The sequence below is a fragment of the Larus michahellis genome, chromosome 1 (genome assembly GCF_964199755.1).
Source record: "Larus michahellis chromosome 1, bLarMic1.1, whole genome shotgun sequence".
NCBI lineage: Eukaryota > Metazoa > Chordata > Aves > Charadriiformes > Laridae > Larus > Larus michahellis.
The window spans coordinates 10662389-11239104 of NC_133896.1; the positions used below are offsets into that span (position 1 = coordinate 10662389).

General features: G+C 38.0%; 1 protein-coding gene across 11 annotated transcripts; it reads left to right on the forward strand.

Moving 5' to 3' along the window:
* Positions 1–79974: 79974 nt before the first annotated feature.
* On the forward strand, positions 79975–447028 carry PCLO (piccolo presynaptic cytomatrix protein). 11 transcript variants are annotated; one of them, XM_074573366.1, is made up of 26 exons: positions 79975–80469; positions 86629–87883; positions 99673–101064; positions 243717–244922; positions 251992–257065; positions 257437–259451; positions 292037–294245; positions 299506–299654; positions 307379–307460; positions 321988–322113; positions 358409–358517; positions 359120–359187; positions 362178–362389; positions 367447–367497; positions 368415–368545; positions 370149–370175; positions 373822–373915; positions 379785–379856; positions 382967–383147; positions 384354–384548; positions 385743–385925; positions 397500–397641; positions 401005–401072; positions 440186–440320; positions 440942–441087; positions 444643–447028. In XM_074573366.1, the coding sequence occupies exons 1-26, from the start codon at positions 80228–80230 to the stop codon at positions 444781–444783; spliced, it is 15705 nt and encodes a 5234-aa protein (XP_074429467.1). In that variant the 5' UTR covers positions 79975–80227; the 3' UTR covers positions 444784–447028. The 11 variants fall into 11 exon arrangements, with proteins under 11 accessions (XP_074429467.1, XP_074429468.1, XP_074429472.1 ...); XM_074573367.1 differs by having other exon boundaries at positions 385746–385925; XM_074573371.1 differs by having other exon boundaries at positions 385851–385925.
* Positions 447029–576716: the final 129688 nt, after the last annotated feature.

Here is a 576716-nt window from a genome sequence, read left to right on the forward strand (position 1 = left end):
TTTGTAAATTATCTACCTTTCTTCTGACAGTAGGAGGTCAATCCCAAATTTCTAACGGTTAAATAATTCATATTAATTTCACTGTCTGCTTATCTAGAATTTGTAGCAGAGCCTCCTTTTTAATCCTTCAGGTACTGTGATTGCACAAAACTATTCAGTATTACTTGATTAGGTAAAATGTAAAAAAAGCAATACCAGCCACACAAGTCATAAAATGAATCACAGAGAAAACATTATGAGCTACTGCCCATTTGAAAAAGCTGTGTTTCCAGGTTCTCCCATTAATTACCAATTAACTTTTATTTCTTTACACTAGAGCTAGAGATGATGTTTTCTTTTCCTTTAATGGCTTTTTTGGCCTGCATTTTGTATATTTACATATGAAAGTCACTCAAGAAGAAACATGTTTTTATGTCCCCAATATATATAAATATTTTTTTAGTAAAAAGGAACAAATTCTTCTTGTACAACTTAACGTCCAGAAACAGTTCAAAGACTTTAAAACAAAGGCAGATATTTTTTTGTCAAATACAGTAAAGGTACAATTTTCACTTGATGTATTTCAACTGCTGCCTATTCTGCCAACAACTTTCTTCATCAAGTTAGGCCAAGTTTTATAGTAAAATCTAATAAACTTCTCCTGATCTTCTAACTTTATCACACTCATTTGACAGCTCAGTTTGACAAAGGTGAAGACCCTCAGTTTTCCTGCAAAACTGTGTATTCCTGGCAAACCTAGGAGTTACACTGTTCCTTTCACAAGAAAACAAATTATCTAAGTGGCCTGTACTTCTGCAGAACAAGAAGGACTAATAACCAATAACTGGGGCAGAGTAAGATGGTCCTCTCTGCTTAATAATAGGCTGAAATGGCTTTAATTGGGCCAAAATGCCCGCCAATTTGGCAGAAAGCAGACTTACGTTCAGAGCACAGAACAAGTTATATACTAGCTTTAATTGATAACTCTCCTCTCCTCTCCTCTCCTCTCCTCTCCTCTCCTCTCCTCTCCTCTCCTCTCCTCTCCTCTCCTCTCCTCTCCTCTCCTCTCCTCTCCTCTCCTCTCCTCTCCTCTCCTCTCCTCTCCTCTCCTCTCCTCTCCTCTCCTCTCCTCTCCTCTCCTCTCTCCTCTCTCTTAACACCTACTTTCGATATGTTAAACCATGTGAAAAGGGGAGAACGGCACACAGCGTGGTAAAGACCAGGGCATGTGCCTTCCAAGGGGCTCAGCGGCCCAAAGGATCTCAAAAAGCCACACTCCTGCTTCATAGTTGCTGCCTGTGAAGTAGCAGCAGTGGATGCCAAACTAAGGTTGGATCCTGCAGCTGGACAAAGCTTTGGCTATCTCAGCTTCAAAAGTAAATGTTAAGTTTGCAGTGTGTACATGTAGGCTCGGGACACTCATAATCACTTCTGATTGGAACTGCTCTAACGTTAATTTATAACACTCTGCGGTGCACCTGTTATGTATCGTCCTGTTGTCAGTCCCTGTCTGGCGATACCGGCAGCCTGGTAGGAGGCTGAGCTCTGCAACATCTGCTGTCTGAAAAGAGAATGAGCTTAGACCTCCTGAGCAGAGGAAGGCTCTGAAGCATCATCGTACCCAGGGTTGTGCAAAACTTGCATTTGTACATGGTGCTCTTTTACTGCCTTATAAATTCAAGGTATTTGAGAGTGGTAGTGTTAAAATATTTCTTTAAAAAAAATAAAATTTGTTTTGGATAAGTTGAACGTGTGGGAGCTGTGCTGCATAGAGATGCAGAAACAGGAATACTTCTAAGATGTGAATCTAGGATTACTGGGGGTGGGGGAGAGGAATGTTTTTTTATTATTTAAATGGAGCAAGGCACTGTCCTCAGATACTAGTAAACTGTTGATATGGCAGTGCCAATACGAGAAAATATATGGGACATGAATGTTGGTTAAGCGAAGAGGTATATTGTAAAGCAAAATTGTTTAAGTTCCCTTGTCTCGTTACTACTAATTCTAGGCAAGCTCTATAAATACAGGTTAACTCTCTTAAAAGGTTAACTCCCCGTTACATACCATCTGACTGCTGTTTCTTTCCTATCTAGTCTTCCTTCTCGCTGCTACAGCATCCAGCTGACAGCCTTGTTTGCTGTTTCATTTTGTTAAAAAAAGCTGCACTGCAAACAATCAAATCCATGAAGTTTACGTTCAGCAGTAAAAATGTCCTCGTTGTGAGTGTCATTCTACTAATCCAAGACTGTCTGAGGAAAATATATGAGCTATTTTAGCATTTTCAGACTTTATACCTGTAATAATAAACAGTTTGCTTCACAAAAAAAATGATACATTAACATTTGCCCACATTTCATTTACTGCCTCTAAGCATTTCCCAATCTACAAGTTAACGCAGCTTAGCCAATAAAGTTTACAAGACCACCTGGGAAAAATTCCACTAGATAGGTGGTCACTGCAGTGTTGTAAAGCCACAGTTCAGCTGGGTATTTTTCACATTCCTGTTTTCAATAACTGTAAAATGACTGTGTTAATGTCAAATGCAGGTCAGACTTGTGAGTTCAGTCCAGAATCCTTAGTGAGCTCCCAGCAGAGTGTAGTCATGCTGCCACTTTTTTTTCTTTTAATCCAAATAAATACTGCAAATTGGCCCTGTTTGAGCACTGGACTATTGACATACCCAGTTACCTGAAAACAATGACATTAGGAGATTTTAATATGAGACCTCACTTTGAGATTTTCAAGTTACTCTAACTTATCAGTTGAAGTTTTCTTCCAATAATCTTTTTTATTTTTTTAAAGCTACTTTTTCTGCTTATAATCTGACTCTGGATGTTTGAAATTAAAGTACCAAATATTATTTTGTGGGAAACTTGTGAAACTGTCGGGGTGATTTTGAAAACACACTGTTGTTCTCAGTAAGAGTAGCAAAAACAGAACGTATGGATACTTTTCCCATTAATATCTTCTTTGATCTTTTCTTCTGCATTTCAAAGCTCTGATATAGCTCAGAAATTGCAGAGAAAACTGTCTCTTTCTGCAGGACAAACCAAAGAAATCATAGTGCATGATGGGGACAGGCCCTTCTTGCCCAAGAAGACAATGCAAACCCTCTAACGCAGGCCTGATACCAACTGAAAACAGGATTAATGCTGTTTTTTCCTATGATTTACAGTATGCTGAGCAAGGGTGAGCATCTGTTTAAGACCTTTTGAAAAACTATAGGTCAACAATATTGTAAAAGTATGCAATGGGAATACTAGATACTATCAAAACTGCCGCCCTGGTTTTCTTCATATAGCCAGGAAAATAGAAACAGACAGTTCACTGCAATATGCTCCGTATATTTGGATGGCAAGCCAGTCATCCAAGTACATCCTTTTCCTGTTCCTTCCCATAAGTCTATGTAATATATTTTTAGCAGAAATTAGAGACTGAAAAGAATAGTCAGTTCACTGAGTCTGTTTCACGAACACGGCACTCTCTCCTGGGGAATATTCTCTAATTCAGCAGGATGGCTTTGATGTGCTGCCTTCTTTTCCCTCTCACTCCTTCGCTTTTCCATGCTGGAAAAGACAGGTGTAACCTGTGGTTTGGATCGTAATTATTTATCCCTAATTTGTGTCTGCATTTCTGCCCAAAGCTGTCCTCACATGAATAGACGGATGACTTCTCTTTGGTCTGACAATCTATCCTTTCCTTCGTGTGTCAGCGTTGAAATCTTTGCTTCGAGAATGCTCCCAGGAGCATTATTTCCACACATCCCCCTCCAGTTATCCCCAGCACGTTCTGCGCCCCCGCTAGCACTGCCACAGTATTGTGATTCATTAAATATGTAGGCAAGTGTTACACTGACAGTGACTCAGCAGCAACAGGGAGATTATTCACTTTTTTGCATGTCTACAAGACAGGTGTCTGCGGGGTAAAAGCAGAGAGAAAGACGCGTTATTTGTGTCACTAGGACGATGGGAGCTTGAACTCCAATGTATAGTAAAGTGTTTGTGTACAGATTTGCACCCACTTTTTCTGCTTTAATGTGACAAAGCAGCTGTACGTTGAGGCTGCTACAGCATGTGTGCGTGTGAGTGTATGTCTGTGTGGGGTGTAAATGCTTCTCCCGGACAACAGGGTTACTTGAAGGGGTGTCCATTTCCATCATAGAAAGAACAGACACTACCAGTGCCAAAGTCAGGCCATTGAAGTCACCTTTACGGCCATATAATCTTCCGTCCATGAGACTAGAAAAAGTCTGTCAGGGACAGTGAGAAAAATGGGCTTCTGATCTGTTAGCATACTACCAATTTTCCATGTGGCTTTGGGCATCTCTCGCTATCTCCTTTCATAACCTGTTTTGTCAGCTCTCGGGGAAGCACTTTCCCTTTATACTTGTTTATACAGTGGATCGTCTAATTGGGGCACTGCCCTCGGTTTCAGCTTTTAAGCTCAGCCGTGGAACAAAGACCTGTAATAAATGTATTTACTGGACTCTCCATTAAGATGCCTTTTGTGAAATCCATTTCATGGAATTGTTTCACAATTAATTCACAATAAAAACCCAGGGCTTTTAGAGAAGGAAACAAGCTGACATACAAATGTGTTCATCTGCATTTATTTTAAAAATAAAGGCACTTTGACTGCCTTCACACATTTTCCTACACTGTTCTCACTAATTAATGCTTTCAGTACAGATAACAGCTACAATTAAAAGTTGTTTTAGTACCTGAAATCAAAACACCAATCTAGGATTGAAACGAGACCTCCTAAAAAAAATGTGAAAAAACAGACTCAGCTGTAAAATTATCTTATTTGACTGGCTTTGTGGGGGAGCGAAAAGCAGGGGTTTTGTTTCTTTTCTTGAAGTGGCAAAAAAAATAAAATTAAACTAGAGTAAGAATCAGATTCTAATGTTAGCTGCAGTGAAGGCACTGGTACATAATTCATCACTCCACTAATGCATTCTGACAGATGATTATGTCACAGGTATGGCAGGATGTGTCAAACACTTTGATTTAGAGTCTTCTCTAATAGACTCTGTTTTCAAAGAAGTGCATGAGGGTTTTGCTTCCTCCCCGATAACCGTTATTAAATCCACATTGAGAAATCTGACTTAAATTATACTTAAAGTTCCTGATACAAGAAAGCAATCTGATTTAGAAAAAGCGTGTAAGTTCACATTTGTACCTTCCGGAAGGCAGTGGAATTTGGGATGACAAAGTGTCACCGCCTCCCCAGTAGTGACTCAAAGTACCTTTAGTGGGGACTTCTGTGTCAGGTGATGGCCTGGGACAAATGAAAAGTTGTCTGGCAAACTTGCCATGTGACATGGAAAAGATGTAACAAGAAGGCAAAAGCAATTAAATATTAAGGTCCATTAGTCTCCATCTTCTAATCAACACAGTTGTCTCTGTACTTGAACAATTTCCTAAATACGCAATGTTAGTTTGACTTCGTGATCTCTTCCCTAAGATTAACATCTACTTCAGAGTGCATTTTAAAAAAACTTTTTATCATTCTGACTTTTCTGATGTTTTTGAAATGTAATTGGGCATACAGTAATAGTAAAAATTAACAATAGGTATGGGAAAGGTGATGTAGGTCTCTCAAGGAACTCATGATGGCAGCTATTCTTTATGTTTTGGATTGTTTGAGAGGCTGCAGTGTCAGCAGTGATAGAAACTGGTTCACGTTGGTCCTCTAGCAATGTTCTAAATGATTGACTCCACCCAAGGAATATCAGTGAGGTGAAGATCAAGCAAATCCTATACACCCGATATAAATTAACTGAGTTCTTTGAACAAAAAGATACATTCAAGAAAATTTAGCAAACCTGCTCCATAACATTCTTGCTGAGAAATGCTAGTCTGGATCTTTCTATTTATATATTGTAGTTTACCACTTCATATTCTCATATTGGAAGTTTAGTTATGTAACAGTTTTTGGTAGAAGCAATAAAATTCCCTGTGAGTAAGTTTTGCTAACTGAGAAAACATTTGGATTGACAATGAATGTGATTTACATTCACTGTGTCTTCTGAATTGCAGTATTCAATCTAACTCTGAAGGATTTTCATTGCTTTCAAGACATTTATGACTTGAGCTGAGCATGCAACTCTTCTACTCCCTGCAGATCCAACACCTTGACCAAGAATCAAGCTGTAGGAGCTGAAGTTGTCTAAATAAACAAGTAAGAAGTCATTCAATGTTTTCTGATACTTCCTTTTTCGTAGTTAATCCACATTAGGAAAATTGGAAAAAACAAAATAGACTTTGCAAAGTGTGCCCATCAGCAGTTTATCTATTGTTGCTAAATTTTTAATGATTAGGTTAGTTACAAAAATGTTGTCAATGGGAAGGCTTTCATTCCCCCCTTGACTGGCAGCTAAACTAGACAGCTTATTTCCCTCAGCTCCAGAGTAGTCAATGGTGAAGTCTTTTTTCTCCAGAGGTTACATAGAGGATGTAAGATGACAAAGCTTCCAATTTAAACCCCAAAGTTGCTTCTTAGCTAAAAGGGTGAGAATAGCTTCCTATCTCTCCCCTGATGAAGAAAATATTCATAAACACTACATGTTTGCTTCAAGTATGGAATAATTTAAGACTGCTTTTAAAGCACACTGGTTTTAAGCCTGGGGTAGGAACAAGTCTACTTGAAAGTTTATGACTTACTGTATGAGGGGGTGTAAGGCAGCATGATTTAATGATCTTCTCTAATCTTGAAAGCTGGCTGTCTGAAAGGTGTTTTGAGGAAGGAGAAGCTATTCCTTGCGTTTTGATTGGATTTCCGGACCTGAGTACAATTTGCCTTCTTTAAGGATTCTGAAAACATTCTTACTTTTATTTATAGGATATATATCTCCTCGTGCTCTATTCAGGAGCTTTAGACATGCTGGCCAAAATTTTCAGAATGACTTGGTTTTGATCTTTTCGGTCTTCAAAATTCACTTTGCATCTATCTTTAAGATCTCCCAGATTTTCTGTTTCCTGTTTTCACTTTTCATTGACAAGCATCTGGAGGTTTTTGCAAGCCAAGTTCACATTCTGTATGCTATAAAACTAGAAGCTGAGATTCTCCATCTTGCTCTAGTTTCTAATTCCCACTCCAGCTTTCCTCTTTTCACATTTTGTAACCAATTACAATAATCATAATTACCATAGCCTATCTTGCATAACATCAATTTACATTTTGTGTAAGAGCGACCATACAAAAGATGTAAATGTCCTGAAAGCAGATCAAAGCTCATTCTTCCATTGCAGAATGTTTAAAATTAATCAGGAAAAATGACTTACAAATTATACTGTGAGGCTGAATCAAACTCAGAAAAGAAAGAAATTTTGGGTTGAAGCTGGCCATCTGTTCTTAAATCATTGGAAAACAAAATGCCAGGTGACTTAAGGACAGCATTTTCCGCCTGAATTAACTTCCTTGGGCTCTTGCAGCTTTAAGACTGTATGCTAAGGTATCCAGACTTCTTGAGTACATTTTGTAGCACTTCTCTCACATTATTTTTTTTTTATTTTCCCAAAATAGTGAATATGCTTGTTGGTACTCACTCATCGAAAGTGAGTTATAGCCCCAGAGATATTCCATTTGAAGAACACAGATTGACAACCAAACACAGGTATGATTTAATGATTTTCTTTGGGTTCTTTGTAGTTATGAACTACACTTTGGGGGAAGTGGTATTTGATGATGATGGAGAATTGCTGCAACCAGTTGGGCTTTCTTAATTTCAGTGAATGCAGTTAGAAGATGATGGATATGAAAGGGCAAAATTTATTGCACTAAGCTTAAAGAAATTTAAAGAAAAGTAGTGGTAAGAATTAAGAGATATAAATTGTGTACAGTGTAAAATACAGTTTATATATTTAGTGTGTACAGGTAAAATATAGTTTATATTAATTTCAACTCCTGCACAATTGTTTAAAGCTGGATGTCAGTATCTAAGGAACTGTTTCCTATCCTGAAACATATAAGGAGACTTTGGTCAGGTGCACTGTGGCTAGCTTATGAATACTGACGCAAAAGTCTACTATGGACCTGAGTGCACACACATCTGAATTTTGTCTCTTAGTTTCTGTTATATAAAAACATGTTCCCTTGCACTCAGACTTGTTATATTCAATACTTCAATGGTTATCTAGTAAAAATTTGAGAGTAAGTTTTTAATGGATTTTTCCTAACAGTGACTGTTCTGGTATCCTTTTTCGTCTGGTGACCACAAGTAGGCATCCAGGGAAGACTGGAAGGAAGGAAGCATATGCGATTTCCTCCCCTTAACGGTCTTGGAAGCCATCTTTTCAGTGGTTCCCAGTAACAGGACAAGGCGTAACAGGCACAAGCTGGAACATAGGAAGTTCCCATCAAATATGAGAAAAAACTTCTTTACGATGAGGGTGACAGAGCACTGGAACACGCTGCCCAGGGAGGTTGTGGAGTCTCCTTCTCTGGAGACTTTCAAGACCCTCCTGGATGCAGTCCTGAGTAATGTGTTCTAGGCAATCCTGCTTTAGCAGGGGAGTTGGACTACATGATCTCTAGAGGTTCCTTCCAACTCTGAAAAATTCCGTGATTCTGTGATTCCGTGATCTGTTTTCAGCTGTTAGACTGCCCAAGACGTGTGGCTTCTCTGTATTTTGTAATCCTTAGTGGATGAGCTTATCCAGTCTCAACTTGAATCCATGTGCACTTTTAACATTCACAACCACCTTTGGTAATGAGTTCTACAAATACACTATCTGTTTTGTTAAAAATCACCTCTTTTTGTTTATTGTAAGCCTGTCTTCCATGTCGTGATTTAACCCCAGCCAGCAACTAAGCACCACACAGCTGCTCACTTACTCCCCCCCAAGCAGGATGGGGGAAAAGAATCAGAATGGTAAAAGTGAGAAAACTCATGGGTTGAGGTAAAAGAAGTTTAATAATTGAAAAATAACAACAACAACAATAATATAAGAAAAATTTTAATGAAAAGGAAAATAACAAAGAGAGAGGAATAAAACCCAAGACAAGTAATGCAAGTGAAAACAATTGCTCACCACCCACTGACCGATGCCCAGCCAGTTCCTAAGCAGTGTCCCCTCCCCCCGCCTCAGCCTCCCACCTAGTTATATTGCTGAGCATGAGATTTTATATATTGCATACCGTCACATGGTATGGAATATCCCTTCGATCAGTAGGGGTCAGCTGTCCCGGCTGTGTCCCCTCCCATGTCATTGTGCACTCCCAGCCTTCTCGTTGGTGGGGTGGCGTGAGGAGCAGAAAAGGCCTTGACTCTGTGTAAGCTCTGCTCAACAGTAACTAAAACATCCATGTATTATCAACACTGTGTTCAGCAAAAATCCAAAACATAGACCCATACTAGCTACTATGAAGAAAATTAACTCTATCCCAGCCAAAACCAGCACATGTGATTAACTTCAAATTATGGTCTTTGTTTTTCATTCTGGAAGACACAGCAAAATCCTACCTATCTTTACCATGCCAGTCATAACTCTATGGTTGTCTGTCATACGCCCCTCATTCATAGTTTTTCCAGGGTCAAGAATCCTAGCATGATTAGCCACTCCTATCTGGAATCCATTGTGTATTTCAGATAGATGTTAAAGATTTATATCTGTTGGCCAGGAAAAATAACAGAGAGCAATAAATAAAAAAATACAAAGATAACAGTAAAATAAATTACTGGTTTTAATTTCCTGCTGTTTAAGACTTAGTTTCTGCATTGCCTTTCACTGTTTTCATCCATACATTAAAGAATACACTTCAGTGCTCCCTACAAGTTCACTTGGATTGGTAAGAAACACTGAAGTTTTCAGTCTTACCTGCTTTGACATATTTCCTAATCCTGGAGTAGCTTGAGGTTGCCAGGGACCTCTTGAGATCATCTCATCCAACTGCCCTGCACAGAGAAGGTTCAGCTAGAGCAGGATCCTCAGAGCTGTGTCCAGTTGGGGAATGTTCCCTCAGTCTCCAAGGATGAAGACTCAATAACCTCTGTAGGCACACAGGTAGTGTAATATATAAACCAGAACTGTAAAACTGACTGTCAGTATAGCAGAGAACACTAAAAATCCAATCCACACTTTTCAATAGAGTCCTTTTGCAGTTTTTTAATACCTTTATCTGCCATTTTTTAGCTTAATTGCTGCATGCTACTCTTTTCCAAAGCTTTTGACTAACCCTGTTACAATTTCATATTTTCCTTGCCATCTTATAAATGTGCTCATAGAAAATTAGATCACTTCACACTGTTACACATTTGAAGTCCAATTTCAAAAACTTATCTTTGAAGCTCTCTTCAAATTTTGTGGTGGAGGTTAAGACTAACACATTTGGTTTGAATTTCTTCAAGGCATTTTCTTTTTGAGTCTCTTGATTCTCTTTAAAATAAAAACAGTTTGAGTTCGTGCTGAACTAAGTCCAAGCTGTGACTATTTATTAGAGTACTCTTAATGAATAAGCTATTGAGTTACCTTTTCTTGCCAGATAATTGCCTCGTTAATTTTATTAGATACTGAGGGACTTGAGCATGAACACAACAAAAAAGAGCTTACTAATGCATTCCTAGAAATGGAGAGGCAAAGTACAACAACTAGTGCAAATAATCTTTCGATGCCACTTTTAAATGATTCCCTCAAATTAATTCTCCCACTCACTGTATTTACATTCTGGTTTTGTTAGCAGGTAAGTTTGTATAATTATCCTACCTTTACTGTGTGTTAGTGGATGTGCAAAAAGTGCGCTCTATATCTGCAAATAGTCACACTCCATTTGGCAGCTAAATGGGCAAAAGAAAGATGTGCTTTGCGGTCTGTGTCCAATTGACACGGCTTGAAAATTGAAACATATTATTTATGAGCAGCTACTCGTAACAATTCCACTTACAGTATGAGAATTATTGCCATGGTCTGGCCGGAGTCCTGCAAATGCTAATTCAGATGCATATGGACAGATTAGTTGTTTTGAGTTCATTTGAGCAGCTTACTGATGTATGGGAAGGAAGCTGTTCAGAGATCTGCAGCCTTGGAATACGTTTACGTGAGCTGCAAACATCAGTGACCAAAAGCTGCCCCTGTGAAGCTCTGCTAAGGGAGCTGACCTCAGCTGTGAAGCTTTGCCAGGGAGACCCCAACAGATGTTTCTAACAGTTGGGAGTTTTACGGTCTTCATTCTTCTCTGACCCTATCTCCCCTACGACCTGCGAGGAAAATACCGGTATGGACATCATAAAGAAGGATTATTAACTCAAAAGCAAGAGTCAAGGCCCTCCCAGAATGCCGCCTCCCAGAGCCTGGGCTTGGGGGCTGGGGGCCAGCTCACAGCCTCTACTGTTTGGCCCCACCTGAACACCAGCTCCCGCAGTGCCATAGCCGTGCAAGTGCCAAGCCCTGCGTCTCCTGGGTCTGGACCCTGACTCCCAGCCACTGGCTGATGTCCCAGCCTGTCCCCATCCCCACGGAGGTGCTTGAGGCTGGGGTTACCCCCTGGCCTGCCCTGGCCTGGCTGGGGGGGATGGGCAAGGTCTGCCAGACCCTGCTCTGCCACCCCAGGAGCCCCTGAAACCCCCAGCCCAGGGAGTTGCAGCCTCTCCCAACGCCCAGTCAGATTCATTGGAAATCTTGGCTTTGCCTTTAAAGCATTGAGAGTTGTGATCTTAATACTCAAAAGGAATGAAAATGCACTTTTTTAATTCAAAAAGGTAAGAGAGAGCTCACTGAAAAGTACAAATGTTGACTTTTTAATAACTGTCACTATAGATACGGCGGAAGTAGAAATTTGTAGAAATAACATACACACAGTTCATTTGTTTCCAGTTTTGATATCTTGTCCATTATTCAGGATGAATATACTGATTGGGAAATTGATGTATATGAACATATCCATCTCTCTGCCCAATGAATAGGATCTAATGCAGGCCCTGTCTGTGCCAACTTACTATATCAGCCGAGTCAGCTGCAGAAAAACTTGAGCTATCCTTAGGTTCTCATATACGGTAGGGGAATTCAGTATAGTCCTAAGGTGAATGTAACTTACATTCTTGTTCTCTTACAAGCAAGTATATCCGCTTCTTGCTCTTGATTACAAACTCCTCACAAGGACTAGATCTTAAAACCTGAAAAGTATTTTCAGCTTGCAGACAGCAATTATGTGTGTTTCCTTCGTCTTTACTTTCGCTTTTCAGTCTTGCATATTCTTCACTGACACCCAACATCCACACTCACTTTTTTTTGCACGTCCAGTTTATTACTCACAGTGTCCTCCAGCTATGGGCTGGAGATAAGAGTGGATCAGCCTCTCATGGATGTGCCTGCTGAGGAAGAGGGACTATTTTTCTCAACCTGGAGACTGCATACCATGTGAAACTCCTAATCAGATGTTTTATCTTCATGAGAAAATAAAATACTGATCATTAAAATTGTCTGAAGTGTGTGTATACAAACCAGTAAACAAGAATGCTGCGTAGCCCAGGAAACACGATTTTTGCCATAACCAGTAAGAGGCTTGGACTGACCTGACATTGTAGGGTGTCAGAACATGTCTGGGTTTATCTTGGCATGGTTTCAGCTGATTTTAACATTCAGCTGCTGGCAAAGTGACTATGAGCTGAAGCTTTGTGAAAACCAAGAATGGTAAAGGTGCGGGGGAGGCACTGCCTTGAAAGAGACAGCCCTTGGTTTCAGCTGAGGCAGGGGGAGGCAACTTTCAGATTTCAGCAGGGAACAAGTGATAAGGAGAAAACTACAATAAGAAAACATGTAAATATAACTCCAATTGGACCCCAAGAGAGAAGAGGAAGAAACTCCCACCCACTGTGAACAAAAGGAGGGGAGGTTCAGACTTGACATTAGGTAGCATTTCTTTACCAAGAGGATAGTCAAACGCTGGAACAGAGAGGTGGACAATGCCCCAAGACTGTCAATGTTCAAGAAGCAATTGGACAATGCCCTTAATAATATGCTTTAACTATTCGTCAGCCCTGAAGGGGTCAGGCAGTGGGACTAGATGATTGTTGTAGGTCCCTTCTTTTCTATTCTATTCTATTCTATTCTATTCTATTCTATTCTATTCTATTCTATTCTATTCTATTCTATTCTATTCTATTCTATTCTATTCTATTCTATTCTATTCTATTCTATTCTATTCTATTCTATTCCATTCCATTCCATTCCATTCCATTCCATTCCAAAGACTTCAACTCATCATAAATGACAGAGTGACAACTCATCATAACCACCACCCCAACTCCTGCTTGAAGAAGACTGCAACTGTCAACTTAGGACGAGAAGAACATTGGAAGGATGATCATACGGCAGAGGAAAGGGAGGACTATAGGAAGAGATGTTCCGTGTAATGACTTTAATAGTACCATTTATATGCATTGCTGTTTCAATTAGATAACTTGGACAAGTAGACTGTTAAAACATTCATTCAGATCAAATGCTTTACTTCTATATATGCAGTGTATGTCTCTTGCCAGTAACAATATTTTATATAACATAAACTCTGTCTTGAAATCCAGCCTCAGAACCAAGCTGAGATATGGCTGTAGAACATAGCTGTATTTGTTTATATGATGTTGAATTTCAGCTCTCATAAATATATTTTTAAATGGTGATGCTCATAACTAACATATTTCTGCTATGTTGGCCTATTACTCAGTCAGTTTTCTTGTCCCTAACATACGTAGAGAACACCCACATCTACATTTAAAATACACTTGATAAATACAATATCATGAGGAATGAGGAAGTGATTCGGTAGCACTTGGCCTTTTACTCATACTCAGGATGGGAAATAGGGTGGGATGACTGAGTGGGTTAGACCATTTATCCATCTGTCTTTATTTTGCAGGACTTCTGTTGTAATACAGCAGTTATATTTCTCTGCCATATTTACTCTAGCTAGATGTTCTCTTGTCCTTTTATAAGTCTGACTCTTGGAAGCCCTAGGCATTCATTTTACTCTTCAAGACAAAGGTCTGTTTTCAGAATTCATTATTGTCATCAAGACAATCATACAACTATTTAGATGATATGATTGAGACCAGGGAGGTTTAACATCTCACAAGATCAGTCAGACAGATGTCATGCCAGATATAAATATGGATCTTGAAAGGACTTAATACGCTAAACTCTCCAGCCTCCCCAGAGAGAATTTTTCAATATTTACTAGTTAAATCCTGTGAATTTAACCTACTTTTCACTACTAAATTTATAAAGATATCCACAGTTTTTCTTCTGTGTGTGGTTAAAAGTTGTGTCTTTTTGGTAGGCCTGAGCAGCTTGACACTTGTTTCATCTTGTTCAAGATCTTTAAACTGGAGGCTTATCTGTCTGCTAAGCGGATCAATATGCTAGATGTCCTCACGGTTCACTTAATATGCTGATTGTATTCATTTCTGCACAAAACAACTTCTATTCAAATGGTGATCGTAAGTATAATGTTTGTTACTCATCTCTTAATTGAAAAGCTGCAGAGTTAAAGGGAAAAAGACAGGTTCATATCTTCGGGAAAGCGTTCTGTTCTAAGGAAGAGTTTTCAACTTGTGTGGTGAGGTTGGATTTGTGTACCAAAAATATAATACCTCTTAGTTTAGAGAAAAACACATCTGCTTTTCCATGCAGTGTCTCCATGCTGGTCATGAGCAGGGAACTGAGAAAGTCCTGGTCTCTTCTCCAAGGGTCAATTAAAATATATACACAAAGAGTTATTGAAAAAAATTGTTCTTGAGTGCTTAAAATCCTAGTAGATTAATTATGTTATCTTCTAGGGTTTATGCTTTAAATCCCTTAATCTTTAAACAAAAACTCCTCCTCCATTTTTTGAAAAGTGGTGATGTTGGCTCCTGGGAGTCAGAGAGTAGCTGTAGCCGTGATTCTGATCTAACACAGGAATTGCCCTGTAATCCTCAGTTAGTAGCCACACCACCACAGAGGGACTCAGTCTTAGCTCCGCCCTTCACAGATTTTCCTATTAACTTATTTTAGGCTTCATGTTAGTTACTAAGGAAATCATAGTGAATTCCATTTTGTGGTACTTAATTCCCTCCAGGCACTGATTAAGGAACATTAGGTATGTAACTCAGAGCTATAAATCAAAATTAACTTGAAAGTTTAGTTGTAGTTTTGTTCAATGCCACTTGAAATTGGCTATCTTGTTGGCAAAATTTCGTGGAGGTCATGAATTCTCATAAGTTCTACTTTTGTGAAGGAATGCTGGAAGCTGTAAGAAATAAGCACACTCTTAGAAATGTAGGATGCCGCATTTTTTCAAATTCCTTTATCTCTAGGAGAGGAAAACAGGTTCTTTTGAACTAAAACTATATTTAAAAGAAATCAAACAAAAAAACCCAAACCACCAACCATCATGTAGAAACTCAAATTCTCAGCTAGTTCTACAGACTTTACTCAAGGCTAGTTGCCGAAACTCTGGTGTTCACCAAGTAGACTGTTTTCAATCCTTTGAATGTCTTATGTGGGGTGCTTAATGTGGGGTCTGCTATTCTGGTTAAAAAACCCTTAAGAGTCAACAAACTGAAGAAAATAGAAAAGCACTGGCAGAAAACTTGTAAGTTATGATTCAGCACCTAAATCTGTTACAATTCCAGATAGCCTCAAGGGTCTTCGCAGGTAATTGGTTCTTCACTGGAAGAAACATTCCTGTTAGGCAGAGCTGAATTATTTTAATACCCAATTTACTCCACTTTTTTTTTTGTGAAGAAAACTGCATGAGAGATGGGTCTGGCAGCAGGCATTAAGATTTTCCTTCAGGGGAAACACAGACATTCACAAGGGAAAACTGGCAGAATGGTGCCTGCATGAAAGAGAAAGTTAAAATTCTACATGTCACTTCGATAAAACTATGTCTGGTAGCTTTTAAATTAAACCCTGGCTTCCCTGAAGTCCACTCCATACTTCAGTTGATTTCCCTGGGGACAAGTTTTCTATTTAATTTTTCTTCACCTAAATTTATGTAGTCAGACTATGTTAAGCAACTAATGAATAGGACATCCACAAATATGAGTGACTGGAGAATTTATTTGAAAGAGAGATAGCTCTTGAAATTAGCCTTATTTTCTCTTAGCAAACAGTAAAAACTTCATTAATATAGTATCATTTATATTCATTTACCCCAAAACCATCAAATTTTACCTATAGGTTATTACTCCTATTACTGAATACTGCTTTAAACATTTGCAAACCTGAATTTGCACCTTGAATGTTTTTTATTTTATTACACCACTGTTTCCCTGAATGAAAGCACTGAAGACAGATTGGTAGTGTAAGCATTGTACACCAACCCAGCTAGGACAACTAATTGTTTCAGCCTGAAATTAATGTCACCACAAAACGAGTTTATTTTTCTTAACTAAATGAATCACTGTTACATTCTGAAAATGTCTGTTCAATAGCCATTCTTATGAATCAATATTGCTCATAAGAATGAATGTGAAAAGAGAGCAAAATCAGTTTTGAATGTACCAAAAATGTAAAATCATATGAAATGCAAATGCCAACAGAAGGGTGCAGTGATTTCTTCAGTCACTGACAAGGACTGGAAAGGCAAACTCATTGAGGAAGATTATTCAGGATCCATGTTCTGTGGCTTTGATAGCTCTAGGTCTCCTGCTTTCATAAGCACCAATTTGACTATGCTCCAATATCTACAAAGTACCTCATAAAGACGCACTCCAGACACCTTATTTCTTGAAAACACAAATGTGAAATCTGACATGAGCCTTTTAAATATTGTTTTACGAACCATTTCTGGTTTGTTGCTAGGCTATTTTCCTTTTCAAGCTGCTTTTTAAAGTATACATGGTGGTACAAGGTTAGGACTTGAGATTAGAAGCAGCCTCTGTAGTGCTTTTCTAAACAGTTCCTCTGTCAAGAAAGTGTCAATTGTTCTAAAATACAAATATGTGAACAATATGAAGATTGTTAGCTCTTTCTTGTTTTAGAAGCACAGTATAAATTCAAGCATCTTTTTTTCTTTTCCTCTAAGCTGAAAATACATAGAAATTCTGCTCAAATACCTGACATGTCCTAACATAAAACACCCAAAAGGACTTTGGGGGGGGTGGTTATCTAGAGATCCTGTTCTAAGGGGCACTGTAAAGAACTTGTGAACAGGATTTATTGCATTTATGTGAATGTGTGCAGAAATAGAAATTGGATGGCTTTGCTCATTTTTACGTTTTTCATTTCATTCACAAAGAAGATGGATTATTCATGCAAAACTACAGATGCACCTAAGGTCTCCACACTTCCCACTGAATGTATAATTTTTTAAAGAGGACAGGAGGAAATGGAAGACAGAAAGAGATGGAAATAATCTTTCTCTGATTATCCTCCATTTAACATATCTAATGAAAAAAGTATTGCATCTACCTACTGAATTTTACCTTTCTTCTTCTTGACTCAGATTTTTATTAGAAGATTGTCAGAAGCCCAGAGTGAAGAGTTGAAAGATCTGAAAGTTGTTTTCTGCTCTGAAGTTGAATAATAATGAAGATTTTCTTGAAGTCAGTTTGTATCCCAGTTAAATGTGGCTCATACACACCTAGCTTCATTAAATGCTGTAGACTGAAGTACATTGTAATTGTATTGATAATTATTACTGTAATAATACAGTATTTTCTGATTCTGCTCCTTGCAACAGCTTTCTAAAAAGTAAAATTATTGATGATTCCCAGGGAAATGCTAGTTACTGAAAGTATGTAAGTACTAACAAAAATACTAATTTTCATCTTGTTTGTAAAGAAGAATATACATTAATTCCCAAGTAGTAAAAAAAAAAAAAGGTTATAATAATAATACACTAAATACTATTTAGTCTAGTCATCAATCTAATTAACCAATAATATTAATAAAAGGAGAATGACTCACTTTAGCTTATGAGAGTTAAGCCATAATTTTTAACATTTAAGGAATACCTTGATAGCCACGCTGCTGTCATAACACACACACCTGCCCTGCTGCTTGTCCCAGATAAGGCATATGTTTGAAAGAAGATCTGCATCCTCAGAAGTCACCTGGAACAGGTCTTCCTCCTGCCCCTAAATTCAGGCCTCAGGGACTCTGCACAACTCCCCGAATGTTTCTGTGTGTTGAAGATTACCAAATACTATTTTTAGTGCTCTCATTGTACTGTCTTCATCTGGAAAGAGATGACAGCTCAGAGAGGCCAGCTGAGGATCACTAGATGGTGCTAGGCACAGGCCAGTAACGGCAGCCAGACATCAGCAAGACACCTCTCCCGTTGCAGGACCATGCAGAAAAAACTTTTCAGTATCGCAGCAGCTGGCATTAAAATGGTGGTCAAAAGAGCTTTGGAAAAATGACTCATATGAATCTGGAAAAGGAGCAGTGGTGTGCCTTTTTCAGATCATCCCAGTCATTTAGAAGATTTGCATCTGTTAAGAAATAGCTTGTTGCAGTTGCATCAGTATTCCCCTCTCTGTATTACATTAATGCTGTCTTTTGCTGTTCTGAACCATTTTTCTTCACTTCTCCATTAATTACTTCATTATTTTTTATTCCCAGTTCTTCTTCGAGTGACAAATCTATCATCTGGTCAACATGTTGTCTTCCTCAGGTTTGGTTTCTGTGTGTAGTTTTCGTCCTGACAGCTTTCCTTGGGGGCCACGTCTCCGGTTTTTCACTTCCACCCCACCAAGGTCTGCAACCGAGCCACCTGCAAAACTGATTTGTGGCTGAACTCCAGAGAGCATTACGCCCCGGGCCAGGGAGGGTGAGGTGTTTCACACCAGGGTCATCACCGTTGTCTATCAGAGGGTCCGTGCCTTGGGTGGGCCATCCATGGTCCCTCAGAGTTGTCTCTGCCCCAGTGGCTGCTTCTTCTCTGACTGCCCCTGGACTCCTCTCTGCAGCTCCACCACCCCTACCTTGCAGCTTCTGGCCAGTGCAACCAGCAGCATCAGTGCCCCATCCTGCAGGCCTCCTGCAGTCTCCATGCCTCATCCCCCCAAATGGCTTTTTTAGACTAAAGTTTTAGACATAGACACACATAAGTTTGAACAGCGTGATATGTTGGGTCTCTCACTAGAGGAAAGACATTGATGTGCTGGAGCATGTTCAGAGAAGGGCAATGAAGCTGGTGAGGGGTCGAGAGCACAAGCCTTATGAGGAGCAGCTGAGGGAACTAGGATCATTTAGTTGAGAAGACTTAAAAAAAAAAAAAACACAAAAAAAAACATAACACAAAAAACCACATGACAACATGGGATAAATATCCTGGAAAAAAAGGTTACTTCTTCTAGGATCCATAATTACAAGTGATATACGGGTTAACTAGAGTTGCTGTTGAATGTATGTACAGTAAGGCAAAAAAATCCTTCTGGAAACATGAAAAACCTAATGGGAAACAGATATTTTACTGTTTTATTAGTTGATATAATTGATATGTTAAAATAGAGGTATGTATAATTCAAGTGAACACTGAGGCATGCATCACATAGAATTCAGTTCCCTTCCACACATGTTCAGTAGTAGGAATAAAGTACTTGGTTATCTCTGTAGAGTTGTGACAATCATCTCCTTCACATGGAATGAGATCTACATGATTAAACTGTCATGCTTAGAAAGGGATATTGGCATTATGAGCATCTCAGAGGTAAAGGACGGCTCAAACCTGCTGTCAGTCAAGGAACACTTTCTAAGGTTGGATCGACATCTATTATATGTAAGAACAACCATGTCCTGATGCTGCTAATCACATGAAGATCAGACTATGCTACAGATTTCAAAGTGAACTCTGAGGGGAACCTTCTCTGCAAGGCACCTAGCAATGATTGGCTATAAACAGCAGTAAGTAATAAGGAACACAGATTAATAAAAAACATGGATGAGAAAAATGGGGGAACATGTCTGTCTTCTAGTTGTTTTTAATGGACTGAAAAACATGGTCTCATTTGAGGTTTCATAGCTGGTATTTCTGAGAAAAAAAAATATTATTTTAGCCACAATTGGAACAAAATGACAGGTAAGAAAGATGAGTCGGTTCACACTTTGGCTGAGAAAGCCAGAGAGGAATATTGTTGCTGTTTAAGCTACCTACTGGGAGGTCACCAGGTAAGATTCCTTACAATGGGACAGGGTCTAATTTTGGAGCAGGTTTCCTAGTGAGTTTATGGGATCTCCACCATTGGTGATATTCAGAAGTTAGCAAGGTTTATGTCCCTGAGAGGCCTGCTTTAATGTAGAATTTAGCTTTGCTTTGAAGGGGTTGAACTAGATTATCTCCAAAGTCAGCTCTATGATTATTTGTTGTTGTTTTTTTAAGTAAAGAGGCTGCCTCTATACTATCCTATTGTATCTGTTCAGGCTCTGAAGAGGGATACCTTAAAGCCCCAGATTAATTGACCATCCATTCTGTGAATAATCCCATAATCCCATACACAGAGAACCATGTGGTTCCTGCAGCAGTCACCCATGATGAATGTTGATCCAGAGGGTGTGAGGCTGGAATTCAGCACTACAGCAGCAGCAGCCATAGTCCTTTTTATAGGAGTATTTGTTGTTGCTCATTTACAGATTGTAAAATGAGATGTTGCTTCGCCTCAACATGTAGGTGGTCCCAGGGCTGTAGGTCATTTTGTTCCCTCTGTAGAGTGTCTTGTTTTTCCTAGTACTTGTACTTTCAACATACTTTTTAAAAATAAATCTGTAAAACCACGAAAGAGTAGAGGCAGGGCAGTTTCTGAGGGCTGGTGTGGTGGATCAGGTGGCTTGTGTAGAGTAGATGGTTTGAATGTGAGGTGGATGCTAGGAAGCTCCTATTAAAAAAACACCTATCTCTGACTTGGTAAGCCCTTAGATGGCTACTATAAGCTGTTGTATCTTTGCCACCCAAGATATGGCACAGATATGCCTCCCCCAATCTATTTTAAAAAATCTGTATTTTTGTTTCACTTTCTCCTATGTTTGAATCAATAAAAATAGAATGTAAAGCCCCATTAATGAACAGGGCCCTGATCTACATGGTACTTTCCTTTAGTGGCAGACTTACAAGGCCTCAGGAGATATTATCCAGATGCACAACTTCCTTTAACTGATGATAAAATCTTTGATGTCACTTATTACTTGGAACTAATCCTGAGATCATAAGTATGTGTTAAACTATGCAAGGTGCGTTCTACCCCAGGCAGCTGAAACAAAAAAATAAAAATGTCACCATACTGCTAGGCTTTTTTTTAGATCTTGTATCCAAGTCTTGCTTCTAGCTTGCATATTTATTCCTTAGTAGTTGCACTAGTATAATGTGCAAGTCTCTCAGCAGAGAGCAAGAGTTACTTCATGCCAAAGGGATTTTAAAGCTACAAAATGTATGTTCCCATAATCTCTCTGTCTGCCATTTCCCCTACGTTATGAAAACATACCATGGGAAAATAAAAATTAAAATCAAACAACAAAACACAGGTAATGCAGTTCATTCTTTATCCATTCGAAGCAGGGGAGATTTAGGCAGATAGAATATGTGCAGTACATAAGAAAATGCAGCATGTGAGTAATCTCCCCAATTTCAGCTCTTTAGTCTTAACTTCTTGACAAATCTCAGAGAAAAAAAAAGAAAAAAGAAAAAAGAAAAAAGAAAAAAGAAAAAAGAAAAAAGAAAAAAGAAAAAAGAAAAAAGAAAAAAGAAAAAAGAAAAAAGAAAAAAGAAAAAAAGTCTTGGCACAAAAAGGAACATCTACTTTTTAGAAATTTTTTTTACTCAGCTAAGTGAACATGACTGTCATGGAAAATGCACCATTCTTAGGGCTAGTAAAGTCTCTGTGCCTTTCAGCATTAAACAAATTGTCTTTGGGTAAAATTACTTTGAGAAAGGATTAGTACAAGAAATTGTACTAAGTTTGTGCTCAGAAATTTACAGTAGACCTCCTAGCATCAGACTGAGATCTGGCTAGTGATATGGTTTCTGTAAGGTATGAGATAAACAAATCATATCAGAAATTCTATAATAATGGGATTGTAAAACCTGAGATACAGATTGAAATGAAAGGCTGCTAATGCTGTAGGGCAAAGATATTACTGACTGTAATTTCTCTCATTTCTTCCTAAATAGTCATTAACCATCCTGAGGTAGCATTGGTTTAGATCTCATTCTGCTAAAATATGAAGATACCTTATGAGATCTGTGTGTCAGAAATAGTCAGAAATTGTCTTTTATCAGGTTTTCCCAATGATTTCATTTGAATTTAAATAAAATATGTCTATATTCGGACTTAGGTATAAATAAATCCCTACATTGATTAAAATCCTTGAATTGGAGAAAGGAAAATTTTGGTATGTGACACTGTTGCTGGTATTTGTTAATGAAATTAAATGCTTAGCAGTATGGATTAGGATACTGGTTTAGATCGATTTTTGTTTTTCAAAAAAAATTATTAGTTACATGAAGTGGATAATGTGACCATATTATTGATTAACATGCTACTTTGTATGGTGCATTTGACTTGCCTATCAATGGCGCCACTTTGGATTTCTAGCTGCTGCATGGCCATGCCATGCTGGTGTTTTGGCTACTGATATAACAGCAATGCAACTTCTTGCATTGCTTGAAAAAAAGAAGCAACAAGTCTGATATCAAAATGAGGTTTTAGCTTCTAGCTTATGGCAGAAGAGTATAGATTATTGGTTAACACAATCTAGAAAGGGAGATCTTTACATGTCACCGTTTAAAAAGAGTAAATTTGGATTATGTATGTGAAATTCTTATGAAGTTACCCCAATTTAGTAGTTGTAGGTTTCAGTGTGGAGAAGGCTTTGAATCAAAATCAAAGCAGCTGAATCTACATAAGATCTGTATTTTAAATAAGAGAGGGGAAAAAAAAAATTGAAAGAATGCTCCCAAGCAAGTGCAGTAAATAGCTACACCCAGAGAGGGTTTATCAAAGGAGGAATGCTCAATCACAAAGTTCTGTCACCACTGTAGGGATAAAGTAAAACTTGTTAAAAAACCTGTTAATTTTGACTTTTCAGTGGGAAGTGGAAAAAAAATATCTAGATACTGTCATGGATGGAAATATTTGGTATGGTTATGATTTAGCAGTGATTCAAAATTTATTAATGGTTTGAGGTAGATCAAGAGATTGAATTTTAGCAGCACTTCATCATTAACTGATATAAAGATTTACAAAGTGATTTAACAAAATAATTGAACGAGAACTTAATTACAGATTAAAAAATGACAAGATTCACACTAACAGACAATAAGATATCCCAAATCAATACATATGCATTTGAGCACAAACATACAAATGCACACTACTCGAGGGGTGACACACACACATGCACACACACACACACACAGACATACACTCAGGTCTCTCACTGCTGGTATCAAAGATCCCTTAGTAGCAGGTGACTGTAACAAGCCAACAGGTACCCCTTTTGACTCCTGACATGTGCACAGACAAATGGAAGAACACCTACATCCATAAAGCCAATGTGTATATCAGAAACATATAGGTGGAGATATGAATGAAAGAGAGGCTAGCCTACAGTAAAAAATTTCCCTTTTCCTGAATTTAGAGTAAATAGTCAAAATGCATCGGCATTCCTCAACAGGCAGTGATTGAGAGTTGAGAGGGGTTGACCCACCTTTGCCTTCTAATCCTTGAGGTGTCAGTCTGTGCGGCGTCCCGAGTCAGGGGAGGTACTGGACACAGCTTGCTGTGATCCAAAAGAGCTCAAAAGGTCTTGCTACTATCGCTACTTAGAGGATCCGAGATAATTGACTTTCATTGGGTATTTTTCAACTCTGTCCCAGCTCAGGCAATGGAATACTCCGGTACTTTCCACCAGTTACACAAGCCCAGAACTTGCTAGATCTTGGAATCCTGGCTTCCCCGCCTCTAAGGCCACCATCCACATATTGTCAGGAGTGATACATTACAGTTATTATTTTCAAACAGTAGAGTCATGGGAACCAGGCATGCTAAGGGGTTGCCATAGTGTTCTGGTCGGCTGCTCTCCACCTTTTATTTCTTTCATGTTGGACCATTATGTTACATTCTGGTCCATTGTATTATTACGTGGCCCAGGTGGGGAGGAAATCATGCCAAGTACCAAATGGCCTGAAGGAGGAGGGGGGTGTTTCACCACCACAAGTACATGAATATAAAGAGAATGAGAACTGCAACTTTTATATAGGAAGAAAGGGAAAGAGAAAATAAAATATTTGTGTCAGCTTTCCCCAAAATTAGTTAATTTAATGTTCAAAGACACATGTGACAGGATAGGAGGAATAACAGTACAGTGTCAGGACTTAGTATGTTGATGGTAATTCTGAGGTAGATGAAGAACTCAGACAAAAATCAGAGAGGTAATCAGAGAGCTAAGAAGCTGACAAATGACATTACAGAACAAGTTAAGCAACTTTGTGACATCATTTGAGTGAATTCTAGCCAGTTAAATATTTCTAAAAATAATGATCTTTGGAATTTAAGGCCTGAATATTTGGCCACTACAGCATGCAAAAGGCAGATTTAAGGAATGAAAAATTAAGGATATGGATATACTCCAGAAATTGAGTAAAAAGCATTCCAAGATGGTTTAGACTAACTTGTTACTGGGCTGGAGGTACTCAAAATGCACCTTAACAAAGCCCTCAGCATCCTCTGACTTTGAAGTTATCTGTGCTTTGATTTGGAACTGGTACAGATGACCTCCAAAGGTCCATTCCAACTTAAATTATTCTGTAATTCTGTGATCTTTCTTTAATAAGGTAATTACTTTCTATACTTATTAAATGTGATAGATTTAATTTCCCTGGGAATATCAGACTAGATGGGAGTGACATCAAAAGTTCTTTCAATGTCATATTTGAACTATGATTTGGGGACAGTTTATACATGTGAAATTCCAGGGCACAGTGGAAAAGAAGTGTTTGTAGATCTTTCTTAGGCTAGTAGTAATGAGTGGTCCCGCAACAATTATGTGGATGGTTTATGGAATGTTATTTCAATCCAAAATTCTTAGAGGGTGTTATCTTTGCATTATCAACACTTTTTTTACTCTCTAGGAAAGATATAACATGCATCAAGATCTCTCTCAGTCTCTGGCTTGATCTTTGCTTTGGACATCTTGGAGGCATCCCATGTGTTTTAATCTTTCCCTCGAATTGTTTTGCCCATTGTGCTGTCAGATCTATTGGCTCCTTCTCTACCTGTATTATTTCAGGTTTTAATGATGATGCAGATTCCAGATTTTGGTGTTTGTTTGTTTCTTTCCTGGTTAGTGTATAAAGCTAGAGCATCCTTATGTTTCATCTATATGGATGTCCTGGTTTGATATTATCTCCACAGGGGCAGGAATAAATTTACAAGCAGCCTTTTTAGCCACTGATATCTTATATGTTTGATCACTGCAAATGGTTTAGCTCTGGTGAATCCTTGTCATAGTACACTTGATTAGATGTTTTTATGTTTTTCTAATATGATTTTCCAACAAGCCACTTTTACCATTTACTTCTATGTAATCAGGTAACCTGCTCCTAAGATTTTAATCAAGCAATATTTCAGCAATTTCTATGCCAGTTTTCAGAGTGCTGATCTGTAACATAGTAGTGCCAAGAAGAGATCTGACTCCAGCTTTTTTGAAATGTCCTTTCAATGCTTTTAACAGCATTTCACACAAAACCATTAAGAAGTGAATACCAGAAACCAAAAGCAACATGCTTACAATCATACTCTCTTGAAAAGGATTTAAACTCATAATAGTCAATCTGTAAATCATACCACTGCTGCAGTGGGTGTCACATCTCAGAACTGTAGGTGCATACTGGGGTTACACATTTAGCAATTAGATTCTTTAATGATGTTATTTATGGAGAGCATTATGATGGGGTTGAAAAAATAAATTCATTTCTCTCTATTATTTCCAGTAATATTTCCAAACGTATGTCAAAAGAAGAATGGTGATCTTCTTCACCAAAAGAAGAAAAGATTCTTCCTTTTTTACAGGACATACTTGCTGCAAGAAACACAGACAACAGTTTTATGTCACCTGGCTACTTCTGAGCTAGTTGCCTAGATGCCCTTTAGAATTGGTTAAGAAAAACAAATGTCTAGGGCATGATTCATCTAACCTATTTTAGATGGCTACTTCAGGAGATAAGATGAATCATGTTCTAGAGAATATTTATGCTCTCCACTGACTGTAAAGAGAGTTTAAACAGCTAACTCATAGGGAATTGCTTAGGCTGTGGGTTGCTGAATTTGGTCTGATGAATCCTGGCCTTAGTTCCCTGATTTTAGACCTAAAATAACAGTTCTATTTTAAAAAAAAAATATTTCATGTCATTGATTTTATTTCATTTTATTTTATTTTATTTTATTTTATTTTATTTTATTTTATTTTATTTTATTTTATTTTATTTTATTTTATTTTATTTTATTTTATTTTATTTTATTTTATTTTATTTTATTTCATTTCATTTTATTTCATTTTATTTTATTTTATTTTATTTAATTTTATTTTATTTTATTTTATTTTTTATTTATGCCAAGTGATTATTTCAAAATAGTTTTATTCTTACAGCCAACTCACATTTACTCAGAATCCCAATGACCTGCCTAGAAGACGTAACATAAGGTATCATTGTCAAAGTGTTGTGTTGCTTAGCAAAATCAAATATGTCATTGTAGGCTGAAGTCACAATGTTCTAGCACCCATTCTAGATGCACATTTTTCTATGTTTGTTGTTTTGTTTTGTTTTGTTTTTTTATGTGACTTTAAAGGAGAGTTTAGAGTTGACTCAGCGTTGGTGAATTTTCAGTATAACAGCTATGCTGACTGTGTAAATTTCAGTATGGTTCTTACTATTGTATGCACTTGAAGTACTATCTAGGTAAAATCAACAGCAGGGGACTTTTGGAGACAGTCTGTAACACTGAATTTCATATTAAATATTTTATAATAAATGCTTGTTTTAGCTTTATCTTTTAAAAATATTTTATTATTGAGCTCTCTTTGAAAGAAAAATATACAAACAAATGTTATTCCAACATTGTAAATTGTAACTCAAATTGTATTATTTAACTTCTGCCTTCAACATAACCCTGAGTATTCTCTTTCCTCTCCAAAATGACTCTTTTCTGGGAAAGAAGACATTCTCATAAGAACATTTTTATTCCTGATTATTACTGCAAGGCATTTTTATGTGCATGTAAAGTCTTATACAAGCAATCCAGGACCCAAGGTCTATGAAAGATAGTGATTATAGTTAATAAATCTCTGGAGTTTTCTTTCAGGTCTTATAAAAATTGTTTTCCAGTCCAAATGAAGCACTAAAAGACTAATGAAGAATGTTTTATCCATTTCAAAATGCAGCTATGTGGGGAGAACAAAAATTGCCTGGTGATGATAGTGCAACTCTCTATATACCAATTTGTAGCTAAGCGTTATTTTGAGTTGGGAGGAATAGTTTGGAACTACAGGAGTTTATTCTCTGAGGCTGTCCTACTTAGTCATCTTCTGCTTGATTCACTAAAAAATGCCAGTCATAGTACCATAAAACCAAACCAAAATTAAGACCCCTTTCTGTGAAGAAATAGGTAAAAATATTTATTAATTTCACAGAAGCCTTCATTTAGCCACCAGAGTGAGGCATTTCAGATTCAGCTCAGGTTGATAGTGGCTTGAATTGGCAGCTTAACATAAAGGTCATAGCTAATTCCTAAGCCAGCTGAGAATTTCTGTCTTTCATTTAAATATCATTTAATCATTTACCTTTTAAATATCAGAACAATTAAACAGTTCAAGATCGCTATCATAGGTTATCGTTATCTTTAGGTAAAAATGTTTGTCCTCTAAAACATTTGTTGCACATTAAGTAGATGCTGCTGAGTTCAATTTAGAAATCAAGAAGTTTTGTTTGTTTGTGCAACACTGAAAAACACACTAGATGACCATACTGACCTTTCCCATTTTTTTAATATATTTATCTGCTTCCAATTAATAGAATAATATATTAATAGTATGACAAAATAAGTCTGCATGCAACATCATTGATCATGTGTTAAAAAAAAAAAAGAGGAAGAAATTATTTAAGGCAATAAAGACCGTGAATAATCAAAAAAGATCTTCACCTTTTGTCTTGTCCTGTATCTGGTTAAAGAAGAAGATGTTCCCATCCACCATAACCCAATTTTCATAAGAAGAAGATCATGAAAGTTTAAGTTTACTATAATTTTATTTATCAAAGCAAAGGAAGGAAATTAGTATTGAAAGTGTTTTTTAAATTATTTTTTTTTAAAAATTCTTCTAAGGTACTCATGTTACTTTATGTAGAAGTTATTGTTAGGAGTTGCTAACAGAAAAATTTAGTACTAAGAAGGAACTGGCTGATGGTAAGATTTTAAATCTGAAAAATATGAAATTTGAAATGTCTCTTTGCATGATCCCTAATGCAGTTCTATTAGCTCCTTCTTCCCAACTTTATCAAGCTTTATAAAACAGACCTTTTATTTACATACCTTGTAGGAAGAAGTCAGGAAGATCTGACTGTCATACACTTCAGAAAAATCTGCTAGGAACCACAGATTATCAAATCATCTATGCTGAAAACCCATCTTAAAACTTCTGCCTTCAATGAACTGTACGGAAAACTGCCATCTTTTAGTTGTTAAGCTTCTGACATCCAATCGGCTTTACAGATAATCCTGCCCAAATCATAGATAAACTTAATGTTTGCTCCTCTTTCCTTCAGCCTTCCAGAAGTATTACAGTTAATATCCTCAGAGTAGAGGCTATCATTTTACTATGTTTGAGACAGGCACAATATAATGGGAACCTAGTTTAAGGGTCAGACTTGCAAAGTTAGAGACATAAAAATCATAGAATCATAGAATGGTTACAGTTGGAAGGAAACATAAAGGTAATCTAGTTCCAAGCCCAATGCCATGGGCAGGGATATCTTCCACTAGATTAGGTTGCTCAAAGCCCCATCCAACCTGGCCTTGAACACCTCCAGGGATGGGGCATCCACATCTTCCCTGGGCAACCTGTTCCAGTGTCTCACCACCCTCACAGTAAATAATTTCTTCCTAATATCTAATTTAAAACCACCATCTTTCAGTTAAACCGTTACACCTCATCCTATCACTGCACTCCCTGATAATGAGTCCCTCCCCATCTCTCCTGTAGCCCCTTTAGGCACTGGAAGGGGTTGTAAGGTTTCCCCGGGGCCTTCTCTTCTCCAGGCTGAACAACCCCAACTCTCTCAGCCTGTCCTCATAGGAGAGGTGCTCCAGCCCTCTGAGCATCTTCATGGCCCTCCTCTGGACTCAATCCAAAAAATGCTGACAGGTGCCTTCTGTAAGTGAGAATTCAGATTTGGGGTCTATTGTAGTTACACACTTCTGGAAATCCCCTCTGTCATTAAAATGTCTTTGGGCCATTAATGTTCTTAGAATAAAAATATTAAAGAAAACAGTAAAAGAACACCTAGCATTTCCTTCTACTTATAAAGTTATATATTTTTTCTTTTAAACTGCTTTTTATGGATAACAATAAAAGAACACCTAGCATTTCCTTCTACTTATAAACTTATATATTTTTTCCTTTTAAACTGCTTTTTATGAATTTAGGTGTTGATGGGATTAATACTTAAACCGTGGGTGCCTCAAACTTATTTGTAAGCACGTTTCAAATTTAACAGGCTGAATTTTTTTATTTATAAGGCTGAACATTTATTCAATGCAAATGTTTGACAAACATTTGAGCAAAATTGGGACATATGTAATTTGCAGTGGAATATACAGGATAGCCTGGGCCCGTGTACAATGCTGTATCTCTTAGATTTACCTGTTTGTTTTGAGGTAAACCTAGGCTTTCTCACACAGTGCTTCTGTGAACTATGTGGCTTCACTCTCAAAGGAGAAGAAAGTAAAGCCTGAAATTCTACCGGAGCCAGAGCTACAGAAACTGTGGTGCTGGTGTAGGAAAATAATAAGAAACGGATTTCTCTGGCTACAGGCAAAGGTAGTAATGACACTAAGTTTGGTATTAGACTTAGCACTCTGTTGTATTTTTCTAGAAATAGATAAGACATTGTGGGGAAAAGGATATACTGAATAAAAACTGTGTGTTGTTTTGATTCTAACACAGACATGGTGGTTTGGTTTTGTCGTTAGTGGGAATTATAGTGTTTTCCTGTTTAGGGGCCTGTTTTCCACAGTACTATAACAAACATAGGCATTTGGGCTCTGCGTTATTGTTTGTTGCAAACCTCCAGTGTTATGAGAGATCTGGCAGCAAACGAGAGCAGCGTAAATTAATATGAGGTGTATTCTCTACTTCTTTTCAGCCAGCATTCTGAACCTTAGGCAGACAGATGGCTGAGGATTTCTCTGAAAGATTAAGTGCTTCAATATGAACATTTCTCAGGCTGTAATTTAACATGCTACTTAAAGCTTAATTTTTTTCTTTTTCTTTTTTTTTTGTGTAAGTATTAAAGCATAAAGGAACAAAAGCGAATATGTACTGTTTTATTAAGATATAACATTAATATTTATATCACATACTATAACTGTGACATTAAGTTTACTTAGTTATTATACAAGCCATTCTTTATACTTCCTCTTAGTATACTTATTTTTTTTCATCCATAAAAAGGAATAACTGAATATTCTGATTCCTTAATTTTTAATGCAACTAAATGTGTTTATATGGGCTATAAAAACCTCAGGGTTAGCAGTAGGCTTTTCATAGATTATGTTCTCTGTGGCTACTTGCCAGTTGATCAAAGTTGCCAATTCCAGCAATAATGAAAGCTCTTAAGAACAATGATCCTGTATTTTTCTCAGTATGACTATAGATACAGCAGTTGCCAGAACTTGCATATTCTCTCCTGCAGCATTAACATAGCGCAGTATTTCCTCCTAAAACACGAAGGGAAGAGGGAGAGACTGGAGGCTATTTTTTTTTTCTGTGCAAAAGGAACACACAGAGTTGCATATTCCCATTCCTTTTGTAGAGGGTAGATTTGATGAATGACGTGCTATTTTTCATTGATACTGTAAAAGCGTCTCCTAAAATCAACTTGCTCATCCTTCTTTAATTACTTGAGTCTGCTTAATCTAAAAAGTAATTGGCTTGCTATGTTGATTTTTTTAGCATAATTCAGTATTTAAGTGACTAAAATATGTATGATTCAACACCTTTGAAGTTGTTCCTGAGGTGGGATGTCCCGTAAGAACTCGGAGTCACAGAACTGGCCTGTAGCTCACTCAGTAATGCTAGTGCCAAGTTTACCTGGCATATTGTGTCATCTTTTGTTTTTCTTTCATTAAAATACTTATCCTTTTCTGAGGAATTTACTGGTAACCACAACCATTTACTTAGGATTTTCCTGAGAGACTGGACTTAGCACACAAATACTCATGAGCTAACGTTTCCCACCTAGTGCTTTCAATTCCAACATTAAAATTCCAGTGACATTAATTTTTCTTTCATTTTTAAGCAGAGCATGTTTCTTCCACATTGGTATATAAAAGCAGCATACAAAATACTTTTGTATTTCTACAGTAAAAGATTTGATATATGACTTTTTTTGTTCAACAGATTCACATTCTGAGCAGTGCTCATTCCCTTGGAGCAAGAGACAAAAATACTCTGTAGAAAAGAGAGGAGAAGTCACTGCCACCTCACTGCTTTTTCTCTTCTAGAGATGTGCTCTGGTGACAAAAGGAGAGAAATAAATATATGAAAGTGTAGCCTTTTAAATTTTAGAATCTGTATTCGATTTGGTGAAACCTTGTTTCAGTAATACCTTCATTTAACAGAATAACGCACGTGCCTAGTAATGGGCAGTTTTCTTGTTGGGTCAGTTTGGCTCCTGGTCTATTGACTGTTTCTTTCAACCATTTCAAAACCTCATACCTGAGAAAGTTTTTTTCAATGTTAATATTTTAACATTCCTTTGAATATTTTTGTATTTCTTTATACAGCATGTATAAAGAGATAGTTTTAATGAAATGTATGAAGTTTGACAATTAAGACCTACCCACAACAGATGGAAAGGACATTATTCCTTTATTCTTTACAACCCTTCTATATAAGTGAAATTTATTCTGTTCCTCTTCAGTCTCTCTCTTTTTCCAAGATTTACTCCCATTGTCTAACACATCATTTTTTGATTTCTGATTGTTTGTTGCTCTTCTCTGAACTCTACTGAGCAGAAGGTACAATAGCCACTTGGAAAATGTCCTGTTCAAGGAGGAGCGGGTAAGTTACAAAGTGGAAGGAATACTCTAAAGGTTGATTCTCCTGATTTATGTGGTAGTATAATGTTTGACTTAAAAAGACTGAGTTGTTGACATGTGCAACCTGTGATCCATTATAACCTCAAATCTTAGTCTGCTGCCTACCTGGTCATTCTTCACTCTGTGTTTAATTAACTGAATGTGCCTGTTAAAATAAATTAAACTGCATTTTTTTTTACATACAGATTTCCAGACTTCCATAGATATCAAGCCATTTCTCCAACTTTTCAATGTAATAAAGTTAGTCTTCAATATTGTCCTCTGGTATATTCATAGTCTCCTCCAGATTAACGTTGTTGAAACTATAATAACAAAATAATAAAAGCCAACAAGATTTTTCCGTTATCCCAAGATGGGTCCCTATGTAGTATAACTTGATATGTTTTTCATTATTTGCCTATGAATTACAGATAACTCTTCTGCAGGCATGGCTATCTATCTAGTTTTGCATCCAACCTGTAGCATTTTTATTCCTGTTATTTGCCTTCCTAGTTTACGAGCTTTAATGAACTCAAGATAGACCACCTACTGCTTCTCCCCATCTGCAAGCCCTGCTACTGTTCTAGAAGACAATTACATTGGTCTGATACATGACAGGTTCTACATGTTATTCCTATTTAATTATTTCCAAGCTAATTCAAATACTTTGATTATCACTCCAGTGTTTTTCCGATTGTCAGAAAAGATTCAACACCTACAATCATCAGAAAGTAGGTAATAACTGGTGTGAATATTTATGGGTGGTCTCCTGGTTTTACTTTTTTATGATTTTTTTCTTCTTTCTACCTAATTTTCACTTTTAATAAGTACATACTCTCCTTCATATGTACAGATAATAGTAGTTTGCTTGTTTTGGAGGAGGGGTGAGTGATCTTGTGAGAGTGGGGGGAATTGTAGGCAAAATGTTGCTTTGTCAGTAATTCTTATGATCGTGTCTTCCTGAATACTCATGTTACTTGTAGCTTGTGAAAATTCAACTGAAAACTTAGCTTCCTTCTTAAATTAGGGTAGCTTTTTGTAATGATGAGATTGGTCTCCTTGTGCTTTAGATATGCTAAGCATGAACAACGCCTTCAACTTTGCCTCTAAGCCATTATTGTAAAAACAGTGCAGTTTGGAAACTAACAATTTGGTGAGAATGTCTTACTATAGTAATTCCTTCAGGCATCTGTTGTCTGCCTCAACTTCATCCTTTTTGAAAAATGATGTATCATCACCTTGGCAAAGATATCAGATGCTGTGTTCCCAAAAATGAATGTGGCATTTGCATTCATTTTGCCTGTTGCTCATAGGTTGCTTTTTTTAATTTTTTTTTTTTATTTACTTCTGATAGCTCCTTTCCCCCTTCCTCATCATAGGCAGTAATGAATGTATTCCTATCCTCTTTTCCACAACGAAAGAAGTGTGTGTCAACATTATCAGTGCATAAATGGTTCAAAGGTGCTTAAATTCATGCCAGATGCTTCAGTGACTCATTACCAAATGGTGAAACGTCTGAGAGCTTAACAAGATATTCATTTTTCCTGCTGGAAATGTCTTTTCACAAAGGCCTTTTTCTGTTAAGAACCATCATTGATCACAGTTCCTCAGTATGCAGAATCAACAATAGCTGAGCAGGCAGCTTACAAATCAAAGCAATTTGCTTCTACTATCTGCATCAAAACAGTGATTTTATAACAGTTGATTACTTAGGGAAATTTAAATAAGATGCCTTTAAGAAAAACTTTCATAAGAAAATAGTATTAATATGTTGTTTGTTGGGGATTTTTTCAGCTGTAAAGACGAGTGTTGGTTGGGACTATGAAAAATCTGTGGCATTTTTGTTTCCTATAGCTTGATCAAAACCAAAATTTGTTGTCATTTGTCAAGAGTAATGGGTGTGAAAGTTGTAAAATAACAAATAGGCCAAAAGACATTTAGGCATCATTTAGTCTGATCTGTTTTGGTTTTGATGTTTAGTCAAGGCCCCAGCCTGATACCTGCTGCCTCTTTGGACTCCTTTTTAACCTCCTTCCCACAAGACTGTGACTTATTTCAATAACATTAATTCAGCAAATATAGAAGAAATATGTAATTGAAAATTAATGACCATTCATTTCCCAGCCTCACTTGCTCTACCCTCTGATATATGAAACATAGTCATATTCTAAATGGAGTCATTTCCTGAGGTGTAACACTGAATATCACATTGAAAATTATTTCCATTATCCAATATACTGATTGTTTAAACTTTCTTAATGTCCCTTAGGATACTTGGGTAGTTGAGGCTGAACGCTGACTTCTTGAACACTGGTGTTGATCTGTACTCTGTTTTTATTTTGATGCATTTTCATTTTTTGTTTAAATGTGCAACTGACCAGTGAAGCAAAAACTGTAACTAGTTGAGAACTTAGAGATTTTCTTTTTAATAGTTGTTGAAATCAAAAGCCAGAATGACACTGACATTTTCTCTTTAGCGTGTAGATATCTACCAAAGTTACTATGCATCTTACATTAAACAAGAGCACCCAGCTTTTATAATTATTTTAAATTATAAAAAATAATTATTTCATAATTATTTGAAATATTTTCATCTCCCAAGCTAAAAGAAGAAAGTGAAGCGGGTGGACTACTGTTTCTAAGCAGTATCACCTAGCTGTCAGTCATTATCATAATGCTGCATTGTTTAGAATACAAATGCTATGAGGAACTGCATAAAAAAAAAATCCATTTATTGATTTTTTTTCTTTTTAAATTTAATGAAAATGTAATCCTCTGAATTAACAGCTTAATCTAAAAGTCATTAAAATAGATAAAAACATATCCATTCATTTAACAAGTCTTTAAAGCAGGCACTAAAGTAGCTTTTAATGCTTCTCTCTCTAGCTTGATGAATATTATCTTTGTTATACAGGTGATGCTGTGATGTCATGGAAAGCTTAGGTGTTGATTCCAAGGCCACAAAATGAGGCAGTTGCAAAACCAAAACTGGAAAAATATAGGTTGTCTGTCTGTACTTTGGATTCAAGAAATACTGTTTTTTGTCTAAATAAATGAATTGTTAGGACTAATTTTAAAAAAAAAGGTAATATATTTTAAAATAACTCTTGATCTTGGTATCATCAAAAAAACTCCATTTAAACACAATTTTTATGTAGAAATAAGAACCTACATGGTTCAAGAAAGACTTTAGTCAAAGATTGTTACATCATGTTACAAAACACAGTGAACAAGAAGTCTGTGTAGGAAACATTAGTATATCAATAAAAAATAATATGGTACGTGGTCACCCTAAAAAAAAAATCAGTTTTTCTCAGTTTTCCTACTGAGTTCTCCCTGAAGTGTCAATGGAATAAATAGGAACATTTTCAATGGTATTTTGACTGGATTGCTTAGGCTGATCTTTAGATCAGGGAGGCATGCAAATTAAACAGTACCTACAGAAAAATAAGAATCTAAAGTTAACCATATAAAGTGTTTTGAGAACATAGAACAAAGGCAATATGCAAATTAAGCACCAAAATGGAGTTACAAAAAAGAATTGTGCAAAACTGAGGAAACACGACACAGGAAAGAAGATGAGAAATCCTGTACCAGTGATTTTATTTACCGAGGGATCTTGTTTTAGTGACCAGTTACAATGGGCCTAGGTGGAATTTACATATAGACTTACACAGGAATGAAATTGCCAAATTCTTTTTATGCTTCTAAAAATGTTCCATATATGCCCAGGTAAGTTAACAGATTGCTGATGGGCAATAGAATTTCAATCTTCCATCACGCTCATAACCCAAAAACATTACAGTATTACTATTATTACAATGCTATTGAATCTTAGACAAGATGATACTGGAATTTTGGAAGAAAAAAAAATCTTCTCCATATGCTGAAGAACAGCTACCAATATGGGGCCTTCATTGATTTTAATGTGGATATGAACACTTCTGAGGCACTACCATAAAGAGAGGGAGGATGACCCCTTGCTCAGGAGGTTGGAGGAGGATGAGATTGAGAACAGCCCTGAAGAGAAGGACTTGGGGGTACTGGTGGATGAAAAGCTGAACAAGAGCTGGCGATGTGTGCTCGCAGTCCAGAAAGCCAACCATATCCTGGGCTGCATCAAAAGAAGCGTGGCCAGCAGACGGAGGGAGGTGATTCTGCCCCTCTACTCCGCTCTGGTGAGACCCCACCTGGAGTACTGCGTCCAGCTCTGGAGCCCTCAGCACAAGAAAGACATGGACCTGTTGGAGTGAGTCGAGAGGAGGCCCACAAAAATTATCAGAGATCTGGAACACCTCTCTTATGAGTACAGGCTGAGAGAGTTGGGATTATTCAGCCTGTAGAAGAGAAAGCTCTGGGAAGAACTTACTGCAGCCTTTCAGTACTTAAAGTGGGCCTACACAAAAGATGGGGACAAACTTTTAGCAGAGCTTGTTGTGATAGGACAAGGGGTAATAGTTTTAAACTAAAAGCAGGTAGATTTAGGCTAGATAATGGAAGAAATTTTTTTTCTGATGAAGGGTGGTGAATCACTGGAACATGTTGCCCAGAGATGTGGTAGATGCCCCATCCCTGGAAACATTCAAGGTCAGGTTGGATGGGGTTCTGAGCAATCTCATCTAGTTGAAGATGTCCCTGCTCACATCAGGGGAGGTTGGACTAGATGGCCTTTAAAGGTCCCTTCCAACCCAAACCATTCTATTATTCTATTCTATGATTCTAAGGCTACTCCTGGCAATGATATTGTATGTCTGTAAATATATTGGTTTTAAAAGACCAAAATACCACCTTTTTAATTTTGTACTCCACCTAAGTTCCCAAGGAAGTACATTTGACTTTTCTTTGGCAACAAATGCACTCTGTACAGCTGAGCTTTCAAAAGCAGGTTCAGAAGGTTCCAAGGATTTCAGACAGAAGCATAAATCAATATGTTTAGTATAATTTAACTAAACTACTGCCACCAATTTATGTTCAAAGTCCCTTTGTCAGTGCCTTGACAAGAAACAGGGAAGCAAGCTCATTGCCAAAGAATTGTCTGAACTAGAATGAGATGGCAAAAAATTCTCCATTCAGTTTCTTCATGTCCTTCACCATCTCCATATAGTACAATGTATTCAAATTAGAACAATATAAAAAAGTTATTATTGGTTTAAATGGTACAGAAACTAATACTTTCACAATTGCTTTATATTATACTTCAAGTCTAAATATTAGGTTAGATTTTGAAGGCTTTCTGTCCTAAGGCAAAACTCCTTCAAAGTTCAGAGGACTTTGCAGAGCAGCAAACCAGTGATTAAAATCTTAAGTCTGGTCCCAAAGTTGAAAAGGAGTTCTAAAATGTACCTAAGATTAAATACTGTTTTATTTTTTCTGCTACTAAGTGTTTACCTTTTCAGTTTGAGTCACAGAAAGAACGGATCCCAGGTCCAATGAGAACAAAAAGACTTGTTTTTTTAAATAGTATTGTTTGGAACAGAGGCAAAGGAATTGGTGTTGTTGTGATTTTATTTCTTTAACACTTGCCCTAGGTCAGCATTTGCAAGTAAACTGAATGTGTCTGTATTATCACATTATCATGTATTTGTGTTGTGATCACTCCAAAAGCCTGAAACCTTACTTTGTGCTCTCTGACAGACCAACAGTACCAAACTCAGTTTCTAATGGATTCATGGGCCAAAGTACATGTTTTAGCAGTCTATATTTAGCTCAGTGCAGAACAGGTGTCCTTGTTATAGAAGGGAGAAAGACCTTTTTTTTTTTTTTAAATCGCTCAATAAAAAATTATAATTATCACATTGATAATATCCTGATAAGTTCCTTATTATCATAGAGCACCCGTTTGGGAAATCAGGGGGGGCTGGGTTTTTTTGGTTGGTTGGTTGGTTGGTTGGGTTTTTTTATGTGTGGGAACATTTCTGTGGTTTTGTTTTAAATTTTATTATTATTTTTATTATTTTGGACTTTTTTTTTTTTCCTCAGGATCTCTTCTATTTCTACCCTTTCTACTTATCCTTCTCTGTATTTTTTTAAACTTTATTTCCATTCTCCATCATCACTTATTTTTATTGCCACAGTCAGCCCCAAGGTAGCTTACACTTTTGCACTAGAATTACTAACAGCTAATGCTGCTTGAAAATCGATGGAATACACCTGTGCAGGCTAAGACAGCTTTTAATTTGTTCTCCTGTATCTTAAATCTGGAAGTAGGTGTTTTGTTTAACATTGCTCAATAAAGTACTGTACAAATGCATAGGCACAATGAACAGACGTTCTCAAAGCTTAGACTGTGGTACTGGAGCTTACCTTGTTAGAGTCACTTATTGCAGCAGTTTGCAAGGCCTGCTTTGTAGGGCTAAGAAATAGGTTGCAGGATGACTCGGGAAAAGACTGGCCCACAGCATTGTTTCTTCAGCTTCATTGCTACATAAATGGCAAAATAAGGAAAGAGTTGTTACAACGATTGGCTACTTTTTCCTCTTATTTTCTATTTAAGCAGCTAGCCCAGAACACTGTCTGACATTGAAAACTGACATTTGATCTTCTGCTGAAGTGAATGCAAGTCACTCACTCTTTGATAAATCCTCAGATAATGAATATAATACAAAGTTTTCATATCGGCTTTGCAGGGATGTTCCTGGGCAACTAAAGGTCCTGATCATTTTTGGCATGCTGCATATTTCTCTTAGCTCTGTTCTTCTTTCTCTCACCTTGCATACAGTTCTTCACTATATATAGTAATTCAGCCATTATGTTTGTTAGAGATACAGGAATTCAGCTTCTATGAATGTCATATTAATCTTGAAGCTGTATTGAAAATGTTCTCAATCACCATCGTTATAATCCTTGCGCACAGTAATCTACTGTGGTGTCTATAGTCAGCAAATCATTTGTAGTGTTTACATGGAAGAAAGCAATCTTACTTGCCTTGCTAGTGCATATGTTGCCCTCTTCAGCAACTTAATTCTGCATGTCATGAGTGAGAGTCCTGTTGTGCAGTGACAACATTACGCTCTGTTAGCTGGGGTATCTGTGAATTAAAATTGTGCTTCAGGTAATATTTTTCCAAGCACCAAGAGAAGTAAAGCACTATGGTTTGACTTAATCAGAGCAATACAAAAGAAAGCAACATAAATCATTTAACACAACAAGTCAGACAGTGCTAGCAAACCAGTATGGTTGTGAAGAGGAGAAGAATTTGCCCCCTTTCTTTTTTCAAAAAAAAACCCAAACAACCCAAAACAACAAACAAACCCACAAAAAACCCTACCTGGTAGTCCGTACACTGTATATACATAGATATTATTTGATTATAATACATTGGCCAGAATGGATAAGGATACGGTAGTTTTCCTAGCTGAAACCTGACATTCCAGACACGTCAAAAACAGTGAACTTCTATGAACTTCAAAGACAGTAAGGCTTGGGCTATATTTTTTCTCATTTTATGTAAGCAAACTCACAGAAGTTGCACTGCTTCATATCTGACTGATGATTTTGATTTACTCTACTGTTAGAGTTGATCATTCAATCTCTGACTGTAACAATCCCTTCAAAACCATGACTGATACCTTTCAAAAGTCTAAGAAACAATTTCATGTTGTTGCCTTTGCACTAAGATATATACGAGATGCACCTTGCTTAGAAATCCCAAAGAAATAACTAAACTGACACTTTTTTGTTGTTGTTGCTTTACATATATAGTCTTCTTCATTTCAGTGTATTAGCAACTGCACAGTGCTAAAACTTCACAAAAAAGTAAACATTTGGTGTTCCAATTGGCATCTATATTATATGATTTTGTGCTTTACAAACCTTGATCACTTGAGATGTGCAATACCTTTAGGTTCCTGTACTAATGTGTTTTGATCATCTTGGAATACCATTCTGCAAATTGTCTGTTGTCTATTGAGAGTCCATAATGGCAGCTATGAGACTTCAGTTTTGCCCCTGTTTCTGCTGGTAAGTTCCTATCAGACTGTGGTCCACAATGGAAATGAGATTTCCAGATAAAGTTACAATGCTATACTGATAGTGTATTTCCAGATATCAGGAATGCCCTGGTTACCCTCTTACAAATTCCTCATCATCTGTTTTTAACACTAAGTTGGACCATGGACTGCGAATTTCCCTCCTCCTACCCCCTTTCTCTTAGCAGCAATTATTACTATATTTCAAAGGATAGTAGTAGTTACAAAAAAAAAAAAAATTCAATAATGATCTGATTTTCAAAGATACTGATTTCATTTAAGTTACCTGTAGCCTATGTAATGTGGCATTTAATGACCACATTTAAAAACAATAATCCTGCTGTAATATTTGACTTTCCAGTATCAGGCAACTGCTCTAGATAATTCTGAGTTATATGATACTGGTTTTATTTTGTAGTGCTTTCATTAAGGCTCACAAGAAACATGCCTGCTCAATACTTTGACAATGGTATTTCGTAATCATGCTTACAAAAGATAAAGCAAGATAGTGCCATTTTAGCCACAAATTTCATTAAGAGTTTTACAGTAGTTCCCATTCTTGTTTATGAACAAACCTGCAGCCCATTAATTTTTTTTAATACTGTTAGAAAGTCTTGGCACACTGTCCTTTAAAAGTAATTCATAGTACCTTGGCATCGGTTTCTTTGTAGTTTACAGAAACTAGAATCCCTTCCAATATGGAAACTGTAATAATTTAGAGACTGTTTCCCCATTTATTTTTCCCAAAAATTTTACAAGAAGATTACAGATGGAAATTATTCCACTATCCATCAGCCTTGAGTTCTGGTAGATGAGCATTTTCATTGACCTCTTTCATAAGATTTTGAAACCTTGGTGTACAGATAAATTGTTCTGTGGCATTACATTAGGCAGCTATGTATGTAACTCTATAAGTAAGTCACAGAATCCCAGAATGGTTGAGGACCTCTGGAGGTCATCAAGTCCAACCCTCCTGCTCAAGCAGGACCACTTGAGAGCCAGTTGCCCCGAACCATATCCAGGTGGCTTTTGAATATCTTCAAGGTGTGAGAATCTAAAACCTCTTTGGGCAACCTGTGCTAGTTCTCAGTCACCCTCACAATAGAAAAGTGTTTCCTGATGTTCAGATGGAAACTCCTGTGTTTCAGTTTGTGCCCATTGTCACATACAGTGTTTGTTCGATATGTTGGTTTTAAAACCCCACAGAATAAGCTTAACTAATAAAAACATTAAAAACATTTGTTGTTGCATACTTTTAACTGAAAGGTGCCAAATAGGATCAAAATACTTGAAGTGAGATTTGTGTAATTTAGGTGTCAAAGCCCAACGCGAAGGTCTCCAAGCTCCTTCCTCAATTGTGACCTTGTCCCAGAGTAGCCCTAGTTCTTACAGAGACCTAACATTTTAATGTTCCCTGGTGCATACTTTTTTTTCTGTAAATATAAAAGGTCCCTCAGTCTTGATAGTGTTGACCAGCTCTATGCATAGCTCATGTCTCAGTCTGATCAGGATCCAGAGCTAGACAAGCAAGCACCTTGATCTGAAATGGCTTGTCAGGGTGCATCTGAATCAGTTTTTGAGAAATTAGGCTCCCTTGGAATTGGAAGATTTGAAAATCTTCTCTGAGGAAAAGAGGATGATGCAAAATATTTTGGTGGCTAGAGAACTTGGTCAGGCAGTAGATGATAGGATTTTGTTCTTAATTATGTTCAGAGTAATACAAATTCACATTTTTTTCAAAGACTCCCTTAACCACAGATGATAATCAACACTGAGGTATGTTCAGTCTACTCCCCTTTTGAAACCAAATCAGTGTTTTGGTGACACTTCAGTATTCATAGAGTTAGAAAATATTATTAAGAAAGAGAACAAATGTATTACTTAGTATTAGCTGGCAGGGAGGACAGCTTGTTCCAGTTTCTGACATAGAAATCACCAAAACAGTGTCAGATGCAGAAATAAGATTCCAAGCACTCTTTCCAATGGAGAGAAAGGAGGAGAAGATTAGCAACAATATTTCTTGGACTTCATGGTGTGTATTCATACACCGTGGTTTCTCTCTTCTCTTTCACGTGGATGCTAACGCTTGCTTGTCATCTCTGGGCTTCAATTTGTGCAAAAGGTGTTACAAAGATTGTAAAGAATGGAGACCAAAGGATATGCTCTTGTTATTTTCAGTGTGGCCAGAATTCCTTTCTGAGTTTGTGAATAAAATTGTAAGTTAAAGTGCTTTTAAATTTGTTTTCCTACTTGTTTTTCTGATGCCCTATGGTAAAAATTGCCAACAGATGTAGTGCAATGGCCAGTGCATTCTGCCCTGCAACCAGTCTAAATAGCCTGGCAAGAGTGAGGGACCCCGGGGAGTAGAATATCATGCATGACAGGTCCAGCAGCTGGTCATAGCTGTATTGGACAGAGTCAGGACTGCTCAGGGATATCTGTCACATGCCATCAGCTTTAACACAGAAAATTATGTGCCTCGGGTATCAAAAGTTTGGGAAACATTGCCTATAGTATCTGGATTAATTTATTAGTTCTACTAACACGGATTAAAAGATATAGCCATGATCCTTTTCTTTGTGCAGTCTCCTTTGTTCTCCTTTAAAAGAAAGTTCAAAGTATTATTTCTGTGTTAAAATCTTGTTTGTATGTCTGGGCATGTAAATCTCTCAGTTCCCATGTAGAAAACCTGGCCTGTTTTTAGAAAGCCTTCCTGACCTCTTCTTGTCCAGAATGGGGAGATTTGGGTCAAAAAATCTTGACATCTGCATTCAGGTTCTAGGCCTTAGGGATCTGAAGACCTTTGAATAATTGACTTCCCACTGTTCATTTCCTCCAGTGGAAAGCTATCAGCAAGAAAGCTTTTCTGATTAAACATGATTTAGGAAAAAAAAAAAATAAAATTGGACTGTACACATGCTGCTGTCAGTAAAAAGTTACCCAGTCAGGCATTTGCCACCCCACAACAAGTTGAATATTCTGTAGTTCCAATATTATCTTGGCTTATTTACAAAATCTAGTTCATTAAGCATTTACCGATATGAAGAGACACATCTTCCTGTGAACATTTACATAATTGCAATGATGCCAAGTTAGCATGGGTTTATGAAGGGCAGGTCCTCCTTGACTAACCTGATCTCCTTCTATGACAAGGTGACCCACTTAGTGGTGACAGAAAGGCTGTGCATGTTGTCTACATAGACTTTAGTAAAGCCTTTGACACCATTTCCCACAGCATCCTCTTGGAGAAACTGGCTGCTCATAGCTTGGACATGCATACACTTCTCTGGGTTAAAAACTGATGGATGTCCAGGCCCAGAGAGTTGTGGTGAATGGAGTTATATCCAGTTGGCAGCCGGTCACAAGTGGTGTTCCCCAGGGCCCAGTACGGGGGCTGGTTCTCTGCAATATCTTGATCAATGATCTGCATGAGGGGACTGAGTGCACCCTCAGTAAGTTTGCAGACAGGACCAAGTTGCGCAGTAGTGTTGATCTGCTTGAGGGTAGGAAGGCTCTACAGAGCAGTCTGGACAAGCTGTATCAATGGGCTGAGGCCAATGGTATGAAGTTCAACAAAGCCAAGTGCCGGGTCCTGCACTTGGGTCATGACAACACTGTGCAGCGCTACAGGCTTGGGGAAGAGTGGCTGGAGAGCTGCCCAGAGGAATAGGACCTGGGGGTGTTGGTCAACAGCTGTCTGAATATGAGCCAGCAGTGTGCCCAGGTGGCCAAGAAGGCCAACAGCATCCTGGCCTGTATCAGAATTAGGATCGTCCCCCTGTACTCAGCACTGGTGAGGCCGCACCTCGAATACTGTGTTCAGCTTTGGGTCCCTCACCCCAAAAGACACTGAGGTGCTGGAGTGTGTCCAGAGAAGGGCAACAAAGCTGGCGAAGGGTTTAGAGCACAAGTCTTCTGGGGAGCCACTGAGGGAACTGGGGTTGTCAGTCTGGAGAAAAAGAGATTGAGGGGAGACCTCATTGCTCTCTACAACTACCTGAAAGGAGGGTGTAGTGATGTGGGGATCAGTCTCTTCTCCCAGGCAACAGGTAATAGAACAAGAGGAAACGGCCTCAAGTTGTTCCAGGGAAGGTTTAGATTGGATATTGGGAAAAATGTCTTCACCAAAAGGGTTGTCAAGCGATAGAACAGGCTGCCTAGGGAAGTGGTTGAGTCACGATCCCTGGAGGTATTTAAAACATGTGTAGACGTGGTGCTTAGGGACACAGTTTAGTGGTGGTTTTGGCAATGTTAGGTTAATGGTTGGACTCGACGGTCTTAAAGGTCTTTTCCAACCTAAAATATTCTATGATTCTACTCTATGATTCTGTAATTGCAGAAAAGCAGGAGTATCTGGTGCAAGTACAAGGCTATTTATTCAATATAAAATTGTTTAAAGCATTTTAAACAAAATATCAAATCGTATCATTCTCAAGAAGTACTAAGTGCGTGAAGGCTGATTAAGTTACAAAGTATGAATGCAAAAACTGCCACTAAAGTACATCAGCATTCTCGAAAGCTGTGATACCTAAATCTAAAACACAGTGAGTTTGCAAAAGAGATCTTAATCTTAATTAGAACTGGTGATAACTTATATAAAATAATATTTGTTTTGCATCTAGTATTTTTTTTTAATTTATTATTTTTCCTAATTCCTGAATCACTTGCCAACTTGCCCATGCAACTAGACTGTTTCCAATAGTTCCAAAGTTGAGTAAACTTTTAAGAACATAGTTTTGCACATTAAGCCATTTAGCTAATATATTAAATATACCATAGCAGACATAATCATTCACCATCATTAAAGCTATTTTTAATGGGAACAGCTATGGCAATTGTCCATAGTTGTGAGGGACAGTGAGATTAAGATTAGCAGCAATACCAGCATTTTTCCTTTGTGATACTACGCTCCTAATGTCTGCTTTGTCACACAGATGGAAATTACTGAAAATAAAATAAAATCTGAAATCAAGACACAACTACTTATGAGCATAGTTGGAAAAAGAGCTGAAGACGGTGTAGCTCATTTGGCTTTTAAGTTATGCAAGTCTCATTTTCTGGGAAGCTCTTATATTCTACTGATGGGCAATTTAGAAAATTCTTAGATCTTTTTTTGTCACTAATTGGGAGTCATTTAATTTATTCAGGCAGATATGAGATGTGAGTGTGGGAATTGCATCCTCTTAAAACAGTCAAGAATGAAGGCAAAAGAGTTGGAGAAAAAAAGACCTAGGTTTCCCCATGCCAGCCTGTGACTTCTTCAGGACTTTGGTGTGTCAATTAATGTCTTTGTTTTAATTTGTTTTAAAACCAGGAATAATTATATTTCTGTAGTCTGGAAGGCTTTAGAGATTCTAAATTTAGAATCTCTTGTAAAGCCTTTGAGAGACTTCATTGGTAGATGTTTTAAATTATCACTACATAGTCACAAATTTGCTCTCATTTTCTTAAAGGTTGATACTTCTTGACAGCATTAACTCAATATTTTCAAGGGACAGATTGCTAATTAATTTTCTAATAATGTGGAAGAACATTAAAATTAATAAGTCCACAGTCCTACTTAGCACAAATTACTTATCTTTGAAGTTTTGCAATACTGTGTATTGATACACTTGTCATATTATAAATATCTAATTTAAAGTTCAAAAAAGATTACGTATGAAGTCACATAAAGCATAATATTGAAAACAGGCAGAGAAAGACCACTTCCACAGTTAATGGAATTACAGAATTATAGGAACCAGGTGACAGATGATACTTTCTCCTCCCCTTCATGTCACCTCTGTATGTTGCTTCCAGAAAAAAAAAAAAAAAAGAAAAAAAAGAAAAAAAAAGTAAAAAAAAAAAGTGCACTAGCTGTAGTCCAGACCTCTCTAGTAAAGACATTTCACCGTTCTGAAAACTTCCTGCAGTTCTGATTGAACTGTTCCTGTCACATCTGGTTTATTTCCATTTTGTTCTTCCTCCTTATTTAGACTCTTCACATCAGCTTTTTTTTTGTAGCCTTTTTATCTTCTAACTGTGTCTCATTTCTTCTGCTTTTTTCAGCTGACTGGTAACCTTTCCTAAATAAAATCCCTCACAGCTATCCAGTAATGGGTAATCCATACCTAAAGGAACTACAGTTGGTTTTTTATGCCATTCTTAACTTTCCACGTCTTCTGACTTTTTTCTCCCCCTGTGTCTTCAAAAGTTAGAATGTGTGTCTAAGTAGTAGTAGGATACTACTGAGGTTTATTTCACTTAAATTTAGCAGATATTTATGTCTGAAGTAGTTCAGAAGACTAGCAAACTCTGTTACCATTAATGTATTTGGTGTGGTGTCTATGGTGAGCTCACCAGAGATTGCAAGTTTGATAAGATATAAGGTAAAGCGACTGCTTCTCAATAATATGCATTTAAAATGTGGCAGCTGCTTTGAAAAAGTTCAGGATTATCAGAAAAATCATTTAATCTGGGAGGATATGCTGAGTAAAGAACAAATTATGTTTGTAAACCAAGGTCTAGGGAAGGAGAATAGAAGCGTCTGTATTTCTGTTGCATGGCAATACTGCTTCCAGTTGAGCATAAAAATGTCGGGGAGAAAGGGAAGATGACTGATTTGGAACAAAGAGAGGCAGCATAGCCTTCTCTTAGGCAGCATCATCAAAGGTGGTGGGAAGGTCCTCTAACCTTGAAACTTGAAGTTTGTTTCTGAAAGGCACTGCCTAGGGGTAGGGTGAACCTAGATAATTATCTTGGCTTCTACAGATGATATTAAACTTCAAGAAATCATAAATGGCATCTAAAACAAGATGTTGGATACTAGGATTAAGCATCAGGATGTATTTTCTTCTTTTATAGTTTTCTTCTGTAACATTCTGCCAAATCTTATAATCAAGAAGTTGACACAACTTTGCTAAAATAAAATGTCTCATTCTCATTTTTAGCTTGAATATTATTTAAAGTGGATTTGGGTAAAGAACACACTTTTATGGTGGTGTTCTCCAGAAGAAGAAAAATCTAAACATCGGTATGTACGCAAATAAATAATTTCAATGCCTAAATTCAAGCAGTTCTTGTTGCTGTGTATATCCCATTCATCTGCAGAAGTCAGACTGGTGCTTGATGTACACAGTGTGTGAAGCCTACTCGTGTATTTATGAGTGATTCTGGCACGGAACAGATAGCAAACGGACAACCTATGACTTGAGGAGAGCACATTTGCTTTTCAGAGTAATAAATTAATGGCTACAATTTCAGTATAGAGCAGCAGTCTCTACAGAGTCTTCCCTAGGGTAGTTGAAAAATACTCATGAGTTTTTAGTAATCTCCTTCACTTATCAAATCCAGACCAATGATCTGCATGTACGATGGTTTCTTTGGGACTTGTGTACACAGGGGTCCTTCTGAACAATCATGTAGCAAAAAAAAAAAATTCAATTACCATTACAATTAGCAAGAAAAGGCCATTTGACTTCCACGGACTAGAATTTTGCTTATTAATATTTTTCATTATTTAAATGTCAGCTGTATTTGCTTCCAAAGAATTACACTCTTCAATATATAAATTATCTCCGTTGCAGTCTTATCTAATTAATAAATTGAAAACCTCACAGTGAAGGAACAGAAAAACTTTCATCTGACAATAAGGCTTTTCTCAGAGAAGAAAAAAATACATATTTGGCTCTAGGCTTGTTGCGTACTGTGTTTTATTTCCAGAAAAGAGTAGGGCATGGTGGAAAAGCAGTTCAGAACCTTTAATGAGCTAGGTTATTCAGGAAAAAAATTGAAAGATAGGATGTCAAGCCCATAGTAAAAAAGCCTGTAGGGTTTTTTTAGCACAAGTTCCTCACATCCTTTTTGAATATTCCAGTTTTCAAGAAGAAGCCTTGCCCTTTTTCTCCCAGTACTACTTGAGGACAATAAAACCTGCATAAAATCTATCTGCCAGATCACCCTTGTAACACCTGGTTTTCCTAAAAACAGTTTCAATTTGTTAAAAAAATTTGTTTTCACATGACTTTAATAACTAAAATATATTCTCTGTAAATTCTTTATGAGATTTCAGTTGAACCTTTAGATACTTATGCACTGTGGTGCACAAAAGATCAAGATTTTTTTTAAGTTAGCATTGTCATGCCCTCTGTTATGATTTTGTCCTGTGTCTCATGCTTTTCAGTGTTTCATTTAAAACTCTATCTCATAGAAGAAATTTGTTGGACCAAATTCTTAACTTGTTCATGGGAACCAAGGTTTTAAATAAAACATTGCATGTATAGAGATTCATAATGCTATCAATTCTCAAGATTTTATCTAGTCCTTTGCCCTTCAGGTTGTGGAGAAAATCCCAAGATCATAATTCTTACATGTTCAAATTAGATGGAAAATAAAAATAATTCAATCTATAAGATGTCTTAAAATTCATGGGGTTTTGTTTTTGGTTTTGTTTTGTTTCTGTTTTTTTGTAACAGATTCATGATTTATTGTGCATGGCTTGTGATTTTTTCAGTGTCTGGCTTTGACAGTACAGTTAAATATAGAATATTCATTCATTTACTTCAGTTTCTAAAATTTATCTATCAAAATCTTTCTGCCAGTACATTCAGGTTCCCATTTAGCTAGCTGACCCCTTTTCAGAAACACAATCAGCCTTTTACTTAGCACACAGCTATAATTTAATTAAATTATTCTAAATATATCTTTTTTTCCAAAAAGTTATGTTTTGTTATAATAATGTTCAATACTCTTTTGTATAAAGGATTTTTTTTCCTGCATTGCTTTCTTCAAGCCTTATGCTCTGCTTAAAATCTGCATTTAACACTTACTAAGACATTTTGTACTTCAGTATCCCCTTATTGCTGAAGCTATCTAAAGATGGAAATATCCAGGGTGTGTTTAAAAGTGAAAAGTATATAGATCTGCCAGGCTGGTGAGCAGCAAGAGGGGCTACTCATGATCACAGCTAAATCTTTGTAGAGAGGAAGATGCGTAGTATTTAATATCATATAGGGAGTAGTACAGCTTAGGTAGACAAGGCAGAATGTGTTGTTGTTTGGGGTTTTTTTAATTCACATGGTGATATCTGATTCAGTAAGCATTCATCTTAATTATAAAGTGCTAAGAATGCCCAAGGAAGGGAGAAAAAATATCTTATTGCTGAATTGAAGTTACAAATTCAGCCTAGCATAGTGGGGAGTAAGATTCATCTACCTTTTCCTCTGCACGTGAAAGGGATTTCTAATCTCTACAATCTTTCTCTGTTTATTAGTATAATATTTGATTTTGGTACTCTGCTCATTTCTAAGCTGGTAATATCCTATTCTTTATCCTATCACTGAAATAGGAGTCTCTCTCTCATTCTGATCAGAGAGACATGCCCATACTTTTACCCTTGATAGATCTCATATAATCTATCCAACACACAACTTGGGCACATGAGTAGAATCAATCATGTAGTTCAACAAGGAGAAGTGCAAAGTCCTGCACCTGGGGAGGAACAATGACCTTAAGCATTAGCATATGCTGGGGGGCTGATCAGCTGGAAAGCAACCCTGCAGAAAATGGACCTGGAGGTCCTGGTGGACATCTAGTTGAACATAAGCCAGCAATGTGCCCTTGCACCAAAGGCTCATGGTATCCTGGCTGCATTAGAAGTGTTGCCAGCAAACCAAGGAAGGTGATCCTACCCCTTTATTCACTGCTAAGGAGGCCACAGCTGGAGTACCTTACACACTTCTGGGTTCGCCAGTACAAGACAGACATGGACATACTGGAAAGAGTCCAACGAAGGGCCACAAAGATGATGAAGTGACTGGAGCATCTGTCCTATGAGGAAAGGCTGAGTGAGCTGGGACTGTTCAGCCTGGAGATGAGAAGGCTCAGGGGGATCTTATCAATGTAGACAAGCACCTGATGGGAGGGTACAAAGAAGATGGAGCCCAGCTCTTTTCACTGGTGCCCAGCTGACAGGACAAGAGGCAATGGGCAAAAACTGAAACACAGGAGTATCCCTCTGAACATCAGGGAACACTTTTTTATTGTGAGGGTGACCAAGCACTGGAACCGGTTGCCTTGGGAGGCTATGGAGTTTCCCATCTTGGAGATATTCAAAAAACTGATGTGGTCCTGGGCAACCAGCTCTAGCTGACTCACTGCGAGCAGATAATGTCAGAGGTCCCTTCCAAACTTACCAGACTGTGATTCTGTGAAGTATTGTTTTCAGCTGGTTTTATTGATACAATATTTCCAAAATTCCATTTTTAATGGAGTCTTGGTTTGGGAATTATATCCCACTGAATTTGAACAAGACTTATAAAAAGCATGATGAAAATCACTCTCCTGTGCCTCAGTGTCTAAACATAAGTAAGACTGAACAAACAGTGACAGGTTTTTACAGTTGATTTTGATTAGACAGTTCCAATTCTATTTGAGTAAACTAAATATGTGGCAGGTTTTTTTTGTCTTGGAAGTGATGGTTTTCCTTAGTACTCATCTGTAGCACCTGCATAACTTCTGAAAACAGATTGCTTATTAGAGGGCTAAGACATATCATCAGAGGTAACTTTTAGTTACTTTATCTTAAAATAAATATCAGTGCCCAGTATCTTTAATGTTCTGTTGATTTATGGTCCTCAGAACAATTTTGCTGTCTTGCCAATAATTCATTTTTAGTATGTGTTTTAGGGGAATGTGTTTTAAAACATAACCTTTTAGATTAAAAGCATCAATTAAATGAGGCAAATGTGCTATAATTACATCAGAGATTCATGGATATGTCTCAAAGAAGATTAACTTAAAAGCTAATTCTGAACACTTAAATGTCAGTTTAATTATTAATGGAAAATGTTACTGTTTGTCACAGATGATGAAATACACCTCCTAGGTTGTAGTTATTCCTGTGAAAATTGGAAGATGCTGTATATCTTGCTATTTGATGTCCTCATGATTATGTATCTGACCGACTCCAATGCGGACTTTCTCTGAAGCTGACTGAACAGTTTTCATACCATTTATTGTCAGGCATGTCTGTTTTGAATGCCATGACATCAACAGTTGTTTCTGTTCAAGCAGAAATCCATGCTATGTATATTTCCATTGCAATGTATCTATCTTTAATTGCTCTGTATCAGTGTCAAAAATATGTGCATGTTTATGTTTCATAAAAATTAGATCCTGGCATCTGAATATGCAAATATTATGTCTGTCTTGAGCTTACATGGGAAGGTTTTGGTAATGGGGGCACTACAGAGGTAGCTTTTGTGATAAGATGCCAGAAGCTTCCCTCATGTCTGACACAGCCAGTTCCAGCTAGCTCCAAGGTGGGCCTGCCGCTGGCCAAGTCCAAGCCAATCAGTGATGGCTGTAGTGTCTCTGTGATAACACATTTAAGAAGGGGGTGGGGGTGGGGGGGGAGGGAGAATTCTTAATGCTTAGATTGTTTTTTCCCCACTAATTCCATTGAAATGTTTTTCCACAAATTCACTGTTCTCTGCCTAGAAAGTTTTCTAATTTCCAGGATAAATTTATTAATGACCAATATATCCATTTGTTCCTGTACCTTGTCACTTTCTGTATGTTTATTTTTCTGATGTAGTTTCAGAGCACAATCATATCCCTTTCTCATCCTTCATTTTACTAGGGTAAAAAAGCCTAGGCTCCTTTAATACCCACTCCAAAAACTGGCTTTGTAGTACTCTTGGTTGAATTTCTTGTCTGTTTTATTTCAAGTTAATTTCTCTTGAACCAGAATGACCATACTTGATATAAACAGTATTGCAGTTGAGAGTAAGACCTTAAGGTCTTTTATAGCGACATTAAAAATTCTCTTTCTTTCCTGAAAATATAAAGCCTGAAACATTTTTAGATTGTCTTCGCTGTTTTTCAGACTTTCTCGCATCGGTGGTTTCTAGTCATCCTGTAACAGATATATTTACTCATGTTCTTTTCCTCTGCTGTTTCAGACTCACCCTCTGGATTGTGGCATCAATTCCTGCTGTTTAGCCTTAAGTTCATAAGCTATTGAATTTCAATTCATTTCTATTATTACCATTCTCAAGGTCATCCAATTTTTCCTACATGGAAGAGACTTTCCAATTCTTTTCTGTACGGATGACGACTCCAATTCATTTTAATCAGAGAATCTCATTCCTCCTCTTTGTGCCAAGGACATCAGAGAGCTTATTAAAAAGATTAACCTCATGACCAGTTCTAGAAAAGATCTACTTGTAAACCCTCAAGAAGCTTGTTCTGCTCTTCCGTGTGCTTTTTCATATTTCTTGCTTTCCAGTTCTCCATGAAACAGAGTATCTCCACCTTATCCAATTTTCCCCACTGTGGTACTATCTCAGATGCTTAACTGATATCCAGATAGGTAAGATGCACCCAAATTTTATGGAAAATGAAAAAGTAGTCTCTTATCAGTGGGAAGTTTTCGTTAACCTAGACTGGTAAATCCATTATTTCTCATTTACTTTTACATAGTATATCATGACAAACCCCATTTTTTCAGTATGAACATTTAAAGGTGCAAAAAGGTACTGGAAGGGTAAACAATTTGATAGATGAAAGGTAAACATGGAGTGTAACCTTGCTTTCTTTCCTCCTGATAGTGAAACTTGTGGGAGAAATGTAAAAGGGAATGCCTGTAGGGTTGTATTTGTGTACTAAGAGGTAGAGACTAATGACTTGCAGGGAAGGTCTCGTGTTGGGAACCTAAAATGAGACAACTAGAATATCTTTCTGTATGCTTTACACCAGTGGTCATGTTCTCTTCTTAATCCTAGCTTTAAAGAAAAGTCTTTGATATGTTCTCCTTTTTTTTGCTACCCTCTAGGGGCTAGCCTGATTAGTGGGCTGAAGTCAGCAGTAGTTAGCATCTGATTTGCTACATCTTAGAAAATGTAATTCCTGCTTACTGACGTATGCAGGTGCCCACATGCTGTAGAAGATAGGGCCCCATGTAACTTATGGGTAAAATGAATACCTACTAATTTCAGTTTAAAAGTAGACAGGTGAACATATCTGGAGGGAAATTTGCTTTGATTCTCTTGTTCAATACACTTTAACTATTCTCTCCTATATGCTTGACTGGAAAAGATAAAGAAAAGAAAAAAAACAAGTAAGGGGTAAAAGCCCAAAACGTTTCTCAAAAAATTAAGTCTTGCAGTGCTTAGGCTTTGGCATTAACTTTAGCTTAGCTCTGGCCATTTATGAGCTTCTGACTGCTTCATACTAGCAGCATTATTAAATCATTACCATTGCAACCTTTTATTCTGTAAAAGCAAAAGCAGTGTTTTCAATCTGAAGACAAGCCATTTCAACCAGAATCACACAATTTGCTATTTTTTATTTCTGTTCTTTGCATACCACATCACTTTCTCTGCACAGAATCTAAAAATAAACTTTGCATCTCTTTCTGAAGACCTGGCCTTTTTTTTTTTCCCCTTGTATTATCTAATATTTCAAATATTTCAATTATCTAGTATTTCAAATCCCGTTTTAATGAACACGTCAAGCATAAGAACAGTATTGAATGTTGTTGAATATGGATTCTTTGTGTGAAAAATAAAAAACATTACAATGGATGTTTTCTGTATACCATCATCATAAAACAATACAATAAAGTTTTAGTGATGCATAAATGTAAATTTGCACGTAAATTAAATCTGTTCAAATTATGCATACCTGAACTGGATTACTGAAATAAAATACAAAGCTTGACAAAATACTGGACAACAATGTAGATGGTAAAACAGAAACAGAAAAAGTATTTGTTAAGGTGGACTTCAACAGAAAAATCCTTTCTTCCGTCTCTGAATGTGCTGTTGGGTTTAATGCCAGGTGTTTCGTGGTACCAGGTGCCTGGGGACACTGCCTGACCTGGTATCAACCAGCAACTGGCTAATCAACAAATGAAAGACCAGCTGAACTCCCTCCTTCATTAAGTAATTCACCAAATAACAAGAACCTTTTTCAGATGAATTTCATCAGCAGAGCACTGATAATTCAGAAAGGAAGGTTCCTGAGGAAATGCATAAATTATAGTATGTATGGCTTCCTGTGCCTCCTCTTATATTTTTTTCCAAGGTCTCCAGCGCACAGCACAATAGATTAACCTATTCCCCTGAGAGTTTTGAGAGAGAAGAGTCTGTTTCTAGGTAAAGCAGGCTAACGTTACATTGTTCTTGTTCCTTGATTACCAGAACTGAATAGAAACAGGTTTAGGGAGAAAGCAACTCCTACATTAGATTTTTTTTAGATGGCATTAATTGTTGTTTGGGCTGTTCGCATGGTGTAAAATTACTTTATCTGCAGTACTAAAACTCTGTTTACACTGAAGCCGACACCTGTATGCTTTTGGAGTTTTCTTTGAACATTAAGTTAAGACATTTGTCTGCCTATGAATAAGCAACAGAAGCATTTAGAAAGTTTTCTCAAGGAACTCAGCATAACTGTCCATTTACTGTATGCAATACCTTTGCTCCGAAAACTTACATAAAGAAATAGTTTCAGTGAAAACTTCTATATGAACTTTCTATCTAAAGCAGCTGTCATGACCTCTGTCTGCAGTTAGCAATTCTGTGCCCTGCTACAGAACACAGCTCAGGGGAAAAAATATGGCAATATTGACGTCCTTAGGGAAAAAGAAGCCCTGGCACAAGGTAAATGTCATTTCAGTAATTTCTCTAGATAATGAAAATTGCACGGGATTATTTTTCCTGCACTGTGAAGGACAAGGTAAATAATTAATTACAGCTGGAAAGTGGCGACTAGAAACTCTTTAAGTAAGAAAAAGGGTCCTGTTCTTTATGAAATTTTCCTTCTGTCTGCATTTTACTCTTGCACCGTTGGATTATAGAAGCTAAATACTTATGACCTCTAAATGGAGTTTGAAATAGACAGCTTAAATCTGATTTTAAAATAGTTTTTTCTCCTCTTGATGCTCCTCACAGAGCACTGTAACAGTGTTCATTTTGTAGTAGATTGATGTTCTTATAAAAACAGGAGTACATTAGATGTTTTTTAGAAAGCTGTGTAACTGTAAGCAATATTTCCAGTAATTACAGTCCAGTTGGATGAAAGGCTGAAAAACATGGCAAAGTGTGTACACAAGGGCGCTTAAACAAGCAAATAAAAAAATCTGAACACAGGGAGCTTTTCAGACCCAATCCAATCTCTGCTCTTTTCTTAAGGGTAGAGCTCTAAGGAAGATTTTTTTCCCCTTCTTTCTCTCTCGCTCTTTTTTTTTTTTTTTTAAGTTTGTCATTATTTAAGTTCTTTCATCACTGCTAAGGAACTGAACATACTGTTCTTGTAGATGACCACACAGCCCTAGAAATAGAATTACTTTTCTTGTCATTTATAACTAAAAGACAATTAACAGCACTGAATTTGGGAACATTCTATCTCCACAGATGAAGAAAGTAATATATTTTCTACAGAACTTGCCAGATACATCTCTGAATCATGCCTAGGAATATTCAGTATATTTTACCCTAGTTTGGGGCAAACAAAACCTTTGATTTCTTGCTTCTGGTGGTACAGTAGAAGTGAGAGAGTCATGCAAGAAACGGAGCTGATCCTGACTGAGATTAATCCATCAAATACTTTTACAGAAGGGGTAAGTGAATTTGACAGCCAGTGGCAAAAGAACTTGCCTAAAATATTAGGAGCAAGTAAATAAACTGCATTTACAGAAAAGTTTTTCCATTTCAGAAAAACTTCAATCAAAGCTATATTACAAAAAATCATAAGTATGCTTTTACTTTTAGGAAGAGAGAAAGGGATATTTTTTAAGAGTTTGTTAACAAAGAGTTAAAATGTTTGGAGAAAAGAAAAGCATTTGTACTAACAGCACAAGCAGTTGTCTTGGTTTGATTCTGTTTATGCCTCTGGAAATGTCTAGCAAGCTTACAGGCAATGGAAAGAAACATGATTTATAATAGATATAAAAAGCAAAGTTCCACCTTCAAGCTTGAGGGGAGGAAATAGGATTGTGGCTGAGCATAAATGTACTTCACAATTCGTGCTTCATTTCTTCTGGTGCAGTCCCATTGGCATCAATGTGTAATCTATGGTGGAAGTTACGTCGTAACTGGTTCCTACAAATTGTGTGATTCCCTTTAGAGCTGAGGCTATAAAGCTGCTGAACAAATCCCTGTGTGTCTCTGATGGAAAAAATAATAATTCCTTCTGTACCAGAATTATCAGATGTTTTATCACTGCATAGATTATAACTCCTTCCATAAACTGAATACATGGGGAAAGTCCACGGACACTGGCCTGTACACCAGGGCTCACAAGTCATGATCGTGTCTGTATGCTGTAACTCTCGATCCAGGACTAAAAAGAATCCGTGGGATCTTGCCACTGATCAATGATTTGCAGTTGTAGACTTCTATCAAATTCAAAAGCCACCTGCTGATGTATCTCTTTTGGGAAGATGTCAATCCAATTAACTGTTAAGAGGTTCAGTGCTTGAGATATGAATGTGTTTAATCAGCCTTATTTTGCTAGTGCACATAGCGTCTGTGTTTTCTATTTTTACAGTTAATTAGGAACCGTTTGGTGATACAGGGTACGTCTGTAAGTGCACCATTCAAATATGCAGCAATGTCAGTTGGCATTTTTCTGATTTTTAAGTTCACGTAATGAGACATCCTATAAGAATAAACTACAGATGGGTGTTTAAAAATAAATATTAATCTTTTTATAATGAAGTATTTACCAAAGTCATGTCTATGGGCTGAATGGGTGCTTGAGATATAGAAATAACAAATTAGGAAAGTATAAACCAAAATGTCTTTTTTTTTTGGCCAACGTTCTTCAAAATTTAGACTAATCACTTTTATACTATGCTTACGTAGATTAGTTATTTCCTACCCTAAAAAAGCAGAAGGAAGAATAAATGAGTATGAGGAGGCAATGGAAAAAAACTTGGATGCACACAAGTTAATGACAAAAAAAGACTGACTTCAATAAGATAATAAATTCATTCACTGTGCTTTCTAGCTTCAATGGATGTTTGTGACTAAGTCTTGCTGAACAAAGAATAAAAATGGAAAATTGGTATTTAGATTAAAAATATATAACACAAAAAATATTAAAGTGGTTGAAGTGTGAAATTTGATTTCACATGTTCTGATCATCAAAATTCTGAAACATTTCAACCATCTTTATCACTTTGTATCTTGGCAAGGAGATACCACACTTTAAATGTTACAGCTACATTCTCAGCTGAGATATCTTTGGAAGAGATTGTCAATGAATATTGATTTTTTTCAAATTTTTTTTTAAAAATCTCATTAGTGGAAAGAAGTATTTTTTTGTTTTTACACATATAACTAAAACAAACAATAGCCTCTGTTACTCAGAGGCCTGCAAACAGTTTTCTGCAGAAGTAATCCAAGTGTTATCAGAGCCAATGCTAAAACATTAAAGCTGATTCTAGAAGGCTGTTTCTGACAAGTGACCCCCTCCTTGTTCTGAAAAAAACACTGAAAAAACACATGTCACAATGAGATCACTCTAGTCCATGCACAGCCTTTCCGTCACCACTAAGTGGATCACCTTGTCATAGAAGGAGATCAGGTCAAGCTTAGTCAAGCAGGACCTGCCTTTCATAAACCCATGCTGACTGGTCCCGATCACCTGGTTGTCCTGTACATGCCATGTCATGACACTCAAGATGATCTGCTCTATAACCTTCCCTGGCACCGAGGTCAGCCTGACAGGCCTGTAGTTCCCCAGATCCTCCTTGAGGCCCTTCTTGTCGATGGGTGTTACATTTGCTAACCTCCAGTCAACTGGGACCTCCCTGGTTAGCCAGGACTGCTGATAAATGATTGAAAGCGGCTTGGTGAGCCAGCTGCCTCAGTACCCTTGGGTGGATCCCATCCAGGAGATGAAAATGAATCCATCTGTATCCAGACAGATTACTTTGCAGTAAGGTTATGACGAACGCTGAAGATAACATGGAATGACATTTGCATACAAAAAACTCATGCTCATATTCCTACTTGTAACAGAAATCTTCTATTCAGATGCCAGGTACTTGAAAGATATTCGTATTTGCTTTCATCATAGTATTATAGCTGAATGCTACTATATGTATAATTATAAAATAAACAGTTTGGTAACCCCCTAATCTCACAGCCACAGACTGCTTACAGTAAGCGGTATGGGATGGCCACCGAGGTTTGGAGTAGAAAAGAATCTCTATGTGTGGACAGGAGCTTTGCTGTGCCAATAGACAACAAGGATAGAATCATAGAATCTTCATGGTTGGAAAGGACCTTTGAGATCATCGAGTCCAACCATACACACACAAAAAAACCAAAACAAACAAACCAAAAAAGCTACAATCTCTGCCACTAGAGCATGCAAGGATAGGAAGCATTTTATTCTGTAATATCTATTGTGCATCCCACAAGTTAATTGTAAGCAGTGCAAAACATCTTTCCATTAGTCCAGTAGGCTAAACTAATTGTGTCAACACAGAAACTTATTTTTAATACAAGTATTTCAGATGTAAGACTTAGCTTGGCTGCTTAGAGTTTGGCTTCCATTGTAAATTTCTAGATAAACATTGTCACATAATGAAGACTGAAACACATCCTTCTGCGCTGTAAAAAGCAGTTAAATTCTTAAGTTTAGAAGTAAGTATGAATGTTAGTGCTCCCATTTATCTGAACAAAACATTCTATAAATAAATTCAAAATAATGCCATTTTTGTTAGGTTACAAGTGGTATACCACACCAAATGTGTGAAAACTGACTGGTTCCATTAAGCTTTTTATCCTGTAACTCGCAAATAGATATCAGTGGAGTATTGTGGTGAGTTGATCTAAGCTGGCTGCCAGACACCCAGCCAGCCCCTCTCTTCCCGTCCGCAACAAGAGAAAATAAAAAATCTTGGATGTCAAGATAAAGACAGAGAGATCAGTTACCAATGACCATCAGTCATAACAGACTCTATTATCTTAATTTACTGGCAATTAAAATCAAGTCGGATGGTGAGAAATGAAGACAAAAATGAAAACACCAACCCCCACCCTTTTTCTCTCAAACTTCATTCCTTCATTCTGACTCTTCTAATTCCCCCCACCCCGAGCGGTGCAGGACGATGGGGAATGGGGGTGTTGTGACCAGTCCATAACAGCTCCTCTCTGACGCTCTTTCGTGCTCACACTTTTCCGCTGCTCCAGCATGGGTCCTGCCCACAGGCTGCTGTCCTTCAGGAAAAACTTGCTCCAGTGTGGGAGCAGATATGACAGCAACAGCTGCAGATCCTGTCAGGATCCTGGTCCAGTATAGGTTCTTCTCATAGGCCACAGTTCCTTCAGGGAATATTCACCTGCTCCAGGGTTGGGTCCTCCATGGGCTGCAGTGTGGATATCTGCTGTGGCTTGGTCCTCTCCATGGGCTGCAGGGAACAGCCACACTGGTGCCTGGACCACCTTCGTCCCTTCCTCCTTCTTGAACCTTGGTGTTCCCTCTTCTCTTTCTCACTTTTTCTGTTCACTCCTCTGTCTATGTGGCGTTTTCTGCCCTTTGTTGAGCACGTTTTCCCTGAGGAACTACCATCATGGCTGAGGGGCTCAGCTGCACCCCTGTGGTGGGTCGGTTGGAACCGGCTGGAACCGGCTGTGTCCAGTACAGGTCAGCCCCGGCCTCCCCTCACAGCGGCCGCCCCACAGGCCCCGCTGCAGGCGCCTGGGCACGGACACCCAATACAAGTAGATATGACTTTAAAAGGAAATTAAGAAATTCCTTTTAAAAAATAAGTTATTTAAGGAAAATAGGGGTCAATACAGTACTGGGGGAGAAGCTGACCTTTTAAAATTGATGGAAAGAGTCTGAAACCTGTACTGGGATAATACAGCTGTGAATGTGATTTACTCAAGTGTCACAATCAACTTGATGGTAAGAGAATTTAGTATTTTCTGTTTAGATTTGTTCTGTGTTATGCTTTAATGGACAGAGGTGTTACCTTTGAAGTTAAATTTCTTGGACACAAATGACACAGAATATATGGAGATTCTGATCCACTCTTCCTAACACAAAATCTTCAGGACTTTGCAGATACTGGATATTTTGTATTTGGAAATTTAAGCTGATTTCTGAATGGCACTTTTCTACCATGCATATACAGTAGAAGCAGAAATTAAATTTTAAAACAAAAACTGTTCTAAGCTGAAGACAGGAACTTATTTTTGCTGTTCTTGATTTCATACTTTGTTTTATTTTATTTTTTTTTCCCCAGTTGTCTTAGTGGTCTGTTACAGCCATTGCAGTGAAGATACAGACCTGAAGAAAATTGCTTTGACTCTGCAAAGTGTGACAGACTCGATAGCTAACCACAACGAATCTGAACGTATCAAGGTGGCAGCCATTTCCCTTGCACTGAACTGTAGTATTGATCCAGACTCCAGTCCAGGAAAATGCATAAAAACACTTCAACAAACTCCAGAGACAGGAAATCAGCAGATCCTGAAAGCCAATTTGAAGTTACTAGTTTCAACATAAACTTAAGAAACTAGCCAGGAGACTGTTGAGGTGAAAACATGTCACCTAAAGTTTCAGCTTTCCAGTCCAAAGTTGACAGCTTCAGTCAATGGAGACAACTAATCGATTGTCTGGCTTGTATAATGATGGACTATCAGAAACTTTCTTCGAACTATTACTCAGCTGCTGAACTGTGGTGAAACATGACATTGCTAATGAATGCAGCGTGAGTGATTTGGAAGAGCTGCTGCTTGCAGACAGCAAGGACGTCTCCCTTGCCAAATGTACATAAATTTTAGCGTGATTTATTTTGCATGTGGCTGTGGAATACATTGAAAGGTCACTATCAGAGTTAACGCAAAACAAAAGTACATATCTTTACATTGTAGTAGTCTAAAATAGGCTTCAACTCTGTGATTACGTGATGAGGAAAAATACTATAACTTTTAATAGGAATTTTCACAATATTTAAATGCTTTTTATATATCAATGGTAATTTACTTGCATATGTGTGTAGTGCGAGTTTTTGTTTTCTATAGGTGTACATATATATGGGTATGTCTGGGTGTAATCTAAAGCAGGGTCGGACTTTAAAGGTATTTCAGCAATAGGATATCTGTCTCTAAATGATTAGGTACTGGTCATGCAGACAGTTTTGTGTCACAGTGGAAACAGAAGCCCCCTCATTTGAATCTCAGCTTCGGGACTGTCATTCCAGCACTATCTGGTTTTCTGTCTATAGGAGATTTTTAAGACCCGTCTAGAATGTGCAACACCTATTATAGATTTGTATGAGGGCAGTTGGTACAAATAAAAAAACAAAAAACTGTCACACTAAATTTCATTCCACTTGAAAAGAGACATAACAAATGCACAGACCAAACTATACAAGCGAAAATACAATGAATAAGACCACCCAAATGTTAAAGTTACAGTAAAGAAAAAAAAAAAGTAATCTGAACTCCTTGTAGGCATTCGCACAATCAGCACAGTAGTCTTAATCTATAATCCTCATGTGATGTAATCTGCTTTGGTCTATCGGAAGCAATTATGCTAGGCCAGCTCATTCCAGCTATGGTTTGGGTTTGTTCTTTTCAATTCTACTAACAGAGAATTGAGGGAGCAAAAATCAAGGTGGGTAAAAAATACTAGGCTGTGAATATTAAACAGCTTTCACCCTTCAATGGATTTAAGAGTTTGCAGAAGTTGGCAAATAATTTGGGGAAGTCATTGTGAAGGAAACAAAACATATTTTGCTAGTTGTAGAGCCATTAAAACTTTTTTATATATATGACACTGATAAAAACAGGCCACACGAATATGTTGCTGACTAAATGAGAAGTCCAGCCTCCCTCTCCAGCTCATTCCCTTACCTTGCTTGAGGAACGGTGGTTGTCAGTTATAAGACAGCATTAGACAACAGCTCAGACAGAAAAGGTAGGTGTGCGCTGGCACCCCTCCAGTGTTGTGTTTGTGTGTGTGAGAGTAGGGCACGTGGCAGAAGGGCTTTGGATCCGGGCCAGCTATGTTCTAAATCTTTTTTGTTCACAAGCTGCCTGTAACTGCATTAAGCAAGCTACTGATAGTTTTCTAAATTAAAAAGGATTGTTTGAAACATTACATAATAAAATAGTCAAGGACACAATCAAAGGTATAACACTGGTATATTCCTGCCCTGAAAATAATGGTTTCCTTTGTAAAATATATCTTGAATAGGCTAAACCTTACATAAGATGGTTACGTTATAAAACAGTATGTGGAATCAAATTACTCTCCCGTTACGTTGGGTTGGAATCACTGATTTTGCAATCTGTGTTCAGTATTAAGAGCTACACAAAACACTCAGTTGCGCCAGAGAGGATATGAAGAGATTAGAGAGACCGATATATCACAGACTAACCTCTTTGCTCTGGACATTCACAGGGACGCAGGCAATTCTCATTCTCCTGCTACCTGGAGCCACTAGATATGAAGACAAAGAAATCAAGATTGCAAATAAAGATGAAGCTTAAGGTAAGCAATTCTTTCATTAGTTATAATTTTTAATGTTGTCCACCTTTTCCATATTGAATTGTGAATGTAAGTACCATTTATAATTTAAAAAAAAAAAAAAAGAAAAGAAAAAGAATCTCAGGAGCTGAACAGTTACTAGTAGCAACTAACTTACCTTTTGTTTTAAATTTCGTTTATGGAATTCCTAAGTGATAGTACATTTGAACCCAACTTAATTTGAATTATGGTAAGGAAGATACCTCTAGCAAAGAGGTAAAAATTAGTGTATTATTATGAATTGCTTATTCCTTGAAAAATATCAAAAGTATGTATGGGTAAATAAAAATCACACGCTAGAAAACAGATAAGCAACACAAATACTTTTTATCTTCATAGAAGCATATAATACATTAAAAAGTATTTTAGTCTTATATAACATAATCTCTCATTATAATTCATTGTTTTATAAAATAGGTTAATAGTAGATAAGAAGTTATAATTAAACACCGCTCCTATGCCTTTTTTTGCTTTTCCCATGGGGCGATATTATCAGCTACACTACTTTCTTAGTATTTTCAAAATGTATACTAAATCTTTAGGGTTGTGCTAAAATTTCTGTTTCTTTTGTGGATTACCTTTTTCTGTTTGTGTTCTCTGACAGTGCGGTCAACAGTTCTGTGAGGGGTTTTAGAGCATCATGAATACCAGCTATACACAAACAGTTAAACCGTAACTTCACACAATGAAGAGAGTGATGTATCTCAGAGGTGTTCATCAACAGCAAAATAATTGTCTTTCACATTTTGACTTGAGAAAGGGGAAAGAGAAAGAGGGAACAATTAACAGGACAAACAAGGATGGGAATAAAAACTGAAGAAAAATAACTACTTCAACCCTACTATTGCAGTCTTAACTCTTGTGTAATATTTTCTGTAAGCATACATAGAAGGGCACTACCCAATTTGTCATATTGCTAAACTCTACTGTTTTGCACTGCTGAAGTTCCATGTACTTAGGAAAAATTATCTTAAAAATACTGGCAAGTAAGGTATTTTGACCTTTTGGGAAGTATTATGGGCCTCATTGCTGAAGATATTTACTAATTCTAGACATTTCAAGTATCTTGAAAACATCTGGTGAAAGAAGTAGTTAATTTGCTATTTATTGTATCAACTAAGTAGTAAATTTTTACCACAAATTCAGTTTTGAGCAAAATTTATTGAAGGTGCCAAGTCTTAGACTACTCATAAATCATTTACAGAAAATTTTCTTAAATGTAAATATAAAATGAGAGTTTTAAAATAGAATTCAATAGAAGCTAAGAGACAAGAGTAGTAGTTTGTAACTAAACTGGCCTTTGAAACTCCTATTTTTATGTTTTATGCAAAATTGTTGTGTTAGGCCTGTAAGGGAAATTTTATGCTCATGCCTACAGTTTTTTGGCCAAGAATAAAAATTTATAATTATTGTTTCTTTGTGTACAAGTCTTTTTTTTGTTTTCCTTCTTTTTTTTCGGCTCAAGCTTCCTATGGTTTTCCTTGGTGCCTATAGGAAATTTGAGAATTAGAATAGATAACTCCTCAGTTGATGTGCTAGGTAGTTCAGGGCAAAAATGCAACAAATAAGACAAGATGGTAGCTTTCTTGTATTTGTGTGATCGCCACGGTAGCAGAGAAAACATTTCTATCGTCAGATGAATAATTCAGCACATCCATAGCTTTTCCAAAAGCAAGTGAGTGAGTCAGGAACTTCTGCCTAGGAGCTAGGGAGGGACTTAGCTGGTAAGGGATTTGAAAAAAAAAAAATGTAGCTAGTCCTTAGGGAACCACTGAGTCAGGATCATGGAAAGCTAAGAAGATACAGAAATAGCTATAAGTTCAAACCTGAGACTACTGGCAGTTGTTAAAACCTTGATTTGTGCTCTGGAGTTGTTTCTGAAAGGATATATGTTAAATAAATATCTGTGCCTGGCAAGATCATGGAGCCGATCCTCCTGGAAACTCTGCTAAGGCACATGGAAAATAAGGAGGTGATTGGTGATAGCCAACATGGCTTCACCAAAGGCAAATCATGCCTGACAAATTTGATGGCCTTCCATGATGTTGCCACAGCACTGGTGAATAAGGGGAGAGCAACCGATGTCATCTACCTGGATTTTTGCAAAGCGTTTGACACTGTCCCACACGACATCCTGGTCTCTAAATTGGAAAAGCATGGATTTGATGGATGAACCACTCGGTGGATAAGGAACTGGCTAGATGGCCGCACTCAAAGGGTTGCAGTCAATGGCTCAATGTCCACATGGAAACCAGTGATGACTGGCATTCCTCAGGGGTCAGTACTGGGACCAGTGCTGTTTAACACCTTTGTTGGTGACATGGACAGTGGGATCAAGTGCACCCTAACCAAGTTTGCCGACGACACCAAGCTGTGTAGAGCGGCTGACACGCTGAAGGGAAGGGATGTCATCCATAGGGACCTTGACAGGCTTGAGAGGTGGGCCCGTGCGATCCTCATGAAGTTCAACCAGTCCAAGTGCAAGGTCCTGCACCTGGGTCATGGCAATCCCAGGCACAAATACAGGCTGGGCGGAGAATGGCTTGAGAGCAGCCCTGAGGAAAAGGACTTGGGGGTGCTGGTGGACAAGAAGCTCAACACGAGCAGGCAATGTGCACTTGCAGCCCAGAAAGCCAACCGCATCCTGGGCTGTATCAAAACAAGCATGGCCAGCAGGTCGAGGGAGGTGATTCTGCCCCTCTACTCTGCTCTGGTGAGACCCCACCTGGAGTACTGCGTCCAGCTTTGGAGTCCTCAACACAAGAAGGACATGACCTGTTGGAATGGGTCCAGTGGAGGGCCACAAAGATGATTCTAAGGGTTGGAGTACCCCTCCCATGAGGACAGGCTGAGAGAGTTGGGCTTGTTCAGCCTGGAGAAGAGAAGGCCCCGAGGAGACCTTATTGCGGCCTTCCAGTACCTAAAGGGGGCCTACAGGAAGGGTGGGGAAGGACTCTTTATCAGGGAGTGTTACGATAGGACACGGGGTAACAGCTCAAACTGAAAGAGGGTAGATTTAGATTGGATATCAGGAAGAAATTCTTTACTGTGAGGGTGGTGAGGCACGGGCACAGGTTGCCCAGAGAAGCTGTGGATGCCCCATCCCTGGAGGTGTTCGAGGCCAGGCTGGATGGGGCTTTGAGCAGCCTGGTCTAGTGGGAAGTGTCCCTGCCCTTGGCAGGGGAGTTGGATCTAGGTGATCTTTAAGGTCCCTTCCAACCTGAACCATTCTGTGATTCTGTGTAAAAGATGTGGAATTTTGGCTATGTTGTAGATTTCCTTAATCTTAATTTATTTTCTGAATTTTTAGGTCTGGGGTGCATAGTTAATAGCAAACATGACTGTATTAGAATTTGTCTATTTAATCTTGGTATTTAAAAGAAACTGGTAGAGAGTTACCACTTTAACCCAGAGAAAAACATTTAAATTTATAGGGCTCTTCTTCCACTATGTTTTCGCAAACTCAGAAGGCATCCTACTGGAAGGCCTAAAAAACATCTAGATCATATTTTACAGAAATTAATCTTAGATCACTTTTCTAGGTCAACAGGAAGAATGTGAAAGAAAGGAGAGAACATCAGTTTATTTAGCATAGACCCTGTGGGTGCATATTTTCTCTTTGCATAAATCTATTATTTTTATGATAAAATGTTTTAGTCTTCTCTACAATCATAGGACTGTCAAAGATGCTGTGGTAATGGGCAAAGTTGAAAACTCAGAAAGGTCATACCCCAGCTCTCCCACCAGAACCTGGGGGAGTGCTCTGCTACACTTTGATTCTCTTCTTTCTTTGGCTTCTGAGTAACGGCTGATTATTTTTACTTGTATTTTTGTAAATGTATTACGAGTGTTAAGGGAATTATAGATAGACAGAATGATGACTTGTAGATACTCCAGGGCAGGGGAGGAGGACGGTTGAGATGAAAGGGGGGAGAGGATCTGTGTGGGAAGGAATATTTGCTTGTTTTAGCTGAAATTGTAGATTCATCTGTGTTCATATCCTCAGAATTTCTTTGTGTGAGTTAGTCCAAAAGACTTTAGAACTGTTAAGAAACTTCACTAAACCTGCTAAAACCCTAAGTATCTCTGTGCTATATGAGTGAGTTCTGTTAAAGTGGAAATTCTGTTTCAGCTGATGAAAGCTGATCTGAGAGGCTAAAATCAATGGATGCAATAGAAAAAATAGTTAAGCCCAAATGGGTGAGGTTTATTTTATACTGAATTTATTTACAGTATTAATTTAGAACTTTTCATGAGTTAGTCATGCTTTTAGCTAGATACTCTTCTTTATGTAAGTCAGGCTGGTAAGAGAAATGAGCTGGATATTTTTATTCATAGCGTATTTGCTGTTGTTCTACAGTTTAATCTCTGAAGTGACTGTATTTTTTTGTTGTTACTGCTTTGAGAAACCCTGCAGATGAATTACATCATAGGCACACTTATGACTTTGGTGCTGTATTATTGTGAAACATCAAGGGGTTTTTTGACAGTATTCCACTGAACTACTGGACCACAGTAGAGTTTCCATCCTTGGATGTATTAAAAAAACCGCTGGACATGGTCCTGGGCAACTGGCTCTAGGTGGCCCTGCTTGAGCAGTGGAGTTGGACAAGATGGTCCACAGGTCCTTCCAACCTCAGACAGTCTGTGGTTCTGTGATTCTGCAAACGTTCCAACAAATCTGTAAAAATATGCTTCTGCCACCTGGCCCATGACTGCCTTGATCATTTTTCAGAAGTAGTATTTGAAACAATTCACATAGTCCTTTCCCTCCGTGCCTCAAGCTGTTACAAAGACTTTTTGTGAAGCTTAGAATGATTTCCTGATCTTAGCTGCAGTTGTTATTTGCACTGGATGTATCAGCCAGGGGCTTGTACTGTAAGTGAAGAGAGCACTTATATGAAAGGCTTACGAACTTCACCTTTCAAGAAGACACTTAAACTGAAATTCAGCTGAAGGAATGGGGACATATAAATTTTAAGCAAGCTGGCTGTCTAACTTCTCATTTAGTTAATGGAAGCTTACACCAAGCTGGTTAACTTCCTGAGGTATACGCTGCTCCCTTGTCATGTGCCCACAGATAGGTATGCAGTGCCATGTAATATGCCTTACGGTAGGACGTGGCAGGGCTGGCAGATATGACTGAGAATTTATAAAAGAGATTTTTCACCTTATAAAAGATCTCCATCTCTCTGCATTGACAGATGAAGTTTAAGTAGCATGTAACATGCTTATAAAACTGAATTCCATCTGTTGTTCACCTGACTCCCTCTTTATGTTTTATGGACTGGCTCTCCACCAACTACAATGGGAGTCTGAACACTTAGCTCACACGTAGAGTTAGTCTGTAGGTACTTAAATGTAGGCATCCTAATTTAGTTAAATCCTACCCTAGAATCCAGTACCTTAGTGGAAAAATGCTGATACGGACTCTGACAATCTGAATGCTTACTTATGGAGAGCAAAAACTGTTAAGAGAAGTAGACTTCAGGACCCAATGGAGTTTTCCTCCCAGTCCACTAGAGCTAAAGCTGCTGTGGCTCCCTGTTTAAGTCCACCCAGTAGCAAGGCCAAGCATGTATCATGAGTACATAAACACACACACTCAATTACTCCCTTAGTACAGACGTGGTCAACAGATGAACACAGAGAGAAAGATAGCACCTTTATATGTGCTGCATACATACAGACAGTCCTCATATCAACATGAAGAAAGGGCTTAATCCTGTTCTTAATTGCCAGATAATGAGGTTTAAATTTTTCTAGCATATCATACAAACACCCTCACAGATATGCTCTCATGAAAGTCTCTCATAGCTGGGTCAGATCTATAGACAGTCCAGTATCCAGCCTTGGGACCTTCTATTTTTCTCAGCAGTGAGCCCATCTTGATGTAAACTATTGTCTTGCACACAAAATAGTGCACTTATCAAGAAAAAGAGTCAAGAATACAGTGTAGTAAAATGACATCTCAGATTGCGGTGATGAGGCACAGGGTTTGGCCAGACAACAGTACTGACTGGCAGCCTGCTTACATGCAACTGGCCACATTTTTACTCCCCCTCCTTTTCATTTTCCTGTTTTGTTTCCCTTCAGTCTTGATCCTTCCCTTTCCCTGCTGTTGATCCTTTCCTTAAACATCCTGTAATGTTTTGCATGTTGCCACAATCCACCTCAAATGTTCCACACTGTTTGTTTTTTCTCATCACACTCATGATAATCTTGTCTTCATTCTTCTAAATTACAAAATTCTGGTTGAACTTCTTCAAGATTATGTTTGAGTGGTTCCTTCAGTTGTCCGTCTACCAGTGACTGAAGAGTTCTGTGCTCCCTTAATATCTTCATTGCCTCCTGATCATTAGAGTTTGTGTATTGGCATGTTCAGTTTATGACTTTTCCTACTTCTTGTCATTGTCTTTTTACTGAATAGTGTTAACCAAAAATCCTTACAAACCAGATATCCTAACATTTCAGGTGTCCTTAAAAAAAAACAAACAAACAACTAGGAATGGAAAAGATCTACTCGAAAACCATTAACTGGTTTTTAAGCTCAGAAGTAGACACTTACCACTACAGTAGAGAATTCACCAAAAAAAAAAAAAACCAACTTAATTACGGAATAAACCAACTACATCTTTCTCTTCATTAGATTCATTTTAATTTGTAATTTGATCAGTTTATGCATTGGGATATGTGATATAGCACAATGTATAACAGAAGAAAGCAAGAGTTTGCATTCCAGAATGAAGGCTCGTGTACACTAACTCACTAGGACTTCGTGAAAATATCTATGAGTTAACAGTTTTGACTAGCTGATGAGCTAAGAATAAATAGCTAGTAACTTCTTTGTGACAGCAGATTTTACAGTTTTCTTATCGAAATGAATACCTATTAGGCAGTGTAGAATTAATCTGTGAATTTGTGAATTGTGAATCACAGAAAATTGTGAGATACTTCTATGAACCTCACCACTAGAGTATTTGAGTTTTTAAAATCTTAAAACCATTAATTACCACGCCTGTTGGAATAAGAAGTGTCACTGTCCTGATATAACAAATAAACAAGCCTCCTATACAAAGGTATGCAGTCATTAACTTCTAGTGGCTACCTACAGGCATTCCCAAGGTATAACAAGCTCTCTTTAACAGCAGAAAGTATTGGTTTCCTAAGCATTGCGTCATCTTCTAGGTTTAGCAACTTGGTGAGGAAAAAGGGACTGCTACACTGCTTGATGATACAAGCCACTGCAACATGCTTAATTATCTAAAGAAAGTAACACTGTAAGAAAAGTACAGTACTGTACTGTAGAAAAGTGTACTGAGTATAGAAAACATGGGTCTGTGGAATATATTGAATTTCATGGTAGTTAATTTATTATAATAAAACTCCCTTTGGCACATAGTCAACAAATCATAAAAATGTTTTCGTTCGTGAAGTTACTAGATACTTATTATGAAAAGTTCTCTTTCTGAAATAGAGATTACACCATGTGCAAATGAATTACTGCACATAGCAGTGATAAGTATTGTAAAACCAATGGTATTTTATATTTTAAAGCGCTGGATACTATGCATTAGCATGATGTCCTGTGTGCTATGATAAATAAGAGAAAGGTATTGTACTCTTTATGCGTTCCCCTGCACACTCATCCACATGGCCACCGATGACACTGCCAAGGAAGACCCTGAGGCTGGCAAGAGTGACTAGAGGGCTCTGGAGGCAAGAGTGAACAGCATGGGAGTGCAGGTTTTATTCTCAATCCTTCTGGTGAAGAGGAAAGTCTTGGGTAGGAGTAGATGCATATTTCATGAGATCACAGGACTGTCTGAGACTTAGTGGGGTCACTCACATGCCTGGTGTGCTGGGATGGATGGGAAGAAAGTCTTTAAGACAGATAGAAATGAAGAAAAAGGGGATTGCTGCCAATGTAAAGGAGCAACTTGAATGTGTGAAGCTCTTCTGTGGTATGGGCAATAGCGTAGTTGAGACCTTGCAGGTCAGGATCAGAGGAGAGGCCAGTAAATGTGACATTGCGGTGGAAGTGTGTTACAGACCCTGCGAATCTGGGTGAGGAAGTGGACAGTCTTCCTTAAACAATTGACCAAAGTCTGTATATTACAGACTCTAGTTCTCGTAGGGGACTTAAATCTCCCTGACACCTGACAAAGGGGATGTACAGCAGGTCACAGGCAATCTCAGAAATTTCTGGAGGATGTCATGTATGGCTTCTTAATACAGATGCTGTCTGGGACAAGCAGAGGTGATGTTCTCCTGGACATAGCTAGTCCTGACCTCATAAGAGTTTGTTGGGGATGTGATAACCAATGAAAGGCTTGTCTGTAGTGGCCATGAAATTGCAGAGCTTAAGATCCTGAGGGGAGTGAGGAAGGCAAGCAACAGAACACAGATCCCGAATTACAAGAAAGTAGACTTCAGCATATTCAGAGAACTGGGAAGTATAATCTGGTGGGAAGCAGTATTGAAGGGCAAAGGAGCTCATGAGAGTTAGCAGATCTTTAAGGACAGTCTCCTCCAAACAAAAGAATGATCCATCTTAGTACTCACAAAAATGAATAGTTATATCAGGAGTCTGTCTTGGTTAAACAAGGACCTGACTGGAGTCCAGTGCAAAGAGAATATTTATATAAATGGAAGTGAGGGAGGGCAATGAAGGAGGAATTTAGAAACATTGCTTGGGTATGTAGGGATGTTGTTAGGTAAGCCAAATAGTGGAAGAGGATGAAGTCATTGATCTTCTGAGTAATCTCAATATATACAGATCCATGGGACTAGAAGTGATGCATCTGTGAGTACTGAGATATTTGGCCAATGTCGTAGTGAGGTTACTCTCAAATGTCCTTGAAAGGTTGTGGAGACAGGGGGAATTCTCTGATGACCAGGGCTAGGAAAATGCCACGACCATCTTCAGAAAGGGCAAAAATTGTAATAGTAAACCAAGGGCAGGTCAGCCTTACCTTAGTTCCTGGAAAAATCATGGAGTGAGTCCTCTTGTAAACCATTTCTGGGCAAATGAAGGAGAAGGTGTTGAATGGAAATAGCCAGTATAGATGTACAACAGGTAAATTATGCTTTGGCCAAGTTGATGGCCTTTTATAATTAAAAAAAAACAAAATCTGTGAATAAGGGGATACCAGTGGTAGGGGTCTTCAATCTTGATTTTGGCCGGACTTTCAACATGGTCTCCCATGAATCCTTATATCAATGTTGGGAATTTACAATTTAGATGGGTGAAACACTAAATTGATGAAAAACTTGGTCACTGGGTTCAAAGGACACTGGGTAATGATTTGTACTCTGGAGGTCAGCTCACATGAAGTTCTTCTGGTGTCTGTCCTGGGACTTACCCTGTTTAATATGTTTACCAGTGATCTGGAGGAGGAGAAGGAATGGACCCTCATCTAATTTGTGTAAGATACCAAACTGGCAGATGAAGTCAATGTGCTCTATCGCAGGGCTGCCATTCAAGGAGACGTAGTCAGCCTGGAGGAATGGACCAACATGAATCTCATGAAACTCAGGAAGGATTGATACAGCCCAATATACTGTTAACCAACTGAAATTAAAAGTCCTGCATTTCAGTTGGTTAACAGTATATTGGGCTGTATCAAAAGGATTGCAGCCAAGAGATTGAGGGAACTGATTATTCCTTTCTATTCAGCATTTGTTATACTGCATCTGGAATGCCGTGGCCAGGCTTGGGTTCCTCAGCATAAGAAAGAGATTGACAAACTGGAACAAGTCCAGTTGAGTGTTGTCCTGTTAGGAGACTGGAGCACCTGACCTATGAGCAGAGACTGAGAGAGATAGGTTTGTTCAGCCTTAGCAGGAGAAGGCCAAGGATAAATCCTATTGCCATCTTCGAGTTCCTAATGGGAGAGGACAGGGAAAATAAAGCCTTACTCATCCCTGAGGTGCACAGTGAAAGGACGAGAGGTAACTGAGGCAAATTGCAACAAAAGAAATTCTGATTAGATATAAGGTTGCCCAGAGAGACTGAACTCTCTATCCTTGGAAATACTCAATTTGACTGAAAAATGGCTCTGAGCAATCTAATTTATGTTGGCCTTGTTTTGAGAGCAGGGTTGGACCAGGTGACCTCCAGAGGTTCCTTCCCACCTATTCTAAGATCAGTTTTGGACTAAAATGAAAATCAAGACATTCAAGGATGTAGCTCTGCTTTTGTGTGTTCCTTTATGAGCTAGGAGCTATTTCTAGTGTCAAGAGTATAAAGCCTTTAAGTACATACCTAAAAAGAAGGGTAAACTTTCTTAGTCCTGAATAGATATACTTTCTGGGATAAAGGCTGTTGTTTTGCATGAAATGAGCAGTATCCAGAACCCATTCTAAGAGGACTTCATAGCTCAAAGATAAAATTTTTCTTTTTTTCTTTTTAATTCTACCACAGAACAACTTCATGCCAGAAAACCTAGTTAATGGGTATTTAACATGGTCTACAACGTGTCACTCAATACATGGAAAACAACAGGCAGTACCCACTGGAACAGTGTGCTCTGCATCCCTGATTATTATTCTAGATGTGAGCTCCAAGAGAGGGACTCAGGTGCTTAACTTTAATCTCTTATCCTTGGAAATGGTGGCCTTGGCCAATATTTAGTTATACATGATACAGTAAGGCAGGTTTCACCCTGAGAATCTTATTTTAAATAAGCTTTCCATACAGAGATCCATGTAAATCAAGTGAACTATTTTTGATAGTCCTAATGAATCTTAACATCCTCTCCCCTCTCCGCACCATGGACTAACTAATATAGAAGGCAAAAAAATAATAATTATAAGATTGTGTTTAAAGTGAAAGCTGGTGCTCTGTGGCATAGGCAGGACCTGAACATACACTCTAAACATGTTCTTCACTAATGAGACTTTCCTCTGGTTAGGCTATGCAGTTTTCATTTTAAGTACCGACTGTGTTTTCAGCATGAAAGAGATAACTGATAGGGGAATTAAAATGTCCAACACTCTTATCTTACCAATAACAATCCTAAGAGACAGATCCCAAGAATCTCACTGTTATGGTTACTGATGCAAACCCAATTGAGTAAACTGAACAGTTACTTTATTCTAATGTGATCTCTCATAATTTGATGCTAGTGATGGTTCAAATCTTTCCTTAAATTCTTCCTAATTGAGTACTTCTGCTCTTGAATTGTAATAATCCCAGCTATGAGTGTTTCACCATACAAGCAAATAAAATTGAGCTCTTTGTGATGATATTTGTACTAATGTTAGTTGTTCTCAACTGCTGCAGGTGGATAAACTCAAATTAGAGGAGAACTACAGGACAAAAGTGCATGTTGCTGCTGTTGCAGGTGGTTTAGGATACAGGCTTTGAGATTAAGGGCTTTTTTTTTGTCCCATTCTTCAGTTTAAGATGCAAATCACTATTTGTGTATTAGAAGCACTGATTGCAAATAAACATAAGATTTTTAACATTGTGACTAATCTATACTGTGGGAGTCCATATTGTGAGCATATCAGTATTGCTGTGCTGTAGGCAGTTGGCAGACCTTCTTGTTTTGTTTAAACAAGCAAATCTGCTTGGAGATTGCTAGGATAACTTAGACAGGTGTCTATGCACTGGCTATCCACTGGGATAAAGTGCATCTACTAATCCTGTTTCGATTGGACTGATGATAATGAGTCTAAAATATCTTCAGTGGCTGTTCAAAAGTAGTTTGTTTAATAATAAATAGGATGCTGTAACATTAATGGTGTTGTGTCAGAGTGCATGGTATCCCAAAAAACCCCAGACATTCAGTAACTCTGGAATACTGCAAATAATTCTGCCAAGGGTATTTTCTCTTACCTGGGGTTTTTTATGCTATATACAGACTTTTTTTTTTTCCCTTAAGTTGATGATTTTTGCAGGATCTTTGGAACAGGGTAACTCGCTATTCCAATGGTTTCTCAGCCTGCATGGACAAAGTGATGGAATAGAAAATTCTGTGTAGAGAGAGAAGAGTGATATGTATTTGAGCAGAACAACAATACACAATGCTTTGCAAGGTACCTTGTTATCATCCCTTAGCTGATAGTTTTGGTGACTAGTAAGTCAGGTGAGACTGGAGATTCATTATGATCTCGAAGAACATTTGCTGTGCAGATATAGAATTCTTGATACAGAATTACTACTTGTAAGAGAAGAAGCCTTACTCTCCTGTGTTCCTGTTTTAGGGCATACAGCCATTTAGTGCAGACTGTGTATGCATTTGTTTCTGCCCCTTAATAGATATTTCACATAACCTGCACCAGTGAGTGCCTAGTACACTATTGCACTAGTGGCACATAGAGGTGCACATACAAACGTGTACTTTAAACCATCATGTGCTTTTGGCTTATGCACTTGTCATATTTGAAATTATTACTTCCTGGGTGTTGCACACCGTTTTTCTAGAAAACAGATTCATACTCTTTTATTTCATCCTTTAAAAACTTAATCATGTTTTTGTATTGGATGAATTCCATTCAGTGGATTGATTCAATGTGATTTTGATGTGTCCCCCCTATTTAACCACTGGTGCAGTGTGCTCACTTGCATTCTGAGATGGTGAATATGAGAGAACAGCAAGCATAGTTGTGCAACTGACTGCACTATAGTATTCCATATTTTCCTTTATTTTTATATATTTAAATATATTTATCAAATGTATTGTGTTAACTGTCTGGAAAGAGCTACCATTAAGAAGCATTGCTCATTGTGTATAGCAGATGGACCGAACTGTGGGATGCCTCGTAGCCATGTCTTTTAAACTCAAAGTACCCTCCACAGTCTCTGTACATTTGAAATGGGGTAGGCACATGTGATAGGACTGTAACATTTAGCTAGGTATTTGTACAAATTAGAGTATGAAATCATTATGTGTAAAGTGTTATAAATATGTTTATGCAAATTCTAGCTCCTCTTTAACTTTACCTTCCTTTGTTGTACTGATCAGTACAGCCTCTGTTAATCGTTAATGATTAACACGCCTTCTTCCTCCTTCACTTTTATCTGGGCATAATGCCAGGCATATTATTAAGATATAAGAGTTTTCCTTCCCCTCCCATCTTGCCAGCTCATGCCAAGGTGTTACTGACCTCTTACTCCTTTCTTCTGATGATCTTAGCATTGCTTCTCCAAATTCTATGCACTAGATGTCTTCTTCTCCCCTTTAAAATGTAAAGAGTACAGCTATACTAAGTAGCCTACTGATGAGAAGATTGGATGTCTTCAGTGTTGTTAATCAGTAAATTAACTTCAAGCACTCATTTTAGTGCTGAAGATACACACTTCACTGAGATTCACTTGCCCCAGGTCAGACTCAGCACTGGCAAAAGACAGACTAGTGTCCTTGTACTGCTTCTGCCTACTCAGCTCTAACTTGGCCTGGCTCCTTTGGAGATCTGATGCATTTAGTTTGTGTACCAAACTGGTCAGGCCCAGATGAAAGTGCGGCGTTGCTGATACAGCGCAGTCCTTACTCTGAAGTTACACCACTTAAAATATACTGTGCCACTGTTTTGCAATGATAATAATACTGTGCATGGGCTTAATGCTGTAAAATATATAAATGTTTGTGGATTGTGCTGATCATTTTGGATTCAGATACAATGAAAATCATACAAAAACTGTAAGTGAGACCACAAAGGGTAGTTGGATTTGCCTCTGTTCATGCTTATTCTTTTTATATTAACTAGTGTCTAAGGGAAGGCAACTTGCTTCTCTATCTCTGCCTCTAAATTTATATGCAGAGTTCTAACTTGCATGCACTGTCTGAGAGGCTGTTTTATCTCCGAAGGGTTTGAATCATATTTTCCAGTGCTAGTGATTAAGAAAATACTTTTTTTTTAATAAAGGTATTTAGCCTGACACCATCAAGCTTTTTCTTGCAAGTTAGACATTACGACTTTTGAGAAAAAGGCTGATTTGTTTGATAACTCTTCTTTCCTTGCTACAACAGAATGTTATGCCTCATTAGTTTCTGAGTTTCATGGGTAACACCAAAATGAGAGAGCTGGTGTCACTCTTGGACAGACAGTGAAGTATACAGGGAGGAAGATGTGGAAATGATGGGATGTAGGGAAAACGGGCCTACAGTGGGACTTCTGGGACAGGTAACTATTGATTTCATGCTGTTTCATGAGAAAAGGTAAATGTCACAGAACTGCGAAAAGAGCCAGTTTCCACAAAAATCCCGAAGATATTTGAAATCATAATAATCTTAAGGTGACATCCTTGGCTCCAGTGAAGCCACTAGCAAACTTCTCACCAAAGGTGATTTCTCATCCTGTGCCTCCATTTGGGTTCAGCTTACTTCCTTAGGCATTTTATGTCTCTTTCCTCCTGTCTTCTATCTCAGGACATGTTAACAGTGAAATAAGAACAGTGTATATAGTTTTGATCAGTAAGCGCTAGCAAAACTGCTATTTCCCCAGGTTGAATTGTTTTATTGAGTGAATTTAATGTGTTTTGATCTCACTTGTTTTGTCTGTCTCTATTTCTGACATATGGCAACTATTTTTAAACATAAGATGACTTCTAGGCCTGAGTAAAAGGTTTTTGTTACTTATTTTGACTTTGAATAAAGAAACATAGGGGGTTTGTTTGTTTAGAAAAAATGCATTTGGGAACTAAATGAACTTCCAGACTACCCAGATAAAAGACAGGAATACCGCCCTCCACAGAATATTGAAGTATATGTGCATATGAATGCTTACATTAGTATGCATCAGAAAAACAAATGCTTTCACTGATTAAATCCCTGTTCCTCCATCTTTGTTGTGCATTTGCCTTCTTCCATGCAGCAGCACTTTGCACATCTGTTCATACCTAAGCACATGGTGTTCACTTGTGCTAAATGAATAAGGATGTGTATTTGCCTCCCTCTAAAACCCTTAACTGAAATTTGTATCTTGACTTCACATGCCAAGTGAATTCACCTTCATTCAGGTGTGACTGTGTTGTGTGTCACCTCTTCCACGGGCCCCACTGATGTCTTTACCTAGAACATCATATGAACAGGCATCCACTCACACACACGTCATGCTACTCCACTTAGAGGATTTTCCCTCTGTGCTTTACTGTGTTCTCTGCTGAGCTGTTCTTTTGATGCATAACTTAAAGTCACTTGAGATAAAAGCAGGAAGCCCCCAACTGCTACTAGTTTCATCACCTATTGTGAAGCAGTACTGGAAAAAATGGTCTCTGATTCTTACAGTACAAGAGTACTATAAATATTTGGATGGCATCCTTATGTAGGTCATTTTGGGGGCCGATCTGCATACAGCTGTGTCTGGAGAAAAATAGTAACAGTGCTAAAGAAGGAGATAAGCAAGAGCACCAAATGCTGTCACTTCTCTGTAGCTAAAACAACTGATATTTGTGAAGGTCTAGCTGTTTAACCAACATGTTGGAATATTCAAAATACAGCCACAATTTAGTAAGATCTCTAGAGAGGACTTGGGAAAAATTTGGCGCCCCATCAATGAGGCAGGAAAACTAGTGGCAAAGGACACAAAAAGGCCAAGACACTTAGTGGCTCTTTGCTATGGCTTTTATGGGTCTTCTAGTGTCCAAGGTCCCTGAACCTAGCAGCAAAGTATGTGGGAGTGAAGCATTATCCATAGTAGAGTAAGAGAGACTCAGGGACCACTTCAACCCGTTGGATATGCAGAAGCTCATGGGACTAGATGGGGTGGATCAAAGGGTGCTGAGGAAGCTGGCTGATGCTATTGCAAAGTCAATCTATCATCTTCAAAGGGTCATTGGGGAAGTTCCCTGATGACCAGAAAAAGGCAAACGCTTCAAGAAAGGGATCCACAAGAGAACTACAAGGCAGTTAGGCTAGTGTGGCTAGTACCCTTCCTGGGAAGGTTAAAGAACAAATCCTCCTAGAAGCCATAACCAAGCAGACCAAGGACAGGAAGGTTAAAGAACAAATCCTCCTAGAAGCCATAACCAAGCAGACCAAGGACAGGAAGGTTATTGGAAACAGACAGCATGTGTTTACCCCAGGCAAATCACACTCCATCAGGCTTTCAGCTCTACCAACTAGAATATCCTTATAGCCAAATTAGTGAGACACGTACGGTGGGTGAAAAATAGACTGAACTGTCAGGCTCAAATGTGTTTTGGTTGGTTGTTTCAAGTCCATCTGGTGGCACGTTACTGGATGTACCTTTCTGACTAATAATATTTAATGTCTTTGATAGCGATGTGGGCAAAGGCATGGAATACACCCTCGGCAAGACTGTGAATGATAGCAGCTCGGAAAATGGTAGATACACTGAAGGGCAGGGCTGCTGCTTGCAAGGCCCCTGACAGACAGGAGGATGGCTGGAATGAGCCTCATGAAGGTGAACAAAGGCAAGTGCAGAGTCCTGGATCTGGGAAGGAATAACCCCATGCACCAGGCCAGGCTGGCCCAAAAGCAGCTTTGTAGAAAAGGTCCTGGTGGATGAAGAGGTGAACACATTTCAGCAGTAATGTTTCAGCAGTATGCCGTTGTGATAAATGCCAATGGCAGACGAGGCTGTACTACTTCAAGCATGGCCAGCAGGTTAAAGAAGGTGATTCTTCTCAGTATATTCAGCAGTTGTGAAACAGCATTAGGAGTACTGTGTCCAGTTTGGGCCTCACCAGTCCTGGAACGACACTGACATACTGGAACCAGTCATCATATGGGTGATCTGAGATGTGGGATATCTCAAATACTGGGATAGGGACCCAGCGAGGTTGTGAAATCTCCATCCAGAGAGACATTCAAAACCCAGCTGTGCCTGGCCCTGAGTAATCTGACCTCGTTGGCCTTTCTCTGGGGGAGGTCGCTTGGATGGATGTCCTGCAGCTGTGTCTTCCAGCCTCCCTTATGTCGCGCTTTGGGCGAGCTAGGCTCCGTCAAGCTATGGCTGCTTGCAAGCGCATCCCTGTTCGCCGAGGGAAGGAGAAGGGGAGGCGGCAACCCCCGGGGGTGGGCACCGGGTGGGCACCGGCTCCGCACCGGCCAAGGACCCGCCGCGGCCGCCCCGCACCCGCTCTCCTCCGATGCACCGGGTGCGCGGTGCGGGCGGCCGCGGGCTGAGGCGGCGGCGGTGAGGGGTGCTGGGGGTGTGTGTGTTCGCGGTGCCTTTAAAGTCCGGGCGCGGGGCGGGGCGCGGGGCGGTGGTGTTTGCGGGGGGAGCCGCCCGGAGCATGCGCTGCGCCGAGCGGCGGGCGGTTGGCGGCGTCGCCGCCGCACTTTCCCGGTAGCCGTGGCGGCAGCAGCTAGCGAGTCCGGCCCTGACACTGCTGCTGCCGCCGCTGCCGTGCGGGGCCGTGGTGGCGGCGGCAGCCACCGCTGAGCCCTGAGCGCCCGCCGCTCCTCCCGCAGGGGAGCGGGGCTGCGCGGCGGCGAGCCGCCCCCCCGCCCGGTCTGTGCCCGAGGGGAGAGGAGGCGAGCGGGGAGCGGCGGCGGCGGCCATGGGCAACGAGGCGAGCCTAGAAGGAGGCGAAGGGCTGGGCGCCTTCCCCGAAGGGGCGGCGGCAGCCGGGGATGGCGGCGGCCCCGCGGCCCCCTTGCAGCGCCTGGTCCCGGCCGGGGTGGAGGCGGACCTGAGCCAGCTGAGCGAGGAGGAGAGGAGGCAAATCGCCGCTGTCATGTCAAGGGCGCAGGGGCTGCCCAGAGGGAACCTCGCCGGCGCGGAGCCGCTTCCCATGCAAAGGCATGCACGGAAAATCTCCCTTCTCCCGCTCCTCCCTTCCCCCCTTCCCCGTCTCCTCGCGGTGGGGCGGGGGGCGAGTGGCAACGCGATCCGGGCCCGCTGCATCGGGAGCAGGCGTTGCATTTTGCTGGCTGAGGGAGGGAAGGGGGCGGCTGCACGAGTGCGGACACCAGGATGGATGGAGCCGACACTCTCCAGCGTTTCCCACTCCGGTGGTTTCTAATAATAACGGCCGTTCTCGGTTCCAGTGGGCTGCGCCCTCGCCCTCTCCCCTTCCCCTCCCTTCGCACGGATCCGGAGCACGGGTAGTTTCTGTGTCTGGGGAGGGGAGAGATTTGCAGACAGCGTTTCGGTTTTCTCTCTCTCTCTGTGTGTGTGTGCTTTACGGTGCTGGAGTGCCCCACAGATAGTAGCCAGGGAAGCTCTCCCCAGGGCTGATGGGCTCTGTAAGCTGTTCTTTCTGGAGCGATTCTTGTTGAATCCTTCAAAGCTTTGGGGCATAATGTATTTGCTAGCTATTACTCTGCCAATTCTTAACCTCTACAACTAGCATTTGGCTTCATTAAGTAGTCATGGATTAAGGAGGTCTGTTTCAGTCTATTCTTTTCCCCCTTATTTTTCTTCTCGATTTTTTTTCCCCTTTTCTTTTTTGTTGAAAGGGAAAAGAGAGGCGAAATAATAGATTAAATTGATTGCCAGGGGATTCAGTATTCTGGATAGTGATGGCTTTTCCTCCTTGTGCATCTGCCAAGGCTAGGGAAATTCCCTTCCCCTTTCCTTCCCTGTCCCTTAGCACATTCACTGCCCGACGTGCAACAAGCCCGTTCACCTCCCGGGCCCGGGGCCCGGTTCCCGCCGCGGGGGCGGTGTCGGCCTCCCCCGCCCGGTGGCCGCCCGGGCCGCTGTCCGCGGTCCTGAACTCGCCGTCTTCCCCGCCCGTCATCCAAGGCCGACCTCTCCAGTGCTCTCCCTCTGCGGGGCTGGGTGTGTTGTTTGTCGTGGAAGGAGGATGCTGAACGGAGCCTCCTCGACTGACTGTTCAACACGGTTCTTGTGTATGGACCTCACCCTAAATAAAGGCATACTGAGTTTATATAATATCAGGTTTATATAAGTGAATCCTAGAAGAAGAGAAGCAAGGAGGGTGGGACCAAATTCATCCGTGGGCAAACTACTGAAGTCATTTGGCTTATACCTGAGATGATGGTCTCCATTTTTTTTTTTTTTTAAACTGGAAATCGAATCTTCCTATTTTATGTCTTGCATGATTATTTAACAGGTATTAATGCTGTATGTAAAATATAAATTTCCATTCAGTTCGGGGCTCTACCCAGCTTCTATAGATGTTAATGGAAAAAAAAAACAACAAAACATATTGCTTAGTTCTGTGAAACTAAGCTCAAAATTCCCTTTTGTATGACAGTCTATGAGCAAAGACACAAAGGCTTTAAAAGTTTATTGTTTCATGCTAATCATCCAGCAAAAAGTAAGATAAATGTTGCTGGAAGATTTTAGAATAGACTAAACTCATTGCAATGTGAATATTTATAATGTTGTGATATATTATTATGTCCATTTATAAATGGCTGCTTTCCTACAAACATATTTATGATATCAGAAACTACTTTGATCTTGTTAGCGTACCTTACTTCCATTCTCCATTTAAAGTAAAGGCACTCTATGTTTGCGAATTACAGCCTTTTAACTTTTAGTTAAAGTTGACATTTTAACATTCAGTGCAATAACCTATCAACTAGCTTCTCCTGTGTGGTTTTAGCAGTTCCCATCATAGCATCTTCGTGCCTGTCGCACTGTAATGAAGTTACGACTTGTCTCTGCTCTTGTTTTGTGACTTTGCTTGCTCCTCTTGCATGCCTCCTTGCTATTGAGATCTATGATGAATGATGGAAATAATTATTAAGAACCTGATCCAAACCCTTAGAGTAAGACTCTTCTAAGGACTAAGGATCAGCCTCTTCCAGACTTCAACTTAAGTAAAGAACCAGCCTGCTGAGACTCAGATTCCTTAGCTTCAACCTTTCCCCCCGAAGTCAGAGTGGCCAAAGAAATCAGATGCGGGAAAAGATGCTTTACAACTGTTGTTCCCAACAGCTTTTTTCCTAGTATGGTTATGCCAGTCCAAACGTTAAGTGACTGAAAGAGTGATCAGAAGAGGAATTCTGGCTTCCAGTTTATATAGCCTTGCATTATGACAGTGTCCCTGTTGCATTGTCTTTTAGTTTTTTTCATGTTGTTAACTGGATTTTTCCTCTGTGATTTCCATTATAACATTAGCTGTTATCTAGCTTTACCTGAGAGACTAATAAGTATTTTCGATTACAAATGCTTTCATTCCCCTCCCAAACTACAAATTCATGATGGATGATATCCAGAAATAACAGGTTTTGCAACTACAGGCTTTTTAATAGTAAGCAATGTATGTACCAGGAAACATAGTTGCACCTTTACCACCATCAAATACATGTTGTAGCTTCTAGAACTTCTATAGGCTTCAAGCTTTTAAGCCTTCGAAAATGCAATATCTAAATAGATATGATTAATATTTATTATGCATTTTAATATAAGCATTTAGATCTAGAGAACCTAAAGTGAACTGCCTAAATCAAATGAACTTTTTTTTTTTCATTGAACTTTTATATCTCTGGGTTCCAGTCAGAGTTTGGGATGCTTAGCACATATGGAAATCATTCTATCCTATTTCAGTTTTCTGTCTTCAGAAAATTCATGGTTAGGAAGTTTAGCTGAAACATACACAGCCAATTTGTAAGCAAGTTCCAGTTCTAGCTTCCTTGAATGACTCTGTAACTGTGTCAGTGTCCACTTGCTGAGGAATTGTTCCACATCATCTGAAAGGATTAGATGACCAAACTGAATATATGCACCATATATGCACCATCTAATGCAGCTGGTTGTTTTTGTGATATTTTTTTGTCGGGGGTTTTTTGGGCGTTGTTTGTGGGTTGTTTCTTTTTTTTTTTTTTTCCCCAGTTCATGAAGTTGTTCACAATAGACATTAGTAGTAAAAAAAAAAAAAATACTGCATTTTGAGCAGAAATGCGAAGAAGTCTTACTGAGTGTCACACTTATAAAGTGTGTTTATCGTGTATTTTTGAGAAAAAATATGTGGTTTTGTTAATGCCATCACTCTATTTACTTAAAAAAAAAAAAAGTTAGCCACCAGGGGTATGTATAAATTTGCACATATCTCGTTTGTAGATAAGAAAATTATCTAACTGTCTTGGAGTTGTGTGATTATTGCACTTCTCTCTCAAATTATTTATACTGATGAATGGGAAAAAGACATGCCTTTTTAAATAGGTTTTTATAGCTATGGTATTTGAGAACTAGACCAGTAGTCTTTTTGTTAAATCTCCTCTTGACTCCAAAGTAAGCTTTGATTTGGCTGTAATATTAATGTAAATGAATAAAGATGAGCTCTGTGAATCAAGGCCAAAGTGAGGAGAAACATAGAAACATAAAGAAGAGAATTAGGTGAGGGAAGACTAAATGATTCTTCTTGTTGAGTCTGGTTTGAAGACTTTAAAACAATGGTGGATTTTTAATGATTCAAAAGGTTTAAAAATAAGAAAATTCTTGTCAAATAAAGAAAAGAATTCTTTGGAGGATTTCTAATTCTCCAGATTAATTAAAATTGTTCAATATCCGTCTGTAGCTGGTTTCAAAATAGTTCTAGAAAAGAAAGCTTCAGTTTCTGGCTACCTATAACTACATGGAGCAAGTCCTGGCTTTTGATAGAAGTAACATTTCTCAAGAAGCTTGTCTTTTCAAGGCTTTTTCTTCCGCTAATTAATCATGCTCTGTCTCCATTGCTTAGAAACATTGTTAATGTATAAAGGCAAGACAAGTCTGGTCTTCAGAATACACCAGCAGCCTTGCAGAATCATCTGGGGTTTTTATTTCCTAGATTCATGGGTTTTAATCTCACTTCAAGTCCTGACATCTGATCAGGTGGAAATTTATGGAGCACATAATTCTGATAAAAATGAAAGCTGGAGGAGAGCTCTGTTCCAATAGAGATCCACAGTTACTTCTTCTTGTTAATGTCCAAGTTCAATTTCTAAAAACAGTTTTAGGGTTTGGGTTTTTTCTTCCGCCTTCACACTGTAAGGTTTGGGCATGGTACCGTGTTTCCCAACCAGAGTTTTAATAGTACCACTGATCCTTTTCTTTTTTTCCGTTGTCACTCTTAGCATTGTTGAATGAAGCCTTCCAACATTTTGAACACTTGCAAACATAAATGCTGGAACTGTACCAGGCTGCCACTGACAGAATAGTTGAAATGATTTCATTTAGTAAGCAGTACCTCTTCAGATAAAACTAGAGTGCTTATCTAAATAGCAAGAAACAGAAGTGCAGGTAAACCTACCTAGTTGCTAAATAGAGTATAAAATTGTTCCTGTAACAAGCAAAAATGCCAAATAATTGAAGGAATTAGATTATCATTGGACTTTTCTGAATTATTCTCTTTATGAATAAAGAGTTAATCAATGTTCACTGACACCAATGGAAACACACCTGCTCACTTCAGTGGGTTCCACATTAGGGTTATAAACTTCCCAGTATTATGACCAATAGTTTTACAAGAATAGGGAAGGGTAAATGGAGTTATGGAAGGCTAGAAATAGTTTGTCCTTAACAAGCATTTAATGTGGAAATTTTTAATTTACAAAAACATCAGATACAAGATTGTGAGAAAATCACATGTTGTGAGAATTATGAGCAAAGAAATGGGTACCGCTTAGCTTTGTCCGTTTACATTTCCATTGCTACGTCTGTAATGAGAACTCTAAATATTTAATCAGAAATAACAGTAAACCCATGGTAACATTAACAGTGTAAAATATATTTTTCAATGTGTCTACTATATATGTTTCTGCATATTTCTGATAAAACTCAAACAGAATTTTGAAGTTATTTATTTATTTTTAGTCAAGGAATGCAGTTAAATGTAATGACTGATTGTTCATTTTACTCATGAATACCCAAGAAGAAATGTCACGTCTGGAAAAAACAAGATCACAGTAACGGAGTAACTGTATTTCTTAAAGCGAAAACTGAAAGTTTTATATTTGCAACACTGTTGTGGCACTGAAGAGAACACCTTATCTTCCAGCAAAAGTACAGTGATAGCACTGAGTAGAATACTATACTACATCCTTTAGCAATAGCATTGAATACAATATTATTTCCTCCAGATGTAGCTGAGTATAGCAAGAAGTAGAATACTATGTTACGCATGAAGACATGATCTTGATTTTCGTTCTTACATTCTTAGTTTTATTTTCTTCTGTACGGAAACACAGCAAAATTCTATTGTTAGAGAAGTGGGAAAAATCCCTGTCTAATGAGAGATTTTCTTTTTATTGCTGGGCAGTGTGAATTGTTGAGATGTTGCTGGGAGGAAGCTCTATAGTAGTTCTATTGAAAAAGGAAAAAAAAAGTAGCTTCAGGACTAATTCTGTGAACTGTCATCTGCTTTATCTGTTTGAAAAGTCTTCTGATTTGTGAGTGAATGGTTGGCAAAGTAAATACTTTAAAGAGAAGCATATACTTCTTAATGTACCTGGATTTTAGAAGTTTAAATCCCTGCTGCATATTGAATTGTAAATATATCCAAATCTTGTACAGGTAGCCAAAGCACAAGTACATAAATATTTTGTATTGTGCAGTGTTTTTCTTGTATGGTTGTGCTTTGATCTGCTAATTTTCTGACACTTCTTTTAGTCTTCTCTGTCTCCCCATGTTTGTATCCAAAGGATAGAGTGGAGAATTAGTCATTTGGATTTAGGTAAAATAGTAAGCTGTAGCTTTGAGTTCTTCAGATTTCTGAGGAGAAAATTATCTGGTTAAACACTGTTGTCTTATTAGTTTGTTTTCTAAATAATAAATCAGTCTGTGACTGAATACTTCTATAGACCTTTATAGTACAATAATTTATATTTAAATATTTTTTTATATGCACCTTACGTTTTAAGCCTTGGTCTTGCAAGCACTTAAGCACCTGAGAAACTTCCCAGTGTTACCAGAGCAGTTACAGGGTCACAGATAGATCTTCTTTTATGTGATTTTTCTAGTAATTTGTATTATTTCAATTTTACTACATTTTTCTGTCTGCAGGCACCCTGAACTTGATACAAGCCGCCATCCCAGGCAACCAGGTAAGCCTCCAGATCCGGGACCACCAAGTTTAAGCAAAAGCAGAACAGTAGATGTGCTGAAGACAGAACAACGGGCACCTGGACGGAGCCCTTCTTCTATTAGTCTAAAGGAATCAAAATCCAGGACTGATTTTAAAGAAGATCAGAAACCAAGTATGATGCCCAGTTTTCTCTCAGACGCCAATCCGTTGAGTGCAGTCACTTCAGTTGTGAACAAATTCAATCCTTTTGATTTGATATCAGATTCAGATGCAGCTCATGAAGAAGCCGGTAGGAAACAAAAAGTTACCCAGAAAGAGCAAGGGAAACCTGAGGAGCAGAGGGGCCCTGCAAAACATCCAGCTCAACAACAGTCTCCAAAGCCAGCTGTTCAACAACAAGGACCTGTAAGATCTACCCCCCAGACGACTGAGTCTTCCAAACCAGTGCCTCAGCAGCAGCAGCCTGGGGAACCAAAGCAAGTTCAGAAACCGGGCCCTGGTCACCCAGCAGACTCTAAGCTAGAACAAGCGAAACAACCACCCCAGCCACGAGGACCACAAAAATCTCAGCCCCAACAGTCAGAACCAACGAAGCCTGTTCAACAACAAACTTCTGCAAAACCTTCATCAGGCCCAACAAAACCATCACCACAGCAAATAGACAATGCTAGAACATCATCCCAAGCACCACCTCCCACAAAACCATCATCACAGCAGCCGGGACCTGTAAAACAACCATCTCAACAGCCGCCACGGCAAGGAGCTCCTGTAAAGCCATCTTCCCAGCAAGCAGGGCCTCCAAAACAGCCTTCTCAGCAACCTGGACCTGAAAAGCCATCTGCGCAGCAAACAGGACCTGCAAAACAACCATCACAGACTGGACCTGGGAAGCCACCTCCACAGCAAACAGGGCTTGTAAAGCAAGTGCCACCACAAGCAGCAGCTACAAAACCATCTTCTCAGACTGCAGGGGCCACAAAGCCCCCAGCACAACAACCAGGACTTACAAAACCACCGGGCCAGCAACCAGGGCCTGAGAAACCCTCGCAGCAAAAGCAAGCCGGTGCAACCCAACCCGCTGAGGCCGCCCCAAAGAAAACCTTCTGTCCTCTTTGCACAACCACCGAACTGCTGCTGCACACTCCAGAAAAGGCCAATTACAACACGTGCACGCAGTGTCATACTGTAGTCTGCAGCCTGTGCGGATTCAATCCTAATCCTCATATAACAGAGGTGAGTAGTTTTTAAACCGGTGTTTGGTACCAGAGCACAAAATTAAGTTTACCTTCATTATGCTGAAACATCAGATGTGTTACAATGTAGCGTCATCATCACTTAAGGTCATAACAAGTTCAGTGACAAAAGTCATGCTTTTTGGGAAAACTGCTTATGAGTAAAAAGGGTGAAACTGGCAAATAAAAGAAGGTAATGGTTCTCTGTTTGTACAGTGTTTAGAAGTGTGTTCTCTTTTCTTCGTATATAAAGAGGAGGAACTCCAATGTGACTTTTTTTGCCATTTTGCTTGGTTTCCAGCACTCGCTGGTTACATTTATAATCTGACCACAATAGTCTAATATGTTTATAAATAAGTAAAATTGGCTGCTAGAAGAACTAAATTGGCAAAAAGAAAAAGATGAAAATGACTCTTCATAGCCTCAGTGTGTGTTTTGGAAAAGGATGTGGGGTGGATTTGCTTTGTAACTGTGTGAGTGTTCATTAGCTGAAAGCCTGAGTCATGAGTTTTGACTTAGTGGTACTCAGGTTATTTCATTCTAGTGGGATGCTAAGGAAGAGATCTCTGTGGGCTGTTTCTAACCTTGATCACCATTCTTGCTATAATTGTATAACATGGAAATGTCATAGGAAGTAATATTAGGGCTTCAAATGAACTTATTTAACCTGATGTTTGAGTTAGTTTGATTTATATGCTTATACATATCCTTGTTCTTTACTTGCTTGGAATAAGGCTTCATATGAATGTCTGATGTCATCTTATTGCTTGAACAGCTTCTCATACATCCTGATATGCTAATCTTAAACTTGCAATGTAGTTTGGGTTTGTTTTCAGTATCAACAGTTTTATCAATTTATAGAAATTCAAGCATAGCAGACCTGGCACCGAAAACTAACTAGTGATAAATAGCCAGAAGGGGTATTTAGAAAGCTTATTTTTGTCTTGTTTTGGTATTCATTCAGCTGATCAGAGATGCTGATAGGAAGAAGTACATCCTGCTACTATATTTTGAATCTGACAAATAACATCCCTAGGATTACAAATGAATCAAGGAATCCCTGAGGCTCAAAGGGTCTTCTGAAAGGTCCAACCCCTTGCTCAAAGAAGGGTCACCTAAAGCAGGCTGCTCATAGCCATTTTTGAATACTTTCAAGGATGGAGACTCCACAGCCTCTCTGGGCAACTTGTTTTCTCAATACCACAAAGACTTAAAAACACTGCTAGCAGTTAGATTTCTTTCCAGTGATACTTTTAGGTAGGTACCTGGTAACAAACAGCAGGCTTTTTGCATCCAGTAAGTGTATTATTTATTGATTTCTTGTTAAAATTGCAAATTCAAACCTGAAAGACTAACCATTGGTAGAAAAATTGAATCGTTTAGGACTGTATTGTCCTGTTTGAGTTTAGGGAAATTCACACTTGAGATAGATGGCATTAGTGCTTGGACTGGAAAAGGTGTGACTTGAACAGCCATGTGCAGAAATTTCAGAATGTCTGCAACTAACCAGGTGCTCAAAGATTATATTATCAGGGCCTATATGAGGAAGGGTCATAAAGCATGTCATTCTGGACAGTTTGGGGTATAAAAAATATAATATTTATGTATAATGGACAAGAAATATGATGCATTGGTGTTAAAATCAGAGGAACTTTTGTAAGAAAACTTTACTTTCAAGTTCTGACAATGTTTTTAGATCAAAATTTCTTACGTTTATTAGTGTGTGCTGAGTTGTTTATTTCTATAGTGTGCTCCTGCAGTCTCTTGGAGTTCCATGTTTGTCTTCATTTAAAAAATTAAGATTTCCCATGGAAATGGTCAACAACTTTGGGATGTTCAAATGAAATGGATTTTGAGAGAGAGAGTTTATGTAAGATCTCAAAGTATTTGTAAATTCCATGAATAACTACTAGTTTTTGAAGTGGGTACTCTGTAAGTGTGAAATTCAGGACTTTAAGACAATAAATACAGCTGCATTTAAGACTAACTGATTGCATACATATGTAAAAGCAGATTTGAATTTCATATTGCATATTGAAATAAACACAGGATATGCATTTTTTTCATGATAAAATCATTTCAGTAAATGAAGGTATTGGACGTCTGATTTATTCAGCTATTAGTTCCAAACTCCCGACTCCCACTCAGACTTTTCTCATTTGCTCAGCTTTGCGCCACCAGCTGTCTTGCTGAACCTTCATTGTGGGTGTCCTGCTCCAATCTGCGGTGAAGTGCCACAAAAATCACATCTGACTTTATTACTGAACAGTTGGAGCGAAGTAATAGAACCTGCCCTGGCACATAAAAAAATTTGACTTATTTCAGCTGCAAAGGTTTCCACTTGATTTATTCTCAAACTTCTAGTTTCCCTTTTCTTTCAATATTTAGATTATTAACAAAAAATTATGATCCCTCCTTTACAGTAGTTTACACATTCCTTCCTATCTAGCATGAAAACCATGGTTTGTGTCTTAGCTATCAGTTTTCTTGATTATGGTGCAAGTTTTTTCTTTTGGCTTCTCTTATTTTAAGTACTCCTAAATTGTTATTGACCAAAAGTCTTTGTCTCTTACCCGTGCACTTACTGACTGTATCTTCACCTCTTATTGTTATACTTTGACTTTTCCTGCTGTTCTTTTTACCAAGTTTGATGATTCTGTAATCCTGTGTTGTGCCTTTCCCATGCCTTTTATAGCCACTGTTTTTATTGCTTATGTTGAAACACATTACTGATTGGAAAGCAATAATTTCAAATTGGATGTGGGGAGAGTGAAAGGCGTTTATTTAGAAAAGAATTTGTATTAATTTTGTCTCTAACATTCTCCCCTGTACAGCTGCTTGAACTATCTTCTTAAGATATTCTTACACATTTCTTACAGGATAGTTCAGTCTTCATAACTGAGTGAATTACTTTAACAATATAGATATTTCTAAATTTCTATATTCTATATATGTAGCTGATTCTGGAAAGAATATAGCAGGCTTTACAAGCTGGCTCAGGAAGTGGAGTGCATGCATTGTAAAACCATTATAAAGAGTGATTTTTTAAAATTTTTATTAATTTTTTTCTTTTAAATCTCTATTTAAAATGGCAGTAGTACATGCACTCTGTCTGTTTTAACTCACTAGAGAGAACTGTGTAACTAAGAGCAGAAAGCGATACCTGTATTGCCACAAGGTCAGACCCCTTGAACTATTTCTCTGAACCATCTGACGTTGTGGTCCCCTTGGGAAAAAGCAGTAGTTGGACTCTTGGTTTTGTACAGAAGTCGAGAGAGAAAACACACCATACATAACGTGTTCGGTAACATATGCCTCTCTCATCTGTCTAGGTATTCACACTCCACTCATCACCATGGCACATGACTGCCTAGCAACAGTTGCATAAAGTAACAGAAAAAATTATATAAACAGGTTTGATGACTGGTACTCTATTCCATTTTCCTTTCACATACATCAGAACCTTGTAGCAGGTGTGTATTTATTTTATTACATGGTGATTTATTTTTCTAATTTAAAAAAAAAATTATTTTGCCAAAACCACTCCCATGAGCCATTAACAACAGAAATGAGTACCTCCCAAAAAAAGATTCATCCCTTTAGATCATGTGAATAGGAGTAGTCTTTCTGAAAATGAGCAAAGATATCTGAGGGGCTATCCATTTTGTTAAACACTTACGTATAGTTTTTGGTAAAGCAAGGCAAAACACATGAGCTACTGTAGTTAAATCCAAATGATCAGTGCATATGCTCCATAGCTGGAGTAAACTCAACCCCGTGAACTAGTTATTGGAAGATGCATGCAACACAGCCTGAAAATGGTTTGAACTGTAAAAATATATCATTACATTCTTTATGATGGACATCTGTAAAGTGGGTGATCAAGTGGAGTGTTAAAGCTGTTAATGTCAGAAACTTGGTTGTATGTGAGCTCTGCTCCACGAGCCTACCCTTGATGAGTATGTGCGCATAAATGAATGCCTGTCTTCTAGGTAGTTTTTAGGAGGGATCATTTTTCATGCATTTTATCTACGTCAGTCCATTTTTCATCCACTGTTTCCGTATGCTTTTGAGAGACCATTTAAAATTAGTCTTGGAGCCAGGTATAATTTTTTATTTAGATACTTGCTGAAAATTGCACATTCAGAGAATGTGAAGATGTGTATATTGATGGTGGATTTGATTGCTTGCCAAAAGCTCTTCTGGATGGAGGCAAAGTGAGTTCTAAAAAATGTTTTGTTGGTTCTGACTGGTTTTGAAACAACATGTCGGTATCAAAATTGACTTAATCCTAATTGAAAAAAGAAGAAAAAAAACCCAAAGAAAAGTCTTCTGAAGTGGAGTGTGTGATTTCAGATCAAGTAGAATATTTTACTGGATCTATGCCTTTATTTTTCAGCTCAGCAGGAAAAATAATTTTTGTAACCCAATCTGAAAATATTTTCTTTTGTTGGTGGAACATTTTTGGGGAAGATGTCTATCTTTTTTTTTTTATTTTATTTTCCTTTTGGTAGAGCTAAAAGGAAAAAAAGTCTCTGTATCAGTTGCTGTAGGTACTAGAGCCTTGAATTTTTGCTCGTTCTGCTTCCATTTTTATGTACACCATAACCTTTGGTGATTTAAGAATGTCATGATTTGGTTCAAATCCTCATAATGATTTTCAGTATTTGTATTTGTTTTTATCTACATCCTGAATCCCCCAGTATCCTAAACATTAGTGCATACTTGGGCATGAAGTATTTTCACTAACTAAAGAGAATTTAAGCAGAAATAATAATAGCAGATAATAATCTGCATAATAATGCAGAAATGCATTTTTTTTTTCAGTTATTATCAGTAGTATTAGCTTGTACAGGGAAAGGAATATGTAATAATTTAAAATACTATTCATATAAGGAAGCTGACTGTAATTCTTTTGGTGAATCCAAATAAGTTTTGTTTATATTTACAGTAAAATTAATAGAAATGACTCTTGAATCTTTTTTGATTACGTGATAGTAAAGGAAGCTATTGATTGAATTGAAATATTCCCTGTGGTGTACAGTCTGGACCCTGCTGTATTGCAGTAGTGCATAAGAACCAGAATGCAACATGGACTGGAAATGACATATAAACAAAAATAAAACTGACGTCACCGTGAATAGTGACATGCCACAAAGTCTAAGCTTTTTAATACCAGGAAAAATAGCTTTGAAACTGTATGCCCTATTTAAACGTAGATTTGTGTGGATTTTCAGGGTGTTATAAGTAATGCAAAACAAAATACAGAGAGAACTAAGGACTTGAATCTGATCAGCAGCTGTTATAGTCTTAAATAGTAAAGAAATGAGTTAAACCCCAATAAAACACTTTTTAAACTTTCTCAAAGTATTACTTTAGATATCAACTCCAAACTGAGCTGAAGTAAAGCTAGAGGTGTTCTATAAAAGAGGATGAAGTTTAGTTTGGGTTCAAACTGATCAGAGCGAAGATTCAAACAAGCCTTGTTTAGTTGTCTTTTTAAAATGATCAAAGTTTGAAGTATTTCTGTGTGAAATATTTGTTTTCGTCCAAAGAGTATTTGGGGTGTTCCAGTGTTACTAACATCACAATTTATATGGCAGTGGAGATTATTCACAATTTTTGTGATGAAATGAAGTTAGTATAGCTCCTTTAGTTCTGCCCCTAGCTAGAACTATTACATAGGCATTTGCAAAAATTGTAGAGATCCTCAAATAGAAGGGTTATGGAAGTATAGAATATTGTTTCTCTCTGTGGAATATTCTTAAACACACTCCCAGACTGTTTCTCTCTGAGGAAGACTATGTGCCTACCTTTCTGCTTTACATTTAGGATTAAATGTATTAATAGGATTGATGCCCTGTGGATTAGGTTTTTTTTTTTCCTTTTTTCTTTCTTGTAAGAAAAGGGGCAAAACATAGAAAGAAGCAAACACCTATGCACAACAAATAGTTTCTCAATATTTTAACTGGGCAATATTCTACAATATGTTGGAGTGTTTACTCATTAGCCCAGAAAACTGTCCTGTCCAGTTTTTAACAGGAGTAAATAATAAATTAATCTGCATAGCTAAAGATGTCAACTGCAGTGAGCCATCTGCGCCAGTATTGCTGTTGCTCAGCAACTGTAATTTACTACTACGTTAGGCCACGTGATGTGGAGATGCTGTTTGCTGGGTAATCACTGGGCAGGAAGCGTGGCCCAGCCCTGCTCCGACCAGACAGCGTAATCCCTTTTCAAATCCCAGCGATACTCACTCCGATGCACTCTGTGCAGCACAGATGAACTTTGTTAACCTTCCCTTTGCTGCTCTCTTGATTTGCAGGTAGATTTTTTTGTTAATCATTCACGTGTTTCTAGTATATTAAACCTAGATATAGTTAATGAATGCAATCAGCATTTGTTGCAGTGCATGGAGCTGTGTTAAAGTCTTTTTCCTTGTCCTGTGCATGAGGCAGCTTAAATATGTTTGCCTATAAATACTAACTTTTAGATATTCTGAAATACTGGTGTTTGAAAAAAAAAAAAAAAGTCAAAAGATTATATGTACGTCATTTTGTTTTATGATTCTAATTAGATAAACTATAAAATAATAGTTCACCAAACACTCATAGTTCATATGCAAGCTATAGGGTTTTGTATTAGTAATTTAAGCAGAGTACTGGAGTACGTTTTAAGATTGTGATAACTACATAGCACAATTCACGCAGTAATGTTTTTCAGTAGTTTTAAGATAGCTAAGTAACATTTTAAAATTGTCTTTTAAAATGGCTATTTAAAAAGTTTTCTCAAACATTGGTTTAGCATCAAGCTACAGTGCTTGCAACCATTGCTGTGGTTTGTGGAATGGATTCCTGGGAAACGTGCTGCTGACTAGAACCTAGCATCATTTTTGTAAGCACCTTAAGCCAGTGTTTCCTGATAAACTCCCTCGTTACCTTCCTTTCAGATATCAGACATAAAGGGAAAATATTTATTTTGTGGTGATAATCTGTTTACTTCAAATGAGGATCAGTTGCATACTGTGTACAATAGTTAAATGTTTGTTTCACTGTAATTAGTTTGAATATCTGAGGTCTTGTTCATGGAAGGATGGTGTAGAGGGAAAACTTTGTTTCTAGTATTTCCCAGGCTTGTTTAGAAGAACTTTTCATTTGTATGTCAACATACTAATTCAGTTTGTTCTATGATAGAAGCTGGGTTTTTTTGTTCATAACAGGATTTTCTGATCTAGTTTCTTGTCTCTTACAGTATTCTACCACTCTGCATGAAGCTGTATAAAATCATGGGCTCAAGTGATTTATTTTTCATGTTTCTCTCATCATCTTGGCAGAAATGTCTCCTAAGAGCCAAATCTGTCTTCCTCACTCCTCTCTCAAATTGTCAGGAACCAAATAAGCTGATGTGTTTTCAGACTAGAAACTGATTTTGTCAATAAAGCTTTGGGGCAGAGCTAAGCAATGTCAGCAAAGGCCATTTACATATCTGTGGCAATGTAAAGGCTCTATAAATCTTTATGCTTCTGTGGCGATGTAAAGGAATGTTAATATTTTATGCATATCTTAAAGTTCCTTTCTATAATATCAAATGACTGGTCTAAATGAGAATGAGACCTATTGCCTTTGAACACGGCTCTGTTCTGCAAGAGGGCTGTTAAAATGGCTTCTGAGAGCTACATTCATATTGCGTGCCAGTAATCTTTATATGAAATATGCTCAATCTGCAAGTCAAAATTTCTTTCTCACAGTACATCTGGAATGTTAGAATCAAGCTGGATTCTCTTCCTCCCTTACATCATCTGCAGGAATAGAAATAGTGCATGCCAGTCGATGCACTCACGCTCTGACAGTTTTCCTATTGCTTTTGATGGGTTTGTGTAGTTAGAACAAATCTGAACGCTTCTGCAGAAAGGGATAGGCTCCAGATTGCCTTCAGTTGTGTTGGCTTTGAGATGAGAACTGAAGTGTAGCTCGTATTTGTTACTGAAGTCAACTGTTAGATTACGAATGCATAAAGAAAGGTGAGCTATGGAACATGGTGCTATAATTTTCTTCAATGTAATTCTCCATGGATGTTGTTACTAAAACACTGCCAATAAACTCATTTGGTGCTCCCAACTAGTAGAGTCTTTATGAAGCTTTTTTTAAGATGCTGTGGTTGATGAATACAAAAAAATATATTTTAATTACTAGTTTGTTGTTATGATGGCATATAATTTCTACATCAGTGAGTCAGAAAGCAAGGGAGCACCTTCTATGTTCAGTAGTTGAAATCTAAAAAACGCTGCATGAAATCTGTTAAATTTACAGTCCTAGTTGTGGCACTTAACAGCATGGGTCTCAGCATGAAGAAAATCACATGGATTTCTTCTAGAAATAAGACCCAGCCCCCACCTTTATCTATCAGTGTAAAAACAGACAGTTTGGGTTCTTCAGCATCAAAGAGAAATCTCCTTTACAAGTAGACAGGCACTGCAAAAGCTCGGGTGTTTCCCTGGAAACTTTTGCCTTTTAATTCTAGATAGAGACGTGAGAAATATGGAGAAAGAAACTAGAAAGTCACAGATCTGCTGTCAGGAGATCTTTAAGGATAGACAAACATTACTATTTTAGGTATCTACAGCAGCAGTAAGATTTACTTCATCTGTAATAACGTGTAAGAGCATCCGTACTTACCAGAAGCCTGCTCCTGTTAAAGTTTATGGAAAATCTCTGTAATTGCAGTAGAATGAATAAGCCAGTTTTTGATACAAAACTGCATCACGTAGAACACTTCATTTTGAACTCCTGCAGTTCCAATCACAGAACTACAGTTTGTTCAGTTTTGTATTTGTTTGAAGATGATGTGTATAAGCTATAATGACTTGAGGGTTTTGGCACTTAATTCCTCCCACTAAAATGCATGGGAGGAATTTTATGTCTAAACCAGAAAGATTTAAAAAAATAATACAGTGAAGTAAAACTTCCTCCATTTTCCATTTTGAAGTTCAGCTGTAGGAGTAGCAAATTAATTTTCAGTTTTAAAGGCTTCAGTTTAATACCGAGAGTGTGCATGTGTGTATATATGGATATAATTTTATTTTTTTAAAACATAAGGGAAAAAAATAACAGTTGAGAGTTAAGGTTTTGTCTTCTGCACACGATTGTGTTGAAAAGTGCAGTATAGAATTAACTTTATCTTGGACTTCAATTAGGTAGTTGAGTGAAACTGGACCACCTGCACGTTGAAGACAAGCCTAAGTACTTATAAATGAAATTGGAATCCGGACGCCTTAACCATAAGAATTATTCAGACTCCTTATTCTGTTGCCCCACCCAACCCTACAGCTATTTCGTTTGGGGGCTTGAAGGTGTCAAAATTAGATTTCCTGGAAGCTGAGTGAGAGCAGGTAGGCACCTGTTACTGCCATGGTTTCATCTGGTGATCTCGCTTTAGAGTACAGCACTTTCATTTGGTGGGGGGCGGGGGGGAAAGCAAGTGCAGGTGTCAAAAAGAACCAGGACCTGCGAATCACCATGAAAAGTGCATTGTCCAAATGTCTGTAAAAGTTCTGTGGTTAGGGGGGGAAAGACATTCCTCACTTAGGCCCGTTAAAAAGCTCCTCCCAGGATCCTGTCTTTCTCCGCTGCAGAGGAGAGCCCACCTCCCTAATATAAGAAATCTTAATTGCTTTGCCAAAGCCAGACAGCTAAGGTGGATATTCATAGTATGTGGCTTAAGTCTGCTCTTTGATTAGACTTAAAACTTCTAGAAAATCCTTAAGAATTCATCCAGAAATGGTATTAATATGTATCTAATTAAATTAGATTACTAAGATCTAAAATCAGATGTCATAATTAAGATGTACTTAGTGCAAGTAATTCTCCCTTGGACAGGGGACTTGTAAGGGAACTGATCACCAATCAAACAATGTGGGAGTTAAGCTAAACATAATCTTTGTTCAGGTCCTCTGTGCAGTTGTGAACTTAATTCCTTTAATAATTCAAAGCAGAGCTTAAACACGTGTTCCAGTTTTGTTTCAGTTGGTTTCACTTTTAACAGTCATTTGCTATCTGGGTTGCAGGTAGATCAGAGAATTGTTTAAATACTCTAAAAAAAATTGCACTCAAAATGGAAGATAAAAGCAGCACTATTATGAATGTTAATTTGATTACTGTGAGCTTACAGGTGGGGCCAAAATTGGGCATCTCTTTGTGAAGCTGTTAGTAATAGCGAGCTCATATTCCAGAGTGTGTCTATACCATGCTTATCAGAATAATTAGAATATCTGTGTTTTAGGGAGCTGTGTCCAACTGCTCTTTGATTTTTCCTGCTGGAAAAATACAAGGCTGGCAAAGCACACCAAAATAATGAATTCATTGCCTCAGTCCATGACATCAGAGTTCTATCCTTCCAGTGATATTATGCAGACAAAATCTTTCTCTGCCTCCAGATTCATCCCATGGTATATGGTAGAGATTCCAGACCTGAGTGAGAAACAGGATCCCGAAATCTTCACCCGTAGGGGAAAAGATCTGAGACCTATATTCTGTGTCCTCCTAATTGCTGTTTCCCTCTGTTGCAGTGGTGCCTGCAAATGCCATAGCTGGTACCCTGCGTTTCACACGCAGACTAAAGAACAGAAGTAGAGCTACTTAAGAATAGAAGATGACCTGCTTAAGTATCTACTTGCACGTGTAGGCACACTGGACTCTGTGCCATATTGAATGGCATTTTTGCTCCCTATAATGTTTCTGCTAGTGATGTAAAATGTGGAAAATAGCACGTGATGCTTCCCGATCACATGTTGCTTTAGCCTATTTGATCCTTCCTCCGGTTGTGAGGCTTTACAAAAGCAAAGGTAGGGATGACCGCTTAGGATTATTGGGTTTTTCTGTCTTATTAGAAAATGCAGTTTCCCTCTCATGTAATACTTCTTGGGAAGGAGAAAAAAATGTTTTGAAGTTGTGAGGTACTAAAATTGATGAGAAACATGGGTAAATACATTATTTGCCTTATTCCTTCTCCTCTGTGTTGAAAAGAGGGATGCCCATTGTATACAACTCTACAGTAAATACCCTGGGAGCTTCTTTTAATGACAAAAGAATTTTGCGAAACCTAATTATGGCTCTTAAAATACCATTAGTGCTTAGGCAAAGATCTTCAGTGATTCCAAATGAAGACTGGCCCACAAAGTAGTGGTAAAGTGTGAGTCCGTGTAATATATAGTGTCCATTAACACACCTTTGTGCCTTATTCATTGGATACATGTATACTGGCAATACATGTGCCCTGTAATTTAAACGATTACCAAAACCATAAGCTGTATGAAGAGCTTGATAGATATATGCTTAAAGGTAATTATGCATTTACTGTGTTTTAATTCTGATTATTGTTTTCTGTCAGCAGATTTGATGTGTCAAACTATTTTAGCAGTATTTGTCTTTTTTTTTCTATTCTGGCACATCATTGCTATAAATGAATCACTGTTGGGTGCCATGAAATTCCAATGCAGTTTTTCATTCTGATGGGTTTTTATCCTCCAGTATTCATCTGTGTGTAAACTGAATGTGAAGTTATTAGGAGCACAGGCTCAGTGATAGCTCGAATGACAGGAATGTGGAGAAGAATGAAAAAATCATTTGGGCGTGTCAACCGCAAAACATTATTAGTGGTAATATTTCTCCCTTTTTACACAGAAGTCTGAAATATTGCAACAAGCCATACACTGGAATAGCCTATTATTATGTTGACTTTATTAACTTGGTCTTATCTTAATTACAATACCTTTAATTATTTTTTTTTCTGCAGATTCAAGAATGGCTCTGTTTAAACTGCCAGATGCAAAGAGCGTTAGGTGGTGACCTAGCACCAGGTACTGGTCCCGGGCCACAGCCACCTCCACCCAAACAGAAGACACCCATTCCACCTTCAACAGCTAAACCATCTCCCCAGCCACAGCCAGTTCAAAAGAAAGATGCTTCTCCAAAGCCTGATCCTTCACAACTAGCAGAATCAAAAAAACCCCTGCCACAGAAAAAGCAACCGTCCTTGCCTGGGTCTCCCCCTGTAAAATCAAAACAAACCCTGGCTGAGCCTACTGAGATCTCCCAGCAAATAGATCCTACTCCAAAGTCTGAGCAGGCCAAGCCGACACAGGCTGAAGATAAGCAAAAACAACCCAGTGTACAGAAGCCTACGACGGATGCTGTGCCTACCTCTGCCACACCAGGGCTGAAACAGGATTCGGCAGGTCCCAGACCTCCACCAACTCAACAGAAAGTGACAGATTCCCCCAAGCCAGAGCTTGCCAAGCCATCACAGGACACACATCCAGCTGGGGATAAACCAGATTCCAAACCCGCACCACAAGTGTCTCGGCAGAAGTCAGATCCCAAGCTTGTGTCTCAGCCTGGGGCTACACCAGATGCTAAAACTCAAAAGCCTGTCGAGCCAACACAAACAAAAGATGATCCTAAGAAGTTACAAACAAAACCAGCCCCAAAGCCTGATACCAAACCAGCTCCCAAGGGTCCACAAGCAGGGGCAGGTCCCAAGCCAGCGCCTCAACCCCAGCCACCTCAGAAAACTCCCGAGCAATCCAGGCGTTTCAGTCTTAATCTGGGAGGCATCACCGATGCCCCTAAGCCTCAGCCTACAACGCCACAAGAAACAGTTACTGGGAAACTCTTTGGATTTGGAGCTTCAATCTTCAGCCAGGCCTCGAATTTAATTTCCACAGCAGGTCAGCCGGGGTCTCAGACGTCAGCCCCACCTCCGCCTGGTCCTGCAGCGAAGCACCCCCAGCCTCCATTGCAGCCTCCGGCCTCTCAGGCAGCCCCCAAAGAGGCTGGTCAGGCTCAGCCTCCTCCAAAAACTGCTCCTGTAAAGAAAGAAGCCAAGCCTTTTGTGACTGAAAAATCGGAGCCATCAAAACCAGATAGTGTTTTAACGACTAAAGGATCTGATTTAGAAAAGAAACCTGGTTTGGCTAAAGATAGCAAGCCTCAGGCTGCTGAAGCTAAGAAACCTGCTGGGCTGCCGGAACCGGAGAAAGCCAGCCAGCCTAAAGTGTCTTGTCCCCTTTGTAAAACTGGACTAAATATTGGTTCTAAGGATCCCCCCAACTTCAATACGTGTACAGAGTGCAAGAAAGTTGTGTGCAATCTCTGTGGATTTAACCCAATGCCGCACATAGCTGAGGTAAGGCAATGGAGTCTGTATTTACCCTGTGTTTTTACCTGCAGGCTCCCTGTGCTGTGGAGACCAATCTGTAGCTGATTTTTTAGTTATTGAATTGTCAAGAAAAATGTGAATGTTTCTTCATCTGAGGGCTTTTAAAATTAAATATCTGAGTTGTATGAAACTTGGTCAGTAGTCAGAAAGTACTTCCAATGAATTTTCTGCAGATTAAGGGAGTCTGGTATGGCTGGTTGCTAGGTTTTTGATAGTTAACAATGGTTATGAACCCTTTTGAAATTGGTGCTACTATGATACAGCAAACTACTGTACTTTCAGTCCATCATGGGATAAAGTTGTCTTTCATATGCTTTGGTATTGTACGTTAACATGTGCTTCTTTAATCAATACCCCTGATTCAGACAATTATTGAATGAAGGAATGTGTTAATGCTTAGTTATTCCCCTTCCCTCCGGTTTGATATATCCCTAAATTTATTCCATTAATCTCTTTCTGGATCTGGAGCTTTTGCACATGCTGATGTACTCATTAGGAAGGCTGAAGTTTGAGTGATACCTGTGTGGTGAAATATGTATTTTTTTGGTGTGAATAATGTAAGGTTCACAGAGTTACTTCATTCATTAAGGAGTGTGAATTTGAAAGTGCCTTTTCCATGACTGCCCAAGACAGATCCACTCGCGCCAACTTACGTTTAAAAAAATTAAGCAACTTGATTTTCAACCATTTCCTCACATTCCATGTTTTTACCCTCCTTCCTTTCTTTCTTGTAATTTTTTGGCAAGGGGGTTGGAAATTTTATACTAGCTTCACAGGAAGGTGGAGGCACACCTCATTTGCTATATCAATTTGGCAAGTTCAACTCAACAGAAGCAGACCACCTAAAAATAATTGTGAGTCATTTAAATGTGTAAGTTGGTCTGTGTAGCACGTGTGGAAAGTGGCTGTCAGGGTTGTGTTTTTGAAATCTAAATGAACAAATTAGAAATGGCTCCCAGGGTTAAAGGTTATCGCATCTCTGCTTTAAAGTGAGAACTAATGTTGGGAGAAATAGCAAGTTGCAGGGAAAATACTGCTTATGTTGTCTTCATGTGTTTTGGTGGGTTTTTTTGTGTATTGTTTTCTGGAATATACTACTATTTGAAAGGCATTTGTCCTACTATCATAAGCACATTTTATCTAACTTACAAATATGTTGTTTACTGTCTTTCTGGTCATTTAGGTCAGAAAGAAAGGTCTGAAAACACAGGAAGATTGATCAATGATTGAAAGTCAGGATTCAACTGACTTTTAATGTTGCTCGTGCACTGAATTCCATCGAACACACACATTCCTTCATCACCATCCAGCAACCTGCCCCATAAACACACACATGCATGTGTGCTTACACACATAGATGCACATACATACATTTATTTAGGTTTTAAATGTGAAAAATCTATATGGCTTTCTCCAGAGGCACTCTAGAATGCATACACAGAATACCATGGAAACCAGCTGGGTCAGTTCTAGTGAAACTATGCTGAAATGTGCAAGTCCTGGTGCATGAACTGACTTCTTCAAAGTTGACTTAGGTGTGATGGTGTGGGACTGCCTTGTGGTGTGTAGATTTATACTCTCTGTAAGCCTTCTGTTTAAGATGAGAAGGCTGGTGTTCTGTTTCTCTTTTCCCCATTGCTGTTATTGCCAGAGGATTATCTCTGTTTCCACTCCTTGGAATATGCAGAGCTCAAAATACTGTTGATTTTCTGTAGTCTGACTTCCTCATGCCTTTCTCTGCCTCTTTTTTTTGGCTTCTTCTTGCATTTTCTTCGTCCTTATACTGCACACTTCCATCTCTGCCCACAGTTTTCCATCTTCTCTTCTTTTTTCCCAATATTTTTTGCTAGAATTTGTCAAACTGCTTTTTCGTGTCAACAGGAGTTAGTTTACTTGGCTGAGGACAGCATGACTTTCCTTTTCATGAAGATGGGAGACAGAAGAGGGAGCTCATCCTCTCCTCTCCCAAATGAGCTGTGTAAATAATGTATTTGACCTCAGATAGGAATTCTGTCCCACTATGCACGGTATATAGTATACACCTGTTGCATGACAGAAAGATGATGACGGGCAAATCGTTTATGGTCATTAGCATACTCTCTTCCTCCACCAGACTTTTCTAACATGTTGAGTACAGTCTTGGGGGCTTTATTTACTTGTCGCTTTATTTTTTAGGGGGTTAGGAAGGAGAAATAGAATTGCTTTTTAAAACTGGTCTTTCTGCTGGTTTTCTGCCTAATTCTTCTATTCCTGTATTCTGCATTCAAAGAAAAAATTACAGTTCCAGAAGGCTATATTCCCTCTTGGCCCCAGAAAGTGTTTTGGATGAAGAAATGTGACATGTATTTTACAGTTTTGCTTCGGGGTGCAGCTATATCACAGTGATTCTAACAGTTGGTTATGTGTTATCTATATATTGTTGCATCAATAATGCCTGAAAACGAGATGAGTTTTATTGACTGAGTGATGGCTGAAACCTTTTTACCAACAAAGCTTTTATTGGGCTACATGGTAAGAATCAGTCCCATGGAGCAGGGAAACCAGTGTTTCACTGACAAATACAGAGGAGCATCTGAACTCCATGGGCACTTCTACCTTAAGATCTTTCATCAGGGAATGTTTTCCAGGCAATGTGCTTCTGTACTGCAGACATAGCTGGGAGTACTTTTAAGGGAAGAAGGTGCTTTCTTACAGTTGCAGTTGTTTGTTCTTGACTGTATGTGACAGAAATAACTTTCAAAAAAGTCTTTAAGCTGCTGCAAACAGACAGTCCTCTAATAACCCCTCTGCTGCAGGAAATAAGAGAACTAGACTTTTACCTAGTCTAAATCAACAATACGCTGCTTACTTCAGTGAAATTATTCTGATTTGTGCAAGCTGAGAACTATGTTAGAATACTTTTTCCTAAAATGGGCTGATTGTTCTTTTTCTCCCTGATCTGTTGATCCAACAGTCAAACAGTTATTTACTTAAATAGTAATTTATCCATGAAGCAAACAGCCACAGATGATTAAATAAATGACACTTGATAGATTTCAAAGACCCACAGGACCACGCACGCCCTAGTGCATTAGCAGACTCCTTATTCTGCCATTTGCTCAATAGGGAGGAGCACTGTTTACCAGCTCTGTAATTAGCTTTCCAGCTCAGGTAGTTGGAAGCAGCTCTATTTTTAGTAACAAAGCACAAGATCGCAACTGCAGAAGCCAGAAATGAAGCGTGTGGCAACGACCATTTTGTGCATTTAAAACTCAGGGAAGCTGTTCAGAATATTGAACAGGAGCAGAGATGGTTGCCTATAGTGTAATTAAGTGTGTTCATGCAGCAGGGTCAGGAATATAAAACCTGTGATGAATTAATGTAGTAATAAAATAAAAAAAAAGAAGATTTAAAAACTAAGCTAAGGAAAACTAAGGCAAATTTGTAGAATCTGTATGGGCAAGAAGAAAGAGTGAAATCTTAATAGAGTCAGATGTTATGAACAGAAGGAGCTCAAAATGTAATGTGTGTGTATATGTGAGTGTGCTAATGGATCTAATCTAATTGAACTTCCAAGGGAACAACAGAAGCACCTTTTAGTCTACTGACAGCTATAAAATTATCCGGAAAGGTACTTGGAAGTAAAAAATGTTCCATGTGTGAAATAAATTACCAGGGCTACAGAATGGAGAGAATTGTTTTGAATGAAGGAGAAGGACAGAGAGGAGTGCGAAGGGCAGAAAAGACATTGTATTTCAGGCTTGCTAAGGACTTCTGGTTCGAAAAAAGATGTAATCAGTTAAATATGTGATCAGAATAGATAATGTAAACAATTGCACATAAAGAGTGATGTTTCTTTGTATGTTTATTATGGAAAATAATGTCTGTATGAAATTATTTGACGTGTGGATGTGAAAGCAGGAATATATAAGCAGGAGTCTATAAACAGTGACCTTGATGGTTCCTGTCCAATCCAGATTCTTAGATCTTTTTTAAATATAGATGTATAACCCACCAAAAGAATTTGTATGATTTTCTGATAACTTATTTTGCCATTGTTACTTATTAGACCAAACTAAATAATTTTTTTTTTCTTCTCCTCACGTACTACGGAGAGAGGGCAAAGCAAGAAGTTAAACTCATTTTCCAAGTAAGCACAGTGCTATCATTAAACTCAATCGTATAAACAGGTTAAAATTGGTACATTGCTTTTCCAGTAAGAACTTCTCAAAGTCATAGTTCCAGCATTTTGGAACTGATATAAGCCTCTTTAGAGATGAAGGGAGCTCTTTTGTCGTGGTGTGTTGCCATATACCTGAATACATCTTACGTTCTTGTACCTCCTCCTAAAATCCTGCGGAAATGGTAGTGGCACGGGTGGGTCCCTGATGTAAATAATTCTGGCAGTTTCCATTTTTCCAGACTTTCACTGATGACTAATTGCAAACAGAGTGAGGCCCTCAGCAGGTGTGACCCATTATTTGGGCTTTAATGGTAGTCTTTAAAAAAATAATTAACACCCTCCTTCCCCCCGCCCCCAACCATATCTTAAGTGAAACAAACCCCATTATTAAATGCCCAAATGTAGTTTGGACTCCTTAAAGCAAGTGTGCAAGGACATTTTACAGTAATGAGCCATCTATGATTCTAATGAAAATACCTGAAATGGTGTACGGCATCATCTGAGATGACACCTATTGCCTCTCTTTGATTTATTAACAACTCTGTACTATCATGTTTTTCCTATTTGAGAAAGCTCAGACCATTCTGCAAGGTGGCAGGTTTAACTCGTATTAAAAATTCCTATCTTCTCTGTTATGTTTGGTGATGAGTTGTTTTGGAAACAGATGGTGTCTGGGTAACACAGTGAAGAAGAATTCACACTTAAGATACAAAGACAAAAACAACCACTCCTTTCAGTTGCATAATTTATCTTCTCTGCCTCTTCCATCTCCCTTTATATTTAAAGCTCCTTTTAAAATTTTGATTGTAAGAAAATGAGTGCTATTATTGGTTAATAACGGTAGCCAAATAATACAGAACATAATAGGCTAACACAATGTATTCACTGAAGTTTATGGAAATTTTATCCATTAAATGATAAGTCTTGATAATTGAGAAAATGTTAAAACTACTACTAATTATTATTTTGAAAGATAAAATCTGGCATTGAAAAACAGAGTGCGTGTTAGATGACAAAAACCCTGGTGTACTTCTTCAGAGTGAAGTTAATTTAACTTCAAATGAGGTATCCTACTTCTCCTGTTTAACTAACTCAATATGCATAATAGAAACAACATTAAAATTGAAGTATTTTTAATAGTGGAACAACGCACCTCATTTTCCCTGTAAAACACGTGTATTGTGCATATACAGAATGGAAGGGATAATATGGATTGACCCTTTGATGGATGATTTAGTCAAAATTGATCGCAGGTAAATATTAAAAAAAAAAATAGTGCCTGAATTCACCTTTGACATAAGACTGAAGAGCTTATGCTTCATCAACAGAGTTACGCTTCTGGTATTCATATTTGCAGAGGTACTCAAATGCTTAAAGACAGAGACTTGAGTTGTCCACCATACTTGTGAGTATGTGTTGGGGGCTTCTGTCCTTCTCTGATGCCTCAGCTAAAGCTGTGCTCCAAAAACCCCTACACTGAGCTGGCGATTCTCCAGAAGCCTGAACTTCTGTCTTTTGCACATGGCTTGAGCCATTCCTTTTGAGCAGTGTCTAGCTTCTGTTTAAATCCCTTTGGAGTCCAGACATTATTTGAAACCCCTTTCGGGATCTGATTTTCTCATATCTTTGAGAACAGTTCACCCAGAGTCAGTACTGTTTGGCATTAAACATATCAGCTATGGCTACTTTATTTAATAATAACAATAATAATAATAATAAAGCCTGCCTCTACCTCTAAAGTGGTAGAATGTGGTGGTGGTTTGGTGAGTTTATTCATTCTCCAGTAATATTATATGCAAAATACAGATCTGCAGACAGACATGTGACTTCATGACTCCCATCCTCAGCTCAGGGCTGTTATTGGGATGCTACAGCCAAGCTTCTTGTCTCCTGATCTCCTCCAAGACCCCACAAATTTGCACTCTTTGCATTGCAACAAAGTGAAGCCAAGAATAAGCCACTGCATGCAGATAAGCTAATTAATAGATGTCCTGTGATGGTTTTGTTTGAATTTGTTGTCACTGTAGAGGGAAATGAAAACATCCTTACTTTCTCACAAGTTTCTCTGAAGAGATGTCTTGCATTTCAGCAGGGCTAATTGGTCCAAAGCAAGTGTTATAGGCTAATGCAGTTTCATTTTTTTGTCAGTCAGGTTTTGGTGGTTACTTCTGAATGTGATGATCTTGGTGCATTATTTGAAGGCAAGGCTTCTTATATCTCCAGGGTTACTAGTCAAGGCATTAGCTACAAGATTGCATTCTTTTTAATTTTTCTTTCCAATAGTTATGACCACAAAATTAGGGATTTATTTATTATTTTTTTTTTATTCCCCTAGAATTAAATTCGAGTGAAAAAGATTGGTATCATTGCTCAAAGTAATAGTGTGACCTTTGGAAGCACTGTTACCATGATTAATTGCCTGCTGTTTGTTTTCTTGATTCAGGCCTCTAAGATTCCAAATTACCTCTCAGAATGAGCTCCACAGATGGATAAAAACCGTTGAAACCATATGCATTTTAGAAATATTAAAAATAATTACTGGCCACTGTCATTTTAAGTGACACATTCTTCCCATTACTCAGGGAGAAGTACTACTATGTAACATACAAAACAGGAATCAGAAAAATGTCCCATCTTGCTCATTTGTTCTCTTTGTTTACACCTTAAGGTTTAATTAATTATTTTTACTGCTGGTGACACATCCTGCAAGCAGTTAAAAATTGCAAAATGCCTTTGATTACACTTGTGCAATCCCATAGTTTGAAATCACCATACAGCAGCGGCAAATAAGTGATTTTTAGACCTGCTTTGTGCAAAACGTTGATCTTTCTTTACTAATGTAATGTCATGGTGTGGCGAACATTAGCCTTTTGGTCAGCAGAAGCGTGACGTGAAATTTTAAACATATGCAGTAATTGGAACTTATTAACTGTTGCAATAACATGAACAGTTTCATTCTGCAAGAAATAAGATCACAAAATGCATGCAAATGTTTAAATTTACAATATACTGTCTTTTCAGAATTGTATTAAATACCCAGCTATCTATCTGTCCTAGTAATGCAACTATTACATTAACAAATATCCAGTGAAAGATATTCTATTTTCAGATATATAAAATTTTAAAAAGTGCTATTACAGCATTTACTCCTAGAAAGAGCACCTGCTCTTCATATTGCTGGAATAGAAAAAAAAAAAAAAGAATTAATTTGAAGCTCCCCCTTTAGTGTATCTACCAGAAGACCAAAACTATGTAAGAGTTCTGATAAAAAGACAAGTGCTTTCTATTTTTATGATCACGGAAGGTTTGACAGTGTCTGCATGTATCATTAGTGTGATCAGATAGTAGGTAATATCTTACTAAGTTACCTCAGCTGGGTACTGAATACCATAGACAGGTACTGAAAAAAAACCTGAGGCACATAACATCCATTAGATTTTGTCTGTTTGCTCAATAAAACCTGGAAGTGGGTCAGAATGTTTTAAGCTCATTGGGTCTTATCTTGAAATTAACTAAATCTCACCCCAATATTTCAAGTCTGTAAATTAATCATTTTTATTTCTCAATAAAACATGAACAAAAATGTATTCTGTAATGGAAAAGAAAAAATAAAAGATCTTGATCTCAATAAAATAAAGTATCTTTAAAATATTGTTATAAAGTTCACCAGAAAATTTTAAACTTAGATGCAATTAATACCAGCTGAGCTTTCAGAAGACTTCTTCCTCATTTAATAATGGGACACCAACCAAATTTCTAATGAAATAACCGAGAAGAAAATCACCTGGCTCAAGGCCAGGTCAGTAATTTTCCTGATTATCTGTTTTAGATTTGTGACTTCAGCTTAACCCTCGCTAATACTGTAGTCTATAAGTTGTCTGATTTCCTAATGGCACAGGGGAAAAAAAAGTAAACCACACATAAGAATCAACATTGAAAGCTCTGTGTTAATCGTTTACCTAAGCATTTTATGTTTCAAGGGTGCAAAAACATCCAGAGATGGAATAAATGTATATAGGTAAAGAAGTCACTGCATATGAATTCCAACTGGATGATGAAAACAGCCAGCTCCACAGGAACTGTGTGTGTAAACATCCCTTTGGATTTCACACCATCAATGGCTATTACCAACATTAATAAAAGCCATCTGGCCTTGCATAGCTTTATGTCTAGAACTCATAGGCGTTTCTGAAATGCATATGGTTCAGTGAACCAGAACGAGAAAAAATGTGGCTTTAGTTTTAATATTATTTATGTATTAAATTGATTTCTCCAGTATTACTAAGACTAAGGATGGAGGCTGAGTGGAGCCTAAGCCATCATATAGTTGTGGACAGGAGATTAGATTCATGGCAGTAAGCTGTTTGAGATGCTGTCTAGCAGCATTTGGAGCAGGAGGTCATGGACTGATGCTGAAGAGGGGGATTAGCTGCCTCTAAACTATTCTGACTGAATTTGTACAAAATGCTGTTGAGTCAGGGAGAAAAAAAAAATATATTTTTTTTTTGCAGTAACTAGAAAAGAAAAAACCTTAACAGCCAGTAGGCTGTATCAGACCAGAACCCTCACTGGGAATGATGAGGTATGTTAGTTTTCCATCTGTGTTTTGGAGGTTAATGAAATTACTCAGACAGTGAGGTAACCTAGGCTTCTAAGGACAAGACTTGAAAGACCATATGGTGGTCTTCTGTTTTTAGTATTTCTAGGTTAGTAATCTTATTTATTTATTTATTTTTTCCTTAGCAAACAGCCTTCACATTGGAAACGGTCCAGCTGTCATGTACAGAGATTAGAAACTGAGCATAAGAAATCTTGCCCTTAAATATACTCTTTTAATGAATGTAGCCACTTTTTTGAGGAGATTTTGTGTCCTAGCAGTTACCTGAATAATTTGGCTAAAACGTGCAGACGTATTTATAATATTTCAAAAATTTTTTTGAAATTTCTGAACATTTTCCTGACCTGTCCAGAAGGAGTATGTTGTTGTGATTTGTTTTTTCTTTTTTTTTTTTTCACCGTGGCATTCACTCATAATTTGCAAATAACAGGAGTGCATTGAAGATAACGACATAACTCTGATCTTCATCAGTAGTTGTCAATACAAATTTCTGAATCTTTTTGAAATGTCACTTTTGTAATTGATCTTAAGTTTGGTATCTTCTATTTTATATAAGAAGAAATCATGAAGATGCATGATTCTTTCTAAATGCTGACAAACTCTTTTGTAACTACTGTATTCAAGATACTACTTACTAACTATCTCTCTGTATGTTTAGAGGATGATGCTAAGTCCTTTACTGTCTGGAAAAGCTGTCAGATACAACTGTTCCTATTCCCCACCCTCTCCACTCCTCCCCCAAACCAACACACCAACCCTTCAATTTCTATTTAAATGCTATTTTCCCAAAGAAAGTCAACTGGTTTTTTTTCACTGAAACATTGAACTCTGACATCCTGCATAAAAAACAACCTGACCGTATACCCAACTTCAGATGCTCTCTTCTCACTTTTGAATTACAGTAGGAAAAAAAGGAATACTTGAAATACTTGATATTTCTTAAATGCTTTTGTATTGAAATATACACTAAATATTTTGGTTGATCAAAGTCTATTTTATACTAAAAATTGGCTAAAGCAGTAAGATTTCAAAATGCTCTACTTTCTGGCTAGTATTCTTTGTCTTGTAATACAGTTGTTTTCCACTTTTCTTTTACAGTCAGAACTGGACATTGGATTAAAGTTCCAGTACTATCTCTAAAAGTATTTGCATTTTTGTAATGTTTAATTTTAATCATATAAAGCCAAGAATTATGATGAAAACAAAGTTTTAGTTTAGCGGTTTTTAGAAAAGAAATTAAATTTTGAATCTACGTAAGGTGGCTCAAGGTTGATGTTACTGTGTGACATTTGTAAGACTGTGAAAGTGTAGGCTTTGTACTCATTACAGAACAAGTAAAACAGAACTACCTCTTTCACAGGCTTCTGTACCTACACCTTTGTGCTGACCTACAATGCGCTTCTGTTTTTGTCCTGAATCATGTCTGAGCCAAGAACACTTGTATTGTGCTGCATAGTGAATTTTTAAAGTTGTGTGCCCAGTATAGCTGGGACTCAATTACGCTATTATCCCGGACCTCTAAAGAGAAGGAGCTCTGCCATTTTTCTTCTATATCACCTGTCAGCAGAAGGATGTCCTGATCAAAACATAATCTCTCATTTGATTTGGCATCCTTTTAAATATTTTATCTGTGCTACTTTTTCTCCAAACCTGTAAGGATTGTGTTAGTGCTATGTCATGCTTCAAATAACAAATCTGGTCAATGCTTTTTCACAAGACATAGTGCACAGTCAAGCTTAGAGGAACTTTTATTGGAATCCATAATGTGTTATAATTAGTTACAGTCATAATTGGAGGCTTCAGTGAAATTCATGCTCTCCCCTCCCCCTCCTTTCTTCTATATGTTATTAGTAACTGGAATCAAGAATGATTCAACTTTAACACATGGTGTTAAAGTGCTTGGTCCACATGTTGGTCTGAGGCATGATGCATTTTTCCCTGGTGATTTCCTTGAGGACATTTGAGTTTGCTCCTGGTTGTCTTTCCAGGATGAAATGCAGATATGTTTGATGTTGTAATTGTCTTTAGTATCTGTATTGGGCAGGATGAAGCTCCCTCCACCTACAATTCACAGAACAGATTGTCTAGACCAACTCCCCGCCCACAGCAGGGTCAATGGGAGCAGGTTTCTCAGGGCCAGTCAGGTTTTAAATGTTTCCAAAGGCTGAGATTCCACAACCTCTTTAGGCAACCTTTGACCACCTTCATTGTTTGGTTTTGGTTGTGTTTGAATTTTTTTTAAAGTATTTTCTTATATTTAAATGGAATGTCTGGTATTTGAATTTATGCCCAATTTAATTTTGGTCCATTCATTGGGTAGCACTGAGAAGACTGTAGCTTCATCTTCTTCTCCCTCTCCCATCAGCTATTTACACACATTGAGAAGACCTCCCTGAGCCTTCTTTTCTCCAGGCTCCTTTTCTCCAGCTCCATCTCTCTCAGCTTCTTGTATGAGTGATGCTCCAGTCCCTTAATCATCTTCGTGGCCCTTTGCTGGACTTGCTCCAGTATTTCCATGTACTGGGGAGCCCAGAAATGGACACAGCGCTCTCCCACAAGTACTGAGTACAGGGGAGTAATTCCCCCTCTCGACCTGGTAACTATGCTCTTAGCTAAGGCAACCCAGGGTGTTGCAATATTCATTCAGGCATGCCTTTTGCCCCATGCCTCCCCTAATTCTCATACTGTACTCAAGGGCACAGAACACACATGCATTGTGTCTTACAGCACCACGCTGGCAGGATGCAGTGAAGCACTCTGCTGTAAACAGAATTATTAACTTGGAAATGTCTTTGAAGGTGATGGTGTCCAGAGGAAACCCTAATCAGTCCACTCCAAGGAGTATTAACTTTAAACTTTCCATTAATCACTGTACATCAGTGGACTTCACACAGACAATGATTGTAGCCAAAGGTATAAAGTGCAGATTTCTGATTACTGTGATATGTCTACAAAATATATGTCCTAGCAGATCTTCTCCATCGCAGATGTGTATTTGTATATGGACTTCTCCAAGTTATATTAACAGGTTTAACGGTAAAAGGTATAGATACTGTTTTGGAGGGAAGGAAGGGTAGAACAGAATCGTAAAATCATAGTATGGCTAGGGTTGGAAGGGATCTTAATCATCTAAAATAATCTAAATTTAAATCCTTCGCCCTATCACTACACTCCATGATAAAGAGTTCCCCCTACCCATCTTACCTGTAGGCCCCCTTTAAGTACTGAAAGGCCTCAATAAAGTCTCCCCAGAGCCTTATCCTTCTACAGGCTGAACAACCCCAACTCTCTCAGCCTGTCCTCATAGGAAAGGTGTTCCACCCCTTTGATAATTTTTGTGGGCCTCCTCTGGACCCGCTCCAACAGGTCCACATCTTTCCTGTGCTGGGGGCTCCGAAGCTGGATGCGGTACTCCAGATAGGGTCTCACCAGAGCAGAGTAGAGGGGCAGAGTCACCTCTGTCAATCTGCTGGCCACGCTTCTTTTGATACAGCCCAGCGTATGCTTGGATTTCTGGGCTGTGAGCGCATGTTGCTGGGTCATGTTGAGCTTGAGAATCCAAGCTAAAATTTCACATGATGTTCCAGGAGTTGAATTTTGAACCTGATTTGTATGTCTGGAATATTTATAATCAAATCAGTTCAGCTAAACCCCACTTTCTACTTTCTCCTCCTCCTCCTAAATCAACCTTCTCTCCATACGTGCTGAAAGAATTGTTTATATTTGAACCTATGCTGTTTTCTTTTATTAACCATGAGGCTCCTTCCTCTTGTCATCTTTTACGTTAAAGATTTTCAGTTTTTTAAGTGTCTCTTTTTGCTCCAAGGCAGTGGGGGAGAAAGAAATGCAGGGTTAATTAGGTAACTTCATTAGTTTGTAACTGATTTTCCAGTTGCAGAACTTGTATTGTCGCGTCTTGAAACAGTATATGCATATTGTAAAACATGAGGCCTTAAAAACACCTTACAATTTACAGACCTTTGGAAGTATGCTGAAATGAAAATTTATTCATTGATGATATATTTTCTGAACCTTCATGTATGTTCTAATAGGATTTAAGAGGAGTTTCATGCTCGTAAATACTGTTTTCTTTGGATGACTTGTCCATGTATAAATAATTATTTTCTACAAGCACATTATTTGTATTTTTTGATCTAAACTTACTATTCAAAAGTAAGTAGTCATTTGCTTTTTCAATCCAGGGATATGGCATCGGAATTGAGGTATCATCTACTAGAGCAGATATTATAAATTCCACTTTTACTGTGTGTTATTCATAACCAATAGCAAATAATTACTGCTCTATTATAATTATAACAGGAATCAGGGTGAAACGTTTGGGTCTTCATCAGCATGCAGGATATAAATTTTAGAGCATGTCTATGAAAATTAACACTAATTTTCTTTCTGAACTCTGAAGCTATGATAATGATTGCAGCACTTGGATGGCTTTTTCCCTCAGTGTGCTTTATTCCAATTGATTAGTTCTGTCCTTATGACTTGGATTAATTCTGTGTGCATTGCAGGGTATTAATATCCCTTTCCATTAGTTTCCTCTTGCTTACATACATCGTATAAAAAGTAGCTTCGTTGTCTGTGAGGAATCATTGAAAAATGCATTGAAAAGCATTTAATTCTTTTCAGTACTAAACTTTGTATGCCTATAATAGAAAATGGGAGAGATCGAGGTGTCCTTGCAATGGCACATCAGTTTCCTCTGCACAGCTTCCTCTCGTCATGTGTTAGAATCTTATTTATGCAACTCCTTGAATAAAAAGGAAAAGGAATGCCGGTAGACTGACACTCTTTTACGAAGGCCATACTTTGAATTTCTAAATACAAAATATGTACTCGCTGATAAAGCAGGGTCAGGTGCTAGTTGTTAGAAACTAGTAATTTCTCTGGTATGCCTTCTAAGTCCTTTCACATTTTTGAACTTACATTTCATGTTCAGTTTCTGTTCAGACAAAAATATTTATTTCTGTTGACAGATCTCATCTGCTGTTTCCTTGGCATCACTTAGTTCTCTGCACTTGACTTCGTCTGTTGCACTGAATCTGTCTGAGTAGAGATACATCTTGAATTTTGTGTTCAAAACACTACTGCTGCTATAGTATCATTCTCTTCTCTCCACCTTTTATTTTCAGCCATTCTAAAGCAGTTATTCTTATTGCCTATTTTCCACTTGATAGTAAAGTTAAACGTGTGAACATCTCATTTTATTTAATTACCAAAAAGTAAGATCCATTTTTTAAAACATTAAGAGAAATGAAACTAGAGAAGTGGAAAGAAGAAGGTGCTGACAGAAAGATGATTATTTGCAAGTTGGTGTAATAAAAAATAATAAGATCAGTTGTTAACGTAAGTATATTTCCTTGCAGTTATATTCTTTTTGTCTCCTGAATGTACCAAACCTAAGGCCAGTGCTTGAGCATGGTAGAATATGGTAGATGGGATTATTTCTGTGAAAGTATTAAAAAGAAGAGCTCTTAAGTTATTTGTGTCATGGTTTAGTTCGGGGCTTCAGTCTCTATGCTATCTGTTCTTAGCATCATAAAAAATAACGGAGGTATACAGAGATCCAAATGCGTAGATTCATACTGTATATCACTTCCTTATGTAACTGCAGATGGTGTGTGGTTTTGCATATTCTCTTTTAAAGGTTGGATTTTATGGTGGTTAGAATTCATTGCAGACTCTTCTATTTGATGGGGTAAATGTAGGGGATGCAGAGGTTCATTGCAAATTATTTATTAAAACATTTATATGTACGTTTTGAAGACTCTAAGTTGTTACCTTACCTTATTGGTAGTTCTTTTTAGTTTTGGTGAAATTGTTTCCTTTTTCAGTCAAAAAGGTGAGGAGTCTGATCTGTTCAATGCTTGGATGCTTAATGTTGAAGACTTGATATCTATATATCTATATAAGCAGAATGAAATCAAATAAGACCTTGCAGTGCATAGAAGGAAAGAATAGAGGAGGTCCATTGATATAAGGTTTTGATTTAGATCCCAAATGAGCACTCTAACATAATTTCAATTGAGGAAAGTGGAAGCAGTGTATGTTTGAATTATGCATGACCTATAAAGATAGAAAAGCATACAGATTGTCAGTCACAGGATTGGATGTCAATAATCAGTCTCAAATTGATCAGTTCAATTATCAGGCTTTTTCCTTGGGTTGCATGGAATTTAAAGGTTACGGAGTTCCTGCAATCAGTTCTTGAGGACAGTCTTTCCTCACCCTATCCAGTTTTTAAAACCCCTCCTTCCCACAAGAAGCTACTAAAAGGGAAATGTCAGTCTGTAAGTGCTATACGGAGGGTGCTCACCAGGAAAACAGTCTTTCCTTAACTTACACAGTGGCCATCAGTCTTCATTACAGGTGGAGCAGTCATGGCTTCAACAGCTTCTAAACTAGGCAGATGTATTTAAGTTATTATGAGACATGTAAGAAAGGAAAGGGAAAGCAGAGAGCAAGTAATTTCTTCAGTTGTTGGCCCATGAGAAGGTGATGCACTTTGCCTATTCAGGAGTCCCACAGCATCTACTCCTCTGACAGGCTACCTGTCAGCACAGTCCCATCAAGTCTGTTGAAGAAACTTGGAAGGTAAGATATGGGAAGGAGTTAGGGAGAATTTTGGTTTGGCAAGACATTTGAGAGTGTAATATGAGTAATATGGTTGATTGTGGAGATTCCTTGTATGACTATAAGTGATAGAACTTCCATAAACGGATTATTAGTAAAAATAAGTAGGATGGTGTTACCTAATTAAGAGTGATAGTGGATTAGATTTCTTCGACCTCAAGTGTCATGTATTTTCTTCACCTAATTCTGATGGATCAGGAATTTCTATTGCTGACTTCTGCTGATCTAAGCCCCTTTTGAAGACATTAAAGCTCTAAACCAGTAAAAAAAGGGTGATTGCAAAACACTATAAGATAAATTCTGTTAGTCAGCTGAACTGTGGCAAAAGAGCAAGACATTTGTAGACATCACTATCAGAAAGAATATATCTTACTTTTGTCATGCAGCTGAAGCACCTCAGGCTCTTAAAAATGTATTCCTCATGTCTATTTGAGGCAGCTGAAGTAAATTTTGAAAGTCTCGGTAATGTCTTTTAGAAGAAGGGAGTCTCAAAATTAATCAAATAGGTAATATAAATGTCATTTTCCTTGATTTACTTCTCAGGAGCTGCTGGAAATGACTGATTTCAGAGAGACTATCATTGGTCAATCAGCATCATGTAGCGACTGTTGAAATGGACAGAAATAAGTTTCTTGTCTTTTGTAGATAGTATTGTCTGACAGGATTTGACTGAAACAAGTCAGCCTTGAGAACTAACAGAAGCCAAACTCAGATACTGATTTAAGTGCTTGCATTCTGTCTCTAGGGATGCACTTTCATAGTGGCATTTAGGATTTCAGAGCTTCATCCTCTAAACTGATTAGGTAAGTGAGAAACTTTGGCTCTTGTTAGTAGTTATTTCCAGATATAGTCAAAGGTACAACAGTAGAACAAAGGTACGACAGTGAATGTTACATTTCCAAATTTGCAACAATTTTCAGGAAATGTTGGAACTAACAGTTCAAGCCTTAGTCTTGCAAGTAATAAACTTTCTTATGAGTAATCTGGTCTACTTCAGCCTTCTACTTTTGGGTAGGTTGCTGCTATGTTTCACTCCTTTGAAGGAGTGACTTACCCTATAAGGAGCTCAGTCCACTTGATTGAGCTATTCAAAAAGAAAGAGAAATCTTACTAGGAATGTAGGTGACACATTTCATTCTTCCCGAGTAAAGACCATTATGATGAATGAAATCTTTTAGGAAGATGACTAATGTGGTACAATCACTTGAAGTGATGCATGCTGGTTTTTCATGGTACTGCTCTGTTTCTATGTGCAATGATTTAGTGCATAAATGGAGAACTTTTGATAATATATAATTTGTTTATGATTAGAAACTTTAGTCACATACCGATAATTGCTAAAGTGAGAAAAGAAAGTATATCATAGGAACTTTTTGATGATTGCTCAATACACTTTGGATCTTGTCTCAAACTTTCCTAAATGTGAGATTAGATTTTTACTTTATTTGGGGGGACAGAGAGTTCTATTTGAAGACATCACAGCATGTTTCTTATAAGCAAATGCATTAAAAATGTTTTTAGTCTATGCATATTTTTGCAAGGAGAAGAAAAAAAAAAGAATTTGGAGGAATGGCATCTTGAAGCAATAGTACTATTAAAGAGCATTCTGAAAGCATAAATTTTGAAGTAGCACTTGACCTATGGCTCTGTGGATTGCTACATCTGAATAGATCAACAAGATGTCCAAGAGTCTGAGTCAGTCCTAATATACATTTATTATTTATGCTTCTGTTTGTATTAGTGGAGATGCTACTGAATCCTTTGCTGTCAGTTGCTGTCAGCAGTCAACATGACTGGGCTCCTCAACAAGGGAGCTGAGGGTGACAGCAAGACAGTGACCTCATTGATGAGGGGTGCAGTCCCACAGTACCTGAACAGGACAGGCAGAGCAGGTTTGGTGACAGTAACAAAGCTCAGCTAACAGTCTGGTTGGTGGTTGCCAAAGAAGCCTGTAGTTATAAGGCAGATTTGAGGTTGAGCCAAGAAGTCAAGTCAGCAATGCAGGATCAACATCAACCAGGTACAACCAAAGCACAGTGTATCTACAGCAGGGCAGGGGCTTCAGTGCAGCATCAAAGCCAATGGGCGGAGGCTACATGCTTAGAAGTCTCATCTGGAACTTCTCACAGCATAGCTCTTTTTGTAGAGCTTAGCTCTTTTTGTAGAAATCTCATCCAGGGCTACACAGCTATGCTGTATCAGAGCAGACCTTTAACCCAAGTACCTAAACCTGTGGGCAGGGGAAGAGAAGGTTTACAAAGATGTTTCAAAACTGGGCAAGGCAAGCGGAGCCTGTTGGTGTAGTCAGGGCTCTGACACTTCCAGCTAGTATCACTGATAGTTGGACACATCAAGATGGGGCAAAAGGGATGGGAGCCTGCTCTTTGATCTGATCTTGTTGTCATGTGACGCTTAATGCATACATAGTAATAGGCTTTGCTAATGGCAGAACTTTAGCTCCTTTATTCGTCTAAGTAAATCCATACCAAAAATAATTCTTACAGGTGGCTGGACTTTTTCTGATGAAATAAAGTGTGTACTTTCAGGGTTCTGACACTTCAAAGAATTTGTTTTTTTTTCTAGAGTGGAAAAAGTTGTGTTTGGAAACTGGTATTTTAAACATAATGTACGGAGCTCATATGACTGTGTGTATTTGATGTGAACAGCTGCAGCTGGTCAAGTTCATGAAGGTTAACTTTACTCAACAGTGAGCTAATCAATATAGTTAATGAAGTGATGTGATACAGCTACATTTGGTTGTATGAATTATTGACTAAACTCCATTGATGGTATTAACTAGATCTCCACTGACTATAATGGGATCTTAGACAACTAGCTCAAATGCAGATGTTTAAATTGCAGACACAGAATGATTGAGGTTAGAAAGGACATCAGTAGGTTATCTAGTCCAACCTCCTGTTCAAAGCAGGGTCAGTGGACCAGGTCAGGTTGCTCAGGACTTTATCCCATCTAGTCCTAAAAGCCTGCAAAAATGGAGACCGCATAATGTGTGTGGGCAACCTGTTCCAATGCTTGAAAGTCCTCATGGTGAAAAAAGTTTTTCCTCATGCTCAGTTTAAATTTATATCTGTGATATCTTGTCCTCCCACTAGGCACCACTCTGAAGTGCCTGGCTGTGTCTTCTTGATGACCTCCTCATACGTACTGTTAGGCTTCTGTTAGGGTTCCCTGAGGTAGTCTTCTCCAGGGTGAATGAGCATCTTTCCCTCATCTTCTTCTCACAAGGAAGTTGCTCTATCCTCTAACCATCTTGGTTACCTTTTTAGAATGATCTGTTTCAGTTGGAAGGGACCTACAACGATTATCTACTCCAACTGCCTGACCAATTCAGGGCTGACCAAGTTAAAGCATGTTATTAAGGGCACTGTCCAAATGTCTCTTAAACACTGACAGGCTTGGGGCATCAATCACCTCTCTAGGAAGCCTGTTTCAGTGTTTGGACACTCTCTCAGTAAAGAAATGATTCCTAATGTCCAGTCTAAAGCTCCCCTGATGCAGCTTTGAACCATTCCCATGTGTTCTGTCACTAGATACCAGGGTCACTCCTCTCTCAGTTTATACTTGTGCCTAGCACCACTCTGTCCTAGGTGCAGAATATGGTATTTGGACTTGTTAAATTTCATCTCATTAATCATAGCCCAATACTCCAACCTGTCTATATCCCTCTGCAAGACCTCTTGTCCATCAAGAGAGTCAACTGCACCTTACAGTTTGGTATCATCAGCAAACCTGCTAATGGTGCACTCAACTCCTGAATCCAGATTGCTAATAAATGTACTGAACAGAACTGGCCCTAGAATTGCACCCTGAGGAACACCGGTGGTGACCGATTGCCAGCCAGATGTAGCCACATTCACTACAATCCTTTGAGCTCTGCCCTTCAGCCAATTCTTCACCCAGCGCACTGTGAACCCGCTTATCCCACAGTTGGACAACTTGTCCAGAAGGATGGTGTAAGCAACACTATCAAAAGTCTTACTAAAATCTAGAAAAAAACTACATACACTGGCTTCTCTTCATCCTCCAGGCAGGTAACCTTATCATAGAAGGATATCAAATTGGTCAGTTGTGAACCCACGTTGACTTTGCTTGATGATTGCATTATTCTTTAAATACCTTTCAATAGTACTCAGTATGATCTTCTCCATAATTTTTCCAGGAACTGATGTTAAACTAATGGGTCTGTAGTTCTCTGGGTCTTCCCGCACACCCTTTTTGTAGATTGGAATAACGTTGGCTGCTTCCAGTTAGCAGGGACCTCCAAAGACTCCTAAGGCCTTTGATAGATGATCGAGTGGGGTCCTGCCATAACATGCACTAGCTCCTTCAATACTCTGGGATGCATCCCATCAGGCCCCATGGACTTGTAAACATTCAGCTGGTCCCTTACAGTTTCAGTGTCCACAAATGGAAAGTCACTGTCCCCACACTTGTGGTCCTCAGACTCAGGGGAGTGGGCAGCCCAAGGTCTATCAATACTATTAAAGACTGAGGTAAAAAATTCAATGAATGCCTTTGCTTTTTCTGCATCCCTGTTAGTCAAATGACTATCTTCAACAAGTATCTGTCCAATGTTTTCTTTAGACCTTCTCTTGCTATTAACATACTTTAAAAAGCCCTTCTGGTTATCTGAAACAGCACTGGCCTGTTTCAACTCTGACTGAGCTTTGGCCTTTTTTGTCTTCTCCTTGCATATACAAACCACAGCTCTGTAATCTTCCTGTGAAGTTTGACCTCGCTTCCAGAGGTCATACAATTTCTTTTTCCTCTTGAGCTCCACAAGGAGTTCACTGTTCAGCCAAGCTGGTCTTCTGCCCCGCTTCCTTGACTTATCACACAGGGGAATTGCTTGCTCCTGTGCTTCTAAAAGGTGGTTTTTAAAGACTGACCAGCACTTGTGGACTCCTAAGCCCTCAAAAGCAGATTCCCAGGGTACTCTGCTAAATAGCTCCCTAAATAGCTTAAAGTTTGGTCTCCTGAACTCCACGGTAGCAACTCTGCTGTCCTTTTTTCTCATTACACTGAAAATTTTAAACTCAATTATTTCATGATCACTGTGGCCGAGACAGCCACCTATCATCGCATCCCCAACGAGTCCTTCTCTATTCACAAATGGCAAGTCTTAGGGAGAGCATCTTTCCTAGTTGGCTTACTGAGTGCCTGTAACAACAAGTTATCTCCTACAAACTTCAAGAATTTCCAAGACCTGCTCATCACAGCAGTATGATATCCCCAGCTGATGCCTGTCTGGGAAGTTGAAATCTCCCTAAGGACAAGGGCTACTGATACTGAAAATTCTCCTGATTGCCTATAAAATAATTCATCAGTGCTTACATTCTTTTACTGAAGTTGCTGCAGTTTGTCACTGTTTTTCTTGTTCTGGGGGCACAGTACTGAATGCAGTGTGCTAGATATAGTCTAATGAGTACTGGGTGAAAGTACTCACTTTGATCTACTGGCTATGGTGCTTTTAAAGCAGCCCAAGATGCTGTAGCCAGGGCATGCTACATCCACCATGTTTAGCAGTGGGCCCATATTTTTCTTGTCCAGACTTTTTCTTGCTTATTTAGTGTAGAAGCTGTTCTTGTTGCCCTTGATGTCCCTTGCCAGTTTCAATCCTAGTTAAACTTTGCTTTTCCTAGACACATGGCTGTGCAGTATTTCTTAATTCCTCCTTTGTAGCCTGTCTAATTAGACTGCTAACTTTTGAGTAGAAGTAGCGTTCAGAGATCCAGGCATCCTGTCCCATGTACGTAGCTGGTTACTCTAATGCCATAGATCATATTGCAAACAGTACATGCAAATTACTATATTTGCAAATATGTAGGAGCATTTTGGAAGAAAGCTAGCAAGTGCAAAGATATATAGAAATATGCACTTTACAGTGCTGTTTGGGTTTTGAAGTAGCATATACTAATGTCAACCTTTTTTGACAGTCTCCTAGTCCAGGCATAGGCTGAGCCTGTTACAGCAGTTTATATTTCTGATAGCCATAAGAAACCATTTCAGTTCCCCAGAGATGAGAAAGCTATTGCCTCTGTGAGTCGAATTTACTTGAATGTTAATGCAGTTGTCCATCTAAACTTTATGATAATGTCTTGTTTTTCTGCACTGAGCTACTTGACACCATTGTATCTGTCACATTTAATAAAAATATATTCCTCTTCAACTTTATTTTATGTAGAAATTGTCAGACTCCGCATATCAACACATCAAATTGTATCATTGGTATGAGATCAGGTTGGTTTACCATAGGAAAGAGTTTGTCCTTCAACAGTGAAAATATAGTTAGTGTGAGTTACTGTGTTTACGATTACTCATAGCAATACTTATTTTTCTATTATAATATCTGATTGAAATTCTGACAGATGTTCTGAGGTTGCCTGAAAGAGACATTACTATACATTACTATTTTAAATAACTTCTTATTTGTATTTGTTCTTTCATTATCTCTAATAGATGATGACATAGCATAGCGAGGAAAAAAGACTAGGTTAAACCAATGTTGAGCAAGAGCCAGTTTTAATGTGGTAAACACAAAATTATCTTGACAAGCCAAAGAAAGACTCTGTAATATTCAACCCCATAGCTCAATTGTAGGGGGAAAAAAAAAAAAAAAAGAATTTTTTTAAAAACCTGAATACCTTGACAGTGGAGATTTAATTGTTGTGTAAGCTGAGAAAGAAAGGTTCTATGTATTATTGGTCTGTAGGTATAGTTTGAATAGATGTTATTTCTATATGTATTGAATACATATATTTATGTTGAGATTTGAATCCTAGATTAGAATCAATCTTGCGGGTTCAATTGTGGATAATAGCCAGAAGCAGTGACGTCCAGTCTTTCAGCAGTAGACTGTGACGGGCCCAGCTCCACCTGGCTGAAGCTATTGACTCAGACTAGGAAGGAAATGTTTGATGAGGCTCAAAAGCTGAGTGCCTTCCCCTGCACCTGGACACTGTGGAGCACCGTAAAGCCACTTTTCTGCTACAGCTCAGCTGTTTTGGGAGAAGGATGGGAGCTAAAGGCATATTTCCCAGTAATCCTGGTCACAGACTTAGAATTGCAAATTCCCTTGACAACTGTTGTCCATCTTTCATTTATAAAAGGTAAGATCACCCTGAATACATATGACTACCAGACACGGAAAAGTTAGCCAGTAGGCATGAGAAGGTAGGCACAAATCTGTGTCCACTCGGACATTTTTCCTGTTTGTCACGTTTATACCAGATGGCAGGTTGGTTCATTGCAGTCCTTCACTATGTGTTGTTGGGATTAATGTTATCAGCTGATTTTTCTTTATTCAAGAGGATGGTTATTAGATGTTTTTATAGTAAAGGTATATATAACATTTCTGTGTGAACCTCTGAGCTGTTATAAACCAGGCAGCAGATTACAGCCCATCACCTGCTCTCATTTAGATCTGTATAATCTGAAGTATCTTTACTGACACAGTAGAATTTCCCTCATGTGCACCAGTATACCCGAGAGTGGAATTCAGCTTTACAGTCATTTCTGAAAGCAAGCCATCTTTTTCATCCAAGGGGCTATCTGCGCCCGTAATAACTCATAACCCTTGCTGTACGTGGACTTGAACTGGATATTCAGAGCTCTTACTCTAAAACTGACCATCCATGGGCAATGTTTTGCATTTCCCTTTCCAGTCATTGACTTGACTGTTTGGTTTGCCAGCTCTGTTTGCTTTCCGTTTTGCTCAGCGCAATCCTAGCCATGGATTTTAAATGCTACTGAAATATAAATGATGACAACAACTTTTAAAATGGGAATTATTAAACTCTGGAAAGTCTCCATCTGCTTGTATGTCAGCATACAGAATGTTTGCCGTCCAATTTGCATTGAGCTCTATAGGGAAAAGACTTTTTCTTGTCTCCATACATCCTGCTCTGACCCAACTATGAATGTAAATCATCAAAAATCATTAGGAATTCTGTCCTTGTGAGATTACTACCTACATTTTGCAGAGCTAAGAGGTCTGTATATTTTCAGAAAGGTTCATTTTAGCATTTCATTATGTGTGTTTATCTAAAATGAATATGCAAATCTGGTTTTGTTTGTTTATTTCTGTTGTAGGAAATTATAATGTTTCTTCATTAGAAAGAGATGTTGTATAATAGACTGCTGGCAAAGGAAAAGTGGGATTTTATGGTTAAAATAAAAAGAGGAGTTTAGATAGTTAATCTTTGACTGTGCTGTAAACACAAATTCTAGCACACACCACGGGATATGAAGTAGTGGGCATATTAATCCTGGATGAACAAGAATGCTGGTATCCTGTAATGCTATGGTGCGGGACTTAAAGGCCAAGAGGTATTTGACAATTTATTCTTTTTTTATGTATAAAACATATGCTTTTGTGACGGTGGTTCAAAAACATAGTGGTATGTTGGAAGGGCACCCAAGGAGCTGTAACCATTACTTTATATGTAAATAAACAGACAACCTCTAGAAAGAGAGAAAAATAGATTTTAAATCTATTTTGATGAGGAAAAAATTAAGATCAGCTTTTGTAAGATTCTTTGAGTACCCAATGAACATATTTTCATAGCATACAGCACTCAGGGGTAAACAATTCTGATTTCAAACTGAAAGTAGCTAATTTTAGACAATCAGAAAAGGTGCAAGACTGAGCACATCTAGTTACTGCAACAAAGTACTGAGAATTGGTGATAATACACCATTTTTCCATTGCATAGCATCAAAAATTCTGATAATTTTCCATTATCAGAAAGGCTATGGAAATCAAGAAAAAAATAGATGCAGTGTGTGTAATAAATAGAGATTGTCTCAGTTTGGGTAAGACTGTACAGTTTGTGTTAAACACTAAACACTAAGACTAATCGAAAAAAGTGATTTCTTCTGCCTGTGAACAGTGTAATTGAAGATGAGCTCTCAGGTAGTTTAAATTTCTTCTGACACATGGCTGAGCAAAGAGCAGAAAAGTGCCTTCACCTGTGGAGCAAAGACTGTTAGATTCATGAGCAAGGCACACTCTCTTTTACTGTTCCAGAGATTCATATGCGACCAAATTTTGATTGATGACACTGTTTTTTTTTTTCCATGAAAAGTAGGCAAAGTCTTCATTTACTTCCATTCTTTTACCATCTAATCATCACACAGTCAAAGAAAAATTTTTCTCATTGAAAATCTATTATGGCTACAATTTAGTCTAGCTTCAAAATGAAACAGTGTTAACTCTGAAAAACAGCACTCAAGGTTTCTGCGGCCAATTGCTGACTGTTTTCAACGTGGTGTGTAGCACTCATCCTGGTACCATATTAACTAACACATCTCAGAAAACAGAACTGATTTTTCTTGAGTCAGCAAATGAAGGATGACTTGGGGAAAAAAACATATCTTAATATTTAGCTCTTCCAGAGGTTGCACTGCCAAAAAGGTCTTTGCCTATTTTTCCACAAAATATGACCAGACCAGGTTGCAGAAGAAGGAATTTTGCAACTCCGGGTGTTAAGATCAAATGAACTGAATGACTTGTGGGGATGGTCTTTAGCCGGATCACTAGATCTGAAGCTGCCTGCCTCTGTTAAAGTTCACATGTAGAGCTAGAGGTAAGCTTTGTGGCTGGCACTACTTCTGTTCTGTTTTTATGGGAATGTGTACACGTTACAAAGGTCTCTTTCTCTAGACTTCTGTCTTCATGGTGTATGTTATGTTTTTCTAATGCGGAGAAGGAAAAGATATCTTTAGGTTTGTTGCTTTCTCTTTTAATTCAGTGAATGTTGAGATTACAGCTGGATGAAGGCATTCCTATGCTAATAGCTGTATTTGTTGCACTTTTATGCATTTAGCAATAGTAAATAATCGCCCCAAGACAACATCTGTTCCCGTTTGTCTAGTTTCATTTATGTTAATGTATAAACTGAGGTTTTGATAATCACTTACCTACTTTAAAACTTATTTCTGTGTGTTATACTATTGGTTTTGGTTGCCAATTTATATATCCAGCTAAGGAGTTTTAACTTATGCATCAGCAACAAAACAAAAGACAGTCTCAGAAGAAACTTGTCTGAATAACTCATCCTCTGCTCCGGCTGTGCTATGTCTGTCACAGCACTATATTCCAGCATGGAATATATTCAGTGCATTATATCTCATTTCTTGTGCCTACTGTTACATACTGTCAGATCTTGGTTTCATGCTAGCATTTTCCCAAGGTTTTTTATGCATGTTTTAATTTGCTACTTCTTTCAGTTATAGTCATTGGCACTTTACAGGAATATTCTTTCATACACACACTTGCTTTCATTTGTGTATGTGAATGGGGCTAAACTAAGTATGTCAAGGACTGGTCAGGTGTAGTATTAGTAGTTTCTTCCCTACTTGCTACTCTGCCAGTGTGTCTTAACTCCAGGAAAGCTGTGTGGGAGTGGATACTTTTTTTCACCCTGCTGTTTCTTTTGTTTTCTGAGGAGGCTCCCAAACTGCATCAACCGCATGTGCCTTTGGTCGTATGCCTGGGCTCTAGGAATGGAGTTTGTATTCAGATTACCAAACAACCTTTACCAAAAAAAATCTTTTCGTTTGTGATATTCCTGAGGTGTGGTAGGATGGGACAATGACAATTTATACCCAGTTTTACCAGTGCAGTTGTAAAAATGGTCTCTTTCATTGCAACTGAATTGTAATGAAACTGCAGTCTTTAAATTCATCCATCTTGTTGGCCAATGTGGCAAGTGTAGTATTCGTCCAAGAAAACCACTATGAAATTATATCCTTGACAGATGCTTCAGAATAGTTACAGTGACTAATCCTCATTTCAGTTTAGCCTTATGCCAATGCAGCTTCATTACTGATTAGATAATTGTGAAAGTGAAGCGAGACTTGTATTTAGAGAGAACTGCACACCTCTAAATACATTTTGTGTGTTTTCCATGCAGATGAAGTTCTGACAAGTGGACTGTTAGTGTAGCTGTCATTGTACACAGGGAAACAGTTTGGTTCACGGGAATTTCACAGATGGCTGAGGGTCCTGTGGTTGTTTGGTTCCCTGCCTTCCCCTCTTTGCTTTAATCATCTGAAACATATTGACCACAATCTTACTTATATTAAATCAAGGATCTAGAAAAACACGAAGATGCCACTTCTCTCAGAAAAGTAACCTTTCCATGAATTATTCAATGTGAGCTTTTATTTTGGGATGTTTAATTTTTGCTTTATTCTCACTTCAAACTTAGCAAGTGCTAATAACACCTTAAAAATAGTTTCCTATACTTTCCCCCAGTTTGTTTAACTCTATTTTTGTCTACTCTCAAACATTTCCACTTCTTTTCACCCTTTCACTGGTCTTATTTTTAAATCTGATAACACCTCAATTCTTTCTCTTCCTGAATTTTTCTGTGCTGTCTGTCTCTGTGAATCAGTACCAAATTGCATTCTTCTGGGTATGTGTAGGGAAGGCTAGTTATTGCTGCTGCTGCCAACCTTTATACAGCATTTTGTACATTATCCTAAAAAAGTCATATGGACTTAAACTTAAATCTTATTTATAGTTATTAATGTGTAGCAGATGGGTAAATTCTCCACCTGTTCTTACTGCTGTATCCAGCTGTTTCAGTGATAATTATAATTTATCAACATGGGAATAGGTCACAGACAGACTTAAAAGTGTTAAACCCATTTTGGTTTGAATTGAGGAAAGAGTAAAGCAAAACAAAGATGCCCTGAAGTTCCACATCAGTGCTTTTCCTCTTGCTTTTTCTCCTATCTCATCATATGCTTTGTGATATTGAAATCTATTCCCAGTGGTTTCTACTGTGACAGCAGGCAGATGAACTAAGCCAGCATCACTGAGAGCTGTCTGTGCACAGTCAGTGCCTCTTCCTTATATTTCACAGTTCCTGTATCACTGTGACTTCTTGCAGCTCAGTAGAAGTGATGATGAGATACCTGGTCCTTCTTCATATCCCAGCTCTATCTATTTCCTCCCCCTACATTTGATCCCAGTCTTGAGGTTTTCTATGATGTTGGGAATGTCAAAGAAGTGGCTCTGGGATGAATTTCCCTTTATATTATCCAAATGTATGGGTCTTATGTGTGGAAATAAAACTTTTTTGAGCCTGCCTAGGCTCTGGGAAAGTGCCCATTCTCCTATCTGTTCCCTTTTGTCTCCAACTCAGAACACAGTAAGTGCTGTCTGTCTTTTCTTACTTGGTACTAACAGCAGTATCTCACCATTGCTAGATTAAATGCATTCTCCTAGAAATCATTCAGGGCAGAAAGACTCAGTATCTGAAGCATTGTGTGTTGCTCCTGCAAAATGCATGAAGATTGTAGGCTTGGACATCTAAAGCTTCAATTTATTTTTTAGCTGGACCTGTAGTTGCTTTTATTCATAAAATGCATCTAGACGTATTTTCCATAGGCTGTTTTCCTGAACTGAGGTTATACATAACCTCTAATAGCATTGTGCGATAAGTAATGCTCACTTTACTACAAGCTTGAAGAATATAGGTGTAAAAGTTCTTTGCATTAATGAATTATAGATAGCAACCTTGTGTGAGTTAGAGGTGCACTTAACACTAATTTTTATATTTATACTTGACAATTCTAGATTTATTTATCTTGATATTTTTCTTATAGGTATGCAGTGTGGTTGTGTTAATTTTATAATGTTTTACATTGTGTTATTTTTGCTTCTTTTCCAACACAACTGATCCACTGGAATTGTGGGGATGGGGAAATTTTTCTTCCTTTTGCACAATACCATGGAAATCTATTTTAATGTTGTGCAACTAGTGATTTTAATTGATTCATGAAAGTATGCACCAAGTGAACTTCAGTATTATTGTACTCCATTTTTGTGTGTTTCTTTAAGGTCAGGTTATAAAGTCTTTCATTAGATTTGTCCTTTCATAGTAGAAAACAATCTGCCTTATTTTCCTTGAGGCAAAGCATTACAGAAGCTCCCTATCTGACGTAGTAATCCCTGATTAAAAAGAGCTATGTATTATAGCAACTGTCCAAAACTCAGGCGTTGTTTGACTCGCACTGAGCCTCCCTTCACTGTGAACACAGTTATGAATTTCTTATGAAGCTGTCAATGGCATTTAAATAACTAATGCCACCTGGGACTGATTTTTGTTCTTGCCATAGAAAAAGATGCATAGATGCAGATTGGCTAATGTGTGTTTATGTATATATATACATAAAGGAGGAGGATGATGTTCTTCCAAAAAAAGTCTTAATTTTTATACATTTATAATAACTCAAAAACCGTGTGGAAGGAACATAAATGTGCTTAGTATTCTGTTGCATGTGGACTACAATGTGCAATGTTTTGATTATAAAATGGGAAGACATTTGAGGCCAAATGGGTAGTAGTATACAAATCTTCCATAAGTAAAATTATATAATCCTATTGTTAGCCTATTTTGATGACAGAGCAAAATGATGTTTTGAACTTCAGTGTGTGTATGTGACTGTCTGTGTGTTTGTGAGAAGCTATCGTCTTTGGTCAGATCCATCGAAGCAGCCTCAGTTCCTAGCAAAAGTAGTGTAGTTGGAAGCATCTCTTGGTCTCATTCTTAACAGCCTGAGGGTAGAGCCTGTTAGTGCTGCTGGCCCTTCAGTATGCTGAGAACCTCCTTCATTTTGTTTAATGTTTCAAGAATTCTTGGATGTAACTAGAGTTTGAGAAACCTGGTGATCCCCTAGAGACATTCATCAGCTGTGTGGTAGGGATGATATGCAGATAATCATACAATATACAACTGGGACTGACAAATTATTTGTGCTTTGCCACTCTCTGTCTTCTTGCCACGTGTGTACACGTGTCTCCCAACTAATTCTCTTACACTGACACAATACTGCAGAACCAGAATGGGCAAGAGTACAGAGTAAAGTGAAAACAGAAATCTTTGGACAGCTGATGGGAATTAGTGGCAGCTTCCCGCAAGTCTGAAGCAGGTCCAGGCTCCTAAAGCAGTACAGATGTTTTGCACCTTGACGGTTTTAGGGCTGGAGGAACTGGGTTCGCATCTAAAGCCTCCCTGTGGCAGCAAAGAAATCTTTCATCAGCTTCAGCCAAAAGTATGCTTCTACAACAGTAGAGTCTGCACGTCTTGTTACTAGCTGTTTTCTCATATGTCTGTTTTTTACTGTAATTGAAATGAAATTGGGATATCAAAAGTTCAGGACTGTTTTAATTGGCAGGAGACAACCGAAGAGTTGACCATTAATTCAAAATTATAATGTTTGTTTGCCTGGGTTGTGTTGGTTTCTGGAGATTGGAGCGTGGGTTTTAGTAGAATTTCCCTCAACTCTCATGCAGTGCTTGGGTTAAAGCCTTGTTAGGATTTGTCATGACAATTTTTAGTCATTAAGCACAGCTTGAGGGGTGCAGGCCTCTGCTTGTGATTGAATAAAGGTCTGAGACTTGTAATAACCTTGGCTGCTTTGGCACAGTTCTTCTTCCTTGAATCACCAAAAGCGAACATGCAAATCTGCAGTTTTATGCTTGGTTTGTCCTTCTACGTGGGGTCTTTCTCCTACCAAGTGCTAAACGTCCTCAGCTTTCACCAGAAGAAGAATGGTGGCCCTTACCAGACATTTTTCAGCGTTATGCTAGTTCATATAGATCAGTTAGTTGAATAAACAAAATAAATGTCAGGAAGAGAGATGGAAACAATCAGTTTGACATAATAATCTGTGTGTGCAGAAGTGGCTGGTTTGGGTTCCTATTTCTCTACTTTGTTTATGCACTTGGTGATGGATCTTGTACTGATTATTCCAGTTTAAGAGCTTTTCCTGTATTGTTCTTTTCTATTTCATTCTCTTTGATTTCATTCAGGGTAGTCTTACTCTGGATGTGGCTTTGGTCTAATGCATGCTTTCTCAGGACAGAAAAAACTGCTGTTCAAACTATGATATATTCTGAAAGTGCAGACTAGGAAGCCCTAGAGAATTATTATTAATGGAGAAGTTATTTTTTTTATTTCTTAACACTGACTTCTTTATAATGTTAACTTGTTTTACTGATGAGCATTCTGGGTTCAATTTAGTTGCCTCAGCCAGATGTCCCTCCCCAACTGTGCGAGACAGTCATGCAGGCTGGCAGATCAGGCAGGTGCTCTCTGAAACAGCAGCTGGAGGCCAGGGAGGATATTGTAGGGCATCTCAAAAACCTCCACAGAGATATCTGTACTGAACCAGGTGAATGAACCGCCTGATGTTGGCTGATCTGTAAGATCTCTAGATGTCCTGTATCAGGTTTTCTCTTTGTTTTCCTCCAATTCTTGCTATATTTTTTTAATAGTCTTTTCTGGTTGGTCGTTTTGGTGCAGGTTGAAAATGTTGGTATTATTATGGCTGAAGAGCACCAAAATTAATCTGGTTAGCTGTATCTTTAACTGGTATCTCACTTAACTTCTTCAAAAGCATTTTCTGTGGTGTATGCATTAACCATGTTTTATTTCCTGTCTGTGTTGGCCAGCACAGTGGTGTTGGCTGCCGCCTTGGAAAGCTGCAGGCTGAGGAGAGCAGCTCCATGGTGAATCAGGCACCCTGGGCTTTGGTCTCTGTAGCTCGCTCAGCATGCGACCAAGTCTTTTCTGATAGACCAGGAGTGTAAAAGAGATTGAGGCACCCTGAGATGGGAGAGCACCAGTGTAAATGCTCATGAGTAGAAGCAGTGAAGTGGGAGGGATTCTGGAATAAGAAGCATCAGAAAGGGAAAGGCCGATATGATTTCTGTGTGTACAGCAGGGATTAAAGGAAAAACCTAACAAACCAAACCCAACCCTGCTCACCTTGGCTACTATCAGATATTTCAGAACAGGGTCTAAGAAATTGTGATGATTGTTGCAGAACTCCCTCTGCACTAGGGACAGATGACTTTTCTTGATTGCACCTGTTAGTGAAGAGCTCGTGGCTGAGCTATCAGAGTTCATATCTTACTGTGCACATTTGTTTTCAAGTGAACAGTAATAAAACATTGATTATGATTTCCATATAAAAATGTTCTTAAAGCTTGGTACTACGTTCTGCTAGTGAATTATCTGGATTATCTTTTTGAAATTTACTGATATGTGTTTGTACCAGGGCTAGGCTTTTTTTCTGAATTTCATGAGCTGGTCGTTTATTTTTGCTTTTTAAAGAAAGTGTAAATTAGAGTGCATAGCATTTTTTTTTTTTGTTTCTCCAGAGTAAGCTGCAGGCAGCAGATTTTACTTCTTTAAGAAAGGGAGGCCAGGGGAAGACAAGAGGAGGGAAGAGTGAGAGCAGACCAGTGCCACATCCCTGGTGAGCTGCCTCCAGTGTTGGAGCAGCAAGAGGAAGGAGGAGGAGGAGATGAGCACCAGCACTAGTCATGACTTTCCTAGTTTATGGCACAAACCCTGCAGGCAGGGAGACCACAGCCACTTTGCTGCTCCTGGCTGCCTGTTGCCAAGGGCAACTGTTTATTTTGCCTGTGGAGCGAGGTCTGTTTCGTTGATCTTTTTGTATCAGTTGTGAATGCAGCATTATTCATCTCCTTTTTAAGCAATCCCAGCCCGTTCAAAGGTTCTGTGTATAGGAATCTTTACAAACACTGAAACATTTTTTTTTTGTGTGTGTGTCACCTGTTTCTGGACTATTTTTGGGTGTTAGTTCCCCAACTAACCCAGAGAGCTGAGGGGAGATTACAGGTGATGGGCTTCCTTGGGTTTAACATGATAAACTGCATTATTTTTGGCTTTATAGTAGCTTTATTACCAACCTTTTGGGTTTGCTCATTTTAGCTACATACTGGTGGCGAGGGATCAATCATTCAGATGTCCTTATTAATTTTGATGTTTATTTCCTGGCTGTTTTTAAATTAATTTGGAACCTGATAATGGTTATTTATTTTACTCTACACTACCTTCAGGGATATTCTGGAACAAATTTAAAAATCTGTGGTTTGGTTATCTTCACTTGCACCTTGCAAACACTGTCCTTTCTCTTTTGACTAGTTGTGGTATTTGGGGTTACAATTTTTGGTGATGACAATGGTGATGACATTTCATTTGACATAAAGAGAAGAGAGGTGTCTTTGCATGGGCTCTGAACTTCGTTTTGCTTTGCATTCTCCATTCATTTTACCTTAAGTCCTTCTGCAATGCCTTGCAGCCTTTCCTAAACATGATTCGGAAGGAAATAAAGTGGTGTTTGATTGTGGTATTTTGCAATCTCAAATCTCATTTGAATACAAATTTTGTATTTGCAAAAGTAAACAAAGCAGTATCAGTGAGCACAAAGTGTGCAGTTTTATATTCCTTACAAGCTACTAGATGTTCCTTTTTTTTACAACTAGGTAATGACATGGTGGATTACCAAAAAAAAAAAAAGCAAAGCTCAGAAAACATTCCTCAGTGGATTATAGTAATCTTTGGGAGTTAAATTTTGGCCTTACATATTACTTAAGTGTAACATTTATGACTTGGCATTTAATAACATGACATAGACACTTATAAACCAGGTGAGATATTAAATGGTCAACCATGGATTGACTGATTATTGAGCAACATTGTCTGCTATTGGCTTTAATGGCAGAGTACAGTGATTTCTACTGCATAGAGATATTTTTATTGGCAAGGGAATAGCCAAGGTGTCATGCGGCTGTGTTTTGCTCTTCTTGATTTCTCTCTATCTGAACCAGACAACTGGAGCTAGAAGCTCTTCTGAGAGATAAATAAGTAAAAAAATAGATGTCACAGTTTTTCATTTGAAGCATTTATCAAATAAATCATTAGTAGAGCTTGCATAATAGTTCAGGAAAGTGAGATGATCTACTTTAAGGTAGAACTGTAGTTGGCAGACTGAAATTTTACATGCTTTGGAATACAACAATTCTCAAGGTACAGAAATAATGAATATTTAATGACGTAAGAGCCCAGTAACATATTATAGTCCAGTTTTATAAAAATATTATTTTCTGTCTAAGCTATTTTATGCCATGCCTTGTTCTTTTACCCATAAACATACTTTTGTCATTTTTCTTTACGCTTAATCTTTTTGCACAGTTTGCTCTGAGAAATAAGATAACATTTGACGGCATTTGTATTTGCTGAGATATTTAGTATAAGATTGGGATTAGGTAATAAGTAGTGTTCCATCAAAGAGAAGTAAAACATCTCAAAATGTTAAAGAGCTGACATTTCTCCATAAACTTGTGACAAATAAGATTGTGGATCTATTACATGTTGTCATCTTTTGGTACTGTTCATCAGACCCAGTATAAATTTCATAATTTATCTAAAGAAATGTATGATACGTCCTACAGAGGATAAAGGGAGCTGTGTCATATATTTTGTAGTTGTTGCAGAGTTGTTTGAGAGGACGCAGTTGTGAGCAATTTCAGCAGTGTTGCTATTGGAGTTAAAATAAGTTGTCATTTCCTACTAAATATCTCTATATTGTTGTACAAGTTAATGGCAAAAAATATACTCACTGTGTTTCTTCCTTAACTGAAATGACAGTAATGGTAGTACAAGTTGGGTTGGGGAAATAGTTATGTGCTTTCTACTCAACTTTCAAACTCTGCCTGATAGGCTAATGATGTAGTTTATAGGTTTCCCCAAAATCATGCATTGTTTGTTGAATAAATTTCCATCAGTAATTGAGAATTCGAAAACAGAATGTTTTAACAAGTGACTTCTGTCATTCAAGAAAAAAGACAGAAACCTACAGAGACAGGGTTTACTACCATGAACCTTGGTGTATGAACGTGGTGGACTGATGTTAGTACACTGATAGCTCAAGCCTCTAACTGGGAGACAGAGACCTTACTAGACAGAGCAAGGTGAAGGGAGATACATCTTTCCTGTAAACCGTACAAACTTTTGCATAAATAAAGCATTCAAGAAGACACAGAACTGAAATCTGGTGTGTTTTATCTGTCTAGAACTAGGGACCTTAGTTCTTTACTAGTTCTCTCTCTGAACGCAATTTCAAAAAGGAAAGATGATGAACTATGGTGTCACTAGTTTAACTAGAATTCACTTGGGCAAGAGTGTGACAATTCATTAAAGGAGCTAGGGAGAGGAAGATCTCTTACTATTTGGTCAGTTTTGCAAATTACCAAACATTTGGTAGAATGCTGTCCCACCACTAAAACATGTGCATCAGGCTATGCTTGTTGTTGAGAATCAATAGTTTTTTGCTATTGCTTTTGATGAATCACAAAAAAACGAAACAAAACAAAACACAAAAAAAACCCCAAGACAAAACAGAACAGGAGATTAAGTGGAAGAGTAAGGTAGAAATTGAGAATGGTACTACAAATGCTTGTTTTCTGTAACTCAAAGAAACACAATTTGGAAACAAAGAAAGTAAAACTGTCTCTAGGTCTGGATATTTCTCTAGGCACTTAACCAGTGCAATGACGATAACAGTTTCAGTCCTGGAAACTAACTGCATGAATGATTTCCCTGGGTATGATAAGAGCTACCTTGATTGCAGAATGACTTTCTAGATTTCACTTGTTAATAGATTGGTTTTAAGGAATCGAGTAGTTTGATAAGTAAATCAGCCTCAATTTGAATGATAAAAAGAAACTTGAAATCACATCAGGCAAATATCAAAAGCCCAGATTGATATCATTAGCATAAAATTGTTATATATAGGTAAAATTCAATGAAATGAATGGCTTGTTTATAAAGACAAGAAGGTCTGGAAAGGGTGGTTGTAGTAGAGATTGCTGCATGTTTTGCTTGTGTCAAGTCAAGAATTAGCATGAACTTCATCATGATGTCAAAGGCTGTTGGAGTTGCTATTATGTAGTCTCTGGGTTTCTCTCTTTCCTTACCAGTCCCAGATCCAGGGATACTGGTTCTGGTTCTACAAAACTGAACGAGGTGTACTCCTTGTTCTGTCTATGAGGACAGTAACTTTGCTGTGGCTGTGAGTTTGGCTCTTTAAGAATGAGTTTCTAGGAAGGGGAAAATATCTAGACAAAACCAGATCAGTATCTTTTCCTGCTATGCAATGTATGAAGTACTAATGAGGTTATTTAATTCTGTATCTGACAATGAGTATGATAACACCAAGAACAGATTAGGACCTTAATCTAAGAGAAGATTCCTCAACAAATTTAAAAAGGAAGATCAAATCAATATCTTCATCACAATTATGTACGAACGCAGTTTAGGGAGAGTGTCACTCCACCCAGAAAGGACTATAGGAATACTTACCAACCAGCAGAAGAACTACATTGCACGGCATCCAGTAGGTATCTTTAGACAGATTTCTGAAAGTATTAGTTAATTTTATTTTTAATGGATGGCAGGCATAGTTACTCATTTTGACCTCTGTATTTCAGAGGCCAATTTGTTTTAAAGGAGAGAAAAAAAAAATCTGAAATGGAAATTTTTGAAGTTAAAATTACTTTAGAAAGAAATACATGTTAACCATAACAATACACAGTAGAATAAATATAGACTAATTGGTAAAACCAATTTTTAGCTTTTATTTATTTAATACTAGTTTTTCTTTAGTATCTAGGTGCTGAGCTGAGGAAGGCAAACCTTTTCCTCTGGCAAAAGAGTTGTTATAATTTCAACCAGTAATCTCTTTTTATATAGAATGTGACAAAATCTAGAAAAAAAAATAACAAGTGAAATTACTTGTAATACTTGTAACAGAATGAGTATGAGTTAGTATTGATACATGATGTAAGTGGCAGCGTACTTCAATAGGTGTTTGTACATATTGAGGAAGATAAGCAATAGGTATGTATATAGGAGCAGAGAAAATAGTAAGATGGAAAAAAGCTATCTATGACATTCTGTGAATTAAGAATAAAATGAATTGCTAAATAATTTTAGTCAAAATATAACTGTCATGTGAAACAAGACAACTAGATTAGAGAAGTTTCATCTTTTGTCACATAATGTAATGAAACTTCAATACAAATCTGATATAAATGGCTGATAAGCAGTTCTTTAGTAAAAATTAGCATATTCGGATCCCTCCTTTAACAGCAAATAAACACAGAAGCAGGCATTCCATAGTAAAACGGTCTTCTTAAAGTTCAGATATAATGATGAAATGTCAGATTGCTTAGTGGTGTAGAATGATTTCAGGTTTTACCATAATCCAGTTACGCAAAAGATTATTGTAAAGAATGCCTGGTGATTGTAACGGGCATTAAAGCACTGAGAGAGCTTTAATGAAGACTTCTCTTAATATGTGTATCAAGATGAGTTCTTCTCCCATCAGAAGTGTTACATCAACACCTTATGGCAGGTCTTCTCCTGTCTTGCTTCAAAGTTTGCCATTGGTGGCTTTGGATTCTCTGAATAGTCTGACCTGTTCTTGGTGGAGGAAGTTTTATAAGTGGCATTGTGGTGAAAAGGCTAACAATTTTTTTTTCCCTCAATTAAATGTTTTCTCCATAACAAACCATTCTTTTTCCTTGTATTTTAAAAGATGCTTTTCACCAGATGCACTTGTCTTGAAAAGAATTTCAATGCAAGTGTAAGCTGTGTATTCCTATATTCATCCTGACTACTGCAATATTGATACACTGATTGGAGTTACGCGTATAAAGAGAAAATAAGTGACTGTTTCATGTCACTTGAGAATTTGGGACATGAAAGTATCTTGAGTAGGTTAAGTTCTCCACTCTCACTCAGGGAATGTTTACATTTTTGGAAGACTATTAACACAGTAAGTTCAGTGTGACTTTGGATGTTCTTTTTTTTAATTCCCCACAGCATTTTTAATAGCTTGTTGTAGCCTTTATAGTAGCACATAAATAGACATAAAATTATAACAGAGACTGTGAGTTTGAAGTTTTTGTTAGCACATTGTTGAAAAAAGGTTTTTTTGGTTGTCAGTATGGTTGATAAAATATCAAGTAAACTGGTAGGTAGTTACATAAAGAGCTGTAAAATCTCTTAGGGTGAATGTAACAGTATATCTAATGTGACATGCAGAAGAAGAAGCTGTGTTTTAAAAAAATGATGCTTCAGAGTTCAATTTAAAGGGTTTTTTCTTCATTTAGATTTATTGTAAGTGAAAGATTATCTCAAGCAGTCACTTTCCTTTCTTTTGATGAATGAGAAGAGGCATTGGATAAAACAAAGCGTTTGATTTAGTGATACTCTTGGCTTTCAAAACTTGGAAGCCATGATTAATTTTTAGGGTAGCTTGTTATTTGAAAAACAGTCTTCTTTCAAAGGAGGATGTTTAGGACTTTATCCCATTCCAGATGAAGGCATAATGTGGAGACCAACAGCATACCATAATATCACAGCTGTCACTGTTAATGGATAGCTATACCCTGCTTGGCTACCCTTTCAGTAAATCCATGCTTGAGTTTAGCTGTTGCACAGTCATGGCAAGATTCTACCTCCTGACTGTCTGTAGCCAGTTGTGCCTATAGAATAGAAACCTGATGTCCGAGCGAATCGGGAGGGTAGCATTTTTCAGTCACTTCACGGCAGCTTAAATTAATTGCAGGGTAGAACCAAAGACATATGTATTACACAAATTATTATTTATGTTTTTTTCATTATTACTTCGTGATGATGTCCAACTATCTAGAGATAAAAGAACTGTCATTGTTCATGAAATTGGCATCCAGTGAACCACTAACGATTGTTTCCCTCCTGCCTCAAAAGTATCTACCAACCTCCTAGACAGGAAATTTATTTCATTTCATGGACTGTGTGGCTGTTGGGAGCTGTTGTTCTCTTGCTCCCCAGGAGCTCCCCTGTTGGAGTGATAGTTTGCATTTTTTGTGCATGAAGAGCTAGTTTACAACTGCAAATGCAGTCTGGATGCTTCATGAAATCAGCTATCAGAAGTTTTGTCACGGATTCTGTGATGAGTTGAATTGTTGCTATTTTCATGTAGCTGCTTTGCCAACTCCAACCAGTTACAGGGAGTTACTCATCCTAATTGTCACATTTGACTTCTGGCCCATAATCAGAAAAGAGCTTGAAATGCAAAACCTGCATGTCAGTTGGAAAAGTGAAGTGAGAAAAGCAAACAACTTCAGGGTGTACCAACGCATTCTGAGGTTTTATGTTAACTTGCACAAGTTGTAGCTCTTTTCCGTTACCTATGGATGCACTGAAGATAAAACCCATTTAGAGTTGCTTAAGCGTAATTACACCCACGTAGAAATCACTTCTGCTTTTGCATTTGTACCACAGTTCCCACTCATTATTGAATGTGCTTAATAATAATTTACCAAGCGTTACAGCAAACAAGAACTCCTGCTGAAGGAGAACAAATGGCTGAGTTAGAAATCAGACTGGCTGTTTTCTTAAACAAATAAACAAAAAGACCACAACGTAATTGACAGAGAAGAGTTTGGATCCCAGCTAAATGACGATCAGCACAAGTGTCTTGCCGAATGAAGAGAAACTTCAGGTAAATGTGTGCTTCGGTGTTTGGTCCCACAGAGTAGGCTATTTTTTTCCGTTGCTTAAAAGCACAGAGGAAGGAAATCAACAACTGTCAGGAAATCATCACCATTTTTTTTGGTTGAGTGTTTTTTCAGTCTTCTCTCTTCCTGGTGTAGTGATCATGCTGGCCTCCCCTTTACAACATATGCTCAGGTTTGGAGAACACCAGAGTCTGGCTTACACCTTTCTCCATCTTGAGGGAGCCTCTCCAGAGGCTACGTGAACAATCCGGTTATTCTGGAGTTCAATGGTTGCTGATTTTTCAGGAATATGAATTTGGATTTGGGCACTGTAATTTGGGGTAGATAGGATTTAAGCACTTAGGTGGACTTCTATATCTACCTCAGATGCCTAGTAAAGACACAGTGTGACTGACGTACTAGTTTTGTGGTTTGAAAATGAGTATTTCTTCCAAGAATATTGCTGCAGGTTTAACAGAGCAAGTGGAAACTATTAGTTCTTTGGATCCCCTAATTATCTGTTGTCAGTGTTGAATTAATTTACAATATATTCTTTTCATTATCATTGTAAGTATTATATAGGTTAGGATGTGTGTGATAGTATCATATGGACAACAACTGATATTAAGGATGAACGGCTTATTCTATGTCAGATATCTATTATCTGTGTTGGTACATGAGTTTACACTTGTAAGTACTTCCCCTGTGTCACTGGTATTACTATGATGCTACAGTCAATGTGAGAGGACAAAGAAGGGTTGTGACACCACTTACTGTACCACACCTTGCCGCAGCAGCATTTAAGGAAAAGAAATATTCTCCATAGTGGAGCTATGGTCTTGGGTAGGTTATTTAAGATTTAAATATGAATTTGGCATGTATAGTAGAAAAATGAGACAAGCCCATGCACCCCTTCTCAGTTGAGCATCCTGTCTGCAAGTGGAGCGATGTTGTGGTTGGACTCAGGTTCCTCTACAATGGGCAAACTCTAGGTGATATCAACACACACAGTCACTCAACTTTGTGGTTGGAGAATTTCTGTAAGTGTGGGTTTGAATCTGCTTGTGCAGAGAACGGAATTGAATCTGGGTCACCTGTATCAACTGTACAAGTGTTTTAACCAGCAAGTTATTACATAAAATTGGACGTTACAGGTTTGGTTTTTTCCCCTCTTATGGTCCTACGTAAGAAAGCCCAAATGCCCCTGCAATTTGCATTGAATTTTCCAAGTGCTGCAAGAGGCATACTGGCTCAGGCTCTTCACAGATTTAGGTGGAGGATTGACTACTGTCTGGTTCCTTATTTGACTTAAATATAAATTAGCTGTGCAGATTTATATGCCAGTGCTGTTACAACCAAGACTCTTGGTGCCTGAGTATTACTCCCTAAAATGGGGGATTATGGCAAATCCTTCAAAAGTAATGTTTGGAACATATATTATAGACTTTGACATATTTAGATAGCTTGATAAAAGGTCAGTGCTTTCCAGGCTAGGACTTCTAAACTGAATTTAAGTTTATAGAACTGTGTTATGATAGCTTGCAGGTAAGTTTTACAGTTATTTTGCTTTTGGGAAAGAAGTTGGGGCATCAGAGATTTAAAATTAGGGTACAAGCTACTATGTAAGCAGCTGTATGTAGAAAAACTGTGTTAAGCTCAATTAGTGCTTTTGACCTTGGTAGTAGTTAAATTTCATCTATATTTAATTGATGATTTTAGATAAAGTATATCAGAGCTAAAGCAGTTTCCTTTCATCAGTGTGAATATCTTAGGTCGTAAGCTGGCATCACTCCACAATTTTCTTGGAGGTGAACCTGTTACGTCAAGTGAGCATCTCTTTTTCCCTTGGTGTTTAAAACCCATGATCATCCACGATGAGGTTTCCCGGCTGCGTTCTCATTCCTCGTCTTCCTGTGCCCAAAATACTTGTGCATTTTAAAAAATACTTCGGAAAGCATTGTAGTGAGGTTCGCTTCTTGTCTGAGGAAAAAATATGAAGCCAAATAAATTAAATGCAATGTCTTAGTACTGCTACTGTGTGTGTATGTGTGCATATGCGTATATACACATGTATGTACATACACATACATGCAATGTATACATTAAATAATATGTAGTACACATAGTATGTATACATTTGTAGCGTGTTTCTTGTACTAGTGAAAAAGTAGTAAAGAATAAATAAACACACAATCTGCATGGAGACAGCAAGCCCATTTTCCAAAATATGGTTTATATTTATCCCTTTGGGAGACTGAAGGAAAAGAAAAGCTCAGATGTTAAATCATAGAAAAGAGCATAATCAGCAACATTCTTAATAAAACTGGTAGGAAGTAATGCTGAAAACAGCTGCTTTATGGTTAATTCTCAGAAACAGAGATTAAAAGGAAAATGTCAAAATCTAGACAATTCTTTGGTTTTGAATTAATATTGAACACTCCTTTGAAACCAGTGTGGCTACTTTTTAAAGTATGTTTTTCTAACTTCCTGGAAAAGTTATATATATGTATAAAAATTCTCATTTCGCTCTACTTCGATGAAAAAGAAGAAACCTACCACCATATAAAAATCACTTTATTACTCTGCTGAATCTTTTTTTTTAAATTCTTTATATTGTGAAAAAAAAAAATATGTAAAGCTATATGTCTGTATTCAATTACATCGTATATATTTAGGTCTACATATGAAAGAGGGAGGATATAGATATAGCCCTAATTTTAGATATTAACTTACTTCCTCTCCAATTATTTTTGCAATAATAATAATAAGTGTGTGAACATAAAAACTTGCAAGTGGTATTAAAATAAACTTGAATATTTGCACTATTGATTGTGTTTAGTCTTTAAAGAAGGTGTTCTAGTGAAAGACACAAGCACATGACATACATTATTTAGTGAACATAAAATACACTATTCAGAAAACCAGCATTTACAACCAAGTTTTAATGAGGTGTTGTTTTTTCTTTTGCAGCAAAACTGATTGCTTACATACTGCTTTGTAGAAATAGCAAAAAAAAAAAAAAAAAAAAATCAGGATTTTTAAAGGTAATGAGAATAGTATGTGTTCTGTTATGTCAAATATATCTGCTTGGTTTTATTATTAGGACTGATTGTATTTTAACAGTCTCAGTGGTGGACTACAGGAGAAGGTGAATATCAAGACTAGGAACAGTCACACGTGACTGTAAATTGAAAGTTATTACCACACCACAGGTGTCAGAGAAATGTTCAAACCAATTACACGTGTTTATATATGCAACGTCCATATGTGTATATGTGCAAATAATGCACATGTTTGTGTGTACTCTATATGTGTACGTTTGCCAAATACTTCAGAAAAAAAAAATCAAATTGGTTATCCCCTATGAGGAAAAATACACACACACAGAGACACAAAATCAGGTTTTGCACGCTCCCATGTAGTCCGAGGGATTTTTATATTTTATTTTTTTTTTTTCCCCATGGTTTTATTTGAATCCTGACCTTGTTCAACATTGTTACAGCTGTAGGAAACAATACTGGCTTTCCTCTGACAGCTACTTAGTGCAGCAGTAAATCAGTCAAAGAATAAAGAGTTTGGAAGGCACCCAGCATCTAGAAGGTCAGACAGTATAACAGGCATTTATGTTTTTAGTATTATTTCTGTCAACAGCAGGTTAGTATACCGGAAATGTCTTCTCCTTATCTACGTCTCAGTCATCAAAGTAATCTGTTTCCTATCCAGTGGAGTTCCTAAAGGAAAGCATCTCATAGCCCTTTCGAATGCCTGCGCTGTGCTTGGATGAGCAGAGACAGCTGGAAGTGATTAGAATAGACTGACATTGTGAAACCACGTGGGAAGGGATTCATCTCGCTAAAGAAGAGGAATCAATGCTCTGTTCTGTAGGGGAAGAGGAGTTTAAGTACAAAAGTGAGCAGATTTTCAAAGGGACACGTGGGAATTGAGCTACACGATTGCACTGATGCCATTTAATATTGCAAATCACGTTCTACCCTCAGTAGATTATATTTAAAAACAGGCTGATAATCACAGATGATAGTTTCATAAGAGCATAGGAGCTGCCAGGCAGGAATGAAGCAGTTGTTCCTTTATCCTAGTCCTCCTTCATTGCTCTCCCAATACACACAGTGATATCAGACAAGAAATAGAACATTAATAAGTGCATAGCTGTAAATGTTCCATTTATAATGTGAAAACAGTGACATTTCCCGGACATGCAAGGTTTGATGATTTCATTTTAAATGTGCACATTATTAGATATAAGTCAAGTAGAAATCTTTCCCTCTTAAAAGGCAAAGAGCCTTTTATAACATAAGCAACATAAGCAATATCCTTTAAAAAAAACCAAACTTGTACCATATCTTCATTTTCTTTCCAGCTGAATGGATGTATTTTATGTTTTGTGCTTGCATTGTGTGATCTTGTTAGTTAATCCTCTCTATGTATTTTCAGTACTAGTATGACACATACAACACACAGGTCTGCTGAGGTACCTCACCTGGTATGTTATTTCTGCTTTTAATCTTAGTGTGATATTGTAACTGTGGGTGGATTCTTGGTGCAACAGCAAATTGCTAGTCTAAGAATTTACTGTTTTACAGACATACAGACCTGCATTATTTGGTAGCCAGGCAGAGCTTTTCTTCTACTGTCATAAACTAGGTGATTTATTTTTTTATTTAAATCCTGAAAAACTAGGTGAGACAACTTAAGTAATTATTGAATTGTGAGAATATTCACACGTGCTTTAATCATCTCCCTAGAGAATTGTGTATTTTTGTATTGATTTGGGCCTTCACGATAATGAAAACTGTGGATTGCATTCAGAGACTTTCCAGTTTGTCACCCATCTGAGGTGAATTTTTCATGTTTTTAAATTAGGTAAATGTTCTGGCAACGATGCCTTCATAGGAGATGGGCAATGTTGTTGGTGCCCTAAAGTGTCGTGCTTGTCTGCCATCTAGAACTGTTGACAAGTTGCCTTTTGAATGTCATTTCTCTGCATGACATTCTGGCAGTCACTTCCACCTGCGGGTGTCCTTCCTTTTGGTTGTTCAGCTCAAGCAAAACCAGTGTTTAGAATTGTGTACAATTGCTATTCTGGAAAGAAACAGACCCTTTCTTGTTTCATAACAGCAGAGAGAAAATGCCGTCCAGAGTAACAGTAGTGAATAACGGCTAATGAAGGATGTTGTAAACTAGATAGATAAAGACAAGAATGTTTGCTTCTCTAGCCACAGGTTCCTTGAATTAAACTTTGGTCTGTTTCTCGTACTCGTACTGTCCTATTAGAACTAAAATATGTGCATTTCAGACCAGAGAAGGAACTGATAGATGTCCCTTTATGCCTACTCAAAAAACTGTACACGGTAATTTTCCAGGTGGTAGCATTACTTCTTACATTTTTAAGTTATTGTTATGAAGCTTGACAATTTATTAAACAGGTTAAAATTAAGTATTGTAAATGAAATAGTAAAAGCCGGAAACATAAGCCTATCATACAAGATGTTAAAAGAAGAACCTTTACCCTTGGGGATAGCAGCCATTCAGTAACTAGCTTCATACCACGTGAAACTCTGGTCTCTTATGGTCTGAAGCTCAGGTTAATCTGTTCTGCCTCTAGCCATGAAAAAGTTAAGCATCTTGCCTAAATTATTTATTAGGGCACTCTGTATGTATTTAATGTTAATTTATACACTCTGGTGTATATAATGGAGGGATGTCGTTTTTGCAGGAAGGCAGTCCATCTGCTTAGAATGTCAGTATTTGTCCATTGGAGGTGAATTTCCCTGTTGACTACAGCAATAACATGATAACTGGTGTGTTATTAAGCAAGAAGTGCTCGCACGTTTAGAGGCAGGAAGGTGTCCTGTGCTCGGAACAGCTGATCCAGCCAAGAATGCAGCAAAAACCAGAGTGGAACCTTTTGATGAGCATCTTGAGCATATTGTCCCTCCGTCACCGAATGATCCTCTTGTAAAAAATACATAAAAAGGAATTAAAAATGAATAGTAACAGAAAAAAACCTGTCAGAATGGTAAAGCACGTGGTATTTCAAATAGTTACCTATTTCTTGATGTCAATAGAGACTTTTTCTGTCATCCGTTCTGAACAGGATGCCAGAAGCTGCCTGGCAGAATAGTGCCTGGTCTTCCCTGAGACAAACTAAAAGACCGTAAGAGTCTAGTAGCAGTCAGCTGGAAAGGTGCAACAACACCCACTTCATTGCTGTTGAGAGCAGCTTATTCCACCAACAGGATACCAGGTGACCTTGCTAGAAATCCCATTCACAAGTTTTTAGGCTTTTTTCTAACTTTTGAGAATCATCTTAAACAAGTATTTTAAATATCTAATTTTATATATACATATACACACCCTTATCTATACATACATACACACACACACATCTATATATAATGGGGGGAAAAGTTAACTGAGTTACAGAAAATAATGGAGGTTTGGACATTTCATGTTTCCAGAGATATTTTTCATTTTTAAACTAGGAAACTTGTTTTCTACCCGTCTGTCATACACGTGCTTACGTGTGTGTGGGTGTGGAAATTCTGTGTAGTAGTTTACATAGCTCTCAAGGCATTAATAATTCATTCCGTGAAGAATTGGATAAGGCAATGTCAGGCTAGTTTGTTTATGGTTTCAGAGTAGGCCATTCTATATAATCGTCCATTCTATATAAAACATTCCTTTTTGGTTTTCAGCCTGCATACAAGGGGATTATATGAGCATAGGGGTGATAGTATTGAGTCAGACCAAGGCACATGGAGCAAAGAGTTCTGTCTCCATCAGTGACACATGCCAAAGGAAGAACAAGAACAGGGAAAACATATTTTAGACTTTCCCCTGATACTCTCCTAGCATCCACTTCTGTAGGCGGAGGTTCTTTATTCATATGTACTTATGCTCTGCCAGCCTCCCTTGTGTCCAGTTTAAAGTTGTCTCTCTCAAACTCCCTTGAGGTTTTTCTGGCCTTTGCGTTTTTGCCTGTTTTCTGCTGATGTCTCCAGTCTTCATGGTGTTTCTTCTCTTTATCTATTCCGTTGATTTTTACCATGTGGCTTCCTTTGCTTTGTGTTTGTTTTCAGTCCCTTCAGGTAAATCTTTCATTTTCTATAGTCAGAGCTTTTTCCTGATGATTTCTTAAAATTTGAAGGAGAACTATCAGCCAGAAATTACTGTTTTGAAATGCTTTTTTTTCCTCTAGAACTGGTCTTGTCAGTAGGATTTTAGTCTATTTTTTAAATAAATTTAAAAAAAGGTGCATTGAAAGAGTATTAAAAGCTGCAAAGTCAAGCGCTTTAAAATTGGATATGCAAGACTTTAGGTGACAAGTGTGACCTTCATTTGCTCCTTCCTTCCTTCCTAAGTATAAGGTGGTTTTAATTACGTAACAACTTTCATGTTTATTTCTTCCCCCACAGGACTAGGTATAATATTTCTTTTTCATTTTGAATATTTGACTCTGTTCGTTATTTACTGTATATTGCAAAAATCAGCAAGTGAATACAAAGTTATTCATTTTTTTCTTGCAGTATGACATAAAGATTAAACCAAAACCGGTGGCTAGGTTAATCAGAGAAACATCAGTTGTGATTGTTCGGTGTATTTACTAGATGAAAGCACTTTAGATCTCCCAAAGTGATAAAGGGATGTAAGTCACATTTGTGCCACGCTCCTACAGCTTTAGATCCTGTCCTTCAGCAGCTTTCCATGGTCTATGAACTGAGATTCCTGAGCAGCTGCTAAGATAACTACCAAATGTTTTATGTGGCAAAATAAACTGGTGTAAGACAGTTGGTCTCTTACGCAGTGCTGTAATTAACTATGCCTATACCTGTGTTGCGCAGCTGAGGCCGTCAACTGAGGAGCTTCTGTCCTTGCCATTAAAACTCTTTTACCCTCTAAAATACAGTGGTTAAATTTACGGGGTGTATGGAGACTAATCCCTCGCTTTGGCCGGGAATGGTTTGAGAGTGGCCCAGGTCAAACCCACTCCAGAAACTGTTCAAGCAGTTTCACAGGGTGGACGAGTGCAGTCCAGGGACTGTGCTCTGGATCAGGTTTAATTTAGGCATTAGTCACCATCCATGGCTGTATCTGTGAAAAGTCCCTTTGTATATCCATTCTGACGTGGCTTTGCATTGGTTATAACCAAGCAACCTGATAGGGGTGACCTATAATCATTACACTGCAGCCTATGAGAGGAAGCCACGTCCCATTTCTAGGATGCATATTCAGTACAAGGATTACGCAGCAGGTATGTTTCTTATAAATATTTCATGGTGAAGGGTGACCTTTATTTGCTTGCCAGGCATTTCATGGCTCTAATACAATAACCTGTGACAGATTGTTTGAACTGAAGAGCCCCGGAGCCCTGCTGTAGGTGAAAAGTGGATGCTCCTTACTTACAGTGAAGCATGTCAAACAAGGGAACAAAGAAAGATCTTTTTAAAAAACAGCAAAGCAAAACAAACAAACAAACAAAACCAGCCTATGAATAACAATAAGCAGCAAATAAGGGAAATACAGAGTTGGGAGCCCATTTTTTTCAGAAACATCTCCATGGACTGTTCGATGGATGAGAAATTGGATGGATGGTTGCATCCAGAGAGTAGTGGTCAATGGCTCAATGTCTGGATAGAGAACAGTGATCAGTGGTGTCACTCAGGAGTCTGTATTGGGAGTGCTATTGTTTAATATCTTTATCAATGACATAGACATTGTGATCAAACGCACCCTCAGCAAGTTTGCAGATGACACCAAGCTGAGTGGTTGACATGCCTGAAGGACAGGATGCCATCCAGAGGGATCTGGACAAGCTTGAGAAGTGGGCCCATGTGAACCTCATGAGGTTCAACAAGGCCAAGTGCAGGGTCCTGCACCTGGGGCAGGGCAATCGCCAGTGTCAGTACAGGCTGGGGGATGAAGGGATTGAGAGAAACCCTGAAGAGAAGGACTTGGGAGTACTGGTGAAGGAAAAGCTAGACATGAGCTGGCAATGTGAACTCGCAGCCCAGAAAGCCAACCATATTCTGGGCTGCATCAAAAGAAGCGTGGCCAGCAGACGGAGGGAGGTGATTCTGCCCCTCTACTCCGCTCTGGTTAGACACTACCTGGAGTACTGCATCCAGCTCTGGAGCCCTCAGCACAAGAAAGACATGGACCTGTTGGAGTGATTCCAGAGGAAGGCCACAAAATTGATCAGAGGGCTGGAGCACCTCTCTTATGAGGACAGGCTGAGAGAGTTGGGGTTGTTCAGCCTGGAGAAAAGAAGGGTCTGGGGAGACCTTATTGCGGCCTTTCAGTACCTAAAGGGGGCTTGTAAGATAGATGGGGACAGACTTTTTAGTAGGGCTTGTTGTAATAGGACAAGAGGTAATGATTTTAAACGAAAAGAGGGTAGATTCAGACTAAATAGAAGGAAGACATTTTTAACGATGAGAGTGGGAAAACACTGGAGCAGATTGACCTGAGAGGTGGTAGATGCCCCATCCCTGCGAACATTCAAGGTCAGGTTGTACAGGACTCTGAGCGACCTGATCTAGTTGAAGATGTCCCTGCTTACTTCAGGGGTGGTTGGAGTAGATGACCTTTAAAGGTCTCCTCCCACTCAAATTTTTCTATGATTCTATAAAGAGGTATCTGCTTTTAGTGTTTCTGAATTCATGCCCATAATGAATGAGTTGAGTCCAGCACCTTCTGATCTGTGCTCCCCATGCTACATTTGGTGTCTTTGGCGATATCACCCCTTCTGATGCTTTCCCGTTGCTTTCTCAAAGGTGTAAACCAGCTGTCTGCTTTCTGACAAATAGTAAATACTCGATACTGACTCAGCTTCACTGATTTATCAAAAGAATATCTTCAGTCTTTCTCTCTGCCCACTTACTGTGCAGTTGTATGCGAGAAGCATTATGGGGAGCTCACAGAGGAAGTCTGTACAGGTCACCTCACAAATGAACACATCCTATTTTGTCAGATGTAATGCTGTAATTAGCTGCTTCTAGACTTTGTGTTCTTTGCACCCTCTGTTTCTTTTTCCTTAACAATTACTCAGTGTTATGAAAACTTTAAAAACAACGTACATGGAGCTGAATAAAAAGGAATTAGAATAGGACAAGATGCATGTGTTTCTGGGAAAGAGGATGAAGCCATTTGAATGTAATTTTATTAGTAGTAAGGCAAAACCATACCTCTGATACCTAACTGAATGCAAGAAGCAATTGGATTCATGGCAGTTAAAGGAATTAAATGCTTTGGTTAACTACCCAGAATGAGTTACAGAATACGGGTATGAGCTGGTGGTTAGATGGGGTGGGAAGGTGTCACTTCTGTCAAGAATAGCTAATGAAGAACATAATGGGTGTTGTACAGGAATGGGGCTAATGAGAAGGATGCATATCACTCCAGATGTTGGACAGACCTACAAAGGGGAGACGTTGTTCTAGTTGGAAGAAAGGGATATGACCTGAGTATTCAATTTAATTTGAGCTCTGCCCATTAAGAGGAATTGGAGGCTCCTAGTTGTCTCATTACAACTTCTGACACTGAAGTTCTGGCACAAATTACAGGTTTTACTATAAATTATGCCTGGTAACTGTGCTCCAGAGGGGCATAACAGCTGTTACTTATAGTATGTTGTTTTTTGGCTACCATGTCAGTACATTCTGAAGTACATCAGCACACTGCCTATTTTTGACTTGGAAGTGGGAGCATAGAAATTCTCAATGTTGTCTTAATTCACTGAAGCACGTTTCTAGGGGATGACTAGGTACTCTGGAGTCAGTTTCTGTGCATCTTGTTATGGTTTCTGTTTGGCACACAAATCTCAGGAATCACATCTGAGAAGCTTAGTATTAAGCTTTTAAGTAGGTTTTCTAGAGTATATGAAAAATTAGTTTCTGTGTATTAGAAGGGAAAGTGTCTGGATTGTGCTGTTCTGTGACACAGCGAAGAGACCTTATACAGTATGGCAAAATGTGGCTTATGTCAAGATACAACATTTAGTGTGTCAGACTGAGAATCTGTGGATGGACACAGATCTCAAGACTATCGAGCAGATTGGCATGCCTTGTGTGGGGAGGGCTGCATATCTCACCTCTCTTCATACTACCATAGGGTGATACAGGTTGGAAGGGATCTTCGCCCAAACACTTAAAAGATCTCCCAGTATCATTCACTTACAGTCAGATGAAGGGGTTAAACTGGAATTTTTATCTGACTCAATGCTTTTCTCATATGTAGAGATGTAAGTAGTTGGTCCTAGATATTGCTAGGCACCTGTTAAAAAGGTACCAGAGATTTACTATTTACCAATCACTTACCAGCAATTACTGCCTGACAGCCTAAACCACTGGAATTTCCATCTGTAGAAGCAGTATATGTCCTAGTCACTAGACCACAAAGGACATAGGTATAGGCATATACAAATGGATAGCAGCTGTGCTGTCTCATTCCAGAGATAAGACATCTCCAGACTTGAAGCCACGTATTCATCTTAAGTGCTGCTCCATGCTTGAGGAAGTTTGACCTATTTCTCTGATGGGACATACTGTGATAATGACATGGCTCTCTAGCATCTAAACTAAAGCCATCTCATGCTCACAGCACAGGCAGTGCAAGCATAAATCTGTTAGACCCTTGTCATGGTATCTAAAATCCTGCTTCATTTATTTAGACCTAATATATATTATTCTTGTTTTGCTGCTGCTTCTGGCAAAGTGATCCTGCTTCCTGAAAGCCTAGAATTAGGTATTTGTAGGATTTCAGGAAAACCTAGCTTGATCTGGTGCCTTCATTGAGCAGCTTTATCTTTTCATCTGGGCTGTTGTGAATCTTACTCTGAAGATCCTGCCGCTGTTTGCATGCAGTCCTGTATGGCAGTAGCCTTGAGTCTGCACCACGAAACTCCATTTTTAAAAAGAGTCTTTCAACAATAACTTCAATTCAGTAAATAGATAAAATACTTTCAGTTTTGAAAACTATCACTTTTCCTCTGGTGATAAATGGTACTGTCACTTGTGCTGTAAGCGGAATAATGATTTCTTTGAAAGTGCAATTAAAGCAGTGCATTCTTCATAATCACAATTTGTTTTATATGATAAACTTGATTCAATGAATAGCTGTCTGACCCACACAGTAACGAACACTTGTTTTTATGGCTTTTTCTCATCAGAGGCAGAAACCACACCTCTTAGAAAGTGCCGTATTCATTTTAATGTGAATGCAGCAGGTTGGAAGGCACCTTAGGAGGTTACGTTGTGCAACCTCCTGCTCAGAGCAGGGTCAGCTCTGAAGTCAGATCAGGTTATTCAGGGCTTTACCCAGAGTCGTCTGGAAAACCTCCAAGGCCCACACAACCTCTGCACCACATCTGTCTGCAGCTGATTGCATCTTCAAAAGAGAAATACCAGAGATTGAAATGTGAATGAAAGTACATTAAAAAAATGGAGAGACTTGATAAAGCGGATGTTGTAAATCAGATTTCTTTTTACACATTTCTTTATGACCACTTAAGTTCTTAACTACTTCAGTGTTTACTTCTTCTCATCCAGTGTTTAGAATACACTAATTGGCATAGCTTATGTTCTAAGGAGGCGTTAGCAAGCATATAAGGTAAAACTGCATTGGGTTAAATTAATGGACTGTTTCCTGCCCTTGAGAAGCTGCAAATCAGTGAACAAAGTTCTATCTTGTGCTTGCCTGATGAGAGAGCGAAGTGGAGCATAACCACCTGCCGATGTTATTTTCTGCAGTTCCGTTAGACTTGGTCTCATCTCAGCTTTTTTCTTCCACCAGCCTTTATCAATGCATTCTTATATAACCTCAGTCTGCTCCAGTATCGTCCAGAAACAATGTGAAAATTGACACTTCCCTTATTCAGAATAAAGACTGAGAGATGCTTGGAAGTCATACCAATAAGCCATGTACACCCTTCAGATGAGCACTTTCCTCTTGAGCTGTGCAATTATCCGTGCATCGATTCCACAGTCTGGCTCTGAGTTTTGGGGAGGTGTTAATGAACTTGAGTCGTAGGAGAGCAATTGTCTGCTCTTCATTGGAAAGGAAATGCAGTCTTTGATCATAATTACAAAATATAAATTGCCCATCCTAAAAGCTAAAATGTCAGAAAGCTAGGTTTAATTTCTTTTGGAGAAACAGATGCTTCTTTGAGACATGATCAAGGACAGAAATCTCTGCAGTTTATTTACTTACCTTAGTACAAAACACTATATTACTGTGTGTGAATTAAAAAGAGAAATCATAATAAAAATGATTCTCAGCTAACACCACAAAACTTTGTAGCTGTCAAGCTATCAAGCAGAGAGCTTGGATTTGCTCAGTCTGGAGAAGAGAAGGCTCAGGGGGGCCTTATCAGTGTGTATAAATACCTGATGGGAGTCCGTAAAGAAGATGGAGTCAGGCTCTTTTGAGTGGTGCCTACTGACAAAACAAGAGGCAATGGGCACAAATTCAAACACATGCAATTCCATCTGAGTGTAAAAAAAAGTGCTTTTTTCCTTTTTCTTTTTTTTTCCTTCTAACTGTGAGGGCAGTCAAACACTGGCACAGGTGGCCCAGAGACGTTGTGGAGTTTCCCTCCTTGGATGCACTCGAAACCCGTCTGGATACAGTCCAGGACAACCTGCTGGCCCTGCTTGACAGAGGGATTGGACTCAAGAGGTCCCTCTCAACCTAAACTTCTGTGATGCTACCACGTAGATCTAACTATCTTTGAAAGTAGACTGATACTTTAAAAAAGCAGCTCCTGTACATGCTTTTGTATATAACGCGTTTGTTACCTTCCGTAAGTCTAGTCACAAAAGCAGAAGAGGGTATTATTCAAGCTTTGTGTAGACAACCTTTTTTCTAAATTGTATCTGACTCTTTCAAGCACTTTATTGAGATGGAATTAAAAATGAGAATTTACATTTTGCAGAATGCAGATTTATCTTTATTTTATTGAAGATTAAACAGTTCAAGAGGAACAAGTACAAATGGCAAATTACAGTACTCTAGGTTGTAGGAATTTTTGATTTGTGAGGGGAGAGGATGTAAGGGTAGATACAGTTAAAAGACCAGAACAAATATTTGTTTTAATTATTTAATTGGCCTAAGTTCTGAAGAAGTAAATACTTCCCTGTGCCATGTCTTTAGCTTCAGATTAGTTTTTTATCAAGCAAAAGTCATTAATATCACAGGCAAGAGCCTTTAGCTAAGACTCCGTTTTAGCACAGTCAGTGCTGAGCATACAAATAAGGTAGAGAAAATACCCTTCGCACCGACTTAAGTATCAAAGCCATTGTGTTCTGCTTATAAGCATGAGTCACCAAATGTACACTTGCATGTAATTTAATGCCACAACAGACCATATAGAAATGGAATTCAGGTTTAGTTTTTCCTCTAAATGTGACCCATGATACATTACTCAATGTAATATTGCTGCTGCTGGATAAGAAGGAAGTTAGGTGACAGGAAAAATAAAAATGCTGAAATAAATAGTCCTTTTTTCACAGTTCAGAGAAGCTGCCAGTTGGTTCCACGAAGATTTGAGCTTATGTATGTGCACAAATGACTTGCATACAGTGTGAAGAATGAATCACTAAAGTTTTTCAGGTGCTACAAAACTTTATAGCAGACTTTTCTTTGAAGCTAAAGGAGAAAAATAATTAAAGGATATGAGAATGCTGAGTTAATGGGAGGTAAAATCACAGATGAAATTCATTTTTTTATGAAGGAAATAACCTCAGTTAGTCAACAATGACATGAGTGTGTGTGGTTGTATATTTCCCCACAAATCCCTTCCCCCAACAAATAGTAAACTTTGACTTACATTTTGTCATCATAGAAAAATATCTTGGAATCCTCACAGAGGGGTCTTTGAAAAAGTAAACTCTGTGTTCAGGAGTCAAAAGGTTAAATAGAATTTTGTAGGAGAGGAGTGAAGAACAAAACAAAAATGCATTATGCTTTTCTGTAATTTCATATTACACCAATATCTTAAATTCTTCTAGAATTATTCCCAATCTCAAAGAAAGGTTATTCTACGCCCTGTAGAGAAATGGCAAAGGGTGACCTGACGACTCAAAAGTGTGGGAATACTTCTGTGCAAGAAAAGATCAAATCCACTAGGATGTTTCGTCTGGAAAAGAGACCATTCATAACTGTTATGACAGTTATGTAAAATCATGAATGATGTGAGAACACTACGCAATGATTTTACTCAGAACCTAGTTATTGTGGAACAGCAAAGTAAATCATTAGACAAGTGTGAAATTGAGAGGGTTCTTTATTTTTTTTCATGGTTTGTCTTACATTTGATAATGAAAGTGTGTAACTCCTTCACAGAAAATGCTTATAAATAAGTTCTAAAAGAAAAAAATTAGACAAATTTGTGGTAAAATAATCCATTCAAACCAAATACATATACACACAGATGCACTCTTTCTGGCTCAGGCAGCCTCTTCAGGTTTCTGAAAATGGCACAGTTTTCTCAGAGAAACATCTTTCTATGGTTATTAGATTTTTCTTTGAAAATTTACCAGTGTACACAGTCAGTGAAAAGATGTAGGGGCAACATAATTTCTGCAGTTATTCCTGTATTTTTGGGTTTTTTGGGGGGGAAAATAGAGATTAGGTTAATATTTACTGAGAAATGCATCAACTGCCAAAGTGTTTTCTAGTCAAATAGTATCAAAAGTGCTGGAATGTGGAATCTGTGTCTGAGGTTGCGTGTATAGTTTCTATATGGGGACAACTTTCTAAATGGGCCCCTGGCAGAATCACCTTTCAGCCTCTGCTGACTCTGCTAACTGGGGACTTAGTTCAGTTGCCCAAAGATGCATGCCCAGCCCCTTGGATATGTCTTGGGCTGCTCAGCTGTTTATGCCAGGCCAGTGTATGTCACAAGATGTAGGAGAAACTCAACTACTTCTTGAGAGCAGGAAGAGTACCCTGGTGTGTCTCAAATGGCACTAGATGCCTGTGGTTAGGCAACTGGCTAGAGTCCTTATTCTCTTTCTGGAAGAGGGGGGATCTTTAAATATGTACCAAAATTTAGGAGTCCTAATATCAAAACTATTCTCACTTTTAAAAATTGGATTTACAGGGCTACAACTTGGAGAGCTGTGCTTTGTTTTATCAGGGTTGTATCCAAGGAGGGTGCATGTTCTTCATTCTTACCATGACTGGTAGGAAGGAATGTGTCTTTCTGCTGCTGGAGATTGTTCTTTTCCCATTAGCTTCAGTGTTTCTGTCTATTTTAAGGGTTTCTTCATAAATGAAGAAAAACTTACATTTGGAAATCCATCTCTGGGAAAAAATACAGAGCATAGTTTATTAAAAATCTTAAATTTTAAGTCATTTTGTTGTGCCACTATATTCTCTTGTTGGTTCTTTTTGTTCCTTGTTATACCTCCTGTCTTTGACAGTCCCCATTCTGAGTAAGTTTTAGTATATGTATTTGTTTTTAAACAGTGTCTAGCACAGTGAGACTGCAGTCCTTATGGATGCCATGGCTGAAAAAACAAGTAATGCTTAAAACGGAAATGACTTGGCCCCCAAAAAATAGTAAATTGCAAAATCTTTACTTATGGATGGTCCCATTGAAATAAATAGTATTACTCATCAGTGTAAACTCAGCAGTTGTAAATACAGAGTTCTGCCTTGTCCAGAGTGAAACAAACCTGGGTGTAATTTCCTGTGAGGACATTTGCACTTATAGAAGCTTTGGATGTAAAAGTTTCGAGTTTGGAGGTGCTTATAATGACAGCCATTTTTTAGAGTAGAGTTCCACAACTGTGTACATTCTCTTTCTGTTTAAGAATCAAACAAAAAAATAAATTCTGAATTATTTTATATATTAAGCAGTTGAATATTTCTTTGACCATTAAATGTTTATTATGTCAATTTAATACCAGTCTTTCAAACAGCTACAGTTACATTAGCATTGCTTTCCAGAAAAGTTGGTTCTCTTGCACTTTGTTCACATATACTGCAGAAATGAAAAATATAAAAATAAAAATATGTAGAAATGAAAAATATTAAATACTATAGCCTGTTCACTTGCTCTCTGTTTAATCAGTTATACCTGTCTGGCGTGAATGCAAAGTAGATGTTGAATTCTACCAAATCAGTGTATTTTCACAAATGTGCTTCCATTTTGTACATGGCATAAAACAGTGAACAGACTGGTCTCCTATTAAATTTTGCTCACTGTTTTTATTTTTTCTAACATCTTTACTTATGAATTCTTGTGTCTACTTTCTGAAAACACTGGTTCCTCCCCAGAATTTCTCATTTTATAGTGCATGTTTTGGTCTTGTGTGGGGCATTCATTTAGCTTTCATCATTCAGAAGCTTTCAGAATATTTACCTGATTAAAGTTTGTAATATATATGATTATAGATATTTGCAAGAGAAGAGATTTAGGGTAGCATTATTTTTAAGGTTGTAATTAATAGGCTAATCTCTCATCCCTGCATCAAGAAAGAGGATTTGCTACAAAAGACTCTGTAAGTCCTGAATATGTTGTAATCCATTGAGCAACTCAAGTGTCTGGACCAATGATAAAGACAGCCTCTAAAAATTGGTATGAGTGGTATTCAATGTGTGGCAACTGAAGTGGTTTTGGTTGGTTGGTTTTGGGGTTTTGTTTTTTTTTTTAAAGAATTTTAAGAAATCTTCTTGTATTACAAAGTAGATGTAACAGTTGTAACTTTCCATAAGGAGACAGTAGGTCTCGCAATCCACAAGCCGCCATAGACCTATCTAAAATACAGAAAGAACAAAATACACTGTCTAGGAGATTTTCATGCTGTGCGTATCTATAAACGAAAAAGACAAAGCTGTTGCTTAAATTTTTTCTGCATATTTCAGTGTGTGGATCTGTGTTAATGTGATGTAAAAACAGATGATGATGGCTCAGCTATTTCTGGGCTTACGCATCAAAATGTTGTGCATCAAAAATGTTTGGTTCAAAAATACACATTCTCGTTAAGACTTTACTGACTTTTTTTAATAAGATGGTTGTCTTCTTCAGCTGTATGGATCCAGAAATGTGTGTATTAGGGCTGTCATAATGAAAAGTTGCCACTTAAAATCATAGGATAATTTGGGTTGAAAGGAACCTCAGAGTTTCGTCTAGTCTCCAACCTCTTGCTTAAAGCAGGGTCAGCTGTGAAATCAGACCAGGCTGCTCAAGGCTTTATCCACTTGTTCTGGAAAACCTCTTAAGCGTGCACAACCTCCCTGGGCAATCTGTGCCACTCCCTGGCAAAATGTTTACCTTTGGCCAGCACTGATTTGCTTGTAGACCCTACTGAAAGGAAGGCAGAAGTTTCCAATCTAAACTTTATCTTAATGAAAGTGTAGATGATGAACCACATGTGATTGCATGAATAGAAATGAGTGGGGCTCTTGGTTCAGAGTAAAAAAAGAAAGTCTATTAGTGACAGAGGTACAATAGAAAAAAAGGTTGGGCTTCCCACGTATACTCTGTAAATTTCAGTGCAAATTTGCAAAATTATTAATAAAATATCCTAACCAAAGCACAAACCCTAGCCTTTTAAAACCCGCTGGTACTAATTGAGGAAGATGTGTTTATGTGTTGGATTATTTTGAAGGTGAGTTAAATGTTTTTATGAAGTTTCACTTAGAAATTTCAGTTGTATTTTTGCCTGTTCATTTAGATGTAATTGCTGACAACTCTAGCTTATTAATTGTTTATATTACTGGTTTGAAAATATTTCCACAATAGCTGTTGCATAGTCTTTCTGTAGTCTTTGCCTGGGATTTTTGTTTTTTTTTGTTTCTTTGTTTGTTTTGCCACAAGCTTCCTTCATAATATTTTTTAATAAAAATATCAAATCCACTGTTCAGAGGTCCTCCAAAAGATTGTCTTTAGAACTAATAGTAGCTTTCTTTAAAAGCTACTAGCTTGTACTTCCCCAAAGTAATTTTTTACTAAAAGATAATAGTCTAAGCAAAATGTTAAACTTCCTTTTACTGCATACCAGTAATTTGATGTGACATTTCTGCATTGTGTTATTATCAAGCTCTGCAAACTTATTAAATCATGTTCCAAGTGATCAATGGATTTATCCTTTGCAAACTAAAGCACTTATCATTCATGGCACTCCTCCTTTGTTCTGGTAGAATGGAGGATGGTTCTAATGCATCTTGTCACGTCCTCATTTTCTTTATTTCTTGGAACATGGCCCTTACTTTTCCACAGGAAATTGGATAAGTGAGCATTAGGTAACAGCCAGATACATGTTTTTTTCCTCAGAAATAAAGATAACCACAGCCATCCCATCAGAGAGTTTCTTCAATATGACTCCTTCATTTTACAAAATTATCTAAAACTGAGTTGTCAGTGGAAGTCCAAAATGACATAAATGCACTTTATGGATTCATCATTGTGGGATGGAGAAAACAATCAGATGTTGGACTTCGTCCACCCTGTAAATAGTTCAAACCAACTGTTTCTGTGTCAATTGTTAACACTTAGAACAAGATTAAAGAGGTTGCTGTTGTACTCTGCATGCTGAAAAACTTTCAAATTTATGTATGGGCATGAATTCATAACAGATGACCATAAGAAGAGGCAAAATTTTGATTCCTAACTGGGATCCATGTATAGCCTTATCCTTTTGGATTTAGGGAAGAAACTTCAGAGAGATTTGATGTAATAGTTGGCCCCAAACAAGCAATCTAACACTCAGGTATTACCTTATGGCAGCTGATGTGTTATAAATTATAGAAATGGTACTCCCCGGTTTTTTAAAAACTAACCATAAAACTGGACTTTCGTTCCTAATTCAGCAGCACGCAATTTCCCTAACAGTAAGGAGATGTCAGCATGTTGTAGGAAAAGAGGAATATCCATGCTGCTGTGAAAGGCAAATAAAATAGTACAGTGAAAAATATATAAAATAACAAACAGGAGAGCTGTGCCTTAATTATGGAATAAAATATTTAATCTCAAAAAAAAAAAATGGTAAAGAAGGATATATATTAGCAAGCGTATAAGTAGGTGGCATACCTTGAGAACCATGAGTTTGTATTATTTTGTTTCAAAGTTTGGTTTTATTATATGTCACAGTGAAAATACAACCAATGTCGATATAAAACACAAATATATTGGAATTTCTGTTTTTCACTTGAAATGACCAGGTATCCTTCAGATCTGAGAGTACACTATATAAAAGGTGAAGCAGAGAAAAAGCTCACAGTTACATTTAAAATAGCTCATAATACTACAAGTTGCTACAAAACTCATTTATAAAAGAAGTACTTTTTTAGCATATTATTCTTCCTGCATTCCTTCCTTTGTTCCTCCATCTCAAGCTTTGTTCTCCTGTCATTAGTGATGAGATGTTTAACCTGAAAGTTATTTAACTTAAAGTTCACTTTTTCTAGATTTTATAAGGCTGTTAGAAAGAACTTAAGCTTTTAAAATAATAATTCCCTCCTGTATGCCATTTTACTAATGAAATCTCTGTGTTCACTGTATTATCATGCTTTGGAGTTGTTATTTCAAAAGAAATAATAGTATTTCAAAAAGTAATATTAACATAGTAACAGAAAATTTGATCCGTTTGCAATTTGGAATTTGCCTTTTTGTTTTGTTTGCATGGCATATTGACTTAGATAAATAATGTCGTACTTCTTTCCTATAAATTAAATTTATTTTCTTTTTGTCATCTAATTATCATGATTTTTCTTAATATTCTTTCAGAATTATACACTGCTGTCAAGCAAATCAGTTGGACCCGTATTTTAGTTGTCAGGGGACAGGAAACCTAAAGTAACAGATACTGTAATGCTGCATAAAAGTCATGAGGCAGGGAGGTAATCATTCCCAAAATGTGTTGCCTGGGCACCAACAGTACTTCATCTTGTGAGACAGAAAAACCCTGGTGGTGAGATTAAGTATCAGGAAGACAGTCTATGGATTCAGTGTAGGTGAAATCAGACATTTTTTAAAGGAGACTGTAATTGGCCAGTAACCCATATGAACTGTCTTTGTGTACAAAACAGATTTATAATGTGGCCAAAATGCTAAGAAAACACATAGATGCATTTATAATTACTTTTTTATTTTTTAGGATAAAAGTATTTGTGTTGTTTGTAATGCTGAAATGGGCTAGCATTTCATTTTGTCATTGTCATCGGTACTGTCTTTCATAAATGTAGATATATTTTTCAAATGAGGTAGAATTCTGGGTAAGCTCAGCTGTGTAGCAACTGTGTCTGCAAAAGACCACCTAACGTTCCCCTTTGCAGTCAGGGGAGAGATGTTCAGCCCTCTCAGTGTGGGGTTTAATGTGCAATCTCTTCCTCAAGTAGACACCTATACTTGGTGAGATGGATAGTGCTTGACATTTTATTGACTGTATTGACTAGGGGCTTGGTTCAGTTGCCTGAACAGTGACATCTAGTACTAGTTGAGATGCCTATGGGCATTTTGCCTAGCTTCTAGGCTGATCCAGAGGCTTGCGGATTGTATCATCTGCCACAATGCAGATGTCTCAGGGAATGTCTGATGGTACTGGTTTAACACTGATGGTCCTCTGCTGATGTCTGTTTTAGGCCACTAAAGGGAGATCTAGGTCTCCATTCACTGTAGCAGAAATCTAAATATCTGACTGAGGTATAGACACCTGCTTTGTATCCATCTGCAGACACTTTTTCTGTCTGGGAGAGACAAGTTAGAGGTAAAGGCCAGGAGATCTCAAGATGACTTAAAGTTCCCATGCTTAAATCATTTTGAGTGGTGAGGAATTGACCAAAGTGTTTATTATAATGTATTTTTTCAGCAAACTGGAAGTTAATAATCTAATGTTTAGAGATTGAAGCTGATTTCAGATGTATTGCAATCGTCGTAGATTCAGTATAAATAATCCATATCCAATCCATAAAAAATCCATGTCTTTAAAAAATGTGTACATAAATGTATACGAGAAATTACATCGTATCACTTATTTCTTCTTCTACGTATGAAATCATTGACATGTTACTTACTTCTAGTGATAGCCAATGTCTATGTTTATTAATAATTTTCTACACCTTGTGATGGTATTACTCAAGTATGCTTCAAAATCTGGATAAAGATATAATTTTGAAAAGCAAAAGGGGCTGCTCCATGGACATGTAAATTTTTAAGTCTAATCTCCTTAATTGTCCATTTAAATGTAAAGCTTTTACTGTTGAAGTTTATCAATATAAATCAAAACAAAAAATGTTGGCTGCAGGTTCCAGCTCCCATGGTTGTATTTCAGGGGAGTGTCAGAGTTCTTTTCCCCACCCTTGCCCTGAAGCCACAGTTTTGGTCAGCAAAAAAACCTTTGATGGGATATTTTACTGGGTCGTTATAAGGAATATTACAGAAATTTGACGAGTAAGATCTTCATTCACGTTTCGAAGATGTTCAACTGTTCATTCGGGGATTCACAATCTGTTCACAAGTCAGTGTCAGTCTTTGTTGCTTATATGTGATTCACAAACATCTGACACCATGTATGCATGTGTGCAATATAGAGTCTCCAGATTTTGACTATTTTATTCAAACACCATAGTGATTTAAATAACAAACCACTCTACAGCAATCATGACATCCTGAAATAACAATTTGTGCTAAATTAAGCAGAGAAAAGTGGCAACAGCTGACAAATGTCTCATTTAGGAAGACTGGAGTTTTGTTGATCTTTCAGTGCTGATTTTCGGTTTGTTAGCCTTTCTTCAAAGTGCAGTTAATAATTTTAAGATATGACTGTAGTCAATTATATTTCTTTCTGTCATGTTTAGTGGAAACATGTCTGTGGGACATTTTTCTGGTAATAACAAGCTAGCTGGCTAGCTAGTTAATTGTTCTAAGAACACTATTTAATTTGATGAGATCCTTGTATATCTAATACAATAGTAACATTTACCTGAGCTCTTCTGCAATTCCTAATGTTAAAATATCGAGGACCTCTGGGGCAAACTGATTTTATAAATTCCATTTAGTATTCAAAAAATGAACAAAATGCTAAACCGGTCATTTAGATTGCAAAGAATTATTTTTTCTGTTCTGCCTATGTTTCCTCAAGCCTGTAATATTTTGAAGGTAACACGACTGATTTTTGTGAAATCAGTGAACCATTTCAACATTATTTTTCTCTTAATAGAACCATTTTTTATGAGACTACATAGTAGTTGTAGATATCTCCAGAGATATGTGTTCCTACCCTTAGAGTATTAGGACAAAATGAAAATTTAGAGAATTCTGTGCATCAAAATGCTGCACAAATTGCTATCTTTAAAAAGAATGCAGATGACAAAGGAATAGCAGCCTAAGAATTTTGTGGTTAATTTTGTATCCAAAAGCAATTCTATTTGCATTACCCAGTACTTACCACATTGTGGAAAGGTCTTTGTAAGACATTTATAACCTACTTAAAGGTATCATTCTTATCTATTCTCTATAAAAGAGAAATCTGGGGATGGATTATCACAAATGTATGCTATAAAAGAGATTTTTTCTACATTCTCTGTCATCAGTGGTCTCAACAGGAGAAAAGAAAGACAATATTGCATTAGATAAATGTTCAAATTTAAAGATTTAAGTCAGAGAGGATTGTTATATAGATACACAACTAACCTCCAACACAGTACAGATGATAAGTTCCTCTAGCAATTTTTTTTTGTCAAGCTCAGAGTACCAAGTAGAGAAATAAATTCTAAGTACAGCTGTAATTAAAACTGTCTGCCCACTTTTCCGCCACATCTGCCCAATTGAAGGAAGAAAGGAAGATCTGATAGAGCTTTGGTTTTTTGTTTCAAAAATACGTGATTTGTTTCCTTGACAGAGACAAAGCTTCCCTGCTGGACTCCCTGCTGTCTTCTCCAAATTTCTGTGCTTTACAAATCGTACGGAGGAGCAACACAGCATAAATGGATCTTGTATCCAGAGCTGGTATACCAGTCTGGAGGCAACTACACTTAATAAATAGAGGTTATCTTTTAAGTAGAAAAGGGAGGAGAAAAGGGAAGGGAAGAAGGTCAAAACGTTTGCTGCTGTAGCTCTGAAAACATGAATTTTGAGTTGCCGGTAAAAGGCCAAAGGCATTGGACTGAGTTGACAGTGCAGGGTGTCAGGATATAGAATATGTGTGGGTTTGTCTTGGCGCGGTTTCAGATTGCTTTAACAATAGCCAAGTGGCCAAGTGACTATCACCTCACCTTTGTGTTAGCAGAAGTTCTGTGGAGACCATGAATGGCAAAGGTCTGTCAAACCTGGGGCAGCCCAGCCTTGCAAAGAACAGCCCTTGATGTCAATTGAGGCTGGGGGAGGCAACGTTCTGACTTCAGCAGGGAACCAGTGAGAAGGAGGCAGAGTGTGATAAAAAAACATAAATATAACTCCAAGTATACCACAGCATAGAAAAAGAAGAAACTCCCACAACTGTGAACATCATACTCCCAGCAAGGATCTCATGTTGCTCACATCTTGTTGTAGTTCCTCCACTTTCTATTTAAGGAAGACTGTAACTGTCAACCTTAGGAACGAGAGGAATATTGGATGAGCAAGCGTATCAAATGAATTTAGTAGATCCTAGAAGTTTTTGGTATAACTATTATTAATGGTTTTTTTTCTATTAATTAGATAATTTGGACTATGTGACTGTTTAAACATTAATTCAACTAATAGTAAATTCTTATCTCTTTATATATAGCATCTTCCCTTTTGTCCATAACAAGATTTTGAATATAATGCTATGTTCCATTTTTATGACTTTCAGCAAAGGGCAGGGGACAGTAATATGGTAAACAGCCACAAGGCAATCATCTGGGAGAAGCTCAATAAATCACTAAGAAAGGCAATCCGAAATGCCTAGAGAAATCGAAGGATTTCCTCCTCTTGTGTGGCTGTGGCTGGTACACTCTGCTGGATTTGGGAGATAGTAGGCTCAGGAGGGTCTAGAATCAGGTTTCTAATCCTTTGCTAAGTGCTTTAATCCCTTTGATGTGCAAAATACCACTATGTCTACCACTGCTTCCTCCTCTGGGAGGTAAATGGTTATCCACCTAATCACTGTGGTGCTCAGGGTGGAACAGAAGCATCTGCTGCCCAAGGACAAGCTCTTCTGAACATTTCCCATGACAGAAGATAACCACAGAGGGAACTTTCAGGCAACCAGTTAAAATATCAAGAAACTCTAAGCACTGGCAGAGACGTACAGGGTTGGAAACACTAGGTGAGATGTGGGTTGAAGTTCTTTCCACCCTGCTCTGTCACTGCCTTTTTAGTGGGATAGTTTGTCCACAGTTAGTGCTGTGGGCTAGGAATTGTGCTGTGGAAGCCAGTGAAACCAGTCCATCTTGTTGTATTGCTGTAGGTTGTGATCATGTAACTTTTCATCTACCCGTACCCTCAAGTCCTTCTCTTCAGGGCTGCTCTCAATCCCTTCATCCCCCAGCCTGTATTGATGCTGGGGTTGCCCTGACCAAGATGCAGGACCCTGCACTTGGCCTTGTTGAAACTAATGAAGTTCACACGGGCCCAGTTCTCGAGCTTGTCCAGGTCCCTCCGGATGGCATCCCATCCCTCAGGCGTGTGAATGTCACCACTCAGCTTGGTGTCATCTGCAAACTTGCTGAGGGTGCACTCAATCCCACTGTCTATGTCATTGATGAAGACAGTAAACAGTACTGGTCCCAGTAAAGACCCCTGATGGACACCACTTGTCACCAGTCTCCATCTGGATATTGAGCCATTGATCACTATACTCTGGATGTGGCCATCCACCCAACTCCTGATCCACCGAACAGTCCAGCCATCAAATGTGTATCCCTCCAATTTAGAGAGGATGTTGTGAGGGACTGTGCGAAAGACCTTATAGAAGTCCAGATAGTATAAGAACTGTTCTGTTGCTTCATAGATGCTGTTGCTCAGCGTTATTTTGCTAGCATCAGAAATGCTGCAAGATAGAAAGTCTGTATGAAGAGCAGAACTATTGATTCGAATGGTCTTTCAAGCTTAAATTTGCAAACTATGAAATGAGTTCACATTCACCAAGAAAAATGAAGGCACAGAGATATAGAAAGATGCTGGTATTGCTGCTGAAGACAATACTTTTTAGGTGTAATTGTTCAGCTTCAGACATCTTTTCTTCCTGCCTGTTACTGAAAGGGAAGCCACTAAGTAAACTGTAGCAAGGCTTCTTAGACTCATTAGATTTCTCTAACATTTCTCAATTCTTTCTGAAGCATTGCTATGTTAAAGATACTGCATTTATTTGTGCATGCAGCTAAACTTTTATTGAGAGGAAATATTAGATGGTCATAGTGTTTACACGAGCTGTCAGTTGTGTATTAGAAAGTTTTATGATGTAGCGTTTACACACTCAGATCCTACTGGCATAGATAGATTTACATGCTGCTGGTCTTTTCCTTCCCTTTTTAAGGCTTACCAAAGGTAGTAACAGGGAGGTTTCAGGGACTGCTATCAGAGACACTCACAGTGCTTTATTCTCTTACTTTTGCCGCATGTCTTGTGTGTGTATGTATGTATGTCTTTCTCTTAAACTTAGTAAGAAAGAAAAAAATAATCTTGCTGAGACTGACATTTTGTCAAAGTTTCCTGATTGAGCCTCGTCCAAGATAAATATGAGAACTGTGATGAAAAAATTATATCATTTTCCAAATATATTTATCTCCAAAGGCAAGGGGTATATTCGGTACTTGTTACCTAGGCTGGCAGTGCAGAGCGTTGATAGGTTCTGTGACCAAAGTGACGTGCCCCGTTTGGACTGCATCCTGGGCATCACGGGATTAAGGGGGTGGTGTTTCAGGTGCGTGCTCTCTCACAGAACCCTGCACCATCACGTGAAATCAAAGCTCTCCTGAGTATTTGAAGGATTGACCTGCAGGATATTAAGACTACTTTAGGCATCTAGCACAGGAAGATACAGAGAATGAAAAGTAAGCTCCTCTGTCACCCTGTAGAGTCACTAATATCTTTCCTTTTACTTCACAAGGAGGTGGGAAGACTAGCTTCCTAGCTGTCAAGATGAGGCTAATAATACGTATCACCTCTGGAAAAAAACGATGATTTGGGGAAAGTGGATAGTCCTTCAGTGTAAGATGAAGAATAACGAGAGCAAGAAGATAAATTGCTTTATGCAAGTCTAGGAGTGCCTCTCAACCCTCCCCAGAGACATTTTTCAAACTCCTTTCCCCACCAGACAACATCACTAAGTAACAGAGTAGCTCCGACCTGTGGGTAAGGTGGATGCCATGGTAACAGCATCAGGTGAGTAAGAGCTTCTGTGTTTTTTAATGAACATTTTACTTGAATCTAGATCACTGACTCTCTATGAGAGGAGTTTAGCTCAGGATTTTCACCTGGGTCCTTCAGAGTTGGAGGTTATATGTATCAGTATATATACCAATACACAATTTGACCAATGATGGCAAAAGTGGTGTAGATCGGTAATTGTCTGACATGCTACCTCTGTCTCTCTATTTTTATTTTCTGTTTACCCCTGTGGTTTAGCCTGGTCAGGAAGCAAGTTTGGTTAGATGATATGAATGACACTGTATCCTGCCCTGACAGGTGCTTTCTAACCCTCCTGCAGATCGTAGTACAGGAGACAAGCACAGTGTAGCATTAACTTTTCTTTGTAATGCATGGAAAAACGTTCTGGCAGACACTGGAGCCTTTCAAGACAGAGCTCCAGGAAGATTTGCGGGCATCGTTCACTGGAGGCAAAAGGCTCTGTGATATTCAGCAGGTTTTTGTTTGGCTCAGGGTGCTCAGGGTGCTGCCTGAGCAGCACGATAAAGTCCTGTGGTACAGAGGATGCGCATATTTGCATGCACATGACCTGCTTTCCTTTGATTTGTCTTTCTCTCCCTCCTGTTTGATTCTGCAAGCGTGAGGAAATTTTTTAGCAAGATGCACAAACATCTGTTTAGCTATGCAGCTTTTTTCCTCTTAGTTAGCATCTCTGAGATTCTGTAATTACACTTCTGGGTAAAATATGCTGTCATGATAACTTATGCCTGGAATGCACTATTTAAAGTGGTGGGCCCCATTCTGCCTGCATTTACACACAGAGTAGAGGTAGTGCCTGGTGGAAGATGGTAAATTAGAGCAAATTCGATCTTCCTCTGAGAGAAACAGTGGAAGTTCATCAACTCAGCATAAAACTGACCAACTTCTGGGAACAATGTAAAAGGAAGATTCCTGCATGTGATACAATATGGAGACTGCAAATTTCCATGCTTTTTCTGGTAGGTTTCCACTTTTAGGGCAACGCGTCTTTTGTTCAGGTTGTGCTACTGACCTTTAAACTGTTATATTAGTAATAGGGAGGAATACAAGATAGGCAGATACTGCAGTGCCGATATGAATTACTCAGCTATAGTACCTTAAGAGTGAGATTGATGGTCCTGTGAGCACTTTAAAGAGCATAATCCAGATTAATCTAGTGAAATATATTCCAGAGAAACAATTGCGGAGAGACAAAACTAAGCCAGTAAAGAATGCCTTATAGTATCTTCATGGCTTTCTTAGTGAAGTTGTCTGGAAAAGATTGTTTGCTATAGTTTCCTAAGATAGGTATATTTTTAGTTTGGGTTTGTTGTTTTTTTTTTTTTTAATTTGTGGAAAATTTTGCAACTTTGCTTCAGACATTTCAGGCAGGATACGTTCCCTCCAGCTCTAACATGAAACACTCCGGCATCCTATTCCCAGGCAGGCAGGCTGTGTGCAGAATCATATTGATTTCCCTGCGAGCTCAGCAAACAGAGATCTCATAGGATATGCCTTTGACTCGTCAGTATGAGCTTCACTAAATAAACTCCAAACTCCATCTGAAACTAGAACCCAGACCTCTCAGCTTTACACAAGTTCACAACAGATTTTGCAGTGTGGTAACATTTTGACTTGAAACAGGATGGTGACCCAGATTACTAAAGTTAGCCTTTAGTTAATTAAGCAATTTTCATGTCTCCCTTTAAAAAAATCATCTGCATTTGGGTTTTGCTGTTAAATCCTCTACAGAAGGTGGTTTCTTACTGCTTTGTGTTTTATAAGAATAGCTGGATATTAACAAGGTTCATAAAATAATGAGATCTTTAGTATATGTTAAACAAATTTTATTGCAGAAACTTTTTGAATTCTTTTCTTTGATCATCAATTTTTAAAAATAAGATTGCTCAAAAGACTTTTTGAATTGCTGCCACTTACAGGTGTGTCCTTCTCTGGAATTGCAGATTAATGTAGATAATCAGCATTTGCCTTGAGTAAAGGACAGCACATTTCTGTATTTGTTACAGTGATTAAATAAAAATCTTTGTTTTCTCATGCTAATTTCAATAATAATTATGATTCTGCTAGTCAGAGATAAGGGAAGAATGGTTACTGAAGTGCTTCACCAGCAGGTGAAATATTTCTTAAGATATGTCCAGCTCAAGTTAATTTATATTTTTGGCATTTTAAAAAAAAAGAAAAAAAAAACCACAAAACTAACTTTCTAATTCTTCAGCATCGATAAAAGAAGGACATATCTCATTGACTTCCCTGTAGTAAATACGTTGTGAGAGTAAAAAACTCGAGAAATTCACCTTTTTTGCTACCCACAGCTAGAGGGAAGTTCAAACCGACCTTTGTTTACTCTGTAAATCTTATTTACTTCTGGCTTCCTCTGTTAGTATCCAAAAAGAAATTCTGGTACAAAAAGGTGTAGGGAATAATGCAATGCACAAAATGAAATGATGCACTTGTACTTTTGCAAATTCTTTGATTTGTTTATAAAACATGAGCTTGAAAACTAATTAAAATCCTGTAGGGACAAGGCATAAAGATGGACAATATATTTTTACAGCTTCTTAATGAAGTATAATGTCTGTATTACCACAAGCTCTCCAGGACTGAGATTTTTCTTATCTTTTTTTTTCTTATCTTTTTGTTGTTGCTTTAGTTTATTTTATGTTTGCTCTGTGTATATTACCCATCCGCATATGTTTCCAGACGGAAGGCCAGATAGAAATGGAGTTTAACCCAGAGAAGGTTCCTTGCAAGTACATGGCAAACCAAATCCTAAAGATTTAGAATGAAGACTAAAGATTGTAGCCGAAAAAAAATAAAATCCAAAACCAATTTAAAAATGGAAGGTGCAAATGCTTTGTTAAATTACATGTACAAACTGATGCTGCTCTTGTTGGCTTGTATATTAACTATATCATTGCAGTTGATACGTGAGAGCATCTCTGGTCCAGGATTTTATTAAAGAGATTTTGTGTGTTTATGTATATGAATATGATATTATAGTCTGCATACACAGTCACAAACACGTGTTGTTTGTGTTTGAATGTCTTAAAAATCTCTCCTTGCTTTGACCTGTAGTAAAAATATTAAATATACTTATTTTACCACTGAATCTCCAACCAAGTCATATTAGTAGCCTCAAGTCTCGTGTTCAGGTAAAGAAGCAGGTGGGAACACTCGTAAGCAGTCTCAGACCAAGGCAGCCCCTCATGGATTCGTTATTGCAGCCTAAGCTGCCTTGTGAAATCAAAATACACAGCTAAAAATCAACATGGAGTTTAAAAGTGGGTGTTACTGTGTACCCTGATATTGCAGATCAGAACTGGAGTCCAGGGTACTGACTGTGATCTTTGCTCATCACCTCTGCCTGAAAATACTACCGGGTAACATCAGTAGTAATTATGTGTTCGTTCTTTGGTCCTGGAGGGTATTGTGGAGACGTCACTAAACTATAGGAGTTTTTAGAGTAACAGCAACAGAAGGGGATTTCAGCCCTTTCAGTTACCAAGGATGATTATCTGTGAACATTTAGTAAAAGATACATTTCCTAACCTACCCGATTTTACTATCTTTGATAAAATTTTATTGTTCAGGTCAGTATTAGCAATAGCTTATTCAAGACTGTGCTAATACCTGTCCTTATCAAGAATAGAAATTTCTCTTCAATATATTAATTGTGGGAAAAAAATCATAATGTCATTTCTGTGACCTTCTAACAATTCTAAATTTTCAGAAATGTAGTTTAAACAGTTTAAACAGGGTTTTAGTTGACATCTTTGTACTTCTGAAATTCACATGGAACATTATTCTGACAATTCTCAAAAGCATTCTTCTTTTGTGATATTATTCAAAATACAGATGCAGATGGGATAGTTTTTTCAGTAATTTTTATTCCTATTTATTTATTGAAAGCTGTGAGCCAAGAAGTATACCATTCTGGGTTTTTTTTTTTAAATATTTTCAACTGATGCTTTACTTAGTTTATAGTTATGTTAACCACAATGAACATTAACTCGTCTTCCCTTACCTCACTGTTGTTGTTAAACAAAACCAAAAAGAATCACACATACACTGCCTTATTTTACTCTTTCATGGGGAAAAAACCCAACAAAATAAAACAAAATGATTCAATTCTGGAGGGACAGATGAATATTGAACTACTCTGCAAATTGCCTCCTTGTGGAATTTCAGAAAAATCCATCTCTACACTATCCATCTTTAGATAATCTCAAATAATTCCTTTTGACCTTCTTTAATCTTCAAATCAAGACGATTCTTAAAACTCCTTTCTGAAAAGCAAAGGCTTTAGTCTAGATGTTGAATTTCCATCTGTTATTTGCAGACTACAATGTAAATATTTAAGTAAAGGCTTTGTCTACTAAATTGTCCTTTTGTTTTGTAGACACTGAAGGTATACCTTGATAAAAAGGCCAAGCTGTAATAAAAATAAGATATTAATATACACAGCTTTGTTTTGTAATGAATGGTAAAGGATGGTACCTCTTGAGTTCAGGCAGATGATCATTTTGTTTTACTTTCCCAATAAAAGTCCCTGGTAGTTGCTAGTAGCTGATCACTGCTTTAGTTAAGGTGAGGAATGAAGAAGGAAACAAAAAAAACGGAAACAACAAAAAAGGAAACTTATACTTTATTACTTTCTTCTAGATTACATGTAGACAGAGACTTTAAGGGTTTTGGCTTTGGAGAGGATAGAACAAAGGTGAAAAATAAATAAGAAAAAGAAGATCTGAGCACCTGAGATTGAAGTACAGTAGTTTAGGCTCCGCCTTGAGCTAGTGCAGGCTTAGGAGGAGCTTTGCTTATTAAAGCAGTTTTCTTAAGTGAGAAAAGTCTAAAGAAAATATTTCATCCACAAATTAATAGATGAACCCCTTAAAAAAAGTGTTATTTATAATAGAAAATGTGAGAGAGAGATACAGTTATGCCAGCAGGAGTTACACTGTAGCAAGTACAATTAGACACAAACAATGAAATGTAAAGGAAAAAGCAGCAGTACAGGTTATTTTCTTGTCCAAAACAATGTACTAGTTCTACTGGTCCTCACTAAGTATCTGTGATAGTTTACCTTAGCCTCACGTTACAAGAATTATTTAATTATGTAGTTTTCCAGTAATATTTACATTAAAGCATTTGCAGGAAGTCTTTGAATATTTATCATCACAATCAAAGTCTAATTGATGTATATATGAAAACCTTGATTGTCTTTAGAGTGAAACTGCAGATATGTTTTCCACAATTATTTTCCCTTACTAGACATATCTGTATAAACTTTGCCATACATATAATAACTTTTATTCTAGCATATAATATATTTAAATATAACAATTATATCCTTGTTATTGGCAATAACTAGATAGCTGAGATTTTATCAGTGTTTTCTTCACGTTTACATGCAAGTCTTGTGGGTTCTCCATTCTCTTTGCATTCATTGTCCCCCAACTCCCAACAAAGTTCTCCATACACAGCATTTTATTTGTGTTTAGACACTATTAAGTTATATCCGTTAAGTGCTGTCCTGTCAGCATGTATCTTGATCAATTGCTTTGTTGTTTTTTTTTTACCTTAATTCCTCTTGCCTAATCAGGGAGCTAAGGTAAATTGAGCCACCTGTTCAGCACCTAGCTGATTCTTCCCCTTAATTATCATGGCTGGTTTGAACAAACAAGCAGAACTAATCTGGCTTTACACAATGTATGTAACTCTCGTTCACCTTCTTAGAATGTCTCTTCTTTTTTTTTCTTTATGTGCTCAGAAAGATGCATTACCAGAGCACTTGCTACTTAGAAACTCTGCCAGTGCTTTGGATTACAGGAAATGTGCCCAAGATCATGAAAAAGTTAATGAAAATTAAATCTCCCAGGAAGCAAAATTCATGGCATTGCCATTCTGCTTTGGGCACTTGGCCATTATGAAAATCTGGTTACAAGAGATACCTACCCATAAAACGTCTGTTTTCCATAAACAACATAAAAGAAATTTGTGTTGGAGGCAAAAATATATGAAAGCAATTTATGAGATTGGATCTTTAAAAAGAGCATGTGATATGAGATAGTCCATGGCAGGAGGAGCCTGGCTTTCAGACATCCACTCTACAGTCAGACTCAGGTATTTTCCACAGAGAACTCTGACTTTAATGAGAAAATGTATGATAGGCCTGTCTGTATGTATAAGATGCAGTCTGTAGAGAGGAGAAGGTATTAGAATTGGCATCTGTACCCAACCAGACGTGTGTTTATGATGTGGCAGAAATAAAAAATTTTACAGCTACTTGATGAATTTCTGATGCTGCTTGCATTTATGTTGATAACTGATTCAAAGGAACAAATATTCAATTTGGGATTTCAAACTGAAACAAAGAAATTAGGGAAGACACAAATGTAAAAGAAGTTCAGATCTGGCCAAACGGAACTATAAACCTGAAAAATAAGCCATGAAGAAAATTGTATTCGAACTGTGGCTATAACCTATGAAAGTGGAGAAAATCATGACCAAGAACTTATGCAGCCCTTCCTGAATAAGGTTCTGCAGCTGAAGGTGGACATGGCCCTCTTTAGCTTTTTCTAGGGTCTAATCTGTGGTACTTGTGAATTCTCAAGCATACAGTTGGTTGTTCAGGGGAGTTAAAATCTTGGCAAACTAGGTTCTTGGAACTTTTCTGTCTGAATGTAATTATTCAAGGATCTCATAAGGGATATCAGTAGAAATTAAACAGCACATTGTTCATAATTGCCTGGGCAAAAGAATGTTAAATACTTAGGAAATACCCTGCAAATCTACACATGCTGCCTCATGGTCCAAGATGCATATCAGATAGAAGCTTTCGTCAGTGAAATTCAACCTTTGTGCACCACAATCAGAAGCGCATTTAATCTCAGCTTCAGTATTTGTTTTGTTCTTGCTCCTTTAACATTCTTTGTCTTTGAAAGCTTTATATATGGTTTTCTAACCTCAGTGTTGTATGTCCTACTTTCACCAGTACGTTATGTGTGAAATGTGACTTCTCGCCCTACCTAGTCACTTTGCAGCTTACCATACACTTTTCCCATTGTCCTTAAATCCTCTTGTCTGAAGATGAAGAAGTATCTTGTCTGAAGATGAAGAAGATGAAGATCACTCAGAGAGGAAGGTCTGGCAAGTGTAAACTGGGGTGGAATGAACTGTAATTAATATCTGCTGGGGACAAATTCATACTATTCCCCTGCATTTGTAACCTTCCAAGATCAAAGCTGAAACACAGCAATAAATGCTCATTAGTCAGGGACCATTATGCAAGATGCAAGTTTTCTGGCACCCCCTTCAAACGGTCTCTTTACCTACATCTGTCTGAGCTTTTCTCCCCCTTTTCCTGGATATCCTTGATTTCTTTCCTTCTCCTTCCATCTTCCATTCATGTTTCTTTCCCCTCCTGAGTTTCCTTCTATTCTTCCTTGATCATTTTATATTTCTAGGTTGAAAGGAACAGGGCCAAGTTACATGTTCCTAGAGGAAAGCTATAGTGGCCAATCTAACATGTAAACTTAGTTTCATATGTAAAATTTAGTGAAGAAATTATACAACCTGGCAAAGCAGAAAAAAAGGCTTTATAAAAAGTGTAATTAAACAAATCGTGGCATTGAGACCTTCACACTTCACCTCATTTTCCCTCTGATTTGATTATTATTCTGTGAGGATATTTTCTGCCGTATTACTTGCTGTTAAGTGTCCCATTTTAGAAATGTCAAAACACTAAGTGATTGCCTTAAGGAAAATATTCTTCTACTCTCTAACTTCCCATTTTATAACATAATAGAAGTAAATTATTGAAAATACATGCAGTTCTTGTTTTTGTCATCTTGAATTTATGTGGTTTGCTGAAAAAAAAAAAAAACCTTTAGCTTTTGAGGGTAAAAATAACATATTAATACACTGCATGTAAACCTCTATAAAGTAAAATTAAAATTACTTTAAAATGGGAAATATTGAATCAGTTTTACAAAACTTGATTGTTTGATTTCTGTGTACTTGGTGCAGTTTAAGCTGTTTCTTTTTGTTATACAATGGTAGTTGACTTGAATTTAAAAAGAATACTGTTTCTAAAGTGAGTAATTGGACACTAAAAAAATCAACCAAATATGCCAAGTAATCATTTTGGCAAGCTATTCCGGACATTTTCTAATGATAACATTACTAAATTAGTGTCTTTTACTAGTGTCTTGACACTCTTTGGTGGAATACTGATGAAACTTACCCAAAAAAGTCCGGTTTTCTCTGCTGTGTTTTGCTGTACCCATAAAGACTTTGGTTCAAGGCATTTCTATCCTTTTGCCTCATGCAAAGTTTGGATTCAAACTAAGATCTCTCATCTTCCAGGAATTTATTTCAAATGACCTTACATAGTGTGAAGTCTGTGTTAGTGTTTTTCTGTCAGAAAAGTTAAGGTGTGTGTTCTGTACCTTACGTTGTGGTGCAGCAGGAGAACATATAGAGGTGTTCAAGACCACAAAGCTTACTGAGACAGTGTTAAAGGATGGTTTAGGTTGGCGATAGCGAGAGACGGTGAAGCCTGATTCAGTTGCCTGTCACTGGGAACGGTACATGCTGTGGTCCGTCCCCTGATGCACACCTGGCTGTTGCACAGCAAAGGACACAGAAAAAGGATACAAATTATTAACCACGGCAGATTAGGGTTTGTGCTCGCTCCTTCTCCCCATATTATTTAACTGGTTGGACAAATCCTCTTTCTCTCCTTTTAGAAGTGTTCTGCTTGTATATAAAGTACTTGAATATTCATTGGAACCGCTAACTCCTGCCTTTGTAGGGTAAAGAGTCATTCTCTAGTCCCATGAATACATAAGTAGAACAACTTCAAACAGGATGAATTAATAAATCAGCGTTTCCTCTGTTAGGGTTGTGCTCGCAATAATGCCACTGCAAATGAAAATATTTCCATTGAATCTATGAGATGTAAAAGAGTGGTAGAGGTACAAGAGGAGGCCCAGGCTCCAGGATCATATGTTCAATCGAATTAGTTGAGCAGATGGTGTTTGGAGAGGCATAGAGAAAACAAAAGGCTCCAGGGAAACGAAATTAAAAACTCTTAAGGCAAGGAAAAAAAAAACGTAAAAAATTGTATGCTAGTTTTGTTTTAAGTGAGGAGAAGGCACAGAGGCTAAAGGTTCAGAAGAACAAAAAAAAGAATGCCAAAAGAATTCCAAAAGAAAGACCAAAAAAGAGCTAAAGAAAGTATCATATATGACCATGATCACAATAAATGAGCAAAGTACAGCGAAAAATATATAATGGGGAATGTAGAAACCACAAAGAAAGACCAGTGGAAGGGCCAATAGTGGGAAGATCAGACAAGTGAAAAAAGAAAGAGAGAAAATATCTAGCTAAAGAGTTTCTTTTTTTTCCCCTCTTTCTGTTCCACGTGCTGAGGCATTCTGCACTTTAATTGTCTTAGGCATAGCAGCTGTAGGCTCCTGGCATTGCACAGCATCAGGCCATCATCACTGGCTGTTTTTATTAGTAAGATATGCACATGTGTATCCACAAAGCAGTTCCTTCAAGGCCGAAATTTTAATTGTTTGGATTTTTTGTTATGATTAAATCAACAAACTGTCACCAAAGTTTTGTAGATACCATATTCCCCCTAGGCAGTCAAGGTGTTAAACCATCCAGAACAACAGCGTGAGAGCCTGAATTGCCATTTTGTGAGACATTTTAGACCAGTGAGTGCTGATGCCTTAGGGGCAGAAAAATTATGGGCATATGCATAAAATCCCAAAGTTGTCAAAGGTAATTTACTGGGCTTCTTGCTTCTCTTATATCAGATGTAGGGATTCATAGGCATTTTGTTGCACATATCATGGCAACTTCCAAAATAAATATTACAATTTCCTTCTTTTCCAAAGAAGAATCAAAGGAAGTCTCAGTACCTCAGTGGATCAGCACTCTACATTCTTAATTGACTGTCTATTGAAGACAGTGAAAATATTTTTGTTAATTTAGAGACGTTTCAAAGCCTACTGTAGTTTGTAGCTCATACTTCATATTGCAGTGTGTTTCTTCTAACCTTGCAAATGAAGATGAGAAATTTGCATAAAAAGAGTTAAGAAAATGAGATGCAGTTTCATGAACACCTGTATACTGTCTTCAGTCAAATAGGTGTATGCCACCAAAGCCAACAGGATTACCCACACAGCTAACATGTACATAGCTGTGCTTTCAGGGATGAAAAAAAGATAGAGAAATATTTTTATTGTCTGCTGCTCAAACAGCATTCAGTTACTCCAGGGGTTCTCTTCTTCTTGGCAATTGTCCTTACTCTTATGTTCTGTTCTACAGATTCCCTATGATGGATCTCTAAAGATGTCTAGCAAGAGGTTACAAAAATACTAATGATGCTTTTCAGCTCATAGTAGATCCCTGTAATAAATATTTGCAGGTGGATGTTGCAGTCATTACTTGTTCAATCTTAATGAAGAGAGTTCAAAATAAACTTCATGACTTGAATCCTACTTTGAAATCACCTCTGTAATTTTTCACAGTAAGTTGGAAAGGTTTATTGTTTTGACTTGAAGGTTGAAAAAAACCCCAATCTATTCCCATTTGGATTGATGGAAATAAAACTAGCATTAAAATAAAATATAGTTCACATCTAACACCTAAGAATGTGTTGCCGTGTAAAGATTGTAAGCCCTACTAGTTTAATTAGCCAGTTTATATCAACAAGGAATCTGTTACTTTTTATTGTGTTGCAGTAAGAGTTTTGTGATTCCAGAATAGATAAGAAAATATTAACTATTTCCTGAGCTTCTCTTCTCTTATTTATATTATTATTTTAGAAGAAAAAAATAAAAATCATAAAACCCGTATGAAATTGTATCGCTGGTATTTCCAAAACAAGGATGCATATTATTTTCATGCATATCTTTCAGTGTCTTTTTTGTTGTTGTTTTTGTTGGTGATTTAGACGTACATATATATATGTTATTCCTGGAACTTTATTTTTATTCTTAGAATATCTTTAATTTCCCAGATCACTGAGTGATCATCTTTTATTCTTTCCTGATGATTCAATGACTCTGACTTCCCAGGCAGTGAGCACTTTCTACTCTAATGTTAGGAGCATTGTACTTTTGAGCCCAAATTTGGCGAATTTATGTACTTTTGTGAACATTTGATAGCACTTCCTCAATAGTCGATTTTTCTGTGTCTTCCTGACCGTTTGAATAGTTCTTTCATCCAGAAGCAAGAAAGATTAAAACAACAGAGAACCTTTTACTATAAATAAACTGTAAAGGGCAAGTGAAGAAACAGAAATCATTTATAACTCATAATGTGTAGAGAAGTAATAAAAAAATGCAAATGGAGCATGATTATTTTTCTTTTAGCAGAAGTTATTGTGTGTTTTCTTTACAACTACATAACAACACAGTATTTGTCGTTGTCATGAAGGGATCCAGCTTGTTCTACCCAATGTTGCCATATGGAAAACATCTTCTACAAAATCAGTGAGGTTGAATTTCACTGGGATGAAGACCATCCATTCTTTTAGTATGAATTGGTATAGGCCCCTAGTTTGCACATCTTTAAAAATCTGATTGCTTTTAATATTGCTAAGCAAAATATGTAAACCGGTGCAATGTTTGACTAAGCAGTGTATTTATTTTTTCAGTCAAAGTCAAAGGTTTCCAAAACTGTATTGGCAAATAGAAAAAACGAAGGAACACAAGCCTTATTTTTTGAATGCATTTAATGTTGTCAGTCCTATGTATTGAAATGTCATTGACTGCACTTAAAGAGTCTATCCATCAAATAAGAATCATAATTTGAAGGCCTCTGTGCTTTCTTCCAGAAGCAAAAACTTTTCTTACCTCTGAAAATGATTTGTATAGGAAGCTAAAGAACAGTTAATAATTATTGATAACAAAAACCCATCCTTTCATTCCTACTCAAAAAAAATACTCCTTGGAATGGCATGAGATTTAAATTTCACAAAATGTTATTAAAGGTTGCTGTAGTCTGTGAAAATTTTGTGCAGACTAGACTTTTATGTCAAAGCGTGTTTCTGTGGGTTTACTAGTATCAGCAAAGATACCAAGGTTAAACTCTTCACCTTCGGTAGCACAAATTATCACTGGCTGTGCTTTTCCTTTCCACTGTGAACTGTCTCATGTTAAATGCTACTGTTTTACAGATGAATTGTTGTAAAATCATTATCAGGTTTGATACATTTAATCTACTTTCATGTGCCAACGTAAATAAGAACTTTTACTAATCTGGCAAATTATTTCATTAAGGAAGTGTAATGTAGTTACAGGATGTTTCTGAGCTTTCTTTTCATAATGTCAAGTCACCGTTCCACAGCATGAGTGCACAATACAGCAGCAGAATTATGGAGGTTAAAATGAAGCTCTGGAGAACCTCTACTCCAGCCCTCTCCTCCACCCCACAATTATATCAGAACTTTGTCCAGTTAACTTCTTAATGTCTCCAACGATGGAGATTCCACAGCTTTTCCAGACAACATCTTCCAGGGTGTGAAAAGGTTTTCCTTATATCAAAAGTCTGCATGTTCAGCCAGTGGCTGTTGTGTCTGAGAACGCCCCAGGGAGGTGTGAAGGGCAGGTTCTGCTGCCAGTAAGCCCGCTGGCGTGCTCTCAGGTGGGAGAGCTGTCATTTCCTCTCATTTCCCAACTAATCTGCAAACAGCTAAAATTTCTTCAGTATCTTTACCAAGTCGTAGAAAATAATGGCTTTATGATTAAAACTTTTGGATTACAGCATTTCAAAACTAAGAGAATTATCCAAATATTTCATCATTTGTACTGCTGTAGTGAATACGGTGCCATTGCATTCTTACAATGTGGAATACAGTCAGACAAAAAGGGCAACTTCCCAGGGGTAAAAGGACAGCAAGCAAAAGCAAAACCTAAGTTCATGTAGTGCTTTGGTTTGATGATGATCGTACTTTTTGTAATGGCTATTATTAAATGTCTTTTGTGACACGCTTTGTGTCACCCCAGAAGCTGGGTATGAGCAAGAGAGATCACATCACTTAATATCAGACACCTCCAGTATCTGTATTGGGGTTAGTCACTTGAGGCTACCTGCGTGCTCAGTGGAACAAAACAGGCCTCTTCAGAAAGGGTGCTGTTTATCTCATCCTGAAGTAGACATCTAAAATCAGTCAAATTAATCGCACCTCTCCAGTGACTACAAGGGGAATCAAACATAGCCAGCTCTGATGCTACCCATTTGGTCAGAAAATATTTGGTTCAAAAAAATTGTTTTTAGTGGATAAGGTCAGTGCCAAACCGAAGTGTTATGTCCTGGAAGACTGAACTATGTTCTTTGCTGCATGGCACTGAATTTGACGTCTGCATTGTCTACTCCCAGTTTATAACAGTGAATTTCAGACACTATAGTGGGATGAGATTTTGGGGATATAGGGAAGTTAATGAAGCCAGAATTTGGTCCATGCTGACATTAGCATATATAGAGCAATGGACAATTCACGACTCAAGTTCTAACATTATTAGTAAATAATTGAAAGTAATCTTAAATAAAAACTCAGTAACAATAAACCAAAATGAAAAATGTAACAAGGGTCAAAATGCGTAATATGACTCACTAGTTTCCTTTTAAATAATCTCCTGAGCTAAAATGTATGATAGTTTAATATTATATTCTACGGTAATATTAATATAAACTTCTCTTGTGAAAAAGGAAAACGCTTTGTCTAGGAATTCACTTGCATGTAAGTGGGATGTCATGGTGCTACTAAAGGCTGAATTTGGAAATTATTTCCTCAGATCAGTGCTAGTAGAAGTCAGACTGTGTTATATTGGAATTTTGCCGATATTTTTAAGAGCCAAAAATTTAGTGCCTGCCTTGTATGCTTTGTTCACAAACCCTGCGATAATTATGCTTGAAGAAACAGTAAAACCACGTGGGGGGAAATACTTGCAAGCGAAAATTCTTGCAGGGACTATGCTTAAAGATACTTTGGTAATCAGTAAAGGACAGAGATGATTGAGAACAACTTTTGCTCATTTTTTTCCTATGAAATAATAGTTTTATATATTTTTTTATATTTATATTTATATACATTTTTTTATATATATATATTTATATACTTTTACTTATATATGTATAAAAGCCTGAGCATGACTTTGCACTAGAGGCATGAATAGCATACTGGAACATATTGTCCACAGCAATTAAAATCTTGTCACTCGTTGCACCACCTTTTCTAGCCAAAATGTATAACTACACTTTTATATGATGTGTGAGGCATACAAGACTGCACTGGACTACAGGGAAGAAGATGAAGAAACAAATAGTTGATGTCATATTGTGTAACATTACAAAAAGCATTCAAATGCTATGAAAATAAAGCGAAATGAATCCTTTTCAGTCTGATTCAGAAATTACTTCCATCATTCTCAAATAGCTACAAGATTTTACAATTACAATCTGCTTTCCTGTGTAAATAAAGAAACTAAAGAATGAAAGACTCACAAACACTGAAAATTTCCTGCTTTTACCTTTATTATAGTTTCCTCTAACTGCAAATGAGTGAATTCTGGTTCACTAAATGCTATTCTTGTCTATCAGTAGGAACCATAACTGCTTATTGCAATGCACATTGTTTCTAAAGATAGAAAACAAGCAATATTCTCCTGTTTGGAACTTTCTGGAATGTAGGTATCTCGATTTCATGCATTGGAAATTTCTTCTGCTTATCTTTTACTAATGGCAGTTTGAAAAATGTGGTAGATACTAAAATAGCTTCTGAGATACATTATAATACAGGGGTTATAATGAAATAAGCAGAAGCCATTATCAGAATGACTAGAGATTTGAATTTCTCGGGCCAGACATCCATTAGTCTATAGGACATTGCTGCTACGAATTTAGCCTTAATTCCTGTCCAGAGGGAGGCTGAAACCAAGAAAGACCCTTTAGAAATGCACACTTCTCAGGCAACTCAAAACCTTTCTGTTCCACAAGGGATATTTACCCTGTTACAATCATTACTCTGTAATTGCTAAACTTCTTTAAAGTGGCTGTAGAGTACTTGCAAGGCGCTTTTTTTTTTTTTTTTGAGCATTACTCTCAATAAATAGAGTTTCCTAGTTTCCTTAGAATGTTCTTGCAGTCATACTGAGTTTGTCACACTGCTAGCGCAGGGAATCACTTAGTAAGTGGCCCTTGCCATTACTATTTCCCAGCCTCCGGGAAAGCCCCAAGCCCTGTGCAGTCAGCGTATGAACTACCGTGACTATCTGAGTGCTGTTGAGGCTTCCTTCTGTGCCTTTAAGAAAAAGACCGTATTTGTTTCTTGTTTCAGTGGCTGCATTCGCCAACAGGAGTCTCAAAATACCTCTCACAGGTTCTGTCTGGTGAGGTCAATCCATAAAAGTAAAAAAAACTAAATGAAGATCAAATGAATATAACACCCCCATTCAAGAACATACAAGTAGCTTCTGACTTCAGCTTACAAATGTTGCCTGATTAATTTTTAAAGGGGTCTTACTTGGGCCTGATGGCTTTTCTAGAACATTAAATATTAAGAGCTTGTGAGTCCCCTTATCCTGGCACCTCTGTGTTCTCATCTTGCTGTGGTTAGTGCCTTCTGAGATCTTCCAAATGAAAGCTGTATGCTGAGCGGGCCTCCATGCCATTTCCTCTGGCATTATGAGGGGGGTGTTGCCATTTTGTCCAATTTGATAACCGTAAGTGCCAGTGTCAACACCAGAGTTTGCTGCAGTTCCCAGCATACACACATACACTAGAGATGTTTATGAAACAGTGGCAGTTCGTGAATGTCTGAGCTATCAGCTGAGATCCTCTTGTTGTCTGTTTTGTCTCCTGTCTCCCTACTTTCTTCACAACATCATGTATTACTCTTACAAAAATGCTGATGAAAAAAGACTGTGTTTTTTCTCATCTATGCTATGTATCTGCTGGCCGCATTTACAAAATTTTTATATCTCCTGGGCATTTTCTTGGCTTGTTTTCATTTTGACAGTGTATGCAACTGTGTGTGTTGTTTTTGCCGTGCTACTGCTTTAAACTCTGTGTGCCTTACTGCCTCGGGTCTCTTTTTTAAAATTTTTTGAGTATTTTGGATACCGTCTCATACAAAATTGTTGTCATTTGTGATAAGCCTCATTCTGTTAGATAATTTGTTTCGACTGGTAAATTTTAGTTTGTTTTATCAAGGCTTGATTCTAACAATTGTAACTATTCTTTCTCTGTTTTCTATTCTTATTGATCCAAATTACAATCTCATTTTTATTAGGAATTTATCCAGCCTTTGCAAAATGCAATATTGCCTTTTTTAGCTCAGGCGAGGTTCCATGTGTGGTATCATATGCCACATTATTCGAAAATTCTCCTTTGGCTTTCTTTTTGTACCTTTTTTTTTTTTTTCCCCTCAGTTTTATAGAATCATAGAGTCGTCTAGGTCGGAAGGGACCTTTAAGATCATAAAGTACAACCATTGAACTAACACTACCAAAACCACCACTAAATCACGTCCCTAAGCACCATATCTACTTGTCTTTTATGTTACACCTCTATTAATTTCATAGTAATTCTTTTCTCCTCTAGTTTTCTGAAAACTCTTGAGCACATCAGGTGCCCCAGAACCAGCAGTTATGGGACATCAGGCTCTCCTGATCGCTCTCGTTTCTGCTGAGGATGACTGCTTCCAGTTAAAGACTCTAGTCTGGGCAAATTTGTGATACTGTTGTCTTCCAAATTCCCCAAGTTTCAGTGCTGGCGGAACTTTTAACAGCAATCCTGACAGTGTTGTTCGACATTTTTCTTGTGAATATGTCTGCTGCGGGGTAGAATCCAGTTGTTTGCTGTTTCTGGTGCTTCCAAGAAATCTGCCTGATGCGGTGGCCTCCCACGTTGTATCTCTACTGAAGCCTGTTTGCTGGCCTTCCATGGCACAGGTTGCATCCCTACAGTTAAACTTGCTTGTCCTCCTGCAAGAGGGAGCCTTATCTAGGGTATGTCTAGCGCTGTCCCTCAAACTGACCAATTTTTGGCAGAGGTAATATCAAATCAGGACACATGCTAACAGGAAAATGGGATGGGTAGTTTATTGACCACTGCTTGACTCTGTTCAGTTACCCTATTTGTTTTACTAGGCTAGAAGTAACGTCAATAATGTGTTGAAATTATATATACAGGAAGTTCAACTGTTAAAAGATTCAGTTCTTCAGGAGAAGTAGTTGATTTGCTCTCAGGAGCTGAAATAACAGTGTCGCCTCACTTTATAGTCCCAAATATCAAGCAGTTAGGTAGGAATTCCCCAGGACAGAGGGAATCCCACATTCAGCTCTCTTTTAAGCCATCTTTGGAGCAAAGGTTTGAGCTTTGATCTCCTATCTCCGAACCCTTAGGCTTGCCGAGTCAGTCTGTCTCTATCTGTAGTCCAATGAATATTTAATTATTGAAAAGTGGAATAGTGGTTGCAGAACACATTATGGTGTATAGTTGCAGTCTTCCACCTGATAAATAATTATTTCAGTGGGTCTAATTTTAACACCTGAATTCTTTGCTAATTTATCTGAAACAATCTAATTCACTGAGTACTAATGGTGTATAGTAATTGAAAGAAGGGAAAGGGTTGTGAACACTGTGTGCTAGGGTAAACTGAAGGTATCTTCCCTTCCAATTTGGCTTGTTTATGAGGAATTCAAAAATAAATGCTTCTGACATGTTTCTCTTTTCTGCATTGCTCTGGAACATCATGTGCCTTTGGCAGTTTGCTGTTCTGGTCTAAGTATTTCCATTGCTTTTGCAGCTTTAATCCTTTAAGAAAATTTAATTTCAGCTGGCTTTTTAGACTGTTCATGAAGACATCCTTTAATTAGAATGAGTGAACTGGACTTCCCTGTACATTTGTGTGATTTATAATTAGCATTCTCAGTTTTTGTTGAGCTGCAATAGTACTCTACATTCTTTCTATTCAGTTTTGCTTGTGATAGTTTTTCCTTCTGTTCTTTCAAAGTTATTCTCATTTGTGTTCTTCTGGAAAAATCCAGTAATTATACCCTTATGAATCACAACCTCTGCCCTGTTAATTACAATTAAGGGAATCCATACATTATTATATTTAGATTTCTGTATAAATCAAGGCAAGAAGAAACAATGTGGTTTTTAGAACCTGACATTATTTCCTCATCTCCTCCTTCTTTATTATACTGCTTATGTCTGCAAAATTCAAGAATGAGATGGAAGCTACAAATACCCAGCTCATAACCTCCTATTCAATCCTCATGCTTTTAAATAGGAGAGCCTTTTTTAAAAGTGTGCATAGTTTGTTTTTTTTTCCTACCATACTTTCAGTTTGTCCTCTATGAAGTATTCTATGCTATAATAATGTAATGACCTTCTCTTCGGTGTTCCTGGAACTAGCTCAGGAGTTCATGTAGGGCTTGAAATAAATCTCTGTGCACATGTGGAAAAAAAAACCAAAAAACAAAACCAAAAAACAAAAAAAAACAGTTGAACTAGAGGATTGCCTATTTTTGTTTGCCATTTTTTTTCAGGATTGTTCTCTGGTTTGCATTTCTTTCTTTGTTAGGATTAAAGGAATTACAAGATAATTCAGGAACGTACAGACCTTTTGTTTTTTTTTCCTTTCAGGAAGCAATCTTCCTGGTTGATCAGTTGCCTCCAGCAGTGAGTCAGACCTGTTTCAGGAGGTGAAGGAGTTGATGTTGTTTCCCCTTCTAGCTGTGAGCCTGCACCTTCCTCAGGGCAAGGCCAGGGCGAGCAGATGGCCCAATAGCTCAGTGGCAGCTCTGCTCACTTCTCCCTTCCCTTGAGCGTTCGAGAGAGTTTTCTTTCCCGTGTTTCAGTCTCTCTTCTCCGTCATGCACAACTGGGGATGGGCCAAGGAGTGCAGGAACTGCCCTGCTCTGCTCAGCTGGAGAGCAGCATTGCTGCTGGTGGTGTTACCCTGCTCTCAAGCTACAGGAGGGACAAAGAACTGGCCAAGCAAAACAAGTAAGAAGGCAAGGAAAAATAATGAAGCAGTCTGGAGGAGAGAATTGACAGGGAGATGAAGCACAGGAGTAGTTGCTGTGAAGGCAGTTTTCCTCACCTATACAGATGGTCTTCCTGCTATCCTGCTAAACGCAATGAAGACTATGTTTAATGCTCGCTACTCAGATGTGTGACTTCAAAACTCATATCCTACTTTACTAACTTTTAAACTATGCCTTGCAGATTAGTGGAGGAGCACACTTCACAGTCTTGGAGACCTTTCTTCCTGTGTTTGGGGTGTTGAGAACCTAAAGAATGGACCGGTCCCCCTGGTTAGCATCGATTGACTTGAGGGGTGGGCTATAGTTTTCCAACAGTGCTATTATTCAAGGCATAAAAGAATATATTCTGTTGAAAATATAAAACTAATAGGATAGCTGCTGTATTTAGAGCCAGATGCTCAAACATAAACAACTATCTCACAACTGATAGCTACCTCTTCTCAAGTTTTAACTTCATGTAATTCTTCCTCTCTTTCCTTCAGCTAAAAAGCTCTCAGGATATTTGCACAGTGTCAGCTGGTACTCAGAATTCAACAAGTCTCATCCTGATGTTACCTCCGCCCTGAAAAACGACGCTCGTTTCATAACAAATATGTTTTGATTTGTCTATTTACTCCGTGGCAATCCAATCAGAGATCCACCCTTGCCATAAATGTGTCCTATAAATCATAAATCTGACATTTAATCATGATGCATGTTTTTAACTCACTAGCAAGTAGACTTGGTTTGTAATGAGGATTTAGCCAGATATGGGGCAATCTCTTTATGAAAGGCAAATTCAACACCTAACAGATTTTTTACTGAACTAATTACAGTTTGATATGGCCTGCTGTGAATGAAATTTTTTCTGAAGTTTGATGGGGTGAGGTTTATATCTCAGTACTGAGCTCTTGAAACATAAAGATTTGAATTTACTCTCAGTATTTAAGGTGTAAAGGTGAAAAGAACTTCACTTTACTACTAGCTCTCAACAGAAAATCAGTCATTAAACGTGTTTGGGACAATAGCATTTTTTGGGATGATAAAGATATCTTGCAGGTTCTGAGGAGCATCAGGGAAATTTGGCTGCCAAGGTCAAGAGACTGAATGTGAACTTCTTATTTATATTCTTCATGCAGTTTCTAGTCCCAGTTTTGTGATCCAGAAGGTAAATAAGAGAAATATTAGTTTATTTTAGTTTTCATTCTTGATAATCAGAAGTTTTAATTCAACTTCTGTGTTTCGTTGGTCGTAATTGGAGTTGGGGTGCTCATGAGGTAGTTTATTGATTCTGATTAGCCAGTGGATTGGACATCACAGGAGATATTCATATGACAAAAACCAGATATATTCTCATACTGCCAGTTTCATAAATAGGGATGAGTGACTGGAATGCTGAACGAGTTGGCCAGCTGAACATACTGACCTGATCCAGGGCCTGGCTGCGTTGCTTCTTTGTCAGCTGGGATCCCCCCGTGCACTGTTGTGCAGATCTGTTGCACAGTTCTGACTTCTGCGCCTGCTGTTGGGAGCCGTATTTAGCATCACTGCAATCAGCAACTGTCTTTGGGTATTTTTCCCCAGGATTCCCTCCATTTTTCCCTAAAAGATAGCAAAAAAAATAAAATTATCTTTTTTTTTTCTTTTTTTTTTCTTTTTTCCTCATCCTTTTCCCCTGTGTTCTGAGCTTCTTTATGGCTGGTAAAGTCAGAGATAAATTAATTATGTGTAAATACTGTGTCACGGTTATGTTCAGTAAAATAATGATAATCTGCACTTCATTAAGCAGTTCACTTTATAATCTCTCGAAAAAAGAGAGGGAGAAAAGAAAAGAAATCCATGTCTTTTTTTTACAGCCCTCACTAAGGATTTAATAGCAGATGCTGTAGTGAGGTCTCATACTACTAAGGCTTAATTGCATTTATGAAACGTACTACAGCATATCTGCTAGATTACTGAGCTATAACTTGTCAAATAAATGCAGCACAATTTGTGATAGCCATGTTTTAATGGAGTTTATTCCTTTCTAATTTGCAAAATCTAGTCATTCGTAAGAATTTTCCTTGGCATTGATGTCAAGTAGCTTCATTCTACAGCACTGGATAAATTAATTTTATTTATGTAAAGACTTACATGCTGCTGGTGAACACAGCATCTGAATGTCTTGGAAACATTTTGAGTTTGGTTTCACAGCGTATTATCACAGTGGGGAAGTGTGAGTGGTTTGGTTTTACAGAACAGAAAGCTGGTGTATGTGGATCCTTCAAGCTTTGAGAAATCCAGCGTCTGAATGTTTCTCATCTGGCCACAGGACAGGAGTGAAAGCTGAGCCATATCTCTACTATCGAGGCCACATCACCAGCACACCTGGGACTCAGTCCAGCAACATGGGAGGATCCTTAATGTTAGGCTGCCATTGGGGAACGTGCATTTTTATGGGACATTTCCTCTGCCGCAGTGGACCATCACTGCCTATTTTATGCTGCAGGCTACGAGCCATCAGTAGATCCCTAAGCAGCTGTAGCAAGCGTGTGAGGACACCATGCAGGGTTAGAAGCAGCGGCACCAGCCTTTGGGCTTGGGGTGATGGGGTCTCAGCATAGCAGTGTTAGATGGGAGCCACATGCACATCCTCATTCTGTGAAACTCCTGGTCTAGTGGAAGATGCCCCTACCCATAGCAGGGGGGTTGGATCTAGATGATCTTTAAGGTCCCTTCCAACCCAAAGCATTCTATGATTTTGTGATTCTATGAAGTCTGTACCTAAAATGACAGCCCACTAGCTTCTGTGGCAAAAGTCTTCATTACTTCATCCAGGTTAAGAATAGATTATGGATCAGTTCTTCAGCTACATTTATACAGGTGATTTGAGTGCATCCAGAAGGTGCTGAGACCTGCTGGCAGAAAATGACACAGTCCCCTAGAACTGAACTATTTCACCCGATAAAATGAAGTGGTCACATCCATACTTGGCCCAGGCTGACTCCTACAGCCTGCCCATTGGAGATTTCTTGGGATGGTGTTATTTACATGGTCAAAAGCTAAGGCTAGTGATCCATCTAACATTTAAATGACATCAGGTGTTGAATTGCAGTGCCTGGAGGCACTGTTATAGCTCTAATTAAGTTGATATGGTCAAAGCCTCTGAAACCTTGATAGAAAATCTAACGTGTATGGAAAGTTTGTGCAGGAGTTGAAGTTCACCCAGATGTTCATGTTCCAAGATCACTTCACCTTTTTGATATAAATGATATTAATCCTCTTTATTACTCACTTGATTGACTGTCACACCTAGAGGTGATCCCAGCCTCGGGAGAATATTACTTTTTGTGGGGGTAAAACGTAAAGATGGCTTTGACAGTAAGGGAGTCTTTTAGTTTTGCAGTGGTAAAAAGTAAAAAAAAAGAAGCAAAGATATAAATCTTGACTTTAGTGAATCTCATTTTGGTTGCATCCAAACTGTTTTGTTGCTGCTGGCTGAGTCACACAGTTAAACCAGCAGAGTTCAAGCTGCAAAATGGGCTGTTCAGTTGAATCAAACAAGAGCTTTATGCAGGCTTGTTGTGCTTCAGAATGAAGTCAGTAGAAAGCATGTTGCAGAAATGTGATCTTCCAAACTCTTTTTACTGTCCCTTTTGATGTTCTCAAGTACAGAAGATGTCAGCTTGAGAAAAGAAGTGTGCTTGGCAGGGAGTGATGTTGGATGTATGAAAAATGAATTTGTGTTGTGGCACTGTATTCCCCTTGGAACATTAATACAAGGAAGTGCAAGCTATTTTATTAAATCATGGATTCAGGCATGGAATCTGTCAGTTCCCCCAAGAGGTTGTATTTTTAGCACTGCAAAGTTGCTTGTCATGCTCCCGCATCTCACCTGCAAATAGTGTGTGGGAAACAATGAAAAATAGTTTATCGGTGACTAGCATGTATTAGGTGTAAACCTCAATCCACTTATATCAGCAAGACCCTTTAAGATTAAATTTAGTTTAGTCCAAAGTCCTGTATTTGCTGAGGGTGGCTGATACAATGTGTTTTGGATAATCCTATAATCTATGGAATATGTTATATATGATATAGTAATAATATATTTTATATATTTATAATTAAGAATTTATTTATACTTAATTATAACACATGATATCATAATATAAAACATAATATATAATTAATTATAATATAATATATGGAAAATTAATTTGCTGTGTATTTGTGACAAATCTTTCTTGAAAAGAATTGAAATTGAAAAACACCACAAAAAACCAACAGCAGATGATCTACCTGTTGGCACAGGCATTTGTTCAGTCATGGGTAACCAGGCTGACGTTTCCCTGTGAATGTTTCACAGTTGGAAGTTTTGGTCTCTGTCAGGAGATGCCCACACTCTATACACTTCGGGTCACTTATATTTCCTCAGGCAGAGATAGAGTCCAGGTGTCGAAAAATCTCAAGAGATAACTCATCAAAAGTACTTGAGGGACATCAGGACCTGCTGTTTCGTGTTATAGCCAACTTTTATGTAACATAGCCCCCAGCTTTTCAGCGACCCCACAGCTGTTACAGCATTTTTTAAAAACAACTTCCATGTGCTAAATGAGAGCTAAACTGAAATCTGCATAGAAACATGAAGCATATTTTGTAGACTACGTAGCTGAGTTCTCTGCTTTTCTTTCAGTGCTTTATGAATTCTGACTTTCATTTCTTTAAACCTGACCAAATTACTGCCCTGGTGGACTGAGTCAGATGTTCAATGTTATTATTATTCATGTCTCAAGGGCAGAAGTCTTGCTTCTGTTTCATATTGGTGAGATAAGCAACTTGCAACAAATACATTGCCTAAAGAATGAGATGAATTGTTGAAGGGTATATGTCAGTACAAAATGAGATAAAATTATTTGTGTAACAATGATTTTGTACTTTTTTTGCATTCATCTTGTGATTTTAAGTAAGGTGAAAGTCTTTCCCACTCTTAAGTAAGGGAAAGAGATCCTTATTTCTATTTTTCCTTTCTACACACAGAAAGTCTGATGCTTTTGTTACTGAGATCATTTTCGTTTTTGCTCTGATTTTTCTTAGCAGAATTTTCCCCAAGCACTGATGTGATATAATTTACATCGGTATTCATTTTTTTGAGATCTTGCATATCTGTAAACACCATGTTTTCCCCTCGTTTCTCACTGACTGATGATTAGTGAGCTAGATGCTGAATTATTTATTTTGGCATACCTGAGGGTGGGTTACACTTTTGAAACTGTGCAAATATAGCCTTATATTTCTGTTTATACAGTTTCTGCCCTAAAGATCATCCTTTTTGTTAAGTGAAATACAAGAAAGAGATGACAGAAAACACAGGATAAACATTCTTCCACAGTTTGTTTCTTTTTTTGAGGTGGTCACTGAGATCAGACAGCAGGGGATAACTCTGGGGAAAAGTCGGTGCAAGGCTGGTCTTGCCTCTAGTGTCCTTCCGCATGGTGTCAGCCACCTAATGTGGAATCTCCAATCAATTCTCATTTCCCATCTAGCAAAAAGCCAGGCATCTCCGTGCGGTGAACCACAACAGCAGAAAAAGACTTTATTTTCCTTTCACTCAGGCAGCATCAATGGTCCTTCAGCCATCTCTACAGAAAGATGCTGTAAGAACTGCTCTTCTAGGAACATCCTGTCCCTAGAGGCAGGCATTTATCCTTCTCCCTTTCATCTGGACTGCAAACGCATTTAAATCCACCAGCTGGGAAATCAGCCCCGGAGCTGGTCCCAGTACCTGGGTATCATTTTCTCAGAGATAGGCCAGTTGCTCTCCCGGGGTTTTAAAAGATTCACATGTTACAATGGGCACTGAATTGGGTGACAAGGAGGCAATTTCTGCACTGCAGAAAGATGCTTAACACGAACCTAGTTTCACAGTTTTGCATCTTAACTGTCTTGTATGAAGTTATTTCTAATTTACACTGTTACAAGGGAACAATATTTTTTTTCCAGAATGGTTATTGTATTAATTTGTTACACTTCTGGTATTGCAGGTTGTCCTGAGAGAAATTCTTTTGTAAGTCAATATCACATTATTTTCAATATCCCTCTAGAAGTCCCAAACCTATCCTCATCCTGCAAAAAAATTAACTCCTGTAAGTAATTCATTGTATGTGAGTGCTTTCCTTGAATTCCCCATGTTCATTTATGGTTGAAAAAAACCCATTGATTGCAGAAGAGATTGCCGGACCCAGTCTTTTATTCTGTATGCTAGATAACCTTCTCACACAGAACACAGAATTGCTGAGGCTGGAACACACCTCTGGGGGTCATCTTGTCCACTCTGCTCTTTGGAATCGTCCTGATGGCGACAGACGTCCTTTTCATTTGTAGCATTCTGTGAAGTCATAAATGGAGGATTATTCAGACAATAACTCAAACATTTTTGTTCTTTATGAGGTACTAACCACATTTTGGCTATGCAATATCTGCAGCTGAATGCCATGGTGTTTATTGACCTAGGACTGATTTTACTGACTTAACAGGAAGTGCCACTAAGGTGTGATTATTTATTTCCCAGCACTTCAATCCCTCTTTGTCTCCTTTTTAAATTCCCAGAATTACAACATTTTAAAGCTTCCACTTAGTATAACAGCACGTTTTTAATGTAATTGTATTTAAAGTGCTCATGATTCGAGAATTTCATTGCAAAGACAGAATGGGAACAGAGTGTGTGGTATTGAGAAGAGGTTCACCCCAGTAGTTAAAACAGCAGGTTTTGGTTTTAATTTCTTAAAAGACAGTTTTTACCATCTTTTAGCAGTAAAAAACAAGATGGTAAACCTCTACCTTTAAAAGTTTATCCTTAGATTTGTGACTTAGCATCAGAGATCTTTGTATTCTGTTTGTTGGGTATAGTGTTGTCCAGAACTAGGGCTCTGGGCACAGCTGTACTGTGAAGAATTAAGCAATGGTGAAAAAGAAACACTTAGGAATTTAATCAGAAGAGAAAAAAATCCTGAGTGTATAAATGGATTAGGCCAAGAATTACTATTTTTATAGAAAGAAGCATATTACAATAAAACAGTATCAATTTGTGTTTAGAATACTTCATTTATGAACTTTTCTTTTGAAATTCAGAGCTCTCCTTGGAAAATTATAAAAAAAAAGAATTTGTTTTGTTGTTATGGGAAGATTCTATAAGGGAAGAAATCTCTTTAGTTGCATTGGCACTTGTACATGGTACAAGTTCACTTATTGTGATGATCTTACTCCTTATGTAGACTAGTTAAAGAGGAACAGGTTTGATGTATTTTTTCCTGTTTTACTAAAAATAATCCTGTTACATATGACTTTTCATGAGATTGCATCTTCTCGTTCTCTACCCTTTATCTTTCCAAAGCAAGAACCATGTTTTGAAGTAGTGTGGCTGACACTTGCTGAGGATGACTATTAAAGAAGTACTTGGAGTGCAGGTACAGATTATAGGCAGCAATCATTACTATTGTGCCAGTATAAATTTTGGTACAGTTATTTCATTTTGACAGTAGATATTCCAAAGGCTTCTTTTCTGAACAGCGAAATGGTAAATAGTGAGTGACAGTGAAGAAAGGAAGAAAAAAAAAAATCTAAATGACTATACCTTTATTACAAATGTAACAAACATTTTGTTGAATAAGTAACGTCCTCCCCAATTAATATTTTTAGAATAAATAAATGCGCTGTTGTATCAAGTTTATCTTGATTTATGTAATTTTATAATAGTGAGAAATCTGATATATCAGAGATTTGTGAATATTCTTCTAACCTGTGAAGCTTCTGAATTTGAGCATGAGTCCTTATTTCATTATTTGTGCCACAATTGTCTGTTTCTCCTATTTTCAAGAAGGGATCAATTTTGTTAATAAGTAATCCTTGCTCATAAAGAAGCTGGTGCTGACTTTACAGATACCCAGACAGGCCGGAGTCAGCCACTGAACATTTTTGACCTTTTCCTTCATTTAATTGCAATGTAGAAACAAGTGAATGTGAATGAGATAGTGAGGGAGTATTCTTCCTTTAATCTAAATACATATATGAATTTTTAGCTTGGGATGCACAAAGAAATTGAGGCAAAGTAACTCCGAGTGTTAGTAATTTTTAGTTCCAAATATCCTTTAGTTTTGTATTTTTCACTTCACTTACCAACACTGAGATCAGTTTAAAAAAAATAAAAATAACAACAATGGTATTTTTTGTTGATAATACATATTAAATAATGCTTCCATAGTACGTTAAAATGTTAACCAAAATTACATAAGTCAAGTAGAAATTTGGATGCTGAAAGTTGTTTCCATTACCAGAAGGAACTGAGGTTAAATCAGGTAGCACTGATGGAGTCTTCTTTCTTTACAGAAGTTGTACAAAATCCTTATTCCCTGGATGTTATAGAAATTGAGCATCAAGAAGCAGTCTTCTTTCATAGATAACCATTCTCCCCTTTTCCTTGTCTTAATGTCCTGGTGCTTGTCTAGGTTGCATCTAGTCTCTACTGCCACTGCATCCCTCGGCATTTTGGTCCCTCTGCTGACTCACCTCAAAACCTTCACAAAATTAAATGTAACAGAAATAAACTTTCATATTTGGTGTAGAAGACATTGCTGTTTCAGCCTTCCATTGGGCAGAGCAGTTAAAGACATATAAAGGACAGCATTGTTCTGTCCCCCGCATCTCCCCTCTATTTACTGAGCAACCCAGAGCAATTCCTGAGCAGTGTCTGGGAGAATGGTTAGTTCTCATTTTGTGAGGATGTTATTTCAATCTTCGTGAGACCAAGGTGCTCACACGTGGCCTTGCAGCTACCTGTGAGCGGGCATCCCCTGAACTTGAACTTGGCAGAACTTGGCCACTAATTCTGGTAGGAGCAGAATCAATGAAGTGCTTACAGAGTGAGTGCTATAACCCCTCATTTAAATGCTGTTTAGACCCTGCATGCTGCAGGGAAGTCTGTCATGGGAGTTCAGTAAAGGAAACACCCATCTCTTCTGTGCCAATGCTAAAATAATCAGTAATTCATCATCTCAGTGTGTTGTTTTCTTCTTCTGGCCCTAAAGTAATGTGCTGCAGGAAAACATTATACATTCTGGAATCTCTGCTGGGCTGCTTCCCCTCCAGAATGTTCTGGGTTGCAGTGAAAAATTTTTTTCTCTTTCCAAAATTCATTGAAAAAATCATGTCAGTCTCATTTTAGTACCTCAGAATTTATTTTGCCTCCTGAAAAATACAGTAAGAGAGACACTGCTGAAAGGGGTTCAGTGGAGGAAGAAGCATACTGTGATTAAATAAAGTGAAAAGCTATATGAACAGGAGGGAGTGTCACTTTTAGGCATGCTTTTCTTGTATCCTTTCTTTACATTTTCTTACCAACCATTTTCAGGAGGCACATATTGTGCTAGGTGGCCATAAGAAACTAATAGGTCAGCCAAGTGAGGCAGTGCCAAATTGCAATGTGTATTAGGCGTAAAATCAAGAAACTCAAGTTTCATGTGCATAAAATGGGGACCAAAATACTTAGTAAAAGTAGAATGGAGGTGAAATAATTTTAGGGGCAAATCAGGAAAAAGGTCCATTTCTTAATGAGCAGGATGAGCGTTTTCAATATAGTTTTGGCACAATAAATTGTGATCCACGGTTGTACCCACAATGTTCCAATCAGTTGCTAAAATGGAAAAACAATCAAATTACTCTCAGAAAACTGATAACTAATCAGAGTTTTCTTGAAGTGGAGCAGATGATTATACACAAAATTTCTCACTGATTATGTGAACATAATATATTTTATAATGTATACATTATATTGGAGCAGCAAGATCAAACCAGACATATCCAACGTGAATCATTTATATCAAACTACTTTGAAATCCTTGCGTAACGTGAGAGAAGCATGATGCAGTAACCATTCCAGTTTGCAGTTGTTGTAAGCTGTGTGAGTTTTATTTCAAGTTTTAATTAGCAAAGAAGTATGTAATTGGGATCTTGAGGACACTGGAAGGCTTTATCCATAAAATATATTAATCAGTCATTTTTTACCACTGAGAAAAAGAAATGAAGAAATATTCTTTCTTTAGCCTTTTAACTATAGTATTTAATTTAAAAATCCATTTCAGATCTATTTTAGTATCTCTTTCACTACAATGTGTGTTTTAATGTTTGTATCTATGAAAATTTGCTTTGCTATATGTAAAACATGTCTTTAAACCCCTGCTTCTTTGTGGACGTGTCCTGTCTTTGGGTTTTGTGAATATACATTAAAAAATAAATGCAATTACATGATAAATCCAAAAATGTGACTAATTGTTACGAAAGAAGTACAGAAAGAGTAATCAGAAATATCTTATGAGGCATGTATAAACTATATCTGAGAAGTCTGCTTTCCGTATTTTCCCGGTAACTGCTACGGTCTAGTAGAAAGCTGTTTGATCACTGATACTTGGTAATTTGTAATCATTAGGCATTCAATGTAATTAAAAATCACCTTATTTGTCAGATACTATGACTGCAGAAAAAGGTATCAGGTTTTTTTGTTTGTTTCATTTTCATCCCATGTTAGTTACTTAAAATGCTGTTCTTCACCTTTTACTAATTAGTTAACATTTTTAAAGCAATTTGAAAACAAAAAGAACTGTTTAAGTGCATTATTGTTAGGCAAGATTTCTTTAGGTTCTTGACTTGTGTTTCTGTGAGGAACATTTTCCAGCCAGAAGTCAAAGTTGGCATTCAGCCGTCCATTGACCTTTAGCATTTAGCTTTAACGGTGAAAAAGTGGTTTCTCCTTTTTTCATGAATTTCTCCCAGCTGATGTCTTGTGACAGGGTGGGTCAGTATTAAACTGTATCAGAGGAGCGTGGGTAGTAGACTTGTTCATTGGACATTTTGCTAACCCAAAAGTGGAATGTTTTTATTCCCACCTCTGCCACTAATTTATGCCATGTTATTAGCCAGGTCAGTTCACCCACGTCAGTGCCCAAACTTTTTTAAATCTGAGAAATGATCACTGTTGCTGTTCTTCTGTTATGAAATGCTGATCTAAGAGATGTGTTCTGTAAAACCTTGCAATTTATTGTTGTGTGCATGGATTTATGGTAACATACCATTTCCCCTTTTTATCTGCCTTGTGACTAGCAATATTGGTAAGGAAGAAAACAGCTGGGAGCATTTTTACAACTGGGTACCCTAGAAAATTTGCTTCAGAGAGCTTTTCATTTTGAAAGCTTTTTTGCATTTATTACTCAAAGTTGCTGATTCTCATTAGACATTAAAATGCAATGGGGCTTTTTTGTTTTTGTTATTGTTGTTGTTCTTTTTAATATTTTCTGCCTCTCTGTATACTGGAAAACAGCAGGGAGCAAGCCAGTTTCCGTGGAACCAACCGATCAGCTGGGTGCATCATTTCCCTCTTGTGATGTTACTTAACCACAGTGGTGCATAGGATGAGATCCACTTCAGTCTCCAGATTCAGATGTATGAAGTTAGATGTTAGTTTAGAATGTTCATATGAAAATAGATCTCAGTTTCACGTATACTTAGAAAAGATCTCTAAGTTCTTGGTATAGTCAATACAGATCTAGTTAACATAAGTCAGCTAACTGGAAAGATAGATCTTCAGCCCATTCTATGGTAGACACCTCCCATCCTATCAACTAATTTGCTCTCTACACTCCACTGTTGAGGAGCTTCCAATAAAGGCATCTTGTGCTGTTTGAGGTTCTTTAGGGATCTAAATTATCTGCAGATAGTTGGGCTGGCAGATGCGACTCAGCATGGCAGAAGACGTTCAGCCATCTGAGACAGTGGTCGTGGGCCAGGCGGGTTTTCCCACAGCAGAACTCCAACATCTTATTCCTTCCCTAACTCTCCAGTTCTTCAATTTGTTAGACTGAGCCAAACTTTGAGTACATGATAGTGCTGTAGGCCTGAATGGGTTTGTCAGTCCTACAAAACTTATTGCTGGGAGCTGTGACCTGTGAACACAATGGCACAAATCAGTCTCTTCAAAGATAAACATTATCTCAACCAAAAAGGTGCAGCATAAGAAAATGTGTGTTAATGCAGCAGTCTGTACACATTGTTTTACCTAGAACTTTTGTTAGTTTAGTTAATACAGAGCTCTTTGTTTCCCTTATCACCCACAGAGGTTACAAACTGGCGTCTCTCCTATCAGAGCCAGACTGACAACTGTGTGTGGTTGGGGAGACTTCTGTGGAACTGACACTTGCACGGTACTTCTTAGTATCAGCTGTCAGAGGACTATCAGAAATGTTTGTTAGCTTTCTCTGGGGAATTAGTCTCTTATCACCTCCATGTGGCAAAGAACAGAAAAGAAAACAAGCAAAGTGGCAGCACATATTTTATCCATAAGTTGTCATAGGTACCTTTCAAGTCTTTGAATGTGTTGGAAACTTCTGTGTTTTGTAGGTATGGGACACAATTTGTTTCTCCTCTTCTGCATCTTAGAACACATAGATATTTTCTAAACATAGTTGTAAATCTGCTAGACCAAAAAAAAGGTAACCATTAGCTATCTGTTCCAATTGTCTTGCTGTTTTATTGTTCCATATAGAATATTAAAAAAAGACATAAAACTGAGTGCTTTGATGAATAAATTGGCTGCTGCCCAAAAAGCCAGTGATGATGAGATTCTGTGTGTGTACACACAGCATTTTTCCCTGGTGTGTCCTTCAGTCTATACAGAAGCAGGATGCCTGCAAATTTCCTTATTCTGCCTATTCATGAAATAAAGCAGAAATGAGTAACGAGAAAATAAATGGTCATATGCTTGTCTGTGATTCATAATATGGGGCAATACGATATTAGCATCATCCTTAGAAAATGACAGTAAACCAAACTGTGAGCAAACAGATATAAACAAACCATATGGGCCAGATCCTGAAACCTCAGGCAGGCAGACAGCAACTGAGGCTTAGTTCTTGCAATTTTGGGCAGAATCATAGAATCATAAAATGGTTTCGGTTGGAAGAGACCTTAAAGATCATCTAGATCCAACCCTCTTGCCGTGGGCAGGGCCATCTTCCACTAGACCAGGCTGCTCAAAGCCCCATCCAGCCTGGCCTTGAACACCTCCAGGGATGGGGCAGCCACAGCCTCTCTGGGCAACCTGGGCCAGTGCCTCACCACCCTCACAGTAAAGAATTTCTTCCTGATATCCAATCTAAATCTACCCTCCTTCAGTTTAAAACTGTTACCCCTCATCCTATCGCTACACTCCCTGATAAAGAGTCTCTTCCCAACACTTGCAGGCAATCATTCCCTCTGCCTATGTGATCTGGCCAATAGAGCATGAAGCCAATGCTTCCCAGTCTGAATCTAGAGACCCTTGATAGAGAGTGGTCCACTAGGAAATGTCTTATAACAGATCTTTGGACCCATATCTTTTCCCTTCTTTCCATTGTCTGTGCTTTGTTTAAATTTGACATGGAGATGTAAGGTGATTGACAAACATATTTCGAGGTGACAGTGTTAGCGTAAAAAGTCTGGGAGCCACTGGTGTGCACAGCACAGCGTTGCTCATTCACACCACTGGTGAGGAATGGGTTCCCATTTTTTAAAAAAAATTGTTCTAAAGTCTGCTTCAGCTTTTTCTGTACATCACCCAAGAGACTTGCCAGCTGCACGTGAGGAGTAAACCTAGAATAAAATCAGAACATTGATGATTTCAGTTCAGCCACAATATAAAAGCTGTAAAGCACAGAGATCCCTATTTTTTATTTTCTCATAGTCCTTTATTATGATATACATGATTCTCTTATTCACAGACTAGCACCATTTATTTATACCGTTTCAAGCTTGAATTCCAAAATGTGTTTAATATTTCATATATTTTTAGTTATGTTTAGTTATTTAAGGAATTTGTTTCTCTGCAATAGCTTTTATGAATGCATAAGCAAAACTTTCCTGAAATCGATATTAGAGTAATTATATTTTGTTTTCTCTCTAAGTAGACCCTGTTTATCTGTACTTACCTATGATCTTACTCATAGCTGCTCTCACTTTTGCCCTTCCCTCCCAGAGGTTTGGGACTGCTTGGAATTAGCAACAAATCTTGTGTTTATTGCATTACAAAGTACTTCAGCATAGTTGACAAATCTGTTCCATTCATAAATGTTTGAAAAATCATGACCCAGATCAGGCTTCTCAAATATTCAACTAGCTCCCTCACTGAAAAAGGACCCTTGGTCTGGCAGTTTTAGTCCAAGCTTCATCAACCAAGAGCAAAATATCCTTAATAAAAATCTTGTAAGCCAGTAATGGCACAGGGAGGTCGCAGCTTTATAAATTTTATTTATTCTGATTGCAGTTTAACAAAACATCACGTTGCATTCCAATTAGTTGCTACTTGCCAATTCCTGCAGTTTTCATAAGCACGCAAATACAAAATACATGTTTTCGTGTTCCTGATTATTTTCCTTAATCCTTTTCTGGCGATAATTCATTTACCATGTAACCCAATCCCTCTACTTTAATAAATGCTGCTTTCATATATTTTTCTACTACTTATCCCATGGGGAAAAAAAATTATGTTCCAGCCTCTGTTTCTGATTGTACTTAAGGCAGTGAATGAATGCATTTCAAGGAGATTAAGATAGATAAAGTATCTTAATGGAACCTAGGTAACTTACATGTCATTTTCCAAAGTTACTTAGAAACTTGGAGTCTAAGGCTCAGATTCCTAAGTTTTTAAGCTGCTTCTGAAACACCTTTCTGAGTGCTTTGTCCCCTGCTTAATAAAGACTGATTTATTTAGACTTCGTAATCTTCATACTTACTATTTTTAGCCATGCAAGTCTTTCAATTAAACTCTTCACTTTATTGTGTCATTTCATAGTCAGGACAGACTGTACGATAATTGCAGTGGACTTGCCAAATAGTGTAAGTATTGTTTATTATCACAGATACTGACATTGTCCAGTTATGGTGAGTTTAGTTTGTTTTGGTTTTGACACTGTTTTCTGTCCTTTTTCTCATGTATATGATGGAAGTTGAACTATTTTGTTACCAGGAGCAGGTTAAATGCTAGAAAATGCAGAATGTTTACTTGCTAGGGTGTTAACAGGTAGTCCGTCGACCAGGCTGCTGAATCATACATCCAACTCTGACTGTTAGTTTCATTTTCAATTGCAATATTTTTTGCCCTCTTTGCTGGGTAATTTTAACTTGCTTAATGTCCAACTTAGAATCTGAATTCATGTTTCTTCCTGAATAGCTAGCTACCATAAAATTGATATTTTTAGCTTGCCATTTGTAAGTACTGAATGTGAAACAACCTCTCGTCATTTAATACTTCCCAGCATTTTTACTTCATTCTGTGACTGAATTTCACAGAATCATGGAATGGTAGTGGTTGGAAGGGACCTTTGGAGCTCATCTAGTCCAAACCCCTGCCAAAGCAGGTTCACCTAGAGCAACTTGCACAAGAACACATCCAGGCAGGTTTTGAATATCTCCAGAGAAGGAGATTCTACAAGCTCTCTGGGCAGCCTCTTCCAGTGCTCTCTCACCCTCAAAGTAAAGAAGTTTTTCCTTATGTTCAGACAGACTTTCCTGTGTTTCAGTTTGTGCCCGTTGCCTCTTGTCCTAATCCTGGGCACCACTGAAGAAAGTCTGGCCCCATCCTCTTGACACCCAGCCTTTAGATACTGATAAGCATTGGTGAGATCCCCTCTCAGTCTTCTCTCCTCCAGTCTAAACAGACCCAGGTCTCTCAGCCTTTCCTCATAGGAGAGGTGCTCCAGTTGCCTGATTGTCTTCGTAGCCCTCCACTGGACTCTATCCAGCAGTTCCTTGTCTTTCCTGTTTTGATGTCACAGTTCTTTAATTTCTTACCTGTGGTCTTTATTAATTTAAAGTAATTTTACAAAATTTACATTAGACATATTAAAATTCCATTTTAGAGTTTCTTGATCCTCATTTTGCTTTGTTCATTTAAGGAGAAAATTACATTTCCTCTATTAAAACAAATCTTGAAACATAGAGAAATGTTCTTTTAAAAGCTGATTCTGTTTTTACAGAGGCATAGCCAGAACACCACTAAGATCTTCACAGAATGCTACGCTTACTCATGTTTACAATTACACATTTTTTTGGAAGCCTGTTTATTAAAACTAAAATTACTCAAAGTTGGTTTAGTTTTACATACACTAGAAATCCTAGCATCCCTGTAGTTTTTGTTTTTCAGAACAGGATTTACCATAAAATAAGATGCCTTTTGGTTGCAGCAGAGAGTTCCCATTGATCAGCAGGCGAAAGAGGGAACTAAGTAATTATTATTTCAATAGGATTCAATCTAACTTGCTTCTTCACAAATGATCATAAGTTGTTTTCATAAATTAATCAGAAATTAGGGGTCGAAGACTTACATTCATAGGAGGAGGACAACAGAGGCAGACCTTGCACTAAGTTGGACCACAGCTCCAGTCTCTATAATGCCAGATCTGTTCTCCAATAAGTTTCCACCCTTGCAAGTGGTCGTCTGGAGTGGTGATTCTGCAGCATTGGTTACTGAATGCCCTGGCGTGCATAACTGCTGTCTCAGCTGGGAACTGTGGGAACTACCCCGGCTTTGGGTTGGGTTTGGTTTGGTTTCCCACTGCAAGTACGGGCAGTACTCAACAGCTCCGGCACTGTGCCGTGGTGAAATGTGGCAGAGCATAGCACTGGTAACTACATGGCATTAGCAGTTAGGTATTTACCTCTTTGTTTCAGATTTGAGTGTGAAAGTCTACTGCTTCAGATGCAGAGAGAGATCTGTTTATACCATAATGATGCTGTACAGAATTGTTTTAAATCCAGTTATGACTATTCAGCCTTTTCCTCCACATTGTCAAACATGACAACTTAGTGAAAAAGTCTATGTTTTTTTTCTATTTATTATATTCTGGAAAATTCCTTTTATTGCATTAGATGTATTAAGAATAACCAAAAAACCCCTTGATTTTTATGGGAAGTGAGTTTTGGACATGACGAATATACAATTGCAACAGGTAGTTATAAAACAGAACATAAATCCAACCTGGATATTTATGTAACAGTTAGTAAGCTGCTCCCTACTATGCATTTTACTGAAACCAATATGCTGGGCTACGTATCATATGTGACAAAAGGGTACATAAAGCACGGAACATAGAAGAGTATATACATTACATAGAAAAGTAATTCAGGTATGTAATGCGAAAATGGTATTGAAAACTGAATGATCAGTTTCAGGTGATTCAGTAGTTATTCAACTGTGTTGGAACTCTTAGAGCAAAGAGAAGATCTCAGACTTCTTGAGTGCTTTTAATAATGAGGTGTCCTGGGATGGGGAAAATAAATTGATATGTGTGCTATGTATATCAGAGAATAAATGTATTGTAAAACATGAAACTCATATAGTCGTTATTATGATCTAAAGAAACTAGAGATGAAGACGACTTGGTCCCTGAATCCTGTCGCATTTCAAATGTCTTTGACTTTGGTATTCAAATTGTTAGTGTTTTACTCTCAGCTTTTCATTCAGGCTTGTCAAAGATTGAGTTATAGTTTTCACAGAAGTTCCTGATAGTTTGCAAATTGCTGCTATGTTATGATCTCCCCGAGGAGTATATTTCCTATAAGGTACGTACAGTGGGACTTTCAGGAGAAGCTGTGGTAAGCCCTGTGATTATGAAGGAAGTTCAGCCCATGGGACTAGCTGATGGAGGTGAGGAAGGAGGCATCTGAATTAATTAGAATTCATCCAAGACACCGCATTAGATCATGTGTGACAATTCAGTGTCAAGCTAGATTAAAAATAAAGCCATTGTCATAACAGAATAAAAATAATAATAATAAAAAAATGTTATGTGAAGAGTTAAAATTACATTATTTTACACAGTATGGGATGAAGAGAGGGAATATAATTTCAAGCGTCATAATACTGAAATTTCCACCCTCAACTCTTACCAAGTCAGGCAGGCTCTGACTCACAAAGTAATACGGAGTAAAATACTTAATCTGAATGGACATAACTAAATTAATTTAACTTGGAAAAAAAAAATTCTTTTCATAATAAAGCAGTGTAGTTTAAAATTTCCTTGCATAAAACTTCGATTTTTAGTGGACATAACTTACTTGATTTAAATTTTTTTTACAAGCTCTGCTGGTTGCTACATTTATGTTTTCTAAGGATAGCAGCTACAGGATTTTTTTGTTGATAAAAACACAGGGAATATTGTATTAACAGGGAAAAAAAAAAGCCATTTTATCTGCCTTCTCTCTACTGGGTACACTGCTGAAAAGTTAAAATTTGTTCTGTAGGTGGGGAAAAAAGCTTAGGAGATGGATGCAGATTTGAAAATCACTGCTCTATTTTCTAATTAAATATGATTAAAAAAAAAAATAAATCCACACATATGCATTAGAATCTATTAGTGGAATAGCCACTGAGGCCACTGATCTGAACTGAACCATACTGAACACTTGGAATTGAATTATCTTAAATGCCTTATGCTTATACGCAGTAGTTTGGCACAAATTTGATTATATAAATAGCAAATTGTTCAGTTAAAGCACTGTTAACAACTGAATAATAGCATAAATCAGTGAGATTTTGAAATAATTTAACCAGTGACTGAAGAAGCAAAGAAAGTTTTGGGGATACTCAACTTCAGACAAAAGGAAAAAAAGATGAAGAAAAATTTATAGACTTAGAAAGTTCTAGAACTACATGCATATGATTATCATGTTAGTTTAAGGTTACCACCAGAATCCGAAAAATTAGTTGTTTGGGGGTTTTGGGGGTTTTTTTTGTTCATTTGTTTTTTTATTTATTTATTTGCATGGAAGTTTTGAGTCGGAACTGCAGTACGAACTCTGGTACTCTCTTCTCAAACAGAGAAGGCACTTTGCTAATGGAGCCACTACGTGCCTGAGGTAAAACCACTTTAGATCAGGTTAGTCTTGTTATCAATAGAAAGAAATAAGGACTTTTTGACCGTCTCTGTATGCCTTTTTTCCAGTAATATGAATTGTGACCTGAAAATGCCTATTTTTCTCCACTGGCTATGAAGAAAACCTGGCTGAATCAAGTGCAATTCCTGTAAATGTCATGTTTCAAATAGCAAACTGGTAAACAAGGGAAGGGTTTTATCTTTGATGGTGATGTTGTTTACTGTGATTTAAGTGGCATTTGTTCACAGTTGCTCATTGCTGTCCCATATCCGCCCTTTGAATTGTACTAGCCTAGTTATTTGTGTGGCCATTAAATGACTTGGAAAGTTTCCTCAATCCTGCTCAAAATTAAGCCTGGGGATTCTTGATTTTTGCCATATTAGTTCCTCAGTCAAGTTCACATCTGTTTTTTGAAAGTTTTGAGTAAATGGATGAGAAGGCAAAAGGCTTCTTGGGCTGGCATTTTTGCCAGAGAGATACAGGTGAAATTACAGCCCACGATCAAGAGGCTTACAATTGTACTGTCTTGGGTGGAAGGAGGAGTGAGGAATAAGCAGCCATCAGACTTCATGGAAATTGCAGACCTTTGCAATTATGTTATGTTACGTTGTACTGTTTTTAATAATCACTGAGAAACCCTTTCATTGTTGCCTGACGCTTATTGAGCAATCTATGGCACATTAATTCTCATTGTCCCTTCTACATGTACAGTAAACAAAGGCTTAATCATATTACTTCAAAAAATCCCCAGAAAACCTGAACTAATTTTCAGTGTGGATAAGGCTGGAGACTGTTAGGAAAGGATGAATATTTTCATTTAGTAGGTCATGATGAACCATTTGATGAGAGTACTTAAAGATCCATCCAAAATAGTCTTTGACCTGTACGTGATTATTTTGAGATTCTATGGAGGACAGGAAAGTCCCTCAGGACTGAAGAAGTGGCAGCATAATTTATAGCCTGGGATACTTTCAGTGAGTCAGTATTTTCATCACTGATGTTGATAGAGAGGGTACAGGTATGAAATGGAAGATGAAGGCTAAGAATTGCAAATACTCTGAAGAGCAGGCTTAGAATTCCTAATACAGCTACAAAGAGGACGATGTGTAAAACCAACAAGATAAATCCAGTGAAGAACAAAACTCTGCTTTTAGGAGGAAAAAATATAACAAATACATGAAAATAGAAATCGCTGGGCATCAGTAGGGCAGAAAGACATCTGGAGGTTATAATGCATCATGAATTCCATACAGATTAACAGTGCGATTGATTTCAAAGGAGACAAATCTCTTTGCTAAATTAACAGAGACACTTTTAAGGAGGCTATTATTTCATCTGCATTCACTGCTATTAACATCTCAGCTAGAATTTTGTGTCCCTCTTTAGAGCATATCTGCTTTAAGAAAGGTATAGACCAGTAAGAAATATGCAGTTGTGAATAACAAGAATGAAGTATGAAAAAAGATTAAAATAATTAGGCTTGATTGCTCAAAAATAGAGAAGGTTGTAGGGAGACATAAGTGCTGTCATCCGATATGTAGAAGACCATTCTGGAGAAATCCAATCTATTGCCATAGGAAAGGGTAATAAGGGACATTTTCTGATTTGAATATTATGAAAAATTTTAATCCGGATAAAAAGATACTCAAATAGTAGGAAAATAGAGTTTGGAAGGCTATCAAATTTCCTTGCCTAAATATTTCAGCAATCTTTTTTAAGGATCTGTATATATTTAAAACTGCATAAAGGGTTGGATTAGGCTGGAAGAGTCTTGCATTCTGCTTCGTAGTGTAGTTTGGTGATAGAGGATGCTGTTTATGTGAAGCATGATTTGAATTTAAAGATCTAGAGGAAGTTCTGAATTGACATCAGTGGCCAGGTTATGAGTTTGAATTAGAGCTAGGTTCCTGGTATCATTCAGAATTATTAAAAAGGTGTTAGCGGGGAGAGTTTGTGGCAAAGAGGGAAAATTAAATTGTGGGTGTGATCAGCTGAAGGCAATAGCTGAATATCCTCAACATTATGATATCAATGTTGTGCGGGTTTTTTTCCTTTTTATTGATAGAACCTGGAAAAAAACAGCAGATATTATGGCTTTCTCTTTCTCCCACTCTCTTTATATGCAGTTACAAAAATGTTTCTGTTCTGCCATAATTGTTCTAGACAATGCTCACATATATGGAAAACATGAGGAACAGTGCTGATTTCTAAGGATTTTGCCTTGTGATCTGAGCACAAGAAAAGGGTGTGCTTGAGCAGGATATGCTTCTACTTTTTATTGATCTGGAATTAGGCAAAAATAAAATTATTACACAGGTTCCAGAGGAGGTCACAGGGAGTTTTCCTCTCTTCCATTTACCTCTGACATATATATACACACATATATGTTTATGTAACCCTTTCTTACTAGGTTTTAAAGTGTTTGCTTTGGAGCGTACGGTGTTTGTATGCAGTTAAACTGAAGCAGTAGCTGTAGAAAAGAACATCTGGCCCACTTCAGAAGCAGTATTTTTCTCAAAATTGTATGTAATATCCAATAATGATTTCAGTCTAGTGAAAGACTAAGTGAGCACTGATTAGGAGCTGTGTATATTTTAGATTAATTATGTCTTTTGGGCAGTGCAGCATATGCTTCAGTATACAGAAGGCTAAATTTAAGGATACAGAAATTGCCTCTTAAGAGCAAATCAAAGTCACAGCGACAAAACGATCTTAATCCCATCTGCTGTCAGGAAAGAGCCAAACATAAGCCAACCAAAAATGCAGAGTTCTCCCTGATGACTTACCCCCATAATTTTTTGCTTTACTGTATTACAATTGCCAGTTGTAACCGAGTGGCTTGTAGGCAGTGTAACCATAGATACTACTGAGTTTCTTTGACCTTGGTTAGCTTTTCAAGTTAATAAGATTATCTGATAGTGAGTGTTGTTGTATTTTTTTTTTTATATGAAAGATATATATATAACAAGCAGTCATCTGCAGACTAATAGCCATTTTATTTAATTTATCCAATTTTCTCCTTCCGATTTTCCATCCAAAAAAAGTACTCCTCCCTGAAAGTTCCCACAGGAACATTGAACTTTGTGTCTACATCCATTTTGGTAGAAGCATTACAGGCAAAGAGTATTGAATAGCTAACCAGTAGCTTATAAATATATGAACAAATCAATAGAAAGTGTCTTGTATCATTACAGGCAATGAAAACTATTTCCTTATTCCTTCAGTTAAGCATTAGCATGTATTCACATTTAATGGCAATCTTTATTTTAAAATAAAGTAGGAAGTTCTTATAAAAACAATCCCCATCGTTCTCTTCTCCCCGAGTTAGCCATGTTTACCTCCCTCCAAAACCCGTGTTTATAACATGGTTGATTTCATCAGAAGTAACGCTTGATGCATTCCTGAGACATCTAGTAGAGACTTTAAAGGTTCATGCATATATTTATTATACTGCCTGCAAATGAATTAGAAAAGCGTGTGCTAATACTGTGTTTATTTATAGCCTAGCTATGATTATTAAAGTACATCAACCAATTAGCCCTACCTTGGCTGAGAGATATCTGTGAAAGAATGGTTGAAGTCAGAGCTTGACACATGCACTCAGTTCTGCGCAAGTTCTGCAGCAATGCGAGGGGATTGCGATGACCCTGGGAGATCAGTTCCTCACAAGTGGGAAAGCAGGAGGAGAATGTGTTGTGAAGAGTATTAGTGCCCCTGCTCTGTAGCTTGAAATGTGTAGCAAGTCACACAGTAGATCCACTTGTTGATCTTAAGGGCCAGTGCTAGTTATAGACCTCTGCTGACGTTTCAATATTGACTCTGATGTCATGCGAAGGGATGGTGTAGACATAAGTATGTATTAAACAGTAGGGCTCAACTTCAGGTGCATGAATAATCCACATTCAATGTTTAAGGATAGAAGCCGGAACATATAACTTCTCTCTTGGCCCAAAAAATACCTTTATTTGAGTCTAATGGGAGACACGCTTAGGAAGAGGAGGAGACTGCAGTCTGGGTCAGCCCATCTTTTCTTCCAAGACTGAAAATTCGACAGCCCACAATTATTGCCCTTTGTCATAGTATTGAACACCTATACTTGATCAGTCCAGAGCTTTCTGTCTCCCTCCACCCTCATCCACCATGGAGACCTGCTTCATCCTATGCATCCCTGGGAGATAACTGAGGTACTAAAAAAGGAGCAATGAGAGACCTTTTAAAAAGTCTGGATAGAATAAATGTTACAACAAATTTTCATCCAATGCCCAAAGGATTAAATCTATTATAATTTCAGAACTGAAATAGAAGTTAACTATGCCTTGTAGCCCAGCAAATACTATTTTTGCCATAACTAGTAGAAGGCCATGGTTTTGGGCTTACAGGATAGTGAAGGCCACCAGGATGTTTGTTTTAGCAATTGTCTAGTGGCCAGGTGACTGTTGTCTCACCTTTGTGTGAGCTGAAGCTCTGTGAACAACATGAATGATAAAGGTCTGGCAAACCTTGGTTGGACGAGATGATCTAGATGATCTTCCAGCCTGCATTATCCTGTGACTCTCTGACAATGTATTTCAAATCAACTAGTGATCAAAGGTGTCTGGAACACGGGAAACAAAATTTTCAAGTTGTTTGCCACTGACAGTGTAACCTATGTCTGCCTTATTCCTCAGGGCTCTGAATGGATAGTTCAAAATCAAATGGATTTGGTTTTGATGCGCCAACCATATCTGTGCCCCAGGATCTAAGGAATGCAAAAAAACCCCAAACATTAGGAGAGAGACTTGCTGATCTTGTCAGATGTGACTAGTCCTCTCTCGTACAGTGTGTCCTTTGACATACGATTGCAGAACATAAAGATGCTTGCTGAGCTGCTTGCCTTTGTACATCCCAGAAACTGCCCGAACATGGTTACAGACATTAGACATCTTCTATGTCCTCAGAGCATCTTTTTGGATTCCCTGCAGGTCGCAGGCACTAGTTTTTTGAAGCTGTCATCAGGTGAATGGAAGAAAGCATTTACTGAGCCATTATCAGATTAAAGATCCAGGAAACGTTCCCAGAGTTATGAAAGTGAAACAATGCCAACATTTGACAAGGTTTTTTGCTTATTGGCATTAGGCCAATCTATTATACTCAAAACAAATGTGCTTGGTTTTGAATTTGCTACTCCATGCTGTAATGACTAGAAAGAAAGGAATATTTCAAGACAATGTTGATCTTATTAGTGTCTTGCATTATTTAAGTAACAGAATACCTTTTCATAAACAATCCTGCTTTATAAGAAACCCCAAACTCACCAATTCTGGATGTGTTTCACTGAACTAACAGCTCCCTCTGGACCCAGAGACCTGCATGCCACGCAGAAGCCTTGTTGCAGTCCTTCACTGCGAAATCACCCTTTGTACGTACCCTGACATGAGGAGGACCCCTGGATATTGCAGCAATATTTCAGCTAACAGATGGGCTTGTAATGCTTGCTGGGTGCTGCTACCCTGCAGACACAGATCAAATACCCGAGCATCACAAACTGCTGTCCGTGGCAGATATTCTTGGCTAATATATACTTTCTAAAAGTTTCCATGAAGTGAAGGAACTTCTATTAAGTCAACCTGAATTTGCAGGCACCTTTTAGGCTCCATGAAAAGCAAAGGCACTCTTAATTTTCACACAGGTACTCCCTTTGATCCCTCTCTCCCTCTTTTCCATACTATGGTGAAACACATAGCCTTTCTAGAAAGCACAAGGCTTGATACCTGCTTTGTCACCTAGTGTCAAGTGTTATTGCTCTCTGTCTCTTTAATAATGTGTTTGCTTAGAATAATACTTCACAGGAAGTGGTAGTGGTTCTTACGAGCTCTGTATTATAATACTCTTCAGTAATATAACAGGATCTTACTGAATTTTACTTAATGTGTTGAGTAATTTTATATGGGAAGTTATCATAGAATTATTTAGGTTGGGAAAGAATGTTAAGGTCATCGAGTCCAACCACTAACCTAACACATCCATCATCAATACTACTTCCTCCTTCTTGAACATAAATCAGTCTACCCTTGAACAGCACCAAAAGCATGATGCTGATATTATTTTGAAAACAGCCTATTTCTGAGTCTAGGTAGTAAATATCATGCATATATTCTACTTAATTTATATATATATTAGCCAATGCTTTTTCCAAGTTCGCAGCAGGACATTTTAAGACTTGACACTAAAATATGTTGTTTGGTTTGTTTAATAAATGTCCTGTATGCCCTTTGAGGACATTATTTGGTACTAGAGTTTTAATAACTCTTTTGTGCTTCTTTCTTCTGTCCCACGCCTCTCCATGTTATTGTGCTGTAGAGTTCTGGTTTTGGTCTATAAGAAACTTAATTACAGGTGCACTGTATGCTGAGGTATACACAAATTTAATTTCTGCAAGTCCTATTTGGAAATAGGACTTGCAGAGTTCATTCTCTCTGTTTTCATGTAATTCTGTCAGACAGGTAACTATGGAAGGAGACCAGATTTCTGGTCTCCTTCATATAAAGGAACAGTGATCTGCATTTGACAAGGAAAACCCAAGCGCTTTGCCTGTGCAGAGATAACCTCACAGCTGCCAGCCCTCTGAGCAGACATTGCTGAGGAGGTGTTTTCTTTTGCTTGAGTTCTTCTTGGCTTAATCGACTGATTTTTGTCTGGATACAGTCCTGTTCTATTTAATGTTGAAAGCTTGAATGCAAGAGTCAGGAAAATTTTCTGTAACATTTTCCTGTGACCAGACTCTGAAAATTAGAGTAGAACACCCTCTCCTCTATTGACATTCCAGCCAGTTGTGGCTCACAAGAGCTATTAGAGGCTTCCTCCTGCTAGTCTGAAAAGCCTTTACATAATGGGGTGGAAAACCGCTTTGTGAAGGGACAAATATCTCTTCATAGAATTCTGAGCATAGCAACCTGCCTTCCTCATCTGTAGCACAGCAGGGGCAAGCTCAGCAATTACATTGATGACTAAAGTGCTGATAAAACAGCACTACTCACCCTAAGGAATCCTGTAAATAAAGATCTACAAGGCTGTCCCAGTCTGGTATGGGGTAGCCATGGCAATAGTCCCAAATCTGCCAGCAGAATAGGGAGATGCGTGGTCAACGACTATACAGACTTGCACAAATATCTTCATGTCAGATAAGACTGAAAACCCAAGGTCCTCTATATTTACTTTACACCCTATTTCCCTAGATTTTGTCTCTTAACTTACAAATTGCAGAATGTATGTACTTTGAAATGCTATCTGAGGCAAGAGCTGAATTACCATTGGCAAACTATCTTGGACATAGGCTTTTATTTCAGTCACTTGAGTCATGCCTGGCTCAGATTTCTGAGTCTCAGTAAATACACTGGATGCTGGTACATGCTCCTATTGCTGCCCACACTTTTATCCATCTGTCATCATGGCACTATTCCTACTTAGAAGTTGGTCGGACCATTACACTAGATTACAGGTGCCAAGTGAATGTGGGTTTAGGCAGTTACAAAAGCTCTTCTTCAGGCTATCTGTACTCTAAGGTGGAATTGCCACATTGATGCCACATGCTTCCTTACATCATGACATCTGTTGATGCAGAAATGCCAAAGAAATACCTGTGTACATATAAAATGGACCTCTCTGTTGTTTATGTTGACAAGTTGTATTTCCAGTGTTTAACAGAGATTGCTTCATGAGATCACATCCTTTTCCAAATGCAGAATCCTGTTGCTGCTTTTTTTAAGGCAGTTTTATGGCCTATGTCAGCCAGTAACTCCATTGGTACAAGAAAGTTTGTATTGATCCTAAATTACCTAGGTTCTGTTGCTATATTAATTAAGCTATTAGTACAGTTTGACAGCATGCAATAGTTTGATTACAATTTCATCACAGAACAGGGTTTTTGATGCAGCATACCATATTTCTGATATTTAATTTTATTTTTTTTTACTCAGACAATTCTTTTACTTGATCAATTTACTTAAACTAGTTGCTTAGTAAAGGATTAAGTTGGTTTAGAATAAGCTCTAAAGTGTGCTCAAATACACGATCAGGTATGAGTTGAATTGTAACGGCTGACAAACTACTGGTCAGCTGAGATGTGGTACCTGCCCATGTTAAATTTCCACTGTTAAATGGCTGCGTAGAAATCAGTACCACATTTTAATGAGTTAGCTTATGTCATCTAAGCAGCATAAACTGTTGATAAGACAACTTTAATTGTTATAAATGTGATGTAAAATATGAATGTACCACATATTTTACTGTGAGGGTGGCGAAGCACTGGAACAGGTTGCCCAGAGAAGTTGTGGATGCCTCATCCCTGGAAGTGTTGGATGGGACTTTGAGCAACCTGGTCTAGTGGAAGATGTCCCTGCCTGTGGCAGGGATGATCTTTAAGGTCCCTTCCAACCCAAACCATTCTATGATTCTATTCAGGCAGAATGGAAATGAACACTTAGTCAGATGGTGTAGCTACTTTGGAAGCTAAGTCACAGTAACTTGATTGCTTATAACTGTATTTTCAGCTTATCCTAATTTTTAACATCAGTAGAAATAGTATAATCACAATAAACTATTGTAAAAATGCACATGCTGATAGTTACAGGAGCTTATCTAATGAGTACTTGTCTGTTAAGTGCCATATTGTGATTGTGTCCACTGATGTGTGTGAATCCTTGTATAAATACTTGTAGGAGTTTTCTTCTATAACTTATGTTCCTAACAAGGTTTTCACTACTTCTTAATAAACAGAAACAGAATAGAAAATGTAACTGCTTTTTGGACCAAAGAACAATATGACCTGTGAGACTGCATTTTAGATCTGCCATGTATTTTCTGTCATCATTTGCAGGAGCATTAGTGGCTTCTGTTTATTCTTATTTTAGATTATGCTTTTAAATTCTTAGCATTATTATGATTTTCATTTACTGTTTAAAAAGAGTTTGAAATCATAGGTTGTACTACAGTGAATGCCTATTTTTAATACAAAGTTCAATGAAGAAACGGCAGGAACTTAGGACATTGGATCAGCTTTTGAGCTTTCCTGTTGTCTTCCTGGGGCTTACTGTGGCTCTCGGGACTGGGTGGGACTCAGCTAAAGATTACTATCTCTAAATTTAGTTGCCTACAAGTAGGTATCCAGCCTTCTATTACAGGAAGTGAAGATCCAGTCAGTCCGCTTAATGGAGCCTAAAGAGAGAGTTAGGTATTTTTTATTGTGAATTCTTTATAATGTGAACTCAGAAAACTAGATTAACTCAGGTGGATAAACATAGGTATCTAATACCATTTCAAGCATGTAGACAACCATTCTTTGCTTCTTAGTTACAATCCAGAAGGCGCAGGTCTCCTGTAAGGACTGGCTCATATCTTCCAGCTCCTTTTTGGTGTCTTGGATACTGCAGTGTATATAAAAAGGTTTGAAATAGGTGAGGCAGGATGCAGTAAGGCATCTAAAATGGTAGTGACCTCCAGGTTCAAGCGATTGAAGGCCACCCTTAACGCATGAAACCAAACTTTAGGGGTCACTAAGTTCCTCTCTCTTGGCTCCTGGTTGTAGGTGGGTCTCATATTCATTGCAAGGCCTTTATAGTTCAGAGATTATGTTTCTGTATGCTTTTAAGTAAAAAAAATTCCCACAGTGGAAGGTGGTGTCTTGCCCTTCTGCGTTTGTAGTTTGTTCACATTGTGGCAATATGAAGAAATTACACTATTATTATTTATTTCAAGGCATTTCCCCACAAAAAGAATCACATGGAACTAAGTTTCATTACATGAACATACACATTTTCCATCTCCATGCAGCAGTTTGTTGGTTAATATCTAAGCACCACAAAAAGATTCCTTAACTGTCCTGTTGGCTGACAGTTTCTATCAACGTTAAGCAATCATGTCTTTGCACATCGGCTGTCACGTCAGACACGTGAGATTAATCAGTGTCTTTCGTAACAGCCTTCTGGAAATGGAAATTCTTAGTACACTTATCTCTTCCCCTCACTGTTTTCCTCCTCTTGCTTTCTGTGCATGTCAGCGAGACAGAGACTGTCTAAGGACTTTATCTTTAATGGAAATGTTGCTGAATTAAATTTACTGCTTAAATAAACATCAAATAAGTTCTCTAGAGTGGAAGTGAGTTAATATTTTCTGAACGCTGGCTGAAGAAGAAAGTAAGATTACGTCTTGGCAGTAATTATAAAAACTACTTCATAGGAACAAAAAGATTTCAAAGTTCAGACATGACTAAAAACATTGAAGAAAGGTTCATGTTGGAACTGAGCAAGAAGTTTTTTTCTTTACTATCCTAATCTCTTGACATTTACAAAATATTCCCAGGTCAGAGATTCTGGAGCTCTTTAGAAGAGACAGTTTCATATTTATTCTCTACCTGATTCAAGCAAAGGTTGATTCTTCACATTTCTGTGAAGTCTGGGATGGATTACTTTAATTTCATTTTTTTCTTAAGATTATAACTTGCATAACTAATTAACATTGTTAAAAAAAATCAAAATCCGTATCTTTGATGACTCTAGATCTCTGTTCTAAATTTCTGGATATCAGTATTTGCTGTATTTCTATGAGCACTTTCTGATATTGTCCATATCAGAAACACTGAGAACACTTTCCTGAGAAATGTTTTGCCAAAGGTGATATACTTCTCCAGGTAATTTTGGGTATGGTGAGTAAGGGTTTTGGAATGAAAAAAAAAGTACTTCTTTGGAAATTCTTTGTGAGATTTTTCTGAAATTGTGCTTGAAAATTGAAGTTGATTAATTTTCTTGTTCATGGTGATCTTTCAACATGTAAAAAACCAATTTTCAAGACGAATTGCTCAAGAAATAACATCTTGAAGCAAAGTTATTCTTTAGTATTCTTTTGTGTGTGTGTGCGTATACTATCTATGGAGGTTTTTAATTTAAGTCTGCAAGAGAGGCTTTGAGATACTGCATTGTGCCATCTAATAGTAAGAAAATACCATAGCAATTCCATTAAAAATACTAACTTCTAAAACATCCGTCTGTGTTAATATGTAGTGGGTTCTTAATCATTTAGAACAAATGCTGATAGGTAGAATTATTTATGGAAAATGTATCATATGGAGAATTTGTCTTTTTGGACCATAGGAACTATAGATATGTTAATCAACCCTTTTTTTACCCATTTAGAAATACATTCATGTCAATGAGGAAACATTTTCTGATATTTCGTTTAAATTATTCAGGTGGGAATGTGTCACAGCATGACTCAAGACATATGCATCTCTGTGAATAGGGCAGTGATTCCAGTTCTTATGTACCTCAAAGAAACCCCAGATCTAATTTACCTCACGCAGAAGTGAACAAGGAAGTGTTTCTCTATTCTGAAGTGATTTCCTCTGACCTTATCTTGATAGCAAGAAAAATGTGTAAATTACTCTTTCAAGCTTCATTAAGAGGATTTCAGCAGATGGCTAAAACAGTGAAATCCTGCTCTGTCAGCAACTTTCCATAGGGGTAAGAAAAAGCAAAAACCTTAACTTGTCTGAGCAATAACGAAGGAGGTGATAAACATTACTCTCCCTAGTCAGTTCTTTGGAGTGTTTCCTATTGGAGCTAAGGGTTCTGTTCCTATTAATTACTGGGAAATAGCATTTGGTGGCATGTCATGCATAAAAAACTCAGTACACTCTATCAGAAAGACACAGTGCAGTTTGCATACCACTGCTTTCAAAGATGCCTAATCACACTTCTTATTTGTTCAAAGATGCACCTTTGATTATGAATTATATCAGTGCTACCAGATTCTGCAGGTTTTGTGTTATGACAATATACTAGTTTATCTCTGATTTATAATGGGATTTATACATTCACATGGTCATTTGCGTGTATAAGAGTCAGATTAAAAAAAGGTACATGTCCAGGTGTTTTCAGTGCTTATTGTTCTATGTAGGAAGATACTGGTATATTCTAAAAGTTATTATTTATTGGATTCTTCACTGTTCATAGTCAACAGGGTTTCCAAATCATATGTAGGTATCACTGAAGACTTGCTCTACACGTTGTATTTTCATGCAGGCAGGTAGCCAAGGTTATCATCTTTGACTCTATGACTTTAGGTTATATAAAAAATAGAAACAATCAATGGAAATATATTTTTTTTTAAAACATAGATTAAGCAAAAGACTAAGTTAGCAGAATTGTTGTAATGTAGACCATGCCTATATGAACACTCAGATTTCATTCCCTTTTAACATTAAAAATGGACTTGACAGAATTGCTTTGAAGAAGTGGGGATGGAAAAATGGGAAAAAGTGTAATTTAACTTCATGGAAATTATATATTCTCTGTAAACAGACATTTAGTACAACAGTGACATTTTCTCCAGTTTTAATCAGCTGTCTTTCCTGAAAACTGAGGAACTAGTCTGTGTTTAGTTGGGCTTTTTGTTAGATTACCAGCAAACATGTCACATGTATGCATACGCTCTTTCAAACACACATATCTCTGCACTCTACAAAAACAACATTATCTAATTTCTATAGGGAAGAGTTAGAAGGTATCTGTGTCCCATCTATTAAGAAAATGTTTTTTTCCAGCTGAACCTATATAGAACTTGCAAGAAACTTTTTTCATTTTCATTTATTTTCTTCTATGAACTTGACTCTGCTCATCTGTGATTCTACATGTGTAATTTCGTGCTATTAATTCCTTTCTGTTATATGGGATAGTTTGCAAATTGTGATTAATGACCAAACTGCACTCTTTAAGAGTTGCTCTGTGATGGAAATCATCTACTTTGTGCTGGTTTAGAGCTTATTGTCAATTTGTGGCAAATAAAATAGTGAGTGAATTCATTCATAGTGTTCATTCAAAAGTAAACTCTATTCTTTAATTAGAAGGGAGAATCTATCTGTTTTTATTTTCAGCTACAGCGCTGAAGCTGGTCAGAAGTAACAATTTCGTTCAGTAAAAGTTTCATGTTTTTAAACAGATTTCTTCTGGATACATTGAAATATTTAGTGAGATAGTACAAAAAAATGTTATTAGGTGTATTGAAATAATGTTTGCACACAACATAGTGGATGTAATGAGACCATAAGTAATATAAAGTATTAGTAAACTATGAGTTGTGAAACAATCTTGAGCACTGGCCTGGAGCTGTCCATACTGTTGATCACTAGCATGCTCCCTGGCATGTATTTAGCCTGTACCAACCTATCAAAATCCAGGCAATTTATGATCAGAGTTTGCATAATAATATGCAAAATATTCCCAACAGATAGTCTGGATGAAGTCGTTTCATTTTGGTCTGAAATGTATTTTTGCGGGGCAAGAGCTAGTAAAGCCACGTAGGCAGGAGCTCTGCTGTGCTACTTGACCTCAGTGACAGAGAGCAGATCCCAACCAATTTATTTGTAGGTGTGGCTATGGAGACCTGCCCATAAGGAAGACTGATGGCACAAAACAATGTGACTTGTACCTCTCTCGAGATAAAATGGTACAATGGCTCAGCACGGTACAGATTTCATGTCTAAATTTTTCCCTTAACAAGTTCTAGGCCTATGTTGTATCTAATTTTAAGACAGATGAATAAGACAATGACTTGCATTCCTGAGATGCATGCTTCTTTTCACACACTCTAAAATTAGTTTAGGGTAAGTAGCTCAGATATATTCTGTTAGGTGTTTTAAGTCAGGTGAGATTAATGTCCTGCTAACATCCCTTCTGAGTCTTTTATCTGAGATGGTGTTTATACACTTTAAGAGGGGGAGATAGATTTACATCTCTGTGGTTCTTCATTCTTTTTTGGATTTTCCAGAAGACAGTCTGGGCAGCCGTCAGAGTTTGTCTTTCTAAGACTTTCACATTAATTTTTTTCCACAATCTTCTTTTCTATTCAATACTAAAGTGGGATCTGCTGCATTAACTGTTTACACATTGAGCTGATTCCAATTAAGATAATGGTGACTCCAGGTATAAAAATAGAATATTTCATTTTTCTATCAAGGTTGGATGGCATTTGCAGTGAATACTAGTAGCCTACAGACCTAGAAACTTACAATTTGCATGTAAACAAACATATGTCAGACAACACCAACTTGAGCGGGAGAGTTGATCTGCTTGAGTCCCCCTGTACTCAGCACTGGTGAGGCCGCACCTCAAATACTGTGTTCAGTTTTGGGCCCCTCGCTACAGGAAAGACATTGAGGTGCTGGAGTGTGTCCAGAGAAGGGCAATGAAGCTGGTGAGGGGTCTGGAGAACAAGTCTTATGAGGAACAGCTGAGGGAACTGGGGTTGTTTAGCCTGGAGAAAAGGAGGCTGAGGGGAGACCTTATCAGTGTCTACAACTACCTGAAGGGAAGTTGTAGTGAGGTGGGGGTCAGTCTCTTCTCCCAAGTAACAAGCCATAGGACAAGAGGAAATGGCCTCAAATTGTGCCACGGGAGGCTTAGATTAGATATTATGAAAAATTTATTTACTGAAAGGGTTGTCAAGCATTGAAACAGGCTGCCCAGGAAAGTGGTGGAGTCACCATGCCTGGAGGCATTTAGAAGACTTGTAGATGTGGTGCTGATGGACATGGTTTAGTGGTGAACTTTGCAGTGTTCATAATGGCTGGACTCGATGTTCTTGAAGGTCTTTTCCAACCTAAATGATTCTATGATCATTTCTATGAACATTTCTATGATCATTCTATGAACACACACAGAGAAAGCATTTCAGATATTCTCTCTCACCCTCTATCATGGGCTGAGCAGGCCTAATTGACTTCAGTTAAAGCGTTCTATATTTGAGGAATAGTTATTAACCCTACTGCAGTTGATTCTACTAGAATCATAGAATTGTTAGGGTTGGAAGGGACCCTAAAGATCACCTAATTCCAACGCCCCTGCCATGGGCAGGGACACCTCCCATTAGGTCAGGTTGCTCAGAGCCCCATCCAGCCTGGCCTTAAAAACTTCCAGGGATGGGGCTTCCACCACCTCTCTGGGCAACCTGTGCCAGTGTCTCACCACCCTCATGGTGAAGAACTTCTTCCTAATGTCGAGTCTGAATCGACCCATCTCTAGTTTTAATGCATTCCCTCTAGTCCTACCATTACCCGACATCCTAAAAACTCCCTCACCAGCTTTCTTGTAGACCCTTTTAAGATACTGGTAGGCCACTACAAGGTCTCCTCGGAGCCTTCTTTTCTCCAGACTGAACAACCCCAACTCTCTCAATCTGTCCTCATAGATGAGGTGCTCCAGCCCTCTGATCATCCTCATGGCCCTTCTCTGGACACGTTCCAGCATGTCCATATCTTTCTTGTAGTAGGGGCTCCAGAATTGGACACAGTACTCCAGGTGGGTTCTCACAAGAGTGGAGCAGGGGGGCAGAATCACCTCCCTCGACCTGCTGGCCACGCTTCTCCTGATGCAGCCCAGGATACGATTGGCTTTCTGGGCTGCTAGTGCACACTGATGGCTCATGTTGAGCCTCTCGTCCACCAGCACCCCCAAGTCCTTTTTTTCAGGGCAATGATTCTTTAACAGTTCAGATGAGTTTTATGGGAAACACATAACTTCAAGATGCCTGTCATGATTTATTGACCTTTTTTCCAATGGCAGTTACTGATGTGCATCGAAGCACATCAGCAGTTTCTGAATATGACTACAGTCACCACTGCACTTCTGTTCTAGGTGTGTATTACCTGTCAGCAAATGCTCTTACCACATCAAGATTGGATACTGTTTAGCATCTAGAGATCTTTTTGTGTGGAAATATTTTTTGTATTACAATATTTTTAGAAAGCTAACTGGTGTTTGAGTGAATTCTTTATATAACACTGTTATTTAAAATGGGCACACTATCCCTATGTAGAATTTTAAAAAGACATTAGTAAGAGTCATATTCCTAGGGGAGAAATGATCTAAATATGCCTACATGACACTATTCAGGAATACTGTAGAAAATAGTTTATAACATGTATCATCAAATTATTGGGACATTTTCTTTAACTTCATTTCCCTTTTCTACCAAAATATAAAATTGGATTTCCTCAAAATTATTGGGAGCAGGAAGAGGAAATGCAGACACTGAACTAGAGGTCAACTTCTGGGCTTGTGTCTGGCTCACTAGGTGGTCTAAAATAAATCATAACTTCTCCAATTACATTTTGATTATTCCCCAGAATGCTGCAATGATTCTTAGCTTTTTCGTGTGAGCATTGTGAATTAAAGCCTGAGCAGGACTTTGACATCCTGAAATGAGCAAACTGTCCTAATGCAACACATCATCATCTGTGTAGGACAGGAGAAAGAATGGTGGAGTCTGGAGAAAAAGGGATCTTTTAGAAAATAAATTAGGTTTGCAGAAGCTGCATAGAATTTATAATAAATGGCCTAGATCGGAAGGAAAGACGAAAGAAGAAAGAGATAAATATTATTTATTCCCACCGCATCTGTTGCTGCACCAGATTCTCTGGGTTTTTTTGCATCTGAACTCTGTAGATTAGCTTCATGTTTACTTATATGTGACATGACATTTGCATAAATTCGCAAAGGGCTCAGTTTTACTGATGACACTTGTAAATCTCACCAGGTAAATGTGAGATTTAAGTCAGATACTGCTTATCTATCTATATAGTGGATCTGAGTACAAAGTGATAAACTGTCAGCCCTGAATGCTGATATAATTTATTCTTGTAACAATGATTGTAAAAGGGATAGAAAATGGCAAATTTATAATGCATTCTTGTCACATAGATTGTAATGAGAACAGAAAATGTCACAAACTTAATTTGTTCTGGTGCAAATTGTCAAACTGTAATGAGAACAGAAGATAGCATAGAAAAGTACCAATTCTCTGAGCTTCCTAAAATGCAATCTCACTATTGCCCTCAAATGACATTTTCCAGATTCCCCTGGTCTGCTCCATTGTACAGCAGTTTTTTGTTCACTTACCCATCTCTTAGTGTCTCATTAGAAATACGCACTTTGTAAAAATGTAATGTGGCCGGGCATTTTTTTCACAAGACGACATTTTAGAAATACATCATGCCTTTCATCATTGTAAAAATAATGGAAGAGGATGACACTTTCAAGCTAAACATGGAGAGTTTAAACCAAGTAGAACCAATCTGGATGAGATTGAGAAGGGTTGTGGGTGGTTTGGGGAAGCAAATATAAACTGCATTCATATTGTTGAGTGTCACTTAAGAAAAGTAGCCTGAGTTTGAAGTACTGCATGGTATTCAATATGACTTTTAATACTTTCTAGAGCTTCAGTCAAGTCTTTTATTTACTTATAGTCTTCTTATTCAGACCAGGTAGGACGTATTTCCTTATCTCCAATAATTCTGGAAACTCAGTGAGTTTATTTCATAATTGGTTGCACAAGAAGCTCTATCAAGCATAGAAGCTTTGGGTAGTCCTTTCGACAAAATGGATTAATTTTCTGGCATACTGATTAAAACTGATTCACAGTAAGAAGAAGCTCTTAAAAAATTATATTTGGACATCCATTTTCAACCCCATGCTTTAGCATACAGTTAGCTTTTACAACAGATTCACAATGACGTTTTTCAAATCAAACTAGCAAACCTACAACTTCCTAGAGGATTCATCAGGTTTTAGACGAGAATCTCTAAACGCAGCTTAGCCAGTCCTACAGATATACATTTTTCTTAAAGTGTGTTGTTACTGTGCTTACTGCTGTTACGTAACACAAATTACTTATCGAAGCATGAAGGCTTAGCAGACAGAGCAGCACTGTTTTCTCCCTTTTTTAAATCGGCAATTTCCTGAGAAGGATCTTTATGGATGGAATGAGAGTAAAGGGTGTGGGGTGTTAACTTGGAGCTGCCCGAGATTCTCTGGGGTTTTTTGTGCTTCGTTCTCCAGCAGTTGGGTTTCCCATTTCTTTTCAGTGCTGTCTGTGAGCATTCATCCTGCCGTGCCTGGCACTGGGGTACAGTCTCTTTCCCCCAACTTCTGTAATTATTGAGTTTTGCTGGTTTAGTCAGATTTTTGTTTAACTCTTAGACCATTTCCCACTTTTGTTTGTGCACATGCTTGTTAAATCACTTCACGGGATTTGTTGATTTAAGTTGGTGAATCCTTCTCCATAAAACCAGACAGAACCAGTCTGAGTTCTTCTCATCTTTGTCAGTTCAGCACAATTTATTCTGCAATTACATAGATAATTTTTTGTCCTAAAATGCTCAGTGTTGTTGCAGATACGGCTTTATTTTCCTACTGGCATGATCAATTAATGATTATTGATAACAATAGTAATAGTAATAGAAATATTAATTGCTAAAGAATGTTTTGGTAATACTATAGCATATACTTATTGAAAAATATCAACAAATTAGTTTTGTAAGATGCAATGCCCAGTGAAGATATATTGGGCAAATACTCCATTAGAAAGAGAGAACTGAAAAGAGCCAGTAATTTCTGCTCTATCTACAGTTTAACTATAATACGTTATAACTGTAATGTACATTTAACTATGATGGAAAAGTAGCTAATGAAGCATTTAAGTATAATGTTTTTTCTAAGTGCCAAGGTAGCATAATCAGGGAAATTTAAGCAAAACAATGATAAATACCATGGTAAAATGAATCTCTCAGATTGGTTAGACAGGTAGATGAACTAAAATATAGTTTAAAGTAGAAAATCATGAGATTTAAGCTCTGATTTTGCACTTCACACAGTCTTCATTCAGTAAATTGTTTATTTTCTATCCTGCTTTTTCCTTAAAATACAGAAACTGTTTATCAAGTTACCTAGTAAGACCCAGAAGCAAAACAAAACACTGTTTCTATATACTTTTGCTTTGCTATATTTTGGTTGCTTAAATATCAAGGTTATGAATTAGAATTTTTTTCCTCTATTTTGATTATTATTTTGCACATTTTGCAATAAACACTACCATACTTACTTCGTTGAAGATAGTCAATACTGTAATCTATTTTTCTCAAATTTGTCTGTAAATTCCTAAAATTCCACCCACTCTTAAAATTGTAATTTTTTTATGCTCTTGCAGTCTGTCCTGACCATTGAAACTTGACAAGATAAGAAATGAGGAAAGTACCAGCATCTTTAAATGTATTCTTCAGATCTTAGTACCATGTCTCATTCAACCAACAATGAGATCTCCTAATGAGTGTTGAATGTTGTGAATCTAGCTTGGCGCTTTGGGTTATGGTTTAACTTTGCAAACTTGACTATGGAATGAGTAGTCAGTTGAAATAATTATTTACACAAAATTATTTTGTTTTTTTATTACAGATACCAGTGTAATTTAAATGCTTTTGTGTTGAAATTACTGCTTTAGCTGTATTTTAATTGTATTTGAAACAGAAAAAATAAATTTATACTGCCAAATATCTGAAAACACAGCAGTAAAAAATCAAGCTTTTTAAAAAAATCTGCTTAGTTGTCTTTGCAGAATAATTAGAATGATTGTCCAAGTGCCACCTTTAAATAAAAAAAAATATTTCTGAAGTGCTGGATGTATATTAAATGCAGATTATTGGAGGACATAATTGTGATTGCATTGATGTACAAAAATTCACTTGTGCACACTGGAAACTGCTTCCAGTTCTGCCCTTGAAGACAGATGTGAACTTTCCACTTCATTGACTAGAGATGTATTTTTGAAGAGAGCTCCATAAATGGTTCATTTTACCAGCACACTGTGTATTTTTTCTAGTGTCAAAGGCTTGGGAATTGATTACAGAGACTATAATATAGATATGATAATTTCTGTTATGTTATAGAATGAAATTTGAATTCTCTGTGCCATGCATCCGGAGTTATGATCTCTGTGATACACTCTTCATGCATTCATGTCTGCAGCTCTCCATAACCCATGTTTGCAAAGGCTCTTGCTATCTATGTTTATTCAACATTTCTACCAATTTATAGAATAATTGATTTTGTTTTATTCAGGGAGATGCCTGTTTTATGAAAACGGTTACTTTGATTTATTTTTATTTTTTAAATTGGCTTACATGAAACAAACTATTTTTTAAAAAATAATTTAAAACATAAATGAGAATTCTAAAGAAAGTATATAGGTGCATAAAAATATGAATAATTTCTATTACAAAAACATCTTTCTTTAAAAAAAAAGAAAAAAAAGATCAAACATAAAAAAAATTATATTCTGCTTTTATAAAATGTGAATTATGGTTGTTCAGGTGCCAGAAAGCCAAGAACTAAGCGATTACTTTGAACGGTTTTACCAAAAGGCTGATTTTTGGTGGGTTTTTTATGGAAATTGTGGTAATTTTAGAAAAAGAAGGAGATTTAGAGTTAACCAGCAAAGTCTGATCCACTTCTTTTTTTGTAAAATGTTGTTATTCCATTATTTTCAGACCATTCTTATTTGAATATCCTGAGAAGAGCTGAGACCTTATAAATAGCAGAGAAAACTGTGGATCTGTCTCTGAAGAAGAATAAAATTACCATAGGAATACATATAAAATTTTTGCTCAGGATTTTTACACAGACCAGTGGAGATGCTATCTGGATAAGACTCTCAGTTTAGTTTATTCACCTGAATTCCATTGCCTGAATTTGCACTGTCATAGCCCAAGAACAGAGATGAAGACATTTTTTTCATTAACCCTTTTACAGAAAAAAATACATTTTGTGTTTGTTTGTGACATGTCTAACCCTGCTGACTCTTTTCTTGTTCAGCTTCTCTTCTGTCTCGTTCTTTTTTTCTGTTTGCCTTTTTTTTTTCCCCCACATGACTAGAAAGAGAGGAAAGAGAAGGCGAGAAGAAAGTAAGTAATATAAAACTTACGAACGAAGAAGTTTTGGATTTTTTTTTTTTTTTACTTTTGACTTTTCATCAAACAACTGAGAGCTATTGACTTCTTTGTCATTTTTATCTCCAGATGTTTGTTCTTGACTTAATAGGGAACCTACAATTAAATTAATTAGAAGCTGACATTAGTATCACTCATCCTGGAAGATTACATCATGTTATGTTATCTGCGATGTAAACAGGTTCTTTAAAAGAGTGTTTCAAGAGTTGAGCAAATGCTTCAAGATTAATTAAGACTTGAAAATTGACTTTCGATGAGGAAATAGGATCAGTCCTTTCTAAATAGCAGCAACACTTTTGATAAATGGCTAATTGTAGTCCGCATACAGAATCATGAAGGAACAAAAGCTGACGTAAAAATTCAAATGAATGTTGCTCTTATTTACTTATTTGCTATTTATGTTAAGTTTGGGTTTCGGTTGTTTTTTTGTTGGCAGTGTTTTTTTCCTGTTGTTTTGATTTTTTTAATAAGGGGTAAAAAGATGGAATTGAGTCCACAGTTTGGAGAATTAAAATTTCTGTTTGCTTTTGTGACAGATGTTAATATTTTGGGTGTAGAAGTAAAGTAAAAGAGAATTGTTAACTTCTGAAAAGACAAATGGGTTCTTGTCAATAGAGTAAAAAGAGCAGTTAACCTTAGAACCCAGTAACATTTTATATTTAAAGTATTTTAAAGTATTTCTAAAAGTTTTCTACAATTTGCAATGTATCTAAAAGGACATTTTAGTATCAAATACCCTTTTAAAACACAGTTGAAGCCAGGCCATGCTTTCAAGATAAAAGTTAAGCTTCCACGCAATTTCTGCTGACATTGTAAGAATGATACAAATGGGATGTTAATCACAAGAGTAAGGTTTTTTAAATCTGACATAAGGTACAGAACCGATAAGCATCATTTAACATACAAATTGAAATTGTATCATTTCAAAACAAGTACAGCCATTTTTATCCTACTTTTTAGAATTATTGTTGTAGAGTTTTGTTTAGTATAGAATGGAAGCTATTTTCACGACAAAATAACTGCAATATTTGTTACCAAAAGGGACTGTGCGTGTAACATACTTTTATAGTTTGCCTACATAATGTAGGAAAGTTCTGAGCTTGTATCACATGAATTTTGGTCTTGCAATGCTTCCTTTAAAGTTTGACTTTTTGAAGTTTTAATATGATTCTTTAGAAAAGCAAGTGTAATTAATAATTCATATTTTCAGTAGCTTTTTTGTATTTTTTGTGTTTTCTAAGAGTCTACATGTAAACAGTTTTCTACAGATAGAGTAATTATTGGAACAATTAACTTTGAAGATGGAGAAGTTCCTCCTCCATAAAGATGCATATCTTTCTAAAAGAAACGCTGAAAGATTGAGAATAGAAACCTCTTGGTGAAACTAGATGGATTTTGGCATTAAAGGATCAAATCTGTTGCCAATAATGTCCCCATCTGGCCATAAGAATCTATGAGTATATTAACTGAGTTTGCTTGGCTTCCTACCGTGTTCTGCATACATATATATGCGTGTGAATGTCCATCTGTGTACCACTCATAGTTGTACAAGTGTGAGATTATTGATTTGCCCTTTTCATGAAAAATGTAATATCTTAGAGCAATTGGCTGAAGATGTGGGGAGGGATCCTCTGTCTTCTCATCAAGGAGAAATTCTGAATTATCTTAACTAGCTAAGTAACTGCGTAATTAGTATTAAAGCTGAGCTAACATAGTTGCTTTGAGAGGATTTTTTTATTCTTCCAAAGATAGCAAAAAGTAGTTAAAGAGCAACTAAGGACTACAGGGAGATCATTTCAGGGGCACTTTATTCTTTGCTATCTGTGTAGATTTTTATTTTTTTTTTCCCCACTTCATAATCACTAAAGCAGTACCATGTGTATTTTGAGACATGACAAACTGAATTTTACAAGGTTAAAACAAATAATCTTCAATTAATTAATGTATCATTCCAGTAGATTGGAAACGTTTGGCATTTTTATTTAGAAATAACTGTGGAGGTTTGATTAAAACTTAATTCAGTCTTACAGAAACAAATATTTCATCATAAAATACAAATAAGGCTAACATTTTGAAAAGCTCCGTTCTATGAATGCACTCTTGGACTCTGTGGATGTAGTTTGAGGTTTTCTCCTGACTACGAAACTTTGGCATGAGGTAACAGCATAATGTGTGTGTCTGTTACCAGGCATTGCAAGCCCATTGGGAAACTGAGTATCCTTACCATAGCTCAACTAAATATTATGGGGTCTTACCCTTACCCACTTCCAAAGAGCTACCACTGATTTATAACACGAAAGAGACAGAAAAATTAAATGCCCTCATTTCACTGGCTTTGGTTTGTTTTGTGTGGGTTTTTGGTTTTGGTTTGTTGTTGTTTTGTGTTGTGTTGTGTTGTGTTGTGTTTTGTTTTGTTTTGTTTTGTTTTGTTTTGTTTTGTTTTTCCTAGCAGTTAAAACCTGTCTTTTCCTCTTATAGTTAATATTTATATTGAGAGTTAGCGGTACATTTGTTTTGGGCAGACTTACATGGGTTTAGATTATTTGGTATTTTCTTTGTGTAATAGCTCCCATGGTGTCTCTTGAAAGTAAACTCAAGCTTATTATGTATGATTGCTGGAGTATATAGGATTTATTTGCACATTAAATGCCAAGAAAACATCTGCTTTAAGTCATACTGTAGCATCACAGTATGCTATGCTTTTAAACAGATTGCAAGCACGTTTCTGTAAGAAATATTGAAGAAATTGTAATGAATATTGGTCTGAAGTTTTCCAAGAAAAATGTTTTATTTTTAATCCTTCCTATACATATTTGCCAAATTGTGGAAGTACACAGCATGCTCCCCTTTTTTCGGTTATAATATTTGACAGGATTATCTTGCTAACTAAATGGTATATTCCTTAAGACAATCTTTCCAGTATTTCCAATTGCGTGGCTGTGCCAGGGTAAAATCGCAGGCAGGAAAGCGTGAGGTGAAATGCATGAGCAAGACATGCAGAAAAGATCAGTATTAGTTAAAATGTGCCTTCCACACATTTTCTTGAGACATAATCTGCATGAATCTCAGAAGAGGCAGAAGCCAAGACACTAAAAAAGCTTGGTTTTCCCCTCTGCACCTGCACCTCATCTGTTCCTTTGCTTTTCCTTGGACTTCAGACTGCATTAGCTCAAAGATTGTGAATTTGCCTCTTATCTGTGAAAATGGCCACCTCTAATGCTAAATTGTTATTCTGGCCCATATGTTGCAAAACAGCCAGTGTTTTTGTAGGAGATGTGGCTGTGACTCTATTTCTGTGTTGTGTGCTCCGCCATCTCTTCACACTGCCCTTGTCATCATCTTAAAGCAGGGAGGTCAGTACGGCTTTCACCTCTTCATTTAGGGTGTTTAGGGAAGAGCTCAAGAAGTTGCTGGAAGGTGTATGTGCTTCCCAGCACGTATTGTGGCACACAAAGTCGTGATTCTGCACAGATGTGATTGTACAGTATCTATTTCCTTTGTTTGCTTTATTATCTCTTTACTGCAATGGCCGCTGCTATTATATCAGGAAATGACTTTATGCAACCTTCTTACTGTATTTGTAGTTAATGATTAATGTAATTTTTCTGAAGACAAGCAAGTGATTTTCCTTTGCTTTCAGCTGGACCTGTACTCTCTTCCTTGGGAATAGTCTGTTTCCTTGAATTTGAATTATTCCCCAGTCTTTTTGTCTGCTTGTTTCTTTGCCTTCCCCCCTCATTTTTGGGCGCCTAGAGGATTCATACATCAGTCATATGACACGGAGAGCAAACATTATACATAAATCATTACTAAATGATAAAAACTCAATGATAAAGCCAAGTTATAATAAACATAAGTGATCAAACAGTTTTGCACATTGTGGTTCTGATTAGATGTATTTAGAACTTCCAAAATCAGACCATTTATTTAGGTATCAGATTACAGATTTAGGACCTTACTTCAGGCTATCATTTTGAGATGGGTTTATCTTTAGACTTTAGTGTAGGCTCTCAGCAGATCCCAAATTCATCTTTGAAATGAGGTTTGTCTGGAGCATAGTTTGCTGCAGGCTCTCTCCCTGACCAGGAATAGGTACAGTAGTCATCCCACCAGTAGCGTTCGTATCTGGAGATAACGTCCCATAGCCTGGTGAGTGAATTTGAGTAGCCAGGGTCAAAAATTTAGCTCCTCAGTTAAGTATTAAAATTTAGTTGAGATGAGACTGGACGGAAGTAGGAGTAAAACAAACCCCACCTTTCTGTTCTTTAAGTATTTCCATCCTCCTCCGTAGCCTGTCACTTGGAATGTAGATCAGCCACTTCCACTTATGTGAAGTAACATGCAGATCTCTCTTTGTAAAAAGGACTATTCATGAAGTAATAGACTAAATATGAGCAAAAGGCAGACACATTTCAATCTGTTTTAGCAGAGATTATTGTTTTTGCAAAGCATATTGTTGAAATGAACTACACATGTTAGTTTTAGGATTATCTGGTTTGCAAGAGCAAACAAAATGCAAAATTGCTTTTCAGAATAATGATGTATATCAGTCGTCTCTGTATTTCTATTGGGGGTGACCAAAACAAAAAAAGATTTTACAGAGATTGGTTGAGCTGTTTATTAATATGAACCATTAAGGTTCAGATAAAGAGGTTGAATTTGTAGTTTATCATGAAATATATATTCTGAGATGTGATAAAGCTCCACTGAGCACCAGGCACCTGAAACATTAAGAATAGGTCTCCTTTTTGCTACAGATTTGATCTCATCTAGTTCCATAGCTAAACCCTAGTTTGAGAACAAACCCAGTTTTCCTCTAGACTCTCCAGAAAAGGTCAACATTGAGCACAGGACTGAGTAGACCACGAACTCTTCAGGGGATGGAATTGTTTGTTGTTTCAGTGCCATCCGTGACACTAGACATTTTGTCAGTTCAGAGCAAATAATAGCAATGATGGAATGGGAATACTCACGCTCTCTGCTGACCAGTTATGTGGGGAATAATGATTCAGCTGCTAGAAGGCACAGAAAACAGTTATTCTTTGAGACTGCTACAATAAAGGGTACAAAGGACCATACTAGGGCTTCTCAAGATCTACATGTAGCCAAGAAAGACTACAATAACCTGACATTTTTAAAGCTCAGAGTAAACTAGTTTGTAAATAAAAAGTTCTTAAAAACTGTCTTTTGCTTTAAAATTATTACTTCAGACACTAACGCAACCTCAGATTACTTTGGTCTATATGATCTAAATGTAGTAACTACAGTAATGCTGTCAAAGCAAGTTAAAAATAATGTAAATGGAGGTCATATACTGCTATTTAATTATTTCACAACAGCATGTTCATTTGTCATGGGTGCAAGTAAATTGAAATTGTTTTAGTCATCTAATTGGGAATCTCCTTAAAAGAACCTGTGAAGGAGAATGTCATTGCAACACCTGTCATCTTACTGTGATTGTCAGATATGTGCTGAAATATGTTGTGAATGTAATTATTATCTTCCTATTGTGGAAGTAAATACTGATTCTGCAGTGTCTTTTGATAGTGGAAAGTGAGATACCAAAATAATATTGAGAACATGCTGGGATGGACTCTGTGGAGGAAGACTGCTTAATATAAAGACTGTATTGTCATGTGTGAGGACAGACAGCTCTCCATATCTGATTTTCGTGCATATTTTGTTGTAAAAGTCAATTTTCAAAAATATCTTAAAGACTTAAAAACCAAAAAGAAAATAAAAAATAAATCTAGTTCATGTTTGTTTGATTGGCTTCTTGGTTTCTTAAAATTGTGTTATCTTTGAAAACAATATTATGAATACCTGTGACTACCAGTATAGGTTGTGCTATAAAGCATGCATAGTTTCCTGCCAGAGGAGGAAACTGTGGTATGAGTGAGGATAGCCCTGACTCCCCTGTGGATCCTCCTACCTTTTATGGAGTTCATCACAGTGAAAGAAGGGTACACTGACTTGGGGTGATAGAGGTGGGTTCTTTCTTTGGGTAGAGGACTGTGGAAACACTCTGAAAAAATCTTGGAGTGTTATACTTTAGCAGAAAACCCAATGCCCAAAACTAAACGCCACTCCACATGTCTAACTCTTCAGACGTTCAGACCTCTCGTACAAAAATAAATGGATGGTAGTATGTATTCTAAAACAAAGCGATAGTATAGAGTCTGTAAAGTTTGTATGTAAAGGTAAAAGCATAAAGTATGTACATATGATAGATATTCTCCATTTGAACTAAAGAAATCAACAGTAGGATATGTATTTTAATGAATCTTTGGTAGAGATGGAAAATCAAGAGGATATTTATTTTAGGAGATACTTTTTTAACCCTCCCTTGACAAAACATTGACTATTAACAGGCTTTCCTAAATTCAATTTTATAGATTCACTAATTAAAACATTCAACCCATAGGTTTACAAGGTGTCATTCCATGTGAGTTAGAGGTTAATATTATTACAAATTTGTATAGTGGCAGCACTTGGAGGTCTTTCAACATTATCATGACAGTCACTGCAAGTATGATCTATAATTGTCTAAAGGAGCTACGGTCTCAGAATCTTTTCCTTGCACAGTTCTAAAAAAGGTTTATTCTGTTACAGATAATGTTTGTCAATTTTCATTGTAATCCAGAATTTCTCAAAGTTTACACAGATTTTAATCATCCCAATTGCACTGAAGTACTCTTCCGTTGACTTCTTTGACCTTTGGATGATGCCCATATCCACTTTGCTGTTTTTTCCTTCATTGGGGTTGGTTTTACATTCGTAAAAAAAGAAGTGGTCACCAGAGGCTGTAAAATACTCAATGGGAATTTCTTTGTGTAAGACGGAGGAGGAAGGCTAGTTCCTTTGCTTTGGGCAACAGCACCCCTACAGCTAAACCTGCCAGTGCAAAGGAGGACAATTAGTCATCTTGTTATAAGAGTGCATGAAAAAAAGCAACAAACACATGACAGTGCAGCTAGATGCAGAGTAAAACCAAGTATAGTAATGTTCCGCCCTCCACAATAAAAAAGCAGTTATTTTTTGACAGCTTTGCTTCTTTTGCATCTATGATAGTGTATACACTAGTGATACATTTTTGTGCATTGACAGCATAATAACGAGCCTCTATGTGCCTTCAGCAAAATAACTAAGGGAAATTAAATTATATACAGACACGATGCACATAGAAATATTGTTATCTATCAAATTTAGTTACTAAAATAAAAATTCCCAACAACAGAGCAGTTGCTGAAAAGGCATAAAATCTAATCCTTTTCTGAAGGTGCCAGGACGTATCTTGAAGTACGGTAAGGACATACATATGTCACAGTTGTCACTCCTTGAGGAAGCAGGTCATCCTTGTGTTGTCACGTTCACATTTCATCTGTTCATAATTGAGTGGAATATTCAGCAGTCCCAACCCTATTAAAATTAAGGAGCAGATAATTCCTGACACATGGGAGAAACACCAATTCCTCTGCAATTTTCTAGTAATCTGCTGTAGTATTTACAACTCTCTTCCTTTATCATTTGTTGTGGGAGAAAAAGAAGACACCATTAGTGACAATAAACCAGCTGACAAAGTTCCATGAGTGCTTTCGTACTTTTTCTGGAGCCAGAGCAAAATCTTAGTGCATTAAGAACAACTTCCTGATTGCTCTACCACTCTATAAAATAGACCTTTTTATTTAAGATCTTAGATTTTAGGGGGTATTCTTTGAAACCTTCTGACTGAATAAAATGTTACAGTTTCTGGTGCCAAGGCATTAGTTTTTTGCACGTACAGTAAATCACATAATGGTTGCAGTTGAAAGGGACCTGTGGAGGTCATCAGGCTTTGCTTGGCAGGATAATAACAAGCTAGAGAATAATTTCTTGGGATGTACCAACACTGTAGAAACATAGGTGGATTGTTTGGCACCTTTTCGGGCTCTTATGCCGTTGTTATCAGTCCAGCAACCAAGATGTGTTTGTTCAGAAATTCAGATTCCCTGAAAGCTGCTGTTAGTGAGCAAACACAAACTTGAATGGAAGACAGTAAAGACCAGGAAAAACAAAAAGGAGGAGAAAATCCAAATAGTTGTTGTGCATAGTCACTCCGTTCAAGATAAAGACTCCAGAGCAGGTTTTTTGGGGTAACTCTCTCATTGCCATCGTGCATTCTCCCATATCTTTATTCTTTTCTTATTTGCTGCAGTTTCTTCCAGCTCAAAAATCAAGTTGATATTCGCTAGGTCAACTGCAGACATGAGTAACTGGTCTGATCAGCTATGCTCTTGCCCTATAGTCAGTGGACACAAACTGACACTTCTAAAGTGCTGGTCCTTTTATCTAATGTCCTATGATGGGTGAGATTAACTGCCTTCTAAATGTTCCTGGTTTTCTCTATTGAAGGTAAAAGTTAATAACCGAAATTAAAAATGTCTACACAATACACATCCACAGCTGAGTGGAAATCCTGCTTTCTCGCCTGCTTAGGTAGTGCCTACCCCAGAGTTCTGAACAATGCTAAGCCACAAATAAGATTTAACAGCCTAAAGAAGAAGTGTTCAGTTAGACCGCCCTGAAAAATTATACAATAATTCCAATAAACTTGAATTTATGTGATTTGAATATGTCTTCTAATATTCTGAAATGTTTCTTTCTCCCTCTAAAAGCATGAAGTATATTGCCATTAAGAGATGCTGGAAGATGCTTAAAGCAACTGAAGGCAAAAACAATCAAGAGGTAATTTTTAAGGGATGTAACGACAGTTTTACTCCAAAACATTTTATTCTAAAGGATGGAAACTAAAGCAGCCTTCAGAAATTTAAGATTTATTTTATTAGAACTGCTTTATTTCCTTGAGTAATGATTAGAATTCCCATAATCTAAGACAGAAGATTATGGATTGCGGCCATGGAATAAAAGAGATTTTACTCTTATTGCTGCCCAGCAAGACACCAAGTAAAAAAAGCAAAGGGCCTTACAGCAGCATGTAGAAACGGCAACTCGTCAAGCAGACTATATGCTAAGGTATCACAGTTCAGAACAAATACCGGCACTGTCAGTGGCAATGCCTTTTAACAGGTAAAGTTTAATTTTTGGCATAATTTTGTTCTAGGGCTCTGTTGCACTTCAAAGTTGACATAAAGAGAAGTAAGCTTGATTCTATTCTTATTTTGATAATTGCTTATATCTTCCAACACTGACCAAAGTCTTTTGAGACTTTTGTGTATATACCATAATTGAGCTGCATTAGCCTGGATAGCAATCATTGTCTTTAATAGCTATGCACAGTAGTAGCCAAATATTCTACTGATGCATACAGGAAAAACAGGTAAGTCTCTCACTCATTTTTTGCTATATTGCCTTCCCAGTGGCAATAGAAATAAATATATGAAATCTATTTTTTGTTGTGTCAGTTTTTGTGACTTTTAATGTATACACCAACAAGTCACATAAGCATTGGTAACTGAGTAAAGACACAACTGTACAATGAAAACAGTTTTAAAGAACTTATTTTATTTCACAGTTGTGATGGCTTAAAAGTAAGATTATCAATTACTGGCAAGAATCTGAGATGCTGAAATAACTTGGTCTTCCTCAATCACATATAGAATGCCTTTATTTGAGAAAGAGATAAAAGGTGGTTTGTTTTTTTTTTTTTTGCATTGTTCGGATAACAATCTCAGCTTGATTGCAACCTCAAACAAAAAAAAGGCATTCTCAATCTAATCCCTTTCTCCTTCTGTTGACAAACTTCTTTATTCCACAGGAATTTTTGCTGTTTTTTGTTTTAAGTTGGTGTTTTACATTTACCTGAACCAGCTTTTGTGGATTTCTGTGATCTCTATTTGGTAGCTGAAAGAAGGCTTGAAGTTTAAAGTCGGCTAAATGCTCTAAATCTGTTTAATGCTAATAATATGATGCATTCTGCTCATCAGTACTATTACAGGAATGAAGTTCGTAAAACTGGTAGGATTTCATGAATTGTGTGATTTAGTTGGCAATCACATCATATATTGAAATCAGCTGTATTTCTCCGTACCACCACTCCTACTGTATCGTACTCCAAACTACACATCACTAATGGCAAGGAAGTGTCTTATAGTTTCAAACCTAAATTTATTCATGGACAATTTATATCCATTTGGTTTGCAGCCAGTATACCTTTCCTACCGTATAAGTCATATTTGTGGGATTCATTTCCCTAGGTTGAATTAGCCATATTCTTCTAACCTCTTCTTCAAAAATCAACCATCTGACTGAGCATGTGTTTGCACATCCTGTTCTCCACTTGAGGTAATATCCCAAAATATGTTTAAGATTCTAAGCAACATTTTAGACAAAATTTATGTGTATAAATTCAGGAGAATGATCCTGGAAAACTGCCTGTGACCTCCACAGGCACAGAGTATCTATGAAAACCTTTCCATATTTTTTCCTAATTCTGGACACCATAGAGGCTCAACTGTGGACCGTGTCTCTGCCAACCTTCGTGCTTAGGCAGCTGCCTCCTGCCTAACGCTCTTTGGATAGGGAGGAGTGTGGGCGTTTTGTATTTTATTTCTGTGTTTTTTCCTCCTGCCAGATCTACAGTCCGATTCGGTGATCATGCTCTGAATAAATATGCTCCTTTATTATTCTGTGCAATAGTGATGGTACCTTCTTTTTGTGTAAATCTAGCAATTTGAATATTTCCCCTAGAGGTAGGAGATCTGAGTCCTCAGTCTGTGCAGGATTTGAGTTTGTATATTTGGATGTTCACACATCCCAAAGAAATGCTCTGACCACCGTTCCCATTCAAGGTGAGAGAGTTACCGTCCCTCTGTGCACCACTTTGTGTAGGAAAAGCCTACCATGTGCAGAGGGACTCACAAAGAAGATGTACAGTACAGAGCAATTATTTGTTGCTGAATGGACACAGCAAACAGACACATCTGAAGAAATACTAATATTAATATCCTCACTACCTCAGTGAGACCCTTGCTGGCCAGGCAATCATCAGCCAGGTTAGGAAGCATCAGCTTCTCCTGCTCCTTGGAACAGACTGACCATCGCTGTTGCTGAGTTGCTGCCACCCACTTCTGTGTATTTTTCTTTTGGTTTTATACCCCTTCATCCCAGTATTTTTCTTCTTGAATTCTTCTCCCAATGACACTCTGTGGTTTTGGTCATGGTTTCTGGATTTTTTTTTCCTTACGTTCCCTGGCTTTCTCTCACACACCTCACATCTTAACAGCCTTTGTCTCAGTAAAACTCAATTGAGGACTCACAGCTGTGCTGGACCAACCTAGGCCTTGCATCATAGACATCTGAACCTCTGGGCTGGAGGTTTCAAGAGTTCCTTCTCTCCTTCGGTTTGCAAAAAGGGCCATTCCATAACAAATGGGACAGGGACCTCACAAGAGGAAGAGTGACTCCAGCCTCACATCACAGTATATCTCTCCAGGGCAGGAGGATGTGAAAGCTTCCAAAGCCTGAATACATTATCTGCTTTAAAGTAACTAAAACACATAAAAATAACTAAAACTTAAGAAGAATGTAGGGTACTTTCCCTCTATAGGAGATGTGTTTTCCCTACGTGACAATTACTTGACCTATCTCTAGTAATTTGACTAAGCATTTCACGGTGGCACAGGTTCAGTATTTTTCTCTAGTCTGGGTATGCTCAACATGTCATAGTTTCATTTTTTACCTGTAGAATAAATGATATTATCCAAGAAAAAAAACAAGGTTTATCTGACACAGTCTTCCTTCAGTAAACCCATATTGCCTTTTAGTACATGTCCCTTTTCTTCGTCATAAGGATCGATTCAACTTTCTTTCAAATTATTTTCTAAAGCTTTGTAAACATTTGAACTGGATTAGCAGAGCTGTAGTTACCAGGATCACTTCTTCTGCACGTTAAATAAAAGTGGATGTGAGTTGAATGTGTGTCACTCAATTTGTATGGATTATGTATAGCTGCTGGGTTTGGCTTTCTTATGCCAATATACTTTAATTCATACTATTAGACCATGGTCATGAATTTCCACATCCAATATGATGCTTTGTGTTCTGTGTACTTATTTCCTGTTGACAATTGCTTGTGTTGAATCTCACTATTATAAAAATTTGAGATTAAAGCACGTATTATGTGGACCATACCTTAAACTCTGAAGCAATCTTAACTGCACTGTGGATATCTTTTTATCTACAGGGATACCAAATATTTTGTTGCTTGTTTAAACTTCCTTTGCACAATTTGACTAGAGTCAATTTTAGTAAATTCTTTCTTTTTCCCAGCTTTTTCGCATATTCAAGATGGAGTTTGTTATGTTCATCAGATTGCTTTTCCTCTCTGTGTGGTTACTTCTACTATTATTTCATTACGAGTCTTACTCATTTAAGATTTTAGAAACATGCTGTACAAGTTTGTGAAAATAAAAACCAAATCAACTAAAAATAAATGTCCAAGGCAAAACTGTCTTAGTCTCCCAACAAGTAGTTTATATTAGTATTTATGCCAGAGATGTCTTACTTTTAAATGTCTCCTTATTGTGTTTTCTAAGAAACATACTCAAATCCATGTTTAGTTAAAAAAAAAGGTGGCAAATATGAGTAATAAGAAAAATATTTTAGTGATGGCCTGCATTCCTCCTCCCTCTGTTTGGTTTATGAGGTAATGAGGGAGAAAAAGCACGCTCTTCTTTTCATAGAAATATTCAGTTTCTTAAAATTAGCATATGGTTTTCGATAAAGATTCCATTTTGCAATGTGATTATTTTAGATAGTGAAATCAGAAGGATATTATTTTTTCAGAGATTTATTTCTTAATACTTTTTCATTCCTATGTCAGTTTTATGATATTGTTTTACTAAGAGCAGTAAGAAGAAAGAATTAGGGAGGGATAAAGATATGATCTAACCATTACAAAGTAGTTGGCCGGTATCTAAATGAAACAAAAACATTTACCTTTTGAAGTAACTTAGAGATGTTTTATGGGACGAAGTGTTTCTTTTCACCTTCACAAGTGTATTAATTCAGTTAGAGAAAAACTTTACCAATTAGTGTTTGCCAAAAGTGGGTAATTAATTTATCAACATACTGCAATAAAAAAATCCTTGACTGGGAGGGAGATGGGATAGTTGATCTATTATTTCCACCTTGAAATTATCTAACATTGTGGTATGCGAATACAAAAGCAAAGGAACTGAAATGCCTGAGCTCTTGCGTGACAACTGAAAAATAGATATTCAAAATGGATGTTAGATGTATGCCCTTTTCATGATGACATTTGTTTATTATAAAATTGAATGAGAACATTGTGACACAGCTACTTTCTTCTGTCCAGCAATATGGGGTTGTAAGGATTGCTGAAAACACGGTGAGAGAGCCAAGGATTCAGAATATTAAGGCACACAAGTACCGCTTGTGAGGCCAATAATAGTGTCTACTGCCAATTCAGGAACCAAAGCGTGTGAAGAATTCTGTAAAGAACTAAGAAGATTTATCTAGTGAAAGACTTCTGAAAGAAGATGATGTCCATTTCTCAAGTCCTAATAAATTTGGGTTGACAGGCTAACTGAAAAGATAGCCTTAGGGAAAAGCTTGCATTCAGGGCATGAGGTTAACTGAGGAAAAGACAAGTCTAAAACTGAGGCATATGACTTTATGGTACAAAATTTGATTTTACAGAGAGCCATTCTGACAGAGAATCAAGAGCTAGAGGGCTGGTGATATAAGAAGATTTTTGTAGGCTCTTTTGTGATCAGATATGCAAATGAATATTAAAAAACCCTGGAATTTAAAACGCGGATCTTGGGAGAAGTATTTGCCATGCCTATTTAGCAAGACTAAAAAATAAAGTGGTGAATAGGTGCAGATGTAACAAAAGTCCAAGAGGACAATGACAAGTTTCATTAAATCACTGCATATCTGGACAATTCCCGGTCATTTCACTAGCATCACTTGTGTCAGCGTGGCAAGGAGGCAAGACTGGGACTTCCATCTCCTGACAAGATTTAGTGCAGTTTGACAATTTGCTCATTGTCACCTTCCTTTGCTCATGTTAATTGTTACTGTGTTACTTTTCAAGAGACTTGTTCTACTATGTGTTCAGCACAAAGCACAGTCCTTGAGTTGAAGTAAAGTTCTTCAAGAACTTTACTTCAACTGAAGAAGTGAGACTGAGAAAAGACACTGAATAGGGAAGATGAACAAAGCTAAGAGGAAACAGTGCCTGGGTAACTGTTTTAGTTTTTAAATGCCTAATATTACTACTAAAGTTGCTAAAATTATTATAGACAGTTTAAAGAACTGAATCTGTGAAGGATTTAAATGAGGGGAGGGAAGTGCCTTGATGAATCTGAGAAGGAGCAAGTGTATGAGCAGTGAGTAGGCTGCAGCTGAAGAGTTACTAAGTGGGATCTACATAACCAGCAGAACAAGAAGAAGTAATAAGAGCCAAACGTAGATGTATAGAAAAGAAACAAACATAGAGACCATAGAAACTGGATATGTGTATATTGTAAGGAAATAAATGTAAATTATTTCACAAATGGTGCTGTGAGAAGAACATGTGCATTTAATGTATAAAGTAACATGTTCTTTAAGAATATCTATATAGAATGCATGTGAAATTCAGCAAACTCTCGAACCATGGATTATTTTGTGGTTATTTCACTAATTATATTTTTATGAAATTAAAGGTGGTTAAGGCTAGATTCTGAGAAGCTTAATAACATTTACGTATTGTCTTATTCCCATGCCCCGTGCTGACAGGAGCTATATTAGCACAAATAATAATGGTATTCTATCTGCTTACATTGTGAAATTAGTATTTGTCAAGCTGATTGGAGAAGGCAAAACCTACCCCCTTTTTAGAGGGTTGGAATGCTTTTGGGCCCTCCAATAAATCTAATAAAAAATTGATCTATCATAATTATCTAGCCAACTTTGTGTGGTGGTCTTCACAGTCTTTATGAGAAAAGAATCAAGGATAATATGAAATTGGGTCTATTAATACTAAATACTATCTAGTATATTTAGTCACTTATAAACTGCTGATAATACTAACATCATGATTTTCTGTGGGCCACATTTGTTTCCTGGTGTATTAGCATTTTAAGTTTATAAGTTCACAACATACTTACGGCTCCCAATACTGTTTTCTAGGAAAAAAAATGTTGCTGCCCATAAAAAGTGAAGAAACTTGGAAAAATTCCAGATAAACCCCTCTAACAGAAATATTTTGAAGGAAACTAAGTTATATTTTACACGTTCTTTGAAACAGAAATTACTTTTATTTGTATTTCTTAATTAGTGCTTCCCAGACAAATGACGTGCCGTTGGAGCACTTAAAGTCCTATGGAGGAGGATAATCTTCCCTGGAGGATTATGTTTTAATGCTTTTTTATGCAGAAAAGACAAAACTAAATTATATTTAAAAATCTGATACAGAGACACATAAAGTTTGGAGTTGCAAAGGGTATGGTAACTATTAGGGGCTCCATTGCATTTGGAGACAGCTGATACAGTCAATAAACTTCATTTATTGGGACAATATTGCCAAATACTTTTAATAAACATTTATTTGTGTCTATTACTGGGACTCACTAGCTTGTTCATTTTCTATAAAAGTAGAATAATAAATACACAAGGCAATTGTTAGAAGACCTAAATGATGATGCATGCATTCTTGCATTTCTTGTGCCTGAAACAAAATTTGTCAGACAAAGAAAATTATTTTATACATTAAATAGCCTCTCCTTAGTTGTGTTTCAACAAAATTAGCCCACATGAGATCTTACTGATTTTTGTTTCATGTGCAATTCTCATTTCATCTGCAATTCTTGTAATTTATATTTCACTTATTAGCTTAATCAGCTATTTTTTCAAAGGGGCAGCATCATAGTAGTGATTTCATTATTTTAAAAACAATTAAAAAACAAGAGAATTGTAGAGCCATTTAACAATGGGATTTGGGATCTGAAGTATGCAGGTAGACTTCACAAATTGGGGTTTTGATAGATTTTAGATAATTCCAGAACGTGTTTGAAACCAGCTAATCTCAAAATGTCTTAATTTCTAAAGATACCAAAAATCACAGTGTCCTGGGTATACCTACTGTGCTCAAAAACTTTACTCATCACCAATGCCCTCAGAAATACCCTTGCTGGTGTGTGTGAGCTGAGTGCCTAAGCTCCGTCGTTACAGATGAATAGAGAGATGCCTCACTTCTTATTGACTATCTTGAAAAGCCTTTTGTGGTCCCGTCACAACCAACTCTATCACTCTGTGAGAAACGCCATATCAATGACAATATGTTGGCATTACCAAGTGTTAAGTACTCTTGGTAGAGAATCCTGTTGGTGCATTTTTGGAAGTTAGGCCCCTCTTTACACTGAAAAAGGTGAGTTACATGGAGTCAGAAGGAGAGCAGGGAGTCTGATGCTTACACTCCTGTCATTCGGGCATTCTTGGCTGGCAGGGGCAGAGCTGGAGGTCTGGTCTCTGCTTTTGGTATTATCTCAGTTATTACTCTATTACTTGTTAATATAAAATGCCTGAATGTTTCTGGGGTTGCACACTTCTGCCAGGTACCCCCTCTGACTTATGGCATACCTTCTGGGCAACTGATAACATACCATTGGTTATTCTGAAATATTCAATGGTATATAACTGATCAGGCATCTGTACTATCCTAATATTATCAGCAGTATTACCTATGTAATTACTAAGAGAACAATTTTGCTTATGTGCTTCACATTCAGTTGGAAGCTAAGTTCTCTAAATCAGAGAAATACAGTGAATGAATTGCTGAGGCCTTCCATCATCAAAGTAAAAGGAGTTAAAACCAAGCATACAAAGATTTTAATGTACAACATAGATCTCTCATCCCACAGTGAACTTCATTTTGCACTAGTGAAGTAGAGCTGTATTACCTATTCTAGTATCCAGAAGATTCTGGGCTTTTTATTTCCTTTCAGTACTTTTCCTGTGTTTAAATTTTCCTTTTGCTAGTCTAAAGAAACTATACCCTGAATCCCACTGGAAACAGTCTGATTACTCCTCTCATGTAGTAGCTAGGCAACTGGCAACAATATCTTTTGCACAGATATAAGCATTTGTTTTTTTCCCCTGGTTTTCTGGGAAGAAGAGTAAAAGGAGCCAGTGTGCAGCAGGATTTAGCAATAAAGAGAGCAGACAGGTCATGTCCCTTTTGGGTTACAGCCATATTAAATTTATACACTGATACATATACACAAATTCAAGCGGGGAAGAGAAACACAAGCTGAAGAGAAACGCAAAGAGCCATTAGTCCCACTTGGTGCCCTTTTACACAGATTTACAAAATCAGAGGGAACTATTGATGGATTATAGAGGCTTTAGAAAACAGTAGATGTTAGAAATACATAAGCAAACTTTGTACATAAAGGTCATTAATACTTTGGAACAATGCAGTTACTGTTAGTTTTCACAGTGTATTTTTACGTTTGTTCAGCTTGACTTTCTGGAACGTGACGTGCTTCATTTCTGTTAGAAAAGTGTTATGGATCTTCCTGCAAGAGCAGCAAACAAAGAAAATAACTCCTCAGTACACATAGCATTCAGATTAAAAGTATTAAACTGTATCAGTTAAAAACATAATGTGATTTTACTGTTAAGTTTTCAAATAAGTAACTTCATGTTTGTTGCATCACAGGTACAGGAATGGCTGTGCTTAAACTGCCAGACCCAAAGGGCAATGTCAGGACAACTTGGGGATATGGGCAAGATGCCTCTTCCGAAAACAGGCCCTTCGCAACCAGTATCCAAACCGCCTGCCGCTCCTCAAAAACAGTCTATGCCTGCTGTCTCACATTCCCCTCAGAAGACTTCCACACCGCCTACTCCAGCAGCAGCAAAACCTAAAGAAGAACCAGGCGTTCAGAAGGAAGCCCCAAAACTTCAACAGAAGAAACTGGAAAAAACATCGTCAGCTGATAAAATCCAACAAGGAATTCAAAAAGAAGATGCAAAACTTAAGCAGGGAAAACTTGTCAAGACACCCTCAGCTGATAAAATCCAACGTGTTTCTCAGAAGGAAGACCCAAGACTCCAGCAAACAAAACTGACAAAGACACCCTCAGCTGATAAAATTTTGCATGGAGTTCAGAAGGAGGATGCAAAATTTCAAGAGGCAAAACTGGCAAAAACATCTTCAGCTGATAAAATTTTGCATGGAGTTCAGAAGGAAGACATAAAACTTCAAGAGGCAAAATTGGCAAAGATACCCTCAGCTGACAAAATTTTACATGGAATTCAGAAAGAAGACCCAAAACTCCAACAGATGAAAATGGCAAAGGCACTATCAGCTGACAAAATCCAACCTGCAGCTCAGAAGGAAGATGAACAACTTCAGGAGGTCAAATTGTCAAAGGCAGTTTCAGTTGATAAAATCCAACCTGGAATTCAGAAAGAAGATCCAAAACTTCAACATGAGAAAACCATGAAAACGTCATCAGTGGAGAAAATCCAACAGGAAGCTCAAAAAGAAGAATCAAAACTTCAGCAGGGGAAACTGTCAAAGACACTTTCAGCAGACAAAATTGCTGCAACAGTAAGTTCAGATCAAAAGAAACCCCTAAGCACCTCGGAAGAAGATAAAAAATCGGTGCTCCCAGAAAAGAGCACACCGCATCCAGAGGACAAAAAAGAACAAATTACAGCTGAGACTAAAGACCATGTTGCTGAACAGAAAGCAGAAGTCGAAGCACCTAAGAAGCAAGAGGATGTTAAGAAAGACAGTTTGACAACTGGGATTTCACAAACAGTTTTAAAAGCTGAAAAAGCTCAGGAAGAAGAAATTCCCATTCAAACAGCACCTTTGCCAAGAACTGGCCATGTGGAAGCAGGGAGAGAAAAAATAGTAAGTGGCTTTCTCCCTTCCAGCCCCTTCTCCCTTGGTACAATTTATAATCCGATCCTGACAAACCCTCTCCTTTATGTCTTCCTGCTCTTTATTGTTATTGTCTGTACGGGATGATTCTAAATTATAAAATCAATGACTCCCGTTGAGTGAGTGTTTCACCAGTTAGTCCTATGCTCTACATGCAACTTTTCAATACTTCTTGCATGATGTTCAGTCTCCAGCAGTTAAGTATTTGAAACTAAGGCAAAGTTCCTGTTTAATCATTTTTCCAATATTTCAGATTTATTTACCTGCTTCTGTAGACTCTCAGGACTTTGGCGTTTAATTGTTGAAATTGGAGTGTTTTCATAGTTCTTCATCCCAAAAGGGAATAATCTGTGATGGTAAAATATACAGTTTTTTTGCAGTACCAAAGTCTTTTAAGCATTTGAGGAATACTTTGTGATGCCTCAACATGGTATGTTAAAGTACGCAAACTTTTTATTAGCTTATCTCATACAGACAAGTACTTTTAGGTAGGGTTCTCGGTAGGCTTTCAAGTCAGAAGAATAGATGAGTTTATAATAGCCTGTATAGAGGGCCACATCTCTTAAATAAATGCATTTGCTGGATACGAAGTCACCAACAAGTCACTTTATCAGCTGCAGTGAGTAATATACAGTTTCTTGAGAAATTAAGAATGATGGAGTTTTGTATCAGCATGGCAAATTAGGTACTGATTATTATGTTATGAAAGTAGGAATAGGTTCAGGAAAAGTGCCAAAATTATGTTTTCAAATAATCTCAGTCAAACAGGTCAAGGGCTTTTTTTGTGTGGTTTTTGTTTTGTTTTGTTTTGTTTTGTTATGTTTTGTTTTACCTTGTGATAACCAAGTATTTGGACAGAAAAATATTCTGATTTAGAAATTGTGCTGTGGAAAACTGATATTTTTATAAACCAAGTTTACTGTTTGAAATATATCTCCTATCACATCTTGTGTTTCCTCCTCCTGATATTATCAAGAGATATGGTGTCCCCTGATTGTACCAAGGGAATCTCTGAATTATGCTCAGAGTAACATAGCCAAAATTCTCCCTCTTGGAAGAAACAAGAAGGAGAGCTAAAAAACTCCTATATCAATTAGGTTATCTGGTGCGAAACATAAGACACTATTGCAGGACTTTCCAAGAAAAGTAAGCTTAATTTTGTTAACAAGGTGTCACTTCCAGGGACTATTTTTTTTTTAAATCTAAAAAAAAAAGACTTAAAAAGTAGACTTAGAATTTTGTAATTGTTGTTAAAAATCTGGGTTTTTTTCTAATGAAAAATATTTGTAAGGAAAAATTTTCATCACACGCTAGTCTCAGTCCTGTCTGGTCATTTTTATGTTCTATAAGGAGGTAAAAGCACATTATACTCTAGACAAATCTAAGATACATATATTGGATTTCCATCTCTGATAGCAACAGATTTTAATTGTAGATCAATTAGTGATTTCTAATGTGGCACATAGACATATATTGCACTCTTATTTGGTTATATCTTACTTCCTCCCATTGCCTTCTAACTAAAATCAGGACTTCTTGAGTTAATACCATAAACAAGGATTATCTTTCTTTTGCTCTTGTTATCAGACTTTTAAGCACACTTAGCTAAAGTTTGTAAAGCAGAAGTTTTGTGAATAAAAAAAGAAAATCCATAGATATCTACTTGTAAGTATTTTTAAAGTTAGAACTCTGAAATACAAATCAGAACGAATGAAAAAGGAATAGCTATTTTTACATAAAAAGACTTTTTTTTCCCTTTTTCCCCTCCATTTTTGCTCCTTGGAAAAATCCTAAAAAAAAAAAAAAAAAAAAAAAAAAAAGACGCAGCTCAAATTGTTCAGAATTAAAGATAAAACAGGTGCCTCACTTATCTTGTACTTCATAAAATAACGCTGATTTATTTATTTTTTTTTATTGACGTATTTTAATGTTCTCTGTGCTGTACATCGAACATTGCTAGATAGAATTCTTCCCAAGAGAGCATGTGGCAGAAATGGAAGAGAAGATAACAATTTAGGTATCACACTTTGATTCCATTTCAGTGGGTAAAGGACAATATCTAGACATTGAAGAATGTATTTTACATGTATTTCAGGACAGAATCATTTGAAGGATTTCAGACAGGTGTGTTTTTAAATAGTGATGGAAGGAAATACATAATACTGTCTGTACTTAACTGCTGATGCCATTTTATATACAGATTTGTGCAAATGGTAATTACTAACTCTTGTGGCATTCCAATTGGATAAGTAAATAATACTATTTTTCACTAAAAAACACCTCAACAAATCCCTAAAGATACGGAGAGGCTAAAGTTCTGATCCAGTACAATCAGTACAATGATCCTTGGTAAATCACAGATATCAATTGTATTTAGAGATCTGACATCCTCTGAAACTAAAGAGACTTAAATATTGAAACATTTTTAAGTATTCGTGTCTCAAATTATGATTTAAGGTATTGTAAAGCCATTTTTTTCTTCAAAACATTCTTTTTTCAGTAATATTTTAAACTGTAATTTCTTCAAAAAGATAAAGAATAAACTGACTTCGATGATGATTTACAGCTCCTTTTCTTGAGAAACCATCTTGTAATATTGACTATTCACATGTGCAATAGCAATTAGCATTTAGTTCTAAGAAGGATGCCTATAAATCTTGGATGGTTATGGCATACAGTTTGTCAGTATAAAACAGTCATCTTGGAACTTACAAATTAACTTATAAGTAGTTCAGCATATAGACGTGAACACATTACCATGGTGTAAATTGGACATATATTTACAACACATCAGCTATATTACATAAGTACCCTTGTTATTACCTTCTTATGTTTACCAAGGAATGATTGTGTGCTTAGGCTGAGTAACCAGGTAGAAATCAAGATATTGTAATTTGACATCGTTATTCTAACACATGCCAATAATGACAAAATACAGACCAGGGAGCCGAAACAAGGAGGAAAAGGCTTTTCTGTAAGCAGTTTTTCTGGGCACAAATGAAGTGTTTCATTTTGATAATACAAAATTAAAATACAGATTAAACAGTTTAGTCAACCAAAGTCTTTTTTTCACTCTCTGAAATTTATTTTTTTATATAATATGGATATCTTTATTTCTTCTATAAAGAGAATGACCTTTTAAAAACCATGAGTTCCTTTGCAAAATAAAATTTCTGTTCTGTGCCACAAAATGTAATCTTGCTAGCTACTAGTAATTTAAAGAACTGAGAAGACTTTTTTATTATTTGTTTCTAATCACAATTTTCTTTTAATAGCATTCTGATTGAATCCAATAACCAATGAGACTTTTTAAAGACTAACTTTAAGGTTTTCAAATCAGAATATTAAAAGTGAGGAAATGTAAAACTAATGCTTCTAAAGCAGAAAATTCTAATGCAAAATAGTTGTATGAAGCATTGACACTGACACTGTAGAAATGCCAACAGAATAGTATAGTATAAATACAGTATAAATAAAATTAGATAATTTTTACCATTAGTTAAAGAGGTTTCTGTTTTTAAACAGTCTTATCCAGCCTTTTATAAGTCATCTTGTTCCTCATGTCTCAAGAAGGTGCTCCCATCAATGTCTGTATTAGAGCTAAATTTGTCCAGTATTAAAAACTCACAGTAGGCAAACTTCCTGGAAAAATACCATCCAACTACTCAGAAAGGCCCAGCAATTCAACATGTACCAAAGTACTTCCTACTTTACAGGAAAAAAAATGAGGGTTTTCTTCTTATTGATTAAAATACATTTTTCATTCTCCAAGAGTTGTTGAATATATACATGATCCTTAGCAGCATTGTTTCTGCAATATTTTGTTATTCTTCTAAAAATCTTATGTTTATGGGAAGCTATAAATTTGACAAAGAGGCCATCTTTGTGTATGTCATGGCCAACTGTACACAATAAATTACCAGTCAGTTAAGAATAGATGTAGCTAGTAATATCCTAGTTCTCAGGCTGCAGATATTATTTATTGTAAGTTACATGCATAGGAACTCAAAACATGATGTGCAGGATAATTTTTGTATGATGTATCACAGGGCAGACAACTATACATACAAAAATATATTCCAATTGTGGTAGCCTTAAAAAGAAAGTTGGATTTTCTCATCACATTTATTTCTAGTGATAAAAGAAGTCCCTCCTTATTGTAGATCTTTTTTTTCTCCTTACTCTACAAATAGAAGTCTTTCCCATATTCAATTTCCTGTTACTTGTAACAGTGATGTTATGTCATACACTGAGGTTCAACAGCAGGGTAGGCAATAGCAATATTCATTGCCATTTCCTCTGGTTTGGTCATTGAGTAGGTGCTACACATTGGACTCACAGATAATAGCACCATCACAAATTACGAAGAGAATGGCTGAAATTGTTCCATGACCAATTGTCTACTGATTTCTGAACTTAACTGTTCAGTTGACGCCTTCATGTCTCCGCTTTACAAATCACTGTATCACTTCATCACCCTGTGGAGAATCAAGATTTGACAGATCCACTTTCACTAGTTGGACAAAGTCTGTCTGTCAGCTCCTAGGAGGCCTTCTGAACTTGAATCCAATGCTTGAATTGTCTAGTAGCTCATCTAAATTGATCACAGTGTGTTTGGTTGAGGTATGTCTTCATAAGTATGAATATATTGAAAATAAAATAAAAAATAATAATCAAATGCCATAGCTGAAATTTTAGTGAGGGGAATGATATTAGTGAGGGGGATATGGTAATAGATGGAAAAATCCTTTAGTTTTAATGAAATGTGTAGGTTTTTTTAAACATAAATAAATAAATTCCCCTTAAACACTTCCTTCTTTAATCAAGGGAATAAAAATGTAAATATAACATACAAAACCAGCTTCATTGATGATTTTTTATGAAAAATATATATAATTCTCTCATTATGGGCTAGAGAATATCCAAGAGTATCTTGTTCAAAATAATAAGGGCTGAAGTGTTTAAGTGGTGTTGACTTCCCAATGTATGGGTTTCTCCGTATTTATATATTAATCACAGCCTTATCCTTAGAGTTGTCCTTAGAAATATTTGTTTCCATATTTCATTTTTAATTGCAATAGATTTTACTCTGATATCAGATATTTGGGGTTATCATGTTGGATACAGTATTGGTAAGAACAGATGTAGTTTAAATTCAAAGTAGTATCTGATTTTGCAAAGCATATAATAATTTACTCCTGTAAAATGGAGATTACTTAATAAATATTCATTAGTAGATTATTGTAATATTAATATCAATATTAGTGTTTTAATGTAGGGTTATGTACACAGTAACATGTCTATAGGCAAGAACAAATACTTTAAATATAAATTATATAATAAAAAAACTTTTTAAAAAATAAAATTATTGACAATAACAGGTATTTGGTTTATGATATTTTGGCATTAAATATAACTTTAGTGTGAATAAACATTTGAAAACACTTGTAATTGATAGCAGCTTAACATGGGTGTAAATTTATCGTTAAATTATAATTAACCATTGTCATAATTTTCTTAATATATGTTTTCCACTCTTTTTTTTTTTTTTTAACTCAGCAGATTGCCAAGGACGTAGATAAATTAAAACTTTAAATAAATGGTTTGCTGTACTTCAGAAGTCATTGGCTTAGATTGGCAAAGTTATACCTACTTGTACTACTGAGGGCCATAACAAATGTGAAAATCACATCATATTATTAAAATCAGGAGACTTTGGGATGCCTGTTCTCAAATTGCTAGTGGACTTGGGGACACTTAGTAAGATTGTCAGCTGGGATGACAGCTAAGATGACGTGTCATTTGAAGAGTGAGCTGTTTTGTTGGACAAGTGGTGAGATACTTTCAGTCAGTGCAGAGGATTTCACAGTTGAGAGAAGCAGGAGGGAAACTTTGGTGTGGAAATACTCATTGTAGGATATTCTTGGTATTTTTGTTATCTAAAGAAGGAGATAGAGGTGCTTGTCATTCAGAACGGTGCAGAAGGATCTGGAAGCTAGGAGAATGACTAAAGGTGTTTAATTAAGATGAACAGGATAACAATGGTTATGACGCTCAGTCAGGTGTGCCCGCCTTGATTGCTTCCTTATTTCCTTTGATCAGTAGCTGACCATCGTGCTTTCCTCCCTGCAATTACACTTCCCTACCAGCAGCTTACCTCTGCATTACAAATTTACTGAGAAACTTCTTTGTTATGAGATACTCAGAAAATGTTTGTACAGTGCCGAACTGCAGATATGGGAACATTCCAAATTGCATTAAATCATAGAATCACAGAATCATAAAATCATAGAATCATAGAATCATAGAATGGGAATTGTCTAGTTCCAGCCCCCCTGCCATGGGCAGGGACACCTCCCACTAGACCAGGTTGCTCAAAGCCCCATCCAACCTGGCCTTCAACACTTCCAGGGATGGGGCATCCACAGCTTCCCTGGGCAACCTGTGCCAGTGCCTCACCATCATGCTTTGATATTCCATGTATTCTGTTGCATGTTCCAATGTGTAACACTTGAATAGCTAGGCAATTATAAAAGATTAAATGTGTAAAGAAAGGAGCAGACCCCAGAAGTACTGCAGGCTGACGTTTGGTAAGCTATATTGCTTTGTGTCTAGAACTATGTAGGCATTTTTGAAACATAAGTAATTAAAAAGTTCATTTAAATTAAACCCCAAACAGCTTGTCCCATACATTAGTAAGTGTTCTGAAAACAATACTACAGTATTTGTTTATATTGAAAAATAGATCATCTTACAACTAATAAAGTCAGTTGCCAGTGTGGACAGCCATGCAAAGCACAGTTAGATTCAACGCAAAACTCCAAAATTTGAGGAACTTTATTTATAATTTTAATAGCTTTTAATAACAAAATTAGTGTTCAGTCTTTCATGGTTTAATATAATTCTTCTTGGCATCATAATTTTTCATCTGAGGCATTAACTCACCTTTTAGAAAAAAAATCACATGTATTTAATTGCCTGGAGACATTAAGAATTTATATATAAATATATACACACGCGTATGTATTTATTTTTTTAGGAAAAGGAGGATGACAAATCAGACACATCAAGCTCTCAGCAACAGAAAAGTCCGCAAGGTCTGAGTGACACCGGGTATTCTTCTGATGGGATATCAAGTTCACTTGGTGAAATTCCAAGTCATATCCCCAGTGATGAAAAGGATTTACCCAGAGAATCTAGTAAAAAAGACACTATTTCACAAGAAAGTCCACCAAGCCCCTCAGATCTAGCTAAATTAGAAAGTACTGTACTGTCTATTTTGGAAGCTCAAGCAAGTACACTTTCTGATGAAAAATCTGTGAAAAGCAAAGACCTTTATGAAACGTACGGTGAACAGACAAAGGATGATCAACATAAAACAAAGCCTTTGCCAGTCACTCCAGAATCTTACAGTTCAGATGAGGAAGACTTAGAAGCTATTCAAGAGGGTGAAGGAACCATTGTAGAAGATGGCAAAGGACATGTTTCTTCCCAAGCAGACTACAAGGAAGAAGAGGAACGAGAAGACATATCAGCAAGAAGACAACGCTATGATTCCATGGAAGACAGCAGTGAGAGTGAAAACTCGCCTGTCCCAAGGAGAAAAAGAAGAGCTAGTGTTGGTTCTTCAAGCAGTGATGAGTACAAACGAGATGACAGTCAGGGATCAGGCGATGAGGAAGACTTCATCAGAAAACAGATTATGGAAATGAGTGCTGATGAAGATGCCTCAGGTTCCGAAGATGATGAATTCATAAGAAATCAACTCAAAGAGATCAGTGTAACTGAAAGCCAAAAGAAAGATGAAGTGAAAAGCAAAGCCAAAGGAACAGCTGGAAAACACAGAAGAATGGCACGGAAAAGTAGTGCAGGCTATGATGAGGATGCAGGAAGACGACATTCGTGGCATGATGATGATGACGAGACTTTTGATGAAAGCCCAGAGCCAAAATACAGGGAAACTAAAAGTCAAGACAGTGAAGAACTTGCAGTAACTGGAGGAGGAGGCCTTCGACGTTTCAAAACAATAGAATTAAATAGTACAATAACAAACAAATATTCTGAAGCATCTGAACAACAGAAAGGTATTTTATATTTTGATGAAGAGCCTGAGCTAGAGATGGAGAGTCTTACAGATTCACCAGAAGATAGGTCTAGAGGAGAAGGATCTTCTAGTTTACATGCTTCTAGTTTCACACCAGGAACATCTCCTACTTCTGTGTCATCACTTGATGAAGATAGTGACAGCAGTCCTAGTCACAAAAAACTGGGAGGGGAAAGCAAACAACAGCGCAAAGCCAGGCATCGGTCACATGGTCCTCTTCTTCCAACTATTGAAGATTCTTCAGAAGAAGAAGAACTACGGGAAGAGGAAGAACTGCTAAAGGAACAAGAGAAGCAGCGTGAATTAGAACAGCAACAAAGAAAAAGTTCTAGCAAAAAATCTAAAAAGGACAAGGATGAACTAAGAGCTCAGAGAAGAAGGGAACGTCCAAAGACTCCACCAAGTAATCTTTCTCCCATTGAAGATGCATCTCCAACAGAAGAATTACGACAGGCAGCAGAAATGGAAGAGCTGCACAGATCTTCCTGTTCTGAATACTCACCTAGTATTGAGTCAGATCCTGAAGGATTTGAAATCAGCCCAGAAAAAATAATAGAAGTACAAAAAGTTTACAAATTGCCTACTGCAGTCTCTCTGTACTCACCAACAGATGAACAACCGATTGGACTCCCAAAAGAAGAAAGTGGTCAAAAGACATTGAAAAGTGCTGAAGAGGTATATGAGGAGATGATGCATAAGACTCATAAGTCCAAGCCATTTCAAATTGCAAATGAAAAAGATGAAGGATTTGAAAAAGAATCTTTATATGGTGGAATGCTAATAGAGGATTATATTTATGAATCCCTAGTAGAGGATACTTACAATGGAACTGTTGATACTAGTCTTGTAATGAGACAAGATGAGAGCAATGAATATATACAACAGAGAGGAAAAGAGAAAAAAATAAGAGCTTCAGAACAGATCTATGAAGAACCACAGAAAATTACTGATCTACAGAAAGACTACTACAGTGTTGAGACTTTACATTCTATTGTGCCTCAAGAAGATATTGTTTCTAGTTCTTACATTATCCCAGAAAGTCATGAAATAGTTGTGTTAGACAGCACAGTAACTTCCACCACTGAGGAAAAGCAGTTGTTAGATGCAGAAGCTGCTTATGAAGAGCTTATGAAAAGACAAAAAATGCAGCTAACCCCTGGGTCTAGTCCAACACAACCAACTTCAGATTTCACTCCCACATCTGATACAAAGGTATCTAGCATTGGAGAAATAGTGGATAGTACATCTTTAACATCAAGCACTACTTCTGCAATCTCAGATGTATCACCTGTCAGTTGCGCAGCACTTTCTATTCCAGATGTTAAAATAACACAGCATTTTTCAGCAGAGGAAATCGAAGATGAATACTTAACAGATTATGCCAGAGAAATTCAAGAAATAATTTCTCATGAAACATCAATGTTGACATACTCTGAGACATTGGAAGGCGCTGCATCAGTTTTACCTTCTGATACAGCTTCCTTAACATCATCTACATCTTCGGTTTGTACCACAGATAGTTCATCACCCATAGATAGTGCAGCCACAGGTTATGTAGATACAGCAGATGCTGTAAGTAAACTAGCAGATTCTGAAGGTGTCAGGATAATATCCGAGGTTCCCTTAACATCTACAAAAGAGTACTCTGAAGTGAGAATGCCTTATGAATCTATTGCCGGAGCCACTAAAAAGCCATCTATAGAATCAGATATGGAAAGTGTGGATCAAGCTGCAGTTTGTTTGCCTGAAACTGCACCTTCAGTAGAGGCAACTACAGTTATAGAACCCAAGCAATATGCAACTGATACCATTACCTTTGATACCTCCAAAGCAGAGAAGGAAGCAGCTAGAAAAATGAAAAGTACAGTAGAGGCTGGCATTGTCAAAATTCATCATGAAGATTCACACAAAGAATTGGGTTTTGATATGAAAAGGATTAATTTGACTGGTGCTACATCTGAGCAACCGCCTGTATGTATAGCATCAGTACCAGTTACAGAGCCTGCATCAGAAACATCTTCTGTAGCTACTCCCAGTGTTGTAAGTAAGACCAGCATGGTCTCTGTGCCTTCCTCAGCTGCTGCTGTAACATCCAAAGTATTCTCGCTTTTTAGAAGCTCTTCTTTGGATTCTCCTGCACAACCTTCTCCACCCCCGCCTCCTCCTCCTCCACCACCTCCTCCACCACCACCATTACCTCCACCTATTTTACCCAAGCCAGCCATTTATCCCAAAAAGAAGTCACAGATTAAGACTGCAGCAGCATCAGCTCCCACAGTGGTACCTTCCGTCACAAGTGTTCCAACTCTAGAGTCTACAGCTGTATTAAAGAATCATGTTGTACCTATCACAAAAACATACACCCCAACACCACCTCCTGTACCACCCAAACCATCTTCCATTCCAGCGGGGCTTGTTTTCAGTCACAGGCCTGCTGAAGTAACTAAACCTCCAATTGCTCCTAAACCAGCAGTTCCTCCGCTCCCAGTAGCTGTTCATAAGCCAGCAGAAACACAGCCCAAACCAATAGGTTTGTCATTGACTTCAAGTATGACTCTGAATTTGGTCTCTGCAGCTGAATACAAAGTAGCATCTCCTACTTCCCCTTTGTCTCCACACTCTAACAAATCTTCACCAAGGTTGGCAAAACCCTCACAGGAAACCTATGTTGTCATCACATTGCCATCTGAGCCTGGAACTCCCACAGAAGCTATAACTAGCCAGGCTGTTACCAGCTGGCCTTTAGAAGCACTTTCTAAAGAACAGGTTCCCCAGCCTATGCAACCAATTTTTACTCCATCCATGAAAACTATGGAAATTCAAAATATGGCAGATCAGAGTATGTATATTTCAGGTGCTTTGCAAGCTATTCCTGTCACAACAAAATCAACTTTTGAAAAAATACCTAGTTCAAAATCAGAAGTAGTAACAACAGAAGTAACCAAGACCACAGTGTCTCTGGTTAAGGGCCCAGCGCCTGGTTTTGGTTTAGGTAGTGTCGCTATTACTATACCTCCAGAGCCACTACATATAGTAGATCAACCCAGGTATAGAGAGAATGGAAGATTCCATCCTTTGGGTGATGTCATAGATCTTCGCACTTTAACTAAGGTGGATATTGAAATGAGAGACAGCTGTATGGATCTGTCTGCTGTTTCCATGGACGTGAGAAGGCAAATTCCAGCAAGTGATACATGTGGGCGGCCAGTGAGTACTGTCCAGCCAGCTATAATAAATCTTAGCACCGCATGTGTTGCAGATCCTTCTCTGTCAGTAGTCACTGAAACAGTAACTGTAATGACCTGCACTGCCACTATAAGCTACTCTGCCAGTACAGACAGCCTTGTGGATCTGGGACATGCGATGACAACGCCACTTCAGCTCACAACATCAAAACATCTTGAGCCTGCGTACAGAGTAACAGGCAGCCAGGCATTCTCTGCAGGTAGAGATGAAGTGCCAATAAATTTGTCCCTAGGTACTTCAACACATGCAGTGACATGGGCTACTACAAAGCCTGTTACTGTACCACCTGTTGGCGTTACAAATGGTTGGACTGATCTCTCCACTTCTCAAGAGCCAATGGAGAGTGGAGCAGTTGACCTTAGCACTACAAAATCTCACAGAACAGTAGTGACAATGGATGAAACTACTTCAGGTATCATAACAACAGTAATAGAAGATGATGAAAAGCCTGTGGATCTGACTGCAGGAAGAAGAGCTGTCTGCTGTGATATGGTTTATAAATTGCCATTTGGTAGGACCTGTACAGCACAGCAGCCACCAACTACACTTCCTGAAGATCGCTTTGGTTACAGAGATGATCATTATCAGTATGATCGTTCAGGGTCATATGGCTACCGAGGAGTGGGAGGTATGAAACCATCTATGTCTGACACAAATTTATCGGAAGCTGGACTGTTTGCATACAAAAGCAAGAATAGCTTTGATTATCGAGTTGGGGCAACTGATGCAGCAGTAGATCTTACTTCTGGAAGAGTTACTACAGGTCAGTATGACACAGCAGCAGATCTTTCTTTGAAATATAATTTTGATGTTCCTCACCTCATTTCAGGATGATTTTTTATTATTTTCCCCTCCTTCTGTTGTTTTGTTTTCTTTTGGACAGTGTGACAAATTATTCTGGAGTACACGTGTTTTCATTTCTTCATTTTACATATGTGTTTTGCGCAGAGGTGCCTGCATGTGCCTGCATGTTCAGAAATGCTGTTTCCTTCACATCTAAAGTAGATCATTAACCTGAAGATTTGCATGCAGTTTCCCCTTCCCATTTAATTCATCAAGATGGGATGACTTTCAGAATCCGCAAAGCAGCATTCTTTTGTGGGACTGGACTGTAACTTTGCCCTGTAATTTCAGGTGAGGTTATGGATTACTCAAGCAAGACCACTGGTCCTTATCCAGAGACTCGGCAGGTGATTTCTGGCATCGGGCTCAGTACACCACAGTATTCCCAAGCAAGAATGGTATCATCTCTGGGTTCCCAGTTTGGCGTTGGAAGTGTTTTAAGATCATCCAATGGTGTTGTTTATTCTTCAGTAGCAACTCCAATCCCATCCACATTTGCCATCACTACACAACCTGGTTCTATTTTCAGTACAACTGTCAGAGATTTACCTACTCTCCAAACAATTGACTCGGTGCCCTCTTTATCAACTTTGCAACAGAATCAACCACTCCCAAGATCATACAGTTTCTTGACCACAATGGCAGCTGAAAAAGATAGTGCAATTGCTGCCATTGATATGGAGACAGGGTTACCACCTCTTACTTTAGAAACTATTACTACTGAGCCAACCAACTTGATACCTGCTTTAACTACAGCATCTGAAGTTTATACAGATGTAATTGAAGATGAGGTTGCCCTTCTCATTGCCCCTGAAGAAGGCAAACAGCAACAGCTTGATTTGGAGCGTGAACTTCTTGAGCTTGAGAAAATTAAGCAGCAACGCTTTGCAGAAGAGCTGGAATGGGAACGTCAAGAAATTCAAAGATTTAGGGAACAAGAAAAGTTTATGGTACAAAAAAAGCTTGAGGAATTGCAATCCATGAAACATCATCTCTTATTTCAGCAAGAGGAGGAACGACAAGCTCAGTTTATGATGAGGCAAGAGACGTTAGCCCAGCAGCAGCTGCAGCTTGAACAATTCCAACAACTTCAACAACAGCTCCACCAACAATTAGAGGAGCAAAAAATTCGTCAAATATATCAGTACGGTTATGACCCTTCAGGAACTGGCTCACCACAAACTACCACAGACCAAACACTTTTGGAAGGACAGTATGCAACCACAGAAAATGGCCAGTTTTGGCCTACTGATGATGCAACCACTACGGCTTCAGGAGTGCTGGGTATTGAAATTCCACAAAGCCAAGCATGGTATACAGTTCAGTCTGATGGCATTACCCAATACATACCTAGGTCTGGTATCCTAAGCTCTGTTTCAGAAATGTCTCTTAAAGATATTGATGTTAGAGAAGAGAAACAATTGAAAAAGAGAAGTTCTATGCCAAAATTACGTGGTCCATATGAGGAACTTGAGGACACCCTGGAAGAAGAGCCTCGGTGCTTCAAAAAGATCGTGGACAGTGGAGTGCAAACTGATGATGAAGATGGAGCAGACAGAGGTTACACAAACAGGAGACGGAGAACTAAGAAGAGTGTTGATACCAGTGTTCAGACAGATGATGAAGATCAAGATGAATGGGATCTTTCGAGCAGATCCAGAAGGAAGCCTCGTGTAGGGAAATACAGTGAGAGTACCACTGAGGCAGACAAAGCTAAACAATTCTCCAAAGTATCTAGTATTGCAGTTCAGACAGTGGCAGAAATTTCAGTACAGACAGAACCTGTAGGAACAATAAGAACACCTTCAATCAGGGCCCGTTTGGATGCTAAGGTTGAAATCATAAAGCACATTTCAGCTCCAGAAAAGACATATAAAGGAGAAAGTTTGGGATGTCAAACAGAGACAGAGTCAGATAGCCAAAGTCCCCAATATCTGTCAGCTTCATCTCCTCAGAAAGATAAAAAACGCCCAACACCATTAGAGATAGGATACTCATCCCACCTTCGTCCAGACTCCACATTGCAGGTAGTCCCTTCCCCTCCCAAATCTCCCAAAGTTCTCTATTCACCCATTTCACCTGTTTCACCAAGCAAAGTTATAGAGTCAGCATTTGTACCCTATGAAAAACCCATCACTGATGACATCAGCCCTCAGAAGATGCTGCATGCTGACATTGCCAAGGTTCCTCCATCAAGCCCAAAGGCGGCAAAGATGATGCAACGCTCTATGTCTGATCCTAAGCCCCTGAGTCCCACAGCAGAAGACAGTTCCAGAGCTCAGTTTCAGTACACTGAGGGTTTCATGGTAAGAAGCATTTGCTTTCCTTTTTTTTTTTTTTTTTTAAATATGTATTTCTACATCAGTACAGCACAAGGGCCGACACACTCATTTGCAATGCCTGTGTATGTAGTCTTTTTGCGCACCTTGCTGCCTTGCTGAAAAGTCCCAAGGAATGTCTGCTGTCTAAAGCAATGATTATTTGCTTCGTTGCTCTGCCTGGAGATAGAGAAATCCATATTACACTCTTACTGAGATTCAGGAAAAAATACAACAAATTCTTGTTTGGAATTTAGAAGGCACTTTATGTTTTACATGGCAATTAATTTCCAATAACGTGGTTACTGCCAGTTCTTCAGAAAATGAAAAGCATTTTCTTACTAACCATACAACACCCAGCTCTTGTGGCACGGTCTGTAGTGCATCTACCTTAAAATTACTGCACGTGCCTTTGAGAGGCAGCTAACACCAGGTTTATAATTACCTTAGTTAGCTGTCCTTTTTGACCCTCATGAAGTTTCTTGGCCATTTGTGATTCTGTGGGTAATCTTGTGTCCCAATGCGTACATCTTTTATCTCTCCCAGACCAAAAGGACTCATATCACAAATCCATTTCTGGGTTTTTTTTTGTTTGTTTGTTTGTTTTGGATAAGGAGGGTTATCAGGAAGTTCTTCAAGTCTTGAGGGCTGTTCCTTATGGGGTCAGAGGAGGCAATTTTGAATAAGGCTGACATCATCAAGATTAAATTTTTTCATTTTTGCAGAATTCCTTTTCCTTGAGAAGTAAGATCTCTGATTTCGGAATCAGTCCATTAATTATGAGTAAGGAGAAGAAGTATTGTCTAAAAAAATACCTTTATAATTTAACATGTTCTTGGTTACTCTTTTGTCCGAGTCCATTCCCTTCTGTCAGTTGCAGGGTCAGTGTCTTATTTGTGAGAGCTCTAGAAGAGTTGCTATTTGAGTTCCTCAGCAATTTTTATCTTTTGTTGTTATGTGTGAATACATGAGTGATTAGTACAGCCTGCATAGAAAAAAGAAGTTTTGTTCTCTATGTTTGGTAATTTGTGGTGGCTTTCAAATGCAGAATTATCTGGTTATACCCTCCAAGGCTCCCACTGTAAGCAGTTTTTGCAGCTTCCTACGCTGTTACTGCTTGGAAAACAGTACTTGGAAGTTTGAAGGGAAAACTCTAGTCGTGGCATTGGCGCTCCATATCAACATCATTTCCCTAATGCAGGATTGACACAGTGGGGGAAACTGTAGGTAGCATCAGCACTACGGTTTCATGTAGAGGGTTTGGAAGAACATTGCTCATGAGTTAGAAAGTGTTGAGTTCTACTGGATATTGGAGAGTAGGTACAATATTTTAAAATAACTGCCAGTGTAGTGAAACTATCACTGAGGAAAAATTGTTCAGTTCACTTATTTCATACATACATATATTGATGATATGAATTGTATATTTTGTATAATGGATGCTAAATTCTATAAACAGCTGATTGTTTAAAGGTTTTTACAGTAAAGTTTAAACACATACAGTATTCATTAATAAGACATGGAAACAAAGGGCTTGTACATCATTGTTTATTTTTTACCTACATGTTTATTACCATTTTTCCTTGGGCCCCAACAATAATGAGCTATATTGTTCTTATTAGCATGCAGCCATCGAGCAGCAAATAGCCCATGTCTCAAAGTACTTACAGTCCAAATAAATGAGGTAGACGTTTTTATGGAACATGGGGTGCAAGTAGACAAGTGCAAGGAAAGTAAAAAACTTCCATGGATGTAAAATGGGCTGCACTAACTGTGTCATGCAGTATATGGTGAGGAAGCTTCTCAATATATCTCCCATGACTATCGTGGCTACTTTCAGCTCTGATGTTACACTAAGCATTAAGCCTGCTACACCCTCTCTTTCTGATAGAATTCTGTTCATTAAGTTTGTTAATCTGAGGTTCAGTTAGCTTAGGCTGGGACCAGGTACATGAAATGTAAAGGAGAAAAAGTGATATATGACAAACAAAGAAAATATTTAGATTGACATGTACAGAAAGTAATCTAATGACCTTATCAGCATCTGGAAATATGGGTATAAATTGCTTTTGCAGTTTCAGTTCTTGGTTACTTAGTCCGGTTATGTTGGGAAGGAGGGATCTGTGGTATAAGATAAAATAGTCTCCTAGTTTCCACAAGATTTATAGTATTCTCTCCAGTGTATGTTTGTTTATACTGGCTGAGAACCTGGTCTTAGTACTGTAACATCTTGGAAGCACAGGAAAGAGTGGACAGTGATTTCTTCTTTTGTAGCTTTTGTCACACTCAAAAATTCTTCCTGACACACAGTGTCACTGTTGACAAAGTGTAAATTGTACAATTTACAATTGTAGAACTCTGTTGTTATAGCAACATATCATTGTTATACTTGAGTTTAAATACAGGATTGCTTTTGGATTATCCTGCTAAGTGTGAATGTAAGACGTTTCCTCAACTTTAAAATGTTTTTGGCACTGGGACTGTTTTTTTCATTCTTTGTACAGGGCCCACAACAGCTTAAGTCCTTGTCTGTTAATTCTCTGCGTACGCTTTTGTGCCTCATGACTGGGGAGTTCCTTATTGCATAGTTATAAAAAGGGAAAGGTAGAAGGGATCAGTTATATCATTCAAAACAAATGAAGTTCAGTGCAGAAAAACTTGTGAAACAGCTCACTCGGGAAAAGACAATTTACTGGAGCTGAACATAAAAGAATGAAATGGAAGTGAAAGATTGATCTTTCACTACCTTAGGCAAATGGAGTGTGTATGTGAATATTTTTTGCATGAATGAATATCCCATCAGTTTTTTAATAGCTCTTGTTTCAGGGTTATGTCTTTGACTGCATTCATAAACATTGCCAGTGAAAAGGGTGTTCATGTGTTCATGTATATGTTTCACAGGCTTCTTTTTATGACAGTTTATCAAAAAAAGTTGATCCTTATGCAGTCAGTGGGACTAAAAGGGTAAGAATAAAATTGGTTTCTTTCTAAGGATCACAATGAAAAGATACCTTGTCCTTCAGGCAATATGCTTCTATCATTCATGTAATTCTTCCATTGAAAAATATATTACAACATTTCAAGAAAAAAGATTATGGAGACTATGAATAAGATGATTAAATTATGTCTCTATGTTTTAGAACTGCTGCTTTAAATATAATTTCATTCTTTAATGCACCTTTTATAGGAAATTATTACAATGTTTTATCTAATCTAGTATAAGTGAAAGGCTGAAAAATAACATGGTGGCTAATCACATAATAAGTATCCAGATAGTATTGCTTTCAGTGATGGCACATTTAATTTTCAGAGAAGAAGTTATATGTTTACATTGCATTTTCATTTACTATCTATCATAGTCATTACCTCTATATGAACCCTTGAATGAACATAAGTGGTGGCTTCCTATTAATCCAAAGTAATTGCTTTCCATTATGTTCCCTTTGGTACCTCTTATGTGCTATACATTTCTGTCATGTATATTAGTAATCAAGTGTAACTGTGTCAAGGAAAAACTGTGAGCTACAGGTTGACAGCACTGAAAAAAGTTGTGGAAGCCACCCATCTGGAATTGATACTTTGCAAAGATACCTAATTTTCCTGTTTCGTGAGTTTTGTGCCACTTGAGCTCCCAGTGGCCGTGAGCACTGACTTTGATAGACTGTCCTACAGCCCAGCATGGTAGGATTCCACAGAGTGCAAAGCCATAGCAGTGGTTTCCATGAGGGCACCAGGAAGCGTTAGTAGAGTTTGGAAGTGGAGATTGAAATTCGCCCATTCAGCAGCAACAAAAAATTGTGAGTACTTGTCTAGTTTAATAAAGAACTTTACACCGATGCATCACAGAATCAAGTCACATGCCAGTCACAGTCAACTTTGGCATTTGTACACATTGCATATGTGTAATCAAAGATGGAAATTGTCTTCCTTTTGCCTTTGGATGCAAAATGCCCGCTCAACTAAACTGAAGCAAATCGCAGAAGATCTTGCACATGAACTATCACACACATACAACATCTACAGCTAAGCAGTTGCATAAAGACTCAGCAGAAGCGTTTGTATTTGTGAAGCTAATGCAAAGACACATCTGTCAACAGCCTGTCAGCTTCTGGGTATAAATTGTACATTTAAGCTTCAACACTTAGAACAAATTCTATCAATCTGTTTATTAAGAGAGTTAACAGAAACTTTTCTTGAAATTTTTGTCTGATGTGAGTTGCCGTACTTGTAAGGCAAATATAATTCAGATCTGTATACTATAGTAAAAAAGATAATGAATTCAAGCAAAATCCCAAAAGATTGTGTCTTTATTTAGGTAAGAATTCCAGGAATTTATCTATTGCTGTAGTAAAAGCAGAAGTGATTTTATACTGATTTTAAAAGTGTAAATTTCATTAAATTGCATAAATTTAAAGTAATGAGAACAAAGCACATTAATCTGCATTTTATCTTCTATGATATTATAAAGTTTTCAACTTTAAAACTGAAGGTTAGGACTTCAGTCATTTGGGCTGTCCTTTGCTGTGTCAGACATCCTGTACCTCTGGGCACTGAAGAGTGGAAACAGGGTAGTTGCTCCCAGTAGAATTAGAACCTTCCATATATCACATCCATGATGTTTTGTTTGTTTATTCAGGACTGAGCTGATCGCCAGGCTCGTATTTCAGCAAGGAATGTTCTGCTTGGGTAATGAATAGAGACAAAGAGCAGGGATAATTATATGGTTTGAGGTTGGGTATTTTGCTTTGTTTACCTTCCTCAGAAGCAGGGAGTAGGTTCCTTTCTTAGTGTCATGGCAGAATTTCAGGTAATAGATTTCTGCTATTGTTGGAGGACAGGACATTGATGTTTCCCTTGTTTTCTTGTTATCTGGGCTTGATTCCAGCTAAAAGGAGTTGGTACTTGGTTATAGCTCTTACAGTTACTGTGAAATATTCAGAGGTGTTTTGTGGTCTGAGAGATAAGTGGTCACATGGTTGTAACTGCAAAAGGCTTAATTCGGTGACTTCAATTTTCCATTTTAGTTCCATGATTCAGTCCAGGAAACAGCAAAACAAAACAAAAAAATAAGAAAAAAAAACAGTTTGTTTTCTGTAAAAGTTATATTTCAGTATAAAGAAGCTATTACCTTTTGCAGAAACAGCTGCTATTTGGGTATGGGTACAGATGGATGTTAGTGAGGTGGATGTTGAGTCTTTGATAGTATATTAGAGTAACCTAGATGTAAAGTGCAAAGGTGTTTTTCCTTTGCTTCTAAGTGACACCTATGGGCTGTGGTTTAATTAAACTCTTCGTCAGGCACTGGTGACAACTGGTCCGCCATTTTGGCTGTGCATACACCAGTCTTAAAGAACAGTCTGGGAGCGGCCTGATTTGCATGGTTTGTATGGTTTGCATGCAGGTTGTGAACTGCATATCTGTATCTACCTGACAGTACGTCAACACAATTAGCAATAGGTTAAGTCACCAGGCCTGATTAGGCACACAGGTTTCTGCATCCCTAAAGAGTCCCCTGCAGCTGCATATGAGGCTGGTTCATTGCTTATGGACAGGAGATCTTATTTTGAGATTTAATTCAGGCTAGTATTCCAGAGAAGGCGTGGATGTACCCACTGAGTTCCTTTTGTGCTTGAATATCAAGTCACACGCCTTTTTGTGTGTTTCAAACAAATTCTCTGGAAACTGAGTTAAAAAGAGGATCTCACTCACATCTAGAAACAATTCTAAACAATCTACCCCTGTATAAATAGTAAAATAGGACTTACGTATCTTCTCCTTTAACTATGTGGTTTTAGCTAGATTTAAGATTACTTTTTCCACTAATGATCTGAAGTATTTACAATTTAGAGTCCTGTCAACATTTCAAGCTACTGTTTCCTGTGCTGTATTTGAAATCCTTTGGAATAACATTTATGTGACTCAAATGAGGCATCTTTTTTTCCATCTGTCAGCTCTTCAAAACAGAAAGACCATCCCACATTTGGTCAACATATCATATAAATATTATTTTCTAAAGCACATTTTACTGGGTCAGTCTCTCTTGCCTGATACTTTTCAATTAGTTGATTTCACACCTTCTTTATTCAACCAAGGGACGTTCATGCATAATAGAACATTATTATGGTATTCACTCTTTTGCTTTTCAAAAGGGATCCTTAACAATCTTTTATAAAGCAGGAGATTTATTGCAGAGTTGATAAAGAGCCTAGGTTTTCTGTCACTTGGGCCTTTTCTCACCTGCTGTCAGGCTATCCATCTTCCTCTTAAACCAGCTCTCATATACACATTTTAAAAAAGCCCCTGGCCACAAATCCTATTCCTCACTCTTTTATCTTCCATAAAAGACAAAGAAGACTGAAGATACAATAATATCTTTCCAATCATTTCCAGATGACTTGGTTATCTTGGTTATCCATTTTAGGAATACTTTGAGTTTCGGGTGTGGAGAGAGGCCAATATCATGTTCCCTGCTTTAAATTAATAAATACAGCATATAAATGTATACAGCAGAAACAAGCAGGCACGGAAGAATGACAGAGGGGCACATACTGATCAGCGAGTTTTGGCCTATTTCAACTCTGTTTTGCCTCAGACTTTCATCTCCTATCAAAAGTGGTAGGAGGGTAATATTTCTACTAGAGTAATTGCCCAACTGAACTCAAAAGAGTTTATTTTGCATGTTCTGCCGATGTTAGGCTTCCTGCATTGTATTCTGTCCATTTTTTTATGAGCAGCTGCGACTGAAGCACAGGAAAATCATATTGTACTGAGCAAATGAACGTACAGTCTCCAAAAGCAGCAGAAGACCAGTGTTTATAAAAATTGCCCTAGAAAGGAAGCGCTGGCAGTGGTTTGTTAGCAAGTTGTTTGGTACAGTAAAAGCAGAATGATGGATAAAAGTAGCTGATGCTAAAGTATCTGTGAGCATACTGTGGTGTTGTCCAAAGGGAGCCAGTCATTCGTTTGGACTGGTTTGGGATTTGGGCACATTTGAGATACACTTGGGACGGAGCTTCCTATTTAGATTTCTCCAGAAGGAATCTACTTTGCAAGCATGAAAACCTCCCTGCAAACTGTAGCAATGTGCACTACCTAGAGAAAACCAATTTGTTCTTGTCGAAGTAGTCCAAACTTCATCTCACAACAAAATGCAAGCTTTAATTCCAACACTTTTTCCCATCATTTTATTAAAATATTTTTAAGTTTGTAAAATATTGTCTTGATCAGCCAAATGTGATTAAATGTTGCTTGGAAGTGATCCAAGACTGGCAAAAACCCAAGATAGCTCATATGTCCTATATGAAGATTACTAAAAAAACCCAGAACCACAGTACATCCAAAACTTATGATCAGATATAATTAAATACAACAAAATATTCAGAACAGGAAAAAGATGTTCTGTACGCCTCTTCATTCTCCACTGTGTGAATGGTTACCTTTCCTCTGCATATGAGGCCTCTAGGATGCTCCTTTAACACAAATCACTGTATTTAAAATAATTATAATTAAGATAATTATTCTGTGCAATCAATTCCTTAGAATTTAAAGGGGTACATCTCCAGTACACCTGGGCATACTTTCTCCAGGGACATACTTATCCCTGGAGACTAATTTATTTTAGCATATGAACTACTAAAAATTTCAAAACTCTACATTTTGCCCCTAAGGAAAATATGAAAAATATCTGCAGAGGTAGATGTACCCCATAAGATCACCAAAAAAGTAAAACTAAAAAAAAAAAAAGGATGAAATGAAGATAGACAGTAATCTTTGGGCTAGATGTCTGTTGTTAATATTCATCATTGCATTAACTTCAGAAATCGTCTACCAAAGCTCTGAAGTTTGAATTTTTATCTCTAGAAATACTGACTAGGCCAGATTCTCTCATGCTAACAGTTTTTCAAATTGCAATATGGACTAATAAAATCTAACAGTTTGGGGGTTTTATTTAAGTTAATAAGGCTTCTCTGTATTAGAACTAACTTTACTTGAATTCTAATCCTCAGAATCCTTCTATGCAGGCATTGGTTTTCTGAGTCAGTGATTTTATATTAAAAATAATTTGTAGAGATAAATCACTATTTATAGTTATGAATTAAACTAGGTGTAGGCATATGAGTTTACATATCGATGCTGCAAAATCAAATTTTAGTATAAAATACTGAGAAAAATAGTCCCTTCTACTGTACTTTACTTTCTTATTCCAGCACAACATTATTTATTGATAAAGTAAAATTTTTGCAATGGCTATTTTTTAATGGACATTTGCTTTCCATCTGCCAGCTGGCAGTAGATATCTTAGGTCAAATTGGCCACTGTCAAACTGGAAGGCAGTTTTAAGTGGGTCAAAGAAAGGTTTGTCATAGGCTTGACTCTTTAATAATTAAATTGCAATTTAGAGTATGGAGAAAGCACTCATACAACATTTGCAGATCAATATAGGAAACACAATTACTTTGGTAAGCAGAAGTGCAATTCAGAGCAATGTTCCAAAATCAAATTCAGTAATGATGCACACACTGCAGGTACAAAAGAAAAAATACTCAGAAATATAGCTGTTTAGGCAATAGCCATACTGAAAATGTTCAAGTATAGTAGCAAAAGTTCAGACTTAATATGACTTAAAAATATGAAGTGCTTGCATGAAAGGCAGTGGTGTTCTTGGGAAATGCTGACAAGTTGTGCATGTGTAAGATATGTGTTGTAATTGTTCTACCCTACTCAGTGGTTGGTGAGACTTCAACTGTAATACTATTACAGCAGTTAAAATCATCACCACTTAAGAGATAGAGAGGCTGAAAAAATTCAAAATTAAGAAAAAGAGAAAGGATAAAAGATTTAGACAAGACATTGGTTGAAAGGCTGAAGGATCTGTCTGTGTTGATCTAGAAAGAAGACCAAAACTGGACAAGATGATAGTCTTTCACCGTGTGAAACATTATTGTAAACAGGACAGCTGCTAACCACACCTCATGTCCAGTGAAGGCAGGGAATGGATTGTCTCAGTTTGTGGCCTGGGATATTTACAGAATCACGGAATCACTGAATGGTTCGGGTTGGACCATAAACCTTAAATCTCATCTAGTTCCAACCCCCCTTCATGGTCAGGGACACCTCCCACTGGACCAGGTTGCCCCAAGCCCCATCCAGCCTGGCCTTGAACACCTCCAGGGATGGGGCAGCCACAGCTTCTATGGGCAACCTGTGCCAGTGTCTAACCACCCTCACAGTAAGGAATTTCTTCCTGATATCCAATCTAAATCTGCCCTCTTTCAGTTTAAAGCTGTTACCCCATGTCCTGTCATTACACTCCCTGATAAAGAGTCCCTCCCCATCTTTCCTGTAGGCCCCCTTTACGTATTGGAAGGCCGCTATAAGGTCTCCTCGGGGCCTTCTCTTCTCCAGGCTGAACAACCCCAAATCTCTCCGCCTGTCTTCGTAGCAGAGGTGCTCCAGCCCTCTGATCATCTTTGTGGCCCTCCTCTGGACCCATTCCAACAGGTCCATGTCCTTCTTGTGTTGAGGACTCCAGAGCTGGATGCAGTACTCCAGGTGGGGTCTCACAAGAGCAGAGTAGAGGGGCAGAATCACCTCCCTCGACCTGCTGGCCATGCTTGTTTTGATGCAGCCCAGGATGCGGTTGGCTTTCTGGGCTGCAAGTGCACATTCTCTGCTCATGTTGAGCATGATCTTCTCGTCCACCAGTAGATATGAACAAAAATTTCATAACTGCAGTAGCACAAGTGCCTTAAAATCAATACATTTTAGTGAAACTGTGTTATATCTGAATATTGGGACTAACGTAAAGAGCCTACATGCCTAGGGACTATGTCCCTTCCCAGTCAAGAATATCTTGAGCAGTATGAGTAATAGCATTATCTTTAAAACTTAAATTCTAAAATTAAATACAACTTTCTTTAGTATTCATGGCTCTTCTTACACATTATCATCCACATCATTGCTGTCAGTTTGTGTTGATACAGCATTTGTCACAGACTGCTCAAGTAAACTAATGACTCAGACCATATAGGGCTCTTTCTATAACCGGAATGACCTCAGTGATAGAGTCTTCATCTAAAAGATAGGAAGCTGAGACAAAGAAAATAAGTCCATAATCAAATAGCCTAAATACCACCAGTCTTGCTCCTTCTGTCCCTTAGCTGACGTGGCATTTATTCCTTCCCTGTCAAGGAAGTCCTTCCCATTTTATTTACCTCTCTTTACATTCCTCTTCAGAAGCCTAGAGGTCTAGCATCTTCCTTGACTGACACAAGGACACAGGCTACCTAGTTAAGGTATGAAGGATTGGAAAGATCACGTTTAATGTTAGATATTGATGGTGTAAAATCACACCTGACCTGGTCACTATAGATTCCTGTTGTAGTCTGCAGGCAGAAATATTCCACGGGAACAAGAGTTAATCTACTTGTTCTATATTTGTACATTAAAATGCGACTAATCCCACCCATTTTTCCATTGATTACAAATAGATTCTAGATGACTGAGACTGCTTTTGGTCAGGTGAATCCCATGATCTATCAAAAAGCCTGTCTTCTGAGTCTTCTGTGTTATTATTTCTTTTTTTATCTCATTAAAAACAGTGGATTATTTGCTCATGTACTAGTTTCCTTTTATCAGTTCTGCACAGCAAAAGTTATGTCAGTTACAGTTATGATTATAAATTGCTTCTAGGTGCCAAAGCTCAATAAAAAATAAAATAATAATAATAATAAAATTAAATGTTCACTTAATTCACTGAAATATCATTAAAAAAAAAAAACAACAACAAACACCTCTTTCCAATAGTTTCTCCTGGCATGCTTTTAAGGTGAATGGCTGCTGATGGATAGGCAACATTGTGCAGACAAACCTTTTATTTACAGAACAAGGATGGCTTTGTTGACACCAATTCAGACTTTCAGAAGATATCCTGTCAACAGTTCTCAAATCTGACCTGGGGAGACCAAGATAGTTTTTCTTTTGTGCTAATCTTCTCAGTTCAGTTTCTCCAAATAATTTCCAGTTCTGTTACCAAGAAGGAGTTGTACCCAGGTAAACTTTTTTCAGAAAGTCAAAAAAGTGATTTGCCAGCTGCAATGTTCAGCTCAGGGAGCGGGATCCGTAATGGTATGGTAAGTGCTTACAGTCTCTGTGTTTAGAATGAAGATATGAGACAGGAATTAGCAGCCAGTTTGCTCAGTGCTGTGATGCCTAAGTCAGCCATTTAGAAACTCCAAACATGGGTAAGTCTGAAATGTTGTCACAGGATATGACTTAGACATCTCTGTGAAACTGATGCAGAGCCTGAAATTTCTCTCTCGTATTCCTCCTCTCCTTCTGTATGAGACTACAGAGGAAGCCTGCCTTTTGGCCCTCCTCCCCCAGAACTTCTTGCATTTTGTACAGACTGAATTCAGGTCTCGGTTCAATTTCTGTTCACATTCTCCATCTGTCCGTATCTTCTCTCTAATCTGCTTGCTAAATCCTGCTTCTGTTTCCCAGCCGGTCTCTCTCTGACACCTTCTCTCATCCAATCGAAGTGATTCCCATCAAAATACAGCTTTTATTATCTCACCTTACTCACTTTGCAAGCTGTTTGCTAATGCTGAATCCAGCTCAAGCATCAAGAGTGCTGGTGCTCTTACACTCCCTGGTGAGTCTTTTCCCTGGTGTAGGATCATAAATGCCAAACAGGCTAAATGGGATAACCATTAGCTAAAAGTAAAAGCAGGGTTTGAAATTAAATAGCTAGTATGGAGGAAGGCCTGAAGGAGGATTGAATACTGGGGATTTCCTCATTGTGTGTGAGATGAGAAGTCTCATGGTTCTGGTTTCCCTAATTGTGGATATGCTTGATTTAGACAGCCAGAGGTTGCCAGAAGTGAAAAGATAGTCAGGAAGGGTAACGGACAGGGTGAATCAGAATGAAAGTTACCCACCTAAAATTTAAACTTAATATAGAGAAGATTAATTTGAAACTCAGTGTTTATTTTCAATTTCTGTATAGCATTAGTAAAACACAGTGACATAAGCCTCAGGAAAGCATAAGGTAGCTTGGAGGTACTATTTACTTCGTAACCTCATGGAGCACATATTCAGTAACCTCTTTCATAATTGTGTTTTTGCTGTATATATATGATGTAAGAGGGTAACAGTGAAATAAAATTATGCTTCTGGTCTGAGTTAAAGTTGGAACCAATGACTGTCTTTTTCAGACATGTTCCTGGCCGGGTAAATCACTTACATCATCTTGATACTCCTTTTATGTTACCAAAGTTATAATCCACAGCCGAAATATCATGGCCTTCTAGGAGGAATGGAAAGTAATCTGTGTCATTTGCTCATTTGATCAGTGATGTAGTAGTATAGAGAGTTTTATAGTAATGCCTCCAGATATTTCTTTAGGCAGTAAAAGTCATTCTTTTGACACCAGTAGTGTAGGCTGCTCCAAGTCCTTATGTTCTTACAACCTGTTTGAACATTGCTTGTCTGAGAGAACAGTAACCCAGGCAAAGGAACCCGTTTTTATCTCTTTTTTTTCCATTTCTTCATCATTTGGCCCAAGAGCTCACCAAAGAAAACAAAAAAGTTTTGACAATATTATAAAAGTAACATTTTTACTTTATATATATGTATATATAAAGCATATGTAAAAAGGCAAATGGCTTTTCTGGAGGGTATTTTGCAAAAATGACTAACAGTATTTTTCATTTCAGCGACACTGCAGTAATGGAACATTCTTGCCTACATTGAAGCTTTTATTTAATAAAAATAAATACTGCAGTCCCTACTCTTTCACACCTTCCACAGCATCTTGGCAGTAAATCCACCAGGGTGTTGGTGCCTGTATAATGTTTTTTGTAAATATTAACTAGCTACACTCCTCAGGCATGACAGTGACTGAGAAGAGGATCACCAATAAATTAGATAGGGAAGGTTATGCGGAGGTCATGTAGTCCTACCTCCACCTCAAAGCTGGGCTAAATTCAAAGTTATATCAGACAACTAGAGCACTTGTCCAGTTGAATTTTGAAAATCTCCAAGGATGGAGATTTCAGTCTCTCTGTGAATCCTGTTCTGGGACTTCACTGCTCTCATGGTGAAGAATGCTTAATTTCCCTTGTGCAACTTGTGCCTTCTGTCCTTTGCTGTGCATCTCTTAGAAGAGTCTGAGTCTGTTATTTCAGTAGTGCTGCATCTGAGAGCCGAAGATGGCAATTAGCTGTTTTTTTTCCAAGTTAAAGAAGACCAGTTCCCTTAGCCTCTCTTCATAGAACATCCACTCTTCTCAAGCCCTGTCCATGTTACTGGACCTACATTGGACTCCTTAGCCAAGGGTTTTGATGCTTTGGGTGGATATGAAACAGGATGGGAAGAGTATGGGAGCCTCTCCCATCTGAGTCCTGCTCTTCTAGTTAGTGTTGTTGTTCTCATTAGCTCAAGTGCAGTGATACTCGAACTGCTGTACTGCTTCACTTCAGAAGCAAATTATGTTCCCTCAAGCACTTCCTATGCAGCTTTATAAAGGAATACACAGTACCATTCAGGAAACACTAGCCTATACCCCCCATTCAGCTCTCAAACCTAGTAATTAGGGTAGAGTAATTTGGGAAATTGCTGGATTTCTTTTTTTTTTTTTTTTTTTGCCACTAAAACCTCCTCCTTTTTTTCTGGATTTTTTTTTTAGTAGACTGAAGTTTTGGGAAATCATCCTTTCATAATAAAAACTAGTGTCTGTTTATAGGCATAATGCATAGGGGATATATAAATTCTGAGATACTGACTCCTCAATGTCTGTCATCATTACAGAGAGAAAATCTATAATAAATGTATTCTAGATTTTTAACTGAGAGAATAGAAAATGCCTCTTTCATTCCCATGATGTAGATAACAAGGCTTGAATATAAAGATCCCCAAAATCCAGTGAGAGTACTCTGTAAAACACTTCTGTGAGGGATTTCCTTCAAAAATATGACATAAAAAGTATTTTCATGTTTTGTACAAAAATAACAAGAAGCTACAATTCAAGAATAAGTCATGGAGCCCTGCCAGAACACTTCTAAGTTACAGCATCATCCCAAATTCAAGTTGGCACTCATTAATGCCTTTTTATTATGTTCTACAAATTCTTCAAGGTTCTTGAGGTGTATGATCCTTGGTCTTGAGGAAATACTAATGTTTTCCATTAATACTCAATATTAGTTGCTTATAGTATGTTTAGGCAAATAATTTCATGTTCAGATGAAGATCTTTCTTTCAAATCCTATTGAAATAGAAAATTTTGTTTATAATCCATAAATACCATATCCAAGTAACAGGGGAGCAATGCTTGTTAGAAGATATACATTTTATTAATTTAACTTTGCAATAATATATCTGCGTTTTAAGGCAGATAAAATTTAAGATAAATGATTAAGGTGTAACTGAAGGAAAGAAAAGGAAAATAATAAAATTGATCATAGTTTGGTTTTTTTCTGTCTTCTGTAATTACCTATTTGTGTACTTCATGTAGAAGGCTAAATATAAGGTGGAAAATAATGAAGAAGAAAATGATCACTTCATTTCTGTTTTCATTTCATATTACTTTCCCAGTCACTCGCATCCAGTTCACACTGGATATGCACATGTTCCTTTTTTGTTCAGCCTGTGTCACATCTCCCTTCGTTCTTCAAACATTTTTTGTCCTTCTCCCCCTCTCCGTTCTTTCTCCTGTCATTTACTAACTGTATTCTTTGCTCCTTTTTTATGTTTCTTCATGTCACGTCTCTTCCATATTTGCACCATTGAGTTTTTACTTTAAAGCATGATTGCTGGCTTCATTAATATTTTAGTTCATTAATATTCACACCAGTTTCCGGCAGTGTTATTTTGTCAGACAAATTTCCACCTTAACCAGCAAGGATAGGAAAGTTATCAGAAAAGAAGCACAGAGAGCTGCCATCAAATGGGTCAAGCTCAAAAAGAAACATCCAAAGATGATACATTCAAATTAAATGTGGGAAAGGGAGAAGAGGCATGGGCCCGGGAGAAGAGATATGTGTCCAGATCATGACAAAACTCAAGTAGTGTTATGTAGAAAAATGTAAACTAGCTCTAAAAAAGTTATTTAATGAATTAGAAGTTGTATATTAATCTTATTTATCTTGCACTTTATGCAAGATCATGCACATTAACAGTTCCTTAACAGTACTAGAGTACTAGACTTACTCACCCATTACTCAACCAACTACATAGTGGTTTCAGCAGCAAAATTGAGTCTGCTCCACTTTACCAGCTTATTCTGGTGTACGGGCATAACCAAAGATACAGAAAGAGAAATGTGGAGTAGTGGGAGAGAGGGAAATACTTTAAACCAGCATTGCCGCTGAACCCTTTGTGATCTATTATGATGGCTTAAGTTTGGAGTTGAGTATTTCCACTGACTTTTAAAGCCATAGAAGCTTGTTCTTATATCTCAGGGATTGTTGCAGAAGACATTAACTAAATAACTCTCATAAAATTCTCTGAAGTTAATGGTGCAGTGTGTTAATTCAGTGAGATGTGGATCGTGCTTTGAAGAAATGAGAATGATTTTTTTTACTCTGAACTGGTTATTCCACTGTTTCCAATATGGGGAGGCTTTTTTGCTCTTTCTTTAAAACAAAATTTCTCAGTTCTGTTTGTTATGAAAAATGGAGGCCCCAAACAGATGGAATGTGGGGAAGAGGGAGGAAGGCTGTTCATTTAAATGATTAAAATAACTTGTGCCACTGGAAATGTTCTATTAGAAAGTATCCTTTAAATGTGAATTTTATATTGGAGAAGCAAGATTGCACAGGAAAAAAGAGTGGAGTTTTACATAGTAGGAAAAAAAAAATAAAGTGATATTTACCAGCTGCCTTTGGAGAGAAAGTGAAAATGAGGCCCTGGCAGCTGGCAAGCTGAAAAAATACACAGCGATTCTCCTGAAACACATTTTTTCCTATCCGTATTTTTACCAAAAAAATCCCAAACAAAGAGTAATGGGTTTTTCTTTCCTCTACATCTGATCCTACTGTAAAATTTTCTGGAAAAACATAAAAAGTTTTTATTAATGGAGAAGAATTTCCAATTGTCTGACTTGTTCTGCAAGTATTGAGAATACAGTCAATAAAGTAAATGGTGGGAAGTCATAGACGATGATAATCAGCCCCATTTGCTTCAAAGCCCAGAAGGAGTTCAATATATAGAATAGCTCTGAATGTGTGTATCGAACTGGAGATATTAATAGAATAGCTGAGACTGTAGAAGTCTCAGTTTGCATCAGATTTGTGATTCTGGTTTTATCAGTCTCTGGTAACTTATTTTGACATGTATCTTACCCATATCGATACATTATGTTAGACAGACATGGGAATTAGCAATAAATTAAGAAACAAGGTGGAATGAGAAAGGTGTCCTGCTCGCAAAGCATAGAAATTTGACATAAAGTATGTTTAAACTTCATTATACAAAACAGCTGGCAATTCTGTAATGGGGAGAAACATATAAATGCTTTAAAATAACAGCATGTTTCTGATCCTCTGTCTGAAAATCATTATCACTTGTGAGTTTTCTGCTGAAAGTTATAGTACTACCAATCATTTACTATGAAACTCCAAAACTTTTTTTAAAGAAATGTGTTGGAAATATTTTTTCCTGAAGTTCAGAATACTCAGAGTTTGGAAATCTAGTGGAGAACTGAGAAAGAACAAATTGAAATCAGTGTTTTGTAGTTTCTTATGAGTTGCTCATACAGAAAGAATAGGCTGAAGAACAGTTGAAGGTTTTCAGGTATTTGGGTTTTTTTTCATGTGCAGTTCAAAAATTAGAGAATAATTTTGTGAGGATAGGATTTGCAACACAATTTCAGATCAAGGTGCATCTCATTCAGCCTTTTCCCCATGACAGTGACCAATTCAGTTTTTTTCAGAAAAGGATGAGATAGTTAGCTTGTAAGGTTAGATGTTGTCCTCTGTAATAGAAAGTGGCTTACCCCCAGAAAGATAACACAATCTTTCTTTTAAACGTTTAGTTAATGCTAACTATTAAATGCAACACATTTTCTTTATCCATAAAAATGTTATTTTTTTGACTTGAAGGCAGAATGGAAAATATACATATTCAGTGTTTTAAGAAAAGTATTGAGACAGAGTACTTTTTTTTGCTTCTGAACCTGTTCTTCCACTTCATATAGGAAGTCTGCAGCAGGCATTTTCTTATAGTGTGTGTTTCCAAAGTGTTAAGCACAGTGGTTTCTGAATAACTAGATGGGTTCCGAATCACTTGGGTCACTGGGTACTTACCCTTCCTGGGTGAGCTAGAGAATTAGGCATAAAAGCCACATACTTTTTATCTATAAACACGTGATTTTTCACAAGACATGGAGTGTACTCCTCATGTATATGACCCATATATATAAAGTGGTGCAGGGCAGAACTGCTCCATAGGAAGAATGTTTGGTGTTGGGGCTTCATGACACAAGTGTAAGTGTTAAGAAAATTTCTCTTGAATGAAACAGGTTGATCTTATACTCTGAACCAGATCTATGAGCATGTAAGAAAGTAATGGCGTCATCTTTTCTCTCTTTGTCAGAGTTTTCATTTTAAGTCTTAAAAAGAGCTCAAGGTTGGCTTTTTGGAGCAGACCCTTGTGCCAGTGAGTTCCTCCTGACTTGGTCCTGGTTTTAGTTGTTCTAAATTTAAAAAAAAAAAAAAGTTCTTATGTTACTTTTAGATAAAATGTATTAGATACACATTGCATTTTCTAATTCTTTGTCATCTTACAGATCTGAATTTTTTATTATATTGCAACATTGTAGTTATATTTCATGAATATATAATTTGTAAAATGTTATAATAAGGCATCTATACCATGGCAGAAAAGCAGTGTAAATTAAAAATGTTTGCTATGGTCTGATATAAAGTCATTTAATGTTTTCCAGAAAGAGAACAGAGCAGATAAAGAAAAATGTTTCATCATTACCCTAGTACTTAGTGTTTATTTGTAAATTGATGTTCAAACAACACGATAAGGAGTTGCACACTAATACACAGAGCTCATAGATAATGCATGCTGAGGTAAACGCCATCAATGATTCGTCAGTCAAGATAATTTTCATCACTATTCAGCCTTCCTGGCTCCTGTCTGCTATATGTACAGCAACGCATTAGAATGATTACTGTGCCTTCAGATACCAGAAGAGAGATCTGAGAATTAAAGGATTTCATGTTCCCTGCTGAAATACAAACAGCTGGTTCTGTAAGTAGTACAAATTCTGTAATACTTATAGAAAGGTTCTTTACTTTTATTTATGGACTTATCAAAGATCTATGAACATAAATACTGTCATCTGAAAATGAAGTAAAGACCATTGAGGTTCCTGACTTCTGACTTGATGACTGAAAATAGCAATCTTCATCATGGGAGATGACTTGATGATCTCTACCCTAGTCTGTCCAAGGGTCTAAAATCAGTGCATGACTGATGCTAAGCAATAACTTTTTGTCAGTCTTAGCTCAGAGGCAAATAAATTAATGGCTAATAAGCCTGAGACTCTTTAAGCATTAACTTTGACACAGGGTCAAAATATTTCAGCTAAGCAACGTTGCTTTGATTGCCTTAAATAAATACCAAAAGTAGTCATAATTTGCAAAACATGAAATAAAAATAATTTTATTATGTTTGTCATTTACATCTAGGTGCTCTTAAAAGCTAATAATCTTAGGATTTACACAAGAACAGATTTATCTCAAAATGAGAAAAATTGAAGCGAAAACTCTGCACCCATAGATTTTGTATAGGTGAACTAATGACCAAAATTATTCTTCTACATCAAACACTGGTGGACATCCAGGTATTTAGTGTTTCAGGTAGGCATTCCTTACCTCTACAGTACTATTAAATGTACCATTATGGCCTGTTACTGAATGGTGACTTTCAGAAATCGGCTGCATAAAGTCTGTGCTTCTTGTATTTCCATCCTTTGACTCGCTGTTTTTAAAAGGCCAAGGCCTCTTTCCAGGGTGGTTCTTTCCTTGGGGATATTGGGGTGCATCACCATCTGAATTTTATAAACCTGGCTAAAGCTCTTTCTTAATCATGACATGTAGTAGTAGCATTATGCCGTGAAAGTTTAGAAGAACCCTTTTCATGCTCAGCCATTTTCTCCTGTTTTCCAACTAAATATTAACTAACAAGTGTTCTTGTCTTGTTTATCCTCATACTGTAAAACCTTCACTGTTCTTGTTTTGTGCAATACGGTTTTCTTAAACTGTCGTTGTATTGGAGAGGTGTATATCTTCTGACATCCTCACCACCTAAGAACCATTAGTCACTTTTGCCTTTTTTAGTCTTTAGGGAGTAGATCTTCGGTAAATCACACTTGCACACAACAGTTATGCTTTGAACCCATAAATAGAGTTATAAAATGGACCTTTAGGAAGACACTTTTAAGATCATCAAGTCCAACCATTAACCTAGCACTGCAAAGTTACCACTAAACCTTGTCCCTCAGCACTACATCTACGTATGTTTTAAATACCTCCAGGGATGGTGTCTCAACCACTTCCCTGGGCAGCCTGTTCCAATGCTTGATAACTCTTTTGGTGAAGAAATTTTTCCTAATATCTAATCTAAATCTCTCCTGGTGCAACTTGAGGCCATTTCCTCTTGTCCTATCGCTTCTTACTTGGAAGAAGAGACGAACCTCTGCATCACTACGGCCTCCTTTCAGGTAGTTGTAGAGAGGGATAAGGTCTCCCCTCAGCCTCCTTTTCTCCAGGCTAAACAACCCCAGCTCCCTCAGCTGCTCCTCTTAAGACTTGTTCTGTAGACCCCTCACCAGCTTCGTTGCTCTTCTCTGGTCACACTCCAGCACCTCAATGTCTCTTGTAGCGAGGGGCCCAAAACTGAAGACAGTACTCGAGGTGTGACCTCACCAGTGCTGAGTACAGGGGGACAATCATTTCCGTAGTCCTGCCACTTCTTGTATGTAAGTAAGTGTATCCATACACTGTGCCTTTAGCGACTATAGGCCACAGTGAACATCAGAGTGAGACTTCAGAGCAATTATTTGACTTCCCATGGATACATCTGGACCCAAACAAGATTCAATGACGTGACTGTAAAGCCTGATGTTTTGTGAAATTAAAATGTCACTAGTATGTTCAGTAGCCATTTGGTATGGATGATCTGGACTACTTTTTCAGCCCTTACTCTTCCACTGGTCTAGAATATGCATTTGGATGATTATATACATTTTAGGGTTTCATTGATTTTCTTTTCTTTGTAAACTCTGGGTTTACTCTGTAAGATTAACTTCAGACTCATAAGTGTCACTAGAAATTTTAAAACAGTGAGAACAACACACAAATACAACAGAGAAGAGAACAAACCCAAATGTGGATTCATCTTGTAAACATCTTTTACTGTTAATTTTCTGTATTTCTATAGTAAAATTCATTGTGCACTTCACGTTTAGGGCAATTGGTATAGTCCATATGCATGTAATCAAGTAGAGCTAGTTTGTATTTAGATTTATTTTGACCTATGGCAGTGATTGACAAAGAATGGTTTGGAACACAAATAATAGGGGCTCTGAAAACGAGGGGGGAAAAAGAACCTTTTTCCTTGTGTATCTGCAGTGAAAGTATGTCCTAGATTCCAAGTCAACCGTAAGAATTTTCGTTTTTATGTGGTGCCTTGAAACATCGCAGTTGGTTTAAGTTCTGTTTCTCCTTTTCTTTGATACAAATGTAGGTTTAGAAACTGCAAATGGCACATCTTTCATATTAACTTCTGTTTTTCTACTGCCTTTTCCTTATTTTTAACTTCATTAGTGTTTAAAAGTAAGCTTGCCAAATTTCAATCTTCATGTCCTGCTTGTCACAGTAAGCAGAAATGGGAAGAGGAAGGTCATGATTCTAAAATAGTATAATTGCTATTAAAATAGTAGGTAGAAAATTCATTAAAGGTTACTGCTTGCTTCTTCCCCAACCCTACACAGTTTGATTAAATATCACATTGCCTGCAAGGCTGTCATCTGATTGAATTTATCCAGGAGTGAAACACTTCCTCTTCTAAAAATGAATCTAGATTTCTGTGTTAGTCATATCAACCATATTTAATAATTGCTAAAACAATCAGGTATAAAAAATATATCCATTTATACTTAAAAGAAAAGATGGAGGTTGTTCTAAAAATCAGGACTTCCTCCCAGTTTTATTCACAGTTGTCCTAATCAAGACTGAGTTGGATGCCTTGACTGGATTTCTTTGGTGAAGAGCTGGTACTGATCTCCAGTCTGGTTTTAAATACTCTGAAATGATGAGACATTTGCCACTTCTCTTTCCCAGCTCCATGGATTAAATCTGGTATAATATCAACAGACTCTAGAATACACATACAAGAAAAACAGGGGAAAAAAAGTAAACTTTAAAAAAAACGGTTTCATGCCTTTTAAAAGATTATTTTGCTTGGAAAAAAAGAGGTATAAATTTAAATAGATAACATAGTGAAAGCTGGTTTTCTTGCAGGAGAAGGTGTTCTGGTTTTATCTGTATGGCAAATTTCTGTACATGTTTATTCAAGTATTAGTGCCTTCTTTGAAAAGCTGACTCTTTCAGGGTTTGGGGTGGGGTGGGAGGAGAGGTTATTTGGCTTTGTTTAACTTGTGTCACTTAGAAATGGGTTTCTATCTAACTGGAAATGCCATTATTATATGAGAATAAGAATGGAAATATGGGGTTTTGTGTGGTCTGGCTAGTACACTTTCTCACTGTAGAAAAAGTGTAATAGAAAATCTGGACATACTGTGAGTGGTTTTCACACTTCATAAGTTAAGCCATCTGTGGCAGACGATCTATTCTGTGTTTGTTGTCAGGTTTAGTTACATTCCTTTAAAAAGGGAGAGGATTGGGTTGGCTGGAAGCTTCTGGGGAGAGAGAGAGAGGGAGATTGCACCTGCCCTGGGAGCAACTGAGCATATTTTAGGGTGAGTTCTTGTGCTTCAGGAAAAGAGACGTGGAAGGAGAGGGGAAATAAAAAAGTTTCAGGCAAAAGGAAGTTTCAGGGAGACACTGAGAAACTGCAGAGAAGAGAGAGGAATGGACTCAGAACCTGAGCTCATGGAGAAAGCATCTTGTCCACCTGAGGCAGAGGGGATTGTGCAGAATTTGCTGCAGACCAGAAAGCTGGTGAGTTGTTGGAATGGAGTGAAGGCTGGAAGCTGGGCAGCAGCGACCAAGGAGAGTTTCACAAACCTCCTTTTGTTTCTGTGCTGCCTTTTATTTCTATTCTATTCTAATAGTGCATAGTACTGGGATTTTGACAACCGTGTAAGGACTATTGGTCCTTACAGAACTCGAAAAGCCTTACAGAGCTATACATGGTACCAAAGCAGAGTAAGCAGTATGTTTGTCTACAACTGAATGTGTTATACTGGTAAATTTTAAGGCACTTATGGAAAGAGGGGGAAAGAAATTTGATGCAGGCTGTTCTGCAGGTGCACAGCAGTACAGGTGAAATCAGGGCTGAGCAGAAAAGCCAAAGAGAAGGCTCGGCTGTGCTGCTTATAGAAAGGCCTGAATTAAGCAGTTAGGCACTTGGGGAGTTTGTCTAATCTGTGCCTTACAGCAGGAGTTACATGGCCATTGTTCACCAGCATGAACCACGTTTTAGAGAAAGTGATTAATCAGGGTTCCGCGCACTCTGCCACCTTTAATCTTAGACCAGGCAAGTAAAGCATCATGAGTGCAGAATAAAGTAAATACTGCCTGAACGATCACACTGAGCCAAGCCCAGAGCCTTTGATTGCCAAGGGGAGGTGTCATTTCTGAAGAACTGCAGAGGTGGCAAGATTCCTGCACAGGGAAAAGGATAAAAACTCTGCTACCAAACAGATCCCACATGAGGAGCCAAAAGCAAGAATTCAAACTGCTGCGACTGCTGGGAGTGGGACTGACCTTCTCTGTCTTGAGACATTTACAGGTGACATCTGTGTTACATGTGGCTGTTTCTACAGTCAGTAAGAGAAACAGGTGTGATTCTGGAGTGAGCTGAAGAAAAATTGCACTTTCTTTCACTTCAGTAGTCTGGAGGACTAGCTCAGATTAGCTCTGTACATTATGTCTGCGCTTGGGCAGATGAATCCTCACTCTTGCGAATAAACAAGGGCTGTGGCACAGCATGTGGAGTCTCAGCTACCATTCTTTGAAGGAAGTCAGTAACGAAGGAGAGGCAGAAAAAGCCAAGATTTTCTCACACCTTTTTTGTTTGTTTGTTTTTTTCCTGTAAAACAAGATTATTATTTTCTGTCTTTCAGAGACAGAGGTTTTTTGGTGGTTTGTTTTTTTTTTTAATTGTAGCTGAAAGTTTGCAAAGTAGTCTGATATCAGTTGAAAACAGATGGTGTTAATTCAGCATATGCATATCCTACTGATAAGTATAAACTGTTCTGAATTTTTCTCACCAGTATTTGCTGGCCAGGATTCTCTGTTAGATTGCAAAGAAAGAGAACTTAAAGTATGTTCTCGTTGACTGGGAAAAGGCTCTTTATGATCCAGTAAAATTTTCCATAGATGAAATCTGAGTTTCAAAAAAATCTATTATTCTGACTGAGGGGAGTGACATATAATGATTTGTGTGTTATTAATTACAATGAGTGAATGAGCCCATGCTAAGGATGTTGCATTAGGTGTAAAAAGATTTATTCCAAGGACTTTGTCATTCCAAGATGAAGATGACTGGTTTCTTTTTTCTACTGCCAAAAAGAGCTTCATGATCAACAAATCCCGAAGCTAACAATTAATACTTTGCTACGCTAGCCTTTAATGTAACTGTTTTGAATTGCCAATGGCAGAATCACATCGCCTCTGTATCAGAACATATTACTGAGGTGCAGCTCGGTGTCATTAGTTAGTTAAACCCAAAACCAGGCTGTGCTGGAGACAGAGCGCATCATGTGCAAACAATATTTGTATCTTCACCTAGCACAGGCGTCAAATAGTCCATCCACTTCATAGAACATTTGGTAACTTTCCAGAGGTTAGGCTGAGAAGTTCTTAGTATCTACAGTTCTGTATTTATGTAAAATGCTTCTTAGACTGTCAGTGAAACAATAGGGGGAAAAAAGAAATGATGGTTGACTGAGAAACATCAATTATGTTATAGTGTAGTATACTATATTATAGTATAGTACATAGTCACCATGAATCTACAGATTTTGTCTTAATCTTGTTAAGCACCTACCTCACAGCAATTCTAGCTTTGCCATTAGTGTTTCTCCATATAGTCAGTCTTTCTCTTGTCCAACTTACTGTTATGCAGTACGTAGAGTTCCATATACCTTATCCTCTGTTTCATCATTTATTGCATAATCTTTTGGGTTGTCAAAAGCAGAATGTGCATCAGAAACCTCTTCCATGAGTCACGAGGAAGACAGCATCTAGATAAATCCATACATTTGGATCCTTTTTTCTTTTAAACAAAAACTGGACTATCTTCTAAAATTCACAAATAATTTACAAATGAGATTTTAATTCATAGACAGAAGTATTTAATCTGAATTTTTTATCAAATTCAGGCTTTGATCATGGATTAGGGCTATAGTACTGTAGCACTCAGAGTACTAACTTCAGTTGGTACTAAAAAAAACAACGTTGTAGCAGTGCTTGAATACCATTTTCTTTCTGTGAAGTCCTGTGATAGTTTTAAATATACTGATATATAAATAAAATACTTAAGAGTATTTAACATATTTTAGTACAAAGCATATAAAGACAAACATTTTGTAAGTATCAGTAGGTATTGCCTACATAGCAGCTATATATTTCCTCCAATGTTTTCAAGTCACTTGTAGAATCATAGAATCATAAATAGTTTGGGTTGGAAGGGAGCTTTAAAGGCCATCTAGTTCACCCCCGCTGCAATGAGAAGGGACATCTTCAACTCAATCAGGTTGCTCAGAGCCCCGTCCAACCTGACCTTGAATGTTTCCAGGGATGGGACATCTACCACCTCTCTGGGCAACCTGTTCCAGTATTTCACCACCCTCATCCTAAAAAGTTTCTTCCTTCTATCTGCCCTCTTTAAGTTTAAAGCCATTACCCCTTGTCCTGTTGTGAAGGCCCTGCTAAAAATTTTGTCCCCATCTTTCCTGTAGGCCCCCTTTAAATACTGAAAGGCTGCAGTAAGGTCTCCCCGGAGCCTTCTCTTCTCCAGGCTAAACAACCCCAACTCTCTCAGCCTGTCTTCATAGGAGAGATGCTCCATCCCTCTGATCATTTTTGTGGCCATTCTCTGCACTCCCTCCAACAGGTCCATGTCCTTCTTATGTTGGGGGCTCCAGAGCTGGATGCAGTACTCCAATCTGGAGCCAGTACGCAGTACTGAGGTCTCACCAGAGTGGAGTAGAGGGGCAGAATCACCTCCCTCGACCTGCTGGCCACGCTTCTTTCTATGCAGCCCAGGATATGGTATAACAAAGTTTGACATCTGTATTTGTCATTTAGAGAAGAAATTCTAACCATGTTCTTCTGTTTAGAGGATAAGGGTTTTCCCTTCTCCTGTCCCCTCCTTCCCCCTTTCTCCGTCCTTTTCCCAAGTTTTCCTTTTTGTTTTTCTTTTTTGGAGATTGAGTGGTGGGAAAAGTATTGAGCGCATTCAGTACAGAGATTTCAATGCAGAAGTGGTGCTCAACTCTGATGATTTGACCCTTTCTGTTAACTTGACAGATGCCCATTGTCTGAATCAATCTGCCAGAGATTTTTTCCCCATTCTAAAGTAACTGAAATACGTGTAATTCTATATACATTTAATATAATTGGACAGTGAATCTCTTATACAAGCTTGTCTCCCAGAGCACTTTGCAAAGATAAGTAATATGATTACAAAGATAAGTAGCAAAGAATAACAGAGGCAAAAAGAAATAAAGAATAAAAAAAAAATAATTGTTTTCAGGTGAATTTTGAAGATAATGTTAGTATATAAGGTAGCCAGAAATGTTTCCCTTTTGTATAAGGCTTAAGCTATGGAAGAAAAAAAAATTACAAACAGTATTGAATTGTACTAAAGGCAATGGGTAAAGAGACTGCTGTTCTTCAGTGAGCTTAAAAAGCAAACGGTATAGATATAAGCTGAGGAAATGAAAACATAAGCTTCTGAACAATATGTATGTTGTCTAAAATCAGTTAAATGCACACATATGGAGTATTGTTGCAGTTACAATATTTAAAGTCAAAGTTTCAAAACATTGGATTTCATTCTTCTCACAAACTGATTTTCCTCTGATGTATTTCTCCTGTTTTAAACTGTTATTTCTAATCTTTACTATTAGAAATTGAGGAGGGAATTGCCCCGTTGCCCTGATAGGCAAAAATTGTCAGTCCTGTTCCAAGTGAATCACAAATTGGTTAGTCTGTGTAAAACTACCTCTTCTATGCAAACAACTGAGAACAACTATTATGCCTACTTACATAAAGTAGATGAAATGTAGGTTTAGATCCCTTTGAAAATCACTGTGTAAGGGCCACATCTGTCTGTAGTTTGCATATCAAATTTCCATTGAATTTCTCCTTTCTCCCCCTGAGATCAAAAGAAGCATATGGCCTTTTATGTGTTTAACTGAGGAAAGAAGTTGATACCTCATGTCACATCAGCTGTTAAGTGTACTGTGCAGTTCCCCTTGCATTTGAAGTGAAAATGGCAATTTCAAACAATTTCACAGAGAAAATGAAAGGAGCAAGAGGATGGAAAGTACAGAATTGCTCATCTGAGGAATGAGTGACTCTGGCACAAATGAAAGCAAAAAAAACCTCTGAAAAATGCTTATTATTTTGGAAAAGACAAAAAAAATTATATTGGTTTTAACAGAAGAGAAATTTATCTTTACAGAGGTTCCAAAGGAGTGGGGGGAGGGACGGGGGTGGGCAAAAAAACCAACAACAAACAACTCTGAGAAAATCAGACTGACTGACATTGCAGTGCTGCCATGTAGTGATTTAGAAACTAGTTTTCTGTCTGACTGCTCAGTCCCCAGAGCAAAATACTTCCAGAAATGAAAAGGACAAGAGTTACATTAAAGGAAAGCTCTAGTACATTTCTCCTGAAGCAAGGTATTTCCCTCCCGTACACTAGGCCAAATTCAGCTCATCAGATTCATCTTGCACTCCCCTTGCCAGCAGTGGCACACAAGGCAAGGCAGTACAGGTTGCCTGGTGCGTTTTTACTGACAGTTAGAATTTGTTCAGAGCATGTATTACTCTATTCTCAGCAACGCTGATAAGACTATCTTTTATAAATACGTATTTTAATATATTTTCCTTACCATGAACAATTCAGCTGCTTCACTTTACCTGTTGGCTTTAGAGGTGGGTTCCCATACTGTTCAGTTCTTCATGCCATAAAAGTGACTCCATGTCAGCCTTAGTCAGTGGAAAGAAGTTTCTCAATATTCTTGCCCTAATGTTTGTTGCCAAGGGTTAACGAAGCTTGTCCCCTCTAGTCAGTGGTTACCACATAGTAGATATTAAGTTGAGAAGGGTCCACAGGACAAGCTACAAAACGTCTAATATTAGTGTATTATGTCACTATCTTTTGGAATTAGGTTTCATTTACAAGCAATTTTAAACACACTGTTAAATTACCAAAAGGTCCTTAATGAGTGATAACTGATTTTCGTAGATTCTTAGAAGTAAATTGAATATTTAAAATAATGAATTGACAAAATTTCTAACTGTTCTTACTTATGCATTTCTAATGATGAAGAGCGAATACTGTAATACTGAATAACACATATGAAGCCTTTTATAAGGCGAATGGCTTCATTACAACTGCAGTTTTTACTGTGAGTTTTGGGGGTTTGGAAGGGTTGATTTTGGGGAGTATATTGATACAAGAAAAATCCCAGATGTGAGAGCTAGAACAGAGAAAGCTACATCACAGGCTTTGCCTTTCACGTCATCGCTGCCTTAGTAACCTGCATTGATCCCCACCTAAAGTGACCTCTTTTCAGAATGGGAGAGTAATTTCTGTCCCTCTGCTGCTTGACATCTTTTCTAGACGCAAATGACTTATTCCTGGTAATACATTTAACACATCAGCGTGCATCTCTTGAACTGATGCTAATCATGAGTTTGCTGAGCGAGCTTATTGTCTGCATAGTCCTTGTTTGAAGACAAAAAATATTTGCATTGTTTTTCTGGTACAGCTAACTTTCAAATCTTTTGCAAGTCAACATCAGATGCTTCAGGAAACCTTACCTTGCAGAGAGTAAGGTTTTCTTCCTCTGGAGTGTAGAACAGGCTTTCCACCATGCTCTTGAGTCTTCAGAAGGTTGTGGCAGTGGAGCGGCTTCAGTTATGACCCACTTTATCTTTGCTTTTTCATAGCCTCACAGACTGTAGGTAGTCTAACATCTCTGTGTCTATTACATAGACAATCTAGTAGTGGCAAACTCTAATAAGGATGTTGTCATTACAATTGTAATTAGTTTGTGCATATGCATAGAGGTATACATATTATATATATATTATTTGCAGGATTTGTCTGTACTTTTACCAAATACATATATATAAATACAGGTCTATTTTGTCATTTTGTCTATTTTGTCCTCTAAAGAGGACAGAAGAAGTTTGTTTGTGTTGTGATCACAGAAAATGTTAAAAGAACAATGAATAATTAGGGATTGCATATTTGCCACTAAAATCCAAAATATGCAAGAAGTGTACGAATTGTATGCCCGAGTGTCATAGCTCAGTTCTTTGAGCAAATGAAGCTAATACCCAAGCATGAATAGCGAGAGAGGAGGATACAAGAACAGCACCATATCATATTCAAACAAATTCATTTGAGATGATTCTGTGATTCTATCAAAAGAGGGGGAAAAAGATAAGAGTAAATAGAAACAAATGCACCGTTTAGAGGTAGAAATTTGCCACGCACCTCCTGAACCATTCAGTCTCCCAAAGGAAACTGTCTCTTTAAAACAGATAAAAAACAGTGGAACATGTGAATATTTCCTACTGCTTGACTGATTCACGTAGTGGATCTGAGTCTTGCTGGCCTTGTCAGCAATGCCATCCAACTGGAGGAGACAAAAATAGGTACAAAAAAGTATTTTCACAAGGAATTGCATGGTCATCGCAAAGACATTATTCCAAAGTCACCACACAGTTTAACAGGGTTCACAAAGCTTTGTCCAGACGACCTCTAAAAATTAAAACTGAGGAGATGAAGCACATCAAGACTAACATGTATTGGCAAGGCAGAAAAGGAAGGTTTTGCTAAATATGTTTGCACGCAACCTTCGGCTCAGCGTTTGGAGTTCCTCACTGTGATGTTATCTTCACATTGAACTGCAAGACTGAGGAGTGCATTCTTCCCCTATCTCTATTATCAAAATATTGTTAAGCTTAAAAATTGGTTGGGGAGGGGGAGGATTGTTTCTTCCTCAGTTCTTTATTCTGTAGTATTGGGGAGAACATGGCAGTAGCTTTATCTAAAGCACAAGCTTTGGACATATTTTAGCAAGGTCAGGTTTTCCTCAGAAGCAGATCTGATTACCATTATGTCCATCCTGAAGGGATGTCCCAGAGTACTGTGAAATTGTCTCCATATACAAGGGTCAGCAATAAAGTAATAATGCTTATAAGGTTGTCATGACGAAACAAGAAGCAGAATAATTTATTTCTAGTTCTTGAGATTTACATTCAGCATTTATAGTGATCATTTGCTAAACACAGACTGATTGATTTTTAAAAATTAATGAAGGGGATAGTAGATAGCTAGAAGTTAATGGGTTAGAATGAAGAAAATGGAAAAAGTGATAAAATATGGTGGAAAACTTCGTGGCTTATTCAGTCAGAGAGCTTGCTAAGGTCACCTGTCTGACACCTAACCTAGCCTTTAGCCAGTAATTGTAAAGCCTAAGAATACCTGCCTGTATTTGATAGGGTTTTTAATTTGGCTCCATAGTAGCCTTCTGAAGGTTTCTGCACCATCTTTTCTTTGGATACTTTAAACCTAAAATGAGCATAACATTATAGGTGTGTTACAGGGATCAAAAATACAGGGATAGGGCTAGAGAGCACAATTACTCCTTTCCACTCCCAATTCTTTGTGGTAAAGACATTAGAATTTGGTGAAGATCAGCCCTAGCTTGTTGTTTTTCCTTGTTAGTTTACAAATTCAAAGGAAATGCAAAAACTGAATTCAACAACTACTCTGAAGTAATCTGCCAAAATACTGCAGTTGAGCGTCCCTTAAATCTATTAATGCAGTTCCCAGGTAGCATGTGAACATAATTGATTATAAGAATATCCAGGAAGAAGGAAAAACACCCACACATTTTATCAGAGTACTGAAATATTATATTTATTTTTTCTTATCTCAATATAAATATCAAGTAAAAGTAATTAAGACTTGTCTTTTCTAAGAATAGCAGCTGAAAACTAGAGGTTGTCAATACTTTTTCAAAAGCAAGTGGTACATCTTCCTATAGTGTCTGTTAGTCTGAGCTTCTTTATATGTAGACGAAGATATAAAAACAGGATGTGGATTTTTTCAATAAAATGCCTTATAAACCGGCATTGGGATTAGCAATTTAACTGTCATCTGAAAATAATTCCATAAAGTATTATAGACCTTTTAATGAGTGTGTTATTAATAGCTCTTCCCCAATACCAGTAGCCATCTGTGACTGCTTTACCATCTGTGATTACTATTTCAGTTTGGGAGGGGGAAATAACAGTGGTATTGGACTGAATTTACAATATAAATTAATAGTCAACTAGACCTACTGTAGATGATTAATTTGTCTTTGATTATAAGTACACACTGAGCAAGAGAAAATTAGTTTCTTTGATTTGTTGGCACAACATGGGTTTGGGAAATGGCCATGGGAAGCTGAAAACAACATTAAATTGCATTTATTGAAATCTGAAACACGCAAAAATTGATGGATTTAAATGAAGAGGATGAAAAGAGCTTAAACGGCACTTGAAAAGGTAGTGAATGTTTCTTTAAAGATCCATGACAAATTATGTGTTGATTATTGTGATTTGCTAAGGTGAGGTAACAGAGGAGCGGCAAAAGAGGGTTGTCAACACTTTTTAAAAACTTTTACAATTTGTTGATGACATATTAGAACAAATAGAGAAAACAGTGATTTTTAAAGTCCTAATTAAAATTAATCTTGTTGGTTTCTTATCTGAGTGAAGTAGCATTTATTTCAGAAGAAATTTAATTTTTAATTAATAACAGCTAATGCTTGCTAAAGTGTTGTGCTTGCCTACAGAGGCAGAAAAGTCAAGTTGGTTAATATTCTTTTTACTTCCCTTATTAAACTGTGCTAAAGTGTTTCCACATTTTGCTGTTAACATGGCTGGGTTCTGTAATGGCTGAGGTGATTATTTTTAGTGCATGTGTATAGACCAATCCCTTTTCCTTTACTAAAGCAAAATGCGTAAGAAGCTATTGGGGAGTTAGGATGCAATTTCAAAATCATTCAAGTCCTGCTTCTTAATCTATCTACATTTTGTGGGAGCCTAAATTAACTTCAAAACTAAAAAGAACCTTTCAAAAACCCTAGTAATTTAGGGTGCAGTTTAGATTGCATCTAAGTAGTTGCATTGCCTGCTTTCCTAGTTGATGAAGAGAGATAGGCACCTTCAAAAAATGAATCATCAGCTTAAGGTAGGTAATTCTCTTGGGTCAGGGTGAATCACCCTTCTAACATTAACTGTGGGGAAGTCTGGACATCTGTACTGAACTAGATTCCTATAGTTTTATACCGTTTAACTTTTTTAAAGTTTTAAACTGTAGCTTTGGAACTGAACAAATTTAATTTAAGGAAGTCTTCAGTGAACTGAAGAAAGCTCACACGACTTTTGTAAAGCACAAGAATATTGCCTGAAAATATATACATAGCAGCAGAGGTGAGGCAAAAAATGACAAGATGGACTAAGAACTACCTGTTTTACCAAGTGTGTTGGCACCAGAAAGTCCTACTTTGGTGTTTGGATTTCAGTAAAAGTTATAGCTGCTCAGTATGCGCTCATTGTCTGGCTCAGAGACTTCTATTCAGTTGTACAGATTATATATATATATTTATATATGAATATGTATGTGTATATATACATTTATAATTATACGTATATTCTATTAAATGTTAAGTAAAAGGAAGGTACATAGATCTATATATATTCTCCTCCCTCATACATGCATTGTATATGTTTATGTATAAGTATACAGAGATAAAAAAACATAACTTTTAAATTACAGTCAATTCAATTTCAAGAACGTAGAGTTGATTTTTCAGTCTAGGCTAAACAAAGTCCTAGTGAGTGTCACCCTTATTTTGCATTAGATTGTTTATTTTCCTCACTTCTATCAGACTGCCAGCATTTTTTCATGCCATTTTCTGCTGCTTATTCACAGGTACCACAAGCTTCCTCTCCATTAGAGAAATTATGTGGTTAAGATATACAGCCATACCATGAAAAAAATTTAAACACCTTGTCATTAATTTGTGATCAAGCGTCCAGAATAGTGATTCAGTTTTGTTTCTTCTGTTGCAGACAAAAGGCTCTTCAAGCATAACTCCATCAGGCACTCAAAAGAAGGTGAAGAGGACTCTGCCCAACCCACCTCCAGAGGAAGTAACAGCAGGAACTCAGTCGCCATATAGTTCTGTGGGATCGGTTTCACGTAGAAGGATTTGTAGGACCAACACTATGGCCAGAGCCAAAATTCTTCAGGATATAGACAGGGAATTGGATCTGGTTGAACGTGAATCAGCCAAACTTAGGAAGAAGCAAGCAGAGCTAGATGAGGAGGAAAAAGAAATAGATGCCAAGCTGAGATACTTGGAAATGGGAATTAATAGGAGGAAAGAAGCGTTACTGAAAGAAAGAGAAAAGAGAGAGCGTGCCTATCTCCAAGGAGTAGCAGAAGAACGTGATTATATGTCAGACAGTGAAGTTAATAATACCAGGTCAACCAGAATAGAAACTCAGCATGGCTTGGAAAGACCACGTACTGCACCCCAGACAGAATTCAACCAGTTTATGCCACCACAAACCCAGCCAGAAACACAGTTTGCCCCTGCTACAAGCCCATATGCTCAATATCAGTATTCATCTCCTGCCCTGCCTACTCAAGCACCAACTCAGTTCACCCAGCAATCACATTACCAACAGCAGCAGCCTTTGTATCACCAGCAGGTTTCACCCTATCAGACCCAGACAGGTTTCCAAACAGGAGCTACTATGTCCTATACTCCACAGGCTCAACCTCCACCATCTCAACAGCCATCGTACCAACTCCCATCACAGATGATGGTGATACAGCCAAAGTCAAGACAAACTACATTATATTTGGAGCCTAAGATAACAACAAACTATGATGTAATTCGCAATCAGCCTCTCATGATAGCACCAGTTTCTACTGACAATAATTATGCAGTTTCCCAGCTGGGCAGTAAATACTCTACCTTGGACTTAAGGATAGGACTAGATGAGAGAAACAGCATAGCCAGCAGCCCTATATCAAGCATATCTGCAGATTCATTCTATGCAGATATAGACCACCACCATACACCCCGAAATTATGTGCTGATTGATGATATAGGAGAACTTACTAAAGGAACAGGAGCACTTGGTTCCAGTTTTAGCCTCCATGAGAAAGATCTGACCAAAACAGATCGACTGCTTCGCACAACGGAGGCCAGGAGAGCACAAGAAGTGACAGACTTCCTAGCACCACTGCAAACTTCTTCTAGGTTACATTCCTATGTTAAAGCTGATGAAGACCCAATGGAGGACCCTTATGAGCTCAAACTTCTGAAACACCAGATAAAACAAGAGTTCCGTAGAGGTGCAGAAAGTCTTGATCATCTGGCTGGCCTGTCACAGTATTACCATGCGGAGGGTAGCTACAGGCATTTTCCAAAATCTGAGAAATATAGCATAGGTAGGCTCACTCTTGAGAAACAGGCTGCCAAGCAGCTCCCAGCAGCCCTCCTTTACCAGAAGCAGTCAAAACACAAGAAAGCTTTGATAGACCCCAAACTAACAAAGTTTTCACCTATCCAAGAAAGCAGAGACCTTGAGCCTGACTATTCAAGCTATATGACTTCTAGCACTTCAACACTTGGGGGAATCACTACTAGGGCAAGGCTTCTTCAGGATGATATCACTTTTGGCCTTAGAAAAAATATCACCGACCAACAGAAATACATGGGGCCACCACTGACTTCATCCATTGGAGCAAGCCTTGGGACTGCGCTAGGTCCAACAATGAGATCCTCATTACAAGAAGAAGCAGACAAGTCTTATAGCAGTGGTAGTAGATCTAGGCCCTCATCTAGACCCTCCTCAGTTTATGGGCTTGATTTGTCATTGAAAAGGGATTCTTCCAGTTCTTCTTTAAGACTGAAAGCTCAAGAAGCTGAACCCCTAGATGTTTCCTTTAGCCATGCAGCACCTTCTGGAAGAACTAAACCCACCAGTCTACCTATTAGCCAAAGCAGGGGAAGGATCCCGATAGTAGCACAGAACTCAGAGGAAGAGAGCCCACTAAGTCCCGTTGGCCAGCCAATGGGAATGGCAAGAGCGGCAGCTGGACCCTTGCCGCCAATATCTGCAGATACCAGGGACCAGTTTGGATCGAGCCATTCATTACCTGAGGTCCAGCAACATATGAGGGAGGAGTCACGGACTCGAGGCTATGATCGAGATATAGCCTTCATCATGGATGACTTCCAGCATGCCATGTCAGACAGTGAAGGTAAATTAGGCCTCAGACTGGTATCTTACTATCACAACGCAAATCCTCATTTCTATGCATGTGTCTAATTTCTGTTATACTGCAAAGACTTTTTCTTTTTTCTGTTCCTTGGTGCATCTTCTGTGTATCTACATTTTTGGGGTTTGATTTGTTTTGTTTTATTTGATATTTTTTATTTTATCCTTATAGCAGTTTCTGGGTGGTGTTAAGTTACTGTAGCATGCTCACTGTATTGTTGTTGATTTGCTTTCCTTTTGGTTTGCTTGTGCATTTTCCTTTTCACTTGTTGATGTCTACTTTTTTAATGACGCTGTGTAGAGTGTTCCATGTACAATACATATCCTACCATCAGTCTTTATGTGGAGCCTTCTGCAGTGACTGTGAATCATTGAACTTACTTGCAATAGTTTTTGTTAGGATTTGGAAATAATATCCCAAATCCTCTGAAAAACTCCAGTAATTTTATTTGCATGAAATTCCATGATAGAATTCAAGAACTGATAATTCCATCTCCCGATGCACCACTTTAGACCTGCATTTATATAGAAATAGTATGTTCATTAAGTACATATTGTGTGTTAGAACCATATAGAGCTTAACGTGATAGCAAAATAACATTCTACATATGGTTTGTTGAAAACATCCTGTCATGTTGACTTTTGTGCATTCAGAATTGTGATGATGTAAGATAATTTGTCATTTGGATGGTGCAAGACAATCTCATCCTTCAATAAACTTGCATAAAGTATTTTACTTCTATTGATGGGTTATGCAGCGTAGCTGGTTTTATATGCACCCCATACAATATGTCTGCCAAATAAGCACAAGAGTTTATCTCACTTAGGTTCATGAAAGGAACCTTTCTGGTGTATTATAAATGGTGCAATTAAAAATGTTTCTTCTGAATAAGTACCGCAGAATGTTAAAGCTGATGTTAAGTACTAAATAATTGCAAATTATGTATCAGTTTTGTTGGAGTCAGTTCAGACTTAATATATTCTAAATTGTTTAAAAAGCATAAAGGCAGTTTGAAAGAAAATGAAATTAATATGTTTGAAATTGTATGCGCTCCCTTAACTTTTCTCATGTGTATTTACTGCACAATAAAAGAGACTTTGCATGCGCTATATTGTCTGTAAATGGCAATGATTGTCTCAAAAGACACATTTGCATGATTATGAAGTACTATGGTTTATTTTTCAGGTTTGTATTAACCTTAGTGTTTATTATTGCATTATTGCTTTTCTACATAAGCTGAATCTTTCATAAGCATTAGAAAATTGAATCTATTTGCCTTCCCGATACTACAATATATTGAAGGGTTTTGTTAGGTTGGAAGAGACCTTTAAGATCATCGAGTCCAAACATTTCTTTTCATATTGCCTGTATATTTACAAACTCCTCATGAAGTCTGTGTTTCAGAGTAGGTTCAGGATCATCAGCTTTTTTATTTTTATCAGAACTTTAAGTGTTTTCACTGTTCTTAAATTCTTAGCACACAGAGTCCTATAATTAAAGCTTGCAACTCATATCATTCTTAAATAAATAGGTGTTATCTTGTTTCAACTCAATTTGTGACTTTTAAGGGCCATTCTAGTGTCACATTGTGAAAGACGTAGGGCTTTCCTCACAAAAATTAAGGAGAACCAAACTGGACCAAAAAAAGCCTATTTTGTGCTATTCTACCTCATATAAGCAGGTCATAGGGAATTATATTTCTGCGCTACAGTGCCGTGTGTTTCTGTTATGTATTTCTACAAGGCATACATGTTACATGTTAGATTGAACATGTTTTAGTTTTAAATTAGCCTGTGATTAGTTACACTCTTTCAGAAGTATTCTAACTCAATTCACTTGTTCCTTATTAGATTGACATGTCCCTGAATACCAGGCCTTCCCCTTTCAGCATTATTTTTCTAATTTCTGTCAAGCTCTTGTTTCTTCACAAGGAACTTATTTTTGCACCATTTTATCTAAGGTCTTGGGAAATCAAAATGTTTCATGACATTTTCAAATATGCTGTCTAATAGCAAGTAAGTTGAATTGAAAATAATTCATATAATTTGAGTGTAAGATAAAAAATGTTCCAAAAAAGCAATTACAGTTCTTCAGAAAGTTATGGCCTTCCTTTCTCCAGGCTGCATTTCTCACTGTAGTGCCCTCACAGTTATTCTGACGTGTTGCATCTAGCCTTTTAACGCAGTTTTCTTTGCTTTTTCTCTCTTTTTTTTAACAATTACTGCATGGTGTTCATGAGATTTCATTAGAAGAAATCAGTCTATCTTAGGAAAACTCTTCTTGTGCTAAAGCTTGAATTTTCATATTTAGAGACTTTTAAAATTTAATGTAAGTCAAAGTATTAAATTTAAATTGTTTTTCTTCAGTTCAAATTAAGAGATGTGCTTGACTTTCTGTTCATTTTTAGAGTCATATTCAGTAACAAATACTGGAAGAGAATACAAATAGGACTTTGAGGCCAAACCACCTCTTTTTCACTAAGTATACCTAAATGCTATAACAAATCTTAAAACCACGCTCAGCCATAAGTAGTACCTACACCAGGATTCCAAGCATCAAACAGGTTAAAAAAATGTCTTTAATGTCAAAAGAGCACAACATCCAGAGGTTACCACTGAAAATAAATAGCATTCTGAGCTTTCAACCATCTGGTATTTTCTCAGGGTTCTGAATGCCATGAAAGGTCTGATCCAGCAAATAGCTCTTTATTAACCCCAAAGCTGCCACAGTTTCCACAACTATTAAGTATGTCATAGATAGTAATTTTCAAGGATGCTGAAGCTAGTGCTCAACTAGCTTGTAAACTCAACTAGAATGTAAATAGTCCCTGCTGGTCAGATTAAAAGATGTAAAATGTACCTTTTCTCACCTAAAGGATTTTTTTATATATATATATGCTAATTTGTTAGTTCTACCATAGAGTTTAGAGTTTAAAATGGAGGTATGAAGACATCAAGACATTAACACAGCTGACCCCTTGTAATTTTTCATCTGTGGGATTTAGAGGGATCACTATTAGTTCTCTGATCAAGTTTCTTGGGCTCCACAGCCTGGAGTTCAATTTCACCTTGTTAAACTGTGTGCAATTACCAGCATGGGACCTTATTCTCTCCAGCAGGAGTTTTTTACAGGTGGAACCATCTGGCTGCATATTATTAGTCTCAGAAAAAAAGATGTATCCTCTAAGACTGTCAGTGATTCATCTTGGCTGTTCTCAGGTTTCCAGCTGAAACAAATCCCAACTAATCAACCCAAAGCCAAATAAGCGTGTGTGTGTGTGTGTGTCCATGAGTGTGGGGTGTATGTGTCCATATATACATAAATACATACCTTTTTAAATTTAATATAAAATACTCGCATTCATCACAGTCTGATAAAAACGCAGGCTAGTCTGAACTGCGTTATGGTATTCTATATAATGTGCTAGCTTTTCTAAACAAGAAATCCAGCAAAAGTTATTTCAGTTGAGATGGGAGAAGAAAAAAAATATTCTTTCATCTGCTCAGCTAATGAGACAGATTGTGATAGTCAGCATTAGTATCTGGGATCAGAAAAACGCATTAGTTTCTTCATGTAGGCTTCAGTAAGAATTTTGGTCGGGATGAGTTATGAACCAGCCTGGTACGTGCAGGCACTAGTCAATTGGCGTAAATGTGCATAAAAGATTTGTGTATTAGATCATAATGGTTTATCGAGAGCAATTAATCAATAACTAATCCCTAACCAGACAAGCATCAACCTTTAATAAAGTTTCTATTTAATTCATATATGCTGATCTAAATAGTATTTTCAAACCAGTTCATATTAGATCAAATTTGTGCACAGCTAGGAAGGGAGAGACTGCATGATATCTGAACCAAGATTAAGAATTGTCCAAAGGCCTAATATTATATAGGATGTTGGTTTTACCACATACAAAATATTATTTTTCAAAAATCATGCATATATATTATTCCTCTTTTTGAAGAAATTTAATAAAATAATAATGAAAAAAAACATTTTTTTCTCCTATTAAACTTTTTTCCAATTTGTTAAACCAGCTAGATTCTGTTTACTTTAACAACTAAATAGAGAAGATTATGCATGCCACTACCGTTTTTCATTTTAAATTCTCTTCTGTGTCACAGAACAATTGCATTCGCTCTTGTTGCTATAGCAACAACTGACCTTATTTAAGGTTTGCAATTTCTGGTGGTTTTGCTGAAACAAATATTGTCTTTCTTTGAATTCCAAATTTAGCTTGCTTATTAAAGCATAAAATTCAAACTTTCATTACATTCTGATTAGCTGCATATTGTTCTGCTTTACACTGATGGGCAACATAGATGAAAATCTGTATGTTGTATAGTGGAATTATTATTAAAGACATAAGAGCTTATTCTGATCCCAGTGAAGTGAAACCTATGTCAATTGACCCAATAGTGAGTAGGCATAAATATGTATATTTGGAAAACTGATTTCAATGAAACGGTGTTATTTGATCTCAAAAAGGTATTTAACACAATAGATTTTTTACAGGTTTAAAACTGTTGCAAATATAAGAACATTAGTCTTATAGAATTATTGCAGAAAGAACATTCTGGCTAACTTTCCGCACACAAAGAAGGTTCATACTGCAAAATCGGGGGATGGAATTCAAAATGAGAACACTTGCAATATTTCTGCTTAGAATTACAAAGGGTATAGATTGCATCATATCTGCTTTGATTTATACTGATTTCATAAAGGAGTCTCAATTTTCTTATAAGTAGTTCTAGATTATTTCCAAAATATTTTGAACAAAATCCAGTTCAGAAGTTTGGAAATTAGTGAAGGCTGGGTTTTGAGAGTTCGTTTTTGGGGGTTTGATTTGGTTTTTGGTTTGGGTTTGTTTTGGGTTTTTTTCCTTAGCTTACTTCAAAGTAACTAATTTGACTAATTTTTTTTAATCGATTTAGAAATGTGTGAAATCTGCAGTGTATTTCTGAGCTGCCAGAAGAAAGGAAATGGCTATAGCACCAGGCAGTGGGTTTCTTCTGGTATTTAGTATCCATAGTTTTGACATAAACAGAATCTGCTGACTTTGCTGTATCACTTACAGCTAAATTATGCCTGAGTTCAATGTCTCAAGTCTCGCCTGTAACTTTGCTTTAGCTGCATGGCCAGTTAGTAACCACTATGCATGCTTGCTATGCACAGTGCACATTATTGCCCTTTGCCCAGCACTGGATCAGAACATTTGACCTGTCCTTGGTTTTCAAAGCCTATCATCTCCGTCGTGAAGAAACAGATTGGTTTGACAAGCCCAGGGAATCTCGTTTGGAGAACGGACACGGCCTCGACAGAAGGCTGCCAGAGAAGTTGTCCCATTCTCGACCACCAAGTCAACACCAAGATCAAGTAAGCTGTCAAGTAAGCTGTGCCTTTAGTTTTATAAATGTTTGACAATTTAATCATACTGTCTGATAGTGTAGGGACTACAGGATTAATCAAATCCAAGCCACATTCAGCTCAAGTGCTGCTGAACCTGTGTTTGTCATCAGTACTTGATGATGAAATTAGAGTAACATTTATCTGCAATTCAGTATTAATTTTGCAGGTTGTCTTTTGATTTTTGAAACATACCTGAAATGAGATAATCTGCTCACCAGACCTATCTATACATTAGGTATTCATATTAAAACTAAAAATAAAAAAAATAAAACAGTTAGTCCTATTTCACCTTATGAGCTTTATCCCATCCAAATTCAAGCCCCTTCTTTTAGTAATTTAAGGAAATGAGTTGCTTTGTCCTGTTGGCACTTGTTCCCGCTTTTAGTTGGTCAGCGTAATCCTAACAGTCTGTGATCAATTACGGAATAAGACTTTATCAATTAATAATTAGAATGCTTCATTTATTGTAGTGAGAAAGAAAAATTCTGCTTTTCAGTCTTGCCAACTTTGAAATCTAGTTCACCTTAGTATACCGTCACATATCCTCTTTGTGTTAAGGAAGTTTATATATTTCAAATCTTTAAGGTCTTCACTTGATTGTTTCAGTTACCATTTTTACTAATTGATTGAGATTAAACTCTGTTTTCCATGAGATGCAGTGGATGCAAGAGAAGGTGTTGCACAGCCCCTTTGTGGTACTCAGTAGCTTACGTTGCTCATGTTAATTCCTCAGATAATGTACAAAAGGGAATATCCTACTGTCATGCAGCCTTCAAAACTTTTTTGCTGGTGAGCATTTTCACTGACATTTGACAATAGAATGTAGGTTTTATGAAGTAAGGATGTAGGGTTATGAAGTTAGAAATCAAATATCTTGCAAGACAAGCTGCCATTTATTTTTATTTTTCCCTCTTTTCCTATCTGTAGTTTAGCATATATTGAGATTTACACAGCCTAGATTGTACTGAGCCTGCCCATTTCTTGTTGAGAAAGAGGGTTTTACAAGATACAGGTGTTACAGGAATCTGTTCAAATAACTCACTCTATGAACCAATTTTATTGGAGGATAAAGGGTGTTTTAGAGTCTTCACAACTCTTAATATCACTGGCAATAGATGAAAAACTGCCTATCTGAGCACTTTAATCTTCTTCAGAAACATGCATTATTCTGAGCATACATAATTGTATTTGACCACTACAACATTGTCATGTAAAATTAAAAATTTGCTTTGAAAATCAAGTTTATCCAAGAAGAGAATTGCTGTTGTCCTGAGCTCTGTGATATGGAGGTGGTCGGTAAGATGTATTCAACTTTTAGCACTCCAGAGCTTTTGCCCTGGGAAAGAGTTGCAGGGCAAGTTACTAGTCACAAAGGTCCAATCTTTGTTTTTTCTCTCGTATAAATAGCACTACACTAGGAGCGGTTGAAAGGCTTTGATCAAAATTTTTTGGGAGGAAGGTTAAGGGGCCTAGGAGTTCTTGTTTTCCTGCATTATTTCCAGAAGGAAAATATATTTTTTTTCTCCCTGAAGTTGTTGTGATATACCCATGTTCATATGGAAATAGAGCACATTTAAAGTCTTGACAAAGGCATTTTTTAAAGTTTTCTAAAATCTGGGGTGGAAACTGGAGGGTGAGCATGTTCTAAATAATTCTGTGTGGTGCCCTGTAAAGCCTCTGCAGAAGAAAAGTGATGTGGAAGGAGGAGTTTTAAACAGTTCCCTCTTCATCTATTTCCATCCAGGTTACCTAGTCATTCACCCACTGGTACAAAATAGTGTCAGTGTGCCTGCGGAAGGGAGAAATGCCAGTTCTCACCATCTCTGCATCATCTAGCTTGTCAAAATGTTACTAAGAGCTTGTGTATGTTGAATATCCTCTGTGAACATTTGCTTGAGATAACTTTAAAAAATACGTTTTCAGACACATCCAGAAATTAAATTACTTTAAGACAAGATAAAAAGGGTCAGAGCCATTTAAAAAAGTTTCATTAGCTCCACATTGAATTCTGAAAGTAAAACGCTTAGCAGTAGAGGCAAGTAAATCCATATTAACATCTCTATTTTTTAGCATTCATTTTACATTTTAAAGCTATCAAGAAAAATAAACCATTTTCAGGCCAATGGGTGTACTGAGGCAAAGTAAACGCTCCCCAAAGGCTTCTTCAGTCCTGTCTCTTCTGTAACAAAACAGTGAATTCACTGTCCCACGCCGTCCGTCTCCTGTATCCACAACCCGGTCCTGCACAGAGAGCTGTAGTGACCAAGCACTCTAGAACTAAAAATGGCAACTCATTCTTCATCCTGACCATCCGAACACTTCCACCTCCACCCCAAGCGTTTTTTGTTGCAGAGGCTTTCCTGAAATCATCTGGGGTGAGTTTCCTAGTTAGCGTAGTAATTAAGCCATTGCAACTTCTTTAATATCCTGTACTGAGGGCAAACCAGCCACAAAAGGAAGAATTTGCATCAGTAGCACTAATCTGCTTGTAATGAATCAGTCAAAGTTTCCAGATAACACTTATTGGCTGTAAATTTGTTATTTGTATTTTCCCCTTTGTAAAACATGTGAATATTTTACTGACCACTATGATATTTGTATTCCAGAAGATTTTGTTTCAGACGCGTGAAACATCAATTTCCTTACTAGATGAAATCAGAACTGCTTGATTACGTCCCACAGAGCTTGTGCAATTCAAGTTTATAAATAAAGCACAACCCTGGGCTTTTAAAGTAAGAATGCAGTGGAGTGACAGCCCTAAACTTCCAGGTTTCCATGGATTTCTTATAAACTAGTGGATTAGGCTCACATACTGTATTATTAATTTTAAAATGTATTTGTTTCTATAGCAACTCCTGTGGTGCTACATAGTATCCTAAAATTACATTAAATTCCAGTGCAGTTCAGTATTTTAATAGCTGTTTCCTGATATCGTGATTCTGAATTGCTTGCCTGAGAAGGGTAAACATGGTTTAAAGCTAATCAGTTCATAACCTAGTGCAGATTTCTCCCTGATCCCTGTTGACCTCAGCAGCTTGCTAGGTCACTGCCAGTTGACCAGCAACTTCTTCAAATCTCCAGACATCAGGGCTATTTTTATGATTATTTTCTGTGAAAATTATTCGTCTATCCTGAACTAAACTGGATATTCCAAACAGGTTGGGAAGGAGCAGTAGGAGGATGTGCCAGGGGAGTAAGAGATCGTGACAAGGAGGTAGACAGTGAGAGTATATTAACAGGAGATATGTGGCTTTTCAGTGAAGGGTTTTAAATACAGAACTTCCAGTGACCACAGGTGGGTCTTTTTAAGCCCCAAATGAAGAATAAAACCCCAAATTCATCAAAATACCAGTGTATTGTCATGAGTTCGCTTTGGCCAGAGTTTTCTGATCACAGAAAGAAGGCAAGGGCTCTAGATGATGCAACCTTTTGAATGTTAATCACCTATTTCTAAAGGCCTTCAAAAAGTATATGCTTGTCTTCGTTCATGGGTCTGTACCATTTCCTTGAAATTTGAGTGACGACTTTTTAGGGGTACTTGCATATTTAGAAATTATCAAAAAATAGGCGATAAGGTGAGCAGTGGGGTTAAAATGAGAAAATACTGCTTGTGACAGAGATCCAGAAGCTTACTTGCAAACTTTCGTTCCACATTTTGTAAGTCCATACTGCTTAGTTTTAATTATTTTCCAGCTCCCTAGGAGATGTCATTTTAATTTGTAGTAAACTGCTTTCTCCAAGGCTTGGATGGGGAGGCATTTTGTGATTCAGATTCTCTGGAAATACAGTGGGAAATAGGACATGTCCAAATTTAGTGCAATCGTTAAAATGGCTAGTCTAATGAATGACTTGTTAGCCACCCCCTCGCTGCAATTCAAGGTGGAATTTAGCAGGCAGTTTCTCATTTTTTAGTCACCCAGAAATGTTGTTCTCGCTGCATGCCAGAATGACTTCTAAACCAAAAGTGAGTTCTGTATTGACTTAATTGCAGATGCTTTGCAATTTATTAATAAGCAGGAACACTGTCTTTTTTAAGGTTTTCTTCAATACTTCTTTTGCAAAATACCTCTGTCATCAGGGATCTATCAGTAGAGAGAACTTTCCACCTTTAGGATTTCTAGAGAGCTTGACGTTCTTGCTCTGCACGGCGGAAATGTAGCGGTCCAAAGGGGCAGGATTACCTCAGCTGTGGAAATTCCTGGTGCCGGCTTTCACAGGACTTGTGTGATCACGCAAGTACCTGCAGTATTTGGAAATTAGGATAGATACTGCCTAAACCATCACCTTGAGCATCCACCTCATCCTGGATACCTAACTCAGGTAATAATTCCCTTGAAGACTGTGTTTCCTAAAGGACTCCAGACAGGTGTAGCTGCTGACATTCACCTTCTCAGGCCCTGTCCAAGACATCGGTGGAAGTGGAGGTGCAGCACCGTTTAAAACCAGAAGTTACTGTGGCTTTGATGATCTGATCCAAAGGCCAGATAATACGTTATAGCTATTGCTATGGGCTTTGCCTGGAATACTAAAATACGCCTGATGCATTTTATTTCTTAAACTAAAATGCAGTACTAAAGAAATCTGTTCTTCTTAAGTGTCCTCTCTACCTTGTAAAATTCCCATGTATGAGGCTTCGGTAGAGTTTCTTTGTCATACAAAATGTGTAAAAAAAACGAAGGGAAAATAAAGTGTATATTTAAACAGATATTCTGTAACAGTGTTAGAAAACCTCAGCACATTTATTTGCCATTCGTTCCATTTTTTGGAGGGGCTTTGAGCTGACTAATAACATGAAACACATGACCAGAGCTTCAATTCCTGGAGGAAATGCTGTATAGTCCAGTTTTCATTTAACTCACTGGAATGCAACCCCCAAGGGCCCGCTGAGTAATGTGCAGAAAAAAGTGACCTGAGTGCCTTGTCAGCTCAAAAAGCAGAACGGGAGGGACGATACTCTGGAGAGTCAAAATGTGCCTGTGATCACAAGAGGGTGGCATTGCCAGTGCTGAACTGCAAGAATTATTTCTCAAGCATACTGACTGCTCCCAGGAAGATGAGGAAAGGATCTCCATGGCAAGGACAGATGGCAGGAATCTGTGGCTTTTTGTAGCAAATAAGTGGGATCGAGTCACCTTTTGCCCTGTGACCTAAATCTGGGCTCGGGGACTTACATGTGCTCCATTTCGTGCAGCGGAGGGACTGCCCCTTCTGCGCCGTAGCACAGATTTACACTGTCGTGAGTGTGCGACTTCAGTGGGGTCCCTCTGTGTCTTCACTGGGGTAACTGGGGGAATAGCCAGCTAGAAGGGCCCCCAGCATATACTCAGGTGAAGAGAAATCACTTTTAGTGAAAGTTAGGTATGAACACTTGGCAGCACAAAATAATTTGTGTTCTACAGGGTTTCAAATGGACTAGTAGATTTCAGATAGATAGATACGGGCATTAGTGGTTAAAGTAAACCCATCAAAACCAAAGTAACTGTTCTTTCCATTATCTATTTACAGCAACCACTATTTTTTCCTATTTACTCTGCCACTTTCAGACAAATACTGTTCTGAAGGCAAATGCCTGATGACATGTTCAATTTAAGTACTGATTCCCACCAACAATAAAAAATAATGTGCTACCCTGAATGCTAATAAACTTTAATGCTTTTATTCATAACTATATGAATCACCAAGATTTATACTTATCATAAAATTCTGGAAGTGAAAGTAATGAGGAAGTAATAGACTAAAATAGGAGACGGTCTATATTTTCTGATATATTTGTCAGCAAATCATGTACAATATGGTGTTGAATATTATTGGATTATTATTTATTCAAAAAGCAATCTGGCTAAAGAAAGATAAGATAGAGCAATTAAAAACAACATGAATTTAAGTTTATGAGCGGCAGTGTTCCTTGGTTAAATTAAATTGCTCCCACCAAAATGGATCCCAGCTAAGGAGCTGTTCAAATGTGTTCATACCACTTCTTTTGAATCACATTATTTTGTGTTCTTTTTATTTAATCAAAAGTAAAATTAGATACATTATTTCATATTTTTTTTGGCAATTTTATGTGAGGTACATGCGGCAAAGACATTAGTTTTACTGTTAAATTAGACTTGTTGAATTTCTGATAATGTCATTAAAACACAGAGATGTCCCTATCCGTTTATAGGTGTGGAAGTCTCAGGGCACTTCATACACTTCTGGTAGTATTAGACCCTACATCCTGGCAAAATTCCATGATAAGTCCTAAAGTCTGCCTGATTTCTAGTTCTGATTTATTCTGGAGTCCACTACCAAATACATGATCTCTTTTTTTTCTGAGATTAACTACAGTCAATCACAGTCTCTAGGTGAACTTGCTTTGACGAGGGGTTGGACTAGATGATCTCCAGAGGTCCCTTCCAACCCCTATCATTCTGTGATTCTGTAATACCACGCTTGGTGTGTTACGGGAGGATTTCAGCCTCCTAGATGCAATATCATCCACTGGATAAGAAACTGAATTAAAAAAAAAAAAGATGTATAAACTCTTCTGCTCGCTGTGGGATTGAGCTAAGCGAGTCCCTTGACATTTCTCCCATCATTTATGTGTGTGTTCCATAAGCTCTCCAGGGCAGAAGCTGGGTTTGAAGTCCTTAGTTTAGGAGGAGATTAACCCCTTTAAAGGCTACTTAAATATAAATGATGATAATAAACCCTTGGCAGCAGGCTGCTGATAACACTCAGACTGCTGCATAGCCATGCTGATTAATATTGTCCCATTGGCTCCTTGAATCTGCCCCCCCAGGTCCCATCCCGTTGATGCTCTGCCTGTTGCAGGCACAGCCAGTCACCCCCTCTCCCCCGCCGTGCGGCGCTCGGGCTCGGCACCGCTGTGGGAGACGCAGAGAGGGGATGGATTCTGCTTTGCTTCCGAAAGACCAAAACTACAGGCAGAGAGGGGGTGGGATAGCTGTGAGGCGTGTGAGCATTGCAACGAAGGCTCTTTCTGTCAAGGCATCTTGTGGGCTCACAGCGCCGGTCCCTGGCGAGTGGGTTGGTCCCTGCTGCGTGGTCCTCCCTGTGCCCCCGTCCTGGGGCAGGTGGGATCATCCCAGCTGGAAACCTGCCTCTTCAGTGCCTGTTGTAGAGATGCTCTGCTTTCAGTTTTGACACTTTCCAATATCAGCCCAAGTGAATGTTGCTCATCTTCATATAAAATGTAGTCCTAAAAGTTTTAGGTTGGGTCTTTCAAAAGGCTTTTGAAATTTGGTGAGGAGAGGTACATCGGAATACGTGGTTTTGCTGAAACTAAAGCAGTAACTCGTGGCTGTTTACACGTTCAACCACCATTTTGTTTAGGTCTGTAGGAACAGGATGTTATAATAATTACAGGAATTATATTTAATTTCATTCTTCTCTTGAATATTGCTTGGACAAAGGATTAATGTTAAGAGAAGCTACAGAAGACAGTGACCACCTTCTTGTCATTAGGAGATAAAAATCAAAACTATTTGCCTTATGGAAGCAAAGATTCATTCCCCTGCAGGAGGATTTTGCAGTCTGACAAATGTCTTGAAACTCAAGGGAGTGTTTGAATTGTGAAGTTGTGATATTGCTCTGGATGAAATAAGTTTGCTTGCTTGTTTCTGTTTCAACTGTCTAAAATTATTGATACAATTGATGTTGTTTTATCTTTTTATGACACGCACGTTTGTCTTCCTCAGATAAATGGGAAGCCCCTGCAGTACATTTTCCCTCATGCGAGACTCAAACTACTGAGAGACCCAAAGGATCACACAGTTTCAGGTAAAAACCAACAACCCTGTAGGAGACATGATAATTAATTTGATTAGCATGAACCATGCAAAAGATTTGCAGTATTAAAAATAGTTCCCGTGTCATGTGCAGCAGGAAATTCAGTGGTCATTTTAAATCTTTCTAGCTGGTTGTAACAGAAAGCAGCAGCACGGAAAAAAGGTCACAACATCTGTTCAAGATACATAAGCTATACAGACATTAAAAACAGAAGGGAAATCTGTTGTGTTGTACATATGAGCGGTCTGTTTTGCTGTTTTTTTTTAATATAACTATATTTTCTATGTGAGAAGTTTCTATAAAATAGGCTTGTGTAGGTGTGGAACGTGTACAGAAACGAGAATTTTATTCTTTCTGTACTGGAACTATTCTACGGAGCAGGGTCGCAGAACAATCGGATCCCATTTTTCTATCATATCTTCACGTAGAGACATTTATCGCAGGACTTCAGATTTATTCTCTTTTCCCTAACGCTAACACAAATGTCCGTGTAAGTCTGAGTCTGCTTGCAAAGGAGATGAAAGTGGCAAAGGTCATATTTGTTCACCTCCTGGCCTGCACGCAGGAATGCAGTGTGATGTTTTCGTGTACCACATTGTAAAAGGCTGCCAGTTACAGCATCTAGCACAGGTAAGGGCTGTTTGTTTGAGCTTTTGGAATTTCACTCTCTCTCACACCTAGTACTGATAAGGAATCCAAAGCTTTTTAAATATGCTGTTTGTCTCCTTTCAGAGGTACGAGCTTTAAGCTGTTTTGTCCTGGAACCATCAGACTTTCTTTTAACTCGCTTAAAAAATTCTAATAGTGTGTGTCAAACTGTTTCTGCGCAGAAGTAATTACCAACTGCCAGCTCTCGTGTTCCCTCGAGCATTAAGTAGAAAGTGGCACGAACTTACTTGAATTGCTAAATATTGTTTTCACAGGTTTTCTGGCAGTAAAATCTTGATCACTTCCACCCCCAGCATCCACCTCGTATTTAGGGTGTTAAATGAATGTTCGGTATATATTATGAGGTATTTTCTTGCTAGTCAGCGTAACACCCACTGGTGATTTCAGGATGCATAAAGACCCCTCCACCCACATAGCACAGTCTGGAGGCAGCCGCGGGTCCGCTGTTGTGTCAGCCTCCGCTGCCCGGGCCCTTGCGGTCCATGGAGCTCCTTGACATCCTGGTGGAGAATTTTGCCCTGCGGGTGATGAGTAATGCTGTGATCTGAGCTCTCTCTTACTCAAGAACAAGCAGAATTACAACCACACAACTGTGTATAGCTCATGATTTAATGTTGCCGAAGGCCTGCTCTCCTATGTAGAGTTACTTACCCTTGTGTGATGTAAAATGCCTATTCCAAATTCTCTACTAACTCTCGTGCTGGCAACCGCAACAACATACTGTGCGTCACGGTAAATGCCTTGTAAGCGATGACTGGAAAACCAAGGTGTAGATATCGACTTCCCATTGACTAATGCCCTGCACAGCATGAGATCACGCAGGATCAAATATTCACTCAGGATCCTGCTAAGGTTGCATAGCCCACACTGGGTTTGCTCATGGCTGTAGCTGTGCTATGTTGTACCTAAATTATAATTGGAGTAAGCAAGCCAGGCTATGTGTCTACAACCTGCAGTCATGCTTTTTGGTTTTAGTCCAGATACACCAGTCACCGTCCGGGTGACGATGGGAGTCTCTGTTGTGACCATCCTTGCAGCAGCATCTTCAGCTGTATCGGATGGGACTCCCTGAACTGTTGTGTTGCTGGATTCTTACAAGCCAGCTGTCCCATGGTCCGTTGTTTCTGATTGTCTTACAGTATGTACAAAACATCCCCTGCCTTAGCGATGTGCAAAAGCCTGTTCTATGTGATCACGTCTGCACACGCAACAACAGTTTCTACTGATGATTTAAATGATCTATGTGCAGTTTGGTCAGTTCAACAGCAGAAGCTGCATGAGGAATTGCCTGAGACTGACAGGTTATCCTCTCAGGGAATTAATGAACACATCTGAAGAATACAAATAGTGTATCTTAACTGGTGTGGGTACAGCAGGAGCTAGATGGGGAAATCTCCCAAACCGTCCACAGTTCCCACTTGGGATCTCCTGTAACTGTTGATCAGCTGTTTTGCAGGGAAGCTGGCCAGTGGTTCAGCCCATCACCGCATCTCACTGTGGAATTCCTGGGACAACCTGGGCATTAATGACTCACTGCTCTGGGTCAGCCCTGGTAGCCAGCTATACCACAGCTGTAACTACAGGGCAAGCATGAACTTAGAATCATAGAATCATAGAATTATAGAATGGTTCAGGTTAGAAAGGACTTTAAAGATCATCTAGTTCCAACCCCCCCTGCCATGGTCAGGGACACATCCCGCTAGACCAGGCTGCTCAAAGCTCCATCCAGCCTGGCCTTGAACACCTCCACGGATGGGGCATCCTAATCTCACCATTAGAATTTGAATTCCATAGATCTCATCATATAATTACCATAGTGGAAGTTATAGCCTGATTGTGGATCCAGAAATTGTCACATTATGAATATCAATAACAAGAGCAGTCCCAAATCACTTAAAATTCAGGATGTATCACTATGTATTATGTGCACATGCATTCTGTTTATTTGCTTTCTTGATTAATGAAAACTGGCTCTGAGGTACAGATGCCTTTGATGCCTCTTACATAATCTGGCATAATTTTACACACAAAAACATTTACTGCAAATTTTAGCATGTGAATGAGGTGTTTAAGGAACGAGGAACTGTGCCAAAATTGTGATGGCAAGAGAATAGTAGTTCTGAATGAAAAATGAATGTATACTTGCTAGCTGGCCTCCCTCTTGAGGGTTTTTGTTTCTTTAGCATATGGCATCATCTAGAACTCACAGCTTTTCTTTTCAAGGTACGCAGTGTCCCCTCCTCAGGCAATGCTGATAGATATGAAGGAATTGCCAAGGATTTTCTTTGCAAAGATTGATTAATAATTTGCATTTAAAAAAAAAAAAAAAAAGAATTGGCATAATGATTATAATGATTATGATAAAGTGCCAAAGCAATGATGGCAGTGATCAGGGAATGATAATGTAGCAGTATTTAACACTCCAGAATCTCACTGTTTGTTTTCACTAAGAATCCCTTGTTCCTTTTGGATCCTTTAGCTTAGCAGCGTAAGCACTGTTTTATACTGCCAGGATTTTCTTTTCTGTTTTTTAACACATCATAGTTATATCTGAAAAAGTGAAGAAAGGACGTTGCTATTGAAGTCAGTGAAAGCATTGGAAATGCCGTTGGAACTGTTGCAAAGACAAAAAACTTAGGTTTTGTAATTCCTAATCAGAAATCTATTTAGACACTCTGGGTGAAAATCCAGCAAAGCAGAGAAATCTCAGTAGGTGTACAGGTACAATGAGTGCACTCAGTGAAAGGTAATTTTTGCAGCTTTGCCTCACTTAGGCTGAGTCACGAGTAATTCTTCCCTTTCCAAAGGTAGGGTATTCTGTTTCCAGGCAGTAAAATGTACCTTTGAGCAGCCAGACTGTCCCTGTTGTGGAGCATCCTCTTCAATTCTGATGAAAAAATAAAAGGCAGAGAAGCAATTGTGAAAAAGCTGTGAACTTTATAGTAAAGAAGAGAATTACGCTGTGGGCAGAAGAGCGTATCCCTAATCTTCACTTTAGCAGTGATGTCAGTGGAACTGCGAAGAGAATGACAGGGTAGCTGTAATGCTGCACATGCGTCAGAGATGCCTCATACTCTCCATAATGATTATTAGTTCCTTCACACAACACTACACTTCTGCAGCATGCCAGCTCATGGTGTACTTATCCCAAGAGAGAGGAAGAGAATTAGAAGTTTTCCTGTGTCAAACCCTCATAGCTGTAGTCTCTAAACAAATGACCCTATATATTTAGGGTTCTTTCACCTGCAGGTTCAGCAAAATCAGTTCTTGCAGCAAAATACTGAAGCGCTGTGAATGTGCAATTACTAAGCGATTTAAAAGCACATTAAATATAGTCACAGTCTGTGTTGAATGTGATACGGTAGTCAAAGACAGAGGGTGAGAACTGTAACCCACCTCTTGTCCTCATATTCTTTTCTTAGAGGATTACTTATCCTGTTTCTTTGGTTTAATGTTGTGAAGAACTGAGATAATACTTTGCACAAAACCCCAGTACCCTCCTCTAACACTCACTTGTCACCGGGGAAGGAGTTAATCCCTAATTAATGGCCATCATTCCCTCAAACACTCTCTCCTTATCAGAGACGTGGCACAGAAGGTAAAATCCCATAAAGAGAAAGAGACAGAGCTGTAACAGCCAGACAACGTCAGAGATTTTGCAGTGAAGTCATATGGCAGCACTTGAGGACAGGAATGGAAATAAAGGGCTGGAGAGATGTCTGTGTATGTCTTAATAGCAACCTTAGAAAGATTGTATTTGTTAGAAACATTTTGTGGCGATACAGAGCATATATTCCAGGTCTGTGTGCCTTCTCTCTGAATTAACTTAATTTGAAAAGCACTAGTGTGTGTATTTAAAATACTGTCCGTGAACCCTTTTTTGGCAGCTCCGTTGTTTATGCATTTTTCGGTGCATGAACATCTGTTGAAGGATGTCTAATAAGGTCTTAAGATGAGTGGAGGTAATTGAGAGGGCAATGTGGTTATATAGGTCCAATTTGCTTTCACAGCTTTCCTGCAGAAAAAGGCTGCAGAAGCAGATCACTGTTAGAGTTAAGTTGGGCCCCCAGGTTCCCGTGGAAAGCCAAGGGAAAAGCAGGCACGTAACAATGAGACTCACGGAAGCCAAACCAGAAATCCCTCTGTTTTGGAGATAAGTAATGCAGGTCAGCGCTTTCTCATGAAGAACCAGAAAACGAGTCATTCAGGGATGCATATGGTGAGACAACTTGCCAAGGACATTAGAATAAGTTAATAACACAGAACTGTCAGTTTAGGGTTTCTCTTCACCAGTGAGGTGTAAATTATCTTAACGACTCTCAGAGAAAAATGAAGACCCTGTGCTCCCTTCTTGGCATACTGGCTATCAAAAGTAGGCATAGGTTTAATAATTGCACTAGAACCAGGCAGTTACAAAGGGCAATTAATTGGAGGTTGAAATAGTTTAAATAAATCACCTTTTAGATATGGCTATTTTCCTCTATTGATTATAAAGGGAGCATGAGGTGACTAACATAGACTACGATTTTTGTCTTGTAGAGATCTGAGGTGAACAGATATGACTTGCATACAAAGAAGCTATAGAGCAATCAAAAGACTTGTAGAGAACTGGTTGTCTAAAGGACTACATTGCTCCTCATCACCAAGAGACAAATGCCAATTTGAGTTGGATGAACTTTTCAGAGGAGTGTGCTGGAACATTTTGAGAATGTTCACCTTTCATTTCACTATTTACCTATTCACAGTTTTGTACAGGTCTTTGAGGTGCACTAGGTGTACCCTCCCAGGCAATCTGAATGCAGGATGATTAAGGTTGAGACATTCTGATTCTGCAGCCCAATGTTCCTCATGGATTGGGAAACCTCTGTTCTTCATTATCTGTGTTTCTGATTTTTTTTTCACTCTAATATTGTTTACAGGTAATATGCACTCGATGCCTGCATGTTTGTTTGCTGTTTTACTTCAGTAAAAAGAAGTTGGAGGAGGGGGGTTGTCAGCAATTTTTTCTTTAAATAACATAAATCTGTTCATCAAGAAAGGGAATTGGGAGGTAAATTCTTGATGTCAAAGCAATGAGATGAGTAGAAAAATGGTTAGGTGTTTGGGTTTTGAGGACATCGGTTAATGGGCCATCCTTTTCCTGGAGGCAGGTAACGAGTATATGGAACACCCTATCGTGTGACCATTTAATATCTTTATCAGTGACAAAGAGGAAGTGATGGAGTACACTCTCGTAACATTTGCAGATGACATTGAATTGGGGGAATACATTTGAGGGCAGGGCTGCCATTCAGAGGGACCAAGACAGGCTGGAGGAATGGGCCAACAGAAACCTTATGAAGTTGAACAAGGACAAATAAAAATCATGTACCTGGAGAGAAATAGCCCTGTGCAATGACACAAGCTGGGGACCAACTGGCTGGGGAGAAGGTCTGCAGAAGAGGCCCTTGGGGAACGTTTCCTCTTAATCCTGTCCTCCAATTTACCGGCTTCTTAAAAAGAAGTTATGATAGATACAGCCTTTGTGTTCCCCAAATGTCAGCACCATGATTACTGGAGAAATAATGCAACTTGAAGGAGAAGAATGTGTTCCTTGCTTCCTTCTTAGCATGGCTGTGTGTTGGACAAGTCTACACAACACCCCGGACAAGATTCTTGGCAGATGTAGTAACCATCACTGTTTATTGAAGATAGCAAAATTGTCACAAATTTATTAAACGTAAGAACAGTCTTACTAGATCAGACATAATGGTTGTTTAGCCCTTCATCACGGCTCTGACAGAAGGTATTTCAGAGTATAAGGCCAGGCTAAACGCAATGCAATATTCTCACAGCTTCCAATAGTCTGTGGTTCAGCCACTTTGTGAAGCAGTGATTGCTTCTCTGCACTGCATGGGGAACTACTCTTTTCCTAAAGGCTTTTGTTTATGCATTATATTATATCTGGTATATACATCTACATATCTTACATACTGTATAATATTATATCCTATTATATTTACATTAATTCTGCTGCTGTTTCTTAAATACCAAAGCTGATAAGGATGGGAGAGTTTCAAACTAACATTATAAACAATGAAGTTCAGCTGTCAGTCAGTGGCACCTATTGAGCCATTGGTGTCTGGCAGTAAACACAGATGAATCTCAGTGCCTACAAGCTTTTTATAGATTTGAAGGTACAGTGTACCATAGATGACACCATACATTCTGATGTGACAGATCATCCAAAAAGGAAGAGACATGTATCTTGTTTTCAAGTAGGTATGATAAGTGTTCCAAGATGCTAATTCGTAAAACACTTTGTGATCCTTCAGGATGATAACCAGTGTGCAAATCAGCATGAAGCAGATTTGCAGCTGCTATAAATCAATTCTGTGGTATTAAAACAACTGGAATATATCTGAATTTCATCAGCTCAGGGTTTGGCTTCATGTATATTTTATGCTTTAATTGCCGATGGCCAAGTGCAATAACTGTGTAGGTTTAATCATGTTTCTAGGAAACATCTTCATTTAAGCTAATTTCATTAGAAAGCACCAAAACAATTCTCCTGAGCACAATCTTGAAAATGTTATACCTATCTCCTATCTAGACAACCAAGCTCTGATATGAGTCATCATCTTATGTATTCCAGAGAATTGCATAGGAATAATAACGCAAATAAAAATTTAGCCTGGATTTTATTACACACATTACTTTCCCTGCTGCTTTCCAAGTGCCTGATCTAACTTGGTTTTGTTTGCTTTGTTGTGCTTCCTTTCCGTCTGTTCTCCAGACTTTATAGATGGCTTTATCATAACTATGATATCTAAATAAATAGTTTGCATTTCTTCATGGGACTTTTAAGTCTGAACTCTCCAAAGAGAAGTCATCGTTGTTTTTTTTCTGTGGCTGGCAATTCTGTTTCATGCAGACAATAGAACATGGCGTAAAATTGTTCCAGCAGATAAGGGCCTCCCAGCACAGTAGCATATGTCTGGTCTAGATAAGGCTGAGGAGGAATGGGGAGATAATGCCTAGTAAATGAACACAGAAGAAAGGTCTGTTCTGTCTCTGTTCACAGCCAAATAGAGTTGGAAGACCTCGTATTGTTTGATTTGATTGATATGTTCTCATTGCTATAGCATGGTATTTTGGCACATTGCAAAATCTTTTATGCTTAATGTCTCGTTTTCAGTCTTTATCCTCATGCAGTTTTCTAATTGCTACCAGTGGACCTTGCCCAGAAAAGGTCACTCTTCTGCTTCCTTGCTGTGACTCAGCCTTCTGGTTTTGAATTTTGTTTTTGAAAGTATTCTTAGAAAGTGATGAAAACCATATTTGGACTTGTGTTTTTTTCCTCCCTCAGTGCTATGTCTGTGCCTCATGGATCTGAAACACAACACTTAATATCTGTTTTCAGGTTTAAACGTATCTTCCATTTCAAACTACTTGCAGATATGTGTTGTAGCCTTCAACTGCATTTTGCAGTTTAAGCCTATTTCAATTTTTCTCATTTTACTTCTGCATAGTCTCAACTTCAAAGCACATAATGTCCAAAGGTGGTAAAATAACCATAGTTTTAGAGAAATAGTGACTTTCAACTACCATCTTGAAGGGTATGCTCTTATACTCTTAGAAATCCAAATCAGTAGTGTTTTTTTTAATATCTTCCTTAAAAATTCAGTCACCTAAAAGTCTATTAAAAATTCATATAGCTCTATTTCTAACTGTGACAAGAGTCAGATTGCTGCTGACGCTCCTACTTACAGTTTCTTATGCCAATTCACAGAAACTCATGTGTGATTACTGAAAATCTGTTGTACATTCTAATTGCTTCTTCACTTTCTTTGCTCATCTAATGAGACAGACAAATGGTTTCCTACTTTGAAAAATTAGCCCAGAGGAAATATTTGTTTGAGCTAGCACATGAACAACGCTCGCACAGAGCTTCTGGGTCACATGCCTGCATTCCATGCCCATGTTGGAGTTGCTGGTGCTGCATGGGAGTTACCTAATAATTAAACAATATCAGTCCCTGCATATGGTGCTGGAATTATAAGAGAAAACATCCCTAGAAACTTAATTTGCACCTTTGTGTAAAGGCAGGACAACCCCAGCTCTTTTTTTCTTTTTTTTTTCTTTTTTTTTTTTTAACCTGTAGCTAATGTAAGGGGCTTTTGACATTTAGTTGGAAAGGCAAGTCTAATCATTGCTTAGATGCTGAAATAGTTCCAGGAAATCTAGGTTGTTTATGCTCTAATGGCTGTAGTGGAGCTGCTCAGCGAAGTAGTAAAAAGATGATAAGATTTCATGAACTTCCCCATGACCAAAGCAGCAGCAACAGATTGGGAGCAATCTGATATTTATTATGTCCGTAATGGAGAAAAATGACCAATTCGTAATTGCAGAGCTCATGTTATGGTCAGCCTACTCCAGCAAAATAAATTATTGTGCATCAACTGAGTCATGTTTCTAGGCTTTCTGCTGTGTTGCTACTGTGACAAAACAAAATATACAAAGGGATACGATTTCATCATGGTCTGAGATACATTGAGCTACTCAAGTTCAGAATAAACAAGTCTAATTGGACACAATGTACCTAATGGTGGAATTAAAGAAAAGAGAACGATGAATTTTTAAACTACTTTTGCAGTGATGCTTGCCAGGTCACCAGTGACGGAATTTATTAGTGTCAAGTTGGTCACTGATCAAATATAATTTTTTTTTTTTAAATATATATGTGTATGTATATATATATGTAATGAATATGCATCACTGAAACAGTCTGTGATGTCTGGAAGGAGATGAAATGACAAATGAAGTGTTCTTTTGGAAGTCACAAAGTAGGTTAATTGCCAAAAAGCAAAAAAGCTATTGGCCATTCAATTTTATTAGCATTTTTCTCCAAGTATGAATTTTTCTCAAAAGTAACTCTTCATTTATTAGACACTTGAAATCTTCATTAAAGCTTCTAAGTTTGTATTTTCAGATACATAAATCAGTGGCTCACAAGCCAACTGTAATTTAGTATCCATATTTGTTTGTTTATCAAAGTATAAAAGCAGTTTAGTTGATTGATCTACCTTGTTAAAGTTTAGCATTGGGCTTTTTGGGATTTGGGTTATGGGGATTTTGGGGGGCTTTTTGTTGCTTGGCATGCTGCATCTTAAGGCTTTAGTTAAGATTAGATAGGACAGTAAGATCACAGCCTTGGGAGATCAGTAAAAACAGTTGCAATTAATTAGCAGCCTTCTAGCTTTGAAGCATCCTAAAAAGGGTTGGATCTTAAATGTGTAAAATTCCCTTTGAAAAGATGTTTTCCTGAAGATATTTTCCATAGAGATCAATACTCGGAGTTCAGAAAGGTGCCCCCTCTCATTCAAAGCATGGTGATTTGCTTTCTGATGGTTACCTGGTCCTGTGTCTTCTAAGGAAGAAAACAGTAGTTCGTTAATCTGAAAATCTAAAATTGAAAGATGAATGTCTGGTTATATCAAAATAGTCTGAGACATGGAAATTAAAACTCAAAGATTTTAAAAAAAAATAATCAAAAAACAAGGGGAAAAGATCTGAGAAAGGAAATGATTGATGATATTTTTAAGCTATCTGCATTCACAGTGATAAGTTGGGTAATGTTATTTCAACAGAAGTAGTAAACTCAATATTTTTTTAATAGATACACTATAAAAAGGTTTGAAATCCCATCTTCTCATGAGAAAATGCAGCAACTTCCAAGCAATATTTCTTTGTCAGGCAGAACAGAGCACTTAAAGCTCATTGAGCAAAAAGTAACTTGTTCATTCTGACTGCCGGGAATTGAATGTTTTGTAATTTAAGTTAAAATATTTCTTCTAATAACATTTTTGCAACATAATAATAGTGAAATATGATTTTCTAATTGAGTGCAAACAGGTCAAATTAAATTAAATACCCCCTGATTTGTCCAACAACAAGAACATGTGCAAACACACACACCCCCACACACCCGCTATGGTTGTCCCTTAGCAAGAGTGCTCCTTCTTAGTACACGTCAGTCATACATTTGACTCTTGAACCTGCAAATATAGAATCACAAGTCTTTTTGAAGTTCTAGGAATAAAAATGTTTATATATTATCATGGAAAAGAATTTATTTTTTTAGCAGCAATATGGATGAGCACCTTAGGTTTGCAAAATCAGAACCAATACGCCAGCCATGATTTTCAAAGTTACCGAGCATAGGGACCCATAGATTTGCCTCTGAAATCGAGTGTCTTGTACACCCGGTTATATGACAAACCACCTCTCTGCTACTCTGTTACAATCAAGCTATCAGAGGTGGAGATACTGGTATAGCGTATCACAAGAAAACTCTGACCCTGTAGAGTTACTCCCCCATATGATGTGTTGAAACATCCGTATGTTGGCTGTGTGGGTTAAGAGAGAGTTACTGTGTGCTTAGTTGTGTGTGTTGTACACTAAGAATAGTTGTTTATTGTATTTGCTGAACTTGTTAGTTCCCAGTTGTGAACCTCAGATCTGCAACTTATTAATGGGTCTTCCAATAGTGTTTGATCAGAAGTCCTCTGATAAATGTGCAGGGCACCCACATGACTTTCTAAGTCCTAAGCATGGACTAACATTTAAATGCTTTTACAGGGGTACATATTCGCTTTATGCCATGAGGTACTTGTCTTTTTAAAGACTGTATTTTTTTAGCTTTTGTAAAGGACGTTTAGACTCATCCTTGAAATGGGTCCCTATCAAGTCAGGAAAAATAAACTTTACCAGTGCTAAATTTCAACTTTGCACTGAAATATGGTAATTTATTTAAAATAACTAGGCAGTTTGTTCTAATTACACTGAAAAATTACTGTCCTTAGCAAAAATAATCTTAGAATTTCCCATAGCACAGTCCCAGAATGCTGATGTAGCTATTGTTTAAAACACAGCTTCCTTTTTGTGTATCAAGTCATTTATGCTAGAAACCAGACAAACAGCAATACGTTTAGTTAATCAATTATCATCCTTACCATGTTTATAATTAAGGGAATATTAACTGCCATGATAGATCTATCTTGTAGCAGAAATTTAATTATATTCCCTGTGCCTGCAATTAGCTTGGGTATTTAGGTGGTGGTGTTTTATGTTGATTATATGGGTCCCTCTACATTTTTATTTTAGAGGATCCCCCTCAAGCTGAAATATTTGTACTTTTCCAATTCTTAATTTGCTGTTAAAAGAGAGAGACAGCTGTTGATTTGTCAAGTTCAAAAAGAGGATTAAAAAGTTGTACATTTTTTTTACATTAGATTTGCATTAGATTCCCAGGTGTAAAGTCTTACAAGAAGCTGACTTTCTTAAAGATGTTGCTCAGGTCTTCAAATTACAAAAAGAAGGCAAAAAGTGTATAGAGGTGGGGAAACTGGCTAAAAGTTTAGCAGAAATTTCAAGGAACTCGCCAGCGAATTTCATGCTGTCATCTGAGTAATCACAGCTCCTACTGAAGATACTTAGACATACCTACGCAGTCGTTCATAGTGGGTGTTTGAACTGGCACAGTTGCACTGGACCAAAAAAAGAAGTAAACTCGAGAGCACATTCTTGCAATATCAAATCTTTGTACAGTTGTAACTTAGGGAGTTACTGTTCATGTTGTCATAGTGTTGAGTTTGCATATTCCCTAAATCTCCTCTCTGTTCTGAAAGTAACAAGACTAAAAATCATCACATAGGTGAACAAAAATACAGACTCTGAAATGGGTTTATATGGTAGAAGATCTGAACTTCATCTCAAATTTGGATATAATCTAGAGGTGAACTATGTTCAACATACACATACAAAACTCCTGCCTGTGCTCCCAATAGTACCATACCAAAACTGATTTCTCCTGTCACACACTATGGTGGATAAACGGTAAAAGATCTCATCTGCAAAGAGTGTTGATCACCCTTTGTAAAACTCAAAGGCTATTATATCATTTATCTCACACTAGCCCTCAGCCGTGTCATGGCTTATTCCCAGGTTATTTACCCCTGCAACTCATCCTTGGCCATCAGCCCATGCTGAAATCATACACTGTAAGTTGTATACTGACAGTGCATTACCAGTGGTCTTCCCGTCACTGAATCCCCATCCAAATTGTGTTAATGTTAGGTCACAAAACGGAGATCTAATGGAAGGGTGCCATCTCCCCAAGACTGATCTGTACCCATCATCTGAAGTGCCATCAGCCCCCACCACTAGTTGAGTGGTTGAACTTCTTGCACGCTCCAGCAACACATCCTGCTTGATTTATGTAGCAGTCCTTTCATCTCAGTGCATTAAATATACCTATCTACACTAATTACTATGCTGCAGCTGTGAGAACAATCCTTATCCGTTTCCTTAATTCCTCACTATTATTTTTCCTTGGTTGCTCTCACCCACCTGATTTATCAATATATTAGAGGGATACACCATTTTGGTCTAGGCTTGCAGTGCTGGAGTGAGCCGTTCCCATGTTAAGTAATTCCTGCCAAACTCCTTAAATCATGAGGGTACTGTGGCCATCCTTACCTTCATATTGTGCTGTACAGGATCCATGCATGCATCTTAACACCAGGCATCTTCTGAAAGAAAAGAAAATGCTTCTTTGGAAAATGTCTAATATGAAATTATGAGGAAAGCCGAGGCACAAAGGATATAGATTTAGCTGAAACAGGATAGAAAAACTAACGGAAACTTCTTTGGCCAGAAACTCAATGTGGCTACAAACTCAGGGCTGACTTATCAAACGCTAATAGCATTATGAGGAAAAACCTTAATCTAAAAAGATAAAGCTTTGCAAAGAGATTGTGTGGTGAGCTTCCTATAGATGATTAGTCTAATCACTCAGCAGGTTTGGCTTATTAAATTAATAAATTGAAAACTAATTATTTAGCCATTAAAACAAAGGTGAGAAAATCAGCCTTTACATTCCCAGATCAAAGTGTGAATCTTTTCATATGAAATTTTCTTTTTCTTCAAAGAAGAAATTTGTTTTTCTTTTATGAGAAGTATTTTTTTAAAAAGCAAGATAGCATGAAAATGCATTGACTGTGCATAATATTAGCTCTGTGAGACAATTTTTTGAGCTTTTGTTTTCACTCTCATTGTTCTATACATAAGGGAGATTAGTGATCTGCTTCTTTCTGGCTAAAATAATCAGAATGATCAAAATGTTTTCATCTTCATAACTTTTAAAAAGGGGAGAAAATATGTTAGATTTGATGATGCTTTACACAGGCTTTTTCCATTTGTACATCCTTTGATGTAAAAGATGTCAATTAAAAGCAAATATTTAAGAAAAATAATAGCATCTGCCAAATATAGATTCATGTAAATGTACGTGCTTTGCTGCTGGAGCTCAATGATCTCTGTCTGTCTCCATATTTATGTGATTCTAAAAGCTCAGCTACTATAATTTTTCACCTAAATTGCATCCATGTTTTAGGCATATGATAAAGCTATCCGTTGACTCCACACCTCACATGGATTTCTATCAATTTAATGCAACTTAATTAATACTGCAAATTATGGTTTACTTGAAATAATCCTTTGCAGTACAGTGGGGTGATCAGAAGAAGGTAACATTGGCTTCAATGTAATATTTTGTGAATCAGTTGATTGTATGATGTCAGTCATGCAGTAGTTACTCAAGGTCTTTTCCTATGCTGAAATGCTTCTACCCAAAGTTAAGTCTTTGGGGAAGTGGCGGATAGGACTGCAGTTAACCTTAATCTTCCAACCATAGGAAGAAGTTATTGGTGACATCCTTCAGTAACCTCTGATGAGTTCTCTTTCTTTCTTTCCAGTGAATTATTCGTTGCTTCATCTGCTTAAAGTTTTCTTTTTCTCCTGATCACAGGCAATGGACTGGGAATCCGAGTTGTAGGTGGGAAAGAAATTCCAGGAAGCTGCGGGGAAATTGGAGCTTACATTGCCAAGATCTTGCCGGGGGGCAACGCAGAGCAGACGGGGAAGCTGATAGAAGGTAAGATAAATGCATTATCAAAAAATAGAACCACAGGAGAGTATACCGTGGATGTGTGTCGTAAACATATATCACGGACATGGGGTTTAAAAATGTTTAACCTGGCTTAATCATCTAAGTACCTATCTTGGGCATTACTTACAGTTCTTAGTTGCACAGGTAAAATGGATCACAGATCCAGTTCCCTCTCAGTTATACACACTAACTTCTTTTTCTGTTCCCTGAAGTCAGACTTGACTGAATTTATCTGACCTAACTTTAGTTTTCTGGTTTAAGATAGTCATCCAACCTGCCTCAACAGGCAACAGAGAAAAAAAGGCATCTACAGAATGGCAATTGATTTCATCGACCATAGACCTCTATTTCAAGAACTGGGAGTATCTTCCTCATTTAATTGACTTTAAGATGACTACATTAGACTACATATCTTCCTTTAGGCAACTAAAGCTAGATTAATCATTACATTTTCTAGGATTATTACAAGCGTGATAATTCTGTCTAATAGCAATTTATTTCTATCCATAATCACATAAATGGTCACTTCTCTGTATAACTGTTTTTTATTTCCTTTTTTCATATGAGTATCTGTATGCGCCTGAAATGTCAGTTTATCCATGGACAAAAATATAATACATTTGTTTCTAATTAATTCAACTAATAATTTTTATTTCTGGAGTAAAAGCAGAAAAAAAAATAACAAAAGAAAGAAGATAAGCAGGGAGAATAGTTCTCCCAGGCAGATCTCAATTCACATGAATTTTCTGAATAGCAAACATGCAACAAAAGTCATAGTTAAATCAAAAGCACTTCGCAGATAGAAAAGCTGAATAAATTAACTAAAGAATGTATTCACAAAGACTAGTTTAAATATGTTGTGGGTGGACAAAACAATGTCACCTGCATTCACCCTGGTGCTCTTTATATCCTTGTTGGTTTCTTTGCCAATGTTTAAAAGATGCACATACACTGATGCCAATGTCAATTTAAAGTTGAAGTGAAGAAATTATGTATCAACAAAAATATTTTCCTTTTTTTTCCCTATAGAGTTGATCCCACTCTTCATATTTAATGGGTAGTACCTCACTCATCAAATGATAAAATAGTGTGATTTATTGCACGTGAATAATGAAAGAATTGACCTTATGGTTTTTTTTATTTGTTTTGGCTCCCTCCATACAAAAGAGTAGGTCTTTCATAGCTGTGCTAGATCATGCACACATTGTTTCAGTACCAAGGAGGTAAAGAGAAGAATATGGTTATTTCCCCAAGACCAGACATTTCAAGAAAGAGGATGAGCAGTTACTGCTTGCAATTATCTCCAGTCTTTTGGTTTCTTTTGTCAGGAATTTTTCTGGGAATTGAGGTTTAAAGAAGTTTTCCACTCACCATACAGGTATATTTTAGCAGCGATCAAGAACATCTTGGACTTAAAATAACTAAAGGAGAAGTTCAGACATGGCAGTTTGCTTTTCTGTCTGTTCATATAATTTTGAAGGTTTATTCATATTTTATAGAAAGATGATCAGGACAGTAAAAATATTCTTTTGTTTTGTTCTCCCATCATACGATCAATCATGTTTCTGAGCTGACCTTTATAAAAGTTTCCTGGACTTGGATATGTTGGCATAAATCAACTCCATTAAAATCACTATACTTAATCTGTAGAACTCGTTCACACAATGTCCCAGAATATCTTTTACTATTGTTGTGTTAAATGTTCTGTCAGAGAGAAAAAATGCTTTCTGCAGAATGTACCATTACTATAGCATACAAGACAAATACTTCCCCTTACTGTCATTTACCTTTTAAATCTTGCCATTATGTCTAGTTTACTTTTTATGTTATTTCAGGTGGCTATCATAGATCAGCAAAGAATATTTGGCTACTTCTCTGTTGGCTTTGTTTGTTTGCTTTTAGTGGAAATATAGCTGGTGCACATTTAATCTAGACTCTTCAGAAGTGCTAAAATCTATTGAGGTCTTCAATCATTCCCATATTGCTGTGTAAATCCAGCCAAACTACTAATGTTACCAATATTGCTGATATTGTTGTGTCTGAAAATAGAGGCTGGGCTTCATTTCTTTTTCAAGTTATTTGCCGTCTCTCACGTCACATACAGAAAATTTTATATGTCATTAAGTGTAAATGACAACTACATATTAATAATTTGTATAGTAATCACGAGTCACTTTTTCTGCTGAAATGTCGTGCAACTTCAAATTAGTGTATATACCCAGTCATCAACTAAACATATACTAATGTCATTACAAGCTAATGTCTTGACTCATTAGCCTTTGTAAGAGCATGATTCACTGCAAAAAATCACATCAATTTAATTAATTCCTCTAATTCTCAAACCAGTAAACATTGTGTGAGGTCTGGAATTTCTATCAATAGCGTGAGGAACAAGGATAGATTTACTGTGGTTATGAAGGAAGGCAAAGTTCTACCTGCTGTCTGCATGACTGCATCTATGAAGAAATGACACACTTTAAAATACAGATAGCATTGCCTTCCTTAGGGAATAGCAATCCCTAATATTTTAGCCTATTTAAATAGCTTTGGAGGAGTCTTAGTGCTGAAAAGTTTATTTATAGTTCTGACTAGCAAATACCAGTCGTCTTGGTTCTCTCACCTTGAATCGCTTTCAGATGTCAGAAATATCTCTGATTCATCACTCATTGGCATTACAAAAACTGGAGGTGGAAGACTCATTCCACTGAGCTCATCAAGTGCAGGGACTGTGTCAATTTGATAGATGTGTCTGTGCTCCCTCTCGTGTTGACAGAAACAGTTCAGTTATATTCCACCTGGTAAATCTACTGGGTGAATGGAGTTTTATACTGCCAGCATTTTTCAGAAACAGAAGAACCTGGAGTAAAGAGCAGAAATAAAACATTGATGTGTTACCAACTGTTACAAATTCGTTGGATGCCCTCAGCATTCAGGTTTTCTCATTGGACCACTTCAGCGGGCTGACTGGAGTTCCTGGGAACTGGTGAACCATGGGTGTCTTTGCTCCAAGCTTTCGATCAGCCAGGCATGCTGTGTTGCAATGCTGATATTCACCGAGATGAGGAGATTCCCTGTCTTTCCAGTCTCCTGGCATTTCTGGGGAACATGCAAGGCCTAAAAGCTAATGGTGATCTTACTGCCTTTGCTGACTCCACTTAACAGCAGCCATGACACCGATCAGATTTTTGTTAAGTTGTCCAAGGCTTTATGAGTGCATGTTTATTTTTGATATGTATGTCTCATCTAAACTCTTCCCAAACTTAGAAATGGGAAAATCATATATAGTGAAGACAAAAACTTATTATTAAAAATACTGAAATAGCACCCACAGTTTCTATTTTATAGCAAATATAACAATGTAACATTTCTAGCATAACATAGAAGGATGCTACCTATTTTATGTCACAGACCTTCACTGTAGAATTTCAGTATATAAACAGTCCGTGCTATAGCAGAGACATGATATTCAAGTCAATTCTGTTGAAATTTGCATTTTATAATTTAATGAAAATATTCATCATACAGGGATATTTTAAGCTTCCCCATCCTGAAGCTAGTGCAATGATATCATAAGAACAAATGCCTGATGTACATACAGACAACGAAAGATAATGCCACCCTGTTAAAGCTGTTAAGTAGGTCAGGGAAGAGAAAATGCACTGCCATTTGAGAGTTCTGTGGTAGTTATTGGTGCTCTGCCCCTCAGTCCAATCCTTAGGCACTTGTTCTGATCTAGATGAATAACTACTCCCCTTAGGATGCAAGAGACATTGCTCCTCAAAACACCATGAAGGCCCTCCAAGAAAAGCCACCTGCAGCCCGATGGCAGGTACCAAGACTAGGTAAAAGCACGTCCAATATCCTCAGCATCAAAGTCTGAAGATTGGTGATGAGTTCTTAAATGTACTCAATATCTTTTAGACTTGGAATCAACTGCTGAGATGCAGGTGGTCAGTTTTCCAAATTGGTTGCTTGCCTTTAATTGTGCTGAAAGTTCTGCAGGCCACATGGCTGGTTCCCCTCAGGACAGTATTTTGAATGAGCGGGTCTTTATTGGGAATGTCAGAGATCTCTTTCATCTTTAGAAAACTGCAATCTCAGAACTTTAAGATGCCTTCAGGAAATAAAACTGAAGTCTCCACATTCCTCTTATCCCTATTTATTAACTCTTTTCCTTCTTCTATAGAAAGCCTTACATATTCAAGTGTCACAATTTCCTTTTGTAAGAAGAACTTCAGTGCACAGCTTGCTCCCCCTCTCTCTAATGCCTTAATATGAGACCAAAGAAACATTAGAATCATTCCTCAGATTGAAACTAAGAGCCTTCCCTTGGACTGTCACGAGATGGCACAGCTTATTATTTCTTGAAGCCATGGACCACGGCCATGGTGTCAAAGAGAACACTTCATAGATATTAAGCCACTATGGGGAGAAACATGTTATTCCCTGCTTGCCACCATATGGGGATCCACACCAGGACTGACATATGAGATGAACAGTGTGTACCAAAACATCAGACTGTGACTGGCAAAAGAGGGCCACATCTAGACCAGTGGGAAATGTTTTCCACCCAGACCAGAATGTGGTAGGAGAAACGAGCAAACACCTATTTGGATTACTCCATGCACTTCAGATAGCAGCTAAGCTCCCCACCTTCAGTTCTCTGAAGAACGAGAGAGAGCCAGGAAGCCCTGTCAGAAGTCTGCCTTAACCAGACCCATGGTGTGGGCTTTGGCTTATGAACTAGCCCACTTCAAGCATGCCCTAGCCTCAGACTTCACAATAGAGGAATGTATACTGAGAGGTTTGTTTGAAGGCAGGGAAGAAAAGCCCAGGGCTCGCTGGGACCCTCATGTATATAGGTCCAAGTGTTATTACCACAGCTCTTCGTTATTTACAGGACATGCAGTCTGCATTAAACGGAGAAAAATATCTTGAGTATTTATAGTACCTACAATGCTTCCTCTGAGTGGAATGTAAATAAGGCTAATGAGCAGACTAGCGAGGAGATGGCCAATCTGGGGAGATGATTAACTGTACTTTGGTTGTCTAGTATAAGTAAGATGAATCTGGGCACAAGCAATGTTGGATAGAGGCTGTTGGAATATTAGCATCACTGTTTAATCTGCAAAGTATTTCCTGGTTTCTGGGCAATAACATCTTTGAATACAAGCAGACTTCTTACTGCTCCAGATAAAAGTGCCAACTTGCTAACTTCCAGAAGCTGTTTCACCTCAGGGATGTTCCCTTCATGGGTTTTCAGATCATAAGTTTTCCATCACAACTTTTCAAGTTTTTAAGTCCTTGTCATCTTAAAGCATATTTTTCGCTGGCATTGGAAACACATGATTTAAGTCCTCTCAGAACAGTGGGGCATGCAGCTGGATTATTGACCAGTCCATGAAAGGAGCAGAAAGAAACCGTTAAGAACAATTTTTCTGCAGCTTGTTTGAAGCACTTTTGGGCCAGTATGCCTAGCACCAGTTCTGAATAACAAGGCTAGACCCAGTTTCAGATGGTCTTTTCCAAAGGCGATAGCATGTATAATGGCTGTCCATCCTATCAAAACTTGTCTTTTGTCATGTCATAGACGTGCTTTGGATGTTGCTTGGAAAATGGAATGTGTCTGGAATTGTCATGGGCACCTCAATAGTTGGAAAATCAGAACAGAAGCAGTAAGCCACTATACACTTCCCCCTGCTCCTCTTGCCACACTTCCCTCTTGTCCCTGCGTTATAGATGGGCTCAAAGTGTAATACTGACTGATCTTGGTCATCTATCGGTGGGAAGTGCAATAGACACCAGATCTTCCTGAGTTTTAAAAGACTGTAGTGAGTGCCTCTTTCTCTTTAGCCAACTAAAATTAGAAACATTGATCGGGGCATCACAGTGAAAAGAGATTTTCCAGTCCCCATGAAGCTATGGATAGTGAAGAGCCAGCATCTCTTTTTGAGTCTCTCTGGTAATTACACTCCTGGCAGAAAGTAGGTAGCATGATGAAGCTGGAAAAAGATGAAAAGAAATTAAAAGGAACACAGGAAGGGAAGGAAAAATGCTCAAAAAACTTTGGATCAGGTCTTAAATGAACAAAAATAGTTTTCCTATCCTGCACTTCCATTTTACAGTTTGACCGCTTTAATTTATTACTGCAATGGAGAAAACAAAGAATTAACTTTATCCTGTTCTCTGAACATTAGTCTTAGTGATTTATTGTGCTGTCCATGCTTATTCTGTGGGGTTAGAAGAGAGGAGAGCTTGCTCTCAACATATCCCCTGGGCTACAGGCTCTGGTTTATCTGTCCCAGCAGAAACTGACTTTATCTAAGGAAGTGTACACAAAATAACAGGCAATGCCATAGCTTGGTTGAAAGCTTTGCCCTAAAGCTCTTTAGAAAGGACTTAATCTAAGCAAACCCCTAAGTGCCTCCTATCAGCTGTAAATCTTTACTTGCGAGGTTGTGCTTCTTTCCTCCATGCATTTTGTTATGCACTGTACTTTAATTTCTTTAAAAAGGAAGGTCTATTCTAAAAATGTAGTAGAAAGGACACCCCAACGAAGTGTATAACTTCATGTTATATTTAACCTTGCATCTGTTAGAGTGAAGCAAGGAGGGAAGAAAGCTTTCTCACACTGGTTGATCCATTTCATATACAATCCCACTGACAGTGGTCTCAGTCTTGTTCTTAATATGGTAGGAGGTGAGTTGTACTGAGAGTTTGGACATTTGCTGAGAAGGAAATCAGAATCAGCAGATGAAATGAGAATTGTTTGAGCACTGGTGTGGGGTTTACAAAAGGAAACGAGGGAAGAAAGACTTGCAGCGTGAACGTTTGACGTGGAAACCTGTGAGAGCTGTCTACAACTTTATTTACTAAACCAGTTTAAGACAGTTGAGACACACGTAGAAAATAATAATTTTCCTTGCTTCACAATATAGGGCATCTAGTTTATGGATATTTAGTTCAATCTTACAGTGGCAGAATGATACAACCGGAATTTTGCAAGGATAGTTCATTAGAAAACTTCTTGTACACCTGGAATATCTGCTTTAATGAGATAAAGCAGGTAATATGAGTTTGTAATGTTTCTGCCTAGCACTGTAATTGCTCTATATTTAATTTTCCTGCCATAAAAATCAACACTGAATATAGCTATTAGAGGTAACCTGGATCTAGGAAGCAGTTGAGCAGCTGTATAGACTGAGATTTCAGGATCTTTTTAATGTAATCTAAAGCGGAAGATAAGAGAAAACTTAAGGGGCACTCATTTTTTTAAAGCTATGAGAAAGAAGCATTAAATTAATTCATATTAGGACCAGTAAAGATCTGGACTCTTGTATAACACAAGTTACAGATTTTCCGCTCCTGCATTTAGCCCCGTTACACGCCATGTAAACTAGTATAGATTATACCATCTTTATGATCAAGAACTCTGAAAATACCATGAACAACTAATTATTCCTGAAAATAAATTTTGCTGGAAAAGCCCTGTCATACAAATTGCACCAGGAAATTGGATTCCTAATAACAAATAAAAAATTGCATCAAAATATCTCTTTAGAGAGTTTTTGTTTAGTCTTAAATAGGTAAGTCTAATTTATAGAGACAAGCAAAATAACCTGGATGTTTCAAGCAGGGAGTGGATGCAGACACAGCCACTAGACGTTCCAGGGGTAATGAAGTAGAGCACAACCACAAAGGTCAGGCTAAAAGCATTCATTGGATGGTTTATAACACAAATTGTGGAGGATCACTGATAAAAATGTCATTGGTGCTATAACTAGCTTTCAGTAACATTCCACTAAGATCACATTAGAAGGCACTACTAGCTATTGTAAATTATGTGGAGCTATGCAATTGTGAGACACACTGCTTTTGACAGCTGATATTATCCAGGACCTTGATGGATGGTTCCTGTTAGCAAGAAAATCCAGGTGCTTCTTGCAAAGAGTCATCATTGCTTCCAGAGAATGTGCCTGAAGCCCTGTTTCTCTGAGCGTAGCAAAACCAGCAGTAGACAGCGTTGTCGTCAGGCTGCCCCCAAAGCTTTCCTCTTGGTTCCCACTAAGACCATACGGCTCTCTGCTCTCCTCTGGGATCATACACATCATGGGTGCTTTGATTTTCTGCCTCCGACATTGACAGATACTGTTTGTCCATGTGGTCCCAGTTTTCCCCTCTTACTCTTCTTAGATAGTTCTTGATACATTCTGACACTATTAAGGTTGTCTCAATAAAAGAGCTTAATTCCTTCTTGCATTATTTGTAATATGATCTGTCCATTCTTACATCAGAGACACAGTTGCAGGCCAGACATATTACAGTATAACCCCATATTAAAATCAAAGTGATGCAGATTTGTAAGAAGATGCAGTTGCATTTCCCATTCTGTATTCCCAGTACACACTGGCAGAGGTGACAAGGCTGTGACTTTTCTGATATGGCCAACACTGGAGGGAAAAATACAGAGTGCAGAGACAGTTCTGCGGGCACAGAGGTGAATCACAGCTCTAAAGATGGTTTTAGTTACTGGCCCCAAGACGTTCAGGGCTGTCTGGGGCTGTAAGAGATAGACTAGGAGATACATTCTTTGGATTGTGTTATACGTGATACACAGGCAAATAACAAGAGCAAGGAGACACACAGAAACTGTGCCTGCCCCTTTGCACAGCAATTACTTGCTGTGGGTGCTAACAGGGAGTTGAATTTCAACTTGAAGGATCAAAAATATGCGCTCTGTTTCTTGACTTCTGATTTCAAGGACAGGCTTCTGTGTAGCAGATTTGTGAAGAAATCAGACAAATGTAAATCCTTTGGTACCTAAACTGAGACCAATTTGTCTTACCAGTGGAAGTCCTCAAAAGGACCCTCCTGCCTCCATTGACTGTATAGGGAAATTAGGTATTTCTTTTACGTGAGCCGGCTTACTAACAACTTGAAATTTAGATGCTGAGTGCCTACATTAGGCATGCTGGAGCATATCTCATGAAACAAAACCAAGAATTTTTGTTTTGTTGTTTTTAAGGAACAATATATATTTGGGGTCACATGCATGGGCATTGGAAGTAGAAAAATCTTATTAGGGCATGAAAAAGTCTTTTTTCGTAACCACTGGACTGTGTTGTTAGTGACTTCCTAGTGAACTGGGAAGCTAAAAATACCGAAATTCCATTTCCTGTTGTGCAGACTATTGTGGGCTGAAACTAGCAGACTCACAGTTTGATGTGTTTTTTGGGTGGGGGGAATTCCAGTGAAATCACAGTGAGGGTCATCTTGAAGTACAGGTTAAATACAGCTTATTGACAATTTCCCCTGGTCTTGGATTCCAAAAAGTTCATTTTTGGATATATACATAGCAATTTTAAGCTTCAGTCCCCTTCCTGAAATATGGTTTTCCAGGAATATTAGGTCAGTCTTGCCACTCCACAGAGTGCTGTATTAACTCAAAATATAGCAAAGATTGAATGCCCAAGGTGCCTTGTCCCCAGTCAGGGTTTGTTCTGCTGCAAGACAGGTAACACAAATAACCACTGTCACCTTTTATCTTGGAGGCAGTGTCTTAGCTATTTGCAAGACACACTGCCCAGAAGTAAAGGGTCTTACAAACAGCACATTTTCCTGCCAGTGAAACTAGGTACCGCAGCAAACAGACTTTAATCACCTGTTATTTCAAAGTGTTTTCTAGATAGGTGTATGCACATTTGATTCTTCCAAGACTATAAGGAACATTATTAGTTATTAACAATTTACTGTGCAGAAAGAAGGACTACTGAAAGTGCGTTGTCTCAGAGTAGAACATTATCTGCCTTTTAGATGGACTTTGATCATGGCAATATGTAAGGCTTGGACACAAATTCAGAATTCTTGGTCACAGAGCTTCACTTTAGTGTTTTTAAATGTGACATGGTCACATAGATAAAGCCTGTGTTTTCTAGAAGTATTGGGTAATACACAGAGAGGAAACATAAAAACAAGATATTACCTAAATTACGTAAATTAAATTAACCAATCTCTGTAGGTGCTTAGGAAAAATAATAATTGTGTAATCAAGTCATTCCAGGATTTTCCAAGATTTTCTAAACAACTTCTGAGGTATCTGTTATCAGCTGTTTCCAGAGGAGATGCTGAACTAGGCTGTACTGTGCTCTGACCTAATCTGACCTGACAGCAATTTTCTTATTCAATTGAAAGGGTAAAAGAACCTGAAGAACAAAAAAATAATTTTCCACAGTTGGTTTTCTGATATAGTACAATACAAAATTGGAATGTTAAGTAAATTAGTACAGAAAATGTTTTACAAGTCACCATAAAGAAAGAAAAATCCTACGAGCACTCTGAAAAAACTACATAAAGACTTTATTTCAAATTTCCTGAAGCACGTTCTATTCCATAACCTAATTAGATCATCCATGAGGTATGTCTGGAAAAATCTCACATGGGAATCTTCAGGTTTTTTGACACGAAAGGAGCACGTGATTATATCATTTGACAGAAAACAGAGCAAAATGTTGATTAAGAATTATTACTTTATCCAGATTTCTCATTTTGATTACACTATATATCTGAGGCTTACCATGTAAAATTAGATAGTTACTTCACATTTTCGTATGAAAAGGCTGAAAAAAACCCACTTAAAATATACTTGTAATGCAATAATACAACTTAAATGTAACTGAAAATGAAGATACCGAATTGCAAATTATCTATATTATAAGCGACTAAAGCTTGAAACAATTTCATCAAGCAAAAACTGAGTATCAAGTCTTATTTTTGTTTCACACAACAAACCAAAAAACTTTTGAAAAAAACTATTAAAAAATAATCAAAGTGGGTCTCTGGATTTCATTTAAACCCTGGTGCAAGTAACTGATAACACACCTTTTCCAACTTTGAACTGTTTCTAATTAAAAAAATATTTGTTGCCTGAAATATTGCCTGAAAAATAGGAAGATATGCTATGCTTTTTTCCTATACAGATCCTAAAATATTTGAGCCAGAACTTGTTGAAATCCATATTATTTTTCATTGTTTTTAATGGGAGTGCCTCAGATCCAAAATGACCGTAAACGTGTTTGATGTCTCTCTAAATAGAGCAGCAAGCAGAATACTATTAAGTTTCACAGCCCTTTTGAAAGCTTCTGAAATTACCTTATCAGTACATAAATATGTTCTAGTAACTTATCAAACTGTTTTTGTTAGGTACATAAATCTTATCATTTTTTGAAAAATGGAATTAGTCTGGGTTTGGTTGATTGTAAAGGTAGAGTACTAACCAATCACAAAATACAAGGCTTTGCAGACAATTACATTCAACTCAGTAAGATAGTAATAATCTTATAGTAATAGCTATTTACTTTGGATCAGATTTCACAAACAGTACATGGTAGAATGAGAATTTTTAGGTCAACCTGTACTGACATTTCCTCTTTTTTGGTGCAACAGCAGAAGCAAACTAGGATATAAATGTAAAAAAACAGAAGGCAGAGATTTGAGACTGCTGATCTTGGTGTCTGGCAGACGTGGGCAGATAGCAACTAAGTTCCTCAGGGTCTGAGCTCTGCTTAACTATCCAAAAGGACACAGTGTATGTGTAGAAGTTCACACTGCATTTGAAACATGTCGAGTTTAAGAATATTTCCAAGTTATCACATGTACGGTGTAGCTGATCCTGGCTGCTTTTCTGTGAAAACGTAGTGGTTCGGTACCTGCCAAGGGAAGAGGAAACCTTGATGCTGGGCCTTTCCCAACACAATTATGTTCAGTTGCTCAGATACTTCTGCTTCTAAGAGCTGTGTTTGAAATAGAGCTGCTTACTATTAAATTCCATTAGAAATGGGCAGTTGGGAGCATTTTATTTTGAATTGGATCTTGCTGTCTGTTTTGCAGCTGATCTGTCTTCCAAATGATAAATCCTAAGCTATTATTTAGTGTGATAGTTCAGGCACTTTCTAGGAATTTTCTACTTTTTTTGTCTTGATTTTATTGCACTGAAAAGGATTTGTAAAGCAACAGTTTTCAATTATAATTAGTCCCATCTTTGTTTATGCATAGTTTTGCAACTGTTATTGTCAGGCCAGATCCCCACTGACATATACTGGTCAATTCAACCTGAGACATAAAATTACAATATCTGGACCCTCAGTTGTACATATTCCAGTAAAGGAACACCCTCTTTAAATTCATTGTGATGATGCGTGCATATGATCTGTTAAAGGCCTCAGTAGACTGGGAAAGAAAGATAAAATCTGGATCGTTACATTACGCTAGTGGTGATTATGAAGACTTTAGAAACAATGCAATATGTAGAATTACATTCCAGTCTTAATAAAATACATACATAATAAATAAATAAAACAAATAATAAAAATAAAATAGCGAAATGTTGAATTGTTCTTCACTGACTATCAGCTTGCCTTTAACCAGTACATTGCCCTCCTGTGAGAAGGGTTCCTGTTGTACTCAGTATTTAATGTGAGGATGCAGAAGAAAATTCTGCAGCCAGGTCCTGGGCAAATACCATAAAAGCCTTTGGATCCCCATTTAAAAACTTTAGTGCAGAATTTAGCATCCACTATTGATTATTCATGACACAATATTAATTTCAACGCTGTCTAACCATTTTTTAATACTTTCTCCATAGTACTTGGAGAAAAGCATGAAAGGATAGCTTGTGTATTTTGTAAGTCTAAAAGCTCACATAGTCTTCATTAAAAGTATGATCATACGAACAGATTCAAAAGCATTCAAATAATGTTTTTAAGGCACAAATTCTTGCCTATTTCCCAGTATGTCTGTGTTAAATTTCCTGCAAGTTATTCCATTGCTTTCATTTATCACAACAAATAGCACAGGTACAGTAAATTACATGCTGGATAAAAACGTGAACAAGTTACATGGCTCCAATTCTTTCCAAGGGATGCCATAACATCCCTACCTTCTTTAAATATGCATCTTGCATGAAAAACAAACAAAACACTGCCAATTGACATGCCCTAGCTGAATTACAGTTGATCTGAACTATATTTCCATTTATACAGAACTGCACAGTTGCAGGCTAAGATTAATAATTCACCTGAAAGAGAATGCCATATAATGTAGCAAACATTTAAGACTGAACAGGACAACAAATACATTAAAATGTTCACTGGAAAAATAACCTAGATAAAACAGTGAGCTGTTATTTTCCATACTGTTTGTGGCTGTGGCTTTCTCAGAGGCACAACGTCCCTTCACAATTTGTAGCTCTAAAGAATGTTATAATGTCATTCCCAGTAAGCAGCAGGTAGTCCCCTGACTGATAGTGGCAAAAATTTACACCGTGAAGTCTGGTTTTGTGGTGTTCAGTAGTAAAATCTCCTGTCTTTTTTTTTCTGTGGATACTGGTGAGGTTTTTTTATGACATTCATATACTTTTATTTTGTCTGCCATCTTTCACAACACTAATTACATGAAAATTAATTGCTCACTATTTTATTCTTTGTGCGCTAATAGCATAAGAAATGGCAACATGAGAGACATACTACACACTACGTGTTCAAAGTAAGAAGGTTTTGGTCTCAGTCATGTTAAAATAAATTAAAAAAAATGGACTGAAAACAATTGTTTGTATGCTAGGGCATCCGCAGGACTAATTCTGAGGGCTCTATACAGGGTAACCTGGTGGTAGTGTGTTATCTATAGAGTTAAATTTTATATTGGGCAAACATTGAAAATATACGACACTTCAATATATATTTACATTTTATAAAAAGGAGGGAATTCCCATTAAGACTTTAGAAAGCTTAATACTTTAATAAGACTCTATTAAAACTTTATTGTGAAGCCAGCAGGGATAGAGTAGAGAGCCAGAGATGTACATCTACAAAAAGAAACAGGCAATTAGAGACACAGGGAAGAGGTCTGGATTCTTACTTGCTCATGTGCTACTTTTTTTGCTCCCTTCCCATCCCAAACCAGCTCAGGTCAGGAGGAAGCATGTCTGGAATATCCTTCCAAGATACGTACCCAGATAAGCAGGATTGGTTTTGGTACTGCACACAGGCCCCGTTGTTTTATGAGGGTTCAGTTTTCAGAAGCAATGTGGGGTCTCAGGCAACCCCTTCTCCTGAGCACGTCTCATCAGAGCCAGGAGAAGACTCCTAGCTGCTGTTTTGTCCAACAGCACCAAGGCTGCCTTAGCCGAGGCCTGTGTGCGTACGTGCAGTACACTGCTCACGTGCAGACAGACCAGATTACAAATGCCCAGTAAATTTGGACAGTCCTGTGTCGGAGGGTTAGGCTGCAGTTAGCTACACTATGGGAGGCAGAAGGTAAAAAAAAGCAGATAAAGAAGACATGAGGATGATCTGGTTAGTGCTAGAGGAAAGAATTTCTAGATCTGCATGGAAAGCAATGTGGTGAGAAGCAAACTCCCATGTACATCATTCATGTTCATTATACATGTTCACCATTAGAATTGATTGGCATGGGAAAGATGAGTACCATTTACCTGCTCAAGTGCAATGATTTAGCAGTGCTGACCAGTCACCTCAATGAACAGAAGGTTTGATTATTTCTTAGTTACTAGATGATGTGCTGAACAGAACCCCATGAAATTAACCTTTAAGATGACACAGTAAAAAGAAATGAGTCATTCCAGGCGATGCTCATCACTGTGTGAGCACCGAGCTTGCTAAATTAGTTTTGTCATAGTGTGGGTGAAGTGGAATCAATCCATATCGTTCATACATTTGCTGCTCATACAGTTAGTTTTGGGACTGATAAATAGAAATAAACATTGACTTATGTCTAAATAAAGCAAAGTTTTGTATTACGTGTACCGGTTATACTTTCCAAATGGGTCTGAAGTAACTGATTAGAGAGAACTGAGAGTTCCTGAGATGTATGTGAAAGAAAGGATAAAAGGAAGCAAAATTCTAGGCAAGGACTGTCATGACTGCTGTTAATGGGGAAGAAGAAACAGTTTTAGTCTTAGACAATACTAAAGAAAGAAAAGACAATCTTTCATCTTCTTATTCACAGGCCACAGTACTATTCTTAGAAGTATCAGCCTATCTCAGTGATAGTAATAACTCTGCAATTCGCACAGTGGAAGCTGACTGATTAGTTGGAAAGTATTGGCTTTCTTCTGTTTGAGTAGCTGTATGAGCTACACAGCTACGTTAGACAAGAAAAACACTTCCCACTGTTTAGGGAAGAGTGAAGATCTAAAGAAGGAACTGAAAATATCTTCAAGTGTCACAGTGACCCTTGTTGAATATGATGCAGACAGACTGGTAGATATGATAAAAACAGCTTTACACCAGACGAGCACTTAGTTGAACACGGGCTGAAGCACACACTCCCCTATCTGGATGAATACCCGTCAGTGATGCACGCTGACGGGCTGCAGTGCCATCTCAGAGGTTCTGTCTCTGAATGGAGACTAGCTGGGAGAGCACCTGACAGCTACTAGCAGATAACGCTTCTCTGCTGCCTATAGTTTCCATACATATTGAAAAATTTGGTGCCACCTAATGGACAACCCCCCCACATCCCGAATTCCGAATGTGTTAAACTCCGTGCAGGAATGCTTTTGCAAGGAATCTATAAAAGCCTGTTATCTATATTTGTTAATGCTTCACACTAAGAATTGCTAATTCAGTATGCTTAAACATATGGGAGGTTTAGACTGGGTATTAGGAAAAATTTTTACACTGAAAGGGTTATTAAGCATTGGAACAGGCTGCCCAGGGAAGTGGTTGAGGCATCATGCCTGGAGGTATTTAAAAGGTGGGTAGACGTAGTGCTTAGAGATATGGTTTAGTGTTTTTTGTTAGAGTTAGGTTGATGATTGGACTCAATGATCTGTAAGGTCCCTTCCAACCTAGGCAATTCTGTGATTCTGTTCTATGATTTTATATGTCTTAGGATGTAATATGCATTGTTTAGATGCAAAGATTACTAAGCCCCATGGGTAATACAAGGAATTCTGTGTTTGCTGGCTTTAAATTTATGGATTGGGGTCATCACACAGCTTCCTCGCTTTCAGCAACATAACAACACCTGAAACTAAATTATTGCACCTAAGTGCTCTGGTGTGTTTACTGGTGAAATTTAACTAGCTATTTTGTCAAAGTGAGATAGATTATTCTAGACCATCCTTAAACAAGTTTACTGCTATAGTGTCATGGGCATAGCTGTTTCTCATAGTAGAAATCATGACTATGTCAACGAAGTATTGCTTTAACCCATCAGGTTTATATCAGCATGCGTGCACTTACACAGTACATTAGCAAAAGGGAGTTGGACTACACCACCACCAATCTACATGTCTTCTAAATACCTCCAGGGATGGTGACTCAGCCACTTCCCTGGCAGCCTGTTCCAATGCTTGACAACCCTTTCAGTGAAAAAATTTTTCCTAATATCCAATCTAAACCTCCCCTGGCACAACTTCAGGCCATTTCTTCTTGGCCTCTTTTTCTCCAGGTTAAACAACCCCAGTTCCCTCAGGTGCTCCTTATAAGACTTTTGCTCTAGACCTTTCACCAGCTTCATTGCCCTTCTCTGAACACACTCCAATACCTCAATGTCCCTCCTGTAGTGAGGGGCCCAAAACTGAACAGAGCACTCAAGGTGGGCCTCACCAGTGCTGAGTACAGGGAGACAATCACTTACACAGTCCTGCTGGCCACACTAGTTCTGGTATAAGCCAGGATGCTGTTGGCCTTCTTGGCCACCTGGGCACATTGCTGGCTCAAATTCAGTCGGCTGTTGACCAACACCCCCAAGTCCTTTTCTGCCAAGCAGCTTTCCAACCACTCTTCCCCAAGTCTGTAGCGTTGCATGGGGTTGTTGTGACCCAAGTGCAGGACCTAGCACCTGGCCTTGTTGAACCTCGTACCATTGGCCTCAGCCCATCAATCCAGCCTGTCCAGATCCCTCTGTAGAGCCTTCCTACCCTCAAGCAGATTGACACTCCCTTCCAACTTGGTGTCATCTGCATGCATAATGGCCTTCCACAGAGCATATGTTGTATGATGCAATATCTCCTGTTTGCTTGAGCCTGTCCTCTGGGTAGCATCATCCATTGCTAGAGAGTATTAGTATTAGAATTGCAATTTGGACATCATGCCCGGTTCTCAACTGTAACAGAATTCAGTGGAAGAAGAAGGAAAATCATGCTCAGTTTTATAAAATTCAATTTGTAGAAGTACATGCTTTGAAGAGGGGCATATGTGAATGAAACCAAGTTTCCATCTGCACTTTGGATTTATAGGTCTTCAAAATGCATTATGCGTTCAGTTCTTTTAATTTGCCTGTGAAGAAAGAAGTTTTCGGTGTGATTTGGAGTGGTCCTGCAGGCCTCCAGGCAATTGGCAAAGAAGAAATACAATTGGCAATTATATTTCTATTGCCTCCGAGCCTTGAATGAACTGAGAAAAGTGATGGGGCTTCTGATTATTTTCTTTAAAATTTGTTGTACATATTCAAGAAAATATTTATTATCATGTGTAAAAAATAATCAAAATAGATGAATCTGTTTCATTACTTTTAGAGAAAATAGTTGTTAGGTTTGGTGAAGATAAAGAAATGCCTTTGAAATGGTGATGAGTTGATAGGCAATTTAGCAATTCCTTGGGTACTTTTTACCCAAGGAGAATTGCTCAAACTCTTTCATCTCTAAAGCATACAATATCATTTGTGCTTTACTTTTTTATTGTATTCAGTATGCTTGTGGGATTTATAGTTTTGGCTGCTTATGTATATTTTTACCTTATTTACACCTATTGTTATATAACTGATTCACAGACGTAATTGCTCAGTTTTGAGCTTTTGCTTAAATTTCCTCTAGAAGAAAGAAAACATGTAATTTTTATTCAGTTAAATACAACACCTATTTTTCCTCTTTATGCCTGGGAAAGAATATTTAGTGGTTTGACTTAAAGAAGCAGAGATGATTGTTTTAGTCTGTTACATTGTTTGACACTAATAATTCTAATATATCAGTCCTGGGAAAAAGATCTCGACCTGTACAATAGCTTTGGTGAAATGAAAGCAATCTTAAAAGATTAAATAGTGAAATGATCAAACTCCTTTGTCCTTGTTGACCCATAATACACATTTGAGCTTGAGTCTACAGAGTTGAAATGTCAGTTTAACACTTACATTTGGCAGTTTAAAAATAATGCTTGATATCTCACTTGGGGCATGTTTTTGAAAGAGAATAGGCCATTGCAATACACAGGAAGCTAAAGTGAGGACGCAATGCTGAGAATTCAGTAACGGTTCAGTGTTTAAATTTGGTTTTGATGTGCAATTAAGACACACAAGTTTTAAGAAATAGGGGCAGAGGTTGTTGTAGGGCTAGAGTGTAGTTGCTACATTGAGACTATGAGACCATCCGAATAGATAGGCTTATTACTCTTGTTGCTACAAGGCAAGAGGTTGCCTGTATAGGCAGCAATTATTGCTGTGCAGCAGGAGAAACAGCAGGATGGGTGCTTGCACGGCACATTGGCATGAGGTACTCAGGCTGGGGACGCATCCTTCCAGCACCTTCCCTGCCCTAACCTAGCCACAGTTTCATCAAGCCCAGCACCTCATTCTTTGACCCAAGAAGTCTTTAACCAGATCTCGTAGGCTGTATTATTCCCTATGAGTTTTGATGTACTCCATTACTTCAGCAGAAAAGCTCCAAAGTGCCTTCAGGAGACTTGAAAATGAGCCCTGAAACTACCAGCCTTGTCCTCCTTTTGCTTGTCATCAGCTGGAAGCAGGGCCTTCTTGTGGCTGTTGTCATCCTTGGGGTAACAACAGCTTCTCCCCTGGGGAAACTGCTTTCCCTGGAGGGGCATGAATAATATTTCTAGAGCTATAGTTATCAGTAAAGGCATGTGGTATCATACGCTTGTTTTGTTTGTCTTCCTGATGCTTACATGCTGAATTCAGTATTTTAATGGTGATCATAAGAAAAATACAAGTGTATAGGGACAGGCTGGTAAGAGATCATTTGTTTTAGTGTAAGTAACGAGAAGAAATAGAAGCTGCTGCTAATCAGTATGCATGCCAAAGCTACCTTGAATTTGCCTTTATCTTCAAGGATTTAAAATAAATAAATAAATAAATACATTGGATTACTAAAGCCAGGAGGCAATGAGTGTAACGTGAGTGGTTGTTCTGACTGGTTTATCCTTAGCTACCCTCTACCCGTCACATGCGAGACCGCGAATGCCTACCCAAAGGGGACCTGGATACGGAGTTTTGTTTGATGCCAAAGGGGAGCAGAGTCCTTGCCCTACCCAGTTCTCACACTCGCTTGTTCCCAGCCCAGCGCCACATTCAGGAAGTCCCACCTTCCCTTCCAGTACCCGCTGCCTGGGATGGTTGGGTAGGACATCATATTGGTTCCTGCTGTGCCGCTGCTCACAGGTGCCCATCTCCAGCATCCCCTGCCATGGTCCCTGGGTGGCCCTTGGCACTCATCTCTATCCATATCCTGGATCTCTAGGGTCCTTCCCACTTCCCACACCTCTCCTCCAGCCAGGATCTTCACCTTCTTCTTTCCAGACCCCCTTTCCTTTCCAAGGTTACTTCTTTTTGGGAACCCTGCTTTTAGCCTTCCTTTCTGGACCCACTAGTCCCCTGGTTTCCTCAGTCAAAACTGTCTATGTGCAGAAGCATATCGCATGATCAGTCTGCTAACTGCCGGTTCTGTCTCATTTGTCATTATTAACTGGAGGACTCAGGAAGGGTCACTTTCCTTTAGTCCAGGTGTTATCAGTATTTCAAACCCGATCATATTGGTTGCAGTTAGTAAATAGCCACTTCTGCCTGAGAGTTCAAAAGTTCAATTTCCAACATTCGTACACACACGCCAATTATCTGCCTCCTGCTAGCATTCACAGTTTAAGCTATTTGTGCCTATGACAATACTAAATAGTTTTATTAAAACCAATAAAGGAGAATGACACATTTATGATGTGAGTTCCCTCCAAGAACCTGCAGCTGTAAGAGATTTGCTATTGAAATTATTATTGCAACTCTGCTGTGAAGAAGGAACCCATGCACATGTCAAAAAAGTTCTCCTTATGTCTCTTGGGGAAAGTGTAAATCCAATTTTTGAATCAGAATTTGACGTCAGTAGAAAATATGGAACAGTCAAACAGGAACATACTTGTGTTACTATTTTATTACTTCTCTCCTTTCCTGTAACTTCCCTCGTACCCTATCTGGCACAGAGTTGATTAGTTCTTGGTCTTCACATACTGTTTTTTTCTATTCTTGCCCGGATGCTATTTCTCATATCAAGTTTTAAAGCTATGACTTGAGTTCCAAAAAGCTTATTATAATATAATAAAAAAGCTTATTGTAATAGAAAATTGCAGGAAAAGCAATAAGGCCTGTTTTTAGCATCTTATGTGATTATTAACGTAAGTTGATTATGTTTGTAGCTGCCAGATAATCACCATTGCATCTTGAATGTACAGTATAGCTTCAGTAATTGTGCACTCGAATTTCTTTTAGACAGTCCTACAGAGAATGACATAACCATGGACCTAATCATGCATCATTTATTTACAAGGCTATTTCTTTCTTCATGCACAAAGTCTGTATTTATTGTAATGGACCTATTTGTGAGAATAATGCTACTTCCTTGACTTCAGGTCAAATTTGTATACAGAGATCATAGAATCATAGGGTTGGAAGGGACCTCTGGAGATCATCTAGTCCAAGATGTTAATAAAAAAACATTGTGTGACAGTTATAAGTATGTTGGAGATGTGTAAGCATCAGCAAAATTACATTCTAAGGTAGTGAGAAAAGTATAAATTATTTAAAATTGATTAATTTAAATGATATAATTTAAAATTAAATTCAATTATTTCTTTTACAATTTTTTTTTTAAAGGCAATTTTAGTTACATATCATGGACCATTCTCATTGAGATGCGTGGCCTCAGTTGTTACTGAGGCACACTTCCCTTTCTCTGGTTCGTGTTGAACATTGCAAGTGTGGTTTAACCGTGGTAGGCAGCTGAGCCCCACACAGCCACTCGCTCACTCTCCTGCAGTGAGAAGGGGGACAGATGACCCTATCCCAGCCAAAACCAGTGCGGCAAGTTGAACTATACTTTCAAATACGACCATGCACAAGTTTCTGTCCCTATTTGTTTGGATCTCTCTGACTGTGCTCATAAAATTTACTCATAAATCACATTTAAATCTGCCAGATTCTCCTGGCTCAGGTTGTGCCAAGGCAGTGAGTAGTGACTGAGCTCCCAGGAAAGGCTCCTTTGGGAACTGGAAACACCGCTCTGGGCAGCCTTAGCAGCATACAAGGGAGCCTAGTTGCTCTGTGAACCCAGCACTGAAATTGGACTACCGTTAGTGTCACTCGGCAGATGTTCCTAAAAATGTGGTTTGTGCCTAATTTTATCACTGAACTTGGAAGAACAAATATTTAGCGAAAACAGAAATCCTGCAGTCTTTCAACTTTACTAGTAAAATGCCAGTCATTTCTAACTGGTAACTTTCAGTATCTCCCATTTGTCTAGCAGATATGTAACCCACACTTCTTTAAGTTGAATAATCCTAATGTTTTTCACTAAAAACCTTTATGAATGAGTTATAGGGAAATGCAAGTTAACAGTTAATACCCAGCCCTTGATACTTCACAAGTACTCTCTCCTACAACTCTATCAATGTTAACAAGATTTCTGATGCATAAATACACTTAGCTTTACTAGTAGAACTTGTCGCTTGCAAATCTCAAAGTTAATGTACAATATCATTATCTTTTCACCATGCCTTTTTAACACATCCTTTTTAACACATAAAGAAACTGAGGCACAAAGAAGCTAATTGGCTGGTCACCTGGCTGGCTGTAGCAGAAGCAGAACTACCTCTCAGTCTCTGATGATGCCCTATTAATCCCCTTCACTTGAGGTACACAATCTTTCAGTTTGTTCTTATTGTTGATACGGTACAGCTGCCAGTTTGATAAACTGAGAAAAATAAAAAAAGTCTACTTCTGTTTCTAGGATGGATTTATAATTTTAGATGACAAATGAGAGAATCAAGGCACATATTTTTAAGGGTCTGAAAAGAAAATATCTTACCTTAACTTGAATTATGGGCTCCTTTTCTAACCACAAGTGAAACAATGGTACCCCAGGGCACATGATTCATCTCATTGCAAACAGGTGCCAGTTGAGATGACCCCACCTCTCTTCATTCATTGACTACTCCAAATTCCTAGAGAGCTACCAAGGCAAGACACTTACCTTTAAACAGCTAAAAATTGGCACATTGACTCAAAGCCCAAAACAAGGTAAACCCAAAAGATTTAGTCAGTGTGCATAACAGTTCTAAACCTGCAGACGTACATACTGGTATCCATGCTCTTTTCTTCATTGCTCTAAATTTGTTCAAAATTCGATGAAAAAAAAAAATATTTTATGCATTTTCACCTGTGGTTCACATTACTGATTGTTGAAACGAGGCAATAATTAAACAAATCTGCTCTACATACTTTCTACTGTGGTCCTACAGCTATGGATATGCTTTATGTCAGGAACAAACATCAAGTTAACTTCTACAAGAGAAGCGTAGCAAATATTGATTGAAATAAAATCATTCCAATAGTTAGAATTCTATAATTCTGACAACTCTATGAAGAGAAAATATTTTGATATCTCATAAGAAATCAAGAGTTTCTTAATCTCTGCGAACAGGTTACTATTCCCTGGAGAAAAACCAATACCACTTGCTTAGAAGCTATTGTGTAAAATATTTTTTTCCTAAATTAGTTAACTGGCACAACTAGTCAAATTTCTGCAGCAATATTTATTTATTTGATTAAATATTATATCATCTATTTCCATCTCAGAAGATACCATTAAGAACTTGCAAACAGATCTATTGATATTTTAATTAAAAAGCTGTGTTCTACCCTAGTACTTCCTAGTGACACCAAATTACTATTGTTGGTGATAAAAATGTCCAAAAAATGATGGAAAATGTAAGAAACAGAGAAAAAAAAAAAAAAACAAACAAGACAGCCTCATTTTTTTGTAAGGGGAAAAAAAAAAGAGTAGCAAATTCTACATCACTACCATATTTTTGCATGGCTGTGCTCCTTCCCTTGTGCCTACGTCTATGTCAGCATAAAAATAGAAGCTGGATTTCTTATGAAATAAACTTTTCTTCCTGAAAATATGGGAGATAAAATTGCTTTGGTTTCACATTAAATATTACATCAAATTAAAAATTTAGGATAGAAAAATCCTTTTGAAATTGAAAAGCTATTTATTTTGAAAAAAGATATAGAATTACTTAATTTTTCCAGCTAAAACAATGCAAAAATTTTTGATTCAGTTTTTAAATAACTTCAATGATAATGAATCTGCCTACCTGAAAACTCAATATGTGACTGAAAAATTTAGCTCAGCTTGAATTAGAACATGAACATATTTTTTTTCAAGTTAATATAATGGATTTACCTTATCCACTTACATTATGAAGAGCATAATTTCCCAAAACTTTTCTTAAAAGGAGAATTATACATATACAGTTGAAAAATAGGGTATATACAGGAAATGAGAACTGCTTAGCACTGGCCAGCAGTTTGTATTTAGTGTTCCTAGTTTTCAGGTTACATGACTCTCACAAATGAGATAATATTGAGCAAATTCTACTTTATATTTGAATAATCACATAGTGTCAGAACTGTAAAATTACCCCCAGGGTATAGAGGATGATTATCTGACAGAGTGACTCCTATTAGAACACATCAAGTAAAGATCTCACTCTATCCTATATGACAGAATGGTATTTTAAAGTCTTCGGTCATTCTGATTAAGAAAGATTGACTTTTTACTTGAACAGTGGTGTTTGCTTACTGTGAGTCACAAAAACTTTCTGTTCTTGTTTGTGCATGACCTTAAGTAGCATTGCCATCCAACACATAACCATGGCCTTTGCTCATTCCTAGCATGGTTTCAGTGTTTAAATTATCCCAATAATTCCATTAGCTTCTGAATTGGACTCTGATCCCTTGGTGGTGACATTGCTGGAGACCAGCCAGGGCTTCATCAAGCAAGGGTAGGCCACCAGGGCAGTGGAGATTTGTATCAGAAGAGACTCTTCAAGGAGCTCCAACAGAGGCAGCAGGTTGGAGGTCCTCAGTTAAGAGTAACCTTTCTTTTGGATTAGTGTTCTTTCTCTATTGTGCTTTCTGAATAAACCTATTCTTTCAAACCCATGTTCTCCTAAGCACCAGGATGTGTGTATGCAAGTGGTCTGTCCAGAGAACAAGGGATGCCAGCTGTTGAGTTTTCTTCTTCTTAACTTCTGGGTTCTTAAGTTGGCAACTATGTGATGGTCTTGGAGGTGCCTTTTGCACACTTTCTATCAATCACTATCAGCTTCTGCTGATAGTGATTATGATCTTTTGTTTCTCCACCCCATACCTCTGTGAGTCACTGGAAAATGTTGATGGGTTACTCTCTGACCCTTTTTTCCTTATCTCAGGGTTTTATGGCCTCAGTCCTGTTCTTTATCTTCATGCCATTATCTCTTTATGGTTTCAAGCTGTACTTTGGTTTAGTCAGTTGTTTACTAAATTGTGCCTCTGCCCTGTCTTTTTTAGGCTGCTTTCCCTTTCCTGAGCTAAGTGTCCTAAGAAACCACTTGTAAACCTGTTGGGATCTTGATGATCTGCTAACCTATGTGCCAACCTCTGTGAATCTCTTTTTCCTTCCTCCACCATTCCTTCTAGGATTCCTACACACATAAATTCCCACTCATATTTCATTCATACTAGTCTTAAGGTTTCTATGATGTAGCTCCTCTTGACAGAGCTGAGAGCTGAATATAGATGAGTTTCTCTCCCTTGACTCAACAATGACTGGTCTGAACGCAATCTGTCTTATGTTCTTTCATTAATGGGGGTTATTTTGGTTGAGTAAAGAAAAGTGATGGAGAAGAGATCATAGAATCGTAGAACAAGAGAATCATAGAATAGTTCGAGTTGGAGGGGACCTTTAAAGGTCATCTAGTCTAACCTCCCTTGCAATGAGCAGGGGCATCTTCAACTAGATCAAGTTGCTCGGAGCACCGTAGAACCTGACCTTGAATGTTTCCAGGGATGAGGCATCTACCACTTCTCAGGGTAACCTGTTCCAGTGTTTCACGACCCTCGTTGTAAAAAAAATTGTCCCCTTATATCTAGTCTAAGTCTTCCCTCTGTTAGTTTAAAGCCATTACCCATTGTCTCATCGCAACAGGCCCTACTAAAAAGTTTGTCCCTGTCTTTTCTGTAGGCTCTCTTTAAATACTGAAAGGCCATCATAAGGTCTCCCCAGAGCCTTCTCTTCTCCAGGGTGAACAACCCCAGCTCTCTCACCCTGTCTTCATAGGAGAGGTGTTCCATCCCTCTGATCACTTTTGTGGCCCTCCTCTGGACTCACTCCAGCAGGTCCATGTCTTTCCTGTGCTGAGGGCTCCAAAGCTGGACACAGTACTCCAGGTGGGGTCTTACCAGAGCAGAGTAGAGGGGCAGAATCACCTCCCTTGCCCTGCTGGCCACGCTTCTTTTGATGTAGCCCAGGATATGGCTGACACTCTGGGCTGTGAGCACACATTGCCAGCTCATGGCCAGCTTTTCATCCAAGTCCTTCCTGGCAATGCTGCTCTCAATACCTTCATCCCCCATCCTGTATTGATACTGAGGGTTGCCCTAACCCAGGTGCAGGACCCAGCACTTGGCCTTGTTGAACCTCATGACTTTCACACGGGCTCACTTTTTGAGCCTGTCCAGGTGCCTCTGTATGGCATCCCGTCCCTCAGGCATGTCAACTCCACCACTCAGCTTGTTGTCATCTGCAAACTTACTGAGGGTGCACTCGATCCCATTGTTTATGTCGTTGATGAAGATATTAAACAGTACTGGTCCAAATACAGACCCCTGAGGGACACCACTTGTCACTGATCTCCATCTAGACATTGAGCCGTTGACCACTACCCTCTGGATGCGACCATCCAACCAATTCCTTATCCATCGAACAGTCCACCCATCAAATTCCTATGTCTCCAATTTAGAGGCAAGGATGTTGTGGGGAACTGTGTCAAAGGCCTTAAAGAAGTCCAGATAGACAACATCCATAGCTCTTCCCTTGTTCACTGATGCAGTCACTCCATTGTAGAAAGCCACTACGTTGGTCAGGCAGGACTTGCCCTTAATGAAGCCATGCTGGCTGTCTTGAATCACCTCCTTGTCCTCCATGTGCCTTAGCATAACTTCTAGGAGGATCTGTTCCATGATCTTCCCAGGCACAGAGGTGAGGCTGACAGATTGGTACTTCCCAGGGTCCTCCTTTCTACCCTTTTTAAAAATGGGTACAATGTTTCCCTTTTTCCACTCACCAGGATCTTCACCTAACTGCCATGACTTTTCAGATGTCATGGGGAGTAGCTTGACAACTGCATCAGCCATTCCCTCAGGACTCTGAGATGCATCTCATCAGGTCCCATAGACTTCTGTATGTTCAGATTCCTCAGGTGTTCATGAACCTGATCTTCTCTTACAGTGGGAAGGACTTTTCTCTCCCAGCCTGTCATCCCACAGCTTGTCCCGGGCAAGCCTGATATTGTCCTCCTCCTCCCTCAAACCTGGAGATAGGAGGCAGAACAGAATTTCATGTATAAAAGTCCTCCATTGACATAAAGACACCAGTGCTACTGGGGCTGGAGAGTTTGGATCTGTCTTGGATCCACCCTGTGGAGCTTGATCTTGGCAGAGGTTCACCTTGTTAAAGGGAAGATCAGGCTGTGAGTATCGTAGCAGCAGCCAATGGGCCTCCTCCTGCATGAGGTATGGGTAATTTCCCTCCTCCTCTGTAGAAGACAGAGTATTAAAGCTTCTTTTTACTTGAAAGTACAAAAGAAATTTTAACACTAATAAGTTATGTCAGTTTTCTTTTAATTTAAATTAAGAGTTGTGCTTAGAGCCTAATTGTTTTGACAATAGAACAGTGTTTTATATAGACTTCGTTGGACATGTTTGTGATTTATACTTTTGAGGAGACTAAAAACTAAGTAATACAGAGAGTGATTCTTCAGACAAACACTGTAACTTCCTCAAGAAATGTATGCTTGCATCTCATGACACGTCCCTCTTGCCCCTCCAAAATAAAATTTCCAACCAAATATCACTCCATTCTCAGTTGTGACTCATGGAAGATGGACTAAGAGAACTGTGTTTGTGTAAATGAGAATATTTTTTTCCTCAAAAATGGAAATTGAAAAAAAACACCCACTGAATTCTGAATACACCAGTACTGATAAATATAAAATGCAGACAGAGATACACTAGTCTAAGTTCATACCTGACATAAACCCCTATGAAAATAACGTTTTTTATTTATTTACCACTCATGAAGGAAGCAGCAAATAGAAATTCCTGCAGCCTCATTGTTTACTGATCTTTAGGTGAATCTTTATGTGACTTTGAATTAAACAAACTTTTTAATTCTACCATAATATATTATTACAAGTTTTTGAAAAAAATCTGAAGTTGTAGTAAACTGCATTTAAAAGTGGAATTTTCTTTGTGAACACAACCTGATAATGAAATGTTTAAGACTTTCAGTTAAATTAGAGCTCTCTACAGGAAACTCATCTCTCTGGCAAAATCATTCTAATCTTTCATATGACATTACTGAAAGTGAAGTAAATACGCTATGCTCTATAGCTTCCATAAACAGTATGTTTTGAAAAACATTTATTTTTCTGAAACACTGAATAATTACAATGCACCACAGCATTTTGTTCAGCATGGTATAACTCATCATGTGTCTGTAACTTTAATGTAATACAATGTTTGAGGATAGCGTGGTGGGGAAAACACTATAAATTTATCATTTATATCATAGTTATTTTCATAAACAGTAACTAATTTTCATTTAACTTGCTGAGAGCTTCAATTCAGGTCATACAAATACATGCAGATCAGCAATTCTTGCCCTAGCATAGCTCAAACTGAAGAGTGATCTACAGAATCATGTGCCAATGTATATAGAAATGTGAAGGCAGACTAAATTAGAGAGGTGTTTAGTACTGGGTTGATAACCGCAGCTGCACCAATCAGTGGGGTAGTGTATAGCCACCTGTAAATGCCAAGTACCCCCCAAATACAAGGTTGACTTGCTCTGGCAGTACTTTTATCAATGCCATTTCATAGTAGCAGCATAGCAGCCATGAGGCATAGGCAGGTCCATTATATCATTTCTATTTGATGAACAGCATGTCCATTTTTAAGAACTGTGAATGTTGTCTATATAATAATTATTGTAATAATGGAAAATATTCAGGCTGGGTGTGAATGATGAATGGGAGAGGAAGTTAAGGTGTCTACAAAAAATAATGAGTTTTGGGGTGATTCATGCCCAGCAGTACAGGGAAATACATTAACACATTGACTTTCATCAACTTATTTTTAACCATCATAAAGGTTTAGAAATAAAAGAAAAATAACTGGTGAACACAGACCATAACGTAATTTGGTGTTTTGTCAGACTGCAAGTTGTTGTTGTTTCTCCTTGTTCTGAGTGGACATTTAACTTTTATAGCACTTTCTGGGATGTCAAAGTAATGTTTCTGAATTTTAAGTCTTTTATGAAATAGAGAGACACTAACATTCACATCCTACTGATTGAAGCTGCTAACCTAGAGACTCCAATTTTCTTTTCCTCTGTGAGCATTGGACCAGTGAAAAAAATGCAACTCAGACAGACGTGTATTTTGCGTAAGAATAAACAATACAAACTATGGAGAAGCAGAGAATAAACCCCAGCAATCTGTGTGTATAACTATGGAGTAACCAAAACCAGAGGCTCTATTCTAATATTGTAATGTCTGGATTTTTTACATTCCAGTAGGAGAGCATCTCTGACACTCTAAAAAATGGAAAACTAGTAGTTTTTATACATGTGATCTGATTTTGTGGAAGTAATTAAAAACTCTTAGCGACACAGAAAACAACAGTTTTACCACTTCTCAGGCGCCTTGGGTATACTGAATAGGAGACTCTGCAGTATAACAGTGTATGCAAAGTGACTAAGATTCATTTTATAATAGTGTACATTGTTTTACAGATGGGAATAAAATTCACGAGATGTTCAGTGGCTCGGTTTAGTATTTCTGTATTTGAAGCAGTTATGTTGGGACTCATATTCAGAGAACTATAATCCTTTGATGATTTTCAGATTCCTTTCAGTTTCAACTTTAATTAAGCAGACAGCTCATGTCTTAAAGATGAATCTGAAGAAGACAGAAAACGTGGAAAATAATGGAAGATTGGTGGAAAATTAGATATATATTGTGTCTTCCAGCTGACAGTCAGAAACTCCAATACAAAGATCTATTATGTCTGCGTTTTTTATAATTTTATTATGCTTTTTTTATCAATAGGAATATTATATATACAACCACATTTGGTTGAACAGTACAGTTTTATCACCCAGGTGGTAGACTGAAGGATGCATTTATTAAGAACAGCCACCCAACCAGAGCAGGAGCTCTTCAAATATATATTTTTTTTATATATATATATCCTTGCAAAGAAATATTTCTGCCCTTCATCACTATTAAGGAAGCAGACAAAAAAAAATTATACAAGAATGTCTGGGATAGAAGTGAGAACAGATGACATAGCCTTTCCAAATCCAGGCCATGCCCAACCCGCAAAGACACTTTAGTTATTTTTTGCTGTTTCCCCTTCTTTCAGTTGCTTTTTCATACCATATAGTCAGCTTCTCTCTCATGGCTGCAGGATAAAGGAACAAACCCCTCCCCAACCAGCTCTATAGGAAGACATGGGATCTAAAAACCTGATAAATGCATAGTTCCATGGAGTAAATGAAAATAACAATGTTCAAGATCTTAATGCAAAGCCAAGGACTCACCAGTTACAGAGAAGGAAGCTAGAAGTAGCTCTTCTGGGTCTAAGATTAGATATTCTGAAGCATCAGCATAGGGTATTTGCAACTTTGCTGTGTTGTTTCTGTGAATAAATAACTCATTTACGTTTTCAAGTCTAACAGCTTCCCTGGTATGACATTCACTTCAGAGAAACAGTAGTCATTTATATGGTTTTCTCGTGCAGTGTGTATTTCTCCTGGAAACTCTTCTGAATATGAAAACACAAATTATAAATAGCCCAAGGTTGTGGCTCTGTATCACTCCTAGTACTGGCATTTGACGGAAGCTGTAATTTCCATAAAATTTCTGAAATCTGTGTCGCTCTTGATGAACACAAATACAGAGCAAAGTTAGGTCTGAAGCTTTTGTACAGCCAGTATGTAATAATATGATTTTTTTAAAGATCATTTGCATCAGTGTTTTGCATTATTGCAAGTCAGGAGTAAAACTAATGAAATTCCTCAAATTAGTGTAAATAGAAAGAGAACTAGTGTCTCCGTCCATGGCAGGGAGTGTTCACAGTACCAGTCCTTGAACAACATCTCCTTAAGCCATTGTCCATGAACACGGGTTGTATATGCACTAAAGAGATCCGGTCCTGAAATGCTTGTAGGTTAATATGTTTGATGTAACTATGATATCGTCTAATCTTCACTGTTAATCATTAAAAGCAACAATTTTACTGCCAAGGGTTATGTATCACCATAGCATAGCAAATTCAGTGGTAGAAAATACTTTGAAAATTAAGGGTATTTAGTTATTTGTTGGATCAAGACCATGATTGGTAGTATTTTTTGATCACTCTGTAGGTCAGTCTTAGATATCTTTTCTTTATCATAAATCCTAAAAGAGGCAACAATACAATGATTCACTTTATCGGCTCTCAGATCTTTCTTACAGTTTAGTTTTAAATAGGATGACAGCTGATTATTTTAATTAATCATTACTTAATGAGAGCAGAGTCTACCCAAAGGAGATACATCAAAGTACCTGTGCCAAAAAGTAGGACAACGAAGAACAATTGGTTTTGTTTAAATTTCTCTTAAATACAGTGATCCATGATACAGCATGTGATTATATCTAACTTTTAAAATTGAATGTAAACCAAAATTTTAAAAGAGACTATGAGATTTACACACACACAGATTTCAACAGTATCCACGGAACCAATTTCGGATCATTTGATATTGCAGACTTTTTCATTGTTGCCTCTTCATGAAAAAAAAACAGATAAATAGTTTGAGTAGATACCCACTCAAGTACAGGAGTTCAAAGAGATGAGGAATAGTTCAGCCTGGAGAAGCGAAGGCTCTGTGGAGACCTTGTAGCAGTTTTCCAGTACCTAAAAGGGACCTACAGGAAAGATGGGGAGGGACTCTTTATCAGGGAGTGTAGCGATAGGACGAGGGGTAATGGTTTCAAACCGAAAGAGGGTAAATTTAGATTGTATATTAGGAAGAAATTCTTTACTGTGAGGGTGGCGAGGCAGTGGAACAGGTTGCCCAGGGAGGTTGTGGATGCCTCATCCCTGGAAGTGTTCAAGGCCAGGCTGGATGAGGCTTTGAGCAGCCTGGTCTAGTAAGTGTTCAAGGCCAGGCTGGATGAGGCTTTGAGCAGTCTGGTCTAGTGGGAGTTGTCCCTGCCCATGGCAGAGGGGTTGGAACTAGATGATCTTTAAGGTCCCTTCCAACCCAAACTATTCTATGATTCTATGATTTAATTCATGGAACTGCACTCTGAACGATTTGTGGATATCATGGTGCAGATCTGATATCCATAGAGTTGGCTATTTCTGCTTTCTTTGATACATAGAGCTACAGCATATATGGATAAAATATTAGCATAGCCTATAAAGCAAAATTTAACTATTTTACACAGAATCACAAAATAGTTGAGGCTGGAAAGCACCTCTGGAGATCACCCAGTTCAATCTCCCTGTTCAAAGCAGGGTCAGTGAGAGCAGGTTGCCCAGGGCTGTGTCCTGTTGGGTTTTGAACACCTCCAGGGACAGACTCCACTACCTTTCTGGACAATCTGCAATTTTGCAGTACTTGTAAACATATGGAAATATTTGAGATGAAAAAGTGCTTTATTTTATATAGGCAGTTGAACATTAGTAGTGAGCTGCATTTTGCACTTCTTGATTGAGCAGCTATAAAACATTTCACAAGACTGAAGAGGGAGCAATACCCACATAGTCCATGCTATTATGGAAGCAATTTTTTTTCTAACAGCTGATCCACTTACAATGTTTATAAATCTAAATAGTCAGCAATTAGAGGGCTTAGTTGTTTGGCATGAGCAATAAAAATTATCAGCAGAAGATTACCGGTTCAAACCATGTGGTCAGTTCAAGCAAGTTTCAGTGGACCCGCTCCTCGTATTTGGACACAGGTTTACTCAGGCTCCTGGGAAATTGTATATGGTGTTGTAAGCTTAAGTCTGGCCCTAGGTTTGAGTCCAAACTCATCTTTTTTTTCCATATTATTAGAAATTTCTACCCAAAAAATCTCTTCCCCAAAATTTCACAGATCTTCCAGGATCAACAAAGCATGCTGAATGCTCCCCAGGGACCCCAGGTAGTTATTTCAAGTACTTTTGACCCTGGGTTGATAGAAACTACTTCTTAATAGTCCCTGACTCCCCATTGTTAAAAGCAGATTTCAAGTTTTACCAGTACTTAGCTTCCATTACACAAGCTGTCAAATGACTAGTCAAAATGTCAAAACAAGGAAAACAATTCAGCAGTTTTCAGGTTTTATTGTAATCAGTTTACAGATAATTGGCCTACTCATGCTTAAACAAAAATAATAAATGTTAACACTTTACTAGTTGCAAAAAAGAGCCTGGTCATCTTAAACAGCATTAAGCTGCACATGTTAAGTATGGCAATATAATGCAATACAATCAAATTCCACCCTCTGCTTGTCGTGATGGTTCTGGTGGAACGTGGGTCCTTCCTCACTTCTGCGGCGTAAGCACTGACCCTCCCTCCAGGAGCAAACTCTTGGTTTAAGCACTGAGAGCAGCAATGATAGCAAATACAGGAGACTTCAAGTTATTTATTTGTCAGTTTTAAAGAAGATGACAATGGCTATACTGTGTCAGAGGAAAGGTACACTTAGATTTTGGTAAAATCTCTAACTGTGGCCAGTAACAGATGCATGTAGAAGAACATATGAACACAGTAAGCTTCTTTCTCTCTTTCAATACAATAGGATGGCAGCATGCTTTTTTAAGGGAAAGGATGACATTAGTCTAGCTAAATGTGGATATCTCCATAGCAGTTATGAATGTATGAGGTTCCCTCTCTGTAATAATCGTTTTGTAATCAGTGGAAAATTATAAACAACTTCTGATTCCAGGTTCTAAATGTCACCATAAAGTAGATACCAAAAAGAATGAGCAAATCGTGTGTGTCAGCACACTTAGTGGAGCAGGGAGGAGGTCTCGGTGTATAAAGCCAATCTGCTGACTGTGGGAGCTGATACTGCTAAAAATAAGTTGTTGCTCACCAACAGTGCAGGATGTAGCTGTCCCAATAAAATTTAAAAAAAAATGCCAGAAGAAATTATGGATTCGATTATGAGGGCAGTTACTAGTTCTTCCTCAGTCAGCAGAGTTGTCATGGATCAATGTCAGTTTTCTCATCTTCCTGTTTGTTTTTTATCTACTAAACTGGTGATTTGAAGTATATGAAGTTTTGGAAATGTGGATAACATGTCCTGACTACCAAAGAACAGTTATAGAATGTGACTGGGTTTTAGGCAAAAAAAATTATTATCATGACTCATGTGACTTCTTGTTATTTCTTTTTACTCTTTTTGTTGATTAGACTCACATTCGTCCTAAAGGTTTTCTTTGTAACATTATTTTTTTTCCATCAAAAGGTATTTAGCAGTTACTCCTTAAGAAAAGGGAAATCAGCTTCTTGCCTAAAATTTTTTTCCTTACACCCCAGGGCTATCAGTCAGATCAATTAAGTCATTTTTAAATTGTTTTGATTTTAAACATTGATGAATCCACAAGGCAGCCAATAAAAAAACTATACCCCTATACTGGCAGCTTGAATGGATCTCTGTGTGACCCAAGGCTGTTGAGATTCAATTTCCTTTCAGTTTGCTGCTTTGTTCACATCTGCTTGGCCTTACTGACCGAGCGAGTGACCGTGGTGCCATTGCACTCAGTGAAACTCTCACCAGTGGAAATGAGACTTGATTTCCGAATCCCCATGCTGCAGCGGTGCTCAGCTAGGCTCCTCCTCCTGGTCTTCTAAATTAAAGCAAGTTGTTGATGATAGCCTTACTGCTCCCCTGGCAAATTTTCTTCTGAAGCCATGCAAGCAGAATGTGATAAACCTAGGACGGTAGCTGGATGCAAAGCTCTTTTTTTGAACAAAAGGATGTTAACCACTTTCTCAAATATCTAAAACTTTCCAGTTTTATTCTTGTTCATTACCAATACACAGAAGAGGTGGCTTGGCTTGTCTTGCTCAAGAGGTTCGTGCTGTCCTACTCAACATCCTATGCCACGATAGCATTATGAGGGCACACGCTGACAAGAAAACAAAAATAACGCTGGTTCCTTCCTTCCTTTCTAGAAGCCTTCTCAAGACCGAGTGCATGCTGTTATATTTTGTATGTAAGAAAATCAGGGGGAGCTACATTTATTCGTAATTACTGCTGCTTTATTCCAGAGGAACTGAGCTTAAAACCAGATCTGCTCTAACAAGCAAAAGCAAGATCATGCTTTTGAATGATGGCTGGTAAATGAAAGGGGCTAAATCTTAGGAAAAGACAAATCTATTCTGGCACTAAGCAGCTGGCTTTACTGCCTCTGAGCATCACTTTTTAGTCATTCTGCACAGTCTGTATTTCTGTAAACTGCTGCAAACAAAATTATACATTGTTACTGAGAAACGTTATAAGCAATTCTGATATTTCAAATCCTAATTAATGGAATCCTATGGAAATTTTTGTAATATAAAGTTATAGACTTTTTTTCCCATATCCTTTCATTGTCAAATAATTTCATCTGCTTTATTCCATGCTTGTTTTCCTATGAGTTTATCTCCACATTTCACTTCATTGTTTTTCCCATTTGTTATATGCAACAGCACAGGATTTTCAAATAAATATATGACCCAGGTGAAGACTTGGTTTTGTCTGTGTAAGTTGTAGCAAGCTAAGTGTTTGTGGTTTTCCTTGCTGTGTGGATGATGTGGTTTTCAGATGTTTTGTAATACATTGCTTTTAGTGAAATATTAAGAATTCAGTATCTTGTCCCATTAAGCATTTTTTTCCTCTAGAGCCTGAGGCTTGGATTTTGACATTTGTACATTAGTGAGAAGTTAATCTCTTTGGAGTCATCTTTATGACTAACTAGTTCAAAATATGAATGCAACTCTCAGAACCCGAGTTTTAAGTCCCAGATATGAATTTACAGTTTGTTTTTTATAAGCATTATACCTCACCAAAAGATTTCTCATCTTATCAGAATACGCCTCACATGATTTATACAGGGATTGACTCTGCAAATACTGAGCATAAAACTTCCATATAGCGATACCTTGCTCCATACCAAGTCTGCTGGCTCAGTCCTGGGATGCTTGGAAGACCCAACAGATTAGTTCAGTATACAGTATTTTTCAGCCTGTTTATCGTAAGTCTGTTTGTGCCTTCCACAATGAATTATGTTCAGCTGTTTTGTCACTTCTTCATAAGAAAAGATATGGAAGAAAAATTTACACATGAATATCTGAAATATGGAGGTATTTTTTTCATTTAAAATCAGTTTGGCCAACTGCCTTCATCTTGTTGTATTTTCTTAAGTGATGAAGTAGAGAAAATGTATTTGAATTACCAAATCACATTCACAAATTTAGTCCCACAGGCTAAAGGCTCAGTTTCATAACAGCAATGTGCCACTGTAGTGAACAGTTATCTTCCAAGACCTTGGCTGGCCAGGAAATGTTTGATGTAGAAAATGTTTTGATTTCTTGCCGTGTTGGTAGGTTTGCATGGTTTTGATATTGCAAAAGTTTTTCAATATCATGCAACATGGACTGTGGAGAGTGCATGTACAGTTTGAATCAGAAAGGAATTAATGTCCTGACTTGTTTCAATAGGTAAGTTATAGCTGATGGGACAATAACACTCAACGCTCTAATGTGTGTGAAGTGAAAGGGCTTTGCTAATGTGTTGTGTCATTTAAACAACATTCGCTGAATGTCACATCAAATCTTCTTGTCAAAGCAGTCTATCTGATGCCTTTGTCAAAATCTGAGCACTTGACCTCATGCTGTTTTGCCTTCTTAGGAATGCAGGTGCTGGAATGGAACGGCATCCCCTTGACTGGGAAAACTTATGAAGAAGTCCAGAGCATTATTATTCAACAGAGTGGGGAAGCAGAAATATGTGTAAGACTGTGAGTTTTTCCCCATCTTTCTGTTTCCATTTTTTTTGGCTTTTCATGGCTTTTTTTTTTTTTTTTAATTTACAATTGTTAAGGTGGAACCTTTGTTAGCACAAAGCATCAATGTAATAATTAGCAAGAGTTCGCTGTGAGAGTGGGAGGTCTGTTTGTTCTTTTTTTCTTTCTAAAGTCATAAGGAAAGATAAGAGGAGGCAGAAGTTATTAATTATGCTTTTATAAACACTGATATCTCCATTGTTAGGCCACAATCTCCTCTCATTGGCACACATACAATTCACTGAATTTACTGGGGTTAGAAAAAGATAATTTAGCACTAACTTGACTTTTACTGAAAACTGTATCCTTTAGATGAAAGCCATGTAAGCATCATGAGAAATGTATAAACTTGCATTAAATCCATTAAAGATTTCACCTTAAAAGAACCTTTTCTTCTCAGCTCTTTGACAGCATTGCAAATACGTATCAGCTAAGAAGGGGCCATGCTTGGGAGCTGCTTTCTGTCATGAACCACTATTCATTTATCTACTTAATACAATACTGAGGGTATGAAGAAAGAGTTTCTTTTGTCTCAGGCTTCTTGTTGCTTTCTCTAGGGACCTGAACATGCTCTCGGACTCTGAGAATCCCCAGCACCTGGAGCTGCATGAGCCAGTAAAGGCAGGTGAGCGACAAGCTATTGCTTTGATATTATGGGACTGGGTAGCAGCTGAAAATTGGATATAAATAAGGATAGTGTCATTGTAAGTTCAGGTGCTACATCCCAAATCTTGCCATGGGCAGAAAGGGGACCACACCTTATATACAAAGCCAAGCATTTATTGTTTGTTATTATTATTAGCCCAGTTCATAGAATCATAGAATCATCATAGAAGCATAGAATCATAGGATCATTTAGGTTGGAAAAGACCATGAAAAGATCATCAAGTCCAACCATTAACCTAGTGCTGCCAAGTTGCCTCTAAACCATGTCCCTCAGCACCACATCTACAGGTAGTTCAATCCATACTGACACAGTCTACACTAATTAATACAAAGAAAATCTCAGTAACAGTACTGCAGCTAACATTCGTCATCCAGGGAAAACCTCCTGCTAGCTCCCCTTCAACTATACAGGCCACAGAAAACGGTGGCATAATGGTCCCCCTCCGGCAGCAGCTTCTCCGGGCCCTGCTGGCAGAGCTTTCACTCTGGGGCCATTGCAGCAAGTCAACGGTGTCCCTGGAGGAGTGTGATCTTTGTGGTAAGAGTTTTTGACTCCTCCTTGCTGGGAGGTGAATGATGTTGACAGTTCCTTCCTCTCGCTTCAAGATCTTCTTGGGGCCTTTTTTATCTGTTTTCTAGCATGCTTCATTCTTTCCTCACCAGTCAGCAGCTCTGCATTGCCTATGACTTGACTGGATATCATACACTTTACCTGTGACAGATTCTTGTTCTTTGTTCCTTCTGGCCCCCCTAAAATTGATTTCACCCCGCTCCTGAGTTTGCGTTAGTGTCAGTTACTGACCGGTGAGCTGCTGGTAGCCCTGGGGCCTCAGCTGCCGTCCTGTGCCCAAACCTTGCAGCACTCTGCTGTCACCCCAGGCCTGTGCCCCTGTAAACTGCATCACTAGTCTGGAGTCAGAAATACTTCAATCTACACAGTGCAATTACTGTTGTGCCTTTATACATCAAAAACATTAAGAATGGACATTAAACTGCGCAATTATACAAGGTGAAGCATAACTCAAGTTAAGTTCATACCATATGGTTGTTAGACAATTGCTATTGCAGCCACACAAGCTAAAACAAAGCTCCTAGCAAACTGCAGCAAGTCCAAATAAAATACAAGTCCTAAGGCATATGTTAGCTTAAAGCAAGGCTTGTGGCCTGTTAATGGTGATGAAAATGCAGCATTTACTAGGATACAGGGCTGCAATAGGAAGTGTGTGAAGTTTTGTAATGTGACTTCTAAAATTCCCTGCTGTTCAATCAGTAACATGACTGCAGGCTTTTTACACTGAAAGGGTTATTAAGCATTGGAACAGTCTGCCCAGGGAAGTGGTTGAGGCACCATCCCTGGAGGTATTTAAAAGCCGGGTAGACATAGTGCTTAGAGATATATGGTGTAGTGATGGTTTTTGTCAGAGTTAGGTTGATGGTTGGACTAGATGATCTGAAAGGTCCCTTCCAACCGAGGCAATTCTATGATTCTATGATAGTATAACTTTGAACCAATGTCCACAACCTTACTAGTAATGCAGCCCTTCAGCAAGTTCAGTGCAGATTAAAAGAATGTTTCACTCATCATCTCCTGAGTCCATTCTGAGTTCTGTGGCTTCATCGCTGCTCTTTTATCAATCAGTACATGCTACAGGATTAAATCCTCCATTTTCTGACCATGCAATTCTTCCAATCTGTTAATATACTTACCATCAAACTACCTTTTGTTGAAAGTGGATGTTATTGATATTAATTGAAAGAGAACACTGAGTCTGACAGAGCTTTGAGGCAGAGCTACTCACAATTTTTTTCTTAGTGAGCAGATCAAAAACACCAAGGGCAGGACACTGAAATTGGGTTTTGAAAGGACAGAAGCTAGAATAAACAATATTTTTTATTAATGGAGAAAATTCAAAATGAGGAAAAAAACAGAAATAAAAGTGAATTGCCTCATTCTTGCATGCATGTCTCCTCCTAGTCTAGCAATCTTCTAGTGGTTTCTGAGTTGGAACAACTCTGCAGTCCCTTCTGGCCACCAAGCCAAGTCTTTCTTGCCATCACCTCTGAAGTTTTGCAGACTGCTTCTGCTTTGGAAAGAAACAATCTCCATTCCCTCTAGAAAGAAAAGTCAAATACAGCCTAGCAGGCAGGATAAGGCTAATGTATTGCTTTAAACCTCTCAAACTTCTGAGAACCTGGGAAGCAAGCTGAGCCTGCTATCGTTGTAACTCTACTCACTTTAAGGCACATATGAAACTTACTTGACCCCGTTTCTCTATTAAATGGAGATTGCTGTCTACAAAGGGTAAATTCCCACTCATTCCCAGGCAGCAGGGAGGGCAATCAGACTCCTATCACAGATGCCTCACATCAGTGTGTGTAATAAGGAAAGATAAATCAGGGCTTTTACTCTTCATTTGTTTTAATTTTATTCTGCTTGGATTAATTTGCAATGCTGAAGTTTTGAGCCATTGTTATTTTTGTATGAATTATCTCAGGAGCAGAATTCAGTTTTATTGAATGTCCAGTTTAAAAAGAAAAAAAAGAGTTGAGATTAAAGCTTGTTACAAAAAAGTTCTGGTACTTGGTGAAACTGGACCAGTTCCAAACAGTGAAAGTTAGCGCAGGCCAGCCTTTAAAACTGTAATTTGCTCTGGTGTGATTCAGCAGGATCAGCAAGGCCTATTTTTCTTCAGCTAGACAATAACCTTCTCAGAAAGCTTGTGAGATGAGTAACACTGGTTGATCGAGTGTTGAGTAGAAAGATTGTAACTGGGATGTTGAAGTTGGGGGAAAACGTATATTTTTTATAGGTTGCTTTTTGCATCTTCAAAGTATATAAGCAGATGGTATGAAAAGTTGTAAAGATCATTACCCAATCCCTGGACTATGGTAAAATGGATTTGAATGTGCTAGCGGTTATCAATACAAAGGTCTCTTACTTTAATCCAGTAGATAAAGCGAAATCCCCAGGGGTTGATCCCAAGCAGCTGGCTGCAGAGCTCCAAAAGGTTTCTCTGCAGCAGTCACCGCTAGTCACTTCCTCAGGAGTGGAAAAGGGATCTCACGTTCATTCTGGAACCACTTCTGCTGCCTCCAGTGCGGTTCCCAGCCCTGGTCAGCCTGGTTCTCCCTCAGTGAGCAAGAAGCGGCACAGCAGCAAGGTAAGAAACTTCTCAGTTATGCGGCAATAACATTTTGATGACAAGAAGAAACTGCCTATTTATCTTCTTTAGTGCAGAAAGAAATCACAACACATATTGATGAATTCATCTCCATGACAGTGATAAGTACTACTGTTAAAATACAGAAGGAAAGGACATTATGCAATTTATCCAAGGTCATAAAAGATTGGGTCCTCTCTGAAAATAGATTTCTTAATATTATTGTTTTTAAACAAAATAATTGCCCTTTTCATTCTGTGTTGCTGTTGAATTTTAAGTGCATCCTTGGTGAGACACCTGGCATGATGGTGAGGTACAAGTTCCACAGAAGAAGCTGATATCGCTAAGACCATAATTTCCCTCTCTGTACTAAGCTACTGTTGGAATTGTTACAAGCTATGAATAATCATAGCAAAATTAAGCATTTCTCTGAAAGCCAGGAAAGAATGAAAAGTATATTTACCATCAAAAGGTGTTTTGTTACTCGCTAATTCCCGTGAACTTGTTAAGCATAATTTCTCCTTTTCTTTGCCACATCCTGTCCATTTCTCAGCTGAGCTTCTTCCTCCTTGTGCACCCACCTGCTCACCTGGAAAAGGCAGAGTGGGAATTTAATAGCATTTTTTTCACAGTTGAAACTGGAAACTAGATCATAAAGTCACCTGTCACATGTTTGCATTTTGTGTCAAAAAAAGTTAACACCTGAAGTGAAAATCAGTCCTGCTCAGACTGTATTTGCTTAAGCAATTTGCAAGACCCCTAAAGCTGATCACTGTCCTGGTTTACTGTTGGAAGCAAAGCTTCGCATTGCCAACAAGATGCTTTCTAGATATTTATTTCTCTGTGTCTTTTTTCCTTCTTGGGACTGTCCGGTTCCTGCTGCCTTATTGTTATGCTTGTATTTTTGTGCTGTTGAAGCTATGACTGTGATTTGAACTACAAATGCATTAGGTACTGTACAAACAAAAACCAGCTAACGGTGCCTGCTCATTTCATAAAGCTCGTAGATATGCTTATATAACTTTCATGTGAGAGGAAACACAAAAATCTCTTTCATCCAGCCATTTGGCAAAAACTGTAAATATATTTATTACTTATTTAGTTTTGGATAGTAATTCTGTCTTGCCACAACTCCCATGGACGTTTTATGAACTAATTCAGGTCTGTGGTGAACAAGTTAAATCCCTGTGCTGAGATTTACTGCACCCAACTTCAGGGATCTGTCAGGATTGCCTAAATGACAGGTGAACCGTTGGTTTCGTTACACCTTACTCTGGATATTGTATACATCTACATATGAGCTAGTTTGCCATGTGCTTTATGTTTACCAGTGAGAATAATGCACTTCTGAAGTACAGTTCATGAGAGTGGGTGAACCCTGCCACTGAGGTGCATGCACTGGACGGAAAGAAGAGGGCAGGGCTCTTAGTGCAGGTGTCACTATCTACACTGAACCCCCTTTCATTTGGTTCATTTCATGCTCCTAAATTCACCGCACAGTGTATGGAGATCCATAAATCCTTGATGTGCCGTGTATGCTGGAGAGGTGCCTCTCTCTCTCCACGTGAGAAGACTGGGTTCCCAGCTTTGGCACTGCAGCAGGTCACCTAAAGTTAGATGCATAAATTTCATTTCCTGCTTCACAGAGGATTTAGTAATCTTCTATGAAAATTCAGCTGGAGGCTTATAAAGATGAAACAAAAAAACTATTAAAACTAATGCCTTTATGTAGGGGATGGAAAAGTCAAAACTAATCAGGTAAATATTTAAAACATTCTTTGCTTATTTCTGAAAATCACATTGAGAGGCATTCCTTTTGTAACAACCATAGCTCTTGTTGACTTGTATAGTTTCTGCTCATTGACTTCAGGCCAAGTTTATAATGGTGTTGAGCTCTTTCAGAAGAGAAAACCACCGCTCATCCTTTCTGGAACAGCTCTCTGCCTTGGGCTGACAGCATTTCTAGGCAGGCTGCAGCCTTGCCAAAGTATCATGACAGGCTAAATAACCAAACTGCCTAGATCTTGGTTTTGTTACTGTTCTTACTTTTAGCAAGTGAAATCTCTTTTTTTTTTTTTTTTTTAAGCTTTTTGTATAGGATATACACTCCAGAAATGTTGTAGGAGTCTTTTTGATATTCTGCAGTGCCGATTCTCTCATATTTAATGCTTTGTCCCAGTAGTACAAAGAGTGATAGTGCACAGCATCAGAGCCTGGCGTTAACAAGAGTTTCACATCATGGTAATGACAACCTTCTCCAGCAGGTGTGATGGCATTACGAAGCTCCAGCTCTTACACAGGGTGTAGGGAGTGTCTAAAGAAATTAGAATAACCATTGCAGGAGAGATTTAACCTTTGGGAGCCTCCTGCTGACTATATTCTGTGCAGACCTGTTTCTTTTGTAATGTAAATGCATGATCATTCCACGGTGCAGATTACATCCAGGATATAAATGCCCTATAGAAACACTTAATTGTCTTTGTACCTTGAAGAATGGATTGTTTTTCTAAATCCTCGGATTCTTTGGCTCCTAGAGAAGTCATCAGTGAAATTGCTATTCCTTCTTTTCAAATTAATCCTCACTGAAGCCCTGATAAAGAAAGATCCTTATTTGCATCTCTGCCTTTCAGTCCAGATCCAGCTTCAAAGTTGGCCCCGCTCTGAGCTGGGGGTTGGACCACGTGACCTTGAGAGGTCTCTTTCAGCCTATATTATTCATGTTTCTTTTAAATATTTGAGTAGGTCTTCATGGTCAGTTTTAAATCAGCTGACATCAGAGAGAAAACAAAATATGTAACATGCTGAATCACAGCCTTGTAAATGAATACTGGGATTTAACAATGATATCAAAACATAAAAATGCACATTTTTTTTTACAGACAGGTAGATGAAAGCAAAGTAACTGCACAGCTAAAGGGAACTCCACTTTAACAGCTTTTGGAAGTCCCCACACAAATTTGGCATGCCCATTCCCTCTTCTCTTAACTCCTTCTACGGTATCCATACTAATACATTCTGTATTACCTGGTATTTGGAGTGAACAAGCTCATTTTTTTGCTATTCGAACTTCTGAAAAATTAGAGCATTTAGACTATGTGGCAGTGATTTTGTAGCCTCAGCACAGCTAACTCCATGTTATTCTGTAGCACTGTCAGTATTGTCAGTGCTGCTATAGACTGAAGTCAGAACTATTAAAGTGTAATAAAATCAATTTTAGATGTAAAGTACGAGAAATGTAAGCCATATTTTGAAACTTTGCATAATGCTCAGGGAGGTGTCTGTCTTTGCCAAAAGGAGTGAAATTCTCTCTTTGAATATTCTTTCAGGGACCAAACAAATTTTAGGAGTAATTTGCTATCAATCTAAAGTGTCATTTAAGATTCAGAACATTTTATAAACTATCGATGACCTGTTTTAGCTGTTAGAGGGATTATGCTTCTTTAAAAGCTTTGTAAGGTACCAAGAAAATCTGATTTAAAAAATTTCTGTGAGAATTATTTTTGAGAGGCACATGCATTTCCAGAAAAATCAATGTTGGGTTTTTTTTCTGAAAAAGTTAGTGTTCATAAAGAGACAAATCTAAACGTCAAGGTAAAGCACGTAAACCCGACAAAAATAGGGCAACACAAGACAGTGAGTGTAACTATGTAACAGGCAGGTTTGGGCTGCTTTTCTCCCGTGTTTTCTGTTGCACTTGTGTTTGGCTGGGATTTTTCTGGTTAGTTCTGGTCTGCAGGTCTGAGTGATTGAGGGGATGTCTCTTCATCTCAAACCTGAAAAGGGCAGGGCAGCACCTTTAACTTCACGCTCTGGTCTGGGAGTCACGGTCTCTGCATTAGCCTAATTTAAAACAATTCATACCAAACATCCTGAGAAAATCTGAGGGGGTTTTTTGGAGGGTAGGGCAGCACAAAAGAGGCAGATGGGTTTTACTCTTCTTAGAAAGTGAAAGAAATCCTAATTACACAGAATAGTACGTCAGCCTGCTGGTCACATCTGGAAAAATAGGAAAAGATAACTTCTAGATTAGTCTTCAGAGAAGAGTGAGGTTGTCCTCACTTGCATCCTTTGTTTTCTGCTGCATAAGCCAAGGAAGCAGATGTGAGAGAATGCAAAAATATTGAAATCCTGCTACTGAACCAGAGAGAGCTTTCTTGCTTGACTGATGGCTTGCAGATTAGAGGTAGGTCCAGGGTGGCTCAAGGGCACCACCGTTTCACAGAACAGCATATTTTTGAGAGTCCAGGTTTTGAAGCAAGTGGTGATATTATTTTCCAACTGCTAACAAAGAGGAGAGAAGAAAAGGGGAAAAAAAAGACACTGAGGATTTTATTGCTTTTGTCAGAAACCTAGAGAAGCTCAGTGATAGAGAACAGAAAGGAACAAGCATGATTATACGGCATTGTAAAGGGAGGACAGAAAATTTAAATTTCATCTCATGGAAAGTGTGTGGAGGAACTTGAAGATGATGTGTTGTAGCTGAATTGATTACCATAAAACACAGAATAAAGAAAAGATATTATATGAGATGGCTTGCAATTGTGAAATCACCTGTACCCATCACTCAGTTTTAGTACCATTCTTTCCCCTCTTTCTACCTATTTTCACCTAAACTCAATTTAAACTAGTGTAACCTTTGCCTGTCAATAGAAATATGGCTGTGTTGTACTTGACGTGGTATTTGTTTTCTGTTTGCAACCTTAATTTTGTTAGAAAGGGTTAATGCTATACGTCTTTTTCTCCCCATGCCTCCCTGTGTGACCAATGTGGTTAGACTGTAAAGACTTTGGTGGTCAAGTCATCTGATTCTCTACTTGCACGAAGGCTGATCAAAATGGCTGGGCTGGACCTTAAGTGCTGCTGAAACACCATAACTATTAGTTCTGAGTAAACAAATTGGAGACAATTAAACAGTTTTTAAAAATATGTGTCAATACAGCAGTATAAACAAGACCTGTTTAAAAAGTTAACTTTGAAAATCTATTATTTCCAATGTGCGTATGTGTATATTTGTCAGTGTGTGCCTATGTATTTATTTATGTATTTTAATCTGGCAGCCTGCAGAAACTACAAAGTCTGCTTCCCACCCAATCACTGGAGAAATTCAGGTAAATATGTAGTTTTTGCTTTGTAAATTTTTGTTGCTACTGGCTACATTTTTCTGAATAATAAATTTGCAGAAAACAATCTCCATTAACTGATTTCTTATTCAACTCCAAGCCCTTGAAATGTCACTAATGTAAGTCAGTGCTTGATTTTTGCCTCTGTCTTTAATGTTGGCTTATGAAATACAAACAGAAGAATGGAAAATGCTACTGTTCCTGAACAGGCTGAAAACACAGTGAAATTCATTCTGATCTTTAACCTTCGGGCACTTATTGTGGGTTACTTCAGAAATTCTCAGACTCTACATTTAAGCAAAGACTGCTGTGGGTTTCTCACAGTGCAGCGTATTTATTTCTATGCAATGCCAAGTTTGTGGGTATCCCTTATGTAAACTGACTTTAGTCTAGATTTTCAAAACAGTGGAACTGGGAACAGCAGAATAAATGAAGCCTAACTTCCTATAGATTTCTGCCTTTTTTCCTTGATTGATCCCTCTCTCCTACACTAGTACTAAGGGTCTTTCCATAGTATTATAACATCCTTCCTGGGCTTGGGCTCCAGGTAGTCAGAATTTGTGTAATTCCTACTCGATAAGCTGGCTATTGTTCAGAATAATATCAAGGGTTCAAATTTCATCTGCTTTTTCCTGATTGGAATAGATCAATATCCATGTTTACTTTTTTTTTTCTTTAACCAATACTAACAGACTTTGAAAGAAAAAATTGTTTCAAGATCCAACATAATCGTCTAGCATTTCATTCAAGTCAGGAGACACAGACAAAAACTTCTAAAACTTGTTTATTTCCAGCCAAAGTAAAGGTCTAAAACTCATTTCATTCAAAGGATTTTGGAGAGGTATTGAATCATTTAGGAAGTAAAATTACAAAATAATCTTACCGTGCTTTAATGCATTCTCTAGCTTCAAATCAACTATGACAAGCACCTTGGCAACCTTATCATCCACATCCTTCAGGCAAGAAACCTTGCTCCCAGAGACAACAACGGCTATTCTGACCCCTTTGTTAAAGTTTATCTTCTTCCAGGGAGAGGGTAAGTGTAGGAGAAATTTTAACCTGAACTTTCTTTTACTTTGTGTTTGTTGCTTGTCACCAATATAAAGAACTGAGGGTTATCTCTATAGAAAATCCAGGTAAATCACCAGGAGAAATGATGGGGTTTTAATAGAGAGCCAGATTTTATTCTCAGGAGAATGTGCATACTTTGTTAATGACCTCAGGGACTTCATGATCATTCCTGTAGGTTTAATGTGGGGTTTTTTCATGTTTCCATTTAAAAATTCTAATACGTGCAAAAACATGTATTAAAAGAACAACAGACTATTGAAACGTACTAAATATATGTAATACTCTCTGTAATGTAGAAAACTACATGTTAAGGTTAAAATAGGATTGTTGCTTCAGCTCAAGACATTCTGAATTTGGGACAGATTTGCAAACATGCAGAATTACTGTATCTGAGATAAATTTAAGGTTGCATTATATCAAAGGTGAGAAATACTAGACAGAAAACATTCATTCCATGTGATTTTTAATAACTTTTTTTTAAGAGCTAAGATGTGGTTTTAGAAATTCTGGTAATTTTTTATCTAATGACCATACAAGTCATTAATCACTTTTTTCAGAGGCCATTGCTTTTTTGGACTCTGCAATTTCAAATATGTAATTAGGGTTTCGTTTAAAGGATATGATTCTGTACCAGCAATATTATAACTCTTTTTTGGGCCCTAAAGTTGCAGAATGTCATACGTATGCATAAGTATATATGGTTATAATAATCCTGCTGACTTCAGTGACAATATCTAAAGCTAAGCGGATGGATCAGACCATAGATTGCAAAGACAAATTCCTGCAAACTTCTCTGCTTGTGTAATCACACTCATCCAAAAAGACTCTCAGGATAGGACCATGCAACTAAAAATCTGCAGTTCTGTTCTGTTCAAAGTAACAGGAAAGTGGATGCTCAGGTCACAGTTCAGCATTTGGCGTATAGGCAAGCACTGCTAAAGTACATGCATATTCTTTTATAGCTTGCTCGTTCCAACTATACAGCATTCAACATTGTTCAGTGGCACTGGGCCCAAAACTATTACTGAATATAATGGGAACAGGTCCTAAATCTTGAGGGTGTTTTTTAATGCACCTAAGAATCTTGTAAAATACTTCTAAAATCAATCTTACTGGGAATTTTGCAGGTACATTCACTGATGAGAAATAAGGCTTTGAACTAGAGAGATGTTCACCCTGCAGAGGTCTAAGCCAGATCCAAGTATAGGTTTAAACTTGCAGCCAAGTTACAAAGAATTTGGATTTTAGGGTTTTTTGGGTTCGTTATTTCAAAACACGGCAATGTTACAGTTTTACATGTAACTTAGGGCTTTAGGGAATAATGAAAATGAAGAGATTCTCAAAAGTGCCAAACTTGTTTCTGAAAGCAGAAACTTGAATTGCTACTGACTATCTTTTATCCATAGTTCAGTCCATGCTAGACTTCTTATTCTTCCTAATGCCTCTATTTCCTTTGATTCTGATACTAGAAATTGCCCATTATTCACATGTTTTCTTTCATCTCTGTTCTCATTTTCTCTCACACTGCTTCCTCTGTGTTCCTATCTCTGTAAATGCTGGGGATGCAGACAAGTCATGGTTGTCCAAAATGCAAGGTAGAGTGTACTATCTTCCAAATTTATTCATTAATTTTTGTATGCGTGCATGATATTTTGTAAAGACTGTGCATTGAACTATAGATTTCTCTTGAGTTTTGATAACAGGTGATTGCAGTGTGGTTTTGCTGTTCATTCTCTAATGAATCCCATTTCCAGATCAGAGGGAACTGGAAACAAGTAATTAATGACCCTTAATATGCTAGGGACAAACTCTAATGACAAACAATTTTTTTTTTTTGGAGTCTGGAAGAATTTAGTACAGAGATACTTAAAAATTCATTCTCGCTCACTGAAAGTTGCAAAATAATTAACTGTGAACTTGTATCAAGATTTTGGGTGGTGTCCAAATGAATGCCAAGAGAAACAGGCATTGTTTGGAAATGAGATGGAGTATTTTTCGCTCTACACCTTGCACAGTATGTAGACATTAGAGCCAGGTATAATTCTAGATAATTGCCCAGCTGGCTTTAAAGCTGCTTTATCACATAAATGGCTATTTGTGGTAAACAAAGGTGGATTTTTAGTTATTGAAATTACTGGTGCTTTGTTTGTCCTGGAGTTGGAAACATAAGGCAAAACTCCATTCTCAAGATATGTTAATATCAGCCCAAGCTAAGTACGTAGTAATAGTAATTAATCTCTAATTCTGAATTCATTTAAAAGTAGAAACCTGACCAAACAAGTCAACAGATGAAATTTAATAAACAGATCTTCTCTATCATCAGCCCGTATCTTCGTTAATAAAATTATTGAATGAATGTGTTTAAATGCCACATTTTATGTGTAGTTATTCTGTTACACTGCTTTCATTGTACTTTCAGCTGTATTATGTATTAATAAATTATAATCAGGGAAGTATAGAGAAACGATAAATGAGTAATGCAGCTGGTATCTTCTCACACAGCATACTTTGAATTTCAAGAGCAAATTATTTCATGCTAGGTATAGACAGGTTTAATTAATGCATTTTATCAAAACATCACCATCTGTTAATCGCAATTGTAGGGGGGAAGGTGCATTGGTGGTATGAACTTAATGAGTTTGCCAGATCCTTGCTTTCAGAGGTCTAGAAACCTTCAGCTGTCATCCAGCTTAGCCTGGGTCTGCATGTCCTTTGAAGTAGTCAAGGTCTCCTGCTTCCCTCTGCACACACTTCCAGACCATAGGCTACATGAATGCGGGCTATCACCAGCCAGATACTCTATGGACTTCACTGGAAATACTCCAGACTTACCACGTTAACAATCTTTTGTCACTGACAGCTCTGAAACTCAATGCTGTGTGAATCACCTTCTCACAAATTTCTGAAAAGAATCAGAAATTTTGAAAAGGTGATGAAGTTGTAATATTGTAAAAAGAAAACCATGAAAGGAAAGGGAATGTCAAAGGGTCCTTTCCTACTTTCTTTAAAAAGAAGAAAGTTCCTTAAAGTACTGGTTTCTTCAAACCAGTAGATCATATGACATTTAGGCAGGCCCAAACTGTATAATGCTATCCTAACTTAGTTAAGGTGAGAAGTCGGTTACTCTGGGTGTAGGAGGTGTTTGGATAAGTTAATATTTCATTAATAGTTGATCAGAATAGACATTCATTTGAGAAGTACTGTGAGCCCAGAGAGAGAGAGATGCTGCCAGCCCAGCTGTTTCTTGCCTGTGTCCCATGTCTCCATATGGGTCAGTCAAGTCTCATTAATACTTTGAGTGATGGGGATGCTTTTCTCAGATCAGAGAGTGGGAAAAGAAGGCTACTGAGGTGCTTAAAAAATTTGAATGCATTACTGAATAAGGTTTGCCATCAAAACCTAGTTTCCAAAAGGATTCAGATCTTCTATTTCAGCTTTCCTTCCAAGATATGCAAAGAAATAACTGTGTTTCTTTTTCATATGCCTTTGGTCCCCCTAGATTTTAATTCATCCTTTTCTTACTGACATAAAAGAAAGATTTTTTTTTTTTCTTTTTTCCAAAAATATACCGTTATATGCTGTGGCTGACAGGACTGATTGAACTGTGGAGAGCTGCTGCTTTCTTCTCATAAGCAGGGGTGGACAGATACTTTGTTTCATGGGTCCCAATGCCCTTCACATTTTTTGATAAACTGGAAGACAGTAGATAGCGTGTTTTGCAAGAAAATAAATGGAACTGCATAGAATGACTAGAGCAAAAAGTAAAAGCAAAAATAACTGCAAGTTCCTTTCATTAAAAGGTATCAGTATAGTAGGCAGCTTGGATATGGCCACCCCCTTTTGGAGAATAAGGCCACTACACACTCCAGAATAATTAGAGAGGAGCACTGCACAGTAAAATTGAGTTTGTAAAGTGAAACTGCTGGTGCTGAAGACCCAACATAGACGTATATGTGTCAGTAAAATACATGCGTTTTTAACATAACCTTAATTCAATCCTACTCCGGTCTGGTACCACGCATGGCACGCCATTAGTGACTACATGATTAAAATGGTCCCTGGAGTGCATCTTCGGAGTTAATCTCACATGAAAGGAATCTAGCTCATTAGCTCTGAGACCATGCCACAGTGTGTACCAAAACACAGTTCAATCACAAGTCACAAGTGAGAATCAAGAGAACGGCACACAACCAAAATTAATGTAGGGGAACCATAAGAGAGTTTAATAGGGCAGATACAGATCATTCCGTGCCATTTGGCCTTAGTGCTGGTGAACAATCCTGGGCATATTTAATTTAGTAATAAATATAGCACGTAAGTCCTCTAATGTATGGGAGGTTTGAACAGAAGAAAAAGGGCGGTTGACTGGCAAAAAGAGGTTCTTTACCTTATATCTTGTTGGGTTTTCAAAGCATTAAAAGCTTCTCTTGTTCTCCTACTCAGCTGTTTTGAGATGTCTGTTAAAATTTATATTACATTAAAATTGGAATGGAAGCAAATCTGACATCAAAGCTCAGAGAGCTAGATGAATCCATATTCTGTTAAATGTTGGTGCATTGCTTTCTCCATACTCAGGAAATGCAAAGTAGAGTAGAAAGCACTACCAATTCTTTTTATGAACACATTATCCAGCCAAACTTTTTATTATTAGCTATTGATAAAAACAATCATGAGCTTGATGCACTTCTATGTTTGTTTCCAGTACAGTTAGAGGTACAGGCAGAGCGCAGAATCAATAAGAAATTAGTGTTTCTATCATTAACAGGATATTAGTTACCCCATGGTATTCATTAAACGTTCTTGTGAGATGGGACTCCTGTAATTAGAGACTGTAACCTATAAATATAATGCATTCATGCTACTTTAAGGTGCTAATAGGAGGATGGTCTTGGAAAAGAAATCAATGCATTATCACTTCAATTTATAATCAGAGCCCAATACCTACAATGAAAGAACAAAGCATACGTGCACGTGCTGGCTGATGCTTTGTGTTGAAATGGTAGTAGGCAAAGCTAGCCTGCTGGAGTCAGAAGATGTTTTAAAAAATGATGTCAGAAAAGCATACCAAAGAAAAAAACCCAAAGGCTGTTATCGTCCTCTTGTAACCCTGAGCTGTTGCAGAAATGGGAGATGCAGTTCTTTTCTTTTTCCGGTTTTTGGTTTGTGGGTGTGTTTTTGCATTAGAACTGAAAGAAACAAAAGAACGCTAATGTAATGTTTCCTTCCTTTGTTCAAATCCAGTGCTGAGTACAAGCGGAGAACTAAGTATGTACAGAAAAGCCTGAATCCTGAGTGGAATCAGACGGTCATTTATAAAAATATCTCCACGGAGCAGGTGCGTGACTGGTAGCACTGTTCAGTGCGATTTGCTGCTTTATTATTTGTATGGTCTGCAGGGCTTACTGAGAAGGGATCAGTGCTGCTGGCAATTCTGTGAACCCCAGTAAAATCTTGCCAAATTTAGGGGAAATTTGGAGTTATTTCCTTGCCTCTGATAGAGATTACTATATCAATACTCTTGTCTTGTTCCTTTTACTCATAAAAATGGTAATTTGTGGGGATTACACTCATAATCATGTCATAACTACAGATGTGGCAATTTAAAAAATGATAATGGAGTAGAGGGAGGGAATAAATTAAGATATATGTTTCTGAAGTAGATGCAGAAAACACTGTCACTCTTTGTTCCAAAAGCCATGCAAGCTCACACAAAACACAGGTCCTACCATTTTTGTACTTATAAATATTTATGAAATGTAAGGATACATTTTTAGATTTAGCAGCAATTCACAGCAATGGGCCTGAAATACGAATCACCTGAAAAAAAAAATTTAGACAATACTTATTTTCCTTGTTACAGAAAGATTTAACTTACATCCGTGAAAGAAGTCTGTGGAAATCTCTCTTTCTTGGTGGCTTCCTAACTCCAACTGAACTACAGGGTTAAATGAGGAAGCATGAAGCAATTGAGTCCCCTTTTTCTCCATCTCCCTTTTTAAAGGGAATTTTTACCATTTGAAAAAAGCATACTGAGCAAAATGATGATCAGTCCATTTGTTTAAATTATGAAGTATATTTTATAGAATAATGGATCTGTACGTAGTCCTAAATCTTTTTGCCTTTCTTAGCGTTTTGTTCTCAATACTTTCAACTTGATTTTTCAAGGCCATTTACTCTTTCAGTACTTCTTAAAATAGCCCAGTGAATGGATTTCCCGGTGCTTTTAATATACTTCTCCAACACAACACCAAGACCTCAATATTATCTTCCTAACTTAAAATTTCATTATTCATTCTTCTTGATCATTGAGAGGAACATAGATTAAGATACTCATTTTCACAAGGAGCAAAACCCTTCCCACAGAGGGACTTGCATGGTTGCTCATGCAATCTACACATCCGAGTTTAATGGGTGGTAGCTCAGATTTACTTCAGAGGTGCCCTGTTGTACATAGTGGTTATGGTTTGCTGGGATTTGCACGCAGCTTCATGTAGGCTTGCAGAAATGGTTGCTCGTTCACAGTGAAAGTATCAGAAAAAAAACCCCACTTTGATGTTTGTCTAGCTGCAATATAAGCCCTAGGTCTTCTGGGTTTTGTGAAAAGTTTTGGCAAGTCTTAGCAATATTTCCAAACTGAGCTTTCCATTTGAGAAAGGCTCTTCCATTTACTTAATTTGCTTCCAGGTTCTGCTGTGACATTTCACAGAGCTGTAATTAAGAGTTCTTGGATGTTGGACTTTCAATGGCTCTTTTGTGATTTTAAATTGGATAATTAAATTAGTCTAGGATTTCTTGTTATGACAGAAAATCTCCTAATATCTTTGATGTCAGTTTTTGACCATTATTTGATGAAGTTTGCCTTTACGTAACATGTTGAATTCTTTGAATTTCTGCTTTCCATTTGCAAATCTCCTCCTGTTCCCTTCCTCTGAGACTGTTATGCAGTGCTTATGATTATAAGTGTGTAAGCTTTGTCTGAGCACCACATATGTTGTATATTTTGCCCTCTTGTCACATAGAAGTGTGTGCAGGAAATAGTATTTCCTTCCACACCTTTCCATGGCTTATATCTAGTGCTAAGATACCAGTGTGAGTCATTCTTCTCCTGTAAAATTCAGTTCCCTGGCTTAGAGAATACACATTTCTAAATCACTAAATAATTCCATGCTGATGATGAGTACCCTCTACAGTTTGAAGAACTATCACCATGCAATAGTATATCGTTTGCACTCATAACCCTTATGAATGGATATTTCAAAATAGTTAGGAATATAAAGAGAAGTACAAGACAATAATTGTGATAAACTGAGAATGAGTGTTCTGATCACCAAACAAGCAAAACTGCATCATACGCTAAGTTCTACAGAGTTAGTAGTCATACCGTAACATAAATTTGTGAATCTTTATAAATATTATTTCTCCAAAGCAGCATTTCCTTTCCCTCCATCAAAGCATGGGTTGCTTTCTGGCAGCAAATAAGTATTATTAAATATTTCCTAATATAGTCCTTTTAACGTCACTGTCTAGACTTTAGCTGGTTGCATGATTTTTCATTTTCCTTTTCTCCTTCACAACCCAGCTGAAATTAAAGTGAAAATAATTATGTGAAATAGATCACTCTTTGAAATGAAACAGATTTTTTTCAAGGTCAGAATGATTACTTTTATCACATAGCAAATTCTACTTTGACAGTTGGAGAAAAAATAAATTAAACTGTGAATATTTAGTAATTTAAGGTATTTGTTAAGTAATAAAGTGGAGATAATTACAATTTGAGAGGAAGGCCAAGTACACGCATTACAAATATTGTATAAAAACTGCTAACTCATGTCAAATACCTACTCAGAGCATAAAAGAAAGCATTAGAATGATTTAGGAGAAGATGGTAAAAGATGTAAGTTCTGTTGCTGGTCAGGCCGTTGGTATAATGTATGACCACTGTATAAAGTGTGGCTTTGTTCGCCTCAATTTCTTACTTGTCAGAAAGCAAATAAAAGTATTTCCTTAAATGATGAATACAATTCATTAAAGCAAATAGCTTTTGCTATAGCTCATGTCCTTAAATTGAAGGTAATATATTTAGAAAGAGTAATAATTTCAAAATCTTCGAGTGATGTAGGAGCCTATGTCTTATTTCCAAAGGTAAGAAAATGTTAGGTAGGAATATAAACAAAAATAAGTATAATGCATGATCAAATACGAAATATCCTGACTGACTGCAAGCTTTTATAATGTTTCTGAACTAATTATAGGAATTTACTTTCAGCATAGGAGAAAAACTGCATTAAAATTGTTTTTTTTTTTGTCATACAAATCCTTGTATGAGATTTTCAAGGAATATGTATTAAATATCTCAAGTAATGCATATTTAGTTACACAGACCATCATTATCCTTAGCAATGCCCAGTCATCTCCAGACATTTAAAACGAGAAACAGATACTTCTGTACGTGTGATGTCGGTTATGTTTTCCATAAGAGTAAATATTATTCACATTGGCGGTTTGTGCATATTCCTTTATTTTCTTTAAATGATGGTTGTCCACAGCAGCCTAAAGCTAACTGGAGTTCACATGCAGTATGCATGTTTTTGGTTTTTATTATAATGGTTTTTATTTTAATGTTTGGGGTTTTTTTTTCCTTTTTTTTTTTTTTATTTTTCCACAAGGCAAAGTCTGAACTTAGTTGCAGCTTAGTAACCCTTTTCTGATAATATGCTTGGAACTCAAATGAGATTCACAACATGTGTAAACTGCTTTCCTTCTTTTAGGGACACTTTCTCATTTTCCTGTCAGTACATTGCCCACTTGCAGAAACCCATGGTCAGATGGATAGTGGGTTTCTGCAATGCGTTTCAGTATTGCTGTCAATTAAATTCCTGATGGGCATCTGAACTTCTGGCTTCATGACCTAAAACTGGATGCTGTAAGGCAGAACCCTACTTTGCTGTGATGGTATAATGGCTGCTTTTAGAATCACTAGCCGTTGAGTGTTCTTTGCCTTCAATAATGGTACAAATATATATCTTCAGAAAAGCAAATTTTCCTCCTCTTTGAAACTCATTTTATGCACTCTGCCTAATAAATCTCTTTTGATGGTTTTTCATTGTCATAATATTTTATAAAAGCTTTATTAAACTAAGAGGCTTAAAATAGAGATCTCAAAGAAACGTAGAGTACTGCAAGTTTTCAGCACAGTTTTATTATCATACTAATGCAAAGAAGCTAGCAAAGTAGGGTTGCAGTTACTTGAAAATCTTCTGTGTTTTCCTCTTTCCACCAAAAATCCTTCAAATCTTTGTTTTTTTTTTTTTATCTTTCCTGGATCTATACATTCCTCTCTCTGTCCTTGCACAGTCATCACTTGAAATAAGAGGTCAACATGTCCTCCCAAAAAAAGCAATAATTGAGACAATACATTTCTGAAAAGTATTTATCCTATTCCTCTTTTTTAAAGGGTAAAAATACATATACTTAGTAGAGCATCTAGCAGGAAATATCATGCAGGAAGCTAAAAGTAGCACGGACTAGTGGTTGCTCAGCTCATTTTTTTAGGTTATTTTTCATGTTGCAGTTTTTATACTGTCTTGGAACAGGAAAGAAACGGAATTTTATTCAGTCAAGAAAATCAGCTTCAAAAATATTCTGTAAGGAATATTCAAAAGACAATCTTTTCATTCAACTTTTTCCTTAATTTTTGCAGGATATTTTTAAAAAAAATCTTTAAGAAGAATGTTGCCTAATTATGAGGAATAAAACAGAGAAAGATTAAAGAATTGTTCTCAAATATTTTTTTGGTTTAATCTTGGCTTTCAAGTCATGTTGTTGCCCACTTAAAGAGTACATTGTTGATGCTAAAAATAGTACAATTCCCCTTTGTGTTGGTTTTTCAGGATACGCTGATTTAATCTTGATTTTCAAAGACACTGACTTTGCATAGTTGCTCATTTTTCTAATGTGAGGAGGGAGCAGAAGATATTTCAAATGCATAATAATGAGATTAAATTATCATTTAAAGGCAATTTAAGATTATTAAGAACTGTCTGAATCTGTGTTGCTTTAAGCCAAGGGACAGTGGAGGTAAATAGCAAACCATGCTTTTCTTGAAAACATATATATTATGTACAGTAAATGGTATAGCTTATGATTTTGAACAATTACTTGATCCTTTGTTGTCTCTTTGTCCCAAGCAGACAATTAATAGTCAGAGCAATGACTGACACGTTGCTTCTGTTAGGATGTTGACCTCAATTGTCACATAAGATTTCTGGCTCTGACCTCTTTTATTCAAGTATGTGAACAGAGTCCTCTTTTCCTTGGTTGGAAGCGTCCAACAAATTCTTCACTTGCAAGTTCTCAACTTGACTTCATAGACATCCCATACCCCCAGGATTTGTCCTTCCCTCTTTCAAGCCACATGAATTTACTGCTGCCTCTCCAGCCACCTGCTAGCCTTTTGCCACATCCTACAACACTGGTAATCAGTCCTCTCACCATCTGTCCCCGCATACCCCTGGAATTACACTCAGGTCAATCTTTCCAATAAGGTCAACTCTTTGATCAACAGCTTCTTTGTCTTGCACCATCTTGTCATATAAAAAGCCTTACTTGTTTCTTACTGTAGCCTGTAAGAAGAGCTTTTGACACAGTTATCATGCTTAACAAGGCCTGCAGTTAATGGGTTTTGATTGCTGTCATTAGTGCCTCACAGTACAACTTGTCCTGCATGTCTGGATCACTTGCAGAGTCCTACTGACTACACTGAATTGCAGCAGTATTCAAGCCCGGTCTTCACAGATGAGATTGTGTAAATAGGGTGTTTTAATTAGAACATATGAAATTCATACTTAAATGCACTTTAGGGAAATGTGTGAGTTGAGACTCAGATCTTATGATTAGAAAAGCTGCAGAAATGCAAAAATGGGGCTTTAAAAATCAGTTTGGCTCTAGTAGTGGACACACATTCTGTCAAAAACAACTTGTGGAAATTCCTAAAATAGGACCAAGCACAAGCCCATTTGTCTTGATAACAAATAATAGCCCCAAATTATTTTTCTGAGATCCAGGTTGATGGAAGGACAAAAGCTACCTAGCTGTCACTGTGAAAAAGGGTACAAGGAGGAGATAACAAATAGAAACCACCATAAAGACTTGATGTGAAGTTTATGATGGCAATAAGGTTAATTATCCTTTGACTTAAATTGCAGCTGAAAAAGAAAACACTGGAAGTGACTGTCTGGGATTATGATAGATTCTCCTCGAATGACTTCCTTGGTGAAGTGAGTACCATTTCCTCCTCTCTAACCCTTACTAGTTGGAAAGCTGTTTAACTGCATGCTGGTATTTGGAGACCGTTCCCTTCCAAGGTATCTTGCATGTGTTAAGTAAAGCCTTTGTTACATCAGTTTTACTGCTGACTTCATAACAAATGGTCATGATTTCTTTCATTCACACCTGAAAGATGCCTTCCCTTTATCTCAATGAACTGTGGGCAAGTTCGTTTAGGACTCAACACAATGTTACTTCACTGAAAACTGAGATTTTTTTTTTTGAGTCTGAGATAGTAACAGCCTTCCCGGTGACTGAATGGGGATTCTTGTTATGACTGATAAGCTGTCTGCCTTGATTTTAACATAACATGGGAAGACTGAGGAGGTATCAGACTTTGTAAATGATTAAAGGATTAAATTCTGCCATCAAGCCATAACTTAGCACATGCACAAGTATCTGCAAGTGTAAGTAATTTGGTCTTTCTGATCAAGGTCTCATATTTAACACTACAAAATAGTAATATCATTACCAAAGTATGACTGAAGACAAAATCTTGTAATTAATAAAGAATGAGATGAGTGATTATGGGAATAAGTATGCTCTCTCTGTTAAAGGCAAATAAACAAAGGTATGCACATAAAATACAGAATTACCAGCAATAACTATGGTATCAAAAAAGTAATTAAAAATGTTATTACAGAAGAGGATTATAATTAGAAACAGAAGCCCAGGAAAATTGATTGGTTATATACAGAGTAAACCAGATTATCTCTGCTCATTCTGCATTTGAATTTTGCAAAAAGACACTCAGTTCAGATCCAGTTCCCCTTTATGTAACTGCAAAACTGAGCAATCAATGTCACTATTTGAACAATTACTAAAAAAATGTAGAGGAAGCAGCTACATGATTACTTGTTTCCTGCATATTGCATCGGTATTCTTGTTGAGTTCAGCATGTTTGTCCAAATGCTGGGCTTTACTGAATATTTCCATCATCGTTATTTATGACATTTAGAAAATGGATGCTCCAGCAGCTGCTTCTACAGGAAGATTTAAACTTTTGCCTTCAAATATTTTAAACTCTAGAACTATTTTATTTTTTAAATCATTCAGACTTAAATATGAAAACAGTTCTTCATGGAAAAAAGGAATGGAAAAGACTATCCTGTGTATTTCAGGACCAGGGTGTCCAGAGGAGTCCTGCACCATAACAACCAATATGCGTTATCCAAATTTTGCCCTAAGGACTTCCTTGAATAAGGCCAGCACCACTTGCATGACCTAAATGGCAAGTGGCATATCATAGTTCACATCCATGGAATGTGAACCCTCTTCTCCTACAAAGCAGAGCCCCTAGCCCAAACTGCCTATTGGGAACAATCCTCAACCATAGAATCATAGAAGCAAATCATAGAATCATTTAGGTTGGAAAAGACCTTTTAAGATCATTGCGTCCAACCATAAACCTAACACTGCCAAGTCCACCTCTAAACCATATCTCTAAGCATGGCATCTACACATCGTTTAAATATCTCCATGGGTAGTGACTCAACCATTTCCCTGAACAGTCTGATAATGCTTGATAATCCTTTTCCTAATATCCAATCTAAATGTCTCCTGGCACACCGTGAGGCCATTTCCTCTCATTCTATCACTTGCTACTTGGGAAAAGAGACCAACCCCCATCCGCTACAACCTCCTTTCAGATAGTTCTAGAGAGCGATAAGGTCTCCCCTCAACCTCCTTTTCTCCAGGCTAAACAACCCCAGTTCCCTCAGCTGCTCCACAGAAGGCTTGTGCTCTAGACCCTTCACCAGATTTGTTTCTCTTGTTTGGACACACACCACACTGTCTTCCAAGTCGTTCCCAAAGCCATGATAACAAACCACACCAGGGAGCTTGCTAAATAGTTATTCTGTGCAGATTAAGTATAGACTTAACCAGACAGACCAAGCCAGGTCATATACAACCTATGAAGCTGGAAGAAAAAAGGAAATAAAAAAGACTTTTAACCTTTTAGGAAAAAATCAGTTGTGAAGAGATTTCCCCATTCCTAAAATTGAAGAGGCTTTCTTTTATTCAGGGTCTTGTAATAATCTGAGAAAGGCATCGTTCCCTGAGGTAATTGCACACTTTGTTTGTCTAGCAATTCTAAAACTTTTCCTACCTGACATTAGTTTTAATCTTCACACCTCACTCTAGTCAAATGCAAGGCTATTTTGTCCTTTTCTTCATTCAAGACTCTGTGATGAATCTTTAGTACTTGACATCCCTTGGCCCTCTCAGCTGCAATACCGTTAAGGGTGGACTGGTCTTTATTGGTCCCAATGCTCATTTTTTTTCCTTCCGTTTTTAAAAAGAAATTTCATAAAACTCCTGCTAGCAATGCAGGTGGCCTAGAGCAGATTTTAACTACCATGGGGGTTTTGTTTGCCAAGTTGCTCATTTAATTTCCATATTGCCGTTGCATCTCCCTCTTTTTTTCCCAGTGAAGTTTTGAGGCCTAAATGGCCTATTTAATTCTGCTATTTTAGTGAAGCGCAAAGGTATCCCTATTCTTTTCTTTTTGTTACAAATTCTGTCTAGGTGGATTTTTTAACAGAATCAACAAGCACCAGTCTCATGTTACGGAAGACTTTATAAAAATCAACCACGGAAATATTTGCACCTTTACCATCAGTGACAAAAAGGAGAAAATAACACTGCCCAATTTTTCTATTAGGATCTGTCTGTACAGAGGCAGAATGACTAGGTGTCTTTTTAGTCTTGCTTTCTCACAAGCTACCCTTGAAATTATGTAGCCATCGTGGTATGGGGCTATGTCTGAGCTCATAGTCCTTACTGAGGTCCTGTTGAGAAGACATCAGTTCTTCTGTAGTCTTCTGTAGTTCAGACACACCAATATGCTAACAAATGTGGGTTTGGGATGACAGCTGGCTTATATCAGGTGAGGGCAGAGCATGGGCAGAGAGTCTTGAATCTGTCAGTACACAGCCTTATACCCTTAACTTCTTACATTTAGTTGCAACTTCTGGTACACAACTGTAGGCTCATATGCTGTACACAATCATTAATAGATCAGATACAGAGCCTGTATTATACTTTGATTTATTTGTAGGTATTGATCGAGTTATCCAGCGTCTCTCAGCTTGACAACACTCCTCGGTGGTACCCTCTGAAAGAACAGAGTGAAAACATTGATCATGGGAAATCTCATTCTGGACAGAGTAGCCAGCAATCTCCAAAACCATCTGTCATCAAAAGCAGAAGTCATGGAATTTTCCCAGACCCCTCCAAGGGTAGGAATGACTTGGTGCACCTGATATGAAATATTTGCCCAGATGCTACGTGGAAGTTCTAATAGAAAAATAAAGTTACTTCTATGAAGTTTGTATACACTGTTATTAAAAATGTGTTTATCTCTGTGATTAATTCATTGGAGCCAAGACTTAATTTGGCTTGATTGGTGCCAACCAGCTTACTGAGTAATTGTGTCCTTAAAACAGCAACTACAAGCTCTTTGTGCTTTGCACATGTACTATAGATTCTCTGCCCTTTTAATGTTTTCTAGTAGCCTTGGCCAAATTCAATACATATTTAGCTTTCTATTTTTCATGTTCCTTAAATATTATATGGCATTTTATCTTCTGGAAATGTCACATTAATATTTTATAGAATAACAATTATGCTATAATAATGCATATGCATTTCCAGTCAATGTTAATGGTCTGTAGCGTATCTCAATTGTATTGGAAATCGGTGGAGCTGATATAGTAGAATTATACTAGTGTTTACAAAAGCAGAATTGATCTCAGCGTCTCCTGCTCCAAGAAATTTGTCTCTCCTTTTTTTTTTAATACTAAGTAGGTGGAGGCCAGTTGCTCACTTAAAACACAGTATATGGCATATCAAAGCAAAAGCCACCCCAAACAGCACCCAGATGAGAGCCTCAGCGTGATAAAACTCTGGTCCATCTCCTCTCTATTTCTCTATGTAATGTTTTGCTAGGGATCGGTGTCTACGTAAGATCTTTATCTAAATTAGAGGTTAGTATAGAAGCTATTGCAAGTTAGGCTGTGGTTTTGGCCAGGGCTTTCGTCAGAATAAAACTGCTTGCATTAGCTAAGTATTCGACACCAGTGTAAGTGATGCTAGTTTGTCTCTACATATCGGAGAAGTAGAAAGTGGAAAACCAATTAGTCTTTAGGCTACCCCATCATTCCACAAGTGTGAACCAGCGCAGGAGATATAATTCATAGGTGATAGAAACCCAATAGTAAATTAATTATTCCGTAGGCCAGGGAAAAGGGGGGAAGTAGAAAACGGTGCCTCATGAGACTTCCCTAATCACGATATGTCCTGAGACTTCGAATGGCATCACACAGCTTAAATCTTTATTCCTTGTTCTGGAATGCAGCTAGAAAGGCCAGTCAAGAGAAAGAAAATGAAATTGTTTGTTTGTTTTTAATAAATGCAACAGTTGTGCTTCTTCATTTTCTTCGTAGACATGCAGGTGCCCACCATTGAGAAATCCCACAGCAGCCCAGGAAGCTCCAAATCTTCCTCTGAAGGACATCTACGCTCTCACGGTCCATCCCGCAGCCAAAGCAAAACCAGCGTCACTCAAACTCACCTTGAAGACGCTGGGGCAGCCATCGCCGCTGCTGAAGCAGCTGTCCAACAGCTTCGCCTTCAACCAAGTAAAAGACGCAAATAAATTCCTCAGCATGGCAGCTTAATGTTCATCTGTTGCCTTTTTCCCTGCTGTCCTTCCCTTTTTGGCTATTTTTTTTCTGTTCTTGGCACACTGTGCTCACTCTGTTCAATGTCTTTGTGTGCCTGTGTGTGAATACATATAATTACAATATACTCTTGTATTTAGAAGTCTTTTATTTATTTATTTATTTTAATTTATATAGACTGCAGTGAAACTGGCTGTTTCTCCATCAGTCCCTTCACTCATGGTCCATGATGTTCCATGGCTGTGCATGACTCACAGAGAATTCCATTGTGTGGTGGTGTTTTGATGTCAGGAATTAACTACCAACGAAATAATCAAAACCTGCAGAGATGCGGCTGCTAGCTCTTCAAGTTGCACACAAGTACTGAGAGCACATTAACAACAAGATATACCTATAAGTAGTAATCAAGAAGGACAGTACTATATACACAAAAGAATATTTAAAGTTAAAGAAAAAAGTTTTTTAACTACCTGACTGAGATTTCTATTTTTGAAACATGACTGTAAATATCTACTTTTTTTTCCAAAGGAAATATAAGGCAACATTCTTAATATCTCAGATAAAATCATGTTAATGAAGAGCAGAATCAGCAACAGACAAAAACGTTAAACACATTACATGCAAAATCAAGTTAGCAAAGTCAAGGGGAGTTGAGAGCTAAGTCAGGTGTCATAGTTCAATTTTTCTGATAATTTTTGTGCCACGGATTGATTAAGGGTCAAGATAGATTTCATCTGACAACTTTTAATAGATTAAAAAATTAAAACTTTTCCATTTAAAAGGATTGCTCTCCAGAATATACTTCAAACCAGTATCTGATTGCTGGTCGAGAGTTTAGTTGATGGCAAATTAAAACTCTCTGACTGTGGGATCATTGTGTTTGTCTTCAGGATTTGTTGATATGCCATAAACTTACCATGGTATAATGCAAAAACTGGGGGAAAATTATTTCCCTTGTCTTCACCATCATTAATAAAGAAACAGCCAGTTTTAATACTCTTTAATGCTGTGCATGTGGTGTCTCTTTGGTGTTTGAAAACACTACTTACTTAAATACAGAAAAAAAACACTTCTGTTTGCATGAATAACATTTAAGCTGGTTCCATCTGAGGATACATACTCTGGGTTTCCATTTCACCCACACTGCCACAGCAGCACATAAAAGCGGTCAGTCTAATCATGCCAGGAAGCAGCACAGACACAGCATAGCAGGAGTCCTCCCAATTCAAAGAACTCAGTCTGACAATCTGCCTCCACCAGCCAATGACAACAAAGACCAAAGCCAACTAGCCCTCAGGAAAGTGATGTCTGATGGACCAGTCAAGCCTGAAGGAGGTGAGCAGAAAGACATGGTTAAGAAACCAACCACATCCCAAATCCTTCTTGCCATGTCTACTAATTCATTGCAATATTTAATTATTTATTTTACCCCTCCATTAAGTGCTGTAAATGTTAACATGAAACAAGAACTCTGCTTGATTTTTCCACATCAGCGCATAAGTTCATAATGAAAAACTGTGCTAAGAAACATTATAAAACAACAAACATGTGCACTTCCATTCCACTGGAGGACTTAGACTTCTGTTGAAAAATGGTACAGCTTTGCTCATGTTGTTGCCTAATAAAAAGCATGCATCCAAGCTGCTCTGCTTAAGCATGATTGAATATTTCTTGTACTGTGACAAAAAACTAATTGCACATTTTTGTTTCTGGAATTCTAATTGCGACATTAACAATTTCTTTTTCCTCTCCCAACGTAGTCGTTATGTCACAAGTCAATAGCATAGATAATTTTTCAAACCACCAGTGGAAAGGAAAGGAGTTTCGGTCCATGTATACCTCAATCTCTTGATAACTTTACTATCAGCCTACCTGTAGGCACCTGTACACCAAACTTAAATACCACATATCATCAATTTCTCCCTTCATCACAAATAAAGAGCCAGAATCTCAGTTGGTTCAAATTGGCACTGTTGTTTTGACTTCTGGAGCATTTTGCTTATTTCCATGGAATCTGAGGGATTATCCCAATAAACTTACAGACTGGTCTCCGAGATCTTCTCTTGTGCTGTAAGCCCTTCTCAAGCGCTCATGATTGATTGAAGGTTTTTCGGTCAACACCATTGCACACCATGAGCAGTACAGTCTTGCTGAAAAGGCTGTAGGAGAGAAAGAGGGAATGATACTTCAAACAATATACCCTAAAGACAACAAGTCATTAAGAGAACTAGTGTGATGTTAAAACAGCTAATTAACAGGGGAAAATTTAACAAATAATTTTAAAAATTGTATTTAGGAATAACAAGATGTTTCTTATGAGAGCCTTAAGAACCCTTCCATAAATATATCTATCTACATACATGTGCACATCCACCCCCAGACGTATTATCTTACTCTATAGCCCAACTCCAGACACTCAGTTCAGGCAGAGGCCAGAGGATGTCATGGTACTAGCTCAAGCATGATGACTGAAAGGCCCATCATATTCCTGGGATGTATACCATAGAAATCTAATTCTGGAAGGAATGTCCTGTGAGAAGTGGCTAAGGACTGGAGAAAAGGAGGCTGAGGGCTGACCTCATTGCTCTCTACAGCTACCTGAGGAGGGGACGTGGAGAGGGAAGTGCTGATCTCTTCTCCCTGGTATCCAGTGATAGGACGTGTGGGAATGGTTCAAAGCTGCATCAGAGGAGGTTTAGACTGGACATTAGGAAGCATTTCTTTACTGAGAGGGTGGTCAAACACAGTAACAGGCTTCCTAGAGTGGTGGTCAATGCCCCAAACCTGTCAGTGTTTAAAAGGCATTTGGACAATGGCCTTAATAACATGCTTTAACTTTTGGTCAGCCCTGAATTGGTCAGTATTGGTCAGTATTGGTCAGCCCTGAATTGGAGTAGATGATTGTTGTAAGTAGCTTCCAACTGAAATTATTCTATTCTATTCTATTCTATTCTATTCTATTCTAAGTAACTATTATGATCTTTTGAGATGACATGTCTGTAGACATTTATCATAAATACTTGTAGACTTGTGATGCCTTTTGGCATAGACAAAAAATGCTAAAACTTCTTGATTGTGATATGAGGTTGAATCAGGGTTCACGTACACTTTTATGATAAGGAAATAGCTAGGCTGTTGGCTTCAAGTATGCTTGCCAATGAATCGTTATGCTAGCTTCTTTATTTTTAAAATTGCAAAAAGAATATGTATTGATATGCATTTGGCTCAGCAATGTTAAAAGCATCATAGAGAGTTATCAGAATAAGAGCCCACATTAATATTATTAATATATAAGTAAGGTTACTATGAAGAGACGTGGTACTTTTGTCTGTTTACTTCTGAGAAGTATGCACAATGCAGTGTCACCTGCGCAAGTTTACAAACCTGGTTTCAGATCAGTGAGAAGTTTTGGCTTCTTCTTGTTGTACAAAAAGTAGTTTGTCCTAATTTATTCATATGATGTGGGCCAATAACTACCATTTTGAGGTTAATGGATCTCATGCATTTCAGCAGGAATAAAAATCAAGATTAGTTAATTGCAGTTTTGTGGAGTATGTAAGTAAAACAAGAAGAGACTATGACCTGGAATAGAAAAAGGACCAAAGATACTCAAAGCAGCTTTCCATTTATGGAGTTCTTTGTGGGACGAAGAAGAGATGAAAGAAGGAGAGGTTTTAAAAATTCTTAAAGTTAAGACTATTGTGAACAATGAATATTAGGGCATCATCCATTTGCAAGTCCATTCCTACAGGTTTGCTGTATGGTTGTGGTAACCACCCCCATTACAGCCTACTTTACTGCCACCAGGAAAAGAACCCACTATGAACTGGTCATACAGACTGAAACAGCCATCTTGGCAAGTTACTAATTTTTTGTCACTACATCTCAAAGCCTTTTATTAAGGAAGCCATTACAGATAATCCACAACATCATTATTATTTTTTACCCCAGTTATTTCTCTGTGAATTTTTCAGAGAACAGCGCCTTTTAGAATAACTCATGTTTTTTTCAGCCCAAGCTCACAAGGTGGTAGCAATCTAGCAAGATTTCCACAGGATGATGGGAAAAATTCTATTCTATTCAATTCTTCTCTACCTAAGAGAACCCTCAGAAAGAGTTTCCTCCTTTAACTTAGTCTCTCAATTGCTTTTTTTTTTTCTTGGTTTGGTGCTTGAAAAAACAAAACTAAACAAGAACCCTCAGTCATTTTTAGAATGCCCAGACAAATCCTTCTATACTTCCATCTTCTAGGACCTTTTCTACTAGATGTATTTTCTCAGTTATTAATTGTATGTCTGATGAGAAGTGAAAAGGAAATCATAAACAAAACCAGCACCTGTGGTATAGTTATTATACTTTGTGAATGCAAAGGACTTGCATCAGTTTAAGTTTATTGGACTAAATTATATCTGTATTCAGTTTAAACAGTAAAAAAGTGTATTTTAATCAATCTCTTTTAAAATTAAGGTGAAGCTACAACAAAAAACATTGGTCTTTGTTCAGCACCTTTGTAAAATCCAATATTCAACTACAGCATTTAATTAAAAATAAACCCTGAAGTATAATTTCGTTGTTGCCTGTGAGAGATAAGACAGTGATCAGTAAAGAAACCAATTGCAAAATACACATTCCCATCACATCCCTTAGAGAGGAAAAATAAAATTTCAGAGACAACCCTTTGAAGGCAGAAGTTGCAAGGCATCCAAGCCAGAGGGAGAGAGCAGTGCCTAGGTTGGCGTTAATTTGATTTCGTTTTCGTGAAAAATTTGAATCATTACCATTTACACATTCACATAAAATTAATCACATTCTTTCAACATAAATCTGTGTATTAGGGTTTATCCACCAAAGGAGTCAGTTTTAGAGATAGTGTAAATCAGTCCACCTCCTTTTAAGTCAGTAATTTATCCCACAGAAGGATTTTTCCGTTATGTGGAATTTACTTGGTAGGTCACTTACTTATGTTTTAAATCCAATAAATTATTTTAGACTTCTTCAGATATTAGAACACTTAGTGATACTCTGATGATGATTACCAGTTCTCTGGATGTAATTATATAAAACAGTTGGTGTATTTGCAATGTTTACTGATTTTATATAAAAGACCTTTTCAAAGCCAGTTGATAGTTTTACAAGAATGATCTACATGCTTTAGTTTTAATAACTTCCAATACAGTGAATAAGAAAGACCAGGAACAGTAAAATTTCCCTTCAGCATCAATGTGAAGTAGAAAGGTGCACCAGCTCTGCCTGGCTAGAGAAGAAAGTGAAAATAGGAAGTGTAGTTTCCAGTGAAATAAAAAGTACAGAACACACACACACAAAACCCCATATCGTTCACCATATAGTTAGCATTTATCTACATAAGCAGTGGTCTCTTACATGGGTGTTTAACATACCTGCTTAGTGGGTAAAATTCAATGGTCTTGTCCTTATTTGCAGAGGAAGAAGTGCCACTTTTGCCCCAAAAGGTACAATGATTGTACAATGAAAAAAAAATTCCTTTATTGCATCAGGATATTAAAAAATAATAATATTTATGACCAAAGAGAATTGCTAAACAATTACTTTGATTCCTCCTAGGATCTGTGGAGAACAGTAAATTAATATTTAAATAGCTAAGTAATAGCTAAGTGATTTTAAGCCTGAACATCATTTTAGTCTTATGCGTTTTTCTGACCTTTCAAACAGACACTCATGAGAGAGAAGATACAAGTCAACATGCTGTTGCTTGAACATCATGTGGTGATGGATGTCATATGCTCCTCCTCTTTTATTTGGCACACATTAAAAAAATAACCAAACAAGCAGGAGAAAAACACTGCTATACTCTTGACCTGAATTAGTTAGCAAATGTTAAAGATTTACAGAAAATACCACGTGTTTCAGTTAAAGGTCCAAACATACCTGTTAAAATACCATTTAAGATAACACAAACAATATATTTCTACAGCAATCGCTGTCTATTTTTCCTATACTTTTTTACTCAGTAATAGAAAGGTGGTTTTTTTCAACCCCAAACCTCTGGGAATTTAAAATCACAACATTTTCTGAAAACATCCAAATGTAATGCATGTAGCCAGAACCTATTTATTTCTCCCATCTGATAGAGAATATTTCATCCTGTACAATAGAAATTTTCCATCGTGACACAAAAGCTTTTCTGTGATAACCAAAGAGGAAATGACTTTCCAAATAGTTGTGGGTCAAGTGATTTTACTGGTCAGAGGGAGGTCTACTATCAGAGCTAATACCGTTAGCTAGAATATCTAGAGTAGACAGACCATGCATCGGCATTTTCACAATTGTACACAAATGACCCTGTCAATTTAGTCCTCTCAAAGACCTCCAGTTTAAAACACTTTAGTTCAAAAGGCAGCATACCTGTTTTTAATTCACTCAGTTCAACAACTTTGACAGAAGTTCCCTTAGTGTCAGTATAACAGGTTAAAGCTACACAGAAACGTGATGTGATGTATCTACCAAGATACTGCTAACACTGTAAAATCCATGATACGGGTCTGAGCCAGCACTGGCCACTTAGCTGTAAGAAATTAAAATCGACAGGAATTTCCCTTATCACTAAGTTCTATTTACTGGCATTAGCAGCAATGTGGAGTGAAAGGAAATTGATTCCAGGGTTCTATAAATCTTTTGAATTGGATATGATTGTGGATTTAGATACCTGCTTATTTGGGGTCCCTTTAGGTCTATGCCCATTCTCACACTTTTAATAGGCTATGCTATGTTTTAATTTCCTACAATAATTCAGGATGTTTCCTTCACACTTCAAATAATTTACTGTCCAGAGCTGCTTTATGCCTAGCTTCACTAGTCACTTAGCCTCTTAATTTCCAAGTGAAATGGGCCTTCGTATTGCTACAAATAACTCATTTCCAACAATCATTATCAAAACAAGAACAGTTTGTCCCCACTCTCTGCAGATAGCAATAATCTGAGGCTGTCTTTTGAGTCTTGTTGCAGTCTAATTGGCACATTTTGCTTCGGCTATTCCTGCTATTTACTCTTTCACCATTTTAAGCTGACATGTAATTTCAGGAAATTGCCCAGATTCTTCATTTGATAACTCTTACTTCAAAAGTCTATTAGATGGTAGCCTAACCCTACAGAGCACATGGAAGAAAATTATTTTATCAGAATTGCTTTGCTGGGTAAAGAAATGCCATCACCACAGTTTTAAGATGAGTGCTGTTCTGTCATTACTCACTTCAAATAGCAAATTGCCCTGTAAAGAGTTGTGAAATTTCACAAAATATCACTGCACAGCGTGTGGTCAAAGCCATGTCTAATATACAAATGTGGCTGAAATGGGTGAGACCATGGTCTAAAGTACTGTTCAATGTGAGGAAGAGTAAGGAAAAGAAACTCTCAGAACTGACCTGAGGTATATATGCCTTTGGTCACTAGTTATTTATGTATCCCTAGTCTGTTGCAACTAGCAGTCCCACCAACAGGGTTTTACACTGCAGAGCCTTACAGAGCAAGCCTGAGCAGCATCTGCCTTTAGTGCTAGCAAACCCTTTATAAAAATGGGTAAACTGGTATTTAGGGGCAGTTTTAGGTTGGAGCACTTGAAACACAAGGCGACTGAGAGTGAAGAGTAGACAAGCTTCTGCCAGAAGACACTGTGTGACATGTCCAGTCTGTTGGTCAGCAGATAACTGCCCCAAGAAGATCGATGACTTCACCTCCTCCCATGGGATTGCCTCTCTCTGAGAAGACTCGGCATGATGCTATCAGCCCTTTTTGTCACCCAGGGTGACAAGACTGCCAGTTACAAAGAACAATTTTTTTTTCAAGCAATTAGAGGCAAAGTCCCAAAACTTAATCCTGAATACATACTCAAAAGCATTTTCCTCTCCTCCTGTTTGGTTTACAAACAAAACTGTCTTTCCCAATGTGTTATGACAGTTGTATTTCTTCTTCTAGACAAATACCCACAAAGGGGAACATCTACAATTTAATACCCAGGAGTAAGTTCTGCTTGAGTCTGTTCTTCTTTTATCCACAGGAACCACCGAACAGCATAGTTGCATATTTCAAATTTAAGTCTTCTAAAAAAAAAACAACAAACAAAAGTCTGTTCACTGTAGAAGAATGGCTGGAGTGGCTGACAAAGCCGAATTGTTTCCATTTTGCTGCTGACTGATTTGACAGTTCATGGCTGTAGGTCTGGTGTGAAATATCTATCTCCCTTATGTTTTTAAAGCATCTTCTCTGTCGTAAAAACAGACTTTTCTGAAAGATTAAGTGAAATCATGTGGCTTCCATTCTTTCCTTTCTTATTCATTTTTAATGAGATATTTTCTTTATACTAAGGGGTGACTTATATTGTTTTCCTTAATTGTAAAAGTTGATTTTCTAACTGGGTCCATAAGCCAAAGCATAAGCAAAAGCATGTTTTTGCCATAGATGCATTCAACTAATATCATGCTAATAATACTAATAATATTTTTTAAAAAATAAAAACAAAAAAATGTAGCTAAAAGGTGAGTCAGTGCTAGTCTCAATTTTCTTGAATCAACAATTCTTTTCGAAGAAGGCATAAGGGAATATGTGGTCAAATATCATTCTGTCAAAGGAAAAATCTTTTTTTTTTCTTTTTCTTTTCTGTAAATAATAAATAGTACAAAAGGTATCTCTTTAACCATTGTAATTTTGTTTTTCTTGGGAAACTCTGATTCTACATCAGCAATAATGTTATGATCCACTTTCTTAGAATCTGAAAGAATTCTTGTAAGCAATTGAGAACTCTTCCAACTCATTTATGTATTATTCACTAGAATGGCTGAACTGAAACTTTTGCTCATGCCAGCCTGTACAACAGACAGTTAAACAGTGTTACTCAGAGGCAGCATTAACACCACATTGTTAGCTACTAAATAGGGTAGCCTACACATCAACACACCTTGCAAGTAGAGAACTTTCATCTCATTGGGGAACTATTAGCTAAAACAGGATTAGCAGATGAAAGCAAAGTCAAGCTACAATAATAGTTTTGTATAATAGAAACTTCTGTGCACTCTTTCTGAGGAAGCATCTCATATTAGAATTTTAAGCTTTCATTTCCTATTTCTATTCTTCATAGACCAATGGCTGGACAGCCCGGACATCACTCAAGTTACAATTCTTAAAAAGTACCAAGCACCTGCATAAAAAGTTCATGGAGAAGGAGCTGGAGAGAGGAAGGGATATCTCCTCTCTCCCAGAAAGAGGGCAAGTGATGATGTTGGGTAATGATCTTCAGTTAAGCTTAGTATCTTCCACCTGCTGAGGCCTGAAGAGTCTTTTCTTTCTTCTAAAAATGAAAAGATTTCAGCATCATATGTAACTGAGAGCAAGACCTTGCATATAAGAAGTATTTAGAAGTGGTTTTGTTGTTTGTTTGTTTTTTTTTCTAAGAACCAGGAAATAATTTGAAAAACCAAAGGGCAAGGAAGCAATGAAACATAGCTCTTCCATACTCTGGATACTTAATATTCAAATGATGGCAATTGCCTTTGCCCAAGTTCCTATTCAGATAAATGTTGTACATTTAAGTAAAGCAAGACTACACTTTGTTGTATCAGGCACCTCTGTGATACCAGAAGAGAATATCCAATCTTTGGACCAGAGTAAAAGCGTACAAAACTATTCAACTCTCTAAAGACCAAGTCACCTCCTGCCAAAACTTTGACATCAAAGCCTGAGAATTTAGGCAACTTTTAGGGTAGAAAACTGTAAGCAGAAGCTCTGTAACTTAGAACTGAACCTGCCCTAATCTCACTTTAGTTACTTGTCCTTTATGTGGATATGAACCCAATTGGCCAAGCAAGGTGGCAATTGCGCTGACACTTATAGGGCTTCACAGAGCTTACATAGCCTAGTAAGACTAGAGGAGTACCACAGTGAGTTCAGCCTTTCTTGTTAAAATTCTTAAGGCAATATTTGCATTTGTACAAAGAAAAAGGGCAAGACTGCAAATGAGCGTACAAACTAGTTCCTGGCACATGAGAGCAGGGAACAAGTTCTAACTCTCAACTTAGAGTAGAAACCTAACCATAGTTATTCTAACTCTTAGACAAAATATTTCCTGGCAGCAGGCATTGCCACATCTTCAGAACTTGGAAGTTTGGAAGCTTTCTATATAACCAGCAGCTTAGAGGCCTATATTTATCTGCAAAAATATAGATATATAGAAAATGTGGATGTCTTATGAGTTACAGAGGAATTCTCTGTATCCAGATTCTTAATTTGTCACAAAACCAGCAGTAAATCTATTTGTGGATTTCATCTCTTGTTGCAAACTGACGCTGTAGTTCATTACTTTCATAGAGCAGACAGGAAAAAAAAAGAATAACATCGAACTTTAGAATTTTCAAAATCCAGTCATGAATCTAAACTTGGACCCATTATAACCATTCACCAAGAGATCTTATGGAAAAAAAACCATCAATATAGAAAAAGATGTAAATTAGTGAAAACAGTAGAGAAACTAAAAATATTGCATACTGAATGTATCATCAGGATACAGCTGTATCTTTTCGAAAGAAACAACTATGTTTTGATTATAAATAGATGTAGCAAGACTTCCAAACCATTTATAAAGGCTTAATTCAAGCTTTTGTGGCTTGAACTAAATTCTACATTCTTAGTGGTTTTAGAAAGCCACCGATAAAGATATGAGAAATTACTTCAGGCACTACTACTACTTTTACAGTAAAGTCAATAAAAATAAGAGCTCAGATATGAACCACCCTTTCAGCCACATATATTATGGTGGAGATGTGTGCTACACTAAACAAATTCAACCCTAAGGGAAGGACTAAAGACACTCTTTTGTGCTGGCACAATACTGTTTCGACTTCCATGGATTTTGCAGATGTGCGGCTTTCCCGATTCTCCTCACCTGTGAGGCATTTGTCATGCCATGGCAAAAAAATCCCCAACCCAACCCAAAGAAACCCTCAAAATCCCAAACAACAAGCATCAGAAATCATACAGGTCACACAAACACTATGAGAACTGAGGTTATGGATTAGTTTGGGACCGGCAGGAGATAGCCCCAATACAGGCTGTTGAAACAGGGCAGCTGGCAATAATGCGCTATAAAGGAGAGCTTGACCTCTCTTCTCTGACTTCTCGCTCTCGCCCGACATTTTGCAACAGCGGTTTCCTGACATGTCACCACAGTCACAGGAATTCCCTCACGCTACCACACAATGCAAGTGATAGAGCAGCCACCGCTCCCAGCCGCCCGAGCAGGGCACACTGCGGTGCTCTGGCTCTCCGTGCTGGTAAAAACATGGGTGGCTTTCTCTCCAGATGAGATACTGAGGTTATCTGTTAATAACACTACGATTTCACAGTTTATTAATTTGTATTAACAGCCAAGAAGATAGCCTATGATCAATGTATGAAATCATGAAATAGCTAAAGAATATTTTGGTCTGAAAATAATTTAAATTGACAGATTCCTTCGGTGGCTGTAGGCAATAGTGAAACAGAGGAGGCTAGCAGAGTTTTTAAAGAGTTATGTGACAGCTCGGTTTAGCGGTGAAGAATCACTTTGCAGAGTAAGAGTTCTGTCTTAACTCACAGTTTGGCCCAAGGATCGATGATATGTGAATTGCTTCATTCCCCTCTTCTGGTTTTAATTATTAATCTGTTTTTCATTACGATTGAGGAGTCACACTCAGCTTCTCGGCCCCACATCAGGCAGCAAGCAGCAGTCTTCACCAAAAAAATATTATTCATTCAGTCAAACATAAATAATATCCGTTGCTACTTTCAGGCAAGCCACCATTGGGGCTCTGGCTCTTATTTGAAGTAATTTCCATTTAGATATTTGACTAATTTCTTGTATAAAGAAGAATCTCTTTTAACTGCTTGTATTACAGTTTCACAGTTCACCAAAATAACATAAAACTTCATTAAGTCTTCACAGAAAAATAATTATACAAAAACGTATTTTTTATCTTCAGTATATATGCTCAGTCAGATGCAATAGATGAAATATGACAATAGTAAATGTAGTAGAGGACATTTAACAAAAAAAATCCAAAAATCAGTATTAGTATTCCCAGACAATTGTGTTATTCAATATGAGAATAGCTACTCTATTGTTCCTGTATTAATTCTTATATGTAATGTCACTGTGTCCTTTTTCATTTCTATTTCTCAACTTGCTAAAGGTGGAAATTTTGTTCATGTAGTACAATATCCAAAACACAAACTAAAGCATCTGAAGTAAAAATAACATATGCTGGTGTACATTTTCTACACCAAATGGTCTTAAACAAGATTAGGGCAGTTCCCATCAAAATATGTGCATTAAAATTCTAGGCACGTAGTAAGAAAGATCCAGATGGGTAGGAGCAGTTGAGAAATATAATGCAGTAGCTGTGTTATGTCTGAAGGGGCTGGATGTCTTCATACAGTTTCTGTGACTATAGGTGGTCTACCTGTACTTCCTTTCAGCTTCCTTTCCTTCTCAAAATCACCAAATGGAAAGAATGTTTCATGAGGAACATGAGGAAAGCCCACTGGGACTTTAATGTTTTCAAGATTACCATATGGAATGCTTCAGATGAATAACTGGTTTTCTGTAGCTTTAATCAGAAAAGCAATGTTAATCAATCTAACCCATTCTTTTTTTCCTTCAGGCTGTTCATTTGAACTATTAACATGACTGGAGAAAAGATATGGTATATTATTTGGTTTAGAACACCTTATTTTATGTGAAAATAAACATCATCTGCAAAAAATGATAACGCAATACTGGAATGTAAAGTAAAAAACTGAAAGCGTTTGCAGCATGTGATTTTGATAAATTAAACTTTTTCTTTACGTGGATGCTACTGATGTCTAACAAGTTTTTTAGTAACCCACTGTTCCCGCCCTGTACAGCAAGGTCTACTAATCACCGACCTGCAGAAAGTTCTGTCTCCACTGGCTCGTCAGCCAGTAGTTTTGGCAGTGGATACAGCATGGATAGCGAAGGCAGCAGCAGTGCCACAGGAGAGAATAATCTATTTCCCATCCCAAGAATGTAAGGTTTTTCCTTTAATATACGGTATCCTCCGTGCACTATGTATAGCCCTTTCACTTGCCAGTCATCTTCTTACGTAGTTTCCTCTACAGACTTGAGTTACACAGTAGAATAGCAGCCACCCAGAAATAGTTTCCCAGAGCTTGTACTTTTATTCTGCTTTGTTGAGCATTGAATTGTTAATAACCAACCAAACCTCTGCCTCAACCTTGTGAATTTATTGCTATCACTCAGGAGAGGTACTAGTCTCAGCCTTTGGTGAAAGCGTGTAGAGGTGGGTTTGGGTTACGTTTTAAAGGTGCAACTTTAGTAGGCCTGAGAATGCTTAGTTTAAGTTTTCAGATTTACCTCCTTCTAGAAAAAAGTGTTACTGTTGCAACTGAAATTCACATTCTGGATATAATGCAACTTTTCCGAAGTTTTTACAAGTTCGAATAGAATTTCTCAATTCTTGGTTGGAAAAAGTTTTCTAGGATGGAGTCCCTGTAGGAGTTATCGAGCTACCATCAGTGTAATCAACCTATAAAATGTTTTAATTTTCAAACATTTTACCCAGTTAACTACTACACAGAGAAAAGTTTTGCCAGGATTTTTTTCCCCTCAATTTTAGCAGCATGCACTTTTATTTAGCAATTTCATTTATATTCCTTTATAGGGAAAAGTAATTGCTCCTGATCAACTTAATATTTCTGGCCTGAAAATTTTATAGATTGACTGTTCTCAAAATATTGGTAGTCATGGCTCATTCAGTGTCTGCAATAGTTGTTCAAGTTTTTCTCTGGGACACAAGTTTTTGCTTTTCCCTTGAAATCATGAATTATTAGTCACAAGAGCTTGATATAACCTTCCTAAAAAAACCTGAATGAAAAAAAATTAATTCTCTAGAACAGTGACATTTCTAAGTATCACAGTGGCAAAAAGATGCTCTTTAACTGGATTTGACAATTTCAAAATTATTTTGCTGACATTCCTAATGAGAAAAGCAAAGATGCATACAATCTTTGTGCACAGAAACACGAGGTGGAGCTCTCAGAAGTTTTTAGTTCACATATGCTAAATCTGAGTCCAAATAGTATCACTTACTGTGTATTGTCTAGCAACGCTACAGTATCTACAGTTACATGGTATTTGGCTGACAGATTCACCAGTCTATAAAGCCTGAAATCAGCCAAACTTCTACTGAGAAGCAGGAAGAAGCCTCCACAGCTTCAGCTTTTCTATTGTAGTAATTTCTTCCCATGAATTTTACTTAATTAAATAAAACATATCCAGCCCTCTTATTTTATGTTAAGGTATACACTATTATTTTTTTTTTATTATGGCATTTGAAAAGTAAATTGTTTATATGATGACATTTGACAGACGCTTTAGAAGTTACACGGGACATTTATATAGACAAGAAATGCTTTCTTTTTCATGTTAGTCTCAAGGGTTTTACACAGCAATGTAATGAAAATGAATGGCAAAATTATTGTTTACCATCAGAGACCTTTGGGATCATTCCTGGGGAGAACATTTTAAAAGAGATAACTGTTTCCATTTTGAATTCTGGATAAAAATTCTTATATGTCTGAATATATATATGATTGATATTCTAGTCAACATTTGCATTCACACTGTCTTGATAATGACTTCGAGGACTCTGACCTTGTACACTAATTCAGCATATCCATGAGACCATAGCTCACGATTTGGACGTCAAACGTTAAGTAGGCTAAATAACTTTAATTGTCTTGGCATTTAAAAGCATTCTTGGTTATAAGCTCCTTGTTTAGATTAAGTTTCTGATCTATCAATAGAAAAAGTTTTGGATAGGGTGAGTTTTAAACTCTTTACTCTAGTCCAAATGGTTTTAACCATAAGAATATTTACTCATGAAGCAAAATAAAAGAATTAAATAGTGATACCATGGGAATTTTTTGATGAGGCAACTATTCAGAATGTTTGCCAATATTAAATATTGTTATAAATACCAAGGGAAATTAATCATTATATACAGTTATAAACAGCTGAATAAATCTTGTAAAGTCTTTCTATTTGGGACATATTTTTTTAGAAGACTCTTATTATACAGTTGCAATACCCCTGAAAGATACTCATGTTATCACCTCTGATAAAGACCAGATTTTCTATGCCTTTCTATTGTGTAACCATCTATACCAGTGCAACATCTGTAAAATTATATTAATTTTGTATGCAAAGGTGAAAAGAAACTGAACAATGTGTAAGGAATCTAAACCTAGGGACAAATAATTTGTATCATATTTGTAATATGTTTTATGAAGTATAAACTTCATAAATATGAAGTATAAACTTCAAGAATAACTTTCCGTTAAAATTTGTTTTAAAATCACTTTAAAAACTGGCATTTTATAATATTTTTTTTGCTCAGTGTGAACTTGGACAGCTTCTGTTGCTGCTGTGAAACCAGAAGCTGGTTCATTAGTAGCCAAAACCAGTGCTGACCCTTTAGCCCCAGAGCAGCCACATGTCTCTAAGATAATGCCTTATATCCTCTATCACAGCATTTCAGAGTCTTAAGGGAGAAAGGCAAACAGAAGCACAAACATCTCATAGCAGCAGACATGTTTTTGACAGTGATTGTAATCATGCCTTAGAGCTTGCAACAAGTATGTTTAAAGATAGCTTATATTTTATTACCTTTCATTGTCTCAAAATAGACATCTAGATTGCAATCCAGGTTCTTTCTACATCCATTGGAGAAAGATAGGGACCTCCAGAGCATTATTTATTCCATTCAGAATAAATGAATGGAATGAATATTTATTCAGAATAAATTAAATGAATTACATTAATGTAAGTCTCAGAACTGAATTGTCTCTTATGCTAAACCTAAACTGTGATGTAAAAGGAATCATTAAAAGAAGATAATGACTACAAACATGTCTTACCTTTGAAGTATCAGTATTGTAGACCAAATATCAGTTTTGTGACTCCTTATTATATATTTCACTGCTCACCATAACAGGATAAAATGAGAAGAGAAACTATTCAGGCTGATTGCAGAACCCCAGGCTGACGGGGGCATGTAGCAGACAGCACCTGGTGGCCGCATTCTATAAGAATGTAGAGGTTTAGCAAGATGCAATTGCAGTTGCCTCCAAAAGAAAAAAAAAATATTCTTAAGCAATCTGTCCAAATAGCAATAGAAAAAAACCTGTCATCCATTTTATTTTCTTGAAATTAAATGTATATACACACACACACTTTTTTGTGTTTTAGAAATACCTGCCATGTTTGTCTTTTTGTACAGAGACAAGCCTCATTGGCTTGGATGTATCATTTTCTTAGATCTCCTCTCCTTGTGAGCTTATTGACAACTACCACCATATCTTTTAACAGAGGGAAGATGAGTCAGAATGGACAAGACCCAGTAAAGCAGTCGGGAGTAGGATTAACCGATGCAGAAGGTAAAAAGAAATACAAACAACACTACAGTGGTATCCCATGTTTATAGAACCAACATGTTTATTTCTTTTACCTGTTATGCTATGAAAGATTAGACTGTGCTCTCTTCGTATTATAGATTAAGATCCTGATTTTCATTTACTCTAAAGGCCCTTTACACATAGCATCAATGTAATGAGTCTTCAGTTTAAATGAAGGCAGTGTTTTACCTGTTTATTAAAAGTAATTAAATAGTTAGATTGCAATGAATAATATCTGTCTTGATGTTCATTGCTTTTCATAGTATTGGAATAAAAAATATGAAGTGTAGATGTGCCTCAGTATCCATTAAATGAGAAGAAAATATCCAATGGCTGTTAGGCTCTATTTTTATAACATTTCAGAATATTTACTTCATAAAGGAATTATTATTTTTGCTGTCTACTTAAAACATTAAGTTTAACTAAGAATGTCAGCTGAACATCAAGCTTGACTGCTGCACTTAGACTATAGTGAAACTCTTATCTGATTGGGAAATACTGAGTGATTTTTTTCGGTGTGAATGTGGTGCTGTCAAAGAAGGAGACATTGTAATATTGGATCTGGAAAGAGCCCAACAGAATGGCTGTCAAAGTTTCATGAGCAATGTGATTCTCTCTTTCATGTGTAATAATGGACAATTGCATGAAAATGAAGAGAGTGTTTTGTATTGAGGATATGTTAGGAAAATTCCATTTCCCTTTAAGTATAAGGTATTTTCTTTCAAGTGTATGTTTCTGTTGACCTCAAATATAAAACTTAATTATCATGACCTTCATTTTATTATTAAAATACTAATTTTATCATTTTAATGCATTTCAATGCAGCTTTGGGGGTTTAATCAATTCATAAATTGAAATTCATATATACAATTAAAGTTAATGTCATGTTAAGTTCAGCCTTAAAAAAACCAAATATTTTTCAGGTTTCTGCAATCTGTATACATAAGGAAACAATTTCTGTTGCTATATTTGAGGTAAAAGTGGTCCAATGTTCCACAGATTTGAAGAAATCAAATTAGAATTTGAAGGTAGATCTGCAAAACTGTCTTTTCCAATGCAAGAATCCATAACTGTGTATATGCATTCTACTAAATCTTTCAGTACATAGTACTCATCATACAAAAATCCAAATTCAGCTGCTTATCAAACTTTAATTTGTTCAAAGGTATTTTTAAGTATTTGATCAACAAACTATTTTTTAAAAGAGAAATGGTGGGATGAAAATGGGAAATCAGGAATTTTCCATTTTTACTTTGTTATGATGTGTTTTATACAGAATACTAATTGTAAACAAATTGCTTTTCATCACTTTGTTCATCATAAATTGCCTGTTAGGTAAGGTTTTGTATCACGAATTTCAGAAAATAGAAATACAAAATATTTTAATTTAATCTTTGTGTCATTCAAAAAAAAAAAACCAAAACAAATGGACAGACCCAACCAAAAAAACACCTATTGAAACATTCCAAAAGATGCGTATATAGCATTTGGTCACTAAAACTACTTTTCCACCCAAAGGCATGTTTCTCCTCTCTTCAAAATCTGCAAATAACTCAAGAGCTGCAATTCCCTTATTTTCACTTATGATGCAATTCACTTCTAACTTGAGAACTCTAAGAGTTACAGCTCCGAGTCTGATAAAATGAGTGGTTCTTACTAAGTGGTGGATCTCCCTGTTGAGAGAAGCTGGGGCGGCCAGCCTAGTTTTTAGTGCCTGATTTCTGGCTGACTGAGATGGGACAGATCAATCTCAAATGATAAATTAAACTAAAAGTTGGAAAGCAATTCAAGAGCATTTCAGTTTCAGCCTGTAAATATAATTATCTTGTGGGGACGTAGTTCAGAATTTAGAGGAACTCAAGATTAACTGAGAATAACTTCAGTATGATTGAATTATTGTGGTATTCTTTTCATATATGAACAAAATAGAATGAAAATCTTAAAGTCTTAAAGATCAAATGATATCTTTTCTGTAGTGCACTTATCTGTGTTGTGGACCAGATGAGCTCTCCAATTAACTGGAAGAAAATACTCATTCCCGTTTGTCATTAATTTGTAGAGAGCTCCCATAGTTGACATTTGTATTCTCATTTGCGAATAAGGATTTAGTGTTATACTTAAAACCTTTTAATACTAGTACTATTTTTACGTTTTCAAATATTCTTGATGGATAACTTCCGTGAAAAATAGCCTGTGGATTACTCTCTTTAAAACTGTGCAGAATAAATCCAACTGCTTAAATACGCGGATCTACTACTACTTGAAATGTTTTAGTCATCCAGGTCATTCACACAGGCCTGGCAAATATGGCAGGGGACTTACAGAAACAAGATCTTTAAGACCAGTAGCTGGAGGCAAAGCAAGGCAGGATTCTCAAATGGCAATGAAAACTGGTTTCTAGGTAGCGAAATCAAAACTGTAGCAACAGGGTTCAGATTCAGCTCGCAGGGTATGACACCAAAATTTAGGCATGTACATCAGTGGAATCACCAGGGAAAAATATGCACCTTTTGTAATTGTTTACCCACTTGAGAAATGTGCTAATGTTTTTTTGGGAGTAGATTTTGTGCTATTAAGATGTATCAGTTAAGTTATAAGTAAATATTGGAAAACAGTACTATTTACTTTGCTGACACAACCAAATGGTCAATATAAATAACTGTGAGTATTGCTATGATAATCTTTGTTTCTCTGAACATATCATCTTGTCATATTCTGTATTTTCATACTACTTAATAATATAAAATAATTCAGAGTTTTGTTCTCGGACACTGTGTTATAGTTATTTTTATGATATGCATTGTTGCATGCTATCTTACACTGGACCCTGACCAGATGAAATACTTCATCTTCTTAAACTTCAGTAAATCTTATGATACATATTGTGATCTTCATTGAGTTATGCAAACCAATTTCTCTCTTAGTTTCAGAAAGTGCAATATCTTTTGTTTAAAGGTCTCTTATGACATGCTATGGAATATTACAGACATTACAGATGAAAAACCCAATTGCATTCCATGTAAGGATTGAAACTAACAATTAAAGGCACATGATTAATAACTTGATTCAGTTGTAGATCATGATTGGTTTATCTGCCTTATGAAACTACTCAGACAATAGATCCCAGGTGGTGTTTTCCACCTACCAACTATTTATTCAATTGAGAAATATATGGGGAAAATTATTTTCGTACATTTCAAAAGTGCAAATTTGCTAGGTAATGCCAAGCTGTAATTATTTCTGGTAGAAGATATATGTGTATATATATATATGTAAAAATAAAATTTTAAATTAAATAGTTTACTATAAGGAAGTTTGGATCTTCTCATTTTGAAGATGCTATAGACATGCAAAATATCGTTCCTCTAGGATTACAGACATTGAGGTTCACCTCAAACAAAGTCTCTTTCAGGAAAGAGGAATATGTTGGTAAGCTGGCCCAGCTTCCCTCATTCAGTGTTTTTTGAAATGAATCAGTATCACAGTGCATCTGTCATCCTTTGTGATTGGCCTCATTGTCATCAAGATTTTCAGTGAGAAAATTGTAAACTTTTTATAGGAACAGAGTGACTCCCCACCCACATCTTCTAAGAGAGCGATTTTTTTACTTAAAAAAAATGATCCCATCCAGTCCATGTCCTGAATACCAAAAACTTCTCTACACAGTTCTGCCACGGCTCAGAGGCTCACTGTCTGACATTTCCAGTGGTCCTATAAGCATCCTCCTCTGAGTGCAGTAAAATGAATTCCTGCAAGTAAGAAATTCACTCCCTGTTCAAACAACCGAACGGGAACAGAAAACTGCAGAATATTCTAGCAAAGCCTCTGTAGATGTATTTCTACACCCGAGCAGAAGGAATAGATATGTACTCTTTCAAAATCTGATGATGCACACATACTTACCGAAGTTCTGCAAGACGATATGAGTGATACGCACTCATTGTTTATTTTAATGAACTCTTCCAGGGTTTTCCTCTCTTGCATGCTGTGTATTTGCCTGAGTTACAGATTAAAAACAAACAACCTCTATGAAAACATCCTGCTTTAAGAGGCAATTTTACAATACTGTGTTTTTTATTTCATCTATTCAGAGTAGTCTAAGCTAAAAAACACCCTTTTTTTTCAATTTTTGAGCTTTGTGTTTCATCAGTCTGTGTTAAAACTGAGAAATTTAGTTTGAAGAGTTTCATCACATAACAATGTATTTCATTAATTAAGTCAGTCTAATCTTTATTTATAAGAAAAATGGTTGAAATACCACACAAACCTTAAAACAGGCTAGGAGGGCATTCTAATAACATTTTGGAGGAAAGGTGCATGACCTCTGTGAGTGAGTGACTGGCAATCATTTGACTTGTAAATTTTCTTTTATAGCTTTCTGAATAGTCCTGGTGAAATTTTCATTCATCACGTCTGCACGGAATAGACCCTGGAGCAAATTACCTTGCAAACTGTATTGTGCTTTGTCTTGAAGGGGTGCCCAGGAGTCATATATGCATTAGCTCTCTCAAGTAAAACAACGCATGAAACAAGTTGACAGCACAGGCACAACTAAGCATTGCCACGTTCTTTGAAGTAATTAACATTCTATAAAAAAAATTCATTCTCCTTTCTCTTGCTGTTTAGTTAGGCCAGAGTAACTCTGTTTAAGCTAAAGGACTCACTATGATATGACTGGGAAAAGATGAAAGGCTTTAGACGTTGCTAAAATCAACTTGCTGCATTTCCACAATTTAAAAATTTAGCGTTTTGATTTTTTTAAATCCAATGGTTGAAATATCAGAACTATAATAGTAGACCCTATGAGGGTGTTCAAAGAGAAATTATCTTAATTTTAGACCTTCAATCAGAAAGTTATAAGTAAGAGGAGAAAAGAGACAGATGAAGGAAATTATTAATGGCTAACCACAATACAGTTACTGAGATTTGCAAATGCTTTTGCCTATGCACAAATCTGTACTTTGATGTCTTGGTTGGCCAGGCTGAAAATATGGGGTTTACTGCAGTTATATATATATATATATATATATATATATAAAACTTTTCTTGCAGTTATCTGTATCATTTCACAAAAAAAAAAAAAGGACAGTGAGATCAGATTAAAATATGATGCTTAATATTCATGAAGGAGGTTACAATTAGAATCTAACTTCTTGCTGGATTAAAATTAAGATGAATTTTATTGCCCTTGCACAAGCAATAGGGACTTTGAATGAAAACACTGCAACTGGGAGCAATGTAGGACAGAGATCAGGTTAAATATTAAATTTATGTAACTTTGGGATCATCAGAGACTTTCCTTCTTTCACAATAAAGTCTAATTTATATCTTTCTATCTATTAGAAGGCAACTTCTGTGAAACATAACCTCATTTTAGGTCATCTGACATGAATACCAGAAGGACATTGCCATTTTTCCCTCACAAGCATTTTTCTCTTTAGCTGTTCTTAAACATAAAAAAGAATTAGAAAGGAAGGAAACATGACAACATTTATAGACACTTCCCCAACAAAGGTGCATAAGGGAAACCTGATGATAAAGCACCCAGTCACTTGTTTTAAAAGTTCTTTGATTTAATGGAGAAGCACTGTACTTTAGGAATGAAAATGCAAAAAATGTGATAAAAGGACTCTAAAACAGATGTTCTGGGTTTGGGCAAGAGAGATTTGCATGAAATCATGGAAGGAAGCAGATTTTCTGGTGGTTTGATGCTAAAATTAGTGGAATTCCCATTTTTGGGAAGTCTTGAGAGGCTCATGCTGGAGGATCTCTGTCTCGGAAGGAGAGAGGCGAAGGTGGTCTTCTGCCGTCTCCGCAGCCTTGGATACCAGGGGGCTACAGGACAAAAGTCAGCCTTACTGTAAAATAGACAAATACCAGTTGTCATCCTGATAGCAGCCAGTTACAGGCAGCACATGATTTCTGATGTGCCTCCAGAGCCTGGCAGCACTGCGTTTTGGGACTACATCCTTTCTTTCTGTGGGAACTGGCATACCACCACTTTAGGAGAGTGTTGCAAAGTATATCAGCGCCAAGTCTGTGTTCTGTAATTTGTCCCTGCAGGTATCTAAGTCTCCTCATGGACTATATGATGAGTGTAAATACTCTAGATATTATACCCTTAACTTCTTTTGGTAGGAAGGAAATTCTTTACCAATCTCTAATAATTTATCTCTAATGATTACATCAACTGCCTTTTTGGCTTTTCTCTGTCAGTAATCAGAAAAAATATAGTAGATTACTTCCAGAAGGATCAGCTATAGAATGGAATAAAACACAACCTGCAAAATAAGTAAAGCAGGAGGGAGTTTAGACAGATCTCATATTTGTTACCAATACCCAAAGATGGAATGAGTTAATTGAGAGCAGCCCTGCAGAGAAGGACCCGGGGATACTGGTGGATGGGAAATTGGACATGAGCTGACAATGTGCACTTGCATCCCAGAAAGCCAGCCATATCCTGGGCTGCATCACAAGAAGCATGGCCAGCAGGTCAAGGGAGGTGATTCTGCCCCCCTACTCTGCTCTGGTGAGACACCACCTGGAGTACTGCGTCCAGCTCTGGAGCCCTCAGCACAGGAAAGTGAGTTGGAGTGAGTCCAGAGGAGGGCCATGAAGATAACCAGAGGGCTGAAGCACCTCTCCTGTGAAAATAGGCTTAGAGAGTTGGCGTTGTTCACCTTGGAGAAGAGAAGGCTCCAGAGAGACCTTATTAAGTCTTTCCTATATATAAAGGGGGCTTATAAGAATGACAGAGAAATTTTACCAGAGTCTGTAGTGACAGGACAAGGGGCAACGGTTTTAAACTGAAAGAGAGTAGATTTAGATTGGACATAAGGAAGAAATGTTTTACGATGAGGAGGGTGGGACACTGGATCAGGTTTCTCAGAGAAGTTGTGGATGCTTCATCCCTGGAAGAGTTCAAGGCTAGGTTGGACAGGACTTTGAGCAACCTGGTCTAGTGAAAGATTTCCCTGCCCATGGTGGGGGGGGTTGGACTAGATGATCTTTTAAGGTCCCTTTCAGCCCAATTTCTTCTATGGTTCTATGATACGAAAGAGGTGACAATGATTATTGAATGATTCAATACACAAACTGCAAATACTCCTGTACTGTGTGAGTGGTATTCTGGGAACAGTTGCCCATTCAGGCAAAGGTATTCTGCAGTTATAGAAGCAGAAGCACTTTTATACTTTGACAAGGATTTCTTTGTATCTTTGACTAACAGCTTCAGGCATGCACATCTCACTCGCTTCACACAGTATTTTGTCTTAAACAGATATAGTCAATGACTCTGTACGAGGAAAATTTCCCTTTTTATAGCTTCTTACCTTTGTATTGAGCTTTAGTTACTGAAGCAACATCAGAACGTCACATGTATAGTATCGGGTAGTGAGAGTCTGAGAACTGTTATTTCCAAGGAAAATTGAAAGTATCATTATATATTATACAACTGCTCATTTCTATGTTTATGTCACAAAGTGACTGAATAGACAGAGGAATTCTGAATCCACACGCCCGAGGTTACGAGCAAGAGTAGTCTCCAATCAACCTACAAATCATACAGTAACATATATTTATTTTTCTTAAGTTTTGTTAAACTGAACTTTACCTTCTGGAGAGAAAACTCCTATCTCCTACAACATAATCCCCAACTCATAACACACTAGCAGTATAAAGGTCAGCAATAAATGACCAAATGAGAACCAGTCACTTTCAGAATAGCAGAGAATTTATGTTTTGAAATAGTTCCATATTTCTGCACCAAGGCTCAATCCAGTTCTTTTCAAGGCCTTTTTAGACTCGTATCTCAAAACCACAGGGAGCACCATCTATTTTGTCCTTGCACACATGTCAAATACTATCTTTTTATTTTTGCTGCCTTCCCGATAACTCAAATACCTCAGGAGTATTAAACATTTAATCCTAACATATACTAAAACATCAGAGAACCTGAAAAAATAGTCTAGACTTTCAAGTATTTTTCTTGAATCGATAGAATCTTGTCCTGACTAAGTATGAGACTGTTGACTTTATTGTAATAGATGTTGATACACAGATTTAAAGAGAAATCCAGCCAATCTGAAATATTACCAGCACTGACTTGAACAGTGGTTGAATTGCATTTTTTGGTTTTGAGTTCATTTCCAGTATTACATAGCGAAAGAAATTGCTGCACGCTCTTGGTGTCTTTTACAAAGAGCAGTATAAGCCTGGTGATCTCTTTTTTAAAACCCATTTTTAGCAGCTGTAATATCTGCTTTTACAGTCTTATTGCCATTCTGATTTACATGTAGATGAGGTCAGTTTGTGAAATAAAATGTTACTGAGTTAAATGTGATCCTTGCCCAAGAAAAGATCTAAATGAAAGAATAAGGTATTGCCAGACTTCTCTCCTATCTCTATAAATAAAAAGGCTAACATTCAGCTTGGCATTGTTTAAACTGTCTTTAATATAAAATCACAACCTTGCTTTCTGCCAGCAGGTTCTACCAGAGCTCTACCGTTTATTGCTCTTGACAGCATAAGATTAATCAATGCCAACAAAACTTAAAGCAGAAAATACCAGCAAGGGTGATTCCTTGCATGAGTAGCTGCTTCAGTATAGAGGAAAAAAGGGACACAAGGGAATAGAAAATAAGTAACAAAACCACTTACAGCTAATCTGTTGTGTGTTGATCTCCTCATACTACACCGCCTTTATTTTTCAGGAATACAAATTTTAACTTCAAAAATTTAAAAGATAGATATGCTTTCTGTCACAAAGGATACTCAAGCAATGAATCAGGCTTATGCCCTGACAGTATTCGTTATCTTCTCTCTCTTTTGTTTTGTTTGTTTTCAAAGCTACCTATACTATTTTACACATGCTCCCTCAAGCTAGGAACAGCTGTACTACCAATACCTAAATACCACACTATTTTGAAGAAGCGATTCAAGATAAACAACAGCAGCATTGTAAACCTAAGAATTATCAGCTTCCTCTCTAATTCTGGGATACATTTCTTTTATCTAGTCCTGATTGGCTCAGTACTCTAATTTGCCCACCTGGCTCTCCAGTAATAATTGGAGCAATTAGGTCTGCCTTCCTGAGGTATTTGCCAGTATAATCCAGCTGCTTTTCCTAAAAAGAAACAGAAAGAATTTAAATAAGAATAAAGACTGCAGCCAGAGATAGAAACATAGCGGAAAAAAGGACAAAATAATCTTCTATATTCTTGCATCCACATCACAAACAACGTTGCTTTGCATAGTTACAAATCCTCTTGTTCCTGAATTGTTATTATAAATTGTCATTACAAGAGAAGTAAACAATCCAGGGAGCCTGACTGTGATTAGCTAGAGGCTGGCCAACATCTTGTGCCCCACTTGTATGAACTGGGACCGAATGGCTGTTAGCCATTAATTCACGTGGCAAGAAGATTCTAAAAGCCTTGATTATTTTTTTAAAGCTTTCATTAAAAAAACTCCACTTTTCCGATGAGATCTGTAGAAAATTAAGAAATACAAAGACTAACAAGCAAAAAGAAAGACAGAAAAGCCTGAAAGCACATGTATTTCATTTTGAAACCAAAGTATCACCCTTTGATATGATGCTTCAATGATCACCTGGAAAGATAATTTGCTTGCCTAATGTTCTTCATCGCTTTTATTTGGCTAGGTCTTAAATGCATCTCCAGTAATATGAAACTGCTTGGATCTTTCAGGAGGTTTCTTCTGGTGACTTCTTGGAGATGTAATGGGGTCAAAGGGTTTGGGCTGGGAATTGGAGTGCTAGTAATTCCATCAAGAATCTGACAAAGCTACATGGTTTCATTTCTGGGAGGTAAAAAAAAAAAAAAAAAAAAAAAAAAAAAAAAAGAGTCTTGGTAGAATTCTGCTATCTATGTCTTTAGCAAGATATGGTTATGAAGGAAATCTGATTTAATACCAACTGGCACATTTAGTGCAAATACCAGTTAATAATGAAGACCTTCAACACTGGAAAACAAACAGGGGGATCCCCCCACCAGAAATGGCGTAAAGGTGAAGATGCTGGAATATCTGATTACTGGACCTGGGCCTTGTCTGGTGTAAATCTGAAGAAGGGCTACTTCACCTAGTGAGTAATTTAAAACATCTTTGAAATAGAGTCACTTTTCATGATTGGTGTTCATTTAGAATCAGCAAAAGTCAGGCTGAAGTATCAATATGATAGAAAGTGAATTGGCGAATCCTAAATAAATTCCCCTCTGTGACGACAAAGAAGCTAGGAGAGACTGAGTAAGGTTTTTAAATGTCATCTTTCTGGATAACTCACGTGATCTCCTCCATTTAGCAGTGTGATTAGGACCTGGAATTTTGTGCATGCTCCAGGAAAAAAAGTAAGTAAAGTAGATCTGTTTTAAGGTCAATAATGTTCAGTGCTTAAGTACATGTGTGATATTATGTAGCAGGAATGGGGTTGAGGGGACCGCAAGAGGTCATCCCACTGCTCCAAAACACAGTATTGTTCCTAAAAGGCATTTGCTAACCTGCACCAAAAAATTTCTTAGTGGTGATAGAGACTTTACAGCTTCATCAGACAGTCTGTTCCAGTGTTTGATTATCCTTGACACTAAAAAGTTTTTCCTAGCTTCTGTCCTAATCTTGCTTGCTGAAATTAATACTCAGGAAGAGAAATAAGAATCCAAAATCCAAGCTCTTCCCCTCACAAACATAGCACGTTTTATCAAGCACTTCCTATAAATAGATTTTTCTAAGCTTGCCTACAAATGATATCACAGCTGTTCCTACCGAAGAGTTCTGTATTAGAGCTCCACTTTTGTTTGGTAGGTAATTTGAAAGGTAAAAAAAAAAAAAAAAAAAAAGGAATACTATAACCTGTTCTATACTTAAAAAAATCCTTTGTAGGTCCTTAATGTTTGTAACTCATGTAAAAGGACCTGGCATTTTATTATATGTGAGTGGTTTAGAAAATTATTTATTCTTTATTGCTTTTTTTAGATAATTTATAACTTGCTTAGAAATTAAACTATTATGCTGGGGATTCAGAAAGGAGGTTTTTTATTTACCCTCACGTGTTCTTGTAGTATAAACCTTTTTTTTTTTTTAGATTGATGTTCAAACAATTATCTTGGAATGCTGTTTAAATGCAGATGAATTTAGAGCATTTACAGGTGGGATCACATGGCAAGCTAAAATTAAACTTCAGCTGATATTTACGTTAGCATGTGAGACTGCTCAGAATTATTGGACTGTAAGTTGTGTTTCAAGACAAAAGTTTTTGAAAATCAGTGTATTAGAATGAATATAAATCTTTCCTATGATAAAATTGCCTAGATGCGTCTGATTCTCATGGTAGAGGGTCTGCTTTCATACCTATAATTAGAACCTTGTGCTTTGTCCCCAGTTTATTTTCAGATTAATGTGCTTTTCATAATGCTCCATGTTCATTATTTCATCCTATGATAGTAGTCTTACAGGCTTGCAGCTTTAATGAAATGTATTATCTTTTGCAGCAGCATGTGAATAATGAGTTTTGTCTGTTAAGGAAAAGCCTCAATGTGTGTTTCTCTTAAAAAAATTCCTAGCAGTTTGTCCTGTGTAGGCATTTGTAATTACTTTAGGCTATTATATGTTGCGCTTCCCGTTTGTGTATTATTTATTCTGAAATTACTAAGCTATGACTGGGAGGGAATCAAATGAACAGAAGACTAGACAAATCTAGAGGCAGAAAGCGGTGAATGGTGTATATAGAGTAGGATGAAGTTTATATATCTTTATCTACAAAGGGATTCAGAGGCTTTAAGCATAGGTGTATCCTGCTGTTTTAAATACCCTAAAATATTTTTATGACTCAACCCAGTTGTTGCTGCAGAAAGTCATGGGTATCTTCATCACATCTGCCGTTCCTGACCAGGTACTGCCGTTTCAGTAGCACATCTTAAATGCCCCTAGATCCGCATGTACGAAGGTATAAACCTGATTTGCCCCTGCAGCCAAGAGAGTATTCAGGATTCGCTTCACAGCCAGCTACCTGGAGTGCCAGGCCTTTTCCAATATCTGTTTAGAACCAAAAGATTATAATGAAAATTTACAACATTTAGGTAGCTGATATTCGATGAGATTAGCTCTACCAAATGGTCCCCAGGTTTGCATGTGTGTTAATGCCATCCATTGCACAGGTCTTTCATTTCTGAAACACCCTTTTGTATGCTTTCTTTTTGTTATACTTTGGTTTTTGAGCTATCTTTAGATTTTTTTGTCTGCCACATTGGCTTTGCACTCTGACTGATTGTGATGTGATAATAACATAACGTGACTGAATTTCCGTGCCTTGGAAAAAAGCACAAAGCTTCTGGAGATCAGCTGGGTCAAACATCTGACACATACAGCTGCCTTCACGTTTCACACTGCTGTAGTACTTAGAAGCTCGTATATTTTTTCCAGAAGTCTGGCAACATACTGCCTATGGTAATTAGTCAGTTTGTGTGATTTACTAGAAAAAGCCCCATATGTAACTTGCATCAATGCCTGCTGAGTACGTTATAGATTTTTACTATTTCCTCCTGCTGTTCATCTAATATCTATAGCATTTATTCACCATCCTGATTGCCTTGGCTGTGCCTGGCTGAGTGTTTAGCATTTTACAAACATATTCATATTCATGGAATACTCTGTTATATTCTTGGACGAATTGGATTCTCACTGATCTGAATGCAGTTATTTGACTCTTTTTATGAACTATGCCCTTCTCACCAGACTGATCATCTTAAGAATTCCTTCTTCCTTGGCAAGTAAAGGAGAGAAAGGAGAGGCTTTCCTTCTTGTCTCTGGACATTTGAGAGAGTAACAAACATAAACACCTTAACTCATTGTTTATATGTTGGGTTTAAGGCTATTTGGTGTTTTCTGTATGTTTTAAAGCAGTATGCAGTCTCTGACTTTATACAGACACATTTTTCACACTATTTTCCATGTTTGAAAAAGTGAAGCCTACACAGTATCCATGCTATCTTCATTTGTACTCAGTGCTGTCTTTTCAAACACTCCCACAAAGCAAAATTACCTAAGTTCCTGTAAAATTATGCTATATCTTATTATAATTCAGAAACTATACAGTATAACAATAGGTTTTTAAGTCCGTGATATATTTCTACATGAAAGATGGCATTTCCAAAGAAAGGAATCTGAGCAGTGTTAGAAAGAAAATGAAAGAAATATTATGGTGTTTTTTTTTTCTTGTTGATGAACATATTGTGCACAAAACCAGCTTTCACACCAAAAGGGAAACAGAGTTTGGGAAGCAGGGCCTAGGAGCTGCTTTTCTCTCCTTGTCAACACCACCTTACCTAGGGGTCGTTCCACTGACTAAAAGGGCTACTTCAGATTTACTAAATTGGACAAAGAGAATGATACACTGAAGAGTCCCAGCTTGCCTTCAGAAAATGAATTGAGCATGCTTTTCTGGAATTACATAAAATAAGGATTAGTATTCTGTTTTTATTGGGAATACTTACAAGAATCCTACAATATGAGAAATAGATTTTTCCAATTTATCTTCAGCAGTGGAAACTATGTGAAAGCATATTACTTCCCATCAGAAAACAGAAAAGCAACCATATGAGTGAGCCAAAACCAGTCTTCCTAACATAACTTTTGCCATTCTCTGAACAAAGCCCAGTAACTAATATGTCACTGTACATTGTGGGTTTTTTTCCCAGCCTCTTAAAATTGGCTTGTTGAACCTAACTGGCTGTATGCAGGTACAGATATATTGAGAAGGAGGAAAGGTAAAGAGGCCATAGATTCCCCAGAAATGTCTCATCATTTTGGATGTGTGCCTTGTCACATTGTAAGGGAAGGACTGCACTGAAATCACAGATGCATCCAAGTATAATATGATAAATCAGTCCCTTCTTTATTGGCAGCATCTACTGCCCTCAGGTTACTTGTTCTGAATCAAATTCCAAAATTAAATATTTCAGTTATCCTGTCAAACAAAGCTGAGTAATTTGTTTCAAGTAAATTTTTCTGCCACTAGCTAAAGCTTCTAAATCGAATACAGCTTGAAAAATGGATATAATAGGAAGTGATGCAAATCCTGGGAGAAAGGACTCATACACATCCCAAACACATTCTTTCTTCCCTGCACCTCTCTGGGATTAACTGAATATACAAGTGCATATTTAAAGCATTGACCAAAAAAAAAATAATTGTTACAATTTCTGCTATAGTTTTGAGAAGAAAATTCTTTCTTAGGGATACTGTGTCTGTTATAGTTATAAATTAAATAAATAGAGGTCAGATCTTTTTAGATTCATATTTTCAATCTATCTACATGCTTACCTGAATAAGCCCAACTACACAATAGCAGATTTTTTCATAGTAAAGGTCAATGTCAACGAATTTCTCAGAACAGATTTCTTAAGAAGATTACAAGTTTTGATTAAATTCTACATTAAAAAATATATCATAAAATCCTAGGAAGGGACACAAAAAATTGACAGCTTTGTTCCTTGATTTCTTGATGAACCATTAGAATGAATAACCTGATCTTTATAATGTAGTTTCCTATGACAAAATGAGGGTTCCAGTATATTCTCAATTGCCTGAAATGCTTTGAGAATACTGGTTGGGAAGCCTTGTGTAAATACCTTTTCTGATGGTGCCAAGTTACTTTTGATGGTTAGTAGAGGAACTTCAAGGTTTCTGCATCATTTTGTTAAGACAACGGAATTAGTACCCAAAGACAATGCTTCTATCTGGAAAATGTGCACTGTACATTCTGCCCTTCCATCTGTCTTTCTTAACTATTATCTTTGCAATCTCAAATGAATATCTGAAATTACATTCAACTCATTACAATAACATACAGCTGAAACATGCATCGCTAAATTGTGATTGGCCCCACCCAAAATGGGATTAGGAGGAGAAATTGATGATGGTTTGTCCCTCTGCTGTCACCTTGGAAATTTTCACAGAGGCACCGTGTACCTTGTGTACTTCCCTTCCAAGAAGCACTCATCTACTTATCCCCCTGTAGACAAATGTAAGCCACAAATCTTCATCCATCTCCATTTCGCTTGAGGCAGATGAATATTTTACTTTTAGCATCAATTCAGTATGACTGTAAAACCCTCAGTAGAAAGTCAATCTATCTTGTGTAGTCTCACAAAAAACTGTAGCATATAACTGTATGCAAAATAACTGTATGTATAGGTCAAAATCCATAATTGTCCGGTCTACCTTGCATCAAATCTAACCTCTTTGTAGGCAGGCAAAAATCTTCAAAGCTAACTTAGTCACAAGATACGAGGAAAAATATAGGGGAAAAAAATTCTGCAAGCAAAATTATGCTGAAAAAAAATTAATCTCAGGGATTGCAGAAAACACCTCACTAAGCAAGCTGAGCATGGTCCTGCTAAGAAATTCAGGAGTGACTGAGACCTACAGTCTGAAAGCAAGTGCTTCCCTGCTTTACATCGCTTCTGAAAATAGCCTCTCTGACATCACTATGTTCATGCAGGCTGCATCTGCCTTATTGTTATGATTCAGAGCTGTAACATAGCTTTGAAATAAATTCTTCGCTTTTATCTTGCTTGTCATTGTGTTGATTTTTTTTTTATTATTTTTTTTTTTCTTAATACATCCATATCTGGTTCCTTTTGACAGAAACTAAACTGGAAAATCTGGTCCAGGTGAGCGCTAAATGTGCTCCTGTCCCTAGGTATGTCATAACTTATGATGGGTCCTTTGGACAGAACTGGACTGACTACATGCAGAAAAGCAACATTTGTATCACAGACCAGAGAAATTCCAGTTTCAATTTAAAGCCCTCAACCTTATACGTTGTAGGTGCGTCAGAACCAATTGCTTTGATTTGTTCCTATTGCACCAGATTAGTGCTGTGTAGACAGAGTAACAGACACTTAAGCAAACACATGCTTTAAGTTTGGCCACTTACATAATTTGATAACCCAGTTTTCTATTGATGTTTACAACTGCTATATATAAACAAAAAATAAAAATATACATACCTCTTTTTTCATATTGTCATCCTGGGATCAGTTTGGTGAGAAGACCCTTTTGTGCCCGAGTCACATGAAATAAAGGAGATAAATGTGTCAGCTGCCATATTCTACAAAAAATCAAACAAAAAAGACTTGAACAATGATGAACACTTCCTCTCTTTCTACCACACTGCTCTGAGAGAAAGTCTCTAATAAAAAGTCTTTCATGTCCTTTTGAGAAGGAAATAAATAGACAAACAAGAAAGTCACACAGCATTTTGTTAATTCTTCCCATTTAATCTTTTCCCCATATTTTTTTCTCATGCTAGGTTGCTCATTTTTTGTGAACTGAATTGATCTATAAGGAGGTGTTGTCTAGTGGGTTTTATATATTCATCTCAAAACATATATTTAAAACTCCTAATGCAAGAGAGATAGTTGAGTTTTGTTGGAGACAATTAAGATTCTTTGATTTTTTTATTTTTATTTTTTTTCACTTCCTGTATAAGCAAAATAATTTAATTTCTCTCTCTGTATATATTCATTCATAAAATTATATTAAACTCATTCTTTCATAAAGCTTTCAGAATTCAGGTGATGTAATTTAAATCCCTCCCTCGCAGGAGCGACTGCCTCCAGTGAGTTAATAGGAGTTTTGCCATTTGGAGTCGGAACTCCCCATAATGCCCTTTGAGTTCCACAATAAATTGTGAAATAAATGACTTTAATATATTTCATTGTGTTGTATAGGAAGTGTTGCTTCACTACAATATAAAGTATAGAAGGAGTGTACATGGTCGTGACATACATAAGTGACATACACAGTCAAATAGATGTAGTGGGCTAGATTAATGTTGTGTAACAGTTTAGATCAGGACATACTCTGTGAAAGTCACTGAAATTTCATCAGTCTAAGACTGGCGTGAGAGAAAAGGGATCACACAATGAGAAAATTTCAAGTAATGTGAACAACACCAGAGCAGTATTGGAGAATGCAGAAAAATTAGGATTAAAGCATTTAGGTGCTGCAAATGATCCCTGAAGGTGGGAAGTCTGTCCTCTGAGCAACCCTAAGCTCAGATTCTGCAGGTTTTACTCTGCTCTTCAGTATAGCAGCACTTTTGTCCTACTCTACCTATGATCTTTAACTCCCCAGGTTTTCACTGGACTGATTCACTGTACCGTGTTTACTTGAAATAAGCAGTACTTTATTTCACAAGGTTGCTTATACAAATGTAAGGAATCTGTTGCAGCACCTTGTTGGAAATTACATCACCTGTCTTGTCCTCAGAGAAATATCTAAACCACGTAGTTGTTTTCAGTATGGATGTCAATGTTGTTCGGGGTTTTGTTGGGGGTTTTTGTTTTGTTTTGTTTTGTTTTGTTTCTAAATTGCAGTTAGATTGTGAAATGGAAGGTAAGGTTTATGAACAATTTGGAGCGGAAAATTTCTATAATACTACATGTTAGGAGCAAAAGTGGAGTCAGCAATTTGAAGTTAATTTAGGTAGCTATAACATCATAAACTTAAATTAGTTAAATTAGCCCAATGATTTAGTGTTGATTAGTTCAACAAGCTAATACATTGTCCTGCATCAAGGTAGGTTTAATATACATAGATTTCTAGGATTAGTTCAACTTCATTAATATATACGCATACATTTGTACAAATGCACATATATGCATACACATGTGTGCATTTATATATATATGTGCACAAATATAAATTATTGACTCACACACATATAAATATTATGATGTAGTAATAGTCCTACATACATGTTTGGAAAAAAACTTCTCAGTTCTGAATGAAATATTCCATCTGCATCTGCAGGATTCTCCATCATTCAAAATATCACTTGTGTTTCATGAGCTTTTATAATCTGGAAAGTAAACATCACTGTTTGTGAGTGCAATGGGTAGCAAAAAAGATGAGAACTCTGTTTCATACTGGATCTCACATAGAAAGGCAATGAACCCTATTAATCTCATTCAGTTTTACAACTGACTTTCACGTGTTCTACTAGTTCAATGTTTTTTGGGTTTTTTTAAGCACATTTACAATAATATAATGATTAGTGATTTCATTGGCAATTTCTTTTGAATCTTATATAGAAGATAAGGAGATTTCTGGTCTGATTAAGTAGTCTAGGAATTTCTCTGAATAGTAAAAATTTTATTCCATTGTCATATTCAATCTATTTCTATGTTAATTGTCTAATTAAAAATCTGCAGTTTTGTCTACTATATAAAAAAAAATCTAATACAATATCCTTCTTCAGCTGGGATCTCTGAAATAGATAATGCAATGAGAAATTTTATCATGGGAGTTATGGGAGGATCAGCCACTTAAGTAAAACTTTTGCAATCAGTGAAAAGAAATAACCATTCTGAAGTTGCAATTCATCTGACCTATTTTAGAGATCTATTTGCAAATAAGACAAACCATGTGCTGGAAGATTAATTGCTCTTCTTTTGCTATAAAAGGAGCCTTGGCATCTAGCTCAGATATAGACATCAGTGTTCGGGCAGATGAATCCTAGCAGCAAGGTCTATCTCCAACAGACGTCAGGTGACAGTCACTGTAAAATATTATTCTATATGCATCAAGAAGTAACTTTTAAGCACATTTAACTTCATTTGACAAAAGTGCTAATTTGATTTGGTCTGCAGTTCTAAAACGGCTGCTGTGCTAAACAGCAAGTGTAATTACCATTTGGAGTGTTAAGTTCCATAATTATCTTGAACTAACAAGAAACACAAGATGGTGTCAATTGGTTTTGGGTGCTTTTTTTTGTTAGAAAAGGCTCTAATTAGGAGGTGAAAAATGAAATAGGGGAGAAATTTCCAGTCAACAGTTTACTCAGATACAGCATAACCATCTTGAAATCACAGACATATAACAGGATAACAGAGATTAACTTTACTTCATTCAAAATGAAAACTGAAGCAGGTTAACAAAGCTAAATTAAGGACCAATTTTGTGCATTTTTAGATTACAAATACTAATTCTGTTTTCATTGCATATATATAACCTAATACTTTCTGTTCTCCAAATTCAATGTTGCTAACCAGTCCGATTGTTGTTTTTTTTTTTCACAACACAAAAGGAATTCTGCAAGGATTAGCGATCAACTTGGAGATAAAATAAGTTTGTCTTTAAGTTCTACTTGAGGAAAACCCCACACTAATCCTTTCTTTTCTCCACCTTTCAAATCTCACTGGGAAGACTAAAAAAAAACCCGACACCGTAGAAATGGTATAGACAGCCTGCAGAATTCTTCTATGGATTTGTTGGTTGACACAAAGCTCATTAGAAAGAAGAGAACTAGGAACACTCTCATGATTCACAATGTACCTGGAGCAACTGATTGCCTCTTAATTGGATTTGTCTCCCAAAAGAGCTGGTGCCTTGTATTTGCTGAAAGAAGCTCTCCCTCAAAACACACTAGCAGATAGCAGTCTCCCTTGTTGACCTGAGGCAAGCCTGGCAAGAAGCCCTGAGTTGCCTAAAGAGACCATATATGCTTTTCTCTGAATTCTGTACCTCTCTGGAGGTAGCAGTTCTATCCCTGTTTACTTCACTAGATTTGACCACAAAAAGAACTCACAGAGTCATAAACTCAGTTATAAACTTAGGAAAAAAGTAGCAGGAAAGACAAGTAAATCAGATTAAAATGCAACACTTATAATTAGTAACTTCCTCCTGTTTTACACAAGATCCCTAATATTTGTCACAAGTGGGTAATGGGATATATAACAAAATGGCCTCTGATTTAAACCATGGTCCTGTAAAATTTCAGGATTAGGGTTTGGGACAGGTGTGGAAATATTCTCAACAGTTTGGAAAAGTTCACTGTCTCATACTTCAATGATTTTATCCGGGTTCAAAACTCATCAGTATTTGACATTTAGTTGGTGATTTGTTAATGAAAGGAAGACAAGGATCCCAGCAGGGTTGCCTTCACCAGCTGGGAAGGTGGAAGATGAAGAATTCTGGGAGCCATTAGAGGAACAAAGATGAAGCTGGGAAGAAGAAAGGACAAACTGATGTGAAAACTAGTTAGAGGGTATAAAATAATCCCTATAATTCACACCATGGCCCTGTTTGTAAACTTAAAAGCTTGGGAAGTGGGCAGCCCATGAGGAAACCAGGCATATATCTATCAAAGCAAGAGTGAGGAAAAGCCTAAATTTCATTGTTTAGACTTCCCTAGGGCATGGTAACACGGAATTTAAATATCCTTGAACTTTGAGCATCTCCCAATGGACTGTTACATGTGGGCTCACAGCCTATGCCACAATCACACCTCTTGTACACAGCTGACAAAAACGATCGAGGCTGTTACATTTCCTCTTTGATTTCAGCATAACAGTTAAGCCAAAGAGACTGAAGCAAACCTGCTCACTTCTAAGAACTGCCAAGCTGTCTTTATATAAACTACTCATATTCAGCTTAGTCCAGCTCACTTCATGAACACACATTCCCCGTATTAGAAGCCTTTGGGAATCAAAACCAAGCCTCCGTTTATATAAAGAGCAAACCCAACCACACACGGCCAGTCAGAACGATATATGCATCTGATGTCTTCAGCTCCCTGCAGCAAAACTAAGCAATGAAGAACTGGGCTTACATTCCTGCTACAGCACTACTGATTTCTATCTCCTGCAGCAAAACTCTCAAATAAAAACTGGACTCGCTTTCATGCAGGAGTGCTAACTTGTTGATAGCACCACAGCTATATTTAAAGCTCTTTTCCTGAGGCAGCTTTTCTTTATTGTTGACAGTAAAATGGATGGTCTATGAAAAGATATTTTTCTGCCACTATTTGTTTTCGAACAGTTGGGGAATAATGCGGGGACCGCAAAGCAGATTCAATAGTCTTTAGACTTCTTTAAAATGAGTAAAACTAAAACCATACAATTGATGCTCAAAGCAATTTTAGAAATACAGAAAGTGCTGGCATTGGAGGCAATGTCCTTTTCCTAAGAAGCCATCAGTTTTTGCATGCTCTCATCTCAAAATGTGTGGTGTCCACTCAGTTCTGCTCAACAGAAGTTGTTTAAAGCCTTCTTCAAATCAGATTTTCTCTGGGAAAGTCACTGGTGCAATGACACCAACAACTTTTCTTTAAACAATACTAATTTGGAAAATGTCTTTGTGATAATTGTTGCTGCATACCGGGCTGCAAAATAATCTCTGTAGGGAGGAGGTTACAGGAAGGCATTATTCCCTTCCACTGAGTAGTTGTGAGGCCACATCCAGAACAATGTATCTGGTCTGGGGCCTCTGGAGATACTGAGGAGACTTAACCGTGCGCCAGTAAGATGGTTAAAGGCCAGTAGGCCAGTACAAGTGTCATTGAGGGGAGACTGAGGGTTTCTTCAAACCTCAGGAAATGAGCTACTTTATGGGTAGCTAACTACCTTATGGGATAGTATAGAGAAGATGGAACCAGACTCTTCTCAGAGAACTCTGCAGCAAAAGAAGGAAATAGATAACCTTCACAAGATGACGTAAGGGAAATTCCAACTGAATATAAGGAAAACTTAAAAAAAAATCACCATGAGCGTAGCTGAACACTGGGTAAAGTTTCCCAGAGAACCTGTGGAACCTTACATGGAGATTTTCAAAACTCAACAAACAAGCTCTGTGCAGCCTGATCTAATTCGGATGTTAGCCCTACTGTGAATATGGGGTTGGACTGGAGATCTCCAGCAGCCCTTTCCTCTCTGAATTATCTTATCAGTCTACAACTGCTTCATAAATCACACTTTGTCATAATCCAGCATTGTTGCTGAAAAATGCTATTCTTTCCTTCCCTCAACCTCATTTCCTCTTTCACGGTGGCATAAAGCATGTGCTGAATCGAGTTGGGTGACTAACCCAAAATCAATACATTGTCGGGGGAGGGGGGTGAGGTGGCAGTTAGTAGGATCAAACTAGCTGCCAACTAGTTTACTAGGCAGCTTCACAAACATCTATGGCTATAGGATAAAACGTCAGGGAAACTGTGTGGGAAGAAATAAACAGGAGTGTGAAGAGAGCTCTGTCAGCGCCAGTGCCCATTTATGCCATTTTAAAATGAGTAAGAATCAGTGATTAGTTACAGGTAAAGATGTTCTTTGCTGCTAGACCGGTGCCAAGGATGGTACTATTTTCTTTTAAGAGACATCTCACCAGAAAGAGTTTAAAGTAGTAATCTGCTGCAACTGTTTATTAAACTCTCCATAGTATTTTCCATAACCACCGAGTTGGCCAAATGCCTCACAGGTTAATTATGTTCTATTGCTTGAAGTTCCCTGCTGCAATTGCATACAGATAACATATTATTTTCTTGCCCTACCCTAGATATGCTGGCAAGACCTGGCATATCTCATCATAGACTTTGTAAATAAGGAGTTATTTTTTAAAAAATTTCTTTTTTAAATAACAGAAAAGAAACAAAAAAGATTTCCTTTGCCTTTTCCATGTCTGAGCAGTAGGATGATGGTTTTATGGGTAAGGCGTTGAGGAAGACTCAGCAACAGTGTTTGTAGTTTCCAGTTGCACCAGTTTTGTCTTTGACAGTAGAGGAGTTAATTCTGCCATTACCGGTGCCTGTTTTCAAAGCGTAACAAACAGCTTTCAGAATCAGAAAGTACACTGCTCAGCAGGGTAGCAGACTTGCCTTACGTGTCTTGAAGCATTCTTGATAAAAAAGTGCTCCTCTGCTGAAGCTTATATGTCACATAAAGACAGGAAAAATTCAGCATGGAGCTTGAAAGCTCCTTATTATGTTGTCTCTTTGTGCTTCTGTGAGATAGGCCAGAAAAATAACAAAGAGTACCAATATATATTTAGTTGCAATTACTGCCTGTAGCTGTAGTGGCCTGACCCTTCTGGTTGGAAGACCTACTTATAATTACTTATAATTTCGTGCAAATAATGAATGTAAACATACAATACAGACCACTTGAAACCAAAGGTGCACAAAGATCACTATATGCTCTCAAACGTGACTCAGAATTAGAACAGAAAACAGGCTTATGTGATGATTTTTGCTGCCGGGTTGGGTAACGTTAGGCAGGTTTTTTTATAGTCTTTAAGCCTCAGTACCTTGTAAACTGAAAATAGTGATACTATCCTTTTTAATTTTTGTCTTTTGCTAACTGACTAATAGTAATAGTATTACTATTACTAAGGGCAGCAAACCAAAATTTTACAAGAAACTGTTTGTGCAGGCAGTTGAAACTATGTATCACAAAGGGCCTGAGACAGACTTTTTTATTGTTTTGATGGAAATCATGACTGTTAGCTGACAGCATGATGGGCACCTCAGGCTTAACTGTATTTAATGTAGAGGGCTGTATCTGTCGTTCAGCTGAACGATTTTGCATTAATTTTATTTCAAAATTTGAAATTGAGTGCCTCGTGCAGGATCATTGGATGTCTTGCAAGCCATTTCAGGATGAAGTTTGCAGTATCCCACATCAGTATGATGTCTGAGGCAAGGATTTAAATGCCTGCACTCTTTTCTGTAGCCAAACTATATCGGGAAGGAGGAATTAAAATGATAAAAGAAGTTAAAACTAGAATTGACTTATGTTGTATACATGTCCTCAAATTTCAGATCTGAAGATAGTAAAATGTATATATTCGACTGGTAAATAAAGCCTCTCCCTCTTTGGAAGAGGTAACAATACAGACACCTTGCGGATTCAGCACTGAGAGGAACATGACTATTACAGCAGTCACAGACTCGCCGCTCAGCAGCAGATCCCCAAAGTTTTGCTTGTGAAACCCCATGTGAGGGGACACTTCTGTACATGTGGTCATAAGGGGATAAAATTGTGTGGAAATAACTTCAGCACAAGACAGAACATGGTCTTCAGGTTCTTCAGCCTTGCAGCTCTGCCTTTCACAATGATAATAGATTTGCAGAAATAATTACCGCTACCACCACAGCCAATGAACCCATTAAAATGGTCAGAGTAGTAGAGTCTTTGAGTATGAATATGTAGTATTTTCCAAATCAGATGGGCAGCTTGATAGTGCTCTTAGGGGAGCAAATGAAAGTCAATTGTACATGATGAATCCAGATGTTGTACTTTGAATTTAACAAAGATGAATTCAGATCCAATTATATTCTTTCCTACTGAAAAAGTTGTCTCATAGACTTTTAGGAGAACTTAATTTCCTTCCAGAGGCAGATCATAATCTGAAATGATTTTTAGTAACTTTGACTGTTACTGAGCTAATCTATATCTATACCTCAATATTCGAATATTTAAATAGTATTTCTACTTTTATTTTTATGCTTATGTTCTCAGTGATTAATTACTTTTGTTGGAAACTCAGTGAACAGCTGTTCAAGTCACTAAATAACATCAAACACTAATAAGTACTACTAGCTAGTCCAGATCATAAGAATTTTTCTGTCTTCAATCATTTAATATTCATCATACGCATTAAGCAGTCAAACTTATTTCTAAGATTTTCTACATCTGTTAATGTTTTTTCTGACCTAGTTAGTTCAGAAAAATTAAGAGACTTGTATTCTGTAAGAAATTATACATAGACTATTTTTCCTCATGAATACAGAAACAATTGGTTGTGCATCAGGTTGGTCACAAATAACATTGCAAGCTGATTCTAGACACAGGAGTCTCATGTGATACTTTACTGTTCTTCACAAGGTTTTATCTAGTGATGCTGAGCGTGTCAGCTGACATGGTAACTAACTGTGGCCTGGCATTAGCTCAGCAAGTCATTCTTCATGAACACTACCCAAAAGGCCAGTGTAGTTTCATATCTTTGAGCTAATTCCAAGCAGATATTCAGTACACATATCAGGTCTCTTTAGGACCTCTAAAAAGGCAGAGCTGTAGAGTTTTTAAATATTCTTTATGTCATTCAAGACTCTTTTTGTGGTGACTGTTCGGGGCAAGGCATCTTTCTTCAATTCCTGTAAACCTGAACTGTGCATCAGATTTTTTTTCGGTGTTCTCTTTTACAGTATAGGTCACTTCCTGAGTAAGTTCCAAATCCAGGAGAATGTATGTTCTGCTCTCCTAAAATTTGTCTTAATTTTTATTTGAAAAAAACCTATTTTACTTTCTGTTCTAAATGGATTGAAACTGTAAAGAGAACCTGTGTAATTCCTGCAGGTAGGGGAATCATATTCATGGATGATGATCACAAGCACAATGTTTGCTATACTTTATTACAAATTAATGAGTATTACAAAATAATGAGTATACAACAGTAATAATATTTTTCCAGGTCCCGGGTATTTTAAATTTCAAAACCCACCAGACAAGTTTTAAACCATGTTATGCAAAGAGTCTATGTTGCATTTTCAGTTTGTGAGGACTTGCAAAACCCTACTTTCAATTCCCATATGCACAGCTTTAATTTTTAAAGATAAATTACCAGCAAGACTTCAACAGCTGTCTTCAAAAGAGCGATACTAAATCTCAGAGATTCTTGATAAAATCATGAGCATTGGCCTCAGTGCACAAAGTCTGTGAGGTATTAACTCTCAAATCAGTCTACTGTACTGTGGCAGGAGATGGAAAAAAAACCCCTCATTTCTGTTTAAAGACAGTTTCCAGAAAGTAAATCTACAGGAGCTGTCAGAGCACTGTCTCACTATGAAATACTCCTTTGTATTCATTATTGAAAAGGTTCAGTTAATTATACAAGTGCTATTGCATATATACTGCCGAGCAGCAGAAAAAGATTTTTAATTAGTTACAAAAGGGTTAGGATTTTTATATCTACAAATAGACCGTATTTGCTTCAATGACTTCAGAAAATATAGAGGGAGTTCCTAAGCCAGCCAGCCAGACCTATTTAAATACAAATATGTGTGTGTTTTCTGAATCACCTTTTCTAGGGCATAAAGTTTTGAGAAACTTTTCACCAGAAAAGTTTGCCAGTTGCAGGTGGAATTGCTGTCAAATCTAGGCGAAGGCCAACAGATCACAGCCGTGAGACCCCTTACTTGGGCCAGACTCTCATCTCCCAGGACAGGAGATTGAGTATCTCTGTTCTGTGTGATGCCAGGGAGAGGTCTCAACATCTGAGATGTGAAATTTCCAGGAATCAGTCTCTGACTTTTTTTCTCACTCTTAAAAGTTCTGAATAAATGTTTTAGGTCATCATATTGGAAAATTTCCAGTCCTGCACTATAAATTGTTTTTCCCCTTGCATCTCTGATACCAACCTATCACATTCTCCCACTACTGAACATTAGTCCCTTATCTTTTTCTAAAATCCCTAATTCCCAGATCTCCCTTTCTTTGTAAGAGGACTTCCACCATCTTCCCGATTCCCTATGAAAGTTCAGAAACTCAGAAACATTTTTGGCATTTTCACCCCCATAAAAGACTGAGACCTCTTCTGTAGAGTCATTTAGTCCACTTGGAACATAATGTCATAATTCTGAGCTTCACCTTTGTTTTTAAAGTGATATATAATTCCATTTACTTAACAGATTTCTTCACAGTTCATGAACACTGTAAATAGGAGCACATTTTCCCTTTCTCTTTTTCTTTCCATCACTTCAGTCTTCATCACAAAGCTCTATGAGTGCATTTACATAAGTGCAGTACTGTCCCTGTACTTTTTCTTCTGTTCTAGGTTTTTATATGATATTTTTTATTCAAATGTATCTCTGTGGACTTTAACCGCGCACATCAGTTCAACAGTGCAATAGGATATGTCTATTATAGCAGTTTGAGGGAATCAGCATTGCATGAAATGAAGAATAATGGCACTGCTGAATGCTGAATGAGAGGGAAAATGTGAAGTATGTATTGCAATGAAAAGCAGATACTTTAGACTATAAAGATTTCTAATGGAAGGTTGAAATCTTAAAAAAAAATAATAAAATATGTGTTTAACAGAAGACTCTGGGCAGAACCTGAAAGATAAATTGATATTTCTCCAAGCTGGTAACAACTTTAGGAAACATCTCCACATTACTGTAAGCAATGCTTCCAGGCATCAATCCTGCAGGGACTGTAGAACTCTGAATTCTGCATAACACTGTGGAATACTCTGCATAACATTTCTGTCCATCCCTCCTGAGCAAAATTAAGATTAACACATTTTTCCAGTTTTGACTGAGCTGATTCCATGTTTATCCTGATTAATGGAAAGGATCATCCCTCATTGCTCTGTTGGAGAGAGTATGCAGGTAGTTGAATCCCAATAATAATTACAAGTATTCATTTTTGTGCTAAAATTTCCTAGGTTCTCTACAGCCAGCCACAAAACAGTTTGGTGGTCCTGGAAGACAGATTTGGCTTTCTTTGGTATATTAGACACAATGAGCTTAGTTAGAATTATCACAGCTCTTACTATCACAGTGAATAGGCAATTTCTCATATTCTTAGTAGTCTTATTAACAACAATTATTTCAGTAATCATTCTTATTTAATGATAGAGAAATAGCATCTTAACAGTGGGCTGCTACCACTGTACCAGGTAATGTAAGTACGCAAAAGAAAATCTATTAATATAATAGCATTACCTGTTTTCCACATGAACAGTCAGTGCAGAAGCATCTGCTCTGGTACCCAAGCTGTGCAGCACACACGACTGTGCTCACCAGTGTGTAGTCCCAGGGATATATGAGCAAGACTTTAAGCATATTTCACTGAAGAGCCTCAGAGCTGCAGTATAAATCTGAGGGGGAATCTGGAAATCATGGTGTGAGGAATCAAAAGGCAGGTTCTTACCAAAAATTTTCATCTTCAGTTACCATGATAGTGTGCCTACTAGGTTTATAACACAAAAGAGTGCTAACATATTGCGTTAGCTTGAGTATGTGTATGGATATATTTGTGTATACAAATGCCATCTTCCACCTCCTTCTCAAAAAAAGCTTTACAGAATTACATATGCCACCATGTGTTAAGTAATTTTTTATGGGCTATAAATGACTTGGGCAAGCTGTGAAATGAAACAGCTTGTTCCACTGCACTAACAGTGCAGGCTCAGTGCTTATTGTCTGCGCAGTAAACGTGCAATGAGCCACTCTCCAAACTAACTGGAATGAAAACATGTCATATGCAGTTCTTACACCAATTCCTATTCACTGTGTGTACTTCCCTGTGGTAGGATGGCTTTATGGCAAAGGGAAAGTAACAAAATATTTTATTATTTGCAGAGCTAAGTCAAAAAAAAATAATCAGTATTTTTTTCAGCTTGGTTACCACTTTTAAAATCTTTAGCATGCCTATTAAAACTAAGCCTATATTAGATATGTAGGTAACATCCACTCCTGAAGTCAGCATTTTATCCTTGAGCTGGTTTTCTATGTATCTTTCTAATGATCTAAAGTCTTTAAAGGCTTGCATCTAATTTTATCTATCTACCTTTGAGGCTTGATTGTTTTCTTTCATCAGACTATGTCCAAAATACTAAAGGGAATGAAAAATCTCTACCTAAGCAGCTATCTGCCAAAGCAAACGGGGAAGTTCCTAGGTGTCCCTGTAACACAACCTGTTCTTCCGTTTACATTTAAATGCCATATGAGTGGTTTTCCTTACGTCTGACCTATAAATTTGGCAGAAATTGTATCAATAAGCTTTGTTTTCACACCACACTGCTCCCTGAGTGGTCCACAGGTTTCCTAACAGAACTATTACTTTCCAGAAATGCAATCTTCAAGCACTTTGGATTCATTGGCTCGCATATTTCTTAGGAAATATGTTGTTCTTACAATATTTTTAAAGCACTCTGTATATTTGAATTTAGGTTGGGGGATGTTTTGTTTACACCCCAAGTACAAAATATCCCGTTCAAAGGATTATTTTCTCTTTGGATTCACAAAAGTAGATAAACACAAAACTTACTCAGCAATCTAGTTTTTCCCCTTCTGATACGGTGCTACCTACTATTTCTGAATTATATTTATAATTATTTGTTTCCCTTTATTATATCTTTGGGCAAATTTTCTATTATCTCTTGCTACTATCCATGGGTATCATTTCACTCGTCTTAAAGTGCTCGTATTATTTCCATTATACTTTCATGATATTGTAATATAAGCCAAATGGACTTTAATCCATTTCCTGTGGTTTCTAGTAGTTCAAGCCAGAATGTCTCATTTCATGACTTCAAGCAGACAAAAAGAATAAATGAATCTGTTGTGATATTCACATCTTCATACATATATTCAGAGTGAGAAGGTGTAAACTTTTTCATTATTTTGGCACAGAAAGTGAAGGTTGGCTCAGAAGGGATTTTGTCATTTCATATTGTCAAACCTCAAAAATTTGCATATCAAAACTAAAAAAAGATAAAAAATGTATTTGCCATGGGAGAGGGAAAGTAGCTTAAAATCTGTCATCATTTAAATGAGAACCTAAGCAAAATCTAGCAAAATCCTCCCTGGTTTTGTATAGGTATAACATTCTGTGTTCTTGTACTGACATGGAAAAAGAGCTTGCAGACTCACTTGTCCTACTTTAGCAGAACATTTATGCTATATTACACAAAGATTATCACAGTATTGTGCAAAATACTTTACTGAACTATGGTTATGTCAAATACAGACTTTTGAGGGCAGTTTGCAAATTTCTTCTCCCTTTAGCAGCATATTTTCTCCTTGGTAAAGCTGCAACAGAATAGGCTTAAAATAATCAAGGCTCAGGTTGCTCTGTATGTATGACACTAAATACTTTTCTTCTTTTCCCCGTACGAACTTTTGTCCATCCAAAAACCAAGGCAAAGTGTGCCTTTCATCATCAAAATTTCAGACGTGCTCTGGGAAGCTGTCTTTTATGCAGCTGAATCTGCAGCGTCTGGTATGTCTCCTTATGTAAGATGCTAAAATTGTGAAAAGACGACTGTGAATGTATATTTAGGCTCAGGCAGTGATTTATGGTGAGGATGAAAGGGAGCAAAGGTGGCTGAAGAGAGTTTTGCCTTCTGAGACATGGGGCTGTATAGTTCCCCTTTTCAGATGAGGCTGCACCCAGCTTTGAAGTTCAATTAAAATAGCAAGAATAATTTCAACCATGACTTTAGCTTTCTCTCTTTGAAGTGATGGAAAACGATAGAGCTGTAGATTTACATTTTGATACTTTTAGCCTCATTTCACTGTTTAAAAATCAGGTTTCTGAATCAAAGCCACCAACTATCTCTGAAGCTCACCTCAACTATCACTGAAAAAAAGGCAGGCACTTCCAGGAGGCAGTTATCCATTCTATGATATAAATTTAAGGAGATGCTATCCCTATTGACTACAGGGTCTAGGGAGACACCTAAAATTCCTTATGATGAACCCTGTCATTAATTTATTATTCTAAACCAAAGCTAAATTATGGCAAATTCTGGTATTTGAATGAATGTGTAGAGGATGTTGATAGAATAATCAACTTTTCCTTCCATAGAAGTATAAATAAATATAAATAACTATGAATAAGAGATATGTAGTGGGGTGTACTATGAATTAGTTCTGTAACTCCCTTGACTTCCCTCACCCCATTTTTATATTGCCTCTACCTACCACCTGTCAAATACAGGGATTCTGTGTTCATCTTCATCATTAAAAGCAGTCTTTGTATTCATCTCTGATCACCTGCATTGGTTGAATGTGATATTTACAGTTCTCATGATTTTCCCTCCATTTATTCCAAATGCCTCTGTGGTACAGGAGCCAGTCTCACTCAAATATTGAAAAAATCTTTCTGGAGAAACCTCTCATCCCCTATACTGTCTGTTAGGTCTCTGACATGGGCAGCTTCTAACACTGGTGAAACTTTCTTCTCTAATTCATCTCTTCTAATCTTATTGCCTCATTAACCTCTTCCTACTGCCTCATTAACCTTTTCCTACAACATTTTAGAATGCCACTTAACAGAAATAAAGCCAGTTGAAACTGGATTGGTACAAGTCTATGACTTTTATTTTTCATATTTGAGCATGTGTGAAGTATCAGTGTTATTTTCCCACAAATCACGTTACTTCAGGCCAAGAGCTTTTACATATGGCATCAGTCCACAGTCAGCTTTATTTTTTGTCTTTTTCTCTTAAAAGAAACAAATCAAATCTCTGAAAGAGGTGCACACATACAGAGAGTGACCAATAAATGGAACAAGGCTTATATTTTTTCTGGGAAATATATCACGCATCAAAATCTCAACAGGCAAAAGGCTTTCTATGATTTCAAAATGTACTTTGCACAACAGGTTTTTTTAACCTGAAAATAAGTGCTGAAAACTATTTTCCTTCAAATATTCTTTGCTTAATCCTACCAAGAATTCTGGGCATACAGGCTAAATTTCTGCACTAGTATATTCAAAATTTTGTGGGCAATGAGCATGCTAGCTCTAAAATTCATAACATATAACTGTCAACTTGTTCTTATGCCTGAGCCTTAGAGCCAGCCACTCTCACTGCCCACAAAATTGTAAATTGTGTTTGCTGTGTTTAAGGTTGCTTAATTCTGCTCCTCTCCCTCATTACATGATTGCATGCACATCACATCAGAGGAGACAGGGAGATATTAATGAAAGACCTTAATCTTCTTTGCTCATCTCATAATATACAGTCTGTTCACAGCCGTTTGCATCTTCAGGGTAAGGAGAAGGAAGGGAAAAGAGAGAGCAGTTCCCTCGGTTTATGCCTGCTCCCACCGCAGAGCATCCCTGCATCCCAGTGCGAACCCATTTGTCAGCAGTTGAACTGATCGCATTTGCCATCTCAGAGGAGCAGGGCTGCCTGCACACAGTATCCCTCCCTACTTTAGGTAAAAGAGGGAATAAATTGCAATAACACCTGAGCCCTTCATGTATAACACCTAGCCTTCACGTAGGCAGATTAGAGAAGACTCTGAACACATACCAGGGACCCTCAGCAGCTGCAGCTCCTCTTCAGAGCAGGGGAAAAGAGAGGCAGCCTTACTCTGAGCTCCAGTTTGTCCCATGTCCTGCCGACAGCACCATGCAGGGCAGACTGGGCATCCAGTTGCAAGAGGAGCAACAAATTTCAGAACCTGCATGTATTCAAGCTCATCTGTGGAGCTGGGGAGAATATTTATTGAGACAGTCTTATGCCAGTAAACCCAACATCTATTTAAAGCACTGTGAGACAAGAGGAGGTAGTAGTTAAGACCATATTAGCTGTCCGATTTTTCTTACAGTAGGGAAGACAAAGATAAAACCAGCCTACAGCGAAAATTGTGGCAGTTTTCAGAGAGAAAGAAATATGCACGAGAAAGGTGAAAGTCAAAAAGAAGGTCATGAAAAAATCTCAAAAAGACAGAGAAGATTGGAACCTGTAAACTTTGGGAGGCATTGTTTATAAAGCTCATCCATCATTATTTTCAACAGCTTTGCCAGTAACTCGTGTCCCAGCAAGAGGATGAAAGGCATTATGAATACAAACAACTGGTACTGCAAGTAACTGATGTGACGTTAAAAATACCAAATGAACAAACAAACAAACAAAAAATAAAACAAAGAGAAAGGGGTTTGATGAAAAAAATATTGGAAAGTTTTGGCTGTTATTTTGAATTCTTACTATATTTAATTTTCAAATTATATTAAATACCCTTTTGTTTTACCTTCAGTTGGAGTTGTTTAATACTGAAATGTAAATAATAAATGGCTAGTATTTGCAGTAATACTGAATTATTTATTGCAATAAGATGGTGTTATCTTGTTTTCCTGAAGTACAACTGTCTGCTGCAGGATGGGCTTCTGGTTCTTAAAATAGTGATAAAGGAATCCAGCAGAAATACGTTTTGTGCTACAACAGCACTCTGTTAGACAGAAAATTGTGTCTGTACCAACTTCATGGGTTATGGTGGAGGCATACATAACAGTGGCATAGGTCCTTGTCAGCCTTTTTAAATCTTTGTGTTTTCTCATGGGATTAGGGATTTATATTTATATTTATATTTACATGATGAAAGTCTCTCCCTTCACAGTATACCCAATCCCAGTTACTAAATCCAAACAACTCCTAGTTAGAGAAGTAGATGTTATTATCTTCACATCTGAGATTAGGCACAGAGATGAAGTCTAAAATCACAGACAGCTACGAAGGGATGGGGATCTTGGGACAGAACCTATGTTTTTGAGTTCTCTTAAATCATGTCCTATATTTTAAAGCTGTAAATTTTCCTTTTTTTTGAATCAAGTTCTCAAGAACCCACCTTGGATTCCTTAGATTTTATGACATGCTGCTACATATTCTAACTTTCTAAATATTACAAAAATACCCTAATACAGCTGAATCCAAGATTTTGTTGATTTAAGAAATACAGCTCACAAGGAGCATTTGACTTGCTCAGGACTAGAAGACATGATGTCTCATTACACAATGTTAAACATAACTATAGCTATACTAAGTCCAGGTCAAACGGTAGTAAAATACGTCAAAGAAATGCCTGTATTCTGTCAATAAACACGGTACAGACCTCTCAGAGGTTCATTAATTTAATCTCTCATGGTATCAAAACAGATAAAGACGTAAGGAAATTAAATTAGTTCTAACAAAATAAATCTTTATTTCTGATCGTATGCTTATGATGATCATTACTTATCTCTTTGTCTTAGACTGAAAGATTATGGAAATTCTGAAGCTTGCTACTTATTCTTTCAGAATTATAAATGTAACAGATTCATAAGAAAAAATACTTTATGTTATACTCAAAAAATTCTTTCTGAGACAAGCTGAGAGACAGATATCTTTTACTTCAGTTTGCTTGTGGCACTCATGCAAAATACAAGTACCGAATACCAGAAGCCACTAGTGCAAAAATCTGTGGAGATTTCTTGTTCCCAAACTTTCCTCAAGAGAACATTTACAGAGTTGCTTCCTGTAGTCTTATAACTGCCATTCGCACTGTCACATAATTTCTCTCCTTGGTTGACTCCCTGATCTGGATTCTTTAATTTCCATACTGAATGATTTTAGTTTTCTGGGAATTCTTTTAGGACAGATAGATTTGCTCTTTCTGAGACAAAACTTAGGTTCTGGAGACAGTCTGCTTATCTGCCAACAGTATGGAGGACACGTTTGTTCCTCTGTGCTCTTTACTGACTGTCAGCGCTAGCATAGCTGGCCCTGCACCTCCAATGTTTTCCCTTGCCATCCCCCAGGGCGGCATCATGCTGTCTCTAAACCACCATCATCATGCTACAATAAGACAACTCTAATTTTCTCAGGCTTTTTGCACCAAAATATCCCCCAAAAAATTAACTTTTCGGTTCCTGCCACGAGGCAACAAGATGGGGGTTAGAAGACACAGGGCTGATGGCAAAGCAGTGTGGATGTGTCTGGTTGTCTTTAAAGGGGGCTTGTCTGCAGCAGTAGAGCACGCTGCTCTTCTGCAGCAATATTGGGAAACCTGGGATTGCTCTCTGGGATGTGTGCTTTCAGAAAAGTGGAAGTAACACCAGACAAATAAACCCTGAAAAAACTATGCATTCTTCTTAAAAAGCAGCCATTTCTCTGAGCACACATAAAAGGAAAAATAGGAGGAGCAATCCTGCTAAAGCAAACCATGGCTCTATGTTCCTTCCTCTTCTACATACATGGTGGATAAGGCAGCTAGTCCTATAGATTGTAGCCAAAAAAATATAGGGAAGTAAAGCTGGTTTTTTTTGTTGTTGTTTTTTGTTTGGTTAGATTTTTTTGTTTATTTATTTTGTCCTGCTTATTTTTTCCGGCACCTCAGTTCTTTGATTGAGTAGTAAGAGGATGATTTGGTCTATAAGAAATTAAGAAAAAAAAAAACAAAACCACAACAAAAACCCCACCATCACAACCCAAAATTAACATGGCTGTGCTCCGTGGGCCAGCCTCACTGGAAGCTGCTCAGAAGGACATTTCTGTGATTTAAAATCCTTGACCATAAAGTATATGACTCTTAAAACTCCAAAAGAGCATTTCCTACCTATTTTGGAAACAATAATTCTGTTATAAACTTCATTTGGAAGGGAAAATACTGGGAAATGATTGTCAATATATATTTTTTCCCCCCTATTTTATTTCTAATTCCACTGTTCTAATACCCCCAATCTTCTGGAACAGAAGGAGGCCATACTAGCTTGTACACAACCATGCAACAAAATGTCAGTTTATGCATTTTCTTAATTCTATTTTCTGGCCATCTGGCATCTATTCAACAAATTACTCTAGTAGATGCTCAACGGTTAGCAGCATTTAGGCATCTCATACTTAAATTTCCAAATTTAACGTACTCACACTTGGTCCATCTATGTGAGTAGACTTAGTCAATCTCAAAAGGCAATTCAAGATAAATGTGTAAATTAGCTCTGAAATTTCCATTTAGACAATTGATCAGAATGAAATTCCTACCATTGTTAAGTGAGATTTACCTGCTCATTTAAATGCATTGCTGAATTAGCCTTGATAACACAGACTAATGGGAGACAACTATTTACTGCTGTCTTGGGTAATTTTGTTTGACAGCACACATCTGATCAAAAAGGAATGGGAGCACAATCCATAGTTATCAGTCCCTGGAAATTAACAACAACAGTGCAGATGACACATCCTGTGATTTACAGAAGCAAACATTTAAGACTAATAGCAGAACTAATTAACCTTTCACAGCGCAGAGTGTGGCAGTTCTACAAGAGCAACAGCTTATGTTGCCATCACCGCAGCAAATATAAACCCCTTGACTTCTCAAATACCTTGCAGCAATTTAGCTAATTAACCATCACCTTTTAATTGTTAATGGATTTTCAAAAAATCTGGTCCCCCCAAAAGGTAGTGTATTGTCATGTAAAAAGCACTAATGTATTTGAACATAGCTATATATTTTTAAGAATTGATTAGCTACTGTTAATGTGTTCCTAAAGTGCATGTGATGCTGCTGTGCATGCCTGTGGTCCTCTTGTGGTACATCAGCAAGTTTGCATTTGATATATACGTAGTAGGTAAAATATCACACAAATTGATCTTAAATATTTCTTATCCCTTTCAATGTTTTGCTTTGTCATATGTTTGTAGAAAGCAATTTTATCTTTTTCCAGTCCTTTTTTCCTAGGCTAAATTAGGAAGTAATGTTTTTAGTACTTTACTATATGGTTCTTTGCCACACGTGGGATAAAGCTTTCTTGAGGTAAATGGTACTATTCAAAGTACAAATTATTTCCTAATGTCTTAGAAAGCCATGTTAGTACTTTCCTAGAAAGATATGCAACATCTCTTTCACTGTATTTACTTTTTCAGAGTTGCATTGTAGCATTTGTTTATCATCATTCCGTGACTAACAAAATATCCACAATCAGTTCCATTTACACACCACTTGGGATTGATGTTTTCTAAACTTACAGAAGAACGTAAAAGGTTGTGACTGCGCATTGTATTTTAAGCTTTTCCTACCAATGCAATCCTCAAGGTCGTTCAATCCCATGACACCGTGAATAACTTTACTTCTGACATATCAGTCAAAGAGCATTCACGTCCACCTCAGCTCACTGTGAACTCTCTCAACATCTCGCAAGCAGTTCATTATTAACACTTCCCCTCATCAGTGTATATCTTTTTCTAAATGTATTTCCATTTACAAAATCCAGTCCACAAACCATTGTACATTTGAGCTATTCTTACAGATCTGCCAAAGAAAGATGTAGTGAACATATACAAGAAAGAGGGAAAAAAGTCAAACAATGGAAGAAATAGGAATCTCTTCTGGGTCTTCAAAATTCTGTTAGGTTTTGAAGTGGTGATTTATTTTAGTGTAATGTTTCATAAGGCTAGTGTTGAGGCTTTTTCACTGCATGCTGTGGGAGAAATGAAAATTAGTATGGAAGCACAAGAGAGCTATCATGCTTTGTGTGCTTGCAGCTGGAGATCGTTGTTTTCCCCATGAGACTTAAATTGTGAAGCAGGATTGCTTGTCATAAAGAGTATCTGGGGATACAGAATAATCCACGGAAAATTTCCAGATGTTGAGAAGTGGTGCTGGAATGTTGAAACTCATTCTAATTTACTGGAAGCATTTCACCCTTTTTCTAGCTCACAGTGTCACAGGTAGCATCCAACCTACCTGTTCTCATTTTAGGTTGAATGCACATCTAATTAAAAAAGAAGGTACTAAGGCAATCAAGAAAGAGGAGGTCCTAACAACTGTTTCAAAACCTTAAAGGGCAGAGAGGAAATGAAGTAAAGTAAATAGTTTTATTTAAATATTTTCCAGAAAAGGCTGTGGTTAACTTAAGATTGCCTGGAACTAACGATAGGTGCTGCAATGTCCATGTTGGGCTTTTATCATGGCCAAGCATTGGAGTCAGTGCAAGAACCAGTATTGATCAAAAAGCCAGTTTTATGCGACACCTTTCAGGTATATCATGTTTTCATTGGTGCTTTTGGTAGTTTATCCACAGAGAAGAAGAGGCATTAAAATTTTTCCTTGTATCTGTTTCCAGTCATTCAAAATCCACAGTTTAGCCAAGCTAAACCCACTAGGTGCTCAACACTTTCCAGAAAAATGTCATTATAACCATAGTTTAAAGCTTGTTGACACATGATGGAACAGATTAATGAATAACAACAGGGACGTTGTTGGCCTTTCCTTCTTTGATCCCAACTGTCAAAGATCTTTTCTGCTGCCATCACAAGATGAGGGCTCCATCCTCTTTGCACAAACATATTACAGAAAGCAAGATGCTATTATTGCATGTTCAAACCTATAGGAAGAGGTTTCTGATGATTAACCATGGTAAAAGAATCACTTGCCTCCTTACAGGTCCTCTCCCACCCTACCAACTATGGGTGAAATGCTGACCCAGTAGAATTTGCAAATTTGTTAATGACTGTAACTAAGTAAGATTCCAGCTTCAGTTTGTGAGGAAGGTTAAGGGACTGGGTTGTAACTGTGATTATTTGTTATTAAATTTTTATTCATAATTCCCAAAAGTATTTTAAGTAGGAAAAAAAATAGAATCTATGATTGTGACACCACAGTTGGCATTTTAGTGGGGTTTATTCAAATTTGGTTATACATTTGTGATACATATAAGTAATCCCTAATGCCACTTTCTAACTTTCTACTTTTTAAGAGAGGAGATTCTACAGTTGTATCATAATTGTTTACTTTCTGCAGAATTGCTTTGCTCCTCACATCTTGGCACTAACTTCTAGAATTTCCTGGTAATGTGCTAAAGCTCCAGCCTGTTGGCACCAGAAACTAGGTAATAAAGACTCACAGAGGATTAATGTTTTGGATTTTTTTTTTACTAATGTATAAAGAGAAGAGGAAGGTGAAAATATATTTTACAGTAGCAGGACAACAGATACAGAAGCACAACCCCTGTTACGACATGATGCTGTTATAGACAGATGTGAACTTAGGGCATAGGCTCTGCTTACACTACGACACTCGTTTAGAAGGTGTAGCCCTGTTCTACTCTGCTGGTTTCAGTAGAGCCTTGTGGGAGGACAGGCAAGGGAAAGGTGAAACAGCTTTGCCTACATTTAATTCTGTGCCTTCTCTCCATCCCTGGACTGATTTGGAGAGATATCCATACAGTGTAGGAATAACGGGCCTGTATTTCTGCCCACATAAGAAGGGAAATCACCTTTACTTTTAAAGGTCACAGTGAGTACTTCCCTTTAAATCATGTGAATGATATTGCTCCATATACACAAAAAGGTGTAATGAAATGCTAATTTCACCAAAGTCTTAATTCATTGCCTTTCAGAATCTTACTTTTTAACACTCTATTGAATGTTCTTCTTTTCTTTTTTCTTTCTTTTTTTTTTTTTTTTAGAATGAGATAACTTCATAATCTTGTAGTAAAGGTTTCTGAAAAAGTGAATTCTAGTGACCATTACATGACTTGCAATGATTCCTCGTGAAATTTGTGTTCTTGGGAGCAAAGCTCCTCTGAAGCAAATACATTCTGAAGCATATAATCTAGTTACACAAGCGTACTACATGTATCTACTATTTGTTCTTTCCAGCAATCCTTATAAGTTGTCCTGAAAAAAAGAAAGAGATCAAAAAAATCCCAAACTAAAAGAATCATACTTGAAAACTCTACTTTTTTCCAAGTCAGAAAGATACATTCAGTTTCTTTTTACATTAATGAGGGTTGCTTTTTCTGCTTTTCCAGGTAAAACACAGGTTATGGGTGAAATCAAGATTGCATTAAAGAAGGAAATGAAGACAGATGGAGAACAGCTGATAGTAGAAATCCTTCAGTGCAGAAATATCACATACAAATTTAAATCTCCAGATCATCTACCAGGTATCACACAGAAACCAGCTTTATGATACTTTGAAAACATTGAGTAGGATGCATCTGAAGTCATTTAACATCACCACAAAAATGGGAAAGAAAACTGCTTCTTGATCAGAATGACATATTCTATAGGACTCTTTGTGAAGTGCTTTTTTTCTCCTATGAGCAACTTTAACGAAAGTAAAAATATTTTGTAGAAGCAAATTAACTCTCAGAAGTTAATCCTCCTCTTAATTTACTTTTGATTATTAAAAATTAATCCTTTTTTAACTCCAAAAGAAATGATAACTCCCTAGGTTATTAAAGAACAATGATATCTAGTGAAAAATTTTATTTTGGTGAAAAAGCTTTTTAAAAATTAAAAATTCACATTAATAATAATATTTTGATACATAGATAAAGACATCAAGGTATTTGTTCCTTTATTGACAGCATTGTAAACACAAAGTAATTCCCTTGGATTTAGTGGGGTGGTTTAATTTCTACACCGTATGAATGAGAACAGAATATGCCCCTATAAAGTACCATGCTCTGTTTCTTCACAACACTTCCCCTCTGTTGAAATCATTAGCAAGAATGATTATTTAAAAGCTTCTGTATTTAACTCGTTGAACTGTTCTTCCCCAGACCTGTATGTGAAGCTGTACGTTGTCAATATCTCTACCCAAAAGAGAGTAATTAAGAAGAAAACCAGGGTATGCAGGCACGACCGAGAGCCTTCGTTCAATGAAACATTTAGATTTAGCTTGAGTCCTGCTGGGCATTCTCTTCAGGTAATTCTGCATTTTATTAAAACCTAATTTTGGATGTTGTCCATGCTGTGCTATGGGCATTTGAGATCAATCTTCTACCCCAGTTGTTTGCTGAAAAGAGAAAATTACAAAGGAAATAACACAACTACATAATAATGGAAATATCGGGCTGGAGGAGACTTTAAAAGATGATTTAATCCATCACCCCACAGTGAGGAAGGGCCTGAAGTTTTTAGGCTCGATCTGTTCTTAAAATCCCCTAGAGAAGGAAGTTATGCTTGCCTTCCAAAATTACTTCTCTATATATTTAGAAAGCTTAGTATAATATCTAACTTAAATATGCCATATTTTTAAATTAACTTATCCTTAAGTATCCCCACAAAGCTCAGAGGAAAACTGATCTGCTTTCTTTCTGTAAAAAAATTTGTATACTGAAAAGTTGTTATCGTATCTCTCTTCTCTATTCTTCCAGGCTAAGTAGACCAAATTTCTTTCATATGTCCTGCTACCTAAATGCCTATTCATTTTATCATTCTCTCAATTTCTTTAAAAGTCATAATCTCAGGCATTGCAGAATCACCGATTATGCCAAGTCAATTATTCTCTGTGTTCATTTGTAAAGGACATGACAGTATTTTCAGTCTGTGGCACATCAGATAATGTAGGGAACTGATTCAGGAATGGTCCCTCTCCTGTATTTTAGTTGCTTAGACAGATTGGGTCATTTGGTCAGATATGCTTTTTTAGACAGGTAGGATTCACTTTACCTGCTTTCATTTATTTTCACATGAGTAGATAATTAATATAAGCGAGAGGAGAGGAGAGGAGAGGAGAGGAGAGGAGAGGAGAGGAGAGGAGAGGAGAGGAGAAGGAAATGGTAAGGTAGAATCATCTGGTTAAGAGCATTGGGAATAAGAAAAAAAAAATCAAGAATTAGAAACTAAGACTAGCTGATTCAGAATAACAAGGCTGGAATTTAAAGCCTGGAGCAGGGAAGAAACAAGGCTGAGAGAGACAGACAGGCTAGAAAAGACAGATACTAGGGATCCAGCTGGGAGAATTGGAGAGGAGGCTCAAGGACAGAAGTGGTGGAAAATTTCTGTTGGAAATTTTTTCTGTCCCAAAACTGTTGATGTGTCAGAACGAAAACATTCTGCTGAAAACATTTTGACAGGTTTCAGACAGGCACTTGCCTCAGCCCCTGGCAGCTTGCTTGCTTGCTTCCCTGATTTCCCTGTTCCTTGGCAACCCACCTGGGACCCTTCTGGAAAGCAATAAGCTCCTGGCTCCTTTGCCTTGTTCCCTAGCTGGGTCCTGTCTGACTGGCTTGCTGCAATTAGAAATACATAATGTCCTATGTGAGAATAATCAGAAAAACCCAGAAGAAGGTTTTTCACAGATGTTATGGTTTGGCTTGCCATCTTCTGGGCTGTGCATTTCTTTAGCAAATACTGAACCAAGTGACCTGGAAGCCACTGGTAGTGGAAGCAGGCTGCCTATTTTCCTCAAGGATGAGCTGTCTGATGAGTGAAGTAAAGCGGGGCTCCCTAATAGCTCAGTGCTTAAGGATCATTTGGTCTTCCTTCCTCAAAACGGTTGACCAATGGACATAGAATCATAGAACCATAGGGTTGGAAGGGACCTCTGGAGATCCTCTAGTCCAACCCCCCGGCCAGAGCATGTTCACCTAGAGCAGGTTGCACAGGAACGCGTCCAGGTGGGTTTTGAATGTCTCCAGAGAAGGAGACTCCACCACCTCCCTGGGCAGCCTGTGCCAGGGCTCTGCCACCCCCAAAGTAAAGAAGTTCCTCCTCATGTTTAGGTGGAACTTCATATGTTCGAGTTTGTGCCCATTACCTCTTGTCCTGTCCCTGGGCACCACTGAAAAGAGCCTGGCCCCATCCTCCTGACACCCACCCTTTAAGTATTTATAAATGTTGATAAGTATTTATAAATGTTGATAAGATCCCCCCTCAGCTGTCTTTTTTCCAGACTAAAAAGACCCAAGTCCCTCAGCCTTTCTTCATAAAAGAGGTGTTTGAGTCCCCTAATTATCTTGGTAGCCCTTTTCTGTACCCTCTCCAGCAGTTCCCTGTCCTTCTTGAACAAGGGAGCCCAGAACTGGACACAAGTAGGTGTCTAAGCTGCCCGCGTACATACCTTACTTGCCAATTGATATCAAAATTGGCCAGGGAACTAAGCAGCTCATCCAGGAAAATGATTGCAAATTTCTTCCCCCTCCTTTTCTTTTTTTATTTTAAATTTAATTTCTTAAATTATTGCAAATTTTGCATTTTTACTTTGTTTCCCAAATCAGAATGGAAAATTTTCAAAAATGTTTAAGTTCTTGATTACTGGAAAATCTAGTTTTGCAGTTCTGTTACGTGTCTACTGCTGTATTATCTCTTCCAGCATCTCGGTGGAGCAGAAAATCCTTGAGTCCTGCCATTCTTCTGTTAGAGTAGATCTGTGAAACCAAGCAACGAAATGTCCTATTTTCTCTCCTGCTGGTTCACATAGAGGGTGACAGCCTCCTACTGTTACCAGTTACATCCTTTCCTCATTGCCACAGGCCTGCTCGGTGACTGTGAATGTTATAAACCTGCTGCTAATCCTATCACGGAACTGTAATTTTTCATGAATTCTTTTTCTTTTTGAAAAGCCTTGGAAGTAGTTAAAAAAAAAAGACAAAAGGGGAAAAAAAGCATTGATCTTGTTTATTCAGTTACTCAATAATTAAGAAATGCTAGAATTTATCTGGCTGTGTAACTATGACTCATCCCCTGAAGTATATACATTACCAACTGTATTTCTCCCAGAAACACATAGAATGAACCTATAGATCCACAGAATGAATCAAATCCTTCAGAGAAGGCTATTGCTTGCACGGCATGAACCTGCTTAGCTGTAAAACGTGTTTCTGTATGATATATCAGGGAGAGTTTTGAACCCCCAGCCTGCAGAGCTCACGTAAGTGCCAGGGCTGTTCCCTGCCCTTCCCACCCTCGGTGGTGGGGCAAGCAAGAGCTGTTAAGACCAGATGCAATACTGCAGCTCTCAGCAGAGACATAACAGGAGTGAGATTTCAGACCAACTCTACATTTTAGCTTAGATGACTGCTTGCTGAGGTTAGAAATCAGAACTCTGGACTTTCTCACACATTAATCTGCCCTGAGTTATAGCCTATTGAGGGGCACCCTTTGACTTCCATGCACTTAAAAAGGGCTGGTACTTTGCCTGCATGAAGCTTTAGCCTGTAACTTAAAATTTGACCCTGTGTTTGTCTTTGGTAATCTGCAGGTGAAAAAATTGCTTACTAAAGTTCAAGATTGTCATCTTCTAGTTGCTACGTCCCATGACAATAAAACAGAAGAGGGGGGAGATTCAGTTTTCACAGGGCTTTCTTTCTATTAGGAAGATGACTTTATATAGAGGGTAATGGTCACCGTTCCTTTTCTCTTCTGTGTGTACCAAATCAGAGCTCAACATTTATGAACCTTTCGTGCTTGTTAGCAAATGTGGTATGTTAATATGCACACTGATAATTCTTTATTATTATTATTATTATTTTCCCAGATTCTGCTTGTCTCCAATGGAGGGAAGTTTATGAAAAAGACACTGATTGGGGAAGCTTATATCTGGCTTGACAAAGTGGATCTAAGGAAAAGAATAGTAAACTGGCACAAACTGTTGGTCAGCTCCACACAAACACACTGAGCAGAGCTGTCTGCTTCGGGCACAAAACCTGCAGAGTCTGCTAAAAACAGCATCACTCCAAGACTGTAGTTTGATATCATTGTGTTTAGCTAGTCTTTCAGAATACAAAGTAGAAAAGAGCAGTCTCTGGGCTACATAGCACACTTAAATGAGGGCTAGTACACTTGTTTTGCTGCAAAAGACAGCAAAGTGAAAGAAAACCTGGGCCCGGAAGTTAAAGTGAGGGTGTTTGAAACGAAGACTGACACGAGGGCTCCGTGTTGTTGGACTCTTTGTGAAGAGAGTAACTGTGAAGGAAATAACGAAGGCTGGAAGGCAGGTGTTAATGCAGAGTTCGGCTGCAGCTGGAGGTAGTCTGATGGAAAGAGCAGTCTGGTTTTCTGTGCAACCAGGAGGAGATCATTTTATGCAAAAGCACCTAGGGGGACTGACTTTCCAAATCTCACTTATCAGAAGTGCAAAACTTGTTCCTCTGCACCTTAGGATCTCTGATAATTTGCTGTAGTGAGATTTTGCCACTTGACACAAACTGCAAGGCGTTTGCAAGAGTGGTAATGTTATTTTACATTACTTTTTTCCTTCTTTCTTTTTCCTTCAGAAACTATTCTGTGAAGAATCAGATCTGATTGTTTCATTTGTTTCTGTGTGTTGACAATGGATATAAACCACTGTCCTAGAATGTAATGGATAAAACTATACTAATGGTCTATAATTTGGGATGTGGTTTTTAAGGGAAAGGGCAGGATGTAAACTGCACTACATCAGGAAGAAAAAATGCTGTTTCGATGTCAGTGACACTGTACTTCACCCTTCCCTTTGAATCAGCAGTTTTAAAAAAAGTTTGAAGAAACTTAGACACTGGGACTAACACAGTTATTTCATCTAGTCCTTCCATTTTTCAGCAACCGGTCTTATTCTGAAACTGTACAGAGACGATATATTGTGGGCTATATTGTGGGCACTTCTGAGCAGTCGACCCACCGTGCTAACACCAACCCACTCGGTGCAGGGCTCTGTACCAACACCGCTGACGCACTTGAAATAGAAGGGGAGGGGATAGCAGGGCAGTTACTGCCTGGATGCTGTTGCGTTAGAGAAAATTAAGAATAACCTCTTGCTGTCTCAGGTGAATGAATATAATCCACTCAACAGCGTGGCTTCTCAGTTAGGAAAGTAAATAGCAAGGTAACATTTAAGACTGTGTCAGCACTTCCACGCTTAAAGTCCCACTTTCAGGGGCTTGAAACCGAGCAGTTAGCTCACTTTAGGAAGAAATTACTGCCTGGGATGGTTTAGGCTGGTTGTTGCATTTTCCCTTGTACCGTTTTTGAAGAAGGGAGCGCTTTTTCTCCCATTCCTAAAAGTATAGCAGTTTCTTTAAAAAGCAAGAATCAATATGGTACTAACTCACTCCCCTGTTATTCAGAAGTCGTTCAATATTTCACAGCTTCATTAAAAAGTAGTTTCCCTCAGAATATTACCTCATGACCCTTGCATATTTGAACAGAAAATGACCAAACTTCTGCACTTCAGACATTTATTTTTCTTGCCCAATAAGGACTTTTCACAAATTAGTTAATGAATGTCTTCTTATGTTTTCTGAATATACGTAGTGCACTTCATAGAATCATAGAACTTCCACAGGTTGTGCAAGTCCAACTGAAAATATTCTGGGAAAAAAAAAGGAAAAATAAGGCTCAGCTTACTTAGAAGCTGGACTGACCATGAAAAAGGTACACCATTTGATCTGGTGACACTTCCCACATACAGTTTTTGATTTATCTTTGTCAACTTAAAATAACAGCGTGGAAAAGGAGTATAAGAAGAAACACACAAAAGATATTAATGACATAAACACCAAGGAAACTCCTGTTAAGCTGTTGATAACCTGCTGGTAGCCTGCTTAACTTGCAAGCAGAGCAATCTTACCAAAATCTTATTAGCTATCTTAAAAACACAACATCACTGGCAGTGGAGGTAGGATGTGTGCTTTAATGTTGAATTTTATGCTTTCACCAGTATATGTATGCCCTACCTCTCACATATTTTAAAAAACAGTCCTCTGGAGTTATTGTAAACATCCTATATGTTTTGATGTTGTGTATGTTTTTATAAGAAGATAAATACTTCAAAGAAAAAATCCCCAATCGAACCAAAAAGTCCTGTGTGGATATATTTGACATGTGTGTTGCTCTTTTGGTGGGTTATTTTGCATTCCTGGTGGGTATAGTGTGTTCTTCCTTTGAAAAAAGACCAAAAAAAAAAAAAAAAAGAAAAAAAAAAGATCCAGTTTCAATTACTGTGTGAAGTACAAGCCATGAGGTGTGCAATTTTGTGCAAACTGCTGGTAATTTTGTTCTTGCTAAGATATATTACAAAGACAGCAAGTCACGCTGGTAGTTGCTATGGAGATTTCCAGCAGGAACGAGCACTATCTGGCTGCCTTACTGGGAAGCCTGTAATCATCACTCTTAATTGAGAAAGTGGACAGGTGTGCTTCGCTCTCACACACATACAAATGCGGCCAATATTTTTATAAAATCGTTGTGCTGGGTGGTGTAGCTACCGCTGCATGGAACAGCTGCCTTTGCGGGGTAGTCAGTTGTTGGCAACTGGTTTAATTCAAGCATCTTTGATTCTCTGAACAACACACAAATCGCTTCTGCACGTTGAAATGGCAGTTTCGGACTCCCATCATGAAATGCAAAGAGCAGAGTTTGTCAGGAACGCGGCCCTGCCTTGGCCAGCTGCAGCAAGGACAGGGCTCCTTTGTGTCACCCAGGATGGGCTAGTGACAGACCTGGGCCCACGCGCTCTCTCTTTTCCAAGGCAGCATCATTCAGAGGTCAGAGGATGCTTCCAAAGTGTGCCAAGTTCCTTATTTTGACCAAATTTCTAGGTTGTACTGGAATCACTCTATGCAACACAGATTCATGGTTGAATGCATTTTTTTTTCTTTTTTTTTTTTTCTTGTTTTATGAATGAAGCCAGGAAAAACTCTCTTGTGACAACGTTTTTTAAAAAATAATCAAACAAGGACTATTAGTATTTTTTTACTTTTTTGTATATATATCAGTATATTTTTTTCAATTTTTCCTCATTATTTTTTTGTTTCTTTTATCTGGCCAAAAGTGCTTAGATGTGGCATCAGCTTTTATCATTTCTGAGTGATTGATTATTAATGAGTTCACACATTTCTACCATTGCTTTGAAGACGCATATTGCAGGGAGGCAGTAGCAGAGGCATTTTAACATTTTTTGTTCATAAATGTGCTGAGTCAACAGAGATTGAAGCTGCTTCTTTGTTCAAGGCCTTGTGTAGTGGAAACAAGCTGAAAATGAGCAAAAGCACAGTGTGTGTGTTTACAAATGACAGGGATTTCTAATGTTATCATTATTATTGTTGTTACGCATACAATGAGCAGCAAACAGCCACTTTGTTTTCCAGGTTGAAACTAGACATGAGAGTTTCTATGATGAATGTTGAGCTAGTTCTTTACCATTACACTTTAAAGGGATAGTATCCAGGGGTAATGAGTGCTGCTTCTTTATTATTACCCATGTTTTTACATTACATGAATCCTGTCTGAAAGAAACAAAAACCCAATCCAAACCAGTTGAAGTCATTAACGACAAATCTCTTGACTTAAACTGGCTTTAAATCAAGACCTAGGAAATATTTGAGTTATTTTTCTGGATGCTGAGTGTTCGCATGGTTAGGCTGTGGGATATGGTAGCTGGTAACCAGCTGATATTGATTCTTAGTTTGAGGATCATGATGAAGAAAAAGAAGACATCTATTATATTGTAAGCTAGTGTGTGCCCAATAGAGATTATTTAATTAGGATTTAGTTTCATGAAGATATCATAAAGATGTTAATAGTATTTTTTTAAATTATTATTTGAATCATAACTGACACTATTTTTAAGTACTTTATTTTCATTGCTACAATACTGAATGTCCCAGATTCCATTATTTGAGTATATATCCAGATATGTACATACCTATGTGAATAACAGAGAAAATTTGCATTTGTGTGAGTGTAACTTATAAAGGTAATGACACAGAGAGGAAATTTAGTGTAAGTATCCACCTACATTATATTTAAACCCTAGTCCTACATGCCTTGTGAATTTTCAGTACACCTGGCACGTGGGATCAGTTGCTCTTTATGAATACATGTTGCCTTTAGAAGGAAAACAGAAGGAAAAAGTGAAACCGGATACTCTCTCTTTAAATCATAAGAAGCATTTTAATGTTTTCTATATGTTCCGTTTTATTATTTTGAAAAGATTAATAAGCAAATATATGAGCTCAAAAGTTATAGTATATATAGATATCCATAACTCAAAATAGATGATTTGAGCGAAAGCAGTTTTCTTAATTTGTTACCCTGTAAATAAGTATACATTTTTGTAAAACAGACTGAGTTTAAATTATTAACTCCATCTGACATCCAAGCATGTGAATGTGTTCTTATTTGATTGTATCTTATAGATGTTCAGTGACGTGCTCAGGTGCTCAACAATGGCTGACTAGCGTGTGTGCTGTCATGCTACAGACAACGTGTACAGCATACCCAATGTTTAAAAAAATCCAAAAACACCAAAAAAAATCACAAAAAAAACCACAAAAAAAAGATTAGTCCTTGGAGAAATGTAATGTTTCCACAGTGAATGTTGCATGCATAGATGGTGGTTTGTTGATATTCATTTTGGTTTGAATTTCTTTTAATTTTCATTTTGCTTCCAGATTCATCAAGAAAAAAAATACAGACTTGTTCTAAAAGTTGTAAAAACTGAAACAAAAGCAGTATGAGAATTGTATAAAAATGCTTGTAAATCTGTCTCAGTTTTCATTTTATGTATAAACCCATGTCATGGTTTTGTGATTGTATACAGGATGTATCTTGAGAACTTATGCAAATTGTGCTGTATAAAGGCTGTTATCCCAGTCTGACAAATAAATATTTAAAATATCTGGTTTGGTTTCTTTTCCCTAACTAGCATGAAAATGTATTTTGCTGGTTTGAATTTCCCATTTGTTGACCACAGTGTTTTTATTGTAATACTGTGTGCATTGCCTGTATTCGTCGGTCCTATGTCAGCATTAGCTCGCCTCCCAGGGTATCACTAATGTCCCATGTTTCCTTTTGAAATAAGGAATGGTTAGTTCATCAAAACCTTTCTTCAAACAAGTCAGAACCAAAATCCACATGCAGCTTGTTGATATCTTCACACAGATTAATCTCTGACATCCTGTATAGACAACAAACAAATATGCATATGTCAGCAGTTTAGGAAAGTACAGAGTTTTGTCTCCTCACTGCAAAGGAACGACATTCCTGATGAAGGCAGAATAAGAAAGCATCTGATAAACCCTGAAGGGGTTTTCTAGTTCTTTCCTCCAGTAGAAAGGTTTCCAGGAAAAATGTCTTTTCGCCCTTACTATAATCAAGAAATAAGTTTCTCTTAGAAATCATTTTTATATTACTGAATTTTAGCTGACTTGGAGAACATCCATGAGGTTTTCCCATAGAGCTTGCATTTCTGAGCCATGTCTACACCTGTATTTATTATATTTCTGTAGATTCCCTCTTTGATACAAATAACAAAAAATTTGTACTCCCCAAGTAAGATAAATTGGTGCTTGAATCTGGCACCTGGAGCACATAGCCTGGGATGTTTTCTCTCGGTTTACGTCCTTTTCTCAAAAAAAAAAACAAAACACAGTGAGAAACAGACAACACCTTTGAGGACGCCTCAAGAAAAGAGGTACCTTTTTTACCATAGCCTAGTTGCTACAGCAGTGACAGAGGCTAATTTCTACTCAATGTTGAAAAGGAGCCAAACTCCAGTCTTCCCAGTACCGGCCTTAATCACAAAGATGCACGTTCAGGGTGCCTCTCCTTGAGGAAATAGTCACCGCTACAGCCAGCACTTCATCTCACAATCAGCCCCACTTTTCAGCATCTTCTTTACTTTGATGCAGAAGCTCTGGCCCAGCACGATGGCCCTCTGGAAATGGTTAGAAAATATTTCTGAAGTTTTAAGAGCTTCACGGGACAGAAAGCTGACTGGAATCAGCTGCTGTGGAAGCTGTAGGTTTATCTGAATCTGGCTCCAGGAAACTAGCTTACAGTAAGAAAATCCCAGTGTTCTTTCGCACACACACACAGAATGAATAATTAATATGTCTCTTTTTAAATAATTAACAATGTTTTTAAAAAAATGGGTGTTTACTCAGTTAAAGCACTCAGCAAAGTGCAGAGTATGCATGAAATACTTCCTCACAGTGCTATTGCGGGGTTTAAGCTAGCAGCTATACTGGTATAGGATGTGAAACTGGGAATTGGGTAGTTCATGGAATATTTTTGAAATATAAACTCAAATTAAAGATCATATTGAGAGAAGTCACTGAAAAACATACACAGAGATTCAGTTTAGCATCCTGGCTCTGAGAATGGGTCCCTCTATTCTCAGACACTGAAACTGGGTGTTCGGTGTGAGAGCAGCCTCAAGCTTCGCATCGCCGCGACTGAGGGGCCGCGCTGCCCCCTCGCAGCACCGCCCAGCGCTGCAGCTACACCTCACAGACACGGATTTCATGCTGCTAGAACTGCTTGGATAGCCATTGGCTTCATTTTTTTTTTTTTTTTATTTTTTATTTTAATCAAAGTAAGTCTAACAGTCCTATCCCCTCCGATGAAGTCACATATCAGGGACGCCTATTCTGTCCTCTTTTCAGTTCACTCTCTCTCAACTTGGTGTCATCCGCAAACTTACTGAGGGTGCCCTCGATCCCACTCTTTATGTCGTTGATGAAGATATTAAACGTTACAGGTCCCAGTATGGACCCCTGAGGGACACCACTTGTCATTGACCTCCATCTGAACACTGAGCCGTTGACCGCTACCTTCTGGATGCGACCATCCAACCAATTCCTCATCCACTGAACAGTCCACCCATAAAATCCCTGTGTCTCCAATTTAGAGGCAAGGATGTTGTGGAGGAACACGTAGATTTGTGCGTGCCACTTGATATGTCAGAGCTGTGTCAAGGTATGTGGTAGTAACAAAATGGTACGGACAACTGCAAGCCAACACTCCAGTCCATATCCTGTGTGGAAATGATTCACAGTGAATACCACATCCTATTTGGAAAAAATTACATTGCAATAGTCCTTAGAAGATATCATGATCAGGAGCCATCCAAATGTTTCAGATGCCATTCAAAAAAACTTAAAGAGCATGTCATAGTCCTTAGAAGACATTGCAACTAGGAGCCATCCAAATCTTTCAGATGCCATTTAAAAAAGACTCGAAGGGCATGTAATCTAAAACCTCAAAAATATTCAAGAGAACTACTATTACCGTAAATCCCCTTTTTCACCTTTAGCCTGGAATGCATTCACAAATGAGAAAAATAAAGGAAAATCACAAAATCAAAGAGCTGAATACTGGTTGGGTGGTGGAACCACTAGCCTACATATTCCTACTCCCACTGGGAACTTTGCCTCTTTGATGTCTGGCTACTAAGTGATCCAGCTTTAGCGGGATTATTAATGCAAAAACGTTTGAACAAGAAGGACACTGGAATGGTTGTTAGGTGGGTCTGCTGTGAACTACTGCTCAGTGAAATCTAGTCTTAAACCCTGCTGCCCTATTTCCCTGTGCATTTAGTCTATTGCTTTCTTGAGATCTGAAGTCAAAACAGAAACTTTTCTTAGACTAGTGTTCTCATCATATTCTTAGTGCCACGAATAGCTGTGGTGCACACAAGACTCCTACTCAGTAGGGAAGAGGTGACTTTCAGACATTAGGTTTCATTTCAGAGTTATTTTAGTTGGTGCAATATTTGACCTTCATATACAAAGGCCTTAATTTTTATTTTTTTCCAAACTAATTCACTTTTCTGTGTGCCAAGATAGGATCAGGCTGCAGTGTAGCACTTCAGTGGGGAAAAGGCACAGAGAGCCAAGTTGCTGCACTGCACTACATCTTCCCTCCTGCTGTAGGAGCCTTTACACCAAAAAGAAACAGCCAGTGGGACAATCAGCTACAAGTGGGATGCAGAAGTCAAGCAGACAGAGAAGAGCTGCAGCATTGTGCTGGAAGTAGAATGGGACTAATGTGTGGTCTAAACCCCTGTTGTCCTCTTTTTATGAGAGAAGGTACAGTATTTCAGCAATGACACAATGGCACAGCTACTGGAAGGATGTTCATTTCTCCAGATTTTTCTAAAAGTGGCCTGTTCACTGGATTGTGATGCTACCTGCTCTTATTCATAGAAAGTCCTTGATTAATTTATTTCTAATTAATCATTGAAATATTATAATTAAACTAATTTCAGAGTTTATTGTATGTGCGTGTGTTTAAGAATAAAAATCAGTAGTGGTTTTGTTTAATAATTCGGGTTGCCAATTCATCATATGAACAAGAAAAATTCCATTAAATTAAGGATTTAAGGGATTCACAGGGGATTTTCAACAAACATTCACTGCTAATCCTACAAGTAGGAGCTATAATGACTCTGACATCTCACACTCAGCATCAGAAAATGAGAGAGTACTGCTAATACACAAAGATTTAAGGTCCACTCCAAATATGAATTAAACACTAATTATTATCTATGAAGAATAGTGAAAGGAATGCAATAAATACAAAACAGGAAAGAATAAGATAGTCATAAATATATTTATATTTATATTTATATTTATATTCAAAACTCTTTCCAGAAAAACAAATATAGTGGAGAAGAAGGTGTTGGAGGATAGGGACTGGACGTGTACACCCAGTCACCATTTCCATATCTAACTCAAAATCAATTTTCGGTGACTGGCATTTCAAAACATAGAGGAATCAAAATTTGATGCTTTTGGACTATTTTATGCTCATGAAATAGGACATTTGAAAGCAAGTCCTCATAATGCCAAGAAATGTCTAGTGAGAACATCCTAGTGAGGACATCCTAGTGAGAACACAAGAGAATTGCTGATTTTTCAGCCAGTTACATTTCAAGACTTACCAAGAACAACAAAGATGATTATAAAAATTCAGAAGCTTTTTCATCTATCTACAGAAAGTACGGAAGTGCTATTCCTTTTCTTTTGTAGGTGGAGGAGTTGAGGCACAAGAAAGCTACAAGTCTCTTTCCAAAGATCTTCAAGTTGCCATGACTTCCTCATATTCCTTTGTAAAAGATAGGCCTTAATTCAGTTCCTTCCTCTAGGAGGAAATGAAAGAAAAGAAAACATCATTTCAACATTGTGTTCTGAAAATGAAATTAATAAAACCTGGAATAATTTTTAGTGTCTAAAGAGACCAGGTCAGAAAGGAGACTCCGACTGAAGAGCAGTAAGCATTCATGCTGACAGCAAGTGCCTGGAGCTTGCATGCTGTCTTTGAAGCAGTTTTGGGCTAATGCAGCAAGTGAAAATAATTCACTGCTATTTTTTATTTTTTTCTGAAGCTCTTAAAAACACTCCTGCTATAGCAACACCAAGTAACAACACTGAGCAGCAGCATTTCTGCCAGTGCCACCTGACTCCTTTTGAGATGTGATACATCCAAGTTTGCTCTGATTTGGCACTGTGCTGTCAGTCACCTTACTGTGTGGGGAGGCTGGAGCAGAAAACACACACACCCCCACACCCACACACCTGCTTAAAATTCTGATATACTTTAATCTACTTACATAGTAAAACATAACACATGAGAGATGCCTGCTGAGTTGCAGCAGCAAAGTGTGGTGGATGGCAAATAAAAAAGGAGCGCTCTTTCTCTGCCAGAGGAGGTGGAGGACCTGCTGCAGGTACCCAATGGCACTGCCCAGGTGCAGCATCCTTACCCAGGGAAGAGGGGCTGGAGCGATCCTGCTCTCCCTCTTCTGCCCCTGCCCCTCTTCCTGCAGGGTCTGTGATTGCCCTTTATACCTTCTTGTTATCTCCTTTGTGCTTTCGTGCTATATGGGATATTTTACATGGGATGAGTACACGCTCCTTCTTGTCTCTGCTGTGCCTGAGCCAGGTTCTTCCCAGCTCTCAGGGCTGCATCGCTTCAGTGAGAAGGAGCACAGCAGATGAGATTTGCATTTGTGCCCTTAGGACTCCTGATGTCATACTACGCTAATACTCTTGAGACCTCTGCTTATAGACAGGAAAAAAGAAAGTACCAGTGATCCGTTTGCCTTGGAATTAAATCTAGTGAGTAATTACAAGTCTCTAGTGGATTCAGGCCATTTTCCAATTACACAAAAATTTTATTTTATTTTAATGGCTGTGATACATTTTACGTCTACAAGCATTCAACAGAGAATCCTAGAAGCCAGTCAAGCTCTGTGTGGATCAATATGAAGAGCTATAAAATAAAAAATTATTTAAAGACCTAAAAAATAAAAGTGTGTCCTGTTTCTCAAATTAAAAAAACCACCACTATTACTTTGTTTTTTTAATGCTGTATCTCCTTACTATCAAAGTAGAATTATTACATTTCAAAGATTCAGACATGAAAGTCAAGGCTGGACAGAGGCATTTTATCTTTCTCAAGAGTTGAAGAAGTTAAAAATCTTAGACTTGAACATCTATGGTGGACTAGAGAAAGAGGAGCTGGTATTGTCATGCATTCAACAGCTAGGCCCTCATCTGAAGTGTGAATGATCAAGTTTCACCTTCCCCTTTTCCAGCTGTTTCTCATCAAGGTCTGGAGAACAGGGTTTTCTTCTTTACTAACTCCAGCAGAACTTTACCCCACGCTGCCCTGAGCCCAGCGGCCTGGTCAGACCTCCTGCAGAGGTGAGGGAGTGCTTGTAGCCCTCACACGTGGGCTGGACGAGAAAACACTGGTTTTGAATGTTTTTCTGGGAGCTGGGGTGAGCTCAACCTGCACAGAAATCACCGACATAAGTCTGAGAAGTTTCTCTACACTCCAAAAGAAAAAATGTGCTGAAACCTGGCTTGCCAGACAGGTCTTTCCCACTCATTCCTATTTAAATTATTATTCTTTAAAGCTGAAGGTCTAACAGGATTAAAAGTTTAAATAGATTGCTCTCAATCACCCTCTGCGGAGTCCAGCTCGGTGTGTAACATACAGAGCCTGTTCACTAGACACCCAAGTTTGATGATTGAAGGTTGAAGCCAGTAACAGTGGTGAAGCGCCTTGGTGGGCTTATCTCAGTGGGGCAGTGCCCATAACGCATCTCCGCGCCGGTCACCAGAACAAGGCACACGAGCTACAGCACTTATTTTAAACCCCACCTGGCAGCAGATGCTATGGCATTCGTAACATTGCTCAAAATCCGGAGTGGTATTGGAACTAATCTTAAAAGTTTAACAATACAACACTATTGTTTTATGTATATAAAATATATACTGGTTTGTTAGAATCGAATGTTAAACCTGACTTTCAAAATTTATTCTGTAGATTAATTAAGCTTCAGCAAAAAATTAAGTGGGATCTTGCTTGTTAAGAGAAAAAATACTCATTAAATAACATCCTCCTCCGTCCAGCTCAACTGACCTCAGGTGTTAGGAAGTATTCGCCACCCAGAAAGGTGCTCACAAAAGTGATAAGCTTGAGTCTCTATTGACACTCCTGTTTAATTTGTGTGTGTTCACACTGGTAGGAGGTTACCCTGGCAAGGAACCAGATACAGATATAGTATGGGCTTTTAAAACACATTTCAATAGTTGTAAGCACAGCTTTTTGAAGAATCTACTTTTTCTCATGTTTATAGATGAGAGTAAAAGGGAATAAGGGTGTGGAAACTTCAGGTTTTGTACAGAAGTTGCTGATTTCATTCTGTATTAACCAGAACAGCAATAAAAACAATTTTAAACAGCTATTTTTATTTGTACAAAAGGCATTAATTATTACCAAGATTCCCTAGTCTTCTGAATTTTAGTATTACTTTTTAATTATAGTCTTGGATCTGTGATACATTTCCAGTGTCACCCAGTCTTTGAAAACCTTGATTCAAACTTCAAAAGAATCTGATGAATGCTGACTAGGCAAGAGCCTAGAGATATGAGAATAAGGAATAAGGAATAAACGAGTCAGTAACCTCTCTGAGGAAGAAAACATAAATCTGGAGCACTCCCCACAAATATGTGCTATCATTTTTATTTAGAAGACATCAGTTGAAGACAATATGACTACATCTTATGGTGATATAAATATGGTGACAAAGTTAGAAAAAAAGAAAAGCTTTTCCAAGATGATAAATGAAAAATAAATATTAATAACCTTTTTATGGAAAAATGCTTTGTGCAGACACTTCTATTAATTTCCACATATTTAAAATGTTATTAACAGTGATGTAACTACCTAGAATAATCCATTTAAATAATTTTTATGTTATTTACAACAAAGTTTAGTTGTAATCCGCAATTCTTCCATCTTTTATTAGGATTTGTGAAACTCAGAAATTTAAGCTTCATAGCATTTTTTTTCTGACATTTAAAGGCTGTTGGTTTCAAAGTAAGCAGCAGATGGCAGCAGCGAAAGCAGCATTGCCTCACGTTTACTTACCGGGCATTTAGGCTAGATGCACAGAGACAGCAAGTTTCGTAACTTCCAGTAGACTTCAGGGGGAGAAGCTACCCTATCTGATGAGTCTGGACCTTAGTTCTAAGGAAAAAATTGAACAGAAATGTAAAATTTTATTTTTGCCTGAATAAAATATTATGTGGCAACGTGTCTTTACAAATATTCTGTTAGCCCCATCAGGGCTGAGAAGGTCTTGCCTTTAGAAAGCAGTAAAGTCTCTGAGTGGATCTAACCTTCTAAAAATTCAGAACATGTTTTTCATTAAAAATGAGCAGGAAATTCTTTAGACCAAGAATTCTGAGACACGGACTTAACATAAATAAGACGAAATCAATACACAAATTTCTTGAATGTACTTCTGAGGTGTTGTGCTAGTTCATAATCGCTTTTACAAGCTTGGGATGGTGTGGAGGACAGCCCAAGCCACGCAGCGGCGATGGTGTGCCAAAATTTCAGACTTACGGGGTGTGCAGGGGTCTCCTCTAGGTCCCAGGCTGTGCAGCTGAAAATAATGATGCAAAAAATAACCACGAATCCTGCTGAATGGCCACTGATATATTTTTTTATATATATATATATGTTTTTAATGAATCATTTGCATGCAAAGTGTCATTTTTGGCAGCCTAGCAAAAGGCTTTAGAAAATAATGGGGAAAACATACCTTTGAAAAATTAACATTACAACAGTAACTACTTACAAATGCTCTCACAGTCATACACACTTCTGCAAGTCAAATGAAAAACCATTTTTAATAATTTTTACTACAATACTTGAATGTAAGTATGTTAAGGAAGGGTCTGAGGGCTTCTCTGCTAGAAGAGGATGCTCTTTCATCTGGGGGTTTGCCAGGGGAGAGTGAATGGCTGGGGTGTGCAATAAGACACTGTTGCTTGTTCAGAGTAGGGCCAGAGGAATTAAAACTTAATGAAACTTGTGGCTCCATCTGCCACCTTTCGCGTACTCCATCTATGCCAAAAGTAATGTCAGTGAAGTCCAGAATCAGACACCCTGTTTTTAAGCTACAGGAATTGTATCAATACAAATTTTAAATTCCAATTTTACGTACACTGTTACTTGAATATTAGCAAACCAGATGTAAAGACAGAAATGAAAATCCATTGCTGAAAGAAACATCCAACTTGCTTAATGACATATTTTTCAACTCTGCTTTACTGATATTTCCAACTGATTTGAGACAAAGAGCTATTTGGAATATATCTATATGTAGAAAGAATTATATATTGGAATATATTGCCGTTTCCCACCTTTGTATAGAGCTGAATGAGTATGGTACTGCAGAAAGAAAACTCAGATGCCATGCAGTCTTGAATATTACTATCTGTGAATGTTTTATAAAATTTTGATCATTAATTGCTGAGTGAAAAAGTTAAACTCATTAATTAATTTACCAGTAGAAGCCCGTCTTCTGTCAGAAGTCAGAAACAATTTCAGAAACAATTAGAAGTTTAAACAGTTTCTTACAAGCCTAACTAAACTTTTTTTTTTTTTTTTTAACATCAAAAGTAATTTCTTTTGTTTTCTTTTTTAAATTATGCTCGCTTCTATCAATCTCCATCGTGGAACATGACTACAAAAAACAGGAGAAAGAGAGGGTATCCCTACAAGAAAATTTACAGTGTGATATGTGTGTTAAAAAGAATTGCTCATGCTTTACCAGCTCTGGAGAGAAGGAGCAATTCAAACAGGTGAGCGGTACTAATACCACAAATGATCCAAAAAGGTAACAAGAGGTTTTGTTATTATGTTGCTTCTCAGTACAGCTTTCAAAATGCTTTGGTATAGAGACAAACATAAAAACCCCACATATATTTCTGAAATGTAAATTATTTTTTTCACTTATAAGTATACAAGTAATTATAAGCCAACTTTTAAAAAACTGTCCTAGAATTTTCTTTACAGAGAAAGTTTATTAAACTGAAATGTTCATAAAAACCTAATTACTGAATGTGATTTTATCATTTTAATAAGAAAATTCACCCATTCTTCTTGCATTGCAAAATACAGTTGTGTGGGAAAATGCCCAAAGAGTCAATACAAGAGTGCTGACAGAAGCCTCAGGTATGTCACATCAGTGCTGCTGCATTTGCATTTGGACTCACGGATGAGAAAACATCATGCCCCACTCATAAATGGCTACATCTAGCAAGCGCTTTCTTTAAACATACGTTAATAAAATTATCATGTAACTTCTTTCAGTTCAGCTTGCACAAAATTGATGTTATTGATGCAAATGAGGCATATTACAGATCACAGAAATTAGGAAGGCAAGAGACTTAATATTAGCTCGTCTCTTCTACCAAGGCAATTTTGTCCATATAACCATGTACATTTTTAAATAACCAATATGACAGAGTATCCAACATTTTCCTTGAAAAATTGCTGGTTTTCCAAACCAACAGGTTTTACCATTTGAATACTCATTCTGGTCCTCTGCAGCTTTAGTTGGTTTAATTATATCATTTCTACAGTTCCAGAAAGCAAGAACGCTATGTTAACAGCCTACTGGTGGCTGTGAAGATGTGACAGAACATTACCAGTAACTTCTATGTCCAAAACCATCATTAATCAGAGATCTGAAACGCATCAGTTTCTTTGTGTTTATGTGTGTTTTTTCTTTCACCTGTGTGACGGAGAGAAGACTTCACTGAGAGGTTCAAATTAACAATTTATTTGGACTTCACTCACAGGTCCGATACGCCACTATTGCAAGTTCTTATGGATACAATGGAAGAGAGCACTATTGCAATTTAAAGGGAAAAGAACAAAACAATTCACAGAATACACTATCACCACCTAAAAAGTGATCCCGAAAAGTAACAACACAAACCACCAGCGCGCTAGATATGAATACCTTAAACGAGTGCACAAATCACAATCTTAGAGCATGCTAGACATCATACGTACGTTATTAAATCACTTACCTTCTCTCTCTCAGGTAAGGCCACTCAATCCCGGGAAGTTACCTTGCACAGCGTCCTGGACAAGGGGGGAAAGAATCTCCTACAGGCCAGCTGTACCTTTGGAAGATTCCCCGTAGTTTTCTCCCTAAAACTTGGGATTTAAATATCCTTTTTCTGGGACTGTGCTTGAATGGATGACACTATCTGGGATGGTTATCTCTGGTGGGTTGATGGCCTCTCAGATAGCAATGTTTATTTTGTGATGTCTGGTGGGATTTGACTCAGGTCATTTTGTTTGTTAAAGGCACCATTCGTGTTTCAGTTCTTGTTGTAAGGCAGTGTTGAGACCACCCGGGCTGAGCCATTTCCGCAGCTCCCCCCCAAGTTATCTCTGCATAGATAGGGATCAATAAGTGTCTGCCAAGGCGAGATGGAGCTGAGTCAAATGACAACTCCCTGCATCTCACCTTTTGTGTTCTGAAACCGGTTTAGCCAGGTGCTCCCATTCAACCTGTAATATTTTTCCCAGTTCTGTAAGCAATTAAATTATTTAACAAATGTTTTTAATAAAAGTTTTTAGAATTATACCATTGAGGAATACGTAGGATCGAAGGAAAATTTCTGCCAGAAGGGACCTTAGAAGGTTGTGTCTGGTGTGTTTTGATGTCTCTGTTGAGCATGAAGCATGAAGCAAAGCACTAAGTATTGTGGGAAAATTTATGGCATCCAGTTCATGTGGTAAGGCACACTTTCTAACCTCAAAACTGATTTTCTGTACCTAGTTATCAGTTGTCGGATGTGGATTTGACTCTCCCGTGCTGTCACAGAGGGAGAAGCAAAGGCTTGACTAAGGATGCAAAGGGGAAAAAGGTTCATCCCTTTTCACTGTGAAGTTCCACCATAACATTGTACACACTGCAAGTAAGAGGACGTGTCTCTCTGCACACATACCGAAGTACAACTGCTTTCCGAGCCTCTTCAGAAATTTGTTAATATCTCTGTTTTAATTTTTCTTTTGGTAAAATCTGCAAATAGTATGGAAATGCTCCTCCAGCCCCGATTAATGTACCACAAGCAGCTGGGAATTCTAGTAACTGAAATGAGCCGGAGATGGAAACTTCAGGGGCAGGGCCTAGGAATATCCTCTTTTATTTGATTCACAATACGTTTTATCCATTACGAGCAAACACTCCATCTTGCCAGGAGATGGTGCCGTAACTCCAGAAAACATGGGTTTGTGTTTATTCAAAGGGAAAGCAGAAGTACAGATTTTAACACTGCTGTACAGAAATTTTAAACCTTAAACATTTAAAATGAAGAGAAAATCTACCCATTCGGTATTGAGCCCCGAGATTGTTTCAGGTTTGGAGGCTTCTTAAATTTCTCTGGTTTTGGGACTTTGTTTCCTTGATTGTTTTCTCTATAGGAAACTACTCGTATGCATAATTAAGCCCAGTACATAATCCAGAGTCTGGTTTCCTTGGTTTGATCTGTTCTTTACCTTATTTTACTTCAGTAAATATGTGGGGTTTTTAATTTTTAATTCAAAAATTGAAACTAGTAAGAACCTTCTACAGATAGAAGGTTGGTCCAAATACTGTTAACTCTTATGAACTAACAATGAAAGAACCAGACAGATGTTTTGGATTGACACATCAAGCAGCATGCTTGATTTCAGGATTAATTTGGGTCTGTAAAACAAAGAAAAACAAAAAAACCCAAAGAAAACATGGCTGCTTTGGGAGGCTTGGGACCATTCCAGAACCCCCTCTCCTGTAAAGCTAGCCATGCCTCAAACCAGCGTTTTGCACCCCATCAGAACGGCCCACGACTTGCACATGCTCTGCACCTTTCCTTGTGCTTTCCATGTTACTGTTCCTTTTGGAATATTTTAACCTTAAAAAAACCCCAACCACCCTGCCTACCTGTATTTTACAGGACTTGAGCTGATACAAGGTAGAAATAAAAACTAGCAAAAGGTATTGCCATTTGCCAGGTTCTTAGACAAGGACCTGAGAGAAATTTAACTGACATCAGTTTTATTAGTTCCATAACTTAGCAGAGTTGGAAATATTTTTCAAGCAACTAATACCTGAACTTCTTTGGATTTGCTACAGGTCTGTTTATTGGAATGGAGAGTTTTCTAGGATAAGTTATTTGGTCATTAAAGGAACTTACTAGACAGATCCAACTGCACTGCTGAAACTGGGACCTAGCTTGGCAGCCAGACCAGGGCTTGGCTCAGCCACGGGAGCAGCCTGAAGTGCTGGAGCCCTGAATATCCATGTGGGTAACCTGAGTCCCACCTGAGGTCAGGTTATTTACAGGCCCTGGCTGCCTTTTCAGCAGGTGACAAAGGGACCCTTTTGAGACAGATCCCAGGTTGTCTACTCTAGCATAGGTTCGATGACACAACCCTGAGCTGGGTACAGCATGGTCTATAAATGCTTATAAACTCAAAAAATAACCAAGAACTTTCTTTCCCTACCAAAACAGCTGATTCAACTGAAATCTTACACACAGCATATTCCAGGCTTAATATTTCCTGATGCTCTCCATTACTAGGAGCTACTGTGCAATTTAACCCATAATCTCCCAGTGGCATCAGCCTAGAGTTATTTAACTATCTTTGCTGAATTTTATTATATATTTTTATTCCATTTCCTACAACTACTGTGGTTTCTTTGTTCAGAATTTTTAGCCAGTGACCAAGTCAGAAATTTGAGTTATTGACAGACCTGATATGAAATTCAGATATTTTTAAGATATCTATCTGCAGATTTCATTTAGATATTATAAATTTCTGTCAGCTTAGAAGTGGTAATTATGTTAATGAAGATAGTCTCAAAATTGACAGGAAGCATATTTATCTGTAATAAGACTTACTGGTCAAAAATTTTTGCATTGATAAAAGAGTAATAACTGCCTTTAGTTTTAATGAAAAATAGCTAGAAATACTAAAAGGCAGCACTTAAGTTTATTAAATCTTTGTACCAGCTTTGCAAGGCCTCAGAATTGAGATTTGTTTGTTTTGCTGTGTCTGAACTACTCTTGACCTGCAACTTTGTTTTAACTCACCAGTAAGTTTGGAGTTGCACAGAACTGGTGTTAGGGGTAACAAGGTGTACAAACAAATCTCAAATTTTGTGTCTAACAAATGCAAAAGTCACCGTGTATGGTAAATTTGGATGTAACATGGAGGTGCAGAACAGTGAAGAAAGATGAAGGTGAAAATGCCTAGCAGTAATTTCTGGAGACATAGCGTTCTGTCAGTCATACTCAGTTTTCAAATAGCGTATACAACATCACAGTCTCTTTCGTGTTTGGATGAGCACTCCAAAACCTCTGTAAAGGGCTACGTAACAAAGATTAATATTTCTAAAAATGAAAAATCATTCTAGTTCTGATCTCTAAGACTTTATCTTCAGAGGAAACAGACAAATCATATTTTTTCAGTGATCTTGGGAACTAAGAATCATAATTCTACTGGATACACAAAAAGCAAACCCAGTAGCAGTATTGCTTTTGGGACATATTGTTATCTTCTTCCCCACTACTAAATTGTTATAGAAATTATGTCTCTCTCTTACATCCAGAAGATAACTACCTTATCATATTTATTTCTCTACTGCTCCTTCTGCCCTTTTCCTCTGAGAATGTACAATCTACTCCACAATCATCAAACGTGTTTGCTCTCAGAGATGACCTTACTGATACCTGCCTATCTAGGCTCTAAACAAATGTTTTCAATTTCTGCTTGGCTTTAAAATGTGCCAAGCCTGTCTTAAAGTTGAAGAAGGTCTTTGATGCCCGAAAGTTTGGCTGATTTTTCAAGCTAAAACAACTACTCTAATGAAACATATTATTTCACACAAGCCCCCCCCAACTTTTGCTCAGTAATAAATGTCAGCAAAACCTATCTTAATGAATTACTTCATCTCCCTATGGAAACCAAGCTTTAATCAAAGGAGTTTATCAATTGTTCTGCTTTGGCTCATAAGCTGAGGGATTCTTACTGTTTTATTTGTGTGAAGAAGGCACATGGTATTTACTGAGTCGTGATTCAGTCCTGAGATTTGAGGAGTTCATGACTCATTCACACCTGGTATTTTGATGTCTCAACAGTAAATCTCTTCCACTGTCAACTTACTTGGCTACATGTTGATTTTGATTTGGCTGCTAAGCCTGTTTCTAGCACTAGACCACTTCTAGTAAGTTGCCCCTCAAATACACAAGTATATAACAAATTGCCTATTACGAAAATGCCTAGTATATAATATTAATCTAAAATAGTTGGTTGGTTTCTGACTGATATGTTCCTTAGTTCATTCCTGCATCTCTTTCAAGGATGAAAATAACGTCTCTGTAAAGTTGGAAATCTTTTCCACCTCAAGGAAAACAAATACTGTACTTTTAATGAACACAAACAGGTCTGTTACTGTAAAATAGCACCTGCTTATCAGCTTTCTATCCTTCATCTGGTCTATACGAAGTCCCCATGTCCAGGTTGATAGCAGAGGAACTAATAGTACAAGTATAGGGTAAGACCATTTGTTCTTGGGGAATTGCAGAAATCACAACTGCTACATTATTGCTCACTAAAGCGATGCAGCCCTGAGAGCTGGGAAGCACCTGGCTCAGGCACAGCAGAGACAATACAGAACACGTATGCATTTCATGTAGGACACCCCGCATCGCCTGAAAGCACGAAGCAGATAACAAGAAGGTATAAAGCCCCTGCAGGAAGAGGGGCAGGGGCAGAAGAGGGAGAGCAGGATCGCTCCGGCCCCTCTTCCCTGGGTGAGGATGCTGCACCTGGGCAGTGCCGTTGGGTACCTGCAGCAGGTCCTCCACCTCCTCTGGCAGAGAAAGAGCTCTCCTTTTTTATTTGCCATCCACCACACTTTGCTGCTGCAACTCAGCAGGCATCTCTCATGTGTTATGTTTTACTATGCAAGTAGGTTAAAGTATATTCAGAATTTTAAGCAGGTTTGTGGGTATGTGGACTTGTGTTTGCGTTTTCTCCTCCAGCCTCCCTACGCAGTAAGGTGATTGGTACTGGAGCCCAGTGTCAGTAAACTTGGATGCAATAGTTCTTTCTATACTTTTCACTTCAGGGGTACAAACAGCAACAGATTCATGGATTAACTAGTTTCTTTACTGACAGCAGCAGATAGCATTTTTTTTCTCTCTCTCTCCCAATGCTTCATGAGCCATTTATTCTTTCAAGTGGTTATGTTTCTTCTAAAAGAAGAAAAATTTTCTTCTAAAAGAACAAGGTTCATATTTTGTTGGTCTATTCGGAGACCTTCTCAGTGGCTTTATAGAGGTTTTCCTTTGAGCTATGACTTTCTTCGCTTAACACAATGACACTCAGAAGTTTTTTCATCATATTCAGTCTCATCCAGACTTTTGGAGCACCTAGAGATACAGACCTAAGAAACTGAACTAAATGTTAAATGAAGTGATACTAAGTTTGGAACTGCATCTATTGATGTCTCCAAATATCATTAACCAGCTCCATAGATAAGATCTTTACATCTGTAATGTAAAATGAGAAATTATATATATCAAATCAGGTAAACAAACACATGACCAATGAATGCCACTGTGGGTACTGTACATAGACAGCTTCCTTTTGAAAAACCACTTATGAGATGTTATATGGGTAAGATCAGACTGTTAAGTTACATTTTTGCTATTTCAAACCATACCAGCTATCACTTTACATAGATATCTATAACCTTAGGAGTTTTGATAGAAGGTTAAACCTAGTCTTTATATGGTTGAACTCTTCAGGCTGTACTGAATTTAAGGACTTAAATTCGCACTCATGACATTTTTCTGCAAGAGCTCTGTTTGCCTGGCCATAGTGCAGTCATGCTTTAACAAAATTGTGCCAGGTATCAGCAGGAAAAGTCCAATTGATTTTGGTGAAAACTAGAAAACTGGAGATCGAAATGTGGGACCAACAAAGCTATGGCAATTGATAAGTCAATTTGTCACCTAATGGGATTATAATTGCCTATAGATCAAAGAGATGGAGAAATATAATAGCTTTTAACCCTGCCAAACATCTCAGTTAAGATTTACTTTTCTCCCAGAAGGGAAGAACAGAAGTAAATTAGCAAATTACAAGTTGTAAATGGCTTAACTGTTCTAAGACATAAAGTGGGATAAGAAGGTGTTACACTGGGAAATCATGTGGGGAATAGAAGGATAAAAGGAACTCCTGGTGTGTTTAATGAGCTCACCCTACAGAAGCAATAATATACATGATCCTCCAATAGTTTTGCATCCATACATCTCTCCTTATAGGCTGAAATATGTTCTTAATTATTTTTTCAATAAGACAATGTATTTTAATAATTCCTATTTCAGATATAGGAACCTTTTCTATGCATTTTCTTGCTTGGAACCGTAATCATGAGATTCTTTAGACTTTCCTAGGCTGCTTTTGTCCATGCACCATAATGTGTACACTAGATGGCACTCAATACTTATTACTCAAGGAGTATATGCCCTGTCCAGAAAAGAAATTACGGCAGCCAGTGAAACAATTACTGAGCTTCCTGTTACCTTGAGCTTTAACTGTTGAAGTTGCTAAAGACTGTAATAGAAATTGATAACTTTGCAATTATGCCTGTAGCAGGATGAAATGTTGAGAAGGTCTGCGTACATGCAGTTTACATGCAACGCACTTACTGCAGCGTATTTGTCAAGAGTGACCATCCTTCCCAGATGTTCCAAGGGCCCTTTAAATATTTTGTTCAGAAGGAAGATGGTAATGCTCCTCTTGGTGTTATACAAATGCTCCCATCATTTCTTTGAATTTTATTATTTTGGAGACCTCTGTTTCAGAAGAGCTTAGAAGACATTCAGTTTTAACCACCCTGGTGAATAGTAGGGATGAAAAGTTAAATAATAATAAGAAATAATAAGAACAATTAAAAATCTTCTAAACGTATGTTGAAATATATGGAGCCCAGAAATCTTACTGAAATTCAGGGAACAAAGTCATAATTAGACCTTGGAAGACCAAGGGAACTATGAAGAAAATATTTTAATGGAATGTTTCATTCTTAAGTGTATAGCCAGAATGAGAAGGGCGAAACTCCAAAGCAGACCTCAGCGAAGAAGTCCCCAGACTGTTACGTTCTTTGATGACAATATTATTTATGTTCTGGCAAAGTAATGATAACTTTCTAGATTATAGTTTTCACAAGTACAGAGTAAAAATGAAGATGTTTCTTTTTCTTGTCTTTACCGTTTTGAGATCTAAAAAAAAAAAATAGATAAGCTTTAACATGTATTCATCTCACTATAAAATTCTACCTTTGTTTGATTGCAATCAGGCTGATCAAGACACAATTTACAATAGAGCAGGAATACACAGAGTTAATGGGAGCATTTCTTGTGCTCCTTTTTGCCATTTCCTCTTGGATTATGTGTTTCTCCTTTCATACATAATCATGTTCTTTTCCAATCACAGTAAGCCTGGAGATGCAGCCAAGTCCAGTTCCTATTATCTCCCAAACTGTGATAAAGTCACACAAGGAGCAAATCTCGATGATATTTTTCAAGAATAATGAAAAGTCACATAACAGCAGCAAAATTATCCACCTAAAATACCAAGCAGCTGTGGAACTGGCAGGGTTTTAGAAGCTGGTATCATATCAGAGCGCTGTTCTTGGCTTTTCTGCCTGTCCTTCGGATAACCACTGTGTCTCTGGCACCCAGAGTTTTGAGTGCTCTCTCTAATCACCATCACTCGTCACAAGCCACTACATCCTATGTGCCCGCTAAGACTCCAATCAGTCGAGTCAGAGATAACTTTTATAACTAAGTAACAGACACAATGAAGTTTGAACCTTTTCGCAGTAAACTCTGAGACAGGATCAAAGACACCATCCAGTCTGTGGTGCAGTTTTGAGAACACTGTGAAGCATTTTGAAAGGAAACTGCAAAACCTCAATTCAAGTTATCAATTCCTTTTTAAGACTGTCTTCTATTGCACTAAGCTTCCCATTACTGTAGACCTGATATTGTTACCAGCTTCAAAAAACCTGGAAGCTTAGAACTCCCAAGATCTGTAACAGAGAAAGAATACACAGTGATCCTAATGTCATTCATCAATATCTCATATACAGATATGCTGATCCATGATCTTGCTTCAGTGATATTCTCAGTGAGTCCAGAGGGAAGATATTATAATTAACACAGCTGAAATCAAAAGTTCAGGCCAGCATTTTAGAGTCAGAACTGAGCACAAGCTTCCTCGAGGCTAACAGCTTGAAAGTTTCTACACAAAAACTGGATGAAAAACCCTGAGGAAAGATTGGCTAACACAGAGCTCATATAAACAAACAACAGATGTGCAGAGACTTATTATTGGCTTCATCCTGATACATGTGGGAATGTTAGTCCCTGATCTAGTGATGGAAAGACATTGCATGGACAGAAGACTATTATGCCTTCACACACAGGTAAATCCTAATAGGCAACCCCAGTAGGTCACCTCGCAATAGGTGATCTAGATCATTGGTAGTCCTTGACCAGAAGAGGAACAGTCAGTGAAAGAAAAGCTCAGGTTTAGATGAGGGGCCAGACACGAATCTTCACTAGAGACAAGTAAATAGCTGAATGATATGCCCATGAGCTGTTTTCATGATGTCAGCAGTAAGGAGAAGGACAGACATTTCAATCTTTCTTCCTTTACTATTGGCTCACACAGAAGAGGATTATAGAGACATAAAAACATTAATTTTATGTCAAGGAATTCCTGCCTGCACAAATTCCAGTAGAAATCACAGCCAAAAACATTATGCACACTACTGATTTCCTTTTGGGATGTACCTTCTCAACATGGCTGGAACACTTTTGTGGAAGAACAGTCACTAATTGAATATCTAGCCTTTTGTTTTGCTGTTCAGACAATGAAGAAAGGAAGTTTGAGAGGTTTTAGGTAGCTTTCAGTTGAAGTAATTGTATTTAAGTACTGAATCTATCCCATTGTAGGCTTAGAAGAGACAACTTGGGTAAGGTGAGCCAGTACACAAAGGCTGCTGCTATATGTCTTAAACCCTACCTGTCCTTCCCCCCGCCAAGAGTAACGATAAATTTGAAAAAAGTCGCAGTGATCCTAGAATCCTAGAATCACGGAATACTTTGGGTTGGAAGGGACCTTTAAAGGCCATCTAGTCCAACCTCCCTTGCAATGAACAGGGACATCTTCAACTAGATCAGGTTGCTCAGAGCCCCGTCCAACCTGACCTTGAATGTTTCCAGGGATGGGGCACCTACCACCGCTCTGGGCAACCTGTTCCAGTGTTTCACCGCCCTCATCCTAAAAAACGTCTTCCTTCTATCTAGTCTAAATCTACTCTCTTTTAGTTTAAAACCATTACCCCTTGTCTTGTCACAACAGGCCCCGCTACATAGTTTGTCCCTGTCTCTCTTATAAGCCCCCTTGAAGTACTGAAAGTCCCCAATAAGGTCTCCCCAGAGCCTTCTTTTCTCCAGGCTGAACAACCCCAGCTCCCTGAACCTGTCCTCACAGCAGAGGTACTCCAGCCCTCTGATCATTTTTGTGGTCTTCCTTGTTTGCTTTATCCCTGCAACTTCACAGTATAGAGTCTTAAAAGTTAATTATGTGAAGTGTACCAAATGTCTGTTTATTTTCACATAATTATAGAATTTAATCCTTTTGAAGATTAAATTCAATGCATAATTTCAACTTGATTTATTTGGGTTTTGATTACTTGCTGGATTGATGAATGCTTCTCTTCATCCTTTCATTAAATGTTTCTAAAGGTCTGATTTGATGCCTTTTTGAACCTAAGACTTTGGGGAAATTTTATTACATCAGCCAGTGTGGATACTATTGGGAATCTTTATCTGACATCTCATCAGGTAGCTATCACCAGTTTGGTGTCACAGCTTTTGCTTTAGTTAACATTTTTCTCTTTCAATAATAGCCTACTCAGGTGGTAGAGGAAACTTTTGGCTTTTTTATTATGAAAAGAAGAGAGTTTTTCCCGATAGGATAAGTGTCCTTTACCTAAGCTGAACATCCCACAGCAAATCAAATTGTCTTTCACAAGGAAGTCTCCAGTTTTTCATTGTTAAGGAATAAGTCTAAGTGCAGGGCTTTGTCTCCACATGTAAGATGTTTCTAGACAGAGTTATCAATATCAGTTCTAGCCTCACTGTATCTTATGACTTCTGGACTCTTAAAACAATTTTATTTACTCTCTCTTGAGGACTGAAAGTTCTCTATGCCACTATTATTTTATGATGCTTTTTCTGTAGACAATACGAGAGTTTAATTTTCATTTTTGCACTGTGTCAACTTGTACTACATGTATATATATGATGTGAAGTCTCAATATATCATCTATGCAGACAGCAATAACATACCATATTGGAAACAGTGAAAACATAACCTTTACACTATTTTTGTGCCTTGTCAATACACAACACTAATTCCATTCCAATGAGTGAAATCAGGTTTTTGCAATATTTTACTATGAAGCTTTCATAATCTTACAAGAATAATTTGCACAAAATACTGTACAAACTCTCCAGTTTTCATTCTACAAACAGTAAAAATTAATTCAAGAGGCTGTAAATTTGGTTTAGCTTATGACTCCTTGCTGCTAGAAAATAAGGGAGATTCCCAACAAGTTCATTGTAACTAAAAAACTATAATTGAATACCTTGTATTACATCGCAGTCATATAATAGCCATTCCATTTAGCTAATTTAAATTATCTCCAGGCTTTTAATACTAACTTCCAGTTATAGTGGGGAGTTGTGTACTAAAGGAACACCATTAATTTCTTACCTAAAGTATCTAAATGTGCGTGCAGAGTTAATCGACAGGCCATTTAAGTGACCACAAATTGCAAGTCCTGCAGACACAGCTGCCTCAGGGTAAGAGTGTGATACATGAAGCAAAATGTTAGAGTACATTGGAAGCAATGGGATCAATGTGAGAGAACAATTTCTCATTCTTTTTGCAGTGAGATCACAGACAGTAAGTCCTTATGTTAGTGTATGTCAGAAAGATACCTAGCCATAGATGACAATGCTTTCATTATAAGTTGTTCCTATGCTTAATTACATTCAATATTATTTTTAATCTGAATTTGTATTATTCCATCATCTTGCCTCCAAATCATCTGCGTATTTGAAATGAAGAATATCAGGCCACCTATCTTAGTTACCTACATTATACATTTCATGTCATGAAAATTTATCTAGCTGGTACCACATATAATCCACGTGCAGGCAGTGGAGACAAATAAGCGCCTGTAAAAAATCTATGGGTGGGATTCCAGTTCATCCAGTTCAGACATTTTACTCAATTGATGGATTAGAGTAGTGGTTAAATGTCTACCCCTTTTCCTAAATATGGGGAATCAACTGGACAGGGCGGACACTTTGGTCTACCTGGAATCTGGTTTCCTAAATTTTCTTGTCGAAGGAACATGGTATTATGGTGGCGGGTTTTAGTATAAAAGGGTTATGGAGCCACAAGAAGAGCAGGAAAATGGGATCCTGGGGTTAGCATTGACATTGGCACATTTGTCTGAGTGGGTGAGACGTTTGGTCCCTGCTCCCAGGATTTGCATTGGCTTTTTTAACCTGATGAAGATATGCAAACCCATTTCAATGAGACAGGTTCAAAGCATTCTGCCTTCTCTAAGAGACTGACCCAACCACAAATGCTTGAATCAGGCTCTCAGTCACCAGTTCTCCAACTGGTCTTATGTTTCCCTCACGCCTGCATGCAAAGTCACTGCAATTCACAGGTCTGAAGACTGTTCTGCCCTTAGTGGACTAAGGTCCGTCTTATCTGACTATCCACTGAAACCTGTTTCATACTCAAAAATGAAATCTCCCGTGTCCTGAATTCAGACAATTCTAAATGAACATAGGCAACCAAAATTCAACACTCGCAGCTTTCTGGAGGACCCTAGCTAATATGGGAAGCCCTGAAGTTAAGAAACCCTGGAAAGCAGACCTCCTAGATGGTCGTCTAGGTTGGATACCTCAGGATTTAGCATTCTCAAACCTAAGCTACAATTTAGCTGGGAACTAAGGAGATTAAGGGTTTATTTATCTAATACAATTAGTGGGAACATTTTGTTTATAAGTTCGGTAATTTAAAAGAAAGAAGAAATTAAGATGTGAAAAAGTAGATGTCAAGTACCAGTGGGGGCTGGCAGCTGCCTGGGTGGGTGCCCAGGAGTAGTGTAGCCTCCCTGGGGTGGCAGACCCTGAAGAGGCCTTAACAAATATCCAAAGCACTCATAAACATTAGAGGAGTGGGCTCTTTGAAAAGAAGAAAATGAAATAAATCTTCCTTTTGATTTTTTTCTCCCTTTGATTTAACGTCAGATTATTTTTCTCTTTACCAGCATTTTGGTATTTCCAGTGAAGCAGCGTTTCACACTGCCATATTCAGCATACTTTCGCATGATTTAAGTATTTGGCTACTTCTTGCCCATTTAACAAACTGGTTTACAACTTATGATCCTTCTAGGGAGTCTGCTAAAGGCAATTAAGAAAAAACAGCTCTATTATAAGTAGGCTTAAATTTATTTTAAAGGCAACTATTCCCATATGAGAAAATTTTTAGGGAGTTGGAAATTTAAAAAAAAGTAAAATAATGCTATTAAGGTGCTCAACGAGAAGGATTTCCTAAAAGCAGTGTTTTCTGTGTAGGGAGGGGCTTACAACACAGACAAACCTTTTAAAAAATGTTTACATCAAGCCAAATCCTTAAGTTCACAATTAAGCCTCATCAACACACAAGTGGGACAATTTTACAGAAATTAATTTATCTGAGTTAGAGTGTGATATTCACCTAACATCTGTCTCTACGACGGCGCCTCTCATTACCATATCCGTGCAAAAACCCAAGATCTTATAATTCTGTTTGTTCCAGAAAAGCAGCTCTCAAAGTCTGAAGTACTTTAACTATATCAGCATGCTTACTTGATGGATTTTTTGCAGGTGAAGAGGTCTTTACTCATTTCCTTGTCTTTGCAAGCACTGAATGTATCTAGTTTCTAATGAAATACATGAGATATTGGCTGTTTACCACCTTTAGAAAATAAGGCTAGAGTTTTAGTTAATTTACTTAATTTTGTATTTCAAAGTCAGGTTACATATATCTATAACAAAGGTTTACACCATTCAGTGCAGTTCTAGGCTTCCTTTTAATTAGTGCCACATTTTACTTTATACTATTCCTCGTTTTTTAAAATCCTCTAATTTTACAAATATTCACATTCAGCGCAAGTCCAATACAAATAGCAAGACACTAAAATATTACCTTCCACAAAACAAAGCGGTTGCTGCAATTCCCTTAAAGTTATTATTGTATTCAATCATATTTATGAAGATACGGTACACTTATGAAATATAATACAAACAAAGAGGCAGTTAGCAACAAAGCAAAATAGCTCATTATATGCTTAGCATGACAGTTTCATTACTGCCCTACACAAATTTCACACTGTAATACGATACGTAGTAAATGTAAGTTATTTTGAGACTGAAAGCACAGCAGGCCTAAGTTCTGCGTAGCTCTGCATTTTTTATTTTTTATGAATCATAATATCTTAACTTGAAATTTGCGTTAAAATAATGCTAAAATGAAAGCAAGGAATTGTGGGACTGTAGTTCATCTAATTCAGGCATCCTAAATGCCTGATTCTTAAGATTAGAATTAATCCTCTGAAATAAATTCTGGAGAGAGAGAGAGAGAGGCAGATATTTCCGAAGGCTGTAAAGAGAGATCTGGTCTGTTCAAGTTTAGGCATTTAGGTGAGGTAAACTGTCTCCTGCGCTAACCAATCAGGCAATAAAACTGGGATGCTCCTGCCATGCAGCTGAGAATGACCTGTTTTATGTAGTCACGGTGTTTATAGGAAAACAGGCAGAGTCAACTAGTTCATTTAAGACAGACCATCCTTACTCAAATAATGCAAAATACATATATATATATATATAAAAATATAAATATATAATTTTTATATGAGGTCTGCATGTGAGGTAGGCTCTTAGGTATCTCAAAAATGGTGAATCCATAAACTTTCTATGAAAACTTTTCCAGTGCTTAATCATGTGATTACTAAGATGAGATGGGCTGTCTCCTACGTAGTATGTCTAGCTACAAGGAAGATGGCTTCAAGACTCCAATGCTACATTTATAAAGTAAATTAAACAAGACACAAATGTTTCCTGCTGCTCACTGTTAAATTTTTAGGCTAATCACTGCTGTGATTTTTGTCCTTGTCATGTAAAACTCTTCTGAACTGTCCTCTGGCACACTTCAGGAGTTAGTCTGGACAAAAGATACATGCAGAGGTGAGGCAGATGCATTGTGGCCACCTTTTTGGAGAGCCAGGTTATGGAAATGACTGACTTATTTGTCAGAGAAGTGCAATTTCAATTTTTCAGACTGCTGTTGTTACTTTTTGCTTTTTCTTGGGGAGCCGGGAGTATTTTAAAAGCCTGTCAGAGACGTCAGTGCCCTGGATTTGGATTCCTTGGAGGTAAATTCATACTCCCACCAGTTTCTTTCTTTTTTTTTAAATAAAGTTGATTAAAATCACATACTTTTCCTGTACCATAGTCCTTTCATTATAAAATGGGGTATTATTATTCCCTTTTTTGACACACATATCTATCTATCTATCTATCTATCTATCTATCTATCTATCTATCTATCTATCTCTATCTATCTCTGTCTCTATCTTTATCTCTACCTCCACTTCCACTTCCACCTCTATCTCCATCCACTTCTATCTCTATATATCTATCTATATCTATCTATATCTATATCTATATCTATATCTATATCTATATCTATATCTATATCTATATCTATATCTATATAGAATCATAGAATTATAGAATTGCTGAGGTTGGAAGGGACCTTTAAGATCATCGAGTCCAACCTTTAACCTACCTTGACAAAAGCCACTTCTAAACCATGTCCCTAAGTGCCCCATCTACCCTTTTTTTAAACACCTCCAGGGATGGTGAATCCACCACCTCCCTGGGCAGCCTATTCCAATGTTTAATAACCCTTTCAGTGAAAAAATGTTTCCTAATATCCAATCTAAACCTCCCCTGACGTAACTTGAACCCGTTTCCCCTCATCCTATCACTTGTCACCAGGGAGAAGAGGTCAGCCCCCATCTCTCTACAACCTCCTTTCAGGTAGTCGTGGAGGGTGATAAGGTCTCCCCTCAGCCTCCTCTTCTCCAAGCTAAACAAGCTATATCTATATCTATATCTATATCTATATCTATATCTATATCTATATCTATATCTATATCTATATCTATCTATATCTAATCTACATCTATATCTATATCTATCTATATCTATATCTATCTATGTCTATGTCTATGTCTATATCTAATCTATGTCTATCATCTATATCTACATCATTTATCTATATCTTCTATATCTGTATCTGTATCTATTTCTATATATCTATATCTGTATCTATCTCAAGACTGATATCCATTCCTGACTGAAAAGAGGAAGCCTTATGAGCATCCAGCTGTATAGTGAGACTTTTTTTTTCAAGGTACAAATCTGTCAAAAAGCTTTGACAGCGGAGATTTGATTCTCCACTGTGGGGTCATTTTAGTAGCTGCAGCTTGTACTAAATTACAATCCAAAAATACCGAATAGTTAATTGTGGATGATTAACCTGCCATAAGTACAAAAAAAAAAAAAGGCAGAAAAGCTTTTCCATAATAAAAAAAAAAAAAAAGTGATCTGAAGTGGAAAAGCTTCTAAGAACTTGCAGCCTCGAGGAGAGAGCTTTTGTTCCCATTAAACTATAAAACCCCTTATGATTTCTAAGTATCAAACCAATGGGACTCTCTGTGTTGAATTATCCTTCTTTTCTCATTAAGTTTAATTTTAATAATGTTTTTTCCCCCTATTCTTTCATTAAGGGAATTATTTGGAGTTGCACATTGCTTGCAGCAAAAGATTCATTTGCCTTAGAAATGGAAAGCCACCAAAACAGAAAAGTCCCCAAGCTTTTCACAAGCACTTGTGAAATGAAGCCACTAAAACTTTGACTATGTGGTGCTCATTGTGACTGCAACATCATGTGGGATGATGATAAGCTTTAAACCTCTTAAACCCAGCAACATTAATTTCTCATATTTAAGATCCGCCTCTGAGAGTTCATCCAGAGATTGGCAGCACGTCCCGAGTTTGGTGTCGCTGTACTGGACTGCTTCTAGCACCAATACCACCTGCTTTAACGCTGGGTATGTCTGTAACTCTGATGTAGTCCTATTCCCAGATTTCCACAGCAATAACAATTATTTTCAGGTACTTTGGGGACCAGGGGCACAAAGAATAGTTGCTTATTAAAAAACAAGCCACTTTTAAATTAAAAATGTAACTAATTACTTGCCCATGGTAATGAATATCCAATCAGGTACATTCATCACTTTCTACTTTACTGTATTTCCTTTTAAAGCGAAACACAACACAGTTCTTTAGAGACCTAAAGAGGAACTTTCCATCAGCAGTTCAGTATAAACTATGTACTTATTATGGCTAAATACAGAACACTTCTGAAAGTGTTCACGGCTTCAAACACACCTGCAACTAAGCTCCATTGACTGCAGGGAACTCAGTATACATTGGGGATGAACTTGGTCCTAGGAGTTTAAAGTTTGAAGGAAAATCTAAGGCAACCAAGGGAAATCAAGAATATTCAATGAATTCCTGATGCATATGTATTCTTTTATTGAATTGTTTCCTCCAGGGTTTATTATGGATGCATAATTTTTTTGTTAGAAGAAGGTGTTCAAGTTTTGGGTTTTTTTTAAAGAAAAAGAGAGAGATATACCATGAAGGATTATTAAAATTATCATATATATTAATCTGCCGTTGAGACAGAGATTTCTGCCATTTTATGAGATAGTTAAGTAGTAGTTCTCTCTACTACTGAATTTGAAATATTTTAGGCTTCAGTGATTATGAGTGCCTCAGCTGTAAGATGTTCTGCCACTTTCACATCCATCTCACATCTCTCCTCTTAGGCTTGTATTCTTGAGGGATGGTGTGAGATAACAACAACCCATCGACAAGGCCTAGTAGTGGCAGCCAAAAATCTGCTCCTGACACTTGCCATGACCAACTAATCAATCTCAAATTTAGGTCAGACACTTTTTTACCAGCTACACCAGGTACAATAATAAACACACAGAAGACAACAGAGAAAATCACCAAGCTGTTTTCCTTTCATTAAAGTCCCTTACAAAGAATTGGTTTAAATTTTCATTTTCTGTCTCAAATAAATGTTCAGTTCTCCTGTACAGACACTTCAATACATAGGTATAGAAATAAAACAGCAAAGAATGCAAACATTTGACTCACAAATCTGGCTTACTGAATGGATTTAAAAATGCCAACTATTAAATATGTGTCCTTAAGACAGAGCATCATCAGCATCCAGTACTGAGAATGTTGCAGCACCAGATGTTATTCTGTTTAACATGGTTCATCGTACCTAAGCTGTTCCCACTAACTTGCAACAACCCTATCTAATTAATGACCCTATCTAATTAATAACCCTATCTAAGCAGACTGAGCTTTCAATTAAGGCCAAAGCGGTGCTTGCAAGGCATTGATCCAATAAGATATTCATTCAAATACACATTACTACTTTGGTCACCTTTGGGGAGTATTATCTCCGAGTTGAAGTTACTTCGGAGAATGGGGGCTTGGCTGTGACCAGTAGATGCTGCAATAATATAAACAAAGTAATTAAAATCTAACTTCAAATAAAATCATCAATAAGGATACGAAGAGCCTAGTAATTTTACTGTGGCCACAATGTTACGTTCACTGTAATGCAGTATTAATTTTTTTATCACTACTGTAGAGTCCTCTGAAGTGACGATGTCCATTGCTGTTATTATTTCACGGTGTTCAAAGGCTGAAACATTTGTAAGGTCCCTTATTTGCTCTTCATTAATATTCCAATTAACCGTATCAATTCGATTAACTAAGGGGAGGCTGAACTGCACATTGCTAAAATTGATCTTGGCAAATGGTTGCCCAGATTATTGATTAATCTACCTAATAAATGTAGAAATGAAACAATGTCTTCATGTGCCAATACTTTATTAGTTATCACAGATTGCATCCATTTTTAAAAAGTGTAGAAAGAAGGGCCCTGGGAACTACCAACCCGTCGGACTCACCTCTGTGCCTGAGAAGATCCTCCTAGAAGCTATGCTAAGGCACATGGAGGACAGGGAGGTGATTTGAGACAGCCAGTATGGCTTCACCAAGGGCAAGTTCTGCCTGACCTACCTACTGGCATTCTATGATGGAGTGACTGCATCAGTGGACAAAGGAAGAGCTATGGATGTTGTCTATCTGGATTTCTGTAAGGCCTTTGACACAGTCCCCCACAACTTCTGTCTCTCTTGATTGGAGAGGCAGGGATTTGATGGGGGACTGTTTAGTGGAGGAGGAATTGGTTGGATAGCCACATCCAGAGAGTAGCGGTCAATGACTAAGTGTCCAGAGCAATCTGATCTAGTTAAAGATGTCCCTGCTTACTGCAGGGGGTTTGGACCAGATGACCTTTAAACGTCCTTTCCAAGCCAAACTATTTTGTGATTCTATGATTCTATGTCAGATAAACAGATGCTACAAATCCTGTGCAAAGTTCTTGGATTATCATTGCCATCAACCAGTCTCACCTCGTTTACAGAGAGCATGTACTCATCCCTGCATTCCTGAGTAAAATATGTACACTGGCCTAGTATCTCTGCAAAAAATAAGCTATTAAATAAGCACTAGTCCTTTAACGTGTTTGATAGATACATTACACAGAAGCATACCAGAAAGGATTTTGTGATTTTAGGAATATATTGATAATACATGCCCATTTTGATGTAGCATTGATGTAGCTAGATGTATATCTAGCATTTTTCATATAATAACAGCATAACAGGAAAACATTTGGAAAAAATCTTTATAAGTGACTGAGGTTTAATTGTGAATATTACGATATTTTGTCTATGTTTCAAAAAATATTTAGAAAGGTAAAGCATATAATATGTATAAGGACTTGAAATAAGGGATTTGGGTGAGATCTAGTAGACAAAGCTCCTGTAGGAAAGACAAGCTGAAAACAGTTGTAAATTAAAGATGAATGGTGCTCTTCTTGTATTTATGTGAATTTTTTAATCATTTATACAGTCTAGTTCAGTTATTTTCAGTCTACCTTTTCTTTCCTTTAATTTTATCAAGCTGCCGGTTTTTTTGCCTTAATGCTTACACTCCTCAAATGTTGGTACAAGAATTGTAAACCATTCATTACCCTAATATAACATAAGATAACAACAAGGGCAACTACCATGCCATACTTGATGTGCCTGATTAACATAATTGAATTAAATGGGAACTCCTCATGCCCCAGAAATTTAGCAAAGTTCATGTAGCGTGTGTATTATTCTAACAGACAATAGGAAAAAAAGAGGAGTGATAGAGCAGAGATGGTGGATTCCGTGTAAGATAAGAGACATAGATTTTGATGCCCTCCTGGAGAACCAATACGGGTACCATCCTGCTCACAAAGCCATTTCCATTGCATACAAGAAACAAAAGGAATAGAAATGTACGTCAGTTATGCACTGAAAAATGCAGTTTAATAATTACAAAACCATTATACCATGAATCTGTGCATCCTTCTATTAGAGCAGTTCCCAAAACTTAAAGTTTTGCCACCTTTGCCTACCCTAATAATGTTCAGTCCTCTCTAGGAAGAATACGAATTCTAATGAAATGCTTAGAAAAAACAATGAATAAATCATGGAGTTAATCCCCCTTGATAATGCATGTATCAAAAAACATAATTCTTTATTTCCGTTCACACACACAAAAAATGAAATTTCCCTTTCATTAAACCTAAAATAGCAGACGTGAGGTGTTTTTATTAAAATTGATAGCAAGCAATAAGATTTTAAAAGCTTTTAATGCTATATATGCTATGCAAGGTATGAGTAAAACATCCCCATGGGACCTAGCTGCGATGCTAGTTTAATAGTGATAGCTAGTGATTAAGTTTTTATTTTCTCCATTATATTAAAAAGTGAGAAAGAAAATAACAGCACTAACACAACAACTCAGGCCTCATTACAATGTTCTTTGTTCATGAAACTACTGAATGTCATTGACAGTTATAAATATCCAGCGGCAGGTGTAAAAGCAGAAAAGCAAAAATCTTAACTTTCAAATGATCTAGAGAATACGATAGAAGAAACAGTTCATTTAACTTTTGTTTGTTGTGCTCACGTTCAATATTAAACCTTCTCATTTGACAGACACCAAATCCCCTCATCAAAAGAAGAATTTAGACACATATTTACACTGAGATATAAGAATAAATCTGCATCAAAATCAATTATAGAATCAATCATAGAAAGTCAGGTTGGAAAGGACCTCAAGGATCATCTGGTTCAACTGTTCTTGGCAAAAACATAGTCTAGAAAGAGGCATCAAAGGCATAGAAAGCCAAAAGAAGTGATTTTAACCCACTGAAAGTCAGAAAATATTTGCACTGTTTTAATTAGCTTTCAAATAGGTTTTAAATCTACCTCCATGTGTTTGTTATTCCTTCTTTGTATCTCCTAAGTAACCTTGGCATACTGTTCCTAATGTATTTCTCCACAAAGGAATTCTTCACAGCACACATGAAAGCGTGATGTAGGCTCCACACAGCTTCTGTAATAAAAAAATCAAATAATAAAACTGTATTTGTTTTTATGTATTAGAGAACCCATGAGATCTGTGATACAATAGATCGTAGAAAATATTAAATCTTCCAAATGCAGTGCAAGACCGTCAAAGTGAAGACGTGGAAAGAAATTTCTCTCCTTAATTTGCTGTCATTACAAATTACTAATAGAAACCCTTGCTATCATACCAGATTTCTTCTGGCATGGAATGTCTGTGAATTGTCACACATGTAAATATGATAGAATGTTACAATTAATATTTGAATCTAAATGTCCTAATGGAATGAAATGAGTCAGGGAGACCAAAGCATTTTCCTCACCATTTCTTATACTCTTTTACTAAGCACCATCTGCTGGCAGCATCTTGAGACAGGATAGTGGTCTTGATGGACCCGTTGTCTGACAGAATATGGCAATTCTTATGTTCTAACAGTCTTATAACTGTTCTCTACTTTTTGCAACCAGTTACACTTTAAAGTGCAAAACCAGAGATATGGGGAAGTTGACTGAAGCATAGCTTACAACGGGAGGCAAGAAAAAAGCAGAATGCATATGCTCCGTGCAACTGCATGGCTGCGACAGCGATAAGAAAGTAGTGTCACTGTGACACACCATGCAGTGATAAACAGGAGATTCCTGACTCCAGAAAATAGTTCTGTCCTGTGGGGCACCCACGTGAAAAAGAGATGAGGTGCAGGAATGCGATATATTCCTCCTTACGGAAGTAACGGAGCTTTCACCGAGTACAATTTGAACGCTGTGAGATCCATTGTTCTTAGATTCCTTTCCTACGTCTTTCCCTTTTTACCTACCGAAAATGGGAGGAATTAAATGACCTCTTTCTGCTCATGGTTATATTGAAGTGCCTCCTTTTCCCTTTGTGCCTGCTGCACTTAATGTTGCACCCAATTTCAGCGCCTGTGTAGGATGACACTTCTGGGCATGATGCTACTGGGGAAGTGATATTTCAGAACAAGCTATTCGGTTTCTCAAGGCAGTATTTTGGGAGACAGAAGGTAAAATCCATATATAAAGAAATGTACTTTCTTGTCAGCTTAACAAACTTCCCACAATAATTCATTTTGAATTTACAAAGAATTGAGATGAATAAAATCAGGTTATAAAAACACAAGTAAGAAAAACATACAGAAAAATACTGGATGAAAATCTATGTAAGAGCCTGTAACTTGATTAAAATAAATAGAACTCCACAAAACATCAGTTTTACCAACATTATACAGGGACTCAAAAGTCTAATTTGAATTTCAGTACATTTGGGTATAAAATGAAAGACTAATGCTACAGAAAATTTAGGGCTGAACTAAAAAGGATTCAAACGTTGAAACAGCCTTCAAAACTTTGCCTGACTCTGTCATACCTATGCTTTACCAGAGTACTCAGTAGTAACTAAATTTCACTTTCCTCCTATTTCAAGACGGGGAAAACCAACTCTGCGTGCTTTGAACTCAGTTTAACCACCAGAATATTATCTCTTCTGGATGTGGTTCCCTAAGCAGAAGGCTCTAGATGTACTTTAGCAGTACCACATTGCTTTGAACACTGCTAAGACCTAAGCATGTGAAGGAGCAGAGCTCCACTTTCTATCTAAAGATATGGCAGATATGGTAGAAAATTAAGTATAAAATCTAATGGAATTTAATTTTAATTTTCTACATGGAATATAAACATCACAATTCCACCTCATTGTTTGGTAAAGTTTTCTATTTCAGGGTAATGGGATCAAGATGACAGAGTTGGCTAGTGGCAAAGTTATGAAAGACCTCCAGATTCCTGATTTCCACTCCATCAACTCTCCACTGAAACATGTTGCATCTTCTTCAGAAGAGTAATCATATCAAGGGGAATCAGACCTTCCAGCGGCAGAACTTCCTGGCACTTCAGCAAGATGCTCTACACCTCACACTTTGATGAGCAGATCAGCATACAGAAACATAAATTGAACATAAAATACATGCCAGCTGACTCTTTCCTACCCATAAATTGTCCTAATAAATTACCCATATTTGAAAAGATGTTTTAATGAAATGAAGCATAAAATACAAACAGAGATGTCTTCAGATCCCCACGTCTGTGGCAAATTGAATCCTTACTGCTTTATTCCATAATGGCCATAAAAATACTTTCAAGAATCTTTAGAAGCATATTTTAAATTATTCCCTTAAGCCTACTCAGATCTGCCGTATGACAAATGTGGGAGGTTGAGTGAGAGTAGCTTATATGCCAAGGAGCAGGAAAAAAAACAGGAATGACAAAGGATAGCTTTAATAATAGGAAAGAGGGTGTTAGTTAACTTACACATTCTTATAGCTTCTTTCCTTTAAGTATGTACAGTGGCCCCATTTTTATTTCCTTACACCCTAGCCAAGCAGGCATTATTGGAATGAAAGGTGCTTACAGGTTATAATTTATATTGTCTCTCGTATCTTTTCTGTTGACTGTATCTCTTTAAATGACAGTTACAGAATCAACCAAAGCAGTTTACTGATCACACTATTTATAAGAAATTTTTCACTTCAATTTTGCAATGGAAAAAATTCAATAACTTTAGTGTAAAGCATCATTAGCTAGGTTAATTTTGCTACCTATATCATGCAAGTTCTGTATTCCTCTATTACTTCTAATTTGCAAGGAAAAAGAGAATATTTCCATGGTTAATATAATTTTTAAAAAGAGTGCTTCTCTTCATTAAATACTTGCATTTACAGAATGATTTCAAATTAAAATGTAATACAGTTTTTCATATACTCTGTCACAGTTCTTCAAAAAGCACTTAAAGGAAACACCGTAATTCTTTAAAACAAGTAACAAACCATTGACTGAGCAAGCGTGCTCAAAAGTTTATATTAGCATGGCTTGATTGGTTCCAACACATCCGTCTCAAAACACCATATCTGCCTATCAGGATAGCTATAGTCTAGGAAAAGATCAGACCTTCTAAAAACCAATACACCAAGGGTATATATCACATGCAGGTAATAAGCCAGCATGACAGTAGTAAACAACGTGACATCTGAGAAACGTTACATTAGTCAGCTTAAAATCCAATTTCATTGACTGCTGTCCAACGGGGATAACATACAGACCTTTTCATACCACTGAGCATTAATTAGCTGTTACCAGTCTTCTTTGTGCTATCAGTTATAAATATTAATATCATTGTATGTTTTATTCATTTTTCTAAGTGGCAACTTTAAGATTCTTCCCATTTTGCATGGTGATATGTCACACCTAAATGTGCTAAATGAAGTAAAAGTGTCAAGGTAAAAAGATTTCTACATTTATCATGAAGGTAAAAGGGAGTCATGTGGTACCGTCACTGAACTGGTAAGTGCACTCTGTCTTCTGAGAGATAAGATTCCTGTTGTTTAATTGCTATGCTCTCTTTACATCCCTTTGTTCGTCACATAAAGACAAGGCTACCTTTTTGATTCTCAATGCAATTACTCTCCAGTCCTGATTTCCCCAGTATTGTCCCAATTCTATGCAGTCCTCTCTACTTCAGGGACACGGGTTGCATACAGATTGCATGTGTCTTTCTTTACTGCGAGCCAATCGCACATAGTGGCCCATCTGACAGTTTAAAATCAAGAACCGAGCAACTAATACTCTCTCACTTTTCTTTAATATAGTAATTCCTACTCACAAAGATCATATTTATACCTGACATCTACTTCGTACTCCTAGGATTGAATTCTTCTGATCAACATCAGGGATCAAGAGGTTAGTCATCTTTAGTTAGTCTACTTACCAATGGCTCCCTACACAGACAGTAAGTTCCTTGTCAATTACAGGTCATTGACCTGCCCTAAAAGGGTTTCTTTGGGTGAGACAAGTCCTCCGCTCCAGAGTTTATTCTCTTCAGTGATTGTTAAAAAAGTTTCAAGTAACAAGCTGAGCTTTAAACATATAATTCTTAGATGCTTAAGATGGGAGAAATGGGTTCCATTCAAGTTATCTGAATGCACGTTTCTGTAAAAGAAGGTGGCACTGGGGAACCGAGATTTAATTTCTACTTCAGCTGTGCTTATGAGTCACAGGTGCCCTTGAGCAAATCAGTCCCTCTTATTTTAAGTTTATATTTTCTGTTGAAGATAAATCTGTCTAAAGATTCAGGCTTAACTCAGCACAGAAATCTGTAGCTCCTCTATAAAAGAATTTAACTGCAGAAGAACAAGATACAGCCAGCACTTCAAAAGAGGGGCATGTCTCCATAGCCAGGAAGAGCACTCAGGGATAGGAAAAGCATTGTATTTTGTTGCAGAAAAGACCTGTAGCTGTCAAAATAGGCTGATGCCTGCAAGCATCTAGTAAAGAGATATTAACCAATAGACAGGTAGCTATGGCCACTGATACAAGGGTGGGCTAGAAGCAGGATTCAGGAGGGGTAAGGCCAGGCGAAAAAGGAGAGTAGTTTGGTGTTATAATACACTAAGGGCCTAAGCAAAAGCCAGAAGTCAGACTAAGGAATGAAATTTGAAGAGTCTTTCCTACAGTGTATTCCCAAACCAAATAGCATCAAGCAAAGACAGGAAAGCACTATGCTAAGCATCCAGAAATGAAACACTGGAGAGAATCTGCAGCCAACTACATGCAAACTCAGATGTGTTGCTTTGGAAAGAAAATCTCACTAGGCAATCTGAAGTTATTTTAACCTGGGTTTAGCTGAACAGCTGGGTTGAAGGGAAACCAGTTACAACCAAGATGCCAGATGCAGATTTTGTCTACATCTACTTTGCTTTATGATGTTGACCAACAAAGCAATGATCCTGTTACAATAAATACTCCTGAACTACTTAGTAGGATGTTCTTTCTTGGTAAGCCAAAAACGTCTGTGGTTCGAAGATGAACTACTCTGCTAGAAGGAAGGTTAGCAAATGCAACATTTTGTATGTGCCTAGCTAAGGCAACAAAACAAGATGATGAAGAATGGTAGGAATCACTTTTCTTGAAGATTCTCCAAGACAGACACTTTATTCTTCTGTGATGAGAATGTTACTCAGGACACAGTAATTCAGTGGAAATTCTCTCTGAGATGTGTTTCTAAGAAAGCACAAAATGTTTCACATGTCTAAAACTACTGGAAAATATCCCCAGACAAGATGATTGTACTTCAGCTAGATCTATAATAGAAATTGCAGACTTCAGCTTTAAAATCTCATAAACAATAAATGAAAGAAGGAGAGATGACTCCAGTAAATCCATCTTTAATATTCTGCGTGATGAAGTAGAGAAGGAAAGGCAGGGAGAACCGTGAGCAGTGGCTCATGATATCACATTCAGACAACAGTGTAATTCTACTCACACACTGACTAAACTTGCAGTAGTCAACAGCATTACTCACGGAATTACTCACCTCTATATGACTAAGACTATGCAAATCTACACTGGACAATGAGCAGCAATGGTATAACTTCACTTGTGCTTCACACTTCTTTGGTGACATGTTATCTCTTTTTCCTGGGGAAATCTGCCCCTTACCAAAACAACCCTGTAATCCGGTGTGCAGCAAAACTTTAAAGCCCACAGGCATATTAAGATATGAGGATGCCCCATTCACCCAGGCACATTTCTCATGCCATCCCACCACCCTCTCCCACTTCTCCTCTCAGCCTTCCTGAGGTCTTTGCTGCTACAAAGGGTCATGCTTATGATTACAGTGTCTGCACTGAACTACCAACACTCAATCCCCAGCCAGCGAGTACTGGCAATGTCAAGGAGTCAAGGAATAGCTAAAATTAATTAAAGTAGGAGACACAAATATTGTTTTTTTATAGATCCAGAATAGTTCTCAGCCCCATCTTTCAAATGAAAAAAAAAAACACCAAACAAACAACAAAAACAAACAAATAAACAAAACCCCCCAAAAAAACCAAAAATCTCCAAATGGTTTCCCAGTCCAAGGTGTGTTAGGCTCATGTTAGGATCTATAGAAGGCAAAGAGAATTTCCAAATATCTTATTTTAGGTAATATTTGATAGGATCAACTGAAAACATGACGGCATTATTGCACAGAGACAGGTTCACTTTTGAGATGCACAGTTAAACTCAAAGAGTAAGAAGCAGTTTATGCTGCTTTTGTTTAGTAAGTTCCCCGTGAAGCAAAAATTGGCATGAGGAAGACACATTGCTCTGATCATTTTAATTAAAGCTTATAATGCATCAGCGGGTACCTAAAAACAAACATCACTCTCATAAGCTGTTCACCCACTGCTCTCTTCCCCCGAACATACACAGCAAACGGAACGGAGACAACCTAAGACCTAGCCACAAACCTCCACCAGCTATAGGGCTGATTTCAACATTTTTTATGGGTCAGAGCATACCCAGGAGCCCCTCTGTCAGGTGCTATTGGCAGCAGAAAGGGTTAGGTTTAATCTGCCAAAGATATCCTTCAAATATAAATGATGGCAAGAGAACTTTCCCAGAGCCAAGCTCTTTATTCCTTTCTCCTGGCAACTGACATAGAATTTCCTTGCATAAATGACTAATCAAGTTTGTACACAGAAACTCCTGTTTGGCAAAACATTTTATAAAGACCAGATATATCTAGATGTCATAGAAAATGTTGCCATAATCACAAGCAGTTTTGGTTAATGCCATGAGCGGTGCCAGAACCTCAGGATTTACAAGAGATAACACACATGCTCTGGAGTATTTCTCTCTGCTATGTTCCTCTGTAACTCCATGCGTTTTTGAGGCCCCTTAAATACTAAGGCACACTACCCATTCCCTAATGCCAGTCTCTCCACTTGCCAAACCAAAAATGCACATTTCATCCATTCTCTGTGTGTTGCAGCCCCCAGCATACTGTGGGCTACTCCGGCTTCTGTGTATGAGCATACAAAAGTCAGCTCTAATATTTGCATTTGTACTGTCTATATAATATGCACCCACATGTGCACTATAGAATCATAGAATTGTTGAGGTTGGAAGGGACCTTTAAGATCATCGAGTCCAACCTTTAGCCTACCCTGACAAGAGCCACTTCTAAACCGTGTCCCTCAGTGCCCCATCTACCCTTTTTTTAAAACACCTCCAGGGATGGTGAATCCACCACCTCCCTGGGCAGCCTATTCCAATGTTTAATAACCCTTTCAGTGAAAAAATGTCTCCTAATATCTAATCTAAACCTCCCCTGACGTAACTTGAACCCGTTTCCCCTTGTCCTATCACTTGTCACCAGGGAGAAGAGGTCAGCCCCCATCTCTCTACAACCTCCTTTCAGGTAGTTGTAGAGGGTGATAAGGTCTCCCCTCAGCCTCCTCTTTTCCAGGCTAAACAACCCCAGCTCCCTCAGTCGTTCTTCATAAGGTTTGTCCTCCAGGCCCCTCACCAGCTTTGTAGCCCTTCTCTGGACACGCTCCAACACCTCAATGTCCCTCTTGTAGCGAGGGGCCCAAAACTGAACGCAGTACTCGAGGTGGGGCCTCACCAGTGCCGAGTACAGGGGGATGATCACTTCCCTAGTCCGGCTCACCACACTATTCCTGATACAGGCTAGGATGCTGTTGGCCTTCTTGGCCACCTGGGCACACTGCTGGCTCATATTCAGCCGGCTGTCAACCAACACTCCCAAGTCCTTTTCTGTCGAGCTGCTTTCAAGCCACTCTGCCCCAATCCTGTAGCGCTGCATGGGGTTGTTGTGACCCAAGTGCAGGACCCGGCACTTGGCCTTGTTGAAACTCATACCATTGGTCTCAGCCCATCGGTCCAGCCTGTCCAGATCCCTCTGCAGAGCCAACCTACCCTCAAGCAGATCAACACGCCCGCCCAGTTTAGTGTCATCTGCGAACTTACTGAGGGTGCATTCAATCCCTTCATCCAGATCATTGATAAAGATATTAAAGAGAACCGGCCCCAGCACCGAGCCTTGGGGGACACCACTTGTGACTGGACACCAACTGGATTTAACTCCATTTACCACCACTCTCTGGGCACGGCCATCCAGCCAGTTTTTTACCCAGCGAAGAGTACACCTGTCCAGGCCATGAGCAGCCAGTTTCTCCAGGAGAATGCTGTAGGAAACAGTGTCAAAAGCTTTGCAAAAATCCAAGTAGATAACATCCACAGCTTTTCCCTCATCCACTAAGTGGGTCACCTTATCATAGAAGGATATTAGGTTTGATAGGCATGACCTGCCCTTCACAAACCCATGCTGACTGGGCCTGATCACCCTGTTCTCCTGCATGTGCCGTGTAATGGCACTGAGGAGGATCTGTTCCATGACCTTCCCAGGCACCGAGGTCAGACTGACTGGCCTGTAGTTCCCCGGATCCTCCTTCCGGCCCTTCTATCCTCTCTTTCACATCAGGATTTATTCAGTAGATGGTCTAGCTGGTTTGCTGCAGGCTGGGAACTAGGAACAAACCAACTGGAAACTTATTTACAGGACAAGTCTTGTTAGTATGAAAGAAAACAAGAATAGGAATTCTTCTTCCCAGATCATCTCAGTCCTGAGAGAACTGGAAAGACCACAGAAAAATACAACAAACAAATACTGAAGAGGTTTGTTGACATAAAACTGGAAAATTGTAATTTTGTTCTTTCTTAAAAAAACTAGAGCTATTCCTGCCAATATAATAAATCCTTTTCTCTCTGAGATCATGACCATTACAAAAAAAAGGATTCCAGAATGCTTTACACAGGATTTGAAACTAAGAATAACATCAATTAATGTGTAAACTTCTATCTTGCCCTGGTATTCTGTTCCTTTTGTAGACTAGCCATCACAAAATAGTCCAACAAATTGCAGAGTAAACGAAAATTTTTCAATAATTAAGTAAACAAATAGAGGATATGGAAGATGAAACTTTTATCCCAAAAGCCAAAACATACACATTTAGGGGATTAGAACTGGTATTTCCATATAAACAGTGCAACAAACCTTTAGTAAATGTTATGTTTGGTAATACTGAAGTGAAAAAGCCTGCTGCATTATGGTCCACAGTTCATACATGTGTCTTAAGAGCAAATATACAAAGAAGAATAGGCTTTACCTACCAATTGTCTTGCTGCCTTGGTGACTACATACAGAAAAAATTGTTCCTTTTATAAATTTTTGATGAACATCAGTACATTCACGTGAAATATAAAGTACTAACAGAGCATGCAAACAAAAGTGCAAACAGCGCGAGTGAACTTCGTTATTTCACTAATTAATAAAAGCCTTAAAATTGAGCACTATCCATAAGCTAGAAAAATAAGGAGCCCCACATTTTTGTTAAGATACCTAGCACTCATAGAATGAATTCATATCAATTCTTCAAATCACTATGAGCTACAGACCTGATGCAAAGTCAAATGTTATCAGTGGGAGCTTTTCGAGACTTTGAGCTCTACCTGGAATGTTAATGGAATCTCCATTGGTTTGATTTCTTTAAGATAAGCATCTCCTAAGGTATCTTGTTGATATTGCCTTGGAAGACAGGCAGGATAAAGCAAGCTTCTGAATCTTTTTTGCCCTCTGTCTGTCATCCTGTCAGAAGAACTCAAGAGGTGGATGATATCTGTGTCATCTTTTTGATATCCTAGGATTTCCCAGCACTATGTTTGTGATTGCTTCTCCGAAAACGCTATTTAATCATAACGTGATATACATGTAGATATAGAGGAGTGGTTGTAACACAAATACAGATACTGATTTCAGTTGTTTAAAACTTAATTAACCATTAATTTCATTCCTTGTGTCTAACAAAATATTTCTGCAAAAACAGTCTGACCTTTCTGCAGATGAGGAAAGATGTTGGTTTTGTTCAGACCAAGAAACATGTAAATCTTTGAGAGTTCAAGTACCTCCACTGTCTGGGAAAGAAACAAAACACTTGACAGAGAATTTCTCCTTGCCTCAGAAATGTTTTTGCATTCCGTGAGATTTTCCCTAAATGTATCTGAAGATCTTTTCCTGTGCAATTTTGCAGAACACCATATCCACACTGAACATGTTCCACCCCAGGAGAGTCAGAAATTCCTGAGTCAGGAACTGTTCCTCCTCACCACCACCCCCCCAGCCCCCTCTAAGGAATAATCTGGTACTGAGTGCAGAAAGTGAGAGAAAGGAGGTTGTCTGGGGATTACAACAGTCCCTAAGGGGTTATGTATCACAATTCATATGCAAAAGGCCATAGAAAAGGTTGCACAGCTAATGTTAATGTCAGCGTTTGACTATATAACCATAACATTCTCTTAATTGTATGTAATTTCTTGTAAATCAGAAATGCAAAGTACCTCTAATTTCTCTCTTTTTCAGCTCAGGCTTTTCCTATTGTATATTTGTGCTTGTTTCAGTTGTTCTAGAGGATGAATCTTCAGTTACTTCTAGGAAACATTGTCATAAACTAAGAAACCTTGTTTTAAATAGGGTGGTTTTTCCCCCTTACTGTGCATATTTTAATTTTTTCCCTTTTTCATCCCTGTGAATGCAGATCTACTCAAATTTTCTGTTCCTTTCCCTTTGCAGAGCACCTGAGCCAGGGTGGCCAAAGAGCTTCTGCTGGGGTGGGCACAAATGTAAAATCAAAACCAATGACCTCCATGTGAGGAACACCCAGGGATAACGTTCCATGGGAGTTTCTGTTTCTGGGGACAGAGACAGCAGGACCAATCATTGTACAAAATCCCTGCTTATGCATGCTCCCAGTGTGAGCGGACCACTGCAGCCCATTAGCTCCTAGATGTAGCGCAGATTACAGTCTGATTGCCATCAAGCACAACAGCTGTCAAGCCTAATGCAGCCAGCAAACTACTGCTAGAAAACAGATACCTTGCACAGTGCATTCCCCAGCTCCCAACTCAATTCCTCTTGGTGTATCTTTGTGATACTCCAAATAATGCTGCAGATTCTTTCATGCCCGATCATTTTATTAAATTCTGGGTTTCAAGTTTGACCAGACCTTGCTATGTTTCACTAGGTCTTATTTATGTTTTCTTCCAAGGCAAAAATGTATTGTAAGGCTGGTTTATTTGCAAGGCAATGTTTAACAAAACAGTATGAGATGTATCTGATTAAAAACCCAGCCAACAATAAAGTGATTATCTTTCAGCACAGTGTGTGGTGCCATATGGTGACTGAGCAAGTGGGAAGAACTGATGCTTAATATGCAGCTCCAGTGATTTACGGTTACTGACTTCCTGTAGAAAATGACTGCTTCTTTCATAAAAACCTAATTAGTTTAAAAAGTACATGTTTGCAGAGAAAATTTATATTGATAAAGTTGCCAGTGCAGTATCTAAATATATTAATGATCTATAAAAAGCTCGAGTGGCAGGTGCATTTTGAACCCCCTGTCTTGATCTGTCCTGCTGACCCTGATCAGAAGAGTCGCTTGAAATAACCATGAGTATCTGGTTTTACTGGTTCTTTTTATTGTTTATTATATTTATAAACTCTGTACAGTTATGCCAAATCAGCTAATACATCTATGAGCCAATTAAGCAATAATTACTCTTCTGGCTTTTTTTTTTCTTCTACCAGTAAATCTGAAGACTTTGTAAAAAAACCCAGTCTATTCTTTCCTAAATTGAGGGGGGTCTGTCTTCCTACACAGTAAAAAGTACAAGGTAAGAACCTAAAAAACACATAAATAAGAACTCAATCACATTTTTACCGAGAAAGTCTCATATAAAATGTTTCATTGACTTGATAGAACTACAGCATGTTTATCCTTATTAAATTAATCCAAAACACTTCCTCTCTCACTGTAGTATAAATCCAAAATAATGCTACTGAATTCTGGGTTAGTGGGTATAATTCTGAAAGGCACACACCTTAAGAACCATAAGAACCTATTAAAACATTTGGGTGCCTTTTCACTCAAGTCTCTTACTCCATAGATTGAAAAGTCCTGTGCATAAGATTTTTAGATAATTTCTAATATGTAAAAAATTCTGTCCTATGGGATATCACGGTAGGTGTTTCCATTATTCCTGTATCTTCTGTTCAATCCTTTCATCTGCTATATACGTGTTCAATATCTCCTTTTTCTCTCTCGAATGCAGTATTATGTAAGTGAATTCCTTTCAGTCATTCAGTCTCATATTAAAGAAAAGCTGAATCCCACAGAGGCTCATAGTGGCTCAAAACATGTTCTTCATTTCCCTCTGAAGCTGACAAGCACAACTGTCCTGTCTCCATCCTCCCAATTCTCTGAAGTCTATCTTTTTCCTTTTCTCACAGTTACTATTATTTGATAACATATGTATAAATTATATCAATTAGAATCTTCACGTTCTTTTTTCCCTTATCTTAATTATTTCAGAGGCTCACCACCCTGACAGAATAAATCTGTTTGTCCATTCTTCCCTCATGCTTGTTCTTACCTCTTTTCTGAGGAAAAAAAAATCACCCTTTTTCATACAATGATGCACTCTAATTCTTCCCCCACCATCTTGTGCATGTTTTAGTTTGTGACCCTGTGTGGGGACTCTGTTTTCTGTATTTGTAAACATATATTCTTTTGTCTAAATAACGAAAGTGACTGATAAAGGTTCAGTATTGCTTTAATATTAGTGTTGAACAGTTTTAAACAGAAGTAGTTTTACTGAAAACAACAGTTGCATTGAAATTTTCATTTGAATTTAATTCAAATTTAAAACCGGTGGTCAATAGAATGAAGACCGAGGACACTCCCTTAACTGCTCATTCAACAACACGGTAACCCATACAGCTGGAGTGGTAGTAACGGACGGACATTTCTGTTAGCTAAAAAATAAAAGATCTGGGGGTTAGTCTCTTTCTTCTGCATATATGCAAATCTTTAAGACCCCTGGGGAAAAAAAAAACAAAAAAAAAACAAACACATGATTAAAAGGATATCTTAAACAGTATGCATCTCTTTCTTTAGTAATTCACTATTGAAATAGTAGTAAAACTTGTAGTTTAATATGAAAAATTATGATTTATTGTCTAGCTTTAACAGTAAATTGCAAATATTCACACTCATTTTGAGTAGAATATTAAACTATATTCAGTCTAGTAATCTGAATCTGGCCTTATTCCTGCAAAAGGAACATAAAAGAAAATTATTATCTGCTAACTCTACTTCAAAGGTACTATGGTAACATGAGTAATGTTGTGAAAGTAACATTATAATTAAGGAGCCCCTGAGAACTCTATAAAATGAGGAGAAAAGGGAATAGAAAATAGAGTGGAACTTTCTTTTTTTTTTTTTTTTGGTTTTGTTTCCTGAGGGGTTAAAAAAATTGAGAAAATCATAAAGGAGGCGATGATCCCAGCTGGTGTGGGGGGCAGATGGCATATTAGACTACAGGACATTAATATGCAGTAAACATGAAAGCTACAAGTTTAGATGAAAGGATGCTCCTTCCTTCTCTGGAATATCCTCTCTTCCCTGGCAAGTTTTGTGGAACAAACGAAAGGGCCAAGAAAGTGTTGAGGTCTGTAGCATCCTGAGTCCATGGACTATCAGAAGATGCAACTGTATATGTTACACAAACTGTAGGGCATTTCTCTTTTGTTGAGGAGGAAGAAACAGAGAGGATAAAGGGCAGGACATAGAGTGAACACTGAAAGAGACTGGTACAGGGAGGAATTGGGAGGAATTGGGAGGAATATCTGAAGATCATCTAGTCCAAGTGCTTGCTAAAAGCATGGCTTACTTCAAAGGCAGACGAGATTGCTCAGTCTTTGTCCAGTGGAGTTTTGAATGCCTCCAAGCATGGAGAACTCACACTTCCCTGGGAAACCGGTTTTAATTTTTGTTCACCCTTTATGCAATCCAAGCTTATGGCGGTGGGATTTAAGATATTTCTAGTGATAATTAAAATCAAATATGCTGAAAGAGATGATTCATTTTGTTGTGATTAATCGTATTTTTGATATATTGTTAACACAAAAAACATGGATAAAACTGAAACTGAGCCTAAAGTGCTTGTAAGACAAGAAAGCTGTGCTTGTTTGTTGACTTCTTGTGAATTCCAGATCTTTATTACGTAGTCTAGAGAAACTGTATTTGTTAACCAAAACAGTAAATAGGACAGTCCAGAAATGGTGTGAAGATGTCATGTCCTCACAAACTTGTAGATGGAAAAGAGAAAGACAGTGAACTTAGCTAATTTATCCACTCTCAAATCCACTGTTTAGACAGTGGAGTCATGATTTCCGTTAGATGTCTAAAGCTGAATAAACACTTAAGTGCCTTGCTAAATTAATGTGAGGAAGAAAAGTATGTTACATCTTCTCATATATGTAATGTTTCCTGAGAATGGATCCACACCCCCAGTGGAACCACAGGCAATGCAAAGGACGCTTATACATCACAGCCCTTTCTTACATGACGTTTTTCTGTCTGAAGTTGCTTTACTGATCTGAACATAGAAATTGTAACATTTGTTTGTTTCTGAGGCTAGGAAGAGGCCTGTCATTCATGACTGCATTTCATGGATTGTTTTCAACTGCCTGTTGCTGTGTTTTCAATATTCAGAGAACATAGAACATTAGCTTAAATTAAAATTGCCTGTGAATACATGTGCACATATAAAAAGCAAAAAGGGTAATAAGAGTTTACATAGCAATAAGAAAAGTACACTTTGTCTAAACCTTGAAATGTAACAACACAATTAAACAGAAAAAATCCAAAGCAATGTGAGGTAGGAAGCAAAGATTCCTTTATTCAACTCTACTTTACATGACATTTTTTACACAGGTATATTTTAATTCCTTAAGCTGTATCTTAACCAAGACACTACTATTAAAACCTGATTTTGTGTAATAGGATCTTTAACAATTATAACTATTTTACTCTTTACCTCTGATTTCATAGCTGTTGTTATTAAGAAAATGATTTAAGATTATAATTTATTATATTTGAGAAGAATAGGTGACGTGATATCGAGGTATGCAAATTATGGTAGGAACTTTAAAATAATTGTGACCCGTAGACTTGCAGAAAATCAGGAACTGTAACATAAAATCGGCAGTTGCTTGTCATTCACAAAGATGAAAATGCAAAATAGACGGTCTCATTTCAGCACTGCTCAATAATAAATCAACAGGCCAGACATGACTCAGAGTCTGCTCATAAATTAGTTGTTTGACACAGAACAAGGAATCACAAGGAAAGGCAACACAGAAAAGAAAAAAGGGGAGAAGAAGCAAAACCGTGCTCATGTGGCACTGTTACTGCTCTATTACTCTTAGACAATTACATGAAATATTAAATAGTGCAATTCCTGGCAAAAAGAGAGTGTTAAACAAACATGATATAATGGACCAAGTTACTGAAATCAATAGCAGATTAGCTATAAATTAACGTAAAATCATTGCTGATGTAACATTGTTCCATAAGATACAACACTGGGCTCAGAGATTATTCCCCTGTTACACTTACAACTGCCAATTCTACTGAGAGCAGCCAGGTATTCTCTGTTCCTGTTGATGGCAATAACAGCAAAAAAAAAAAACAAACGCACTCCCAAACCAGATTAATCCAAGCTAACATTAAGAATTTACATGGGCCAAAGCTACTTGACATAGAAATCCCACATTACACCGATAGTCAACGTGTCCAGGTTTGTCTATTTACCACTGAGGAAACTGGTGTTTGATTTAGAGATCTCAATTAGGGGTTTATATTACACAGGACAAATCCAGACCTGTCGTGCTGAAATTGCAGTTGGCCATGATGTGGGAGGGAGGTTGTCAGTGTGCTGTCTTCTGCCCACTTCCGTGTCGCTGGGAAATAGCCTTCAGTCCTTGACTCAACCAGAATTTTCCTGAGCCATTTTCAGCAGCTTCAGCTTATGAGGAAAGGAAACAACCTTCCATCTTCAATGGAAAAATTATTTCTGAAGCTAAACTTAGTCCTTTCAAGTTAAAACATTTTTTCAGTGTTTGCATGCAATAATGACTGTAAACACAGAAAACAAATAAAATAACAAGAATTCTGACCTGATTAGTGTCATAGCCTATATATTCTTAAAGGTTAGTAGTATTTATTTTTTAGGAATACATTAGAAGTGGTGTCATACTTACTGTAAATTTCCTACTACAATTTCTAGTAAACTGAATCATAGTTTAGTGGTTAGATATGAAATCGTGTAGTTCAATTAAGCATACAGATCTGAGGTGGCTCAGTTGAACTCGTAGATGAGGCTGTGGCAGATTTTTACTTTTTTTAAAATAAAATAAAATAAAATTTAAAAAAAGTCTTTTGAGGTCTACTCTGTGCATAAGGGCAAGGTCTAGTTTCTTATACAGAGAGCATTTCCACCTAAGAAATGCACTTCTGCCTAAGAAACTCTGTTGATGAAACCAAGAGAAAAATCTGCCATATCAACCTGTATAATGCGAGTCTGCAAAGAAAATGAAGCAGCAATTAATGCTGTGATTTCTGTGACTGTTAGCATTCAGCAGTTGCTAGTTTAGTACCAAGGCAGCACTTCCAGCTAGCACCAAAGCCTGTCTACTTGTATGTCATTGTACAGCCAAGGATGGGGCTGAGTTGCAAGCTAAATAGCTATTTAAATTTAAGAATCTTAAGATCCTTGCCTGAATCTTAAACACATTCGCAGTGTCATACTAGGGAAAACTGTGAAGAGGACAAAGTGAGGATGAATTCCAGTGGCACAAAACCGAAACTAGTAATCATTTTTTTTAAAAATGTAATGAGAAAGAGATGAAAGTAAAAAAGGGTTTTTGAAGTGTAATGATCTCAATTAAGGATTCAAAAGCATGAGAGTAGCAACACAAATTAAATAATGTAAGTTTACTTTAGGAGTTACGTTACTAACTGCTTTGTTAAGCCTCTGAGCATACCCAGGGTAAATAAAACTTTTTAAATTTAGATTTAATTGGAAACTCATTAAATTCTTATGTATCAGGATCCATCCTTTGTGAAGTGTTTCATTTAACATTACATTTCTTGATCCAGTGTGAGCGCAAGGGACAGGTCTGGTCAGCACACGGAGTGCAGACCCGTGTCCGGCATTGCTGACCAGCCACACTATGCTGATACAATCTGATGGCAACTTGAGTCGAATTTGAAAGCACCTGGGTGGGGAAAAAAAGAAATCAGGTTCACACTACCTCTTCACACATGTTTTATTTTCACTGTGGGCTCTAATAGGCATGTTGTACCTATAGAGAGAGTGACATATTCCTGTCTATTTGCTTTAGATACCAACATATTTCTGTGTATCAGTGAAATGCATTCTGCTAGACTGATTCAAAGGTGGTATATTTCAAAGAAGCTTTCCAGCTTCCGATATCCAAAATTTATGGGTAGAAACAACATTCTTTTTATTTTTCTACAAGAATTTAATGTCTCCTGCCAGAAAGGTGAAAGGGCCTGCAGAGACAAACAGCTTGAGTTGCCCTTGTGATACGTGTACAATAATCCACAAAGAGCCCACAGATGTCAACAATGTGTGGAGTAGGGTCGGAGGACAGAGTGCCCATCAGTCCACTCCCTAATCCCAACCCTCTAAACATGATCCAGAGGTAGCCAAAATTTCCACTCTCCTGAAGGAATTATTAACCTCTTAGCCGCATCCTAAACTTGTGCCAAGTTCCCACTGAAATAAGAATCTGTGGTACAAAAAACACAGACCAAGAGGAGCAGCTCTTAACCCAGAGATTTTACCGTCTACCTGGAGTTTGCACTGGAGGGTAGCACACAGGACAAAAAAGCAGTGAAGGGAAGTCTGCAGCATGAGCATCTAGTTCCAAGGAGCTTCTAAATTGACATTTGAGCTGTTAAATTAAACCAATTTTCTTAAAGGACAAATGTAGATCAGGATGCACTCTGGAGAAAATTCTGGTTTTCTCATTTCTCTTGTCAGAGTCTGTTTTATCTAGCTTCTCCTCCAGAAACCAGACTTCATAATTTGCCTGTACCCATGGTTAGCACCTGTTTTTCTCCCGTTACCTTTCCACCATCTATCATATAATTTTTCTCTATAATCAAAAGGTAACTTGCTTACAATGAACAACATCCAAATGCCCAACCCAGAAGAAGTAAGCCAGGAAAATCTGGAAGATGCACTGAAATGATGTTTTTCGGCAAAATATTGGTGATGAAAAGACAACAGTTCAGCTTGTTGCCAGAAGCAGATACTACTTTTCCTGGGTGGTTGAGTAATTGGCTTTCAGTTGCATCTATGGGAGGTTGCCAGAAATGCTGGTTCTGGGTTGTTAGCATCATGAGTTGACAGGAAGAGCAGACAAATGAGCAGCCAGTAACGTCATAGCTGAATGAAAGAAATACCTGGCTCCTGTGCCTGCAGTTGTTCAGTGGAACAGTGAACTGTATGGATGTAGCGGAACTTTGTAGTATCTGGATTTGGACACCGGTGACTCTGCTTGGGTGAATTAGTGGGGAGGAGTGTGAGCACTGGGAAACCAAGCACAAGTCTGTAACTGTCAGCAAATAGCTGGAAATTGTTTCGGAAAACAGCTCAGAGAGCTATTTGGGATAGGGGAGCCTTGGATCAAAATTAGATGTCTTTTATCCTATGCCTGTTCTTTGCCCTTTTCCCAGAATTTTCCTGCTGGGGATCAGAATATAAAGAAATAGGATGACTCTTGTCAATATATAATGGATATGAACAAAACTAAACACTATTTATGCATTTTTTATGTGATAAAGAAGAAATAGCAGAAACCACTAGTTTAATTAATTATTAATAGTACCTTTTCATATTAGCTTATCAATTACAATAAATAGAAGCAATGCATTAGACCTTTTAAAAACTGAAACATGTGGGTTTTTGTTTTTTTTTTTTCATTTAGCATATTTACACTAAGATTCCATATTGCTATTTTCTACTTTGGCATGATAGTACCTAGTACCTTAACCTTCCTAGTCCATCGAAAAAGATGTTTAACTACCTAACATAGACTGTTATTCTTATTACTAAAAATTATTTCTGTCATTCAGATAACATCTTTTAATCAAAGTGACCCAATGGCATTGTTGAAGCTTTCATAGATTATTTTGCTCTCTTTTTTTATTTTTTCAGTTGTCAAAATGAAAACAAGTTATCAAGCTACAACTTTAAGGCTTATCAAGGCTGTCACGTTGAATGCTAGGGTTACTCTTTTGTGTATTTCCCAGGTGGATTTCAGACTGACAGGGATGAGAAGTCACTTTTTTGAAATCGTAAGACCTTCGTCTCACCTCTGTAACACAACAAAGGTTTATCAAACTAGGAAAAGCAACTTTAGAAGGGATAAGAAGAAAAAACGTAACAAAAAAAAAAAAGAAGCAATAGCTCAACAGCTCAACAGCTGACAGCAGGGTGAAGAAGTTCTTCAGGTCAGATTGAATCTCTTCTTTTTGATGGGTAACGACATGAAAAACTCATCACTCATACTCTTACACTAGCTGGGATAATATTATGATGCTATTTCTTTACAGACAGCAGCTGGAATATGACAATTCACTTCAAATATTCTTCTTTAACCAAATGCTACAAAAAAAATTAATAGCTCACCCAAATGCAATTTTTCTAATTACAGTATTTCTAATACTGAACTGCACCGTTGTTAGAATTATTTATTTCAGGATAAAATTAGTAGGACGCAGAAATTAGTAAAACTCGGTTTAATGATCACTCCATCAAAGGATAGTTAGGCATGAATCAGATATAGGCTTGAAAGAGTGTATGCTCTAATGAGATTTCACAGCTGTGGATGCTTGTGTATATACTACCTAGAGATACTGGGTTCAGATTCATTTGGCTTGGTTTCTGTGTAAGTCTCTGTTACTGTGGTCCAAGTATCTTCGAAGACTATGAGAGAATGTTAATCTCAGTGTTTTATTTGGCCATTAATATCTGCCTTTGGTACCTACATACTGTGAGTAATATCAAATGAAGGCATTCAAAAGGATGAGCATTGGTATTCTTATGAGGATGGACGAAAGTCTGACATTTTTCTGTATGTTCTGAATTCATATTAAAACATATTAGTAGGGGTTTCCCTTTTGCCGTCTTCTCCTACCTCAATTGCTCATTAGCAAGTGATTTGTACAATATGACTCAGACCGCCTGTATCAAGAGTCTTTGTCAAATCTTTTGGATTCATAATCTTCTTTTGGGTTATGTTAGAACATAGAGCTTGTACTATTTCCTTTCTTTCATCTTAATGTTTCTGTCTTCAACATCCAAAAAGAAGATAAAACGCATGTGTTAAAATTGTATTTAATACTTTAAGAGTAGTGATTAGAAGACATTGATTTTGACCTTTATTAGTGATATTGTTTTAAGGTTTTCCATGAGGTTTAATTTAAGAATACTTAAGTATTCCACAGACAAATAAAGCTCCATTGCATGACATTTGGCTGGTTATGTTACAGTTCAGGATGTTAAACAACATGTGCTTAATGCACATCAACTCAGATTGTAAGGGACACCAGACATATTTTCTCCTGCATTCTAAAGGCCAGAATTAGCTGAGGAGTTAAAATTTCTGTGCTGCCAATATTGCCATGTTCTTACACCAACAGCTTGTTTAGGTCAATATACATACATTGGAAATATCTAGAAAGGATAGTGAACTCCATGAACTTCAGGAAGGATCTTTCTCTCATGCTTCTCTTTGACTTCTAGCGATTTCACAGTATGTCATCTTCCATAGTAAATTAACGTAAAGGACTTTACTATTATGTCTATTTTTGAGATACTTGTTAAAGTCCCGTGGTAGACACATTTGACATTTCTTTTGGGGTTACACTAAAATAAGGTAATTTTTTTTTGTTCCTTCAGTTTAACATTGGCAGTTAAAAAATGGGGAACATATACCAATTCAGAGAGGAAAAGCCCATGAATATCATAACCCCACTGGAAAATGCAATGAAAAATGAGGTGTGCGCTTCCCTCAACCCTCCTCTGATTTCCAAGAAAGGAATTAGAAATCTCAAGAGGGGAATAAAAATTGTGGGAGTAATTATTCATCACCCTACAGAATTCACAGAGGAAATGCACTGCATACAGATTTCTTAACATATTCTTATTTTGAAACTTAATTATAATGAATAGTATTTCCATTATCATGCAAATAAACAAGATGTTCCTCACGCATATGTCTGATGTGCTCTGCTGTCCTTAGAGAAGGTCTTATTTTATTTTGCGTTGGGAAAGATACCAAATCAGTAGTTTGGATGTGACCTACCTGAAAACTGGAAAGGTTCAGATCATGCCGTTAATCTTCTGATTAACATTCACCTATGCAAAACTGGGTTAAAACTTGAAACTTCCACTAATTATTGAGGAGGTTTATATCTAGAATTAAGCTGTGCTTTTCAGGAACCTCTCCACATCCATATTTTTACATCTTCCTGAAAATGGGCCACATACCTAATTCTGAGGTATGGATCAGAAACACTCTAGTGGGTGGCTATGGGATTTTCTTTGTTCCTTTGTTGAAGAATATTGACTGGATTTAGCAGATTATGGGTAGTGACCTGTTTAAGCATTTTCACCACAATGAAATATATTTTTCTATGAGCATATGTACAGCCAGAATTTCAAATTTTTTTCCACTTTTTTGAACACTGTTTCTTCTGTGTCAAAGAGATTCTAGGAAAGGGTTTGTTCCTAGCACAGCACAGTGTTTGTTAGACTCGCGCTTCTCCATCTCAGGTACAGCAGAGAGATGACACCCACAGAGGATGGGAAGGGGAGTAGCATTATCTGTGAAGTGACACGAAACGCTAATTCACAAAAAGGTGAAAGGAAAACTTTGTAGGAAACAAACTATCCTCAAACCAACCCTATCACACTCGGCTGAACGTGTGATTTGTACTTTTGCTAGAGAAAAAATAATTCTAAATTGTTGGGAAGCTTGGGAGGCAGGGATGAAGTGATGCTAGGACTTCCAAGCAGTTCTCTGCTAGCTTGCCCTCTGATGCTCTTCTACCAGTACTGAAGAGGGGATGCAAACAGATGCTTTTGAAGCAACTAAATATTAGACTTTTAGATGAGATATTTGAACTTATATGTCAAGACCAAAGTAGTGTACAACGCATAAGCAAAGATATTTATAGTGTGAAATGTGACATCTCCTGCATTAATAAGTCTTTAGAAAAACTAATACCTATGTTTCTAACAAAAGTAAAAATCAAGTGTCAGTGACTCCTCAACGGGAAGATTTCCTATTATTGATGAATACACAGTGTATATGATTCCCCTGCTTTTGGGAGCTGTCAATTTGTATTTTCTGTGCCTTGGTAACAGATCACAGCTTGAAGTGCCATTTTAACCTAAGGAAGGAAAGCAGGCTTACTAATAGCAACACATATACATGAATTGTGACATTCTTTCTATTCATAGAATTCCCTCCGTTTTGTTTTGTTGTGTGAAAAATGGTTGTATTGGGTGTAAAAAACCTCATTTTCTCTGTCTACCGCAAAGGAAGAAGTACATGAAGTTCATCCTCTCACATCTCTCAATTAACTGAGATAGAAAAGTTACCAGTGGTTCCATTCTTTTGTTTTTATTTGGTTTTATTTTCTCTTGTGATCCAGGACTGATCTGATATCATTGTGTCAGTTCAGAAAGCGTCCATATCTGCAAATCTTAAATGAAAGGAAGAATTTGCTCCTGTTCAGTTAAGTATTTTGAGGGACAGTTCCTCAGTATTGCACTTGTCCTCAGCTTTCTTTGTGGTGAGCTTAAGTGTCTTAATCACAGGCCAATTTCTATGAAGCTCTAAGTACCAAATTCTTGTGTCAGATGAACCTAACACTTCAGCATTAAATTCCCATAAACAGAAGCGCACAGAAAACTTCTCTACTGGAACACTTAAGTCTAAATCCCTTTTGAGGATTTATCTCAAGTTTCTTTCCCCATGTAGTAGCACTGTAGGTGTGCAAAGAGAGACATCCAGAACCGTGTGGTGCAGCCAGGATACAAGGCAGATGAGAAGAGAGTGTAAGAAAGAAATAAGTGGATTTTAAGGAAGAATTGAAAGAACCGGAAATACTGTAGCTGGCAGACTTTTCTTTTTTTCTTCATCACTAAATCCCTTTTCTGTGATAAAGCGATTCTCTAGAAATTATACAACCCCACGCAAAATCAAGACCTGAACAAAATAAAGGGAGAGCATAAAATCCAAAGCAAATAAGCTCTGAGCTGTGAACTGGGAATTAGCAAACTATTCAGAAATCCACGGCCTTATTCAGGGTCCGATAGGGTTGGACTGGGCCACTTAGCAGGAAATTATTTGTTTTACCTCTATTTTATTGTGTGATGTTTAATCATCAGTATGAAAGATAAGTGCCTGCAATGAAGAACTCACCTTGGCTTAGTTGAATTCTAATTATTCTTTAGTTGATTTCTAACTATTCTAGTTGAATACTAACATTTTTCTATGTCTTTTTCATCATTTTTGGCTGTCTACCTTTATTTTACAGCTTGTTCATTATCATCAATAATAACCCAGACAGCTACTAGGTTAAGACCTCCAATGTACTACAGCTAACAGCATTTGCTGCATATGCCAAAAAATTACCCATGTTTAAGGGAAAATATGATTTGACTGATAATTTTTGCTGTCTCGATCAAAGAAGTGCGTTTTGTCAAAGTGCTACTTTGACTTAAATATTCAACCATGAGTTGCACTCCTTCTTCACTACAATTATATTTAGTGTATCAACATAAAATAACCAGAAAACATCTTGCAATGATTTAAAGGGCTTTTTGCACTATCTATTCTATAAAATTTTAATGGGTACACACAAACTGATAGACGTTAATGTGTTCTGTAGAAGACAGATAAATCTGCAGATAATTTTTACAGGACTTCTAGCACTAAATGCAGAGTTTATTAAAAACAATATTTTACTGATGCTTGTGAAACTAAACAGCTCCAATATCCTGCCAATATTTTATTGGCTAACGTTTTTTAAAAGTTAATTTTCAAAAGGAACAGAGACAGAGTCACGGCAGTTAAATTCCATATATGGTCTTCCATTTATTAGCATTTACAAAAGAAGAAAAATCATAGCTGAAAGAGTTGTGCACACTGTTCATGTGGACAATGGCTGGTCAGCCTCACTGACCCCCGAGTGACACTTGCCAAAAGCTTCATGCGGTTACGAGCCACACGGACAGACGAAGGAAGCAATCTGCAAAGTGGAGTTGAAGAGCATTTGCCCTTGCGTGATGAAGATGGCATGAGCAGACACTGCATCCCTGACTTCTGCTAGGAACCTCACAGACTCCCCCGTGAACTTCCACAGAAGCCCTGCACCAGTTCACAGTTCAGCCCTGCCACTGAATCTGCATGTAAGTTGCTTCAATAGCTACAGCCTTGCCAACCCCGCCGTATTTAGACCCATGCTTCCCAGCAAACCAAGGAGTCTGACTAGTGCACAAAAACAGTGTCACAACAACATGCAAAATTTCTTACTATCGGATTCATTGTCATAGGATAATAATAATTATTTTAAAAAAAATCCCCAAAACAAACAAAAAAACCCACAAACCCAAAACCACAATAGAAATCCCCAACCTCCCAAAACCCACTAAATAACATGACAGAAGTAAAACAAAGAAGGCTGAGAAGTACATTCAGTTGAACCTACTTTCAAGTATTTCTGAAATCTATAGGAACAGTTGGATTTTTAAATTCTCTATAATTATATCATCCATTAACACTCTCCTGGACAGCATAAGTCCAAACAGCTATTTAAGTTCTATTTTAACGACTGAAGTGCTCCATGACAACAGCTTTGTAACTCAGAAAATACCGAAGGGAGCGTTGTACTCCTTCCATGCCTAAACAGATTCAATATCTTAATTCTTCTTTTCTTTAGTTGGCTTCAGTTCCCAAATTGCAGTTGCGATATCTGCACCGTTTAGAGGATGGCATACTGAGTGCAAGTCACAGGGTGGGAAATTCTCCAGCAGCCTCTGCCTCAGCACCCCAACTGCCTCCCTTTTTCCCCCTGTGAACAGAATAGCTCCCATCTTGGCCAACACGGATTTTAATTCGCACTGTGACTGAAATGGATTTTAACTCAAGACGTGATCCATACAACTTAGCTTTAAGAGCCAGGTTTGTGTCTTCGTGCCTAGTATTTCCTTAATGAATGAGAGGTAGCGAAGAAAGTGTCATTCATATTGACCAGTGGTGACAGGGGTATTTAGGAAAAGTATCAGACTTGCACTTAAGTACATATCCAGCAGTTTCACTAAGCAATTAATCTACATAAAAAATCCAATGTGGATCTAAAAGTCTGTAGGAGCAGGAATATTTCTGCTGTGACATGTTTAGATTCTCTGATACATGCAGAAAAGAAGCTGGCTAAAGAAATTGTGTTGCTTTGCTTATCGAGGATTTTTCTCTCCTAGAATGTAGTGCAACACACACTAACTAGGACAAATGACTTAATCTTCTCATCACTGCATGTTGTAAAATTACTTTTGGCTGAAAGATCACAAAATGGGCTGTTCAAAATCAGCCAGTAGGCCTTCTTTAAAGTTAAAAGGTAAAATTTACAGGCTGACAGAAAGCATACTGTATGCTGGGTTTCTCTTAATTGCCTTGCTCTGACAATACAGGATCAGGCCAGCACTGAAAATTATGTAATATCCTACAGTCAAAGAAATACATCTATATATTAAAAAAAAAAAAAGGACAAAAGATGAATCTGAGAAAATGTTTGTCCTTAAATCCTTTCAGTTTTTAATGTCTAGGTAATTATGTATTTTTAAAATATTTTGTTTGGTCAGATGCACAGAAAAATTGGAATGCAACTTGTTTCCTATTCGAAAATGTTAATTTCTTCTTTCATATCATACGCTATATTGGTAAGGGACCAGAAAGTATTAATTCTAATTGCTTTCAAAAGAAAATGAAATTACATAGTTCGATCTTTAAAGTATACTGCAGGAGAGATAAAACATTGTGATGATCTGGGTAGTGCACCGTTGGCTAAAACAAACACGAAAACTTATGGCAGAGGTATATTTTGAATTAGAAATACCAAGAAAAAGGAAGGAATCAGATTATTCAGGGCGAAGAACTCAGATGCCAGTTCTCTGATCATCGTGCTGTGCTCTGATTAAGATCCAAAAAATTGCCTTATTTCATCTTTGCTACTTCATACTGTTATGCTCAGCAGGAAGCCCCTGCAGTCACTAAAGCAAGGTAGGTCATCTTTAGCTGTGTGCCAAATTGCATTCAAATAAGCACAAAGAGTATTCTAGTGACCAGCAATCACTAAATCGTCAGCCTCCTCTGCCAACCCCCCTTCTTCCCTGATAGAAGACACATGCCAGAATTGAGTTTAGGTTTGGTATAGTCATTTTGTTATTTCATCTCCATCCAGGACATTTAATTTTGACCATAAACTCTGGATTTCGGTACAGGCTGTGCGTTGTCCATCACTAGTACTTGTCTGAAATGGAATAATTTTTACATTTAAACCTCTTTATTGAACTCATTCTTGAGGATGTCATTTTGCCTTTTAAGAATACCAAAATCATGTCAGATTTTTCTCTTCCATCAAATCCAGCTTTAAGAAGATATCCACATATTTAAAAAAACATGTCATCAGCATATACACCAAAAATATGAAGGACGAGAGTCGTATTCTACATGAGAAGTCTACCCTTTTATTGTGTGTATGTTATACTGACAGAAATGGACAATAACTGGTATCATTCATGTTAGTTCAAACAGACATGAAGAAACAAAAATATTTAAGTTCTTGATCCCCTACAATATCTGCTCTCCTCACCCAAAGCCTTTGCATTCAATAAGAAACATTTTGCTGATTTGGAGGGGGCTATAGAGTAGACCCTTATCATTTAATTTTTAGGCTTTTTACATTCTAGTAGAAAGTCCTGATCTAAGATGTTTATTGTCTGAACTGTGATGGAATATCGAAAAGGAGGGGACATTTTTCATACTTCCAAAACAGCTGCTTACAGTACTGTGAGTTTCTTCTCTGGTTATGGATCTGCTTTAAATTAATGTTATTAGAAATGAACAGACTGGGGGAATTGTAAAATTTAATTACCCTGGCTGTGGCCAAGTATTTCTGGTGCAGTTGTAGTTCAGTCCTAAATTTTGCAATATTCTGGTCCTAGTGGCATGTTCAACTGGTTTTCCCACAATCTGTTAGAACTGTTTGTTTCTTCTAAAAGTGTCTCAACTTCACTAGCTTGGAATAGCATGAAAGTGATGCTGTAAAATATGATGTCAGTCCATTGGGCATTCTTAGTTAACCCACAACTCTGCCTCATGTCTGATCACACTTAGATCACTGAATTTTACCTAGAAACTTAAAATTTGCATATAAACAAGCATATGGCAGATGACACGAGGTTTGGTGAGAGTGTTGATCTGCTTGAGGGTAGGAAGGCTCTACAGAGGGATCTGGATGGGACAACAACCCCGTGCAGCACTACAGGCTTGGGGAAGAGTGGCTGGAAAGCTGCCTGGTGGAAAAGGACCTGGGGGTATCGGTGAACAGCTGGCTGAATATGAGCCAGCGGTGTACCCAGGTGGCCAAGAAGGCCGATAGCATGCTGGTTTGTATTAGAAACTGTGTGGCCAGGAGGACTAGGAAAGTGATCATCCCCCTGTACTCGGCACTGGTGAGGCCGCACCTTAAGTGCTGTGTTCAGTTTTGGGTCCCTCACTACAAGGAAGACATTGAGGTGCTGGAGTGTGTCCAGAAAAGAGCAATGAAGCTGGTGAGGGGTCTGGAGCACAAGTGTTATGAGGAACGGCTGAGGGAACTGGGGTTGTTTAGCCTGGAGAAAAGGAGGCTGAGAGTAGAGAGCTTATTGCTCTCTACAACTACCTGAAACAAGGTTGTCAAGAGGTGCGGGTCGGTCTCTTTTCCCAAGCCACAAGTGATAAAACAAGAGGAAATAGCCTCAAGTTGTGCCAGGGGAGGTTTAGATTAGATATCATGAAAAAATTGTTTACTGAAATGGTTGTCAGGCATTGGAACAGGCTGCCCAGGGAAGTGGTTGAGTCACTATCCCTGGAGGTATTTAGAAGACATGTAGATGTGGTGCTTAGGGACATGGTTTAACAGTGGACTTAGCAGTGCTAGGTTAATGGTTAGACTTGATGATCTTTTCGTGGTCTTTTCCAACCTAAATGATTCTGTGATTCTATATATATACATATATATATACCATAAATGCACCCAAAGGAACTTTGAATATTTTTCTTTTTATGAAATCCTGAATAGCTACCAAGTAATAATAATTCCCAGTCACTGTGCTGGGATCAATTCAAATCATCTCCTATTTCTTGAATTATCCAGTCTTCCAGCTGCATTTCTTTCTTTATAAAGAGCAAAAGAGAATTTTCCTTTGCTTATAAAGTCAGTTGTATTTATTAGACACTTCTTCATGAAAAATACACTTGTCTTAAAAAAGTGGACAAAGCAAACAATGACCTACACACCTCTGGAAATTTTCTATATACATACTGTACATTTAAAGGCTACAGTCTGATCGATGCTTATAAACTCTTTTTGATAGATTTCTTTTTTGTTTGTTTGTTTGGGGTTTTTTTGCCTTCTAAGTGCACAGTACAAGAACAACATGGAATTCTTCAACATTGGCAGTGAATTGCTCATTAATGCAAAACAGCAAGGCTTTTTTGTTTTATTCACACTGCCTGAAAAACCAAAACACTTCACGAATGGGCAGCCTAGCACTTCTTGCAGGGCAAAGTCCTTTATGTCCACCGAGCTCCTGATATATTGGTAATGTCAGGCTGTCATGTCATAGAACCTTTTCTCATGTGGAATGGCTTCCAGCAAGCATTTCTATCGCTTCTGGTCAAACCCCATGCAGCACTCTGCCATGAATAGCTTCATGCATCCTGCACATTTGTTTCCCAAATTATAGGCCGTGCACTGGCCAGCTTCAGATTTCATTTTGATAACGTTTTGTGTTGACCAAGGTGGAATTGCCATGACTGTGGACATTGTTATATAGCCCTTATAAATATGTTGAAGACTTACAATTCAGTATTATTATTTTTATTGACACAGGTTTTAATTCAAGCAATTTACAGTATAGCACTTACACACATCTGATCTTCCATAACAATTTCAATATGCAAGACGTTGTAATGCTGATTTATTTTTGAGCGTATTGCCTTGGGTGCCTCATTTGAAAATCAGCAGCTGAAATACTGAGAATGTGCAGAAAGATGCACTTCAAGAGTGCTCATTAGAGCACATCTGCTTTCCTTCTGAGGAGGACAGCGGGCTCATGCAAGTTGCTTCATATTTGTTTACAGGAGAGTGTTCTGTTTGTGGACACTTCAGGAATATCAAATACACAGTTCAGTACGTTGAGGTCAGTGAGATTCTTTCGACTTTGAAAGCAGGAGAAAAAGGGTATTTTTGGTGTGGAAGGAAGAGGGAGTAAACAGAAAATTGGTCTCCCTGGTTGATGACTTTTTGCAAGAAAGAGCAATTGTGTTAAGAAAGTGAGGTTAGTTATGCAAGGCTTTAGTGACACCACTCCATTACTCATCATAACCTGGCCCCCCCTTTCTATAACAATATTTAATGAGTGTTGCTGTATGAAGCATCATTGCTTGAACACAGTATGAGGGGAACACAACGGAAAACTGCTTAAATACAGCTCTTTACAAGAGTTTTCAAAGTGTTTCTTGTCAGTTCTCATCAACACCCACTTAAAGATTAAATAACATCAACAGAGTCTTGCGTTCATTAATCAACATGCATGATTCATCTTGGAAGAATAATATGAAACAATATGTTCCACTAATAATAGTGTAATACAAGACCAGAGCTTTATAATCCACAAGCAGTTTTTTCCTTAAGGGTTATAGAACAAAACACATACGTACAAGCAGGCAACCAAGCAAACAATGAAAACACAACGTAGTGGCAATAAATGTAAATTCCAATACATACTGTTTTAATGTATTCAAATAGCCATGACATGGGATGCAGACTTCTTGGATGGAAAAAAAAAAAAAACCACAAAACCGACAAGAAAGACAAAGCTCAGTGAAGACTACTTAGAATCTGACCCACCTATTTCTGGGAACCTAAACTTAGGCAAATAGGAACTTTTACTTTCACAGGCACCTACTTGTCTGTGTTGATGATAAAAGCAAATTTAGAATGTTATTTGTACTTGAAATAAAACATACATGCTAGTTAAACGCTTAGGATAATGTCACCATATTCCATATTTTCATGATTCATGAAGCACTAACTCCTCCTCTAGACTCTGCTGCTGGTGGCTTATGCCTCAGTTATCTCATGTGCTACTGAAGAAACTGTCTACATAAAGGACCACAGAGAAGGAGGGTGTGGGTTTTACATAAAACCATAAAATGATTGCTAAGAGGATTCTGGTGGCAAAAACGCTGCAGATAGATAGATCCTTCTCGGTTCAAGTAAATGTTAGGAAGGATCTAGTCTCCATGAGATAATGAGACCAAGCTTGAAGGAAACGGGAAAATCGGTTGTCTAGAATAAATCACATTACCTTACTTAGTTCTGTTATTGCACACATTCATAGCACAGTTTAAGAAAGAAAAATCAGAACAAATAGGAAACAATATGTGACTGTTCCTGTAACAGGTGAAACAAAAACTATTTACAGTAACATGTCAGTTCTGAGCCATACTGTTGTAAACTGAAAACCTCTGCTCAACTCATTGGCGTAATGCCCATTTAAGCTCACCAAGGGTCTAGCCCGTGGCACTTACATTGTAGATATTATGTCTATTTTCACTCTATCCGCAGGGAGAAATACATACTCTGATGCTTTGAGTATTGCTACTTTCTTTATAACCCAGAAATTTCCAGAGGAGAGAAATCCTAGGTCTCCTTGAACATATGTATTTGGAAAAGACAGATGGCGGTATTTCCTTGTGCCTCACCTTATCTTCAGAAATTCAGAATTAAAATCCATTTTTTGTGGTTTCCACAGGTGCCACCCTCTTGTGGTAGATAATAACCATGTCTGATGTGCTGCTAGATGAAATAGGTGGGCTCCAGGAACAGGGCTGAACACCACTATCCCCATATCTCCTTGCCATGAATATCCGCATTACTGTCCTTCAGTCTGACTTAATTTTTTCTTAAAGGATCCATGTTGTGCAAGCTTGGAAACTGTTAGTGAAACAGATTTTAGTTTCTGTTTTTCTAAACTCTGGAAGGACTGCCAGGGATAATGCTAATGCGCTGTTAAAAGGTGCTCCAGAGCTCAGCTGAAACCAGTGTCTGAGGATGTTCTACAGAGTGAACTGTGCTCCTGGTGGGTAAGTCTGGATTTGAAGCCAGTGTCTACACCCAGGCATATATGTCAGGCTAGCTGGCGCTCAGCACTTTTTAGCTTTCTAAAGCTGGAAAACATGCACCAAAGAGCCAGGAGGCAAAGGAGCATGACTATCTCCATCCTTTAATTAATACTCCAAAACATTATTTTCTCAGTCCCACTGATCCTTCCCTCTGATATCTGGAAGTCCTGCTGGCTGCTTCTGCAGTATTTGGATCATATGTCTCTGGCCAGAGAAAAGAAAGCTAATGTCTGTCTTACTAATATAGTCCAGCTCTCTCTGGGTTCAGAATATTCAGATTATATCATATAAACAAACATTTCTGAAATATATTTTGTGGAAGGCCTTGTAGTGTTATGCACATAGTGAAAAATTACATCAGTCTGCAGAGCTGCAATCATAGTTCGTATAGGGGCACAGATGAGGAAGTTAAAGTTTGTCCAACTTCTCTGCTTGTTTGTGTGTTAATTCAGTTTGCTGCTGGAGATGAATAACCTCTAAAATAGTAATTGTCAGGTCTAAGATCCCAGACATTGGCATATTAGGGAGGATTTTATCCTTCATCTGACATATCATAGGTCAGCTACTGTGAAAGACAACACATTATTCCCATGGCTTCATAGCATTTTAGAGACAAACAAAAAAAGACAGGTTCCTACCCTAAGGATCTTGCTTCTAAATTAGCTACAATAAGCAACAGATATCAATAAGGAAAAGACAGAGGGATGTACCGTTAATTAAAGGTTGAAATAGTGAAATAATGTAATATTCTGGATATTTACCGATGATTCAATTCTCATGATCAAGCATGAAAATTATAAACTCCAGTATCTTTTTGCAGATGGATAATGATTGTGATAATGTGGACTCAAAACCAAATTGCCATGAGCAAATGATGCTTTGGATTTACAAGATGCTACGCTTTCCACAGTAAATTGTCCAGAGTAAATCTTAACCTTTGCAAAAGAAATTTAGCGCTCATTGCAAAGTAACCCACCAAATGTACTACAAGCTAAAGTCTTGCACATGGACGACTGCAGTTAATTGCCTTCAGATCTAGACACCAGCTTCCTCAGAGCAATTTGAATAGCCATCCTCTAAATTAGCAGTTCCAGGCGTTTTACTTTGTGAAGCTTGAGACATCTACTATTTCTGTCCTAGCAGTATTCATTCTATTACTAGAACAAATTCATTTTGGCCATATTCACACATCTTTTCATGCTTACCTTCTGCAGACATTTTTGTTATTGAGTTTTATCTGCAGAAGTGCTCAGACATAGTTGATTTTAAAAATGAAGTCTGGTACTAACATGAAAAATGAAGGGATGTTGTTTGCTTGCTTATTCTTAAATTTAACTGTGCAACTCTTTTCAACAGAAATATTCAGGCAATTTGGGGAAAAAAAAACACTTTGGTTTTCATAAAATAAATTTTAACAAGAAATAGCAACAAAAAACAGGAGTAGTTTTGTTATGAAAATAATGGAACCGGAATTTCTATTGAGGAATTTCAGCTTCTTTGCTGAAGAATAATTCTACAAATCTGGAGATATTTTTTCTGTTTCAGTGATTTACTAGCTGTAGTATGAGTTTTTCTTCTCTGTTTTTTGTTTGTTAGAATTTTGATTCTCTGATTTTCTGTTATTAGAATGATATAGTGACATGATCTGTTTCCACAAACCCTGTAGCTCTCCACCAGTTGAAATACAAGACTAGAGAACATTGCATAATGGCTTTGATTTCATTTCAGAATTCATGCTGATGTTTTGTCTACTCTACAAAAATACTGTTGTCTAGAAAACTTACAGATGAGTTTTACGATGATTGCTACAGCTGCAACATAAATTTCAAAAGTCCTAGGCTATTAGAATCCAGGGTAAACTTTACTTCAAGATTCACTCAAAAGATTGATGACTCAATTCAGAATGTTTCAAAACCATCTAAGTACAGTCTTTATGCTTGGAAATGTTCACAACAAAAGCCATCAGCTCCTAATTTCTATCAATAACTTACCCTTTAAAGTTAGAATAATACAAATGTGGAGGCACAGCAAATTCTGTGTCAGACCAGATTTAACACCAACTTCTAGAATCTACATCTTCCCTTAAGAAAACAAGGAGCAAACGTTTCATGGAACAGCTTCATTCAAAGTACTGTAATGAATGCAAGCTCTTCCATTAGCAAGCGGCCAGTTTTAAATCAACCCCTCATTGGTAAGAGACTAAAAGCTTGATTAAAGTAAATGGCAGTCTTTCCATTGACTTCAAAGAGTTTTAACTTAGGACTGAGAATCAAAAGCTTCAGACATCTGCTTGTGTCTGTTCAGAGGCCAAGATTAAATTAATTATTGTTGGACTGCGTTTTGGTGCTTCTTAGGGTAAAGGCAAAACTATGAGGTAAAGCCCTCCCAGTGCCAGTACAGAGAAGAAAACAGTTGGAGAACCACTGCCTACACAACTTAAGAAGGGAAAGCTCCTTCTTTCCTTCTTCCCCTCATACCCTAATGTCAAGCAGCCTAAGCTAGAGTGTGAGGGCTGTGATTTAATTCAAATACCATGATGTGCTATCATGACTCTAAGCATTTACTCTGCACAAGCTACCCAGTTCCCCCAGGGTACTGACATACATCAGTGAAGACACCACCAATTTGCTGTGGTTTGGATTCTAAATACACTCATGAATTATTACATGCCTAAACTAACACGTAATTCATATAAGATAGTTCTGTCTTGAAACTGCTGAGTTTAACCAGGTTCAGGCAATATTTTAAAAGTTCAGGGTAACTTTCTGGGACAAAGATTCAGTTACTGCAAACATCCCTGATTCTGGAAGATCTCATTTTGCTGCATACTGCCAGCTTAAATTCAGCAACTTCAACGTCTTTTAACCTAGTAGCTGTTCTAGTTACAGTAAACTACGTATACGAGAATAGCAGTGAAATTAAGATTTGGAAGTGCTAGGAGCCTGCCAAGAAGGTCAATATATCTACAGTGAACGACTAAATAAATCCTTTGAGGAAGATACGTATGGGGAAGAAATGGAATTCAGTTTCGGAATGCATAGTAGTAGTGGAAAGGTGCAAAGAGTAAAGCTGTAGCAGGGCAGAAAGGTATATAAAAACAACTGTTAACATCTCATAATTCAAATATTATCCAGACAATAAAATTTATTTCATAACTGCAGATTCTATAAAATAAAATAAAAATTAATACTCCATCTACCTTTATATGCATGCTCCCAGCTACAGGTAATTAGAATTGGGAGAATATTTAATAGTTCCCAAAATATTTGCAGCAGTAAAGACTTTAATTCTTACAAGGGTGTGGGATTTCAACAGTGGGAAATCAACAAGTTAGTGAATACTGAGCAACATGAGAAGCATTTCCAATAATAAACACAATTAGCAATGTAGATGAGAAATCTATCTGATTTATGGGCTGCATATGCAATTATAACACATTCATAAAATGTTACCCACAGAGCAATCCAATACATTTGTTTATCCGTGCTCCCAGATTAAGAAAGTAATGTTGTCAACCAACCAATTGTGGGCATTACAGATTCAAGATTAATTACCATCTGCATGGGACAGATGTTAAATCTTCAATTTCACAGCAAGGCATCTATAGCTTATTTCCCATGGAGCGCTTCTTTCTCTGATCAATAAATGTATCAGCCTAGCTGTTCATCTTGCCACAGAGGTCAGAGGAATGACAGAGGTACATCTGTTTTTGTCTCAAATAAGGGCTGAGGAAATGAATCCTATCCAAGCAGATAAACAGCTCTGTTACAATTGTCCTTCAGTCTTCTACTCAGCTACTGATGATGATTAAGTTTTAACCATTTGGGAATTTGTTAGTGTTAGCACATTAAAAAAACCAAACAAACAACAAAAAAAAAAACAAGCCACGAAACCTGAAGAGAAAAAAAAGTAGCAAAACAAAAAGCCAACCTTTTTGCGGATTCTCAAACTAGAGTTTGTGTCCGATTTTTATACAAGCTGGGCCTGATTTCCCACTGCACCTTCACCTGATTCAGTGGTGCTAGTATATATGAGAGCAGATTTTCACTAGCAATATACCTTCAAGGGATGTATTCATCATCATCATTATTATTATTATTATTATTATTATTATTATTATTATTATTATTATTATTTCACTTGTTGCATAAAGTAAGAGAGTTAATTGTTGAATTAATTACCATGTTAGTGACCAGAGAGTGCTGTCTTTGAAAAAGACACAACAAACATGCTAATCGCGTCATTACTTCACAAAAAAATGCAGAAGAATCTTCTCAAATTAGGGCTAGACTAAGAGTGTTGCAAGACAGCAATCTCGCTTTGCCTAACCATATAGGTCTCTCTGCTCTTTGGGTACTTCCCTAGTTTGCTGAAAGCTCCCTGCAACCTCAGCAACCTCAGTTCATGCAACCCCAGTCACCCATGACTGTGCTGAATTGCCTGCTCTGTGAAGATGGGAGCTCCAGTGCAATCCTGGTTAGACAGACCGCTGTTTCTCTTCCGCTTAAGTTCCCTGGAGGTGTCCAAAGAGACAGAAAGAGTCAAGGCTACAATTACCTCCAGCTGATGAAGGGGCAGCTTTGCTCAGCTCTCGCATATGCGCCGAGTCGCCTAGATCTCCAATGCTTACTACCCCAAGGAAGTGACCCTTTCTGTCCCCATCCCAAAGGTGTGCCCTAAGCACCATGAAGTGCCCTGAATACAAAATACCTTCCTCCCTCCAGTTGAAGGTCAGCCACTGCGCAGGCAGGTGTGTGACAGTCAGGGAGAGAGCAAAAGACCTGACAAACACTGGGAAGGAGGGTCTTCTCATCCCTGCCCTGGGGGCGATCTTAATAAACCCAGCCAAGGCTCTAATAAAATATACGCATTGCTGGAAGGTGGGTTTGAAACCTTGCATCTCCCTCAACGCATGTCAGGGGAGTGCTTTCACCAGGATGATCCATGGCTAGATCCTCCTTTTGCAGTCTGAGCTGGGTCCCTGTGGATGTGTAGAACGGTCTCACTTCTCGGGTGAATGATTTGGCTTCTGGACAATTATGTAAAGACAACGCAACATTGGCACACTCCACACCATTAAATGTGCTCTCGGTAAGTGTGAGCTATATTTTCTCCCAAGGGGATGGAGGTGCCAGACATTTCAGCACGGTTTCCTGAACTGGATCTTCTTGTGAAGAGGGAGAGAGGTAGTAAATTAAGAGGTCTGGATCTCCTGCAGAGACAGCTGAGTAAGGCATTCAAATGTTTGTGTTGCATTAAGCTGAGCACGGTTCCCTGCCTGAGTCTGTATCTTACATTTCTATGAGGCAACACCTAAGTTAAGCAAAAAAACTAGGCATGGTTTCAATTGAGTTTAAAGTTCTACCTGAGAATCTAGATGCAATTAAAAAAAAAATAAATGTGGTATATAACATTTGCTAAAAAAAAAGGCTGTGAAAAGTGCTAAAATACCATGTCACACTATATAAAGGCAGAATTCAAGTTGTACAACTAAATTTTACTTTGAATTTTTATTCTTCATTTTATTAATACAGAATATCATCACTCCTGCTAGATCAGAAAATGTTATCCCCATTTTATAAAAGGAAAACTAAAGATGAACATAGATTCAGCAATCTGCCTAAGAACTAATTTCCTTATATATGTTCTAACTTTCCCAAGTCAACCATGGGTGAATTAAGTTCCAGATAATAATTCCTCTTTATTTTTAAAAGGTGCTTCAGGTATACTGCAGTGATGATAGTGATCAAAGGTTTATTCTGTACTGAAGGCAAACATGCCGCTCTCTCTGAGATATTGTATCTCCTGGACATTGTGTCCAGGACTTTTGGAGAATCAGGTTTATGATGGACTTCTTTATCTAATTTCATTGACAGTGCTCTCTATAAAGCTGAGTACACAGCTGTGCTGCTGGAGATTCATGCAAGAGGAACTTGTTGACTTTGAACTCTTGTTCTTTCAGTTATATCTGTTTCAGTGGAAAAAAAGGATAAACGAGGCTCTGAATCATTTTACCCGATACATTGAAAACTTGAAAATTTCATTTACACTCTCAGCCATGAACTATAGGAAAACGAACATTGCCCACATAAATACAGTTTCTATTAAAAATAAGCTATTCTTGCTGCTATTGTTGCAGCAACATTTAAATTGACAGCCGAGTCAAAAGTTAACGCTGCTATTAAAGACCTGGGGGGAACTGGCAAGAGTTTCTGTTGTTGCTTGAGAAAGTTAACTGGCAGAGAGGAAGCAGGCAGTGGAGCTAGTCTAACAGAGGGAGGCTCAGAGCAAGGCCAAGGACTAGCCAGCTGAAAGAGACGGCACAGCACACCTGTATGGAGCTGGGAGCTGTGATAAAGGGACACAGGACAAAGAGGGATTTGGAATAAAGCATGGGAGAACAGCGTGTTATTTGAAGGGGTTTCTTTCAATATCCAGAGAACACCATGATAAAGTTGTGATACAGTTTTGCTGGCCCAAATCTCCAGGTGTCTTTTGCATTCATTCTTGTTTATTGCAAGCAGGCTCCAGAGAATGGTTTTAGCAGCCCAGTACGGCAAGTACCTTTCTACCTAGTGGAACTGACAATGTTGATTTTTTTTTCTAGGCTTTTAAGTCTGGAATTTGTATTGTATCTGCACTTCTCTGACTGAAGATGTGTCATTTGGCAGAAAAAAAATTGAGAATGCAGTGAGAAGAGAGACAAAGAAGAGAAACATGATTCTGCAGTTTAATAATACTGACTTAAGAGAAAATTGGTTTTAATAAGCACTGAATAAGAGAGAAAGGAAGACAGAGCAGCAAACATACCACGTCAGAACTCATCTGGGGCAGTCAGTCTTAGATTCTGATGTTTGTTTCTGCAACTACTTCCATATATTGCACATTAACCAAGCATTTAATAAAATAAGGAAGGAGACTTCCTCCCATACATGCTGTTCAGGACCCAAACTATGGAGATAAGAGACATTTTAGGGATGCCCTACCATGCAACGCCTACTGTCTAGATCTAGAGTTTTCCTGTGAAGCACAGATTCCTTGAATTGTTACTGAAATATTTCACTCTCTTTTTCATTGTCTTGATATTCAGCTTTCCATTGGTGTCTTATAAAATTTCCAGCTTCCCTCCATGATATGTTCATTGTGAGAAGATAAGAAAAGAAGTAATAATGAAAAGGAAATACTAGTTGATAGGTAATGACAAGTGGCAACTACAAAGATGATAGACTTGCAGAATGAAGGAAAGAATAATCCCTGAAAAAAACCTAATGACCTGTCTCATGAGAAATTCAAATGTTTTGATGTCTGTTTTCCTCTCATACTGGAGTGAAATGTACTGAAATATCCTGTGAGTAACAACCATGGTGGACAGCGTTGGCACAGCCAGAGCTCTGAGACAGGGGCACATGGTCCAGCCCATGACACATATTGGAAAAAAGAGGGGCTAAGAAACACTGCTGTTTGTTTTCATTTAGTGCTTTGAAATATTTTCTTAAATACTGATAGTGGTACAGATCCTCTATTTTATCAGAACAGTTAATCCAAAAAAAGAATATATTCCCTGCAAAATTAGCCCCAGACTTCACCGCTGTCACAGGGAATTACTTTGTAGTGGCAGAGATGGTACTTATGATTCTCCTTCTGTAAACCACAGCTTCTTTTCCCTACCTCCCAAAACACATGCTTGAGATAAAAGAGAATATTTTTAACTTTTAGGGTGACGTTCTATGTGGAACAAAGAAATGGAACTTTCTCCACAGGTTTTTGGTGGTCAATACATGTCAGACTAGACAGGAACACACTAAAAGTCAGGCCAGTTCCTATCACTGTCATCCACTTTAATGCTAAGTAGTGCACTTCACTAAATTTTGGCTCTACGGTGACATAAGTGAGATGATTCTTTCCTTGTATGTCTCTTCTGTTGTGATTTCTGTTCTTCAAGTCTAAGTCTATTTTTTTCTCTGTTTCTGAAAGAGCACAATGAATCATCAGTCTTAATTGGGGAATAAATAGACTTACCCTCTGTAGAGAAGAATCAACCTAAAGAACATTTAAACAGAGTGGACAGACACGTGGACCCAACAGTGTGCACTCACAAATGCTGAGGTAGCTGGCTGATGCTGTTGAGAGGCTACTCTCAATAATCACTGAAATGTCATGGCAATCGGGGGACTGCAAGAAATCAGATGTCACTGCTGTCTTCAAAACAGGCAAGAAGGATCTGGAACAAAAAGATAGTCAATCTCATTCTTGTTTCCAGGAACGTGATGGAACAAGTCCTTCTGGAACAAACAATGTCCAAATATATGAAGGACAAGAGGGAGTAGTCAGCATGAAGTTACAAAATGGAAATCATGCCTCACCAACCTGATAGCCTTCTACAAGGAAATAACTAAGCCAGTGGAGGAAGGAAGAACAGTGGTGGTGTTTATCTTGATTTTAGTAGGGCTTTCAACACTGTCTCCCATAACATCCTCATAGACAAACCAATAAGGTATGGTCTAGATAAATGGACAGTAACATGGATTGAAAACCGCCTGAACCACTGGATGAAGAGGGTTGTGATCAGCAACATGAAGTCCAGCCAGAGGTCAGTCACTAGTGGAATAGCCCAGGGGTTGATACCAGAGCCAATACTGTTCAACATATTCATTAATGACCTGGAGTGCAGCCTCAGAAAGTTTGAAGACAATACAAAATTAAAAGGAGTGACTGGTACACTAGACCTCTGTGCTGTCACTCAAAGAAACTGTGAGAACTTGGAGAAATGAACTGATAGATACTTTGTGAAGTTCAACAAAGGGAAACGCCAAGTCTTGCACTTGGGGAGGAATAAGCCCATGTGCCAGCAGAGGGGGTCTACCATCTGGAAAGCAGATTTACAGAAAAGGTTCTCAGGGGTCCTGGTGGACACCAAGTAGACCATGAGACAGCAATGCACCTTTGCAGCAAAGAAGGCCAGCACCCTTCTGGCTTGCATTAGCAGGTCAAGGTAGATGATCCTTCCCCTATGCTCAACACTGGTGAGACACATGTGGAGTGCTGGGTCCAGTTCAGGGCTCTTCAGTACAGGAGAGACATGGACATGATGGAGCAAGTCCAGTGAAGGGCCACGAAGATGATTAAGGGCTTGGAGCACCTGAAGTATGAGGAGAGGTTGAGTGGAGGTTTCTCAGGTGGGAGAAGAGAAGGCTCAGGAGGGGTCTTAGCAGTGTGTATAAATACCTGATGGGAGGATGCAAAGAAGATGGAGCCAGGCTCTTTTCAGCAGTGACCAGTGATGGGACAAGAGACAATGGGCACAGATTGAACTACAGGAGGCTCTGTCTGAACACCAGGAAACCCTTCTTTACTGTGAGGATGACAGAGCACTGGCACAGGTTGCCTAGAGAGGTTCTGGAGTTGCTCTCCTTGGAGACAGTCAAAACCTGACTGGACATGGTTCTGGGCAACTAGGTGGCCCTGCCGGAGCAGCGTTTTTGGACCAGAGGACCTCCAGAGTTCCCTTCCAACCTCTTCCACCCTATGATTCTGTGATAATTACAACTTTTATAGCCATTATAATTCAGAAATATTTAGAAGCACAGACTCATTAGCTAGACTTTTTTCTGACTTAGTATTTCCCGAATGCTGGTATGAGGAGTGCCAAGATCCTGGTGTTGGGTTTTTTATTTCTGGATGGAAGATTACTCCCCTTATATCTGCTGATAACTGTTCCTACTTCTCTAGTCTCTGCCTGCGTTTCCTCATACTCATGGTAATATTTCCACTTTTGTGGCTGTGTTTTACCTCAAATGTGGATAATAAATGACTCATAACATTAATCTGCCTTGTAATTTAATAAAGTACTATGCTGCACTGGAATATCGGGTGGATAGTTGGTACCACATAATAAGACAGCAAAGATACTGAAGCAGCAAAAGTGTAATTTCAAAATGACATATTTTTGCAAGGTGTATAAACATCAGACAGATACCAATAATCATAGGTAAGGAAATCCTGCAGGCACCTTGCAAGAGTCCTCACCAGTGCAATAACACCACAGCCCACAGAGAGGCACCCAGATGCTGTGTTTAAAACCATAATCCTCCAGTGCCTTCTCCTTTATTTCCAGACACTTAAACTTCAGAAGTTTCCAGACAAAAGTTTCCACTCACCATGATACCACTTCCAAGCCCCAGTGAAATCCCAGCCTATAGAAAACCTTTAAAGTACACGGAGTTCATTTGAATATACATTTAATTAATCTCTCTTCATTTATCACCGTGACAACTATGATACAAGAGTAATTTACGGATATTGCTTTTTTACAAAACCACTGACATGTTTTAGGCTAATGAAACTGAGGCCAGCAACAACATTAAAAAACAGCCTCAGAGGAAAACTGCCAAGTGCCTGTTTGGCCAGAATGTTTATCATAAAAATAACATTACACATGCTCAAATTCTTATCAGTCAGATGCTTCTTGAATTTGCTCCAGTTGCGTTTGGCTATGCCCTTCCCTTTTCTCTTAAAGTATATCCACACAGACATTACAATTTTGCCCCTTTCTATTTCTGGCAGCTCAGATGTGACTCAGCTTTTCCGACAACCTCCCTGCATTCCCACTTTGCCTGGTATTGTGCACTTAATGTCTGTGTGCCAGTCATTTTTCCAGTAAAATCTATTTAACCTCTGCGACCCAGTGGAGAAACAGAGAAGGGATGGGGCCAGCGTTGAGGCAACCGTGATGTCAATGTTATATTTGGCTGATAAGAAACGTGAAATGAAAGGGGTTTTAGAGCAATTGCATATTAAAAAGAACTGCATAATTAATGTATGGCTATGATTTCTGCCCAGTACGTTTGCCGGACCACTGCTTTAATTGGTTAATGGTCTCTGAGAAAGCAGAACTTTGCGTGCTGTATTGCTGAGAGGCAAAACCAGGAGAAATCGGATTAACTCAGCCAGCGAAGGTAACTGCCTTACTGAGAAACGGCTGACTGGTAACTCTGGTAACTATAGATGAGCATCCTGGTGAGCCTGTATTCTAACTGAGTGAGGACATTCTGCAATTCTAAGGGACACTAAAAGCACCTTCTTGTCTAGAATTAGCATTTCACTGTTGTGCCTTGTTAATTAAAGAGAAACAGTATGTAATGATTGGAAATTGGACATTAAGGCAATGGCATGGCATCAACTTCTATGGCTACAAATTCAGCCTGTTAATTTTAACTCTGCCATTCTCTTCAGAACAACGACTAACACTGTATCTGCAATGACAGCATCTGATAATATAACATACATTTATACAGGTTTACGTAGCTTTACAAAACTAGAAAACATGTCAGATTTCCAATAGAAATTATTTCTTACAGCAAATGACAGTAGCTTTGGCTCAAGTTATCAGGATGGTCACTGGAAAATGGTAGTCATGTGTAAGTAGTAAGATTTAAGAGATTTTATTTGGATTTTTATGTTACAAACAAACAGCACTTAGCTATTATTTGAGAAACATGAAATAAAACTGATCGATTTTATCTCATTGCTTTCAAAATAAAATTGCACAGTAAAGTGATCGATGCATGATATGGATTCCAGCTATAGATGACGAGTCTGCTCATTCTCCTGTGCCTTTGCAGACTGAAGTAACAAAGACGATAATATTTTATGTGACTAGCAGCTTGCTGGAACTGTCTGTGGCAAAAGGGGGCTATTTGTCACCACCTGAACTTGTATTAAACCATTTAGCATATGCTTGCTTAAAATCTTGCAGCAGAATGAGATATGAAGTGCCACGAGACTCAGCTGTAAGATAATAGTACGCAGTCAAGCACATTTGTATTTTGATACGCCTGGTACGATAGAAAGATTTATTATGTCCTATCCATTTACTGCACATCACAGCCAGAGTTGTAATTGGCCAGGATGGTTAAGATTTGATTTAAGGCAACGATTGTATCAGCCTGTTTTTTGCTAATAGGGCATAAGTGTTCCATACAGCATTATATCATCCCGTGCCATAGCCTGCCCTAGGTTAATTGTGTGCTGCAGTCTAATCTATCCCCGCCTTTACATCATTTGCTATGAGAGAATACAGACGCATGTATTTGATCACTCCCTATATTTACGCACGAGAAGAATAGTATTTCTTGCAGGCTTACCCAAAATATCGCTGTTTTTGAATCAATAATGATTGTTCCGAGGATTGCAGATTCCATTTTGACTCACTAGGACGTTTGATGGATTACAATGATCAAAGCTAAATATCCTTTGGCATTAGGCTAAGGTCTCTTATTTTATGCTTGTTATAATCTAATGCAGAAAAATCAAAAAATTAGATGACAAATGAACATTAGTGAAGTGAGTAATTAGAAGTACGGTTTATGGCCAACAGTAGTTAAATGGCTTCATTTTTATTAGAAGTATGGTTTATGGACAACGGCAGTTAAATGACTTCATTTTTAAACATATATGATGAATCATATTAGCAGAATGGAGTGTAATGAAAGTAATGAATGCCTAATTCTGTTATGGAAATGAACAATGCCAGTTTCAGACAGAATCCCAATTACATAATTGTGCATGAGGTCTTTGGCTTGTTTGTTTTTCTGAAGTCAGACCTGTGAACAGTTTTAGATTATATTCTTAATAGCGTTTGCTTTTTTTTCTAAGAGACAAGATGACACCGAAAGAGCTATATGGAGTCTTCCACCTCTAAAACTTTATGACAGGGATTTGGATTGTCCCCAGGCTGGTAGCGGTCATATATTAATAACAGTATTGAGTGGCTTTTTCAGTTTTTTCATTGACTATGGTGTGTAGGTCAGAACTACCAACAGGATTGGCACCTTTGCTGGAAATATGGAAATTCATAGATGCTGAAGGCTAAGGCATGCTGGTGGGACAAGATAGCATGAAATTCGATAACTACAGCAGCTGGTAACAGCCTCCTAATGCTCTAGTAAGTAAAGTAGGATTCTGCAGTTCTATCTACCGTTGTATTTTTCAACTGCAGGAAAACAAAAAAATCAAATCAGACTTGTAGAGACTGGAATTTGCAGCCCATTTCTACCTCCTTTGGTCAAAGGATCCCGCACAGATTTCAAGTTATTACTATAGCCACCTCCTTACTGTTGCAGGAGCTCTGGTTTGTTTCACACTAGTGGTTAAAACTGCGATCAGGAGCTAAGCAACAGGCTGAGGGAGCTGGGCTTGTTCAGCCTGGAGAAGGCAAGGCTCTGGGGAGACCTTATAGAGGCCTTCCAGTACCTGAAGGGGGCTTATAAGAAAGCTGGGGAGGGACTGTTTGCAAGGGCATGTAGCGATAGGATGAGGGGCAATGGTTTTAAACTAGAACAGGGCAGGTTTACATTAGGCATTAGGATGAAGTTCTTTACAATGAGGGTAGTGAACCACTGGAAAAGGTTGTCCAGCGAGGTGGTGGAGGCCCCATCCCTGGAGACATTCAAAGCCAGGCTTGATGAGGCTCTGAGCAACCTGATCTAGTTAAAGATGTCCCTGCTTACTGCAGGGGGGTTGGCCGAGATGACCTTTAAAGGTCCCTTCCAACCCAACACATTCTATGTTCTATGATTCTATGATTCTAAGTCTAAAAGTCCAAAATTCCTTTCTGTGATGATAGTTTCTCATTCAATTTGTGACAAGCCTACTAGTCTCTCAGACTCCTACTCTTGTGCATGGCAGTGCACACTATGGTGTGTTCTGGCATTCCTTCTCCCAGGTTGTGTTCCACAGCTCCCTACTGGCTCAAATATCCAGATTTCCTTGACACAGGGAGAAGAGCACACAACTGAGGACAGCACAGAAGTGCTCCCAGGCCCCCCGGTTTAGACCTAGCCACAGAGATGCAATTTCTCCTTCCTGCAATGACGAAAAGAGCACTTTCCTATTACCCTATTATAAAGCTCGTGAGACATGGGTACTTTGGAAGTGGACTCAGTTTGACACATTAAAAAAGAACTCAGAGTTGTAGGAGGTGTGTTACCAATACCAAATACAATGACAATACAAAGGTTTTTTTGTGCAACATAGATTGTGTTACACACACAACCTGATAGCATGTTTTCAAAGGCAACAAAAACATGTTAGTATCTTTCGGGATGACTGATTTCCAAGTTTCTCTCACCACAAGTTTTCACTTCAGTAGAAATATGATCTAGACAAGGTGCTTGCCCAACACATACACCTGAGCTCTTTCCTTCAGCCTTTCTTTCTGCACGCTCTCTCAAACAGCAAACAATTGATGCAACAGCCTGAAGCAGCACATAGAACATCTTACCAAAGAAGAGATAGATGCCCCTTTTGTTGCCCCAAGAGAGAAATGAATGCACAGGTTATTCAGAAAAATAAATTTATTAATGGACTAAGAATTGCAAATTTTGGAGGAAGCCTAGAATAAACCTTGAAGTTCTGGCTGGTTTTAAAAGCTTTGTAACAGCTTAGTGCTTTCCTTGACTACCCTTCATCAGGATACTGGCTGCTGTGATGTTGCAGACTTTAAAAGAATGTGGGATTGTTTATTCTTTTCATTTTTTTTTCTCTTCCAAAGAAATCTAAAATATAAAAAAGGTCCACAGGGCTGTAAGCGAGACATTGAGCCTTGTGTAGCTTAAGAAGAAGCTGCATTTAAAGCTGTTTATCTTCAGAAACTCATACTTTCAGAAGAATGCCTCTGGCTAGGAGGTTTCTTGCAACTCCCATTTTAATTCCTCTCATAGAAACTAAACTTTCAAAGTCGTTCTGCTGTTGGGGAAAAGTCGCATGGCTCCTGTGTATTAGAGGGCAAAAGGGATCCAGAGGGAGAGCCAGCGAAAAAAAAAACAACATACCAGTCAAAGTCAATGCAAAACAATACATTTCTTTTAATGTGTTTACCGAGCATGATTGTTCTACCATTTTTTCAGTCCTTCTCCATGAAACACACTTCACAAGGGACTGTTTGAGTGTACACAACAACATAGACCAATGCAGTTTTAAGGCAGATGGTTTAAAAAGAAATGAATAGCAAATTTTTAAGGACCAGCAATATGATACTCAGGGGAATGTTACAAGGAAACAAATGGCTTATGCAATTCAGGGTATGCAACGCTGGCCCTCACAAGAGCGTCAAGTGGGGGTGAAGATAACCCATATGCTTTTAATTGCAAGATTATGCTTTTAAGCCTGTGCAGGTTTCCTTTGTTAGGCTGTATCATAGAATCATAGAATCATAGAATCATAGGGTTGGAAGGGACCTCTGGAGATCATCTAGTCCAACCCCCCTGCCAGAGCAGGGTCACCTAGAGCAGGTTACACAGGAACACGTCCAGGCGGGTTTTGAATGTCTCCAGAGTTGGAGACTCCACCACCTCTCTGGGCAGCCTGTTCCAGTGCTCTGTCACCCTCAGGGTAAAGAAGTTCCTCCTCATGTTTAGGTGGAACTTCCTATGTTCAAGTTTGTGCCCATTGCCTCTTGTCCTGTCCCCGGGCACCACTGAAAAGAGCCTGGCCCCATCCTCCTGACACCCACCCTTTAAGTATTTATAAGCGTTGATAAGGTCACCCCTCAGCCGTCTTTTTTCCAGACTGAAGAGACCCAAATCCCTCAGCCTTTCCTCATAAGAGAGGTGTTCCAGTCCCCCAATCATCTTTGTAGCCCTCTGCTGCACCCTTTCCAGCAGTTCCCTGTCCCTCTTGAACCGGGGAGCCCAGAACTGGACACAGTACTCCAGGTGCGGCCTCACCAAGGCAGAGTAGAGGGGGAGGATGACCTCCCTCGACCTGCTGGCCACACTCTTCTTGATGCACCCCAGGATGCCATTGGCCTTCTTGGCCACAAGGGCACATTGCTGACTCATGGTCATCCTGTTGTCCACCAGGACTCCCAGGTCTCTTTCAGCTGAGCTGCTCTCCAGCAGGTCAGCACCCAACCTGTACTGGTGCATGGGGTTGTTCCTTCCCAGGTGCAGCACCCTACACTTGCCCTTGTTGAACTTCATAAGGTTCCTCTCTGTCCAACTCTCCAACCTGTCCAGGTCTCTCTGTATGGCGGTACAGCCTTCCGGTGTGTCAGCCACCCCACCCAGCTTGGTGTCATCAGCAAACTTGCTGAGGGCGCACTCTATCCCCTCATCCAGGTCATTGATGAATATGTTGAAGAGGACTGGACCCAGTACTGACCCCTGGGGAACACCACTCGTCACTGGTCTCCAACTAGACTCTGTGCCCCTAATCACAACCCTCTGAGCTCTATCTTTCAACCAGTTTTCTATCCACCCCACTGTCCATTCATCTAACCCACACTTCCTAAGCTTCCCTATGAGGATGCTGTGGGAGACCGTGTCAAACGCCTTGCTTAAGTCAAGGTAGACCACATCTACCGCCCTCCCCTCATCTATCCATCTAGTCATGCCATCGTAGAAGGCTATCAGATTAGTCAGACATGATTTCCCCTTGGTGAATCCATGCTGAGTACTTCTGATAGCTTTCCTTTCCTCCACATGCCTTGAGATGACACCCAGAACGAGCTGTTCCATCATCTTTCCAGGGATGGAGGTGAGGCTGACCGGCCTGTAGTTCCCCGGCTCCTCCTTCTTGCCTTTCTTGAAGACTGGAGTGACATTGGCTTTCCTCCAGTCCCCAGGCACCTCGCCTGTTCTCCAGGACTTCTCAAAGATGATGGAGAGCGGCCCAGCAATGACTTCTGCCAGCTCCCTCAGCACTCTCGGGTGCATCCCATCAGGGCCCATGGACTTGTGAATATCTAGATGATCTAATTGGTCCCTCACTCGCTCCTCCTCAACCCAAGGGAAGTCGTCTTCTTTCCCTGTTACTTTATTCAATGCCTGGGACTCCTGAGGGCTGGGCCGAGCAGAAAAGACCGAAGCAAAGAAGGCATTCAGTAACTCTGCCTTCTCCACATCCTCCGTCACCATGACTCCTGCCTCATTCAGCAGTGGGCCTACAACTTCTCTGGTCTTCCTTTTGCCTCCAATATACTTGTAGAAGCTCTTTTTGTTGTGCTTGATGTCCCTAGCCAGGTCTAATTCCAAGGCGGCCTTGGCTTTCCTTGTTTCATCCCTGCACGCTCTGGTGGCATTCTTGTAATCCTCCCAAGGGGTCAGTCCCTTCTTCCACTTATTATAAACTTCCTTCTTCCACTTGAGCTTTTTCTGAAGCTCCCTGCTCAACCATGCAGGTCTCCTGCGTCCCTTGGCCGATTTCTTTCTCTTAGGGATGCACCGATCCTGAGCTTGGAGGAAGTGGTCTTTGAATATCAACCAGCTTTCTTGAGCCCCTTTGCCTTCCAGAGCCCTAGCCCACGGGATCTCTCCAAGCAGTTTCTTGAAGAGGTCGAAGTTAGCCCTCCTGAAATCCAAGGTTGTAATTTTACTTCTTGTTGTTGTTTTGTGGATAGTACCCATGATCCTGAACTCAATCATTTCATGATCACTACAACCTAGGGTGCCCCCAACCTTAATGTCCTCCACCAATCCCTCTGTGTTTGTCAGTACCAGGTCTAGAAGTGCTCCTCTCCTTGTTGGCTCCTGTACCACCTGTGTCAAAAAGTTGTCATCAATGCACTGGAGGAGCCTCCTGGACTGTGCATGCCTGGCTGTGTGGTCTTCCCAGCAGATATCGGGGTGATTGAAGTCCCCCATGAGAACCAGGGCCTGCGCTTGCGAGGCTACCTTCAGTTGTCTGTAGAAAGCCTCATCAGTCTCCCCATCCTGATCAGGTGGCCTGTAATAAACACCCACAACAGTGTCCCTCATATTTGCCTGTCCCTTAATCCTCACCCATAAGCTCTCAACCCGCTCTTCATCCGCCCCTAGTGAGAGCTCGATGCATTCCAAATGCTCTCTCACATAGAGTGCAATTCCACCACCACGCCTTGCTGGTCTGTCTTTCCTGAAAAGGACATAGCCATCCATGACAGCATTCCAGTCATGCGAGTTGTCCCACCACGTCTCAGTAATTGCAATGAGATCATGGCCCCGCAACCGCACACAGACCTCCAGCTCTTCCTGCTTATTCCCCATGCTGCGTGCATTGGTGTATAAGCATTTCAGAGAGGGAGTTGTGTGTGTAGTTTTGACCCTTGAGATGTGGTGTGCCTTCTGGCTTTCAGAAATACTGGCACACTGGCCCACGAGCGCTGAGCAACTACACGCTGGCACCTCACCAGCAAGCCCAGTACCATCCCCACCCCCCTTCAGATCTAGTTTAAAGCCCTCTCAATGAGCCCCGATAACTCTTGTCCTAGAACCCTTTTTCCCCTGGAGGTCAAGGTATTCCTGCCTGTTACCAGCAGGCCAGGAGTTTTGTAGATCAGGCCATGATCAAAGAACCCAAAGTCCTGCCGGCAGCACCAAGCTCGAAGCCAGGCATTGATCTGCTGGGTCCTTCTATTTAGCCCCTCATCATACCCCGCAACTGGGGGAATAGACGAGAACACAACTTGCGCTCCCGATCCCTTGACCAGCCGTCCCAGGGTCTTGAAATCTTTCTTCATTGCCCTTGGACTTCTTCTTGTTACCTCGTCGCTGCCTACCTGAAAGAGCAAAAGTGGATAGTAGTCTGAGGGCCGTACCAGGGAAGGAAGCATCCTCTTCACGTCCTTGACCCGGGCCCCAGGGAGGCAGCAGACCTCCCTATGTACCGGGTCCGGCCTGCATATTGGGCCTTCTGTTCCTTTCAGTAATGAGTCACCTATGACAAGGACCCGTCTTTTCTTCTTTACCACAGAGGTTTTGATGCAGGGGGAGGTCTGACTAGACCTTGCTGGCGGCTCCAGGGTAGGAGAAATAGGAGAAATATTGTGCTCGTCATCATCCAGGTTCCTCTGTAGAGCACTGTACCTGTTAAGTAATGGCACCTGGGAAGATGGGGTAGTCATCGGGCAGTCTCGAGTGCAGCGCCTGTTGCGCCGCGCAGGAACTTCCTGCCATTGCCCCCTGTCCTCCAGGTTACCGCCTTCAGTTGAGGTGAGAGAGGATATGGAGCTCTCTGTTGCAGGGGTTTTATCTGCCTGCTGGGTTTCTGTCATGGGATGCAGGATTCTGCTCCAGGAATCTATCTCCCTCTCGCATTCCCTGATGCTCCTCAACCTACTTACCTCCTCCCTGAGCTCCATGACTAATTGGAGAAGATCCTCTACCTGAGCACATCTCCTACAGGTATGCCCATCATTGCCATCCGACACTGGCGTAAGAGCAGGGCATACCCTACAGCCCGATGTCTGTGTGGTAGCATGTTCCCACAAGAGCTCCGTCTGAGAGGCGGCATCAGACCTGGTGGTTGTGGAGCTCATGGACGCCACAGTCATCTTGCGAGTAGTTACCATCACTACCTAGCCGGGTTAGCAGTCTTTCAGCTCTGTCCTGCACGAACTGCTGTGCAGACCGCTGTGATTGGACTGGTGTGTCACACCCTGCTTGGCCACCCCCTTCTTCAGCCCAGGAAGTACACTCTCGTTGTGGTGCACCTGGGTGATACCTCGGGTCACACCCAGGGAACGCCCCCTTGCAGCTCGCTTGCTCAGTGTTTGCTCAGTGCGCAGCGACCTGGTCGCTGTGTTCCCAAAGGGTTTCTTTTATGAGGGGGGAGAGTGGTCCCACCCTCTGCTCGTTAACGCCTGCCGCCGGGGGTGGTGGCTCCTCCCTCGGCTCCTCAGCTGTCCCCGCCCCCCAGAAGGGCCGGGTACCGGCTCGGGCTGGCCCCTCTTCCTGGCTTTAAAAGCCTCAAAAACGAGCCCCTGGCCGTTTCTTTGCCGCGATTTCCTTCCCCAGCACAGACTTACCTGCACTGGAGCTGATCTCCTCGGCAAATGACCGTTAGCGTGTTTACGCCTCGTTTAAATCTGCCGCCGGGGGTGGTGGCTCCTCCCTCGGCTCCTCAGCTGTCCCCGCCCCCCAGAAGGGCCGGGTACCGGCTCGGGCTGGCCCCTCTTCCTGGCTTTAAAAGCCTCAAAAACGAGCCCCTGGCCGTTTCTTTGCCGCGATTTCCTTCCCCAGCACAGACTTACCTGCACTGGAGCTGATCTCCTCGGCAAAATGTAAACCAAACCACTCCAGTCAAAAGGAATTTTTGTGTTTACTGAGCTGGCATTAGGACTAGTACTGAAAGTTTGGCTATTTTTTATTACTCCCTTTAATTTGCAGGGTGAGAAATGCCCATTAACATTGAGATATGACAATATTCTGTAAAGTGTTGGGTATTCTGTCAAGTAGTAAGAAAGATTGGTATAAGTCGTTATTCTGTTTGTGATTTTATTTAAGTGCCTAAACAGAATTCAGTTACCAGTCTTTCTACCAAACAGTGTTTGGAAGAAATTTTAAAAAGGTATTTGTAATCTAATAGCATCAGGTTGTTTAAATTTTACTTTTAGATGTCAAAAAGAAAGTTATTTTTTGCATTCAACTCCCAGGTTTTATTTTGAGCTGCCAGTGAGACTACAGTTGTTACCAAGTACAGTTATTATTAGTTAACTTGCCCTTTAAATTCATACATGTGTTGCTGAATAGTCACTGAATACACTTGTGTGATTTTCAGAGATATAACAATTGGAAGCACATATTGATTTTTTGAGAAAGTTTTCTGTGTCTCAAAATTTTTTATACAACTTGTCAAGTATTAATACATAAATTTCATTTATATTCTGAATCTCAGTTTCTAAGCAGCAAAGAGTTTAAGTGGAGATTATTTTTGCAGGCCAAATTTAGAAGGATAGATTCTGATGAGATGTATACAGTGTATATAAATGACTGAAATTAAGTTATTCAAATTACACCACTTAATGTAGAATTTAAAATAAGACAAAGCAAAATCCCAAATATCCAGAGTTTTCATGCATTAAATTAGAAAATAGAGCAGGAGTAGGTCTGGAACAAAAATAAGAGTCTTTTTTTTAATGTCAAAATTTGAAATTTATGTTCAAAATTTCAAATCAAACCCTGTAGTTACTGCCCACGTCTGCACCGGTGCTGGGGCAGAATGTATGGATGGCTCCTCTCTCCCATAACTTAACATTGAGTCATTTTGATTCATTCATCACACCTCAAAACACGATTTATTGTCTCTTGCTCTGTGTGTGATATATTGTTATTTCATCAAGCTTTTGATAGAGCCCATCATTCAACATGTTCCAGGCAGCAGAAACTTCAGTATATACACAAGCATTGTTTATAGCGGTTCTGCATCCTGCTTAATGTTGCAGGTATATCGGTTATCCAGGTAACTCTGTTATCTGAGGCATTCACCTTTTTCCTTCCCTTTTCTCTCTTCATCAAGAAGTTAAAAACAGGATTGGCTTTGGTGTAGAACATTAATTTGAGGGAAGTGATTTGAAGACCACAAACGAAACCTGTCATCTCCCACCTGCAGCTTCGTCAAATGTGAGGTGGTCTAATTTGCCAAGCTTTCTAGAGATGTCAAGAACAGCTGCTACTCATTTATGGCTTATAAAGGGACTTTAATCAAAGCAACGCGGACTCGCAGAGCTAGTACCAATGGCAGGAAAAAACTGAACTCACTAGGTCCTTATTTATTAGTGTTAGGTTAATAGGTTTTTGAAAAATAATATCTGGCTGCTGTAGTTGGAAAGGTTGGCAGGATTAGATATAAGTACAGTAAGGGCTGTACAATAAATATTTGGTCTAGATGGAAAGTCAACAAAGATGTAGCTTCTGGAAGATAAATGCTGTAATGGTAAATGTCAAATATTGGGACAATACTAAGAAAGAGATTTAATATCCGATGTCTACAGAAGGAGAGCCAGATAATGAAAGCACTGAGATTATGCACAGGATTTTTCTTCACTTAGTAATTTAAGAGAGATGGAAAGAATCAAGAATGTTGATACAAAGAAAATTTAGAATCTGAAAGAAGTGCAATTTTCTTCAGCAATACAAAGTTGCTAATGAGCTTTAATAGCAAACAGTGCCTCTGAGATGGACCTGAAGCTGAATAACAGGCAATAACTCTCATGAAAAATTTAGTCTTTCCTTTCCTTGGAAAATTTCAACACAAATCCCTATTTCTATTTTTATGTCTTTATTCTGTTAATACTTCTATTTTCAATTAAAAATATCAGCTTGGGTGCTAAATGACTGTTCAAACAAGACAGTTCAGACTTTGCTTATCGGGTAAAAACAATGAAAAATTTTAAGAAGATGAGTTCCCACAGCTCTTGCTGTTGAAGGCAACTGCCAAAGCTTATACGTGAAGGACATATAGAATGACATATGTCAGCATCTCACAACTCAGCAATTGTCTGTAGGCAAAAATGGTGATGAGTCTGAGGGCAAGCTGCACTATGAAGGTAAAAGCTTGAGTCTAAAGTCTTACATGAGCTGCAGATTTAAAAATAAAAAAAAGGAAGCCTGTCTAAGTCAGCCATGATCTAATTATGATTGAACTAATAGTTAGATGCAGGGCACTTTCATTATCAAAAAAAATCCATGATGTATCTGTCTGGCTGCTTGTAAGTAGGTAATGGATTATTTACGTGGGTGACTGCGGTGGTCAGGGGATCACAGGCTAATCATAACAGGATGACTGTGTGCCAACAAAACACTAATGAGCAGCTATTCTCATAATCAGTAGTCTGACTTGCAGCAGTCATGGAGAGGGCACCGCACAACAGCACATACAGATGGGACACATCCAAGTCTGGCATACTAGGTTTTTGCCTGCATACAAGAGTTGAAGATACGACATTGATAAAACTGAACCATGAGCGTGTACTAGGTACACGGATAGAATAATTTACCAATTTAGAAACATCAATTATTGTTTTTGTATAATCTGCAAGTAATAGGCAATAGAACAAGACAAAATGGCCTCAGGTTGGGCCAGGTTCTTTTCAGTGGTGGTCAGCGACAGGACAAGAGGTAATGGGCACAAGCTTGAGCATAGGACGTTCCACCTAAACATGAGGAGGAACTTCTTTACTTTGGGGGTGGCAGAGCCCTGGCACAGGCTGCCCAGAGAGGTGGTGGAGTCTCCGTCTCTGGAGACATTCAAAACCCTCCTGGACGCTTTCCTGTGCAACCTGCTCTGGGTGACCCTGCTCTGGCAGGGGGTTGGACTAGATGATCTCCAGAGGTCCCTTCCAACCCTATGGTTCTATGATTCTGTGATTCTAAGTTGTGCCAAGGAGGGTTTATACTGGATATTAGGGAAAAGTTTTACACTGAAAGGGTTTTCAAGCTTTGGAACAGGCTGCCCAGGGAAGTGCTTGAGTCGCCAATCCCTGCAGGTATTTAAAAGCCAGGCAGGCGTGGTGCTGAGGGGCATCATTTCGTGGTGGTTTTTGTCCGTGCTAGGTTGATGGTTGGACTCGATGATTTCAAAGGTCCCTTCTAACCTAGGCAATTCTATGAGTCTATGCTGGTGATGGAAGGCAGTCCATCAACAGGGATCTGGTTAAATGTATGCGGAAAAGGGCATATGGCTCAACAACTTCGATCTTGAGCTGCTGCTGTATAATTTAAACCCACTTTACACTGTTTGAGCACTATTGCTTTTTTACCTGCTATTTACTATTGCAATTAAAAATAGAAGAATGTAAGTGGTGAATCCAGGGTTGAAATATATCAGAAAAACTTCATTATGGGGCTAAACACACTTTTGAGGAGTTAAACATGGTAGCATTACCTAGGGGTCCCTTCCAACTCTGAAAATTCCATGATTCCGTGATTCCATGATTGTTATTTTGTTGGGATGCTAGGAGAGGCAAGAATGCAAAAGAGAAAGACCACAGAAAGACAGAAAAGGACCAGTAGAAAAATATGAACTTTTCCATAGTCCCATGATATTTGCAGAATGAGCATTTTTTCCAGGTCACCCTCAGAATGTAGATGGTCACATTTCTTAAAATAAAAGAAGTATGAATAAAGCATAGAAACAACTTTTCAGTCATTGCTTGTGTGGATAAGTCTTTTCCCTTTCTGGTGAAAATGTTCCCACCGTTAACTTGAGGAAGACAAGTCCTTCCTGTGCTGTATTTCAGTCATCTTATCATAACCACTGACATTACTCTGGCTTAACTCCAAGACTTCCCTGTTCACGTGCTACAATATCTGCTGACAGTCTGTCCTTATCCACTAGCGTTCAAGTCTTTTTTCTTTAGTCTATCTTTAAAGACTATTTCCTGGTTTTTTTCTTTATTTTTTTTTCCCCTACAGATTTCTTCCCAAGCACCTTCAGCATCTGTTTTACTTATTTGCTCTTTTGCTCTTAGCTCAGGACCTCCACAGACTCTTATCTAAAGACTCTATTCCTTGAAAGCAGCTCAAAACAACACCATACTCTTGTAAACAGACCCTCAGTTAGTCATCTGTTTTCTGTCATGTGAGCAGGAGAAGCTGGGAAATAAAGTGCAATTTAGACCTGGAATCTGGACATCTCAAAGGCCCAGTTCATCCTGCAATGTTTTAGCCCTAAAATGGAAAGAATTGCTAAATTTAACTTTTAAACTCTGAATGAGGATGCGGACTCACATCCTCAAAATTCTGGAAGGAAAGGTTTGGGGGTTTTTTGAGACTAATATATTCTAGATATTTAGTTTTTTGAAAACTGATATTAAGGAAAGTTAGCAACCTCCAAATGAATTTTAAGTTTCTAAATCTGATGCATCAAAAAGAATTCATAATAATAGCCTTATGCCTTAGAGCTTTCAATATCGCTTATGGCAGGGTTCCTTCCCAGAAGTTGAGTTTATGGGGTTTAAAGTAGAGATGCTCAACCTAAATTGTGGTAGGGATCAGTCCTATTTCCACAGGTCCCAAACCTGGACAAACATGAGCCCTTCTTTTTATTCTTTTCTTGTTTCATGTGTGGCAAACAACCAAACCTGCTCCTTTCAACATTGAATATTTTTATTTGAATGGTGTCTCTGTCTGTGGACTTTTCTGAGTACATCTGAGCTGATATAATGCTCTGTTCACCACCGAGCTTAGACAATCCGTTCTCTCCAAGTCAGATAGCATCATTGTTTACCTTTTAGAGTCTTTTTGCAGGGCTAAATTTATCCAACAGCCAGGCCACCATAAAGACTGAATCGGGAAAAAACTGTTAAAGCTGTCCAGGTAGTGAAAGCTTTGTGCAGATATGCCCTGGTAAATGGATTAAATGAAAAGCAGGCAGTTTTTTTCCTAAACTTGCTCTCACAGCAAGCGGGAAAATACAACATAACAGGCCAAGTACCAACTGTTCTCTTTGTCCATACACTGGTCAGGTTTCCTTATTTCATTTGTTGTCAATGCAGTGATTTTATGAGTCATTTAGACTTGTTTTGACAAAGTGTAGTTGACAGGATTAACTTCCCTGAATTATCCGTTGCTTCTAATCTTACATAATGGCATTTGAATTTTTGTTACAGCGTATTAACAGTAAAACTGTCAGAAAGCACTTTGCTATTTATTTTATTTTTTTTTTCATGGTGCAAAAACATTCTGCACATGCTTTAAACCCCGGAAGTATCAATAGGGAGCTACTTGGAGAAAAAATACAGGGCTAACATTTTGCTGTTCATTTGGTCTGGATTAGGAAGTTGAGGGCCGTTTTGCTGTCTAGAGAGTAGGCCTGAGGTTTCCCACTCTAGCCCCATCATCTTCACATATCTTTGTCACATGCATTTGCTGCATCTGCATTCTCCCATCCCTAAAAGAGATATGACAATAATTACCTTCTTTGCAGAAACATTGTGAGATGTGACGAACTAATATTGTGAAAGTATCTTAAAGTCAGAGAACAAACATTCTCTTTCAAAATGTTATTGTCTAAAAGCCTTTGATTTGTCAGCATAAAGGTGTGTTCCTAAATTTCTCAGTCTCATCTCCCTGTTCTTAAACTTCCCACTGTGCATCACGCACAGACACTGAAGAGCTCATTGGTAGAAAGGAATGACTCTATCATTTTTCAGTGTTAAAATCTGACTGTGTGCATGTTGTAACATCTCTGAATAACTCAGCTTGGAAGGGACCTCTAGACGTCACCTCGTCCACCCCTCATGCAAGGGCACTGAGCACACCCTTAGCCCTTGAGAAGGTCAGGCTCAGAGAAGGGGCTCAGGGCAGGGCAGAGCTGCGTCTCTGAGGGCAGCCATTCCCCTGGTTGTGGGGAGAAGCCCTGGTAACTGGTGGGAAGGCTGTGGCCAGGGCCTTTCCCACCACAGGGAGCTGCTCTGAGCTGAGGATCTCACCCTTGGCTCCTGCCTGAACTACAGCCCCTGCTGTAGTGCCACCATGTCTGTGCTTGAAGATGGGCCATGGATCGGTGCCCCTGCCTGTGAGCTGACCTCCCAGCTCAGCTTGTCCCATCCCCATCCTCAGGGAGGTGCCCAATGCCCAGGGGTGGTGCTTCCCTGCCTGCCTCCCTCCCAACTGCCCTGCTCCTGGGCAGGGGGGACGACCCTGGCTTCTGGGTCCTGCCCTGTGCCCTGGCAAGCTCCTGCTACCTCTGCCCCCTCAAAGCTGGGCCAACTATGAGATCAGACCAGGTTGCTCAGGGCTTTATCTACTGAGGTCTTGTAAACCTCCAAGGATAGAGACTGCATAACCTCTCTGGACAACCTGAACCACTGCTTGAATGTCTTCACATGGAAAAAGTTTGTTAACACCTCTGTTTTCAATATATACTTCTGAAGAGAGTGGCTCCATCTTCATGCTAAACTCCTTCTAAGTATGGGAGGGCTGAAGCACTCCCTTCTCCAAGCTGAACAAACCTCTTCCCTCAGTATCTCCTTATAGGGCAGACGTTCCAGCCATCTCAGTGTCCCCTTGCTGAATTCACTCCAGTTTGTTAATGATACAGTATCTATATGGGGTCTAACAAGTGGGGAGTAACCACTTTCCTTGATCTACTGCCATGCTCCTGTTCATACAGGCCAAGTTGCTCTTGGCTTTCTCTGCCGCCAGTGTGCACTAACTGTCACATGCAGGTTCCTATCTGCCAAGACCTCCAAGGTCTTCTCCACAGAGCTGCATCTAACCAAGCAGTCTCCAGCCTGCATCACTGCAAGCAGTTCTTCCTTCCCAGGTGTCTGTCCAGGTCCCTCTGGATGGCAGCTCGGTGCTCAAACATGCCTACTGGTGTCCCTCCAGGCCACTGCAATTTGACATCATCTGCAGAACTGCTGAGAGCACACTCCATTGCCTTCTTCAGGTTGCTGATAGTGACATTAAATGAGATTTGTCTCAGGCTAGACCCTTGTAGTACCCCACTTCTTACCAGCTTCCAGGTAGAGAAAGAACAATTAGCCACTATCCTCTGAGCACAATCACCTAAACAATTTTTTACCCAGCCATCCAGCTGTTAACATCTTTAATGCAAGTACACTGTGGAAGATGGTGTCAAAAGCCTTGCTAAGTCCAGGTTCATGACATACACTGCTGTCCCCTCATCCCCAGACCTGGTCATTTCATTGTGGAAGGCAATCAGCTTGGTCAGGCAAGTTTTACCTTTAGTAAATTCATGCTGACTGTTCCTAATTATCTTCTTTGCCTTCAGGTTCCCAGAAACATGTTCCAAGAGAACTCGCTCCATGAACACCAGAGAGGCCCTCTCAACCCTTAAGCCTGGTAGCTACTGTAATCTATTGAGTTAAAGACTGCAGCTTGCAGTTCAAATCCATCTCAGAAGGAGATGCTTATTTCACACATCTTCTAGGCATGCAAAAATCATTATTTAACTAAGAAAAAATAGCAGACCACAGAATCACAGTCCTGGTCTTTTTCTCCGTAACACTTGGCTACAAATGTGAAAGTAGAAATTCCTCCAATTCAGAGGTCTTTAAGTCAAGCTTTTTGAGACCTACCTTGTTCCAGTTCAGAGTGTCAAAATTCATTGTTGAATGGTTAAAGCAGAGGTTTTATAAAACTTGTAGTTTCTGTGCAGGCATATAGAAATACATATCTGAAGACCTGAGGAAGGATTTTAGTGATGAAGGATCATGCAAAGACCTTGTGAAATCTGCCAACATTTCACATAGTAGGAGGCTAGAAATAGTCATTTGAAAATCTGGCAAAAATAAAAAAAAAACCTCCCACAATCTCATTATCTTTTGATATTTGCTCGGAAAAGAAAAGCTTTATCAAACCTAAAGAACTGACTCTGTATTACTGGTAGAAAAATATCACCCCCCACAAAAAGGAGTCTGTGCTGCTGTTTAACAGAAGAAGCTCTAAGCATTCATTGCCTAATCCAACTCTCATTGAAGTCCCTGAGGAAATTCCTATTAGTGAGCAGGATCATTCGTATTTCTTTTTTTAACAGATTAGTGGGTGTTTACATGAAGGCCCTGTAGACACCAATTAATCTGTATTCGTACAGCAAATGCAGAGCTTAAAAATCCCTGACACTCTCTTCTATTGGTAATTCAGAAATTTGCCTTGGCAAGCAACAGGACTGATAGCATCCATCTTTTTTCACGTATTAAACTTCCAGTGTTTATTTGTTGAAATGTTGTTTTTAACTCGCGAGATTCTAAATAGGAACCAAGTATAAACCAAATACAATGTATTTTTAAGGTTGTACATAGAAATCACAGAGCTTCTGGTCCTGCTTACAGTTTTGCTGAGAACCCCCCAGGAAAGGAATTTAGCAAAATCATTCAACTTCACTCTTACAGTTACAGACCATGTGGGCAGAACAGAAACAGTCAAGAATTATACGGGTTATATGCTGCTACTACTTCTAAGGAATTGTTGAGCAGCAATAGAGGCAGACAAAGAAGAAATTCACAAAATAAAAGTGGTCAAAATTCACTTGCTGTACCTTCCTGCCCTCCAAAGTGAAGCTTCTGGACTTTTCTTTCCTAGTTCCTTGCCCATCCATACAGCTGCATGCCTATAGACTGCCTACTCTATGTAGAGGAATATGTCAGCGTGTTGGGAGCCATGTGTTTTGTACACTCCAGAGGATGTGTCCCGGTTTCTCACAAGGCTGGATTTGCAAGATCATTGTCTGCATGATATGTGGGTTTGGTCTCGAGATCAGCCTTGGGGCTGTCTTTAGGACAGTGCAGAAGAGCAGGGTGCACCTCTCTGCTGCCCAGAGGTTGAAGGGAAAATAGACTGCTGGAGATCATTCCTCTTATTTTACTCAAGGGCCTCAAGAAGAGGAAAGAGGCAGAAATCTTCCTTTCACCCAGCACCTAAAACAGATGGGCAATTGCTTTTATATATATATATATACACACATAGAAAAATATATATATAAAAGCCCCATATATAAAAGTATGCCAAAGGAGCTTTCTTCCCAGAAGTGGAGAATTTAAATTATTATTTAGATGGGGGCAGGGGGAGGGTGGAGGGGGAAGGAGAAGGCAGCAAAACCTTATCAGTATTTTCTATTCCCACCTTTTATTTGTGTTTAGTAAATCTAATCCTACTAACAGATCCTTATGTACAGGTTATTGAACTGGGAACCTTCTTGTCTATAGTGTGTCTGTACCCTGTTTCTTTCTGTTTAATATACATTTTCAAAGCAAATGCAAACGTTACAGCACTAGAGAGGATTATTGTTAACTACTGCTAACCTTAGCCTGCCTTTGCAGGCCCACTCCAGTGCAGAATGTGGTGGCTCATTGCTTGAGCCTTAAATATCTGGGTAAGTGGTGAGTGAAAAATGTGATTGGGATAGCGAAAACCTCATCAAATGAGAGTAGAGAAGAGAGACAAGTAGCAGCATTATGGTGGAAGGACTGCCATGTGCGAGGACAGTATGAGAGCATGGCTTATTTAGCATAGTAAAGAAAAAGCTGAGAGGAGTTTTGATTGTTTACTAAAAATACACAGGCAGAGTGAGGGAAGTGAGAAAAGGAGAATAAATATCACCAAGGGAGAAGAGCTTCATATTCTAACCAATTCCAATACAGGGATAAACATATACACTGCCCAAGAAAGAAATTAAGAAATTTCAGGGTGAAATTTCTTAAAATTAAAATGGCAAAGTCCTGATACTACAGAATGGACTAAAAAAACCTTCAATGTTAATAAGATAGAGCTTGTGGATGTTCTCATAGACAGAAACAAAGGACTATATAATCCAAAATGTTCCTTTAGTCCCTCTAGGTGTGACCCATAGAGTTTCGGGGGAGCAGGAAGTTAGACATACAAAATTACTAAATTTGTCATTGTAGATTCCACTGAAACTTGAACGAAACTTAAATGAAACCTTATCACCCATTTTTCCTAAATTTCCACCAGATCAGTTCCTCAGGAAACAAAAGATCTGTTTCTGGGCACACCTGGAACACCTTAAATTGGTAAAGAAGCTAGGCGTAAGGTTAAAAAGTCCATTTAGGTGTTGTGATATCTCCTTTATTTGTATGCTGGAGTTGGGTCACTGTTAATGAAGCAAGAGCCACAGGGTTCCTGGCCAGCCATTTCGAGTATGTCAGGGAAGACATTTTTAAACAAAAGACAAAATTGTAGGCTACCTAAAGAAGCCAGAGGCCAGAGAATGTTGGAAGATCTGTTGTGAGTCACCCGGTCACTTCCAAGTGCCCCAAAAGAGTCTGATATCTTTATGGTTATATTGGGTCTGGCTGGGATGGAGTTAACTTTCCCCATAGGCGGCTTAATAGTGCTGTGCTTCCTATTTGTAGCTAGAACAATGTTGATAACGCACCAATGTTACGCCTTTAATGAGTCACAAATAAAAATCATGCTGGATCACCTGTAGGTAATCTATATTTTTCATTGATGTCTGCTACCTATATTTTTGTTGGATTGGGTCAGGCATTAAAAATGCCCCACGCAGCAGGCAGACCAGGAGCTAGTGTTGCCTCTTTTGCAAGGACTGTAATGACCAGCCCTTTCCGTTTGGGTGTTGGGGCTCCAGCTCAATTTCCCCGTTGTGTGGGTGTCTTACAGTTGAATGCCCTGTGCCCTTAGCAGGGGGTCTTCAAGATGAATAACTGAATATTCATCTGAATATTCAACTGAATATTAGGCCAGACAGAGCTTGTATAACCACAACGTAATATTTATAACCCCACTGTGTTAAGGGACAAACTGAAGTTAAGGCTACAGCCCGAGACCGTGACTGTCTTTAATAAGTAGAACTTCCCACAACCTTTCTTATGCCCTTGGAAGAAACTACAGTGGCTGACACACATCAGCACATCTTTTGTAACCATCCCTGTGCATGTTCTTAGCCTAGAGAAAATGTGAGGTGATTGGAATTAATTAAAGAGGGCTTACATTTACCACTAGCTCATAACTGGAAATACCTCATGTCTACAGCAGAGTAGAAGGACAGAAAGAGAAGCATAGCATCGGGAGAGTGTATATCACGGGTCAGAAGATACAATGCCATTTTTTCAAGTGTTTATATGACAAGTCACTTGTATTACCACAGTGACTTACCCTGGTTAACAGAAAAGCTCAGGAAAAATTCCCTAGAGCTACTAGAACTTCTGTCAAAAACATATAGCTGGTCTAGATTTCAGATGTTATGAAATGTGTATGTCCTGTAGGAATAAAACGATCCCTTAAAAACTTAAAGCAGCTACTGATGTATTTTATCCATATTAAAATTTATGTAATCTAAAATACTTAATCATTGGTTTAAAAGGTGGTAGGTAGTTCTGATTTCAAGCTACAGTCTTTGGTTGAAGTTGTCAGGCACTCTCGTGGGGTTTTTTGCCCGGCACAAATCTTTTTGACCTGTACGTGATAATTATTAGGATTTTTCACATAAGTGGAATAAAAACTGGGTTTAGTTCAAGCTTCAGAGGCCTCAGGCACTGTCTTTCATTTGCCAGCTTCTAGCTATTATGTATTAGAAATATATGAAGGGCTCTGGGAGACAGGTGTACTTGGATTTATTTCAGTCAAGTCTAATGCGTCTTTACAGAGGCCACTGAAGTTGGAAGAGGTCAAAAAATATGGAGTCATCATGCATTTTGTACCAGACCACTGACACTGACAACTCTATTTCCCATTGTGCTATTAATTATATGTTAAGATAAGGGCTCTGCTCAAATAGACATGGCTTCCAGTATACTCTAATAAAAGAAGGAAATATATCACAGCCTCCATGACATACATGAACCCTATTGCTTAATATTGCTCCCATGTGCAACCAGGTCAGTCCCTAGGGTTATGGATATTCACCATTTATCTCCGTTTTCCAAGGAGTTTCTAGTCCTGGTTGATTATGTATGGGAAGAACCTATTTTCCACACCAGGTTGCCTCAATGTGCCATTTTCACAGCCTTTAACAGAAAGTTCTCAAGGCAAGGAGTTGCAACAAAGGAGAGAGATCCTAACTGTGCCCTTCCACTACAGTTTGAATTGCACGAACAGGGAAATGTTTGAACTGACATCAGTGTCACAGGTGCCAGTTGTCTGATTTATTCCCTCTCAGAGGAATCTACTGGCGTCTGTGTGCATAGTGACACCTTGCCAGCTGGCCAGGAGGTGACATCAGCTGTCCTTTCAGACAGATGAATTGCACAGTGTGCATAGCTGCCTGCCAAAGGACAGACTTTCCAGGAGAAGTAGATGGAAAAAGCACTTCATGTATTTCTGACAGTGGTTTTTACTTAATATTTGTTTACAGAATTAACTTTATTGGACCGGCTTATCACCAAAGCCATCTTTATGACACTTCAGTAAGTTACTTGGATTGCACACCATAAAACACACCATTTCACATAGGAATTTGCATTCCCTCTGATGTTGCTGAGTGGAATATATTTTTCTCAGCGTGGCCATAACACTGTATGGGCAATACGATCTTACTTAATCTCCGTTTTTATAATCCTAGATCACTTGGCCAAAATAAATATTCCTACCTTTAGGCAACTAAATGAAATAGCTAGGTTTTAAAGCCTATGTAAATGGTCTGAGAACTCATAACTCCAATTGATAGTCATTCACTTGTGAAAGTATGCAACAAGGCCTCGGCTGGCGTTAGGGGACGGAGATCTGTTGAAACCACCACAGTTGACACATCAGAACCAGCCAAGGAGCTGGCGACAGGGATGGACTGGTTCTTAAAGCTTTCTACAAAAGAATCCCAAATGGGGTTTGGGACTTAATTCTATGACAGTTTGAGGATTCTATGCAATTTCATCATAAAGCGAGAGAATGCGTATTCCTAATTTGTTTGCAGAGTAAAAAGGCACACTCCAGTGTGTAAGTAAAGGAATGGTAAGAACGATATTTAGCTGAGGTTGAATCAAACTGAATCACTAGGAAAGGATAAATATTGGATGAAAATTCTGCACGAGGTTTGTAAGACTGCCAAGTTAGAAATATAACAATGGCATTCCTATATTGTGAGTAGTGGTAACATTTTAAAAGAACCCAGGAAGTATTAATATAATTGCATCAATTCATCACTGGAATATGCACCTTTTTCAGAAATGAATTAGCAGTGATTTTTTTTTTTTCATGTTTATAGTCTGATTAATTATCTCCTCACATTTTCAGTTCATTCTGTCCATAGAACCTACGTAGTTTGGCACAAAGTCTTTTATAATGCTGATTACATTATTTGAATATAAGGAAAACCTATCTATGTTTTTTTTAATAATAGACATGTCTGCGTATGTGGATGCTCATTGTTCATTCTTTTTACACCTCATGCCCTTTAACTCACATATTTAATATATTTCAGCTGAGTGAATTAAAAGCAGGATTAAAGACAGTGAATGGTTGTTTCTGGCTCATCTGGGGATATCTGATACCTCCTAAGTAATGTACCTGGATTCTGCAGGGAGAGAGGAGTTTGTTTTCACTCTTTTCTAAAGCACGGCTTCATACAGGTCCTACTCATAGGCATAAAACTAGTGCAATGACTGGACAGTTGTCCAAGGTGTTGAGTGTACATTACAGTCTTAAGTCCTGTCCAAGGAAATTTGGGTCTTCTCTTTTTATGGCAGAGTAGCAAAGGAGCTGCTGGATTTTTTCTTTGATGTGTATGTCTTAGGTAAAAGAGGAAATAAAGCAGTAGATTACTCTTATATCTGCGTCACCGAAGAGGAAATAGTCCTGACATACACATGGTGTGACTTAGAATGGCTAAATGAGGTCTTACTTCTGCAGTATATAGTGGTTTAACTTTTTGCCCAAGATTCATTCTTACTGTCTCTTTCCTGAGAATATCAGTTCTCCACCTGAGATATACCAATGGCCTGAGCGGGTGCATCTTCAGTTCAAAGTCATCTGGCCTAGTCTAAGTCACCACCAAAGGATTTTTTTAAAATATGTGAGTGGACTTGACATTGAGGATGAGCAACATTCACAGTAAATAGTAAATGTGGCTTTGCTTTGCAAATTCAAGTGAACATCTGGGGCAGTACTGTCTTAAATCACCACAACTAGATACGCAAGACCACACTATTCATGCCCAGAGCTCAAGTTCCCATAATACAACCATCTATTGTTCACCCCTATTAGAATCAGACTGTGTTTAGTTAGATTGAAATTGTAGGGGCTACTCACAAAAGCAACATCTTCTATACCTGCAGGTGTTTGTGAGTGCTGGACTTTCAAAACTGTGTTTTCTTGCTTTAATTAAGAATATAAATCTGCATTATGCTTCACAGATGGACACCGGCAACATGGGTTTCTGTCATTTTCCTCTTCATGTAAAATATTGATGTCAGGCTCTGTGATGCAAACAAAGCACCGAGTGCAGAAGCCACACAGATCTCATTTGGATTCCCAAGGGAATTTGACCCATCCTAGCAAGCACACTTTAGACTGATTATGTAGCTGTCAATTACGTTGCTGTTCTGTGCACTGAGATTACTCGAACTGCATTCTTTATTACAACCAAAATAAACCCACTGCAGAGGAGTGGTTTTTTTCTCTACTAAACAAATGAATATTGAACATGCATAAGTAATCTTAAACACTGAATCTTTTTGCTCAGTTTTGTCAGTGTCATATTCAGTACATGTCCAAAGTTCGAAGCTGACAACAAAGGTACAGCTATAATTCTGTTCCATGAGGTAAGGATTGTGACATTGTATAAACTTGGCTTTATGAATGGTGAGATGCAATACTCATTCTGTATATATTATAGGATTGCATGACATTAACAGCCTTGGTCTCCATGACAATACCAGCAGAAGATGCTGGATGAAAAAGATGGCCATGAAGAATATGATTTAAATAAAAATCACCATACTCCCAAGTCTTGTTTACTTAGCAAAAGTTTTGAATATGTTGGAAGTAACCAAACTATAATTTTCCTTTTTTATCTAATTAAACAGACAGCTTTCTCAGGCAGAGATCGACTTTTTGCTATCTGTATGTAAAAGCCAGGGCTAATTAGAGACTCATGAGTGATGGGTCACATCTGACCAAATGGATTTAATGAACCGTGGTCTCCCTTTACGAAAAATAAGCACCCCAAAATGTAATGCCTCTAGTCATAAATAGACAATTATATCCCACTCTCAAAGTTTCTGGTTTGGCTTTTCAATTGCAAAAAACAGCCTCAGGTGACCAGGTCACACATAGGCAATACTATAAGGGTAGGTGACAGGAATGTTAGCCATGCAAGCAGGCGCAAGCTTGGTTGGGCGTCCCTTCTCTGGAAGCCATACACTTGTATTTGCATGGTGCTTGTCACACCACTAATAAGGTGGATCTTGAATGGGTTCATATTTATGTTATCAAGTGGCCATGTGGGCATAAGTACACTGGGAATTTGTATGGAGTTCATTAGCACCACTGCTATACAAACAAGAAATATCAGTCATTTCACAGCAGGATCATTTCTCAGACAACTTTGTCTTGGAATTTCAGTTCTTGCTTCTGGATCAACTCTTCCTTTTCCCTTTCAGGATCATAGGTTCTCTGAAAAATAAAATTTAACCTCTGTAACAAAAAACAATCTAAATCCAAACATATCCATACAGGATGGTCAGTGGAGGCAGGACCACACAGTTTAAGAAAAAGAAGTTTGAAAGGACCCACTCACGTCGTTTTAGGCTAACCACGGATGTTTACACTTTAATAAATAAAATGCCTAGTTCTAGCCTTAGATTATTTTTACCTATATGGACTGCTCACTGGTAGCATGATCTGGTACTGCCACCCCCTCAGTCACATCCCCAGTTCATATTTGCCAAATCATGAAATTGTAATTTTGTAGCCATTTTAAATTCTTGTTATTAACTTAGTATCTGAGCTCTTCTTAATCTTTAATGTATATACTCTCTCAATTCTCACATTATCCTCAGTGAGATAAAAAGTGCTATTATTCTGCCCATTTCTGGCTTGCCAACTTGAGCAGAAGTTGCAGGGTTTGCGCTTCGTAACTCCTGCCTTGGAGTAGATGCTCCTTGTTCTGTCAGTTCTCAGCCCTCTTGCCTCACCTTTCACAAGACACGATACCAAAAGAAGGCTCAGGCTGTAAGACGCAGATTTTAAGACTTCATCTTTCAATAAACACAATGTTAATCAGAAAATTTTCTATTCTTTTTTTCTCCCATCCCTCTTGGACATCCAAACACTGCCTGATATATGAACGTCCAATTTAGGTGATCCCTAATGTGAGAAGTACCTAAACGCTCTAGCTCCGTATATTTGTATCAGCCAAGATGTCTAGTTTCGTCAGTGTGTGTGCTGTGTATGTTAGGTTGCTAATTCATTCCTAGACCAAGTACACAGAATAAGCAATCTTTCTTCTGTCTTCCTCATCATTGGTGCTCCTAGATGAGTTTAGTCTACTACAAGATGACAGTGGTGTGGCCTCCCAGGGCATCCTCTGTCTAGTAGTCCAGAAGTTCGAATATTAATTTTGGTAAACAGCACACTGAAGCTCCTGATGACCATTTTTTTTTCCCTTTTGACAAAACTAACTTTTAAAATTTGTTATTTAATTTAGAAATCAACTTTTTTAATGAAAAGGATCCTAATCATGTTAGGAAAAGAGCAGCTGCAATTTATTCAGGAGGTGCTTCATTTATAGTAAATACAAAACAAATACATGGAGATAATTTTTCTTTAAGAATAATACATTTGGGGCACAACTATCATTTCGAAGTAACCCTAGGACATCGTTAGGGAACCCTATTCCTGGATTTCATTAACCAAATAAAACCTTTTCAGAAAGAATAATTGCAATCATTCTGTATTAATAACTGTATTAATAAAGATGAAGGCTCAACTTATCCTCAAATGATCATCCCCATTAGGTACACAGTTATAGACCCAGTGTCTATAACAATCTTTTTACATGTTGAAAAAATGCAAAGTGCAGTTATATTTTGAGGGCATTGGCAACAAGGCCCTTTCACATCTCTCAACTGGTCATGAGCTCTTCAAAGTATCTTGGAGGTCTCTCTGATCTAAAAGAAAAGTTAAGGGTTTGCTTATCACAACCAGCATGGAAATAAGTGGCAAAACTCTGTAAATCAGAAAGACAAGGAAACATTTTCTCAAATGTGTGGTAGGCATAAAACTTCCGGTGAACAGTGAACTCAATGTCATTTTCAAGTCAAACTCACTATTTTTATGTTTCATCAGCGATGTGTTCTAGAAAGCCAAACAAAACTCAGTTAAATTGAAACCATAATGCCAGGCAGCCGCAGAGAAAGACAAAAATCTATTACAAACAGAAATGCAATCAGTTGTCTTTTTTTTTTTAAACAAGGTCATAGAATAAAAGTAAAATATTTTGATCAGCCCACTTTTTAATGAAGATCGGAGAGATTTCCATTTTATTGCTATAGCTGTGAAAAACACCTTTCACAAATGATTGTGATTTTTCTTTAGAAAAATGGATACCTGGCATATTGCATCAAAATATTACCATTTCCAGAAAACATTTTTCAGTACTTCATATTTTTTTGAGAAAACTAATATTTTCCTGGGGCTTCTTTACTTTTCATAGTTTGCTTTTAAGCAATTACAGTTACATTTCTCGAGTGTAACAATTACAGTTTCATTTCTTGAATTTTTGCATATAGGCTCAAGGGTATTCTGTAGTGACTGTTCCTTGAACTTCACCCAGAATACAGCACACGCTACAAAACACCCAGCAAAAATTAAGGCTATGCCACCAGTGTCCAAATGACTTAGTAACTCTCCAGTGCATCAGCCAAGGAATTTAGGTGTTATTAAATCTTTAGGAAATAAACCTTTTCCCCAGTTTCTACAACATCAAAGCTTTCTTGGGCTCAATTCATGTGGAAATACCAAGATGTGGAACTATCTCTGCAGCTGCCTTGTGTGCATGTTATTCCAGTCTCCCACAGCCTCTCGGATGCAAACACACCAAAGACCCTCTCACAAGGGTAGGTAGGATCATAGGCCGCTTATTGAAGCAAGGAGCCATCTACATTAAACCCCTGTCTCCAAGCAGACTAAAACTGAGTCATCTACTTCAGGAACCGCATAAAATATGCTGGAGGACATAAATAATTTGCACAGCTCCCAAAATTAGATTCTTTAGTAGCCTGTCTCCCTTACAGAGAAAAGAACCCATCCTGCCCAGCAGCTATTCCCAACCTGTGCTTAGAATCCAGAGTTTTTACTTTTCCTAATATTCACTGGTACACAAGTAGCTACCTGTCACTTATCTAATATAACCAGAAGCTGAAAAATTAGACCTTGCTAATTTTATTCTAAAGCAAGAATGGAAAAATGAAATCAGAACACAGGAGTCTGCTATTTGCAGTGAATGTACTGAAGATTATATCCAATATGCAAAAACACCTTGTCTGTATTCCAATATGTGTACAAACCATCCAGTATTTATAAATCTGAAAAAAAAATATTACTCTCTTAATCACATGCACGTACCAATACGTGTACAGATAAACCACTGGAGACAGGGAAGGTTCTGAGCTCATACCCTTACCCCAGTGGTTTGACACTTGCTCTCTCTCTTCTTACCCTCTTCTTATCCCAAAATCTTTTTCTCAGTCCCTGATCCAGTACTCACTTGTGACCAGTGGAAGTCTTTTTACTCCTTTTAGGGGCATCAGACTGAGGGCTCCATACTTTCGTGACTTTGTCTGCCCTTTTTGCTGCTGCAGTGCTTTTGCACTGTTGCAGTGAAGCTTTTACTGTCTAAGTTTCAATTCCAGCAAATACTGATGTCAGCAATCTGAGTTTCAGCAGGAAATACGAACACATCGTATGGTGTTTAAATACAACTGTTCTCTGAAGCCGCATTTAAGTAAAAATCTCCCTGCTACCTACAAATTTGCAAACTTACATATACCTATTTTTCCTAGTACTTGCAGAATTAAATTATTGGGGAACCTCGCACTTCTTTATTGTTAACTTCTCAGACTTGTAACAGAATATGAATTTGATGTGATGGCATTATTATTTACATCTAACTTTTCTGAGGGGTTTTACCTATTTTCTCCCAAATGTCAGACTCTACTCCAAATCGACCCAGTAGAGTACTGCAGCAATCACTAACATCAAGGAGTCCAAATATTAGAGGAAACAGACTCTGCTTTTAGGGTTGTCCACTAATGGTAGAATGTGTTGAAATTGTGGGTGCCTATTTATCAGCACAGGCTGCATTTCATAGTGGAAATGCTACAGATAACAAGATGATAATGAAACTCACTATTGAAGAATATATAAAAAAAAAGCTTGATAAACGCACGATGATATTTTCAATGCTTTCAGAAACTAACTACTACATTTTCAATCTGTCAGAGGCCAAAATACTGTATAACCTAATAGTTTGACCCTGCAAATACTTCTGTACATATGGTTCCTTACGGCACTTTCATGGATACATTTATGCAGCTTTGGGTGCTGAAGTTAAAAACTGATTGAGATAGGTATTTGATTAATATTTGAACTTACACATTTAGGAAGTATCTTGAAGGAAATTTCAAGTTCAGTGTCCAGTAGAAATCCAAGGCTTTGATGCCAACAAGGTTTATCCTCTAAACAAAATTAAAATAAAAAAGTTCTTAATCATAAGATGTGCTTGCTTTCTTGAGCATGTAAGACCTTCCACGTATAAAATTTTTGTAACTTCTTCCTTCAAGAAAAGAAGTTAGTTAATCTAGAAAAAATATTCATCATTTCTACGGTACAAGTTGCTGTGATTTAATTAATCTACTAGATGAGACAAACGTGTTTGACACAAGTGCTAGGCAAAGCTTTGGATAGTGCATTCATGCATAGAAAATGGACATATCCCTTGAGAAAAAATGCATCGTTCTGCCCCATTCCTGTTAAAAAAAAGAAAAAGAAAAAGAAAAAGAGAAAGAGAAAGAAAAAGAAAAAGAGAAAGAAAAAGAAAAAGAAAAAGAAAAAGAAAAAGAAAAAGAAAAAGAAAAAGAAAAAGAAAAAGAAAAAGAAAAAGAAAAAGAAAAAGAAAAAGAAAAAGAAAAAGAAAAAGAAAAAGAAAAAGAAAAAGAAAGGAATATTTTGCTGTGGCCTAATTAACAGAAACAACAGCAGCAGTTACAGGAGTTGCATATTTCATCTCCTGCTCAGCTGGGGGAAAATAGTGAGAAAGGGTACATTGCTTCTTAAAATTTAAAGGAATAGACAGAGACAACAAAAAGGAAAAGAACCCTTTCCAAAGTCAGAATGAACACTGAATTTACAGCACACTCAAGGAGAATGAATCAAGGAAGTAAAAGTGCATACAATGCTTCAGCAACTTTCAAGTCTGTAAGTGATGCGTACAGGCACTTTGTGCAGAAACAAATACTTTTCTTCAGATATTCAGCAAAACTTATTTTGATATCATGTTACAATCTACTTTTCTTCTCCCAACTGTAATAAACAAATTATTCAACTGAACAAGGATGACTTAGAATGAAAATATCTGCATATTCTTTTTGACAGGAAATGTTTCAGGAATAAATTACCATCACGTGACATCATCAGTGTGTAGGATTAAAAATGTCTTTTAAGAATCGCATTTGTAACCTCATGTTTGCATACAGGCTAGAATGGGAAAGTGCTCATGCAAAGACAGACATTATAACAGCCAAAAACTTTTGAAAACTTATTTTAGGAATAGATACAACACGTAGAAAGGACACTGCCTATTACAACTCGGGTATCTTTAGTTAATGTAATTTTTCTTATTTCTTCTGTAGCAGAACACATCCCAGGTGAAATATAACTCTCATTTTCATGCAAAAATTTAATTCTGAGCTTATGAAAAATTTCAGAATAAGAAAACGTAAAAGATTGACAGAGTCTAAAATTAAGTAACTACTAAGCAGGGCTGCCAGGACTACATTTTAGAATTTGGCACCTGGACTAATCTGCTGTATTTATAATCTGCAATTTGTGGTTGATAGAAGATTTCTATGTTCATTTTTGCATCTATGAAAAACAACTCTCTCTTAAAAGATGTTTTCCAAGGTCTATTTTCTTGCCCCTAAAGTAAACAGCCTCTTTCCTCATAAGTTCTTATTCTTCAGTCACTTGTGAATACTAGCCAAGTATTTTACAGACAACACTGGTAGTGTCTAATTTGCAAATAAAAGCTAACTTTTTTACGTTTTCCAAAATGCTAATACTGCTTATACACATTTAGCAAATAAAATATTTTTGCAAAAGAAAATGCTGAAGGAAGCTAGGCTTTGTGTGGTAGGACTTTGCATACAATGCACTTCTGAATAGTCAACTTGAGGTTCATCTTTGGGTGACAGAAATCAGCTACTCCTCCCAAAGTCTTTCATTAGCTTGGGTAGTTCACTTAAGTGCAAGAAAGTAAAAAAAATAAATATGTTTTATACTATCCGAGCACCATGGCTGTAAAAATAATTGCAGATGTATTTTACAGCTCAGAAAAAGTCACAGATATGTTTGCAATGATCAATGATCAAACACAAATATATTATGACTCCCTCAGCCACAGCCAAGTTTGGGATCCCTCCACTGTAGTCTTAGATGCAGTATAAGCAAATCCCATGTGCTAGTTCTCTTTCTGTGTAATCTTTCCACGAACACAAATTCTGTCAATATGAGATACAATGCAATATCCAGCTGCTCTGCTAGACCTTGAATTCCCAGGAGTTCCACCAGGACTGAAGTAACGCTGCTGTATAAACTAGCTTTATCAAAGGACTGTGAAAACTTCAGGACCGTAATGTGCCTATTATTTCAGCTTGCTGCTCCCCTCAGTATGTTAACTGTTAACCAATTCAAGCATCTGAAAAAGGTATTTCAGAAATTCTGCTCACAAAGAGATCTAGCTGAAGGGAGGTAGCTAGCTGCAGGAGTGTGCATGTTAACTTCTGGGCCTTTCTGGGCCTCGGGGGTGGGAACCAAGGCTGCAATGGCAGGTTTTTTCTAGCTGTTCAGATTCCCAAACTCTCTCCAGAGCAGAGCAGGTGGTTACAAGAATCCTTCGGAGGAACTGATCTTCTACATTAGAACCACAGCATTCTGCAGTGGTTCCCATGTCCTGTAAAACAGCAGAAGAGCTAGAACACATTCAGGCGAAGAAAACTGAGGGTCTTTCTTCCAGGATGGTTTACATATTTTTATCTGAAGAACTATTTAAAAACAAAAAAAAAGTAAAAAAAAAAAGTAGATAATCCCAGGAACACACCAGCACCTTTATTTTTCTGACTCCCTCCCTCAGGGAACAGTACCATCACTTCCCTAGTGTTTGGATCCTAGTTCTGGAGCTAATCTGCCCGGACTGGAGGAGGAGTCCTAATAATGGGTCCTAGTTAGATGCTCATTTTTGGTCACATCCTGCAAGATGCCATGGGTCACCACGCCAGGGTGCCATTTGCCAAGGAAGGAAGCTCAATGGGGACTGAAGGCATTCAGTGTTTTGGGTCAAGGTTTTTAATCTGCACATTTTTATGCAGCAGAACCATCTGAGACTGGCACCTTATGTGCATACAAACAGAACTTCCCTACATCCGAGAGCAGTGACACTCAGTCTTCCCGGGCTATTTGTTGTTTTCTCTCTCCGTGGATCTGTGTTGCGCTCTGAGACCATCAGAAAGTCTTGTGAGGCGTGGAGAGGCTGGGAGAGCCGTGGGAGTACAAGCATCTGCGTCGCATCACTAGGCAACTCCGAAAAAATAAATCCCCAGGAAGGTTGGCTACACAGGCACACCTGCCCACAGCCCCCGTCCGGGCTGCTTAATTAACAACCAGCTCCGGCACAATGAGTCTCGGCCATGCGTCACTCCCAGCGATCGATTATGCCTGCATTAAACAATCCACCCACCAGGTGCTTCTGTTTAGTATTTCAATGAGCTGGAAACACGCAGCTCCCGAGCACTGTTTACCTTGGTTGACTTAATGGAAGGTATCTCAGAGCTAAACATGGACTGATTCCTCCTAAAAGTTGCAGGACTGAAAAGTGAGCTGTCAGAGCTCTTTCTCCCCATCATGAATGCACCTTAGGCAGAGCATCCTGCATCCACACAGCAAATATAAATAAATAACACGGTTTCCTCTGAAAAAACACTTCAGGATCATTCTGTATAGACAAAGTTCAACTGGAGTATTTTTCTTTGTTTGCTGGAGGGATTGGTGTATAGATACATTCAGGTGAAAAAAAAAAAAAAACAAAAAGCAAAATTCTAAGAAAACTATAACAACAGTTTGTTTGTTCTTTTTCCATTGCTTGCTAACGAATGCCTTCTGCTCATGGAAAGTATCATTGCACTGATATATTCTTTTCATATATTTCCAAATTCCCTGAATCCATTGTAAGCAAAAGGCACTGGAACTAGGTTTGTCAAAGCAAAACTCCCTCTTGGAGCCGGCGAAGCTTTGACATTATTCTAGGATGTGCCAAGTGCGCTCATTTACTCAGAGCTCATTCTTGGATACTCTTCTCTCTGGGGAGCAACTATACATCAAACAAATGCTTTGCAAAAAGCTCCACTCATGGTTCTATGACAGATTCATTTTTAATATCTGTAAGGCACGACTTCTAAAGTAGGATTTCATGTACCAATAGATTTTACTAATTTCCAGAAGCATTGCTATGGTCATGAGTGATTTCTTAACCAGGACTAAGTGCACAAAATCACCAGTAGAAAAGCATGCTGTTACACACACATTACACCCTTTTTCCCCTTGACCTCTGAGAGGGTTTTATTGGCGTAGTCTAACCTGCCAGACTAAGTTGAAAAGCCTCACTGGAGACTGTCAGATGGAATAGAAACAGAATAAGAATAATTCAAGAACTATTTTTAAGTCAGAGGCTGCCTCTTTTTGCTTGTCTCATAATACAGCCCCTATAAAGCTATTCAAGCTAATTTCAGCATAATACCAGAGTGAGATCACAGTATTAGTAAAAATCTGTATAAATTTGTAGTTTTAAAGGTAAAAATGAAGAAAGGCAAAAAAGAAAAAAGACAAAAAAAAAAGAATATCCTTTTTCCAGGAAGTCTATTTATTGATTTTACTGAAGAAAATTTGAACGTATAACAAGGTTCCACTCGTGTCACCTTTTTTAGACAAAATCTGAACTAGCTCCATCCAGATACACAGTCCTTCTCTAAAAGTAAGTACTTGCCACATCTTAAATCTGAACCAAGCTCTGCATTTGCCTTTTGATGAAGGTAATATAAAACAACTATGCAGTAGTGGCAAAAAAAAGCAACAATGAAAAAACAAAATCTCCTGCCTAACCTCTCCAAACTGTTTGGCTGTATATATAATGTATATTAGCAGTAAGCCAGTAGCAGCCAGAGGCCCCAATTAGTTCAGAGCCCTCACTGTGCTGATTATTGTATGAACATAAACAGGAAACATTCCTTGCCTCAGAATCACTAAGATTGAGACAGCAGCAGCGCGCATTGGGGCTTATAGAAAGCAGTGTGGCAGAAGGATGCTGAACCTGAGGGCAACTAATTGGAACACGAGATTGCAAAAACTATTGGCTAAGCATTCAGCTGGAAGCTTTAAAGATTTTTTTTTTATTCCATAAAACAAGTGGACAAGAGATACAAATGAATCACTTACAGCCTGTCTACTTAAGCACTCTCATTAAGCATGGGTATCGTGGTGAAGATGGATCTTAAGACAGAAACGAAAGGAGACTAGGATAATGGTTGTGTCTAATGACTTGGTTGTAAAGGCACAGAATCTAATAAAGCACAAGTTAATAAGCTCTCACTATTAGGGAGCTTAACATGACAAAAAGGCATGGTGCTGACAGAATTTCTATAACCAGATTATATAAATAACATGGGCAGGTAGGGAGAGCCATGGACAGAACTCTGCATTAAATATTAAGTACTTGCAATACCTGAGCTAAAGGATCCATCATAGTAATCAGAAAAGTGTTGCATAGCCTTAATGTCTGTGGTTAAGCTGTAAGAAAGGGAAAGAAAAAGCAATAAACAAGAACTCAGTTCAAAAATATTTGCAGTGTCCATGCTCCGTGACCATTCCCGTGCTGCTGCTGTTCTGGTTATATTTCTCAGTACATCGGGGGTTCTGAGCAGAGCCTACTGCTCCTGAATCATCCTTTCTGACAGGCAGGAGTTGTATGAGAGGAGATAGACTTATCATTACAAAGTCAATGACCCGAATTTTCCCCAGACTTCTAGTAAAAACATAACATGGTAATGAAAAGCTGTGGCTAGCTAGTCACGGTTCCTCTTCTTTTCTATAACTCCGCTAGTGAGGAACCAACAGTGGAAAACTGCTCTGGGAGAATACTTGTATCCTTTCTCCAATACAGATTTTGTCTGGAAGAAGGAGACTGTTTTACAGTTTGGAAAAAAAAAAAAAAAAGAATAGCAGTTGCTGGCAAAAGCTGGTCTTTATAGTGCATGTGTAAGCAAGTCACTGGTCTGACATCAGGTCTGTCTTTTTAGTGCAGTAATTAATAAAAGCACTTGCTGTATTAGTTCAGCTTCTGCATCCTACGATACACTTGCTGTTTCTGAGGTTCAAAATATTGTGTGAGTCACCTTCATAAATATACAGTATAATGCCTAATGACTTTTATCACATTTCAAAGAATATTTTTTTCTCTCCAAAGGCAACCTCTAGTAAGTAACAAGAGGTTATGAGTCACTCAAGTTCAAGTTAGAACACTGATCTAAGCCTAGCCCAGAAAATATCTTGCAAATCCGGGTCCCAGTGAGGTAATTTAAAGAAAACAAAAAACAAAAAACAAAAAAAAAAACCCAAAAAACAAAAACCCCACCAAAAAAACCTCACCAAAAAGACCCCAAAGAAACAAACGGAAAGAGGAAAAGAAGAAAAGGAGTAGAAGCAGAAAACAGAAGATGAAGAAGAAATAGAGTTTAGAAGATTTCCCATTTCAAAACTGTTCTTAAATAAAATTGCTCTGGCTAGGAAAAGAAATGGACAAAAAATATTGTGTAGCCACCACCGCTGGAGAATTAGAAAAATAGCAGACAACGCTTGTTAAAAGCAAGTTGCTTTCCAAGGCAGGACTAAATTCCCCCCATCCCTCTTGCCACTGCTGGGAGCTCTTCTCTGCCATGCCCCCACCTTAACCTTCCTCTTCTCCCCCTCCTTATCTCCTCTTCCTCGCTCCTCTCCTGCCGGTGATGGCAGATGGCTACGAGGAGCTGGGACAGGCTGTGAGGAGTAGGTGTGTTACAGAGGAAAGGTACTCCAGGATGAGCTGCTGGAGGCAGGGAGATTATCCAAGGTTTCTGTCATTGCTGGGCAGCAGTACGGCTACCGCAGCTACCCTCCCTCCTCCCGGGATCCTTGACGGGAAGCGCTGTGGAAAGCAGCTTGCCGCGAACAGGCCTGCTGAGGACAGAAAACAGAATAAACACGGCAGCGAGAAGTGATCACTCCATCTTTCCTCATTGTGCATCTGACAGATTCATACATACCTGACATGACAGTTGCCTGCAACTTGCAGAGCCCCACAGCCAAGGGGAAGGGGGAGGGAGGACAAAGTGGGATAAATAATGATACATCCACAATAACAAGGCAGCGGTGTGGAAATCTGTCAAGAAATACGTACTCCTGGTAATAGGAAGAAAGCAAGGCCTGATCTTATTTAGTACAAGGCTGGAGTTAACACATTCTGCTACATAAGAAATAAACCAGCTCCTTTCTGCACGAGCAGAGGTGCCCCTCCATCTGCATAATTGCTGTGCACAGCTTGGGATCACTTGATCTTCCAGACCCCCCTCTTCTCCTCAGCTGGGTTGTTATCATCCTCTGTTATTATCTTCATATTTCCCCTGGTTATTATCAGCATGTTACCTTTGCCTTTATGTCGGCAATCTACCTGGCAATTTTCTCCTCTCCAGCTGGCTTCCTTGTTTCCTGAGTAAGAAAACTAATGTTCTTCACTCCAAAGTGAATGTCCTACTCATTATTCTCAATGTACTGTGACACAGCAACACTGAATATCAAAAGCCTCCAGTAAATTCTCATCTATTTCTCAGTCGTATAGAACAATTAACCAAACAGAACAAATAGCAACCTGTCTTTTATGGTCCCTAATGAATTTAGGTTTGACTATGCTTATATTTCACAATTGCCCAGACCTGCGATGTGAACGAACGTGTGAGTAAACACTGTATGATATTGCACATTATGAAGTGCCAGAGAGCACTTCCGTTGTACCACGTTCTTGACGGTAACCCAGATAAATAACTTTTCATAGCCAAACAGGCTGATGCAGAATACAGTAAGTGAAAAGAATGACTGAAAAAACCTCCTTATTGATATTGTTATCAGCTGTCTATATCCATATGAATCACAGACTGGCAGGGACATGAATTCTTCCTGCGGGTTTGTCACTGACCCACCCTGTACTCTTGCTCAAGTGTGTGAGTTAGGGCTGCCTTGATGTTATGGTCCGAATATCCTGTTTGGTACTGAAAACTGTAGTCAGCAGCATCTCAAAAAACTAAACAAAAAAACAAAAAAGACTGGCCTGGTCTAGAAGTTACCGAGTGCGTCATCATGCTTGACCATCATGCTGAGGTACACACTAATAAGCTGGTCCTCTGGTCTTTCAGTTAAGGAAAGGTTAAATCTCCTCTTGTCCTGTAAAGTTCACTGTCACCACTCTTTTGCCTTTTTTTATAAATGCATCAAAATCTGTAGACCTCAGCAAAGACACAGAAGCAGTAGCCAGCATTTCTTGTGAACTTAAAGTTCTGCAAACTTCAACAAAGTGGAGGTCAAGCTACCCATAAAGTCAGAACATGTAAAAACTGAGTTACAAAAACCTCAGACCAAAATCCAAATATGAAATATCCACCTGAAACCAGTAATTAGAACTAATAACTAAAACAGTAATTAAGCCAGCATTGTTTACCTCACTTCTTCATTTAAAAACTACAAAATTATAAGAATTTAAATGAAAATGTTGTTGTCAATTTCCATTTGAAAAGAATATATAAGGAGAACTTAATGGCTTCAGCTTGTTAAAGTGATTTTGTACTCACGGTTAATTAAATGCACAAGGACTTCCACTGAGAATCAGGGTGTTCTAAATAATATAATAATAACTTGTGTAACCAATTACTTTAAAATAAAACTGGATTATCCAATATGACCTGTCTGGCTTTGGTATTCATAATTTTAAATCCCATTTAATTAAATCCTCAGGGTACCATATTCAACATAAAAACAACCATGACCTTCTTTATAATATAAATGTAGTAGCCATAGTGGGTCAGGAATGAATTTTGGTTCCACAACTGGGTGACTCATTCATCAGAAAATTTTCTGGGCTGTCATCATATTTAAACAACATTATGAGCCAGTTCCTCAGCTGGTGTAAACAGGGTGTTGTAAATTGACTGTAATGGCACTAGAGCTTTATACCACTGCTCTTTATTTCTAAGCAACAGAGAACAGAAGAAAGCGTAAAAGCATTTCTTGGTTCACTAATGAAGATGACGTTTATTCTAAGATATATCACCTCTTCCTCCTCCTTTTTTTTTTTTCTCTGATAGGGATTCTGGGAAGACTTTTTTTCATTGGGGGTTCGGGTTTTGGTTTTTGTTTGTTTTTTTTTTTTTTTCTTAATTAGTGTTGTGCTTTCCAGAACAGCATCAAGGCCAAATCAGAACTAGTCATCTAAAGGTCGTGACAATAAACATATCAAATCAGGGAGTGATTTTGCTATGATGTTAGCAATCTACCCACACATGCTATAATAGTCTTTCCCTTTTCCTCATTTTTTTTCTGCCTATTTTTAAACCAGCTGAACTATCTTTTCTGCATGGTGAAGACCTGCAAGTATGTTGTCTTCTTATTGTTTGAGTCTGAATAACATATACATAGCTGTTGCATTTATAAAACACAGATTTTCTCCAAATACAAATAGCCAGGACATAAGTGCAGACTCACACACATATGCTTAACACCCAGTCATGGGGAGTCTCCTTCCCAAGCGCCCAAGGCTCAATATTGTGTCACATAAATTGCACCATCTGCAAATAAACGTAGTGAGAGTTGGATCAACCTGGCAGTGTGCAATTTCAGCAAATAGATACACGTGTCTAACGTAGGCCAGATCCTAGCAGGGTGAGTTTATCACATTTTTTCAAGTGGCATTGATGAGCTTTTGAATATGTCTAAAATGTACTGCAGTTAGTATAGGGGAACAAGGCATCGTACACTAGATGAATAGACTGAACTTCATCTACACTTCACAAATTCGAAGCAGAAAAAAAATAGGCAGGACCAAGTAATGATGAGAGCATGTCAGAAGGCTGATTATGGATGTCTCATTACTCATTTTTCTTTGTCATTGCCCTTCAGAGGATGCCTACAGAAGTTTACATAATAACTAAAGTCCCTGACACTAAAAATGCAGCAGAATTATATAAAAAGATATTCAGATTTTTTATTTATCTGCTGTTTTCATGGGAGGGGAAAGGAAGGGGAAGGGAATCACTGATGAGGACAGATGAGGGAGTCCTGACCTCCGCGCTGGGCAGGTACACAGAGCATTTATTGCCACACGGCCACACAGCTGACATTTCACTAACAGTTTCCACCAATTTTCCGATGGCCTCTTCAAAAAGAATTTTTATGAGTTAAAAAGTATCAACTATTTAACAAGATTTAAGACATTTTCATTCACAAGGCCATTTGATTTTTTTTTCTTTCTGGACAGCTAAACAATCTATGTGATTAAATAGTCTTAGTCTCTATTATCCTATTAGCAAATTTTTTTGTCTAAAGAATACAGCCACAGAATACATTCTGCCATATATTGCTTCTATCATATAAAAAAAAATATCCTTTTTCCTCCTTCTTTTAAAAACTAACCCACAAAAGATTTCATTCTTTAGTGTACCCAACCCTTTTGGGATTGGAATGATAGAACTAGGGAAAATTGCAGTGAACTGTTATCTACTGCTGTGGACTGAGTGGAAATGTGTGCTGCAACTATGAAATTTCAAATACGAGAGAGAAATCCACAAGGAGGAAAAAAAAATCATACTAAAAAAGACATGGTTCAGTAACAGATGTGTTTTTATTGTTTTCATATTCGGTTCTTTATGTTAATATAAGAATAAGTACTCTGCGTGCACATCATGTAATCAGCTCATAGGGTGAGCAGTTTGTTTCATTAAATTAGATCCTATTTTCATGCTCAGCACATTGATGAGAAGATGAACAAAGCACATATCACTGATTTCTAATTTTTGATTTTCAGTAGGGAGTTGTCCAGAAATATTAAATCAAGAGCCACTGAACCATCTTATTTCTAGTTGTTATTGTTGAATAGACTTTATCCTTTCCCTCATCACTTTTCCAGGCTTTCTTAGTTTCCCTTCTCCATCAACACCCTCTATATGTTAATTAGCAAACAAATACACATGTGTATACATACATATAAATATGTGTATGGACTTTTTTCCAGTGACACTAGGGAGCTTTGGATGATGTCCTAAATATATAAATATAATATATATGTCTGCATGTGTATATATACACATATGTATAGATATATATGTGTGTGTGTTGTGGTCTAGAAATTTTGTTTCTTGTGTTTACAGTGACATTATGGGCATTACAAATTATCTGTTTGACCATCAAGTAGCAAATATTATAGGTCTTAATGGAGATGAGAGTCCTCCTAATTTTTTCTCTATGTCTCCATCATTAGCACAAAACTTTCCTCTTTTTGGGAAAAGAAAAACCCACAAAACCACCCCAGAACAGAAAAGCAACAAAAAAAAAATACCCAAAACAAGAAAACCAGCAACAACAAAAACCAACCAAAAAAAAAAACCAACCAAACAAACAAAAAAACCCCCAAAAAACTCAAACAACAAACCCAACTTCAAAAACCAAAAAATCCAACCAAGTCACAAGAGCCCTACTTTACCATTTGAAGGTCATAAAATATCGCAGACACTTAGACCCCTCAGTACCAAGTGCTTGCCGTACGGGTAACAAGTGGAATCTTCTTTCTTTACATTAGCGTTTCATTCGCTGGCTATTTTTAAAAATAAATTATAACAGAAAACACTTCAGTTGTTCTGGCATGTTACAGCTATTGTAAATATCAGCTGTATAACTCTTTTCAATCACAGACAATCTCTGAGCCTTCTTCAGGGGTAGTCTTAGGTAGGTACTCAGACACCTCTCACAAACGACTTGAATGGTTAGTCAGTGGCACTTTCTTTTTCACAGAGCCCTTTCTCCTGGTTGCTTTAGAGTGCTTCCTTGCATCACTAGATAAAATGAAAAAAAAATTGCTTGTTCTAAGTAGTTGTTATTCTTAAAATAACCCCACTGTAGGGATAGTGCACTTTGTCCCCAACTTTCTCCTCAAGTGCATCTACACGAAGGCACGTAGCATGGGCAACAAACGGGATGAGCTGGAAGCCATTGTGCAGCAGGACAGCTATGACATAGTCGCCATCACAGAAACCTGGTGGGATGACTGTCATGACTGGAATGCTGCGATGAATGGCTATAAGCTCTTCAGAAGGGACAGGCAAGGAAGGAGAGGTGGGGGTGTGGCTCTGTATATTAGGGAATGTTTTGATTGTATAGAGCTAGATTCCGGTGATGACAAAGTCGAGTGTTTATAGGCAAGGTTGAAGGGGAAGGGAATTAAAGGAGATGTTGTGCTGGGAGTATGCTATAGACCACCCGGCCAGGATGAGGAGACAGATGAAGTATTCTATAAGTGGCTGGCTGAAGTCTCACAATCGCCAGCCCTTGTTCTGGTTGGGGACTTCAACCTGCCGGGTATCTGCTGGAAATATAACACAGCATAGAGTAGGCAGGCTAGGTGGTTCCTTGAGTGCATGGAAGATAACTTCCTGACGCAACTGGTTGGTGAGCCTAGTAGGGGAGGTGCCTTGCTAGACCTACTGTTCACAGAGAAGGACTAGTGGGAGATGTGGTGGTCAGAGTCTGTCTTGGGTTAGTGATCATGAAACGGTCAAGTTTTCAATTTGTAGCAATGTAAGGAGGGGGGTTAGCAAAACCGCCACCTTGGACTTCTGGAGGGCAGACTTTGGCTTGTTCAGGGCACTGGTTGAGAGAGTCCCTTGGGAGATAGTCCTGAAGGGCAAAGGGGTCCAGGAAGGCTGGACACTCTTCAAGAAGGAAATCTTAAAGGCCCAGGAGCAGGCTGTCCCCAAGTGTCGCAAGTCTAAATGGCGGGAAAAATGGCCAGTCTGGATGAATAAGGAACTTCTGATGGGACTTAAGAATAAAAGGAGGGTTTACCACCTTTGGAAGAAGGGACGGGCAACTCAGCAGGAGTACAGAGACCTCATTAGGTTATACAGAGAGAAAATTAGGAATGCAAAAGCCCAGCTGGAGCTTAACTTGGCCACTAACATAAAGGACAACAAAAAAAGTTTTTATAAATACATCAACAAAAAGAGAGTCAGGGAGAATCTCCATCCCTTACTGGATGCGGGGGGGGGAAAGTTGCAACCAATGACAAGGAGAAGGCTGAGATACTTAATGCTTTTTTTGCCTCCGTCTTTAATAGTCAGACCAGCTATCCCCAGGGGGTTCAGCCTCCTGAGCTGGAAGATAAGGATGGAGAGCAGAACAACCCACCCATAATCCAGGAGGAAGTAGTCAATGATCTGCTTCTGCACCTAGACGCACATAAGCCTATGGGGCCATATGGGATTCACCCAAGAGTACTCAGGGAGCTGGCAGGAGAGCTCACCAAGCCTCTCTCCATCATTTATCAACAATCCTGGTCAACAGGGGAGGTACCAGGTGACTGGAGGGTGGCTAATGTGATGCCCATCTACAAGAAGGGTCGGAAGGAGGATCCAGAAAACTACAGGCCTGTCAGCCTGACCTCAATACCAGGAAAGATCATGGAGAGGATCATCTTGAGTGAGCTCTCACAGCAAGTGCAGGGCAGCCAAGGGATCAGGGCCAGCCAGCATGGGTTTAGGAAAGGGAGGTCCGGCTTAACCAACCTGATCTCTTTCTACGACCATGTGACCCGCCTTCTGGATGCGGGGAAGGCAGTGGACATTGTCTATCTGGACTTTGGTAAGGCCTTTGACACTGTCCCCCATAGCATTCTCCTGGAGAAGATGGCAAATCATGTCATAGACAAATGTACTCTTTGCTGGGTTAAAAACTGGCTGGATGGCCGTGCCCAGAGAGTTGTGATTAAGGGGGTGAAATCCTCTTGGCGGTTGGTCACCAGTGGTGTCCCTCAGGGCTCAGTTTTGGGGCCAGTTTTGTTTAATATCTTTATCAATGATCTGGATGAGGGGATTGAGTGCACCCTCAGCAAGTTTGCAGACGACATCAAACTAGGTGGGAGTGTTGATCTGCTTGAGGGTAGGAAGGCTCTACAGAGGGACCTGGACAGGCTGGATCGATGGGCCAAGGCCAATTGCATGAGGTTTAATAAGGCCAAGTGCTGGGTCCTGCATTTTGGTCACAACAACCCCAAGCAACGCTACAGGCTTGGGGAAGAGTGGCTGGAAAGCTGCCCGGCAGAAAAGGACCTGGGGGTGCTGGTGGACGGCCAGCTTAACAGGAGCCAGCAGTGTGCCCAGGTGGCCAAGAAGGCCAACAGCATCCTGGCTTGTATCAGGAATAGCGTGGCCAGCAGGAGTAGGGAAGTGATCGTGCCTCTGTACTCGGCACTGGTGAGGCCTCACCTCGAGTGCTGTGTTCAGTTCTGGGCCCCTCTGTACAAGAGGGACATTGAAGTGCTGGAGCGTGTCCAGAGGAGAGCTACCAGGCTGGTGAGGGGTCTGGAGACCAGGTCATATGAGGAGAGGCTGAGGGAGCTGGGCAAGTTTAGCTTGGAGAAGAGGAGGCTGAGGGGAGACCTCATTGCCCTCTACAACTCCCTGAAAGGAGGTTGTAGAGAGGTGGGTGTTGGCCTCTTCTCCCAAGTGAATAATGGCAGGACCAGAGGAAATGGTCTGAAGTTGTGGCAGGGGAGGTTTAGATTAGATATTAGGAAGAATTACTTTACTGCAAGAGTGGTCAGGCACTGGAACAGCCTGCCCAGGGAGGTGGTTGAGTCACCATCCCTAGAGATATTTAAGAAACATGTAGATTTGGCACTTCAGGGCATGCTCTAGTGGCAGAGATAGTAGGTTGTTTGGTTGGACTCGATGGTCTCAAAGATCCTTTCCAACCATGAAGATTCTATGGTTCTAATTTACTCAAAAACATTATAGTGATGACATTTCAAAATTTTAGCTGCAAATTACAGTCTCTACTGTCCTCCATAGTTTTTGTCTTTTGGCTGAAAAAGTATGGGTGAATTACGATAGGAAAATATAAATCATTCATCAAGAAATTTGTTAAAAACGTGTCATTCCACTGAAGATTTTCCAATCACTTTACAAAAAAATTAATAACTACAATTTCTTACATTGCTTTGGTTTTGAAAAATTCATTGTTGTTATTGTACATACATGGAAAAAAAGATAATAAATTTCATAGCTATAATGTTGGTAGCAGAGCCAGCAACAGACCTCCTACTACCTGTGTCTTAAGCCCCATGTTTTAACTTCAAGAGTATTCTTGGAGTCTTTAATAATTAATGTTGCAATAATTCTCTTGTTTAAGGTCACATTGCAGCTTTTATCTTATATGTGTAAGGTACATAGACATATGAACACTTTCTAGGAAGGACAGTAAGACAATATCAGAGATTAATAATAATCTCTGATAGATAAATAAATATAAAACATTAATAATAATAGTATGAATCAAACATGTTTTCCAGAAAAACATTTAGGTTAGATAATGTAACTCAGTTAAAGCTGGTGATGGATAGAAGGTACCACATTATGCTGCCAAAAGTACATATCAGCCATCAGAAACCTGACAAAGGCAAAACAAGAAAAAGAAAAAAAAGACCACATTCATTTTATGTTTTAAGATATTTACACATTTATTAAAATGTTTCAAGCCATGCGTATTCAGGTGCTTTTATTTTTATTTGGTGGGTGGTAACAGCAAAAAAAGGAGTCTAAATATGCAAAGCCCCAGGAAAACATAGCTGCAATGAAGTTTCGCATTCATGATCTCCAAAGCGCATGTGTAGTTGTCATTGTCACAGCTCATAATAACTGCCTACGTACAGTCACAAGTGCTCGGGGTTTACCAGGAGCCAAACAGGCAGATGGATAATTCTTTGTATATGTGTCTACATAGTTTTACTCTTGCTGCATACCACTGATCATCCTCCCTCCATCTGCAGGCTGTCTCTTCAACTGCATGTTTGTCCTTTTTTAAGCCCATAGCGGGCTTTTATAAATAGGAGAACATAAGCGTGGGATGAAATACAAAGATGTTCTACATCTCTATATGCACTTGACCCAGCTCCAATGGGCATGACACTGGATGTATATGCATATGATCATATTAGTTTATTCTTTAATTCATGCTTAAGTCTCAGTTCCTAAATCCACTGCACTGCCTGCATTTTGGCAAGCACTGAAATTCAGCTTTGGTATGTGACAATTGGTATCCTGTTAAGGAAACATGGTTGAAAAGGGAATATATGAATGTAAGAATAATTGTATGGGATCAGACCAACTGGGGTGTACTCCAGTAACCTGATTCTAACAACGGGCACAAGTCTGGAGGACAAACTAGAAGGAGAATAATCCATATTTCTACTCATCATTCTCCTATTCTCCAGCTATTTCCATTTCAGAGACTTGCTGAGCTAGATGAGGGACCTATGTGTTTGGTAAACCTCAATAGACAACTTTATGCATAAACTTGTCCAGTCTCCCCTTGAGTCTATGGAAATTTTTAGCATGCAAATTAGACTTTAACATGTCTCCTGTTTTGTGTAAGCAACTATCACTTCTCACTTGTCTTGAAGGAAAAAGAGGTGGGTTCTCTGAGTTTCATTTGACTCTTGTTCTTCAACTGGAAGAGACTGTGAACAATTTAATTTCTACCCACTGTCTTCATGTCACGCAAAATTTTTTAGATGTCTAGCACATCCTTCCCCCATGTCACCTCTTTTCCAGACAGAAGACTCCTAGCTTACACAAGGGTTCACTGTTACAGACCTTTGATCATTCTTGCCACCTTTCTCTGCACCTTTTTAAATTCTGCTTCATGGATTTGAGATGAGAGGCTCAGGACTGCATAGAATGTTCTAGAATATAGGTGATACCCATGACTTTATATAGTGTAACAGTGATCTCTTTTTTGCTTTCTATTACTTTCTTAATAATTCCTAACATTTGCTTTATGATGGCTACTGAGCACCAGCTGACTTTTCAGTGGAAATATCTTTCTCAGCAATAAAAACTTGCTTCTGGGTGGCAACAGTTATCTCAGTGCACTTCGTTTGTATATGAAAGAAGGATTGCCTTTTCTTCTTCTCATCATTTTACATTTAGTTATGCTGAATTTCATCTACCTTTCTCTTTTTTTCTCTTTAACTTATCTTAGACAAGCCTTCTGCAATTTTTAGTGGTCAGATCTCGTGCTACCCTGAATAATTTACTATCATCATCCAACTTCCTTACATCACTGCTCACTCCGTTATGCAGGTCACTGATAACCATATTAAGCAGAACAATCCCTGTGGAATTCTACTGCTGACCTCACTTCACTGGGAGAATTGCCTATTTACTCCCGCTCTCTGTTGCTTGTCTTGTAACCAATTATTTACCCAAGTTATGACCTTTTTATCTCTTATGCATGGCTGCTTAATATCTAAATCCAAATAGATTATGTCAATCAAATCAGCTCTATCCATATGTCTGCTGACCCTTTCAAAGATCTCTAATAAATTTTCAAGACAGTAGTTCTCTTTGCAAAAGCCATGCTGACTTTTCCAAGGTAAAGCATATCCATCTGCATGTACATCAATTCCCTTCTTAATAATAATATCTGCTACAGAGATTTGAGTCTTAAGTAGAATGGAAATTCCTCTGCAAAAAAGAGAGAGAATGAAGAACTTTATGTGCAGTTGTAAGAGTCAGGTAAAGAAGGAGGCATTAAAATTCAGTAGAGTCCTCTAAAAGGCAGAAAGCTCAAGGGGGCTTAATTTCCCTTTTTGGGTAGAAAGCTAAGAAGTTTGGCTTTTCTATTCAGTTCAGATACTTACTGGTGATATAACCTCAATCTTTCTATCCAGTTAAGATATCTACAGTATCTACAGATGATATGGCCTGATGTGGCCAACATGCTTTTCTTTAAGGATTTTTTAGCACTTCAACCTTAAGAGATGATCTTTTTGCTTGTCTTCCCCTTTTGTAGTTACCAGATATAGAGCAGTTATACCTAGACAAGAAACATTTTTTGTGTGCTATATGCTACCTAGAGCTTGCTTTTAACATTCCCTCATTCTTTAAAATAGTTTATCTTAAAATACTGCTGCTAAATTCTGCTTTTTACCCTTATGCAGCGGAACATAGTAGTACATGCTTATGCAAGCAATAAGTAACTCTAGAAAATGAAAACTTACTGGGAAAATAATAAGTACTTGGTAACTTTATGATGCATGGCAAAACTGACAATATGGAAAGATGGTTGCATGCACACGTAGCCTACAGAATTACCTTTTAACCTTCCTGCTGTAACTACCTGTACACTCTCCTGCCATGAAAATGGTTTAAGGTAATGTCCAAAGTTGCATTTGTAGCAGGCTAAGTGCTCAGCCACTCAGTTACTACAGCTCCATTGAGATATCTAAATTCCTAGAACCATAGAATGTGTTGGGTTGGAAGGGACCTTTAAAGGTCATCTAGTCCAACCCCCCTGCAGTAAGCAGGGACATCTTTAACTAGATACACTCAGGTACAGTAACCCAATTATATTTACATGCTTTGAAACAGGAAAACTGTGCCTCTGGTGAAAATATTTAATTTTTTCTACTCCAAGCTCTAATACGTTAGAAAATGACTAAAGACTTTGTCCATTATGGCCAGACTGCTTCGTCAGCAGATGTTCTGCAAAGTGGAAGATGGACAATATATGGTGGAAGGCCATGTGTTGTTATAGCAGTCATTATCTTTCTTGTTACTGCGTAGCTCTATGCACTCTGAGTTTGCCTCTCATTATAATCTTTATCCTATTCAACTATAAACTCATTAGGTTCCGTCAATATGACAGGCTGTCCGTGTTGCATCTTTCAGCTATTCGGATCTTTGCTAATAATCATCTTTTCTTATTTCACATCCATAAGTCAGCATAAGTAATAGATGTCTTCAGCCATCTTGCATGTCACAGTAATTTGGCCATTGGCAATGGGTGACAGTCTGCATTTTGATCATCTGGCTGAACTAATACATCTTTTAAAACATTTCTTTTTCTATACATTGGTATTACACACTTTCAGTTAAACCACATGTAATTAAAATTGTGTCTGATTTTGGATAACACACGTGCACACTTGTAACCACTTGTTCTTTATTGCTTCATAAACTTCACAAAATTGAATTGAAAATTGCAGATTTGTTCTAACAAGTTATTATAGTCTTACCTCCTCTACTGTAATAATCAGATTTCAAAACAAGTGATGTGGACTCTTTTCTCATGAGACAATTTAAAATAATTTCTTTGGTTTTTCGTAGTGTATATATAAATTATGAGCGTATGTATGGATTTATGTAGGCAATCCCAACAATTTGCTTTTCATAAACAGGAAAAAATAAGGCTATGATTCTAAATGGGGAACCATTTCACTGTACATTGGCTACCTGATTCTATATAGAAAAGGAAAGAATAAGAAAAAATCCTGTTCTATTGATATCAACAGGGTTAACAATGGAACAGTAATGTTGCTTGTGGTTATATAAAAAAGACTTCAGAAAAAAAAAAATGGCTTGCTTTACAGATTGCATTTGAACATGTTTTATTTTTAAATAAAAAAGAAGCTGGAGAAATTTGTAAGTTAAACCTATTTTTAATTTTTTAATGAGTAAATGCAGAACAGCTGTTTGTCACAAAGTTCCACTCCCCACCACAACTAGCTGTGTTTGTTTAGTTTATTCTGCTTTTCCATAGACTAGTGAGACAATTTAACCCTAAGAGCTTGTACCTGCTTTGGACTGTTTTGAGTATCCTCAAAAAAATCACCTCATGCAACCTCATATTTTGCAATATTTTTTGCACCTTGCAGATTTACATAAAACCTTTTCAAAATGTTTACTAATGCTGACTCAATTAATACAGACAACACTAATTAATGTCATTTCAATAACTTTACACCTTGCAGAAAGACATCATAAAGCGACTAAATCAATGTCAGTGAACTGTACAGCCAAAGAATACCAAGAAGGAACTCCTTTTTAGGTAAGCCAACAATCTGTATCCTAGAATCTCTGATCTCCAGAAAGCAAAATGAAAAAAACAATCACACTCATTACTTCCATTCTGGAATCAATCTTTTCAAGCCCCTGAAGGAGACCTGTAAAGAAAAAATGCTGTTTTCTGTTTGCACCAAAGCTTCTATTCAAAATCCAGAGAAGCTGCAACAGTTGGAAACATTTCGAAAACATCATAAATACCCAATATTTTATTTTCTAAATTTTTCTCTTTTGCTTTTGCTAACTGAGAGGCACGTTAGCCTTTTTATTTTAACGTGTGAAAAATTGGCTGTGTACTTTGGCCTGGGACTGCATCTCTAAGAGAAACTGCAGGAAGACTTATGAAAGAAATGTCCCCTAATTCTAATAGTTTCATCAAAGTACAAACCAAAATAAGATCTGTAGAAGATAATTGAAATTATCATCTCTAACTTTTGATAGAAAACAAGTAAACTTGGATATTTAGTGAGAATTTTCTCCTATAAACCCTGTATCTTTGTTCATGGAAGTACGGGAATAGCTGCTGGGTAAAAACAAAAGTCTAAAAAAGAAGGATCATAATTGGTTCTAAGCTGCAATGTAGTCATTAAGTAATAGTACGGATTCAGTAACAGAATTAAAAACACTTAGGTAAAATGTCTGATTAACTTGAGAAAAGTAATTTAATTTGGTTTATAATCTAATGAAGATCATTCTTTTTAGCACTCATAAAGATTATTTATTTTTGGTATAAATTATTTTTCTTAAGCACCATTCCAATTACTGAGGCTAAATTGTTAATTAGCTAATTTTGTCTTGATTACACTGCTGTATTGTTTATTTTTACTTAAATATGAGCAATGTCTTCTCATTCTTGTTGATTTATTGTTGCTCTTGTTCAAATGGTTTCATACAAATATTAAAAAGTAAGATAATTATTCGTATATCAGTAGCCTTCAAGTAAGCTACATGGACCAAGAAGGTTTTATAACCTGTAGAGGTGGATTGGTCTTTTGTCTCCTATACCAAACAAAAGATTTTAAATCTTAAAGTTTTAGACAATAATTTGCTTCATTTTGTTATAGTGTCTCAAGAAGATACTTTATGGGAATTTTTACTGAAGCAACCACGGTGTCTAGATATTAATTACAGAACTAGGAATTATGTGGTGTTTTGTTAGAAATTAATGTTAGAAATTCACCCTAGCTAAAATATTGCATTTCCTGCTTTTGAATCACTTGATTACTGAGCTATGACAGCTCAACTCGCTGAGTGAACCCAACACGGGCCGTTAAAAATGATGAGTACCAAACCTAATGAAAAAGCCTGATATTTAAGGTTGTTCCACCCTAAGATCTGAACATGTTACCAAGAACCCCAAAGTGTGCAGGAATCCTATTTATACTTCCAAAATAGTTCAGAAGATCTCTGTGAACAGCTGTAACCGCTGTCTTCTGTGTTCTCTGCTAACTTCAGTCATTCAATTTAGGAAAAACAATGCCTAAACAGGCTGTTGTAGTATGCCGGCAAACTCCTTTGGAGAGTCCAACCTGTGCAACCAGAGAAGAGAAGCCCTTGTCCTCAAAGAGCAATTCAGGGTATCTGAAATCTTGAATCTCTTTCTTCTGTGAAAATTGCATGGAAACTTCTCGTATCTAGAAGGTCATTTGGTACTTTTCCCAGGAAGCTTTCTGGAGCTACATAGCAGGAAGTACTGACAATCCTATCTAACTTTTTGTGGGACTTAGGAACCTGAATTTCAGTAGGACTTTGACATATATGCCACAGTTGTGGCTTCACATTAATCACTTCTGCCCGTCCGACATACCAGTGAGTCTTTACATAAGGACTGACGCACCATGGTGCTAATGAGGTCTCTGGCTATTTCAGCCACAGTGGTGATGCTGTCCGTCACTCACCACTCACTTCAGGAAATGCACCAGTTAGCATGTTAGAGACCCTTATGATGACTTCTTCTGCCTCTTTGGTGGATAACAAACTGTTATTTCATCTAGAATCATGCAGCATAGCTCATGCAACGTATTTCACCACAGGAGTCATACAAGAGGATGCCTGACATAACTGACTGTTGCTCAAATCACTGCCCTTTGAAAGAGAAATGAGTAGTCCCAAAACTATAGTTTTTATCCAATAACTGACTAATACAATATGCATAAACAGCCTGAAACGAGGTACTGGATTGGAAGACAGCTATTCCTTCATCCTCTTGTCTTTTCGAGCAGTGTATCTTGGCATTGGGGAGTTGAAACTGAAATGTCGTGTAGGGAAAATTGAAAGCAGGGCTCCAGCTTTGTGGGGGAGCTCTAATCACTTGTCACAAGCAGCTCCAGATACAATCCACAAGAGAATTTTATGACTTTAAGAATGTGTCCACTGCTTCTGTGATTTGTTTAAGTTTGATAGTTTCAGCACTGAAAGAGCATTCTGCACACTTAAAAACCTAGGCCTTTCATAGAAATTCCTCTTACAGTTCACAACAGAGTTGGGAAACACAACTGCTGAAAAAAATAAGAATTTAAATACAGCCTGCACACAAAATAGGAACATTAAAATTAAAACCAAATTTCTGGAGTCTCTGCCCTGATTCTGCACTGTAATCAGAAGACAACACTTTGTGCCTGTCAGGACCCATATAGGCATTAAGCAACCTGGACACATCATAGACGGGTTCAGGATCTGCAGTCAGATTAGTATCCAAGCTCATTCTTAATATGTCCCTCAACCACACCAGCAGAAGACAGGGATATAGTTGTTAAAGCCATGGAAATGGATTTTTTTTCCCAATAATAAAGGAGAAAATGTTGTCAAACCATGGTACTTCGGTAGGGTGATCTCTATGGCATCCAGGATAAAAACTCAAAGACTTATTTTGTATTTCGTAAATACAAAAAAAAAAAAAAAACCCAAGATGAAAAAGGCACTTAGAGTGCAACATGAAACCTTTTAGCAGCTCTTCAGCCAGTCAATATTCCTATGCTACATGTTTTCTTTTACATCCCATGTGTACTAATGACAGATTAACAAGCCACATAGGTAGAAGTGGGAGTTTGAAAGCCAATTAGATGCTGTGAATTTTCCCAAATGTGTCAAAATAAGAGAAGTGACTGTGCTAAATAACTCAGTGCTGGTACATTGGAGAAAATGAGTGAATGATAAACTTCAGTGCTTTTGTTTGCCTCCTTGAGGCATGGTGAGGTGGCTGCTCCACACTGTGAAGCAGAGAAGTATGTGTACAACACAGGCAAGACTACATAAATCTTCAAATCAGTATTTTAAAGTAAACTTCCAGTCCTCTGCTTAACAATGAATAATGGTTCATATATGACAAAAAAAGTGCCAGGTTTTTTCTCACTATTTTCTCTTAGAGTGATGTTTTGAAGACATGGATGGAACCTGGATGGATGGCTTTCTTTAATAATTATTATTTTTCTCTAGAAAAATTGTAGAAAATTGAGAGTAAGTGTCCAAGTAGGATACCTCCAGCTAAGTATCATAGGTCCCTGCTTCTCTGTTACCTGGTCCTGGAGATAAATTGTGTGAATTGAATGCTTTGGCTTTACATTTGACCTACAGCCTTCCTGGCTCGCTGACAGTCACCCTGGGGAGGCAGAATAGGAAAGATGGGGAGGCAAATGCTATTTGGCAACCCATATCTAAGCTAATGTCAATTTTAGTTTTGGCATGAAGTGCAAAAGAGAAACTGCCAAGAGCTTTTGGGTGAAGATACAGGATGGAAAGTTTTATTTTAGAATTTGCAAAATGGTGGATTTCTAGGAGTGCCTTTAAAAAAAAAAAAAAAAAAAGAAAACAAAACCAGATCATATTGTTTCAAGCTCCCCAAAATAACTTTGTAGAAGTGTTTTACTGATCTCTGTTCTTATATCTGTGCATGTCTTTGGTGGTGGAATGTCTTTGACAGTGGAATAGTTTCTGTGACTTGGATGGAGAGTGACAATAATGCTGTAGAAAACCTGTTATGATTCACTTCTCCAAAACTAACACATAAGTGAAAATTTGCTATTGATCTTTGTAGCACTAGAAGTTCCCATGACACTGTCCTTTTGAAAGACAGAAAAAAGAGACTTGAAAGACAGACAAGTGAGACCACTCACTTTCTATATAAAGGTGATAGACTAACCCATTACCCAGACAGTACAAATATGTGTTCTATTTAGCCATGATTCATGCTTTAAAGTAGCTCACCTGCTTGTAGATTTAGAAAACATTTAATAAATTTGGAGGATCCATGTAAACAGCAACAAGGACTTCTCTTCAGTCTTAATACATCAAGGGGCTGAAATGTTCCAAAGGTAGCCTTGAACCTCAGCAGGGTGTATTGGAGGAGGAGTGATGAGCTCCCACACTGCAATTTTAATTAGTAGGAAATCAAAGTTGTACATCAGACATGGGATTTTTCTCTCTAAATCAAAAGGACAGCAGCAAAGCTATCAGCTTTGTGCTAGACAAGGAAAGGACCTTCCCTGAGGAATGCAAGATCTAAGAATGCATTTGAAAATAACCATGACAGCAGCAGAAAAAAAAAATTAAAAAAAAAAAATCTGTGAGCTTGCAGCTTTCTCCCATACTGACTTGGTGAAAGGTGAAAAGGAGACATACAGAACACTTCCAACACTGTGTCTATATAGTTTGCAGGTTGATCCCATCTTTGGTATTGAATCCAATGCTGTGGGTTTG

Coding starts and splice junctions, on each gene's coding strand:
- PCLO (XM_074573366.1), top strand. CDS start 80,228: ATGGGCAACGAGGCGAGCCTAGAAGGAGGCGAAGGGCTGGGCGCCTTC. Junction 101,065..243,716: donor CAATGCCGCACATAGCTGAG/GTAAGGCAATGG, acceptor GTTGCATCACAG/GTACAGGAATGGCTGTGCTT. Junction 368,546..370,148: donor TATCTTCTTCCAGGGAGAGG/GTAAGTGTAGGA, acceptor CTGGGGATGCAG/ACAAGTCATGGTTGTCCAAA.